Below are 500,000 nucleotides of genomic sequence, written 5' to 3' on the forward strand. Positions count from 1 at the left end.
AGCAAGTTAACCCTTAGTTACCCCTTCAGTGATCAGAAACTTCCTCTATCTTCAAACATTCTTCTATTGTAAAACATTAACTACAATCAGGGGAGGAGGGGGATGCAGCTGCAGTTTCTCAGTGTTTTAGTGAAACGCTATGAGAGGGAGGGGATGCAACAGGGGCAGACATCTGATTGGCTCAAAGCACATCATAGCTCTTATATCATGCCAGGAAGATCTTCCCACATGTCAATCATTGTGCACAGTTTTTAGAGGACCTATTAAAGAACTTTTTCTGCATCGTCCACAATGTCAGTTTAGTGATTTTAAATCAAGTTTTTATGTAAGACATATTTTTAAAGAATTTTTGATGATGTTATATTTAAATTTCCTTGCCACTAAATGTACAATATATAGAATTTTTTAAAACCCTAAATCCTGCAATTTTCACTCCGACCGCTAAACCTAATAATAAACTGCCACTTGCCAATTCTGTACAATTTCTCTTTTTCAGCAGTTGCATCCTTTACATTACAGATAGTATTACAATAGAAGATAACACCTGTTTAGATAACACAACTGACCCATTACTGCATTTACTACTGATGATAGATGATATCACAGCTCATCTACTCCTTCTTTCTGCACAGTCCATGTCTCCCGTACACCTCTGGAGTCAACTCCAGACTATTGCTGCCTATGGCCACGCCACTGCTGTAAAGCAGATCACTAAATGCTGTTAAAAGAGGGTCCTGAGGGTCAGGTCTATGACACAGGGATTCAAAGAACACCCCCCTCACACCCTGCACTAGGTATATGAAGTTTTTTTAGACTGTCCCTTTAAATACAGAGCAGGAACAATGTGAATATTTATTATAGCGGATTAATCTGCCATACGGAAGAGATCTCTACGTCTAATGCGTTTTTTTTTAGTCATTTTGTTAATATATTTGACAAGGCTAAAGCTCCTTGCGTATTATTTGCTGACAGTAAGTATATAGAACGCTCATCTTTATCATCGCCCAGTCGATTCCAAGGGCAAAACTTGTTTTAAAAAAGTCATTTAATAAAGTCAGATGAAAGTACAACGCGTCGGTCTCTCTCCCGAGCCCTGTTGTCAATGCATGTAATTACATTTATGAGATCTTCCGAGGTGCGCGCCGTACTTACGGCCGAAAGACAGAGATGGGATAATAAAATAGGCGTCTGGTCTAGTGTGAAATAAAGGTAATAATTGGAGGAGACGGGACATTCTTTTTGTGAAATGATTTAGAAAAAAAATTGGAAATAGTCATGAAGAAGTAATATAGGAGCAAAAATGCAGAAATTATTATCGTTGGAGCATCACGCCGGTATGACAGAGCTGGATTGGTGGCGATGAACTTATAGCCCCGGCTCCAACTCTACAATCTATGAAGGTTGAGTCATGTAGGTGACCCCCCATCCATACACCCAATTAGGGCAAATGGATGTCATAGACCAAACCCAACTCATAAAGGGGCACCCTCAGAGCCAAAATGAAGAAGTACTCTACAAACTACATTCTTCTACGCACCTCAAGTCTTTGCACTGGAATGTATCCTTCACCGATCCTAGGTTTGGCCGTGTCTTCCCTGTACCCTGCTGAGGCTCTCCATTTGTCCTCTACCGATGACACCAGGGCTGTTAAATTGGCATTTAGTCTCCAATACTGTCGTGGCCGATTCTGACTCATGTTTGACCCTGACCCTTCATGACCTGGACCTTTTTTTGGATTTGTCTCCTGCCTTACCCTTTAGTTTGTTCACTTGGTGGTACTTGTTGTTCCGCTACCTGATCTGGTTCATGGACTTGAACAGTGACGTAACTAAAGTCTTAGGTGATTCCTCAGGCAAGCCCGACAGGAGTGGAGGGGTAGGGAGTAGGCGCGCACACCAAAGTATGATCTTGAACAGTTTATTAAACACGACGCGTTTCGGGCACCTGCCCTTTCTCAAGTGTGATACAAACTGTGTAGTAGTTAATATCAGTATGCTGCTTCGCTTCTGCGTAACTAAAGTCTTGAGAGCCCCACTGATTTTTTTGTCCGGTGCCCCCTACCTCATCCCTGTAGCGAAATCTTGATAGTGATGTTTATAGGTGCTAAGGAGTTTAACCAATCCTAATGTAATCTGTGGGTCTTGGCTTATGGGCCAGATGGAAGCTGCAATCTCAATACCAGTGCTTATGGGCCCCCTAAAGCTCCTGGGCCCAGTGTGACTGCACCCTCTGCACCCCCTCAAGTTACGCCCCTGGTCCTGATCTCTATTACTATATGCTACTGTTTTGTCCTTTACCCAGTCACCTCCTGACCTTTCTCCAGGAGAGGTCCCTTGGCTCTGTTCCTGAATGCCATGTATGTCTTGTCCTCTAGCCTGTCACATCTTGACCTCTCTCTTGGAGATGACCCTTGGCTCTGTTCCTGACTGTCACATCCTGACCTTTCTCCCGGAGAGGTTTCTTGGCTCTGTTCCTGACTGCCATGTCTGTCTTGTCCTGTAGCCTGTCCCATCCTTGGCTCTGTTCCTGACTGCCATGTCTGTCTTGTCCTGTAGCCTGTCCCATCCTTGGCTCTGTTCCTGACTGCCATGTCTGTCTTGTCCTCTAGCCTGTCACATCCTTGACTCTGTTCCCGACCACTCCACCACTGCTCCAGTGCTGTTACCACCAACCCGTGACTATTCTGAGGACTAAAACCTCGGGATCCCTGTTCAGCAAAGTCCATACCTTTAAGTAGGTGTTAAGGGTGAAGACCATCCCTTTAATCCACACACCAGTCTAATTTCCATCAAGTAGATTACAGTTTAGTAAATGCACATTTCCATTACCGGGCCATAACACAGACTTATTCCTGCCTGACCCTGATCCTGACCTGGGCCTTGTCCTTCAGATTATCCATCTTGTTCATAGTTATTGTTCCACTCCCCGCTCTGAGCTATGGGCTCTGATCCTGACCACTTATAGATGTCTTGTCCTAGCTTTCAGGACCCCCGGATACCACGTAACTTCTTACAGGTTAGAGGAGCCTTTGGGTCTTGTGAGTGCCCCGTATAGCGTAACGCTTGCTTGAGAGACATAACATATATAGGGAATCCGATAACACAAACATAGGATCAGACTGCACAGGGTTGGCTCATTGTAACCACATAGGTTTTCATTGGAGCTGTGTACATAAAACGTAGAATGTCTCTTGTTTAACCAAGACTGTTTGCAGAGTTACTTTGTTACTTTATGTAGTTGGAATGGAAGGAAGTCACAAGCTGGTTGTAATATATGTGCAAAGACTTGATACAGTTTCTAGACTACTATGGTGGACGCGTTCCCAGACTGTGACTTGCTGTAACTGACATGCATGTGATATATAGAGAGATATTCTCGTTGGTTGGCATCGCCTCTTTCTGCTCTCTCTATAAATGTAGATTCCTGTAAGTCGTACAGTCTCGCATCGTGATTGATGAATTCCTTCTGTTTAGGGTAAAAAGTGAACGCAACAGGAATTTAGCGTGAAGCGATGGGATGTAATTTCACATCATCGTATGTAAGAGATCCCATAAATTTAGTATGGCAAGCTACAGCTCTGGAAGCATTCTTATTGTGCATTCGTTTTTTTTCCCATTCCTGCCTAAAACTTTTGCACATTATATATTAAACTTTCTCCTCGAAGGAAAATCTTTCTTTCCTGAATTCTGAAGGATCAGCATAGGAGGACACGAGTAGTGACACTATGAGATAACCTTAGGCTGTAACGCACCTATCTGACTCCTCACTATGGGATTTCTCTACAGTCCCCATTATAAAGCTTGACCTCCATTGTTTCCAGCCTTATTGAGGTGAGAAGCCTGAGATTAGGAGCCATTGATGGTATACAATAGTAGCATGTACAGTATAGGCTATAGAGATAAGAGGTGGCGGTATTATCTGGTACTACTGGCTTACAATGCTCACCTTGAGGATTAGATGAAGATTGTGACTGGGTTCCTCTAATCCATAAAATCTGAATATTATTTAGAAAAAGTAATAGAAAGAACCACTTAATACATTGAGTAACATATAGGATCCACATATTTGCCATTGCCCCAGACATGGAGCCATAAATGGCATTGTTGGATTAGCCCACCATCGTAGCAGAAGATCCTCCAGAGGGTCCTGGTCCTAACACAATAATGGTCCAGGAGAAGACAACTGAAGGTGAAGGGGACTATGGTCTATGTCTTAGGGGTTCTTGGAATGTGGAATCAGGGTCACATCGAAACAAAGTATCAACATATTAATAGAGATACGTGGACCAGTTTGGATTGAACCAGATTTTACCAAAAGTTTCCAAAAGTCTTGGCTTCTACCCAAACCTGAAACATTGGGGTCTGTCACCTGTGAACTGGATGTGACATTATTATACCCCGGTGTCTCTTCAGTCCCCAGAGTATAATAGGTGGAGGCCCAAGGGTGGCATCTCCCACATCTTCTGGGCCTTCTCACGGCATCCGGTGCTTTCTCCGGGTCCTTTTCTGGCCTCTTCCGGCCTCCGGGTGACGTCATGTGCTCCAAAACTAAAAAAAATCTTCTGGTTCCATCTCTACGTACTAGTCTACATATTAATGGCCATTCTGAAGTGTTGCTTATATAACACTTCCCTCGTTGATACCGATATGGGGAATGTTGGATGTTTTGACCACTTTTTGTTCCAATTTTTTGGGAGGTGAAACAGCAAATTAGATTGTTTTTCGGCTACAGCACTCACCCTAAGGGATAGATATTTTTTATAGTGTAGGAATGTCTGATGTGTTTATGCTTATGTATATGTACTCTAGGGAAAGGAGGTAATTTGAGTATTTTAAGATTTTTCTTAATTTTTTTTTAAATTTATTCGGACCTCTAGGGGGCTCCGAACCCCACTTATACCATAGACGGCAACACTGATGTATTTGAGTCTATAATAAGAATACTACATTACTATTGAGCCTTGTAATAGGTAGGTCTCAATAGTGATATTACAATGGTAGTCTCTAGATGGCTACCGGATGCCGTGGTAATTAAATGGCACCCATCAGCTCATTGGGTGGGAGCCATAGTCACATAGTGTCATAGTCACATAGCTGTGAGGAAGCTGTTTCAATGGCTTCTATATCATACCCTTGTACAACCCTCCAGTATGTCCCCTGTTCATGTTCCCCGATCATCTGAGAAAACAAAAAAAAAACCCTAAAATTTTGCAGACAATTAACCAAATATCTCCTGCTCAGTACCACACTAGAGGGGACACATGAAGCAGAATCCACATAGTCCTACTGACTGATGGACCAGACAGCTCTAACTGGAACGGCGCGGTGATAAGATACGAGAGCCATTATCTGGCCTACCAGTAGCAAGAACAGGCGGTCGGGTGTAAAGTAGGGGGCGGCACATCACAGGTAAAAAACTTTGGAACTTGAGATAAGCCAAGAATGGTCTTTAATGACAGAAAATAGTTAATCCATGATGGATTGGGTCCTGGGAGCTGCAATTACAAAGGAACTTTAGATAATTATCTGAATTCCAGAGATTTTTAGAAGAAGGAAGCGTCCCCTGTATATGTCACTGTCTGTATGTGTATGGACAGGGAATTAGACAGCTCGACGCAACGTTAATAGGCGACTGTCACCAATGTCCATCTTGTTTAACCTATTAAACCCAGATCAGATCTTACCAGTGATAACACTTGGGAAAGGTTCTTTTCTAAATGTGAAATGTTGCAAGACAAACTCCATGGAGAAACAGAATACAGAGGTAATGGCTATGGGGTAAAGGGCTTGTGACAAAAATGACAACCCAACAACTCTGGTGGTAACTATTTCCACCTGTCATACAGGAGATCAGGGTCCAATTTTGAAAGGGAGGTGTTCAGCTGTAGGAATACTTGCCAACGTTTGGTAAGAGGGATCAGGATAGATGAAATGCCTAGAGAGGCGGTGAGATCTTTGGCCAAACCCCAAACCCCTATAGCTGTCGCCATCCTGCTCTTATGCTTGTTTGTTGCTGATATGGGCACAAAATATGTCACCCCTGCCCGCTTATGGATGGGACCAGCAAATAAAGTGTCCAAGTCATATATGAAGAGCCCAGCAGCACTGACGGCTCTTCCGAGAGTTTAGAAGGACATCACATTGTTCAGGAGCGTCTCAGAAAGCTCAGGAGAGTTGGAAAGTATGGCACAACCAACCATGCCAAGGGCCCATTGCTTAATATCTAATTCTTCCTCTGTCTCATCTTATGCTAATCTCACCCCCTTGTGGAGAGGGGACATTTAGAGGGCAGTATTAAAGGGGTTGTTTGCTTTGAGCAATTCCTGTTAACTCCCAACAATAAGCCGACCGCAATGATTTCCACTATTGTGATCTCGGGGTTCCTTAGAATGATACATGCACTGAGACATTATCCCTGTACTGTGACATCACTGTGTGTATTATCCTGTACTGTGACATCACTGTGTGTATTATCCTGTACTGTGACATCACTGTGTGTATTAGCTCTGTACTGTGACATCACTGTGTGTATTATCTCTGTACTGTGACATCACTGTGTGTATTATCCTGTACTGTGACATCACTGTGTGTATTAGCTCTGTACTGTGACATCACTGTGTGTATTATCTCTGTACTGTGACATCACTGTGTGTATTATCCTGTACTGTGACATCACTGTGTGTATTATCTCTGTACTGTGACATCACTGTGTGTATTATCCTGTACTGTGACATCACTGTGTGTATTATCCTGTACTGTGACATCACTGTGTGTATTATCCTGTACTGTGACATCACTGTGTGTATTATCTCTGTACTGTGACATCACTGTGTGTATTATCCTGTACTGTGACATCACTGTGTGTATTAGCTCTGTACTGTGACATCACTGTGTGTATTAGCTCTGTACTGTGACATCACTGTGTGTATTATCCTGTACTGTGACATCACTGTGTGTATTATCTCTGTACTGTGACATCACTGTGTGTATTATCCTGTACTGTGACATCACTGTGTGTATTATCCTGTACTGTGACATCACTGTGTGTATTATCCTGTACTGTGACATCACTGTGTGTATTATCTCTGTACTGTGACATCACTGTGTGTATTATCCTGTACTGTGACATCACTGTGTGTATTAGCTCTGTACTGTGACATCACTGTGTGTATTAGCTCTGTACTGTGACATCACTGTGTGTATTATCCTGTACTGTGACATCACTGTGTGTATTATCTCTGTACTGTGACATCACTGTGTGTATTATCCTGTACTGTGACATCACTGTGTGTATTATCCTGTACTGTGACATCACTGTGTGTATTAGCTCTGTACTGTGACATCACTGTGTGTATTATCCTGTACTGTGACATCACTGTGTGTATTATCTCTGTACTGTGACATCACTGTGTGTATTATCTCTGTACTGTGACATCACTGTGTGTATTATCCCTGTACTGTGACATCACTGTGTGTATTATCCCTGTACTGTGACATCACTGTGTGTATTATCTCTGTACTGTGACATCACTGTGTGTATAATCCCTGTACTGTGACATCACTGTGTGTATTATCTCTGTACAGTGACATCACTGTGTGTATTATCCTTTACTGTGACATCACTGTGTGTATAATCCCTGTACTGTGACATCACTGTGTGTATTATCCCTGTACTGTGACATCACTGTTTGTATTATCCTGTACTGTGACATCGCTGTGTGTATTATCCTGTACTGTGACATCACTGTGTGTATTATCTCTGTACTGTGACATCACTGTGTGTATTATCCTGTACTGTGACATCACTGTGTGTATTATCCCTGTACTGTGACATCACTGTGTGTATTATCCTGTACTGTGACATCACTGTGTGTATTATCTCTGTACTGTGACATCACTGTGTGTATTATCCTGTACTGTGACATCACTGTGTGTATTATCCTGTACTGTGACATCACTGTGTGTATTAGCTCTGTACTGTGACATCACTGTGTGTATTATCCTGTACTGTGACATCACTGTGTGTATTATCTTTGTACTGTGACATCACTGTGTGTATTATCCCTGTACTGTGACATCACTGTGTGTATTATCTCTGTACTGTGACATCACTGTGTGTATTATCTCTGTACTGTGACATCACTGTGTGTATTATCCCTGTACTGTGACATCACTGTGTGTATTATCCTGTACTGTGACATCACTGTGTGTATTATCCCTGTACTGTGACATCACTGTGTGTATTATCCTGTACTGTGACATCGCTGTGTGTATTATCCTGTACTGTGACATCACTGTGTGTATTATCTCTGTACTGTGACATCACTGTGTGTATTATCCTGTACTGTGACATCACTGTGTGTATTATCCTGTACTGTGACATCACTGTGTGTATTAGCTCTGTACTGTGACATCACTGTGTGTATTATCCTGTACTGTGACATCACTGTGTGTATTATCTCTGTACTGTGACATCACTGTGTGTATTATCTCTGTACTGTGACATCACTGTGTGTATTAGCTCTGTACTGTGACATCACTGTGTGTATTATCCTGTACTGTGACATCACTGTGTGTATTATCTCTGTACTGTGACATCACTGTGTGTATTAGCTCTGTACTGTGACATCACTGTGTGTATTATCCTGTACTGTGACATCACTGTGTGTATTACCTCTGTACTGTGACATCACTGTGTGTATTATCCCTGTACTGTGACATCACTGTGTGTATTATCTCTGTACTGTGACATCACTGTGTGTATTATCTCTGTACTGTGACATCACTGTGTGTATTATCCCTGTACTGTGACATCACTGTGTGTATTATCTCTGTACTGTGACATCACTGTGTGTATTATCTCTGTACTGTGACATCACTGTGTGTATTATCCTGTACTGTGACATCACTGTGTGTATTATCTCTGTACTGTGACATCACTGTGTGTATTAGCTCTGTACTGTGACATCACTGTGTGTATTATCCTGTACTGTGACATCACTGTGTGTATTACCTCTGTACTGTGACATCACTGTGTGTATTATCCCTGTACTGTGACATCACTGTGTGTATTATCTCTGTACTGTGACATCACTGTGTGTATTATCTCTGTACTGTGACATCACTGTGTGTATTATCCCTGTACTGTGACATCACTGTGTGTATTATCTCTGTACTGTGACATCACTGTGTGTATTATCTCTGTACTGTGACATCACTGTGTGTATTATCCTGTACTGTGGCATCACTGTGTGTATTATCCCTGTACTGTGACATCACTGTGTGTATTATCCTGTACTGTGACATCACTGTGTGTATTATCCTGTACTGTGACATCACTGTGTGTATTATCTGTACTGTGACATCACTGTGTGTATTATCTCTGTACTGTGACATCACTGTGTGTATTATCTCTGTACTGTGACATCACTGTGTGTATTATCCTTTACTGTGACATCACTGTGTGTATAATCCCTGTACTGTGACATCACTGTGTGTATTATCTCTGTACTGTGACATCACTGTGTGTATTATCTCTGTACTGTGACATCACTGTGTGTATTATCCTTTACTGTGACATCACTGTGTGTATAATCCCTGTACTGTGACATCACTGTGTGTATTATCTCTGTACTGTGACATCACTGTGTGTATTATCCTGTACTGTGATATCACTGTGTGTATTATCCCTGTACTGTGACATCACTGTGTGTATTGTCCCTGTACTGTGACATCACTGTGTGTATTATCCTGTACTGTGACATCACTGTGTGTATTATCCCTGTACTGTATCATCACTGAGTGTATTATCTCTGTACTGTGACATCACTGTGTGTATTATCCCTGTACTGTGACATCACTGTGTGTATTATCCTGTACTGTGACATCACTGTGTGTATTATCCCTGTACTGTGACATCACTGTGTGTATTATCTCTGTACTGTGACATCACTGTGTGTATTATCTCTGTACTGTGACATCACTGTGTATTATCTCTGTACTGTGACATCACTGTGTGTATTATCCTGTACTGTGACATCACTGTGTGTATTATCCTGTGCTGTGACATCACTGTGTGTATTATCCCTGTACTGTGACATCACTGTGTGTATTATCCTGTACTGTGACATCACAGTGTGTATTATCTCTGTACTGTGACATCACTGTGTGTATTATCTCTGTACTGTGACATCACTGTGTGTATTATCCCTGTACTGTGACATCACTGTGTGTATTATCCCTGTACTGTGACATCACTGTGTGTATTATCCTGTACTGTGACATCACTGTGTGTATTATCCTGTACTGTGACATCACTGTGTGTATTATCCCTGTACTGTGACATCACTGTGTGTATTATCCCTGTACTGTGACATCACTGTGTGTATTATCCTTGTACTGTGACATCACTGTGTGTATTATCCTGTACTGTGACATCACTGTGTGTATTATCCCTGTACTGTGACATCACTGTGTGTATTATCCTTGTACTGTGACATCACTGTGTGTATTATCTCTGTACTGTGACATCACTGTGTGTATAATCCCTGTACTGTGACATCACTGTGTGTATTATCTCTGTACTGTGACATCACTGTGTGTATTATCTCTGTACTGTGACATCACTGTGTGTATTATCTCTGTACTGTGACATCACTGTGTGTATTATCTCTGTACTGTGACATCACTGCCTGTATTATCTCTGTACTGTGACATCACTGTGTGTATTATCTCTGTACTGTGACATCACTGCGTGTATTATCTCTGTACTGTGACATCACTGTGTGTATTATCCCTGTACTGTGACATCACTGTGTGTATTATCCCTGTACTGTGACATCACTGTGTGTATTATCCTGTACTGTGACATCACTGTGTGTATTATCCCTGTACTGTGACATCACTGTGTGTATTATCTCTGTACTGTGACATCACTGTGTGTATTAACTCTGTACTGTGACATCACTGTGTGTATTATCTCTGTACTGTGACATCACTGTGTGTATTATCTCTGTACTGTGACATCACTGCGTGTATTATCTCTGTACTGTGACATCACTGTGTGTATTATCTCTGTACTGTGACATCACTGCGTGTATTATCTCTGTACTGTGACATCACTGTGTGTATTATCCCTGTACTGTGACATCACTGTGTGTATTATCCCTGTACTGTGACATCACTGTGTGTATTATCTCTGCACTGTGACATCACTGTGTGTATTATCCTGTACTGTGACATCACTGTGTGTATTATCCCTGTACTGTGACATCACTGTGTGTATTATCCCTGTACTGTGACATCACTGTGTGTATTATCCCTGTACTGTGACATCACTGTGTGTATTATCCCTGTACTGTGACATCACTGTGTGTATTATCCTTGTACTGTGACATCACTGTGTGTATTATCCTGTACTGTGACATCACTGTGTGTATTATCCCTGTACTGTGACATCACTGTGTGTATTATCCTTGTACTGTGACATCACTGTGTGTATTATCCTGTACTGTGACATCACTGTGTGTATTATCTCTGTACTGTGACATCACTGTGTGTATTATCTCTGTACTGTGACATCACTGTGTGTATTATCTCTGTACTGTGACATCACTGTGTGTATTATCTCTGTACTGTGACATCACTGCGTGTATTATCTCTGTACTGTGACATCACTGTGTGTATTATCTCTGTACTGTGACATCACTGCGTGTATTATCTCTGTACTGTGACATCACTGTGTGTATTATCCCTGTACTGTGACATCACTGTGTGTATTATCCCTGTACTGTGACATCACTGTGTGTATTATCCTGTACTGTGACATCACTGTGTGTATTATCCCTGTACTGTGACATCACTGTGTGTATTATCTCTGTACTGTGACATCACTGTGTGTATTAACTCTGTACTGTGACATCACTGTGTGTATTATCTCTGTACTGTGACATCACTGTGTGTATTATCTCTGTACTGTGACATCACTGCGTGTATTATCTCTGTACTGTGACATCACTGTGTGTATTATCTCTGTACTGTGACATCACTGCGTGTATTATCTCTGTACTGTGACATCACTGTGTGTATTATCCCTGTACTGTGACATCACTGTGTGTATTATCCCTGTACTGTGACATCACTGTGTGTATTATCCTGTACTGTGACATCACTGTGTGTATTATCCCTGTACTGTGACATCACTGTGTGTATTATCTCTGTACTGTGACATCACTGTGTGTATTATCTCTGTACTGTGACATCACTGCGTGTATTATCTCTGTACTGTGACATCACTGCGTGTATTATCTCTGTACTGTGACATCACTGTGTGTATTATCCCTGTACTGTGACATCACTGTGTGTATTATCCCTGTACTGTGACATCACTGTGTGTATTATCCTGTACTGTGACATCACTGTGTGTATTATCCCTGTACTGTGACATCACTGTGTGTATTATCCTGTACTGTGACATCACTGTGTGTATTATCCCTGTACTGTGACATCACTGTGTGTATTATCCTTGTACTGTGACATCACTGTGTGTATTATCCTGTACTGTGACATCACTGTGTGTATTATCCCTGTACTGTGACATCACTGTGTGTATTATCCTTGTACTGTGACATCACTGTGTGTATTATCCTGTACTGTGACATCACTGTGTGTATTATCCCTGTACTGTGACATCACTGTGTGTATTATCCTTGTACTGTGACATCACTGTGTGTATTATCCTGTACTGTGACATCACTGTGTGTATTATCCTGTACTGTGACATCACTGTGTGTATTATCTCTGTACTGTGACATCACTGTGTGTATTATCTCTGTACTGTGACATCACTGTGTGTATTATCCTGTACTGTGACATCACTGTGTGTATTATCCTGTACTGTGACATCACTGTGTGTATTATCTCTGTACTGTGACATCACTGTGTGTATTATCTCTGTACTGTGACATCACTGTGTGTATTATCTCTGTACTGTGACATCACTGCGTGTATTATCTCTGTACTGTGACATCACTGTGTGTATTATCCTGTACTGTGACATCACTGTGTGTATTATCCTGTACTGTGACATCACTGTGTGTATTATCCCTGTACTGTGACATCACTGTGTGTATTATCCTGTACTGTGACATCACTGTGTGTATTATCTCTGTACTGTGACATCACTGTGTGTATTATCTCTGTACTGTGACATCACTGCGTGTATTATCTCTGTACTGTGACATCACTGTGTGTATTATCTCTGTACTGTGACATCACTGCGTGTATTATCTCTGTACTGTGACATCACTGTGTGTATTATCCCTGTACTGTGACATCACTGTGTGTATTATCCCTGTACTGTGACATCACTGTGTGTATTATCCTGTACTGTGACATCACTGTGTGTATTATCCCTGTACTGTGACATCACTGTGTGTATTATCTCTGTACTGTGACATCACTGTGTGTATTAACTCTGTACTGTGACATCACTGTGTGTATTATCTCTGTACTGTGACATCACTGTGTGTATTATCTCTGTACTGTGACATCACTGCGTGTATTATCTCTGTACTGTGACATCACTGTGTGTATTATCTCTGTACTGTGACATCACTGCGTGTATTATCTCTGTACTGTGACATCACTGTGTGTATTATCCCTGTACTGTGACATCACTGTGTGTATTATCCCTGTACTGTGACATCACTGTGTGTATTATCCTGTACTGTGACATCACTGTGTGTATTATCCCTGTACTGTGACATCACTGTGTGTATTATCTCTGTACTGTGACATCACTGTGTGTATTATCTCTGTACTGTGACATCACTGCGTGTATTATCTCTGTACTGTGACATCACTGCGTGTATTATCTCTGTACTGTGACATCACTGTGTGTATTATCCCTGTACTGTGACATCACTGTGTGTATTATCCCTGTACTGTGACATCACTGTGTGTATTATCCTGTACTGTGACATCACTGTGTGTATTATCCCTGTACTGTGACATCACTGTGTGTATTATCCTGTACTGTGACATCACTGTGTGTATTATCCCTGTACTGTGACATCACTGTGTGTATTATCCTTGTACTGTGACATCACTGTGTGTATTATCCTGTACTGTGACATCACTGTGTGTATTATCCTGTACTGTGACATCACTGTGTGTATTATCTCTGTACTGTGACATCACTGTGTGTATTATCTCTGTACTGTGACATCACTGTGTGTATTATCCTGTACTGTGACATCACTGTGTGTATTATCCTGTACTGTGACATCACTGTGTGTATTATCTCTGTACTGTGACATCACTGTGTGTATTATCTCTGTACTGTGACATCACTGTGTGTATTATCTCTGTACTGTGACATCACTGCGTGTATTATCTCTGTACTGTGACATCACTGTGTGTATTATCTCTGTACTGTGACATCACTGCGTGTATTATCTCTGTACTGTGACATCACTGTTTGTATTATCTCTGTACTGTGACATCACTGCGTGTATTATCTCTGTACTGTGACATCACTGTGTGTATTATCCATGTACTGTGACATCACTGTGTGTATTATCCCTGTACTGTGACATCACTGTGTGTATTATCCTGTACTGTGACATCACTGTGTGTATTATCCTGTACTGTGACATCACTGTGTGTATAATCCTGTACTGTGACATCACTGTGTGTATTATCCCTGTACTGTGACATCACTGTGTGTATTATCTCTGTACTGTGACATCACTGTGTGTATTATCTCTGTACTGTGACATCACTGTGTGTATTATCTCTGTACTGTGACATCACTGCGTGTATTATCTCTGTACTGTGACATCACTGTGTGTATTATCCCTGTACTGTGACATCACTGTGTGTATTATCCCTGTACTGTGACATCACTGTGTGTATTATCCTGTACTGTGACATCACTGTGTGTATTATCCCTGTACTGTGACATCACTGTGTGTATTATCCTGTACTGTGACATCACTGTGTGTATTATCTCTGTACTGTGACATCACTGTGTGTATAATCTCTGTACTGTGACATCACTGCGTGTATTATCTCTGTACTGTGACATCACTGTGTGTATTATCCTGTACTGTGACATCACTGTGTGTATAATCTCTGTACTGTGACATCACTGCGTGTATTATCTCTGTACTGTGACATCACTGTGTGTATTATCCTGTACTGTGACATCACTGTGTGTATAATCTCTGTACTGTGACATCACTGCGTGTATTATCTCTGTACTGTGACATCACTGCATGTATTATCTCTGTACTGTGACATCACTGTGTGTATTATCTCTGTACTGTGACATCACTGCGTGTATTATCTCTGTACTGTGACATCACTGTGTGTATGTAGATGATCAGGGTTACTTGTAATGTCCTTCATCTTCTCTCTGCCCTTCTTACTATCCTGGAAGTTTAATCAAATAACCTTGATCCTTTTCCCGGAGTGCCCCCTTAATAAATTCCTTATCTTAAGCCCATGACCAAACTTGTTCCCCTCTAAGAACCTTGTTTTTGTACATTTTTCTGTGATTTTCACATTTTTCTATGGGAGCGCAGCGATAAGCCTGCTGATTTTATTGCCCTCCGGGGCGCAGACTGACAGCAGAGTAGCGCGCATGGCATTAACCCTCTCTCGCCCGCACGCACTGAATCTTCCGATGTAGTAACGCTGTCAGGCGATGTTTGTTCCTGACACATTCATGAATACTTAGATCATCAAGGGAAAGGAAGAATTCACAATTATAATTTTGATGTTTCCTAAAAGTGTGTGTGAAGGGTTGAGCGACTGTCAGATCCTTCGCCGCATCTCCAGGGCGGATTTACAAGCCAGTAGTAAAATCCAGGCACTCTTTAAGGAGAACTCTATTTAAGGCTTCACTAACTTTTATGGATATGTAAAAATTTCACGTTTCAGTCATTGCCGGTGAATGCCAAGCTGTTCCTTACCCTACATTAGACTAATGAGAAGGAAGATTATGGATTGTACAAACGAGGGTTTTACCGGGTTCATTTAAGGATGGAAAGAAAAATTTGCAAGAATTTCTGATCAGGAATAGATGAGAGGGGATGTTCACCAGCAGAGGACTCTCGTGACGGACCTGTTACAAGACACAATGTTGTCCATATCACAGTATTTGGGGTTACGAATCTAATACAAATGTCACAAATGTCCTCTTTACAGGACTATAATTCTCCTAACCCATAGTCATTGACTTTACCTGAACTGAATTTCTTCACTCCCTATAATCTCTAAATCTGACTGATGGGAAAGCAGGATGGACAAGGGGTCATAGCTTAGCGAAAAATGCAGAATAAAGGAACATTCGTATTAATATTAAACACTGTGTAAATACGGCCCCTGATAGGGGATCTGTGTAATGAGTCTAAGGTACCATTATCGACCCCAAAAGGCAATTTAAAAATCAATATTTTTGTGAAGTGTCTGATAACGCCGGACAGCGGTAAAAATAAACTTTACCAACAGATAGAGTAGGAGGGTGAACCTGAAAAGGTATGTCATAGACTAAATGGCTTCATTCCACTTGTTCGAAGATCCCTTGATCTGAAAATATTACAATTTTTCCCTGCGTTAGTGTCTAATTTCCAAAAATCTGTAATTGTTTGTAGCATTGCACTTGTACAATGTATCAACCATCACAGTTTCCTCTGGCAATGAGTTCCATAGTCTCACAGCTCTTACCCTGTCTATGGTGATGGTGGACCTGTCTTTCCTCTAGAGAATGGATGCCCACTTTGACATGGTTACATAGCTATGTTAGGTTTGGAAGAAGGTTGATTTTTCAGATGTAGCCCTTGACCTGGTTATGGTAAGTCACTCGGAGATGGAGGCTAACGCAGCTCACTTCAATGACCTCCAGTAAGAACACAAGCATAATGGTTACAAATAGTGACCCTAAGCTTGATGGTTACCTTCACAACTGGGCTCACAACTGAGCCAGAGGAAGACTTGGTGGTTGTAAACATTAGATGGGCGCAAAGCTTACAAGTCCTTAACATGCTCAGATCAAAACAAGCAGAAGATATATACATCACTTGTGGGATACAAAGGACCTCTCCTATACACAGAGTACTCTCTCTAGAAGACCCAAGCAAGATGGCACTGTAGTTCAAGATTAAGGCACCTTAGATGTTCCACCACCCCTCAGCAGATTCTTAGGTAAGGCACCTTAGATGTTCCACCACCCCTCAGCAGATTCTTAGGTCGCTAAGAGCAATGAATGCCAACAAAGTCCAGTTCCCCTCCACAGACTTCCTCTCTGTCATGATGAGGCGCACCTCAGGTCTGTCTCAAATCATAACCACGTGTGGACACTGATACGGTTGACACCCATGGTAGTGCAGGCTTCCATAGGACATGCCCCGGTACATTCTTTTTATTTTGCGATTTTCTTTACATTACTTAATTTCATCCTAAGAATGATCAGGTGCAGGAACCCTTTAGAGAGAGGCCAGGAGGTCGGAAGTGTCCAAAGTTGTGGTCATGGTGGTGGTAACCTCTACCAGAGCCTTCAGAACTCCTCAAGGGCTGGTGCACAGAATAATCCCATCACCTCTCCTTCACAAGAGTGCCCTAATTCAAGGGTTGTACCATCTCATCGGCTCAACCAATGGGCATAAAACAGTCCCCATGTGTAAATGTGTATGTATCAGTATTTCACAGTGTCAATTCCATCGAACTAGTCATTTAGTAGTCCACCCTAGTCCATAGTAGTCCGTAACAGTCCACCCTAAACCTTTCAGAAATGTTCTGAGATACCAACAGAGCCCTCGCCTACCATATACTATTAATACCAATTGTGTCTTATGTGGTATTTTAGCCCCTCAAGCACCAAGTTCTAATATCTCCATTCTCTAGCAACATCCACATATTGAAAAATTGACATGTTCTCTTAGTTTTTGTCATCCTTCTGGAAGACGTGGGAATACCTGGCACGTGTCCAATGCCTCCTTAATGCTTCCAAGCAGTCAAGACCCGGTAACAAACTCACTTGAGTTTTCAATTAATGTCTCGGAGTAACTTTGATTGTGATCCAGTAATATTTCGACCTGGTTTTTAGATTCTCTTGGTCCTTTGCCAAGAGAAATAACATACACATCATTCTTCGATGGAGACAAATGAGTCTCTTGCCTCCTCGGTGCTGTTTCTTATTTATTTTTTAATGGTCTTCCCTTGTCTAATTCATCAGGTTAAATACACGGCTCCGTAGTCTGGATATCATCTCGTGGCGAAGGCCCACAAAGTCGACTTTATGATGAATTCCTATAAAACATGTCCATGTCTTGGTGTGTGTTCCCGTCACAATTTGGCCAGTGATGGGGACCTTCTTGATGCCGCCGTGAGATGATCAATCTTTCATATTCCTATTGGGGGGGGGGGGAGGGGATCAGTCATGTGTAACCTTTCAACTTTCCTGTATATTACATAGCAACGCCGCCTTATACCTTAGTGGACTCGTACCCCCGTATACATATGGTTTACATTTTCCATTAGAAATGAAGCAGGCAGAATCAACATCTTGGTTCTCCTTTGAACAATGGTGACGGGAAATACGGGGCCCCGGGCAGGTCAATCCGTCCCTCTGTGTCAAATAATTTACGTAACAGTTACGGTTCTCCTTTACATGTTGAAAGATAATAAATGTAATAAGGAGATTTTTATAATTGGGTAAACCTTGGGGGACTTCCCATGTAGTAGTCAATAGCACCACAGGGGACTTGTTAGGTATGGGTCTGAAATTTTTACGTAAATACGTTCTTCACGGTTCTTTTGGTTGTAAAAATACTGAAAGCTCATGAAAGTCATAATAAGATTTGTATCTGATTTGAATGCTATGGACATTCTCAAAAAATTGAATTCATAGTTAAAAATGTACAAAAAAAAAGGGTATTTAGATGGACTGGACTCGAAACCTAAGAATCCATTGACCAGTCAGCTCCATTGTATGAACGTGTAAGCTTCTAATGTGCAATGTTGGTACTCCGGTTGCCATAAGCGATCTATTGGGGGTGCCATTGAGCTTGAAGAGGAAGTATTCTCCTTTGTAAACCCCTTAGATGCTGCTGTCGCCATTGATGGTGGCATCTAAGGGCTTCAGCTGTGTATTATAGGTTCTGTAGCAGATAAGTTGTGTATTCTACATTTTGCAGTAACTGAGGTATAGATTATGGTGTCGAACAGCAGCCAAGGAGTGTACTATGAGGTTCCAAAAACTTCAAGTTTGGGCAAACCTGACATTTTTGGAGTTTTCTACCCAGGAATGATTGATAGATTCTGCAATCTCTTCAGGTCTCAAAGTATAATAGTTGGAAGGGAAAGGAGGGTATGTAACAATAAAAGATGCTAACCTTTCCTGAGTGTCTCTGTGGCACCCTTTGGCGTTTCCGTCTCCTCTTATGCCCCCCCAGGTCACTGCTGAGGCCTGTATACATATGCTATATAGTCAAATATGTGAGGACATTGATGCCCCCTAGTGTTAATGCCTCAGCAAAGACTCAAGAGAAGTCCGGAGTGCTGGAGGATAGCCCAAAAAAGGCTAAGTTCACATGACGTTATTACAGTCTGTTAGTCTCAACCGCCAGAGGATGAGAGCAATGGACTGAATGATATGTAGATTGAGCTCCCTCTATCGCCACTCACTCTAATGAATTAAACATGATGCAAGCTTTCTTCCACCATATTTGGTTGCTTTTCTATTGGTACACATGACATCATAAAAGAGGTAGGAAAAAGTAGAAGGAGACCCAAAGAGGACCAGAGACACCGAGAGCACCAGATTCCTTGAGAGCGCCCAGTTTACCGCACTACCTTGTGGCTTCCACTTATATTCTATGTTCTGAAGAGACATTACAGTATAATAGTGATTTGCCAAACCCAAAAATTTTGCAAAATTTGTGACGGACCCTAGCTTGTTATGGATCAATTCGCTCATCTCTAGTGGCTAACAATCCTCTAGGGCTAGTAGAGTAAACACTATGATGAGTCTGGTCATGTCGCCATCCATGGACAGAAGGTTCCACAACGTTTCAGCAATTATAATACAGGAATTCTAAATAATTCTGATATTTCAAGATTTCTTGTCGAACTTTCCAGTAGTCCGGCACTTGAAGATATCATGAGATCTGAGAGAAGGTAGACGATGTCACTCTGTAAGATGTTGGTGACCTCTTCTATGAAGGGATGACTCTCTCCATTCGGTGACGCCATTTCTTTAGATTGCGTTGATGGATGAAGCGATACTGTTACTGTAACTACTTCACAGGAGAAAAGAAAGGGTTGTAGGATCTTCTTAAGTCGCTTGAGCAGTGTGTAGAGACGTGACTTTTAACCATCATGGCTGACGATATGAGTGAAAGCTCTTTACAGATCTGAAGCTATCATCTAGCATTGAAGTCAGTTTTCATCCTTATCTTCCAGTTTCCAGTATCTATGTCTCATATCCCCTCTGTATATGGATCCTCTTTATTATTCGTGAGCATGTCCCTCGCACCACGTCACCCAATGTCTCTAGAAGGTTGGTAGCTTTGGTGGTAAATGTTAATGTGGTTTTCTGAGCCAAACATAGCAGTGGATACAAAGGAGAAGAATCAGGTTTTTCCTTTGTACATCATATTTAGGAAATTGATGGTAAGTTGAATGGTAACAACCAATGCCAGGCAGCTGCCGACAAGGCAAGATCATGGGGTGCCTCAAATACTGCACAGACACAAGTTATGGGGAATTCACTAGAAGAGTTCTAGAAGGGCCAGGATCTCTTTCTGAAGTGTAACATTATTACGTGTTATAGTTTCTAGATTTCCAGGGATTTATTCCAAGTACCAGATTTGAAGTTGAGAAGACTTTTGGGAGGTTGCCACCTCTGGGACCCACTTATCCCAAGAATGAGGTCCGCTCCCTTAGTATAGATTGGGGCAGCTCTCTGACCTCTACGAGAGTTAGTAGCAGGACTGTGGAGTCGGAATCAATTTTAGTTGGAGTCTGAGTTGGAAAAAAGTTTGAGTAACGTCAAAATAAAATTCTTTTTTAAAATTATATAAATTATATTTTTCTAAATTATTTTTTGTTACATTATATACTTGTTCATATTGTATAATGAATTACATATATAGTTTGCTACATACAAGAAGAGAATCTTTACTGCTCTTGTCTGCCATTTAGTTAGAGCAGAAGTCATAGTTGTAGTTGTAGTCGGACTGTGGGAAAATAGAGAAGTCAGAGTCGGTGGTGTGGTCTACTGACTCCACAGTCCTGGATAGCATGGCCAGACATAGACACCCACATCTCTTTTTAATTCTCCACTTTAAATGTAGAGACTGCCAGGGGGTAAGGGAGATCGGAGGATCAGGAGGTCTGGGGATCGGAGGATCAGGAGGTCTGTGGATTGGGGGAACAGGAGGTCTGTGGATTGGGGGATTGGAGGATCAGGAGGTCTGTGGATTGGGGGATCGGAGGACCAGGAGGTCTGTGGATTGGGGGATTGGAGGACCAGGAGGTCTGTGGATTGGGGGATTGGAGGACCAGGAGGTCTTTGGATTGGGGGATTGGAGGACCAGGAGGTCTGTGGATTGGGGAATTGGAGGACCAGGAGGTCTGTGGATTGGGAGATTGGAGGACTAGGAGGTCTGTGGATTGGGGGATTGGAGGACTAGGAGGTCTGAGGATTGGAGGACTAGGAGGTCTGTGGATTGGAGGACTAGGAGGTCTGTGGATTGGGGGATTAGAGGATCAGGAGGTCTGTGCATTGGGGGATTGGAGGACTAGGAGATCTGTGGATTGGGAGATTGGAAGATCAGGAGGTCTGTGCATTGGGGGATTGGAGGACCCTGACGACTGTGGATTGGGAGACCTTTGTTCTGAAGAGTTCTGAATGGACGCCCATGCACATCCAGCACTCTGTTCATTTTCTACCTAGGCGTAGGTGAATTTGGTGGGAATGGGGGTCCTGTCTGGAAAAGTCAATACTATTACAATATCCATCTTAGCCTATATTATACAAGTAAACAAATATCACATTGACAATCAATATGGCCGCGTAGACCCTCTGACATGTAGACACATCAGAATTTCGCTCCTATCTCGTAATGATTTTTCAGTTCAGGAATTATCTGACTTTGCAGGATCCTGAAGCCAAAAACGATTTCCAATTCTTGGCCTTCTTTTATGATTTCCTTCCTTGTCTTAGCTCTTAACTTTCTTCATTTTGCATTTGCACTTTTTTTTTTTGTATCTCTGTAAAAGTAAAAAGTCTCATTAAAGCTCTCCCCACGTTCACTATTCTTTGATCCCACTAGCACAACGCTGCCTTTGCCAAGGGTAACCATTCCCATCTGGCCGCTGTCTCTCAGAATTAACTGGATGTGCCGTCAAGAGAAGCTGAAGGGACGACAGCCCGCGCTTATGGGCCAAGGGCTCGCAGCCACACAGGGGGAGAAACACGTCGTCCTGCCAAAGCTCTTGGCCAGCTCAGCCCTTCCACACCCGTCTCAATCAGACGCCCCTGGGTTGTGTTCCTGAACCTTATTGATTGCTTCTTTGCATTAAACTAATGGAAATGTAAACTTTTAGATATGTGGTGACAGGACAAATATGTAGACAGTGATAACAATATAAAATAATGCTGCAAAAACTAATCCCAGCTGGACTTTGGAATGCTCCTCCTGATTCATCATCATCCGGCATGTGATGTCTGAGCGCTAAATCCAATATGGGAAATGTATGATCCGGCTTCAATCCCAACGTCCATTAATCACAGACTAAACAAAAGAAGGTTAGTGAATGTATAGACACAGTATGGATGGTGAAACCTCTCCAGAAGGCCACCTCTTTGAGAAGACTACCTCTGATCCAAACCAGATTTGCAATTCCTTTATCTGATACGTATATTGGTCTCTTCTTCTTCAAGAGCACCACCCTTTAAGAAGACTGTGTTTTTAATAAATTTCAGATGTTCACCTCAAGGAGTCCTTTCTTACCTTCTTTCTTTGGCTGGACATATTCAGATACGCAAGTCACCAGATGACCAGATTTCCAAAACAACATGATTTTGCAGTATTGTGTCACGGGATGTGAAAGGCAACCAGTCAAGAGCTTGCTAGCGCTTGTGATGTTGTATTGAATTAGTTTCATGGGAACCTTTAACCAAACATTGAAAGAATTAAGCATTTACAAGGCCAATTTTTGAACCAATTCTCCTGAAGACCACTTCTTTGAGAAGGCTACCCATGTCTAGACCAGATTTTACTGAGATGAATTTTCAGTTCCCTCCTATTCTATTAGTCTCTTCTTTAAGAAAGCCACCCCTTTAGAAACCCCCATTGTTTGTGTGGTCATGCCATGGGGATTCTCCTGAAGACCACTTCTTTGAGAAGACTACCCATGTCCATGTCTTAGTCTCTTCTTTAAGAAAACCACCCCTTTAGAAACCCCCTTTGTTCGTGTGGTCATTCCATGGGGATTCTCCTGAAGAGCACTTCTTTGAGAAGACTACCCATGTCTTAGTCTCTTCTTTAAGTAAACCACCCCTTTAGAAGCCCCCTTTGTTTGTGTGGTCTCCTGAAGAGAACTTCTTTGAGAAGATCATCCATCAGTTACGCTTAGACCAGATTTTTCTGAGATGGATCTTCAGTTTCCTCCTACTCTATTAGTTTCTTCTTTCAGAAGACCACCCCTTTGTTACACAATTTGTGTAGTTATTCCAAGGAGGCAGTATATACAATGTCGTGAAGACCACTTCTACGAGACCATCCGTAGACTGGATCCTTGGCCAGATTTTTTTGTGATGCATTTTCAATTTTTGGGGGTCTCTTCATTATTTCCTGGACCCCCTGTAGAAACCTTTGCCATGTCTTCCAGCCCCCAGGTCTTCACTGAATCCCCATCATTGACCTGGGCTAGATAGGGAATGGCCCAGGAATAAGACCAGAATGCCGGGGCAGGCCAAGACGAATTTCGGCAAAGAACTTCCACGACCTTTGATTATTGTACTCTAGAGCCTCATGGGACCCTACAGTATAATCAACTTTGGTGGATTTGTGTACGGTGAACCCCAACATTTCTCAACCAGAAAATTCATAATGAACCCAGATGGTTACGAGCCACTTCGTCCATTCCTAATAAGAGTAGAGTTAGCCAAATCCACCGATTTTGGCAGGACTAGCCCTCTAATTTGAATGGGAAGGTATTGACTTTTCCACATTGCAGATCCTTTGCTGTCACTGGAAAGAACACGTGCACACTCGGACGCACTGAGTGCACATGTGAAAGGGGTTGTCTATAGGACGAGTCAGCTGAATGAGGGCATATCCCCTTTCCTCTTATTAGATGGATGTGACCTTACATGATCTGGCACAGGCAGTATCAGAGTATATTGAAACGCCCCCTACTGCTAACAATCAGCAATGAATTTATTCCTACATTTCCAGGAGGAATACCAGAGGAACAGTACAACATAGAGTTCTAAGAAAACCTCCAGGCACGACGGGGCAAATGTTGGGTCCCCTTTAAATTTCCCTTATTTGCTTATTTTTTCCAAAATAAATGTAATAAATGGTATTTTCGTGTCTGCGTAACGGTAAAATCTGCAGAATCTGGCTGAGAGCGTCCAGTCACATGTAATTAGCCGGAGCAGCGCTCTATTAATATGTCTATTTCACGGCTTAGTAAATTGATTGTCAGATAAATAACACATAATTAGCGCATTATGGCGGGTTTACGGCCATTCGCTCTGGTCTTATCATCAGAAGCCTGCGAGTGATTCATCATGGACGGGAGCCACATTAGCTCATAGCACAAGCCGAGGGAGATTTGGTAGCACCTGCCTAATGCAATATGGCTTAGTGCTCCGTGTTCCCCGCGTCTGCAGTCACCGCCATCTGTTCACACCTGCCCAGGAGCTTCCCCTTATTATCCTCCTGTACTGTCAGATATAAGCTCCTATAGGTGGGGGAATAGATCCGGATACATGACACCGCTGCATGCAATAATAGAATGTCATATCCCATATTGGACAATCCCTGGAAATTGCAGTATCCGCACCTAAAATCTGAATATTATATAGAAAACTCCTGTCCATAAGCCTTGATGGGTATGTAATAGGGCAATCCTTTGCTTAGGTCATCCCTCTATTAATCAAGAATGCAAAGCGAACCCCTGGACCGACTTCTATGTAATTGTGTAATACTTCATTTCCCCTCTGGGGGCACTGCAGGGAATATCTACACTTCTTGGAATATTCTGCAACAGATGGTAACTAAAAGGGATTGTCCAAAGCAGGTGCCTTCTGGTGACGTACAGGGGATAATCTAGTTTTGTTAATAGGAGGACCCGAGGGATGAGGCCATGTTGTGATTTATAGAGATGCCGGTAATGTGACATGTATAATAATATATCACACTACAAGTAAAGCCCCAGAGAGCCGGTATGGCGGCAATGAGATGTATACTGGAGATTCACAGCAGTCTGTAGCATATGGTATATTGTAATGGAGAGCGCCGCTCCTAACTCTGACGACACTGCGCTGCTCAGATCTACACAATGACTATGTACATAGGTTATATGAGAGGATATCTGGGGTTCCCGTTACCAAAAATACACAAGTACTATCTACATAGAGAGGGAACCTGTAGCAAATAAGGGTTTTCTTTACATTAACTGCAGAAATTAACCCCATACATTACAGCAATGTGGAGAATAGTCAGGCTCAGCTGGCCGGACAATATCTATATCTGCAATACATTATATAGTGGGTTGGATTTATAATCTGGAATTTGCTTCCTAGACTTTGGGCTTCAAGAATTTTTTCTTATGCATAATAAGCTATAACGATATTGTACTAATAATACACTGATCCAGATGGTTATATCTCTCAGGAGTATATGTATAAATGACATCAGGAGACTGTGTGTGTGTGGGGGGGTCTGCATATACATAGAGTAGGAATGTATATATAAAGGCAAGGACAGTTCTGTCTCTGTGTTGACCATGTTTAATTTAACGTTAAATATACTTTGTAGTACACAATACAGAGATAATACACACAGTGATGTCACAGTACAGGATAATACACACAGTGATGTCACAGTACAGAGATAATACACACAGTGATGTCACAGTACAGGGATAATACACACAGTGATGTCACAGTACAGAGACAATACACACAGTGATGTCAGTACAGGATAATACACACAGTGATGTCACAGTACAGGGATAATACACACAGTGATGTCACAGTACAGAGATAATACACACAGTGATGTCACAGTACAGGATAATACACACAGTGATGTCACAGTACAGGGATAATACACACAGTGATGTCACAGTACAGGAATAATACACACAGTGATGTCACAGTACAGAGATAATACACACAGTGATGTCACAGTACAGGATAATACACACAGTGATGTCACAGTACAGGGATAATACACACAGTGATGTCACAATACAGGGATAATACACACAGCGATGTCACAGTACAGAGATAATACACACAGTGATGTCACAGTACAGGGATAATACACACAGTGATGTCACAGTACAGGATAATACACACAGTGATGTCACAGTACAGGGATAATACACACAGCGATGTCACAGTACAGAGATAATACACACAGTGATGTCACAGTACAGGGATTATACACACAGTGATGTCACAGTAAAGGATAATACACACAGTGATGTCACAGTACAGAGATAATACACACAGTGATGTCACAGTACAGGGATTATACACACAGTGATGTCACAGTAGAGGATAATACACACAGTGATGTCACAGTACAGAGATAATACACACAGTGATGTCACAGTACAGGATAATACACACAGTGATGTCATAGTACAGGATAATACACACAGTGATGTCACAGTACAGGATAATACACACAGTGATGTCACAGTACAGGATAATACATACAGTGATGTCACAGTACAGGATAATACACACAGTGATGTCATAGTACAGGATAATACACACAGTGATGTCACAGTACAGGGATAATACACACAGTGATGTCACAGTACAGAGATAATACACACAGTGATGTCACAGTACAGGGATAATACACACAGTGATGTCACAGTACAGGATAATACACACAGTGATGTCACAGTACAGAGATAATACACACAGTGATGTCACAGTACAGGATAATACACACAGTGATGTCACAGTACAGAGATAATACACACAGTGATGTCACAGTACAGGGATTATACACACAGTGATGTCACAGTAAAGGATAATACACACAGTGATGTCACAGTACAGAGATAATACACACAGTGATGTCACAGTACAGGGATTATACACACAGTGATGTCACAGTAGAGGATAATACACACAGTGATGTCACAGTACAGAGATAATACACACAGTGATGTCACAGTACAGGATAATACACACAGTGATGCCATAGTACAGGATAATACACACAGTGATGTCACAGTAAAGGATAATACACACAGTGATGTCACAGTACAGGATAATACACACAGTGATGTCACAGTACAGGGATAATGTACACAGTGATGTCACAGTACAGGATAATACACACAGTGATGTCACAGTACAGAGATAATACACACAGTGATGTCACAGTACAGAGATAATACACACAGTGATGTCACAGTACAGGATAATACACACAGTGATGTCATAGTACAGGATAATACACACAGTGATGTCACAGTACAGAGATAATACACACAGTGATGTCACAGTACAGGGATAATACACACAGTGATGTCACAGTACAGGGATAATACACACAGTGATGTCACAGTACAGGGATAATACACAGAGTGATGTCACAGTACAGAGATAATACACACAGTGATGTCACAGTACAGGATAATACACACAGTGATGTCACAGTACAGAGATAATACACACAGTGATGTCACAGTACAGAGATAATACACACAGTGATGTCACAGTACAGAGATAATACACAGTGATGTCACAGTACAGAGATAATACACACAGTGATGTCACAGTACAGGATAATACACACAGTGATGTCACAGTACAGGGATAATACACAGTGATGTCACAGTACAGGGATAATACACACAGTGATGTCACAGTACAGGGATAATACACAGAGTGATGTCACAGTACAGGGATAATACACACAGTGATGTCACAGTACAGGATAATACACACAGTGATGTCACAGTACAGGGATAATACACACAGTGATGTCACAGTACAGGGATAATACACAGAGTGATGTCACAGTACAGAGATAATACACACAGTGATGTCACAGTACAGGATAATACACACAGTGATGTCACAGTACAGAGATAATACACACAGTGATGTCACAGTACAGAGATAATACACACAGTGATGTCACAGTACAGGATAATACACACAGTGATGTCACAGTACAGGGATAATACACACGGTGATGTCACAGTACAGGGTTAATACACACAGTGATGTCACAGTACAGGATAATACACACAGCGATGTCACAGTACAGAGATAATACACACAGTGATGTCACAGTACAGGATAATACACACAGTGATGTCACAGTACAGGGATAATACACAGAGTGATGTCACAGTACAGAGATAATACACACAGTGATGTCACAGTACAGGGATAATACACACAGTGATGTCACAGTACAGAGATAATACACACAGCGATGTCACAGTACAGGGATAATACACACAGTGATGTCACAGTACAGGGATAATACACACAGTGATGTCACAGTACAGGGATAATACACACAGTGATGTCACAGTACAGGATAATACACACAGTGATGTCACAGTACAGGGATAATACACACAGTGATGTCACAGTACAGGGATAATACACACAGTGATGTCACAGTACAGAGATAATACACACAGTGATGTCACAGTACAGGGATAATACACACAGTGATGTCACAGTACAGAGATAATACACACAGTGATGTCACAGTACAGAGATAATACACACAGTGATGTCACAGTACAGGGATAATACACACAGTGATGTCACAGTACAGGGATAATACACACAGTGATGTCACAGTACAGGGATAATACACACAGTGATGTCACAGTACAGAGATAATACACACAGCGATGTCACAGTACAGGGATAATACACACAGTGATGTCACAGTACAGAGATAATACACACAGTGATGTCACAGTACAGGGATAATACACACAGTGATGTCACAGTACAGGGATAATACACACAGCGATGTCACAGTACAGGGATAATACAGCCTATGATACCATAGCACTGGAGAACGCCCCTTATAATGTCCATGTACTCTGTTACATCTGAATATAATGATGTCATAACCCATGAATAATGAGATAGGTAATGATGCGGTGATGTAATATTACACAGCAGTGACTATCGGGCTGTATGCTGCACTGTACTGGGTCACATCTCTTCTATCTCTTACTCACTGTATTTGGGACATATAGATAATAATCCATAACCCTTCTTTAGGACACGTTCAGTGACATACACTTTACACACGATCTTCTTACGTAATTTGTTTTAAGGGCAATTTATGTAATTACATTTGACATTTTGCATCTTGGAGAGTCTCCACGCCTCGCGTTGTTCTAATAAGGTCCCCGTGTGCAAATAGTGTAGATTTTTGACATTTTATTCACATTTTGTTGGTAATTAGCTTGCTAGGATGAATCCGGCTCTGTCACCATAGTAACTCCTAATACGGGACCGGCGCCTGTGGAGTGCCTGTCATATAGCGGCATCTTCTTCATCTTCTGCCACTACTTTAGTTGTGAGTGCGCGCGGCGTCACCTCTACTCTTATGACCCATGTTCCATCTGTAAGATATCACAGCTCGGAGATAAGCATACAAGATTGGAGACAATTTTAGACTATTACTTTCCTATCCAATTTCCAAGGACTAGAAGTTTCTTGGCGCCGCTGTCCGGAGCTGCGGTAATTGCTGTACTCGCTGCCTTGTTCTTCTGAACATCATTAGAAGTGGTGTAAGAATCCTACTGGTAGTTGGCGCTAAATGGTTAATTATACGCACCTCATCCATCCTCCATGTCTCTTAGGATTTTACTTTACCGACCTTTTGATGTAGCAGAGCTGTAGGGTTGGGCAAACCATATGTGCAACTAGGGTTGAACGATCGGGTTCGGAAAAGATCGGAACCCGATCGACGATCGAGCAAATTTCACGATCGGGATCGGCTGGAAAATGATTGGACATCGGATTTTGAAATTGCAAGATCAACTGGTTGGGCAAATCATATGTGCAACTAGGGTTGAACGATCGAGATCGGGAAAGATCTGATCCCGATTTGCGATCGAGCAAATTTCACGATTGGGATCAGCTGGAAAATGATCGGAAATCTGATTTTTAAATCGATCCTGAAATCTCAAGATCAGCTCAAGCCTACCCATCAGAGTAGCAGAAAATCCTCCAGAGGGCTCGGGTCCTAACACAATAATTGTCCAGGAGAAGACAACTGAAGGTGAAGGGTTGTTGGAAGGTGGAATCAGGGTCACATCGAAACAAAGTATCCGCATATTAATAGAGATAAGCTGACCAGTTTGGGTTGAAACAGATTTTACCAAAAGTTTTGGCTTTTACCCAAACTGGCTGGATCACAATCGGGATCGGCTGGAAAATGATCGGAAATCGGATTTTAAAATCAATCCTGAAATCTCAAGATCGGCTCAACCCTATGTGCAACCTGTATAGTGAACAGGGACTTAGGAGGTGGTGTGTGTGTGGGGGGACTACTATCGTAAAAATGGCTTACTGCTTTATATTGGGTTACTTGTAGAGGATTTTAATGAGCCAAGTCCAAAAAATTTCTGGTTTGGCTTAACCTGAATTTTTTAGAGTTCACTGTCCATAAATCATTATTATACTCTTGAAAGTCTTCAGATCCCATTGGAGGCCCAGAAAAATAGTCACTATCCATTCATCACCTCTCCCGGACTCCCTTGAGGAGTCCAGCATTGTTTCCAAGGTGTCTTCCGGCCTCTTCTGGTCTCCTGGGTGACGTCATTGGATCTGGATCACCCCTGAGGCCTATTATTGGGTGTCAGTACTCCCGTGGGGTGCATCAATGTTCTGGGGCTTTGACTCAAGTATTGTGACATTGACATGACCCCTGTAGACTATGGGACTTTCTGCCACATGATATTGCGATGGCTGATATTTTGATCAAGCAATGGCTTCCTCATACCCAATATTAGTCTTAGATTCTATGGGCCCACCAGATAAATGATTCTGTGAGCCCAGAGTCCCTTGGGAATAGACCATAGAGCCCAAACTTGGGTGTCTACTGTTGAACTGTTTATTGTGTCAGAGCCTGGGTCCATCGGAGGATCATCTTGTGGGCCAGTCATACACTAGTGCCATTCACAGCCAAATTCCTCTTCCTGGATTCTTCTCAGGCCGTAATAGTACAAAGTAGTACTCATGAAGGGGTTAAGGAGTGGATGAGCCCATTTTTCATAGCCATCAGGCTTGCTGTGGTAGGCTGCATTCGGGGAAGACCAGTACAAGTTGAGTAATATCATCTATATACATCCATTCTACATACAGTGCGTAAGAAATATGAAGATCCTTTAAGAAACTTGATATATTCTAAAGAAATGTTACCGTCAAGAATGAGGTCGGGGCGACTGTGACAGCAAAGTTACTATTAATCCTAATAATGTAGCAGATATATATTTTTTATCTGATTTTATTATGTGTTTCCAACTGTGTATAATATATTGCCGTATAAACTGAAGCATGTAGTTCTGCGTACAGCACAAAACAGTGCAACATTGTGTTCAGTCCGGCGTGGAAGCAATAAGACACACAATTACTACACAATGAATAACTGCACAAAAGAGTCTGCACAAAAGGAAATTCTCTGGGTATAATGGCGCCTCGGACCTCCAAGAGGATACAAGAATAGCTGGAAATTGGCAAAGCAAATCACAAGGTCAAGTTGTAGAGTAGACGCAGAGGGAATAATGAAGAACTGCGCGTTACATTGTCACATGCCGGCAAAAACACCTTGGCAAGTCGCTAAAGTCGAAGTGAACTAGTTACATAAGAAAACATATAAATTGTACAAAGCAAAGGCAGTTATTAAGTATCAATGTAGCACTGGAAGGAAGTCTAAAGAATCTTTCCGTATCCTGGTATCTGGAAGGAGGGTTGGTTGGACGTGAGGCTCAATCAGTAAATCTAAAAACTTTGGATAAGCTATAGAGATGGCAAAAATGTCAAATTAGGAAGCAAAATATGGAAGAGTTAACAGGGTGTTTTAGAAAGTCCCAAGTGACCTGCGATCCATTGGATGGGTAGGGGGCAACTTGTTGGGCCACTGGTGCCCTTGCTGATCACAGGATCTAGGGCTCCACAGTCTGAAAGGAGCGACAAGGTAGGCAGTGCCCACCACTCTACCCATTTAAAGGGAGTCACTGGAGATAGCTGAAACATGGCCATCAGCACTTCCTATTGAAAGACATGGCACGGCTTGGCAGAGATAGCTATAACACCTTCAGCGTCCCCCATTGGGATGTAAGTAGTGGTATGTACTGCTCATCCTGCCATGTGATACAAAGTAGGTTACAGAACACCCCAATTCTCATGTTGGACACTCACTAATCAGCAGGTATAGCAAAGGAATATTGGCCACTGGGATCCAACCGATTGCAATAACTGGGATATTTTGCACCCAAGTTGTAATGGAATGGCAGCTCTTGTTTCTCTGTTCATTATAATGGGATCATTGGAGCTAGCTGAAACTCGGCCATCTCTGGTGGCTTCTAAAACAATGCAGCAGTGCGTGATGGTTGACCTGTTACTCCATTGTCATTAGTGGGGGTCCCAGCATTTGGGCTGAGCTGCCATATCAATCACAGCCACTACACATTGTATAGCAACATGTTTGGTAATCATTTAAGAGGCCATAATGCTGTCTCATCAAACAACTGATCTGTTCGGGTACTGAGTGTCGGACCCCAATCGATCTGATATTGAAAACCTATCTTACAAATAGTCATCAAAAAGCCTATTAAACTCCAAATTTCGGAAATTTTAAAGACCATTCCCTAAAATTTGTCTTTGCTGTGAAATAAGATTCCACCAAGTTTTCCCACTGAGCCAAGTCATTATTACACTCCTAGTCAAAAATGGTGGCATAGTCATGGAGTCGTGCCATATGTCGGAAATAGGACAACCTAGTAAGGAGAATGGGGACATCATGACAGTAGTGGAGACCACATAAATGGAGCTCATGTCACCATCTTAGCGGGGCACATCTTGGCTAGATGGGGTGGAGATCTATGGTGGTGACCAAGGACCATACCAAAAGTGACCAAACAAGTGACGTCTTTGGTCTTTACAGTCCATGCTCTTAAGAGATCAACGTAGCTAGAAGGTTCAGATGTAGAAGACCTCCATGGAAGAACTTGTCTGGATCTCAGCCACACCCTCGTACATTTAGTTATAAAAGATTTACAGGAATTTGTTCCAGGAATATTTTTTTTTTCCATCCTTGACCTTTAAGTGTCTGCATGTCTGAAATGTGAGCTTTATATCATCACATCTTTCCTTCTTCACCTTATTGTAGCGAAAGAATTTAACCAGCCGTCCCCGGTATGTTAGCACCAGTAATAAAAAGAAGAAACCCTGAGCGTGATAAGTGAGTGATATGTCTCAAGATTTATACAAAGGTTAGACTTTATTAAAGAATCTTTTTTTTGTAAATGTCACTTCTACACCTGGTCTGAACGAAGCCTCTGTGCCCGGAGCCATGGAGCTATTAATACGCCTTTCATGAGGCCGACTCATCAGGATTTCTATCGCCGAGAGCTGGAAACATTAGGGAAATGTAAAGTTACATTAGTACCAAAGACATGTAATAGCTGGAATGGCCGGATCTTCACTATAGGACTGACTTGACTTTATTTTAGAGACTACTGACCAAAAATGTTTAAAGGGATCCTCCAGTTTTCTTATTTCCTGATAACATGACATTTTGGGGGGTCATTGGAACAGACACCCCACCATGAACGAAAAGGGAGGTTAATCTTCTTCAATTCTGATTGTTCTCTTGGATGGGGTCACTTTTTTAAAAATAATCCCTAAAACATTACCTAGGAGAACATCAGACACTATAATTGGGGTAAGGGACAAATTTTTGTTCCAACTTACCCCAATCCGGCTAATGGGCTTATAGTAGTTTTTGGACCACATACCCTGATGTATTAGTGTGACAAATGCATCCAAAAAGTAGGCAGCGCAAATTATTTTGGGTATGACCATATCTAAATGTTTTTTGGTCTCTTAAGATTCTTCCACATAGGAATTTATGAAAGGTCAGCACTATACGATTTGTAAGGTAAAAGTGAAAAAGTAAAATAGAAAATGTAGTTTTGGCTTATTTGACACTGTTTCTAGTAATGGTTGTGCTGAGACCTCCATTAACCTTCATCCTGCTTTGTTTGGGTTCAGTGAGGGCCTAAACTTCTGGATCTCCATAGATCAGTATTGTAACACCCATCTCAATGTGACATCCGATTACATTCCAGTACTCAAAATACAAGACAAATACAAGAATTACAGTAAGGAAAAACGGATTCTCTTCCTTCCTTTCAAATGGGATGCCCTCTGTTTTCTCATGATGCAAACTATTCATTCATCATATCACCCTTCTCTTGTGATGTCCATCCTACATGAGACCCACTGATTTCTTCTGTAGACCACTTGGGTGATACCAACTCTGCATTCATGACGCCCCTTGTTCCTGAATATGGCCACTCTTCTCTCATGATGCCAGCCTTCTCTTTTGATGCCATCTCTGCTCCCATGATGGACACTCTTCCTTCATCATATCCATTCTACCCTTATGACGCTCACTCCACTTTCATGATACCCATTTATCCCTCCTGATGCATGCTCTTCCCTTGCAATAGTCACTCTTCTCTCATGATTCTCATTTTTCTTTCATAGCTCCCACTCTTATCTTCTGATGTTCGCTCTTCTGTCATGATGCCACTTGTCTCTTGTGATGCTTTCAGTTTGCTTTCATAATGCCCACTCTTCTCTCATGATGCTAACCTTCTTTTGTGATGTCCATTCCTCTCTCATGATATTCACTTTTCTTTTGTAATTTCCACTCTGCTTTTGTGATACTCTCATCTTCTAATGACGCCCACTCTGTTTGCTGTCACGAAGCCCACTCATTCTGCATGAGGCCCACTCTCTTGAGACCCACTCTTCCTTCATGATGCCCACTCTTCTCTCAAGAAGCCCACTCTGCCCTCATAATCCCTACTCTTCCTTCAAGATGCCCTCTATTCTCTTGCAAAACCCACTTTTCCCTTGTGATTCCTACTGTTCCTTCAACTTGTCCACTCTTCTCTCACGAAGCCCACTCTTTCCTCATGATTCCTACTTTTTCTTCATGATGCCCATCCTTCCTTCATGATGTCCATCCTTCCTTCATGATGTCCACTCTTCTCTCATGAAGCCCACTCTTCACTCATGATTCCTACTTTTCCTTCATGATGCCCACTTTTCCTTCATGATGCCCATCCTTCCTTCATGATGCCCACTCTTCTTTCATGATGCCCACTCTTCTCTCATGAAGCCCACTCTACTCTCATGATTCCTATTCTTCTTTCATGATGCCAGCCCTTCCTTCATGATGTCCACTCTTCTCTCACAAAACCCACTCTACTCTCTTGATTCCTACTCTTCCTTCATGATGCTGTCTCTTCTCTCACAAAGCCCGCTTATGCCCTCATGACAACTATTCTCCTTTCATGATGCCCACCCTTCCTTTATGATGTCCACTCTTCTCTCACAAAGCCCACTCTACTGTCTTGATTCTTTCTCTTCCTTCATGATGCCCACTCTTCTCTCATAAAGCCCACTCTACTCTCTTGATTCCTACTCTTCCTTTATGATGCTGTCTCTTCTCTCACAAAGCCCACTCTACTCTCTTGATTCCTACTCTTCCTTCATGATACCCACTCTTCTTTTGCAAAGCCCATTTTTCCCTCATGATTCCCACTGTTCCTTCATGATGTCTACTCTTCTACCATGAAGCGCACTCTACCCTCATGATAACTATTATTCTTTCATTATGCCAGCCCTTCCTTCATGATGCCCACTCTTCAATCACAAAGCCCACTCTACTCTCATGATTCCTACTCTTCCTTCATGATGTCTTCTCTTCTCCCATGAAGCCCACTCTACCCTTATGATTCCTATTGTTCTTTCATTATGCCAGCCCTTCCTTCACGATGCCCACTCTTCTCTCACAAAGCCCACTCTACTCTCTTGATTCCTACTCTTCCTTCATGATGCCCACTCTTCTCTCACAAAGCCCACTCTTCCCTCGTGATTCCTACTCTTCTCCCACGAAGCCCACTCTTCCCTCGTGATTCCTCCTCTTCTCTCACAAAGCCCACTCTTCCCTCGTGATTGCTACTCTTCTCCCACAAAGCCCACTCTTCCCTCGTGATTCCTACTCTTCTCCCACGAAGCCCACTCTTCCCTCGTGATTCCTCCTCTTCTCCCACGAAGCCCACTCTTCCCTCGTGATTCCTACTCTTCTCCCACGAAGCCCACTCTTCCCTCATGATTCCTCCTCTTCTCCCACAAAGCCCACTCTTTCCTCGTGATTCCTACTCTTCTCCCACGAAGCCCACTCTTCCCTCGTGATTCCTACTCTTCTCCCACGAAGCCCACTCTTCCCTCGTGATTCCTCCTCTTCTCCCACAAAGCCCACTCTTCCCCCGTGATTCCTCCTCTTCTCCCACGAAGCCCACTCTACCCTCGTGATTCCTACTCTTCTCCCAGGAAGCCCACTCTTCCCTCATGATTCCTCCTCTTCTCCCACGAAGCCCACTCTTCTACCATGAAGCCCACTCTTCCCTCGTGATTCCTACTCTTCCTTCATGATGCCCACTCTTCTCTCACAAAGCCCTCTCTACTCTCTTGATTCCTACTCTTCCTTCATGATGCACACTCTTCTTTTGCAAAGCCCATTTTTCCCTCGTGTTTGCTACTGTTCCTTCATGATGCCCACTCTTGTCCCACGAAGCCCACTCTTCTTCCACGAAGCCCACTCTTCCCTCGTGATTCCTCCTCTTCTCCCACGAAGCCCACTCTTCCCTCGTGATTCCTCCTCTTCTCCCACGAAGCCCACTCTTCCCTCGTGATTCCTACTCTTCTCCCACGAAGCCCACTCTTCCCTCGTGATTCCTACTCTTCTCCCACGAAGCCCACTCTTCCCTCATGATTCCTCCTCTTCTCCCACGAAGCCCACTCTTCCCTCATGATTGCTACTCTTCTCCCACAAAGCCCACTCTTCCCTCATGATTCCTACTCTTCTCCCACGAAGCCCACTCTTCCCTCGTGATTCCTCCTCTTCTCCCACGAAGCCCACTCTTCCCTCGTGATTCCTCCTCTTCTCCCACAAAGCCCACTCTTCCCTCATGATTCCTCCTCTTCTCCCACGAAGCCCACTCTTCTCCCATGAAGCCCACTCTTCCCTCGTGATTCCTACTCTTCCTTCATGATGCCCACTCTTCTCTCACAAAGCCCTCTCTACTCTCTTGATTCCTACTCTTCCTTCATGATGCACACTCTTCTTTTGCAAAGCCCATTTTTCCCTCGTGTTTGCTACTGTTCCTTCATGAAGCCCACTCTTCTCCCACGAAGCCCACTCTTCCCTCGTGATTCCTCTTCTCCCACGAAGCCCACTCTTCCCTCGTGATTGCTACTCTTCTCCCACAAAGCCCACTCTTCCCTCATGATTCCTACTCTTCTCCCACGAAGCCCACTCTTCCCTCGTGATTCCTCCTCTTCTCCCACGAAGCCCACTCTTCCCTCGTGATTCCTCCTCTTCTCCCACAAAGCCCACTCTTCCCTCATGATTCCTCCTCTTCTCCCACGAAGCCCACTCTTCTACCATGAAGCCCACTCTTCTCCCATGAAGCCCACTCTTCCCTCGTGATTCCTACTCTTTCTTCATGATGCCCACTCTTCTCTCACAAAGCCCTCTCTACTCTCTTGATTCCTACTCTTCCTTCATGATGCCCACTCTTCTCCCATGAAGCCCACTCTCTTCCCACGAAGCCCACTCTTCCCTCGTGATTGCTACTCTCCATTCACTATGCCCGCACTTCTTGTCTTTCTGTTCTACATTTAATGAATTGAGTTGGGTACCGACTTCCTCTTGACTATGAATTAAGCTTTTCATTAATGATGTAATTTCTTTTTTGGTGCAAAAAAGAGTCCGATGAGAGGCAGGTGACTGCGACGGTGTCAATGAGTCAGAGATAATGTGGGAACCCATATACAGTAGGAGTGTGCGAGAATCTCTATGACAACCTGCTATGAATAGTCGGCTAAATCCCACTGCTTATTACTGAATATAGTCTCCAGTGACAACATCTCATTACTGTGTGTTACCAACATATTGACAAATATCTAACACATGCTAAATTCTCATGTTTTATGTTTATTTTTAGCAAATTGATATTTTATTAGCATTTGTGACTACGAACATGGCAGCGAGCACTTGCCTGGGCTTTACCCCCTACTGATACCGTTTACCACGGATTGTTAAAGTAGGTCACTTGTCATCATGTTCTGAAATCAGTTTTGAGTGACAAGTGCAAATTTTCGCATGTTCTCACGGTCTGATGCACTTTAATGCTATAATACTAGTATATTTAGTAGTGGTCTCTTGGATACAATCCGTATGCGTGCGCTATATTAGGGGAAGGGGATGAGAAAAACCGCTAAGGATGAAAAACTCAAACTCTTGAGATTTGGTTTAAAATGTCATTACATGTTATATTCTAATTTTATTGGGCACCATGTAATACAGGATAATATATTTACACAGTGGGGGACATTGTAAGGGAAATATGTAGCCAAAGAAAATTTCCCCCAGAAATACCAACCATTTCCATACAAAAATCTGCAATATCTCAGGAACGATCCACAATAGGAAAACACTGTTTGAATCAGACAACCTTAACCTATCTATCTGCAGGGCTGGGGTGATATGCTGGTTCTGGTGACAGTAACCTATCTATCTGTAGGCATGGGGTAATATACTGGTTCTAGTGACAGTAACCTATCTATCTGCAGGGATGGGGTAATATACTGGTTCTAGTGACAGTAGCCTATCTATCTGCAGGGCTGGGGTGATATGCTGGTTCTGGTGACACTAACCTATCTATCTGCAGGGCTGGGGTGATATGCTGGTTCTAGTGACACTAACCTATCTATCTGCAGGGCTGGGGTGATATGCTGGGTCCGGTGACAGTAACCTATCTATCTGCAGGGCTGGGGTGATATGCTGGTTCCGGTGACAGTAACCTATCTATCTGTAGGCATGGGGTAATATACTGGTTCTAGTGACAGTAACCTATCTATCTGCAGGGATGGGGTAATATACTGGTTCTAGTGATAGTAACCTATCTATCTGCAGGGCTGGTGTGATATGCTGGTTCTAGTGACACTAACCTATCTATCTGCAGGGCTGGGGTGATATGCTGGGTCCGGTGACAGTAACCTATCTATCTGCAGGGCTGGGGTGATATGCTGGTTCTGGTGACACTAACCTATCTATCTGCAGGGCTGGGGTGATATGCTGGTCCTGGTGACAGTAACCTATCTATCTGCAGGACTGGGGTGATATGCTGGTTTCTGGTGACAGTAACCTATCTATCTGCAGGACTGGGGTAATATGCTGGGTTCTGGTGACAGTAACCTATCTATCTGCAGGGCTGGGGTGATATGCTGGGGTCTGGTGACACTAACCTATCTATCTGCAGGGTTGGGGTGATATGCTGGTTCTGGTGATAGTAACCTATCTATCTGCAGGACTGGAGTGCTATGCTGGTACTGGTGACAGTAACCTATCTATCTGCAGGGCTGGGGTGATATGCTGGGGTCTGGTGACACTAACCTATCTATCTGCAGGGTTGGGGTGATATGCTGGTTCTGGTGATAGTAACCTATCTATCTGCAGGACTGGAGTGCTATGCTGGTACTGGTGACAGTAACCTATCTATCTGCAGGGCTGGGGTGATATGCTGGTTCTGGTGACAGTAACCTATCTATCTGCAGGGCTGGGGTGATATTCTGGGTACTCATGACACACTCCCTTTAAGTGGACCCATTATAAAGAGACCAATATGACTAATGGCACATGTCAGTGAGGGCTCCTCTTACAGATTTTGCAGTGAGGCCCAGGGGCTTCAAGTCTGTAATGGGAATGATTCAAGTAATAAATATATTAGAAGGAACTTTCTCTCTGGAATATGAATTCCTTCGTTTCTGGGGCATGCTCGTTATGTTTCTGCTCTTTTTATAGCTCCTTTTGATGAGACGTAATATCCCTCTGAGCTTAATGAAATTTATAAACCACTTAAAAGCCGTCTGAGGACGCGTTCTTAGGAAAACGTAGCATTTCCTCTGCCATTTTGGGCAGGATTAGGATTTTGTTGGCAGAATGTCTTCATGTTCTGCGACGCTTAGATAAAGACGGTGCAAGAAGCTCTTAATAAAAGGGGACTCAGGTGAGAAATATGGACCTAATATCTAACATGGCGCACGTAAAATACTGTCAGGCATCGTATAAGAATTGAGTTAGTCCGGATTAGATGATTCTTGTTAGTCCCATATCTTAGAGGTGGGTCCTCATCTATCAGACATTTATGGTAGATCATGGAAGTGGAAATCCCACTAAAACCATTGGCCCATCCACAAGATATATGCTAAAAGTATGATCAAGTCCAACCACTAGGACCCTCACCAATGATGAGAACTGGGATCCAAACTCACCAATGACCTCCGATTATTATACTCTCCAATCCCCAGGGCATAATAGTGATTTGTGGGTGGCGAACCCCAATAATCTTTTGTAACTTTTGGAAAATCAGTAAGGAACCCCGCTCATTGCAACCCATTTTGCTCATCTCTGAATCATGCACTGCTGCATTTGCAGGGTGTGCACTAGGCTGTAGATGCTGTTGACCTTCACCATGGTCCATGCCTGTAGCTGTCCACAATCAGAGCAGTCCTTGGTGCTTTGCATTGAGAACAATGGCTGTAAGTAAGAGGCTGCTGACGTCTTGTATAGGTGTCAGGATGGAGTCCTCATCTGCCATGCTCCTCCCATACATCTCCAAGCTCAGCACAAGACGGTGCGGATGTTCTTGGCTGTGACTGCTGGAGCCTCCAGACCTTCAGCACCAGGGACAGCGCTGGAGGAGCCCGGGCACTGCAGCACCAGAGACAGCGGCAGATCAGGGCAGGGACAGCCGCAGATCAGGGCAGGGACAGTGCAACTCCAGGCTGACAGATCCCTGGGCTAATCCCCAGCACAAAGCCGGCCAAATCCCTGGCGAGGTGTGAGCAATCCAGACCCTGGGATACAGCCTGGACCATCGGGGACACAGCAGCTGCACAGCCACTGACACAAAGTAACAGAAAGGAGGAAGCTGCACATCACCCGAATCCTGTGCTGGGACCTGGAGCCTCCCCTGTCTGTGGATCAGCCCTGCACCAAACATGGCCGAGGTACAGTAAGTCCCCTGCCCTGCTCTGTGCAGCAGGATCTGCATGTAATACTGCTAATGGACAGAGCCCTGGATTTATAGGCTGGGCTGGAAGTTGTAACTACTGATCTGCAATGATACATTAAGTGGGGGGATTACATGGGCTGGTGGGATACGGGCAGCTGTAGCATTCACTAACCTAATGTATACAAGTGTAGTAAAGCATGGACACCTATAGCATGGTAACTATACCTAGGTCCTGGTATCGCCTTATTATATATAATAGCTGCAGTATAGCAAAGCATTAGTGTATACTATACAGGTTATGTGTGTATCATTAATATCTACAGTATAGCATGGTATATCACTATAGGACAGTATACTATTATATACTAACACATAGGCATTATTTTATAGGAATATTTACTAATGTAAAGCAAACAAATGGCTATAACATAGCAAAGCAATAGTACATATGACATGCAAACCGTTGCAGTATCACATGCCATTATACACCAACACCTAGGTCAGGGGTCAGCACTACATCTGCTCTGAAACTGCAACTCCCAGCGTGATCTATGAGAACAGTAGAGCAAGCGTGCCTGCTGGGAGTTGTAGTTTCCCAACAGCTGGAGTGCCAAAGGTTGCCAAGCCCCTACCCCTGACCTAGGATGTAACAGTGCCTTGTAAAATATAATAACTAACTCCTTGTGTATGTCTAATGTTACATTGATATCATAAATAAGAAGCTTTCACTGTGGTCACAGCTGGAATTGTCACCTATAGGTACAGTATAGCAGTACATGTCTACACTCTGCATGAATGGATATACTGCATGTGCACAAATTTAGGTATGAATGATATTGTATATACGGTGCAGTAGTAGCTATGCATGAATGGGAACAGACAGTAGTAAACCTGCAAGGATCATCAAGGTAGAAGAAGCAAAAGATCTACTAGATCAATGTTGTCATGTTCATATATAGAATGAGGTATAAGGTAACTGATGGTAATGTTGTTCTTGAGTGTGTATCCTAATATGTCCATCAGATGTGTTACTGTATAATAATATGATCTGCAGAATCGGCACCTGTGAGCCCTACCAGTCCAGTGCTGGTCATACATGGAGTTGTACATTCTATATCCTATATGTGCAGTCATTTCACCATGGATAGTGGCTAAGAGGTCCTGCCTGTTGCTTAGGCTGGTGGGGGTCTCAGACGTCTATGATAGGTTGGATATAATTAATCTCTTCTGAGTAATATTATTCTATTATTCATGTGATATAACATGCAGATAACTGATGGGGATGAGTTACCCGTTCTCCTATTACAGCACAATAAAAATACTTGACTTTTAGACTGATAAAGTGATAAATCAGTGAGTTAGAGAGTGAGAACAGAACTGCAGGGATACCTGTATACTCTAGAATTGTATTCAGCATTTTGAAATGAAAATATGTCCTATATCCTCATCTCTCTCATAAACAAAGCCTGTGAGTCCTGCTCCCCCCACCACTCATAGAGAAAGCCTGTGAGTCCTACTTCCCCCACTCATAGAGAAAGCCTGTGAGTCCTGCTTCCTCCATCACTCTTATAGAAAGCCTGTGAGTCCTGCTTCCCCCACCACTCATATAGAAAGCCTGTGAGTCCTGCTTCCCCCACCACTCATATAGAAAGCCTGTGAGTCCTGTGTCCTCCACCACTCATATAGAAAGCCTGTGAGTCCTGCTCCCCCCACCACTCATATAGAAAGCCTGTGAGTCCTGCTTCCCCCGCCACTCATATAGAAAGCCTGTGAGTCCTGCTCCCCCCACCACTCATATAGAAAGCCTGTGAGTCCTGCTTCCCCCGCCACTCATATAGAAAGCCTGTGAGTCCTGCTTCCCCCACCACTCATAGAGAAAGCCTGTGAGTCCTGCTTCCCCCGCCACTCATATAGAAAGCCTGTGAGTCCTGCTTCCCCCACCACTCATATATAAAGCCTGTGAGTCCTGCTTCCCCACCACTCATAGAGAAAGCCTGTGAGTCCTGCTTCCACCACCACTCATATAGAAAGCCTGTGAGTCCTGCTTCCACCACCACTCATATAGAAAGCCTGTGAGTCCTGTGTCCTCCACCACTCATATAGAAAGCCTGTGAGTCCTGCTTCCCCCACCACTCATATATAAAGCCTGTGAGTCCTGCTCCCCCCACCGCTCATATAGAAAGCCTGTGAGTCCTGCTTCCCCCACCACTCATAAAGAAAGCCTGTGAGTCCTGCTTCCCCCACCACTCATATAGAAAGCCTGTGAGTCCTGCTTCCCCCGCCACTCATATAGAAAGCCTGTGAGTCCTGCTTCCTCCACCACTCATAGAGAAAGCCTGTGGGTCCTGACTCCTCCACCACTCATATATAAAGCCTGTGAGTCCTGCTTCCCCACCACTCATAGAGAAAGCCTGTGAGTCCTGCTTCCACCACCACTCATACAGAAAGCCTGTGAGTCCTGCTTCCACCACCACTCATATAGAAAGCCTGTGAGTCCTGTGTCCTCCACCACTCATTTAGAAAGCCTGTGAGTCCTGCTTCCCCCACCACTCATAAAGAAAGCCTGTGAGTCCTGCTTCCCCCACCACTCATATAGAAAGCCTGTGAGTCCTGCTTCCCCCACCACTCATAAAGAAAGCCTGTGAGTCCTGCTTCCCCCACCACTCATAGAGAAAGCCTGTGAGTCCTGCTTCTCCCACCACTCATATATAAAGCCTGTGAGTCCTGCTTCCCCCACCACTCATAAAGAAAGCCTGTGAGTCCTGCTTCCCCCACCACTCATAGAGAAAGCCTGTGAGTCCTGCTTCCCCCGCCACTCATATAGAAAGCCTGTGAGTCCTGCTTCCTCCACCACTCATATATAAAGCCTGTGAGTCCTGCTTCCCCCACCACTCATATATAAAGCCTGTGAGTCCTGCTTCTCCCACCACTCATATATAAAGCCTGTGAGTCCTGCTTCCCCCACCACTCATATATAAAGCCTGTGAGTCCTGCTTCCCCCACCACTCATATATAAAGCCTGTGAGTCCTGCTTCTCCCACCACTCATAGAGAAAGCCTGTGAGTCCTGCTTCCCCACCACTCATAGAGAAAGCCTGTGAGTCCTGCTTCCACCACCACTCATAGAGAAAGCCTGTGAGTCCTGCTTCCCCACCACTCATATATAAAGCCTGTGAGTCCTGCTTCCCCACCACTCATATATAAAGCCTGTGAGTCCTGCTTCCCCCACCACTCATAGAGAAAGCCTGTGAGTCCTGCTTCCCCCACCACTCATATATAAAGCCTGTGAGTCCTGCTCCCCCCACCACTCATATAGAAAGCCTGTGAGTCCTGCTTCCCCCACCACTCATAGAGAAAGCCTGTGAGTCCTGCTTCCCCACCACTCATATATAAAGCCTGTGAGTCCTGCTTCCCCACCACTCATATATAAAGCCTGTGAGTCCTGCTTCTCCCACCACTCATAGAGAAAGCCTGTGAGTCCTGCTCCCCCACCACTCATAGAGAAAGCCTGTGAGTCCTGCTTCCACCACCACTCATAGAGAAAGCCTGTGAGTCCTGCTTCCTTGTCCACACAGTAATTCCTAGTTTGTTCTGTATATACAGTTATATGGGAAATGATGTCAGTAATAAGTATGGTGGATGTAAAACTCAGCCTGTTGTTTATCAATAAAGCGATGAATCAGGGATAGTTGTTCATTCAATTGCACAGGAAGATGTTTGGAGCACAGATGGAGCACAAGCTGGTTATTTACATAAATGCATCTGTATATGCAGGTTTTGGGATGAGTATACAATGGTCTGTATGTGCTGCTCACCCAGAGCCCTGTACACGTGGTCTCATCTCTGTAATCAGTGCCTATAGTTACTAGTAGACCATGTAAATTTAGACTGATACTACACCAGATTTATCACAGTGACTTTCTACTCTAAGTTTATTCCATCTTGATACATTTTAGCCACGTTCACTTTTCTGAGAATCTCCACCCACATGTCTAACTAGTCATAAAATTTTAGCCCAGACTAGATGCGCCATATTTACACCAATGTGTAAGTGTATAACCATGGCAGTAAATCTGGGCAAATGTTCTCACCTGTGGTCCCGACACCTTCCGGTTTGTACAAGATATACTATATAGATAGATATAGATAGATAGATAGATAGATAGATAGATAGATAGATAGATAGGAGATAGATAGATAGATAGATAGATAGATAGATAGGAGATAGATAGATAGATAGATAGATAGATAGATAGGAGATAGATAGATAGATAGATAGATAGATAGATAGATAGATAGATAGATAGGAGATAGATAGGAGATAGATAGATAGATAGGAGATAGATAGATAGATAGATAGATAGATAGATAGATAGATAGATAGATAGGAGATAGATAGATAGGAGATAGATAGATAGGAGATAGATAGATAGATAGGAGATAGATAGATAGATAGATAGATAGATAGATAGATAGATAGATAGATAGGAGATAGATAGATAGATAGATAGATAGATAGATAGATAGATAGATATGGGATAGATAGATAGATAGATAGATAGATAGATAGGAGATAGATAGGAGATAGATAGATAGATAGATAGATAGATAGATAGATAGATAGGAGATAGATAGATAGATAGATAGATAGATAGATAGATAGATAGATAGATAGATAATGAGATAGATAGGAGATAGATAGATAGATAGGAGATAGATAGATAGATAGATAGATAGATAGATAGATAGGAGATAGATAGATAGATAGATAGATAGATAGATAGATAGGAGATAGATAGATAGATAGATAGATAGATAGATAGGAGATAGATAGATAGGAGATAGATAGATAGATAGATAGATAGATAGATAGATAGATAGATAGGAGATAGATAGATAGATAGATAGATAGATAGGAGATAGATAGATAGATAGATAGATAGATAGATAGATAGATAGATATGAGAATATATTAGGTTTTCCTGCAGGTTTCTTCCGTCTACTTCTCTGGGCCATTATTACTTTTGGCAGGGCCATCTAATGCTGACTAATTCAATATATTCTGGCAAATGTGCAGGAACCGTTTCTTACATCTTACTAAGTCTTACATTATATTATGTTCCCCTGCCCACTCTTTGGCTTCACATCAGGTTCTTATACCGTCCTTGTTATTTGCCTTGTATTTTTGCAGTCATTGATTTATTTGCAATTATTTCTTGGTTTATTCTGCAGTCATATACTGCAATACGTCACCTCTGAGCTTTCCACTACTATAGGTGATGGTCTACCACTAGGATACACAGGGTGGTCCATGTGGCATGTGGCTAGGGTCATGATATGCCAACCCTTTCATTATGATGGGCACTCCTAGAGCTTGTCAGTCATGTTACAAGTAACGAATCGCCTGTGCCTGTAGCTGTGGTTTGCTGCTCACTATCTGCTCCTTTTATATAACCGGAGACCCTATGTGGAGGAATTTGCATTTTCGGGGTGACATAGTGAAAAAAGACAAATCTCCAACAAGTTCAAACCGGGGATGGAAAAGGGGCGTGGCTGAAGGAAATAAGTATTCTATACATTTCCATAAACATCAATTTTATTTTGCTGTATGAAGGCATTGAAGTTATTTTTGAAGCTGTCTGTTTCTGCTGTGACAAGTTCCTGGGTAGGCTATTTCACATGTACATAGTCCGTACAGTATAAAACTAGCTCCTGGGTTTAGGCTTTTCTACAGATTCACAGTCCTTACAATATAGAACTAATTCCTGGGTAGGCTATTTCACATATTCACAGTCCTTACAGTATAAAACCAGCTCATGGGGTAGGCTTTTCTACAGATTCACAATTCTTTCGGTATAAAACCAGCTCTTGGGGTAGGCTTTTCTACAGATTCACAGTCCTTGCAATATAGAACTAATTCCTGGGTAGGCTATTTCACATTTTCACAGTCCTTATAGTATAGAACCATCTCCTGAGTAAGCTATTGCACTGATTCACAGTCCTTACAGTATATATCCAGCTCCTGGGTAGGCTATTCCACATATTCACAGTCCTTACAACATAGGATTAGCTCTTGGCTAGGCTATTCCATAGATTCACGGTCCTTATAGTATAGAACCAGCTCCTGGGTAGGCTGTTCCACAAGATCACAGTCCTTGCAGCATAGAACCATCACCTGAGTAGGCTATTCCACAAGATCACAGTCCTTACAATATATATCCAGCTCCTGGGTAGGCTATTCCACAGATTCACAGTCCTTACAATACAGAACCAGCTCCTGGATAGGCTATTCCATAGAATCACAATGAAGAAGCTTTGACGGCTCTTGGAATTAGACACCTCTTCTTCACACTACACAAATTAAACTCCTTTACTCTTTCCTCGTAACTGAGGTCACATGTCACGTGGCTTCTGGTGAGGGCATGAAATGGGAAAGTAAATTACAAACAGGCTATTTGGGTGACAAATAATAATGAGATTCTGGACTAGGCCTTTAATATCGAGCAGCAGAGATGTGTAATACATAAGCTTTATATTTGCAAAAAGTGGAAAATCCCTTTGAGCTTCTGCAATTAGAATAAATTGGACTGTAATGTCAGAGGTGGATGACACATGGATCTTGTCCCTCGTAGTGAACATCGGACAGTCGCCTGCGTCCCCCGCGGCGCACGTTGTCCCTCGTCCCCCATGTCTCTGGTAAGACCTGCACAATTGGAATATGAAGTAATATTTCCATACATCTCATGATGATGAATCCTTACGTCATGGCCCGGGGCAGCGCGGCAGTAATATCTCTCGCTGTCAGATGTTGTTTATCTACAGGAATCACATTGCATCTATCTCATTTGTCTTCAGTAGCCTCCAGGAGGAATCAGCCAGACAGCATGTGTGAGGAAGAGATTACACAAATCTCATGTTTAGGGGCATTGCGAGTACAACACGAATACAACTTGCTCATATGAAGCCGAAAACAAACCTTTTTTGTTAGAAACTGATCACAGGATATTTTCTTTAGCTCTACAATGATCTATGTCATAAACAGCAAGTGATTCAATTACCTACAGCACCCCCACAGGGAGAATGAAGTATTACATGGTGTCCATGTCAATCCCCACGCTGGGTCCTCCAGAGAATGATTCCCTTTTTGTAAGCCCCAGCCATTTATATGCCAAATTATAGAAACTTTCTATTAACCCTTTAATGACCTGGCCTATGAATTCCAAAAGCCAGAACTTTTTTTTTTTATCAGGGCTTATTTTTTGTGGGATGAGTTGTATTTTTCAATGGCACAGCAAATGATGTGAGAATGGAATAGTACTGATGTTTGCAGACATGGTGATGCCACATACTGTATCCTGCAATTTTATTTTATTTTTTTGTATTTTTTTTTATTTTTTAGTCCCACCAGGATACTGGATCTACCAAACTTTTCTATAACATCTCTAATTTAGTAATATATAGCGTAAGACTGATAGGATTAGGGATCCTATGAGATGTGTCCACAGACAGGGCCTAATAGGTGTAGTGAGTAGGCAGACATCCCTTCCAGGACTCCTCCTCCAAAGGGCAAATATTGATGGAATTCACTTGATTGACTCCAACTATTAACCCTTCTAGTTCTGGATACAGTCAAATACAGCAACATTTGCACAGTGCTATATGTGTATATTATTCTGCGCTAACTCACCCCAGCGCCTGATGTACGACTACCTGCATTAAGGGTTGGTACACAATTCCCTAATATTGTATTGAAGATTTTTCTCGATAATGCACGCATACAAGGAGAATATATTTCGGCGGTGTACCCGGACTGTCGTGTATTATTAGCATTTATGAGTCATTCTCGCAGTACACAGTAATGTCAGCAAATAAAATAATGTGGGTGATAAGGACTAAAGGGAGACGCGAGCTATATCTGGTGCTGTGAGTGGGAGGACGTGTATTCAGTGCATCGCACAATTATATCCTGGAGGTGGAGAGGCCTTCGCTTCATTCCCGTGACTCATTCTGCTGGTAGCAAAGGCTGAAATGTTAAGAGGGAATTATTACAATTATTATTAGCACTCGTTGTACTCATTCAGTAGTTACACCAAATATTGCAGGCGCCGGGGCTCGCTGGGTACACCGCTGCCATATGGCAGGGGTGTCCTGAGCTCACATCTACACTGTGCACCCTGCTACCTCCCATACTGAGAAAGCTGATGAGGAATAATCCAAGGACTGACACTGTTGCAAAGGGGCCCGCTAGGTGGAGGGGCCCACTGCCAGTAGTGAATTATAACATGGCATGTTTGTGTTGCCACTTATGGGCCTGAGGCTCCTGGAAAGCTGGTGTAGATGAATCCCGGGACTGACACATTTGCAATTGTAAAGGGCCCCAGTGGGTAAGGGGGGCCTACTGCCAGTAATGAATTCTAATATGGCTTTTTCAGTGACTGTCTGGGGCCCAAGGCTCCTGGAAAGCTGATATAGATTAATCCAGGGGCTAAAACATTGTATATGCAAACTGTTTGGTTACTAGGGGCCCACTAGATGTAGGGGCCCGCTGCCAGTAGTGAATTATAACATGACATTATTATGTGGCCACCTGCAGCCCGAGGCTCCTGGAAAGCTGATGTAGATTAATCCAGGGGTTCACACATCATATGTGCACCCTATGCAATTACAAAGGTCCTAGTAGGTAAAGGGGCCTACTGCCAGTAGCGATTATAGATTAATCCGGGGGCTGACACATTGTATGTGCAACCTGTGTGGTTACTAGGGGCCCACTAGATGTAGGTGGCCACTGCTGGTACCGAATTATAACATGGCTTTTTATGTGGCCACCTGCAGCCCGAGGCTCCTGGAGAGTTGATGTAGGTGAATCCAGTGGCTCACACATCATATGTGCACCCTATGCAATTGCAAAGGGAAGACCCTGGTGGGTGTGTCTCATTTGCTCGATGAGAGAGTCCCCGCCCCCGAGCAGCTGATTTTTTTTATTTTTTTTTAAACTTATAAAGAGTAGATATCATTGGACACTACATGGCGGGAGAAAAATTTGATTGATTTGTGTTCCCAGAATGAATAGACAATGTCTGGGTTTCTTCTCTAGTGGAGCATTGTCTTTATGATCCATCTATATACCATGGTGGAGGGTGAGGCTCCAGTATATGAACAGTCTACATGACCTTAGTAACCCCAGTGCTGGCAGAGCCTTGTTTATTGGCTACGAGTCCAATATGCGGTATATCACGCTGTTGTCGGATTACTAATTGTTCACTTCGTACTCACCAGTCCTCCAGGAAGCCGTCCAGGTTTTACATGTGCTCACTTTGTCAGATCTGGCACTGGCAGGACGAGAGATGCGCAACACAAGTTACTAATTATCAGCTCAGTCTGACGAGTCCTGGCGAAAACACACGGAACGGAGGAGATTATCACATGTAGTATCCAGAGGATGCCAGACATGGGAAGGGACATACAGGGGTCTTTCCTAAATGATATAAGGTTTGCTGTGTGCAATGAAAGTTAATTCTGGAACATAGACAGCTGCAATACCACATAAAGACCATCATCAAAGGTGGCGCTGTTCTAGAAATATAGCAGACCATTCAAGATCACATGACATATTAGTAAATATTCCCCATTGAACAAAAATTCTGTAAAACCTTTCCTTAGAAATCTGTATTGTGCTGTTCCTCTGTTATTCCTCCTGGAAATGTATGGATAAATTGAAAACTGGGTATTACCCTTACCCATGTCAGAAGGGTCTGTCCTCATAAAGTGTATGAACTTTGGATATTATCAAATTGTATCGATGATTGTGTTCATAAATTTGTAGGAGGAATTGCAGAGGAACTTTACAACACAAAAGTCTGAAAAATAACGGGGAAACATTATTGACAAAAACAGACGACTGATAACTGGGATCTGCAAGCTCTCCTGAGATGTCTGCTTTAGTAGATACCTGTAATCTCATTACATAACAATTGTGGCATATGTTATAACTCTACATTGTGGTGTTCCTCTGTTATTCCCCCTGGAAATGTTTGGATACATTGATAGCTAGGTATTACCAGGTGGGGGTGAATCCCTATACAGTCTGCCAATGTCCATTGTTCAGGCTACGTGAGGACATTCCCCTGTTAGAGGGCTTATGCTAACACCTAGTTGTTTATTCTTGCAGTTCCAGGAGGAATAACAGAGGGACACCAAAGTGCAGTGTTGTAAGAAAAATGTTATTTAAAGCAGACCCCAGACCTCCCTATGGAAATATAGATCTCAGACCAGACTCCCTGTTCCAATATAGACCCCAGACCAGACCTCCTATAAAAATAGACACCCCGGATCAGACCCTAAATACAAATACAGACCCCAGAACAGACCTCCAATGGAAATATAGATCTCAGACCAACCTGCTAAATATACACCCCAGACCAGATCCATTATAGAAATATAGACCTCGCACCAGACCTGCTAAGTACAGATCCCAGTCCAGATCCCCTCTAGATCTATAGATCTCAGACCAGACTCCCTGCACAAATATGGACCCCCAGTAAATCTCTGGCCACGCCCACTAAACTGACCCCCGGACTAAAGCGGTAACCTATATTCTGCAGATATCCCCGGGCTTTTTCTGCAGCGTTGCCCTGGAGTCCCCAGTATGTCAGGAATGTAGTCAGGGCTCGGGACACCTTGGACAGCTCTTGTGAGAGCCCAGGAGGTCTCCTTTGTTTGTGGTAGGCTCCCGGACTCCGTGGGATGGTTGCATAGTACATGTAAACATGTCATGTGGAGGATTGTATTACCTGCTAGGGGAGGCTTAGGCCTGATCCCTAATATACCAGTATGCAGATCTAATCCTGTATATTATGTACATAATCACTGGGAAATGTCTAACATAATGTCTGCTATGGCGGGGGATAAGCAGATCTGCTAATAGTCAGCGGCGGTCCTCGGGCAGCACCGGCGTAATCTCCTTTATTCATCTAGAGAGAATAAACCTGTAATTGATAGTGGTTTTCTTGTTTCCATTTCCTACATAAAGCCATTAGTAAATGTGGAGACGGAGGGCTATTAGCCGGGCTTCATAGAGCTCAGCGAGCCGGCCACAACACTAATAGCCTGCGTGTCATTAACATGGGATCGATGGCAGAGCGATCTGCTGGTGACTCTGAATACACGCACACATCGAGATATGGAAAAATGAGAGGCCTGAAGCTCCTGTGCTGCATGTGGAATATCAACCCCTACCCATAATGCTGAACATTGACTGTATTATAGGTTGGTAGACTCTCACTTATTCAATTAAAGGGAGTCTGTCACCAGAGCCAAGCATATCACCCAGCCCTGCAGATAGATAGGTTACTGTCACCAGACCCAGCATATCACCCCAGCCCTGCAGATAGATAGGTTACTGTCACCAGAACCAGCATATTACCCCAGCCCTGCAGATAGATAGGTTACTGTCACCAGAACCAGCATATCACCCAGCCCTGCAGATAGATAGGTTACTGTCACCAGACCCAGCATATCACCCCAGCCCTGCAGATAGATAGGTTACTGTCACCAGAACCAGCATATCACCCCAGCCCTGCAGATAGATAGGTTACTGTCACCAGAACCAGGATATCACCCCAGTCCTGCAGATAGATAGGTTACTGTCACCAGAACCAGCATATCACCCCAGTCCTGCAGATAGGTTACTGTCACCAGAACCAGCATATCACCCCAGCCCTGCAGATAGGTTACTGTCACCAGAACCAGCATATCACCCCAGTCCTGCAGATAGATAGGTTAGTGTCACCAGAACCAGCATATCACTCCAGCCCTGCAGATAGATAGGTTAGTGTCACCAGGACCAGCATATCACCCCAGCCCTGCATATAGATAGGTTACTGTCACCAGAGCCAGCATATCACCCCAGCCCTGCAGATAGATAGGTTAGTGTCACCAGGACCAGCATATCACCCCAGCCCTGCAGATAGATAGGTTAGTGTCACCAGAACCAGCATATCACTCCAGCCCTGCAGATAGATAGGTTACTGTCACCAGGACCAGCATATCACCCCAGCCCTGCAGATAGATAGGTTACTGTCACCAGGACCAGTATATCACCCCAGCCCTGCAGATAGATAGGTTAGTATCACCAGAACCAGCATATCACCCCAGCAAGGCAGATAGATAGGTTACTGTCACCAGAACCAGTATATCACCCCAGCCCTGCAGATAGATAGGTTAGTGTCACCAGACTCCAGCATATCACCCCAGCCCTGCAGATAGATAGGTTACAGTCACCAGAACCAGCATATCACCCCAGCCCTGCAGATAGATAGGGTACTGTCACCAGAACCATCATATCACCCCAGCCCTGCAGATAGATAGGGTACTGTCACCAGAACCAGCATATCACCCCAGTCCTGCAGATAGATAGGTTACTGTCACCAGAACCAGCATATCACCCCAGCCCTGCAGATAGATAGGTTAGTTTCACCAGAACCAGCATATCACCCCAGCCCTGCAGATAGATAGGGTACTGTCACCAGAACCAGCATATCACCCCAGTCCTGCAGATAGATAGGTTACTGTCACCAGAACCAGCATATCACCCCAGCCCTGCAGATAGATAGGTTAGTGTCACCAGAACCAGTATATCACCCCAGTCCTGCAGATAGATAGGTTACTGTCACCAGAACCAGCATATCACCCCAGCCCTGCAGATAGATAGGTTAGTTTCACCAGAACCAGCATATCACCCCAGCCCTGCAGATAGATAGGTTAGTGTCACCAGAACCAGCATATCCCCCCAGCCCTGCAGATAGATAGGTTAGTATCACCAGACCCAGCATATCACCCCAGCCTTGCAGATAGATAGGTTAGTGTCACCAGAACCAGCATATCACCCCAGCCCTGCAGATAGATAGGTTAGTTTCACCAGAACCAGCATATCCCCCCAGCCCTGCAGATAGATAGGTTAGTTTCACCAGAACCAGCATATCACCCCAGCCCTGCAGATAGATAGGTTAGTTTCACCAGAACCAGCATATCACCCCAGCCCTGCAGATAGATGGGTTAGGGTCACCAGACCCAGCATATCACCCCAGCCCTGCAGATAGATAGGTTACTGTCACCATAATCAGCATATTACCCCAGCCCTGCAGATAGATAGGTTAGTGTCACCAGAACCAGCATATCACCCCAGCCCTGCAGATAGATAGGTTAGTGTCACCAGAACCAGCATATCACCCCAGCCCTGCAGATAGATGGGTTAGGGTCAATGGGTAATGTTTCTAGTACTGTATTTGGGGATCCTCCAGTTGCAGTTATTATGTGGGATCTATGGCTAGCATTGTTAATGGAGTATTATAGTCACAGAACTCTGAGTGGCAGACATTTTTTTAACTTGGCTACTTTAAAGGAATTGTCCAGAACTTGAAAACATGGCTGCTTACTTCTTCTCAGGAAGTGATCTCACATCTATTGGTCACATCTCCGCCCCATTAAAATAACGACTGAGCTGCAGCAAGGCCATGTGACCATCCTACATGATGTCACTTCCTGCACAATCCCTTTAAATTCACTGTATGTGATTGGGGACTGGCCATTTTGGCTTAGAGTTTATGCTGGCAGGATCCTGTTGACTACATGAGGCGATTATTCGGAGGTTGAATATCAAATTCACCATTATCTATCAGCGGATACCACGGGGTATTTGCAATTCTTCCCTGGCGGCGGGCGTCCAGTTGTCACCAGGAGGCATTTTAATTGGTTGTTCCTCCATTATATTGTATAGATAAGTATTGCGCTCATTGCTGGCCGCGCTTCCTGTTTGTTTATTATGTCCGCTCCTCCAGACGTCTCAGTATATTAAGACGACATTCAGGATCCCACTGAGACATTCACGCTCGTCTACACTGGACCCTTTATATGATGTTTCCTAAGGATATATGATGCTGAGGTTTTATTAGTTTTTTCTCTCCATTTTTTCCCTTCCAGATGCATAACCTTCAGGAGCTGAGGAGAAGCGCCTCGCTGGCCACCAAAGTCTTCATACAAAGGGATTACAGCGAAGGAACCATGTGCCAATTCCAAACCAAGTTCCCACCGGAGCTGGACAGCCGGGTATTACCACGTTGTGATATTATATCGTAGATTATAGTCAGATCATTACCCGAAAAATGGCCGCCATTATCAAAGATTTCTGATCAGTCTGTCTGCTGCCCATAGCAACCAATCACAACGCAGCTTTCATTTATTTCACTGCTGTGGCAAAATGAAAGCTGCTCTGTGATTGGTTACTATGGGCATCAAAGGCAGTACAGGTAGTCCTCGACTTACGACGTTGATCCGTTCTTATGCGGCGGCGTAAACCGAATTTCGACGTAATTCGGAAACATACCATACGACACCGCGTAGGAACGGATCAACGTGATTTAGTGTGCAGCGGCTCGGAACAGCCATATACAGAACAGTACAGTACAGACTTCCTCGATTCCGAGCCGCTGCACACTAAATCACGTACTGTACAGGGAGAGCTGGCAGCTTGCGTTTATGCGGGAGCTTACTTTTTCTCATAGGAATGCATTGGCCAGGGTTGATTGGCCAGTGTACAGCATTCAGCCAATCAACGCTGGCCAGGAGGCGGAGTCTAATATTGGACCACAATGGAGACTGCTGTGGTCCGATCTTAGACTCCGCCTCCTCACAGACGAGCCTCTGTCAGAACCAGCGTTGATTGGCCGAATGCTGTACACTGTCCAATCAACGCTGGTCAATTCATTTCTATGAGAAAAAGTAAGCTACCTCGTAACAGCAAGCTGCCAGCTCTCCTAACTAACAAGGACGAGCCTGCTGCAGAACCAGCGCTGATTTGCCGCAGGCTCGTCCTTGCTAGTCGGGAGTGCTGGCAGCTTTCTGTTACGAGGGAGCTTTACTTTTTAGCTCATCTCTAGTCGTAACCACGAAACGTTGTAACCCAAGGACTACCTGTATACTATAGGGCTACATACAAATGACTGAGTGTACTGTCCAAATAGGCGTCCGATGTTCCTTTCTGTCCCAATGATTATAAAGCAGGTCCTTTCTTGTATTATGACACAGGAACGAAACTCATGGTGGATGTAAGACCCTCAGATGTCACCCCAATGTCATATGAGTGCTATAAAATGGGTTCCCCTGTTCAGCCTGCACACTGATCCTTTTAGGCCCCATGCCCGCGACTGTAATATTTGCCATTCATTTCTACAGCCCCATGTACACAACCATGTCTGTGTGGGGGCCGCAAAACTCTGAGCATATCATGACTGTTTTATGGCCTGGGCTCATTCGTTGAAGTTTATTGGTCTGTGGGTTACATGGATGAGACACTGATGCCATACGTGTGCTGCCTGTTCCGTGTTTCACTGGCCGTCGTGTGCATGTAGCCTTAGGCCTATGCACGTGACCAAGTATACAGTCTGACGCTAGGTTCACACTAGTCTTCGCGTTTCCACTATACAGGTCCACTTGGGAACCTAAAAAGTGGTTTCCTGTGAAAACCCGCAGACCCCATAGAATATAATGGGTTCCCATGCTTGGAAGACTTTTCTCTCTGTATTTTTGAAGCAGAATGGGGGATGGAATCCCCAAACAGAAACTGATCGCTAGTGTGAATCCAGCCTGAGTTTTTCCCTATAGGGGGTCTGAAGGAAGATCCATTCCCGTCTGAGGATTATAGAGCAGGTCCTGTCCTGTATGGGATCAGAGGAGAGCGGAACCCCCTATTCAATTCAATGGGGGACATATGACACTCGCACGTGCTATGAAATAGGCCCCTTCTCTGTGTGCACACTTGGCCCTGAGCATATAACCTAGGACTCCTTTTACATGACTGAGTTCTGGCAGTGAAACTGGGCTCACATGTTTCGGATTTACCGACCTGAACAATATGGATGGAGCCGGACTTCTAGCATTATACTTATCTATGATGTTTGGAGTCCCCGACCATCAAATACAAAAAAATATATAATACGAAAGAGACATTAGATTAAAAAACCAGACTTTATAAACTGACCCAAGGACTTGTATTGGTGGAAAAACTGTCACAAATAAAACATGACTTCCTATTTACCTAATGGACGTTACCAAAAACTGACCTATGTATGGACCCATTGACTTCTATTGTTAAAATGGAAGCAGGTATGTATCCATTGACTTCTATTGTTCTTGAGATGGATGTGTGATGGACAGGCGCAGGAGGCCTAACGGTACACAATATTAGGAAGGTGGTTTTAAAGTTATGGCTGCGCTAGTGATTCGGGATGAGCAAAACTAGGAAACGGATGATCATTGAAATGGAGGGATTTATCTCTATTTTCATATCTCGCCCTCCATTGTCTTGTCCCTTATTGGAGAATTCCCTTTCATCAGAATGCAGGTGCAGCAGAATTTCCGCCTCGCTCGGATCTTTTGGTGATGTTACGTTCCTGGCAGTGGCCCAGATACAGCGATCAGTGTGAATATGTCATGAGATGTCTTTCCTCTCCTCATACTGTACTATTTTAAGAGTCTTCTCAGAGGTTTCCGCTCCTCCCGTTCACGCTCAGAAGTGTCTCGGGTGCTTTCGCTGCTGTCAGGAAGGAGATTAGTCATTAATCAATAGAGCAGAAGATTCTTAGGGGACTCTTTCTTGGATGCGGAGAATAGCCATGGGGGGCCCGGCGAGAGACTGCTAGTTATGTCATCGTAGCTGTAATTACTGGAATGAAGCTAGACGTCCAGGGGGCCGCCATCGCTCCGGAGAAGGGCTCCGTGATCACATTAACCAACTCTTCAATTTAATTGTCCTATTATTTTTGGCAGAGCAAAGAAACGAAAATGTGAACAGGGTAAAAACACTTGATATCGAAAAAGACGGGACGTCGTGATAAATTACGGATATGTTACGTTGTGGCATGAAGACATTACACATGCACTGCGGATTCTCGGATGTTTGATTTTGGGATATTTTGTGGATGTTTAGTTGTGGATATATGGTTCACCTTCCCATAGGGGGTCTCATATTGACTATCTATGCTTAGGATAACTCATCAATATCTACTCGGTGGGCGACCATTGGGTGAGCACCACTTGGTCTTTGAAGCCAGTGATGTCATCTTAATTTGTCACATGACTCGAGTCAATGGGATAAAGCTGCAGTACCAAGCACATCCACAGAACAAAGGTTGGAGCTGTGTTTAGTATGCAGTGAAGGAGATACAATGCTTATCTGACCATCGATGCCGCTAAACGGCTGATCTGTGATTGCTGGGTGTTGGACCCCCACTGGTCTGATATTGATGATCTATCCTAAGGATGGTTCATGAATATTAAAAGGGTTTTCTGGACTCTGGGTGTTTTTTTATTTTTTGAATACTGATGACCAATCCACTAGTAACTCCTGTTCAGTTAACACAAAGTTACAGCCCCATCCATTTTATAGTCATGGAGTCGGGTTAGCAATGCAGCTCCTATCAAGGTACTGGGCAGTAGCTTCCGGCATCAGGCTGTGGTCAGATCAGGCGATCGATGCTGAGTTTTGGGTCAGACCCCCACTGATTGGTCAGTGATGACTAGGGTTGAACGATCGGGATCGGAAAAGATCGGATCCTGATCGGTGATAGAGCAAATTTCACGATTGGCTGGAAAATGATCGGAAAACGGATTTTGAAATCGATCCTGAAATCTCAAGATTGGCTCAACCATAGTAATGACCTATCCTGTGAATAGATTATTGGTGTAAAAAAAAACAAAACCTGGGGCTGGAAAACCCCTCGAACTCCTTGAAAAAACTCTCTTCAGCCATGAATGTATCAGTAGTGGTGATGCCACACTCGGGGTAATTGACTGATGGTCTTCTGATGTCTCCTGTAGATTGAGAAGCAATTCTTTGAAGAGACAGTGAAGACTCTCAACATGTACTACATGGAAGCCGAGAAGATCGGGGGCAGCTCCTACCTGGAGGGGTGCTTGGCCTGTGCCACTGCCTATTTCATCTTCCTCTGCATGGAGACACACTATGAGAAGGTTTGTTATTCCACTGCTTTTGTTCTGCCCCATATTATAAGTATTAGCCACCATATACCTCTGAACAGATATACATCCAGGTCCTATGTAGTTACTGAACATGGAGAAATACCTGGGAAACAAGAGACAGGTATTGGGGTCAACTTATTGACCCTAATAATCAGATGTATGGCATGCAGACATACGCCTCTTAGTAATTTTGGCACATCTTGGGTGGTCATGAGCCAGAAACTGAAATCTACACCAGTCACAATTTGGCAAATATTTCAAGCATTATTTAGAATTTCAGACAATCCCCCCCCATTGTCTTGTCAGTGAATATTTGCAATAGGTAATTGTTTCTTGCAGCTTTGTATGTAACTTTCCTTTCAATGTAAGTTCCCTTGGCATTGCTCTTGCAAACACTGTATATGGTGGCTCACAGAGAGCCTAATGGTCTGTATGGACCTAAAGGGACTTCCTATGCCACCCTATGGTGCCAGGGCTATAGGATTGACTTTAGCTATATTATGTGAGGGCACGGAGATCCTGTGAAAGTTTGTGAGTTTGGATGTTTGTTACTCAATCACACCCGAATGGCTGAACGGATTTCTTACAAATTTCACACACACCTACATATTGGTCAGGAAGGGGTAATAGGCTACCCTATTAGGTAGGGGGCCTAGGGGGTTAGGGAGGGGGCCTGGTGGAGGGGAAAATGGGACCACAGGGCCGAAGGTGAGTAGAGGGGGGGCCCGGATTGCACATGTGGAAGGGAGGGGGGTTAGGGTCACCGGGGTCATGGGTGGCTGGTACTGGGGGGAAGGGGGAGATGTAGGAGGTCACTGTAATCTCTAAATGGGGGCAGGGGGCCGGGGGAGTGGGTGGTGGGTAAGGCCGGGGCCGTGGGTAGCGGGAAAGGGGGGGGGGGGGGCGAGGCACAGCAGCGAGGCCGTGGCCTCCCGACCCATCCTGTAGGAGGGGCCCAGCCCGCGCTGCAGGTGGTTCACGCCAGGGTCAGGGGGGCTGCAGACGAAGTTGTGGGTACAGCTAGTATAACTATATGTGTTATAAAAATAATTCCTTCCCTCCTTTTGAGAATGAGCTAGTGTGTAGTGTAATGTTACTGAATAACTTATTAGCAGCTTTAATTAGAAGTTATGTGCTCTTCTCCGGAGCACTCTGCTCCTCTGATGTATAATTTTTCCTGAATATTATAAGTGGAGGAACGGGAGGTGTGGAAAAACAATAAACACTGATATTCTTCCATCTTTCAGCCTCTTGGATGACATCACAGGCCCTTGGGAACCATTAAGGCCTCATTGGTCACATGGTCATGCCAACATAATGGCTCTTGTGTCTATATGTCATGACATCGACGTGCCCCACTTAATGGTTGAGGCTCAATCAGTAGACCCCTGGGACCTGTGATGTCACACTTGAAGCCAAAAGAAACTGGAAGAAGACCGCGAGGGGCTACCAGATGCTGTGAGGGAACCCAGGAGAGGTGGGGGAAGGTGAGTATAAGTGTTTATTATCTTATCACACCCCCTTGGGCTTCAGCTTATTATACTCTGGGGTATGAAGAGACCCCAGAATACAATAGTGGTTCATGGGTGGCTGGCGATCCCCCAAAAATCTCAAGTTCCACCAAACCTGAGAATTTTTTGGAAAATTCTTATTGAACCTGGGCCATTATGAAGCAGTTTACTCGTCTCTGGTGGTCTTTATATAGAGGTAGAGATGGCTGAAGCTGCATATAGAGGTTCCTGGTGTCTCTCTGAATGGCAGCGGGTCCAACCTAATACAAACTTACATCTGTCAGCGCGCCCTGCTATTTGTGGATGAAACTAATTTTATGGGAATTTGCGCATTCCCTTTCCGGGTCACCTTACTGTCGAATTAGAATATTCCAGCTCAATACGTCCCACAGACTTTTACATTAAGATTTCAAGCGGCCTGGATCTCGGTGACTGCAGATAAAGAGGATTAGCATGTTCTCATGTTCTATCCATATCAATATCCATACCCGCTGCCAAGTTTTCCGTCTCTTACGTTCCATTTTGTTTCGCCGTATCCTCTAAGCCGCCCCGAATTACACGAGAGGAAGTTGTTGGTGGGAAATTGGGTTATATTTTGACTCTTTCTTGAAGGACACTTGGCTTGTATAAAATAGGATTTGTATTTGCAAAGAGTCACCAAGTCTCCGCGCAACATTACAGCTTTGAACTGCGGCCAAGATCGACACAACTAAACTTTTGAGAGCAGGATGGAGTCACACGTCAGACTTGGTATTTCGCATTATTATCTGTCTATTTCTTGGTGAGCAGATTTAATCCTTCCTTCAGATGCTTGGGAAAGGTTGTTTCAACATGCAGCCACTCAGCGGGCTAAGCTTTGGGGGGGATAATTGCCCAATCTCTTTCTATCGCACTGTCGATCTGGGCAATTCTCCAAAGCAAACTCAACCTTTGTACATTGGAAATTAATTTCCCAGCAGATTCTGTTCCCACTTCGACCCTGGTTGATACTGAGAAAAGTTACTATTTGTGACACGGGGGCTCGATGTCCCTTTCTACAGCCCCCTCACGCAACAGGAGATCAGTTCTGGGACTACTGTGAATGGTTCTAATAGGGAAGTAGATGGACGTAATTTAACTAAATCCATTTGGTTCGTAGATATTATTTAGATTTTTTTTCTAAATTTGTCAAATTAAATTTTACAAAATTAGCACAAACATTGAATGGAACCGTGTAATACTTAGTGTATTGTACGTTATACATGTAGGTCCACATCAATGGTGACTCTATGACCGTGAAATTTGTAGTACCATTGGGTTCTCTTCCCGGTTTCTGGTGATGTCATGCATTCGGGGCTGAGGCTTGGGGTGAACCCAAAACTTTTGGAATGTTCAGATCGAATCTGGTTCACTACGAGATGATCTCTGATATAATTTGCAAATATTATGTGTTTTATAAGAGACACCTGCATTATCATGTTTGGTGCCCCCTTGTATGGACATAAGACACATGACCCCAAAACGTAGCATAAAATCCAGTGGAGTCTTTTCCATGTCCACATTAGATGGGAAAATCAAGAAATCTGAGCGAATTGGAATGAGGTCTGGTCATCTATGGTGGACTTGCCAGGGCCAGGATTTCATACACTGCCATCTTGTTGGATTATCTCATGTAGCAATGTGGAGAATATACCAAAAATGGTCTGAACGAGGAAAAACATCAGCAAAAGGGGATCTTTTGGATGAAAACTACTTATCTATGACAGGTGTCAGATAGAAGCAACTTGATTCAAGATGAATCAAATCCATTAAGGGTTTCCCAAAGGATTCAGCTGTAATGAGATTAGAATAAGACATAGAAGAACGCTCTCATGACCTAGGTGGGGACATGGTGGGCTTCCCCATAATGCCTTGCATTGACTCCTTCCTCTAGCACAGCCAATCATGAGGCCACTATGGGACATAATACTGTGTGCAGGAGCCACTATGGGACATAATACTGTGTGCAGGGGCCACTATGGGGTATAATACTGTGTGCAGGAGCCACTATGGGGTATAATACTGTGTGCAGGAGCCACTATGGGGTATAATACTGTGTGCAGGGGCCACTATGGGACATAATACTGTGTGCAGGGGCCACTATGGGGTATAATACTGTGTGCAGGAGCCACTATGGGGTATAATACTGTGTGCAGGAGCCACTATGGGGTATATAATACTGTGTGCAGGGGCCACTATGGGACATAATACTGTGTGCAGGAGCCACTATGGGGTATAATACTGTGTGCAGGGGCCACTATGGGGGATAATACTGTGTGCAGGAGCCACTATGGGACATAATACTGTGTGCAGGGGCCACTATGGGGTATAATACTGTGTGCAGGAGCCACTATGGGGTATAATACTGTGTGCAGGGGCCACTATGGGACATAATACTGTGTGCAGGGGCCACTATGAGGTATAATACTGTGTGCAGGAGCCACTATGAGGTATAATACTGTGTGCAGGGGCCACTATGGGGCATAATACTGTGTGCAGGAGCCACTATGGGACATAATACTGTGTGCAGGGGTCGCTATGGGACATAATACTGTGTGTAGGAGCCACTATGGGGATAATACTGTGTGCAGGGGCCACTGTGGGGATAATACTGTGTGCAGGGGTCGCTATGGGACATAATACTGTGTGCAGGAGCCACTATGGGGATAATACTGTGTGCAGGGGTCACTATGGGACATAATACTGTGTGCAGGGGCCACTATGGGGCATAATACTGTGTGCAGAGGCCACTATGGGGCATAATACTGTGTGCAGGGGCCACTATGGGGCATAATACTGTGTGCAGGGGCCACTATGGGGGATAATACTGTGTGCAGGGGCCACTATGGGACATAATACTGTGTGCAGGGGTCGCTATGGGGCATAATACTGTGTGCAGGGGTCGCTATGGGACATAATACTGTGTGCAGGGGTCGCTATGGGACATAATACTGTGTGCAGGGGCCGCTATGGGGCATAATACTGTGTGCAGGGGCCACTATGGGGCATAATACTGTGTGCAGGGGCCACTATGGGGCATAATACTGTGTGCAGGAGCCACTACGGGGTATAATACTGTGTGCAGGAGCCACTATGGGGTATAATACTGTGTGCAGGGGCCACTATGGGACATAATACTGTGTGCAGGAGCCACTATGGGGTATAATACTGTGTGCAGGGACCACTATGGGACATAATACTGTGTGCAGGGGCCACTATGGGGTATAATACTGTGTCAGGAGCCACTATGGGATATAATACTGTGTGCAGGGGCCACTATGGGTGATAATACTGTGTGCAGGAGCCACTATGGGGTATAATACTGTGTGCAGGAGCCACTATGGGGTATAATACTGTGTGCAGGGGCCACTATGGGACATAATACTGTGTGCAGGGGCCACTATGGGGCATAATACTGTGTCAGGAGCCACTATGGGATATAATACTGTGTGCAGGGGTCGCTATGGGACATAATACTGTGTGTAGGAGCCACTATGGGGATAATACTGTGTGCAGGGGCCACTGTGGGGATAATACTGTGTGCAGGGGTCGCTATGGGACATAATACTGTGTGCAGGAGCCACTATGGGGATAATACTGTGTGCAGGGACCACTATGGGACATAATACTGTGTGCAGGGGTCACTATGGGACATAATACTGTGTGCAGGGGCCACTATGGGGCATAATACTGTGTGCAGAGGCCACTATGGGGCATAATACTGTGTGCAGGGGCCACTATGGGGCATAATACTGTGTGCAGGGGCCACTATGGGGGATAATACTGTGTGCAGGGGCCACTATGGGGGATAATACTGTGTGCAGGGGCCACTATGGGGCATAATACTGTGTGCAGGAGCCACTACGGGGTATAATACTGTGTGCAGGAGCCACTATGGGGTATAATACTGTGTGCAGGGGCCACTATGGGACATAATACTGTGTGCAGGAGCCACTACGGGGTATAATACTGTGTGCAGGAGCCACTATGGGGTATAATACTGTGTGCAGGGGCCACTATGGGACATAATACTGTGTGCAGGAGCCACTATGGGGTATAATACTGTGTGCAGGGACCACTATGGGACATAATACTGTGTGCAGGGGCCACTATGGGGTATAATACTGTGTGCAGGGACCACTATGGGACATAATACTGTGTGCAGGGACCACTATGGGGCATAATACTGTGTGCAGGGGCCACTATGGGGCATAATACTGTGTGCAGGAGCCACTATGGGGTATAATACTGTGTGCAGGAGCCACTATGGGGTATAATACTGTGTGCAGGGGCCACTATGGGACATAATACTGTGTGCAGGGGCCACTATGGGGCATAATACTGTGTCAGGAGCCACTATGGGATATAATACTGTGTGCAGGGGTCGCTATGGGACATAATACTGTGTGTAGGAGCCACTATGGGGATAATACTGTGTGCAGGGGCCACTGTGGGGATAATACTGTGTGCAGGGGTCGCTATGGGACATAATACTGTGTGCAGGAGCCACTATGGGGATAATACTGTGTGCAGGGGTCACTATGGGACATAATACTGTGTGCAGGGGCCACTATGGGGCATAATACTGTGTGCAGAGGCCACTATGGGGCATAATACTGTGTGCAGGGGCCACTATGGGGCATAATACTGTGTGCAGGGGCCACTATGGGGCATAATACTGTGTGCAGGGGCCACTATGGGGCATAATACTGTGTGCAGGGGCCACTATGGGGCATAATACTGTGTGCAGGGGCCACTATGGGACATAATACTGTGTGCAGGGGCCACTATGGGGCATAATACTGTGTGCAGGGGCCACTATGGGACATAATACTGTGTGCAGGGGCCACTATGGGGCATAATACTGTGTGCAGGGGCCACTATGGGACATAATACTGTGTGCAGGGGCCACTATGGGACATAATACTGTGTGCAGGGGCCACTATGGGGCATAATACTGTGTGCAGGGGCCACTATGGGGCATAATACTGTGTGCAGGGGCCACTATGGGGCATAATACTGTGTGCAGGGGCCACTATGGGACATAATACTGTGTGCAGGGGCCACTATGGGGCATAATACTGTGTGCAGGGGCCACTATGGGGACATAATACTGTGTGCAGGGGCCACTATGGGGGGATAATACTGTGTGCAGGGGCCACTATGGGACATAATACTGTGTGCAGGGGTCGCTATGGGACATAATACTGTGTGCAGGGGCCACTATGGGGGGATAATACTGTGTGCAGGAGCCACTATGGGGGATAATACTGTGTGCAGAGGTCGCTATGGGACATAATACTGTGTGTAGGGGGCACTATGGGGCATAATACTGTGTGCAGGGGCCACTATGGGGGATAATACTGTGTGCAGAGGTCACTATGGGACATAATACTGTGTGCAGGGGCCACTATGGGACATAATACTGTGTGCAGGGGTCGCTATGGGACATAATACTGTGTGCAGGGGTCGCTATGGGACATAATACTGTGTGCAGGAGCCACTATGGGGGATAATACTGTGTGCAGAGGTCACTATGGGACATAATACTGTGTGCAGGGGTCACTATGGGTGATAATACTGTGTGCAGGGGCCACTATGGGGCATAATACTGTGTGCAGGGGCCACTATGAGGCATAATACTGTGTCCAGGGGCCACTATGGGGCATAATACTGTGTGCAGGGGCCACTATGGGGCATAATACTGTGTACTGGGGCCACTATGGGACATAATACTGTGTGCAGGGGCCACTATGGGGCATAATACTGTATGCAGGGGCCACTATGGGGCATAATACTGCCATTCCTAGTTACGCCACTGACTGTTACTTATACAGTACATATTTTATACTGTGTTGGCCCATTTGAAACCAGTAGGATAAAAGAACCTATTTAACTTCCATTATCACCTACATTTTTTAAACTACTTTTTCAGCTTTCAGCTTAGATATTTTCCAGTTTTGGGCTTTGTATTAAATTAATTTGCCAATATCTGTTAAGAATTTCTTGATTTTAGAAGCCATACAACTAGAGGTATCACCTGGAGAGATTTAGAATGTGATGCAAAATCCTATCGTCTTCCCGATCTTTCAAACTTTATGTACTTTAAAAAAAATTTATTATCTTTTTTTAATTGGCACAGTGAACGTCTTCATCCATCTTAAGACTTTCCAGAGAGCTCCAAGAAGCCCCATTGATAGAACATCCATAGTGGCCCTTTTTTTTAAAAAAAAAAAATAATAATTTTAATTTAACCAATTTTTACCTCTTTGACCATTTACTTAGAATTTTCCTGTTTTGGATCTATATTACATTAATTTACCAAGATCTATTAAGATTTTTATTTCTTCTTGTAAATAAGGTTTTACTGAATTTTTATAATGAGATGAATGAACTTATATATCGTTGATCTATTAAGATTTAATTGATTTTACAAGCAATTTCTTACAACTTAACACCAAGTAACGCTATCCTCTTGAGAAATCTTGAATTCGATACCAAATTCTATCCATTCCTGCGCCTTGAAACTTTTTGTACTTTTTGTATTATTATATTCCTTAATTGGCCCCGTGCGCGTCTCCTGTCTTCATCTCTCCAGAGTGTTCCCAGACGCCCCATTGGTAAAGCACCCAGAAAGGATTTTTTTTTTTGTTTTTTTCACCTCTTTTGGAACATTTACTTGGTATTTCCTCATTTTGAGAATATATTAAATTAATTTACCAAGATCTATTAAGAATGAATTGATTTTACAAGAGATTGTATACACTCACACTAGGATCCGGAGAGATCTAGAGTTTGATACTAAATCCTTTCAACTTCCTGGTCTTAGAAACTTTTTGTACTTTTTTGTATAATTATTATATTTCCTAATTGGCCCAGTGTGTGTCCCCTGTATCCAGCTCCAAGAAGCCCCATTGATAAAGCGTCCGGAAAGGCTCTTTACAGTGAAGTGCACTGGTAACCTCTGAATCTGGACAGGTTCCCAGATCTGGTAGACAAAAGAAAGACGTTGATGATGGTTGGCTAAATAGGTAGAATTGCAGCGAGAGGGGTGGGAGTCCGGACCTTCCCAATGTCTTAAGTCTCCATTGCTGCTAAACTGTTTACAATGTAAGAACAATACATGACTTGACTGGAAATGTTTGGCCTGTAAATATGCTCTGTGGGTGGCTATTGTCCGGTGAGATAGTGTCACATCCCCCAGGTAACCCACAAATCCACCATTCAGGGACTCATTGTGATGCTTCTCCCATGCTTTGTCTTAAGGACTGAACCTTGTATACTGCTTACTAATCTTCGCTTTAACATTGAAGGTGTTGAAGAAAATCTCCAAATACATCCAAGAGCAGAATGAGAAGATATATGCACCCAGGGGCCTCTTAATCACTGACCCGGTGGAGCGGGGAATGCGGGTTGTATCCTTTGCACAGTAAAAAGTCTTTGATACTCTTTGTTAGGTAAGTCTTTTGTTTGTAATCACTTCATTACTAATACCCCTATAATACAATAGATACAACGTAATTGGGACTTCAAAAATCCAAAAATTTTAAAAAGTTTTCCTCTTATACGAGGTCAAATTCAGCACACATGTCCCAATATCACAGCTGAAGACACACAAGAATACAAAGTAAGGCCAGGGTCACAGAGCAAACAGGGAAATTCAGCACTGTGTTCTCCTGAAAGCCGTGGGGACAAAAAAAACACCCCAAATCAGTATACAATGGGTGTAATTTAGAGATAACAATGTCAAATTTTCCCAAAAATTTTGGGGTTCACCACCCACGAATCACTGTTACACTCTTGGATCCATTCATAACCCTAATCAGAGGCCAGGGGTGGTGTGAAAAAATAATAGTCATACTCACCCTCCCCTCACCTTTCCTGTACTCATATGGTATATGTAACTTCTGGCCTCTTCATCTTCCTGTGTGACATGACTGGGGTACTGCTGAGGTCTATAATTGGGTGATCGTCAGGGGTTCTCTCGGGCCGCTGACATCATTCAGGAGGACAGAAAAGGCTAGAAGTCCCCTGGAAGCCAACACTGGATGCCACATATCTTGGTGTACAAAAAAATAGACACTTGATGAAAACCTAGTGTCCATTGCAGTGGTCCTCCATAGTGTGCACAAAAAAACCAAAAACTTGAGCACAACATCACTATGCAAGCATCATGATGACATTGCTCTCCAAATGACTGCCGAGGCCCAGTCATAGGCCTTACCTGTCTCGACTAGAGATGAGCGAACACTAAAGTGTCCAAGGTTCGAAATCCTATTCGAACAGCCGCTCACTGTTCGGCTGTTCGAACGGTTTTCGAACCCCATTATAGTCTATGGGGGAAAATGCTCGTTTCAGGGGTAGGCAACATTGGATAAAATCATACTTACCAAGTCCACGAGTGACGATCGGGCTGCATTCCCCTTGAAGTCTTCTCCCGGCGCAGGGTCCCCGCGTCCTCTTCCGGGTGGAATTCACTCTGCCTAGGCATCCGGCCTAGGCAGAGCCGACTGAGCATGTGCGTGCGGCTCTGCCAGGCCCGACGCCTGAGCAGAGTCGACTGCGCATGCGTGTGTATGCGCGTGCATGCCTGCGCATGCGCAGTCGGCTCTGCCTAGGCCGGATGCCTAGGCAGAGTGAATTCCACCCGGAAGAGGACGCGGGGACCCTGCGCCGGGAGAAGAGTTCGGAAAGGTAAGAGAAGAATCAGTGTTGATCGGCAGAATGTATAGCATTCTGCCAATCAACGCTGGTTCTGCATCGAACCTTAAACATCGAACAGCTAGTAGTGTTCGATAGAGTACGAGTATTTCGAATACCGTAGTATTCAATCGAACACTACTCGCTCATCTCTCGTCTCGACCCATGATGTTCTGCAGGAGGCCAGAAGATGCCAGAAGACTACTGGAGGAACCTGAGAGAGCCCAGGAAAGATGATGAAAGGTGAGTCCAATGTGTTTGTGCACCTCACCTGGGCCTCCCAATATTATGCTCTGAAGTTTGAAGAGACCCCAAAACCCAAAAAGTTTTAGTTTCAGGTCGAACCCAAAACTTTTGGAAAATTTACGTTGAAGCTGGCTCAGTCCTAACTGGTTCCCTCATCTCTAGTGGTCACCACCCAGATATGTAGATGTCCAAGGGTCAAATAGAATATCAAAGGACTCCGAGGGATATATTTAGGTAATTTCTCCCGGAAATGCTCCTTAAGAACATGATCTCTCCTTAAAGCTGTTTACTCCGATGCATTAATGCCTAATAATACTGAGATAAGAAGGCCTGATAAGCAGGCGCTGGGCTTAGCCCTCAATCGCTCCTAGGTCCTCTCCTAATTTATGCATGAACTTCCAGTGAACCTTTATTGCTTTTGGTTGCTGTTTGTCGTACCGTTTCCTTCTCGTACTTGGAAGCGTATGTGAAAATTCAATATCTTTCTATTGTTTCAATTATGCAGAAGTCTAGCGGATGAATGTGTAATCTCAGTCCATGTTTATCAGCTCTCCGAGCTCTCCATATAAAGCAGGGCTTCCAAAGTAATCACTGTATACATAGTTCCTCCAATCTCTTTAATAGGATGCATGTTATTTTGTACTTTGAACAGTGGAAATTGTTGAGCGGTTTCCTTCCAAATGCTAATAACGGTATTAATAAGGTTACCGCCAGATACGTCTACAGAAAGGACGAGGATTTGACTTTTGCAAGGTCGTGGTTCTAAAGCTGGCCATAGACATTATATGAATGCTGGTCAATCCTGATGACTTAGGTGGGACTGGGGGTCTCTTGACTCTCCCCCAACTCTCAAGAGCCTTCAAAACAGTATCAGTTCTTCTCAGTACTTGCAGACAGTTTTTGGCATGGAGGTTGTTTCCGCCATCTTGGAGAACTAAGCACAGATCTTCTGTGGACGTTGGCTTGCTCCAATCCATCTGTCTCTTCAGGCCACCCTAGACAGACTGGATCATGTTGAGATCTGTTGATCATGTTGATATCATCACTTCCAGGACTCCGACTCCAAAGGGCAAAGGTCCCACCAAATCTAGATGGGATTTACATCTCTTTTTTCCTTATTCCTGTGTTCATTGACAAAAGAACCATTAATTTTTCTATTTTTGAAAGAATTCCTGCACAATTCCTGTACAGAAAGTCGAAACATGACTACAGAAGACATATCAGCCAAATGAGAAATACAGGGTAGTTACCTATAGGTGGCGCCAGAGTGACAGTTTTCTTTTTTTCTAGGAAGAAGGTCTAATTTGCATATTTTTCCCAAGACTCCTAAACACCAACTGGATCTCCTTAAGGAGATCTAAAAGTTCATGGTCCAAAGGGAAACTGCTGAGACCTGCAAAATGTTCTCAAGATAAGAAAGACTTGGTGGAAGGGGCTTAATCCATCACCAAATGACATTAAAAACTAGAGCAGACATTGAGGACCGCTATAGAGATGGCCCAGATCTGAGCTAAGCCATATATCACTGCGTTGTCTGGGGTTTCTATATACACTTGACCACCTCCATGTTTATGTATGTGACCTACATAGAGATGGAGCAGGGCTAAATGTATTATTCATCTGTTTTATTCTGGGCACTATAACACGGACATGTCAATAGTGTTACCTGTCTTGTAGAAGACTACAGACAACATACCCGGATATCAGGGAATATATAAGGTTGTGATGAATGACAAACCTAATAGTGTGGCCGGGATTACCTTGGCTCTGATAGACTCGGGTGGGCCATTCAATGGGCTGAGTTTCTTAGTAGAATATAATAATTAGAGCACTGTTCCTTCTAGAAGGCTCCATGACAATACCATAACCAGGCTGATGGGTTCTTGTAAAAATCTAAATTCTTATACCAAGTGGAGTAGATACAATTTTGGATCAGGGATGTCCCCGTACATACAGGTAGTTGCCCTGCTCTATAAGAAACTTCTACTTAAAGGGTTAGCCCAGGAAGAGACACGTAGACATTATAGATGAGCCAGTAGGTATTCGATGGAATACTATGGTATTGAAATACTCGTACTCGATCGAGTACCGCTCGCTATTCGAATGGAAAAATTCGATGCAGAACTAGTGTTGATTGGTCGAATGCTATACAGTCGGCCAATCAACGCTAGTTCTTCTCCTACCTTTAGAAGTCTTCTCCGCGCAGCGTCCCCGCGGCATCTTCCGGCTCTGAATTCACTCTGCTAGGCATTGGACCTGGGCAGAGCCAACTGCGCATGCCCGCGCTACAACAAAATGGCCGCTTTGACTGTAAGCAGCCATTTTCTTGTAGTGCGGGCATGCACAGTCGTCTCTGCCCAGGCCCGATGCCTAGCAGAGTGAATTAATTGCCGGATGATGACGCAGGGACGCTGCGTGGAGAAGACTTCTCGGAGAATCCAGCCTGACCATCACTCGTGGACTTGGTAAGTTCAGTTTGATCGAACGTTGCCTACCCCTGAAACGAGCATTTTTCCCCCATAGAGTATAATAGGGTTCGATATTCGATTCGAGTAGTCAAATATTGAGGGGCTACTCGAAACGAATATCGAATATCGAGTATTTAACTACTCGCTCATCTCTAGTAGACTTGTATCCCCTATTCCTTATTGTTTGATCAGTAAGGGTCCAACCATGGGACCTTCACAATCTCAGCACAGAGATCCTGTTGCTCTAGAGATGAATGGAGTGTTGGTCGCTCATGTCCATTGCGTACCATTCATTTCTATGGGACTGTCGGAGGTAACCATGACATACATCATCTGATCGGCAATGTCACCCTGAGCACTTTGGTCTTTTGTCTATCCAAATCCGTTCAGCCGTTCCACAGATATAAGCTCTGAACGGTACGAGGTAAGTGGAGAAATCTTTATATGTTCATGGAAATCTTTCATGTTTCCCTTGACCTCGACAACAAAGATTGAAATTTCCATCTATGAAGACAGATGCAGCAGCGGCAGCAGCAGCAGCGGCAGCAGCAGCAGCACTGCCAGCAGTACTGGAGGTGGAGGGGTAGCCGGTCGTGCCCGATGACTGGCAGAGAGTCCCTGCGGGGACCTCTACTGCCGGGACGATGGCCTTTCTGAGATAAGAAGACTGAGATATCAGAGCACAAGGTTCTAGGCTCTTACGATGGCAGGACTAGGAAGGAAGTATTAACCCTTAGCATTTTTTACCATTGACTAATCTGAGCCATGAACAGCGTCCATCTTATATGTTTACATCCTGCCTGGTAACAACCTTTACCCGAATTTTCAAAAACATTATTCAAAATGGCTTCCATGAGGATTTCCCTCCACAACTGGATCATGCAGTGACACAATGTGACGTTTGCTTCATGACGATGGTGATGATGTTGATCATGGTGATGAGGATGAGTAAATTGATTCACCAACTAGACTTTTACATCCATTAGAAGGGTCCAAAAAGTCACATTAATGGTTATTCTTACCAATATCAAGGAAGAAGAACCTCATTCCCCATAAGAGGACAGACGCCATGTAAGATGACCATGTCTACGACGGCTCTCATAGGCTTCAGTAACTGCCATTAATATTAATGAACATACTAAAGGGGTTGTATTTTTGAATCCAAAAACAGCATTGCCTTAAAGAGTTTTATAAGATTACAAAGAAGTCCCTCTCTTGTCTATAGGTTGTCACTTGTGCTATTGTAAAACATGGGATGTATAGAACGGAGTCAGGGGCTCAATGAGAAATCATAAACTTCTAGATGTCCCGTAACCTTCACAGTATTTACCACAACACCCCCCTCACTAAACTCAGACCCTTCCCCTTAATCAGCCCTCTTTGGCTCCAGGGAGGTTAGTACCTTCTTCACTCTGCCGTTTCTGGTCAGAAGGATGTGGGAGGTTCTTGATCACTTGGCGTGGGGTCTGGACTTCCTGCCTACTGATCAGGTATCACTCACTGTGGGGTTTGCATGTGGTCCCAGACTCTTCCTGCTATACCCCTGACATTGCACATGTAGGGTTCCACCCACCAGGGTCTACACTGGGTAGCAACTACCAAAAATGGATGGATGATCTAAAACTGTGTTTGCACAGGGCGATCAGGTGGTGGGATCCAGTCTACTAGAATGGAGGCATCATGTTGCCACCAGGTGTGTGAAGTCAGAATTGGAGTTGGGACCCTTTCTGATTTTGGCTGAATTGGAGGAGCTTCAGTGCTTCTGAATGACCATGGTCAACCATTTATTAAGTTGTCCGAGTCGGAATCGGGCTATGGCAAAATAGAGAAATTGGAGTTGGTGGTTTGGCCTACCATTTCCACATCGCTGGTTGCAACTCACTAGGGAGAATACTTATTCCATAACTGAAGACCCCTTGGACTATGGGACATGAACAATTGTAACCAACGCAACCCCTCCAAATACCAAACACAACCCATAGACAATAGTAGCCGAGTTTCAATTTTATAATTTATATAACCCCCTTAAAGGTGCTGTTTAGTAAAAGTCTTCAATCGGGACACAATTGTTTGCTGGATTTCACTTTTAATGTCAAGTTTATAAGAAATCAGCCATCGTGGCCCCTTTCCAAGTTTTTCAGACGAGGTAGTCTCGAGATCAGCTCCATGGTATTAGAGTTAGTTTGGCTTCCTGTAACATGACATTGAACCTCATCACATGGTTTTGCCTTAAGTTATCACTGTATAAATCTGACTTGTATATATGATATTTCAGACTGATATTTGTAGATAAGGGTTTAATTTTGTATGAGATGTTCTATATAATAGAGACTGGTTCTAAGCTTGGATGAAGTGTTCAGCTATAGAGAGTATAATGGAGGCTGTGTCGTGGGTAACGCTCAACTTCATGAAAATCAGTGAATAAATGAAGAAAGTTGTAACATAGTAACTTAGAACGAACCAGCCAAACCCATTTGCATTGACACCCCACTTAAAGGTCATGTCCACCTTGAGTGTGGCCATCATGTTTTATGCCTAGTACCTACTGTAGGTTGCCGATGTATTGGCTGTAATCTTTGCCGGGACATTTTAACCATTCTTCTCTAGCTTCGCCCATTATCTCAGTCACCTGTTCTCCTAGCTTGTGTTCACTTATCAATTGCTGCAATCTAAAAAGAAAGAGGAAGTATGTTTTTCGAAAGTGTTGCTTAAAAATCTACCACCGTTTTGTGTATACAGCTTCGATGCAGGCTTACATATGGAGTCACCACGGTTTCAGACTACGACTACAAATAAATACTGTCTTATTTGGAGCTATCTCTTCCAAACCCCCCACGTACCCCCATGGTGAGCATGTGTTCTCCTATACAGAGGAGCTGTATACACAAAATGGTAACAGATTTTCACTTACAATATTTGCAAAGCTTCTTAAGGTCCAAGTGGTTCCAAAGATTGAAATACCCATTGAGCTCTCGGTTGCCTACATATATGCAGCCATGTTGCAGGTAATACAGTAGGTCTATCCTAATAGGAGGGTGCACTATCAAACCATATTGGGTAATGTGAAGGTATTTACGGGAGGCCATTTTGCTTCATTATATATCTTGTGCTTCCATATTGCTATTATCAGTTTCCTTATAACATGATTTCTTTCAATCTAATTCTGTATTATTCCACTACTCCATGTAAGAAATGTGAGTGGCGTCAGCTATTATCAATCTCTATTGGCTTTGATCTTGAAGAACCCATTCGGTCAATGCTGTTTGATAAATGATGTCCTTAAATAGTCCTTAAGCCTAGGTGTGAGCCCTGAGGAACTATCAAATCATGATGACCAGCATACTAACATCCAATGTCAACCCTGTATGAGACTGTGCACCACCTGCGCTTCAATGTAGAACTTCAATGTAGAGCGCCAATGGGTTGAGTTTTACCACCACAATGACCTGTTGTTCACTTTCCCCTCCCAAAAAGAGAAAGCTCCCCATCATCATCCCTGCATGATCACTGGGTGCCAAAGAGTTGCGATGGTTCCTGGGGCCTGCCAACTCTAACAGATATCATACATTGCAATGCAGAAATATTGCAATGTACTGTACAGTCTTATAGAAGGGATTAACTAAACATATCTTCTATCTTTGAATCCAAAACCCAGATGATCAAATAAAACCCATTAGCCACGATCATAAAAATATTTGGTAACTTGTTTTTATTGTGCAAAAACTGCATCTCCAAAAAATTATAAAAATTATGCAATACATTATCTATACCCCAAAATAGTTCACTTACAAACACTATCTTTATAAGGTTAAGCTCCAAGGCTTAGTACCATAGAGTCGGTTCGAAGGTGATGGAAGACTTGGTTGTCCACCACCTGTTCCTGATCCTCTTACTCCTCCCAACCAAGGCAATATGATGGGGACAAGCATCTTAGCTATAGACCACCTGCTATAACCACCCCTGCCATACTCCCACCCATCACAGAGGGGCACACGAGACGTTTGTCCCACAAGTAATGCACTACTGTATACGTGACTTTATACGTACGTGACTTGATATGTTCTGTTTATACCTATAAACCTGTGTCTTTCCCAATGACTTCCCACACTATAGCTTTGCATGTATTTTTTTCGAGAAAGCAAATTTAGAAAAAAAAAATTATAAAATAAAAAAAATTTAAAAATTATATATTTGCATACAAAATATTTAGAGATCCCAGATATATTGCCCTTTCTCCTGATACCTGAATTGTGTTGTATAATGTGAATGTTACATGTTGCACTAACTGTACAGATTACCTCACTTAATAATCGAGATGTAGAACGTTCTTCGCTTGATGTAGACCACGGTTGAATTATTCAGACCTTGAACAGATGGCAGAGGAACTTCCAAATGAACTTGAAACCACACAAAACACAACCCATCTACTGCCGTATCCCAAAGGATTCCAGATCTTCCAAGTCCCTGCTCGTCAGACGTAAAATGTTCTTCAAGTTTCATTGGTGAATGGATGGAACGCAACGAAGAAACCAATTTTTTGATGGGTTGTTTTGCATGTTTGGTCAGGAATTGTGGAGCATGTGATACAATGATATACTATAATAGGATAAAGACGCTGTACATAAACACCACCATGTCCTCTATGGAAACATGTACTTTTTGATGTACAGTCTATGCTGTAAATCTTTGTTTCATAAACCAATATATACTTTTTCCAATGTGTATTTTATTTTTTTTGCCTACCCAGTTGGTCGGGTGTTGGATTGTGTTATATATGGGATCCATTCTGCTGCGTTTCCGAGAATGTGTTATTTAAGAATCCATTGGACAGAGTTATGGGTCATATATGATTATGAAGATGTATAGTTCGGACACTACAAGAGAAGGAAGGGTAATTCCTAATTGCACATTATGATGGCTTGTGGATGACAATTCCCATGACCCCTTGCTTCCCCTTCCACACTGTTGAGGTCATCTTCCCCGATCCTCTGCTCTTGTTTTCTGTACCCATTGGGTGTACACACCCTTGTTCTCTCTTTAAAGGTCAACGTGAACACCAGCATTACTATTCCCTAACCAACCCTATCTATACAAAATGTCCTTTCCATGCAAGAAGATACCTGAATACTATAGATTTCTTGCATGTAGTTCTTGTTTGGGTGCAATGTTTGAGTTCTTTTGACAACATCTGATTTGACCTCGGTTTGCTATTTGACTTCATTTCTACCACCTAGTCTTTGCTCTACTGATCTCCTGTGTTTGACCCTAGCTTGTTCCTGACCTTCAAACCTGTGCTCCCCACCCTGACTTGCTTCCAGCCCTGATCTTGGCCTGTACCTGAACACTCCCTTGGCTAACCCTTCAATGCTTTACATTAGTGTCTCTTGACTAATTCGGGTCATTCATCCCATGCACTTGACTAGTCCAAGAGGTAATGACCTGGTGGCCCAAATCCAGATGCTGGTATAGGGGTAAAGGGTGAAAACTAGGAACCACTTAAACAATGCCCTCAGGGGTAGTCCAAAGCCAATCCAGTTCGGTGACATAGTGGGTCCAAATCCATTTAGTATCACAATGTTGTTTCCAATCATGGTGGAATGGGCTTATTTCACCTCCCAGGGTTTTTCTTTACTGTTTACCTTCTAACCTCCATTCTAAATATGGAAAATTACCAAAATTCTGAAAAAGTTTCTTCTTAACCTGCAAGTTGACAATTATTTTTTAAATCAGTTGTTTATTGTTAGAAATTACAGATATCTTGTCTTTGGGAATCACAGAGTGTTCAATTGTCTCTGGAGCTTCCGTAGAAATGAATAGAGATGGCAACAAAATCCTTACTTCATTTATTCCCAATGTAGCATCATCATCACTGAGGGTCCGAGGCCCATCCAACAGGATATACTATAAATGTCTAAATATTTTTCAACCATAGAGGGTGGTCGAAGTAGGAAACTTCAAAAAATTGAGGTATTTCCAATGGTAAAACACAACGTGTTTCGGGATAAGTATTCTCTTTTTCAAGTGTAAACAAATAATTCAGGGTCAGGAATGTTCAACTTCATGCAAGGAGCTATGACTGAATTGTAATGGAGGCCTCTGTACAACTTGGACCCCAATCTTTTTTTAAAGTGAAACCCCTTCTCCTGTCTCCGCTCCTCTCTATTTCCAGGTCCCTTTTCAACACACAGTAAAGGCCCATTCAGCCAATCAATGGGCGAGGTGGGTTACCAATGAGTGGGCCATTTCCTATGTTTTGAGATGGGACCAGAAGATAGAGAGCAGAGGTTTCTTGGATGAGTTTTGCCCCCCCCCCTTTTTTTATTTTAGTACAATCCTAGTACAACCCTGCTTGCCTTCTGTATAAAATGGCAAGGTCAAAAAGGTATACCATGTTTCCCTAAATTATTGTGATCTCCATCTTTAATGGACACAATTGATGGCTAGATATGAGCAAAGTGGTTTGTAATTTTTGGGTTTGGCCAAACAAATGAATCCACCAAAGTTATACTCTGGGGACACTTCAGACCCCATAAAATAATTTTAAAAACCCACTTATACTCACCTTTCTTGGGTTTCTGTTTGGCATCTGATCTTCTTTTTCATCCTCCTTGGGCATCCTCATTGTCTTCCTGATCGCCACTGGCTGGGTCTCGGCATGATGCGTCAATGATACAGTGTTAAGGCAACACCATCAACGTCAATGTCGCCCAAGCCACAGCTGAGACTCTACACAGTCCTCCATAGTGACCAGGGGCCTCTGCAGTAATATCAGTTCATTACATCAGGGAAACAGAAGGGAAGAAGACTGGATGCCATGTAGAGACCAAGAAACGTGAGAACGTTTTCTTTATTTTTAGGTCCCCTGACCTCTGAGGATTATACTCTGGGGCCTGAAGTATAATAATCCCTAGAAGAGCCTACAGTATAATAATTGCACTTTTAGTTCAAGTTTTGGTCTGAAACTTATCTTCCTCGTGAACCTTGTGAAATTAATCTTGCTGGGTTATCCCATCACTTGACCATTGGATGCAACCAATATTCTGTCTATGTAACGAAGACAAACGGTTAACGTCTTTGTATCAACGTGTCACCTATAAAAGCGCTAAGCCGCACAAAGTTGGTTAACGATAAGAAAGGTTAATGGCGGAATTACACTGTTATTATAAAATATGGTTTTACTTAAATTGCTTTCTGCTAAGCAGCGCGCCGACTCTTCCACAGGAATGACCTGGCAATTAGTCAGGATGTTATTAGGACTCCGCAGATGCATTAAATATGCATTGACACTTAATAGGCCTCTTAAATTAAATACAAGATGAATTCACTTACAATGTTGCAGGATTTTTTATTTTTTTTTCACCCACAAGGGCAAGTTAAAGTCAAAATGAAATGAATGGCCGGGCTTCAGTATGCAGCGCCGCGCAGCCGCTAATACAATATTTAACAATTAAGGGTTTCGACTTAATTAGTATTTCCACTGATTCTGTAAAAAAATACGGCCTCTCGTAGATTAGGATAATGTACTGACATATTCTGAAACTGAAAATACAAGGGCTTTATTTTAATAAGAGGTCATAAAAAGCAAATTAACTCTGATTTATTAGGTGATTTGATGCGGAATCCTCCTAAATTGGCTGTATGGTAGTTGTACGACCCTATAAAAGTTTTTAGGTCTCTAAAAGTGCAGTGTATTAGGGAGGATGGACTACTACAGATTAAAAAAATATCACCCCGGAGAGTCCATTACTCATATTGTAATTACAGCTATCCTGAAGGTAACTATCACATTGTGTTATTGCCGAACACCAGTACCAGTAGGCTGCCATAAAGGGAAAAACCTGGGTCGTGCCAGCTAAAGTCTATAAATGCAATGTACTGTGTGGATTTACTACACGTTGCAGACTGTGAGGCAGGTGTGAAGGTTCTATATGGACTGCAACTGCAGCCGAGGACTACTAAGGTACTAATGTATCACAAAAACACAGCGAAAGATGTGTCCACCTTTACCTTAGCTCGAAAAATGGTTATGGACATGCTACCATAACCCTTGAGAAGGCTGTAATTCACAACCACGGTGACCAGTCATAGATATATAGAATACAATATGATGAAAAAATATTGTCTTGAAAAGCTGATCATCTCATGACACACACATACCCAACCAAGAGGGAAAGTACACATCTCAAAGTAAAAAAAATATATAATCAAGCCCCATTCAACAATACTCCCAAATCCAACAGTGGGAAAACCTTGTCAAAGAGTCAAAAGCATCATCTTGCCCAAGAAAATCCTTCCTTAGGGCGGGTTCACACCTGCGCCTCCGCTTTAGCCATTCTGCCAGGTTTCTGTCTTCTGCCCCGAGAAACTGGACAGGGGACGGAAACCCAGCGCTCAGTTTTCAGACCTATTCACTTAAATGGGTTTGCAAAGTGACCATGAGCGTCTTCTAACTCTCCGCAGCACAACCATTTTTTTTTTAACCGGACAAGTTGGACATGCAGGACTTTGTGTCCGGTTAAAAAAAAAAAAAAAAAAAAACATTCTCGCCGTGGGGAGGCAGAAGATGCACAAGAGCGGTCATCTTGCAAACCCATTCAAGTGAATAGGTCTTAAAACTGACCACCGGGTTTCCATCCCCTGTCCAGTTTCTTGGGGGAGAAGATGGAAACCTGCCCTTACCCTCTTTATGGAGCAGAATAGAAAAAGACAAGGTGTTAGGATTGGGTCCCGCAGGCTTCCCGTCCAGCGAATAGCGCCACCTGCGGGCCAATCCAAACCTCGCCCTCGGCGTTGTGCAGTGAGATGTCTGGAGTGTAAGTCCAGCTTTCGGCCCACTGAGCATGCTCAGACATTTTGGAGCCGCTCAGAGACTGTGTCATTCTTTCCCTACTGAGCATGCTCAGACATTTTGGGGCAGTTCAGAGGCTAAGTCCCATTTTTGCTATACCGAGCATGATCGGTGATGTCATGCCACCGCCCCTGTTGGGCGGGGACTAGCCTTTATATAGTGTGAGCCGATGCCCGCCCGGTTCTCACACTTTGACTGGAAATACCTTGAGACAGGAGGTTAGGGCCAGGTTCCTGTGAATGGTAGGAGCTGTCTAGGGACTAAGTTAGAATTCCTTGGCTCTGCCAGTGAGAATCTGTAAAGCCTATTCCTTGTCTAATTGCTTTGCAGCTCCTAGCGGGTTAAGGAGTTCTTTGTGTGACTGACCAGGAGTGGAGTTAACCCCTGGCAGTCTTGATTGGGTAGCAGAGTGAAGCATATGCTAGGGCCTGGTTCCCCTGCTGTAATGAGCAGGTGCTTCTTACAAGGCTTCATTTGGCTTCACTTAAAACTGCTATACACAGGCACGCTTAAGTTAACTGGAGAAAGTCTGTTGCAGCCTGTTCACATTGGTGCTGCACAACATCACTGCCAGTGCAGTTTAACTAGTGGTTCATATTCAGACATACGGCTGCCCATCTGGGCTTGTGGACCTCGCTGCAGTGCTCTGCAGTTTAGTGGTTCTGTTTGTGTTAATTATTATTTTTATATATATACACACAGACCCGTAACACAAGGTCAGACTAGTTACCTGAACAAATGACCACCATGAGTAACTCAACACATTGACTCAAGGCCACCTGATTCACCAAAAGCAACTCATGACCTCACCACCATAACAATGAACGAGAAACTTTGTGACGTTACTGCTTCACTTGACCACCCGAAATTGCAATGGTTGGTCCTCTCAAAGCAGAATCCAAGTACATGAAGGATATACAGAAAGAGAACTAAAAACCAGATCTACTTTAGACTGATGATGGTCTTCTGAAGAGGTTTCACCATTGTCAGATTCCTTTCTTCTGGACCTCAAATTTTCTCAGGTTTTCTAGGACATTTTTTAGATCTGACCCTCATGGAGCAGCGTTACTGCCTGCACAGGATTAATATTACATATAGCTACGTAGTTGAGCCTAGGATAGATGTTTTACGGCTTTGATATTTTTGAAAAAGTCTACAGAGTCATCACCTATATTCACAAATCTGCGCTCAACTCAAGACGGCGACCTTTAGAATATTATTGTTTCCTCTTCATAGGGTTCTGGGTGGCTCTCCACCCCTGGAAGAAAAGTCACTAATAACATCGGCGTCTGGGTCATTGACATAGTCCGCGCCGTAAAACAGTCTCCCCTTTATGCGGCATCTGATAAACCTCAAAGAGCGCACAGTCCCTTTATTAAATGCTGCAGAAGTAACACAGCTAAAGGTTACTGGTCTGAAAGGTAACGACTCCCGACAGATCCTGCGAGCACCTGATGTAACAGCTGCACTACAACGTCGCACGCTCGGCAGAGACTCCTGACCCATCTCCAGGCCCGAGATGGAAACAATAAACACATTCTGTTCTGTGATTTCTATCTGCAGCGAGTAATGAAACCACATAAAAGTGCTCCAACCTGTCAAGGCCCCGAAGAGGCGCTCGGGAAAGTCAATATTTGACTTCATCAGTCGTCAAGGAGCATCCTATATTTTTTAGCCAGAGAAATTTTTGTTCTCCTTCACCGGCATGAAAGCTAATAAATCAACGTAAAAGGCGATAAACACGGAATTTGTAATTTCACAGAATTGAAGTTTTCATCCTAAATGATAAACTTCAGAATTTATGTCAATTGAATTTTTAAAATCGGACGTGAATTAACTTTTTGGTCTTTTTTGGGGAGCCATGTTCACAGTTCGTGTAACCACCAGCCAGTCTCAGTAGTTACATGTGCATGACCTGCACTTGACTGATGATTAGTAGGGTTGAGCCGATCTTGAGATTTCAAGATCGATTTTAAAATCCGATTTCCGATCATTTTCTCGATCCTGATCGCAATCGTGAAATTTGCTCGATCGCCGATCGGAATCCGATCCTTTCCGAACCCAATCCTCAACCCTAGTCAATGCTTCTCTATGGGAAAAGTCACTTTTAGGGTTGAGCCGATCTTGAGATAACCTCTGATCTCGATCCCGCTGGAAAAGATCGGGTCGGAATTCCGATCGCAATCGTGAAATTTACTCGATCGCCGATCGAAATCCGATCTTTTCCGATCCCGATCGCTCAACCCTACTGATTAGGGTTCAGCGATCAGGATCGGATCCTGATCGGCAATTGAGCATATTTCACGATCGGGATCGGCTGGAAAATGATCAGAAATCGGATTTTGAAATCTCAAGATTGGCTCAACCCTAAAATTTACTTTTACCATAGAGAACCATTGACTAGGGTTGAGAGATCGGGAATAATCGGATCCCGATCGGCGATCGAGCAAATTTCGTGATTGGGATCGGCTGGATTTTAAAATCGATCCTGAAATCTCAAGATTGGCTCAACCCTACTGCTGATATCAGTGACTGGTAGAGTGGTTACGTGTACTGTGACTGTCATGTGATCATTTCTGCTTTGAAGAGTACCGAAGCCCTATTTTATATCTCATCCATTGGTCACATGGCCATGCTATGGCTCGTGGCAGGGTCTGGGTGTTGGACTCCAACCAATTGGATGACCTATACAGTGGAGAAACAACTGGTGGCCAGAAAACCCCTTTAAACCTTGCCATGTCTGTACCTCCCTCAAGCCTCAATGCAAGATATGTAACAGATCTTGACCTACCACTTTCCATTTATGTCTTCTTATGTGGCCAAGATTCATTTGAGCCCCTTATTTACCAGGGCCCTGGGTGCACCTTTAGAGCTACTCCCTTGTAGTATTATACTGGAAACATGGAATCCCATCAAATAATTGTCATTGATGGTGCTCAATTGTGAGCAGAGCATAAATGATTCAATGGAAGAGAACGAGACGAGTTACGAGACTTTAGACCCAACACAACCAGTAGCTTCAATAGATGCATGAGAAGACCAGTCCCTGTACACACAGCAGCCATTCTTCACTTGAATCAGGACAAGGTATTCATCATTACACTTTCTTGTAATAGAGATTAGATTGATGAAGACCAAAGAGAATCTGTCTCGGTCTCATGGGATCCTAAGCTGACAAGAAACCCAATGTCCAGTTGTCAGACTCGATTCATCTTACTGCTAAATGCTGGGCTAAATATAGGAGCTGAGCTGAATCTTATATCGTGTTCAACCTCTGGACAGACTACTATAAGATGTAAAAGCTTCTTATAAGCCCTTTATATTTGTGCCAGAACCGTGAGCCTAAAGGGATATACCCTGCAGGTCTCTCTAGTTCGGAGATGTCTCTATGCTGGTGGATGGAGACCAGATGCCATGATGTCTCCTATAGACTGCACACAGGACGTAGAGGAGAAGAATTGGGTAAAATCCAGATACAGAATTTTATTATATATATCTCTATATAAAATATTTAGCATTTTGGTGCAGGTCCAGGTCATGCCTTTATGTGAGGACCTACAGAATGGTGGCAGTTGAAGCTCGTGGGCCCCAGTTCAGAATCAGTAATGGGGCCCCTTTAGGTAGATAGATAGATAGATAGATAGATAGATAGATAGATGCAATAATCCAGTGTGGATATGATGCAAATTGTGGAGATTTTCTCATGAGCGAATACATGCAATAACGAAAATCCAACAGATTAGGTTTGCTGGAGACATCTTCTGCCATCCCTCGCAAGGTAGAAGCCGCTATGACAATGGCAGTGGTAGGATCCAATATCATTGTGGCAGATGTGCTCACAGGGAGGACGAGCTTCAGCACATTCATTTATATCTACAAAGACACCGAATACAGAAGTGAATAAATTATCATATAATACAACGTACAGCTATACTACTACTACAATAATATTAATAAGCACTTCTATAGGAATGGTCTTCCCTTGTTCCTGCTGCCTACATTCTACTTTCCTCTGCCAGACTTAAAGGGGCCATCCAGGATTGCTGTGACCTCTTTACTACTTACTAAACAAAGCGCCGTCCATTGTGTAGTGGTTGTGCTTGGAATTGTCCTTGGCACTGACCTTCAGTTCTAGGTCTCCTTTGGCCTGAATCACTCTTTGGTAGTCGGGGACATCATCGTTGCAAGAGAATCACGTTCCTGCAGCAATGATGTGCCCACATACTGCACATGTCCAAAGCCAATGTCTAGCTGCAGTGGTCACGTGGGGGCAAGTGCTGGAGCACCAAAACCAAATACCAGAGGCAAGAAGAAGGGGAGGAGTGGTTGGCATGGTGGGGTGAAGAACACTTTTTGAAGGCTACTGTTATCTTAACCATTTCCCTGCTCTCCACTAATTTTGGCTTATGGGCAGAACAATCACTTTAGGCTGGGGACCCAAGCCTACGCTGTAGACTTCACCCCAAAAAATTGTGGAATTTTACAGTCAGAGCAAAGTGGATGGGGTTCTAGTAAATCCCATGCCCACTTTGCTTTAAAAACTGCGGCGACAACACATCGCGGTTCTTCCCGTACTCCGCCTAAGACTCTTCGCTCTTACTCTTCTCTCAACATTGGTTTAGTTCTACTCCATGTCTCCAGTTGACCGCTGTGACATGAAAAGGGGCAGCGGCCTTCACCACTGGTCCGCCATGTTACATACCGCTTATATTGGCAGTGAGCAAAAATTCTAAAAAATAATGAAAAATTGAAACACAAAATAAATCAAAAAGTTTAACATTGGATTAAACCGCATAAAAAGTCTCTTCCCGGGTAACTGTGACATTACTACTCATTGTCATGCAGAAGACACGTCCTACAAGACCATATACGAGCATCACAAAGGATTAGGCGATTTATGGCCGACACTTAACGATGACACAGTCGAACCCATAAAAAGACAGAACTCACTTCATTGGAACCAGCGCGGAAAATTCCGGCAATCAACATGATAAAAATATATATTTAGAGATCTATTAATCTTTATCATTCCCCGAACGTCCCTTAAATTACTTATTCGACGCGCACGCCGCTGTGATGAGAGCGCAAATGTATTCACATTTACTGCAACTGATGAGAATTCTGACACTGGAAGGTTGGAAATGAAGCTTTAGATTAATATATTATCTGACCCACTGACTCCGGACTAATTGCACCTTCTGATTCATTGCTTAAGGCATTACCTTCAGAATGGCTCTGCTTATTTTACATATCACTGATACAGGATGGAATTTTAAGATTTTCTTTAAAGAGGACCCGTCACTAGTTCTGAAAAGCCCAATGACGTGTCTCATCCGATCTGAGCGGTGTTTATCCAAATCTGTTCAGCTATTCCACAGATATAAGCCCTTTTGTTGTTAATAAAAATTAGGGTCTACTAGCTAAGTGGGCAATAACGCTTTAGTTATTGTATACTGTAGTATATAGTAGAACCTAATTTGTATCAACGCTTAAAGAGCTTATATCTTTGGAATAGCCGAATGGATTTGGATAAACAAAACACCAAAGTGCCCAGGGTGACAGCGTCTATCTCCAGCACTCCTATTGAAACCAAAGGATGGGTGTGCGTGCTGCCAGACCACCGCTCCATTCAAGGTCCCCCACTGATCTGCAATTTATAGGGAATAACTTGCGTTTATGGGGAAAACGCCTTTAAGGCGGGGGCTCAATGTTGCGAAAACACTGTATTTTACAGTACCTATAAAGTGGATGAGATTCTGGCTAATCCCATCCACACATTGCAAAAAATTCACTAGTGGAAAAGGTCCACTGTCTGTATAGGTATAATAGGGGCAGAACATCTGCACTGGAAAAATCTCGGAACTTTTTTGCTGCACTTTTTTCCGCAGAGTTTTTTTTTGCTGTGTTTCGCTCCGAGGAGCCTTAGCCTAACGTTATTGGCTCAACTTAACAACCTCTTACCCTATAGTATGTTCTTGTAGTCAAAGTTGTATTTTTATCAATAGCCAACCCCCCCAATCCAGAGGTATAAATGGTACTCACCAACCATTACTCACCAATACATTCAACCTCTGAACCCGACTTCAGTCGAAAGCCCGGGTGACAGCCGCAGGAATGGGACCCCTTCTGGTTGATGCACAGTTGCCGACATTCGTGAGTACCCAGAGCACATTCGTCTATATCTGAGTGGTATAAAATAGTCAGTATTGGTAAGAACATACAGTCCTATGAAAAAGTTTGGGCACCCCTATTAATCTTAATCATTTTTTGTTCTAAATATTTTGGTGTTTGCAACAGCCATTTCAGTTTGATATATCTAATAACTGATGGACACAGTAATATTTCAGGATTGAAATGAGGTTTATTGTACTAACAGAAAATGTGCAATATGCATTAAACCAAAATTTGACCGGTGCAAAAGTATGGGCACCCTTATCATTTTATTGATTTGAATTCCCCTAACTACTTTTTACTGACTTACTGAAGCACAAAATTGGTTTTGTAACCTCAGTGAGCTTTGAACTTCATAGCCAGGTGTATCCAATCATAAGAAAAGGTATTTAAGGTGGCCAATTGCAAGTTGATCTCCTATTTGAATCTCCTCTGAAGAGTGGCATCATGGGCTACTCAAAACAACTCTCAAATGATCTGAAAACAAAGATTGTTCAACATAGTTGTTCAGGGGAAGGATACAAAAAGTTGTCTCAGAGATTTAACCTGTCAGTTTCCACTGTGAGGAACATAGTAAGGAAATGGAAGACCACAGGGACAGTTCTTGTTAAGCCCAGAAGTGGCAGGCCAAGAAAAATATCAGAAAGGCAGAGAAGAAGAATGGTGAGAACAGTCAAGGACAATCCACAGACCACCTCCAAAGAGCTGCAGCATCATCTTGCTGCAGATGGTGTCACTGTGCATCGGTAACTATACAGCGCACTTTGCACAAATAGAAGCTGTATGGGAGAGTGATGAGAAAGAAGCCGTTTCTGCACGTACGCCACAAATAGAGTTGCCTGAGGTATGAAAAAGCACATTTGGACAAGGCAGCTTCATTTTGGAAACAAAAATTGAGTTGTTTGGTTATAAAAAAAAGGCGTTATGCATGGCGTCCAAAAAGAAACAGCATTCCAAGAAAAACACATGCTACCCACTGTAAAATTTGGTGGAGGTTCCATCATGCTTTGGGGCTGTGTGGCCAATGCCGGCATCGGGAATCTTGTTAAAGTTGAGGGTCGCATGGATTCCACTCAGTATCAGCAGATTCTTGAGAATAATGTTCAAGAATCAGTGACGAAGTTGAAGTTACACCGGGGATGGATATTTCAGCAAGACAATGATCCAAAACACCGCTCCAAATCCTCAGGCATTCATGCAGAGGAACAATTACAATGTTCTGGAATGGCCATCCCAGTCCCCAGACCTGAATATCATTGAACATCTGTGGGATGATTTGAAGCGGGCTGTCCATGCTCGGCCACCATCTAACTTAACTGAACTTGGATTGTTTGTCCAAAATACCTTTATCCAGGATCCAGGAACTGATTAAAAGCTACAGGAAGCGACTAGAGGCTGTTATCTTTGCAAAAGGAGGATCTACTAAATATTAATGTCACTTTTCTGTTGAGGTGCCCATACTTTAGCACCGGTCAAATTTTGGTTTAATGCATATTGCACATTTTCTGTTAGTACAATAAACCTCATTTCAATCCTGAAATATTACTGTGTCCATCAGTTATTAGATAGATCAAACTGAAATGGCTGTTATAAACACCAAAATATTTAGAACTAAAAATGATTAAGATTAATAGGGGTGCCCAAACTTTTTCATAGGACTGTATCTACAAATATACAAATGTATCGGACTCCAATATAACATGTAACACAAAGGTGACAATGGCATTTCTGCCCTGTATACAAAAAAATTTGGGTAAAATTTTATTGAACTGTTTTTGTGTCTGAGTGTTAGGATGGGGTCCCGCAGGCTTCCTGTCCAGCGCCTAGCGCCACCTGTGGGCCAATCCAAACCTCGCCCTCGGCGTTGTTCAGTGAGGTGTCTGGAGTGTAAGTCCAGCTTTCGGCCCACTGAGCATGCTCAGACATTTTGGAGCCACTCAGAGGCTAAGTGCCATCCTTTCCCTACTGAGCATGCTCAGACATTTTGGGGCCGCTCAGAGGATAAGTCCCATTTTTGCCATACTGAGCATGATCGGTGACGTCATGCCACTGCCCCTGTTGGGCGGGGACTACCCTTTATATAGTGTGAGCCGACGCCCGCCCGCTGCTCACACTTTGACTGGAAATACCTTGAGACAGGAGGTTAGGGCCAGGTTCCTGTGAATGGTAGGAGCTGTCTAGGGACCAAGTTAGGATTCCTTGGCTCTGCCAGTGAGAATCAGTAAAGCCTATTCCTTGTCTAATTGCATTACAGCTCCTAGCGGGTTGAGGAGTTTTTTGTGTGACTGACCAGGAGTGAGGTTAACCCCTGGCAGTCTTGTTTGTGTAGCAGAGTGAAGCATATACTAGGGCCTGGTTCCCCTGCTGTAATTAGCAGGTGCTTCTTGCAAGGCTTCATTTGGCTTCACTCAAAAGTGCTATACACAGGCACGCTTTCCAGTGAAGTTAACTGGAGAGAGTCTCTTGCAGTCTGTTCACATTGGTGCCGCACAACATCACTGCCAGTGCAGTTTAACTGGTGGATCATATTCAGGCATGCGGCTGGCCATCTGGGCTTGTGGACCTCGCTGCAATGCTCTGCAGTTTAGCGGTTCAGGTTGTGTTAATTATTATTTTATATATACACACAGAACCGTAACACTGAGAATCTTTACACTGTTACCCAGGCTTTAAGAGGTAGTGGTTGTACAATTTGAGGGTCCTTTGGGTACACCACTCCAAGCCAAAATAAAGGAGCTCAGAGCTTCTACCCCCTCATTTCAGTGATCGGGGGAACGTTAACTCCATCCAAAAATATAACATAACAGGATTGATTGGGTATTAAGTGATTGACTCCAAATCTAGCTCCAATTACGATTGTGTTTTGATTGCTTCTCCCCTATCATCGTCCCCAGGGCGCTAGTGAGTAACTGGCCCTTGTCCATTATATAGGGGGGCTTGATATCATGACGCTTTGACACTGCATCATTTGGGGCCAATGGTGACCGGCAGAGAGGCAGAACTCAACATGCCTAGGGAAGTAGACCAAATGTTGCTTCGGAGTCCTGGGAATTTTTTCAATTTTTATGCTACCCCCCAGCTCTTAAAGAGACCCCAGAGTATAATAATGATTCATATGCAAAATTTTCGGATTCATCAATGTATAGTATCAGCCCCGTTCATCTTCCATGTACAATAAATCTGAAAATCCTTCTTGTGCACAAATTATTTTCTCTACTGGATGGTAAGAGTAAGTGATAAACCAGCAGGGGGCGCACCTCGTAATTAAAAGCCAAGCCACCATTTATTATTCAGCTGGCTAAATCATCCTCATTATTGAATGTAAATAAGATTTTTTTGCAGCCCGTGGGCAAAACATCGAGCGACATCTGCAAATTTTTCTTAGTATTTCATCAAAATGCAATTAAAAATCTGAATTTCACATTTATTAAAGTGAAATGAAACACTAATTATTTGCGGGAGGGGGGTCTCGCGTTCCTTTTTGTGTCCCACGTAATTGCTTGTATCTCTATTAGTCACTGATTTGCTCCAGATTTAAGGCTTCATGCACACAAGTATATAAGGGCTCAGTGGTATGGAAGCTTAATAGAGCAGCTCTAGATGTTTGTGTGACTTACTGCGCCCCCTATAGGCTTCATCGGTCACATGGGGGCCGAATATACTTATGTTCATTTCATAGAGTCATAAAATGTGGCATCAATGTCATCAGGCTTCGATGATTTTTTGACAATGACACCCCATACCTATGGCTGATGATGTTCAAGGCACCCAAGAACACTAAGAGCCAAAGGACGTTAGGGAAGAAGAGGACGTCATGGTGGAGGTCAGGAAAGGTCACTGTTTTTTTTTCATTTTTACACCTCCTCCGTGGCCCCCTATAGTAATAGGCTTGAGGAGACCCCAAAGAATAACATTCAAATTTTCCCATCATAAATCACGACCTGCCAACAACACCCCTGACAGGCTACAACGCTCGACTCTAGGATTACTTTGTGATACAATGTTACAAAACAACATTGTCTTGAAAAGCTTATCATCTTGTAGCACACGTATCTGAATATATCCTGCCAAGAGAAAAGGTAAGGAAAGGCAAAGCTTAGGGGAAACCATGGGAATTGGTATGCCAATCCAATATGGATGTTCTAACATCCACAATCACTCCCAAAAAAAAGGACACCTCCATAGACTTTATTAATCCAAATAGATGTCACCAATTGGCGTCCCCCACTTTGACCCAGACCAACCATGTATAACAGGGTTGACCATTCGATAACAGGCTGGTTCCATTTATAAAATAAGACTCCAGCAGAAGGAAGAAAACTCTCTCTCTACTGCCACCTATAGGTGGCTCCTCAAACAATTAGGTTTGTCCATTTTATCCTATGCCCAGAACCTTGAATGTCCTTCTGAATGGAGTGGATGTTGTACAGGCGTGGAGCCACTCCATTTCTATGGGATTGTCAGACAGTCACAGAAGGGCACTTAGCAGTCTCAAGCAGTCTGATAAAAAGGAAAGGTAGCATGCCTGAGTGACCGCTGATTCATCCAGACAGGGGTGCAGGGCGCCCACATTCTTGTCATCAATGGGGTTCCCATTAGTCAGTTCCCCACCAATCTGCAACTTGGATAGGGATAAGGTGGATAGGGATAAGTTGTACTCATGGGCAAGCCCCTTCGATTCTCACCAAAGCTTGAATTCTTTGTTCCTTTATCGTGTCTATGAATTGGGTAAAGTGTGCAGAGACCATTCCAAGTACAAATCCCCATAAACGGATCATTTAAAAACATTCTGTTTTGCTAACATAAGTGTGCAATTGATTTAGTTAAAGTGATGTATCTGGCGAGCGTCCAGGACACGGCGCTGATAGCAGATAACAAATGCTTTTAGAGAGATTAATAGCACAATTTGTTTAGCGAGCGGTGAGATAAAAATATGCGCCGTTAATTTCGTCTGTATGTAGAATAAGCTCCAACTGGCTCAAACAATGTGGCCTAATCTAAAAGATACTTTAACAAAACAGCGCTGGCTATCTACATGTATAAAATATGAATATGAGTGCAATAAAACAGACAAGAGTAATATTTACATCCGTCACCTCTGGCAATGACCTTCATTTGACATTGGACACTGCTCGCCTATAGATGGCAGTAGACAAAGTGCAGGTCTGTAGGGTGTGATGTAATATAATGAGTGTTCTGGACAGGCAGATATCATCATTATACATCACTACCCCTAATATCACCCACCCAAAAATATCAGTCTCCTCCTATGTGGACCACAGGTGTAAGGAATGGGGGTGTATGTAGCAGATTGTAAGGCCTGTTGTCCCCATCCACTCATAAATGCTATGAGTACTGCCTATAGGAGGGAGGACGAAGCAGGACTCACAGGCTTTCTCTATGAGTGGTGGGGAAGCAGGACTCACAGGCTTTCTATATGAGTGGTGGGAGAAGCAGGACTCACAGGCTTTCTCTATGTGTGGTGGAGGAAGCAGGACTCACAGGCTTTCTATATGAGTGGTGGGAGAAGCAGGACTCACAGGCTTTCTATATGAGTGGTGGGAGAAGCAGGACTCACAGGCTTTCTATATGAGTGGTGGGGGAAGCAGGACTCACAGGCTTTCTCTATGAGTGGTGGGAGAAGCAGGACTCACAGGCTTTCTATATGAGTGGTGGAGGAAACAGGACTCACAGGCTTTCTCTATGAGTGGTGGAGGAAGCAGGACTCACAGGCTTTCTCTATGAGTGGTGGGGGAAGCAGGACTCACAGGCTTTCTCTATGAGTGGTGGAGGAAGCAGGACTCACAGGCTTTATATATGAGTGGTGGGGGAGCAGGACTCACAGGCTTTCTATATGAGTGGTGGTGGAAGCAGGACTCATAGGCTTTCTCTATGACTGGTGGTGGAAGCAGGACTCACAGGCTTTCTCTATGAGTGGTGGGGGAAGCAGGACTCACAGGCTTTATATATGAGTGGTGGGGGAGCAGGACTCACAGGCTTTATATATGAGTGGTGGGGGGAGCAGGACTCACAGGCTTTCTATATGACTGGTGGTGGAAGCAGGACTCACAGGCTTTTTCTATGACTGGTGGTGGAAGCAGGACTCACAGGCTTTCTATATGAGTGGTGGGAGAAGCAGGACTCACAGGCTTTCTCTATGAGTGGTGGAGGAAGCAGGACTCACAGGCTTTATATATGAGTGGTGGGGGGAGCAGGACTCACAGGCTTTCTATATGAGTGGTGGTGGAAGCAGGACTCACAGGCTTTATATATGAGTGGTGGGGGGAGCAGGACTCACAGGCTTTCTATATAAGTGGTGGTGGAAGCAGGACTCACAGGCTTTCTCTATGACTGGTGGTGGAAGCAGGACTCACAGGCTTTCTCTATGAGTGGTGGGGGAAGCAGGACTCACAGGCTTTCTCTATGAGTGGTGGGAGAAGCAGGACTCACAGGCTTTCTCTATGAGTGGTGGGAGAAGCAGGACTCACAGGCTTTCTCTATGACTGGTGGTGGAAGCAGGACTCACAGGCTTTCTCTATGAGTGGTGGGAGAAGCAGGACTCACAGGCTTTCTCTATGAGTGGTGGAGGAAGCAGGACTCACAGGCTTTATATATGAGTGGTGGGGGGAGCAGGACTCACAGGCTTTCTATATGAGTGGTGGTGGAAGCAGGACTCACAGGCTTTCTCTATGAGTGGTGGTGGAAGCAGGACTCACAGGCTTTCTCTATGAGTGGTGGGAGAAACAGGACTCACAGGCTTTCTCTATGAGTGGTGGTGGAAGCAGGACTCACAGGCTTGATATATGAGTGGTGGGGGAAGCAGGACTCACAGACTTTCTCTATGAGTGGTGGGAGAAGCAGGACTCACAAGCTTTCTCTATGACTGGTGGTGGAAGCAGGACTCACAGGCTTTCTCTATGAGTGGTGGTGGAAGCAGGACTCACAGGCTTTCTCTATGAGTGGTGGGAGAAGCAGGACTCACAGGCTTTCTCTATGAGTGGTGGGAGAAGCAGGACTCACAGGCTTTCTATATGAGTGGGGGGCGGAGCAGGACTCACAGGCCTTCTATATGAGTGGGGGGGGGAGCAGGACTCACAGGCTTTCTATATGAGTGGTGGGAGAAGCAGGACTCACAGGCTTTCTATATGAGTGGGGGGGGGGAGCAGGACTCACAGGCTTTCTATATGAGTGGGGGGGAGCAGGACTCACAGGCTTTCTATATGAGTGGGGGGGAGCAGGACTCACAGGCTTTCTATATGAGTAAGCAGGAACAATAAAACTCACAAACTTTCTCCATTTCATTTTTACATGAAAATATGAACTCATATCCTCGAGAACTCCATATTCCTTTGCTCAGCATCTCTCCCTCTGTCCTGACAATCCTTAGGTAGGAAACCTAACAGCATCCTTTAAGAGGTAAATAATGGTTAATACATTTTCCTCACGTCTTCCAATCTTAAGAAATAGCTCAGGATGTCAAAAGCTAAGTGTAAAAAACGTAAGCGGATATTTCATGCATATGCATCAGCTAAGACGGTAATTAGGAGCAACGCTGATAAGAAAGAGCAATTGATTAAGGAAGTTCGTCAAGACACTGTGTAACTTCTTCAGAAGCTTAGTTAGTCTTGCAACTTATATTAACAAGAAGCAACGACGCATCTCACAGTAATATAGAAACATAGGAAGGCTCAAATGCAACCTAAGTCCAGTAGTTCAGCATATGGTCCGACAATACGGTATGTATCCAGATGAGAAATAACAGACATTGAACACCATAGACGACGTTTTTTGAAAAAAAAAAAAAAATTTTTGTTTAGCAATTTTATATTGTATTTCCATGTAAAAATGACCATATAGGGGTAAATAGAACCAATAGAATTTTTAATGTTACATGCAATTCATATGGAGTCGAAGGCTCGTAGACATACAGTAGAAAGCCCATGGCCTATTATGTTCAGTAAAATGGCGGATACCATGAGAGTACTCTACGTTATAGTCAATGGGATCTGTCATGGGCGGTTGGGGTCAACCATTGTAAAGGATCTGGAATTCCCATCAATTTTAATATTTTGCTCCCATGACAGAGCTGAGCAAAAGAAATTCTTGCAGAGTAACCATTACATACTGAAAAGTATGGACAACCAACATGGCTGTGCTTCCTGTTTGTGTTATAACATCAGAATGTAGCGGCTACAACAATATCCTGAAACCTTGGGACAAAAAAGTGAAAGTTTTTGAATTATTGTGCCTATAAGAAAGTGAAAAACCAAGCAGAAAGCAATGTCATTGTCATTGATTTTTGGCTGAATTGTCCTCATAATCATTTGGAGGACATGCACAACATCACTCACGTATACGCCATGTTTTTGTCTTATTTGCATGGTTTATCACGACTAGGGTTGAGCGATCGTGTTCGGAAATGATCGGATTCCAATCGACGATCGAGAAAATTTCACGATCGTGATCGGAATTCCGAACACGATCTTTTTAGGTGGGATCGAGATCATTACTATTTCCCACAATGCTTTGCTTAGCCTTCACACTGAGTATACGCTCCACTCATTCTGCGGTTCCATAGGAAGGAATGGAAGCAGCCGGTACACAGCCTTAACCCCCTGCGCGCCGGCTGCCTGCATTCATTCTAATGGGAGACTAAACTAATATCTCTAGTAGCTACTTACCTCCAGAGATGGCTGCTCCGGTGCCCGGTGTTCTCCTTCTTCTTCGCCTCGCTGCTGCTCCACGCTGCTCTTCCCGCCTCGCTGCCGCCGCCTCCCAGGTTAGTGTTTAAAGAGCTAGGAAGGCGGGGCTTGTGGCCTAGGAGAGTGTGGGCGAGTATAGGGTGGGGAGATGTGACGTCCCCCCTCCCAGTACCCGCCCACACTCTCCTAACCCGCCCGCACTCTCCTAACCTGGGAGGTAGGGGGCAGCGAGGCGAGAAGAGTAGTGTGGAGCGGCAGCAAGGTGAAGAAGAACAACACCGGGCACCGGAGCAGCCATCTCTGCAGGTAAGTGGACACCAGGGGGGACTAAGTAGCCAGAGGTTTAAAAAAAAAATCCTCTGGCTACTTAGTGATTCATTACACAGCGTGGATTCTAACAACTAAAGCGTTCAATTGTTAGATTCCATGCTGTATAGTGAATAGGATTGCTTTTAAAATCCGATCTCCGATTAATAAAAAAAATTCCATTGACTTGCATTGGGATTGGAATTGGGATCGAGATCGGGTTCGAATGAAAAATGATCGGAAACTCGGATTTTAAAATCGAAAAGTCAAGATCGGCTCAACCCTAATCACGACCAACAATTTACCAACAAAAACCAAAATCTAAAAATTAAAAGTATGACCGTCCACTGTCCATTGTCTAAAGCCTGAGCCCTTTCACACCATATCCTAGGCTCTATTCACATCTGTGTTACCGGCTCCATTAGGACACTTACTCAGTAATTGGAGAAACCCTATTACAGTCCTATGGGTCCTATGGGTGCCATTGATGTCCATCCTACAACAGATCCAGCACTTCCATCATTGTTCTGCTGTTACGAGGGCACGGAACAATGGAAATTACTAGCCGTGACGGAAATAGAGCGGTCTACCTTTGTACCCACCTACAAATAACAAATGTCAAAAACAACCAATCCATAATAACTTAAATTGCACAGGAGGGAACTAGTATGCTGAGGACGTGGATTTTCTGAAAAAAATATGGAGACCCAATTCTCAGATTTTTTTTTTATTATCAAAAATGAAGGCCAATTTAAGACATGGTTCTCAGCCTAGCTATAGGGGGGTAGCCACAATGGAGGGGCATACAGTCAATGGGATTCTTGTCGAGACTTTTTCAAGAGTATAGAACCCTTTTAATAATACATTATTATATAATAAAATAACATTGAGGGTATACTTACAATTTTTTATGTATCAAGTGAAGCTGCACAGTCGTGTGGTTACAATGTATCTCTTAGAAAGATACAGCATAACCCGATTCGCTCTGCTATTGGGTGGCAAGAACCTGTGCAGGACTCCCTCCCCCAAGGAGCGGAACTTGTTAGCAAATAGGAGATCGGAGAAATGGCCCAAGGGTTATGGCCCAACATTCATGAGTGGCAAGAAAGGGCAACATAATGGGTGTTGGGGCACTTTGGTCTTCATTACGCCACCGCCTCTCTTTGACATACCACTGGAGGCAATCTATGCTGAATATACTAAGACATGGGAAGGGAGATTAGTATAACCCATAATTCCTGCTTCCATTTGCCTAACAAGCTGCAGATTTAGGCTTCTGCAAATCGGTGGAAGAGTTCATAAAGAAACCCTGCTAAAAAAAAGCCAAGACCCCATTCAAGTTATATCAGAAAGTTTACATCATGGCCCCACAATTAGTAGTTAGAGGGTCCAGTTACTGCATACTATTATAGCAATGAGGGTTAGCTAGTGAAAGCTACAGCAGTCCTCGCTAATGTTATTAAAGTGGACCTCCAGTTATACAAAAAGTATAAGAAACATTGTAATATATCTTATTAAAGAAATCTGTCTCCTTCTCCACTTATTAGGCTTATCTTCACTAATCTATCTCTATGCTCAGCCTCACATACAGAAGTCTATGGAGAGGGGAAGGGGAGGAGGGTCTGTTCATTGATTTATTGCCTCATCTTGTGCAGTCTTAGAGTCTTATATTGAAGCTACAGCAATTTCAGAAGAGTTCCCTCATTCACAGTGTACAATAGTTTGGCAGCAGCAGTTCTTTCAGAATCCATAGACTTCTATGTAAAAAGAAACTGATAACTGGAGAAGGAAACAGATTTCTTTAATAAGATATATTACAAAATTTCTTATATTCACCTGTACTGTCCGTTTATGAAAAGTTGTTATATAATTGAAGGTCCACTTTAAAGGTATAGCTACCTGCGATAGGACTAATCCCTTTAAAGAGAATTCTAAGACGCGTTGCTGTATGTTTACTGTACATTTTATTTCTAATATATTTTTCAGACCGATGACTGGAAGACTGCAAAAAACTCGTAACATTTCTTCTCATTACAAATTAAAAATAAGGAAATAATTACAGAGATGAGATAAGGCTTCTTCCTTGACAAGGACTGGGAGCAGGCAAAGCACAGGCCAGGCAGGCCGACCCTGCAAAAATGGTGTTAGAACAGTTTACGAGGAGCAACTGGGACCAACCATTTCTGGGCCAGGAGGGCCCGCCATGCGCCGCTCTGTTGGCTTCTCTTGCAGCAAAAGAGTTAACCGAAGAATTTTTTTGGGCAACATATAAAAAATCAGAAGTCAAATATAAAACATGAATTTACAGGGGATACTTGAGAGTGTCTTTAGCAAGGGCTCGAATGGGGTTTCTCTTCAGTTTTCTCAGAAAACATGCATGACATATTAACAAACAACTCGATTTTACGAAAATATCACTATTCACTCTAAGCTTCAGACAGAGTCCTTTCCGGCATGTTTGTAGCAGGGTCGTCTGGTTCCCAGACCCAGAGCAGAGCAGCTTGGCTGACAGTCCTCTCGAATACTGTATAAGTTGCAAGAACCAAGCACAGAAAGCCTTTATGTGGCTGAACAATTTAGAGAGAGTATATGTGCAAATATAATCCAAGACCTAGCAGCGTCGCTGAAGAAGAGTGCAAGAAGTGTGGTTGAAACCTGGAGGCTGAAGAAGGGTAAGATCCAAAGTAAGCCACCTGAGCTGCTCGTATGGCAGAGACATCCCAAAGATAGCATGGAGGAGGAGGTTGGGTTGTAGGAAATGTGGGGAGGGGTGTTAGGGGCATAAGAAGGGGTGGGAAAGAGAAAAAAAACAAAAATTGTTAGTAAGAGATTGCAGCATCCCATGACCACACCACCCAATAGAATCGGTACGGCCAGGTCTATTAGCTACAATGTTGATGTGATGACATCACAAGACCGATGCATGGACTACTCTCTATGGAGAATTCCAAAAAATATATACTGTTCCAAAAATATACTTAATCCCTGGCAACCTCTTGAAAGACTATCCTGAAGTACTCATGTTCATGGTCTACTAAGAGGAGAATCAAAGGCTTACTAGGAAGTCATTCACTAAACCAGCGGTGAAAACAACATGTATATGGTTTACCGAGGCAAATAATCCTTAGTAAGGGGTGTTGGAGGATCACTAAGTGCCTACTGTATGATAACCAGGAGTCAGTCTATGCCGATGATTTCCAGCCTTATCAGGTTCTCCTCCCAAGGAACTTCTTTCCTATGTCTACCTTAGCTTCAGATTTTATACTTCTACTATGTATACAGGGTGACATTTGTTGCTGACCATCCCCTCTAGAGCTGACATAATACTGCCATCCATAGTGTCAATGTTACAGCCCTTCTGTTTCTGAAGTCTTCTCGGCAACTTCTTGGTTCCAAAGAGCCTTGGAGGAGAAACACTGATCTAGACAGTAACAGTTTTTAAAAACTATATCCATCTACAAATAATACGCGACAGAAATACTGTAATAATAGAGTCCTATCATTTACCTCCCCTTGTATAGACCCCTGATATAAATAATGCGTATTGTCTATTACTTTTCAGATAGAGACACACGTACCAACACAAGCTGTGCCATCTTCATTTGGCTCGAAGCCACGGTTGCATCTTCTATTGGGACGACATTTGTAGCCTCCATATGTGTTGATACAAGTGGGCTTTTCCCTCGGACAAACAAATGGGAACTGTATACACTCATCAGTATCTAGGAATAGGTAAGAATATAGATCGTTACCATCATGTCAGAGCATTTTACCAATGTACGGTATGTAGTGACAGATCCCTCAGCAGATGAGACCCACCATGACTTTACCCTCTAATATAGGCATGCCTCCACAAAGCCTATTACCTTGTACCTAATCTCTGTCCAGCCAGCTAGCAATTCTTCTCACTGGAAGGATTTAAGTCCTGGTGACCTTGTGGGAAAGTCCTGTCTCTGATAGATGTGTGACCCCTTATCCTTATGACCTAATTTTACAATGTCCTTTGTTCATAGATGTTTGAGACGTTGTGGTCCATGTTTGGTATTTAAGTGGCAAAACGTTTTGAATCTGATCTTAAACTTTTGGTGTCCCACCATTCATGATCTAGTGTTTTGAACTACGAAGAACCCAGTAAGTTATGAGGAAGCTCATGATATTTACACATAGAAGGGCATCCCAATAAGCCCATTTAGGATAGTGGGTGCCAAACACAGTGGCTCTATGGGACATAAGTGTATTAACCAATCTTCAGGGACTGTCCATCTCAAATGTAGTAAGCTGGCTTGGTACCCTCCAGTTTTTGATGAGATCACAGTGACTGTGCTAGGACATAACCCTTGAAGACGTTCTCCTATAAGGATTCGTAGAAGGGCAGGAAGTCACCCTACAAGTCACCTCCATTATTGGAGCAGAAGTAGTAGGATTGGGTTCGCAGTGGTGGCATGGCACCTAAACACGCAGTGTCTGTGACCGAGCTGTAGCTTGGAACATATATACCCTCTTGACTGGCACTCGGGGTACTCTATATACCCCCCTGTTTTCATGCATTTTGACCATTTGGATTCATCTTGCCTTAACCGGTGAGGCCATAAACGTAGAAGTTTGAGAAGCCTTTCATTAGACAATTGTGAGTTGTTCCGCTACATCGTGACTCTACGTTCTCCAAGGACTCTAAAATATGTACTAAAAATGTCTAAAATGATGTATTTAAAACAAAAAAAATCGCCCCGGAGCTTGGCGACCTGGAATGCACCGAACTGATCATTTTATGCAGATTTCTCAGTTGTCTCAAAAGAGCAATTCAGTAAAACAGATGGATTATTATTCTGCTTTTTTATCCCAAGCGCTTGCTTACTGGGCATCCAGGCAGGAAATGTTTGTCTATAATGACATTTCCTCTTACAATCCAGGTGTGTTATATTCAGGCGCATTAAAGCCTCATTTACCTCCGCAATGTCCATTTTCGTTCAGCGAGAAGCCCTGGCCGCACTGTGCAAGGAGAGATAAATGAGGGAAAAGCAAATTAGAATCATTTTTGTCATATTGAAAAAGATCAAAAGGCAATTTCCTTTCCGGATTTATTTAGTCAAGTGATTAGCTGTACGGAAAAAGTCATTCGCTTGACCTCTATAGAAATCCCAAAGACTGCGACGTCTCCATTCATCCACATATCTCGCCATTTAATAAAGAACTCGTTTTTTTTTTTACCATTTTTGGATGGGGCTTCAAAAATTTTTAGAGAAAATGCTGCAATAACGATGACTTCAGAAATAGAAGGGTTAATACATTATTTCTATAAATGAAGGGGTGGAGCTAAACATAAATTGAGTTCCTCAGTTTTCCAGACAGAGACTTGTGTGGAGAAAGAAGGGTGAAATGTCTGATCTCCTAGAACACATGACAATGATTTCTTTACATATTTTCCAGTTTTATTTCAATATGAAACAAAATAGGAGCACGGGGAGATAAAAATAATTTAAAAATTTTTTAGTATTCCTTTAAAACTACTGTATCAAGGAGAGAGGTGAGATGATATTAGAGATTATGGGGTCACGTATTGAATACAACAAGTCCAAGTTTACATGGAAACCTCTGAAATCACCATAAGTAGAGATGAGCGAATAATGTCCGAGGTTCGATATTCGTTTTGAGTAGCCCTTCAATATTCGACTACTTGATCGAATATCGAACCCTATTATAGTCTAGGGGGGAAAATTCTCGTTTCAGGGGTAGGCAACATTCTATGAAATTATACTTACCAAGTCCACGAGTGAGGGTCGGGCTGGATCCTCCGAGAAGTCTTCTCCTTGCAGCGTCCCCGCGGCATCTTCCGGCTCTTCATTCACTCTGCCAGGCATCGGGCCTGGGCAGAGCCGACTGCGCATGCCTGCACTACAAGCCCGGTGCCTGGCAGAGTGAATGAAGAGCCGGAAGACGCCGCAGGGAAGCTGTACGGAGAAGACTTCTAAAGGTAGGAGAAGAACCAGCGTTGATTGGCCGACTGTATAGCATTCAGCCAATCAATGCTGGTTCTGCATTGAACTTTTCCATTCGAATAGTGAGTGGTACTCGATCGAGTACGAGTATTTCGAATACCGTAGTATTCGATCGAATACCTACTCGATCGAATACTACTTCGCTCATCTCGAATCATAATTAATTTTAATAGTCCTGTGGTCAGATACTCCCCTGAACCAGGGGTAGAGCAAGTCGAGAGGGTTACAAGGCTCTATAATTTAGGGTTGAGCATGTGCCCGGAATGTTCTTGATGAATATCCTTGTCCTATAAAGGGATAAGAAATGCGGGAGGAAGGAATGAACTGGGCAACTGAGGCGTGAACTGGGCAACAAAGGGAGCGTTCGGGACTGTTAAGGCATGAGTCATTATTGGGGTGATAGGGATTATCAAAGGGCAAGCCCTTCCCCACCAAGACGCATGTTGCAATGGGTTCTGGTCCCATTTCTCACCTAGCCTGGTATGGCGGTATTTTTTTCTATAAGCTACGTTGGGGTCTTCTCAAGGTTTACCAGCGACACAGCTTGTTTGCTCATAAATCCCTCACCTCTATAGCCGTGGGCTTGGTGACACTGTCTTCATCCAGAGGATATGTAATTTCCAATACAGAGTTGATTTCCCCTTCAGCGATGCCTCGAGTGAAAATCCTACCATCCGGCCAAGTCACCTCCAAGCTGCTCGCCTCATCCTTGCCTGGAGGAGAAAAGCAAATAAAATCAAGATGTTTCTGGATGTGAGGGCCGAGCGGATTATCGACGGACAAAAATCTCACTATGAAAGCCTCATAGTTACTGCCTGAAACATTACTGACGTTGTAAAAAGCCGGCCGTTCCCGCTTTACGACTTATTAAAAACAGTCATCGTACGGGGCTTTTATTTCGGCGGTGAATAGGAGAACCTGCGCACAATTATTTTCCAATACATTACAATATTGTGTTATTCTTTGAGTTTTTATGGATTTGCAATGGGAACATAAATTGAGTTCCTCAGTTTTCCTACAGTTTTATCGCCCTCTTAGTCCCAGTTCCAAGCCAATAAGCAGAAATCGGAGAACTTCACATAATTACAATAGAATATTCCGCCATACTGGGAAGTCGAGGCGTACTTCGCTGTTCTCTTTATCTTCAGGACATAATAATAATCATAATGCAAATAAAAATAACTACGGGGATTTGATGCAGAGAATGCGGATTCATTCCTGGTCGGGGACGTCAGTAACAATCATCTCCTATAAATATCAGTCTAAACCCTGGGATTTATAGGAGACCTCATTGGCTTTCAGTACAAAGCAGCTCGGTTTTTTCTTACAGGGCTCAGGTTCATGTTTTCGTGAATTAAAGTTTGTATGAATTTGGGAAGTTGACGTATGATGTATACAATGGGGTGAGCCGACCAGATCTTACTAGATCTATTATTCTTCTGGCATAGATGGGTGTACATGTGCCCTATAATGCACCACATTATTCCCATTCACCACTCAAGCTGGAGACGGGCGGAGACCAAAGTGGGCCACGGTAAGGGCAACTCAGGTCAGAACGCTTACATGGTGACATGGTAGGTAAGGTTGGATAAAGACAACCTATAAACCCACCAAGTTTACCCAGAGGAAGGCAAAAAAAAACAACAGAGGCTGATGCTAATTTGGTTTTATCTGTGACCACCTGGACTTATTATTATTTATTTATATAGCACCATTAATTCCATGGTGGGTTACATACAATACACAGAATATACAGGCAGATATAATACTAACAATGACCGACTGGCACAGTGGGGTAGAGGGCCCTGCCCGCGAGGGTTTACAATCTATGGGGGAAGGGGGTAGAGACAGAAGGAGAGGGGGAGACTGTACAGATGGGGGTGCGGTGATAGTGTTATTGGAGGTTGTAGGCCTTCCTGAATAGATGAGTCTTCAGCACCTGAAGACTCACGGCCTGAACTTTTGATGTTCCTTTTCTTTCATTTTGATTATTCCCATACTCTCCTAGTTTTAGATCCTCACTTGTATATTGGCTGCAACAGGGGTTCCGATCTGGTCCTTCTCCTTTTTGGCACCTTGTTCGGTGGTTGCAATTTGGGTTCTGTGTAGCGAAGTCCATCCTACTCTGGTGTGGGCTCTGATGAATATCTCAGGGTAGCCTTAGGCCTGGTTCACATCTGTGTTCCACTTGGGGACCCCCCAAATGGAATACTGAATGCATTGACAAGTGGTGAGCTTATGAAAGCAATGGGACTATAATGGGATCTGTGTGTTTCCCGCACAGTATCATGTGGACAGGAAAGTAGTTCATGAAGTACTTTTCTCTCCGCATGTTCTGTGCAGACACCACGTGGAAAACACATGGACCCCATTATAGTCTATGGGGTCTGTGTGCTTTCATAAGCTTACCGCTTGTCAATGCATTCTGTATTCGGACCCTCCAAACGGAATATCGAACGCAGATGTGAACCAGAGCAGTGTAGGATTATAGATAATGTATGTACTTCCTATCCGCTGACTTCTTCAGTTACCTGCTGCATATTAGGAACTTGCTTACTTAGCAATTCCATTACCTTTGGGGGAATTGCTTAAGCACCAGTTCTATAACACGTCCCCTGAGGAGTTCCATTGCTAGTAAGCGTCATTTCTAATGGAGACCCCAGTTTTCTATAGGGCCCATATGTCACTGATCATTATCCAGGCGCCTTTAGCAGGGGATGCACCATATTCCTTGCCGCAGTCCAGAGTATTTCCTGCAGAATAATGATATAAAACAGATCTGTCTAGAACACGATTTATTGCTCGGCCGGATTGATTAGAAATGCTATAGTCCCACACAGCCCACGATCCAACTCTTCTCCATTAATAGAAGGCCCTGGCAAAATATTAAATGACTTCATTCACAAAGGCTGTCTCTTAAAACTAAGCCTGATAGATTTCCCTCCAGTTTCAGGGCTGATTACCGTGAATTATTACCGCGGAAAGGGCACTTACCCGACAAAATAAAGAGATTTCTTCCCAGAAAGAACCGTAAAACTGAATTCGACTTAATTAAGATGGGGGCCATTAATTTTTCTCATTGGGATCAAGTTCTCTGGTTAAGATCCTATTTCCTGCCATGAGGTCGGGTGGACTAGATGAGCTCTAAGGTCTTGATATGCGGTATTTTATGAGGTCATTATTACATTGTTACCTAAGTGTAAAACAAATGGGAATATTTTCCAAAAGAAAATAGTCTCCGGGTATCAAGACGGCAAAACGTTCCATTTTGTTCTATAGGAATTCAGCAAACGTCAGCAAATTACATCATACGAAGAATTCAGAGTGGGGCTGGTATATGCAATAGTGCAGATGTAGCAGAGCTAGGAGTGTCATTTGGCACTGTGCTATCAATTATACCGTAGTTTGTGGACTATAAGACGCACCTAGGTTTTAGTGGAGGAAAAAATATTTATGAAAAAAATTCAATAACATAACATATAGGTGACCCTGCCGCTGTACGGGGATGCATAGGGCATCTTCTTTTTTGCAGGGCCAGGTGTATTTTGTAGTTATACCATTTTGGGGAATGTCTATTCTTTTGATCACTAGCTAAGGGTATGTTCACACGACGGAATTTGTACTCTGCGTGTGAATATTACGTGTGGCTAGCCGTTGCGGCATTATGTTCCGGATTAAGCACAAATGAATGGACCTAATCGAGAGGGATCCTCGTGCAGCAGAATCTGTGGCAAGAAGGCTCATCTCACTTCTTTTTTCCACTACTAGCGAGTGGCTCCCACTGAAGTCAATGGGAGCCGGTTTTGGCAGCAGATCTTGAGGCGGATTTCGCGTCAAAAGCTGCCGCCAAAAAACTCTGAACTGACCCTTGAGGAGCAAATATATAGTATATGGTAAAGTTGTGGACGGGTGTATATCTAGTTTCCTCAGCCAGGCAGGGTAGTGGAAATCCAGAAGGACATGTGTTACTTTAGCAGCAGAACAGTCTGTTTGGGTTTTTTATTGAAGTGACAGGGGCTGGATTTCCTGGACTGGGGACAGGTTGGTGCTTGGAGTCTTCCAGTCCACACCATTGCTCCACTACAGGTTTTCCCGGGTGTTCTCAGGTGAGACTTCCTGATAGTCATTACTGGGGAAGGAAGTCTGGAAGAAGGGTTGACAGGTTTGCAGTCTGAGAGAGAGGGAGGGAGTAGTACTTGGGGTGGTTTGGGACATTTTGCTCCTGAGTTTGGTGCTGGGTATTCGGCCTGCTCTGGGATAGTGAGATATCCTGTTATATAGTCAGAGCCGGACAGGCTTAGGTTGATTTTGTTTGCACGGTGTTTGGTGCTGACGCCTTGAAGCATTGAAATAAAAGCATCCTTGGTGTTTGAAACCCACTGCCCATGTGAACTCTGTCATTGCCGACCCCACCGTGTGAGCTGCTCCCTACGATATCTCTCTCTCTCTCTCTCTCTCTCTCTCTATATATATATATCTATATATATGAACATGCTGAAATTTGCAGGAATCTGCCATTTCTATCTAGGTGTGTTGTTTTGTCCATATGTGTATTAACCCTTAGTTGTGAATCCTGCAGCCAAAACTTAACCATTTTGGATCACGTTTGCCAGAATAACTTGCAGGAAAACCTACTGAACCGCTACAATTCTGGAAATTCATCAACGTGTTCATACAGTGTGGTAAGAGCCTAAGGTATAGGGCCACAGATACTGACTTTGTTAGGAACATATAGAAACACCATGTGACGTTGTTTGCTAGAGTTCCCCTTTAAGGGTGCATATCCTTGAACCAGTTATAGCCATTAGTTCCCATCAGACGACACATAATGTAGCCCTGTATCCTGCGTCAGCCTATATCCAGCCCTATTGTGTCTTCTCTTAAATGAGATTTTCCACCGTCCAGAGAAGTTATTAATCTATGCATTAAATCTAAGCGGGTGATTCTTCTGTGCGCCCGGCATTATAAGTCATTAAAGGGATTAAATGCTGGTTCAGCTGCCGGTGACGGAAGATGAAAAATGTCGCCATCATAATAATGCCAATGGAGCGCCAGGTCTCCTAATGATTGAGAGGCCCCTTTATTTCTACAGCACGGCCTTAGTACGGTATAGACTTCTGCTGATCGGCCATGATGGATGAGACCTGATCGATTTATACATTTAGCAAACTTGACAAACAATGTAACAAACACGAACCCGAGACTCGTAACAAACATGGACATCAATACGCCGAGCACTGCCCCTAAGACTAGATTCCCCAGTATATCACAGGCATGAGTTATTTTATTCCATCAATCTGTACTTCTATATATATCTCTTCCTGGGAAAGCTGGGTGACGTTATCACGGTATCCTGGCTCTTAAAGGTGCAGTCTACAGTAAAGGATCTCCATCTCTCCACCATATGCTGGTGTGCACAGGCCAAGTGTTGTGCAGATCTGCAAATTTTTCTGCAAGGCCCGAAAGGTTCCCAAAAAAGGGAAAAGCCTACAGGACTCCCATTTTCTGCCCTACTTTCTGCTTCACTCTGACAAATGTCCTGACAGTGACCGACATGAGGAAATCTAGTCCAGCTATATGGCGTAGCGTAGACTTCAGATATGATGAAGCACGTGCCGTCACATAAATCTACGCCAATGCAGGGGATACGAAGACTGGCATTGAATATGGCAGTCTTCATACATCTCCCCCTATGTCTCCAGTTGTGCCATTAGAATATGAGGGGCTGCAGGGATACACAAACCTTACGTGTCTTCTTGTCTAGCCTGAAGTCTGTTTAAATGGCCGGTCTGGGGTCTGTATACAGGAAAGGGGGCGAGTTTGCGAACCGTATGTATGAGAGTATGTGTTAGAATCTGTATATGGGTGGTCGGTCTAGGAGGTCGTAAACAGGGGCGTAACTTTGGGGGGTACTGAGGGTGTCCAGGAGTCTTAGGGGGATCCATAACGTGAGACCAGTACTATATATAGCTGGGGGGGAACATAGAGAAAATTTTCCATTTGGGCCCATAACCTTTATGTTCTGGGTCTGTACGCCGGGAGGATCTGCTAAGGGCTCTGTATAAAGGTTTGTTTTCGGTTCTGTATATAGGTGAGGGGTCTGATCTGGGTCTATATCCTTATATAACGTCTGGCATGTCGTGTTTACTCCATGATGGTAGTCCTATATACTATTGTTGAATCAACATCTCCCAATACGTCACATGGTCAAGGTTGGACATTTGAGGACGGTGGTGGGATAGACCTTTTTTGTATACATGTATATTATCTTTACCAGAAATATCATCTGGAATACGGAACCGTACCAACAGCGAATAATCCTGATGTAATGTACAAAGCACGTGCGACCGTGAAAAGAGGAAGAAGATTTAGTAAGAGAAAGTAAAAATGAACCAATCACAGCGCAGCTTTCATTTTTCAAGAGCAGAATATGAACTGTAAGCTGCACGGTGATTGGTTGCTTTGGACAACCTAGACTGCTTTGCCTTTAGACAGTTTCATTATTGGGCCTCATTTATAACTGGCCTTGTTGCCCAACAAAGACAGATTCAATACGTTTTGATAAATGAGGCCTAGTATGTTCCGCCCATCACAAGGCCTGAGAGGGGGCAGCACATGACACATGGATTCCCTCAGATGTTCATAGATTCTAAAACTGGTCTGTCCTAGAGAAACCTGGCGTACAAGGCCCGGCAAATCTACGCCATCGTCAGTGGTGTTGCTAGCATTGGGTACTGTTGATGCCCACCATCTCCTGGCACCACCAAATTTAGTCAAATCCATACCTGCCAACATTTTGAAAGGGTTTTCAAGGACAACAGCAAATTTTTTAGGGTGACTGTGTCCCCTTCAGCAGAAACCAGACCCTGCCCCTTTATGTGCCTTGCCTGCCACATAACGTACCCCTGTCATGTATAGACAGGCAGAGGAGGAGGATTTTGGGAGATTTGCCGGCTCTTCCGCCGTCACCTTTTATTTCGGAGGTCTCTTGGGCACTCCGGGAGAGTTGACATTTCTCTCCCATCTCCAAGGTAATTCGTACATTTCCTATGTGAAATTTCCTGTACGTGATATTAATAACTCACCAAGGTCTTATTATAGATACCCCATACTAGGGAGACGTCAGTCTTCAGAAACTCCGGAACACCATTAGAATAAGTTACTGTGCGCTCATTAATGTACATATAAATAGGTCACAGTGCACACAGTACAGCAAATATATCAGTAATTGGGGCCAAACCCCTTCCTCCATAGAACTACAACACCCAGACAGATGCTCGGCCCCAAGTTTCTATAATATCAGTGGTCAGTTTTTGAACTGACCACTGGAGCAAACACAACCGGCTAACATTTCCTGCTTTCAGCAACTCACTTCTCAGCTTTGCTGTGTAGACTGGAGCGGAGTCATGTCATAGCTTTTATAGCTTTACGGGAATGGCTATTACTCCTCCTGGGGCTATCGTATATTAAACGTAAAAAGCAAAAAGAGAAGGTTTAAAACATAGGCTCACCTAAAAACAATCTTCAGGGTGCACGGCTGAATGATCCCGGACTCCAGGGAAAGACGAAAGGTCAAGTAGTAGAAAAAGTATTCCAGTCCGCACTCCTGGGATTTGCTTTAAAAATTAACCTTTAATTATCCATATAAAAATGGGTAAATCCAATATAAAAGATTGAATGTGACAGTGATAAACACAAAAAGTGCATTTAAAAACCCATGAACCGGCTGACGCGTTTCTGGGTATGCTTTACCCCTTAGTCATAGCCTGGCTATGACTAAGGGGTAAAGCATACCCAGAAACACGTCAGCCGGTTCATGGGTTTTTAAATGCACTTTTTGTGTTTATCACTGTCACATTCAATCTTTTATATTGGATTTACCCATTTTTATATGGATAATTAAAGGTTAATTTTTAAAGCAAATCCCAGGAGTGCGGACTGGAATACTTTTTCTACTACTTGACCTATCGTATATTAACCTACGGACACATTTCTGTATGTCAGCTTAAGGACACTTATCCCATATCCACAGGACAGGATGTGTCCGATTGCTGGGGGCCCAACTACTAGGCCCCCCCAGTGATGAGGAGAACGGGGTACTGTAATTAGCCCTAACGCAGCGCCGCACCTCCCATGAGGCGACCTGAAGCAACCGCTTCAGGCGGCGCTATGCCAGGGCCCCGGAGAGGGCGGCATTTTTCCTCCTAAGACAGTCCAGGACAAGCTGTCCTGGACTGGCTTAGCGTCACCAAGCGGTAGATTGGGGAGGCCGCCGGAGCAGTGGGGCCTCTTGGGGCCTGCTCTCTGCCTGCTAGCACCACTCCCCGCCCCCTTCACTCTGCCCCACCCCCTTCACTCTGCCCCACCCCCTTCACTCCGCCCCTTTGCACCGCCCCCTCCTCCGGAGGGGGGGGGGGTGTGGCGGCTTTCTTTAGTCCGCCTCGGGCGGTGAAACATGCAGGTTCACCCCTGAGCGCCAGGGCGCTTTCGTGACAGGTGTACCATTCACTGCTATATAGGGCACTCCTGTAGAGTTTAGTCACGGTAGCCCAATAGCGGAGAGTGTAGTATCGGTCACTCCTGCTCCACAAGGAGGTGTTAGGGGTCTTTCTGATTATTGGGGGACCTTGTGGTCTCCAGTGATAAGACACAACCACTTAATAATTCAGGTGCTCTCCTATGTACCAGACTTGAAACCTAGCACCCAGGCATGAGTTAGGCCAACACCCCTTCCCGGCCTGCCTTGCTCTCGACCCTGACTAAATGCAGTATGAGCAATGTAGCGCACCCCTAGCACATGAAAGATAAGACCGCCTTGGCTGCCCCACAATTACACCCATCTACAACAGTTTTTTTATGCACGAGATTGCCCCTTTAAGTAAATAAGAATAATAGAAATAAAAAAGGGAATTTACCAAAAATCCAAAGTAATATTTTGCCGCTGCAATCTTCTAGCCCTAATCAGTTTTTCCTCCCGTTAAATCAATGGTAACTGATTAAAATCACTTGTCTCATTCATCATCCATTGACATTAATGAGGAAATAAATGGGTCATGACAGATCGGTGGGTGTTTTTTTTTTTTAGAATTTTTTATTTTTAATTCTTGAAAACGGATATTTTGATGTCATTTATGATGACAAGGCTGAGTGAAAAAAAAAAAAAGATACTCGATGCAAAGTTATGAAAACGAGAGCCAAAATTCCCAAATGGTTAGTGTTCCCCGATGCAAAATCCGATGTTGAAAGAGAAAATACAAAAAAATTACAAAAATTCAGGTGTTAAGCAAATTCTCTAGAGATGGAGTACTGTAACTTCTACAGGCCTCATGATCTCATTCATGGTCTGCGTTCCAGTTCGATCCCATCTGCTCACCCGCTAGGTAATACAAGACACAAAGTGGGAGGTGAGGAGTGAGTGGGCCGCTCCAAAAACAAAGCCAAGGGCCGAGACAAAGGGGAAGCCTCGTAGGAGGAAGCGAGCTGAGCGCAGATGGATGACAGGTTATAGTTCAATGCATTGAGGTAGAGGGTGAAGCTTATTCAGTCCCATATATCATAGCAGAGCAGATATAAAAATATGGACCGAGACCAAGGGATATCAAAATTTAGGCCAAATTATAGTGAGAAATACAGCTAAATGTCCTGTTTATGTATTACAGCACACATGCCATATCGGCATCGCATTCATGGGCCCGGGACTCTTTGTAAGATTAACATGGGGTATTGTTTGCGGTCATATGGGAATTTGGAAATTTTCGTAAAAAGTTGTCCAGTCCTCCAAAAACAGCACCGCTTATGTCTGGCATAGCAGTTCAGCTTCACCGAAGAGAACAAAGTTGAGCTGCAATACCACTAGTAACCTGCGGACAGGTGTGGCGCTGTTTTTGCAGGAAAGCAGCCATGTTTTTCTAATCCTATAAAACCATTTCAAAGGACTCCAGGATTAGAGAAAAGGTCAGTTTTTGTCCACCATGCTGGGGCAATTTTATTAACTTGAGTGGGGATTGGTTATTTTTGCTAATGTTGTACAATCCCTTGAAGATAAATCACAAATATAAAATTTCAAAAATTTCAAAAAATAGATAAACGAATAAAAAGGAATTCTGAAGAACCAAATTAATTCAGGGGTGTCGCTGTAGAGGGTACAGAGGTAGCATTTGGTACAGCCACTGAATCACTGAACTGGCTCTTAAATGGATTCTACATGATATGGATGCTTTATTCCAAAAACAGTGCCACCCCTGTCCACAGGTTGTGTGTGGTATTGCAACACGGCCACATTTATTTCAATCGGGCGGAGCTGCATTACAATACACATGCCATGTTTTTGTAACCCTGAACCCTTTACCACAGCCCTCCCCGAATGCCCCGACACCCCTAATACTGACATTGAAGTGCGGCCTGTGAAATCTGCGGCCTCTCTGGTTCCCAATTACCGAGAATTCATCTCCGCTAATGAAACAAACAGAAAGAAATGAGATGAAAGACGGGCAGCGGCGCGGCCGGAGCGTTTGTCAGGGACGCCAAGGACTGGTTTTTGTTTTCATTCCTAAAATAACCTTTTTGCTTAGCGGGACTTATTAACTCCTTGGTGACACCGGTAAATGACCGTGCAGCAGATCTCATCATCATCTCCTTGTGTGCGGATACGATATTAAAACTCGTCTATTAACTCCTTCCTGGCTGTTACTCGGACATGAATCCGACACATAGAAAAAAATCTGCTGTGGGATCCCGAGCAATGAAATGGGCCTGAAATAGGATGTAGCAGAGCTGATTATCAACCCGCCACCAAGTTTGAAAAGCCCAATGACATATCATGGGATCGGCGCTGTCACCCTGAGCACTTTGGTGTTTTGATTATTGAAATCCGTTCAGCCATTCTAAAGATATAAACCTTTTAGCCAATAACGTCTACTAGTCAAGTGGGTGGTCCTGGTTTATATGGGGGTGGAATGTCATGCAGTGTTACCGCCCACTTGGCTATTAGAACCTAATTAGTAAGAAATCAGCTCAACCCACAGTCAGGGCCAGCTGAAAATCTGACTATCTGACAGCAGCATTTTCATCTTTCACCATTGAAAAGCACATGCATGCTTGGCTGAGTTAAGCATGCATGTGTATGATGGAACTGGGATGAATAGCTATCAACTGCTGATTTGCTTGGACGGCAGCTATGAACATCCATCTTTAATGTACTCAGGGGTGTAATATGCAACTCTTGAGTTATATTTTGACTTCTGGTTCTATCAAAACTAGTTCGACCCAAAATAAATCAAGATCCTGATCCAACCAAACCCAAAATGAAATGAATCTTAGGAGATTCGACCATCTCTAGTCCCAGAATTACAACTATCATCTGGAGAGGAATGCTTGAAGCCCCTGGACATTATAGGCCTCAGAATTTATGCCCCATCTTACGATAAAATTTGGCCCTACCCACCATGATGGACCTTCCTAAATTACTATAGTGAAAACTTTCCAAAAAATCTTCACTTAGAGAAGACGACCTCCATGGTCAGTACCATACTAACCATATTCTTTGAGAAGACCACCTCGCTAGAAGATCACTTCTTTGAGAAGACCACCTCTCTAGGAGATCACTTCTTTGAGAAGACCACCTCTCTAGGAGACCACTTCTTTGAGAAGACCACCTCTCTAAGAGACCACTTCTTTGAGAAGATCACATCTCTAGGAGTCCACTTCTTTGACAAGACCACCTCTCTAGGAGATCACTTCTTTGAGAAGACCACCTCTCTAGGAGATCACTTCTTTGAGAAGACCACCTCTCTAGGAGATCACTTCTTTGAGAAGACCACCTCTCTAGGAGACCACTTCTTTGAGAAGACCACCTCTCTAGGAGTCCACTTCTTTGACAAGACCACCTCTCTAGGAGATCACTTCTTTGAGAAGACCACCTCTCTAGGAGACCACTTCTTTGAGAAGACCACCTCTCTAAGAGACCACTTCTTTGAGAAGATCACATCTCTAGGAGTCCACTTCTTTGAGGCGGCCACCTTTTTAGGAGACCACTTCTTTGAGAAGACCACCTCTCTAGGAGACCACTTCTTTAAGAACACCACCTCTCGGAGACCACTTCTTTGAGAAGACCACCTCTCTAGCAGACCACTTCTTCAAGCAATTTCAGGTGTCGTATCAAAGAACTTTCACTATATTTTGGTCCTCAAAAATATGATGCAACAAAAAAAAATGAGAAAAGTATCTTTCCAATACTTACCGAGACCAAAGTGGGCAACTGGTTCCATCTCGCAAAGATATCCAGACCCACCATCGATAATCCTTAGATGTGCCCCACTTTTCTTGGTATATAGTACCACTTTAGCGCCTCTTGCGAATGCACCATACTTGGTACGTGGTATGACTCGGAGCCAATTGTTTTTCAAGCCCTGGAAGACACAATGAGCCCACTTATTCCTGGTGCACATGGGCTAAGAAACAGCCACCTAGATGCAACTATAATTTGTTAAATCATCTGAGAACTTGGTGTGTTATTTTCTATTTTACAACTTTTTTTTCAGTTTCTTAAATATTCACATACAGTTATATTTAGCACTAGCTGGTACCTGCGACTTCGTCTGCGGTGATTGTAGCAGTGGGTATATACAGGCGCGGGTAAGGTTTTCGTACTGTGTATAAGGTCTGGGATATGAAATGTAACTTTGTATCTTGTTGTTTCTGTAATTCAGAGAATACGTGAGACTTTTGTGTTGCAGTTACTTTGTATTTGAGCTGCTATATATACGGTGTTGTGAGAAACTTTACATAGTGACTTTGGGACAGAGGTATTTGAAGTTAACCCCTTCCCGTTGATGGCATTTTTTGATTTTGGTTTTTCATTTTTGACTCCCCTCCTTCTAAACCCCATAACTTTTTTATGTCTCCGCTCCCAGAGCCATATGAGGTCTTAATTTTTCTTGGGACAAATTTTTCTTCCTGATGCCACCATTATTTATTCTATATAATGTACTGGGAAGCAGGGAAAAAATTCTGAATGGGGTGGATTTGAAGAAAACATGCATTTCTGCGACTTTCTTACGGGCTTTGGTTTTACGGCGTTCACTGTGCAACCAAAATGACATGTCCCCTGTATTCTGTGTTTCGTTACGATTCCGGGGATACCAAATGTGTATGGTTTTATTTACATTTTGACCCCTTAAAAAAATCCAAAACTGTGTTAAAACATTTTTTTTTGAAAAGTCGTCATATTCCGACAGCCGTAACTTTTTTATACGTGCGTGTACGGGGATGTATAGGGCATCTTTTTTTGCGGGGTCGGGTGTACTTTTTATTTCTACCATTTTCGGGCAATGTTATTGCTTTGATCACTTTTTATTCAAATTTTTATCAGAATCAAAAGAGTGAAAAAACAGCGGTTTGGCACTTTTGACCATTTTTCCCGCTACGGCGTTTACCGAACAGGAAAAATATTTGTATAGCTTTGTAGAGCGGGCGATTTCGGACACAGGGATACCTAACATGTATGTGTTTCACAGTTTTTAACTATTTTTATATGTGTTCTAGGGAAAGGGGGGTGATTTGAATTTTTAATCCTTTTTATTTGTTTTTATATTTTTTTTTACTTTTTTTAAACTTTTTTTTTTGCATTTATTAGACTTCCTAGGGGTATTGACATAGGTGGGCGGTGTCACGGATTGTCAGAGCGGTGGGGGTCGGCAAACATGGCTGCTCCAGAGCGTTAAAGAGAGCCTCCTGGAGTATCGTTAAGGGGAGGGGCAAAGTGGTAAAGTATATGTATATGAGATTGTGTGTGGTTAGGGGCGAGGCTGTAGGGGGCAATATGAATTTTGTGCCTTGCTATGGTCCAAAGTGTGTGAGATTGCAGAGATGGTGGTGTGAGTTTGGGTTTTGTGGGGGTCCTGGCACAAACGTATGTGCGCTATTGTGATGAAAAGTAGCCTATTGCGCAATCGAGTGTAGGGACTATGTTTGTGGAAAATTTCAGCCAAATCGGTCGAGCGGGTTTTGCGTGATTGAGGAACAAACATCCAAACATCCAAACACACAAACCCACAAACATCCAAACTCACAAACTTTCACATTTATAATATTAATAGGATTAGAAAATATTGACTTGGACGTTGTCCTTTACGGGTGAACACCTTCTCGGCACACTATGGGAGGCTAACCTACCTGGATAGATATAGTGCACCAGTCTATGGGTCAGGAATAATGACATTGATGGGATGACATATACCCCCCACCATTTACATAACCGGCCTCCCATCTGGTCCTTCCTTGGGACCATGGAGCAGTTCAGAATAACAGTACTGTATGGTATGGCCCAGCTTGTCCCACTACGACTTCTTTAGTCTTGGTAGAAGGCATAGTACAGCTTCTATGCGCCCTGCAAAAAGTTGCCCAATGACTGACAGTTTTTGCCCTCCCGGGTACTGCTAGTAACTCTAATGCCGGCCTCATGTGTCTCTTGCGGAGCAGCGCGGAGTCTCTTGGTGACATTTCTTACTGCAGTCATTGCATTAGACTGTCTAGACAAGAAACAACAGTCTGCAAAAGTAATTTCTTGTAACTCAGTTACCGATCCAGTCCTGAAAAAGTGAAGAAATCATTGAAGCTGATGATATTTCTCCGCAGATACATAACAATCTGAACTGTGCCGTGATTTGGATTTTCAGTGTTAATGAAACCTTCTCCAGGGTTAAACTTGGCAAATGTTCAGCCCTTGCAAAGACTATATGATGCATCACCCTGCAAGCCTATCCCCTATGCACCTGCTTGCTTCGTCTACTTCAAGCTCAATGAAAAGGGGGCTGAAGATCAAACTGGTTCCATCATCGTCTTCTTGGAATTTTAGGCTTTCCTTAGACTTCAATGGAGATATGGTCCAACGCTCTAGTGTGTGGCAGGATGTGATATCATTTACAGAAGGGGACAACACCTAAGAAAATGGAGGCCCTTGTGAAATGGAAAAATATATCTTCTGCATAAATCACAAACTTAGATGTCACCAGGCCAAAGACTGCAGGGAGTAGAGATCTGCAAACCAGTTCGTAACAAGCTGAGTTCATGTCAAATCTTCCAAAAATCTCCAGTTTGGCCAATTCCAAGACCTTTGGGGTTTGCACAGCCAGGAATCTTTATTATACCTCACCCTCATGGTGTCTGGTGTCCTCTCCTGGACATCTTCTGCCTTCTTCTGACCTCTTGGATGATGTCAGTGATAGCCGGGGACCAATAAGTCCTGTAACTTTAGCCTCAAGGGGTCACGTGGGGTGTGTCGACATCATGACGTATGAAGCAAGTTCCATGATGTCACTTGCACCCCTGGAGCTGCTGACATCACCCTGGAGTCCTGAAGACACCAGGAGAAGGACACTGGTTATGTATTCTTCCCCCTCGGGGCCCAGGGTATAGTAAGAGCAGTTCCAGTCAAAACTGAACAAGTTGAGTCCAAAATCAAACTGGTGGGAATATTTCTAAAATTATTGTTGTGATTTTCGACCAACATTAATGCAGACCTACCTGCTTCCCCTTGAACACAGATAAGGGCTGTGCCATGGACTCTCCATGGGATAAGATTAGATCCAGCATGCCGTCTCCATCGAAATCGGTCACAGCACCACCTACGGATGCAAGGACAACAGAAATGTACTGAGGCACCCCCATAAATTTTGCAACAATCATAAGAGCAGGAGGCAACTATAAGCTCAGGGACACTGGAAACGCGCCGGGCAATGTCACAATATGGGTCGTACTATCGTGATTATCCTAAAACCAAAAGGGGTCACTTTAATATCCTGCAGATAAGAACTGTCACCCGATGCGAGTCCCATGAAGATCTAATATTACAATGTCACCGAAAAGTCGTCTCCTATATTTCAGTCCCTTATCAATAGGAACAGACCATTATCTGCTCTGGGGAGGATAATTAACATTCCTCCGATGCCTGCGCCGAGCCCTGACTATATCACTAACCGTTCAGTACGTTCCGTCGTCTCTACGAGAACTTGAGCCCCTCATTGCAATTCTCTGCATAAATCAGGATTAGGAACAACATTTTTGTACAAGATATCGCCCAAAATGTTACATCTGAAAGCAAAGCCGCAGTGATGGGGCATTACAGGCAGCGAAATTCAGCACACTCCGGGGATTAGCGCTTGACAGGAGGATTGCAGAGGAATGACATTTGCAGACTAGACCGCCGCGGCACTGCACTGGTTAATAGCGAGGACTTGTAATGAGAGCGCCAATTATTTGTTTATTTTTCTGAATAAACGGGAAGCGAATGTACAATTCTCTACTGCCACCCACTGGTGGAAGGGTGACATTACACCTAGCACAAGAGGACAAGGTGAACAAGCCATAGGATTCTCCAAATCATTTTAACCCTTGTTACAGAAATTAGAAAATATTTCTTAATTTATGAATAATTTCTGCAAAATACATGCTTGAATCTATCTGTTTTATGTCAAACGTTGCGACAAAGCCTAGTTTTTTGCTGCACTTTTTTGCGCCAAAGCCAGAAGGAGTAGGACATATATTTAGTAGAGCTGAGCTGCAATACCAGACACAACCTTGGGACAGATGTGGCGCTGTTTCTGGAAGAAAGCAGCCCTGTTTGGTGCAATTGCCACCTGTATACTCCTTATAGCTACTCCTTGTAGGGGCGTTACCCATCTTAGGAGGTCCTAATAAAAAATGGAGTGGTTTATAATATACCTGAATTTAAAAAAAAGTCTCTATTCACCTCCATGACCATCACCAGCGAACATTTTATGCACATTGTCCATGGTGTTGTCATGTGATATTGCAGACCTCCATCAAGGAGGTCTTTCTGTCTGGAGGACCCTTGGAGGCCCAGAGCTATAGATTTTGATCAGCAGCATGTAATTCCTTAATTCTCCTGTAGGGGCACTGCAGCAAAAATCACTTGCTGAAAGATTACGGCTGATCGCTGCGATTCCCTACAATCTGTTTCTTTCTGGGAAATACTTCTAGTTCCCCAAAATGGAAAACTTCTTTAACAGCAAGTGTGTCACAAAAATGTATGTTCTTGTTGTTGTCCCTGAGAAGGAGTTTCCAAAATTCACCCGAGTATTTTAAGTAAGTGTTTACCGCTACCCTGTAGGTTATTATTAAATATGGCTGCCTTGAGATTGCAGGGAATGGTATACAGTCTATTCAGAAACGCGTCGCCTCTTAATGGGACACAAGCTATAGACTTTTCTATGAATTTCTATATTTCAGGGCAACCATGTGGAAAATTCAATTTCTTCCAGCAAAAAAAAAATCATGTACAATACAATGGCCTAACACACTGAGAAATACCCCTCAAAATCAGAGGGAGTCCGAGATGAGACTACAGTAGTCAGAGCAGAGAGGTAGAAGTTATCAATTATAATGTACGGAGGAGTCAGTGACCGCAAGAACTAACAGAGGACACTGACTGGATTATATCATTCTTGTACTGTGTAACATGCCACTGACCACCAGGGACGGAGACACTCAATGTACCACTGACCACCAAGAGCAGAGATGGTAAAAGTACCACTGAACAACAGGGACATAGATGGTAAAAGTACCACCAGCCATAGACATGGTCAATGTATCAATAAAAAACAGGGACAGAGATGGTTAATGTATTAATGACCACCAGGGACAGAAATACTAAATATACCACTGACCACCAGGAGCAGAGATGGTAAAAGTACCACTGACCACCAGGGACAGAGATGGTAAATGTATCAATAACCACCAGGGACAGAGATATTCAATGTAATACTGTCCACCAAGAACAGAGATGATAAAAGTACCACTGACCACCAGGAATAGACATGGTCAATGTATCAATAAAATACAGGGACAGAAATGGTTAATGTATCAATAACAATCAGGGACCGAGATGGTTAATATTTTAATGACCAGCAGAGACAGAGATGGTAAATACATCCTTGACCATCAGGGACGGAAATACTAAATATACCACTGACCACCAGGGACAGAGATGGTTAATGTATCAATAATCACCAGGGACAGAGATGATAAAAGTACCACTGACCACCAGGGATAGGCATGGTCAATGTATCAATAAAAAACAGGGACAGAGATGGTTAATGTACCACTGGCCACCAATGACTGAGATGGTTAATGTATCAATGACCACCAGGGACAGAAATACTAAATATACCACTGACCACCATGGACAGAAGTACTAAATATACCACTGACCACTAGGGACAATAGTACTAAATATACCACTGACCACCAGGGACAGAAGTACTAAATATACCACTGACCACCAGGGACAATAGTACTAAATATACCACTGACCACCAGGGATAGAAATGCTAAATATACCACTGACCACCAGGGACAGAAATACTAAATATACCACTGACTACCAGGGACAGAAGTACTAAATATACCGCTGACCACCAGGGACAGAAGTACTAAATATACCGCTGACCACCAGGGACAGAAGTATTAAATATACCACTGACCACCAGGGACAGAAATACTAAATATACTACTGACCACCAGGGACAATAGTACTAAATATACCACTGATCACCAAGGACAATAGTACTAAATATACCACTGACCACCAGGGACAGAAATACTAAATATACCACTGACCACCAGGGACAGAAATACTAAATATACCACTGACCACCAGGGACAATAGTACTAAATATACTACTGACCACCAGGGACAGAAATACTAAATATACCACTGACCACCAAGGACAATAGTACTAAATATACCACTGACCACCAGGGACAGAAATGCTAAATATACCACTGACCACCAAGGACAATAGTACTAAATATACCACTGACCACCAGGGACAGAAATGCTAAATATACCACTGACCACCAAGGACAGAAATACTAAATACACCACTGACCACCAGGGACAATAGTACTAAATATACTACTGACCACCAGGGACAGAAATACTAAATATACCACTGACCACCAGGGACAGAAGTACTAAATATACCACTGACCACCAGGGACAGAGATGCTAAATATGCCACTGACCACCAGGGACAGAAATACTAAATATACCACTGACCACCAGGGACAATAGTACTAAATATACCACTGACCACCAGGGACAGAAATACTAAATATACCGCTGACCATCAGGGACAGAAGTACTAAATATACCACTGACCACCAGGGACAGAGATGCTAAATATGCCAGTAATAATAAGAGAACATCTTTTCTATGAGATCACACTAGACTCCTAGTTATGGTTAAATTCTCTATATAATTCTGATTCTTTGCTGCTGTTTCTTCCTGTTACCTATCTATGAGCATCGCGGAGTCATTTCAAGGATTTGCCGGGGGAACTGATTTCTAATTATGCCGTAGTCTGTAGGGAAATATCATATTAAGTTCTGGTCTCTCACTAGGATCTGCCACCTCCGTCTTATGTGCAGAGAATGGGACTTATGAGACCCTGACTGATCCCTAGAATGAGGGCCACAGTACTAGGTAAAGAGTTAAAGCACATTGGCCCTTTAGCCCCATGAATCACAAGGCGTCCTATCAGTGGCCTCCCACCAGTCAGAAGTCTTATATTGTAGCAATACACCAGTATTCAGAATGGTGGGAAATCTCTGCCAACTAAAGATAGGACTTCACTTTGGATTTTAATAAATGTGGGCTCGTAAGGGGTGGACAGGGCGGGAAGTACTTATTCACGAAAGCAGACACTTATTTCCTAATCCTTGACATTCCTATCAAAGAACAAGAATCCTTTAAGGGATAAAATATTGTACCGGTCAACATCAAGTCATCCCAGAACTAATACTTCATTTTATACCAAGATGGCTCCCATGAGCAGACACACACGTCTATCAGTCTCTGACCTTGGCACCTACGACCTTGGTGTGATGTGAGTTTTTTATTTCCTAGTTAACCATCCCTATATATCTTCTAATATCTATCTATCTATCTATCTATCTATCTATCTATCTATCTATCTATCTATCTATCTATCTCCTATCTATCTATCTATCTATCTCCTATCTATCTATCTATCTATCTCCTATCTATCTATCTATCTATCTATCTATCTATCTATCTATCTCCTATCTATCTATCTATCTATCTATCTATCTATCTATCTATCTATCTATCTATCTTCTATCTCTACACAGAAATGATTTGGAAAAGTTCCACAATTATTTTCTCCACTGACCTGTCCCCCTTCCTTCTGGCTCTGAAGCATCTCCTGGATTAAGTTCCTCCATAAATGGATCTGCATGTTCTCTGCGTCCGACTCTGCGAGAGATAGATATGGAGAAACTCATTATTGGTGACATTACCATCAGCATATAATAATTATTTCTCGCAGTATTAATATATAATATTAATACATATTGTATTGTCATGTATTGTAAGGGCACCCCACGACCCCCACAATCTCACATACACCTTAACCAGTAGAAGCTCATTTTACAATTCCGTATGAAGAATGCCAATGGTTAAGAGTAGATTGCAGAGACTACCTCTAGGGGGCAGTTTCCTCCCCTGAGGTGATCAAGAGAACACATACAGATTGGCTTGCAAAAACTTGAGAGAAGTGACGTGAGATGACCAGCTTTGAAAAAAATCATGATTTTGCAATACATATACTGTACATATAGGATATTTGTGGCCACCCTGTGGTTGTGATGTTCTTTGTGTAATGATAATGAATTTATATTTATATTTGTGAATTGGAATCATTAACTTACAGGCCTGAAGAATACATTTCCAGGCAAATGGTCAATACCAGGAGATGTCGCCTGAGGCAGAAGCAGGAGATAATATGGATATCTAATACAAAGCCAAGGTGCAATCCTGGGAGGTAACATCAAAGGCAAAATCAGTAAATGAATATCTGGAAACAAGCCAAGGATCGTAACAGCAATCCAATACACACGATCCGGGTCCAGAGCCAAACTAGAGTAACTAAATTAGCAGGCACCTGGATCAGGAGGGAGGGGGTTCTTGTATAGCTCCTCAGCTGGGAACTTAGGAAACTACAGAAACTTCTCAGGCTGACAAGGGAACATTAAAGGGATAGCAGCCAAGTAGAGAATTCTGACATTCCCTTTAAACACTTGCTCCTACAGAATCCCAACACTGAGAGACTCAATGATCATTATCATCGGGGGAGCCGTATGTCCAAGACAGAATCCTGCAATCCCACAGTTTACGCTGTGAGTCTACACACCCAGTGACCTATAAGTTGCGCGTTTCTGATGAGACCCCATAAAGGATCCCTGGACTTTTTGTATCTGTAGGTGATTCATGGAACGCCCTGTAAGATTAGGTCCAGATTTTAATTGTATGGCTTTGCTGCTGGGCTCGGGAATCCAGAGCGTCGGCATTAAAGTCATTAAAAAATGTTAATTTGTGTGTATTTTATGTCATTATTTGACAGTTTTATGATCAGCTGCATTTCTGGAAAGATGATAGAACGTAGGGCTGCAGCGCCGTGATTGAAAACAGGCAATTACAGGCGCCATTATGTGCCGAGCATTACTATCTTACGAGCTGCATTACATCCTTTAATGTGCCAGTGGAAAATGAAGATAGGGCAGGCCATTATTCTTTGTTACAATGAAACTCTGGATCAAACAGCTGACAATTACAGATCACAACAACGCGCCAGCCATGTTTTTTTTAGCCCAGTCCGTCCAATTTAAAAAACAGCCCTTTATAGATGGCTCCAGAAACGCGTTGTGTCATTTAGCAAGTAAATATACTTTATAAGTTGTTTCCAACTCATTAAAATGATATTTCTTAGTAAAAGAGTGAAGGGACTGCGCAGCCGCACTATAATCGGCATTATTATAGGGGGATGGGAGTATATAGATGTATAGGAATGTAATGAACGCCCCGGCTGTGACTGGGACCAAAGTCGTCCCCCTGCCCATTGATCTGCCACAAGACATTTGTACTTTGCTTGGAGCACGTTGCGTATGATTCAGGACGTTGCAGCATAGACTACACAGCCATAGTCTAATACACCTGCACAGCTAGGAGATCGAACACAAGTATCTGCAGGTTAGAGACATTGCAGTGGACTGTGGACCCCCTGCCATACCAAAACGGGTTGACTTTGGGACACCTCTAAGGGCAGGGGCGAACCTAGGGCTTGTGCCGCCTGAGGCGGACGTCAGAAAGCGCCCCCCTCCCCCCTGAGGAGGGGGCGGGGACGAGCGGAGGGGGCGGAGCGAGCGAGTGTCATTAGCAGGCAGAGAGAGGACCTGCTCTCTGCTAAGCGTGAGGGGCGAACGCTGGATCAGCGCTGCATCCACAGGGCCGCCCCAATCCACCGCTCGCTTTCCGTGCCGGGCTGCCGAGACGGTGACGCTAAGCCAGTCCAGGACAGCTTGTCCTGGAATGGCTTAGGTCAGCAAAAATGCCGCCCTCCCCCAGGGCCCCGGCATAGCGCCGGCTGAAGCGGTCGCTTCAGGTTGCCTCATGGGAGGTGCGGCACTGGAACCAGGATATCCCTTTAAATAGAGCTCAAGTTGCAACCTTCTCCCCTGACCTGTGGCCAAGCTGAGTGTGCATCTGTTTAAGGGAGCTGGGGAAATCATGTAGTGTATTATTGAAATATAGTGTAGTCCTACTATTCCATTACAATATGGCGGTATTTTCCTGTTAAAGTATGTTGGTAATGCCCCAATAAAGTAAATTCTTGTGGGATTTATCCATTACAGTATGGCGGTAATAATCCATTACAGCATAATAATATTATCCCACTGAAATATGATGGTAAAATCCTATTACAGTATGGTGGTGATATTTCATTACAGTATGACGGTAATATATCATTACAGTATGGATGTGATTACACCATGGTGGTGTATATTCCATTACAGTATGATGGTAATAACCCATTACAGTATGCTGATATTTCCTTACAGAATGGTGATATTTAATTACCGTACAGTAGTATTAATCTTTCATAGTATAGTTGTAATGCACCAATAAAGTACATTATGATGGTATTAATCCATTACAGTATGGCAGTAATAGCCCATCCCAGTATGATATTATCCCATTGATGTTTGATGGCAGTATGGCGGTAATATTTATGGTATGATGAGAATTCTTTACAGTACAGTGGTAATATCCCTTTACATTATGGTGGTAATATTTAATGACAGTATGGCAGTAATACTTCATTACAGTACGATATTATCCCACTGATGTTTGGTAAAATCCCATTACAGTATGGTGGTGATATTTAATGACAGTGTGGCAGTAATATTTCATTACAGTACGTTGGTAACAAACCATTTCAGTATGATATTATCCCCACTGATGTTTGATGCTAAAATCCCATTGCAATATGGCGGTGATGCTTAATGACAGTATGGCGGTAATATTTATGGTATGATAATCCTTTACAATATTTCATTACATTATGGTGGTATTTAATGACAGTATGGCAGTAATACTTCGTTACAGTAGGGTGGTAATATGATATTCCATTATGGTGGTAATATTTAATGACAGTATGGCAGTAATACTTCATTACAATATGATGGTAATATTTAAAGTATGGTTAGAATCCTTTACAGTAGAATGGTTATATCCCATTACATTATGGTGGTAATATTTAATGACAGTATAGCAGTAATACGTCATTACAGTATGGCGGTAATATTTAATGACAGTATAGCAGTAATACATCATTACAGTATAGCGGTAATATTTAATTACAATATGGCAGTAATATTTCATTACAGTAATCAATGATAATGTTTCGCTACAGTATGGTGGTAATATTCCACCTTGATTTTATCCCTTAACACTAATATATGAGGGTCCGATTTCAAGGCCCCATCCCCCCATTATCTTAGAAATCTCTAATCAGGTATATGAAATAGGTTTTCTAATAGACTTCCCTTTTAATGCGCCGCTAATAGAAGAAGCGTCAGTAAATGAAGGCAGGCACAAGATATGACAAGTAATTAAACAAGATGCCGCAACATAATCGGACATATGATGGATGACAAAAACGCAGGGAAATAATTGAGAATCTGACTACACAGTCATGTTGAGGAAAGGTGAAGTGATGCAGACATTAACTTCCAGCAGCAGTTCAATTAGCACTTGTGGCTGGTCGGTGGCGGTGTAACCTTTACTAAACCTTCCGAGCTGTGATATCTGACTAGTGACTAAATGATACACATTAAGTATACACAATGATGATACACCCTCGCTGCCATCTTCACTGGGCTAGATTATTAGGAAGGGACCGTGCATACAGGATCATCATTATAACAAGGCACCGTACGCTGAATATTAATACCGCATTATCATGGAGAATTATTAACGGAGAACTTAGGCAGAGAAGATCCATCTATTTGTCTATCTACCGGCAGAGTTCGGGATTTAACTCCTTCTCGCTATTTTAGCCACAACTTTGTGGTATTATTTATTATTTCTGTATGGGGGTTATTTTTTGTAGGACAAATTGTACTTCATAATGGCGCCATTTAATATTCTATACAGAATATTGGGAAGCTGAAAATAAATTCAGAATGGAGTGGAATTAGAAAGAAACTGCAATTTATTCAAAGGTCTGTTCTGGGGTGCGAATTACTTTAGGGGGTCTGGTCGGAGGTCAGAATTTATTCAAAGGTTCTGGGGGGTCTGAGGTTATTGAGGGGTCTGTATTTATTCACAGGATTTGGTTTGCAGTCTGAATTTATTCAGGGGTCTAGTCTGGAGTCTGATTTTGTTCAGGAGTCTGTTTTGGGGTCTGCATTTATTCCAGGGTCTTTTCTGGGTCTGAATTTATTCAGGGGGTCTGGTTTTGGGTCTGAATTTATTTATGGACTGGTTCTGGGGTCTAAATTTATTCAGGGGTCTTCCCTGGGGTCTGAATTTATCGAGGCGTCTGTCTTCGGGGTCTGCATTTATTCACAGGGTCTGGTTTTGGGTCTGAATTTATTCACGGGTCTAGTCTAGGGTCTGAATTTGTTCAGGAGTCTGTTCTGGGATCTGCATTCATTCAGGGGTCTTCTCTGGGTCTAAGTTTATTAAGTGGTCTTGTCTGGGGTCTGAATTTATTCAGGGGTTCTAATCTGGAGTCTGAATTTATTCAGGGGTTCTGGTCTGGGGTCTGAATTTATTCAGGGGTTCTGGTCTGGGGTCTGAATTTATTCACGGGTTCTGGTCTGGGGTCTGAATTTATTCAGTGGTTCTGATCTGGGGTCTGAATTTATTCAATGGTTCTGATCTGGGGTCTGAATTTATTCAATGGTTCTGATCTGGGGTCTGAATTTATTCAGGGGTTCTGGTCTGGGGTCTGAATTTATTCAATGGTTCTGATCTGGGGTCTGAATTTATTCAGGGGTTCTGGTCTGGGGTCTGAATTTATTCAGTGGTTCTAATCTGGGGTCTGAATTTATTCACGGGTTCTGATCTGGGGTCTGAATTTATTCACGGGTTCTGATCTGGGGTCTGAATTTATTCAGGGGTTCTGGTCTGGGGTCTGAATTTATTCAGTGGTTCTAATCTGGGGTCTGAATTTATTCACGGGTTCTGATCGGGGGTCTGAATTTATTCACGGGTTCTGATCTGGGGTCTGAATTTATTCAGGGGTTCTGGTCTGGGGTCTGAATTTATTCAGTGGTTCTAATCTGGGGTCTGAATTTATTCACGGGTTCTGATCTGGGGTCTGAATTTATTCAGGGGTTCTGGTCTGGGGTCTGAATTTATTCAGTGGTTCTAATCTGGGGTCTGAATTTATTCACGGGTTCTGATCTGGGGTCTGAATTTATTCAGGGGTTCTGATCTGGGGTCTGAATTTATTCAATGGTTCTGATCTGGGGTCTGAATTTATTCAGGGGTTCTGGTCTGGGGTCTGAATTTATTCAATGGCTCTGATCTGGGGTCTGGGTTTATTCAATGGTTCTGATCTGAGGTCTGGGTTTATTGAAAGGGTCTGCTCGGGGCAAACGTAATTCATAGGTTTGTTATGAATTCTGAATGTATTCAGGGGGTCTGGCTTGGGGTTTGAATTTATTTGCATCACTTTTATGACTGGGTATGGATTGTAGGAACAAAAAAGTGTGTTTTATTACATATGCCAATGACCTGTCCCGGGGACCAGAAGTATGTCCGCACCTACCAGAGCCCCCATTGTTCTATGTATTTTGCCCTCTCAGGTTCTCTGCACACAATATGGATAATTCCCTGACTAGCTGACTTATGCATTTACATATAAACCCCTTTACATCCATATACAGGTCTATATACCACATATACCATTTTACATAAGGTTAGAGCTCCTCCCCTCCCCCACCGAAGGTCTGTAATACATTTTGCATTCTGAATATTTTCCATTATATTGACTAATTCCATAATCATGAATTGCAACATTTGCTGAAAAACCAGAAGGATTACGGTTAATGCTATTTTCTGCACGCCAATCAAACACAATCGAACGTGTCTCTGGGTCCGTCAGGGTAAATTCAAGTCAGAGACATCAGAATTCGCTTGGCACTGCAGACTGCTGGCACCCCATTCACAAAAAGAAAATGAGAATTTGCTTCTACAATAATGCAAATGGACTATTCTGTATTCCGCGCTCGCCAAGCTGTGCTATTAACAGAAAGTGCCAATTTGTGCTGTATGCTTCTCACAGATGCGAGCAGGCGGGCACGACTCTGTGCATTGGTACATTTAAAGACCATTGCCGTACAACAAAGGAAAGAGCCTTCAGGTTACAGAAACTTTCCTTGAGTGGAACAGGAAAACACGATTAAGCATTGAATCCTTCATGCAACCTCTGGGACTGAGCAGAAAAGTGTACACAGCCAGCTTCATGGGCGCACAACCCTAAACAGAGCTCATAGACTGTAATAGGCTCTGCAAATGCATTCCCAAATGTCGACCGTGGCGACCAATATTACTCCGAAATACCTTAAAGCTACGGCTCAAACAGGAGCGATAGGAAATATTCTACTTATCGAGTATGCAGTTGTGTCTGCATGGTAACAGACTACAAACTAAATCTATGTAGTCTCATCTGCAGCCGCCTCTCCATTGACAGCGGCCGTGACAACAGGCAGGACAAATGGTTGGGGTACCCTAATTTTATAGATAGGTGCAGCACCAAAGGTAGGACCCTCATTTCTCAGATAGACGTATGACGTATCCCTAGTTCCACCAATAGGAGTTGGACACAGAAATTTGACCTCCACCAATCACACTATTTTGGGCAGGGTCCTTGTTTCTGTGTAGTGAAAGCTGTTCTGTAAAGTGTAAGCTTTTATGAGCAGGATCCTCTTTCTTGTAGGGTGTAACCTCTTATAGTTTGGTTCCTCTCTCCTGTACAGTGTAAGTTCTTATGGGCAGGGTCCTCTCTCCAGTAGAGTATAAGCTCTTATAGTTTGGTTCCTCTCTCCTATACAGTGTACGCTCTTATGGGCAGAGTCCTCTCTCCTATACAGTGTAAGCTCTTATGGGCAGGGTCCTCTCTCTCCTGTACAGTGTTAGCTCTTATGGGCAGGGTCCTCTCGCCTGTACAGTGTTAGCTCTTATGGGCAGGGTCCTCTCTCCTATACAGTGTAAGCTCTTATGGACAGGGTCCTCTCTCCTATACAGTGTAAGCTCTTATGGGCAGGGTCCTCTCTCCTGTACAGTGTAAGCTCTTATGGGCAGAGTCCTCTCTCCTATACAGTGTAAGCTCTTATGGGCAGGGTCCTCTCTCCTGTACAGTGTTAGCTCTTATGGGCAGGGTCCTCTCTCCTATACAGTGTAAGCTCCTATGGGCAGGGTCCTCTCTCCAGTAGAGTATAAGCTCTTATAGTTTGGTTCCTCTCTCCTATACAGTGTAAGCTCTTATGGACAGGGTCCTCTCTCCTATACAGTGTAAGCTCCTATGGGCAGGGTCCTCTCTCCTGTACAGTGTTAGCTCTTATGGGCAGGGTCCTCTCTCCTATACAGTGTAAGCTCTTATGGGCAGGGTCCTCTCTCCTATACAGTGTAAGCTCCTATGGGCAGGGTTCTCTCTCCTGTACAGTGTTAGCTCTTATGGGCAGGGTCCTCTCTCCTATACAGTGTAAGCTCCTATGGGCAGGGTCCTCTCTCCTGTACAGTGTTAGCTCTTATGAGCAGGGTCCTCTCTCCTATACAGTGTAAGCTCTTATGGGCAGGGTCCTCTCTCCTATACATTGTAAGCTCTTATGGGCAGGGTTCTCTCTCCTGTACAGTGTAAGCTCTTATGGGCAGGGTTCTCTCTCCTGTACAGTGTAAGCTCTTATGGGCAGGGTTCTCTCTCCTATACAGTCTAAGCTCTTATGGGCAGGGTCCTCTCTCCTGTACAGTATGAGCTCTTATGGGCAGGGTCCTCTCTCCTATACAGTCTAAGCTCTTATGGGCAGGGTCCTCTCTCCTGTAGAGTGTAAGCTCTTATGGGCAGGGTCCTCTCTCCTATACATTGTAAGCTCTCATGGGCAGGGTCCTCTCTCCTGTACAGTGTAAGCTCTTATGGGCAGGGTTCTCTCTCCTGTACAGTGTAAGTTCTTATGGGCAGGGTTCTCTCTCCTGTACAGTGTAAGCTCTTATGGGCAGGGTTCTCTCTCCTGTACAGTGTAAGCTCTTATGGACAGGGTCCTCTCTCCTATACAGTGTAAGCTCTTATGGGCAGGGTCCTCTCTCCTATACAGTGTAAGCTCTTATGGGCAGGGTCCTCTCTCCTGTAGAGTGTAAGCTCTTATGGGCAGGGTCCTCTCTCCTATACAGTGTAAGCTCTCATGGGCAGGGTCCTCTCTCCTGTACAGTGTAAGCTCTTATGGGCAGGGTCCTCTCTCTCCTGTACAGTGTAAGCTCTTATGGGCAGGGTCCTCTCTCTCCTGTACAGTGTAAGCTCTTATGGGCAGGGTCCTCTCTCCTATACAGTGTAAGCTCTTATGGGCAGGGTCCTCTCTCCTATACAGTGTAAGCTCTTATGGGCAGGGTCCTCTCTCCTGTAGAGTGTAAGCTCTTATGGGCAGGGTCCTCTCTCCTATACAGTGTAAGCTCTCATGGGCAGGGTCCTCTCTCCTGTACAGTGTAAGCTCTTATGGGCAGGGTCCTCTCTCTCCTGTACAGTGTAAGCTCTTATGGGCAGGGTCCTCTCTCCTGTACAGTGTAAGCTCTCATGGGCAGGGTCCTCTCTCCTATACAGTGTAAGCTCTCATGGGCAGGGTCCTCTCTCCTGTACAGTGTAAGCTCTTATGGGCAGGGTTCTCTCTCCTATACAGTCTAAGCTCTTATGGGCAGGGTCCTCTCTCCTGTACAGTGTAAGCTCTCATGGGCAGGGTCCTCTCTCCTATACAGTGTAAGCTCTCATGGGCAGGGTCCTCTCTCCTGTACAGTGTAAGCTCTTATGGGCAGGGTTCTCTCTCCTGTACAGTGTAAGCTCTTATGGGCAGGGTCCTCTCTCCTGTACAGTGTAAGCTCTTATGGGCAGGATGCTCTCTCTAGTAGAGTGTAAACTCTTATGGGCAGGGTCCTCTCTCCTGTACAGTGTAAGTTCTTATGGGCAGGGTCCTCTCTCTCCTGTACAGTGTAAGCTCTTATGGGCAGGGTTCTCTCTCCTGTACAGTGTAAGTTCTTATGGGCAGGGTCCTCTCTCTCCTGTACAGTGTAAGCTCTTATGGGCAGGGTTCTCTCTCCTGTACAGTGTAAGCTCTTATGGGCAGGGTCCTCTCTCCTGTACAGTGTAAGCTCTTATGGGCAGGATGCTCTCTCTAGTAGAGTGTAAACTCTTATGGGCAAGGTACGTTCTGCACAATGAACGTTTGAAAATGTCTAGTTGTACAGATTGTAGCATATTGGAATATTCTAGATAAAAGCAATACTATATAGAATAGGAGAGAAATGGAGATTGAGTAAAAGCTTCACATCTGAGCAGAGACTAAGTGTCATTTTCCTCCCAGTTATTCTTTTTCATCTAGGACATGACTTGACAATTCATATAGCAGACACACAAGGACACTGGATGGAAATCTACTGGCTTACATTGAGAAAAATGGGTTTGCATTTGCCTTTATTACACTAAAATGACTTCTTATATTTAATTTCAGGATGAAGCCGACTATTTGTATCAATCTCAAGGCAATTATAGGAATTCTGGAATTTAGAGCAAAATCATCATTTCTGATCTTTTGAATATAGCAACCTTTAAAAGTAAGGACATGCACATCATACAGGCAGACTATGGCCATAGATGTGATAAGGGGCTTGGAGAGAGGGGTCCCAGCCTTGCTTGGTATCATCCTATTGGTTAATGGGTGGTGAGAACCTGTACGGACTCCTGAAAAACTGGTTTAATAGTAACATTGAGAGTGGGGATTGGCCCGAGGGTCATGGAGTGATCTTGAGAAAGGAAACAAAAACAGTCCTCTCTGTCCTGGGTGGTAATACTTGGGATCATAATGGTGTGAAATTAGAAATATCCCACTTATCGGAGTATGAAGCTCCTATGCAGAGTTGTGTCTCCATGACACAAAAACACAGATCCTGACCAATTCCACCTGTGGAGGCTCTTTTGGTCTCTGCCAAGTGAATAGGGGCCTATAGATTTGCCACAAGCTTTCCTATGTAAATGTAATGCTAATTCTGAAACTAGTTTCCACACTAACCATTCAGCCTTATAATAAGCTATCACCTCCTGTTCTGTAGAGATCACTTCTTCATAGTCATCTCATCACCCCAGGCAATATTGCAAATTGATAAATATCATCCATATGTTAGGATTGGGTCCTGCAGGTTGCTCTCCCGGCGCACAGCGCCACCTGCAAGTCCAGCTTTCACCCTACTGAGCATGCTCAGACTTTTGGAGCCGCTCACAAGCTAAGTGTCATTTCTCCCCTACTGAGCATGAGCGGTGAGGTCATGACCACCGCCCCTATTGGGCGGGGTCTTCTCTTTAAATAGTGTGAGCCGACGCCTGACGAGTGCTCACACTTTGACTAATGTTTGACAAAAAGTTTGTTTATGACAGTAGTGCAGGGACAGGCTCCAGCATTGCAGGCAGGTTGTCAGACTAGGCCTCTGTGTGGGGTTACCTCTGCTTCTATCTGGGTGCTGTTAGTTAGGACCTGTAAGCCCTGAACTGTCAGCTGTACACCAGGGCTAGGAGCAGTAGACACTGTTCCAGCCTGTGGAGCTGCAGCAGGTTTGGTCTCTGAGATAGCCTGTTTAGACTGTCAAACTTACTTTGTAACTCCTAGCTGTTGCAGGAGCATGTGTGTTTGCTGACCTGGGGTGAGTTAACCCTTGGCAGCCTTGTTGTTTAAGCAGTACTGGTGCACCTGGCCAGTGAGCTTAACTAGCAGGGTTTAGATGCACCCTGTTCACATTAAGTACCGCACCGCACCCCTGCCCGTATTTGTCGCACTCTGTTCACAGTGAGTACCGCGCCGCACCTCAGCCAGTGTTTGTTGCACCCTGTGCACATTAAGTTCAGACATACAGGCGCCCACTGGGCCTGTGGACCTCGCTGCAGTGTTCTGAAGACTAGAGGTTCTGTCATTTAAAAAATATTATATAACACTGTAACACTATAACACAGGATCTACCACTCACAATAGGTATTGGTTATAGCCTACCTCCTCCCCCTTTGCTCGGGTCAGAGAGCATGCCCACAGCACTCTCCCATAGAGGTCAACAGTTTTCTCATTCTCTCAATTGTTGTTCTCAGCTAGGGCAAGATGACTGCCCCAATAATCATGGGCATAAACTAGAATGTATACAAGCATAAAATTATGTAATAGGATATTAAAAAACACATCAATACCTTCCTTTTAAGTTTACAAAGTCACCCGGCCAAAATAATAACCTGTAATCCTTCTACGAGTGTATCCCACGTCCGTATCCGACGGGGGGTCTTCAATTAATCTAAACTTTATACTTTAACAAGGGCTTCAAAAGACACCGACCCACCGGCAAGCGGTGATAAATAGTCCGAGTCTGGCGACATCACTCACCTCTCCGTCTGTTCCCAGATACCGCTGCTAAAATTTTTGTAGTTTAATGAAAGAGTACAAAGGAAGGAACCTATCGGGCACGTTTTGCTTCCCTCTGACCACATTTGAGTATTTCTGTACAAATTAGTGCCGTCATCCTCCCAGAAACCTTTTTACGAAAGCTATGAATTTTATTTCAACTTATTTTCTTTTCATCTCTGCCACAGGTTTCCCATCGAAGCTGCCATGGAAATCAAGCATTAGTTCCTCCTCATTTCACACAAATGAACAGCCTGAAGGGGACTTAATCTTAACTCTACTAAACGCTCCAAGGTTGGAAGTTGCAAGAGACCTCAATTTTTAATTGTTTGGCAGGATTAGACTCCATCTCAGGGTTTTTTTTAATGCGATTTTCACAAATTCAAAAAATTTCAAAAAGTTCTTGTCCTATTTGCCGTAGGATATTTTTGATTTTCGTTATGGTGGTGGACCCAATGGGTCACCAGACTGGTTTGACTTTGGGCCATTGTCTAGCTGGTCTCTTTGGACTTCACACTTGAACTCTTATACAGGGATCCGGACTTCACTGCCACACTTGGAGTGATCCTAATATAGGTGATGGTTGGTCTAGGGCAATGTGATACCAGGGCAAAGCATCAGAGGTTAGAGAAAATGGAGTAGTCGGGTTCAGTACAAGTTTTGTACAAATTTTGGATTTGGCTGACGAAAAATCTTTGGGGTTTGTGTCTCCTGGGTTCACTTGTGGTCGTATCTTCCATCCTGCTGGGTGACATCATGGACCTTGGGAGACTGCTGAGACATGAGACATGACTTCAGCAGTCATGTAGGACACACAACATCATGACACTTGCATCAGTGTGTCAAGACATTGGTGCTCCCTGAGGGGCTACTCAGGCCCAATCACAGACCTTTGTGGCCTGCTGGGGTCTGTTCGCCCAATTCTACTAAATCCCAGTATACTTTTATCACCCATCAGATTGCCTTGACTGAAGACACTATGGGATATGGTGGTGATATAGAATTATACCAGAGTGGCTAATAGAACACTATAGTGCAAAAAAATGCCAAATTACCATCCCCCTGTAAGGAGTAGGGCCGGAGCCTCTGCAATGCTGTGTGGACGTTGCTGACCCTCTCCTCTCTGAACTTCTGGTCCTCACTTCCGGGTTTCGGGAGGCAGACCGGAACCTCCATGGTGGTATGTAGGGGTTCCTGATGGTAAGCGTTTTCTCCTGTTGTCTGATTGCCTCGTTTTCTGACCCCTGGCTTTGACCTCTGACTCTGCCTCTTGCCTCCTGATTCTGTACTGTATCTGATCCTGTTGAAAACCCCCGGCTTGCCTTTAGATCTCTTCTTCCTGAACCTGATTTTGTCCTGCTCTGCTCTCCTGTTACCTACTCAATCTCTTTGACCTTCCCCCAGGATTACCCCCTGTATTGCACTGCCCTCACGTTGACGATCCGGATTGGATGACTACGCTTTGGTCCTCTGCAGCTACCAATTGACAACTGCCCACCATTGCCTTCTGATTCCTTGGACCTTCACTGCTACTCTGAGGATCTGCTCTTAAGAGTTCCCAGTTTCTGGTTGTGCTGTGATTTGTGGTCCTCTATGTGTCCAGCGTTCCCTGACCTGTACCACTCTGCCTGGCATTGACACAAAGTCCATCCCCACCATCTGGAGCTCTGGTGAACACCACTGTGGGATTGGAGTTGGTGCGACTGGACGCTCGGCGCCATGGTTTCCATATTGATCAGTGTGTCTAGCTCTGGTTCTCTCCATTGGCTCAGAACCGCATCTGCTATCCTTACACCCCCGTTCTGATTCTCTAAAGTTAATTTCGGAAACCTATTTTGTAATTCGAGGAAGTATTCCCATATATTCCACTACAGAATCTGTTAGCGATGATTAGTGCAGCCTTTTTGTTATTACTGAAAACCTCTCGAGAAACTCAATTTATTTCCTCTAGTGACAATCGGGAGGTAATGGTAACCAAACCTAAATTTTTTTTTGTGATTGTTTTCAGGAGCAAAGCAATTTAAGAATGATGATGACCAATTTTGTAGCCGAGTAAAATACAATAGTCTGAAGAATATTCCTGCATGTGGTTATTCCAGAACGTTCTTGTTTCTTCTTTAATCTCTTTATACACAATCATAAGAAACGCAAAAAGTTTCACTCAAGAAAGAAAACTCGCCGGGTTATGTCTGGCATGAAAAAGTCAATTTTGCTCCCTACCTTATTCTCACTTGGGGTGAGATAGGAAACTTACTACAAGTGCAGCAGCGTGTCTATGTCTGTCTTTCTGCATCTCTTTCATTCAGTTTATCTTACTACCTCCTCCATAGGCTTTTATGTGCAGTTGCAATCTGATACCTTTATTAGCTAAGAGACCAAGGCAGATTCAGCAGAGAATTCAGAGTGAGCAATTTAGGAGGTAGGGAGAGGAGGAAATGTGGCTGGCATGTGAAGGAAGTATTTTTCTTTAATGAGATATGTTCTTATATTCACTTGTAGCATTGTTAGTTGGTAGATTATTGACCATTTAAAGGAGGTCTTCCAACTCCTCCAAGCATATTTGACTCCATAGAACACTGTTCTTGTTACTTAGACCCTTACAATCTTCTTCCTGTGTCAGCCCATTAGTGAGGGTTGATCCATACAGGACATACATACAGGATGAACATCTTTGTACAGAGTATTGCAAAATCATGTTAATTTGAAAAGCTGTTCATCTTTCGATACCTTTAAGTAGGCTTGTCCATTCAAGAGGAAAGGTAAAAAACAAAACATCCCTTATACAATAGGTGGAACATTTGGTAACTTTTGGTTTAGAAAACCCACAAATAACTCACACATTAAAACCTACATATTAAATTGGTTGAACATTTACTTATAGAGTTATAGTCACGGGTGAGTATAACGTTTCGGATCGAACCAAATTCAGCTCAACTTTTCCAAAAGTTTTGGGCTTCACTCAAAACCCAAAACTCTTGGGGTTACATAGTTACATAGTAGGTGAGGTTGGATGAAGACATCAATCCACCAAGTCCAACCTATAACCCTACAATCCCCTACAGTGTTGCTCTAGGGGAAGGCAAAAAAAAAAAACCCATGAGGCTCATGCCAATTGTCCCATTTCAGGGGGTTCAACACCCACAAAACATTATGTTCAGAACCCAGAGTGTAACAGTGGAGGCCCAGGGGAGGTGAGTGAACATAACAAAGAGGTATTTTCGCCTTGCCTCTTCTCTCTTTGGTGCTCTGCAGTTTCCCTGGCATCCTTTTCCAGTCTCTGGCTGACATTTTGCACACCAGGGTCAACAATGAGACCAGTTAATGGGCCTCAGCTGTCACTTGGGGTGCACCAACTTCATGATACTTTGACCTAGCGTCTGTCTAAGGCTGGAAGAGGATGCCAAGATGATGCTTTGACCTAGTGTCAGTCTGAGGCTCGAAGAGGTCACCAAGAGATTTCGGGATGCTGCTGGGTGCCCCAAGGTTTCCTAGGAGAGGTGAGGCAAGGTGAGAATAAGTGTTCTGTAGAGACCCCCCAGAGTATAATAATGGGACTTCCAAACAAACATCACCAATATACATTGTAACAAATCACCCATATCTAGTTATAGTAAATAAATGGATCCAGTCCTTACATGGACCGTCTAGAAGTCAGATTTGCAAAAGAAGTCATTGGGATACTGGAGTAAGGTGTTGACGTCCTTTCAGATTTTAGCACAGTCCGTGACTTTACCTGAACATACGATTTGCTGAAGAGCCCCTGTAGGCAATATTATTAAAAAAGACTTCCAGCTCCTGATCATTATCGAAGTCGGCAGCTATCACAGTGCGGATTGGAGAAGGCATGGAGAACTTCTGAGTGGCAATATCCTGTTTGAAGATAGAAGAAGAGATATAAGGGCTCACAATTATCTCTTATTAAAAGGACCTTCCTTAGATGTTACTGCGGGAGACCTCAAGGTAATCGAGAGGATCTCTAAATTAAAATTAGAAACAAAAGACGATGTGTACAGAGACGTAACAGCTGTGAACATCTTATCAGCGCTGTACACAACAGGTCAGTGCGTCTTCAGTCATCTCTAATCCCTTCTGGGAAGAATTGATTGACTTTTTTTTTCTCACCTAATTAAATTACAATTTTTTTTTTTATAAAAATATATTTTTGGAATTTTTGACCAATTACTTTGCCTCAGACTTGATGATTTTACCATCCATCACAATAACCGCACATACAAAATAGAACAAGACCTCATGACCTCAGACTGTAACTTTGTAGCTAGAGTTAAAAAACCAAAAAAACACATTTCCTTGAAAATAAGGCAAATTACAGAAACCGGTGGGTGCACCTGACCAGAATTCGGTAAAAGGAGCCGAGGACGGAACATCAAATACAGTATTAGGTTTGGTTTACAACAAAAAAATACCCAAAAGTAAAAGATTTCGGAGTGATTGATGCAGAGTGACACCCCGTTTGCGGAGCGCGGCTGTACTTTCTGTGCCGTGGTAAATAGTATTTTTGATGTAACAATCTTTTAAGATGTAAGCATACAGATCTTAAAGGGGTGCTCTACTTTTTTTAGATGGTGGATGCCATGACTGTAAGAAGATCAGCAAAGGACATACAAGGGTAAAGGGGTTGTCCAGGGAGTATTACTTTACTTACATGGTCCCGGGGATGCAGATGATGGACTATACTTACCTTACTTGGTTCTGGTGACAACATGACCCCCAGGTCATGTGATCTGAGGCAGCGTTTGGACCCCTGGGTCGCTCGATCTGACATGGAGTTAATTACCTGTGCTATGGGGAATGGCTTTACTATAATCAGGCAGCTCCTCATCATTAGTATCACCAAGACCAGGTATTAATACCCAGACCTCCCCTTTAATAATAATACATTTTATTTATATAGCACCAACATATTCCGCAGCGCTGTACAATTTGTAGGGTTCAAATACAAACAGAAAGATACGTAACAAAGAAAGTCACTTCACACACTGGGACTGAGGGCCCTGCTCGCAAGAGCTTACAATCTATGAGGTAGAGGGGGGTGACACAAGAGGTAGCAGGGGCGGCATTGCTTATACAGAGGTCAGACACTTTTGTAATAGAGGTGACTGTCATTACACAAACTTAAAACTTTATCAGCCATCACTAGTTGTGTCCTGTAACATGTGGATGGAGCTTGGACATAAAAAGTTAGCTTGAGATGACATCATAACATGTAGGGTAATGTGGGAGCGGGGACAGAGGAGGGTTAGGTTTTGGGGATTCTAATGACGGTACGGAAGGGTTTACGTTAGACATTGTGATAGTCCTGTCTGAAAAGATGTGCCTTTAGTTTGCGCTTGAAACTGTAGAATTGGAAGTTAATCTGATTGTCCGGGGTAGAGCATTCCAGAGAAGTGGTGCAGCTCGGGAGAAGTCTTGTATACGAGCGTGGGAGGTTCTGATAATAGAGGATGTAAGTGTTAGGTCATTGAGTGAGCGAAGAACACGGGTTGGGCGGTAGACAGAGTTGAGGGAGGAAATGTAGGGAGGTGCGGCATTATGGAGAGCCTTGTGGAGGAGGGGATAACTTTATATTTTATTCTATAATGAATAGGGTACCCCACAACTATTTTATTTCCCCCATTAGTGTCCATCTCATTCTCAGTATAGAGGACCTATCAGGCCTCCACTAATCAAACTGCGAGGCTAGGTTCACATGGTGGAAAATGAAGAGAAATTCTTCTTCATTTTCCGCCTCGAATTCGGCATTCTATGGGGCATCAACCTTAATCAGTTTAACCGACCAATGGCAGCTGGTAAAATCTTTGATAGTTTTATAAAAGGTCTAATTTTTTGAGAGATCTTTCTTTCATCTTTCCATGCAAGTTTGTTCTTAGGACATTCTGCTCCTAAATAATTATGGCTAATCTGACTGCGATGGTCAATATGGACAAAATGTGTATGGCTTCACCAGCAGATGATCGCTCCTCCAACCAGTGTTCAACCATCAACCTACTTGTATCTAGTATATTTGCCCACTTGACAAATGAGTGGGCGTCCATTGCTTTGAGAGTCCACCAGGGCCACAGATGACATTGCTGGTGACATCTGTTTACTTCCCTTTAATCAACAAAATCCCACAAAGCGAGAATTCCCGGCTTGACCTTTGGATGGAGATGTGGTCCAGTCTTGTCTCAACTCTAAGGTGGCTTTCTCTAAAAGGGATTGTCTGGGATAAATGCAAGTCACGAGAGGACTGGAAGTGGTGTAATATAGAAAAATAAAGAAAACTCACCTACCCCTCGTCCTTGGTTTGGGTGGTGGATCTCTTATTCCCTCTGTAGCATGGATTGTTGGGGCATGAAGTGCGGAAGCTCTGGTGACCACTGCCGCCTATCACTCAGTGGTCAGGACTGGGGCAGCCAAATCAAGAACTGGGGGTAGAAGAATGTCCCTTTTTTTTGTTTTTACCCAACCAACAGCCCTCACTGACTTTTGCAGTTATCCTGGACACCCCCATTAAAGCTATCCCTGACATCAGTCCTGGTACTACTGGATTGAGCCCCACCAAGCACAAGACACTAGTTTGGTGGTCAGGCTGTCTTATAGTGACACAGTAGGACAATGTGGCTGACCAGAGACCTGACCACGACCATAGGCTTCCATGGCAGCTTGTATATAGACACAGCTTACGTTTTTTAGAACCTCACACCCCTGTGTAAAAGAAAAGCCATGGCCATATTAATATAAATAATGGCAGCACATTGCCTTGTCACCATCCTCTTGAGGAAGATAGATTTCACACCTGTGTACTGTACATCTCCAGAAATAATGGTATGATTTGCAATGTAATATGAAAGGTGCAGATTCATATCAATGAAAAGGAGATTTTTTTGCATTTTGTTTGCCGTAGGATGATTACATTCTCGGAGAAGTCATCCTAGATGCTGCTCCCCCCTTCACCTAAAGGGCTGCGGCTCCGGCGGGACAACATTGTACATTCTGATGACATTCGGCTGACTGAAGATTGCACAGACCCGACAGGGCTTGTATTATACTTGTATTATGATTTCAATTATTTTTCGGAGTTCTCGTCGTAAGGAGTTCAGAATGTGACAACACATGCTCGGCGAGAAAACTCCATAAGTAATGTGCAATGGATTATTTGCTTCGAGCAACAGTCAAGTGGCTTCTTATACTATTGTTGGGTGGACACAAGTTTCAATACCAGCCAAGAGAATTTTTGGCGAGATACCCCACCTGATGGTCAACAATTTCTATTCTGGCTGGATTATGGCACATGCATGCGACTATGTTACACAATGGGGGATACTGGTGGGAAATGGTCCCCGTGTAAGGGTTTTTTGTTTAAGACGCTTCCCTTCAATGGCAAATAAGTAAACAAAAATGGAATTGACACCCAATATATATCATGGTGTTCACTACAAATACTACTCGCATATCACTCATCACACCAACTCCCTGACTCAGGGGCTGCTTTGGGATCCATAATATAAAATATTGCTAAGGGCACAGACTCTACCTTCCATATTATGGCATGTTCCATCATATCCTTTATTATAGAGGGTTGGGTACATCCCATATATATATATATATATATATATATATATATATATATATATATATACACACATATAGGCAACATATGACTACACCTGATGTGTCTATAGGTCCAAGGTACCGTATTCTATCTGCTCACTATATAAATCTAGGTGACCTTTGGGTCCACCATGCACCCTCTACTAAATATCTATGGCTCTACCTACTCACAACATTCCCTAGGGATGCAACTACAGAGGTTGCAGCGGTAGCCACTGCCACAGGGCCCGGGACATTAGAGGGCCCGGCAGGTCCCTGATTTGTTTTTTTCTTAATAGGCTGTTACCTGCTGGAGTAACCCCATCATGTAACGGGCCCTATTTACTTAGCGATCCCCGCTCCTGCTCGCAGCCGCCTGCACTTTCCCTTCTGTGGATGCGGCTATGAGTAGGAGCAGGGAGGGCCAGCGAACCCCAACAAACACTATCGGTATATTCAGGCGTCTTTTATGGGGGTAGGTGGGTGTCATGGGGCTGTGGGGGTTCAGGGGGCTGGGGGGGTAGGTGAGGGGTTCAGGGGACTGGGACGGCTCCATGTCAAATGTTCGCCTTGGTGCCCCGCCATTCTTAGTTACGCCACTGCCCTATCTGTGACGCTCTCACACAAGATCCTACATAATATTAAGTCAAACAACTTATCCCTGTTTTTGGAACATAAGAGAACCCATAAAAAAAAAAAGAAATTCTGCAAAAACATGTTGCCCTTGTTCATTTTCCGACTGAAGACCCTAACCACTGATGTAGCCACACTATCATTATTGTAACAGCTCCGGACCCATAGTCCATACTTTTGCGCCTTCTCTCTCCATAGAACATGAATGTATCGAGCATAAAAACCAGCGATTTGTCTGAAAACTTCGAGATAAAGTCCCACACAAAAGCTCTGTGTCTGAGCTTGACCCCCTGCACCTTCGATGGATTTCATCCTTAGTTAACTTTTGAAAGGAACAAATAGCCACGATGTTGTACAAGGAAAGCGTCAAGTGGGCCTTTATCAGAGCAAATCTCTCTCGGAGGAAGATTATAAGACATTACAGGAGGAAAAAGTCTGTAGAAAATGTCTTTCTGAGATGGAGCTATTCACCGGCTTGACAATTATCAGGCAGTCGAACAAAGACCATTAGGCCCGTAACAAGTTGCGACTTCCCCCTCGCCGGCGCGGTGTTTGGCTTCCTACTTACGGATTGCTTTTACAAAGCGTATTTAATTAAGTGTTGTAGATCTACTTTGTAATTACCTTTTCCCAGGGTGGTTAACAACCCATGTGAAGGTTAAACACAAAGTGGGGCGATCTGCTGGGGAAGGGCCATTACTTCACATCTCATCAGCTTTTCAATGTCTTTGATTTAAAGGATTTTGCTCGGCTTCAGCCCTAAAAAGTCTGTGGCGGCTTCAAAAACAAAGTATCAGAGGCAGCGGCAGCGTTTGTGATCAGGATGGCCGGTCTGCTCGGGGAACGTCTGAACTTTGGAGTCTGAATATGACAACTAAATCAAGGAAAAATGGAGACAACCACTTGGGCATAAACGACTGAGATGATATATGGACAGATTGTGAAGGGGGTACAGAGTACCGAAGTATATCCGTGGAATGAATAGGCTCCCAACATAAACAGGAACATTCTGGATAGTGGGGCAATGGATGTCGATACCAGAGTCACAGCTATGAAAGGGTCTCACAATTGGAAATTAGAATATTGGAAAGAATGAATGTTTCTTTCTATGACTGATGCAGGCACAGATAGTACTGTCTTCCTATTACTTCCTATGACTGATGCAGGCACAGATAGTACTGTCTTCCTATTACTTCCTATGACTGATGCAGGCACAGATAGTACTGTCTTCCTATTACTTCCTATGACTGATGCAGGCACAGATAGTACTGTCTTCCTATTACTTCCTATGACTGATGCAGGCACAGATAGTACTGTCTTCCTATTACTTCCTATGACTGATGCAGGCACAGATAGTACTGTCTTCCTATTTCTTCCTATAACTGATGCAGGCACAGATAGTACTGTCTTCCTATTTCTTCCTATAACTGATGTAGGCACAGGTAGTACTGTCTTCCTATTGCTTCCTATGACTGATGCAGGCACAGATAGTACTGTCTTCCTATTGCTTCCTATGACTGATGCAGGCACAGATAGTACTGTCTTCCTATTTCTTCCTATAACTGATACAGGCACAGAGTACCATCTTCCTATTTCTTCCTATAACTGATACAGGCACAGATAGTACTGTCTTCCTATTTCTTCCTATAACTGATGTAGGCACAGGTAGTACTGTCTTCCTATTACTTCCTATGACTGATGCAGGCACAGATAGTACTGTCTTCCTATTACTTCCTATGACTGATGCAGGCACAGATAGTACTGTCTTCCTATTGCTTCCTATGACTGATGCAGGCACAGATAGTACTGTCTTCCTATTTCTTCCTATAACTGATACAGGCACAGAGTACCGTCTTCCTATTTCTTCCTATAACTGATACAGGCACAGATAGTACTGTCTTACTAATTCTTCCTATAACTGATGCAGGCACAGATAGTACTGTCTTCCTATTTCTTCCTATAACTGATACAGGCACAGAGTACCGTCTTCCTATTTCTTCCTATAACTGATACAGGCACAGATAGTACTGTCTTACTAATTCTTCCTATAACTGATGCAGGCACAGATAGTACTGTCTTCCTATTTCTTCCTATAACTGATACAGGCACAGATAGTACTGTCTCTCCCATTCTATTTCTAACTATGTAGGTACAGAGTTAATAAATACTTATGGCTAATACTCCGGTGAGGTTGATTCACTAGTGGTAAAAGGTGACTCCTACAAATAGGTAATGTATGCACAGTTAGTACTGCTTTTCTTCCTCTCTATACAGTAACTGACATAGGGAACTCCTGACTTGCCATGTATTTTATATGTTGTAGGAACTGATAGTAATGCTTCCTTGTATTTTACTGTATAAGAAGTAGGCACAGATAGTGCCTTCCTTTCTAACTTCCTTTCTAATTCTACACTATGTAGGTATAAATAGCATTGTTTCTCTGAAATTAATGTAAGCACAGATAGTACTGCTTTCCTTCCTCTCCCTATACAGTAACTGATATAGGAACTCCTGGCTCTCTATGTACTATGTGTTGTAGAAACTGCTAGTACTGCTACTCTATCTCTCCCTGTAAATGATGGAGGCACAGATAGTACTGCTTTTCTCCCTCTCCCTATACAGTAACTGACATAGGAACTCCTGGCTGTCTATGTACTATGTGTTGTAGGAACTGGTAGTACTGCCACTCTCTCTTCCTGTAAATGTTGGAGGCACAGATAGTACTGCTTTCCTCCCTCTCCCTGTAAAGTTACTGACATAGGAACTCCTGGCTCTCTATGTACTATGTGTTGTAGGTACTGGTAGTACCGCTACTCTCTCTTCCTGTAAATGATGGAGGCACAGATAGTACTGCTTCACTTTCTTCTGCCAAAGAGGACCTTTCATGTCCTCATTAATGTTATTTTTATTTATACCGCTAGACAGCCGACTAAATTCCTGCTATATACCCTGGTGCTGGAGATATTGGTGTGGTCAATAAAAGCACATAATATCTCGTAACTGTCAGAAGAGCGAGTATCAAAGCCAGCATCATTACTGGGCTATGAGGAACGACACCCCGACTGTCCCTAACATAGCCTTTTAGCATCAGAGGGGGCTCGCTGAGTGGGAGGAAAACTCTGTGGACCTTCTATGACAGTACTGTGGGAAAAAAATGGGATGCATTGCCTGTTTTTTTCCCTTCAGTCCTTTTTTGCTGCGGCCCACTACGTGAGGCTTTAGCCTTAAGGATATTGTGTTGGTACCTTATTTAGGGTGGTCATAGTGGATAAGCAGAAAAGTGATGCGCTTCGGTACAGTCAAAGGTTCTGGGCCTCAAATGCAAAAACTTGGCAGATGACTCCCATCCATCAGGTGCCATTTAGAGTATTAGCACTGAATATGGCGAAGGGGCTTCTGAGCCCACCAAGCACCAAGGCATGGTGACAACTGCTACCTCTGCACCCCTATAGCCATATCCTTGGGTCAAACCATTGGTACTCTGAAAGAATGGCAGGGCAGAGAGTAACCTTCCCCCGTCAGTCAACTGATACATATGAATCCTGGTTATTCCTATCCAATGGCTGTGGACGCTTACAATGTTTTATGCATTTATTCTATATTTTATGTTTATGGCCAAAAGTAATGTAATGTATTTAAGAAGTTATAGAACTCGGTGGGGTATAGTACTGTATGGGTAAACTATAATGTGGTATATACAGATTGCCATGCGTGCTCAATTACAGATACTATCACTATTCTTACCAGCGGGTAAAAGGTGAATATATATATGTCTTATGGAAGTGCTGTAACCATAGCTACCTGGAATTTACTGCATTAGTCTACAGATACGGCAACACAACAGGCTTCCATAGATCGGAGCAGAAGGGGGTGACTGGCCGACATGATATCCATTTCTATCATCTTATCATTCTCTTTGTTCTGCCGCTATCACTTATTACATATTGACCTTGTAGCAATCCTTTTATTATAGTTTTTATGTTATTTGTGTCTTAGGATAGATGAACGATAAAAGAAAAAAATTGCAAAATGACATGGTGGAAATGTAACGCATCAAAAAACATCAAAAAGCAAAGATTTGTAAAAAAAAGATAATGGATGAAGGTAAAAGGACACATGGGGGACCAACGCAACTTATACCCATGCTTGGACCATCGGAACACAAACTATCTCACTGGAGAACCCAATGTAGCAATATCAGGGCTGAGATTCCGTTCGTATAACCAGAAGGGAAGGGGGGTGTAAGTATCATCGACACAGAATGCAGTAGGGGTGTGGGCTGGATTGTCCAGGGGAGATGGATTTTGGTCATCTCCAATTTTGGAAGTGTGGCTTATCACTAGTAATGGGGATCCCCTGGTTCATCAAAAAAATCTACATACAGATGTGTCCTAATCTGCTCCACACTAGATTGATCTACATTGAGGGATAAACCATCTACCTAACTCTGGCCACATTGGTATAGTCCAGACTCAATTCACATAAGACAGAAACAAGAAGGTCCAGATAGGTAGTCGGTATAAGTAGTCGGTAGGTTTTCTCTGGGACACTACTTGTGCTATTTGCAAGCTGCCTAAAGTGGTGCATGGTAGTGATGCGTGTGCTGCAAGGATATACTGGCGCCCTGACCAAATTGATACCCTATGATAAGGTTTGAGATTTTAGGATCGATTTCCTTTCATTTTCCAGCCAATCCCGATCGTGAAATTCGATCTTTTCCGATCCCGATCACTCAACCCTAGTCAATGCTCCTCTATTGGAAAAATCACTTTTAGGGTTGAGCCTATCTTGAGATAACCTCCGACCTCGAAAAGATCGAGTTTGGAATTCCGACCGCGATGGTGAAATTTACTCAATCGCCGATCGGAATCCAATCTTTTCCGATCCCGATCGCTCCTATCTCTCCTGGGGGAATTATTGGGGGTCCCAATGGTGCAATACTATGGAATCCACTTACTTTTGGAGAAACCTTTTAATTAAAAAATGAGATCATTCGGGGACAAGTTTCTTAACCTTTTTCTCTAAGTACTTTATAATTTCTTCTTTTTCCTTCTTACCATTCTATATTTAACCCAACTTAATAAAACGTAACAGCAGAACGAGCCGGCGCCATCATTACCTTGATGCTAACACATTTTCCATAATGTCTCACAGCTCAGCTGAGAATCATCATTTGCTTAAAATAAAATAAAATTAATATGAAAGGCTCCGATCTCTAAAAGTTTCTCCAAAGTGGGGTTTTATTTTACATTTTTAATAGAATATTTGATTGATTTATGAATCAGATGTTACAGAGGTGCCGACCATAAGGCCAGTATGGTATAGTATATGGAACCTCCCAAAATTTACATCAAACATACAAACAAAAGATATATTAGACATCTCCATTATACTCCAAAAATAATAATAATGTTCGGGTTGTGCGATACATTATATGGAAAATTAAATGGTGCCCTTAGAAAATATAACTTGTTCCAAAAAAAAAAAAAAAAAAAGAAGACCTTTATATGGCTTTTATGGAAAAAAATATAAAATCACACACAATGAGTGGAAACTTCTGGTTTACTGCTACTCGTTTTTCAGCTTTGCTGTTAGACTGGGTCAGAAGAGTCATTTCATTATCATTAGAGGGACGTGGATAATAATAATACAATATTATATGCTCCTCAGTACGCCTCAACCCCCCCCTCACAGTATCATATGCTCCTCAGTACACTCCCACACTGTATTATCTGGTCCTCAGTATGCCCCCTTCTCCTCACATAGTAATATATGCTCCTCAGTACAACACACACTCTCTATTATACTTGCCACACCTCCTCCTCCTTCTTCAGACTTACATCATCGCGGTTGCGTTGGGGAAGAGGTCACACTCTGCAGTCAGTGTAGGCCATGGTTGCGCGTACCGGATTCCCTGTTGATGAGCGATCTGGGTGACGTCGCGCGAGACACATGCAGAAGGCTGGAAAAATGTCCTCGCCGGCTGCATGTGGCCCCATTATGCCCCATAGTGGCCCCTGCATGAAATATTATGTGCCATAGTGGCCCCTGCACACAGTATTATGCCACATAGTGGCCCCTGTATGAAATATCCCCCATAGTGGCCCCTGCACTCACTATTATGCCCCATAGTGGCCCCTGCACACAGTATTATCCCCCATAGTGGCCCCTGCACACATTATTATCCCCCATAGTGGCCCCTGTATGAAATATTATCCACCATAGTGGCCCCTGCACACAGTATTATCCCCCATAGTGGCCCCTGCACACAGTATTATCCCCCATAGTGGCCCCTGCACACAGTATTATGCCCCATAGTGCCCCCTACACACAGTATTATGTCCCATAGTGGCCCCTGCACACAGTATTATCCCCCATAGTGCCCCCTGCACACAGTATTATGCCCCATAGTGGCCCCTGCACACACTATTATGCCCCATAGTGCCCCCTGCACACAGTATTATCCCCCATAATGGCCCCTGCACACAGTATTATCCCCCATAGTGGCCCCTGCACACAGTATTATGCCCCATAGTGGTCCCTGCACACAGTATTATGCCCCATAGTGCCCCCTACACACAGTATTATGTCCCATAGTGGCCCCTGCACACAGTATTATCCCCCATAGTGCCCCCTGCACACAGTATTATGCCCCATAGTGGCCCCTGCACACACTATTATGCCCCATAGTGGCCCCTGCACACACTATTATCCCCCATAGTGGCCCCTGCACACACTATTATGCCCCATAGTGGCCCCTGCACACACTATTATCCCCCATAGTGGCTCCTGCACACAGTATTATCCCCCATAGTGGCCCCTGTACACAGTATTATGCCCCATAATGGCCCCTGCACACAGTATTATGCCCCATAGTGGCCCATGCACACAGTATTATCCCCCATAGTGGCCCCTGCACACAGTATTATCCCCCATAGTGGCCCCTGCACACTCTATTATGCCCCATAGTGGCCCCTGCACACAGTATTATCCCCCATAGTGGCCCCTGCACACAGTATTATCCCCCATAGTGGCCCCTGCACACAGTATTATCCCCCATAGTGGCCCCTGCACACAGTATTATCCCCCATAGTGGCCCCTGCACACAGTATTATGCCCCATAATGGCCCCTTCACACAGTATTATGTCCCATAGTGCCCCCTGCACACAGTATTATGCCCCATAGTGACCCCTGCACACAGTATTATGCCCCATAATGGCCCCTGCACACAGTATTATACCCCATAGTGGCCCCTGCACACAGTATTATGCCCCATAATGGCCCCTGCACACAGTATTATACGCCATAGTGGCCCCTGCACACAGTATTATGCCCCATAGTGGCCCCTGCACACAGTATTATACCCCATAGTGGCCCCTGCACACAGTAATATGTCCCTCAGTGGCCCTTGAAAATTGTCCTCGCCGGCTGCATGTGGCGTGCGGGCCGTAGTTTGAGGACCCCTGGTCTATACAGACAATACAGAGACAGTACAGACAATACAGCGAGAATACGGACAATAAGAGATTTTTTTTCTGAAAAAATTAAGAGCTACTGCATCTAAAATAATTAAAATCACATGATTAATAGTCTACAAGCTTACATCTAATACATCAAACTAATATGAAATACACAAGATGTTTCCACTTTTACAATTTAGAAAGAATTTTTGTCTTTGTTTAGTAGATAAAAAAATAAAAAACAAAATAATAATGAAGGAATCATTTCATATTTCAGTTTGGTTTGTAAAGTTCTTGGCTTACAGTCTATAATTAGAGATCCGATACTGTCCAAGTCACCGCTTGTGAATAGTCCCTATAAATAGTCATTCCGCCCCACCACGCGCTCCTACCGCCGCGGCGCTTTATCTATTAAACACTTCTCAAAAATTTTGAATCAGAAAATAAAAATTAAAAAAATTTAAATGAACAGAAAACAAATCTCTAAATGTGACCAATACAATAGTCTAGTAATTCAGGTGCACTTATAGTCTGGTGGAGGATGAGCTGGTATGTAGTATGGGCCAATCATTACAAGTACTATAATAATAGGTTTACATCAGCCCAATCACTCTATGTGCAAACAATGTAAATAAGGTAGGGCGGAGAAAATACACTCCCAACGATTTATAGTATGTTCACTTATATCAAGTATTCAAGACGAGAGATGAGCGAACACTATTCCAAACAGCCGTTTTGAATAGCACGCTCCCGTAGAAATGAATGGACATAGCCGGCACGCGGGGGTTAAGCGGCCGGCCGCCGGCAAAGTCTGCGTTCCAGCCGCTGTTTCGGCTGGCACGTAGACTGTTTCGAATAGTGTTCGCTCATCTCTATTCAAGACCAAACATAATCTCAAAAACAAAAAGAAGATGCCGAGCGGCCCAAGCGAGTGTGGCACTGTTGTATGACAGGTGTTGTAGGACAGGTGGATATAGCAGAAATAAGGCTCACCTTATGGAGTTGTGATTACACAACTTTGCAATGGCAGTAACAACGTTTGACAAGGGTTCCCTTTAAATTGGGTGTAGCTGCAGGGATCCTGACACCTCATGGGCGTGTACAGAATGCGTCAGAAGTACCAACAACACAGATTAGTGGCGCAACCTCTGGTTGGAAAGGAACCGCGCTCACCATATGAGTAGGAATAAACAATTTTTATTCAATAAATTCAATCACAACACGTTTCCGGCGTACATCTCGTCCTTCCTCAGGTGCAACAATTCTTAACAGTCGGTGAAGAATTGTTGCACTTGAGGAAGGGTGAGGTATACGCTCGAAACGCGTTGTGATTGATGTTATTGAATAAAAATAATTTATTCCTACTCATATGGTGAGCGGGGTTCCTTTCCAACCCGATGTTGCACCACTAATCTGTGTTGTTGGTCCTTCTGAGGCATCAAGACCAAGCATGGCACCAGGTGCTATCCTGCCAACTAGAGGTCAAAATACAGAATTATTACATATGTAATATGTAGGTAGGTAGAGATGAGCAAATTTTTCAAAAATTCGGTTCGGCAGCTTTACCAAATTCTCCGATCTGATCCGAATTAATCCAAGTCGCATTAAAAAACAGCTATTTCCTGGCTGCACTGTGCCGCCTTGCAGTGGTTTTTAGTGATGCCCCATTAAAGGACCTGAAGCAGCGATGCACTGATCACTGGTTCAGCACTATAGACTGCAATACACAAGTAGAGGAAGTCAGTCTATGCAGACACATAAGCTGATGTCCTTACTTCTGGACAGGATCAACCAGGTACTGAGGCTACTAGCAGCCCCGGGTCACTGGCCAGAGATAAGTAGGTGCTGAGGGGGACATGTAGCATGGTTGAACCCCTTGGACGCTTGTGCTCCGATCGCTCCTTATGAAGCAGGGTGTTAGATGTCAGTGAATGGTCAGCTGCCAAGGGGTTAAGCACACTTAGCTTTATATAAATCCTGGAAAACCTTCATAGAAAAATATTAGAAATGAACCTAAAATGTCAACAGGAAAATTAAACTTACCCCCCCCCCCCCCGACCGTTTACTCTTTCTTTATCTTTTATTTTTACTATTTTTGTGAATTTTTCTTTTGCCATTCATCAATGTTAGAAGGAGAAATAACACGTCAAGAAGACAATTTATTTAGTGTACATAAACTCACAACACGGGCAATGTCTTTCCTATCTTCAAATATGGCCTGGAAGGTCTCAGCCTGGCCTCCAGCTCTTCACTATCTCTAAAATCTCAGGAACTGAGATTTGCTGTGGCCAAAAAGGTCAATGTAATAATTACACCTTGTGCAATCTGACAGAGTCCTGCAGTAAATTCTAGTTACAATACGTGCCTCTCCTGCAGATTGTTAGCCCGGATCTCATCAGTGCTGGAAATGAAGCGAAGGTTGGGTTTACGCACTCAGGAGGAATACAATAGCTCCAATCCGTCTCTCGTCATGTCCTCCCAGATGGACTGGATGATGATGAGATCAGGGCTATATTGGTGTGGCCCATGTCATCACTTCCAGGACTCCTCCTCTAAAGGGCAAAAGTTGCACCAAATATTGATGGGGTTCAGTGGCGTAACTAGGAATGGCGGGGCCCCGTGGCGAAGTTTTGACATGCCCCCCCCCCCCCGACCAACACCGACGCCGAAGACCTCAACCGACCCCCTCCTACGCATTCCTGCACGCTCTATTATGCCCCATAGTGGGCCCCTGCACACAGTATTATCCCCCATAGTGGCCCCTGCACACAGTATTATCCCCCATAGTGGCCCCTGCACACAGTATTATGTCCCATAGTGGCCCCTGCACACAGTATTATCCCCCATAGTGGCCCCTGCACAGAGTATTATCCCCCATAGTGGCCCCTGCACACAGTATTATCCCCCATAGTGGCCCCTGCACACAGTATTATCCCCCATAGTGGGCCCTGCACACAGTATTATCCCCCATAGTGGCCCCTGCACACAGTATTATGCCCCATAGTGGCCCCTGCACACAGTATTATCCCCCATAGTGGCCCCTGCACACAGTATTATCCCCCATAGTGGCCCCTGCACACAGTATTATGCCCCATAGTGGCCCCTACACACAGTATTATGTCCCATAGTGGCCCCTGCACACAGTATTATCCCCCATAGTGGCCCCTGCACACAGTATTATCCCCCATAGTGGCCCCTGCACACAGTATTATGTTCCATAGTGGCCCCTACACACAGTATTATGTCCCATAGTGGCCCCTACACACAGTATTATACCCCATAGTGGCACCTGCACACAGTATTATGTCCCATAGTGGCCTCTGCACACAGTATTATCCCCCATAGTGGCTCCTGCACACAGTATTATGTCCCATAGTGGCCCCTACACACAGTATTATGCCCCATAGTGGCCCCTGCACACAGTATTATCCCCCATAGTGGCACCTGCACACAGTATTATCCCCCATAGTGGCCCCTTCACACAGTATTATGTCCCATAGTGGCCCCTGCACACAGTATTATACCCCATAGTGGCCCCTGCACACAGTATTATCCCCCATAGTGGCACCTGCACACAGTATTATCCCCCATAGTGGCCCCTTCACACAGTATTATGTCCCATAGTGGCCCCTGCACACAGTATTATACCCCATAGTGGCCCCTTCACACAGTATTATCCCCCATAGTGGCCCCTGCACACAGTATTATGTCCCATAGTGGCCTCTGCACACAGTATTATCCCCCATAGCGGCCCCTGCACACAGTATTATGCCCCATAGTGGCCCCTGCACACAGTATTATGCCCCATAGTGGCCCCTGCACACAGTATTATGCCCCATAGCGGCCCCTGCACACAGTATTATGCCCCATAGTGGCCCCTGCACACAGTATTATGCCCCATAGTGGCCCCTGCACACAGTATTATCCCCCATAGTGACCCCTGCACACAGTATTATCCCCCATAGTGGCCCCTGCACACAGTATTATAGCCCATAGTGGACACCCATAAACAATTATTATACTCAGGGGTTTTTTCAGACCCCAGAGTATAATAATCGGAGACCCGGGGGAATAAAAACATAAAAAATGACTGTTTCTTACCTATCCCCGGCTCCTACGCTGTCTTCTCTGCTGCCGTCCTTGTTCAATGATGCCGGACATCACATGACCCGGACTGTCACCGGGCCCCGTGGCAGCTGCCTCTGCTGCTATGGCGGTAGTTACGCCACTGATGGGGTTTACATTTCATTAATCGCCAAAAATTAACTATTCTAGATCTGAGCGCATTCTGACTTTGCAGCATTTTTTAACACTGACCTAAAACTTTTGCACAGTACTATAGATGGGTATAGGATTGTGCTATGAATACACCTGGAACTGGAACATACAAGAGGTAATGAGTCTATGAAATAACAAAATCTACTGCTCCAAACAATTGTGTTTCAAGATTATGGGAAAATAGCATTCGGAGATTGGAAGCAAGGAAATTTCCATTTCCATCTAACGGCCGCCGGTCTTCCACGACGACAACCCTGCAATTTTTATATCATCTTATGAATATTACTGAACCAGTTTGTCTTTGGAATTGGAAAAAAAAATTACAATTAGAAAAAATTTGAATTTCCGCATGTTGAAAATTTCCTGCAATCTCCAGGCAGCATGTTATAGCGCAGATTGATCTATAGCAGGGGTGCCCAATACGTCAATCGCGATCTACCGGTCGATCGCAAAGGACATATGGGTTGATCGCGGGATGCAGCCAGGGATCCCCGGTGTCTGCTTGTTCACAGTGCAGGCTGAGAGTCGACTCTCAGCCTGCGCTGTGAACAAGCACTCCGGACACTTGCAGGCCAGGCAGCAGCAGCTCCGGGGGATGACGCACTTCCCGCTCTTAGGGATGGAGGGAGCCGGGGTGCTGCTTGTTCACAGCGCAGGCTGAGAGTCATCTTCGGTCACTGGCAGGCGGGGCTGCTGCAGCCCCAGCCTGCCAGTGTCCAGAGATAACTCTCAGCCTGCGCTGTGAACAAGCAGACAATGGGGATCCCTGGGCGGCCACAGAACACCGCTGTCTCCTGTTCTCACGCTCCGCCCGACCAATCCCACATGCCCGGCCCTGCTCACAGACATGCCCTGCCCTGGCCCCACCCACTGGCCCATCCCCGGCCACAGCCCCAGCCCTGCCCACAAGAAGTGGGTAGTAGATCTTTTGCCTTGGTCAGTTTATAAAGTAGCTCACATGCTGAAAAAGTGCGAGCACCCCTGATCTATAGCCTCCTGCTCTGTGCCCTACTGTATACCTGAACATTAGGGCACACATTTCTCTGATCCAAATACCCCCCGACATATTTTTGGGGGTGCAAATGAAAAAATCAATCCTCTTAAAACACGATGTGAGAAAATTAAAATTGGTCTCATTTGCAGGTTTACAGATGCAAAATAAATGATGCCTAGCGAGATCCTGAGCGAGTGTGTAAATATGGAGTGAAATGTGTTTCTTACCTCTGGTTTTACAGCTCGTGCATATGGTGAAATCCACAAAAGACTGTCATTTGCAAGAATCGGTAATCGCTCGCAATTCTTCAAGTGTTTCTCTGGAGTATAGTAGTTTATATTCCTGCTCAGAGATGTGTTAAAACATGTTCACAGATCATTTCATAAAAGCTCTACTCCGTGTTGGCGGTGAACGCGTTCTGTAATTCGGGGAGGTTTAGGAGCTCGAAAACCGGGAATTAACTTATAATGGCCCCTTTATTTCTAAAGGGAATGTGAGCTCAGAAAACATAATGGTTCTATGATATTGTAAGAGGGCACGTTTCTGTGGGTAAGGGTGTTTTTCAGTTTTATTTATTTTTTATTCTTTTTCTTCTGTGTTGATATTTTGTTGCGAGTCGATGATCACGTGATCACCAAGAGGGATGGTGGCTTTGCAACTTCCAGTTAGAAACCGCTTATATCCCAACCCATCCTACTAAAAGGAGCTTTTTCGCGCTCCACATTCAACCTGACCATAGCCAGGCTAGATTTAGGTGGGACTGGTGGCGACAGCACTCCCATTCAATTCAATTGCTATACTTTTGCTAACTCCAGCACTCCCATTGAAATTACATAGTAGATGAGGTTGGATGAAGACATCAGACCAGCAAGTCCAACCTATAACCCTACAGTCCCCTACAAAGTGAATCAGAGTGCTGAATGTCACCAGTCCCATCCAGTCCCTTCCAGTCCTGCCCATATTCAGGGACTTTCCCAATCTTATCTGCCTAACGGCTTACTTAAAATGGCGGACAGCCTCTTCGCAGAGGTCCTTGGTCTAGAACGTACTGCTAAAGTCATTGTGGAAAGCATAAAACTATACAAGGGGATCCACCTTGGGATATTGTCTGTGGGCCACTCTCCTATGTGGACACTTTGGCTATTTGCTCTGCTGCAAGAAGTAGGTAGCAGATCCTATGGGATGCAATTGAGATATCGCTTTATCAGGATGAGCGCCCTCCATCTTAGCCAAGCGGAGAATGTTGAAACCTCTGCTAGAAGAGCTGTGGGCGCGTAATATATAGTATGCCTGGCTGTATCCACTCGGCCTTGCTATGCTGTACGGTGGAAAGACCATTGGAGTACAGACACCAAAGGACTTGCAAGCCATATGGCCCCTCCTAGACATGAAGTCTCTGGACATACCATCTTGGATACCTTCTCAGACCCATTACCAGAACTCCCTTCGCTGACATCCTGGTCTAGCTCTACAAAGTCCAGATCGCCAAAGGCAAAGAAATCCTCCTTCAAGATGAAACAGTCTACACAGCAATAGAGACTGGGGACCATCTTAATTTTCTCCAGTATTAGATCATGAGTGTGTCTCATCACAGTTTATTTGCTGATCCTTAGCTTAATCTCTAGGGACCGTAATATCCCATAGTAAGGGTTGGTTCACACTAATGGAGACCCCCCCTTCCCCCCGGACGGAATACCAACGCTAATGCAAGCGCTGTGTAGTTAAGCACACAGAGCCCATAGACTATCATGGGCTCCGTGTGCATGCCGCGCACTGCCTGCACCATTTATTTGTGCGGGCAGTGCGTGGCAAGCACACGGAGCCCATTATAGTCTATGGGCTCCATGTGCTTTGCAAGCACATTGCTTGCAATTGTGATTGCATTCCGTCCAGGGGGGGTGTCCATGCGGACTCCTTGCGGACGGAATACAAGTGCTAGTGTGAACCAACCCTAAGTCGCTTATGTTCTCTGCCAGATTTTTACAACCCATCAGGAACATGCAGACCATTCTGAACCCTTGCCAAGTTTTATCACTTGTTTTTCGGTTTCCTTTCCCTCTTTTCCATGCATCTGATAAGCTGTTGTATAAGGAATAGTAAACTTTGTAAATGTATCGTCGCTTTCATATGAAAATGATCCCATTTCCTATGCAAACAGCTCAGGAGTTGCTGAATACATGGCGGAGAAGTTTGCTTTACAAAGCTGCATTATAAATCAGAAGGGAAAGGGAGGGGTGACCAGCGGCCATAAATCTTGTAATATATCTCGGAGCATTAAATCCTCGGTGATCTCTGTTTACTAAAATATGCTGATAACTATAATTGGAATGTTTCAGTCCCGAATAGAAGGCTTTTTATTTCCAAGTGAATTTCAGAGCTGTGCAATAGGGCGAAGTTAACTGGAACAAAGCAACTGATCAGTCAAACACTTATAAATTATTATTATTTCCACTGGCTGTGAAGCGGCTTCCTGACAGCCCATTGTGATAACTGGAACATAATTATTTCTGGTTTTATACCCCACACACATTCCATCGCTGCAGAGCATTAAATCACAAACATGGACACTTTAGCAGTAGATGAAAAACACAGAGCTGACATAGTCATCCACAAGCCAAAACTCGTAGCTACGAGACCAAGGAGAAGAAGGGTTCCAGCTCCCGTTGACCCCACACCACCCCTCTATTGGAGATTGAAAGCTCCTCCGGACTAAAATGTTGACAAATATGAGAGGAAGATCCAGATCTAGAGTTATAGGAATAAAGCTCTGGGTCATGGGTCAGAAGTGTTGCCCAAATTAATTTTTTACGACGAGACCCCAAGCTTAGGTTGACGCCATCCCACCTCTCTACTGAAGATTGGAAATAAAGTTGACAAACATGAGATGAAGAAATAGACCTAAGGTCAGACCAAGAAATCAAGTTATATGACAAAATCTTTGCGTCTTGGAAAGTGCCCCAAAATTAATTTTCAATGATATGCCTTTGTTCAAGGCTGAATGTCTAAAAGAGTGGTCTGCCATATGTAGTTGTCCATCTTACTGTGAAACTAAAACTAAAAGTATTTGGTGGTTTCACAAAAACTGGAGAATTCCAGGTTGAAGATCATCTCCAATCCAGAGCATCATCAATATAGTTGTCGTTGGAAATCACAACTTAAAGACCACTAATCTAGAACATTATCAATGTGTACATAATGGAGTTGTATAGTCATAAAAACTAGAGAAGCACAGAATGGAGACCAATAATCTAGAACATCACTGATTTGCGATAGTAGACATATGTCAAGTTCAACCAAAGACAAGACTGAAAGGACAAGTGGGAGCTATAGTCTCACAGGAGCTGGAATCATACAGTTTGGAGACAACTAAGCTAAAACATCATCAACATTTCAATGTGGAAGTTGACATTTCACAACAGCTAAAGAATCACAGGCGAGGAACCACTAATACAGAACATCATGGAGAACCACCTGCTAGAAATCACTCATCTAGAACATCATGGAGAACCACAGGCTAGAAACCACTAATCTAGAACAACAAGGAGAACCACAGGCTAGGAATCACTCATCTAGAACATCATGGGGAACCACATGCTAGAAACCACTAATCTAGAACATCATGGAGAACCACAGGCTAGTCATCACTCATCTAGAACATCATGGAGAACCACAGGCTAGAAATCACTCATCTAGAACATCATGGGGAACCACATGCTAGAAATCACTAATCTAGAACATCATGGAGAACCGCAGGCGAGAAACCACTAATCTAGAACAACAAGGAGAACCACAGGCTGGAAATCACTCATCTATAACATCATGGAGAACCGCAGGCTAGAAACCACTAATCTAGAACATCAATGAGAGTGTTACACTTTTACAACATTGCAGAATCAAATGTTGTAGATCAGCAATCTAGAACATTGTCAATGTGTAAATTGTAGTTTCATAGGAACTGGAAACTGACAGGCTACAAGCCACTAATCTAGAACATCATGTTGGACCTCACTAATCACAATGTTATGGCATTTTGCTCGGATATAAATACAACTTTGGGTGTTAGTAAAAACAAAAGAAACAGTAGGACCAATAAAGTTACTATAAGACAAGATATTACAAAGATATCTACAATTTCAAAATATTCTTACCCTGAATCGAACTTTTCCATTTGTGCTCATCTGTAGAAAAAGGCGATGAGGACCATTCCAGTTCCCATACACAATGTCGACTTTTCCATCTCTATTGAAGTCAGCTAGAGCTACACCACGACCATGCTGGTAGCCATCATCAACGCCTGTAAAAAAGGACAACGTTAAATAGAACCAAATAAAGTTGTGAGTAATAACCTACAAACTCAAAAAAAACCCGATGAGATAAGAAAAAAAAATGGGAAAATGGTAGCGCGCTGCTGGAAAATAATGGCAGATTGCCAGAGGAAACTGACATATAAATCGTAACTTTATTGGTTCCAAAGACAGTGATAGGCTACAAGTTTCAACATCGATCAGGTATCTTCATCAGGCCAATAATAACAGGACTGTCAGAGCATGGGAACCGTTTTTTCCGGTGGTTCTTATGACTTTCAAGATGATGACATCTACATGGCTATGGTTCTCAACAACAATGCTGGTTAATTTGCTAAAGGGCTGTTCCAACCCTAAGACATTCTTTAGTATAGCAATCTCCTGCTGCTCCTGTTCCAACCCTTCCCTAGTGTCTTGATGTTCTTCGGTCAGTGGAACCCATGAAATGTGCTGGGTCAACATCTGACTGCTCCAACCAAACACTAGATGTAGCAGGAATGTGTCAACTGAGTGCAAAAGATATTACCCCTTTGTTATTTTATACCATTTTGAGATGTTTACATAAAAATTTTATGGAAAAACCCTTTAAGAAAATCACAAGCCTCTATAGATCATGCATGAGATCATCAGAGAGGACTTGCAGTGAATCTTGGACTATCGCTCACTAGATGAATTGAAATGGAGACCAGGTCAAGGAACCAACGATACATTAGGGAAAGGAATGTTATTTGTTTGTCCTAAAGTCCAATTTCGTAAAGGTTGTTTTGGATTACAAAAACATGACTACTTTCCTCTAAAAACATCACCTAGTCCCTACTGATGTGGAGATCCATGGGAGTCATCTTGCGGCATCTACATCAGCGAGACATCTTGTGCAGTTCTTCAGCAGTAATTTTCATGAGCTGCCTATGAACCCATCCTGGAGGTAACGCTCTGCACATGTTTGGCCACAACTTCATCGTATGTTTTCTATTCGGGGCTCCGTCTCCTTGATGAATTTGCCATATTAAAATTTCGAAAAACGAAGAACTGCTAAATGCTCCAATCTGGAAAAGTCTGAAAAGGTCATTCTAATCAAGACTCCGGATCCAAGGGCGCTGTACTTTTCTGGTTCTATTTTTAATAGAGATGAGAGGAACATGGAAAATTTACTGGTTCATTGAATTTTCTATTTCAGAACCATATTATTCCCAATTAAAACTGGCAAATTTAATAATCTCTCTTTTTAACAGAATATAGAGTGTACGGGATATATATACGATAATAGGAGCTTTAGACACAGGCTGAATTATTAAGACGGACATACAGTGCGTCAGATATTGGAACATGAGAATGAGATGTCTCCAAATGCCTCTTAATATTTTTGGTACATCTTAAGAAGAAATCCAGGGGCAGGAATAGAATTCAGACAATATTTGCTCCAGTTTTCTTGCACACAAATTGTTACATTTGTTGGGGCACACAGTCTCATTTTTTCTCGATTCCCTGCCCGCTCTTAAGAAAAGTGTTGAGCACAGTGCAAACAGGAAAAAGTCACAATTTTGGGGACAAATATGCTACAGTTACCCCATGATTTGTGGGTACCAAAACTCAAAAATCTTGAATTTGGTTGAATATGAAATGTTTGGAAAACTTGTAGCAAATTTGGTTTGTTTCAGGCCGGTTCACTCATCCATAATGCAACCCACTTGATCTCTTTGTTCCATGGTTAACTTTACATAGTGGCAACATGGTGACTCAGTGGTTAGCACTGCACCCTGGCAGCGCTGGAGTCCTGGGTTCGAATCCTGCCAAGGACAACATCCACAAGGAGTTTGTATGTTCTCCCCGTGTTTGCATGGATTTCCTCCCATACTCCAAAGACATACTGATAGGAAAAATGTAGATTGTGAGCTCTATATGGGGCTCACAACTTAAAATACATACAAGCTGAAAAATGCCATAGTTAAAATACGCTCCCATTACGCTAAGGCCTCACATTCTGGAAACGCATCTTATTCTGTTGCGTTTTTTGAGCCAAAGCCAAGAACGGCTACAAGAGGAATGGGACATATATATAAAATACTTATACTTGTGCCTTATGCTCCTGGTTTTGTCTCAAAAATCGCAACAAAAGAAGCTGCGCTTTCACAACATGGGGCTTCAGCCTTAAAAGAGCTTTCCACCAAGGACCTAGAGTTTGGTTGCCACTCCATAATATTATTAGAAATCCATAACGATTCATGGCTGGTAAACACCAAAAAGTTTTGGAAAAAATTGTAACAAACCGGCTCATTCCAAACCATCTCTAGCGACAATTTGTAAGACCTGGAAAATCCCTTTAAATGTATCCTAAAACAATCACTAAACGTGGAGAAAAAGATGATCCAGTTGGTTCCAGTTACTTCTTCCGTAAAAACTTGATCAAAAGACTGAACATTCTATTTGAGTAATAAAAGTATAAAACGGATATATAATTACAAACATTGGCATGCGAGTACGACAGCGCGAAGCAAAATATTCCACCCACGACGATCGGAACTGACTTAGATACCGTGGCAGTCGAAATGTGTGAGACGTTAGAACATGATACGTTTCCTGCAATTTCACTTTTTTTTTCTTGAGCAAAAGCGAGAGACAATGTATCTAAAAGCGAAGAACGAGGTGGAATCCGGCAGTAGCGGGACCCCATGGAAAATGGAAAGAAAAATGGATATTACCCACTTCCATTATGACAAGCTTTCTCTCACCTTGAAGAGAAGTCACCTCCCGTTATCCAGAATAATGGGGGCGCCAGTTTTCCCGCATCTGTTTGTTTGATAAATGCCCCTATGACAAGTCTTGTTAAACCCTTGCCATCATTCTGACTTTCAATTATGCGGACAGTGCATCTACCTCACTCTCTTACCCATACATTCTCCGCTCACATATATCTTCCTTTCCTCCATCCTTGCCTCACTTGGATTATTACCTTATCAAAATCACTGTTTTCCCTCTGCTTTACGACAAAAGAAAATATTGTGCCGCCAAATAATACATTTTTCTTAAAAAAAGAAGAAGAAGAAAGAACGTATTACTGCGGGAAATGGGATTTTAATAAAAAGGCGAATTCCATTTTCTGAAAAATGACCCATATCATCTTAATCAGTCACTCGCCACATCCCCCCCCCCCCCATGGCCTCGCCGGTTTACGGATCCGGACGGCCTTGAGTCGAGGGCGCTTTATTTCTTTAGTTTTCAATCGAAGCTTAAATAAAAATTAATACAAGTGGCTTCTATGAATATCATTTCATACGTGGCCTTTGGAGGCATCGGCTGTTGAAAGGTCCGAAAAAAATTGGGCGTTTGGTTGGCGTTACTGTATTCCAAGGCCGGTGTCAAGCTGATTCATGAGGGTGGTGGAGATGAGAAGGAGGGGAGTAAGTTGGGGATGTAATTGACTGGGAATCAACATTCTGGATGGAAGGAGAAAAAAAAACGGAATTAACTTCACGTCATTTCTTATTTTTTATGGCCGCCTATAATTTCAGGGCTTGACCACTTATCTACTGGGGTCAGACGAATGATTAAAGTCGGAAGATGCACGTCTAGACGAAAACGGAAAGGGAACTACAGGGAGGAAAGGAAAGTTTAACGTAATTTTATTCAAAAATTATAAAATTGGTGTTAATGGAGCAAAAACAAAAAGATTCCTTGGGCAAATAAAAAAAAAAATTCTTATTTATTCTCAGTAGGTGTAACGTCTCTGCCTGCTCTGGTCACTGTGCCACCCTCTGCTTGCATCCTGCAGTTTTGTTCCTTGCTTACAGTTTTTGGTTGCACTGGGTGAACACGGCTCTAGTTCTGTAATTGAATTTCCCCCACACCCGTCTTCTGCCCTTGTTTGCCTCTGTTCATTAAGTGGTTAATTTTAGCCTTGTCCTGTGATTGACAGCCGGTCCACCTATCAACTCCAGGGTGGGTTCTTCCTCCCTATTTATTGGTGCTTGCTATTGCCTTGTGCGTGCTGGCTTTTCTCTTGCTGTTTATTCTTGTATTCTGATTCTTGACCTCTGGCTTTCCCTATTGACTACTCTTTTGGATATCGATTTTGACACTGCATTGCTCCACTTTTACTGACCCCTGGCTAGCTGACCTCCCTTGTTTTATGTCTTGTCCGTATTCTGTATATAGGAAGGGCCGCCTATTACCTAGGATAGGACTGGGAAGCAGGGAAGGGACAGTGGGGGGTTTCAGACCAGGGCTAACTGTCTCTTGTGCCCCTTTCCCAGGGTTTCCTGCAGCTACTGGGGAATTGCTGTCCTAGCAATTCCCTAACAGTAGGTTGGTGCTTAAAGGTCATTTCCAGCTTTCATCCATTGCTCTGCGATGCAATAATGACTATGAATGGGATGATGCAAATTTTGTATACAGTTATTTTGGGAAAAGTGTCATCTCGAGGATCTGTGGGGAGATCCAATTGAAGTTGGAAAACCACTGGCATTTCTGTAAGGATAATTGACATGCCGAGACTCCCCAAATCTGTGGCGATTGGATACCCTAGAATCCCATTCACTACTCAGTGATTGTAACGTGACGCCTTAGCTTTAAAGAGCCTTCAAGCGTGACACGGGATATCCGCCAAACCAGATGTTTTTTGGTTACTGTCCAGCATTAGTGTAGCGCTGGCTATGGGTTTGCTAGCTGTGATGCAATAACTACAGTCTATGGGGTATCCCCTGTCATTTTTTAACCAAGCTTACAATAAGCATCCTAATAACCATGTTGACATGTCCTGAAGGCGTCTTACAATTAATGAAGTCTACATGCGGCTCTTCATAATGAGAAGAAAATAAAAGTGATGAATGGAAGATAAGAGAGTCGGCAGGAAAGAAGAAGCAGTAATTAGCGGTTATGGAGGCGGTGGCGCGCGGCGTACACTCACAGGACACGCGTCTGAGCCGTGTCATTAAGAGTTTGCACCTCATCACTTCCATTCTGTTACAAGACGATTAAAAATCAACTCAATATACATGGTAAATACTCAAAGTCGTCCAGCAATAGAAGCAACTAGTCCTAGTTACCATGGATAGACCCCAAACCATAGAATCGGGCATTATCAGGATCACCCTTGGTCCCATATGGGCAAATAGGACCCTGAGTTCTATATTTTGTCCACCTATGGGATACAATTATACCTGTCCTCCAGCCCAGAGACCTACTGGTTTGGGGAAAAAAAATGAGTCTTTTGATCCCAAACTAAACCCATTTTCATTCGCAGAGGGTTGTCTAGTCTAGTTCTCAGTCTTTGTACGTACGATACATTAGTAAGTCGTTGCTCCTTGGCAGAAGACCGGGATCTTGAAAATAATGAGAAGATGGAACACAAAGGATATTAGAATCTGCTAAACTGAATTTGTGGCTGGGGAAGATTCCTTGTCCATTCAAGAATATTTAAAGGGACTATTCAGTCCAGAACAATGATATGTAAGTCACTACTAGAGATGAGAGGACAGAATTTTCCAAATTTCTGGGTTTGACCCAATCCTGAAACTTTAGGAGTTCATCAACTGTGAATCAAAAGTGAAATTACTGTACTCCAATGCTTATACAGGCCAATTTCTGGGTGGCTCCCAAAAAGAGAGGTGACCTCCTGAATTTCCAAAAAAGACGGTAAGCGTCCCAGGGCTAGTGGAATGTTCCAGTATCTGTTGGTCTTTATATCATCTGGGGCACTTTATATGCCAATCACATCGTTAAAAAAGGGGTTTGGACAACACATGGCACAAAAATGGACAAAAAGTATGTTATGTTCAAAGGGACGTGGCCATGCCAATGAGGCTCTTGGATAGGAGAACTCAAATGTTGACGCAGACTATTTACTTCCGCAACATCTGCTGTCAAGAGAAGTCTCTATACATGTGAAATTGTTGGCTGGTCAAGCCAATAACAGACAGTTTGGTCAACAATTATGTAATACTAGCTTTTACCCACGACTTCGTCTGCGGTGAGTTGAGTATTGGGCGGACACAGACGTGTGAAACTGTAAAAGTGCTTTAAAAAGTTTGGTGGGCTAGCAAATGTGATTTGATGTGTTATATTGTGTATGTTGTGATACAGACAATGTGATGTGTTATACAGCCTGTGTACAGGAGTATATATGTATCAGGCACTGTATATAGCAGTGATAGGAGATACATGTAATTATATAATATATACAGCCTGTGTACAGGAGTATATATGTATCAGGTACTGTATATAGCAGTGATAGGAGATACATGTAATTATATAGTATATACAGCCTGTGTACAGGAGTATATATGTATCAGGTACTGTATATAGCAGTGATAGGTAATACATGTAATTATATAGTATATACAGCCTGTGTACAGGAGTATATATGTATCAGGTACTGTATATAGCAGTGATAGGAGATACATGTAATTATATAGTATATACAGCCTGTGTACAGGAGTATATATGTATCAGGTACTATATATAGCAGTGATAGGAGATACATGTAATTATATAGTATATACAGCCTGTGTACAGGAGTATATATGTATCAGGCACTGTATATAGCAGTGATAGGAGATACATGTAATATATAGTATATACAGCCTGTGTACAGGAGTATATATGTATCAGGCACTGTATATAGCAGTGATAGGAGATACATGTAATGATATAGTATATACAGCCTGTGTACAAGAGTATATATGTATCAGGTACTATATATAGCAGTGATAGGAGATACATGTAATATATAGTATATACAGCCTGTGTACAGGAGTATATATGTATCAGGTACTGTATATAGCAGTGATAGGAGATACATGTAATGATATAGTATATACAGCCTGTGTACAGGAGTATATATGTATCAGGTACTGTATATAGCAGTGATAGGAGATACATGTAATTATATAGTATATACAGCCTGTGTACAGGAGTATATATGTATCAGGCACTGTATATAGCAGTGATAGGAGATACATGTAATTATATAGTGTATACAGTCTGTGTACAGGGGTATATATGTATCAGGTACTGTATATAGCAGTGATAGGAGATACATGTAATTATATAGTATATACAGCCTGTGTACAGGGGTATATATGTATCAGGTACTGTATACAGCAGTGATAGGAGATACATGTAATTATATAGTATATACAGCCTGTGTACAGGAGTATATATGTATCAGGTACTGTATATAGCAGTGATAGGAGATACATGTAATTATATAGTATATACAGCCTGTGTACAGGAGTATATATGTATCAGGCACTGTATATAGCAGTGATAGGTAATACATGTAATTATATAGTATATACAGCCTGTGTACAGGAGTATATATGTATCAGGTACTGTATATAGCAGTGATAGGAGATACATGTAATTACAATGTGATGTGTTGTATTGTGTATGTAGTGATACAGACAATGTGATGTGTTGTATTGTGTATGTAGTGATACAGACAATGTGATGTGTTATATATGTAAATGTGAGTGAGTAGAGTGAGGGCGACTCCTGAGGTGACAGTAAGGAGTGTGCAGGCAGGTTGTGGCAGGAAATGCCAGGCAGTGTGTGTGAGTCTATAGCTGGGGCTAGGAGTCCTGCTTTTGTGAGTCTCCTGCTAGGAAGCCATGTTGTTTAGTGGCACCAAAAGTAGCCTGTGACTCAATCCTAAGGGAAAACTATGTTTGTGGAAAATTGCACGCAAATCCGTCCAGGCGTTTTAGCGTGATTGAGGAACAAACATCCAAACTCACAAACATCCAAACACACAAACTTTCACATTTATAATATTAGTAGGATGTATGGTCATCTTTTGTATGGGGGTAGCTAGAGGGTCATTTTAGGTGTTTGGGGTCCTTCAGCTACATCCATGAGTGAGCTTTGTAACATTGTGCAGGTTTACAATTGCCAAACACTAAAGCGAGCTTGAATTCCACCTCTCCATTGGCCCCTAAACAATTTTTTATAGTGCTAGTCTTACGTGACACAAAGGGGTTTCTAAGGAGACTCCAACTCTTACACCCCCTATAGGTACACCCTCTTCTATGGCTGTTCATATAGCGACACCCTCTTCCGTGGCTGCTCCTATAGGGACACCCTCTTCCGTGCCTGCTCCTATAGGGACACCCTCTTCCATTTCTGCTCCTATAAGAACACCCTCTTCCATGGCTGCTCCTATAGGGACACCCTCTTCTATGGCTGCTGCTATAGGGACACCCTCTTCCATGTCTGCTCCTATAAGAACACCCTCTTCCATGGCTGCTCCTATAGGGACACCCTCTTCCATGTCTGCTCCTATAAGAACACCCTCTTCCATGTCTGCTCCTATAAGAACACCCTCTTCCATGGCTGCTCCTATAGGGACACCCTCTTCCATGTCTGCTCCTATAAGAACACCCTCTTCTATGGCTGCTCCTATAGAGACACCCTCTTCCATGGCTGCTCCTATGGGGATACCCTCTTCCATGGCTGCTCCTATAGGGACACCCTCTTCCATGGCTGCTCCTATAGGGACACCCTCTTCTATGGCTGCTCCTATAGGGACACCCTCTTCCATGGCTGCTCCTATAGGGACACCCTCTTCCATGGCTGCTCCTATAGTGACACCCTCTTCTATGGCTGCTCTTGTCCAAGCATGGCCAAACATCCACCATGGATCTACTAAATTTTCCTGCCCATCGATCTTGAAATCTCTATATACCATCCTAGCGATCGACTAAGACTAAGAAGAGAGAACACATCTCCTCCATTACCTCGCACACATTTTTATTAATGAATCCATATTTACGACCTCATTTGTGTTTATTCGCTGTATGATGGGAAGAGCGGCAATCCCCTGACTTAGCAAATATCCGAGTAATGAATATTCCCTGACCTTGGTAATTATGATCAATCATCTCCTAATATCCTAAAATCGTCCATATATATCAGTCTCCTATTATGGCCGTATCTTCGTTCGCTCACACTTGCCTTCTCTTTGACATATCGCTTCGCCTAATGTGCCTGAATTATTAACTATCAAGTCGCATGCTGCCGCCACCGCCGTCTTCTCCACCCTCCTCCCATCTTTACATCCATTTGCAAAAATGTGAGAAGTCCCCTCTTCAAGGACTATTTTTAGATTTTTTTTCCTCCCGCGTAATAAATATATTTCAAAGGCAATGATCTCGCTCCCGTCCCGCGCTCCGGCATGGAAATCACAATTAATTGAGTTTCTTTATATTCGGCTTGATGGCGCTGTTTGTGCCATAAAAGATGATTAGTCATTTTACATTCCATATTGCTATTGTAATTTGCTTTTATAGCCAGCCGGCTCTGAACTCTCCACCTTCCTTAATAGCTTCGAGAACCATTGGCTTCTTCTCCCGCAGATTTACAGGTGCTGAAAAAATCCGCCAGGAAGAGCAACCTCAGCCGCCGTCCTCTCTAATAGATTTGTTTCAGAAATAACAGTTTGTTTAATTGGAGCGTACATTTGCTTAATTGTATCCAGCACAACGTATAACGAAACATGACATTTACACCGGTTTATCACTCACACTCATTTGTTGCGTAGTGTGGCTTCAAATGGAAAATTTGACACAAATTGCATCTTTATCAAGATTGAGATAAGCGTGCAATGCAAATAAAAGTGCGGCGAACCCAATTTCTAATACCTTGTTACGGCTTTCCGAGATAAAGGAGTTGTCTCGTGAACCCGTTTCTTTCCATACACCATATTCAGGCACATGGACATGGTAGAAGGGGTTCTCGCATAGTTTGGTCCCCCCTCTATCAAACCTGGCTTGCCCATATACAGTATTAAATGACCACTGGTGCCATGTAGGCTTCTTGACTGTTTCCATACCTCCCATAGAAGTGAATATACAGAGGCATCCCCATTATTGACACCTCTCCATAGTCCTGGATGTAGGAGTGACAGGCGCCTCACCAGACGGGTCTCGGGACCCCTATTCTCCACATACTGTAGGTGCAAATTGCAGAGGGGATATTATGTGCATGTGCCATCAAGTTGCAAAATGGTAATATATCTTTGAATATATTCAATGGCAACCAAAATTTTCCATGGCCAGTTGGGTCCCTTTAAAATAGCCACCATGGAAATACCAATCATTTTCCAGCTGATCCCGATCGCGATCATGAAATTTGCTCGATCGCCGATCGGAATCCGATCTTTTCTGATCCCGATCTTCAACCCTAGTCAATGCTTCTCTATGGGAAAAGTCACTTTTAGGGTTGAGCAGATCTTGAGATAACCTCCGACCTCGATCCTAGTGGAAAAGATCGGGATTGGAATTCCGATCGCGATCGTGAAATTTACTCTATTGCCAATCGGAATCCAATCTTTTCCGATCCTGATCGCTCAATCCTACTCCAGACTCCTACCCTTTGCAGGTCAGTTATAGTCAGGTCAGGTCAGTACATTTGTATTCCAGATTACATATCCATGACTTTAGATTGGTGACCTATTCTTTAGATAGTATTTTAATTTAAGCCCGTCAATCCAGATTTTTGCCAGAGCCACAATATACCAGAACTAGCTCTGTACACTGTATAGTGCTGGAAAAACTCTCATTAACTTGATAGGGATTTTGCTTGCATTACCTTTCAATTCGCTACTTGGGCGGGACTCCCTGTGACCAGCGTATAATCAGGGGTAATAACATGATCCATTACAATAATAAGTAATCAGCTCAATAAGGACAAACACTTATTAATGATGCCTACAGGTTACCGTATCACTAGGTCTTACAATTCATGGTAAAACGAACACAAAGACGGCGGTCTAGTAACAGACCCATTTAGTAATTATGGGCTTGATGCGCGATGTCTGTAATTTATGAAAAGTCAAATAAAGACCATTTATAACATAACCCGAAAATTACATAAAAAACAAATATAACAATAAGAAATCACAACATCATTTGACACTATTGTGCCGCCACAGCCAGCAATCAGCTTTCCGGTAATGGTCTAGGAGTTTCCTAAAGAACAAAAATTGCAGCTGAAACATTTCAAAGGAAAATGCAAAAAAATACCCATTTTGCATAAATTTTACAAAGTTGTTAAGTTACAGAAAATCTATCATAAGCGGACAAGAGTATGGTAAACAGATGTGACCCAGGTCGCGTCCGGGAGGGTCAACGGTAACGTGTTTAACCATTGGATATTACGTAACTTTCTAATATACACTGGAGAAAATTTATCAAGACTGGCGTTCTCTATTCCAGTCTTGTGTCGCCTGATCATAAATTATCACCATCTACAGCAGTCCATGCACTGAGAAAAAGATCTATGCCATTTCATGTCTGGCATATAGTTTTAGATAACACGCCAAAATACTTGCCTAAATCTGTTGGGGTCAATGACCCTGCCTATACCACGCCACCCTCTCTTTTTTTGGGAAAGTAGGAATGGTGGCATAAAAATGCAATTTGCACAAATATTTTTGAGTAAATTAAAAATTCTTCCAACAGTTTTCTGGACTAAGGGGTTGTTAAGTCTCCAGTATATACAAAAATGTGTCCAGCAATCCAATTTTCCAATTGTCAGTCCCACTGAGTCTTGGACTTGGTCCGTGCCACCAGAGCAATTCCAGAGAAGAGTTAGATGTAGCGGTGTTTGTTTTTGGAACTAATTGGTTGTTAAATATTCCAATTTCCATTTAAAGTTCTGACAATTTGAAAGAAATTTCATTACTCCCACCAACTCCAACTCATTGCCACCTGTAATAGGCCCCGCTCCACTGAATATGGCGCAGTTGGAATTTTTTCTGTAGCCCCTACCCACCCAACGTGTTAGGCCGAGGCCCAAAATTGCCGAAACGCAGCAAGGCAGATTTTGTTACGGTTTTTTGAGCCAAAGCCAGGAATGGATAGAACATAAGGCAGAAGTATAAGAGCCTCCTATATATTTCCCAATCCTTTTGTAGCCATTCTTGGCTTTGGCTCAAAAAAAGCAACAAAATTTGCAACAAAAAAAGTTTCATTTTTGCAACGTGGGGCTTAGACTTACTCAGATTAATTAGAATATTGGGGGCTGAAACTATCTGCCCTAATAGCTCGGGAATGGTAGGGGCTAGAGGGAAAATTCCAACTGCGCCGGAATCAGTGAAGCGGCAGCTATTAAATGGTATAAAGAGCTGGAAAGGGTTGAGGTGGTGAAAGGTCCACTTTAAGATCCTGCTGAGATAGGTATGGTCTCTAAGATGTGTAGCTGTCTCACATGCCTTAGACGATGACCCATTATTGCATGCTGAGCCTACCCCAGATCCATAGGACCCATACATCCTGCTAATATAGATTCCTTATTCTCACTGTATTCCTACGCAGTTACTAGGAGGAAGATTTCCTTTTTGGTCACAAAGCCAAATCAAACAGAAAGTACTTAGTGGCTCATAAATGTAAAATAAACATTATATAACAACGAGAGAAAGAAGTGGTGGCGAGACAGAACGCTGAGTCGGCAGAACAGCGAGGACGGTAGTAATATTCACAGTGTAGAAGGGATATTAAATCTCATAGCCATAGATACAATTCCTACAATGTGCTATTATATTGGAGTCTATACTGGAATTATCACTAATATACGGTTTATGAGCTATGGCTGGTACTCTGTATATACACGTTAATAGGCGGTATAATAAATGGCCGGCTACTTTACAGTACGTAACAATGTATCAAAATCCCCATGGTTTCTATAGTACATAGGACAATATATAATAGCAGATCCTCACCCGCACTCGCCGCCATGTCCACAAACGTCCCATCGCCTTTATTTTGAAAGAGAAAGTTTGGTCCATTCTCATTGTCGCAAAAAATATCGGAAGCGGCAGAGCTCAGGATCGGTCCAACCGTGACCCCGCGTCCACCTATAAAATAGAAGAAGAGAGGAATATTCTATATGACTAGGGATCCGATATTATTATGGCGATTGTGAAGATTTAGTTCTGTTTGTCTCCGACTAGGAGGGAAGGAAAACACAATAAAATAATATAATAAAAACCTGTGATATAAAACAAATGTGCAGAAATAATGATCCACAAATCCCGAATATAATGCTTAAATAACGTTACAATAAAATATACAAATAATATTCCAAATGCCTGAATCTGTTCAATAAGCAATGGGAAGCGGAGAACAGTAAATGAAGAACACAAATAATAAGGAGAAATGGATGATACAAGGTCTAGAAACACAGAAGACATCCAGGATATTATGGATTATACTATTAGGTTCTCTTGGATAAAAGATTAAGAATTATTCCGTCACTTCACAATGCAGGGAATATTCTAGAGACTGTTTACGATCTGCGCAACCGGGGTCCCATGTGGCCCTCCTTTGTGGGTACAGTGTATCCGTCAGATCCTCGGTGGAGGTATGGACAGACGTAACCGGACTTGGTGCTAGGATTACACCTGTGTTTGGGTTTCCATTCTTCAGATCCAAAAAATGGAAACCCAATCCACGTAAAAAGTGGTCACCAAGGACCCTATAGACTATAATAGGGAATGGGGTACACTGGGTTTACGCCCATAAAGTGGAGAGATAAAAGTCCTGGATTCGGGGATGGAATCTCCAAATGGAATGCATAGAATAGAATAGATACATTTCTTATTAAACCAAAGCAATATAATATCATGGTTAGAGTCCGGGCCCCAGTGACCGCATGACATCATAGAAGACCGACAGACACCACGCACAGGGCACCAGGAGGAGGCTCAAAATGGGAAATGGAAGGGAAGTATAAATGGGTTTCATTTTTTCCCCCTCCACTGATCCTCCACCTATTATACTCTACTGTAGGGTCTGACTATTGTAGGTGGAGGACGAGGCTGCCTTTAATCATTCATTGTATATCTCAATGCTTTAGTTAGCCACATTGACCACCATGGTCATACTTGGTCAAAGCCAAGCCAATCATCTTGTACAGTGGACATCCATGTATCAGTTGTATTGACCACAATGATCGTATCCCATTAAAGCCAAGGTGCCCCTACCAATCATCTATGTATCAGTTGTATTGATCCCCCCAACCACCCAATTTGTTTACCATTGCTGTAAGTTATTTTGTATCTCCAAGCCATATAGTGCACTATAACAACCTATGTCGGACTGAGGACTTGGAATTCCTTCATCATTGATTCTTAAGTTGTGGACAACCTTTGTCTTTATGATTTCTCAGTTCTTATTTTTTTTATAAAAAGTTTGTTGTGGTGTTTTTATCTCTTGTACCGCTCTGTTCTGTAAGGCGTCCTTTACCCGAAGACAAGCACAACGGAGGGAATTCTATTTATTCTCTTTTATTTTTATGGCTTGCCTATGAGCGCTGATGTTTAAGCATCCTTGGTGTCAGAATTTGTCATCATAGCAGAACATATTGTGGAGAATAGTTGAAGGCACACCTTTGCTAAAACGCGACTTGTTTTCTTCAGTGAAGAGATCCAGAAATTCTCTTGTTTTGGGAAATAAAATTGGCCGGGTTCTTTTACTATACGTTCAAAGGGGATTCTCCTAGAAGCATGTATGGTATATCCACTGGATTCAACACCAATACATGAAAAGAATTCATTTTATCCTCAGAAAGGGGGTCTATAGACCCCCACTCACTGATTCATGGCAGCGATGGTATCCTGAGTGGAAACACTTAAAGGGATTCTATCATTAGAATCCAGTTTTTAACTAAGCCTTAAGGCTATTCTTCCCCTACCTTTAGAATTCTTCACCATGCTGCCATTCGGTAGATGTCCCGCCAATTCTCGTTGAGTCTCCAGACAGCACAGAGGGCGTCCAGCGCCACCTCCATCATCTTCTCTGCCTCCACCTCTTCTCTTGCGTCACCGTCACGCCTTCATCCAAAAGCGCCAACTGCGCATGTCTGTCGGCCATTTTCCTGTTGCCGAATGGGAGAGGCCACAAGAAAATGACCAACGGACATGCACAGTCGGCGCGGTGACATTGGAGAAGATGGAGACGGTGCCGTAGAGTTTTCAAGCAGCACAGGGGACCCCCCCTGTGCTGTCTGGAGACTCATTAGCATAACGACGAAAACCAAGATATCTTGGAGAAAAATTCTAAAGATGGGGAAGAATAGCTTTTCTTAAGGCTATTCCAACGTGGGCTTAGTTAAAAACAGGATTCCGATGATAGAATCCCTTTAATGGAGAGAATGTGAGGTCGGAAGACTCCAATTATCCTGATGCAATTTGTGAACGTTTGGTGAGTCCATCCCCCATTCGGCATGAAAAATGCAGAGACAAAAGTCCTGTTTGGGATCCCCATGGGTAACCTCTTTATAAGCAGATTAGGTTTCCGTTTTCCAGGTCCGTGAACGGTAACCTGAACGCTAATGTGAACCTAGTGTCTGTTGACTTCTCGTACCAGACCCCAACCCACCATTCCCTTCACATCACTCTATTTAGCGGTCCATTGGAGCCAAGAACTAGTGGCCACTTTTTGCCCCTTTAAACTTACATCAAAGCATCTAAGACTTGACGGCACATTAATAAACTTGAAACACCATAAACCCCAAAGTAAGAAAATGATTCATTAATACAATTCATTTTTTTTTTTTCCTTGGCGATCCGGTGATACGAAGTGTCAGGCGATATTGATATAGCCCATCATAAAGCGTAAGTTATAGCGGCCATATTTGATTACTGAAACATCAATAACCCCGGCGAAACAACATAAGTATGCAGGCACACAAAGCCGAGACATCGATCTTCTGACTTTGACAAGTTTCCCATTCTGGGAGAATTTCTAAATCTAATTTGCTGATTGCAATTGGTTAACGTCTCAAGCTGTTCATAACACGCAATTAACTGTAACCATGGCAACGTTGTTTCTAATTAATGACAGTGGATAAATCAGCAGACAATGGAACCATAACAGAGAAATTACTTAAAATCTATTAGGCTGATCACTGGTGCCAAATTGTTGAGGGATGGATTTGCCTTCTATTACCTCGCCGAGTCGCTATCAATCCCGGGCTGATATTGCGCTAGTCATTCGACGACGGAATATTACTTTTTTGGCCAATTCGTGAATAATTAGGATTTCTTGAGATTATCAAGCGCTCGCGATGAGCGATTGGGGAAGGGGTATTGGCGATTGGAGGAACGCGGCTGCCTCATCCAAGAATACATTGTAAACTAATCACATAAACGGCGGAAAAACTGGAATTAATATCGGACGCTTGGCAAGAAAGTAGAAATGAGCCGAATGTTTCTCTAATGTCGCGTTAAAATAAAATATTGGGTTCCAGGAGTCGTAAATTCACACACACAGTCTGTCTGGAATCCGAAACTGAAGGAAGAGGCATCATGTGCACCGAGGCACGGAAAACAAAAAAAGGGCAAAAATCCTATTTTATGATGAAGTTTGTCCTGGAGATCTGTCCGCCTTGGGCTTTACTATCGTAACATCTGAATACAATTATAGAGTGTTAGGCAAAACTTTGTGGTTACTTTTATTAATTAGAGGTTATGACGAGGAAGATAGCGAAGAAATAAAGGGGTTGTACAAATCGGGGCGCCCATTTCTGCCGATACTATCTATCATTATCTAAAGACAACAACCTGAGAATTTCATACTGGAACAGTCCACAACTTCTTAAGAGGTCTAATGATGAACAACAGACAATGCCATATAAAGAGGCTGCATCATAGAGGTCCCTCGCTACCTGTCGGACCCAGAGGACCAGATGTCACCTCCATGCTGTGCATTAAAGGGATTTTCTCATGAACATAAATCATAGATTTATAAACAATTAAGTTAAACATTTTTGCAAATATAAGTAATTTAAAATTTTTGCAGATATTTACAAATTTCTTCTAACCACCCTAGGCTAGGTGCACACTAGCGTTCGGGTTTTTGTTCTTCGGGTCCACGCGAGGAACCAAAAAACTGAAACATAATCTACTTAAAATGGTAAGGTTATCTTCTCATACATGTAGTGTCCTCCTGATAACCAGCCATGATGTCCTTATTGTGGTCAGGTTATCTTCTCATACATGTAGTGTCCTCCTGATAACCAGCCATGATGTCCTTATTGTGGTCGGGGTATCTTCTCATACATGTAGTGTCCTCCTGATAACCAGCCTTGATGTCCTTATTGTGGACAGGTTATCTTCTCATACAGGTAATGTCCTCCTGATAACCAGCCATGATGTCCTTATTGTGGTCGGGTTATCTTCTCATACATGTAGTGTCCCTTCCTGATAACCAGCCATGATGTCCTTATTGTGGTCGGGGTATCTTCTCATACATGTAGTGTCCTCCTGATAACCAGCCATGATGTCCTTATTGTGGTTGGGTTATCTTGTCATACATGTAGTGTCTTCCTGATAACCAGCCATGATGTCCTTATTGTGGTCAGGTTATCTTCTCATACATGTAGTGTCCTCCTGATAACCAGCCATGATGTCCTTCTTGTGGTCAGGGTATCTTCTCATACATGTAATGTCCCTATCTGTCCACAATAAACACATCATGGCTAGGTTTCTGACAAGACCCCGACCATAGAAAGATATATTGATAGCTTTCTCCTGCAGCAAAAGTGTATGACTCTTTAGGTCTTCTCCATTTGAACACCATGGGGTAGACCTGCTGGACCCACAACAATCCTTCCGTGTTCTCGAGACAGCTCCTTTAAATTCTCCTCTGTAGTCCTAAATTATCACGAAGAATAAGAATAAGAATATTTTATCACTGTTGTATATTTTCAGTCCACTGGATATCTTACAATAGTGGAATTTTTCCCACCGAGTTGCCAAGTTTAGCATCTTGTGTGCCTCTGATAATGACTACGGCCACTTCTGCCAGAAGTTTAAGATTTACAGAGATCTAGCCGAGATAGCCGAGCAGAGTCAGCTGCGTGATCCGGTAAGCCGCTGCTACAATAGTTGATCAGTCATTTACAGAAATGCTTCATCTCAGGTTTCCCTTAAAGCAATTGATTGATGTCATACAGGGTTAAACCCAGAGACCTACATGGCCAAATTGCTACAAGTCAATATCTGGTAATCCAAGCACTTTTGTGCAGATAAAGTCCCGATAAATTTAATGGAAGTGACATGTTTATGTGGATTTAGTATATTAACATACCAAGTACCATTAATGGGAATCATCACTCATCACCTAATTGGAACAGATTGACTGATAACCAGAATATACAATATATCCATAACACATTAATGCGTTACATTATAAGCAATTTACAGGGGATGGAAATAATTAGGAAAAATTACATAATCACCAGAAATCTCACGGGAAATGTTCTGCATAAGGACGCCATTAAAATATAAAGAACATGGAATCAAGACCTAAGAGGAGGGGTAAGGAATAGAGATGAGCGAACAGTGTTCTATCGAACTCATGTTCGATCGGATATTAGGCTGTTCGGCATGTTCGAATCGAATCGAACACCGCGTGGTAAAGTGCGCCATTACTCGATTCCCCTCCCACCTTCCCTGGCGCCTTTTTTGCTCCAATAACAGCGCTGGGTAGGTGGGACAGGAACTACGACACCGGTGACGTTGAAAAAAGTAGGCAAAACCCATTGGCTGCCGAAAACATGTGACCTCTAATTTAAAAGAACAGCGACGCCCAGCTTCGCGTCATTCTGAGCTTGCAATTCACCGAGGACGGAGGTTTCCGTCCAGCTAGCTAGGGCTTAGATTCTGGGTAGGCAGGGACAGGCTAGGATAGGAAGGAGAAGACAACCAACAGCTCTTGTAAGAGCTAAATTCCAGGGAGAAGCTTGTCAGTGTAACGTGGCACTGACGGGCTCAATCGCCGCAACCCAGCTTTCCCAGGATCCTGAATGGAATACACTGTCAGTGTATTCCCGTATACCCGATATATACCCCGATACCCGTTCCAACGGTGTGCCCCCCCACCTTCACCCCAGAAATACCCTGCAAGTCCCCTAGCAATAGAATTGGGGCTATATACACCCACAATTTTTACTACTGGTATACAGTGCCATTGTCTGACTGGGAATTCAAAGAATATATTGGGAATACAAATACCCTCATTTCTTGCTACTGCCATATAGTGCCAGTTTCTGACTGGTAATTCAAAGAATATATTGGGGTTACGTGCACCCACAATTTTTACTACTGGTATACAGTGCCATTGTCTGACTGGGAATTCAAAGAATATATTGGGAATACAAATACCCTCATTTCTTGCTACTGCCATATAGTGCCAGTGTCTGACTGGGAATTCAAAGAATATATTGGGGTTACGTGCACCCACAATTTTTACTACTGGTATACAGTGCCATTGTCTGACTGGGAATTCAAAGAGTATATTGGGAATACAAATACCCTCATTTCTTGCTACTGCCATATAGTGCCAGTTTCTGACTGGGAATTCAAAGAATATATTGGGGTTACGTGCACCCACAATTTTTACTACTGGTATACAGTGCCATTGTCTGACTGGGAATTCAAAGAATATATTGGGGTTATAAATACCCTCATTTCTTGCTACTGCCATATAGTGCCAGTTTCTGACTGGTAATTCAAAGAATATATTGGGGTTACGTGCACCCACAATTTTTACTACTGGTATACAGTGCCATTGTCTGACTGGGAATTCAAAGAGTATATTGGGAATACAAATACCCTCATTTCTTGCTACTGCCATATAGTGCCAGTGTCTGACTGGGAATTCAAAGAATATATTGGGGTTACGTGCACCCACAATTTTTACTACTGGTATACAGTGCCATTGTCTGACTGGGAATTCAAAGAGTATATTGGGAATACAAATACCCTCATTTCTTGCTACTGCCATATAGTGCCAGTTTCTGACTGGGAATTCAAAGAATATATTGGGGTTACGTGCACCCACAATTTTTACTACTGGTATACAGTGCCATTGTCTGACTGGGAATTCAAAGAGTATATTGGGAATACAAATACCCTCATTTCTTGCTACTGCCATATAGTGCCAGTTTCTGACTGGTAATTCAAAGAATATATTGGGGTTACGTGCACCCACAATTTTTACTACTGGTATACAGTGCCATTGTCTGACTGGGAATTCAAAGAGTATATTGGGAATACAAATACCCTCATTTCTTGCTACTGCCATATAGTGCCAGTTTCTGACTGGGAATTCAAAGAATATATTGGGGTTACGTGCACCCACAATTTTTACTACTGGTATACAGTGCCATTGTCTGACTGGGAATTCAAAGAATATATTGGGGTTATAAATACCCTCATTTCTTGCTACTGCCATATAGTGCCAGTTTCTGACTGGTAATTCAAAGAATATATTGGGGTTACGTGCACCCACAATTTTTACTACTGGTATACAGTGCCATTGTCTGACTGGGAATTCAAAGAGTATATTGGGAATACAAATACCCTCATTTCTTGCTACTGCCATATAGTGCCAGTGTCTGACTGGGAATTCAAAGAATATATTGGGGTTACGTGCACCCACAATTTTTACTACTGGTATACAGTGCCATTGTCTGACTGGGAATTCAAAGAGTATATTGGGAATACAAATACCCTCATTTCTTGCTACTGCCATATAGTGCCAGTTTCTGACTGGGAATTCAAAGAATATATTGGGGTTACGTGCACCCACAATTTTTACTACTGGTATACAGTGCCATTGTCTGACTGGGAATTCAAAGAGTATATTGGGAATACAAATACCCTCATTTCTTGCTACTGCCATATAGTGCCAGTTTCTGACTGGGAATTCAAAGAATATATTGGGGTTACGTGCACCCACAATTTTTACTACTGGTATACAGTGCCATTGTCTGACTGGGAATTCAAAGAATATATTGGGGTTATAAATACCCTCATTTCTTGCTACTGCCATATAGTGCCAGTTTCTGACTGGTAATTCAAAGAATATATTGGGGTTACGTGCACCCACAATTTTTACTACTGGTATACAGTGCCATTGTCTGACTGGGAATTCAAAGAATATATTGGGAATACAAATACCCTCATTTCTTGCTACTGCCATATAGTGCCAGTGTCTGACTGGGAATTCAAAGAATATATTGGGGTTACGTGCACCCACAATTTTTACTACTGGTATACAGTGCCATTGTCTGACTGGGAATTCAAAGAGTATATTGGGAATACAAATACCCTCATTTCTTGCTACTGCCATATAGTGCCAGTTTCTGACTGGGAATTCAAAGAATATATTGGGGTTACGTGCACCCACAATTTTTACTACTGGTATACAGTGCCATTGTCTGACTGGGAATTCAAAGAATATATTGGGGTTATAAATACCCTCATTTCTTGCTACTGCCATATAGTGCCAGTTTCTGACTGGTAATTCAAAGAATATATTGGGGTTACGTGCACCCACAATTTTTACTACTGGTATACAGTGCCATTGTCTGACTGGGAATTCAAAGAGTATATTGGGAATACAAATACCCTCATTTCTTGCTACTGCCATATAGTGCCAGTTTCTGACTGGGAATTCAAAGAATATATTGGGGTTACGTGCACCCACAATTTTTACTACTGGTATACAGTGCCAATTTCTAACTAGGAATTCAAAATGCGCAAGGCTCCCGGAAAGGGACGTGGACGAGGCCGTGGGCGAGGTCGGGGGAATGGTTCTGGGGAGCAAGGTAGCAGTGAAGCCACAGGGCGTCCCGTGCCTACTCCTGTGGGGCAGCAAGCATTGCGCCACTCCACAGTGCCAGGGTTGCTTGCCACATTAACTAAACTGCAGGGTACAAACCTTAGTAGGCCCGAGAACCAGGAACAGGTCTTGCAATGGCTGTCAGAGAACGCTTACAGCACATTGTCCAGCAGCCAGTCAGACTCTGCCTCCTCTCCTCCTATTACCCAACAGTCTTGTCTTCCTTCCTCCCAAAATTCCGAAGCTTTACAGAACAATAACCCAAACTGTCCCTGCTCCCCAGAGCTGTTCTCCGCTCCTTTCATTGTCCCTCAACCTGCCTCTCCACGTCACGATTCCACGAACCTAACAGAGGAGCATCTGTATCCAGATGCTCAAACACTAGAGTCTCCTCCATCTCCGTTCGATTTGGTGGTGGATGACCAGCAACCCACCCTCATCGACGATGATGTGACGCAGTTGCCGTCAGGGCATCCAGTTGACCGGCGCATTGTGCGGGAGGAGGAGATGAGACAGGAGTTGGAAGAGGAAGTGGTGGATGATGAGGACACTGACCCGACCTGGACAGGGGGGATGTCAAGCGGGGAAAGTAGTGTGGATGTTGAGGCAGGTGCAGCACCAAAAAGGGTAGCTAGAGGCAGAGGCAGAGGTCAGCAGCTTAGGCGAAGCCAGGCCACACCCGGAATCTCCCAAGATGTTCCAGTTCGTACCCAGCCCCGAAAAACTCCCACCTCGAGGGCACGTTTCTCGAAGGTGTGGAGTTTTTTCAAGGAATGCGCCGAGGACAGATATAGTGTTGTCTGCACAATTTGCCTCTCGAAATTGATTAGGGGCTCTGAGAAGAGCAACCTGTCCACCACTTCAATGCGCCGTCATTTGGAATCCAAGCACTGGAATCAGTGGCAGGCAGCAACGGCAGGACAAAGGCCGACTGCCGTTCACGCCACTGCCACTGCCTCTGCCTCTGCCTCTGCCACTGCCACTGCTGACTGTGCTGGCGATGCACTCCAGAGGACGAGCCAGGACACCACTTCATCTGCCTCCGCCACTTTGTTGACTTCTACCTCATCCTCCCCTGGTCCTGTCTTATCTCCTTCTCCTGCACCATCAAAGGCACCATCAGGCGTTTCTTTACAACAACCCACCATCTCTCAGACATTGGAGCGGCGGCAGAAATACACTGCTAACCACCCACACGCGCAAGCCTTGAACGCCAACATCGCTAAACTGCTGGCCCAGGAGATGTTGGCGTTCCGGCTTGTTGAAACTCCCGCCTTCCTGGACCTGATGGCAACTGCGGCACCTCGCTATGCCGTCCCTAGCCGTCACTACTTCTCCCGGTGTGCCGTCCCCGCCTTGCACCAGCACGTGTCACTCAACATCAGGCGGGCCCTTAGTTCCGCGCTTTGCACAAAGGTCCACTTGACCACCGACGCGTGGACAAGTGCATGCGGACAGGGACGCTACATTTCACTGACGGCACACTGGGTGAATGTAGTTGAGGCTGGGACTGCTTCCCAAACTAGCCCGGTGTACCTCGTCTCCCCGCCTAACATTCCTGGCAGGGACACGAGAAGAACACCCCCCTCCTCCTCCTCTTCTACCGCCTCCTCCTCCGCCACCGCCTCCTCCTCCGCCACCGCCTCCTCCTCCGCTGTTAGATTGACCCCAGCTACGAGTTGGAAACGTTGCAGCACTGGCGTTGGTAGACGTCAGCAGGCTGTGCTGAAGCTGATCAGCTTGGGGGACAGACAGCACACTGCCTCCGAGGTGAGGGATGCCCTCCTCGATGAGACGGCAATATGGTTTGAGCCGCTGCACCTGGGCCCAGGCATGGTCGTTTGTGATAACGGCCGGAACCTGGTAGCAGCTCTGGAGCTTGCCGGACTCCAACATGTTCCATGCCTGGCCCACGTCTTCAACCTAGTGGTGCAACGTTTCCTAAAGAGCTACCCCAATGTTCCAGAGCTACTGGTGAAAGTGCGGCGCATGTGCGCCCACTTTCGCAAGTCGACAGTAGCCGCTGCTAGCTTAAAATCTCTCCAGCAACGCCTGCATGTGCCACAACACCGGCTTTTGTGCGACGTCCCCACACGCTGGAACTCAACGTTTCAGATGTTGAATAGAGTGGTTGAGCAGCAGAGACCTTTGATGGAATACCAGCTACAAAACCCTAGGGTGCCACAAAGTCAGCTGCCTCAGTTTCACATCCATGAGTGGCCATGGATGAGAGACCTTTGTGACATCCTACGGGTCTTTGAGGAGTCCACAAGGAGGGTGAGCTCTGAGGATGCGATGGTGAGCCTTACAATCCCGCTCTTGTGTGTTCTGAGAGAATCCCTGATTGACATCAGGGATAACTCAGATCACACAGAGGAGTTAGGGATAGCATCCGATCCGTCACAGCTGGAGAGTAGGTCCACACATCTGTCCGCTTCACTGCGTTTAATGGAGGAGGAGGAGGAGGAGGAGGAGGAAGAAGAGTTGTCCGATGATGTGATGGTGATACAGGAGGCTTCCGGGCAACTTCGAATCGTCCCATTGTTGCAGCGCGGATGGGTAGACATGGAGGATGAGGAGGAAATGGAGATTGAACTTTCCGGTGGGGCCAGAGGAGTCATGCCAACTAACACTGTGGCAGACATGGCTGAGTTCATGTTGGGGTGCTTTACAACCGACAAGCGTATTGTCAAAATCATGGAGGACAACCAGTACTGGATCTTTGCTATCCTTGACCCCCGGTATAAAAACAACATCTCGTCTTTTATTCCGGTAGAGGGGAGGGCCAATCGCATCAATGCTTGCCACAGGCAATTGGTGCAGAATATGATGGAGATGTTTCCAGCATGTGACGTTGGCGGCAGGGAGGGCAGTTCCTCCAGTAGGCAACCAAGTTCTCACCGGTCCACACAAACGAGGGGCACACTGTCTAAGGTCTGGGACACCTTGATGGCACCCCCTCGCCAAAGTGCCGCCACGGAGGGTCCTAGTGTCACCAGGCGTGAGAAGTATAGGCGCATGTTGCGGGAATACCTTTCCGACCACAGCCCTGTCCTCTCCGACCCCTCTGCGCCCTACACGTATTGGGTGTCGAAGTTGGACCTGTGGCTTGAACTTGCCCTATATGCCTTGGAGGTGCTGTCCTGTCCTGCCGCCAGCGTCCTATCTGAGAGGGTGTTCAGTGCAGCCGGTGGCATCATCACTGACAAGCGCACCCGTCTGTCAGCTGAGAGTGCCGACCGGCTCACTTTGATAAAAATGAACCACCACTGGGTAGAGCCGTCATTTTTGTGCCCACCTGTGTAAAGCACCCCAACATGAAACTCCATGTCTGTACTCAACCTCTCCAATTCCTCCGCATCCTCATACTCATCCACCATAAGCGTTGCACAATTCTGCTAATACTAGGCTCCCTCCACCCTGATTTCCCCCAACTCTGCTGGTTAGAGGCTCCCTCCACCATGAATTTGCCCAAACTGGGCTGTTTAGAGGCTCCCTCCACCATGAATTGGTCCAAACTGGGGTGGTTAGAGGCTCCCTCCACCATGAATTGGTCCAAACTGGGGTGGTTAGAGGCTCCCTCCACCATTAATTGGTCCAAACTGGGCTGGTTAGAGGCTCCCTCCACAATTAATTGGTCCAAACTGGGCTAATTAGAGGCTCCCTCCACCATGAATTGGTCCAAACTGGGTTTTTTAGAGGCTCCCTCCACCATTAATTGGTCCAAACTTGGCTGTTTAGAGGCTCCCTCCACAATTAATTGGTCCAAACTGGGCTAATTAGAGGCTCCCTCCACCATGAATTGGTCCAAACTGGGTTTTTTAGAGGCTCCCTCCACCATGAATTTGCCCAAACTGGGCTGTTTAGAGGCTCCCTCCACCATGAATTGGTCCAAACTGGGCTGGTTAGAGGCTCCCTCCACCATGAATTTCCCAAAACTTGGCTGTTTAGAGGCTCCCTCCACCATTAATTGGTCCAAACTGGGCTGGTTAGAGGCTCCCTCCACCATTAATTGGTCCAAACTGGGCTGGTTAGAGGCTCCCTCCACCATTAATTGGTCCAAACTGGGCTGGTTAGAGGCTCCCTCCACCATGAATTTCCCAAAACTTGGCTGTTTAGAGGCTCCCTCCACCATTAATTGGTCCAAACTGGGCTGGTTAGAGGCTCCCTCCACCATGAATTTGCCCAAACTGGGCTGTTTAGAGGCTCCCTCCACCATGAATTGGTCCAAACTGGGCTGGTTAGAGGCTCCCTCCACCATGAATTTCCCAAAACTTGGCTGTTTAGAGGCTCCCTCCACCATTAATTGGTCCAAACTGGGCTGGTTAGAGGCTCCCTCCACCATGAATTTGCCCAAACTGGGCTGTTTAGAGGCTCCCTCCACCATGAATTGGTCCAAACTGGGCTGGTTAGAGGCTCCCTCCACCATGAATTTCCCAAAACTTGGCTGTTTAGAGGCTCCCTCCACCATGAATTGGTCCAAACTGGGCTGGTTAGAGGCTCCCTCCACCATGAATTGGTCCAAACTGGGGTGGTTAGAGGCTCCCTCCACCATTAATTGGTCCAAACTGGGCTGGTTAGAGGCTCCCTCCACCATTAATTGGTCCAAACTGGGCTGGTTAGAGGCTCCCTCCACAATTAATTGGTCCAAACTGGGCTAATTAGAGGCTCCCTCCACCATGAATTGGTCCAAACTGGGTTTTTTAGAGGCTCCCTCCACCATTAATTGGTCCAAACTGGGCTGGTTAGAGGCTCCCTCCACAATTAATTGGTCCAAACTGGGCTAATTAGAGGCTCCCTCCACCATGAATTGGTCCAAACTGGGTTTTTTAGAGGCTCCCTCCACCATGAATTTGCCCAAACTGGGCTGTTTAGAGGCTCCCTCCACCATGAATTGGTCCAAACTGGGCTGGTTAGAGGCTCCCTCCACCATGAATTTCCCAAAACTTGGCTGTTTAGAGGCTCCCTCCACCATGAATTTGCCCAAACTGGGCTGTTTAGAGGCTCCCTCCACCATTAATTGGTCCAAACTGGGCTGGTTAGAGGCTCCCTCCACCATGAATTTGCCCAAACTGGGGTGGTTAGAGGCTCCCTCCACCATTAATTGGTCCAAACTGGGCTGGTTAGAGGCTCCCTCCACCATGAATTTCCCAAAACTTGGCTGTTTAGAGGCTCCCTCCACCATTAATTGGTCCAAACTGGGCTGGTTAGAGGCTCCCTCCACCATGAATTTGCCCAAACTGGGCTGTTTAGAGGCTCCCTCCACCATTAATTGGTCCAAACTGGGCTGGTTAGAGGCTCCCTCCACCATGAATTTGCCCAAACTGGGCTGTTTAGAGGCTCCCTCCACCATGAATTGGTCCAAACTGGGGTGGTTAGAGGCTCCCTCCACCATGAATTGGTCCAAACTGGGGTGGTTAGAGGCTCCCTCCACCATTAATTGGTCCAAACTGGGCTGGTTAGAGGCTCCCTCCACAATTAATTGGTCCAAACTGGGCTAATTAGAGGCTCCCTCCACCATGAATTGGTCCAAACTGGGTTTTTTAGAGGCTCCCTCCACCATTAATTGGTCCAAACTGGGCTGGTTAGAGGCTCCCTCCACAATTAATTGGTCCAAACTGGGCTAATTAGAGGCTCCCTCCACCATGAATTGGTCCAAACTGGGTTTTTTAGAGGCTCCCTCCACCATGAATTTGCCCAAACTGGGCTGTTTAGAGGCTCCCTCCACCATGAATTGGTCCAAACTGGGCTGGTTAGAGGCTCCCTCCACCATGAATTTCCCAAAACTTGGCTGTTTAGAGGCTCCCTCCACCATTAATTGGTCCAAACTGGGCTGGTTAGAGGCTCCCTCCACCATTAATTGGTCCAAACTGGGCTGGTTAGAGGCTCCCTCCACCATTAATTGGTCCAAACTGGGCTGGTTAGAGGCTCCCTCCACCATGAATTTCCCAAAACTTGGCTGTTTAGAGGCTCCCTCCACCATTAATTGGTCCAAACTGGGCTGGTTAGAGGCTCCCTCCACCATGAATTTGCCCAAACTGGGCTGTTTAGAGGCTCCCTCCACCATGAATTGGTCCAAACTGGGCTGGTTAGAGGCTCCCTCCACCATGAATTTCCCAAAACTTGGCTGTTTAGAGGCTCCCTCCACCATTAATTGGTCCAAACTGGGCTGGTTAGAGGCTCCCTCCACCATGAATTTGCCCAAACTGGGCTGTTTAGAGGCTCCCTCCACCATGAATTGGTCCAAACTGGGCTGGTTAGAGGCTCCCTCCACCATGAATTTCCCAAAACTTGGCTGTTTAGAGGCTCCCTCCACCATGAATTGGTCCAAACTGGGCTGGTTAGAGGCTCCCTCCACCATGAATTGGTCCAAACTGGGTTTTTTAGAGGCTCCCTCCACCATGAATTTCCCAAAACTTGGCTGTTTAGAGGCTCCCTCCACCATGAATTGGTCCAAACTGGGCTGGTTAGAGGCTCCCTCCACCATGAATTTCCCAAAACTTGGCTGTTTAGAGGCTCCCTCCACCATTAATTGGTCCAAACTGGGCTGGTTAGAGGCTCCCTCCACCATGAATTTGCCCAAACTGGGCTGTTTAGAGGCTCCCTCCACCATGAATTGGTCCAAACTGGGCTGGTTAGAGGCTCCCTCCACCATGAATTTCCCAAAACTTGGCTGTTTAGAGGCTCCCTCCACCATTAATTGGTCCAAACTGGGCTGGTTAGAGGCTCCCTCCACCATGAATTGGTCCAAACTGGGGTGGTTAGAGGCTCCCTCCACCATTAATTGGTCCAAACTGGGCTGGTTAGAGGCTCCCTCCACCATTAATTGGTCCAAACTGGGCTGGTTAGAGGCTCCCTCCACCATTAATTGGTCCAAACTGGGCTGGTTAGAGGCTCCCTCCACCATGAATTTCCCAAAACTTGGCTGTTTAGAGGCTCCCTCCACCATTAATTGGTCCAAACTGGGCTGGTTAGAGGCTCCCTCCACCATGAATTTGCCCAAACTGGGCTGTTTAGAGGCTCCCTCCACCATGAATTTGCCCAAACTGGGCTGTTTAGAGGCTCCCTCCACCATGAATTGGTCCAAACTGGGCTGGTTAGAGGCTCCCTCCACCATGAATTTCCCAAAACTTGGCTGTTTAGAGGCTCCCTCCACCATTAATTGGTCCAAACTGGGCTGGTTAGAGGCTCCCTCCACCATGAATTTGCCCAAACTGGGGTGGTTAGAGGCTCCCTCCACCATTAATTGGTCCAAACTGGGCTGGTTAGAGGCTCCCTCCACAATTAATTGGTCCAAACTGGGCTAATTAGAGGCTCCCTCCACCATGAATTGGTCCAAACTGGGTTTTTTAGAGGCTCCCTCCACCATGAATTTCCCAAAACTTGGCTGTTTAGAGGCTCCCTCCACCATGAATTGGTCCAAACTGGGCTGGTTAGAGGCTCCCTCCACCATGAATTTCCCAAAACTTGGCTGTTTAGAGGCTCCCTCCACCATTAATTGGTCCAAACTGGGCTGGTTAGAGGCTCCCTCCACCATGAATTTGCCCAAACTGGGCTGTTTAGAGGCTCCCTCCACCATGAATTGGTCCAAACTGGGCTGGTTAGAGGCTCCCTCCACCATGAATTTCCCAAAACTTGGCTGTTTAGAGGCTCCCTCCACCATGAATTGGTCCAAACTGGGCTGGTTAGAGGCTCCCTCCACCATGAATTGGTCCAAACTGGGGTGGTTAGAGGCTCCCTCCACCATTAATTGGTCCAAACTGGGCTGGTTAGAGGCTCCCTCCACCATTAATTGGTCCAAACTGGGCTGGTTAGAGGCTCCCTCCACCATGAATTTGCCCAAACTGGGGTGGTTAGAGGCTCCCTCCACCATTAATTGGTCCAAACTGGGCTGGTTAGAGGCTCCCTCCACAATTAATTGGTCCAAACTGGGCTAATTAGAGGCTCCCTCCACCATGAATTGGTCCAAACTGGGTTTTTTAGAGGCTCCCTCCACCATGAATTTGCCCAAACTGGGCTGTTTAGAGGCTCCCTCCACCATGAATTGGTCCAAACTGGGCTGGTTAGAGGCTCCCTCCACCATGAATTTCCCAAAACTTGGCTGTTTAGAGGCTCCCTCCACCATTAATTGGTCCAAACTGGGCTGGTTAGAGGCTCCCTCCACCATTAATTGGTCCAAACTGGGCTGGTTAGAGGCTCCCTCCACCATTAATTGGTCCAAACTGGGCTGGTTAGAGGCTCCCTCCACCATTAATTGGTCCAAACTGGGCTGTTTAGAGGCTCCCTCCACCATTAATTGGTCCAAACTGGGCTGGTTAGAGGCTCCCTCCACCATGAATTTGCCCAAACTGGGCTGTTTAGAGGCTCCCTCCACCATGAATTGGTCCAAACTGGGCTGGTTAGAGGCTCCCTCCACCATGAATTTCCCAAAACTTGGCTGTTTAGAGGCTCCCTCCACCATTAATTGGTCCAAACTGGGCTGGTTAGAGGCTCCCTCCACCATGAATTGGTCCAAACTGGGGTTTTTAGAGGCTCCCTCCACCATGAATTGGTCCAAACTGGGGTTTTTAGAGTCTCCCTCCACCATGAATTGGTCCAAACTGGGGTTTTTAGAGTCTCCCTCCACCATGAATTGGTCCAAACTGGGGTTTTTAGAGGCTCCCTCCACCATGAATTTGCCCAAACTCTGCTGGTTAGAGGCTCAATCCACCCTGATTTTCAAAACAAATGTTGGTGCCAACCTCAACTTACTACAAGGGCCAAATTCACTGCTGGTGACAAGCTCTCCTCACTGCAAGTGCCAAATACACATGTTTCAAGGTGTTTTCCTACTGTCAGAGAGGTGGTATTGAGTGTGTAAAGTGTGTAGTTGTTAGGCTGTGATGTTGGGGTAATAGAGGGTCTTTGGTGTGTTAGATGCCCCCAGACATGCTTCCCCTGCTGTCCCAGTGTCATTCCAGAGGTGTTGGCATCATTTCCTGGGGTGTCATAGTGGACTTGGTGACCCTCCAGACACGGATTTGGGTTTCCCCCTTAACGAGTATCTGTTCCCCATAGACTATAATGGGGTTCGAAACCCGTTCGAACACACGAACATTGAGCGGCTGTTCGAATCGAATTTCGAACCTCGAACATTTTAGTGTTCGCTCATCTCTAGTAAGGAAGAGATGTACAAGGCTATCTTATGGAGGATGTGAAGATTACTGTAGGTCCTATCAAGTATGAGCCTATAGTATCCAACTAAGACTATGGAAGACCAACAACACCTCAAGTGTGACCCTACTGGTCTTAAAGGGGTTCTTTGGTTTGGGTAATTGTTAGAAGGATCCCTTCACGGCTGTGGGGAAACTCATAGGAAAGTGTTCAAGTTCCTTATAAGGTAAGGCGGCCGTCACGGTTCTAGACACCCGGCCCTGCACATAGTTTGGAGTAATATTGAAAGCCTGATTTTTTTTTGCACTCACTTAGTACTAAATCTAATCCGCAGTCTCATACATTTCTCTGACATTTCCACAAAGTTCTGTTCTGTGGCAATCGTTCATTTTTGTTTCAAAATATCCATTTCCATACTTTGAAAAATCAAAGCTCGCCGCAGAATGCCATTCATCACATGGCTGCACATTGTTGGCAGAGGACGGCGGCAAAGCTCAAAAACTGTAAAATCAAATGCTAAATACAATATGATGAAGTCACGGCTGCCATGATTTACTGTCAGTCTCTGTCCACACTGCTGCAGTCGTGACGTTCTGTCGCGTGACCACATCAGTCTATATGTGGTTATATCGAGGATCAGTGACATCACTGCTGTTATGCATTTTTCTCATTTTAATACGTATGCATTTTACTTTAATTATATTGACAACTCTATGAAAGTCACTTTCTCATGAAGACAAATAGACTATAGATACTGTATGATAAGACAGAACGCCTCCAAATGCACACAGAAATTTATATATGGCATTGGTTAGGTGTTATAGGCACCAGCTAAGTGATAAAGGAACCGGTTAAGTGATAAATGGATTGGTTAAGTGATAAAGGAACCGGTTAAGTGATAAAGGCATCGGTTAAGTGATAAAGGAACTGGTTAAATGATAAATGCACCGGTTAAGTGATAAAAGAACCGGTTAAGTGATAAAGGAACCGGTTAAGTGATAAAGGAACCGGTTAAGTGATAAAGGAACTGGTTAAATGATAAAGGCACCGGTTAAGTGATAAAAGAACCGGTTAAGTGATAAAGGAACCGGTTAAGTGATAAAGGAACCGGTTAAGTGATAAAGGAACCAGTTAAATGATAAAGGAACCGGTTAAGTGACAAAGGAACCTGTTAAGTGATAAAGGCATCGGTTAAGTGATAAAGGAACCGGTTAAGTGATAAAGGAACTGCTTAAGTGATAAAGGAACCGGTTAAGTGATAAAGGAAACGGTTAAGTGATAAAAGGATCGGTTAAGTGATAAAGGAACCGGTTAAGTGCCAAAATACGTAACCTACATTACCAACAAACAATTCTTCACTGTACTTTTGACATTCTCTGAACCATCAATGTCCAAAGCCCTTACATTTCTTCATATTCTATGTCTGATCCCACTTGTTAATACAGTACAAGCATTTCAAATTTGTGCAGAGGCTGCTGTAATCACAAAACATAATCAACTAGAAGGATCTATTAATACTCTATAGGCTAGATATAAGCAAGTAATATAAGTACACAAACATCTTCTTATTTCCTGGCTGGTAAAGATATTCATACTTTTGACTATCTATCTATCTATCTATCTATCTATCTATCTATCTATCTATCTCCTATCTATCTATCTATCTATCTATCTATCTATCTATCTATATATCTCCTATCTATCTATCTATCTATCTATCTATCTATCTCCTATCTATCTATCTATCTATCTATCTATCTATCTATCTCCTATCTATCTATCTATCTATCTATCTATCTATCTATCTATCTATCTCCTATCTATCTGTCTATCTATCTATCTATCTATCTATCTCCTATCTATCTCCTATCTATCTATCTATCTATCTATCTATCTATCTATCTATCTATCTCCTATCTATCATCTATCTATCTATCTATCTATCTATCTATCTATCTATCTCCTATCTATCTATCTATCTATCTATCTACCTATCTATCTTTCTACAGTAAATAATTTTGTGTATGTGTTACTGCAGTTGACAGCAGGGAGTAAGTAAAGTTCTGCAATAATTCAAGTCTGCCATTTTGACATAAGCCAATAAACAACATATAACACTAAATTTTCCATTCTAAATTAGAATCTTGACCTTACACTCTGAGATTGTGATCTTAAGACATCTTACATGGATCATTGCAGATATCTTAATCTAATAGGTTCTGAAAACCAATTCATTCCGTCTTACGAGCTGACCTGGTGCAGAGTCTGCCGTGATCACAAAACACAATTATTAACTGGCAAGTTCTTAATATAAATCCACAAACTTCATGTAATTTCCTGTTGGGTTAATCTATTCATAGCTATAGATCTCTATATCAACCACAGTATCTTATTTTGTGTTTCAGCTGACAGCAGGGAGGAAGTAAAGGTCTCCAGTAATTCAAGTGTGTCATGCTGAAATAAATGGAGTGCAAATGAATGACACCAACAAACACCACAGAACACAAAATGTTCAATTGTAAATTAGAGGCTTGAATTTATACATCGAGATTGTAATCCTGGGACATCCTCCATGGATCACTGCACATACCTTAATCTAGATTTTCTAGTTCTGAAAACCAATTACCAAAATAATCGCCTACATCCACTCACCGCGCCACCTCCTCGCTGGCATTGGATGAATCGATACAATTTTATTTTCCTAACCATTAAGCAGTGTCCCTGCCTCCTGTCAACTCCACCAGCGAACATGTATTTTAAGTAACAACGTCATGACAGGCGGCTGAAATAACACAGTGATGAGATGTTAAATACAGGATCTTACTCCGATCCGCGCTCGCTGCCGAGCCAACTGATTAGGTTTATGTAAGGACGTATTGAAGAAAAATTCTCCCATCTCTGTAATTATGTAAAATAATCAGTAGGTGTTTTCAATTTGTCCAAACTCTGGCATCGTGGCTGGCGACATCCCAGACAAACATTTTTTATTCATTTACAAAAGGCTTGGATGGAGACCAAAATGGCATTCACAGAGCCTGGGGAAGAGGTGGCTGGTGCCGGCGGAGGATTAATAGAGCATTCGGCTCGTGTGGAATTATGACTCTGCGTCCCCGTGTACTGACACATCTTTACAAAGTGACATTGAAGAGTCTTCTTTTTGGACTTTTTGGACTTTTTTTTTTTGTGTTAAATTGGCAGAGCATTGCATTGATATGGAAAAATATGTAATTATGTTTATGGCGCCCGTTATGAGCACTGAAACGTCAATTAGCACATCTGTCCTCGCAACACCCGACAATGAATCACTTCTCATTCAGTGACAGATTCTGATCCCCGCCGCTGAGCTCCCATTAAAAAGTCTAAACTCCAAATCTCTTTTACGTCAAGGCCTTCGCCTTTTTCGATTTGTTTTCTAAAAGTCAAATTCAGTAACAGCATATAAATAACTGAACACTGTATCGGGCTGAGGTGTGTTGGGTGCTCTAAAGGAAATGATGATGCCCCGCTTAGGGTTGAGCCAATCTTGAGATTTCAGGATCCATTTTAAAATCCGATAATTTTCCAGCTGATCATGAAATTTGCTCGATCGCAGATCGGGATCCGATCTTTCCCGATCCCAATCGCTCAACCCTATTAATGATATATACATGAATGTGGTTGAGTCGATCTTGAGATAACCTCTGACTTTGATCCCGCCAGAAAAGATCAGGAGGAATTCCGATTGCAATTGTGAAATTTACTCGATCACTAATCGGAATCCGATCTTTTCCGATCCCGATCGCTCAACCCTAGCACCGCTCTATTCGTATAGACCCTATATAGGTCCTCTTTTAAAGAAAACATTTTTGAATAGGAGTTGATCCATTGATTCTGGCACATGTGGATTTATTTCTCTAATTCCCACCATTCCCGAGCAAGCAGTGCAGTTAGTTTTGGTGCCCAATGCTAGAATTAGACTCTCTGCCATCTAACTCCGGTGGGAAAATAGCTGCATGTCTTCAATCAACTCTTTCATTATCCTTAGAGCATTATATTATGTGGGGGCCAATGGGGGAGCATTACACTATGTGTGGGAGAGCATAGTAATGGTGAATTTACTGTGGATGGTGGGTCATGGTAAAAGATTTGGATATCGGTTGGGTATGGGTGGTTCATTGGGAAGTATAGAATGGAGCAGCTTTGAGAATGCTTAAAAACTGCATCAAAACTGCATGAGAAACAAAACTTTTTTTGTTGCTAATTTTGCTGCAGTTTTTTGAGCCAAAGCCAAATATAAAAGAAGCTTCTTATACTTTCCCTTCTGCTCAATGTATTCTGGCTTTGGCTCAAAAAAACCACAGCAAAATCTGCACCAAATAAGGTTAAGGACTAGAGATGAGCGAACACTAAAATGTTCGAGGTTCGAAATTCGATTCGAACAGCCGCTCACTGTTCGAGTGTTCGAATGGGTTTCGAACCCCATTATAGTCTATGGGGAACATAAACTCGTTAAGGGGGAAACCCAAATTCGTGTCTGGAGGGTCACCAAGTCCACTATGACACCCCAGGAAATGATACCAACACCCTGGAATGACACTGGGACAGCAGGGGAAGCATGTCTGGGGGCATAAAAGTCACTTTATTTCATGGAAATCCCTGTCAGTTTGCGATTTTCGCAAGCTAACTTTTCCCCATAGAAATGCATTGGCCAGTGCTGATTGGCCAGAGTACGGAACTCGACCAATCAGCGCTGGCTCTGCTGGAGGAGGCGGAGTCTAAGATCGCTCCACACCAGTCTCCATTCAGGTCCGACCTTAGACTCCGCCTCCTCCGGCAGAGCCAGCGCTGATTGGCCGAAGGCTGGCCAATGCATTCCTATGCGAATGCAGACTTAGCAGTGCTGAGTCAGTTTTGCTCAACTACACATCTGATGCACACTCGGCACTGCTACATCAGATGTAGCAATCTGATGTAGCAGAGCCGAGGGTGCACTAGAACCCCTGTGCAAACTCAGTTCACGCTAATAGAATGCATTGGCCAGCGCTGATTGGCCAATGCATTCTATTAGCCCGATGAAGTAGAGCTGAATGTGTGTGCTAAGCACACACATTCAGCACTGCTTCATCACGCCAATACAATGCATTAGCCAGTGCTGATTGGCCAGAGTACGGAATTCGGCCAATCAGCGCTGGCTCTGCTGGAGGAGGCGGAGTCTAAGGTCGGACCTGAATGGAGACTGGTGTGGAGCGATCTTAGACTCCGCCTCCTCCAGCAGAGCCAGCGCTGATTGGCCGAATTCCGTACTCTGGCCAATCAGCGCTTGCCAATGCATTCTATTAGCCCGATGAAGTAGAGCTGAATGTGTGTGCTTAGCACACACATTCAGCTCTACTTCATCAGGCTAATAGAATACATTGGCCAATCAGCGCTGGCCAATGCATTCTATTAGCTTGATGAAGCAGAGTGTGCACAAGGGTTCAAGCGCACCCTCGGCTCTGATGTAGCAGAGCCGAGGCTGCACAAGGGTTCAAGCGCACCCTCGGCTCTGATGTAGGAGAGCCGAGGGTGCACTTGAACCCTTGTGCACCCTCGGCTCTGCTACATCAGAGCCGAGGGTGCGCTTGAACCCTTGTGCACACTCTGCTTCATCAAGCTAATAGAATGCATTGGCCAGCACTGATTGGCCAGAGTACGGAATTCGGCCAATCAGCGCTGACCAATGCATCCCTATGGGAAAAAGTTTATCTCACAAAAATCACAATTACACACCCGATAGAGCCCCAAAAAGTTATTTTTAATAACATTCCCCCCTAAATAAAGGTTATCCCTAGCTATCCCTGCCTGTACAGCTATCCCTGTCTCATAGTCACAAAGTTCACATTCTCATATGACCCGGATTTGAAATCCACTATTCGTCTAAAATGGAGGTCACCTGATTTCGGCAGCCAATGACTTTTTCCAATTTTTTTCAATGCCCCCGGTGTCGTAGTTCCTGTCCCACCTCCCCTGCGCTGTTATTGGTGCAAAAAAGGCGCCAGGGAAGGTGGGAGGGGAATCGAATTTTGGCGCACTTTACCACGTGGTGTTCGATTCGATTCGAACATGGCGAACACCCTGATATCCGATCGAACATGTGTTCGATAGAACACTGTTCGCTCATCTCTATTAAGGACCCATGGGACGTCCCACAGAAAAAGCGCTGCGGGAAAAAATGTGGTGGCAACATATCGTGGTTCTTCCCGCAATGCTTTAAACAGTAAGTTCATGGAGTTTTCCTCCCTGGACCTTCTGTTACAATTATTCCTATGGGGAAACCGCCGGCATTTCCATAGGTATAATTGACATTGCACCAGGATATTCTTCCCATAATCCCCCACAGTGGAGCAAAAATGGCTTAATAAGACTCCACCAACATGGTGGTCTCTCCCTAAGGAGTGACAATATCCCCATAATCCGTTCCACCCCAGTCTACGATATACAGAGACGTTGATAGAGAACACGTAATATCAGATTATTTTGATCGCTGAATAAGTTTTTTCAATTTTAAATTAAAAACAACAACAATATAAGACATTAGTTTTGAATCAATATATTGTTTCTAAAGATAAATGACATTGAAATACTTGTTGCATCCTGTTCTGAGAACGTACAAGGTAAAAATGTGAGAACAGACGCGAGGGAAGCGAAAATAAGCATCTGGATGTGTTATCTGCAGAATCATTCCCTTCAAATATTTTCACCGACAGGTAAAAGTAGAATCTGGTAAACAAGTATCAAAATATCACTTCACGTCACACCCCAAAATGGATACTCACAATTCTGATTCTTTTGTTTACTTACCCATGAGCGGACTTATTATTATATATCAAAAATTCTGCCCCTGCCTGCCCACATGGACAGATCGCGTGTCGTTTTGTACCATTCGTTTCGGCTTGAGATGACCAGTTTTGGAAATAGTTACATTTGCATTGCCCACAATTCCCAACAGAGTCATCTCATGCCACTTATGTTGAGATATCTCAAGCCAAGAGGAAACATAAGGATGGAAATACCTAGAGTCATGGCAGCCACTCCCTGTGCATGATGTGGTCGCTACTAGTAATAGGTCCGGTACAATGAATTTGATACAATGAATGTCTATCTGGATCCTGAGCCTGAGCGAAGGTGGCTCCAGATGCCCTCACCCTTTGGGTAGCCATGCCATGGCAGAGATGGCCAGAAAGTTTGTAAGTCTTGAGTGGAAGATCATTCAGATAGGTGAGAAGAAAGGACAGGGTGAAGGGTATGGTAAAAACTGTGAAGGAAGAGTTAATTCTAAATGCTAAAGAATGGGGAAATTCCGAAAGATAAGGAGGAAATCACCCACCACATCTTGGCAACACCAAAATCGTGAAGGCATCAAGGCATGCAATCTGGTAGGTACCATCATCAAAGGACCATATGGAACAGTTAGTCAGTTGCGATTGAGAGAATGAGACCCCTACGCTATCTTTCCCAGTTCCCGGGGATGGAATGGAGACGAAAGTCCAGCAGAGATGTCAATATGGCATACACAAGGGAAAATTAATCTCTAAGAGGATCCATTTGAGTACTGAGTGCTTCAAACTCAATCCTGGTCTGGATAAATTTAGAGGGGGAAAGCAGGAAAGCCAAAAAAATTAGAGAGATGGTTAGTCTTCAAGAAACCTAAAGGAGAGTCTCAGAGGCGTAATCAAAGCTCACAAAATAAATCAGGTGCCCGAAACACCGGCATAAAACCATTGTTCCATTGTCTTCTGACCCTGGTGAGAAGGTTGGATTCCTGAGAGAGGATGAAGGACGAGCTGAGACGATGACAATATATATGCTATCTTAAGAGTAGATACAAAGGAGGCCATATTGTCCTAGGGTGGTGACAATTCCCACTATGGGGCCATGGTGAAAGGGATACGATGGGAGAATTCCATTGGATATTGTATTATATTTTTATTCACATTTGTATATTTTTTCTTTACTTTTTATGTTCATGTTGGTCCTGGAAAACCAACAACGAGTGTACCCAAAAACTGGACAGATTTTATAGTGGAAAGATATAAGATTTTACATTTGGCAGATTCGGTTTTTGTTAAGGTTCAATCCAGTACACATACAAAATCTAGAAATTGTTGTGTGTCACCATTTGGCAGATTTTATTTAGAAATTTCCACCATCTGAGGAATAAATTAGATGAGAGATAAAGGAGACATATTGGAGAAGCAGATGAAGAGGCTCATTTATATGGCACCCCCAAATGTGTACAAGGGACAACAAAAGGTGTGAATGGGATAGAAAGTTGCTAAATTCCTTGCAAAATACTGTATGCAAATAGCAGAGTGTGAACTACTGTCTCATTAGAGGTTGTTAGTTTGGTTAATTATTCAATCTGCGTCGGAGAATCCCAGCTGTCATTATGGGATCTCGTGGCGAGAAGGACTATAAACATTAGACCGCCATGCTTGAAAACAATCAATATACTATAGTAACAGGCTACGGCAAAAAAGACGTCTATCAAATCCAACCTATAATCCTAAAAAAATTCTTCTCAAAATGAAATGTAACCCCTAGATCAACCTCTCCTCTTAAGGTAACTAATATCCAAAAACTGATGCTATTTATTCTTTCCCACCCCTCCTGAACACGTATGAATCAGCCATCGCAACGTCCTATGGCTCCTCCGATAAAGAATCCTGTCCTAGACTAAAATTCTCCCCATTATACAAACGTTCATTGTGTAATGCTTCTATTTTCCTGTGGGGGCACTGCAGGAAAATTAAACACAGGGTGCAAATGTTACATAGTTACATAGTAGATGAGGTTGGATAAAGACATCAGTCCATCAAGTCCAACCTATAACCCTACAATCCCTACAGTGTTGATCCAGGGGAAGGCAAAAAACCCCACGAGGCTCATGCCAATTGCCTTATTTCAGGGGACAAGTGAATAGAGCCTAAAATCTGATGGAACACTATTATAACATTGTAATACATAGATAGAATTTTGGAGGATTTGCTGTAACCTATAGATCCATACTGTACTACCACTGAATGCAAAATCTAACAGGGACCCCACTAACCAGGTGTCATTTACAATACTGGTGCCTTTTTTTTGGAGCCGACGAGCTATTGAGCCCCCTAAGAAATTACAATCTGGGTGCAAGTCTTGTTTCTGAACCCCCTCTGTTTATGATTCAATTGACTCCATCATAGACCAAATTCTCGGAGACACCATACAGTAATGCACAGAGTATCTATAGGATCATAATACAGGGTGCATGGTAAGTGTCATGTACCTGGACCCTGAATGAAATGTTCTCCGTTCTGTCCCAGTCTCTCTCTGTCTTCTCCACAACTATAGGACTCAGAATCTTTTCCTTTGCCCATGTTTATTTTCTCCACTTTTATAACAGGCAGATAACATTTTCTGCTCCTTCCCCTCGTCTAGCCTAAAGGGAAAAGTGTGAGTAACAAGCTGGCGGTGCGAGACTCACTGACCGCCTGGCACATCCCCAATACTCACATCTAAGATAAAACTAGAACAGTCTCTGGGCTATGAAACCACGGGACAGCGAAACCCAAGCAAACCACACAAAATAAAATGAATCTATCTATTTAGTATCTACAATATCTGTTATCTAGTATGTATCTACCTATCTAGAATCTGTCTCTTCAGATACGTACAGTATCTATCTATCTAGTATGGCGGCAATCGCTGGAGGATGTTATTGTGAGGGGGCCGCATGATCAATACCAACTGTAAAGATGGTTAAAACCGTAACAAGAGTTCATGTTGGAATATAAGACATGGGAATACCAAACATTGTTAGATCCTTCAGGTGAGGAACACAAGTCTATAATACTTAGGACCTACGAAATGAGCATGATCCATATTTGTATCTTATCACCTATTAAATGGAGTAATGTCATTTAGTACAAGGCAAGAGGACAGGTGGCAGATCTGTGCGGGCCCTCCATTGACTACATCACCATTGTACTACTGATGTGTCCTTCGTTACCTCTAACTCTTGGCTGGACAAAGTAACGTGAATCATGAGATGAGATAAGCAGCTTTTTTAAACAACCTGATTTTATGATACTCTGTCACGAGTTGTCTTCTCTGTGTCTCAGTGTGGCCACCTAGTGGTTGTTGTTTTGTTAGCATTTGTTAGCATTTGGTAATAATGAATTGAAGTGTTTCGTAACAAATTGTAGTCTGTAACCAAATTCAAGCAAAGCTAAAGGTGGCCACATCTGTAGCTCAACAGGCTGAAGATAAAGGGTTGTCTAGAGCAAATCTCATCAGGAATGTGGAGGTTATAGGATCCATATCTCATACATCACAGATATAACAATATGTAGCAAAATGCAGAAACAAAAAAAATATACTATAAAAAACCCTAAATTCCCAAAGTGCTGGTGTAGAATTGTAGAGATCAATGAAATACTAAAAATAACTAATGGAAAATAAGTGATTTTACAGTTCTCGCGCCTGCAGGACACTAAGGAGTTAAATATATACCGCAGAACTGTAATTCTCTAGGACATGAAGTTCTGAACATAAAGTACTGCAACCCCTGAAGCTGCAAAGCCCTTCTAGTCCAGATCAATCATGGCAGGAGTGAGGAGATTTAAATGCATCATTTATACCCGGCTCAACTTTTAGAATACCTTGTAGAATCTATTAGATGTCAGCTGTGTAAGCCATTTGTATTTCTGTCACTGTCAGGCTCAGACGCCGGAGCCACAGTAACTACATGAAGAAATACAGTCTGCACCAAAGACAACTATAGGAGGGGACACATGATGGCGGCTCCCAGACCAGCAGACGTATGCAGAGGAATAGTAGTCACCCCCATACCCTGGGGTATCAGAGTCCCAATGGCCCTTCGACCACATTAGAGGATAGCAGTATGATAAATGGCTCATAGAGGGAAACTTGTGTGTCCTGCTGAATATGGCCATACAGAAGAACTGACAGGGCTCACTGAGGAAAAGATGTCAATCATTGTGAACGAAGAGAGGAGGTAGGACTCACAGGCTTTCTCTATGAGTGGTGGGAGAAGCAGGACTCACAGGCTTTCTCTATGAGTGGTGGAGGAAGCAGGACTCACAGGCTTTCTATATGAGTGGTGGGAGAAGCAGGACTCACAGGCTTTCTCTATGAGTGGTGGAGGAAGCAGGACCCACGGGCTTTATATATGAGTGGTGGGGGGAAGCAGGACTCACAGGCTCTCTATATGAGTGGGTGGGAGAAGCAGAACTCACAGGCTCTCTCTATGAGTGGGTGGGAGAAGCAGGACTCACAGGCTCTCTATATGAGTGGTGGGAGAAGCAGGACTCACAGGCTTTCTATATGAGTGGTGGGAGAAGGACTCACAGGCTTTCTATATGAGTGGTGGGAGAAGCAGGACTCACAGGCTTTCTATATGAGTGGTGGGAGAAGGACTCACAGGCTTTCTATATGAGTGGTGGGGGAAGCAGGACTCACAGGCTTTCTCTATAAGTGGTGGAGGAAGCAGGACTCACAGGCTTTATATATGAGTGGTGGGGGAAGCAGGACTCACAGGCTTTCTCTATGAGTGGTGGGAGAAGCAGGACTCACAGGCTTTCTCTATGAGTGGTGGGGGAAGCAGGACTCACAGGCTTTCTATATGAGTGGTGGGGGGAGCAGGACTCACAGGCTTTCTCTATGAGTGGTGGGAGAAGCAGGACTCACAGGCTTTCTCTATGAGTAGTGGAGGAAGCAGGACTCACAGGCTTTCTATATGAGTGGTGGGAGAAGCAGGACTCACAGGCTTTCTCTATGAGTGGTGGAGGAAGCAGGACCCACGGGCCTTATATATGAGTGGTGGGGGGAAGCAGGACTCACAGGCTCTCTATATGAGTGGGTGGGAGAAGCAGAACTCACAGGCTCTCTCTATGAGTGGGTGGGAGAAGCAGGACTCACAGGCTCTCTCTATGAGTGGTGGGGGAAGCAGGACTCACAGGCTCTCTATATGAGTGGGTGGGAGAAGCAGAACTCACAGGCTCTCTCTATGAGTGGTGGGGGAAGCAGGACTCACAGGCTTTCTATATGAGTGGTGGGAGAAGGACTCACAGGCTTTCTATATGAGTGGTGGGGGAAGCAGGACTCACAGGCTTTCTCTATAAGTGGTGGAGGAAGCAGGACTCGCAGGCTTTCTATATGAGTGGTGGGAGAAGGACTCACAGGCTTTCTATATGAGTGGGTGGGAGAAGCAGAACTCACAGGCTTTCTCTATGAGTGGTGGGAGAAGCAGAACTCACAGGCTTTCTATATGAGTGGTGGGGGAAGCAGGACTCACAGGCTTTCTATATGAGTGGTGGAGGAAGCAGGACTCACAGGCTTTCTATATGAGTGGTGGGGGAAGCAGGACTCACAGGCTTTCTCTATGAGTGGTGGGAGAAGCAGGACTCACAGGCTTTCTATATGAGTGGTGGAGGAAGCAGGACTCACAGGCTTTCTATATGAGTGGTGGGGGAAGCAGGACTCACAGGCTTTCTCTATGAGTGGTGGGAGAAGCAGGACTCACAGGCTTTCTCTATGAGTGGTGGGGGAAGCAGGACTCACAGGCTTTATATATGAGTGGTGGGGGAAGCAGGACTAACAGGCTTTCTCTATGAGTGGTGGAGGAAGCAGGACTCACAGGCTTTCTATATGAGTGGTGGGAGAAGCAGGACTCACAGGCTTTCTCTATGAGTGGTGGGGGAGCAGGACTCAGAGGTTTTCTATGAGACCCTATGTGGTCATATAACCAGTGGACATGATAGAAAGCAGCCATATTTTCCAGTCTAGGTAACCACTGTAACTGTTAAGGGTAACCAAACTGTAGGATTGTATTACTTGTATTCTTGTGTTACTATTTACTGTAGAAGAGAGATAAATGTCATTCTGTAAGTCACCCTTACCTGTATATTTATTAACACCAGCTTCGGCTGCCACATTTGACAGCACAATGATTCCTCTAGATAGGTCGCTGGCTGCTTCATCGAGCTCTATTAAGGCGTGCGGGCCAACTTTGCGGTCTGCATAGTTTGCAATATAGATGGAGTATCTTCCGGTGCCCTGGAAGAAAAATCAGAAAAAGAGTCGAAAGTCATTGAAAGTTCAACTGTCTGATTGAAGCATACACAATATAATGTATTTATATCAAGTCAAACATCATAATACGCTGAAAAAGGCCCCAAAATAAATATCTAATGAAAGTTGAAAGGAATAATGATATGCAAGGTGTACCATTGCTGGCGCCAATTTGATTTGACCTAGTGGATAAGGATAGGGGTGATAGTAGTAGTAGTCGGTCTTGGTTAGGCTCACAGTGGTCATAGTTGGCTCCACCAAATCTCTGATACTCCTTGGTGGTCGATGCAATGGTGGATGGGCCTTCTTGAAGCTCATAGGTCTTAGTCGTAGCTGTAAGGACGGTTCAAAAAGTCTCCTCAGACTACTAACCCTGACTTGTAACTGGCAGGCTTAGAGCTGCTGAACCCACACAATCCAGCTAAGCTCTCTATACTGTCTCTTCCTCCTCACCAAAGTGATCTAAAGTGATGTCCTATCTAACGTTCTCCAGCCTCATTGGTATAGTCCACTTAAAGTTACATAATATAATAATATTAAGGGCCAATAATTATAAGGGGTCATTAGGAGAACCATTGACTTAAACGGTCATACAGGAGTATTATTTAGGGGGGACACAGGGGGCATTATTGATTTAAGGGGGCATACAGTATTACTAATTAGGGGGGCACAGGGATTATTAATGGAAGGCCACTATTAATTTAAAGGGTTGTACTATCCGTATAGTGCAGTGAAGGTGATGGCTGGCCCAGTGCAGGATCAGAGGGGGGAATAGTAAGTGTCAGGGCATTTTTATGCATAACCCTGGCCTGCTGCCTGCTCTATATTTCTGATCCCGAACAATCCCTTTTAACTAATGCCACACAGGAGGCATTAGTTAAGAAGGATGGGGTCTTTGTATAGGCGAGGAAAATGTTGGTCAGATGTCAGGAAAAGTGACAAGCCAAAGATGTCTGTGCTGCAAACTTTACAGAGACAATTTGTGACTGGAAGAAGTGATCATGGCGGTCCAGATGGAGGAGATGAGAAATGTGAAAGGTGGTAGTCGGAGACGTGTCCTGTAAGTCACAACACTTTACTGTATTTACTTAAACTACAAGAGGAGTCCTGTGTAGAGCCAGGGATAATACTACGCAAAAGACTTGTATTTTTACATGAGATGTATCACAATATAGCAGCCATGTATGTCAAAATGTTTGCTATTTTACGCTACCCCATAATATCTAAAGAGGCGTTGAGCTTGTGGAAATACATTGTTCTATAATCGTATGCAGAAATGTTATCTAAAAAGCAATATCAGTGCTGCTAGAACTTTACAGGGAAACCCACCCATAGATACTTCCTATGAGTCCTGCTTCTCCCACCACTCATATATAAAGCCTGTGAGTCCTGCTTCTCCCACCACTCATATATAAAGCCTGTGAGTCCTGCTTCTCCCACCACTCATAGAGAAAGCCTGTGAGTCCTGCTTCCCCCACCACTCATAGAGAAAGCCTGTGAGTCCTGCTTCCCCCACCACTCATAGAGAAAGCCTGTGAGTCCTGCTTCTCCCACCACTCATATATAAAGCCTGTGAGTCCTGCTTCTCCCACCACTCATAGAGAAAGCCTGTGAGTCCTGCTTCCCCCACCACTCATAGAGAAAGCCTGTGAGTCCTGCTTCCCCCACCACTCATATAGAAAGCCTGTGAGTCCTGCTCCCCCCCTCTCATATAGAAAGCCTGTGAGTCCTGCTTCCCCCACCACTCATATATAAAGCCTGTGAGTCCTGCTCCCCCCACCACTCATATAGAAAGCCTGTGAGTCCTGCTCCCCCCACCACTCATATAGAAAGCCTGTGAGTCCTGCTTCCTCCACCACTCATATAGAAAGCCTGTGAGTCCTGCTTCCCCCACCACTCATATATAAAGCCTGTGAGTCCTGTTTCCCCCACCACTCATATATAAAGCCTGTGAGTCCTGCTTCCCCCACCACTCATATAGAGAGCCTGTGAGTCCTGCTTCCCCCACCACTCATATAGAAAGCCTGTGAGTCCTGCTTCCCCACCACTCATAGAGAAAGCCTGTGAGTCCTGCTTCCCCCACCACTCATATATAAAGCCTGTGAGTCCTGCTTCCCCCACCACTCATATATAAAGCCTGTGAGTCCTGCTTCCCCCACCACTCATATATAAAGCCTGTGAGTCCTGCTTCCCCCACCACTCATATAGAAAGCCTGTGAGTCCTGCTTCTCCCACCACTCATATAGAAAGCCTGTGAGTCCTGCTTCTCCCACCACTCATATAGAAAGCCTGTGAGTCCTGCTTCCTCGATTTGACTGCAGAGATTTTCAATGTATTCTCTAAGAAGAAATCAATGTGACTTTTCTGCCTGATCTAGGTGTAATCCTCAATAGTGAACACAACTAATGGCCTCTACGTGCTGCGCCCTCTGGTTTGGGTGTTCACAAAGTACAAGTGTCATTCAGCTATCCCACAATAGATGGTACAATGCTGGCTGGGATAAAGGATGTTGCTGGAGAGTAGAGACATAACATTGTTATTATTACGGTTTTCTAGGATTTCTTTTTTCTACATGACAACTTCAATGGGAAAACAAGTCTTGTGTATTCATTGTAGTCAATGATTTTATCAAGAGGTAAGACAAGTGTCTATACATTGCTTTTTACATGTGGATAAAATAACACATGGAAGGAAACAATTTCCCTTGAGCGCACACTTATCTTGTAGCAGTTACCATGTCATTTAAGGAAAGTGCCTGGTGTACTGTATATACTGTAGAATATGCTGTAAAGCGTATCTGTCTTTTCAGGTGATTTCTCAGAGTAAGATAATGTGTGTGCATGAGGGGCAGCACTATCTCTGACCATCACATGATTACTTTCTGCATTATTTAGCGATGTACAGGCTCTATCTGTAGTTTTAAGTTCTCTGTGAGCTGGTGGGTGGAGACTAGCTGCCATATACTACACACAGTAAGTAGAAGAGAATCTGCTCTATAACTATTTCTCAGAAACAGAGAGAGGACCATGTAGTACTTGGCTGTAGTACTCCTACTTCCGCCACCAGAGAGAGAGAGCCTGTGAGTCCTGCTTCCTCCACCACTCATATAGAAAGCCTGTGAGTTCTGCTTCCGCCACCACTCATATATAAAGCCTGTGAGTCCTGCTTCCTCCACCACTCATATAGAAAGCCTTTGAGTCCTGCTTCCCCCACAACTCATAGAGAAAGCCTGTGAGTCCTGCTTCTCCCACCCACTCATAGAGAAAGCCTGCGAGTCCTGCTTCCCCCTCACTTATAAAAAAGCCTGTGAGTCCTGTTCCCCCCCCCCACACACACACACACACATAGAGAGAGCCTGTGAGTTCTGCTTCTCTGACCCACTGTTAAGTTAAGCTCTTGCCCTCGGCGTCGGACGGTGAGGTTTGTGGAGTCTAACTCCAGCTCAGACTTTTTGGAGATGCTCTGAGGCTAAGTCCCATTCTCTTGCTACTTAGCATGCTCAGACATTTTGGAGGCGCTCAGAGGCTAAGTCCCATTCGGCCCATACTGGGCATGCCCGGTGAGGTTATGGCCACTGCCACTGTGGGTGGGGACTTGCCTTTATATGGTGTGAGCCGACGCCCGCCGAGTGCTCACACTTTGACTATTACTTTGAGACAGGAGGTCAGGGCTAGGTTCCTGTGAAAGGCAGGTTGTCAGTTCAGGGATTCTAGGTAGGATTCCTGGGTACTGCTGGTAGGGAACTAATTAGCCTGATTGAACTGTCCTGTAGTATTGTACCTCCAAAGCTGTGTGTGGAGCCCTTTGTGTTGCTGACCAGGGGTGTCATTTAACCCTTGGCAGCCTTTGTTGCCATCTATACTCGGGTGCAGTTCCCTAGTAACTTACTGGTGAACCATTGTTGCCACCTGTACACATTAAAGCTATACATATACCTTTGCCCAGTGAAGCCAACTGGTGTAAGCCTCATTGCAGCCAGATCACATTAAAGCTGCACAAATACACTTGCACAGTGAAGTCAAGTGGTGTAAGCCTCCTTGCAGTCTGTTCACATTGGGAGCTGCGCAGATACATTCACCCAGTGAAGTCAACTGGTGAACGTGTTTTGCTCCCTGTTCACACTAGCGCCGCACAGACATACTGCTGCTCTGCTTAGGCAGACGGCCACCCTCCTAGGGCTTGTGGACCTCGACTGCAGCCACTACCACAGTCAAGAGGGTCTGTCAAGTTATAATTTATATATATAGAGAGAACCATAACACCCACTCATAGAGAGAGCCTGTGAGTCCTGCTTCCCCCAACTACTCATAGGCAAAGCTTGTGGGTCCCACTTCCACCATGTCTGGAGTGGTGACAGTTCCTATTTAAGGCTTAAGAAGGGACAAAGGAATTTGGGTCAAAAAGAGGAATAGCCCCTTCACAACATATTGGGAATTATAATACTAGAAGGAGGTGCTGGGAAGGATTTCACACGTTTGTTGGATTTTCCTTTAAAGCAGTAGGTGCCACTTACACGTTGTCTTTGGAGATCTGCACCACAACAAGAGAGTTGTGCTCATTTCATTTACTGCCCCATCAGCTCGCTATGTAAGGCTGTAAAACGAAATTGAAATGCTCCAGACCTAACTTGCTAAAATGCCTCTCTATTGTTTACGCTCCGACTTTCCCTTCCGCGGCCCAGATGAAAAGCACGGCAATAAGAAAGCCTTCCAACCATAGGCAAAGCTATATATATGCAGCGCTTGTAATTCCGAATAAATGAGAGCCTTATCTAAAGCGTAATGAACATGTTACGGCGTAATGTACTAAGACTCTGATGTACGCTTTTATGGTGGCTGAATAATTCCCGCTAATCTGTTTATTGTCTTATTGTTTTAATGCCCATGTTCATTTTCTACATTGTTTAGCTATGGTGAGCGTTTTTTGTTTTTTTTTCAGACAACCGTCTATGGCCAGATATTGTATGTTCAATGCAGCGAATTGTAATTCATGGCAGTCATGATGGTACCTTGTAAAAAGGGCTATTACAAAGGATTTTGGAGGGTTCAGTGCCAGAGAAGCCTTTGCACGTAAAAGACATACATCCACTTATGTTGATATATTGGAGCTTCAATGCAGTAAAGAGCGCTCAGCCATATAATCCCCTCTTAGCCATTTTAAGCATTTATCTCATAGCCATGCTGTATTGAATAACACTTGAAAATGTAAGCTGGAAAGCAAATGACAAAAGATATCTCATATTAATTCAGAAAGTGTATAAGGAACTTCTTCATAGAAGCTGAAAGGGCCGTCACTTAAAGGGCTTAGGAGGCCGGAGGAAGATTTATGGAACAAATGGAACATAAACACACACAATGTAGTGTTTTGCATTTTTGTAATACTAACCCTTGGAGAGCAATGTTGTAGCGCAGGACTATGTTAGGATAAAGTCCATATAAGATGAACAATATGCAGCTAAAAGAAAAACGCTGTGGAGAAAAACTGCATCAATTCTTGCATTTTTAACCACTATGTTTTAATTCCTTATCAGTTTTATTCAGATTTATTTTAATTATTCATATAAATGTGAATACATAAATAGGTATAATTTTTCAGGTGGGAGATTAATTATTTTTAATTCTAATGGTCAGTCAATAATAGGTTGAGGTGCAGTGGCGTAACTAAAAATGACGAACTTTTGACATGGGGCCCCCGCCACCCGACCGACACCGACGCCAAAGACCTCGACCGACCCCCTCCTACACATTCCTGTGCGCTCTATTATGCCCCATAATGGCCCCTTCACACAGTATTATCCCCCATAGTGGCCCCTGCACACAGTATTATCACCCATAGTGGCCCCTGCACACAGTGTTATGTCCCTTAGTGGCCCCTGTACACAGTATTATCCCCCATAGTGGCCCCTGCACACAGTATTATCACCCATAGTGGCCCCTGCACGCAGTGTTATGTCCCTTAGTGGTCCCTGCACACAGTATTATCCCCCATAGTGGCCTCTGCACACTATTATCCCCAATAGTGGCCCCTGCACACAGTATTATCCCCATAGTGGCCCCTGCACACAGTATTATGTCCCCCATAGTGGCTCCTGCACACAGTATTATGCCCCATAGTGGCTCATGCACACAGTATTATCCCCCATAGTGGCTCCTGCACACAGTATTATCCCCCATAGTGGTCTGGTCAATGGTTACTAAATGTGCATGTATCCATATAGTAAGGTTGACCATATACACAAGGCCTCTCACAAGGTTCTCTTTCCTGATGATCCTGATACATGTGCACATAAAACAAAAAAAATCAAACACTTAAAATCCAACTACCCCATCTTTATCTCCTCCAACATCTGTCACCAGTGAAGTGTTGCAAGGCCCCCGTACACATCAGATGAAAAAGAAATGTTAAAAATATTCTCTTCACCGTGGCAGATGTTATTCCTGCTGTCTTTAGTCTTGGGTGTGAAAGCACTTTATATACTGTAAGAGGAGGGGGAGCTATGTGACAAGTGGCTCGGAAAAGTGATTGTGACTTCTCAAGCCCATGTAGGAGAACCAAATTTACGGTTCCCAATTTTCTATTTATAAAACGACCTATAAAGTATTCCCATCCTTGTAGACACCAAGAAAATCACCGATCGTGAGATCAAATATCAGATTCTCTTCTTAAATAAATCATTAGATTTGGCATTTTAGTCATCAGCAACTGTAATATGTAGCTGGACCAAGGATATGGCTTCTTAAAGATCAAAATGATCAAAAATAGGACTGTCCATGTGTAGACACCAAAAATATCAGCAATGGTGAGATCAAGTATTTGTTTTCTTCTGTAAATAACACATTAGATTTGGTATTCATGATTCCTCAAGGTGTTGTCTTCGATTTGGAGCAACCTTTGGGGTGGCCAGGGTGTAAGAGAAAGAAAAAAGGCACTCAGTTGCCCCCTGTCTATCACATAGTCGGGCTCACTGCTCCAAAAGCCATGAGGCTCGTATGACCACCAGGATCAATCTGTGGCCTCTGAGGTCACTGGAAAGGAACCGATGACATCAGCCAAATATGTCACCAGTTCCTTGTCAGCTATCTCAAAAGGAAATGGAAAGGGGACCAGAAAAGGACAAGAGTGCCAGAAACAGGGGCCTTTGTTTTCTTTTATACTGCCCTTGGCCACCCCACAGGTTGCTCCAAGTCCTGGACCACCCCTTTAAGTAAGGACCACTTACTTAAAGCTATTTTGCTTGCCTGTAATAGTGTTGTCACACTATGTGGACCTAGCCGTTCTGCCGGTGTTCTCAAGTACGTGTACTAATTCTTGATTCTCTTGTTGCCGGCAGCAAAAATTTCTTGGAAACAATGCCATCATGACCCGGAGTGCTGCAGTACTACATCATGTTGTAGCTGGCCAAGACAGACTTGTGAAAGGAAGACCATGAGGTGTTACTGAACTTATTTGAAACAGTTATTTGTATTGTGAAAGTTGTATTTATTGTAACAATGTAGTTTGTTGAGGGCTTGTTTTTGTGGGACGAGCTGTACTTTTCAATGGCGCGTGATAGATCTATATTTTTAATCACTTTTTATCCTATTTGGAGTTGAGGTGGCTGAAACAGCTTTTTGGCATAGTTGTTGATGGTGTTGGCTGAACAGTGCCATCATTGGTATGGCACAGATTGTTGAAGATCTTGTATGGTTCAGGGTGGGAAGATGGGGTATGTAATGGGGTATACCTAGACTTATGTGGCCTATCCACAGGAGATACATGTCTTATAGGTAAAAGTTCTAGAGATGGAACCCACCTTTACCTCCAGAACAAGATTTCTTGCCTATTCTAATCTGATGCTGGTTTTATCTCGAGCAGGTTGTACCTTATACAGGATCTATGAGCCCTTTAAACACCTTGGTCCCCCGATTATGTATTTGTAGGATTTACTTTACATGCAATTTGCTTTCTGCAGTGATAGAGGATGTCACCCCTATGTTTGATCCTGCCTGTCATGTCATTACGAGAACATGGTACATTGTCAGATAAGAGCGACGTGCCTTGTGGAGGAGGCAGCCAGCAGACAGCACCTGTGCCTCCTCTAGTCTGACTATTGTTCTAGTGCAGCAGATGTGAATCTGATTTACTGATAATCGTTACATAACAAACTGTATGAGAAGAGTGAAGGGAGGAGGTGACAGACTGTAGGAATAACATGGGCGAGCAGAACCATTTGTCACGCCAAGTCCCCGAAATATCTACTTATTAAACTCGCTGCTTTCGCTAAAAGTTTCCTAGTTCAACCTGTAGGCAAACTAATGAGCGTCTCTGCTGGGAAAGGATTGGAAGCCTTAATACAACCAGCATGGGGAGACGTGACGGTGTGACCGCGGCTTAGGCATGTTCCTAATTGCACATGAGCAAGCCTGACTTATTCATTGACATACAGAACATGAAAGATCTTCGCGGAGTCCTGGTCGGGAGCCCATTATTATATTAGGAGATGTCACAATGAGCAGATCCCTTAACAATGCTGGCATGTTAGGTAATGGGATATTCAAGACGGAAACATTTTATCATCTATCTATGGGTGCATTCTTATGGTGCAACAGCCAAACGGAGCCGGAACCTCATCCACACTATAATGGTGTGAACATTGGCCTCTACGTGAGGTTGGGTTTTCCACCATACACTGGTGCTGTATTGTAAGATTGAGCCCTACAGAATCACTTAGCACAATGCTAGATTGCTAGGACACCTGTAAATTTCTAGAATGGAAAACCTTAATCCTTTGTTAGAACGGAAATGACCTCTGGCGCCCCAAGAAGAAAGTGGGATCCCAAATACTTGTTCCGTTAGGTAAGCATTCAACTGGTTCTTTTAATGTCATAGACTATGAATGGCTAGCTGGGACCATCTAGAAATGCCCAAAAGGGGCACCCCTGTCTGCATATTCAACCCTATGGCACAACATAGCTCTGTTTATTACCATAGACTTTGAATGGAGTGGAAAGACAAATACTTGATAGCTGGGACCACCAACACTTGCCAGGAACAGGGACCACAGTCTCAATATTCAACTCCGTGACACAAGACAGTTCTGCCAGTGCCATAGGCTTTGACTTTCATTGCAAGGAGCATGCTCGACTGACATCCAAATGTCACCTAGCCATGGTTGTGCAGTTTTTGCTGAAAACTCTTCACCATATTCCATTACAAAGTTTGAACTTCCTTAAAATACCATTTCTTCCCCAGACTGCTTCCTCAGACAATCCCCTCATGGTTTTAGTACAGATGTATCCTTCTTTACTCTGTCTCTTAGCTCCCCATCTTCTTCTTCTTCTGAGATATCTTTTTTTATTGAGGATTTATTCCTTGGATACTTAGAACAAACGTCTCGGCGGGTTATCACACGGTGAGATTGTTCAGTATGAAATCAATTAAGGTATTAACAAACATAACTTTGAAATATGAAGGAAAATGTCTAGAAATCCAAGTAGCGGGTTACTTAAAATAATAAAACATCTACTAATGTCTAACATGTTATGTCTTCAGGGTCTCGTACGGTTATACAGAGAGGTGTATGAGAGATGTATTTGAGGGGTGGGGGATCTGTAGGAATGTCGTTCAGAGGGGACTTTGACCACCGATGCTTCAAGGAAGCCTTTCCAGTGAAGGTATACCATGTTACCCAGATGGATTTATACTGACGGTAAGAGCATAGCTCAAGTGTGGAATTGGAGGCAAGGTCACCATAGGAGATGAGTTTTGGTTTTGCAATACTTGGTCATAAGATGTCTACTTTGTATTTACCGTGTGTCAATATATTGTCTATTGCTTATGCTTGGAAGATGCCTTCAGTCGGCTGAATGGAACTTCCTGTGTACATGTGGCTTTGTTATAGCCTTGTTACCATCCCCCCACAAGCTAAGGGAGTGTGGACAATGAGAGGCAGACAAAGTATGGAGGAGAAACTTCCATGCAAAATTGCAGACTCCTTCTTTCAAGGAAATCTTATGGCATCTATTGTTTATGCTTGAAAGATGCCTGCGGCCAGCTGACTGGAATTTCAGTGGAGACTTTGTTGCAGCCTTTGTTACTATCCCCCCCCCCCCACACACACACACACAAGTTAGGGAAGCATGGCAAAACAGTAGACAGTATGGAGGAACAATCAGCACCCTGTCTCCCCGGATGACTTAAGACTTCTTCAAGGAATTCAAGGAACAAACCCACCATTGAGGGAGTTAATGAATGATAACTTAATGGGCAGATCAGGCTCCTCTTTGTTACTAGCCAGGGTGCATGGATGCTGCAAAGACCATCTCTTATGCTGAAGGAATCAGCATGATCATATAAGTCATGGGAAGATTTCATAACTTATGTCTTCAAAGGAAGGCCATGATGTATGCCACTGTATAGTTGTATAAGGCCATATGTTGTTTACTGACATTTTCCATATGGTATACAGACTTCTTTTCATAGATTTAATTTCTCCAGAAGCCTGATGGTGGTTGGAGTGCCCTTGATGGAGTCCGCAGTATAGAAGACGTAGCAGACAATGTTGAGTGATATAACAATTCAAAGCAAGGCAACAGACAGCAATCTTCCACACAATGGAGACACAGTTCTTCGGGATCACAAGGCTGACTTAAGATATATGCACAATGGCACGTTTTTTCAGAAATTTCCGCAACTGAAAATCCACCGTACACACTGCATGTGACTGGGGTTGTTTCTGCTGCATGGATTTCTTCGAGCCCTATTGTATTATTGTAGCATTGTATTCCTTCAAAGATTTTTCAAGGATTAGAAGAACATCTTCCAAAAATACAGCCATGCCTGGCCACTGACTGCTAATAGCAATGCATGTCAACCCCATTCACATCAATGGAGGAAAACTGCAATACCAGAGTCAACCCTTGGAAAGGTTTGGCGCTGTGTGTGTTCGTCTTCATCACCAATCTTGATACATTCTTACAGTCTTACACATATCTTTCTTAGGACTATCACGCATCCTCCGATGTAATGTGTCCAGAGTCCCAATGGTCTAATTTTCCAAATATCAATAGACCAAAAGACTTGTCGGTAAATGAAACGGGCCGCGACAGAGAAGGATAAGTCCCAGACAATGAAATCTAAGCGGCACATGGAGAGGGACCCGAGACAGATGGATCTTGTTGTTTAATCTGGGAGATTGTAATTTTAGAGCACATTAAGGGTGTAATTTATCGACACATCCGGCACAAATTGAGTCACTTTATTATTTCGGGATGGCGTTGGACAGTGCTAAGAGCCCCCTGAAGAATGTTTTTTAAATGCTGTGTAAATTGGATGTTTTATAGAACAATGTATTTTGTGAAACCCCTGAAGAACTGTAAGTGTCCTCTAATTATTTCTGGATGCTTTGCAGATATTTTACTGAAGAGGTTCATTCTGGGAAATCGTTGTTTCCAGCACAGAACACGACGCAGTCATTCTGCACCGGCGTCTTCAGATTGGGTTCATTGCGGCGTGATAAACCGCGGTGATAAAATGGACAACAACATCTGTATCCACATTTAAAGGGAAGTGAAGGAATGGAAGTAGATGGTGGAGGGTTGATAAAAAAGTTTATGGAGAGATGGAAGGAAATCGAGTAATCCGAAACCCAAGGAAAGAGCGCTTGTTATAGGATTATGGGCAAATAAAATGTTTAGATTGTGATCTACACCTGTGCTCTTCATAGCTATACAAAGGTAGCAATTGTTACCAGGCCCCAGAGTGTCAGGGGGGCCCATAGACCTCTCTACAACATAAGAAGATACCAATATTATATATAGTACATGGGAACAATATGCAAATCTGACTTCCATGATGTAATTAGGATGTCAGTGCCTCAAGTGTGCACACCAATAGAGGGCGCTGACTGAGAATGTGCAAGTCTAACTTCCATGATGTAATTAGGAAGACAGAGTCTCAGTCATGCAAACCATTAGAAGGCGCTCCCTTTAACATCATGCCGACCTTCTCAGAGGCCTTTGTTTGCAATGATGTTCGGATTATACCAAATACAGTCTTCTCAGCCAAGGACAGCTGTTTCGATGTATTTACATCTCATCAGCTTGGCGCACAGAGGTGAGAGGCTTAGACAAGGCTTAATGAGACTCCACACACCTACAGTTAGGGCCAGAAATATTTGGACAGTGACACAATTTTCGCGAGTTGGGCTCTGCATGCCACCACATTGGTTTTGAAATGAAACCTCTACAACAGGATTTAAGGGAGGATTGTAACGTTTAATTTGAAGGGTTGAACAAAAATATCTGATAGAAAATGTAGGAATTGTACACATTTCTTTACAAACACTCCACATTTTAGGAGCTCAAAAGTAATTGGACAAATAAACATAACCCAAACAAAATATTTTTATTTTCAATATTTTGTTGCGAATCCTTTGGAGGCAATCACTGACTTAAGTCTGGAACCCATGGACATCACCAAACGCTGGGTTTCCTCCTTCTTAATGCTTTGCCAGCCTTTACAGCCGCAGCCTTCAGGTCTTGCTTGTTTGTGGGTCTTTCCGCCTTAAGTCTGGATTTGAGCAAGTGAAATGCATGCTCAATTGGGTTAAGATCTGGTGATTGACTTGGCCATTGCAGAATGTTCCACTTTTTTGCACTCATGAACTCCTGGGTAGCTTTGGCTGTATGCTTGGGGTCATTGTCCATCTGTACTATGAAGCGCCGTCCGATCAACTTGGCAGCATTTGGCTGAATCTGGGCTGAAAGTATATCCCGGTACACTTCAGAATTCATCCGGCTACTCTTGTCTGCTGTTATGTCATCAATAAACACAAGTGACCCAGTGCCATTGAAAGCCATGCATGCCCATGCCATCACGTTGCCTCCACCATGTTTTACAGAGGATGTGGTGTGCCTTGGATCATGTGCCATTCCCTTTCTTCTCCAAACTTTTTTCTTCCCATCATTCTGGTACAGGTTGATCTTTGTCTCATCTGTCCATAGAATACTTTTCCAGAACTGAGCTGGCTTCTTGAGGTGTTTTTCAGCAAATTTAACTCTGGCCTGTCTATTTTTGGAATTGATGAATGGTTTGCATCTAGATGTGAACCCTTTGTATTTACTTTCATGGAGTCTTCTCTTTACTGTTGACTTAGAGACAGATACACCTACTTCACTGAGAGTGTTCTGGACTTCAGTTGATGTTGTGAACGGGTTCTTCTTGACCAAAGAAAGTATGCGGCGATCATCCACCACTGTTGTCATCCGTGGACGCCCAAGCCTTTTTGAGTTCCCAAGCTCACCAGTCAATTCCTTTTTTCTTAGAATGTACCCGACTGTTGATTTTGCTACTCTAAGCATGTCTGCTATCTCTCTGATGGATTTTTTCTTTTTTTTTCAGTCTCAGGATGTTCTGCTTCACCTCAATTGAGAGTTCCTTTGACCGCATGTTGTCTGGTCACAGCAACAGCTTCCAAATGCAAAACCACACACCTGGAATCAACCCCAGACCTTTTAACTACTTCATTGATTACAGGTTTACGAGAGAGACGCCTTCAGAGTTAATTGCAGCCCTTAGAGTCCATTGTCCAATTACTTTTGGTCCCTTGAAAAAGAGGAGGCTATGCATTACAGAGCTATGATTCCTAAACCCTTTCTCCGATTTGGATGTGGAAACTCTCATATTGCAGCTGGGAGTGTGCACTTTCAGCCCATATTATATATATAATTGTATTTCTGAACATGTTTTAGTAAACAGCTAAAATAACAAAACTTGTGTCACTGTCCAAATATTTCTGGCCCTAACTGTATATGGTGGTCTCTCCCTATGGAGTGATGATATCCCCTTAAGATAGTACATGGTAAGTGGTGGCTCCATTACATATTATGCATCGGGGTCCGGGAACTTCAAGTGCCTCTTGCTCCATATCAACAACTATGCCCTAGGGCTTGGAACCACAATAGATGTAAAACTTTGAGCACAGCCCATTATAGACACGATCCGCATACACACATATAGTACACACCTTACACACATATACATCTGCGTCACACCCCTACAATACACACATGATATATACGGAACACAAAAGATCAATATGGGACCCAACAGAAAAATCTCAAATGGCAGGACGACAATTCACTGACCCCACATATAATAATTGTCATATCGGGGAAGGAAGATAAATCCTATCGGTTTAGTATTGTATTGGCTGTGGCCATCTGTCCTTGTAGTTACATATAGAATGCAGACAGTACATACATATACACATTACATATATACATGAGATGCACATATACACACTGTATACATATGCATCAGATATACAAAAATATATGCGGAACTAGAATGAATAATTAATATTTGGAAGATCTCCAAATTTTCTCAAGAATTGGAGATGCTCAACATCCTCTATCGGAGGTAGAAGGTGTAAGTCCAAGGAACCAGACAGAGGGTCCGGCTAACGGGAAGAACCCAAGCTGGATACAGTAAGATATGTGGACAGAACCAGAATGAGCTCCAAGGAAACCCCAGGACGCGCTCCTCGAATAACAAGGTCTAAATTCACCAAAGGATAGAAATACGTTGGAAATCATTAGGTAGAGAGAACGCGTTTTGGGGTCTTAGGCGCTATAACAAATGCCCCCCTTCATCAGATCTGTGCACCATTATACACTTTGGGAAAGTTTCATCATATCTTGCACTTTTCTGATGCCGGAAATTCGGGTTAACTCGAAAAGTAGAAAAGTACGATTTGAGACAGCGGTAAGAGCTTAGATGTGTCGGAAAACCTGAACAATCTCCCTGATAACGTAGATAATATAATAGGTGAAGATGGAGCTGTTAGAGTAAACATGGCCTCCGGTACAGGCGCAGGCAGTCAGGTGTCTCCGCGAGGTCCCATTACACTATAAAGAGTCATTTCCATCACCAGTTTCTTTGCAATTCACAATGACTACACCTAACACAACAAATCCCGGGGAGTTCTAACTCCTGCTTTTAAGTTCTCCTTAGAGACGCACCGACATTGTTTCAGGGATATGTAGAATCACAAAAGAGCTGGAAACAATGAGACTGTGACCGCAAACCCTGAGTAGAACTTGTGCTGTCGCTACATACATGACTAAACAATGGCGCCGTCTCCATCGGCTCCTGCCTGCCGTACAATCTGAGCGGATCGGGTCATATACGGTGTTACGCCGCGCGCTTGTTCTGATTTATTGCTGGAGATTGGAATCTGGTTGGGGGGATTTAATGAAGCAGAAATCTTCGTTTTCTTAAAGGTTCCCTCGGTGGCGTTCCTACCTGCTAAATAGTGGGATTATCCGACTTGTCAAGGTTAAGCAGGAACATCTTAGATATTGTGTAACTCCCGAGGTATAGATCAAGGCTCGGCTTTGTTAGAAGGTTCTCGCATCCCCTCCCCGATGGCCTATTGTTCGCCGTGCGAAGAAACAATATGCAGAGGTGTTAAATTGGAAGGAAAATTTTTTTTTTTTTTTTTGTGCGGGTGATATTATTGTGGTAATTTATTGCATTTCTGGGACAAGGCAAATCCCGAGCATATGAAGCTATTAAATTCCTCCCTGACGCCAGCGAAAGGCATTTACATATTCATGGATGGTCCAATGAATCACGTCTGTTATATCGCAATGTCGTGTTGTGATGGTGGTGTCATATCATCAGGGGGTTCACCCACACGGAATAATGCAGATATAGGCGAGGGACACATGGTAGACCGGCTCATAAAGTCACATTGTTGAGCGTAGTCACTACTGAATGTTTTATAGGAAGTCGTTAATTGTCTGCAAAATCCAATGGAAAGCTCTGGGGCCAATGAGCTGGAGAGTCGTCAGCAGGGGGCGCCATATTTAATAAGACAACGCCATCTGCTGGCCTGCAGAGCGTTTTGTCAATCGCCATCTATTCCGAAATCTCAATGTGACTCTAATTACATTCTAGAAGTCCCCAGCCGGCATCTTGGCACCTGCTACGTCAGGCTCCAGACATAGATGATTGTTTTTTGGTATCAGTCTGAACTAATATAGATGCTGCCAAGCGGAAAATTGGCAATTTTTATGATTATGATGTTCAACTCTCTTTTTCAGACGCATATACAGCGATAAATCAGTAAAAAGTGATATATTACCTTCCTGCTCTGTAATAGAGAAGACATAACTTATAATGAAGTGCAAATCAACAATCCAGGGATGTAGTCGTGTGGTCTACTGTGATGGCTGGCGTCACCTATAGCAATATCTCCCATATATCCCTGTACTGTGACATCACTGTGTGTATTATCTGTATGGGTTCTGGCTGTCAGACTCACACAGATCAGATATTTAACCTATAGCTAGGTCATCAGTATGGAACATGCATATAGGCCCAGGAAAACCCCTTTAAAAAAAATCCCACATAAATCACTCCAGTGTAAGGTATACAGATGTAGCTGATCTGAACTTATTAAATGCAGTAAAGCCAGTCCCAAGCTAAACTCTCTGACTCATGGATCCTCAACAAATTTGGCGCCTTCCTTTCATCCCATGGCACCAATTTTCCTCCATACTGTTCCCCCAATGGAATGCAGTGGGGTGGGAGGAAAGAAGTCTTAGAGTTCTTACAAACAAACCCTGTATACATTGCGGTCTGATCCTATAGTCGTCATCGTTCCTTCTAACTATCCCGGCCTTATGCAAACATACACTCAGGGGGCTGGAAGAGAGTCTGATTACTAGAGATGAACGAACAGTAAAATATTCGATATTCGTTTTGAATAGCCGCTCAATATTTGATCAAATATGGAACCCCATTATAGTCTATGGGGAAAAATGCTTCGTTTCAGGGGATCCCACCATTCGACTCAGGAGAGTCACCAAGTCCACTATGACACCTCAGCAAATGATGCCAACACCCTGGAATACAACTGGGACAGCAGGGGGCGCATGTCTGGGGGCATCTAACACACCAAAGACCCTCTATTACCCCAACATCACAGCCTAACAACTACACACTTTCCACACTCAAAAAAGCCTCTATCAAAGTGAGAAATACCTGGAAACCCAAATTTAAGCTAAAGAAACATTAACAAGCCCCCCTTTAAATCAAGTTGCCCATGACAACCACAGAATAGGCAATGGGAAATCCAACAGTCCCCACCCTGAACTGTCATTGTGTGTGTGTGTGTATGTGTGTGTGTGTGTGTGTGTGTGTGTGATGTGGTAAGACCTTCCAAAATTCACTTTCATGGCCCTTAACGTGAGCCCTTCCAAATTAAGTTACAGGCCCTTAAGCTGAACTACCAGCAGAGATTGAGGCCCTTCAGGTGACTTCAGCCTTTTACCAGCAGTGTTTTTGGCCCTTGGAGTGAGGTGAGCCTTGCACCAGCGGAGTGTTAGCCCCTTTAAAATTCTTTGCCCCTAAAACAGTGGTTCCAGAACCATCACTCTCATTGTATTGGATTGATGCAGTGGATGGGACTGAGGACCCAGACATTGACCTTGATTATGATTGTGAAATTGATAACATTTTGGCATCAAGTCCTGGGGGTAACATTTATTTAGAGGGCTGCAAAGGTGGAGAATTGGCTGAAACTACTACTAGCGGTAATGGTCCTCTAATATGGAACTCTACATTACCTATACAGGGTTCTGATCAGGTGTTAATAGTCCAAACAACATGCTCCAGTATTTTAGCTGTAGATCAGAAACCACTTTCCCTTCCGACACCAATTATAACCTATCATCATCCTGCTGAGATGGAGCCACTAAAGGAAACCTTGCCTTCAAAGGCCTGTCCTGGAGCTGCGACTGAGCCAAATCTAAACACAGAGTCCTTTGGAATGGAACAAAATTCACCAGCAGTGTTTTTGGCCCTTTGGGTGAGTTGAGCCTTGCACCAACGTGTGTCCCGTAACATCAGGCGGGCCCTAAGTTCTGCGCTAAGTTGCACAAAGTTCCACTTGACCACCAACTCATGGACAAGTGCATGCGGCCAGGGACGCTGCATCTCAATCGCGGCACACTGGCTGAATGTAGTTGAGGCTGGGACCGGGTCACAAACTATGGAGGCCTGCCTTGTCTCCCCACCCAATATTCCTGGCAGGAGTGCTGAAACCCTACCCTCCTCCTCCTCCTCCACCATTAAATCGATGGAAGAGTTGCAACACTGGCGTGGGGAGAGGTCAGCAGGCCATGCTGAAGCTCATCAGCTTGAGGGACAGACAGCACACTGCCTCCGAGGTCAGGGATGCCATCCTGGATGAGATGGCAATGTTTGTTGCCCCGCTGCACTTGGGCCCAGGTGCAGGTTGGCGTATGTGATAATGGCCGGATCCTGGTAGCAAATCTGGAGCTCGCCAGACTCAAACACGGTCCTCACATGGCCTACGTTTTCAAATTATTGGTGCAACGGTTTCTAACACCTTACCCCAATTTACACAAGCTACTGGTTAAAGTGCGGCACTTGTGCTCCCACTTTGGCAAGTCTACAGTACCTGGTGGTAGCCTCAATACACTCCAGCAACACCTACATCTGCCTGAAGCACCGGCTGTTGTGCGAGGTCACCACACGCTGAAACCCTAGATACCATATGTTGAGCAGGGTGTGTAAGCAGCAGAGACCTTTGATGGAGTTCCATCTACAAAACCCAAGGGTTCATCAAAGTCAGCGCCCTCAGTTTCTGCACCATGAGTTTCCATGGGTGGCAGACTTATGTGAAATCCTATCCCATCCTTTGCACTGGACAAGAAACATGCATGCGCTCATCACAATTGCTGATATGACAGCTGCATTAAGCAGGGTGCAGGGTACAACGCAGACCAGGCCCGAGCAGCAGGAACAGGTGTTACAATGGCTAGCGGATAATGCTTCCAGCTGCTTTTCCAGCAGCCGGTCAGCCACTACCTGCAGTCGTGTTCATACTCAAGAGTCTGCCCCTCCTTCCTCCCAACATGCCCAATCTTCCCAACAGAGTCATCCCACCCTTGCCCCCTCCCAGGATCTCTTTTCGGGTCCTTTTACTGTCTCTCCCTCTATTGAACCACTTCCCGAATCCCAGGAGCCACCAGATGACTTTGTGTGTACTGATTCCCAAACACTGGAGCATCCACCATCACATGGCAATTTTGTGGTCCAGCAACCAGCATTTTCCATCCTCAGTGATGATGATGAGACAGAATTGCCATCAGGGCATGCTGTTGTCATGTGCGGTTTGCAGTAAGAGGAGAGTGAGCAATTGGAAGAGGAGTTGGTGGACGACGAGGCCACCGACCCTAAATGGACAGGGGTGATGTATAGCGGGGGAAGCAGTGTAGATGTGGAGGCAAGCTAAGAAGGAAAAATGGTGGCTACAGGCAGAGGCATGTCCAGAGGCAGCAAGGCCAAAGATTTTCCGTATACTAGCCACTCATGCAAAACTCGCCCATGTTGCCAGACTAATTCCTCCAACAGGATAACAACTGTCATCCGGGCCACACCCAGCAGGGGCACACTCTCCAAGGTCTGTGACACGTTAATGGCACCCCCTGGCCAAACTACCGCCACTGAGGGGCCTAGTGTCACCAGGAGGGACAAGTATAGGCGCATGTTGCGGGAGTACCTGGCTGACCTCAGCCCTGTCCTCTCCAATCCCTTTGCGCCCTACATTTAGTGGGTCTCCAAGTTGGATTTGTGGCTGGAACTTGCGCTCTACACATTGGAGGTCCTTTCCTGCCTTGACATCAGCGTGCTATCGGAAAATGTCTTCAACGCATCTGGTGGCATCATCACAGATAAGTACAGTCAGCTGTCAGTGCTGACCGGCTGACGCTGAGCAAAATGAGCAGCTACTGGATAGACCCATCATTTTCATTTCCAGCAGTGTCAAGCACCCTGACATGAACTTTGATGTGTGTGCTCGCCCTCTGCAATTCTTCCTCCTCCTCATACTCCTCCACCATCAGCGTTGCACAATTCTGCTCCTACTAGGTTCAATTCACACTAATGCCCCCAAACTCTTCTGGTTAGAGGCTCAATCCACCCTGATTCCCCCAACTGTGCTGGTTAGAAGCTCATTATAAGTCATGCCAAGTAACACACTGACACACATGGCTGACTTCGTTAGGTTGCTTTTCAAGAGACAAAGGCATAGTTCACATCATGGAGAGCAAACAATAATGGATTTTTGCAATCCTCGACCCCCGGTATAAGTTAAAAATCACATCCTTTGTTCTGGTACAGGAGAGCAAAAAAATCTCACAAATGATATGTAAATATGGAGGCAGGCTAAGCAGCAAAAAAGGTGGCTAGAGGCAGAGGCATGGACAGGGGTGATGTATAGCGGGGAAAGCAGTGTAGATGTGGAGGCGAGCTAAGCAGGAGAAAAGGTGTCGGCAGAGGCATGTCCAGAGGCAGCAAGGTCAAAGATTTTCCATGTACTAGCCACTCATACAAAACTCGCCCATGTTGCCAGACTTATGCGAGATCTCTTGAGATGTCTTTGAGGAGTCCACCAAGAGGGTCAGCTTTGACGACGCATTACTGATTTTAACAATGCCGCTCCTGTGTGTAATGCAAGAATCCCTCATCACCATCAGGGATAACGCATTGTACGCTGAGGAGTCGGGCATAGGAGCAGAACCATTCCAGCAGGATAGTCAGTGCACACTCCTGTCCGCTTCCCAGCGTATATTGATGGAGGAAGAGGAGAATGACGAAGTGGCAGATGATTTCATTGTCACACAGGAGGCTAGCGGCACCCCCTGGCCAAACTACCGCCACTGAAGTGCCTAGAGTCATCAGTTACATGACAAATTTAGTGTGGTTTGCACACTTTGCAAGTCTAAACTGAGTAGGGGCTGTGAAAAGAGCAACCTTACCACCTTTTGCGTGCGCTGTCATTTGGAAGGCAAGCCCTGGGTTCAGTGGGAGAGAGCAAATGCAGGACATTTGTCGCCCGGAGTTGCCGACACTGCCTCTTCCACTGTTTACACCAGCCTGGACACCTACACATCTGTCTGACACATTGGGGAGTTCACCCTCATCCGCCCTTTTGGCCTGCACCATCATGTGCCTCTTCCCAGCCACTCCCCATCTCCCAGGCATTTCATTGCAGGCAGAAGTACAGTGCTAGCCATCCACATGCCCAAGCCTCTAACGGCCTCATCGGAAAAACTGCTGGTCCTGGAGATGTTGGCGTTTATGCTTCTGGATAACCAGGACTTCCATCACCAGATGGCGGCTGAGGCACCTCCCTATGCTGGGCCTAGCCGTTACTACTTCTCTTGGTGTGCTGTTCCCGCCTTGCGCCTGCACGTGTCCCATAACATCAGTCGGGCCCAGAGTTCCGCGCTTTGCTGCAAGGTCCACTTGACCACCAACACATCGACAAGCGCCTGCGGTCAGGGATGCTGCTTATCTTTAATGACAAGCCGGGTGAATGTAGTGGAGTCTGGGCCCGGGGTGCAAACTGGGGTGGCCTATTTCCTCTCCCAGCCCAAAATTCATGGCAGGGTTACTCTGAAAGCCTACTTCTGCACTGCAACCTCCACCCCAACTACGAGCTGGAAACGCTGTACCACTGGCGTGGGGAGATGTCAGCAGGCCGTGCTGAAGCTCATCAGCTTGGGGGACAGACAGCACAGTGCCTCCGAGATGAGGGATGCCATCCAGGATGATATGGCAATATGGTTTTCCCCACTGCACCTGGGCCCAGACATGTTTGCTAATATGATAATGGCCGGAACCTGATAGAAGATCTGGAGCTTGCCAGACTCAGACACGGTCCACACATGGCCTATGTTTTCAACTTGTTGGTGCAAAGGTTCTTTGAAACCTACACCATTGTGCCTGATATACTGGTCAAAGTGTGGCCATATTCTTAATTGAGAAGTAGCCTCTGCTAGGCTGAAAACATTCAGAGCACACTCCTCTCATCTTTGCATCGTTGGCTGGCGGAGGAAGACGAGGGGGATGAAGTGGCATTTCATGTCACTGTGCCACACGAGGCTTGAGGGTGCACTTCAGTGCATCCCATTGCTTCACCACAGATGGTGTGAAGGGGAGTGGAGGATAGGAAATGGAGGAAATGGAGAGTGACCCTTACAGTTGGGGGCAGCGAAGTCATGTCAAGTAACACACTGGCACACATGGCTGACTTCATGTTGGGTTGCTTTTCAAGAGACAAAGGCATAGTTCACATCATGGAGAGCAAACAATAACGGATTGAACATAAAATTGGATTGAGCTGATATAGCGTGACTGAATTGCTGTGTATCACACTTAGCTTTAGGGGGAGACTCTTAAAAATTGGATTCAGCGTACATAGCCTAACATAATTTCGGTGTCTCCCACCTAGATTTTGGGGTTACACACCATGAAAAACTGGATTGAGCATACATAGCCTGACTGAATTTTGATGTCTCCCACCTAGGTTTTGGGGGTACACACCTTGGATATCTGGATTGAGCATACATAGCCAGACCTAATTGCTCTGTATCGCTGTTTTGGGGTTACACACTGCCTGAAAAGCTGTTTGTGACGTATATAGCAAGAATTAACTGCTGTGGATTCCTGCTATGTTTTTTGGGAGGACCCCAGAGAAAAGCTGTTTGTCACGTATATGGCAACAAGTAACTGTTCTGTATCCCTGTTTTCCACCATCCGTGGAAAGCTGGACCCCTGTCCCTGCAGTGTATAGCTCTGAGAAGAGCTGTTGTTGTTCTTCGGTTTTTCCCTGCCTATCTGAAGCTAATCGCTATCTAGCCCTCAGCAGATATGTTTCTTTACCTATCTCTCACCGCAAAAATGCTGAATATGGCGACGGCCGTTCTTATAAACGGGAGGTCACATGTTTTCGGCAGCCAATGGGTTTTTTCAATTTTTTTCACCGCCTCCATTGTTGTAGTTCCTGTCCCACCTCCCCTGCACAGTTATTGGTGCAAAAAATGCGCCAGGGAAGGTGGGAGGGGATACAAATTTTTACTGCATATGCCGCGTGGTATTTGATTGGGAACAAATACCACGAACGGCCTGATATTCGATCGAACGGCGTTCGCTCATCTCTAGTGACTACAGATCAGATTAAACAGGATTTGTAGTCTATTACCATGGAGACACATGGGTCTGCCTATGACGGGTGGAAACACAACTACAGGAGATATTTCATTGCGGCCTATTAGGTTTCTGTTATGTATAACAGGAGATGCATTAGGGACATACATAGTGTTCTGGAGATGGATACATGTATATAGCCTTCAGATTCGGCCCCGGCTGGTGGCGGCTTCGTCTTTGGTTACTAAGCAGCAGCTTGAACTTATTTTGAGCTTCTGCAAACAGGATTGTAAAAAAATACTCATCAGAGAGTCGGAGAGATTCCCCGCTGGATATCAGCTCGGGAACATTCAGGGTTCTGTTTTTTTCTTAAAGAGATACCAAGACCGGATACGATGGGGAAGAAGAGGATGAGAGACGATGTCATGGAGATGTAGATGAGGTATACGCCATATCTGTAATGAGGTATACGCCATATCTGTAATGATGTATACGCCATATCTGTAATGAGGTATACGCCATATCTGTAATGAGGTATACGCCATATCTGTAATGAGGTATACGCCATATCTGTAATGATGTATACGCCATATCTGTAATGATGTATACGCCATATCTGTAATGAGGTATACGCCATATCTGTAATGAGGTATACGCCATATCTGTAATGATGTATACGCCATATCTGTAATGAGGTATACGCCATATCTGTAATGAGGTATACGCCATATCTGTAATGAGGTATACGCCATATCTGTAATGAGGTATACGCCATATCTGTAATGATGTATACGCCATATCTGTAATGATGTATACGCCATATCTGTAATGAGGTATACGCCATATCTGTAATGAGGTATACGCCATATCTGTAATGAGGTATACGCCATATCTGTAATGAGGTATACGCCATATCTGTAATGAGGTATACGCCATATCTGTAATGATGTATACGCCATATCTGTAATGAGGTATACGCCATATCTGTAATGAGGTATACGCCATATCTGTAATGAGGTATACGCCATATCTGTAATGAGGTATACGCCATATCTGTAATGATGTATGCGCCATATCTGTAATGAGGTATACGCCATATCTGTAATGATGTATACGCCATATCTGTAATGAGGTATACGCCATATCTGTAAGGGAATCCTAAGAGGAGGGATGTTAAACTTCAGGACATAGAGCGGTAAAACTTACAAACACTATTGGTAATGCAAATGCAGATTTTTATTCTAAAAGATTTTGACAAATCGTGGCCGTGAGAAGAATAGCTGCGAGCAAGTCGCGGTCACCACAAGAGGGATTATGGAAATAGATGAGCAATGTCGCTGTGTCTGTAGGAGGTTTCTGTTGTTCTCATTCAAATCTATTGGAATTGCAGAAACAGCAGAGATTGGTGCAGCCGAGGTGCTGGGGTGCCGGGGCGGTGGTCGGGACTGGTCAGGAGCAGCCCTGGTATAATGTGGTGAAGTGAGTGTAACACAATAAGATGGCACTAAAGTCTCATGAGTCAGTCAGTGAATATGCAACAACACAAACCTCAGGAACAGCGAGTCTTCAATGGTTGGCCCTTTAAAATTTAGTGCAAAAACACTGCGATCCCATACTGAACTCATATGACCCAATAGATAAATCATAAAGCAGTCACCGACATTAGTAATGGAAGAATCACTATAATTTATTGTTATATTCTCCCTACAATGTGCAACTAATGTGTTATACTGTATACTGTGACATCACTGTGTGTATTATCTCTGTACTGTGATATCACTGTGTGTATTATCCTGTACTGTGACATCACTGTGTGTATTATCTCTGTACTGTGACATCACTGTGTGTATTATCTCTGTACTGTGACATCACTGTGTGTATTATCCCTGTACTGTGACATCACTGTGTGTATTATCTCTGTACTGTGACATCACTGTGTGTATTATCCCTGTACTGTGACATTACTGTGTGTATTATCTCTGTACTGTGACATCACCGTGTGTATTATCCTGTACTGTGACATCACTGTGTGTATTATCTCTGTACTGTGACATCACTGTGTGTATTATCCTGTACTGTGACATCACTGTGTGTATTATCCTGTACTGTGACATCACTGTGTGTATTATCCCTGTACTGTGACATCACTGTGTGTATTATCCTGTACTGTGACATCACTGTGTGTATTATCCCTGTACTGTGACATCACTGTGTGTATTATCCTGTACTGTGACATCACTGTGTGTATTATCCTGTACTGTGACATCACTGTGTGTATTATCTCTGTACTGTGACCTCACTGTGTGTATTATCCCTGTACTGTGACATCACTGTGTGTATTATCTCTGTACTGTGACATCACTGTGTGTATTATCCCTGTACTGTGACATCACTGTGTGTATTATCTCTGTACTGTGACATCACTGTGTGTATTATCCTGTACTGTGACATCACTGTGTGTATTATCCTGTACTGTGACATCACTGTGTGTATTATCCCTGTACTGTGACATCACTGTGTGTATTATCTCTGTACTGTGACATCACTGTGTGTATTATCCCTGTACTGTGACATCACTGTGTATTATCTCTGTACTGTGACATCACTGTGTGTATTGTCCCTGTACTGTGACATCACTGTGTGTATTATCTCTGTACTGTGACATCACTGTGTGTATTATCCCTGTACTGTGACATCACTGTGTGTATTATCCCTGTACTGTGACATCACTGTGTATTATCTCTGTACTGTGACATCACTGTGTGTATTATCCTGTACTGTGACATCACTGTGTGTATTATCTCTGTACTGTGACATCACTGTGTGTATTATCCTGTACTGTGACATCACTGTGTGTATTATCTCTGTACTGTGACATCACTGTGTGTATTATCCTGTACTGTGACATCTCTGTGTGTATTATCCTGTACTGTGACATCACTGTGTGTATTATCTCTGTACTGTGACATCACTGTGTGTATTATCCCTGTACTGTGACATCACTGTGTGTATTATCCTGTACTGTGACATCACTGTGTGTATTATCCCTGTACTGTGACATCACTGTGTGTATTATCCCTGTACTGTGACATCACTGTGTGTATTATCCCTATACTGTGACATCACTGTGTGTATTATCCTGTACTGTGACATCACTGTGTATTATCCTGTACTGTGACATCACTGTGTGTATTATCCCTATACTGTGACATCACTGTGTGTATTATCCTGTACTGTGACATCACTGTGTATTATCCTGTACTGTGACATCACTGTGTGTATTATCCCTGTACTGTGACATCACTGGGCTCCAAGCAGTGTGCAGAGCGTGGGTGTGTGATGTCTCCAAGCTGTGTGCTGGAAAATGTTTTAAAACTTCCGTGGTGGCTCCTAGCTGTCGCAGGGGTAAGTGTGTGTGTTTTCTAGCCTGGGGTGAGTGTTAGCCCTTGGCAGCTGTTTGTGTTTCACTTGTACTGGTGCAGCTGGCCAGTGAGCTAAACTGGCAGGGTTTTAGTTGCACCTATGTTCACATGGATTGTTGCACAGTACACACTGTTCACATTGAGTTGCAGTGTCTTACAGTAGTTCACACTGAGTTCAGACATACAGCCGCCCACCATTGGGCCTGTGGACCTCGCTGTAGTGTTCTACAGCTAAGAGGTTCTGTTGTTTCAAAAAAATATTTATATATACACAGAACCGTAACACTGATTCCTACTTCTTCTGTGTGTCCATCTAAGCAGACATAGATACATTACACATTTTTTAACTGACTGTTTTTTTTCTGCCCTTCCAATAAATGGATGTGTCACAAGTCATGTGAATAAGGCCGTAATTGGCAGAAAAAAACAACTAACATTAGTTATGAGCAAACCCGAACTGCACAGCACTGAAGTTCGGGCTTAGCTGGTTGGTTGACTACTGAGCACACTGTGTAGACTGTGTATATAGATATATACTGCTGAACAGCCAATCAACAAGCTCTAAGCCCACAGACATCACAGACATGCCCAGTAGGACCATGGCTGTGATTGGCCAGGCAGGTCATGTGACCACTCTGTATAAGAGGCGGAGTCACAGGTCCTGTTGCCATTTTGGTTAGTTAGGCTGGGTAGGGAGAGGGAGAGGCTGCAGCTGGAGATGGAGATGGAGATGGGACAGTCAGGGCCTGAGCTAAATGTAATGTCTTTATGGCGGCGGGGCCTCTTATCTGCATCTTTAATTCAATGTCCACTGCTCTAATCCAGTCATGGATCAGAGCAACAGATATTACATAACTGTAATGTGAACCTACTCATCTGCCTAAAACTTGTGCACAATGCTATATATATATATATATATATATATATATATATATATATATATATATATATATATATATATATATTCGCCCCTGCACATAACATTTTCATGTCTCTTTGCACTTTTGGTCCAGAGCGTATATCATCTGCAACACACCGGCAGAATGTATAAAGTTCCAGCAGAGCAACATATCCAAGGGCACAAGTACTTAAAGCGTCATCCATCCTCGTAGCGCAAGGTAGCGGCGGAGTCTCAGAGACGGCGATGTAATAAAAGGTCACACTGGAACACAGTTCAAGGCAATAAGGTTATAAATGATCCAAACAATTACCGACACCCAAAACAAAGTGAGAAGAGATGATTCTGCCGAAGGATTTCATCCTGCTACATATCAAACTCCTATTCACAACAACGGAAAAAAAATGGCGAGATGCGAAATTGTTTCCTTTTAAATTCAATTGCTCATTTGTGACAAGAATATCCGAAGCTTCAGACCTCAGCCGCACGCGAGTATTGTGTCAGACTATAGGTATATAGGGACAGAGCAAGAGATCTCTGCAGTGCCGTGTTCTTAAAGGACCCAAATTCTGACCATAAGATACTACACAGTGATGTCACAGTACAGGGATAATACACACAGTGATGTCACAGTACAGGGATAATACACACAGTGATGTCACAGTACAGGGATAATACACACAGTGATGTCACAGTACAGGATAATACACACAGTGATGTCACAGTACAGGGATAATACACACAGTGATGTCACAGTACAGGGATAATACACACAGTAATGTCACAGTACAGGGATAATACACACAGTGATGTCACAGTACAGAGATAATACACACAGTGATGTCACAGTACAGGGATAATACACACAGTGATGTCACAGTACAGGGATAATACACACAGTGATGTCACAGTACAGGATAATACACACAGTGATGTCACAGTACAGGGATAATACACACAGTGATGTCACAGTACAGGGATAATACACACAGTGATGTCACAGTACAGGATAATACACACAGTGATGTCACAGTACAGGGATAATACACACAGTGATGTCACAGTACAGGGATAATACACACAGTGATGTCACAGTACAGAGATAATACACACAGTGATGTCACAGTACAGGGATAATACACACTGTGATGTCACAGTACAGGGATTATACACACAGTGATGTCACAGTACAGGGATAATACACACAGTGATGTCACAGTACAGGGATAATACACACAGTGATGTCACAGTACAGGGATAATACACACAGTGATGTCACAGTACAGGATAATTCACACAGTGATGTCACAATACAGGGATAATACACACAGTGATGTCACAATACAGGGATAATACACACAGTGATGTCACAGTACAGGGATAATACACACAGTGATGTCACAGTACAGGGATAATACACACAGTGATGTCACAGTACAAGATAATACACACAGTGATGTCACAGTACAGGATAATACACACAGTGATGTCACAGTACAGGGATAATACACACAGTGATGTCACAGTACAGGGATAATACACACAGTGATGTCACAGTACAGGGATAATACACACAGTGATGTCACAGTACAGGATAATACACACAGTGATGTCACAGTACAGAGATAATACACACAGTGATGTCACAGTACAGGATAATACACACAGTGCTGTGACAGTACAGGATAATACACACAGTGATGTCACAGTACAGGATAATACACACAGTGATGTCACAGTACAGAGATAATACAGTGATGTCACAGTACAGGATAATACACACAGTGATGTCACAGTACAGAGATAATACAGTGATGTCACAGTACAGGATAATACACACAGTGATGTCACAGTACAGAGATAATACAGTGATGTCACAGTACAGGATAATACGCACAGTGATGTCACAGTACAGGATAATACACACAGTGATGTCACAGTACAGGGATAATACACACAGTGATGTCACAGTACAGAGATAATACACACAGTGATGTCACAGTACAGGATAATACACACAGTGATGTCACAGTACAGAGATAATACACACAGTGATGTCACAGTACAGGATAATACACACAGTGATGTCACAGTACAGGATAATACACACAGTGATGTCACAGTACAGAGATAATACACACAGTGATGTCACAGTACAGGATAATACACACAGTGATGTCACAGTACAGAGATAATACACACAGTGATGTCACAGTACAGGGATAATACACACAGTGATGTCACAGTACAGAGATAATACACACAGTGATGTCACAGTACAGAGATAATACACACAGTGATGTCACAGTACAGGGATAATACACACAGTGATGTCACAGTACAGAGATAATACACACAGTGATGTCACAGTACAGAGATAATACACACAGTGATGTCACAGTACAGAGATAATACACACAGTGATGTCACAGTACAGGATAATACACACAGTGATGTCACAGTACAGAGATAATACACACAGTGATGTCACAGTACAGAGATAATACACACAGTGAAGAGAAGGCCCTAGACACTTGGGGATAGGGACGCCATGACAGGGGGGAGGATTAGGGAACGGAGGGGGTTAACATTGAAGAGTGAGAGCGGGAAAAATGGGGGTGGAGTCAGAGGTTATTTAGGTTAGTGGGGGGGTTAGGCTGAGGTCAGTCTAGAGGTAACGGCGACAGAGAGTGGCCCGCCCGCCCTCCCCTTTTTTGCTGGAGGGTTGTGGTTTGTTAGGGCCGGGGGTTGTTGGGGGTTAGATGCCTATTGGCCAGTTGATAGGACCTCATTGTTGGTATGGGTTCCTTAGTGGGGGTTGTTTGATGACCGGTACGTCCTCTAATTGGGCTTGGGTCCCTTTAGGGGTCTGACTGGTGTTTAATCTAATGGTTGTTGACTCTGCCCGAGGTAGGAGTTATCGCGCCTGGGCAGATTGGGGGTGTGGCTTATTCCCAAGGTGGAATATGCCAGCATGTTCAGCTCTTATAAGGGGTTAACGTTACATCTGGTTATCTTATTGATTTTAAGGGGGGTTGTACTTTGTAGGCACCGCCTCACCCTTTACACCCCTTTGGGGCGGTGCTAGTATTTGCCGTTTGTATTTAAGGTTGTTAATAAAATCGGCCTTTAATTAGGCCATTTAAATCCAACAGGTGGTCAGTGTCTTATTGTTAAGGTATAAGGTTTAGCTTGACTTATACATGTGATTATTCGGAGAGGAACTTATTCCTCCTCCCCAGGTCATGTCACAGTACAGGGATAATACACACAGTGATGTCACAGTACAGGGATAATACACACAGTGATGTCACAGTACAGGGATAATACACACAGTGATGTCACAGTACAGGGATAATACACACAGTGATGTCACAGTACAGGGATAATACACACAGTGATGTCACAGTACAGGGATAATACACACAGTGATGTCACAGTACAGGGATAATACACAGTGATGTCACAGTACAGGGATAATACACACAGTGATGTCACAGTACAGGGATAATACACACAGTGATGTCACAGTACAGAGATAATACACACAGTGATGTCACAGTACAGGGATAATACACACAGTGATGTCACAGTACAGGGATAATACACACAGTGATGTCACAGTACAGGGATAATACACACAGTGATGTCACAGTACAGGGATAATACACACAGTGATGTCACAGTACAGAGATAATACACACAGTGATGTCACAGTACAGGGATAATACACACAGTGATGTCACAGTACAGGGATAATACACACAGTGATGTCACAGTACAGGGATAATACACACAGTGATGTCACAGTACAGAGATAATACACACAGTGATGTCACAGTACAGGGATAATACACACAGTGATGTCACAGTACAGGGATAATACACACAGTGATGTCACAGTACAGGGATAATACACACAGTGATGTCACAGTACAGAGATAATACACACAGTGATGTCACAGTACAGAGATAATACACACAGTGATGTCACAGTACAGGGATAATACACACAGTGATGTCACAGTACAGAGATAATACACACAGTGATGTCACAGTACAGGGATAATACACACAGTGATGTCACAGTACAGAGATAATACACACAGTGATGTCACAGTACAGAGATAATACACACAGCGATGTCACAGTACAGGGTAATACACACAGCGATGTCACAGTACAGGATAATACACACAGCGATGTCACAGTACAGGGATAATACACACAGTGATGTCACAGTACAGGGATAATACACACAGTGATGTCACAGTACAGGATAATACACACAGTGATGTCACAGTACAGAGATAATACACACAGTGATATCACAGTACAGGATAATACACACAGTGATGTCACAGTATAGGGATAATACACACAGTGATGTCACAGTACAGGATAATACACACAGTGATGTCACAGTACAGAGATAATACACACAGTGATGTCACAGTACAGAGATAATACACACAGTGATATCACAGTACAGGATAATACACACAGTGATGTCACAGTACAGGATAATACACACAGTGATGTCACAGTATAGGGATAATACACACAGTGATGTCACAGTACAGGGATAATACACAGTGATGTCACAGTACAGGATAATACACACAGTGATGTCACAGTACAGAGATAATACACACAGTGATATCACAGTACAGGATAATACACACAGTGATGTCACAGTATAGGGATAATACACACAGTGATGTCACAGTACAGGATAATACACACAGTGATGTCACAGTACAGAGATAATACACACAGTGATGTCACAGTACAGAGATAATACACACAGTGATGTCACAGTACAGGATAATACACACAGTGATATCACAGTACAGGATAATACACACAGTGATGTCACAGTACAGGATAATACACACAGTGATGTCACAGTACAGGGATAATACACACAGTGATGTCACAGTACAGGATAATACACACAGTGATGTCACAGTATAGGGATAATACACACAGTGATGTCACAGTACAGGGATAATACACACAGTGATGTCACAGTACAGGGATATATAGATATAAGTGCTTCTATTCTCTGTAAACCTGAAGCCGTTCTCCCTGTGCTCGGTTATACTTTATTCCTCCATTTTTAGCAATAAATTTCCGTTTTAGGAAGGAGACAAGGTAATATACGGTCACAGAGTAATCTTGATAACAAGTAACCCCTGAGGAAACCACATAAAACATTCTGCAACTCCTGGCAGACGGGAAATGCGATGGGAGAGGTGTTGGGATTTTTTATTTATTTATTTTGCATTGATTTCCTAAAACATTTTACGTACCGGAGGACAAACATCTCCAGAATCACGAGACCCCGCCTTACCTTTCTATCAATGCAAGCCACCGAGCGTCCAGCAAACCGATTGACAACGCCCCTACGGATATTGATGTCGTCGCTCAGTATATCCTCCCAGCGCCCATTCCGAAACTTAAACAGCTTGTCTGAGTAGGTGGCCATACCTGCAAAAAAAAAAAAAAAAATGGAGATGAAGAAGTAGAAAGGTGAAGGTTCTTCAGGATATTTGAGATGTTTTTGTTTTTGCTTTGTCGTGTTTCTGGATTTGGATCTATCGCAGGGACTCGGCCACCCCGGATCTAGGACTCCTCATCCGATCAGTAAATTCATGTAGTTGTATTGATCAGTAGGAATAACCGTTTTGGCCGGCACGCTCTAAAGCACCGGCCTGTCATTGTCCCCTCTGAGCTTACAAGTTGGACAATACAACTTCTATGGAACTTATAATTGCAACATCTTCTTCCTCGATTTGCAACGTGTTATCTATCAGTCTGTGGATATATTGGAGCCGTTACTTACCTGCAAGGTACAAATCTAATCAAACTCATGGGTCGGACCTTGCCCGTTGAGTATAACTCTGCTATATAATGCAAACCCACTGACCATCACATCTCTATATTACACCCTGCAACTGGTTTATTAACTCTTTCTTGCAATACTGAATATACACTTGATAAAAAATAAAATAAAAATAACGCACCCAGATTTTTGCTAAATTTGGCATGCAGGTATGTCAATCATTAGACACTTGGTTTTGCAACAAATGGGTGTAGAAAGAGTTTACACTGCTAATCCATAAAGGCTACTTTTGGGTAGTGTACCTCTTGACGAGAGATCATTGACAGACAGTCATGTCACTATGACACACTCAGACGTGTTGTCCAGTTGACAGACTTTGGACTGAGAGAAGCAGGATGGTTCCTTCACGAATTCCCCACCAGGAATAAGGAGTAGAGGTCACACATGGCAAGCAGGCTCCAAACAGCCCAGATAGACCACTACTAAAGGGGATCATCCACCAGCAACCATGAGAAGCCTTCAAAGTTTCATTCCCACCATCAGGACACAGGTGGCACCTTCAGAGTGCCCAAAAATCTTATACAAAAATTTCCCAACGTTATATCAAGAGCAACTCTCCATAGTCCTCTAAAAACTTAGCTGGACATTTTGCAGGGTCACTCATGTAATGGATAGCAAATATGAGAAGCGACTGGTCCTACCCTCTAATAATCCTGTAAGATACAGCATTTACAGATATGACTTTTCACTGAATTAGAAGTGAGATTCTGTAAATAGGGGGCGCTGTTGAATTGTGCTGTATGAACAATTGGACTGCAGATAGATAGATAGATAGATAGATAGATAGATAGATAGATAGGAGATAGATAGATAGATAGATAGATAGATAGGAGATAGATAGATAGATAGATAGATAGATAGATAGATAGATAGATAGATAGGAGATAGATAGATAGGAGATAGATAGATAGATAGATAGATAGATAGATAGATAGATAGATAGATAGATAGGAGATAGATAGATAGGAGATAGATAGATGGATAGATAGGAGATAGATAGATAGATAGATAGATAGGAGATAGATAGATAGATAGATAGATAGGAGATAGATAGATAGATAGATAGATAGATAGATAGGAGATAGATAGATAATAGATAGATAGATAGATAGATAGATAGATAGATAGATAGATAGGAGATAGATAGATAGATAGATAGATAGATAGATAGATAGATAGATAGATAGTAGATAGATAGGAGATAGATAGATAATAGATAGATAGATAGATAGATAGATAGATAGATAGGAGATAGATAGATAGATAGATAGATAGATAGATAGATAGATAGATAGATAGATAGGAGATAGATAGATAGATAGATAGATAGATAGATAGGAGATAGATAGATAGATAGGAGATAGATAGATAGATAGATAGATAGATAGATAGGAGATAGATAGATAGATAGATAGATAGATAGATAGATAGATAGACAGGAGATAGATAGATAGGAGATAGATAGATAGATAGATAGATAGATAGGAGATAGATAGATAGATAGATAGATAGATAGATAGATAGATAGGAGATAGATAGATAGATAGATAGATAGATAGGAGATAGATAGATAGATAGATAGATAGATAGGAGATAGATAGATAGATAGATAGATAGATAGGAGATAGATAGATAGATAGATAGATAGATAGATAGATAGGAGATAGATAGATAGATAGATAGATAGATAGATAGGGGATAGATAGATAGATAGATAGATAGGAGATAGATAGATAGATAGATAGATAGATAGATAGATAGATAGATAGGAGATAGATAGATAGATAGATAGGAGATAGATAGATAGATAGATAGATAGATAGATAGATAGATAGATAGATAGATTATATAAGAGCTGTATAGTATATAAGAGATAGATATGAGAGAGATAATCACATATGGCAGATTACTGGCACAATAACTGGTCTCGGCTACTTGTTTGCTCAGGTCTGACGCCGCCCGGCTGATGTGAAGAATAAATATTCATACCCTTGTCCTATAGGTTCTGCAGATTCCTCCCCACTGATAACTTCATCTGTCTTCTCAGGTGTAAACATCAGGAACATAACAGAAATAGAAATTCCCGCATAAATAGAATTATCTCCAGATTTCTCTGTTTCAGGCCGCAACAATGTATTCCTGGTCCTCGGTGTAATAGGAAAGGTGGAGAGGAGGAGAGAAGATAAAGCACAGAGATGAGAGAAGATGAAGGAGGGAGGAAGAAGGTAACGAAGAGATCCAGAAAGAAATCCTGAGCCGTAGGAAGAGAGAGACAGGTCAAGGATCAGGAGAGGAGAAGAACTAGGGAGGAGAGAGGGATGAGATGGAAAAGAGAAGGAAAAAGAAACCTAAGCTACAATGTATGGATGGGGTCATGTTCCTGATGGATGTGTAAAGGGGGCCCCAAACTCAGCACTAGGGCCCAAGAGCCTTTATGTATTCCCTGACTCCTCTACCCAGTAACATGTATAAGACTGGTCAGGGGCCCTACTTTGCTTTATCGTCAGGGCCCCCAGTGAATCACTGTATGACTCCATAACATGGACACCGACTGTCCACAATCCCTTTAAGTCTTAACAATAGCTCTTCACACACTACAGAACTGTATAAAACCGTCCGACGCCATGTAATTACCATCTCGCCATCGTTACGCCATATAATTAACAGTAAAACGGCGGCAGTCACAGCACAAAGCGCCCGGCTAATGGATCCATATCACTAAGCGCTCTCTAGTCTGACTTGCCAGTCACTTTTGCAGCTTGATCAGCCAAAGAGTAACAAAAAAACCTCAACATTTCATTGCTGTGAAATGCAAATCTATAGATCTGAATAAAACATGTCGATTGTAATTGGCGAGGTGACAACATTGTCTGCACGAGGAAGGTCAGAGCCCTGCTAAACCATTGTTTCCATCACATCACTTGTTAGTCACAGGGCCAGCGCCCTCCGCAGGCATATTAGCAGATGGTCAGATTGACATCATGTATCCACAAATATCCACAGATATCACTCATGTTTAGTGCTCAGTACACTGCCAGCCATATTCCAGACAGGGAGAAGGCACCTGACACCGATCGCTGCCAGACATATCATGTCACCTGGTCACCCCGTTATCATGGGCAGCCATTCACAATAAGCAGGGGTGGAACTAAAGGTTCGGGGCCCCATGCTCAACCTCTTCTTACAACCCCCAGCCACTTCCCATCATCACGTTTTAGCAACATTTACACTTCTTCTCTTTTCTTCTCTATCTGACCCAGACCGCCATGAAGACTTCTCCCCAACATGTCTGTGCACGCAAGCTTTCCTTCATTCCCATCCCCTCCCGCTCTCTTGTGCCATAGGCTCCCCCACAAATTCCCTCCTTAAAGCCCCATGCACAGACACCCCTTTGACTAGCAGACTCAGACGTGTGCATGGAGCCTTACTATATGCTGCTATTTTTCCCATTAAATAGATTCACTTTCTCCTTTCTGACAGCGGAAGGCTGTGCATCATAAATCTTATCACTCTTGCACACCAGCAGACAGGGGAAATAAATTTAAGATTCAGATATCACAGGGAATCAGAAAGAAGAAGAAGTTTACTAAGTTCTGGCATGTTGAGGGTGACCTGTGAGTCCCTTTGGCTTCTGGGCCCTGTTATGCCAGTGAGAAGGAGAAAACTCTTGTAGCTTGCAAGATGGAACAAGTCTGTGCACGACTACCTCCATATCTCTTGTGTATTGTCCCATCAGACACAGGGGTGTGATCATGCATGTCACGTCATTGACAGATAAGGCGGTGGGGTGGGGTGGGCTGTGCATGTTGGGTGACCCATTCCTAAGATTTTCTACTCTCTTGCCCAAAGCATAGTCATTGATAGTCGCCAACAGCCCTGAATTTATCAGGATTGTCTTGACATTTTAGTAACAATCCTTCTTAATTGTCCTTTACCTACCTGAGAAGGAGCGTTCCTAGCCAAGATGGGGAGGAAGGTTGCCTTGTGTTCCTACCTGGATCCCTCACTGGTCTCCCCTTTCTTATTGACTGAGACGGGTCGTTGTTTTGGCCCCTGCCTGGCTGAGTAGACATCTCCAAGCATTTGCCGTATGTTGGGATCAGTGGTGGAATCGGGACTGGATCGGGACTTGCGACTAATATTTCTTTTGTTACACCCGGTATATTTTTTATCCCCATAGAAAACCCCCTTTAATGAATTTATTTTTTGTAACGTATTTTTCTTCCAGATCGGCAGATTTCTAGAATCCCTTCTAAGACTGTTGCACATCATTGATATCACTTTTGCCTGCGATGCAAACCACGGAGCGTCCACTTACTAAGAAAGAAAATTGTCATTCCCAACGTAATGAAAGCGAGCAGGAAAGCAAATATACCATATGTAATTCATTAATTCCTCTAATAACTTCATTAACGTAGAGCTCGGCGCCAGATGTGAGCGTGATTGGCGCACCACGAGATCGGCTCCAGGAATTTACTACCCAGACACTTACACAATATAAAACGGGCTGTAGTCTTATTGGGCCCAAACACTCATCTCATTGTGGATTTTTTTTTTATCATTTTGACTTTGAAGTAGAGACCATTGCGCCATTTTTCACCATTACTCGAGTGTGTCCTCTTTTATGCTATATAACTGGTATGGAGAAATCGGTATACAGGGCAGAATCAATACTTAGATCAATGGCCCCTCCAGGCCAGGGGGCCTTCAGAGATCTTCAAGAGAATTTCCAGCCCTATACATCTTAGGGGTAAGATCGTGGTGACTTAATATGCAGGATCTTGTATCGGCCACTCCACCATCCTGCATGATCACAGTAAGCTATATATCGAAAGTGATCCATCTTTTACAGACCCTACTACATTGTCTTGCAAAAGTATTCATACTCGAACAATGAGCGAATGAGCGAACAAAGAAATATTCCAGATTCGATATTGGTTTCGAGTAGAGCCTCAATATACGACTACTCGGTCGAATATCGAATCCCATTATAGTCTATGGGAAAAAATGCTCGTTTCAGCATCATGAAGACCAAGGAACTCACCAGACAGCTCAGATATAAAGTTGTGGAGAAGTTTATAGCAGGGTTAGGTTATAAAAACATATCCCAATATTTGAGCATCTGTTCGATCCATCATTCAAGAATGGAAAGAGTATTCTACAACTGGAAACCTACCAAGACATGACTGTCCACCTAAACTGACAGATCACTGAGCAAGGAGAGCACTGGTCAGGAGAACAGGAAATCCCCTTTAATTCTCTACGCAAACTTAAAGGTAATGTCTTGCTTCAATTTCAGTCTGGAAAACAGAAGTAATAAGTTTGCTCTTTAATAAAAAAAATTACACCCTTTAATAGTCACCGCTCCACTCACCGCTCCACTGATTCCAGTTTTTTTTTTTTTTGTTTTTTTTTGGGGGGGGGCGCACTAGAGAAAAAATTCCAACTGTGCCAGAATCAGTGGAGTGGTGCCTATTAACAGATTCAAAGAACTGGCGTTGGTGGAAGTGGAGAAAGGTCATCTTTATAATTCACCGATTGCGAACAAAACATCACAAAAAAGGTCACGTCTCCATGGAATGGTCCCGATCACCTGACGTCATGACTTTTTAAAATTCACGGCTCAAAACTTCCATCTCATTGAAAATTCTTGAGATGATATATGATGGTATGACTGTTCCACCCTCTAATTTTGGTGATATCATCAAGTACGTAATAGCTCTTAGAGATCTTGTAGGATCCATGTTATGTAGAGATGGGAGAACCTCCCAAGATTTGTTCATTTTCGGGTGGTTTGGGTCCCTGATTCACTTCGTCGCATAAGTTCAGTATGGGCCAGAAGTGAAATTATTATACTCCAGGAAAGGGAGATATAAAAAAATAAAAATTAAATTAAATTCACCTTTCCTCAACTCTTATGTTCCACTAGATGCTGCTTAGGCCTGCGATTGGTCCTCAGTGGTGAACTTGGGGGCATAACATCACCAAGAGAGTGTCGGACTCAGCAAGGAGGCCCAAAAGAGATGAGGGAAGGTGAGTATAATTTTTACTTACCTCCCCTGGGCCTCCACCTATTAAGACATCCCAGAGTATAATAACTTCACTTCCAGTTCTATTCCAAATTGTTCAACCTGGACACACCACATCATTTTCTGGACATTGCACATGGCTTCCACTCCGTTCCTTTTTACCTCCCTACATCTGATGTACTGATGAAGGTCCATGGGATCGAAACGTTTTTTGGTGGATGCTTATGATTGTGGATGTAATAAATTCATCACATTTTGGAAGTCTATATTGAATGCTGGAAATCTCTTATTTTAATTAGGGACCCAAGCCACCCAAACCTGAAACCAACCAAATTTTTAGCCATGCCCTAGTCACCATTGAGGAAAGTCATTGGCTGTAGCCAGTGGCGTAACTAGAAATGGCGAGGCCCCGTGGAGAACTTTTGAAATGGGGCACCCCTTCCTGACCGACACCGAAGACCTTGGCCCCATAGTGGCCCCAGTACACAGACCCCAGAGTATAATAATCGGAGACCCAGGGGAGATACAGGCATAAAAAAAAGTTACTTACCTGTCTCCGGCTTCGCTGCAGTCTTTGCTGGTGTTGGCCATCTTTAATAACGCACGGCTGTCACATGAAATTTCATGCCCTCCCTCCATCTGGCCCCAGTTTCATGTCCTCCCTCCATCTGCCCCCAGTTTCATGTCTTCCCTCCATCTGCCCCCAGTTTCATGCACCCCCTCATCTCTACCCCCATTTTCATGTCCTCCCCTCCATCTCTGCCCCCAGTATCATGTTCCCCCTCCATCTCTGCCTCTAGGTTAGTGTTGCTCCGCAATTGCTCCACACCACACATACATACACACACACTCACACACAGACACACACTCTCCATCCTGTATCTCACACCCCCCCTCCCGTGCAGTACCTAGCACCACATTTCTCCTCTTCATCTCTTCCAGGACTGCACGGGCTATAAAGACAAGCCCACCTAGTCATGTGACGGCTGACATCACACACAGGTCCTTCAGCACAAGCTTTCCCCCGCTCTTATCGCAGTTACAACATTTTGTCTGTTATAAGAGCGGGGGAAAGTTTTTAATAAGTAAAACACTACAAGGAGCTGCGCGGGACAGCAGTATAAATGCGGGACATGCAGGGAGCTATGCCGTTACCGGCTGGAGTAACTCTAGCCAATAACAGCCTGTTAAGAAAAAAACACCCCGCAGGGGTAGCGGCTGTCGCTGGGCCCCCTAATGTCCCGGGCCTTGTGGCAGCCGCTACCACTGCTACCATGGTAGTTACGCCCCTGGCTGTAGCTGTCACATGACCTTGAATGGGACACCCCAGAGTATAATAATTTACCAAAATGCCGTGGCCGCTTTAGTGCATCTGGACTCAATCGATCAAAAATAATTTGGTAAATTCGGGTCAAACCCAGATGGTGTCAAAGAAGTTTGCCCCTCTCTATTCTTCTGCAGCTAGCATGAGGCCCTAAAGGCGACTTCTATCTTCTAGCTAGGTTCTAGAGTCCTATCACATATTCTATTACAAGGCAACAAAACTAGATCAGGTCTACAAATCCCCCACCCTACTCAATCTTACAGTACGTCGAGAGCGGTGGGAGATGTAGAAATCCCTTTATAGACCTGAACCCTTCGCTCCGTCTAATGCTCCCGTTACAATCCATCAATACGGATCAATTAGTCATGCCTGTCCTATAAAAGCCTACAGCGTATACATTAATATTAGAGATGAGCGAACACTAAAATGTTCGAGGTTCGAAATTCGATTCGAACAGCCGCTCAATGTTCGTGTGTTCGAACGGGTTTCGAACCCCATTGTAGTCTATGGGGAACAGATACTCGTTAAGGGGGAAACCCAAATCCGTGTCTGGAGGGTCACCAAGTCCACTATGACACCCCAGGAAATGATGCCAACACCTCTGGAATGACACTGGGACAGCAGGGGAAGCATGTCTGGGGGCATCTAACACACCAAAGACCCTCTATTACCCCAACATCACAGCCTAACAACTACACACTTTACACACTCAATACCACCTCTCTGACAGTAGGAAAACACCTTGAAACATGTGTATTTGGCACTTGCAGTGAGGAGAGCTTGTCACCAGCAGTGAATTTGGCCCTTGTAGTAAGTTGAGGTTGGCACCAACATTTGTTTTGAAAATCAGGGTGGATTGAGCCTCTAACCAGCAGAGTTTGGGCAAATTCATGGTGGAGGGAGCCTCTAAAAACCCCAGTTTGGACCAATTCATGGTGGAGGGAGCCTCTAACCAGCCCAGTTTGGGCAAATTCATGGTGGAGGGAGACTCTAAAAACCCCAGTTTGGACCAATTCATGGTGGAGGGAGCCTCTAACCAGCAGAGTTTGGGCAAATTCATGGTGGAGGGAGACTCTAAAAACCCCAGTTTGGACCAATTCATGGTGGAGGGAGACTCTAAAAACCCCAGTTTGGACCAATTCATGGTGGAGGGAGCCTCTAAAAACCCCAGTTTGGACCAATTCATGGTGGAGGGAGCCTCTAACCAGCCCAGTTTGGACCAATTAATGGTGGAGGGAGCCTCTAAACAGCCAAGTTTTGGGAAATTCATGGTGGAGGGAGCCTCTAACCAGCCCAGTTTGGACCAATTCATGGTGGAGGGAGCCTCTAAACAGCCCAGTTTGGGCAAATTCATGGTGGAGGGAGCCTCTAACCAGCCCAGTTTGGACCAATTAATGGTGGAGGGAGCCTCTAACCAGCCCAGTTTGGACCAATTAATGGTGGAGGGAGCCTCTAACCAGCCCAGTTTGGACCAATTAATGGTGGAGGGAGCCTCTAACCAGCCCAGTTTGGACCAATTAATGGTGGAGGGAGCCTCTAACCAGCCCAGTTTGGACCAATTAATGGTGGAGGGAGCCTCTAAACAGCCAAGTTTTGGGAAATTCATGGTGGAGGGAGCCTCTAACCAGCCCAGTTTGGACCAATTCATGGTGGAGGGAGCCTCTAAACAGCCCAGTTTGGGCAAATTCATGGTGGAGGGAGCCTCTAAAAAACCCAGTTTGGACCAATTCATGGTGGAGGGAGCCTCTAATTAGCCCAGTTTGGACCAATTAATTGTGGAGGGAGCCTCTAACCAGCCCAGTTTGGACCAATTAATGGTGGAGGGAGCCTCTAACCACCCCAGTTTGGACCAATTCATGGTGGAGGGAGCCTCTAACCAGCCCAGTTTGGACCAATTCATGGTGGAGGGAGCCTCTAAACAGCCAAGTTTTGGGAAATTCATGGTGGAGGGAGCCTCTAACCAGCCCAGTTTGGGCAAATTCATGGTGGAGGGAGCCTCTAACCAGCCCAGTTTGGACCAATTAATGGTGGAGGGAGCCTCTAAACAGCCAAGTTTTGGGAAATTCATGGTGGAGGGAGCCTCTAACCAGCCCAGTTTGGACCAATTAATGGTGGAGGGAGCCTCTAACCAGCCCAGTTTGGACCAATTAATGGTGGAGGGAGCCTCTAACCAGCCCAGTTTGGACCAATTAATGGTGGAGGGAGCCTCTAAACAGCCAAGTTTTGGGAAATTCATGGTGGAGGGAGCCTCTAACCAGCCCAGTTTGGACCAATTCATGGTGGAGGGAGCCTCTAAACAGCCCAGTTTGGGCAAATTCATGGTGGAGGGAGCCTCTAACCAGCCCAGTTTGGACCAATTAATGGTGGAGGGAGCCTCTAAACAGCCCAGTTTGGGCAAATTCATGGTGGAGGGAGCCTCTAACCAGCCCAGTTTGGACCAATTAATGGTGGAGGGAGCCTCTAAAAAACCCAGTTTGGACCAATTCATGGTGGAGGGAGCCTCTAATTAGCCCAGTTTGGACCAATTAATTGTGGAGGGAGCCTCTAACCAGCCCAGTTTGGACCAATTAATGGTGGAGGGAGCCTCTAACCACCCCAGTTTGGACCAATTCATGGTGGAGGGAGCCTCTAACCACCCCAGTTTGGACCAATTCATGGTGGAGGGAGCCTCTAAACAGCCCAGTTTGGGCAAATTCATGGTGGAGGGAGCCTCTAACCAGCCCAGTTTGGACCAATTAATGGTGGAGGGAGCCTCTAAACAGCCAAGTTTTGGGAAATTCATGGTGGAGGGAGCCTCTAACCAGCCCAGTTTGGACCAATTCATGGTGGAGGGAGCCTCTAAACAGCCCAGTTTGGGCAAATTCATGGTGGAGGGAGCCTCTAAAAAACCCAGTTTGGACCAATTCATGGTGGAGGGAGCCTCTAATTAGCCCAGTTTGGACCAATTAATTGTGGAGGGAGCCTCTAACCAGCCCAGTTTGGACCAATTAATGGTGGAGGGAGCCTCTAAAAAACCCAGTTTGGACCAATTCATGGTGGAGGGAGCCTCTAATTAGCCCAGTTTGGACCAATTAATTGTGGAGGGAGCCTCTAACCAGCCCAGTTTGGACCAATTAATGGTGGAGGGAGCCTCTAACCACCCCAGTTTGGACCAATTCATGGTGGAGGGAGCCTCTAACCACCCCAGTTTGGACCAATTCATGGTGGAGGGAGCCTCTAAACAGCCCAGTTTGGGCAAATTCATGGTGGAGGGAGCCTCTAACCAGCCCAGTTTGGACCAATTAATGGTGGAGGGAGCCTCTAAACAGCCCAGTTTGGGCAAATTCATGGTGGAGGGAGCCTCTAACCAGCCCAGTTTGGACCAATTAATGGTGGAGGGAGCCTCTAAACAGCCAAGTTTTGGGAAATTCATGGTGGAGGGAGCCTCTAACCAGCCCAGTTTGGACCAATTAATGGTGGAGGGAGCCTCTAACCACCCCAGTTTGGGCAAATTCATGGTGGAGGGAGCCTCTAACCAGCCCAGTTTGGACCAATTAATGGTGGAGGGAGCCTCTAAACAGCCCAGTTTGGGCAAATTCATGGTGGAGGGAGCCTCTAAACAGCCAAGTTTTGGGAAATTCATGGTGGAGGGAGCCTCTAACCAGCCCAGTTTGGACCAATTCATGGTGGAGGGAGCCTCTAAACAGCCCAGTTTGGGCAAATTCATGGTGGAGGGAGCCTCTAAAAAACCCAGTTTGGACCAATTCATGGTGGAGGGAGCCTCTAATTAGCCCAGTTTGGACCAATTAATTGTGGAGGGAGCCTCTAACCAGCCCAGTTTGGACCAATTAATGGTGGAGGGAGCCTCTAACCACCCCAGTTTGGGCAAATTCATGGTGGAGGGAGCCTCTAACCAGCCCAGTTTGGACCAATTAATGGTGGAGGGAGCCTCTAACCAGCCCAGTTTGGACCAATTAATGGTGGAGGGAGCCTCTAACCACCCCAGTTTGGACCAATTCATGGTGGAGGGAGCCTCTAAACAGCCCAGTTTGGGCAAATTCATGGTGGAGGGAGCCTCTAAAAAACCCAGTTTGGACCAATTCATGGTGGAGGGAGCCTCTAATTAGCCCAGTTTGGACCAATTAATTGTGGAGGGAGCCTCTAACCAGCCCAGTTTGGACCAATTAATGGTGGAGGGAGCCTCTAAAAAACCCAGTTTGGACCAATTCATGGTGGAGGGAGCCTCTAATTAGCCCAGTTTGGACCAATTAATTGTGGAGGGAGCCTCTAACCAGCCCAGTTTGGACCAATTAATGGTGGAGGGAGCCTCTAACCACCCCAGTTTGGACCAATTCATGGTGGAGGGAGCCTCTAACCACCCCAGTTTGGACCAATTCATGGTGGAGGGAGCCTCTAAACAGCCCAGTTTGGGCAAATTCATGGTGGAGGGAGCCTCTAACCAGCCCAGTTTGGACCAATTAATGGTGGAGGGAGCCTCTAAACAGCCCAGTTTGGGCAAATTCATGGTGGAGGGAGCCTCTAACCAGCCCAGTTTGGACCAATTAATGGTGGAGGGAGCCTCTAAACAGCCAAGTTTTGGGAAATTCATGGTGGAGGGAGCCTCTAACCAGCCCAGTTTGGACCAATTAATGGTGGAGGGAGCCTCTAACCACCCCAGTTTGGGCAAATTCATGGTGGAGGGAGCCTCTAACCAGCCCAGTTTGGACCAATTAATGGTGGAGGGAGCCTCTAAACAGCCCAGTTTGGGCAAATTCATGGTGGAGGGAGCCTCTAAACAGCCAAGTTTTGGGAAATTCATGGTGGAGGGAGCCTCTAACCACCCCAGTTTGGACCAATTCATGGTGGAGGGAGCCTCTAAACAGCCCAGTTTGGGCAAATTCATGGTGGAGGGAGCCTCTAAAAAACCCAGTTTGGACCAATTCATGGTGGAGGGAGCCTCTAAACAGCCCAGTTTGGGCAAATTCATGGTGGAGGGAGCCTCTAACCAGCAGAGTTGGGGGAAATCAGGGTGGAGGGAGCCTAGTATTAGCAGAATTGTGCAACGCTTATGGTGGATGAGTATGAGGATGCGGAGGAATTGGAGAGGTTGAGTACAGACATGGAGTTTCATGTTGGGGTGCTTTACACAGGTGGGCACAAAAATGACGGCTCTACCCAGTGGTGGTTCATTTTTATCAAAGTGAGCCGGTCGGCACTCTCAGCTGACAGACGGGTGCGCTTGTCAGTGATGATGCCACCGGCTGCACTGAACACCCTCTCAGATAGGACGCTGGCGGCAGGACAGGACAGCACCTCCAAGGCATATAGGGCAAGTTCAAGCCACAGGTCCAACTTCGACACCCAATACGTGTAGGGCGCAGAGGGGTCGGAGAGGACAGGGCTGTGGTCGGAAAGGTATTCCCGCAACATGCGCCTATACTTCTCACGCCTGGTGACACTAGGACCCTCCGTGGCGGCACTTTGGCGAGGGGGTGCCATCAAGGTGTCCCAGACCTTAGACAGTGTGCCCCTCGTTTGTGTGGACCGGTGAGAACTTGGTTGCCTACTGGAGGAACTGCCCTCCCTGCCGCCAACGTCACATGCTGGAAACATCTCCATCATATTCTGCACCAATTGCCTGTGGCAAGCATTGATGCGATTGGCCCTCCCCTCTACCGGAATAAAAGACGAGATGTTGTTTTTATACCGGGGGTCAAGGATAGCAAAGATCCAGTACTGGTTGTCCTCCATGATTTTGACAATACGCTTGTCGGTTGTAAAGCACCCCAACATGAACTCAGCCATGTCTGCCACAGTGTTAGTTGGCATGACTCCTCTGGCCCCACCGGAAAGTTCAATCTCCATTTCCTCCTCATCCTCCATGTCTACCCATCCGCGCTGCAACAATGGGACGATTCGAAGTTGCCCGGAAGCCTCCTGTATCACCATCACATCATCGGACAACTCTTCTTCCTCCTCCTCCTCCTCCTCCTCCTCCATTAAACGCAGTGAAGCGGACAGATGTGTGGACCTACTCTCCAGCTGTGACGGATCGGATGCTATCCCTAACTCCTCTGTGTGATCTGAGTTATCCCTGATGTCAATCAGGGATTCTCTCAGAACACACAAGAGCGGGATTGTAAGGCTCACCATCGCATCCTCAGAGCTCACCCTCCTTGTGGACTCCTCAAAGACCCGTAGGATGTCACAAAGGTCTCTCATCCATGGCCACTCATGGATGTGAAACTGAGGCAGCTGACTTTGTGGCACCCTAGGGTTTTGTAGCTGGTATTCCATCAAAGGTCTCTGCTGCTCAACCACTCTATTCAACATCTGAAACGTTGAGTTCCAGCGTGTGGGGACGTCGCACAAAAGCCGGTGTTGTGGCACATGCAGGCGTTGCTGGAGAGATTTTAAGCTAGCAGCGGCTACTGTCGACTTGCGAAAGTGGGCGCACATGCGCCGCACTTTCACCAGTAGCTCTGGAACATTGGGGTAGCTCTTTAGGAAACGTTGCACCACTAGGTTGAAGACGTGGGCCAGGCATGGAACATGTTGGAGTCCGGCAAGCTCCAGAGCTGCTACCAGGTTCCGGCCGTTATCACAAACGACCATGCCTGGGCCCAGGTGCAGCGGCTCAAACCATATTGCCGTCTCATCGAGGAGGGCATCCCTCACCTCGGAGGCAGTGTGCTGTCTGTCCCCCAAGCTGATCAGCTTCAGCACAGCCTGCTGACGTCTACCAACGCCAGTGCTGCAACGTTTCCAACTCGTAGCTGGGGTCAATCTAACAGCGGAGGAGGAGGCGGTGGCGGAGGAGGAGGCGGTGGCGGAGGAGGAGGCGGTAGAGGAGGAGGAGGAGGAGGGGGGTGTTCTTCTCGTGTCCCTGCCAGGAATGTTAGGCGGGGAGACGAGGTACACCGGGCCAGTTTGGGAAGCAGTCCCAGCCTCAACTACATTCACCCAGTGTGCCGTCAGTGAAATGTAGCGTCCCTGTCCGCATGCACTTGTCCACGCGTCGGTGGTCAAGTGGACCTTTGTGCAAAGCGCGGAACTAAGGGCCCGCCTGATGTTGAGTGACACGTGCTGGTGCAAGGCGGGGACGGCACACCGGGAGAAGTAGTGACGGCTAGGGACGGCATAGCGAGGTGCCGCAGTTGCCATCAGGTCCAGGAAGGCGGGAGTTTCAACAAGCCGGAACGCCAACATCTCCTGGGCCAGCAGTTTAGCGATGTTGGCGTTCAAGGCTTGCGCGTGTGGGTGGTTAGCAGTGTATTTCTGCCGCCGCTCCAATGTCTGAGAGATGGTGGGTTGTTGTAAAGAAACGCCTGATGGTGCCTTTGATGGTGCAGGAGAAGGAGATAAGACAGGACCAGGGGAGGATGAGGTAGAAGTCAACAAAGTGGCGGAGGCAGATGAAGTGGTGTCCTGGCTCGTCCTCTGGAGTGCATCGCCAGCACAGTCAGCAGTGGCAGTGGCAGAGGCAGAGGCAGAGGCAGTGGCAGTGGCGTGAACGGCAGTCGGCCTTTGTCCTGCCGTTGCTGCCTGCCACTGATTCCAGTGCTTGGATTCCAAATGACGGCGCATTGAAGTGGTGGACAGGTTGCTCTTCTCAGAGCCCCTAATCAATTTCGAGAGGCAAATTGTGCAGACAACACTATATCTGTCCTCGGCGCATTCCTTGAAAAAACTCCACACCTTCGAGAAACGTGCCCTCGAGGTGGGAGTTTTTCGGGGCTGGGTACGAACTGGAACATCTTGGGAGATTCCGGGTGTGGCCTGGCTTCGCCTAAGCTGCTGACCTCTGCCTCTGCCTCTAGCTACCCTTTTTGGTGCTGCACCTGCCTCAACATCCACACTACTTTCCCCGCTTGACATCCCCCCTGTCCAGGTCGGGTCAGTGTCCTCATCATCCACCACTTCCTCTTCCAACTCCTGTCTCATCTCCTCCTCCCGCACAATGCGCCGGTCAACTGGATGCCCTGACGGCAACTGCGTCACATCATCGTCGATGAGGGTGGGTTGCTGGTCATCCACCACCAAATCGAACGGAGATGGAGGAGACTCTAGTGTTTGAGCATCTGGATACAGATGCTCCTCTGTTAGGTTCGTGGAATCGTGACGTGGAGAGGCAGGTTGAGGGACAATGAAAGGAGCGGAGAACAGCTCTGGGGAGCAGGGACAGTTTGGGTTATTGTTCTGTAAAGCTTCGGAATTTTGGGAGGAAGGAAGACAAGACTGTTGGGTAATAGGAGGAGAGGAGGCAGAGTCTGACTGGCTGCTGGACAATGTGCTGTAAGCGTTCTCTGACAGCCATTGCAAGACCTGTTCCTGGTTCTCGGGCCTACTAAGGTTTGTACCCTGCAGTTTAGTTAATGTGGCAAGCAACCCTGGCACTGTGGAGTGGCGCAATGCTTGCTGCCCCACAGGAGTAGGCACGGGACGCCCTGTGGCTTCACTGCTACCTTGCTCCCCAGAACCATTCCCCGACCTCGCCCACGGCCTCGTCCACGTCCCTTTCCGGGAGCCTTGCGCATTTTGAATTCCTAGTTAGAAATTGGCACTGTATACCAGTAGTAAAAATTGTGGGTGCACGTAACCCCAATATATTCTTTGAATTCCCAGTCAGACACTGGCACTATATGGCAGTAGCAAGAAATGAGGGTATTTGTATTCCCAATATACTCTTTGAATTCCCAGTCAGACAATGGCACTGTATACCAGTAGTAAAAATTGTGGGTGCACGTAACCCCAATATATTCTTTGAATTACCAGTCAGAAACTGGCACTATATGGCAGTAGCAAGAAATGAGGGTATTTATAACCCCAATATATTCTTTGAATTCCCAGTCAGACAATGGCACTGTATACCAGTAGTAAAAATTGTGGGTGCACGTAACCCCAATATATTCTTTGAATTCCCAGTCAGAAACTGGCACTATATGGCAGTAGCAAGAAATGAGGGTATTTATAACCCCAATATATTCTTTGAATTCCCAGTCAGACAATGGCACTGTATACCAGTAGTAAAAATTGTGGGTGCACGTAACCCCAATATATTCTTTGAATTCCCAGTCAGAAACTGGCACTATATGGCAGTAGCAAGAAATGAGGGTATTTGTATTCCCAATATACTCTTTGAATTCCCAGTCAGACAATGGCACTGTATACCAGTAGTAAAAATTGTGGGTGCACGTAACCCCAATATATTCTTTGAATTACCAGTCAGAAACTGGCACTATATGGCAGTAGCAAGAAATGAGGGTATTTATAACCCCAATATATTCTTTGAATTCCCAGTCAGACAATGGCACTGTATACCAGTAGTAAAAATTGTGGGTGCACGTAACCCCAATATATTCTTTGAATTCCCAGTCAGAAACTGGCACTATATGGCAGTAGCAAGAAATGAGGGTATTTGTATTCCCAATATACTCTTTGAATTCCCAGTCAGACAATGGCACTGTATACCAGTAGTAAAAATTGTGGGTGCACGTAACCCCAATATATTCTTTGAATTCCCAGTCAGAAACTGGCACTATATGGCAGTAGCAAGAAATGAGGGTATTTGTATTCCCAATATACTCTTTGAATTCCCAGTCAGACAATGGCACTGTATACCAGTAGTAAAAATTGTGGGTGCACGTAACCCCAATATATTCTTTGAATTCCCAGTCAGAAACTGGCACTATATGGCAGTAGCAAGAAATGAGGGTATTTGTATTCCCAATATACTCTTTGAATTCCCAGTCAGACAATGGCACTGTATACCAGTAGTAAAAATTGTGGGTGCACGTAACCCCAATATATTCTTTGAATTCCCAGTCAGAAACTGGCACTATATGGCAGTAGCAAGAAATGAGGGTATTTGTATTCCCAATATACTCTTTGAATTCCCAGTCAGACAATGGCACTGTATACCAGTAGTAAAAATTGTGGGTGCACGTAACCCCAATATATTCTTTGAATTCCCAGTCAGAAACTGGCACTATATGGCAGTAGCAAGAAATGAGGGTATTTGTATTCCCAATATACTCTTTGAATTCCCAGTCAGACAATGGCACTGTATACCAGTAGTAAAAATTGTGGGTGCACGTAACCCCAATATATTCTTTGAATTCCCAGTCAGACACTGGCACTATATGGCAGTAGCAAGAAATGAGGGTATTTGTATTCCCAATATATTCTTTGAATTCCCAGTCAGACAATGGCACTGTATACCAGTAGTAAAAATTGTGGGTGCACGTAACCCCAATATATTCTTTGAATTACCAGTCAGAAACTGGCACTATATGGCAGTAGCAAGAAATGAGGGTATTTGTATTCCCAATATATTCTTTGAATTCCCAGTCAGACAATGGCACTGTATACCAGTAGTAAAAATTGTGGGTGTATATAGCCCCAATTCTATTGCTAGGGGACTTGCAGGGTATTTCTGGGGTGAAGGTGGGGGGGCACACCGTTGGAACGGGTATCGGGGTATATATCGGGTATACGGGAATACACTGACAGTGTATTCCATTCAGGATCCTGGGAAAGCTGGGTTGCGGCGATTGAGCCCGTCAGTGCCACGTTACACTGACAAGCTTCTCCCTGGAATTTAGCTCTTACAAGAGCTGTTGGTTGTCTTCTCCTTCCTATCCTAGCCTGTCCCTGCCTACCCAGAATCTAAGCCCTAGCTAGCTGGACGGAAACCTCCGTCCTCGGTGAATTGCAAGCTCAGAATGACGCGAAGCTGGGCGTCGCTGTTCTTTTAAATTAGAGGTCACATGTTTTCGGCAGCCAATGGGTTTTGCCTACTTTTTTCAACGTCACCGGTGTCGTAGTTCCTGTCCCACCTACCCTGTGCTGTTATTGGAGCAAAAAAGGCGCCAGGGAAGGTGGGAGGGGAATCGAGTAATGGCGCACTTTACCACGCGGTGTTCGATTCGATTCGAACATGCCGAACAGCCTAATATCCGATCGAACATGAGTTCGATAGAACACTGTTCGCTCATCTCTAATTAATATGTATATACATTTATGTATCATCTAATAAAGTATTCAACCCCTTGGACGGTTCTTATTAGTCTATCATAAAATCGATAAGTCATTTGATTTTTGCATACCCAGAAATCCAAAAACTTACAAAAACTAGCACTTTAACCCCCTACAAGGAATTTTCTTCGGCTTCCATAGTCCTGGCAGCCGAGATAAATTGCTAAACTCCTGCTCACCGAACATCTATATCGTCCTCTTAATCTCTGCACTGCAGTATTTCTAATAAATCCAATGTACGGCTTCACTGAAACTCTTTATCTCCACCCGGTGTGACCCGCTCCAGCATTCACAGACCTTGGCAATGGATTGGCTCTTTACGGCGGTTCAAAGGGGTAATTATAGTATTTAGCACTTTACACAACGTTATAATAAGTGGCGGCTTTATTCCACACGCTCTACGCGTTTCTGAAGTTATTTTCTCTTCGCTGTTTTTTTTTTTTTGTGAACTTTTTTTTTTGTGCTTTTTTTACGTCTATGGGAATCGTGAAATAACCTGTATTCACTCGGTGGGGAAGAATCGGTCTACCCTGCCATAATGAAATCTTCTCTATTCATTGTCACATAAACTGACCAAGATCAATGCAAGCTATCAACTATCTCCAGCCGCATAAGGGTTTGGACAAAACTTTTTTTTCCTTTTTTCTCCCCCTGCTATAATAGACTATTTGCTATTACTCTGTGAAATGTAAGACCTTGTTATTAGATTTTTTTTTCTTTTCGCTACTAGAGAACATTCATTTTTGTTCTTTCTTTCACATTTCTAAAGCTTTTTTTTTTTTTTTTTAAGTCTCCGTGTTTAGTCTAAAAAAAAAAGCTAAATTTTTGTATTTTTTATTTTAGAATTTTTGAATAAATAATGTTACAAATAAAAGGTAGCAAATCAAATCAAATAGGCTTTATTGGCACGTCCGAATGGATATTTGGCATTGCCATAGCTAGTAAAGTGTGGGGGGGGAGTTGGAGTCGAGGGGGAGAGTATGGGGTAAGGGGGTGGAGGTGGCTGATTTGGGATATAACAGTCCATGGAGTCTCAACTTCCTCTTAGTTGGTGATCTCTATATGGGGAGGTGGGGTGGGGGTGGGGCAGGTGGTTTGCGGTATAACAGTCCGTAGAGTCTCATCTTCCTCTTAGTTGGTGACCGCTATATGGTGAGGTGGGGTGAGGTGGGGTTGGTGGTTTGGGGTATAACAGTCCGTAGAGTCTCATCTTCCTCTTAGTTGGTGACCGCTATATGGGGAGGTGGGGTGAGGTGGGGTTGGTGGTTTGGGGTATAACAGTCCATGGAGTCTCATCTTCCTCTTGTTTGGTGACAGCTGGACACGTATTGGGCAGCGATCTCCACAGTGGCCTCTTCTTCTCTCAGTAACAATAAATCAATTACTTTTTTGAATTTTTTATTTTATTATTTTTGAATAAATAATTTTACAAATAAAAGGTAACAATAAATCAATTGTTACTTTTTAGAATTTTTTATTTTATAATTTTTGAATAAATAATTTTACAAATAAAAGGTAACAATAAATCGTTACTTTTTTGAATTTTTTATTTTATAATTTTTGAAAAATTAATGTTACAAAAAAGGTAACAATAAATCAATTGTTACTTTTTTGAATTTTTTTATTTTATAATTTTTGAATAAATAATTGTACAAATTAAGGTAACAATAAATCGGTACTTTTTTGAATTTTTTATTTTATAATTTTTGAATAAATAATTTTACAAATAAAATAGCAATAAATCAATTGTTACTTTTTTGAATTTTTTTATTTTATAATTTTTGAAAAAATAATTTTTCAAAATAAGGTAACAATAAATCGTTACTTTTTTGAATTTTTTATTTGATAATTTTTTAATAATCTTACAAAAAAAAGTAACAATAAATCATTTATTAAAAAATTATCAAATAAAAAATACAAAAAAAAAATTTTTTTTTTTTTTTTTGTAAAGTATTTACAATAGGACATTTTTCTCTAGAGGGAAACCAGATACCGCCAGACAAAAACTCTGCAAAGATCTGAGGGCCTTAGCGGGATCAATCCTTTTCAATGCTTTTGTGTCGAGAAAGAAATAGAATAAGGGAGAGAAGGATAACATGTTTCCTGCGTGAGGACTTCAATCAATCTTGATGCTAAGAATATCCGAGGAAGAAAATAAAAAAAATAGCCTATATAAAAAAAAAGCAAAATTTTTTTAAAAAAATGGAACTGCAATACCCCCGCTATGTGTCGTACTGGGATATGGCCCATGAGGTCATTACTGTACATCACCATAATACTGTACGTGCAGGCGACTATGATTAAAGATGCTGCCCGACCCTGAAAGCATTATCCCATGGCCATAATTCACGGCCGTAAAGCCATATTTACCATGTAGCGGGAGGCCATAGCAGTCAAGGTTGCTGCAGTGCTGAACTGACTGAGCTGTTTAATCATGGAAGCAAAGAAGGAGGGGGCAAGGGTCAAATGATTTAATAACTCCGCCGAAAGGACTAATCTACTAAATGCAGAGAAACTCCGCTATCTCATAAGGCCATTGATCAATTTTGCTGATCCCATGATATAAAAAAATAACGCATTGGAAGTTGAGATTTAAGGACAAATTCTAAGCAATTTTTTTTCTTATATTCATAGGCGTAAATACGAATCGGAACCTTCTACTTTCCTAGATTTGACTAGGAAATGTCCCGTACTGGTTGGCCCTCTATTGTCCTTATCCTCCAAATCGGGCCATACACATTCATTTAAGTTCACCCTTTGTTCTTTGGGACCACTTGAGGACCCGAAATATGGAAACCCAATCTGCTTTCAAAGCAGTTACCCGTGGACCTCATAGACTAAAATTGGGTCCAATGGGTTTCCACCCGAAGCATGCAGAGAGGAAGCACTTGCAGGACTTTTCTTTTTTGGGAACGGAATCCCCAAACGTAAGGCGACTGCTAGTGTGTGTGCTTCGGTAATCTGTCCCCAAATCCACTTAAAAAATGAGGAGAGAATAGTCCTGCTTATTAAGGGGATTGGGTTTCCATTTTTTGGGACCTGAGGAACTGAAACCCGAATGCAGGTGTGAATCCATATGACTCGTTCACTTTAGCAGGACCGTCTAGTATGGGGGCTTCCAAACTACCCCAAAAACAGAAGACAGGGAGAGAAGGATCACGTTTTTGGATTTCAATGTGCACCACCATTTTGTTTTTAGGGGAGATGAGAAAACCACCAGAGGGGTATGGGGGAGACTTTCTCCCTTCTCCCCATTTGGAACATGTTCATTCAATTTTGTCTGTTGATATGTAGAGGTGGTCACTAGTTTTTTTGGTTACCACTGAATGTCCCCCTCTTATTAGTGTTGATGGTGTAAAGGATCCCGCCATTAAATGGGATGACTGTCAGAAGTCTTGAAAGATAAGGGCCAGCCTTGGGATTGGCAACCCTTGGTGGTTTTATCCTCTAACCCTCTGACATCATTGCACTTGGACATAGGTATTAGAAATGAGCGAATAGTATTCAAAACTCTAGATTTGAATACCTTGCTCCCATAGGAATGAACGGAAGCGGCCAAACACCAAGGGGTTAAGCGCCGGCTGCCAGCGCCAGCCGCTTCCACTCATTCTTATGGAGCAAGGTATTCGAAACTAGAGTCTCGAATACTATTCGCTCATCTCTAATAGGTATGTAGTGCCCTACATTTTGGAAAGCAGATGTGATACACCTAATTTGGGGTTCCTTCTCAACAGGACCAATTTCAAAAAGGGTCACTTCATAGGGCCCCCATCTACTTTCCATAATAGAGAGCTACTACAACAAGCATCTCTTGCTCTCGAGGCTTTGCTATTTCTGCATTACATGGACAACCCATTGCCATCAATGAGAACTGTGCAGTTCTCCATGTTACCTGGGGTGGCGCTGCAGGGAATTTTAACACCAGGTTATTGAATAGAAAACCAGCGACCCTAGGAGCCAAAATAATCTCGTGATCAGGCAACAATAAGGGAATGTCCAAGGTGGGAAATGTTTTTCTACGTCCTTGTAAATCCAGCGGCATCCCATCACCTAAAGGTTTTTCATCCATCTCGGCAGAGAGATACAAATATCAGCCTATAAAACGAAGCCACAAACAAGGAGATGCTGTATATAGCCAGCAGATGGCAGGGATGATGTTTTTTTTAGCAGATTGTGTTTTTGTACACCTGCCAATGATGAATGTAAACCATAAATTTAACATACGCTTTTTGCAGCACATTTTCCCTTAGAGGGCGGTTGTTATTTTGTATTTTTCCATCATGTTTTTATTTTTGTCGAATTTTTGCATTTTCTTGACCAAAGCAGGCACATGGGGAAAGCTTTATTACAATCAATGAAAAAAATTAAAGGGGTCGTCCAATTCTGAAACGTAAAGGACGGTGACACAAGGTACGTTACAAAGGCGGTGCCAGTCCTTGTACGACCGGAAATGGTAGCGCCCCGTTCGAGGTCATGTGACCTAGAGCCAATCACTGGCCTCAGTGGTGACTAGAGATGGGCGACCCTCTTCAGATGTGTTGTGTTTCGGGTTTGGGTGGCTCGGGTCTGAATATATATATATAGAAAGCAGTAATGTAAAGATAAAAGCTAATCCTTAAATCTTCCGGTTGATCCGCGCCATTGATCCGCCCCATCCTCTAAGTGCAGGATAATTTGGAGCATTTTCTTCTGACTACAGCTTCTCCAATATTTATCATGCGACAACTATGCGCATCGGACACACAACTACTTTATGGCACTTACTGATAGAGGATAATTAGAAAATGTTTCTCCAGAAGTGCAGGCCCGCGCCAATGTGTGATGTACTTTCAATGCAATCTGTATCAGGAGTGTAAATAATTCACAAGCGTTACCGGCTACCGATCCGCAATAGGGTTGGTTAATGTTTAATTTCTTAAAGAAGAACAAAAACAGAATCCTGCAGAATACAGGGACGGTATTCACATTAGGAGGAAGGAAAAACACAGCCTGCAGAGAAACTAAAGGGATGGCAGAGATGACCCCTAGAACGGTAACACCCACAAGGGCACCAATACCGTGACAGCTACATGGCCCTTGTTACAATGACCTCCCTAAGACCCCTGTAATAGTACACAGACAGAAGGTAGAGCTATCATACATAGAGGGCCCTGATAACCTCTATAACAGGGACACCCATAGGACCCCTAAAAGAGTAACACCTTTAGGGCCTCTAGAATAGCGATACCCATAGGAACCCTATAAGGCCCTGTTCACATGGGGCAAGAGGGGGCGGATTATGGTGCTGAATCCACGTCATAATTCACCCCCTCACAATGGAGGTCTATGTAGATCACCAGCTTACTTTTTTTCCGCTCACAGAAAAAAGAAACGAGCTGCCCTTTCTTCATGCAGACTCTGCGGCTGATTCAGCTCCAGCGTCCACTTCGTGGCAGCACCCTCCAGACTAGGCCCATTCATTTGAGCCTACTCCGGAGAGGGAAGCACATTTTGGCCCTATTGTGACACGGCTTACTGCGTCACTCTGAGCACCAAAATCCGCCAATTCGGTTGTTAGGACTGTGCAACAGGTGCGGCCATGGTATTAGGGTTGCAGCCTGTTCCACTGGTTCTGTTCAGTCCAGCATGCATGGGGTTAATCCCCTTGCAGCCGATATGCGTGGTCGGTCTGCTGACTGACACTGGTATCAGCCTATCGGCATCTGGCTTGAGCACCTGGGCGGGCTGATCGGTCCCGCCTTCCCTTCATTTAAAGAGGTTGTCCCATAACAAGGATCCTATCTATACTGCTAGTTTATGTGGATATAAGACTTTTCCTAAATACCTAGCTTTATCCAAACAGGTTTTTTTGGCCGCTATCTTAATTTATTCACTTCATTGTTGACACTGGCCCCTGGGATTATCTGCTTATTTGTCAAGTGACATAGCTGCCTGCTCTCAGGGGGGGACGGAGGGGCTGACAAGCAACGGAGCTCCTCATATAGGGGAGGGGGAGGCGAGAGCTCCGGGATTACTGTGCTGTCTATCTTCAGCTTTTCCACTTATCAGCCGGTTTAATTGAATTTGGCTGATAAGGGCTGAGATAAGGAGTCCGTTAACTCTGTATGTAATGCAAGCTGACTCAAATCCAGCTCTGCTACATCAGCTTCCACATCAGTGTCATACTGTGGATCATAGCAGATAGCAGAGCAAGTGAAACCCCGCCCACCAATGTGCGAGAAATCCAGAAAGTGAAGAGCGTACAGAGCCTTTAGGCTGCAGAACAAGAGTTATGGGAATACCCCTTTAAGGAGGCAGATTTGGGCCTTTGGGTCCTCTAGCCTCTAATTCCTCTTGGTGCATTTTGTTAGGATTGGGTCCCGCAGGGTTCCCGTCTAGCGCATAGCGCTACCTGCGGGCCAATCCAAACCTTGCCCTCGGCATCGTGCAGTGAAGTGTCTGGAGTCTAAGTCCAGCTTTCAGCCCACTGAGCATGCTCAGACATTTTGGAGCCGCTCAGAGGCTGCCATTCTTTCCCTACTGAGCATGCTCAGACATTTTGGAGCCACTCAGAGGCTAAGTCCCATTTTGCCCATACTGAGCATGATCGATGAAATCATGGCCACCGCCCTGTTGGGCGGGTACTAGCCTTTATATGGTGTGAGCCGACGCCCACCTGGTGCTCACACTTTGACTAAGTACCTTAAGACAGGAGGTTAGGGGCCAGGTTCCAGTTAATGGTAGGAGCAGTCTCTAGGGATCTAGATACGATTCCTTGGCCCTGCCAGTGGGAATCAGTAGCCCATTTAACTGTCTACTTACTTAGTAGCTCCTAGCTGTTGCAGGAGCATGTTTTGTTGCTGACCTGGGGTGAAGGTTAACTCTTGGCAGCCTTGCTGTTTCAGCTGTACTGTGCACCTGTCCAGTGAGGTTAACTGGCAGGGTGTTGTTGCAGCTTGTTCATATTGTGTACTGCGCCACATGACTGTCAGTACAGTTTAACTGGTAGCACACTGTTCAGACCTTACAGCCGCCCATCTGGGCCTGTGGAACTCGCTGCAGTGGCTTGCAGATTAGCGGGTCTGTTGTTTAAAAATATTATATATATATATATATATATATATATATATATATATACACAGACAGAACCGTAACACATGTCAGTGCAAGACATTAGTTTGGCAGCAAGCTGCCCAGTTAGGAAGGTAGTGAGAATCTCTGCTCCTATGGGTTACAATTGTGGGAAACCCTTCCCTTGGTTAGAGTGTGGGAATGTCTCCTTTGTTAGTATTGTGAGTCTCCTACCTTGGGCAGGCTGCTACCTGTGGTGCTCCACAGCAGGTGACTGGGGCAAATCTCAGAGGTCATATGTGCTGCGGCTCTGTGTGTGGCCCAGCACTGTTATACGTTTTGGTTAGGACCTACTTCATACTGTCAGCTTTATGGTGGTGGCTGAAGGGAGTGTGGCCCAGTAAAACACTGGGAGCACATGGTTAAGTTGTGTTACTCTTGCAGTGCAGAAACTGCAAGACTTTATTATACATTTTAGCGGCTGCTTTGTACTGCAGTGGCAGCTTTTATGAGAAATGATCAGAGAAGCACCCAGGTAATGGTGTAGCCCGGCAGTGAAGTTAACTGTCGGGCCTTGTTCACACCAAGGTGCACTGCGGTTCGCAGCCCAGTGGGCTCCGCAGGATATTTATTAGTTTTTTTTAACCCTGCTGTTCTGTTCGGGTCAATATGACCCGAAATGATTTTTGAGACCCTGCAGATTTTTTTTAATGAGGATTTGAAACTAGTGGTTCCTTGACTTCTCCTCATTTGTGGAGCTCTACATTTTTTTGTTTTTTTTGTTTGTTTTTTTTGTTTACTGTTTGCTACACGCTGATTGTTACACTTGTACTGTTCGGGTCAATATGACCCGATAGCATTTTATACTGTTCTACAGGTCTCTGATTATTTCTGACTGCAAAAGTTATGTTTTTTTATGTGTACTTCATCTCCAAACTGGTGGCATTCCGAGGTAGGTGCCCATTCAGACAATATATACCAAGTAAGTCAGCAAAATATGGCATCAAGATCTGGACACTTTGCGACAGCAAAAGTTCATATGCTCTAAATGTTCAAGTGTATACAGGAAAAGCCTCTGATGAAAGACCTGAAAAAAATCTGGGTATGTGTGTTGTGCTAGATTTGACTCATGGACTAAAAGGACAAAATGTCATATGTGACAACTTTTTTACATCCTATCAACTAGGCCAGATGTTGAAGAAAAAACAACTTACCATGCTGGGTACTATGAGAAAAAACAAACCTGAACTACCGCAAGGTATCCTTAGCAAGAGAGAGGTCTACAGTTCAACGTTTTATTTTTCTGGAAATACAACTGTTGTTTCTTATGTTCCAAAAAAACCAAACAGGTAATTCTCATGAGCACAATGCACCATGACAATGCCGTAAGTGATAGAGAAGACAGAAAGCCTGACATTATTTTGGATTATAATGCCACAAAGGGAGCAGTTGATACTTTAGACCAAGTAATATCAACATATACATGCAAACGCAAAACCAATCGGTGGCCAATGATTTTATTTTATAACATACTGGACGTTTCTGCATACAATGCATTTGTCTTATGGAGAGAAATCGACCCCGATTGGAACCGAAATAAGCTGCATAAAAGAATTGGAGGAATTGGGAAAATCCCTGGTGAGGCCATATATTGAGAGCCGAAAAGTGACCCCCAGAAGTGATGGAGCAGCAGCCATTGTAAAAAGTGTCCAGCATGCTGAAGAAAGAGACTCCACATCTACGGCCTCCACCAGCACAGCTACCAGCAGAAAAAAGGAAGAGATGTGGCTTCTGTCCATCTTCTTGTGACAATAAGGGCTAGTTCACACGTGAACTGCCCGCGCGGGTTTTGACACCGAGAGAGACGCGGCGAGCCGCGTCTCTCTCTGGTCAAAACCCGCCTGCCGCGACCATCGCGGTCGCGGCTTTCCCCTCCGCTGTCGGCTCAAATGAATGAGCCGACATAGGAGGGTGCTGCCGAGAGCGGAAGCCGCACAGCTGAGCCCGCGCAGCTTCCGCCTGAAGATAGGGCAGGTCGCTTCTTTTCTCCGCTAGCAGCAGCCCGCCGCAAGCGGAAAAAAGAAGCCTGGCGGTCTGCATAGACCACCATTGTAAGGGGAGGTTTTTGATGCGAAATCCGCTGTCAAAAACCTCCCCTGGGCTCACGTGTGAACTAATCTGACATGTGCTGGATGTTCAAAATATCTGTGTAAAGGACACGTGTCTTATTATTGTGCTCAATGTAAAAACGCATGAACATGTTCAGTGTTTTCTTTTTTCTTTCTTAAATGGTTGAAGTTTTTATGATTTTTCATTTGTTGATTTATAAAATTTGTTTTCAAAAAGATAAATTTCATGTTTTAGTAATAGTAATGTAAAGTTTCTTTATTATTTGTGTGCAGAATGTCAACAATCGAAGATAATTGCAAAAAGCCTGTGTAACCTTTTTATGAAAAAAAATTAAAAAATTAAGTTTGAATTTAAATTGTTTATGATCAAACATGTTCACATACAGTATTTCAATGAAAAAAGTATTCAAATAAAACAGAGTAGCTAAAAATCAATAATTAATAGTTCGGGTCATATTGACCCGGGAACAGTACAAGTGTATAGCAAATGCGAACAGAACAGCAGGGTTAAATCTATCCTGCTAGTCATAACAGCGCTCCCTGTGTGAACGGGGCCTTACAGTTGTGAGAAAGTGAAGGGTGTGGTCTGGGAGGACAGGTATATGTTCCAGCCAGGCAACTAAAGGGTGTATGGTAAGACCCACACCAGGGAGGTCAGCTGACTAACCAAGGCCTGATATTAGGTTGTGTGTGTAAGTGCTAGGAGCTGGAAGCACCACTCTGACAAAGCTGAGAGTCCCTGTGCGAACTGAACCTACAAACCGGGTACTGAGCCACCGTTTGATGTATCCAGAGCGAGAGTCTGGTAGCTTGGCTCCTGTATAGTCAGGGAACAGTTTCTTATGTTATAGTTAGTTCTTAGATGAGAAGGCTTTAGTTTTTTTGTTTGCTTGTACCTTTGCAAAGACACTTTATGCACTGCAAGTGAAATAAACACTGAACCTGTGTGCAGTCTCTGTGTCCCTGTTTCCTGCACTGCTACCAAACATCTACCTGAGCGGTTCCCCACATAGTGTTTAAGAGTGTCACTTAAATCGGACATACATATTCCTGGAAGATTTTTTTTTAAAATTTTTTTATGAATGGCATTACTAATGTCCGCAGATTGTGTTGTATTAGAGCTCATTTACATCAATGTCAGCTACAGAATCCCAATAGCAGTGACATCACAGAATCCTCATAATAGTGACATCACAGATTCCTGATAGCAGTGGCATCACAGATTCCCTATAATAGTGACATCATAGCTTCCCTTTAGCAGTGGCATCACAGATTCCCGATAGCAGTGACATCATAGCTTCCCTTTAGCAGTGACATCACAGATTCCCGATAGCAGTGACATCATAGCTTCCCTTTAGCAGTGACATCACAGATTCCCGATAGCAGTGACATCACAGATTCCTGATAGCAGTGGCATCACAGATTCCCTATAATAGTGACATCATAGCTTCCCTTTAGCAGTGGCATCACAGATTCCCGATAGCAGTGACATCATAGCTTCCCTTTAGCAGTGACATCACAGATTCCCGATAGCAGTGACATCATAGCTTCCCTTTAGCAGTGGCATCACAGATTCCCGATAGCAGTGACATCATAGCTTCCCTTTAGCAGTGACATCACAGATTCCCTATAGCTCTGACATTGCAGAGTCCCCATAAATACATTGTTATCCACAGGATTCTATAGAAGGGGAGTGAAGAATACCTTGAGGCCGCTACATATAGAACTATGTCCATAAATGTAACTCCTTGTGTTACCAAGATGCCATTGGACTTCCTTTGACGCCGCGATCTATTGATGACACACTGATACATTCATCTACAACCTGTGACTCTTCCATGGTTGCGAATACTCTCCAGTCCTGACGGCCGTGCTGGGAGAGAGCCAGAGGCAGGATTTGTAGAGAGAGCGTCTCATATGTTATGGGGGCACCATAGTGTTTCTTCTCACACTTTCTCTATGTAATTGTGTATGAGCTGAGAATTATTAGCATATTGTATTAACCTAAGAATCTGCAATGACTTCACCATCTGTTCCTTATTAGTCACGACACCCGGCCGATCTGACAGCTACATCATGGGGTCTGACACTTAACCATGGTGAATAACATATTATTTATGGGTATTTAGAGCAAAGTATGATAATTAGCTCCGGGATTAAGGGGAGTCTCTCAAACCAATAATAGGGAACTTTAATGTATACCTTTATGGTCACACACCAATGAAGCAATGAAGGGATAATCATATTTTTAGGACTATACAATCAGCCTACAAGTGCAATGGGGGAGGGGCCTGATTTGTAAAATTTACCAATAGACAGCCGCAGATACTCTGAATCACTTCGGGAATCTCAGCCCAAAGACGTCAGACTTGTCTGCTTCTATTGAAGACCCATATACGGCACTATTATAGGCTAGGTGGTATTTTAGATCTGACTTGCTTTAAAGAGGACCTTTCACCACCTCCTCCAACTCTTTGCATCCTTTAGTAGGGGTAGTTCTGCTGTCTCTAGCACAGTTGGAATTTTTTCTCTAGCCCCCACCATTCCTGAGTAATCATTGCTGTTATATTCAGCACCCAATATACTAATTTGGCTCTTGTGGGCGGTCCAGGGATGTAGTAGTCTGGCCCCTCCCACCTGATAGCACTGAAACAAATTAGTATATTGGGTGCTGTAACTGTAAGAAATGATTGCTCAGGAACAGTTTGGGCTAGAGAAAAAATTCCAACTGTACCAGAAAGCATGGAGAGGAGCCTATTAAAGGATGAAGTTTTGGTGGAGGTGGCGAAACATCTCCTTTAAGGGGAACTGATACCTGATAGATTAGACTGGTCAAATGATGTAAGAGCTTAAAGCTTGATATTGATACAATGTTTCAATTTCTTAATAAGCTGAAGTGAATAATATGCAAACCTACCAATACAGTAAAAAAGGTTTCCTTCCTCTTTGTATATTGTAAAAATTCTCAGATGTAAAAAGCACTTATTACTATTTTTACTTCAGATACAACCAACATTGCTTTTTACTGCAGTGAAGCAAACAACTGATTTTATCTCAGTCATATTCATACAGCAAGGGAAAAATCTGGAGGTCTGCAGTAGCTCTCTGAACACTGGCCTTTGGCTCTAATGCTCCGGCTCCCGCTGTGAATACAGAGGAGAACGGCTATAAATGTAGTGCCATGTGTTTTCACAGACATTAATTCAGATCAGAACTATGTAATGCTTCGCTTCCCCTGCGGAGGCGCTGCAGGGAATTGGAAAATAGTTGCTCAGTCTCCTAACAGAGTAGCATTATAGATAGGAAATATGGGACATCGTTGTTATGACAGAGGGGAACTGCACCAGCTACCGAGTCACCTTGATAATATCCAAATAAAAAGGACAGTATTATAGCAAGGGGACATTGCATGCCAGGTTTGGGACATGGACAACCATAAGAGATGGAGAGGTGGCCATGTATGTGTGTGGTTCTCTGTTGAAGTTAACTATTTCCCTTTCCCAGGGTTGAATGGTGCCCCAAAAGACCCCATTCACATGGCCAAGTGGGCATCTGATGTGGGACCGATTCACATGGCCAAGGGTGCATCCAATGTGGGAACAATTCACATGGCCGAGTGGGCATCCAATGTGGAGCCAATTCACATTCACATGGCTGAGTGGGCATCCAATGTGGAGCCAATTCATATGGCCAAGGGTGCATCCAATGTGGAGCCAATTCACATTCACATGGCCAAATGTGCATCCAATGTGGAGCCGATTCACATGGCCAAAGGTGCATCCAGTGTGGGAACAATTCACATGGCCAAGGGTGCATCCAATGTGGGACCGATTCACATGGTCAAAGGTGCATCCAGTGTGGGAACAATTCACATGGCCAAGGGTGCATCCAATGTGGGACCGATTCACATGGTCAAAGGTGCATCCAGTGTGGGAACAATTCACATGGCCAAGGGTGCATCCAATGTGGGGCCGAGTTTGCAGCAGAATGTACTCGGATGGCATCCAAGTGTTAGCCAAGTGCATTCCATGATGCATTTACCTGTATGGGGGATTCTCTTGTTCTGCAGAAATAGGACCACAACGGCCCATCGGGCGCCCCCTTGAATGGCATACTTGGACATGTGCTTGGAGCCTTAATCCAGCATACTCCCACATAGTACATTTAGTCATTGGTAGTCCCAGTTACGGGAAATCCTATGATCAGGATACAGCAGCTGATCCTCCGAGCCATCATTTTCCTAAACTCTCCCAATAAAATACATCCCCTTTAGCATTTTACATCTACACCCTTCAAATCGTTTATCTTATTATTGGCTTTATAAAAAAAAATACCACTACATCATCCAACAGAGTAAAAAAATTTACAGCAATAATTAATATTAAAAAAAAAAAAACCGAATTCTAAAGACAACCACAATAAATTCTAGATCGGTGTACACTCATAAATACGGAGCCATGAAAACCACTGTAAATCTAAAAAATTACCTGGCTCAAAAATAGCAAATTGTTTTCCATAAAGTTTGGAAGCTAAGCAAATATAATGCACTTAGGGGACCATTACTCTGAAGACGGCGGCGGACTCTCGCACTCCTCATTTATATGCACTGAGATATCGACTTTTCACTGAACTGAAAATTGGAAAAAAAAAAAAAGTATTGGCAGGAAAAAAATATTTAAAAAGACTGAAAAAAACCTCTTTTAGATTGACAGTTTTACAAGTGCTGGTTGGGTAGTTGGGCTCCGTGGGAGAACATCATCCTGTTACCAGTGTATTACAAATGATGGCTACCGCTCTATACTACTGACTATAGGATCTTCTATCTCGGAAATCTAATTAGGAAAGCAAAAATAAGCCATTGCCTATTGATCCTGGGAAAACTTCTTCTATATTTTCTTCTTGATGATTCTTCTAATAGGAATCTAATGAGTTGACCTTTGGAAAGCCCCTTTGTCCTGATAACATGTAGATTAGTCCAGTAATAACCTAGCTATTGACTGGTATAACATTGCTACCCATCTACCAAGTCAAAAAATACACAAATCCTCCTTCAGACTCAAATTTTGGTGCTCTGCTTACCCCCTACTATGGCTTACTGGAGTGCCCACTGATGACAGCGCTACCATGATTCATGATTCACCACATCTAGTTGGAGATCCATGTCTGTAACAGGGTATGAGAAACCTACTTGACACCATCTTGGCCCACATGGGCGTGCACAAATTTAGCTCAGTCCTACAACAGTCTACTACTGCCCTGGCCCCTGGCCACATGGTCCCGCAGAGTCTCAAAGTTACCTGTGCCGAAGGAACTATTATTCCTCTTCGCCCCTGCAGCTGCTCCGACTCCCCGTGAGCTCCTTTACTTCCTAGATAACCCCTTTAACCTCAGTTGTTTGAATACACCCAACATTTAGAAGTCTCTCACGGTCTAGTAATACACTAAGCAACCTTCTAACAGGTAGGAGAAGAAGCCCCTTAGAGTTGGACTGGCCCAGAGGATTCCTCGGTTGAGGTTCAATCTGTAATAAAGTAAAGGTTCATCGGAAGACACCAGATCTGATGGGTCTATTTCATAGTTGTTCTAGAAGGTTGGGTTCTCAGAATCATTTTATCTGGTGGGCTGAAGAACCTCACACAGGTTCCACTTTTTGATCTACATGCCAAGATTGGCGACACTAGCTCCAGAATGGACACGAATACTCTACGCTGATGAGTGGCTGCAATGGTTGGGAACACAACTCTGGACAGAAGACCTGAAAGACATGGGAACAAAAAAAACTCTCTTATAGAAGACTTTCCCACCAGCCTTGACTTATAAGGTGTCCAAGCAAAGCATGCAGAGGCTGTATGTCGTAAAGGACACTGCCTACCAAAGAGAGACTAGGTGCAATTGGGTTCTATCCATTTGGAAAAGATCACACATTGCTCTTTCCAGAACCTGCTAGAGTAATGAAGACATGATGACTTAACAACAGAACACTCAGTGACATCGGCACAAACTATTGTCTAACGGTTGCAATTGTGTTAAAAGGGTTTCTGGACCTTGGGCAATTTTGATATTGAGGACCTATCTTCAGGTCTAATGAATAGGAGCAGAGTTGAAGTATTTGGCAGTGGTTGGAGCCTTCTGTTTAGGTTCCGGAACCGGAGGTTTCCCAAATCAGCTGATTGGTGCAGATATCCCAGCCAAACTAATACTGTCCACCTATCCCGAGAATGGTCTTCAGTATCAAATTGGTTTGCAGACCAGAAAATCCCATTAAGGCCATACTTTGCTTACTGCCCAGTGCATATCTGGGGCTAGCCGGCAGGACATATGCCGGATAATAGGGGGGCTCTGTCGACCACTGCCTTGGTAATTACTAGATACAGGGCTCGGGCAGTCAACTGAAAAGCCCAGCTATGGCTCTGCGTGCATTGCGAAAATTAGGTCACCTACAGTTCAGCCACAAAAATAGAGAATGGGTCCTTCCCTACGAAGTGATTTGAAGGAGATGCTACTCCATCCATAACATTAACACTTGCAGGGCATACTTCACTCCATAAAAACAAGGCAATAAAAATCCTGGCGTAAGATTGATCCGCTAATAAATATTTTACTTGCTGGCGTCCAGTATAATAGCCATTACTGTCAGATGCAACTAAGCAGTTTTATGTGAAGGGCAGGAATGTTCCAGGGTAGAAGAAGTCATATAATAAGAGATCTATTTGTATGACATCCATTAATTGTGGAATTTGTGGGTTTATCATTATTAATAAGGAGGAATGAGATCATTGCTTTACATCTTATAGAGTTTACTATTCTACGCTTATATACTAAGATCACCCACGATTTATGACATTGATCTACACTTCATGGTACTGGCCAAAGAGACGGTGAAAATACTGATGTTATCTCAGGAAAGCCTGTCCATATACCCTCTACTAGGGTATATGGACATCATAGATGATGCAACGTTCTACCACTAGCAGGGTGGAGATGACCAATAGGGTGGAGGCTTTGACCATGGGGTAGCAAAGTGTTGAGGAGGTCACAGTTAGGTGATGGTGAAGGATTCCCCCATAGCACTCCCTGCTGTGGGTCTCTTGGCTGGCCATGGTTTACTGTGCCTGTGGTGTTGGGTAGGAATAAGGAGAAACAGTGGCGACACAATTAACTTAATCAGATCTTCAAGTAACAAGGGGGCAGAGTTTTCTTTAAGCAACACTTTGGACGCGCCACAAACATGGATAGAAGTGGAGTCGGCTCTTCACTTCCTCCTCCAGTCCTCTGTCCCTTTCCACCATGGTCAACCCAAAGACTTGGTCCTCCATTTCAGCCACTATTAGAAATGGAGGCCATGTTTGGGTCATGGATACCAGGTTTCCTCCTTGTTCAGAGCGTAGAAATGTATTCTCAGCAAATAAGTATCTTTTCTGTGACTTGTGGGGCCCGATGGCCTGTCTTGCCCAAACTACCACTAACTAGAGAGCTGAAGGTGCTCAAACACATCTCACCTACATCGCAGATAACAAATGACCTCTGGTAACAAGTCCAAACTGGCTACAAGGGATTGGTTGAAGGCTACGGCTGGTATAAAGCATGCAACAAATTATTACCGAATAAAACATTTCACCCTCAGTAAAGTCCTTGTATGACATTACCTCCATCATTTATAACAATTGTATCACAGAGCAGTAGGTGTTGTAATGGATCATCTATGGGTAAGGCATAGAGCATAATCTGATCTCACATCCCATCCACATCCCTCAGCTACAGTAAAATAAATGGTGCCGTCTGCCCGAGGGTTGTCTCCTATTAGTTCTCCATTACAAGGTGCTACTTTGTATTTCACCCTCTCAGATTCGTGTTCCATTTGCGGGTTAATCACATCATGTTCGTCTGTAGGCAAAGTGCCAGTGGAAAGCATTTTTCAGGAACCAATATTGAACCACCCGGACAGGATTTAGAAATCTCTGTAATCACCAAGGACACGAGCAGAGAACCAATACAAGTGAAAAATACTAAAACATCTGCCAACGTCTCACACACACCAGTGAATACAAATGTGTGAGAAGATACATGCATCGGGGTGGTAATACAAACCAAGCCGCATAGTTTATCAGCAGTTTTCACAAGCCTGATGAAAGAAAAACCGTGGACTTTGGAAAGAGGGTCAATAGTCCTATAAAGTAGACGCACTTATCACAGATGTTATTTCTTTCATTAGAAATGACTCCAGCACTACCAATACGTCTACAGTATTGAGGCGGGTGCCAAACGGGGACATTGGATTAGAAAGGAACAGCCAAATAATAAAATATCAGAAGGTAAATGCCAACATGTGGGGTCAAACTTCAGAACAATACGGCTTATAGAGTGATCCCATAGCAGATATTATGGTCTCGGACCAGAATGTGGGATCTCTAAGTCACAATCCATTTGATACAAAGTAAGTATGACCTTCACAGGATATTTACCAGGTCATGATCCCAAGAATGCTCATGGACCTATCATATGGGTGGTCAGGAACAAAGTGGAGAGTTGTCACCAAGTGATCAGTCAGTATGTGATAAGACACCAGGGATGTATTGACTAAGTCAAAAGCAGAAGCAGAGCAATAGATTCCAGGCAAACAGAAGCGTGGTCAGGAACAAGTCCAAGGTCAGGAACAAGTCCAAGGTCAGGAACAAGCCCAAGGTCAGGAACAAGCCCAAGGTCAGGAACAAGCCCAAGGTCAGGAACAAGCCTAGGGTCAGGAACAAGCCTAAGGTCAGGATCTTGATTTCTAATAACACATTGCCTCTGTAGATAGAAATCCATAAAGAGACTGATTTCCTATGAGAGCCATGATTTAATTCTAAGACCTGTGATCTGGATATTTGGGAGTGGAACGCTCATGTGATATGATGGTGGATAATTACGAAATAAAAACTGGTAAAAGCATTGCCTGGGAATAGACCAAATTTTATCAATTTGTCTTGAGAAGATCTCATGGGTTAAAACGATGGTAACTCACTAAGACTTGTATAAGCAAGGGCCAAGGACAACGAAGTGGCGTGCATTGACCTTGGTTCACAATGCGCATGCGCTGGATTCCCTCCTCCTCATCGGACATAGGCTACTGGCGCGAGCAGCCGTAGGGTACAGTTTGGGATGCTTCACCCCAGCTGTTTAGTGGCACGGTAGCAGTTTTGTGGTCTCGGGCAGTCTGAAATGGTCTCCTTTAAGGTGTTCAATGATCAGTATATTGTAACCAATTTATTCCAATATATCAAAAATATTCATAACAATTCTCACTCTTATATAACAACTTAACACGTAAGGAAGATCTGGTGCAATAATGTCTTTATGATTAGGCTCTCGCCAGCGCGGTGATGCGTTATAGCGGCTATGTTTTCCATGCCCCTCCCATCCTGTAGAGGACTAATGAAGTATTTCAGAGGGAATAAATTATCTGATCAGCGCAGATAACGGTAATTGTAATTTGTATGAAAAAACACTGAAGTATACATATTTATTAGGCGAAGTTAGTGTGAGTCAGACTTTCAAAGAGTGTTGGCAAAACTCATTAACTCCCGTGAAAGGCGGCATTGCGGAGAAACGCAAGAGACGAGGCCGGCCAGCAAAAGCAAGAAAGAATAAAGTCATTAAGGTAAAACTGTGCAACAGTCAAGCTCTGCCTTGTAGATCATAAAAGAAAAAAAGAAAATCAATGCAAAGTCCATTGCAGGGGTAATGTGATAGGGTGATTTAGTATCCACCGGATCCCGGCCTATAACACTCGGGATAATTAGATGCATCATCGGGACAGCCAGATAGGAAACTTATGATCTCCTTGGTCCGGGGACATTCTTAACGTGCCACTTTGAAGGAGCGCAATGTTTTCTGGTGTCATTACCAACAAGAATGTCGGTAAAATCGTTTGGATGGGGGGTTATTATCGGACATACTAATTCTAGTAGGTAAAAATAATAACATGGTATAAAATTACAAAAAATTGCAACACTAAAAACTTCTAAATGGGGTGAGGTCATTTGCAAAGCCTTCTCTGAACCTTAGCCCCGACCTGTACAGAGTACCACCACTGAAAGGGGTTGTCCAGGAATTGGATTTTATGGTCCCTGTGTAGAGACCGGTGCCATCATTGTATTCAACTGAATGTTAGGATGTGGTCCCGCAGGTTCTCCGTCCGGTGCACAGCGCCACCTGCGGGCCAATCCAGCCCTCGTCCTCCGCATCGTGCTGTGGGGTCTGTGGAGGGTAAGTCCCACTTTCCACCTGTCGAGCATGCTCAGTGAGATTGAGGCCACTGCCCTGCGGGGACTGGCCTTTATATACTCTGAGTTGCCGCCACCTGGCGCTCACACTTTGACTAAGTACCTTAAGACGGGAGGTTAGGGGCAGGTTCCAGTATAGGCAGGAGCAGTCTTTAGGGATCTAGGTAGGATTCCTTGGCTCTGCCAGTGGGAAGCAGTAGCCCATTTAACTGTCTACTTTCATAATAGCACCTAGCTGTTTAAAGGAGCCCTTTTGTTACTGACCAGGAGTGGAGTTAACCCCTGGCAGTCTTTATTGTATAGCAAAGTGAAGCAAATGCTAGGCCCTGTTCCCCCTGCTGTAATTAGCAGGTGTTTCTTTCAAGGCTTCATTTGGTTCCTCTCAACTTCTATACACAGCCACGCTGTCCCAGTGAAGCTAACTGGCGAGAGTCTGTTGCAGCCTGTTCACATTGGTGCCGCACAACATCACTGCCAGTGCAGTTTAACTGGTAGTTCACATTCAGGCACACGGCTGCCCTCAGGGGCTATACGACCCCCCAATGATCAGATAATTACGGTCTATCTTAAGGATAGCCCATACAATTCTTTATCCTGGACAACCCCTTTAAGGGTTACTCGACGCTTACTTCATAGTTTTTTTTTTACTTTTCTAACATTTTGTTAGGATTACTGTAAATTTGGTGTTATGGAACTCTAAATTCTAGAACTAAACCAACTAGCCGAGTGGGAAGGAGGAGAATTTCGCCTCATAACTTGGTAAGTCTAGATAGCTTTCCTCATCTCCTACTCTGTATCAGTTGGAAGTTCATGGTTAACTTATGATGTGCTTTGCCACCAGTGTACTAGAAGACACCTAAATTTGTAGGGTACCAAGGTCTTAACTTGAAGTTGTTGGAGGGTTGACCCCAACACCATTTTATCCAGTTGGCTCAAGGAACCTCCGTTCAATACTGAGCTCACATTTTTGTGTACACGAGAATTTTTCTAAGGGCAATTTTTGATAGGCCACGATGAGATCTAGGAGCTTTTGGAAAGATCTAGCATCCGTTCAACTTAGATCCAACAACTTGGGAATTGTAGGCAGAAGACATTGTCAGAAGGCGTGCACTGGAAAAAAAAACCACTACGAATATCCACAATGTAAGCCCCCTCTTCACTGCGCCAGCCCAGAGGAGTGCAAGATGTTGGAGATCCACGATAGACTACCAGTACTCCTCTCCTCTTCACACTCCTCTACTAGGTTGCTGCACCATTCCCTAACTCCCCGATTCAGAAGTTGTGTCAAGGGCAAGTGGCCAACTCCTTGCCAAAATACATAGAGTATATGCCACATGGGCACAATGGATAATGGTGTTAAAAAAAAATTACAAAAACACCGTAGCTGCCGGTCCCGTGGATCATATTATCAGGTAGCGTGTTGTCAAACAGTAATTTCTCTTCACATTAATTAACACAATCTATTTAATAGCTTGATTGGTATTTGAGATGGTAGAGCAATTAATTCAATGACCCTTGCAAATGCAAATGAGGTCGCCATCACATGGAACCATCCATCTGACATGAGACAGGTCTGAAAGCTTTCTTGCATCCAGGGTATTGATGTATAACTATAGAGGGGCAGAGAGTATAAATCCCTCTTTAAGATGAGTCGTGGTGAACTTTTCTTTACCAAATATTCTCTTTTATATCTATATATCCTGCCTAAGTCTAGTTTCACACTACAGAGTTTCAGACATGTTGCGTCCAATTTGCCGGTCTGTACGCTGTTTCGGCTGGTAACGTCCGAAGCTTAATAGTGTGAATCCAGCCTCAGCCAGAATTTAATGGCACCCCTTCTGTTATCTGGGGTACATTCTTCACCAACCTTGCCCCAAGCTACACCCCTGTTTAAGTCGAGGTCCAAAAATTGTCCAACCACATACCAAAATTCTATACTGAAGTGCATGGAGGCTGCCTTCACATCTGCAATGGTGACTGTATTCGGAGCCTCTGTCACAGATTTTGTCTTAAAAATACATGATCTATGGAGCTACCTCTCTGGCTTGACAATTGGGTGCTGGACATTATTATATTAATTCCATGGTGCTATACATTATGTTAATTCCATGATGTTGTGCATTATTATATTAATCCCATGGTGCTGTACATTATATTAATCCCATTGTGCTGTACATTTATATTAATCCCATGGGTGCTGTACATTATTAAATTAATTCCATGGTGCTGTACATTATTAAATTAATTCCATGGTGTTTTACATTATATAAATCCCATTGTGCTGTACATTATTATATTAATCCCATGGTGCTGTACATTATTATATTAATTCCATGGTGCTGAACATTATTATATTAATCCCATGGTGCTGTACATTATTATATTAATTCCATGATGTTGTGCATTATTATATTAATCCCATGGTGCTGTATATTATTATTAATCCCATGGTGCTGTACATTATATTAATCCCATGATGTTGTGCATTATTATATTAATCCCATGGTGCTGTATATTATTATTAATCCCATGGTGCTGTACATTATATTAATCCCATGGTGCTGTACATTATTAAATTAATTCCATGGTGTTTTACATTATATTAATCCCATGGTGCTGTACATTATTAAATTAATTCCATGGTGTTTTACATTATATTAATCCCATGGTGCTGTACATTATTATATTAATTCCATGATGTTGTACATTATTATATTCCAAGGTGCTGTACATTATATTAATCCCAGTGTGCTGTACATTATTATATTAACTCCATGATGTTGTACATTATTATATTAATTCCATGATGTTGTACATTATTATATTCCAAGGTGCTGTACATTATATTAATCCCATTGTGCTGTACATTATTATATTAATCCCATGGTGCTGTATATTGTTATATTTATTCTATGGTGCTGTACATTATTATATTATTTCCGCTATAAAGAGTTGGATCCTGCAGGATTTTATAAAATGCAGGCTGTAGGGGACCTAAATTAATGATAAAGCAGATAATCTGACAGTAACGGTCACTATTTGGCCAGCAGAGACCCAGTTTAATAAATACTAACACGTCAGAAAGCGAATCAAAAGCAATCAAAACAGGAAATCTTCATAATGCCGGCATTTTCTTCTCGGTTTTCTCCGGCAGAGTTGACCTGATCCTTCCTGCCAATCATATGTATGTAAATAAAGGATTATGAGGTAATCCCTACCAGAGCAGACGCCTGAATACAAGACATATTGCTGCACTTTAATTACGGCGGTGTACATGCAGGAGGGCTATACGGTGAGTGCTGTATGCGGTGAGTTCTGGTGTTTATCTTAGGAGTAATATACACATATGGTATTACAGGACGAGATGTAAATTCTTCCTGACAAGCTTCTGATTCGGTTGTTTGAAGACTAATTGGGTGATAATATCTGTAATTAGAAAATGCTATAAGATGGAAGGATATTAGAAAGTGAGAAAAGGACATGAGAATCGGCCGTTCTCTGCAAGGTCTCATTATTGTGCTCGTACGTAATGAGATGACTATAAATGACCTAAGGATCTGTCTGCTCTCCCGACATGTCTTTGTTTCCATGAATTTCTATTCCTCATGAAGTAATAACAGTTTTTTTTTTTTACCTTTCCTCTGTTATTACCCTTGGAAATGTATGATCAAATAAATGCTATACAACCCCTGCCGAAGAAATCTTGCGCATGCGCTGTTGTTGTTCATCACTCTGTTACCCCTCTCTTCTCCACTGTCCCTGCCATGAAATCACAGGTAATCGCTCCCACATCCGAGGTCACATACTGCTGTGATGTGATGTTTGCTGGTTGAACTGCTAACAGGGAGGGATAGTGAGTTTGCAAAAATAATGTCAAAGCTGAGATCAATGACCTAAAATAAATCAGATAAATGCTGCTGAATGTAAACAGGATCTATATTAGGATGTGTTTTGTATTGATGCATCCTGCAATTTGGCCTATATTTTTAAAGGGGAGGGACTTTGTAGCAAGGGCTCTGTAGACCAAATAAAATCGATGACTTACCTTGTAAAGGTTTCAGACGCATGAGTCTGACCCAGGGGTGAACCTGCCCCTTTCGCCGCCCGAGGCGAATGACAGAAAGCTGCCCTCCCCCCCCTGGGAGGAGGGGGCGGGGCACAGCGAAAGGGGCAGGGCACAGCGAATGGGGGTGGGGCACAGCGACGTTCGCAGGTAGAGAGCAGGCACGGAGAGGACCTGCTCTCTGACTGAGCGTGAGGGGAGGCCGCTGGAGCAGCGTTGCTCCAGTGGCCTCCCCAATCCACCACTCGGTGCTAAGCCAGTCCAGGACAGCTTGTCCTGGACTGGCTTAGGTAAGCAAAAATGCCGCCCTCCCTGGGGCCCTGGCATAGCACCGCCTGAAGCGGTCACTTCAGGTCGCCTCATGGGAGATGCGGCACTGGTCTGACCCCTGTGACTCTTGGTCTCCATTGGACTGGAAGTGATGATGTCACCATTGCCATGGCAGCTCAACTGTTTGCTGACCTCAGTGGTTACATTTGTATGAACGTCACATGATTAAGGTTGAGTCAATCTTGAGATTTCAGGATTGATTTTAAAATTTGATTTCCGATCATTTCCCAGCCGATCGTGAAATTTGCTTGATCGCCGATCGGAATCTGATCTTTTCTGATCCTGATCGCTCAACCCTAGTCAATGCTTCTCTATGGGAAAAGTCACTTGTGGGGTTGAGCCAATCTTGAGAGAACCTCCGACCTCGATCCTACTGGAAAAGATTGAGATTAGGATTCAGATCGCGATCGTGAAATTTGCTTGATCTTTTCCGATCCCGATCGCTCAATCCTACACACGACCATTGAGGCCACTGATTGGCTGAGCAATCAAGTGAATTGTGAAGTCATCACTTCTAGTCCAACCTGGACCAGAAGCCCTGAAGACCAGACTTTCCCCACAAATTCATCATTTTGTATTTATTCTATGAGGTTCCCCACTGTCTGGAAACCATTATGAAAATTTGGACAACCCCTTTAAGAAATAGATCAGCACAGAATATCGGACCCATAAACCACCCGGTGTTAAAAGGTGAAGATTCACTTGTACGTCTGGTTTTTAATCTCTTTAATGATCCCTTTGTGTATTTAAAGCTTTCGCTTTACAGCCCGCCACCGTTTTAGCACAACTTGGGGAAACTCGCAGGATTGGAGCGCGGCATACGTTTTAGTGGTTGTTTAACTCCGTATAACATTTGTGTAAAAATCAATACGATACTTAAGAGAGTCACTAGAACTTCCATTTACGGGTAATATATCAAAGAAGAGCAGAAAAAGAGCCAAAAACAACAAATCCATGACTCAAACAAGATTTTGTTGCAAATAGTAGAAGCAAAAATAAGGATTCGAGCAAGTTCTGACATTCGGTCTCAGACTTGGCCAGCCGAGAGCATTCATCTCCTCCGCAGTCGCGTCCAAAAAGCACCCAGAGGACAAACCTCGAAGCAAGGAATGTGGATATTTACTTGGGGCGGTGAAATGGGGCTTTGCCAAATAGAAATTCATCCTCCGGGGGACAATTAGATGGAACGTTCACGCATGGATGATAAATTAGACTTATCCTCTATTATCACCATGTCCTGTGGCTTGGAGGGATGGTAATAGGTAAGGATAGAAGAAAGCGTAACTCTGGTAGGTATTACTTCCCAAACATGTTCTCAAGATCGAGTGCACGCTGCGTATATATCAGACAGCCGAAACGCACGGAGCTCCCCATGGACCCAAGAAGGTCTCGTTCAGTGACAATGTACAAGCGCTGTCCTCTATGAGCCCGATCCCCGGTGTCCTTTAGTTCAGGCATTGTGCAAACAAATCCTCTATGATAGTTGTAATGGCCATTCATCCCATTTAAAGGGATATATTACACCTGCCATAGCTTTAATAAAGAAACCCATGATGCAGAAGGTATGGAACATATTGGGTTGGGGGATACATGGCCATTATATTCATTTCATAATTGTTGGTCTATCCCATAACTGATCCCATCATCTATTACCAATGGTGGATCCTGTGTTATCTGCCGCCAGCTTTATTATAGATGCGTTAGCTTTAATTGTATCCCGTCCCCACAAGTAGAGAAGTTATTTTTACAGAAAAGGTGTCAGTCTATTATGAGGACTCTGCCAGTGAGCAAAATGCTAAATTTTAGGTTATGAAATATAAAAGCAAAGCAAAAATATTGAAGTCATCCATAGTGGTCCATACGGGGAAGAGTGGTGGGTCAATAGCACTGATATCTATATACGTGTTTTACCAATAGGGGGTTCCATATGTTGGACATACTTGATTTAACTTGACCCAATGGAAATCCACACAAGGGATTATCCTACAATATACAGTTACCTATCCAGAGGTCCACCTATGACCACCTATATGAGTTGGTTAGGGTTCGGTTGGTTGAACTACTCAAACAAACTATACTGTAAGAACAAGCCACCTATGTTTCCTAGTCCAAGCCAAAATCTATAACATTTACAGTATCTACCAGTCCATCAGGAGGGTCTTTATTGACCTGCTTCTCCACTAACACACATGAGGCCCCACCAACTACAAGGAGGAGTGTCCTGTGCCCCAAGGATCTTGTGTATTACTGCTCTACGAAGTCTATGGGACTGATGGAAATAGCCAAGTACAGCACTTAAATGGTGGATACAAGACCCCCCTTCTAATGATGGTAGGGGTGAAGTGGTGGACCCATTGTGATCAGAACCTAAAGAGTAAGTACTCTTAAAGTGGTTTTCCAAGACTGATATATTCATGATCTATCCCTAGTATAGGTAATACATATTTCATCAATGAAGGTCGATACCCTCTCTACTGGTTGAAGAGATCACGTCGTTCTGGTGAGTGATGTGGACTATTCATTGAAAACCAGGCTACTTGAACGGGACTGAGTAGCTGCTGTCCCATGTGATTGACTTCCATGACTTAAGTGGCAAAGGGAAGAGACCACAGTGATCATGAGTGCAAATAGCTAACTGGTGGCGATCCCAGGTATTGGACTGCCACAATCTCGTATAGATCATAAGGAAGGGTCTTCAACATATAATTGGTGGAGGTCCCAGAAAACCCTTCATATTTCCATTTCTTTGAAGTCCAAGGGCCTTTGCTTGCGCCCTTTTTTCAGGTGCTGGAGGTTATGGGGGCTGAGGGTCTGAAAAAAGGTAAAGAGGTTTTTGTAGCTGAAACATTGATGGTCTATTCTCATGGTTGATGGGTCCCCCAGGACCTTGACCAATGATAACAGTGAAGGGCGCCATATACATGTAGCACCCACCACAGGCAACTAAACCATGGTATAAAGCCACCCCAGTCCTTCATTGTAGTGATCTATATCAGTCTTGGGGATTGAACACGTGATCGAATCCTTCAATGCTTGATAACCATAAAAAACTTAATTTTGCCAAAATGATGAGTCTTCTGTCTCCGTTCCCCCAGACTAAACAAGAATTATGGGAGCCAATCTTCCGCAAGAAGGACTCGGAGCTTTACTATTTCCTAAATAATCCAGATGAATATAATCTCTGAAGAATATACGAGTTTAATTTAAAGTAAAGTGGATAGATTCATACTCGGAGATTCTTCTCCTCGCGTAAATGATGTTACTTGGCCGGATTAGACGTTATATAAATATAATGCGGCCGATGATGGCATTTTTATTAGATCTTAATTAATACCGCTGATTCATTGTATTGTCATCAGCCTAATAATAATGCACTTGATACAGTGCTCGCCTGCCACAAGACACAGGACACATTAAATCCTGCAAGTTCGGTCTTGGCAGAGTTTTTATGAAAGTCCATTGAAGAAAAGAAAACTTATCGACGTTCGGGGTCGATTATAAGACGGTCCTACGAAGTGAGTAAAAACTATAATGTAAGGGACTGACAAACCCACTGAGACCAGTGTTGGACTCTGGCCTATGAAATAAAGTAATTGAGGGTCCGCCTTTCGGGGATCTTAGTATCAAATTTGTAAGTCTTCTGCTTGACCATTATTTTATGAGAGTCTGTGTCCACCGAAGGATCTTCTGTATTCTACTGGGTCAGTCCAACACTGGTTGAGACCCGTAGCAAAAACCCAACATGTCTCCAACAGCAGCCACTAGACAGGACATGTAGTATTACATGGTGGCCACTCCAATGATTGACCATGTAATTCTTGAGTGGTCAAAGTTGACCAAACCAATAGAACCTATTTATTAGAAGACCCTTCTACTCTTCTGAGTGGGGTATTCATATGCCCAAATAGATGTCATTGTTAGACCCTGGTCTCCAATACCAAAGGCATCAACACATTGATAAAGGGTATTGAGTCTACTGGCCATCTATTAGGTGCCAGGGCCCATGTATGACTCCATCCTCTGTGCTCCCTGAGGCTCCAACTAGAGATAGATGAACCAGTTTATAACAAGCCAGGTTCTTTATGAATTTTCCTGAAATTTGGGTACCATAAATCTTCAGGCTCAAGAGTATAATGATCAGAGGACAGCAAAGGCGTGTAATAATAAAAGAAAATTTATTGACCTGTACTGGGATCTGCTGCGTCATCTTCTGGCATTCTAGTTTTCCTCCTGGGCCATCCACCATGTCTTCCATCCTCACACTCACTGCTGATGCCCAATTACTTTGGAGAGTATTGACACTCAGCCCCAGGCTATGTCATCATGCTTTAATGCATGAAAGCGTGATGACCTCAATGTGCCCATTTAACCAATCAGGCCACCTCACAGGCTTCAGTGGTGACCTGGGGTCCAGAAGACATGGTGAACAGCTTGGGAAGAAGACCAAAACATTGGGGGATTCCACAGGAAAAGTGAACATGGGAAGAATATGCAAATCTGTCTCCCAAGATGTAAATAGGGAGACAGTGCCTCTGTTATGCTGCCCTCTATAGCAAGCACCCTGAACATCATGCCCGACTTCCCAGAAGCCTAACTATGGCTGTATAAGTCTCAACACACCTGAGAAGGTGGTCTCTCCCTAAGGATAGACGTTATCCCCATAACAGGAAAAGTGAGCATTTTTTCTATATTGGACACCTCCACTGACCTCCAGTTATTATATTCTGTAGCCTGAAGTGAACCAGAGAAGAACAATCAACTCTGCAGTTCCGGTTCAACAGATTTTCCTAGCAAACCTTGAGACTATTCGTGCAATGAATCTCGCAAGGTTTGCCCATGACTAGTTACAACTTTGCTGTTTCTCTCTCTTAATCCTCTGAAAAGCAATCCCCGATGCTACCATCCGAAACAGAAAATCCCCCATAAGATCACTGCGTACAGGCCGCCTTCACCCGATACCTGACCTCTGCTTTATGGAGAGTAATGCCAGCACCATCTTTAATACTCCTCGTTCCCTGTTAAATACAACATCTCATTGGTAGACAGCAGTTTAGAAGTTTCATTATTTATGACGTTACATGGACCCAGAGGCCATTCATCAAGTTCTACCCTTTCTTCCAGCCACACGGTGGATATAAATTTAAGAAAGGGCATGAGGACATTCAGCATTTCGGTCTACCTCCTTAAGATGTCCTTTCTTTTCAGATCAGGTTTTAGATAATTATATATGGCAGCGTTATACGTAGATGTAGCTGAGCTAGGTCTGCACGTTCCATTAGAGTTATTATTGCTATTATTACCTGCTATAAGTGCCTTCAAGTGACTTTGACTCCTGACCTTCATCTGGATCATATGCAAATACCTGGACCAAGACTTTCATAACAAAGGCTTCTACGGGGATCTTGAGCACTCAAGATTTCCTGTGCTTTCCTTGATTTGCTCTAAGAAGAGATGATAGATTTTTTCACCGAAGTCTTTTGGCAATGGTTTTGGAGCCAACATCTATTGTCTGTTCTGCTTAGGCCTACAAGATAGCACTAATGTATGGAGCTAGACCAGTCATTCCAACTAGGCTTCCTTAGAACTTTGTCCTATTTGGCATTGTACTTCATAGGCACCATAGCTGATGCCATCCACTGGTTGACCAACCATGATGGCGGTGGACTGACGTTGATATGTTCCATCTACTAAATTCTCTATATATCACTTACCAAAACAATAATTGTCCTGTTTGGTTTCTTTCATCGGCCTAGCTAGACATTGATGGTTATACAAGAGGTCATCCACAGATTATCTCCTATGGATAGGTCATTATTTTTTTAGTCTTGGGTAACCCCTTTAACTTCAGTATTTGATTTGCTGTCGACAAATTGAAGATGAATGAATGTTTATTGGGAAAAAGGTAACAAAAATGATAACTTAAGCCAATTGATGGAGCACCGTCACCATCTGGAAAGACTTCGGCCATTAGCAGCCATTTCTTAAGAGAATGTTCCATGTCCGATTTTTAGTCCTTAGCTTCATGTCCTTCAACTTCTCTGGCCAATTTGAACATCACGTATGGTCAATATGGCCTGCACCTAAAAAAACGTTGATCACTGGTTGTTCACCCCTTCATCCTACTTCTATCCAATGTATATAGCTGCCTTTATTAAATCTACCTTCCTATAACTGATCCACTTAAAGGTTCATCTACCTCATCCAGTAGTTTACACAATTTTCTAAAAAATAGTATCAACAAGGTCTACAATGGAAAAGGATTTTGGTGGGCTCAGGTATAGCACTCAATGCCAGTCTGCTGCTTGGAAAGTTAACAATATATTGTGTTGATTTTGACCTTCTACTTCCATTTTTTGGCATCGAGGAATGATATTGTGGTGTACATTTGGCAAACGTGCGCCACAAATGTAAGTAGAGCGAGGCGTGGATAGGGGGTGTTGGGGAGGTACACCTCAATCCAACAGATTCCCTATCACTTACCCCAAGCATGAGTTGTAATAGAAATATAAGCCAGGTCTTAGGCCACAACCTTTATTAAGACTGACGTATGATACTCCAATCTTCATAAATCTGCCCCAATGTTTTTAAAAATGAAATTATTTAACCCTATTTAAAACAAAACTATGGCCAAATCCTATAGGGCTCAGTTATAACTGGAAATGTGAAAAAATTTAAAAGGATTGTCCAGGATAAAACAAGCTTTCTACATTAAGCTAAATACCCTCCCCCGCCTAAATTTTAACTTATTTTACCGAAAAAATATATTTACCCAGATCGCTGGGGCAGTCAGGTGACCTCTCCAGGCACATTTTCAAATTTTTCGGTGACAATCCATTTCTCTGTTTCTGGAAATGGAACTTCACCAATATCAACTTGTGAACACACCATACTAACCTGTTGTTAGGATTGGGTCTCGCAGGTTTCCATCCCAGCGTACAGCGCCACCTGCGGGTCAGTCCGACTCTCGCCCTCGACCTCATGCAGTGAGGCGACTGGAGTATAAGTCCAGTTTTCTCCCTACTGAGCATGCTCAGAGGTTAAGTCCCATTTTGGCCGTACTGAGCATAACCGGCAGAACCGTAACACCTGTCTACTGTCTGGATCTTCTATGCACGAAACATCACTTCCTTCAGGGGCTGGTCCTCCTCTCCTCTTACATCTGCCAGCTTCCCATGGCAGAAGTCAAGAGAAGGAGCCAGCAGCACAGAAGAAAGTGATCTTCAGGACAGGAAAACAGGTAAGTATGATGGAACAGGGATGGGTTAGTTAGGAAGGGCTAGTAGTGGACGGATTAGCTGTGGGCGGGCTAGTCAGGGAAACAGGGAGGGGGTGTCAGAGAGTGAAAGAGGGAGGGGGTGTGAGAGGAGAATCTGAGTGAAGAACAATGCATCATGGTAGTTATAGGATATAAGAACAGGAAGCTACCCATGTAAACCAATGCAGAGGATGCCAGGAGCTCCCAGAGAACCCAGAAAAATTCAAAAAATTCAAATAGCACTATTCAAAATTAATAGCACTATCAAACCATATATATATATATATATATATATATATATATATATATATATATATATATAAAATATTTTTTTTTTGCCTGGAATACCCCTTTAAGAAAGGGTTCCGTATCCTCTTCTAGGAACACAATATACAAAGTTACTGGTATTTCTATGAAGGTCGATCTGAGACCTGCTCCATGACCAGAGGAGATCTGAAATTTTACACCAGTCAACTTCAAAGTTGAATTTTCCATTGTGGATCAGCCGGGGTTTATACTGTAAGACTTGATGGAGATTTGATTTTCCCCGATCTGTGTCACTATATCATAATGTATATTTTTTATAAAATAATTTTTTTGGCGTTATTAGCGGTACAGATGGTTCCTTCATCCCTCCTGGTGCAATTGTTAATAATACATGTGCTTTACCTTTATGGGGGTATTCATTGCTTGGAGGTTGCCGTCTATATGTGACGAGCGAATATAATAGTGACGCTGGGAGTTCACGGGAGTTCAGGAAACATCAGTAAAAGTCGGCAATTCAAAGAACAGCACGATCCACACTTACTCTAGAAAATCAAAGATTTCTGAAGTGAGATCTGGCAGGTAGTCGTATGTTAATTTGTTAGTTGATACAGTAAGCGCTCTCTCTAGAACATAATGAATTGCCTTCCTATTTTTCGCAACCCTATGCTATTTTAAATAATTGGGTATGAAGCGACGTTTGTAAAAGCTAAATCAATATAACAAGCGTCCCTCTATTTTAATAGCTTCTTATCAAGATGTTTTATGGATCTTAACAAAGGTTTATTTCTATCATTAAGATTGTTATTCCTTCTTCTTCTCCGTTGACCATTAATATGAGAAAACATCAAAAACCATAGCAACTACTATAGAGAGAGGCAGGAATCTTATAAACTGGGATGTACAAAGGAAAACCTAGTGCACGGAACGTATTATGGATCTGTGGGGGCTCAAAGGAATACTGAGCCATAGATTGGACCCCAAGCCACGTCCATATGTCCGACTATATTCAAAAATATAGAAAACAATTATGCCATGTGATATCGGACACCATATGGTACTTTACCCTAGGAGAATGGCTTCTAATATGGCACCATATGGCAGCACCTGCTATGCCAATGGACTGTCTTCCATGTACGCGGGTCTGTAACATTCTTTTAGCCATTACTTCCAAAAGAATATGATGAAAATTGGTCAGTTATGATCCAATAGCACAGAGGATTAGGATCTCTTGACATCTACGTCATTCCCTTTAGATAGTCGTCATCCATTGGGCTTTCTTTTCCCACAGTGATTCCTGACTCTTACATATTGAATGGGACGAGGGGAGTAGCCTGCCAGTAGACCTCTCTGGTGGTGGCTTATCTTCAGGATCAAGCCTATTAAAAACCAAATCCAAATCCTTCTTCTCCCAACAACAACCATCGATGAAAAGTCGGGCCACCACCGTATACATAAATGGTTGAGTAGTCCCAATGAAATCAGTAGATTTGGAAAACATGTAATCTAATGTGTTAAAAGGGTTTCCTATTTTCACAAGTTATTCTCTAACTTGAACATTGGTGGAGGTCCGAAGTCCCAAATCTCCCCCAAACATGATCTGTGGTTGGGCCAATGTATGTACCACTGTTAGGATGGGGTCCCGCAGGTTTGGTCCAGCCCTCGCCCTCATCATCAGACAGTGAGACGACTGGAGGATATGTCCAGTTTCCTTCCTACTGAGCATGCTCAGACTTTGTGGAGCTGCTCAGAAGCTAAGTCCTGTTTTGACCACACGGAGCATGCCTGGGGAGGTCATGGGCACCACCCTGCTGGGCGGGGACTTCCCTTTAAATAGTTTGAGTTTCCGCCGCCCGGCGCTCACACTTAAACTCAAACTGGGGAATGACACTGCAGGGACAGGTTCCAGCCAATGTTAAGTGACAGGTTAGGCCTCTGTGTGGGGATACCTTGGTCTCTAACTCTGGGAACATTTAGGTAGAACCTGTAAAACCTGAACTGCCAGCTCCACACTAGGGCTTGGGTGCAGCAGACGCTGTCCCAGCCCGTGGCACTGCAGCAGGTGTGGTTTCACTAGTTAGACTACTGCTTGTCTTCCGCCACTGCCACTCCTAGTGTTTGAGGAGTTCTGTTTGGTTTTCTGACCAGGGGTGACATTAGCCCCTGGCAGCCCGGGCTGCAGCCTAAGCTCAGGTGCAGTCCCCCAGTAAAGGTTACTGGTGCGCGGCTATTGCAGCTAATCCACATTAAGAGCTGTACGCACACCACTCACCCAGTGAGGTTAACTGGGGTGAGTCCTGCTTGGCAGCTAGTGTACATTAAAGCCACACCCACATCATTCACCCAGTGAGGTTAACTGGTGTGAATTCCCTTTGCAGCCCTGTTCACATTAGGAGCTGCACTGTCTCCTTACTCCAGTGAAATAAACTGGTGTATGTGTGTTACCCTTGTACACACTAACGCAGTACTGCAGCTTGTCCAGACACACGGCCGCCCCAGAGGCTTGTGGACCTCACTGCAGTGACCTGCAGTCTAGCGGTTCCGTGGTTAAAAATACTATTTTTTATATATGCACACAGAACCATAACAACCACTCTTTTCATTTCTATTGGAGATACCCAAAGTAGTGTTTGACAAGCTCTAGTACCCCAAACAATATGCATGTAGGTTGTGTGCGTGCCAACCCACCCACCACTCCATTCAGAATGGTGGATTAAACTCCCTTTTCGAACAATGGTGGAGGTCCAATCTCCCCCAAACATGAGCAGTGGTTGGGCCAATGCATGCACCACTCCATTCATTTCAACTAGAGATACCCAAAGTAGTGTTTGATTAGCTCTGGTACCCCAACCGAAATGTATGTAGTAGCGCTTGCGCCAACCTGCCCACCACTCCATTCAAAATGTCCACTGTTTGCATGACTGGTTGAGATTTAAGTGGTTGGTCCCCCCATCCTATGGATCAGGGATAATTTGTTAACATGGGAATAACTCTTCAATGTGTATGGCCATCCTAAGATGGTCCAAGTTTTTTCCACCACATTCAGCCTGGCTACATCTCGACACGTAATCCCTTTCCTCCAACCGGTTCCCATTATCTACCACATCAGAAGTCATCCCTCAAACCTAATCTAAACGCCTTTCAAAGGACAACACTTAAAGCAAACATAATACTTTGTTTCATCCTCAAGTTTCTATAAACCACTGGCACCGTCTGGATCACCGCGAGAACAGGCAAAAATATTAACACTCTTATCTTCTTCTATTGACTTTAATAAAAACAACAGATTAAATTGGAGAAGAGATAAGCATGGGAAATGAGATCCTCTCCTGGAAACAAAAGGAAAAGCCGAAGTACAAAGGGAAATAAAAATAAATACAAAACAAAAGGCCTCGCGCTCTTCTCTCTCTGGACGCGGGAAGCTCTGCAGCTGGGGGAAAAACACAAAAGGATGGGAAAAAAAGGCCGCCATTCTCAAATAAGTGTATAAAACTCATTAGCTTTTGTTCGGAGCGGCTCCACCGGCTTTGTCTACCCTTCTACAGGATGTTTCAAAGCTGCTTGCCTCGCCTCCCTGTTTGTGGGACTGTCCCCGCTTGCTCTTTTCGAGTTCTTTGTCCTGTCACCCCTTGTCCTTATTCTTCTCACTTGGTCTGTGATATATCAGCGTTTTGCAGCGCCGGGTGGCTTTTGGACTGCTTATACTTCTATAATTATATCCATAAAGGTCTGTATGGCAAGGAGGCAGCAAATGGTGATTGAGATACCCGGGGACAAAGGACAGGATTAATATTCATAGAGAAGCTCGGGGATAATACAGCCAGGAAATTAAATGTTTGCCACCGTACAACACCAAGCAAAGGAAAACAATGAATAGGAGGAATCAGAAGGGACGAGCTTGTGGAGGCGACGCAGGGTAGACGACACAATAAATACACAAGTCGAAGAATGGAGACATAGCTACAATGAGAGGTCCGGGTCTACCTGCCAAATGGAGAACATTTACTATTACTATGTAGCATTTGCCCAGTACAGGGTTCATCATTATTTTTTTTCTCTCTCTGGAATAGGTTGACACTCAAAGAATCTGGAAGCAACAAGGCTACGGTGTATTAGCGGCCGATGAAGGCTTTCACATTGGCGTGCATTGTCATCCATAAAGCAGCGGTTTTGGACCAGCTCTCGTGTATTACCTTGACTGGAGCATAATGCATTCGCATCATTCATGAGTGGGGTTCGTGATCGGGAAAAAGAATTAAATTTACAGACAATAGGAAGAATATCTGAGGATTGGAGTTCTTGACAATGTACAATATTTTTATAGAGTTGAACAATTCCAAGAATAGTCAAGATAATTACTTCTCAAGATGACTAATTGTTGGAGAAGAAAGACGGGAGTGTCTTAAATGTACACTCTGAGACACTTAAAGAGGTCCTCTATGGAAATAAGAATTCTAGGTTCTTTGTTAGGTTTCTCTATAATTTCTATAATGTGCAAATAATTTGACAAGTGGTGATACCAAGGTCTACCTAAGTGAACCTACGGGGCTGCTACAGATTCAGCTACACCCATAGACTTCCAGGCATGCACCCTTTAACTCCAGGGATAGGAACAAGGGCACAGCTATAGGGGTTGCATAGTAGAAGTGACTTACAGGCCTTGGACCCTAAGGGGGCCTCAAAGTTCCCTCTGCCAAATGAAATAGACCAATATTCTAATAGAACAAGGTAGGGGCCTTGAGACCCATAAACTTCAATTTACACCATTGAAGGGCACCTCCAGGTCACTTTAGCCCCACATTGGCAACATTCAACAAGGAAAATCAGGAAACTTGTACCAAGTCATGGTCACTTGAGGATCGGTCAAGGCTGGTGGAGTACCTTCTCAATAATAAACAGGTTGGAATTCAGTTTGAGGAGCATGGTGGGTGAGGAATTGTTCTAAGAGGGTTGGTGGGACATGGAGGAATGGTTACAGAATTTCAGAGGGTCAGGAAGTACTCTTTAAACCAGGTAATATTGATAAACCTAAACCTACAACAATATTATTCATAGAACCAAAAGTATTTAGTTAAAGTGGGGTTGTACGAGATTATCTGAAGATTTTTGATACTGATGACCTATCCATATCCGATCAGTCGAGGTCCAACACCCAAATCACAAACCGATCAGCTGATGTGGCTGTCGGACGTCATCTACTAAATAGACAACCAGAAGCAGCCTTGTTCCTACTCAAGTGAATGGGAGGCGAACTCTTACCAGTAGCCTCTCGGTTCCCAACCGGTTTGCTACTGATGACCTCTTGACTCTTGGACGAGGTCTAGGGCATCTACAAGACAAAGACTGGACACACATAGCACATATAAGGGTAAAGGAATCCAGCAAGGTTTGTCTCGAATATTTTTTGTTCCAAAAACTGATTTACTGTCACCAAGTAGCGCAGATCATTGCTAGCAGCCCCCAGTGTTTACACTGATATACGGTAAGTGCCTGTTCTCCTTTATGTGATTTATAGATAACTAATGCCGGTTTGTCTTAAGCAGCGACGAGTTATAAAATCCTTAGGAGAGAGGCGAGATATGATATAACATTATCAGGTGACGGGTAAGAAAAATGAGCGAAGAAGGAGGAAAGAACAGTAACTCTGCTGGGTGAGATTTATGATGGAAGACATTGACTTCCTCTGGATCAACACTGTAGGGATTGTAGGGTTATAGGTTGGACTTGATGGACTGATGTTGGATGAAGACCTCAGCTACTGTGTAACTATGTATGTAAATACCAAATTGTTCAACAATTTCGGAAATTTGACGGAGCCTTTAGAAAAAAAATGGCACTTTTCTGACTGTAAACTCTCCATAATGTATAAAGAATGTTCCGAGCAGAAGATTTCCCTTCCGTGCCCTACAAATCCCTGCCAAGTGTGGGCGGTGTGCGGACTGTCGTTCCTCCTACAGTCTTAGCGATACTGGATCCATTTGCCCAGATGCTTCCAATTGTCTATTACGCAATCTAATATGTAAATTTCTCCTACATTCCGGCTCTATTTATACCCTGTACTGACAACCAAAGCTACGAAATAGCAACTGTGTGCACGAGTCCTATCCAAACCTCCCACTTGTGAGGCTCGGACTGAATCTCCTACTATAAGGCCAACAATTCAAGGAAAGGAAGTAAGACATTCAGTAAAAGTTCTGGATAAACCTGTATAACCCATTCTCTGGAAGGATTCTATAATGTATTACAACCCTGCTTTGTTTCAGTACACACCCCATATATATCACCAAAAAGAGATCATTTGGTTTAGGACTCTGCATGATAGGATTCCTCTGAACATGTCTGTACATAGTGAGAGAGATGGGAAGAGTAAAAACCAGGGTAGATGTCATCATATACAAAAAAGCAAAAGAATGTTATGTGACTCACCATACGATACAAGGTGCACGACCTAGTTCTTCCGGACTTTCAGAAGAAAAACACTTGCAAAGATGAAGGAGGTAAAGTCCGCAACTCTTGTTCGTAAAAAATATCAACTTTTATTCCATCATTTAAAAAGTTTGACAAAAGATGTCATACAAAAGAAGTGAAAAAAGAAAAAGAAAAAACGTGAAATAAAACACATCAAGAGATCATATCTCTGGCTTGGCTGACGCGTTTCGAAACCGCAAAGGTTTCTTAATCATAGCCTGGTATATGCCTTACATGAGGCATATACCAGGCTATGATTAAGAAACCTTTGCGGTTTCGAAATGGTTTTGAAACGCGTCAGCCAAGCCAGAGATATGATCTCTTGATGTGTTTTATTTCACGTTTTTTCTTTTTCTTTTTTCACTTCTTTTGTATGACATCTTTTGTCAAACTTTTTAAATGATGGAATAAAAGTTGATATTTTTTACGAACAAGAGTTGCGGACTTTACCTCCTTCATCTTTGTAGATGTCATCATGGCTGCTATGGAGTCCAACAACTGCTATGTTAGCTCAGATAGAGGTGAACTATGGAAGAGGTGTAAAACATTACTGTACTGTGACATCACTGTCTGTATTATCCTGTACCATACCTCCCAACCATCCCGATTTCCGCGGGACATTCACGATCCAGGTGACATGTTCCGCGGTCCCGGTTGGAGGGAGGTATGTCCCGATTTCAACTCAGATCTGCGTCCAGAGGACGCAGATCTGAGTTGAACACATAAGCGGCTGAAGCAAGGAGCTGACACAGGTCAGCTCCTTGCTTCGCAGCTGCCGCCGGCTACTGGCTTGTAGACATGATGTGATGACGTCACATCGCGTCTACAACTGTGCGCCAGTGAGAGAGAGAGGCGCGGAGAGTGCAGCGGGGGAATGAGGAGAAGGTAAGTGTAATGTGGAGGTGGAACGTGAAACTGGGGGCAGATGAAGGAGAGGATGGAATGACACTGGGGGCAGAGATGTGGGGACATGAATCTGAGGGCAGAGATGTGGGGACATGAATCTAGGGGAAGGGATGGAGGGGACATGAATCTGGGGCAGAGATGTGGGGACATGAATCTGGGGCCAGAGATGGAGGGGACATGAATCTGGGGCCAGAGATGGAGGGGACATGAATCTGGGGCAGAGATGTGGGGACATGAATCTAGGGGCAGGGATGGAGGGGACATGAATCTGGGGGCAGAGATGTGGGGACATGAATCTGGGGCCAGAGATGGAGGGGACATGAATCTGGGGGCAGAGATGTGGGGACATGAATCTGGGGGCAGAGATGGAAGAGGGACATGAAACTGGGGTAGAGATAGAGGGGGGATATATAATTTACTGGTGACTGAAGGAGGATTATACTGTGTGCGGGCACATGAAAAATTAATGAGAATGGGCGGAGTCAACACAAAAATGGGCGGGGCTATATTTGCTGCGGCACGTGTATTATCTCTGTACTGTGACATCACTGTGTGTATTATCCCTGTACTGTGACATCACTGTGTGTATTATCTCTGTACTGTGACATCACTGTGTGTATTATCTCTGTACTGTGACATCTCTGTGTGTATTATCTCTGTACTGTGACATCACTGTGTGTATTATCTCTGTACTGTGACATCACTGTGTATATTATCCTACTGTGACATCACTGTGTGTATTATCCCTGTACTGTGACATCACTGTGTGTATTATCTCTGTACTGTGACATCACTGTGTGTATTATCCCTGTACTGTGACATCACTGTGTATATTATCCTACTGTGACATCACTGTGTGTATTATCCCTGTACTGTGACATCACTGTGTGTATTATCTCTGTACTGTGACATCATGCTTTGCGTTATCCCTGTGCAGTTGGAACACCACAATAATCTTAGACTTTTCATACACTGAACTTTACCTCATATACATTACAAGCTTTTTTCGTTCTTTTACAATGACTGCCTTGAGGATGTGAGAGAAGTAAGGAGGATCCTCTGGGTGACAGAGAAGTAAACACAGTGAGAATTAATATGGCCGGCTACAGTAGTTATCAGACAGCGATTTCTTGAACTAGCCGCACAGGTCGGAGAAGTCTAGAAGATAAACATTTGAGCTTGGAAGAAAAACTGTACCTGCGAATTCTGGAGAGAAATCAGCGATTCATTCTGATCCTGCAGACATGTACTAACATCTGTCCTTCTCAAAACCTAAAGGCAATGGGACAAGGGGAGGCGAGTAACACTCAGACTGCGCAGCGGGTGGGGGGTTGTATTTTGCCGTTATGGTGACACACAGGTTGGAGCTGTATACATAAAACGGTAGGAAATTTTTAATTAGGACATTTTGTGAAATTCCTACCAAATTGCTATAAAAATGTTGAATTGAATAACTGTAGAGCGGTATGGCTCCGGCAAATGTCTGGCATCATAGAGGAAAGGGAACATTAACTGGTTAATTAAATGGGGACTCTATAAATCCCCGCGTTGTAGCCTGTCGGCAGACCGAGGGTCGGAGCGAGACGTTCTGTGAAACAACACAATGAGACTTATATAAATTCTAAAACGAAATCTACGAGACTGTACAGATCTGAGAGACATCAGAAAGCAGACAACCTGTGGTAATTGTCTATCGGAGCACATCCCAGACATCTGCTTTATTCAGGTAATTAGGGATAATTCTTCCATTAGATTGTAAATCAGCTCTCAAATGAGATTTGTTATAGACAAATTAAGGGAAGCGATTTAATTAAGAATTTAGTGAATTAAAAATACACAAAACAACATCATACAAAGCGAGACTGTGCCAGAAATACCTACAGTCTGTCTAAAACGGGACACGCACCACCCAGGTTCTTCTTCCGTCTACGCATCCTAAGATATAGGGGTATTCCCATCTCGGAATGTTATGGAATGTCACCAATGGAATTGGATACATCATGGAAGTCAGATTTGCATATTCTTCCCATCTTCCTTTGCAGTGGAGCGCTCATGGCTTAATAAGACTCCACACAACTATATGGTGGTCTCTCCCTATGGAGTGACGATATCCCCTTAACAATGGAATTGGTTGGAGTCTAACGTTCACCAAACCCTAGAATGGAGTGACCACCTTCATTCACCTTATTGAAGATGTTCACCTGGACAGTGGGTAGCCGCACAAGGAAACATGGTAACATAATAGATGAGATTGGATGAAGACACAGGTCCATCACGTCCAAAAAATAACCCTAGAGTGTTGATCCAGAGAAAGGCAAAACACTCCATGCCAATCGTTCCATGAAAGACTGTGATGTGGTCTCTTTGTGGAATCATGCAAATACAAAAAGTAGACAGCGCCGTGCTGTATAGGGTGTAGTATATTAGTACAGTGAGGGACAATCTCAATGTGTTGATTGCTCTCACCTGGTCAGGTTGTGGGGGATCACAACTGACGTTAAAATTTTGGAACCGTTTGCTCCGTTGTTGCCGGATAGCCTCATACCCGCCTCATTACAGTGCGAAGAGACACCCTATGAAGAGCTCTGGTTGAAATTGTGCACCACGCCTCTTAGAGACATCTCAGTAGGCTCATCCTTTCTACTCATTGCAGAGATCGTTGCTTCCCTCTCGACTCGAGGTGTGTCTTTTCTACATGAGCACCATCTACGCTACTTTCTCAACAAATTTGCCTCCAACACTCTGAGAACGGACTTGTCGCAGTTTGAGAAAACGCTATTGTTTGAAACGAAGCTACTACGTAAGACCTCGATCTTGCTGAGGAGGTTTATAGCACCGCTAACGGCATACAAACCGGCTTTCTTGCATAGTTGGGAGAAAGAACTGAACCTCACACTGTCGGACGATGATGCCTCTACGATTTTGAAATCTTCCCAAGGATTCTCACGATGCGTAAGAATGAGAGAGTGCCATTACAAACTCCTGTCTAGATGGTACAGGACCCCAGACTGGCTTCACCACAGGGGTCTCTCAAGTGATAACACCTGTTGGCGATGTTTCACACAAGTAGGGACTTATCTCCACATATGGTGGACTTGCCCTCTTATCGTCCCCTTCTGGAAGAGCGTCAAAGAACGCACCCAGAGGATTACATCAAAACCTCTAGATCTCACTCCTGAAGTCTTATTTTTAGCCTTGCCAAATGAGACCTACTCTCCACGCAAAGATGAGTTAACCACTCAATTACTAGCGGCGGACAAATTACTCATCCCTCACTTCTGGCGTCAGCAGACTGCCCCACCAATCTCACTATGGGAATCGAAAGTTCAAGAGCTTGCGCGCTTCAAAGAGCTAGTCGCCTGGTCTGAGATATGAATCGAAAAGTTCCGCACAACCTGGGCCCCATGGCTGAAATCTTGATTACTCTTCCTCAGAGGCTGCGCTACCTCGTATAGTGGAACCTTCCAAAGCAATAACAAATGGCTATATTGCGGAGGACTCAATGACTGGTTGGATACTGGCTGTACCCTCTGTTACACCTGATCCCCCTCCTCCCCACCCCCCTTCTTACGTTCCTCACCTATCCTTATCACCCCTCTTACCACCTACCTAGCGCACACCTTGATATTACGGCAGTTGCAGAATTAGATTTACACATGTTATGCTTTAACCCGTCTGGTCAGGCTGCTATTATGCTGATGTCTGCTTCTAGATTACAGTTGTTTGAATTTCCTGTACCCCTACTCTTTTCTTGTTTCTGTAAATCAATAAAACTTGTTGAATTTAAAAAAAAAAAAAAATTGGTTCCTCCCTGGATGAGTTTCAAGCCACAGAGCCCTAGGACCACGCTTCACCCGTTGGAGTTAGAATAACTTCATACAATGTTATTAAGGTTCACACGACCCTTTCTCAAGTGTACAAGAACTCCTTCTGCTGGCTGGATGCGTCATCACGGATCTGGCCTTTCTTCTGGCCGCCTGGTAGACGTCATGGGCTCTGGGGAACCAATATGGCCTGTGATGGGTCCAGCAGTCTCGTGGGACAACATTATGATGATTTGACACATGCGTTTAACGGTTTGACCTGACACTTTTCTTGCTCAGGTGCCTGTGACTACATCTGCATCTGGACACTGACTATTCTTTGTACTTACTCCCTGTTTTTGTCAGATTTTCTGGTTTCCATATTTCTTACTCCTTTATCTATGTGGCTTGGACTTCAATATTCTGCTGGTTTATGTCCCCACTTGTGTATTCCTTTCTCTCTCTATGCCATAGGGTTTCTGTTTGGTCCTTGCCCTGTTCTAGGGTTGTAACCTCAGTCTTGAGTCCACCTAACCCCGCGACAGGCTCTGGTGACCCTAAACTCTACGAACCAGAGCGGAGTTTATTTACTTGCTTTCTTCTGGTCCTGACAGTTACCTGCAACTTATTAAGGATTGGATTCAATAACAATTCCATATCATTAGTATTCTCTTCTGGGATATTTGATCATGTAGATTCCAAGATGGAGGATCCTTTGAGAAGAACAACAGTAAGGCAAGAATTTTACCCAACTGTATTCCATAAACAGTGAAAATAATAATATATAAAGCACTGGCCATCTCTAGTACTGAGAAATGGCGCCCCCTTGCTGTTCTCCCTTTAGCATCCTGAACTGATATATTGGACTGAACTCAAAGCTAGGACTAAACTCAAAGCTAGGACTTATAATCCTGTATCTGAACAATAATCTCTCTCCTGCCTCTATAGTTATTGTAACAGATTTTTTACGCAGATTCTTGCAAAATATTAAGTAAATTCTTGTATGTGAAACACAATGCTGTGTGCCCCGATTTCCCACCTCATTAACTAAAGCGACTGTGTGGGCTGTAGTCATTAATGTGAAATAAACACCATTTACAGCAATGAATTCATTCAGCCCAGGTAAGTGGGAAGTCTAAGCGCTCGGAGTATTGTACTCAAGTGAATGAGTCACACTGGATGGTCTAATTGAAAAGAAATGCTACAATAATAAGAATATTACTTTTATGTATCAACCAGAAACACAAAGCCTATGACATGGAGAGCACAATGACAATTAACCACTTCATGACCGCCCATTTTCTACTTCTGCCGGAGGAATGACTCCTCTAGGACCCAGAAGCTCCTGAAGTTCCCGATATCTGGAAGATCACATGAACGCCAGGCATGGTGGCTTCCATAGCTGTATACATAATGCTCATTGAGCACTGTGTATATAGTGATCAGAAAGGAAAGGGCAATAATAAACCATCCCTGCCATGTATAGGTACGCCCTTGCAGAGATATACAGCCAATGCCCAGATGTATACAATGAACAGTGGATGGCAATTTGGGAACGGGACAGTAAAGTCGAGCTTCCTTGGCTGTTATCATCCATTGGTGATAGTCTCAATGGAACGATATAAGTCCAGTGCCCAATAATATTGCTCAGAGAAAGATTATGTAGATGACTTTTCTAATTCCACAAATACTCAAGCTTTAAATGAAGAAGACTGGCATTGAGTACAGAGTTGCAGTCTTTAACTTGACGGGCAGGAAGGGGGGTTTATCGTTGTCAGTCTCCCCATAGAAGAACGCTACAATAAGGTTTGATGGACATTACCTAGTTGACATCAATGTGAGCTGAGCCCCCAGTCACTATATAGGGTACCGAACCAACTGCTTCCAGTTCCATACTGTGTATAGTACGCGTTTCAGAGGCAGCCCCATACAGATGATATATGAGGCCCCCCAATCAGATATTTATAGCTAGGGTTGAGCCAATCTTGAAATTTCAGGATCCATTTTAAAATCTGATTTCTGATCATTTTCCAGCTGATCCCAATCGTGAAATTTGCTCGTTCGGTATCCAATCTTTCCCGATCGCTCAACCCTAGTCAATGCTTCTCTATGGAAAAAGTCACTTTTAGGGTTGAGTCGATCTTGAGATTTCAAAATCCGATTTCCGATCATTTTCCAGCCGATCCCAATCGTGAAATTTGCTCAATCGCTGATCGGGATCCGATCTTTTCCGATCCCGATCACGCAACCCTATTTATAGCCTACCCTAAGGATAGGCAATAAAATAATCCTGGTGGTGAAGCCCTTTAGGATACCTGGTTGTACCCAATTCAGACCTGCCGCCATCTTCTTTGTATCCCTATGTGACTCTAACCACCAAAGTAAGTGTCTTGCATTGTAACCACCAAGCATTATTCTCCCTGTTTGAGTAGAACTGCAACATTTCATCAACTCGGCATCCTCGAATAGGATCCAATGTTGGGATCAAGGGTCAGATCCAAAACTGACTCTCTTAGATGCTCATGGAATCCCCATTAATGTGAGTCAATAACTAAACCTGCACTTTCCCTTTAAATGAGTTGCCTATTACCAGGTACTGCTGGAGAGTTCCCTTAGCAAGGTCATATTAAATTTTATGGTCCATATTTACAAGGACTGACGTAGTTGACGTGATTTGCATCAATTTTTTAAAAAAAATTGATTCGGTGCATTTTAACACTTTGATACTTTTCTTATCAATTTTGAAATGTGTCAAGTACGGTTGGAAATTCTACCACAAGTTTGCAAACATTTTGACGCGGTCTACTCCAAAAATTCCGTAAACAGGTTATGAATTGTAAGTCTACGATATATTTTTGATGCGATAGTTGGCGTGCGGGGGCCGGACATTTGCAAAGACAATTCCAAATAATTGGGTTTCTCTTAGTACGAACACACACAATGCTGGCGAAAAATCTGAAGAATCGGTGAAACTGCAGTTCCCAATTCCGGAAGCAGAATGGCTACTGCTCCCAATTTAGAAACACATTAAAATGATCACAGACACATTCACAACGTCTGAACATTGGCTGAGCAGCAACAAATGTTTATGAAGAAATCAAGCAGAAAAACGTTAACTAAAAATATACACATGTCAAAATATCGCTCCTCGCAGCTGCTGACAAACCCGTCAAATTATCACACATTACAGCAAAGAGCAAATATTTAATGATATTCTATTTAGAAAGGAAAACTTTACATGAAGTTGTTTTCATCCACATCTGAAAATAAAGTTTTGATCTTAGATATTGGAGGCAAAACAACGGGTTTAGTTCAATTTCTTTAAGAGCGTGTTGCTAGTGGGCTGGATACTGTTAAGCAGGGGCGTGGCCTATAGGAATAGAGCTCCAGGGTTAGAAAATGTCACCTCCCACTCTAGGTGAGTGTCCTTATTAGCACTTTACTAACACGTTCCAACAAACCATAGTGTTCCATCAATGGGATTCTTGGGCTATCAGAAGAACTCGCCGTCTACTCGCATTAGAACATGTGCAATACTGATAGGTGAGAAGTCTTGGCCATTTACCATTTAACTGGAAATTACAAATATTTCACAATTCACCAGACAATAGCATGGACTAATTTAAAGGGAACCTGTTAAGCAGCTGGGGATTAGGATCTCAAAAGGCTGTATCCTTAGTCAAAGGTTGAATACCCCTAGCATGAATCCACTCAGGACCCATGAGACACCATGAATCTTCATCCTTTGACTATTAAGGATACCGGTGGGCTACAGAGGTCGGACCCTAAACTCCAGCTGTTTAATGGCATGGTGGCAGTTTAAGACCCCAAACAGACCAATAGGTTCCCATTATGATATACATTGACAAATTTAAGAGACTATTAGGCAAAATTTATATTACAAGGTAAACTGGACCTGGAGAGGCAAATCTGATGACCCATACTTAATCCTCATGCAGCCAATAATAGAGAAAGAACATAGACCAGATCTTTACTCATCTTTTGGCCCCATTCGATAATTACTGTTCCCACTCCAAGGAGTGTCCAAGTGTTGACCATCATCACTGAATTGTTGGGAATGGCTGACCATCTACCGTTTATGGGGGTGTCCTGACGTTCTTCCAACAGAAACACTGGGTGGAGGAAGATCAGGGTGATCAAGCCAAAGATCCTTGGGTGGGAAGAGATTGGAAGGAATAGTCGGCTGAACGAAGTTTCAGTTTGGCCAGACTATGTCTTTAGCCAGTGCCACGAATCCCAATCTTGACAATTTTATGTGAGAGTCTTGATGGATCTTCCATCTATATCATACCGATGCCACTAACTTTGTTGATCAGCAGTGCCACCGTAGCTAAGGGACCATGTTGGGTTGGGATGGCGGCAGAGATAACTATCACAACCTGGCTGAAGAGGCCAAGTATTATAAAAGCCATATTCTAAGGGCTGAATGTATGCCAAAATTTGCATTGAGGCCTCTGTTCAGTCCCCACAGTATATCCTGGTGGTAATCCGATCACTGGAACAAGAAGGACCACCCATGCATCCAATCTGTCAATGTCATGCACTTTGCTGGATTTGACGTCTTGTCACTCGAAGGAATGTAAAGGTATTAGACCCGGTAATATATTCAGATTTTATCTCTTTTACCAAGGTGTTCCCTGTTCCAGAACTTATTTGTTCACAAAAAAATGGAAGTGAATCCACTGGCATACTTAAAAGCTCTGCTTCATAGCCCCCTCCATCCCTTAGGCACAAGCTTATTCTGTCTTATCTAATACCAAGCTCAGCACAGGGCGCAAGATGCGGTATAAAGCATCTCCATGTCAGGTGCACGCTTCTGTAGAATTCTCCTTACCTGAGAAGGCATTGTTCGTGTTCAGGAAATAAATCTCTTCTCGCCCGTCGCCATCTATATCGCAGGCAGTGACCCCAATGGCATTGCCCTGGCGATCCCGGAGGGGATAATAGGGAGAGCTCCGTTCATCCACCGCTATATTCACAAGGCGACCTTTCTCTTTGATGTATTTCAACACAAGATTGGGTCCATTATATCTACAAAAAAGAGGCAAAAGGAGGCAATGAATAAAAGAGACAAGACAAAGATAAGGGAGGGTTTGCTACCAAGTCAAAATAGGAGAAGCTTTCATATCTGTTAAATGGGGAAGAACATAATACGTTACACATGGCGCGCAATTTTTATTTTGGGAATTAGGTCATTCATACAAAATTGTCTGTCGAGCCTTGTAATGTTATGTAATAGACCGAGTATTCAGGAGGCAAAATAAGATTTCTACAATCCAATCTCAAGGTCCATTCACATGAACATATTATGTGTTATGGATTCTTGCAGTGCGCCTCTATAATATGTTACCCATAGTCTAATTTGAGTCTACTAGATCGTACAGGACCAAACCTATAGTAAAGAGGACCATACATCAATATCTGCCAGACCTGACAATTTTGGAGGAACTGGGTGATTATCTAATACAAATGGTGGTGAGCCAACAAACTTCCGAGAGGTAGATGAGAGAAAGAAGGTTTGGCCATGATGGTCTCTCTACTGAAGTCCATGGGAGTGACTCAAGAACTAAGCTACTCTTGGCCCTTTCCATAGCCATCCACAAATCTAATCTTAGTTCTTGATGGCAACACCACCTTAATCAGATAGAACTTGATATAAGGCACCAGAATTCATGAAGACCATAGACGTCATTGGAGAGAGATACTTGATAGCCTGACCCTCTCTCTATTGAAGTGGAGGCAACAAGAGTCCACTTGGTGGTGATTCCAGAGATGAACCATAAGTGGACCTTCAACAACAAAATAAGGGTATGTTGGTCTATGATCTGACAGGACAGGGTCTTCGTTGGACATAGAAAAAACGGATCAAGACTGATATTTTATATGGCAATCTTGATAATCCCTTCCATAGTTGAAGATTCACCAGATATAAGATGAGGCGCAACCTTCTTCATAAATCGGTCACATCCTCTGAGGGAAATATACACCTACACTGAAAACTATAATAATTGGCGTGGATTTCATGAATAATTTACACCATAAAACTGCAAATGATGATAAATCCGGTGGGACCGATGGCCCCTTCTGCAGCGTTCCCCTTTTGGGAAAGGAACAACAGAGTCATCAACATTTGCAACTTTTTATGCCACTTTTCCTGAAAGGGACTTGATAAATGTGCCCTCGAGAGTAGACTCTAGGGTTACATGAGGAATATAGAATACCGCTAACCTCATTAACACCTACACCGAGATGCAAACGTGAATGTGTTTGTGTGTTTTACTTTATTTTCAGCAAAACCACTTAACAGAAGAAGATGTGTGACTAACATAGTACACACGTAACCAGCCACCACATACACCACCACTCAGGGTGCCTTCACACTGTCGAAAGTCTCTGATGGATGCCACCATTGCCCATAGGCTTCCATTTTGGATACTGTAAATGCAGTATAAATTTGGCCTCAAAAATAAAACCCAAATCTAAAAAAAAAATACATTTGCCCCCTTCCTAATGCCCCTTATATAAGTTATATAGATAGCAGATATCATATATCCAGTTGGGCCAAGTCAAGTTAAAGAGGACCTTCTTATGTCATCTAAGACAGGCTGTTAATTTCAGTGCAATTTTTCAGGTATTTGCCAGAAATATTGGTGCCAGCAAGATGGGTTACTCATATTACTAGTCAGAGGGTTAGCCCTACAGCTCAGCGTCCTCAGTGGGTGGAGGGGCATGCCCCCACAGTACAAGATAATGGAAGTATACCATCAGGGGAGGGCATCCCTCACCATCCAGTAATAATGTTGAGCTGTGGGGCTGGCCCTCCTGACATCAGAGAAAAATGCCCCTTTCCTCATTTATTGGGGTCCTTTTCTCTCCCCCCCCCCCTTTCCTAAACTGAAATTTATGCTGAAATCTCTTCTCAACTGTCATGGACTCCCAAGATGGATTTCAGCTCACTGAGGTATCGAATTACAACTCTCAGTAGAACTCTATGAAAAAGGGAGGAGGGAGAGAAACTCCAGCACAGACAGAGCTAGAGAGGATTCTGCAGCTTTTTTATTTATGAGTATTGGATACTTTTGTTCCATAAAGGGATTGTTATAGGATATTGTTTATACTATTATAACTTGTCTAGCAGAGGTTACGTAAGTACAGGAAGATAGATGGGAATCCAGACTCTTGGATCTCCACTCTTGCTCAGAACAAGGGCCCTTATTTATGCAGTTTTATTTCCCACCCTATTGTTAGGATTGGGTCCCGCAGGCTTCCCGTCCAGCGCATTGCGCCACCTGTGGGCCAATCCAAACCTCGCCCTCGACGTTGTGCAGTGAGGTGTCTGAAGTCTAAGTCCAGCCCACTGAGCATGCTCAGACATTTTGGGTCCGCTCAGAGGCTAAGTCCCATTTTGGCCATACTGAGCATGATCGGTGATGTCATGCCACCGCCCCTGTTGGGTGGGGACTAGCCTTTATATAGTGTGAGCCTATGCCCACCCGCCTGGTGCTCACACTTTAACTAAAATTGAGACAGGAGGTCAGGGCTAGGTTCCTGTGAATGGCAGGTTGTCAGGTCAGGGATCTAAGTTAGGATTCCTTGGCTCTGCCAGAGGGAATCAGATAGCCTATTGGAACTGTCCATTCATATTGTTGCTCCCTAGCTGTTTGGAGCCCTTTGTGTTACTGACCAGGGGTGACGTTTAACCCCTGGAAGCCTTTCCTGTGTAGCAGGCTGAAGCTTGTACTAGTGCCTATCCCTCTGCTGTGATTTAGCAGAGGTCTTGTGCAAGGCTTCATTCAGCTTCACCCAGTGGCTTTGCACAGGTGCACTCTCCCAGTGAGGTTAACTGGTGAGAGTGTGTTTGCAGTTAGTTCACACCAGAACCGCACACACACCACTGCCATTGCAGTTAACTGGTGGCTAGCTTTTCAGGAACACGGCCACCCCTCCCCCTGGGGCTTGTGGACCTCACTGCAGTGTCTGCAGTCTAGCGGTTCTGTCGTTGTTAAAATATTATTTTCATATATATAGACAGAACCGTAACACCTATTCACATCAGTACTGGTTAGTCAATTCCTATAGTTAATACTGGTTAATACATTTTTCTCCATGCTACTACTTCTGTGAGCGTGTTAGGGAGAAGAATCTCCTATTTTGTAAATGTGCAGTGTATGGAAGATATAACAACAGCTAGTCCACCAGCTCAGGAACCACCGAAAATGAGAGATACAGGGGAAACCTGCTAAAATGTGGAAGCCAAGTCTTACAATGGCCAGAAAAGCTGTTATTCATTGTCTACACACAAAACAAGTGAAAAGATATCTGGAAAATTAGGGAAGTCAAAATTACCTTAATCGATCAATCAGTTTAATCTGGATCGGAACCAGCCCCAAGACCGCTAGGTAACTCCAGCCCCTCTCATCTTCCCTGATCACCCAGGGGGGTAGTTGGTTGCAGTCAGTTGACCCAGGAGTTGAAACAAGGCTGAAACCCCAAGGACCATCCTCAAGAATCCAACAGATCATTGAAGGGCACTTTAAGGGTCCTTGTTCTGAGCAAGAGTGGAGATCCAAGAGTCTGGACTCCCATCTATCTTCCTGTACTTACGTAACCTCTGCTAGACAAGTTATAATAGTATAAACAATATCCTATAACAATCCCTTTATGGAACAAAAGTATCCAATACTCATATTATCTGGGTCCAATATAACCAACCCCAGAAACTCAGTAACTGGTTGTAGAACCTTTGGCATCAATAACATCACTTGTATCATTTGAGATCAGCGCCTAGAGCCTTAGAAAGATCAACTTTTTCAGACATCTTTCATCAAAATTTTTTTTTTTTTCATTTCAAGTTTATTAGATCACATCTTAAAGTTTTTAGAGACATCAAGTGCAAACTTTTAGTTTCATTACAAACTTTAGTGTCTAAAGTAGTTTTTGAATTTCTTAGCTTCTATAACTTGAAGTGTAGAATGAAAGCCATCCCATATACGTGTCATTATTGCATGCCAATGAACATGGTTCTGATACCTGTTGTCTCAAGATATTATGAGATGAGTGCCTAGAAAATTCCCAAAAGGTAATGGAATTGCCATTTAAGCAATCGCCTAATACGCAGCAGGTAACTGATCAACAGTCTGCAAGCCAAATAGGCACCATAATCCATCACTAGAGTCTGCCATGAGGAACGATGGACTCGGCTGCTTGGGACCAAGGTTTCAGCCAAAGAACAGTTTTGCAGATAACAGGTGTACTTGAAGACTAAGGACACAACAGTAAACCTATGCCAGACAATATTTTAGGTCCAGTGTTTGGCCAAAATTATACCAAAAGTCCAGGCAAGGTCAAGTCTGGGGAGACATAGATAAAACCAAATCAGCTAGAGAGCTGATATTCAAGAGAGCAAGCCAAAATCAGTAAACCAAGACATCAACAGCAAATCAGGAAAGGTACCTAGGAAATGAATGCAATCACAGGCACCTGAACAAGGAAAGTGTCAGGTTATAACACCCCGCCTCAGCCCTGGATTAGATGCTAAAATACAGCCCTGATTGTCTCTACATCTCAAACCACTAAGTGGCTGGAGACCCAGCCAAAGTTTGACAGGTAGGCATAGCCATCTTCCCCAGCAGTGCTACATACAAAAGAATGATGACTGTTGGACAAAGAAGTAGATGCCTGGATATTTAGATTCAAGACAGCAACATGAGTTTGTGATAAGTTAACACAAAGGGATATGTTTACTCTTCTTGAGTCTATGTGTGGCCACCCTCTGGGGTGCATGGTGTATTTCAGACTTCCAAGACTTTGTTAGCATGTTGTAATATTGTGTTGACTTGGTTTCATGCTAAATTGCATTCTCTAATCAAACTGGAGATCAGTTAAGTAAAGAGACATCTGTGTTCGGTGTGGAGACATCTGCAAGTCTAACATTGGCTTTCTTGAGACATGTGTTTTTGTCCTTTGGGTTCCTTTACTTAGTGCTGAGTAATAAACACAGTTTCCCAGCTTTTGCGGTCTTGGAGATACTTTCTCTACGTGCAAGCCATGTAAAGGCTTCAAGACTGCAGCACACGATCTACAAAAACTTTAAAAAAACTCTCATAATTTGTGTTTTGTAAAAGGCAGTCTGTCCCTTTAGATAGGTAGGTTATTGTCACCTGAATCAGGGTGTTTTCCTCTTGGGAATCGCTGCCTCCGTTGCTGAGATCACCATTTTTGTCAGTATGCAAATGAGCTCTTTGGAGAAAGGAGGGCTTTGCCATTACTCCAAATAGGTAAGAGGCAGCACCCTTATTTCTCCAAAGTGCTCATTTGTATATTATGTTTAATAAGGAGTTAAGTTTGTGAAAGGTCCTCCCATGAATAGGGTATAGAGTAACCTGCAGATTGGTGGCTTTCCAACCTCTAAGCAACAATCAGGGGGATAAGAGAGCTTTAGCTACAGCTCTGAATAGAGTGGTGGGTGGACCGGGGAGACCTGTATCTACTGCTCTGAATGGAGTGGTGGTCAGACCGGGGAGACCTGTATCTACTGCTCTGAATGGAGTGGTGGTCAGACCGGGGAGACCTGTATCTACTGCTCTGAATGGAGTGGTGGTCGGACCGGGGAGACCTGTACCTACTGCTCTGAATGGAGTGGTGGTCGGACCGAGGAGACCTTTATCTACAGCTATGAATAGAGTGGTGGTCGGACTGGGGAGACCTGTACCTACTGCTCTGAATGGAGTGGTGGTTGGACCAGAGAGACCTTTATCTACAGCTATGAATAGAGAGGTGGTCGAACCAGGGATAGCTTCATCTACTGCTCTGAATGGAATTGTGGCCGGGCCGGCATGTGCATTATTCCATTAATTTCCACTATCTCCAGCACTCCTTTTGACATGAATGGAGAAATTCACGCACCAGAATTTTGACTAAACTCCCTTGTTCTCCATATGGATGGGGGTCAAAGCAGTCCAACCCTCACCAATTTCCACGTTATCCCCAATACTACGGTTAGAAGATGACATCTTCAGATCTTTTAACAAAGTTATAGCTACAGGATACTTGTAGTGGCTAACCTAAGCTACACTACTTATCTATCCCATCGCTTCCTGTTACAAGTGTAACTTCCTGTTCCCGGTTGTGCCGATGGTGATGAAGTGACCTGGGATGGATACAAAGAAATGTCATACCTTGGGTTAATGAGATGATGAGATGGAACTAGAGGAGCCTCAACAATAAAGTCCATCTCAAAGTTCTCAACACCTTATTATTAAGCTTAGCTCTACACCCAGTGTGGGAGACAGGTGAAGACTTAACAAATAGTTATATATTACAGAGGATTTATTAGACATTACTGACCTGACAGAAACAAATGTTTAGTTAGAAAATACTGAAGAGAGGAAACAATGGTAATGCTTTCCCAATACGCTGCCCGTAGGGTGACATTGTAAATGGAAGTGCTTTCTGGAGATACGTGAATAATGTATTCATCAACAGCAGTCAATACTGACTCAGAAGTAGCAACTAAATAACAGCAAGAAGAAAAGGCTTTTATCTATGCAATCTGGTTGTGTCATCGCTCGTCCATTGTTACACAACTGACACAGTGTGAAAACGCAACATCTAGAAAGCCTGTAGTGAATACCTGGTGCCAAAAGGTCCAGAAACTGTGCAATTGAAGAATACACTTTAGTGTATCAGTCCTGTAAATTGCCGTTCTTAATGTACATGGTATGGGGATCTACTATTCATCCTCTTACAAAAGGCACCATCTTATAGCGCCGACATAAGGGTCAAACTGCTGTACAACTAGCGCCAGGCAGCGGCTTTACAGCATTTCCAATTACATTAGGGTTTACTAATATGTCGCATTGCCTTCCGAATTACCTACTGGCATGGATCTGGGCCAGAGATGGGAACTGGGTTCATCACAAATTTTTGAAAAATTCCGAGTTTGGCTGAACTTGAAATTTTTGGGGGGATTTGGATTGATTACAATACTCTGAGTATAACGATAGAAATTCTGATTTATGTCGTGAGAACCTCATTTTCTCATGAGGTTCACCCAACACTACTATCTAGATGACAATGGAGAGATTCATCCTTCTGGTTAGTTTGTATACTTCTTCCCAGGGTGCATGTCTTCAAGAATCTCTACACCAGCTACATCTCATTCCAAGAATATTTGGCCTCAGAACTTTGCTACTGTAACTTTGTAGCAGAGGTAGTGAAGAGAGGACCTCCACTCAATTTGCCCCATCTTCCTCCCTTAGACAGTAGGACCCTTGTTAAGGCTCCATCCATAACCAAATGACTAGGGATAGAGTCGGAGACTGGAGGCGGATGGTGTAGAAAGACTGATAACCAGGTTTCCCGTCTACAATAAGAGAAGAATTTCCTAGCAGCTCTTTTTGTGATTCTTGACACAGCCTCATAGATGGTAAAGCATACTTATCATAATTTCCATTGGCAAACGTAAAAGAAAGAAGCCGTGAGGTTAACGCGAAAAGGGTCTAAAGATTAAGTAGATACCAAGACCCTGCCAGCATTGCTGAGGATGCCTCCTGATGGACGTTACCTTTGATGTATTGTGAAGGCCACCGCTGCTCAGCGCCTGTAATTGTGTAACTGCTGTGTAGATCGATTAGTGATTTTTGTCTGCTCGCTGGTAATTAAAATGATGGTGCGCACCTCTGTTACCCCTGCGAATATCCACTGCCAAACACTCTGCTGGAAAGTGTACTGCTGGAACGCCAGCTGGCATTAACTACTGACATATGATCTCCATTTACCTCGTTGTGGAATTATTTTACTGTATTCTGAGATACCTGTAACCAAAAGAGATGCCAACAGTGGCCGCTGTTATGGGGAGATCCATTATCACACTGTGCAAGGTATGTAGACATGGTGGTCATTGACTATATGAGTGTCCCTGTTAGTGTGCAGCCCCCCCTAAGGAGGATCCTAGTCAATGCATGGAAGAGGGTCAAGTCTGACCACCACTCCATTCAGAATGGGCTACAAAATTGCCATCCTCCTGATTGAGGAAAGAAAGGATATAACTTATTAAAGGTGCAGGTATAGGGGGTGCAAAAACAGCCCTGCTGTCTGAGGACCTGATGATAATATTAGGGGGTCCTGTTACCCATTTTCCATTGGGATATGGCATCTCATAGGGTAATAACCATCAGGGTCAGATGCAAAAATTTGACTGTTATCATGGGCACAACATTGGGAAGAGCATGAGGTGTCGTTGAGTGCTGCTTGACTTTTGTACGAGTTCCGAGTAGATCCTTCTACTGAATGTACATATAGAATAATGGAGAAGTCGAGGTTGTTTCAGCAAAGAAACTCTAAGAATTCTAGACTTTCTCAATGCATTTCAGTACTAGTCCAGCACTGTCAACCGGCATGAAATCTAACTAAGGCTCCAATATGGCGTCATCTTCTAAAATGTAGATAATGGAAGGAAAGAGTGGAAGACTGAATGAACATCGCTGAGAAGTATATGGACCAGAGGAGGTCTCCTGCTACCTATATGGATGTCTTTCTTTCAGATCAACTCACCTGCCTGTAGGAACCTGTAATATTAACAAAACAACTACAATGCCAAACTTAGTCTGTGGATAAGAGGGGCACTGTTTCAGAGAATGTTGACTGAACCACATACTGTATGTCGAAGGAGGTTACAATTATTGCATATCTCTAGCTACTTCCTATGGGACCCAGTGTTGGACTGGCCCACCAGAGTAACAAAGGATCCTCTGGTAGTCCCAAACTCTAACACAATAATGGTCCAGCAGAAGACACTACTGATGGGACCCTCACCTATGCATGAAATGAATGGGCCACAGCACTGTGATAAACCCCCAGAGTCAACACCTAGATAGGGATAACTTGAAGGAGCCATGATCTAATACTAAAGAGATTACCTTGGCATAGATAATGGGGGCATATCAGTAGGACATTTGACTGATATCTATGTGACTGGAGTAACTAGTAGTCAATAATTGGGGGAAAAACGTAACTTCTATGCTGGGTGGAAATTATTAGGACTGGCGTTGGGTATACCAGTCTTAAAGAAGTCCCCAAATGGCACAGAAGCATCTAAAAACTTTACGTGTACTCTACATTAGTAGATATAGAAAATTTGGCAGTGCGACCAAGATGTGCCACATTTGCACCCATCGATGCCAGAAAATGGACATAGATGGGCTAGTAAATTCCTCCTATTGTGTCCGAACCCTCCCCGTTGGACATTGGTGGTGTATCCGAGCGCCGCGCCACCAGTGTTTATGCTGAGATGTCTCCTTTAACTATGACTGAAGTTGATGTCACATTTTATTATTACTCTACGGGTTTGTCAGCCAGCCAAGCGCTTTGCAAACCCCTGAAGCCTTATGTACAACTTGGTCGTACATGGCCCTTAAATATAACAGCACAGTCATAAATTAATCATCCAGAACCTGTTTGATGAAGACATAATATAACCGAATGCTCAGATCTGCTGCTCGGCACAAGCTTTTGTTTTATTCTGTCCTAGGATGAACCGGACTGCAGACTAAGCATTTTAGCTGGAGGACTATACATCTGCATATCCCAAGCCCACAGGGACAGGCATTTATCCGACCATCTCCAGCTTTCACCAGTCTTGTATTAAACAAGCCGGAAAGAAACTGCAGAATATGCTCCATTGCCGGCTCAGATCGCACCGTCCACTTCACTTAGGCTGAGGCCTCGTAAACTGGACGCCATTTCCATAGGAAGTTCAGAATGTCAAGGCATCTGCACCATGGCTGTGGTTAGAGAGGCTTTCTATATGAGTGGTGGGGGAAGCAGGACTCACAGGCTTTCTCTATGAGTGGTGGGGGAAGCAGGACTCACAGGCTTTATATATGAGTGGTGGGGGAAGCAGGACTCACAGGCTTTCTCTATGAGTGGTGGGAGAAGCAGGACTCACAGGCTTTATATATGAGTGGTGGGGGAAGCAGGACTCACAGGCTTTCTCTATGAGTGGTGGGGGAAGCAGGACTCACAGGCTTTATATATGAGTGGTGGGGGAAGCAAGACTCACAGGCTTTATATATGAGTGGTGGAGGAAGCAGGACTCACAGGCTTTCTCTATGAGTGGTGGGGGAAGCAGGACTCACAGGCTTTCTATATGAGTGGTGGGGGAAGCAGGACTCACAGGCTTTCTCTATGAGTGGTGGGGGAAGCAGGACTCACAGGCTTTATATATGAGTGGTGGGGGAAGCAGGACTCACAGGCTTTATATATGAGTGGTGGTGGAAGCAGGACTCACAGGCTTTATATATGAGTGGTGGGGGAAGCAAGACTCACAGGCTTTCTATATGAGTGGTGGGGGAAGCAGGACTCACAGGCTTTATATATGAGTGGTGGAGGAAGCAGGACTCACAGGCTTTCTCTATGAGTGGTGGGGGAAGCAGGACTCACAGGCTTTCTCTATGAGTGGTGGGGGAAGCAGGACTCACAGGCTTTCTATATGAGTGGTGGGGGAAGCAGGACTCACAGGCTTTCTCTATGAGTGGTGGGGGAAGCAGGACTCACAGGCTTTATATATGAGTGGTGGGGGAAGCAGGACTCACAGGCTTTCTCTATGAGTGGTGGGGGAAGCAGGACTCACAGGCTTTCTATATGAGTGGTGGGGGAAGCAGGACTCACAGGCTTTCTATATGAATAAGCATGACCCCAGAGTATAATAATAGCACGTGAATCTAATCTGGTGAGGTTCTCCATCTCTAATCAGATGCAAAGATTGCTGAGATGTTTCAGAACTGGAAATGTGATCAGGTTTCTCGTGTGCCCTGAGCTATATTAATGGACTGAGTATAATAATAATCCTCCGTTCTATTGCATCGGTATTTCTCCAGTGAAGCTTCCTTTACATCCATGAACAGAAGGTCTGCTGTAAGATTTCCCAGATTTTAAGTCCTTTTGTAACGGCCCAGCATTTCATATCCGCTATCAAACTTTATCTTCTTTTAGAATGGCAAGAAAAAAAGTGAGTGCTTTAGGCTGAATGTGCAGATGGCGTCTCCGCATTCAAGCATCTAATTACAAAGCGAGATGATATTTACTTATCATGTTAATTATTGTACTCAATAATGAGATATCTGAAGACGGACCATGGTGGAGAGCCCAACATATTCACCAACGGGAAGACAAACTATGGGGGTCACCTTATGTTAACATCGTCTGGAGTGATTCTGATGTATGTAAATGTTATCCAATGTAATTATGCAAAAAAACAAACTTGAATTAATCTTAATATTTACTGATTCGGCCTTTATAATGAGGGGCGCCGCGAGAAATGGGAAGTAAATGGGTAAATATTTAGGTTAGGGCGACACCGAGACATGAAGATTGTGCGATATTGGGTTGGGCGGTAACCTGGAACTTTACACGACCACGTCCGTGGCCAATACTCAACATTGTAACTAGAGATGAGCAAGTAGTGAAATATTCGAGATTCGTTTCGAGTAGCCCCTCAATATTCGACTACTCGATCGAACACTACTTGCTCATCTCTAATTGTAACCATCTGACTTGCAATCTGAATTCCGTATTTCAAAAAATGTAACTTTTTTTCGGGCCAAAATTGCAACTCTAAAAAAATTGCATGACACGTCGAAGACAAATTTCACAAATGGTTTTGGTCATGTGACATACCCTGAGTCTGCTATATCAGGGCGCTGTATTACTATGGTGCTGAGCTGTCCAATCGCAACACATGCTTTCTCAACTAAGCCAAGTGTGCATGTGTTTTGGGGGTGCAGCTGTTGGCCTAGACAAGCATTTGGCTGCCAGCTATAGAAGGTACATGACCACTTTAAGGTGGATTGCCTCAGACATTGACTTGCATTCAGCCAGCACACATCTATATGGTGTATTTTGACTTATTTTTAAGGTTTTGCTGCCATTTAAAAGAATGGAATTCAATAAAAGCTCCCAAATGAAAGTGCATTTTGTGAGCATCAAGTTGCTGCAAGACACAGCAGGATGTAAAGTGCAGGGAAAATTGCTTTGCAGCCCTCTAGTAGAATAGTATAATCAATTTCAATGACTCCTGTGTTCTGGATTCATAGAATTACTTGTATGATTCTTTGTGCTACCAATAAACTGCTCTTACACAAAGAAACAAGCAGCTGTATCTTTCTTTGTTCTTGTTTTCCCAGAGATAATGTAGATTCTGTTTGAGCTCTGGTTGGGACATAGAACTCCCTAGTAAGTGTTTATCATAATTTACAACATCAATAGTAAAAAACACAAACATCTTCCATCGAAGACAACAAAAATGTCATGTCAAATATTGTCAAACATATAACTATTATAATACTTCCACCTGTGGAGAAAAATATAACTACTATAATACTGCTCCTATGTTCAAGAATAAAACCTTTTATAATACTGCCCCCATTTACAAGAATATAACCACTATAATACTGCTGCTATGTACTATAACTACTATAATACTACTCCTATATACAAGAATATAACTACTATAATACTACTCCTATGTACAAGAATATAACTACTATAATACTACTCCTATGTACAAGAATATAACTACTATAATACTACCTCCTATGTACAAAAATAAAACTACTATAATACTGCACCTATGTACAAGTATATAACTACTATAATACTGCTCCTATGTACAAGAATATAACTACTATAATACTGCTCATATGTACAAGAATATAACTACTATAATACTGCTCCTATGTACAAGAGTATAACTACTATAATACTACTCCTATGTACAAGAGTATAACTACTATAATACTACTCCTATGTACAAGAGTATAACTACTATAATACTGCTCCTATGTATGAGAATATAACTACTATAATACTACTGTTATGTACAAAAATATAACTGCTATAATACTACTCCTATGTACAAGAGTATAACTACTATAATACTGCTCCTGTGTACAAGAATATAACTACTATAATACTGCTCCTATGTACAAGAATATAACTACTATAATACTACCTCCTATGTACAAGAATATAACTACTATAATACTGTCCCTATGTACAAGAATATAACTACTATAATACTACTCCTATGTACAAGAATATAACTACTATAATACTACCTCCTATGTACAAGAATATAACTACTATAATACTGTCCCTATGTACAAGAATATAACTACTATAATACTACTCCTATGTACAAGAATATAACTACTATAATACTACCTCCTATGTACAAGAATATAACTACTATAATACTACCTCCTATGTACAAGAATATAACTACTATAATACTACCTCCTATGTACAAGAATATAACTACTATAATACTGCTCCTATGTACAAGAATATAACTACTATAATACTACTCCTATGTACAAGAATATATCTACTATAATACTACTCCTATGTACAAGAATATAACTACTATAATACTGCTCCTATGTACAAGAATATAACTACTATAATACTACTCCTATGTACAAGAATATAACTACTATAATACTACCTCCTATGTACAAGAATATAACTACTATAATACTACCTCCTATGTACAAGAATATAACTACTATAATACTGCTCCTATGTACAAGAATATAACTACTATAATACTACCTCCTATGTACAAGAATATAACTACTATAATACTACCTCCTATGTACAAGAATATAACTACTATAATACTACTCCTATGTACAAGAATATAACTACTATAATACTACCTCCTATGTACAAGAATATAACTACTATAATACTACCTCCTATGTACAAGAATATAACTACTATAATACTGCTCCTATGTACAAGAATATAACTACTATAATACTACTCCTATGTACAAGAGTATAACTACTATAATACTGCTACTATGTATGAGAATATAACTACTATAATACTACTGTTATGTACAAAAATATAACTGCTATAATACTACTCCTATGTACGAGAATATAACTACTATATTACTACTCCTATGTACAAGAATATAACTACTATAATACTACTCCTATGTACAAGAATATAACTAATATAATACTGCTCCTATGTACGAGAATATAACTACTATAATACTACCTCCTATGTACAAGAATATAACTACTATAATACTACCCCTTATGTATAAGAATATAACTACTATAATACTGCCTCCTATGTACAAGAATATAACTACTATAATACTACCTCCTATGTACAAGAATATAACTACTATAATACTACCTCCTATGTACAAGAATATAACTACTATAATACTGCTCCTATGTACAAGAATATAACTACTATAATACTGCTCCTATGTACAAGAATATAACTACTATAATACTACCTCCTATGTACAAGAATATAACTACTATAATACTACTCCTATGTACAAGAATATAACTACTATAATACTGCTCCTATGTACAAGAATATAACTACTATAATACTACCTCCTATGTACAAGAATATAACTACTATAATACTACTCCTATGTACAAGAATATAACTACTATAATACTACTCCTATGTACAAGAATATAACTACTATAATACTACTCCTATGTACAAGAATATAACTACTATAATACTACTCCTATGTACAAGAATATAACTACTATAATACTACTCCTATGTACAAGAATATAACTACTATAATACTACCTCCTATGTACAAGAATATAACTACTATAATACTACTCCTATGTACAAGAATATAACTACTATAATACTGCTCCTATGTACAAGAATATAACTACTATAATACTACTCCTATGTACAAGAATATAACTACTATAATACTGCTCCTATGTACAAGAATATAACTACTATAATACTACCTCCTATGTACAAGAATATAACTACTATAATACTACTCCTATGTACAAGAATATAACTACTATAATACTACTCCTATGTACAAGAATTTAACTACTATAATACTACTCCTATGTACAAGAGTATAACTACTATAATACTGCTCCTATGTATGAGAATATAACTACTATAATACTACTGTTATGTACAAAAATATAACTGCTATAATACTACTCCTATGTACAAGAGTATAACTACTATAATACTGCTCCTATGTACAAGAATATAACTACTATAATACTGCTCCTATGTACAAGAATATAACTACTATAATACTACTCCTATGTACAAGAATATAACTAATATAATACTGCTCCTATGTACGAGAATATAACTACTATAATACTACCTCCTATGTACAAGAATATAACTACTATAATACTACTCCTATGTACAAGAGTATAACTACTATAATACTACCTCCTATGTACAAGAATATAACTACTATAATACTGCTCCTATGTACAAGAATATCACTACTATAATACTACCTCCTATGTACAAGAATATAACTACTATAATACTACTCCTATGTACAAGAATATAACTACTATAATACTGCTCCTATGTACAAGAATATAACTACTATAATACTACCTCCTATGTACAAGAATATAACTACTATAATACTACTCCTATGTACAAGAATATAACTACTATAATACTACTCCTATGTACAAGAATATAACTACTATAATACTACTCCTATGTACAAGAATATAACTACTATAATACTACTCCTATGTACAAGAATATAACTACTATAATACTACCTCCTATGTACAAGAATATAACTACTATAATACTACTCCTATATACAAGAATATAACTACTATAATACTGCTCCTATGTACAAGAATATAACTACTATAATACTACCTCCTATGTACAAGAATATAACTACTATACTACTCCTATGTACAAGAATATAACTACTATAATACTACTCCTATGTACAAGAATTTAACTACTATAATACTACTCCTATGTACAAGAGTATAACTACTATAATACTGCTCCTATGTACAAGAGTATAACTACTATAATACTGCTCCTATGTACAAGAGTATAACTACTATAATACTGCTCCTATGTACAAGAATATAACTACTATAATGCTGCTCCTATGTACAAGAATATAACTACTATAATACTACTCCTATGTACAAGAATATAACTATTATAATACTACTCCTATGTACAAGAATATAACTACTATAATACTGCTCCTATGTACAAGAATATAACTACTATAATACTCCTATGTACAAGAATATAACTACTATAATACTACTTCTTATATACAAGAATATAACTACTATAGTACTACTCCTATGTATAAGAATATAACTAATATAATACTGCCCCTGTGTCCTTACTGTATTGTCCATGTGTCAGTGTATACTGTTTTTCACTGAAATTCTTTTCTTGAACTAAGAATCTCAGGATAGTAGATGCTGTAGGTTACTCACTAGTCGGGAGTATTCTGCACTGTTAGGGAAAGTGAATGTACAGAATTTATAAAATATCTTTATTTTTATTGAGAAATCCATAGCTGTAAGATTTGGTGGCTGTTAGTAAAAATGAACAGTAATAGGAATTATTGCTGAAAGGGTTAACGTGCAAGTAGCAAAATAAATGAAGGGCGCAAGCAAGGTGCCTACAATCTAGTCACGGATAATGATGGTGGCGATCCATTACATTTTTTGCTTATTCCATAATTTTCAGAATATTCAGATAACTCAAAGGACACGTCCGATGTTACAGGCGCAGGCACAATGTGAGATGGAATCTTGCCCAGGAAATAATTTAATGCATATATTGAGCTACGCAGGAGCACGGATTCTAAAAATGCTCACCACGCGCCCACAAAAAAATAACAAAAATGCAGAAAGCTGTAGATAGAACCGCTGCTGGATATCTGAATGACGATAACACCACATCAACTGGGCAGATAAGCACGCAACGGGAACATATACAATGAAGATTAAAATTGAAAACATAATATGATAAAATTCTATTAAAACAGTTTACTGGTGGTTCACAAGCTGTAAGAATTCTCCCTAATGGACTGGCTTTAGCTGAGATGGCTCTGTCAGTCAGGCTCAGGTGACGTCACATGACCATAGCCCTGGTGTCACATGTGTGTCTACATCACCCTCCATCTATTCATTGTATGGTAAGGTATACGTTGTATCTTAACTTTCTTATTGGCATTCCCCAGTCCCTTTCTTTTATGTCTCTGAACAGATCATGTTTCTCATGCTGGGCAGCAGCTTAGTTTCTCAGTAACAGAATAGCATTGTGTATAGAGACAGCAATTCCAGAACTACCTTATACCCTGCAACAGAGAGGCTTGCAGGCAGCAGTATATATAGACAATGTCTATAAGAGGGCAGAGGAATGACATGAACTTGAATTCTGTATATAGTAATCTCACCTGCTGCAAGCTCTAGTGGCATAAAAACAATGGTGCGGCACAAACCTGGTCAATATAATGTAAACTTCTAATCTACGTTGGCATCACTTGGTGAGCATTCGTCACAGAAATACAGATGTAAGAAAAATAAGTGAACCCTATGGAGTTGGAAGGATTCTACTGTCATTGTTAAAGAAAAAATGATGCCTGGTTGTTGTCTATGTCACAATGATAGAACAGCGCAATCTAATGAATGGCTCACAAACAGTTGTACTATGCATTAAGCACACCGAGTAAGCAGGTCAGATTATCATATGCAGAATTCAAGTTCATGTAATTCCTCTGCCCTCTTATAGACATTGCCTATATATACTGCTGCCTGCAAGCCTCTCTAATACAGGGTATAAGGCAGTTCTGTAATTGCTGTCTTTATACACAATGCTATTCTGTTACTGAAAAACAAAGCTGCTGCCCAGCATGAGAAACATGATCTGTTCAGAGACAAAAAAGAAAGGCACTGGGGAATGCCAATAAGAAAGTTAAGTAAATGAACCCTTGAAGGAAGAGGAGGAATTTTGGACCATTTCTGCATGTGTAGTTCATCGATACTTCTGGGATACCTTGTGTGCACAGCCAGTAGAGCAACAGCAACTCAATCGGGCGAAGACTCACCCATTCCAAACACTATCGCTATTCTTTTTCAACCATTCTTTAGTAAATTTCCTTGTATTCTTTGGGTCGTTGTCTTGACACTTAACCCACACATGTCTTGACACGCCTGTGAGTTCCTTATTTCCTCAATGATTGCAGGATATTGGCCCTGGGGAGCAAAACATCCCCAAACCATGATGCCGCCTCCACCATGTTTCTCATCTGGAATGAGTGTTTTTGGTGTTCGCGTTGTGTGTACTTTTTTCCTCCAGACATGACATTGTGCATTTGTTCTAAAAAAGTTCTACTTTTGTCTCATCTGTCCATAAAACACTTTCCCAGAAGGATTGTAGAACATACAGGAGGCCTCGGGCAAACTTGACATGAGTCACAAAGTGCTTTGTTTTTTGGACAGCAGCAGCTTATTTCATGCAAAACACTACGTTTGGAGGAAAAACAGCACTTTACACCAACACCAAAACCTCACTGTTGTCGCCCCAGGGCCTGAACACTTTGCGATCAATGAACAATGAAGGTGTGTCAAAATATTTTACAAGAGAATACAATGGCAGCAGTCCATGACCTCAAACCAAAGAGACGAATGAGGCAACAAGACAATGACTCAACACAACACACGTAAATTAGCTAAAGAATGGTTAAAAAGTAGGAGATTCCAGTTTGGGAACAGAGTCCGGACCTTAAAGGGGTGTTCCATTCTTGGCAGCTAGGACAACATCCATAGTATATGGAGAGACATCCTACTAATATTATAAATGTGAAAGTTTGTATCTTTATATGTTTGTTCCTCAATCACAGGCAAATGGATGAACGGATTGGCTTCAGATTTCACACATACCTTCAAATTCACCAGGAAAGAAACATAGGCTACTTCTCAGCTCCCACACTCCCCCCAAATCACGGCTGCACCCCTCAAACTTCACTCCTGCTCCGCTGAAGGACCTGAGATGACGTCATCGGAGGTCTTTTTCATTGGGCCTCCGATTTGCTGCCGGTCGTCTCAGGCCGGGCGGCAGGGGAAGCTGGGCAGCCGGATAGGTTTGTGGCATTACGTGGACGGCACCAGTCGGCGAGTCCATGCTGGGGAACAGGCTGGCTGCTCGCGCCTCCGTCGCGACTGTGCCATGCCGGCCGGCAGTTTCACGCCTGAACCCAGCTTAGTTTGCGGACACGCACCCAACCATTCTGATGAAGCCTGCACCTGCCCAGAGAGTTCCTGTCTGCACGACCCCAGCATGGGGAGAGGATCGCGCATGCCGGTAGGTGTTGCGGCCGTGCGCTGCCTACCTCTCCTCCACCTCTTCACTGACTCCAGGGGGCTGGGTGCTGTTCACTGGATGCCTGGCCTTCAACTGCGGTGCGGGCTAGCCAGCCAGGTAGCATGGCTGGCTGCAGGGGGAAGGGCATTCAGGGTGCGTGGGGGCTGGAGGTTGGGGGGGAGAGGGTATAGGCATTCAAAGGAAGGAAATCTGGGGGTTGGGGCTTAACGAGTGGGCCCAAGGGCGACACTGGAAAAAGGGGAGCCCCCTTTGGGTTTCTGCCTCATCAACCGGTGGGGGCCATTCTCCACAGCCACCGAGGCAACCCACTGGTGCGTGTGGGCATGAGTCACGGCGCCACCACGGAGGAAGGGCATGGGCGTGGGGGTGCCTGCGGGAAAAAGTGGCCAGATGCGTTGCAGAGGGTGCGCCCAGGGCAGCGCTGGAGGGCCGTCGCACAGGGCGTCAGGGGGCCGCGGACGAAGTCACGGGTACAACTAGTAACTAATAATATAGATTCAAGTCCCACATCTTTCTCGGGAATTGGGCCCCATTTGTGGCCTCAAGTGGATGAGAGAGGGTTGTGTATGAACAAGTCTCTATAACCTTCTCTGCCAAAGCTGCCAAAAGTCCTGTACACATGAATGGAAAAACTGACGCATGTACGGTCTTCTCTCATTCACGTGTGGCCACAAACATGGCCCCATTCTTGAGAACGATGTAGGTCCCAAAGACCTGTGTCTACAGTTTCTGGAATTTATAGCATATCTAATAGATATTCCCATAGATGCCAAAAAAACCCCGACCCTTCAGCCCTATTGCAAGGCTCTGGCAAGATCTGAAGAGGGTTGTGCACACAAGGCATCCGAGAAATAGCTACAGGACACACTGGGTGGAGATTATTGTTGCTACATGTTATTATATTCAAGGGTTCACTTACTTTTTCTCCTTGCACTATGTTTATTTTCTCAATGTCCCTATTAAGAACACATGAACGGTCTGGGTGTTATTATCTTAGATGGTATCGGTCTAGAATTCTGACATAACAATCCATCCAGATTTTTCTAATTGATACGGAAATCGAGGTGACTCCACTTACTTATTCTTGCGGCTCTATGTAAATTTGCTGTCATCTTAAGTTTCCAAGTAGGAATCCCTATAGACATCTCATCTAAAAGTAGAAGGCTGTCTCCAGCTCGTGGCCTCTTGGGGCTCAGACATCAGTTTCTTGCTGTGATGCCATGTCAACAACAAAATGGTGGGAACTCATTCGCCCACCCACTCACCCGCAGGAATTGAGCACAACAAACTCCCCCTAACACTGATATTTGGTTATTTCCTTCCTATATCTCATGAAGATTCTTGTTGACATAGTTAGAAAGTATCTCCGATCCCCATTCTATATCATTCACGAGAGGCAGAAGAAGATTTGTAGAAAAGTAGGACGTAACAGATGCACGGCAGTCACAACAGGTTAATATACCATAATGTTGTACTTGTAATGATAATCATTATTCAGATTTGCATAGCAACAATCCAGAGAAGCAAATCCACTTAACCTTGTCTATTCTGCTGGCGTTGCTAATCCCGGCCAAACACATTTGATTGAGTCTCGACTGAACCTACCAATATTGGTGGGCTTGACCGAATGTTGACCTGGAGTTCCTTGGACCTGCCAGGTCAACATAATTCTTGGGGTAAAGACAAAATGGCCTGGTCATGAAGTGGTTAATGCTATTGATATGCATCATCCATATAATATTATGGGACTAGTTAAACAGAAAAACAGAAGTACCATCATGGGGATACGAGAGCCTCAGGATCGTGCTGAGAACTTTAAACACACATAAGTAGTTCGCTACTGAAATACTTCTCCTTTACGTTAGATTCCTTCCTTCAAGAGAGGAGAGAAGAGACAATTCCTAATTCTAATCACGAAAATCAGTTAATGGGTGCAGGTAAGGACATGACCCCACCTGCAGACACTTATCCATATTCAATTGACACTGTTGCGCTTCCATTGCCTTCATCCAACTCTGTTATAATCTGCCCGTCTCCTGAATCTAATTGGCCAATGATCAGAACCTACAGCCAGCTGGAAGGAATGAACGACGCCGAGAGGAACGCAGAGTCATCATATTCTTCATATCCATTCTTAAACCTTTCCTCGATACACAATGGAACCCCCTCCCTCCTCCTTCTTAGTATACAGATATCATGTACAAGCCTTCCCTTCATCTTGCACACTTCCTCTTCTTCTTCGATAACATGCCGTTGGGTAATATCTTGGACAATCTTTTGGTTTATACCCTTTTTCCAATTGAAAACACATGCATGCTCAGCTGAGTCAAGCTTGTATGTGTAAAGGGAGTTTGTCGGCATCTTCATCCAGCCAGCTTTAATATATAGATCATTCTAAAAAAAACACCCCTTGTATACAATAAGCAGGAGGCTACCCCTCCTCATCCATGGCTGATAATGTTCTACCATTCTGCCAGGAGTAACTGTACAATTGCAAAGAAATAGCTGAGTAAACTGCAAATACGAGGCAAATACATGCAACCAAGCAGATAAAACACAATAAAAGAACAATCTATGAGCAAAGTCAATAAATCTGTAGTCGCACAAACAGCCAGAAGTAGATGCAAGCACATAGAAGGCGCTTCTTTCATTGTAATATGTGAGGTTTGGAGAATCCTCAGTCTTTTGCACACAGCAACAGTTTGCAGACTGTGAGGAGACTCAACCTCTCCATTCACTGTGTGAAGAGAGTAAAGGACCACCCCATACACTCATTGGGATAAGCAAGATGGAACTACAGTCCTATGAAAAAGTTTGGGCACCCCTATTAATCTTAATCATTTTTAGTTCTAAATATTTTGGTGTTTGCAACAGCCATTTCAGTTTGATATATTTAATAACTGATGGACACAGTAATATTTCAGGATTGAAATGAGGTTTATTGTACTAACAGAAAATGTGCAATATGCATTAAACCAAAATTTGACCGGTGCAAAAGTATGGGCACCCTTATCATTTTATTGATTTGAATTCCCCTAACTACTTTTTACTGACTTACTGAAGCACAAAATTGGTTTTGTAACCTCAGTGAGCTTTGAACTTCATAGCCAGGTGTATCCAATCATAAGAAAAGGTATTTAAGGTGGCCAATTGCAAGTTGATCTCCTATTTGAATCTCCTCTGAAGAGTGGCATCATGGGCTACTCAAAACAACTCTCAAATGATCTGAAAACAAAGATTGTTCAACATAGTTGTTCAGGGGAAGGATACAAAAAGTTGTCTCAGAGATTTAACCTGTCAGTTTCCACTGTGAGGAACATAGTAAGGAAATGGAAGACCACAGGGACAGTTCTTGTTAAGCCCAGAAGTGGCAGGCCAAGAAAAATATCAGAAAGGCAGAGAAGAAGAATGGTGAGAACAGTCAAGGACAATCCACAGACCACCTCCAAAGAGCTGCAGCATCATCTTGCTGCAGATGGTGTCACTGTGCATCGGTAACAATACAGCGCACTTTGCACAAATAGAAGCTGTATGGGAGAGTGATGAGAAAGAAGCCGTTTCTGCACGTACGCCACAAATAGAGTTGCCTGAGGTATGAAAAAGCACATTTGGACAAGGCAGCTTCATTTTGGAAACAAAAATTGAGTTGTTTGGTTATAAAAAAAAAAGGCGTTATGCATGGCGTCCAAAAAGAAACAGCATTCCAAGAAAAACACATGCTACCCACTGTAAAATTTGGTGGAGGTTCCATCATGCTTTGGGGCTGTGTGGCCAATGCCGGCATCGGGAATCTTGTTAAAGTTGAGGGTCGCATGGATTCCACTCAGTATCAGCAGATTCTTGAGAATAATGTTCAAGAATCAGTGACGAAGTTGAAGTTACGCCGGGGATGGATATTTCAGCAAGACAATGATCCAAAACACCGCTCCAAATCCTCAGGCATTCATGCAGAGGAACAATTACAATGTTCTGGAATGGCCATCCCAGTCCCCAGACCTGAATATCATTGAACATCTGTGGGATGATTTGAAGCGGGCTGTCCATGCTCGGCGACCATCTAACTTAACTGAACTTGAATTGTTTGTCCAAAATACCTTTATCCAGGATCCAGGAACTGATTAAAAGCTACAGGAAGCGACTAGAGGCTGTTATCTTTGCAAAAGGAGGATCTACTAAATATTAATGTCACTTTTCTGTTGAGGTGCCCATACTTTTGCACCGGTCAAATTTTGGTTTAATGCATATTGCACATTTTCTGTTAGTACAATAAACCTCATTTCAATCCTGAAATATTACTGTGTCCATCAGTTATTAGATATATCAAACTGAAATGGCTGTTGCAAACACCAAAATATTTAGAACTAAAAATGATTAAGATTAATAGGGGTGCCCAAACTTTTTCATAGGACTGTATATGTATCTAGGGACGGATTTCATTAGTAACAACAGAGTGAACAGTAATTTAGCTTGAAGGGAGCTAATAGGAGAGAGAGTAAATTACTATTCACTCTTTTATCACTAATTGAATCTGGACCGTTTCTTATATCCAGTGGAAGCAATTGCAAAGGACTCTGTGACATAAGAAGACACCAGGCACTTAGTAAGCATTGCATTGGAACCCAAATTCCGCCTCTGCTTCGATCTGTATCCTTGGCTTTGGGGCAGACCACTTGTTGTCTCCTCCTCATCTGGCAGTGCTCATAATGTCAATGTTCTCTATAGCTGTAGGACAGGCTCTCAGGATCATCTCCGAGTGCTCACGTTTTATACTTCCCATCAAAACCTCTGCCTTATCTCCCGTCTTATCGTATAAGTGCAGCATCAATGTGGTCCTTGTAAAGCATCGGTAATTATGACAAGACTAAATTGTGATCTTCAGTACCCATCTGCATATTGAGAGCAACACATTTAGACAATTTAAAAACAATAAGGATGCAAATTGTTTTGTTACGAGCCGTTCAAGTCTTTCGTACGGTAAGGAAAGAAAAAAAATAAGAAAACGCATTTTTGTCTATAGGAAACACTAAAGTTTACTTAGCTAATTTGGAAATCAAATCCAACCTGTCAACACCCCGGTCGCCAAAAAACAAGACGACCGTAAATCAAAGTGATATAATGAAGACGTAACGTATATGAGGGAATGCGGCGCAATTAAAGGAATCAAATCAAGAGTCTTCCGGGTAGCTTTTAACTCATTATGGAAGCTAAGACGAAGAACAAAGCACACCAGGGAAGCCGATCTACAGCTGAGGACAAAGATCCACGAAGTTCCATTCCTAATCTGTTTGTTTATATATAGAATCTTTGTTGCTTTCGTTCTAGAATGAAACAAGACTTGTAGGGTTTTTAAGAGCATTTATAAAAAAAAAAAATCCCTTAAAGGGGATGTGGGTACCATCCGGGCAACTCTTTCTCTACACAAGGAGCCTGACGCTAGGTTTACACTAGCATTTAGGTTTCCTTTGTTCGGGTTCACTTTGGGACCCGAAAAATGGAAACTTAATCCACTTAAAAATCTTCTACCTGTGGAAACCCACAGACCCCATATAATGTGGTCCGCCTGAAAACTTGTACGTAGGGTTGAGTGATCGGGATCGGAAAAGATCGGGATTAAAATTTAACAATCGGGATTCGGCTGGAAAATGATCAGAAATCGGATTTTAAAATCTCAAGATCGGCTCAACCCTAAAAGTAACTTTTCTCATAGAGAAGCATTAACTAGGGTTGAGCGATCCAAATTGGAAAAGATCGGATTCCAATCGGTGATCGAGCAAATTTCACGATCTGGATCGGCTGGAAACAACTGGAAATCGAATTTTAAAATCGATCCTGAAATCTCAAGATCGTCTCAACCCTACTTGCAAGACTTGCAGGACACTTCTCTCCATGTGGAATGGGAAATGGATTCTCTAAACAGAGACCTAGTACAGGTGTGAACCTAGCCAAAGGAGGCAGAAGATATCTGGTATTAGACAATGTCCAATTAATAGTTCCCATAAAACATGGTCATGCCCAGTCATCCCGCACATTCACTATGGTTTCCATGATAGGATCCAGGGCAATCAAAGACAGAAGACGTCTGATATTACATAGGACATTCTGGCTCATACAGGGTAGTTGACGACATGTCCTTCTCTGTGTTGTCCATAAATACTAACTAGATACATACACAAAGGATGACCTTGGCGGATGGGTATGACGACCCCAACCCTTCCCATCAGTTCCTCTCCGATCAGTGACCCCCAACTCCATATGATTTTTTTCTTGTTTTCATACTTGCAAAGATTTATTATCAGAATATCTCATATCTGCCAACAAAAATGACCAAGAAACGCCCCAAAACCAACATATTCACCGATGTTCTGTAACATCTTGTGCAAAAGGAACTTCAGTAACTGTAGGACAAGAGGCGGCAAGCCAACGAGTACGGAGGCAAGCCAACAAGGCGGCAAGCCAATGAGACCCCCGAGGAATCCAACCAAATAATTAGAGAACCGAACTCTCCATTATATGGTACAGCTAAGACATGTTTTATTCACTCCTGTGACATCATTACTGTTCCATATCGGAGGGCGGACTACCTTTAGTGTTTTTGTAGTAAGAGATGTGAAGGTGCTGGTGGGTGGATAGATGGAAACTACGTGTAGGAGTGTATTAGTCTTGAGTGGACTATTATAGCTGTAATTTACTCTGTAAGGCTCTTGGTAAATTCTATAGACTCAATCAGGCAGATACATATAATGGCTACATTACAGTTTCACAATGGACAAATTGATAAAAATAGGAAAATCGAGAGAGCAATGGCCGCAGCACACTCTACTGAAGAAAACCCTCGAGAGGAAAAAATAGCATACAGTGACATGGTGTCCCCGAATCCTCCAGGACGACACATCATACACAAGGCAGAAGTGACGGCATCCAACCGGGTGCAGAGTAATCCCAAGACTTTATTCCTCCAGCATCAAACATGGAAAGCTTCAAAGGATTAAACAAGATCCTCGTGTGGGTCACAACATTGCATGGCTTTGATATTGGAGACATAAAGGCTTTGGATTACTCTGTACCCAGTTGGGTGCTGTCACTTCTGCCTCTTACGTCAGTTGAAAAATATAGGAAAAAATAACCCGTTACGTCAAAATTGTCAGAACTTGTTTATTTCTGAGGGATGATGTGTAGGAGGCCAACTTGAGAGTTCTTTGGAAGAACTGATGGACATCTTGGAATTCTTCATGTCCCATTCGTGTTCACCTGGGAGACTATTGCTGTCAGAGGTGCGTAGGCATGCGTGTTTGTTCTACGAGGTTATCTTTCCTCAAGTATCATGTGTATGGACAATCCATGCACTAGGTAGCTTAAGTTCTTCTGCTTTGGGGGTCTTCCGTTGACCAGAAGAATAAGAAGCATGCAAAAGATTTTAGTTGAGATTTATGGGAATAATATGCAAATCTGTCTTCCATGATGTAATTAGGAAGTCAGCTGCTGCCTCAGTGTTGCAAACCAATAGAAGGCGCTCACTGGAATGTGCAAGCCTGTCTTCCCTGATGTAATTAGGAAGCCAGGATTTCAGTGATATAGCCCAATAAAGGTTTGCTCCTTTTCGCATCATGCTCGACCTTCCAAGAGGCCTTTGTTTTGCAATGATGCTGGGATTATTACCAGGTATAGTCTCTCAACCGAGGACGGCCATTTCAATATACTTGCATCTCGTCAGCCCAATGTAGCACATTCCAGTGAGCGCCCTCTATTGGTTTGCAACACTGAGGCAGCAGCTGACTTCCTAATTACATCATGGAAGACAGATTTGCATATTCTTCCCATGGTCCCTTGCGAAGTGGAGTGCTAAAGGCTTAATAAGTCACCACACACCTAAATGGTGGTCTCTCCCCAAGGAGTGACAATATCCCCTTAGTTGAGATTTAGTGACGGTAGACAACCTTTAATTGTCCCCCTGCTCCAGTCCCTATTATATCACATGACTGATTCGCCCAATCACTGGCCCCATAGGTCCTATACCATACATGCCAGCATTACACCGAAGACCATGACTGGCTGTAGTGGTCACATAAATGACATCAGTCCTGTGGGCTGGTGGGCACCGGAGCACCAAGGTTGGCATCATGTTCTTTTTTCTTTGCCGTTTTTTGTGGGGTTTTTTGCTGCACCTAATCTGTCTCATGTGGACATACCCGAAAAGTTCTAGAAAGAGCAAACAATATTACTATTAATTTCAATATACAGATAGTGCAACTCCTTGTGTGTCTTGGTTGGGCATGAATGGTGGCTCTGTGGTTGGTTAGTAGCATTGGATTCTGGAATTTGTATGTTCTCCCATGGTTTACATGCATTCCAAAAACATCCTGACCCCTGTGGGTGTTGGGGATGAGCCCCTGGTCTGGAGCTTCTACTCCACCATTCCCTTGTTTGAGAACAGTGCATTACAAATGTTTGTCATGGGTTTATTTTCTTACACCTACGCGGTCAAGACCCAACCAAGGTTGACGAAAAATAAAATGCAAAATCAAGAACACATTTGTTTCCGATCGTCTCCGGTTCCTTGGAGAACGCTCCTTCTTACATGCTTAGGTGATAAGATGCTATGAAAGCTTCTCTCTCCCTCTGAATTCTTATTTTTTCCTATTCAGCTTTACTTTGGAGAATCTTCCCGGCATTTCGGATTCCAGCTATGTTAATTCCAAATGTTAAGCGTATGCAACAGCGTGACTGTTCATAGAGATAGCGGAGTGATCTGCATTAGCAGCTACTTAGTAGGCAGAAATGCAGCCTGTCAAATAAAAGTCTGTCCTCGTAGACGTTTGAGCTGTTTAACTCGCCTGGCAATGCTTCAACAAGCTTTGCTTACAAGTACGGGCTGAAGGACTTTCAATCTGCCCCTCAACCAGTCTTTTAAAGGGATGCTCACGACACTATATAATGTATGCTCTGAAGGGAGACGGGAGCTAGATTATGACTAAGATCTGGATTTTACATACAAATCCTGCCGTAAATCTTGCTAGTTTTTATTCCAGGCACAAATCTTCATGTGTCGGGGTTGCAGAATTACTCAGAATAAATCAGAGAACTTCCTGCTGGGAGGAAAAGTCTGGAGCAAACCAAAGGAAGTAAACTTTAGGGGGGGATTACCCTGATCAGAGGTGCCCCTAGCCCTGGAAGAAAGTCATTGTATGAGGTTCCCATCTTGGATATTTATTGGCATATCCACAAGGGATCAATGGATGCGAGTATCATCTCCAGGACCTGCAACTATGGCAAGGACAGAGGTCCATCTACAACCATCTCGCAGCCTCGGTGACTAGACAGGTGGATGTGCAGGCTTGGCTCATGCCCATGTACTATCATGGAGGTTCAGGAAATAACTGAGCACAATTGTTTATGGTATGGATCGGGCAGATTAGAATTCAACATGCCCGATCCATTGCTCTCATAGGAGATAAGCTGTTATTAGAGGTAGGAAAAAAGATGGAGGGATAGATAGATAGATAGATAGATAGATAGATAGATAGATAGATAGGGAGATAGGGAGATAGATAGATAGATAGGGAGATAGATAGATAGGGAGATAGATAGATAGATAGATAGATAGATAGATAGATAGATAGATAGATAGATAGATAGGAGAGAGATAGGAGATAGATAGATAGATAGATAGATAGATAGATAGATAGATAGGAGATAGATAGATAACAGATAGATAGATAGATAGATAGGAGATAGATAGATAGATAGATAGATAGATAGATAGATAGATAGATAGATAGATAGATAGATAGATAGGAGATAGATAGATGATAGATAGATGATAGATAGATAGATAGATAGAAGATAGATAGATAGATAGATAGATAGATAGATAGATAGATAGATAGATAGATAGATAGGAGATAGATAGATAGATAGATAGATAGATAGGAGATAGATAGATAGATAGATAGATAGATAGATAGATAGATAGATAGGAGATAGATAGATAACAGATAGATAGATAGATAGATAGATAGATAGATAGGAGATAGATAGATAGATAGATAGATAGGAGATAGATAGATGATAGATAGATGATAGATAGATAGATAGATAGATAGATAGATAGATAGATAGAAGATAGATAGATAGATAGATAGATAGGAGATAGATAGATAGATAGATAGATAGATAGATAGATAGATAGATAGATAGATAGATAGGAGATAGATAGGTCAGTCCAAGCAGTGTATGCCAGCCCTGGAACAGGTAATAGTCCCAATAGCTATACAATGTAAAAATCAGACAGCGCTCCGTTGATACAGTAAAAAAAGGATACTTTGTTGACCAATACCTGAAACGTTTCAGCTCATGTGCATGTATCAATGGGTTGCTAGATAGATTTTAAAAATGCAAAAAATAGATGGATGGATAGATAGATAGATAGATAGATAGATAGATAGATAGATAGATAGGAGATGGATAGATAGGAAGATAGATAGATAGATAGATAGATAGATAGATAGATAGATAGGAGATAGATAGATAGATGATAGATAGATAGATAGATAGATAGATAGATAGCGAGATAGATAGCGAGATAGATAGGAGATAGATAGATAGATAGGAGATAGATAGATAGATAGATAGATAGATAGATAGCGAGATAGATAGGAGATAGATAGATAGATAGATAGATAGATAGGAGATAGATAGATAGATAGATAGATAGATAGATAGAAGTAAATAGAGACAGAAATAACATTGACTTATATTGGAGAAACACTTGTAACATCTCTGTAATGTTCTGGATCTATTGTGTGAAGAAAATGTGAGAAATGTCAGAGTTAGTTCCATCAGCTGGAGGATGACATGAAGTGTAACGCTGTGGGGTGTTACTGGCCAGTCTTCCAGGTCACTAGCGACCACACACTTCTTATATAATCCTTCACACCTCTGAACTGCTACACGACCTCCGCTCAACTTTACCTAATGAAGACATGTCTTGGGAAAACTTTCCGACTTCTACTTTCTTGGAAACTACAGGATTCATCCTTTCTTCTGCAGGCTCTTTATAGTTCTAGAGGTTTTACATCTAATCTGTGCAAATCATAACCCGAGACGGGAAAGTGGATTCAGGTTGTCGATTTAGATGGTCGACATTGAAGGAGTTTTGCAACATTTACTATCTATCTATCTATCTATCTATCTATCTATCTATCTATCTCCTATCTATCTCCTATCCTATCTATCTATCTCCTATCTATCTATCTATCTATCTATCTATCTATCTCCTATCTATCTATCTCCTATCTATCTATCTATCTATCTATCTATCTATCTATCTATCTATCTCCTATCTATCTATCTATCTATCTATCTATCTATCTATCTATCTCCTATCTATCTATCTATCTCCTATCTATCTATCTATCTATCTATCTATCTATCTATCTATCTATCTATCTATCTATCTCCTATCCTATCTATCTATCTATCTATCTATCTCCTATCTATCTATCTATCTATCTATCTATCTATCTCCTATCTATCTATCTATCTATCTATCTATCTATCTATCTATCTCCTATCTATCTATCATCTATCTATCTATCTATCTATCTATCTATCTATCTATCTCCTATCTATCTATCTATCTATCTATCTCCTATCTATCTATCTATCTATCTATCTATCTATCTATCTCCTATCTATCTATCTCCTATCTATCTATCTATCTATCTATCTATCTATCTCCTATCTATCTATCTATCTATCTCCTATCTATCTATCTATCTATCTATCTATCTATCTATCTATCTCCTATCCTATCTATCTATCTATCTATCTATCTATCTCCTATCTATCTATCTATCTATCTATCTATCTATCTCCTATCTATCTATCTATCTATCTATCTATCTATCTATCTATCTCCTATCTATCTATCATCTATCTATCTATCTATCTATCTATCTATCTATCTATCTATCTATCTATCTCTCTCCTATCTATCTCCTATCTATCTATCATCTATCTATCTATCTATCTATCTCCTATCTATCTATCTATCTATCTATCTATCTATCTATCTCCTATCTATCTATCTCCTATCTATCTATCTATCTATCTATCTATCTCCTATCTATCTATAGGATAAGTGATAAGTGTCGCATTGCTGGGACCCCCAAAAGAACCAACTGTGTCTGTCAGACTATGATTGGAGTGGCCGCACACATTCTCAACCACCACGTCATCATATAGTGACCATGCCACACCAACGGGGAGATGAAACCCTTGTTCTCATGATCATTGAGCGTCCCTATAACTATGGTTATGGTCATGAATGGAAATTCTAGAAAGAGGACTTGCTTTCTGTCTGTCATGTGGGTATCCTGCTCTCGAAATGCCCAGGATGCTGCCACATTAAGGGGTGACCTCCCAGGGTCGTGGATGAGTTGTCTAATCTCCGGTTCCTGGCAGAATGCTCCTGGATCCACCAAGCTCTCAAACATGTCATTCTAGTATGCACTTTATATGGTGGTCACATAAAAAATGGGGATCAACCAGAATATCTTGTCTTTGGGGTATCAGTCTTTGTCTACATAGGATATTTATGAAGAGTCTTCAGAATCTCAGTGGAAGAGATTGCTATAGACAATCAAGACAGAGTCATAAATTGTATTTGTAAACCACAAATTCCGATTTAAAAAGTGATGAGTTCAGGACGTTTCCAGATGCAGAACCTAAATGTGCCCATTTTGGCCAATGAAACGTTGGCTATTATGCATCTAGGGTCTCCTACTAGGACAGAAGAACATCTTGGCCACTTCAAGTTCTGGACTGGATAAGACCACAACCCTTGTACTTCATATAGTTATCACCCCTTCCATGAAGGAAGCTTCTTACATTCCTATAACTTACATTAGATCATGCTTGTCATCTTTCCCGAAATGTCCAGAAGGTTCCTTCAAAAAGAGGTGACTTCCCAGTGTCACAGAAGAATGGTCAAGTCTACAATACCCAATAGAACGTTCCCTCATCTGACGGAATAATTATATGTAACATGGACACTACAAAGGGGCCCAAAAAGGGGGAGACGTTGGGTAAATTGAAATTCATCTATTAGGACCTGTCTCAAAATCGGCTCCAAATTCCTCCTCGAGATGAAACCACCAACAAAGAGTGCCATGAATTTTTCATAGGCGATCCATCGCCAGAGTCACCACACCACAAGTGACTCTCTCGATTGCTTCCTCCCCGTATTATCCATCACATATTCCCTACATAGAACCTTCCAGATCATTCCATTCCGTTGCATTTTTTTCTTCTTGTCTTTGACAGACGTGAAGACTTCTCCACCCTTGCCCGTCCCTCCTTACTCACGGCGGAGCAATAGAGACATCTATCAGACATTATCAGCCCAGGGCACGGCGCTGCATTGCTAATCAGAAGGTAATCACAGATTTCTTGCTCGCGTCCTCTCCGAGGTAAGAAATCTTTATTTCCTTATCTCGCCGGTGCATTATTTATCTTGCAAATCCCTTGAGACGAAATCTGGAGTTTCTTAAGAAATCCTGTACATGGGCCTCCAGTATGGATTATTATTACATGAGTGGGTAGCTGATTACTTGGATGGTTTAAGGAGCGGCGTTGCTCCTCGAGACTCTCCACATCAGTGAGCTTGAAGGAGAACGCGGGACGTAAAGTCCAGTGACTTTACACTTTCTATTCCCTCGTCTCCCGTCTCTTTCTGTGTCAGTGACTCAATAAGGGTCCATGGATGAACCACCAGCCAATTAAGGAGATTTCTGTGAAGGCATTGATCCCTGTCAGCTGTGCGCTGCTTGCCTTTATGTGGCAAATGATTTGGAAATGCCATTTCGAGATGACAGACCACTCATTTTAAAGGCCCTATCTATTATAGACGCTACCTTTCTCTCGGAGCGTAATAGTCTGCAGACAGACCACGTGACCGTACGCGACCTCTGGAGGAATCCGCCTCACGGCTCATTGGCTTCCATGGAGAACGTCTCTACTTATTAAGGCTTTTCGAGCACTAAATATAGACTCTTTTTCTCTAAAAACTGAAGCGGTGTGATGGGAATAGGGTTATAAATGGAGGCTCGCTGTATAATATTTATACGTATCGATCTTATACGGATTGTGGAAAAATTCTGCTCCTTAAACAAGGACAGGGAGCTTTTTTCCATTCATGGCATTGATGAAGTGTTTTGTAGGGTATTGATTGATTCGGTAGAAGTTCCTCTTGGGGCCCCTCAAGCTCTAAACCACAACCACTCCACCCCTTAGACCTATTCCCTTGGCTTAGCAGATATCTAACACATTATTGAAGAGATCTGTCAACTCTCCTGACATGTCTATATTTGCAAATCATTTTATACTTCACGATATCACAATTGTCTACCATCTACGGTCTGGGGTCTGGGCTATGACTTGGGAGCCAGAAGACATGGTGGACGGCCAAAGAGGAAGGCCTTGGGTTATCAAAGAAGTATAAAAAAATTTGGACAATTCTTGGGTGGTGAACCTCAAAAGTTTTGTTTATGGACAAACTGCAAATTTTGGTAAAATTTGCAACAATCTCATCATGTTACAAACCGACTTTCCACCAAGACCAACATCTATTTCCATTCTCCACCAGGTTGGACACGAAGTTTGAGCAAAGTTGATGCAGATATGTTGGAAATAATTACCCCGTCCCCCTCGATAATGATGGCAGGCATGCTTTTTTGGAGACCCGTCAGCCTCGCTATATATAAGGGAAGGTAAAGCACAACCTGTCTAAAAACATAAGACAATGAGCGCAACCAATAAAATACTCATTGAATTAATGTCTGTAAGGGAATTCTAAATCTTCATGAAAAACCGTTTCCTACGAGGCACTCCGGGTGATTTCTGACTTGCACGTATTTTTATATTCCTTGTGCCAGATGCTTCCTCTTGCAGGAATGACAATGAAACTTGAGTTATCTCCACCTTTACATCCGCTTCCAGCGTTTTATGTTTATGTAAATATCATACTCGTAAACTTCTACCGCTCTTTAGAGAAGGAATTCATATAAGACCTGTAAATGAGTCCCACTAACCCCATAAAGGTCATGGTGTGACGCTGTGAGGAGCCTAGTTCTGTAATATATTCTATAGTATAAGTGATCATACCCCCATTACCTTCTCTAGTGGAGCCCAGACCACCATCATGACACAAGTTTCCATCATTGTCATTGCCCCCACAGTCATCATTTCTCCTTTTGGGCAACATCCTCTGGACACACTTGCCTGATTCACCATTCAGTCCCTGCCTTGACAGTTTGGAGGCAGCTAGGGTTGAGGCAGTGATGTTCCAACATGGCTCCTACTAGTCCTAGTTATGGCACATTAAGGGAGCATTATACTGTGGGGCCAACATCGAGGGGTGTATTATACTGTAGGAGCCACATAAAGGGGAACATTATACTGAGGACGTCACAGATAAGAGGAACATTATACTGTAGGTGGCACATTAAGGGAGGTATTATATTGTGGGATGCACTATTATACTGGAGGAGCCACATAAAGGGGAACATTATACGGAGGAGGTCACAGTAAGAGGGACATTATACTGGGATATTATACTGTAGGTGGCACATTAAGGGGGCATTATACTGTGGGGCCAACATCGAGGGGTGTATTATACTGTAGGAGCCACATAAAGGGGAACATTATACTGAGGAGGCCACAGTAAGAGGGACATTATACTGTAGGTGGCACATTAAGGGGGGCATTATACTGTGGGATGCACTATTATACTGAAGGAGCCACATAAAGGGGAACACTATATGGAGGAGGTCACAGTAAGAGGGACATTATACTGTAGGTGGCACATTAAGGGGGCATTATACTGTGGGGCCAACATTGAGGGGTATATTATACTGTAGGAGCCACATAAAGGGGAACATTATACTGAGGAGGTCACAGTAAGAGGCACATTAAGGGGGGCATTATACTGTGGCATGCACTATTATACTGCTGGAGCCACATAAAGGGGAACATTATACTGAGGACGTCACAGATAAGAGCGACATTATACTGTAGATGGCACATTAAGGGGGGCGTTATACTGTGGCATTCACTATTATACTGCCGGAGCCATATTAAGGGGAACATTATACTGAGAACGTCACAATAAAAGTGACATTATATAGTTGGAATCACAATGAGCCAGGTCTTATAATGTGGCTACAATGAGGGGGGCATTATACTTTAGGGGCTACATTATACTGTTTTGGGTCCACAAGGAGCATGATACTACGTTGGGGCCACTAAAGAGATATTGTTCTGTGTGAAGACAACACAAAGCATGGTATCATGTTAGGTCCACTACAGCGGCATTGTACAGTGTTGGGGCACAAAGGGACATGTTTTGGAACGGATGGAGTCAAAGTGGCAGAGGGGTGGCTTATGATGCCTAAATTTGCTATGGCGTGCTAAGCAGATTTTGTCCCTCTATCAGTCCTTAAGGAGGTATGCTAGTCCTTGTTATTTTATGGGCATACAATCATGGACTGCAACCATCATGGCTGACCACGAAGGTGACCCCAGTATGAAGAGACAGCGTTATGTACAAAAGTCATGGAACTAAGGATCTGTTCACACCTCAATCTGAGTCTTTGTAGGAGGTTTTGTTCCATTTCACAGGTCTGATAACTCTCCATGCCCCTCTGATCGCAGCACATGGCGCACATCTTGGCAGGACGTAGTAGAGTCTATATGGGGCTTCTGCGGTATTCATCACCTGTAATGACTTAGACAACCGTCTTCCTGCCGTCATATATTTCCCTCATTTCTACGCACAATTTCTAATAGGATTGAAGCCCCTCCAAAGCCAATTTTACAGACAGATATAGCACATCCAATTGCATGTCTTCTGGGTATCGAAATCCCATTTGGAATTTGCACACAATTGCTTGAGTTACAGATCCGTAGTCTTAAGTATTTCTCCTCCAAGGCTTTTATTAAATACCAGAACGTTCTACCTACGAAACCGTACACAACTCGCCGCGAATCCTACGACTCGGCATCAGACTACACTGCACAACATCCCTCGGTAATGAGAAGAGTCTGTGTAATAGCTTTTGCTTTTTTTAAGACGCCCTTTTCACCTCGCACAGGAACTGCGCACGTTTTCCTGTAGACAGCTTGGAATATAACGTATAAAATGATTTCCTGCTTGATGAGATGACTTGTTACCGTGTTACTGACATCTCTTGTCTATTGTAATTAAAGGGATACCAACTAAAGGCAAACTGGTTGGTAACAATCCAAGTCTGTTACCATTTTTCCAAAAATTTGGGATTCGGTCAAACCTGAAATTTTTGGGGTTCGTCAACCACAACTCTCCAGGGCGTCCATTCTTCTTTCCCAACATCCACTCTTCACCCAAAGGTTCTGTTCTGATGTCTCACGTTACATTGGAGAAGTTGTGGTGGAGCCCAGGATATAGGAGTAAGGTTATGGCCCCGCGTAGCAAGTCGTAGTCAAAACGCAACACTTTTTTCCGGCAGAGTTTTCCTCTACGGACTTTCTGCTTCTATGGTCCCTATACGGAAACGCCAGCCTTTCTGTAGGTATAATGGACATGCTGCGATTTGCAAAAACTTGAGTGTTTTTGTATTTGCAACGTTTCCGTTGCAGATTTTTCTTTTGCAATGTGTGGGTGGGATTAGCCAGAAGACCACCCACTTTGCTGGTCCTGTAAAAAGTATCATTTTCAGAATGTGGGGCCCCCGGGCCTTTCTTTCCTTCTAACATATCTTAGGCTCGGTCTCTCCATCGTTCCGATCTGTTGACCAAAACGACGGAGCGCTGGACCACCATTTAAGCGGTTGCACATGAACACCAGCAGATCCCACTGACTATAATGGGGTCCACTGGGTTTCGGTTGGGTGGACTTTTCTCTTCGACAATTTTTGGTGGCGCAGATATGAACTCAGTTCAATCCAAAAAATTCCAAATATTTCCCAAAGACCTTGCATATTTCCAAAATCATCTTGTACAGTTCACCCATCACCCATCCCTTCAGTAAAGCGGAAGGGCGATGAAGGAAGTGACTGAGCGTGTGCGTCCACCAGCGCTCAGCTCATTAGCGGGACTTGGATTTTCCTATGGACTTTGAACACCAGGTGGCGCCATACTAGGTATGTAAATGCATGTACTGTGTAGGACACGCACTGTTCATTTTACAAGATCCTTACCATTGAATCTTGAGACTACAACTGCAGTCAAATCCCACAAAACCGCAGTTCATCTAAATTAGGTATAAACCTACAGAAAATGTTTAAAATAGGATTCTGGCTGAGAACTATTTAATAGTGGCGGAGCGAACCCCTACCCCTTGGGAATGAGGGAATGTCGTTTGATTGTAGAGTATTAGATAGCGAGTGAGACGGTTCCTCGGCAGCCTCGTGCTCCAGCTGTCGGCAGGCAAGAACATTGGGTAATTAGCATCGCAGATATAATTTAATATAGAAGCCGGCACATATGTCCTGAGTCTTTACAAAGCTGCCCAAAACTGGCACATACAGGTTACAAGGATTCTGTGCAGCCCGCATAGTCATTTATCTTGTGTATCATACGTACGTTAGTATAATCGAAGCAAAACATACAGACGGCAGGGATTAAAACTTGGCACGCACGTCTGTCGCATAGTGCTTTCCTCTCCATTCACTGCCAAAGCTGCATTTAAAAATCCAAAAGTTATCAGTGCATTATCGTATTGATCGAATCTGGTCACATGCCTGGGGAAAACAGGGTGCAATAATAGCAACCCCCCATCTTAGAGGCCCATGCCATTTTGCTTCTTCAATTCACTGAGAATTTCATCTTCAGCTACATAAAAGTCTATGGAGAGGGGAGGCAGAAGGGATAGTGGAAGAGTCCAGTTAGGTTTACGTCTTTGCACGGGTCTCCGCTGGTAGAGTCGGTCGGCTAAAGCAGCAGATACCCGCAGACCCCATAGACAATAATGGGGTGTCCGCCATTTTTATATTGAAATTCCGTGCAGGACTTTTCGGTGGTCTCTACCGCAGTCTCCAGTTTTTTGTGTTTTTTTTATATTAGATTGTGAGCCCCACATAGAGCTCACAATGTACATTTTCCCCTATCAGTATGTCTTTGGAATATGGGATGGAAACCCATGCAAACATGGGGAGAACGTACAAACTCCTTGCAGATGGTTTTTTGCCCTTGGCGGGATTTGAACACCAGGACCCAGCGCTGCAAGGCTGCAGTGCTAACCAGAGCCACCGTGTGGCCCCCAAGTCTCCAGTTTTTCAGCAGATGTGACATAACATATAAGTCTCTCCCCTCTTCTTCTTCCACTCTCCATAGACTTCTAGAGCATATATAACTAGCAGTAATCTGAATGTGAATGGAGATGAATTCTTCCTAATATTAGATTTTTACATCCTATGGATTGAAATTGAGAAACTTCCTGTTGTTTGATGTTCATGGCAGGTTCTTTGAGATTTAGTGCGGAGAATATACTGTATACACTGAGCGAAATCCAATATTTCCCATTTCTATGTGCTCGGTGAACCCTATAAGCGCATTGTATTATAAATGTAATATATACACAAGATGCAGTGGGTGAGATTATCTCCCGGCGATAGGGAAGGCACCCAGGTTCTGCCGGATTGTGATATGTTTGGTGTTGAAAGAAATAATCTTCAATCATTCAAGTGAACCTGCAGGCGGCGAGGCCCGGGAGCTGAACCAGCCATCCCCAAAAGCGATAATAAGTATCTCAAGCCATGGATTTCCTGCAATGGACAGGATGGTAGCGGCTGTGTCGCTGGGCTCCTGGCATTGGGGTGACAGGCAGAAGAGCTCGGGTGATTGATTCAGTCTGTCAGGGAGCAGCCGCTTTTGTACGAGCCCAGCCTGCATGCAAGCCACCGGAATTATTGGCTGCCACGCGTCACTTTTCCTATTCAGTCTTTGCTTGTCCTGGAAACAGCTTGAATTTGATACTGGATGCATTTACTGTCAACGTTTTCTACAATAACTTCGCAAAATCTGGATCTGATGAATCCTACATATTGCATGCATAAGCATCTTGAAAGCTGAGATCCGGGGAGCTGTTTGATGAGGTGCATTATTTACTGTGGTAATACTCAGGGACAGATGAAGGGAACCATGGGCTCAGGAAGAGGGCCCCGCTATTCATGCTAAAGATCCCTATGAAAGAATAATAGTCCAACCCTACATGCAATATAATGTCCTATAATATCCCTATGCACAGTATAGTGTCCCTTAGCAGCCCCCCATGCAGCATAACGTCCCATAGTGGCCCCTTCACACAGTATAAAGTCCCATATCAGACCCACACACTGTATTATGCCCCATAGTGGCCCCTGCATACACTATAATGTCCCATAGTGGCCCGTCCACACAGTATAATGTCCCATAGTGGCCTCCACACAGTATAATGTCCCTAAGTGGCCCCTGCACACAGTATAATGTCCCATATCAGACCCACACACTGTATTATCCCCCATAGTGGCCCCTGCACACAGTATTATCCCCCATAGTGACCCCTGCACACAGTATTATGTCCATTAGTGGCCCCTGCACACACTATTATGTCCCATAGTGGCCCCTGCACACAGTATTATCCCCCATAGTGATCCCTGCACACAGTATTATGTCCATTAGTGGCCCCTGCACACAGTATTATGCCCCATAGTGGCCCCTGCACACAGTATTATCCCCCATAGTGACCCCTGCACACAGTATTATGTCCATTAGTGGCCCCTGCACACAGTATTATGCCCCATAGTGACCCCTGCACACAGTATTATGTCCATTAGTGGCCCCTGCACACAGTATTATGCCCCATAGTGGCCCCTGCACACAGTATTATGCCCCATAGTGGCCCCTGCACACAGTATTATGCCCATAGTGGCCCCTGCACACAGTATTATGCACCATAGTGGCCCCTCTATACAGAATAATGTCTCATAGTGGCCTCTCCACACAGTATTATGTCCCACAGTGGCCCCCACACAGTATAATGTCCCTTACCAGACCTCCATACAGTATAATGTCTCATAGTGGCCCTTCTATACAGTATAATGTCCCATAGTGGCCCCTGCACACAGTATAATGTCCCATAGTGGCCCCCACACATTGTCTCATTGTGGCCCCTCGATATAGTATAATATCCGACTTATTTTCTAGCCCCAGCAGAGTCAATGATATTTGATTTGCAGAAAATCCGGTGCGGAAAATGTAACGTTTTCAAAAAAGTTTATTTTAAAAAAATTAAAGGACTGATCTAGGACTCCACCGAGACTTATATGGCAGCCCCATGCAGTGCTAATCACCGGGGGTCACCTCTACTGCTCCATCTCTTCCGGGGCTTTCTGCAGAGTATTTTTGCTTTATTTTGCACCTACAATGATCTTCTGGTGCTTCATAATTCTTGGCTTAAATATTTCCAATAAACCTTCTAGATCAAGGACCATGAAATTGGCCAGTTTGGCCCTGACATGAAAGCCTCCCCGATCCTGTGTACTACTTCAGTTTACATGTATCCGTATGTAAATGATGGAAATGTTTTGCTCCCGATCTGGGTAATTGGTGTCTTACGTTACACGCACTTCATGTTTTCTGACTTTCCTGCTGTTGCTACTGCATCATACATGACATTCTGCTTTCATGTTGTGTCCTTCATCCATCGCCCTCAGTGATAGCTGTCACCCGTACAAGCCGATCTTACACGATATAATTAATAACCGGCGCTCAATGAATATATTGCGGCAAAGTTAATTATGGCTGCAAGGTGGGGGGGGGGTGCAATACATGATGAGAAATATGTATAAGGACTCCGCCAGATAAGAAGAGGCACAAAAAATACCCCGGACGTGTCCTAATATCGGGGTTTATGCATCCCACAAGACCATAAGATACAAGGAACACAGAACAAAATGTAACAAGTCTAAAGTTCTCAGACGACCATGGAAACAAGTGAGACGATACAAAATAAGAGGTTAGCACTCTCGTAGAAGAGTCAAGATCAAGCATGCCACCACCACTCCATCCACACAGGGTGCTCAGGGGCCATTACTGACCCTTGTTCTTGTGACTCCTATGTGGCCCAGCGTTCAGGGCTTCTTCGATTAGTCCAAGGTTTCCCAACCTTTTTCGTCGAAAACAATTTGGAGAACCCCAACCAAGTAATTTTTAGCAAGTCAAAAAGTGATAAGGTCACAGATAACGTTGCATGTTTCCAAGACGCTCCTGATTTAACCCCTATCCTAAATGCCTTCAGTGTATGACAAAGATTGGTTCATCTGGGCAACCCTTGTTCCTATGCCATAGTGGGACGTTAAATTGGTGCAGGCTCAGACCATCTATCTATTACATGGACAACCTTCCATCTAATGCATCTAACGTCTGACTGGTCCCGGCTTCATCCACCAAAATCAACTACTTGTTAAGGGTCTCCAGCATCTACCGAAGGGGGTCGAAGCCCAATATTTCGTTACACAGTATATTTAGCAGTGCAGTGTTAGGAGTCAGACTTACCCAGCAACTACGATTTCAAAGTCCCCGTCATTGTCCACATCAGTGATGGCCACCCCGTAGTTGAGTTGTGTTGGGTTACTTTCATAGTCCGGTGGTAGGACGGTGTTGGTGACAGCTGTGAACATTGGCTCTGAGCGTTGTGCTGCTCCACAGCAGAGGACAATGGAGAGAAGCAAGACAAGGACCATCATGTTTGACACCTTGAAAAGAAATCATATGTTGCATTTAAACCGAGTATCCACATTAAAAAAATTTTTTCAAGAATTTCATAAACAACACCCAACATGCATAGAAAAAAACAGTAGAATCCAATCTCTATAGCTGCAGCCAAACAAAGAATTCTATAGAACAAGATGATACAAGTCATACAATTGTCCCTCTCAGGATAACTTCTTGATGTTTTTGAAATTTTTTGAAGATCTTGAAATTTACATTTTGAGATGTAACAGTGCTAGTGGGAACATAACTAAAATTTCAAAGCCCATGATGGATCCCCACCGACCTAGTTTACCATAATACCAAGCACACAACGGGAGATAGAGGTCACTATTATGACCCCCAGGAACATTAGCTTACTCTTCCCTCCACTGAAGACACGCAAACTTGGCCGAGTCATGTGTATAGGGGAAGTCAAGAGAAATCGATTTTAGTCTTTGGCCAATTACTGACAACATATGGGCACCTTTAGAATGCACTGTAAGTCATCTTGCAAATTTTATCCCAAAATTTTCCAAATTTGCGATCTAGATGAGACCTAGACATTAACTTTCTGATACACCCGGGCTCCGGGCACTTGGGCTTCAAAAGCTCCAAAATAAGAGAAAGTATCCACCATCAGATTCCTGTTAGGTAAAGAACAATGTGTGTGTCGTAGCCGAAGCTATCTATAGAAGTGCGGATAAAGAAAACTGCCCTGCACGATCCTCAAAAGAGTGAACAATTCCAGCCGAACAAAACATCTTGAGGATCATATAACAAACCCTTTCTATGCCAGGGAGATGAAGCTGCTAAGGTTCAGTTGTGGAAGATTAAATGTACAGATTCTACTTTGACTTACTTGGATATATTTGGCAATTTTACAGAATACATTGTATTTATCTCAAAAATGGGGACCTTCTGGGCCAGGTCTACCAAATCCAAATCCAAGCTAGCCTGCCCCATGGAAGCACTTTGGTCGGTTTCCACACTATTGTACACCAATTCGTATATGTGTTAGCTGCCATGTTTGGTATCCCGTTGGTTGACTCCACTTCTACCGACTTCACTCGGACATGGACGGCATCTTCTAGCAAGCTCCCTGTTTATAGTTCTGCCAAATGTGGAGAAGTTTACTATGAGGTCTAAGTTCCCAACGGGAGATTTCCTCTAGCCTACCTATATGACTGACCTCATTAAAGGGAAATTTTCATCACCTCCCCTAGCTCCGGCACTTAACAGATTTCGAGGCAGTTTAAGTTTTTTTCCTCTAGCCCTCACCATCCCTGAGCATCAATGCAGTTAATTTCAGAACCCAATAAAACTCTCTACCGTTAGGTGGGAAATCCTTGGCTGGAGTTGACAACCCGGCCCCACCCACTTGACAGTAGAGACCTTAATTAACATATCGGGTGCTGATAATAACTGCCCCAGGAACACTGAGGGCTAGAGAAAAAATTCTAACTGCGCCGGAATCAGCAAAGCGCCAGCTACTAAAGAATGCAAAGCATTGTAGCTCACGGTACGGTGAACGTTCCCTTTTAAGACGGCAGTGAATAGAAGGAACATTGGTAGATTTCCAGTATAATGGGATCAGTAAAAGGAAAGAGATCTACAGAACAGAAATTGTCAGATTATATTAGACCTAGTGGTCAGAGTGAGAACTGCAAGATTTTTTGTAAAATATGGATACTTAAAAAGAAACTGTGTAACATAAAACGTGATTTATACAATACATCATTGTCTGAGGACACATTCCCTTTAAGGGGTTATAAGGACGCCTTCCATAGACCACCGCTGATTTTCTTTGTTGGAGCTCAGGTCTCGTGTGTACCCGTATACAGTAACTTCCTAATTTCTGGAGAAGAAGTAACTAGTATATGGCGGCAGTCGGAAAGCAAGCAGAGCGAGCGAGCAGAGTGTTCTTCTCGAGTGGGTCATGCGCATTCACAAACCACCACAAACTTCAAAGGCAGAAGTATGGAGCACAAATGGACGTAATGATGGCTCCCTGACCTCAAGTGTTTCTCCTTTTATGCAATGTTTTGTTCTCCGCCTGAGACATTCCCATTACTGTTACCATGGCCTCTTCCATTGTCCAAAGCTCTCACAAGATACGTTGCAGCATCCTGACCTTCCGGACTTCTAATGTCATTGATTTCGTAAAGTGGGTCTATAGTTGTGTCTTTTATTGTCCGCACTATCACTCTAACTAAGGCTATAGTCATGGAAAGAGGAGATAAAAGAGATGCGAGGACACTGGATGGCCCATGATGCCGCCACACTTTACTCTATGGTTTGGTAACTCGCTATACTGCATTCATGATTTAACAATCCCATAGCTGTGTATTACGGATACACAGAGCCGGCCTTAGGAGTGTGTAATGTAGTTACATGGGAGGAATCAGCTGCACCTGCTGAATAGGGCGTCTCATGTGTCCACCAGGAGTCATGATATTAAATCTATAGCACCGTGACCAGATTTTTTTGTTGCGGTATGTTGCCATTGTTTGAGCACCGTGTGATGTCATTTAGAAATTGTACAATGTATTATTTTTGGGGTGTATACAGTAGAATAGTTGTTTAGAGGGCCATATAGTGGTATTGTTTGTCCAGTTTATGGCCAGGTTATTTGGCGATGATACTGTATTGGGCAATGTAAAGTAATATCTGGGGGATGGGAGTGCCAGTAGAAGGTCAGACACGTTTGGCCGTGGCCAAGTTCAGAATCTGTATACGCTTATTTCCAGGGCTGAAATGTTTGGGGTTCATTCACCCATACTTATACCCCATATACTGTGGGGTTTTCTATGGGGATACTGAAGTTATGTGCGGACAGAATAAAAAGGACCTCCTTGTCTTCTGCTGCCTGGTCTTCTTTCCCAGCATATAGATTTTCATGGCATCTTACTCTAGATTCACACATGCGCTTGGGTTTCCATCCTTTTGGACCACTTGGGGACCCGAGAAGAATAAACCCAATCCGCTTAAAAAACAGTTACCCTTGGACTATAATGGAGTCTGCCAGGTTTCCACCCAAAAAATTGGCTGCATTTTTCAATCGGAATGGGGGAGCGGAATCCTCGAATGGAGCCCGGCACAGGTATGAATCTGGCATCTTCTTAGACGTCACATACCCTAGGGTCCCCCAGAGGCTTGTGAATGGGTTCCAGTGGCCATGTGGGATGTGCCAACTTCCTGATGCAGAGAACAGTCAATCATGGGATGCTGAATGTTGGACCACCAATCTATCCTATGGGTAGGTCATCCATATTCAGTCTTGGACAAGAGCCCTCTCCCCTATGGCGGCCACATGGTCTGCTTTTATGGAAAGTACTCCACGGATATTATTGATAGGCAAGCGCACATACCGGACAATAGTAAATGCAGATTGTGCATACATCCTAGAATGGTTCAGCAATTTCCACTCAATACCGTATTCTGTATCCTTCACCGCTTTTAGCATTTTGCTGTAAATTTTCTGAAATTCTTGTATATCTTTCCTGACAGATGGAGCAATGGTGCCTATATCAATAGGCAGATGACTGCAATCCATTACCATTACAAGTGCATTGTATGCAGAATCCGGTAAATGCAGAGAGCGTGCAGATGAAAGCGATAGAAAACTGAGTTATTACCTAAAAATAAAGTGCACATCTCAGATTCGGCTCCGTAAAGCTCCGAGGAGCCGACGTACAAATACTCTTTCTGTATTATCTTTTCTAACAGGATATGAAGAATGCACAAAGGGAGACAGTTCGCTGCGGGTGTCTCCTATCAGTAAGCCGTCTGCCGTAACTGTTTCCAGTTTATGATATAGTAGGACAAGACGGGTAACATAAGGAAGCGTTAATGGAGCAGGATAGACACAAGATGTGCAGTACAAAAGGAAGAAGACGACTCGCGGAGAGATGGAAAGATGATGAGATGCCGAAAGCGCAGCAAAATAATAAGAGATGCAAGAAGAGACGCTGAAACAAAAGAAGATCTATGAGAATGAAGATTAGATGTCAAGGTAATGCTCGGTAACACAAATACAAAGAGATTTCTAGAAAGAACTGACGGAATGAAAGAAGGTGAAGCAAAAGAATTGTGACGGGCCGTAAGGGAAGAGATCAAAGCAATGTTTTTGGATCTTTACGTATAGGTATTGGCTATAGGAATGTGGACGAGTACAATAAGAAGAAAACATATAAAGCTCCTAATCAAAAATGTCATAAAATCAAAGACTGAGCTCAAAAATTCAACTCAAATATCTCACTCGAAACCTAAAAACTGGGCTCAAAAATTCAACTTGAACTTCTAACTCGAAACCTAAAGACTGGGCTCAAAAATTCAACTCGAACTTCTAACTCGAAACCTAAAGACTGGGCTCAAAAATTCAACTCAAACTTCTAACTTGAAACCTAAAGACTGGGCTCAAAAATTCAACTGGAACATCCAACTCGAAACCTAAAGACTGGGCTCAAAAATTCAACTGGAACATCCAACTCGAAACCTAAAGACTGGTCTCAAAAATTCAACTGGAACATCCAACTCGAAACCTAAAGACTGGGCTCAAAAATTCAACTGGAACATCCAACTCGAAACCTAAAGACTGGTCTCAAAAATTCAACTGGAACATCCAACTCGAAACCTAAAGACTGGTCTCAAAAATTCAACTGGAACATCCAACTCGAAACCTAAAGACTGGGCTCAAAAATTCAAATCAAACATCCCACTCAAAAACTAAAGACTAAGCTCAAAGATTCAACTGGAACATTCCACTCGAAACCTAAAGATTAGGCTCAAAAATTAAATTGGAAAATCCCACTCGAAACCTAAAGACTGCGCTCAAAAGTTTGACTTGAACATCCAACTCAAAACTTAAAGACTAGGCTCAAAAATTCAACCTGAACATCCCATTCGAAATCTAAAGCCTAGGCTCAAAAATTTTACTTCAAGATCCCACTTTAAATCTAAAGACTTGACTCAACAATTTTACTTGACTATCCAACTCTAACATCCAAATTGAATATCCCGCCCGACAAAAACGAAAGCCTACACTCAAAAATTCATCTCAATATTCCACCTAAAACCTAAAGACTGGAGTCACAAATTTAGCTTGAATATCCAGCACGGGGCTATAAAATTCAACTTGAACATCCAACCCAAAGACTCCATCCCAAAATTCAAGCATAACATCAGGTAAAAGCTATCAATTTAATACTGAGTTAACTTTTTTTTTGTTCCTTTGCATTCTCAGGCAAAATTAACTTTTCTAAATGGTCTTGGTTCTAATTTGGCTAAAAATGTACAGTCTGTGCACCCATGTCCATAGCTGGCTGTCCTGCTGCTTCTGTCCTAGCTCTGACAGCACACTGGTCCTACCTTCTCTCAGTGTAGATATCGGGAAGAGATAGGATGTTGTGCACAGCAGAACACGCTCTTAACGAGGAAGAAGAGGACGCCATGTCTGGAGGGTGACAGGTAACACAGACTGTGTAGAGAGAAAGCCGATAGAGCGTACAGCAGAGTCTGGCGATGGGGGATGGCTCAAACATGTACATAGTATCAAATAGAAGAAGAACATCACAGACAGAATGAGGGACATCAAGTCTAAGCGTGTCCTCATTGTCTGTGTACGCCGAGTAGACAGGAGATTATACGGCGGCTGTATTAGTCTAGGAATACAGCTGCGCTAATACATGAAAGCTAGCGATGGCGGCAGAATCCTGGACACCCACTCCAAAGATCCAACATGTAATACTTCACACTCATGGGAGAAAAATCAGAAGCTAGGAGCGGGGCCCCTTTAAGGAAGCTGAAATTTGGGATGCTGGTTTCATGCCACAGCACTTAACCCTTTCCCGACATCCGCCGTACTAGTACGGCGCACGTTGGGTGTTTAACTATGGCGGCCGCTCGGGAGTGGGGTGGCCGCCATAGTTGCCGGGTGTCTACTGTGTTGCACAGTAGACAGCCAGTGGGTAATGCCTCCGATCCGTTAGGGGACCGATCGGAGACATTAACCCCTCTGGTGCCATGGTCATTTTGCTGGTGATCGCCGACGCCTGAAGCATGCTCCAGGGCCAATGTCACATTTCCATGACAGCCGGGAGCCTTGCAAAGGCTCCCCGACTTGTCTGCAGTGATTTCCTTTTGCATGGTGCTCTATGCAGCCTGCAAAAGAAATGATGATTTTTGGCAACGCATTAGCATTGTAATACATTGCACTAGTGATCAGACCCCCTGGGGTTCAAGACCCCGAAGGCGTCTAATAAATGCAAAAAAATAAATAAAAAAAAGTAAAAAAAAATATATAATTTTTTTTTAAATGTATTAAAAATTCAAATCACCCCCCTTTCCCTAGAACACAATATAAAAGTAGTTAAATACTGTGAAACACATACATGTTAGGTATCCCCGTGTCCGATATTGCCCGCTCTACAAATCTATAAAAATATTTTTCCTGTTCGGTAAACGCCGTAGCGGGAAAAATAGTCAAAAGTGCCAAACCGACGTTTTTTCACTGTTTTAATTCTGATGAAAATTTGAATAAAAAGTGATCAAAGCAATAGCGTTTCCTGAAAATGGGAGAACTAAAAAGTACACCCGGCCCCGCAAAAAAAGACGCCCTATGCATCCCCGTACACGGACGTATAAAAAAGATACAGCTGTCAGAATATGGCGACTTTTAGAAAAAAAAAAAAATTTTAACACAGTTTTGGATTTCTTTTAAGGGGTTAAAATGTAAATAAAACCATATAAATTTGGTATCCTCGGAATCGTACCGAATCACAGAATACAGGGGACAGGTCATTTTGGCTGCACAGTGAACGCCGTAAAACCGAAGCCCGTAAGAAAGTCGCAGAAATGCATTTTTTCTTCAAATCCACCCCATTCTGAATTTTTTCCAGCTTCCCAGTACATTCTACAGAATAATTCATGGCGGCATCATGAAGAAAAATTTGTCTCGCAAACATTAAGACCTTCTATGGCTCTGGGAGCGGAGAAATAAAAAAGTTATGGGGTTTAGAAGGAGGGGAGTCAAAAAGTGAAAATCAAAAAATGCCATCGGTGGGAAGGGGTTAATGTAGAGAATATAATGAGGTTACCAGTGGCTCGCGCCTATGACTTGACCTGATCCGACTGTAGAAACGTCCAGCTATTATCTAGATGCTGTAATAAATAATAGCACATGATCTCTATCAGCCATTATAACCAGAAGAATAAATGGAAGATACTGAGACGCGTGAGTATTTTTTGCTCCCTTCCCTCTCGCGCAGTATTACAGGTCTGATTGTACCGGCTGTAATTCTGCAGTCAGACATCTGATCATTTATAACATCACTCTGCATAGTCTCAGGTCAATAAATAAAAGAGATTAACTTGCCATCCGCGACAACAAGGTGTTAGCAAAAAGCAAGGCTCCTAGGTAAATACTGCGTCCCCCCAGAAATAAGACGATGTCTGACGGAAGGAGCCGAGGCAAGTAATTATCCTGCAACCTGTTATCCAGCGTCTGTCACCATCATGGAGAGATTGTATAATTCAGAGATAACCTGAGCACTCCGTCATCATAGAGATCTACAATTATACAGCACCCCAATGCAACCCCCGTACCAGCGCCCACACCTGTTATTGGCTATCTGTAGTGCTGCTTTAGGGGCCTCGCTCACCAAGGCTTAGGTGTCATGTCTACCAACGTGCCCCCTTATAGTGATAGGACTGATATCGTAGAATATTATAAACTATATACTCAGCTATTCAACCACTAGAAATGGGCGAACCAACTCATAAAGAGCCAGGTTGGACCCAATTTTTTTTGGTTTTTTTAAGAACCCAAACTCATGGCTGAGGTTAAATGGCCACCACATTATACTGCTGGGGCTCTTCATATCCCAAAATATAATGGATGGAGATCCAAGAGAGGTAAAAAAAATTCATACTCACCTTCCTCATCTCTTTTGGGCCTCCATGTAGCATCAAGTCAGCACCGCACCTCCCATGAGGCGACCTGAAGCGACCGCTTCAGGCGGCGCTATGCCAGGGCCTCGGGAGGGCGGCATTTTTGCTGACCTAAGCCAGTCCAGGACAAGCAGTCCTGGACCAGCTTAGCGTCACCGTGTCTGCAGCCTGACACGGAAAGCGAGCGGTGTATTGGGGTGGCCCTGCTGGACGCAGCACTGCTCCAGCGGCCGCCCCTCACACTCAGGCAGAGAGCAGGTCCTCTCCCTGCCTGCTCTCTGCCTGTGAACGCCGCTCGCTCCGCTCGGCCCCGCCCCCTTTCCGCTCGACTCCGCCCCCTTCCACTCACCCCACCCCCTTCCGCTCACCCCACCCCTTTCTTGCAACCCCGCCCCCCTCAGCTCTGCCCCTCCTCGGGGGGGCGGCTGTCTGACGCCGCTTCAGGCGGCAGAAAGCCCAAGTTCACCCCTGCGTCAAGTGGTCTCATGCTCTCAAGGTCACCCCTAAGACCTGTGATTGGGCCACTAGTGGTCACATAGGCACGTTGAACGTTATGATGCCATAATGCTCTGCGTGCCTATGTCCTGTGATTGGACCTCAGAGGTGACCCCGGGTGCATAACATCAGAGAAGAGCGTCAGATACTGTGAGGAAGAAGATACAGAGCACCAGACACTGTGAGGAGCCAAGAAGAGGTGGACAAAAGGAATCTTTAGGGTTCGCCCATCTTTAGTTTCTCGTCGCCTAAGAATGTTCTACACTAAGCCAATTAAAGGTTTGGTTTGTCCCAAACTTGTTCGACCCAAGACCGAATCTTGACTTGAGCCACCGAACCCCAAACTAAACCAACCCTGAGCGGTCCGCCCATCTCTAATAAAGACCATGTCACTCGTGGCCATTTTTCTCCAAGATCCCCACTCAACAAGTAACTCCTTGGCAAGGGTGAGTACACAATGTTCCAAACTCCTTGGCATTATGGCGCCCAGAAATTCTTGATGGTGCCCATGAATCTCCGAATGTGATCATTTTAATCAAAGTATCAACCATTAGAAATGCAGGACCATAATGGTTGGAAGAACCTAATAGACACACCAAGGCATGGAACAGATTAGATCATATATCCTACAGTACGCGCCTCCTTCCAATTACACCGCCCGAGTATAAATGAGCTACAAGAGGACAGAGAAATACCAACTAAATTAACACAGTAATTAACCTCCATGCAATTAATAAAACAGCCGCCCCCTAATGTCAGGGATGACAAAGACAGAACCTTCCATTACAATAACCAGCAAAGGCGTTAATCTCCGAGTATCCACAATTAAGGATCGATATGTGTTTGCAGGTTTGGCGGACAGTACGGGAAAAGTGAGGGAAAATGATGGATTTCAGGTGCTAATGCATTTCAATGGATGCCCAAAGGGACGGCCATTTTTTTCCTCCGTAGGAAGATGGAGTAAGTAGGAAGTTTTACCTTCGGGGGGAGGGGGGGATGGAGATGCAACCAAGATACATGACTAGCATGGAGTTTTCTATAGGGATGAACATAAAGACTACATATTAGTCAAGACCCCAAAGAATTGACTCATATATAAGACAATTTTGAAAAAAATCTAAAAAAAAATTTTTTTAAATGAATAAAATATGAAAAAAAAATTGGATTCTTGTTGCTCGTTATCAGTTGACATCACGCATTCAGCAGCAATTAAGTCATCTATGAGAAGTCCTGATGGGGTCATTACGTGGAGTTTTTCTGTCTCGTGAAGCTGAATATCCAATTAAATGGTTAGACAGGTTATCGAAAAGACGTGGAGCCATTTGTAAGTGGCAATGACCCGGCGACCTTCAGCTGCTCGTTCCTGGAGGGATTATTAATAGCACCAGAGGTAAATTTTCCAGCAGTGTAAATCCATATTTTATGGTGTAGTTCTATACAAGTCATACGTGTGAGTTATGTGTATGGCGGGTCCCTTAATCCCGTAGCCTGTGGTCTGACAGGGGAGACATCAAGCGAGACCTCTGTAGATTGATCCACAGTTTTTGTTACGGAATCTGAAATTTACGTTACCGGTCATTTGGGGCTTGACACTTTTCCTGGCCAGTGGTCCATGGGAAGTGCTGGCCAACTGCTATTTATTTAAAGCCCCCCAAAAATATGGGGTAATTGGCCCTTAGATTACACCTTCTTAGGCTTAAAGGGGTTGTCCAGGCCGGAGGAGGTAAAAGTAAAAAAAAATTATACTGACTTTTGCCATGATGCTCCCATGCCTCCCAGTGCGTTTTGGTCCTGTTGGCCTGGTGTCTTGCGGATATCCTCACCACTACCTGTGACATCTCAGGGTCTCTTCCTGATTCTCCTGAGGCCACCAATTAGCCTCAGTGGTCGCGTTAGGCCAATCAGTGGCTACAGCGGAAGGGATCCGGGACGTCACAGCCAGCAAGGAGTTGAAGGACTGGACCGTGCTTGGAAGACACTGGAGCACCGGGACAGGTGAGTATGATATTTTGGACAACCTCTTTAAGGAAAGAACGAAGATATGGATGGTCTCCAAGCTTCTCAATCTGCCAAGGTTGGCACAACACTATACTGCATGGACCATACATGGTACACTCACAAAGGGAAACACAATGGGGAAAATTCATTAAGGCTGGCGTATCGTACACCAGTCTGGGCCCTATTACACCTTGCACATTGGGGCCCAGAGCTTCAAGTGACCTCTTTGTATAGCTTGATCTACATCCAATTATGAAGTGATGCCGAACCAGCAGGAGATGCCCGGAGTCGTGAGCTTAGAATGGTGAATGTAACTTTGTATAAAACACGCGATAGCTCGGAATTTAGACCGAAAAATCTAGCAGTCGACCGCAAAAATAAAACCGTAAACTGGCGCCCTGATTACGACACCACACTTTAATTAAGACCTGTCATATAAAACAACAGACATAATATCACGCGGCTTGTCTTTCATATTCCTAAAGCTATTAATGTCCAACTGTGAATGTAACTTATTTAATAACGCCGACGACTCCCTCCGTCTAATAGAATTTTATGTTCTATGTATTAATAATAGACTCATTTAGCACAACCTACGGTTGATTTCATATGCAAATACCGGCGCATAAAACACGGGCAAAAAAAAGCCGAAAAAGGGAAATATTATAGAACTGATCTAATGTCATTACAAAAGCGGCCTCATTAGACATGGTGGGGCTATCGGCCCTCCTCGCACACACTCTGTATATGTTAATTCTATTTGCTCCCTCCCGTCGTGTTACTTTTAAGGATCCGAGGAGACGAGTGTCGCTTCCCGTTCTCTCTCGTACCACAGCTTGCCGTGTACGGATTTTCTAACAATGCGTTTAGTGTCAGTCTATGGGTGGTGGGATTTCTATTCAGTCGCGTTAAAACAGGGACAGCCAGCTTCGGGTATCAAGCTGTGGCCGAACTTCGTCTCCCACTATTCCGTGCCAGAAAGTGGCATTCAGCTGAAGGATGAATAGGATAGAGAAGGAGCGAAGTCGGGGCTGGAAGTTGCTTAGGTTTTGCTTTTCATCTCTTTAATTAAGTCAAGTTTTTTTTGGAAAAATTCTAAAAATGTTAACTTTTGTTTCATATTCAAACTACATTTTTTTGTTGGGGGCGCATATTTTTTTTCTAGGTTCAAAATAGGAAAAAACACACCAGTCGTACTGTAGGTCCCATATGGACTAGCTATGGGTGGGGTAAAGTAACGTCTTGCTCTACGATACATGACCACGTGAATATTCGTAAGGTTTACCCACAATTTTTATGTTTGTCTCTTCAAATCTGACCATATAATAGTCGGAAGTAGAGATGAGCGAACACTAAAATGTCCGAGGTTCGAAATCCGATTCAAACAGCCGCTCACTGTTCGACTGTTCGAACGGATTTCGAACCCCATTATAGTCTATTGGGGGAAATGCTCGTTTCAGGGGTACGCAACATTCGATAAAATCATACTTACCAAGTCCACGAGTGACGGTCGGGCTGGATTGTCCTTGAAGTCTTCTCCCGGCGCAGCGTCCCCCCGGCATCTTCCAGCTGGAATTCACTCTGCCTAGGCATCGGGGCCTAGGCAGAGCCGACTGCGCATACGCGGTCGGCTCTGCCTGGCCCGACGCCTGAGCAGAGCCGACTGCGCATGCGAGGGCATGCCCGCGCATGCACAGTCGGCTCTGCCTAGGCCGGATGCCTAGGCAGAGTGGATTCCAGCCGGAAGACGCCATGGGGACGCTGCACGGAGAAGACTTCTAAAGGTAAGAGAAGAACCAGCGTTGATTGGCAGAATGTATAGCATTCTGCCAATCAACGCTGGTTCTGCATCGAACCTTAAACTTCGAACAGCTAGTAGTGTTCATTCAAGTACGAGTATTTCGAATACCGTAGTATTCGATCAAACACCTACTCGATTGAACACTACTCGCTCATCCCTAGTCGGAAGCCCAGGGAGGATACAAAAATCATTCACCTTTCCTGGGCTATGTAGTCATCGTTCCCGAACGCCCCTAGGTTCTTTGGCTCTCCCCATACCTTCCCCATGCCCCTGATTATTATACGTTCAGGTCTAAAGTGACCCCAGAGTATGATAATGGTTTATGGGTAACTCACCACCAAAATATCTGGCTCAACTGAATCGAAAATTTTTCTAAGATTCATAACAAACCTGGTTCATATATTTCTATGGTTGACCAAAGGTCAAAATACCTATAGTCAAGGTTACAACTACAACTGGACAACTACAGATGTGTCCCCTTTTTTATTTTTTTTACTTTTTATCAGTATGTGTTCAGATAGGCGTGTCACAAGATAACCAGTCTTTCAAAACAATGTGATTTTGTGATACTCTGTCACAGTGTCTATTTGTGGCCACCCACTGGTTGGGTTGTGAATTGCAGCTTGTCGAAGGTTTTTCTAGCATTTTAAGGTGTTGTATTGAAATGAAATTGAAATTTTTATCCCTTAGGGCTAGTTCACACATAGTTATTTGGTCCGGATTTTGACGCCCGGACCAAAATGTGCCTGCCACAGTTAGCCGCTACCGTCACGGCTTTTGACCGTCGTGGGTTTCCGCTCCGGACTATCTCCAAATGAATGGGCCTGAATGGGAGGGATTGACTCAATGTGGACGCCGTGTCAAGATAGGGCAGGTTGCTTCTTCATTTCCACGGAAAAAGGAAATTACCAAATTTCATTGAATTCAATGGGAGGTGGTTTTTTGACCCGGATTTAGACGCAGACGTGTGAACTAGCTCTTAGGTTTCTGACCAGCACTGACCAATGGCTCGATAAAAATATCATCAGCTTTGCTTATCCCAATAATCTCCCAACGTCGCCATTTGATGCACATTGGTCCTTGAGGACACACAGGAAATGACCATTCGGCCAATCACTGCTCACATAAGTGACACCTCAGCCAGTGATTGGCTGAGCAAGATTTCCAAGAACCAGGAAGAGGAAACCACCAGAGGATCCAAGAAGTGTAAAAAAATGCATTGGCCAGGCCAGCGAGCCGAATGTGTATTCTATTATTTGTACCCATTTCACCCCTTCTTTAAAAAACTTGTCTCACACCAGACACCCCCTTTAACTCTATAGAGATACAACACAAGATAGGTTTATCATTTGTTCCTGTCCATGGTTACTTTTATGTTTCTAGGTTGGATTCTATTCATTCGTTGAATTCCATCACCCATACCTTGGATCACGTTGATTCATTCGGCTCCCGCTGCCTCTGTATATTTTCGTGTTATGAAATGATTACACGTTAGATCCAGAGAACACATTTTTGCTATTTTTGGCAGTAGACTCCACAAAATGGCAAGTGATCAGATCTATCATCCTCCTAATAGAACCTCAGTGTCAGGGACGAAGAAAATTAATTTCCCATGACAATTAGCAGATTAATCTTGCAACATGTATAATTAAAAAGAGCCAACATTTTATGGTATCCACCGTCTGAGACTCGCCCATGCCAACAAAAAAGGTCAGCAGAACCTCTAAAGACTGGAGACAACTTCATGATCAGATGCATGACATAGGGTTGAGCCGATCCTGACTTTTCAGGATCGATTTTAAAATCCGATTTTCGATCATTTTTCATTCGAACCCGATCACGATCCCAATTTTTAATCCTCTGGCTACTTAGTTCCCCCTGGTGTCCACTTACCTCCAGAGATGGCTGCTCCGCTGCTGTTTGCCTCGCTGCCGCACCAGCTGCAGTCTTCTTCTCCTTTTGCTGCCCCCTCCCTGCCAGGTTAGGAGAGTGTGGGCGGGTTAGGAGAGTGTGGGCGGGTACTGGGAGGGGAGACGTAACGTCTCCCTGCCCTGTACCCACCCACACTCTCCTAACCCGCCCACACTCTCCTAACCTGGCAAGGAGGGGGCTACGAGGCGAAGAAAACTGCAGCTGGAGCGGCAGCGAGGCGAACAGCAGCGGAGCAGCCATCTCTGGAGGTAAGTAGCTACGAGACATGTTAGTTTAGTCTCCCATTAGAATGAATGGAGGCAGCCGGCGCGCAGGGGGCTGTGTGCCGGCTGCTTCCATTCATTCCTATGGAACCGCAGCGGAGCCTTCACACTGAGTATACACTATATACTCAGTGTGAAGGCATTGTGGGAAATACTACCGATCCCGATCTCACCTAAAAAGATCGTGTTCGGAATTCCGATCGCAATCGTGAAATTTTCTCGATCACTGATCGGAATCTGATTTTTTCCGAACACGATCGCTCAACCCTAATGACATGTCCATTATTGTAATATTCAGAAATGGGCTTTATCGAGGACTGAAGGTCAAGAGAATAGTAATATATGGTATCTCTTAACTAACCCATTTTGGGTGGGGCTCATGTAAATATTCGAGAAACTGGGCATTCCCATGAGGTTTTGTGCACTCTCTTTGGAGGGTTGGGGAGAGACTTGAAGGCTCCTCAATGAAGTGGAAGAAATCTAATCATAATGAGATGGTATATATCTGGATACAAGCTCAGATTTTAAGAAGACCACTTTGATGGCGCCACCAACCATCCATCCTAATGGCTGATTTGGTTACCCAAGCCAGTTAAGAATAAGTGGAAAGTTATTTACAAGACTAAGAATGTTGCTGTGTCGGTTGCCCATATAATTCCCATAGACGTAGACTTCAGAGGAGATGACCACCAACATCCATGGCCATCTGTCCTAAGTGTTCCTGCCATAGGGGGTCTCTAGATAGATTGAGGGTCCCCACCAGAAATATTCTCCTCCCTTTTAGTTGATTTTGCTTTGATGTAGACATTCAATAATAAATATTCTATGAAAGCTGTGAAAAGTACAGAGATACATCTGGAACTGGGAACTAGAAATGCGCAAATCTAAAAAAAAGCTATACCCAGTTTTTTAATAAGGTCCATCCTGATCTGGTAAAGGGCACCAATTTTTCATGGAACCATCTGAATACAATATGGATCCATCTATGAAATGCTAAACCATTGAGTGGCCTCTCATAGACACAAGATATCCGTTTGTGACAGAACCATATTGTCTTGAAGAGCTGCTCATCTGGTGACAAATATCTGGACATGCCAAGAGTAAAGCACCCATCTGCGTAGTCATAGGTTGTTCCTTACGTCATGTTATATACATACATACACACGTTATCACGACACGTTCCATTCCTTCAGCCTAAAATTAAGCAATCCATTTCTGGTTGTAGGGCATGCCCTTGTAGTCCCGAACAAGCCAGCGAGTGAAAAGTGCTCTTTGCAAATGAATTAAAATGCAATCCGCAATATTTAAAGTGCTGTTTCTTGCATAAGAAAGCATAATGGTTTATTACACATTCTAATTCCCTAAGCCCGAAGCATTCAGCAATGTGAGCGCTAAAGCCGGCTCTGACACAATGCGCTTCATGTATTATTAATACCAGCGTACAATTGCTATGCAATGTGATCTAAACGGTTAGCAGGTAGTAATATTCAGCTGCAAACACAGGATCTAGCAACCGCTCTAAATAATTCACAAGTTTACGCCATTGTAAATTGCATTAAAGTGCAATGATCTGATAGGGGAGGATGACAAGGAGCAATGTCCGGTGCAAACTAGTGATCGCCACGCTGGGTGCAAAAATACTGTGTGCAAAACATGCATGCTGGGTCACGTGGGGATAGGGGCGAATTTTAACAATTTGTTCCTTCTATTCTGTTCTTTGTCATGAGACAGCAGGATCCGAGATAGCACATCAAATATGGCTTAAAGGGGATGTCCACCTTTTGATATCTAATTTTCAGTTCATCGTTCTGGGTGGATTCGTTGTGTAATAAGACTTTGCAGGGATTTTATTTCTATATAGTCATAGTTAAAGGGGTTTTCTAGGACTTTTCAATGTAAGATCCATGGGGGTCCAACACTTCATCCACAGGTCATGTGGCGTCACTGTCAGAATCCTGATGTATTTTTCTACTCTACCACCAGTGGCCGCTGTTTCACTCACTTTGTACTTCCACTCCTCATCACTGGAGGCTGCTGTGTTTGTCTTAGGTTCTGCCCTTAACATTGATGATGTGACGCCATCTTGTCTCCTGTTTGGGCTTACTTATACCCATGAGGCAATTCAATCATTGCTCGAATATTGACTCGTTCCAGTCTCTTTCCCAGACTATTTCTACTCTTCGCTGAATTATCCTTGCAAGCTACACTTTAAGCGGCCCCCCGGACTACAGCTCTACAATACCCAACTGCGCCTTGCTTTTTTCCATCTGGCTAGTGGATTCCAGTACTGTAACAGTCACATTCATCGGTCACATTCAAGTGAATGGGATAAGCTGCAATACCAAGCATGGCCACTATGCATATACGGCACTGTGCTTGGTCAGTACTGAAAAGGTTGAAGGGCTCACACAAGCAATAGAGTTGCTTCAAACAGCTGATCCGTAAGGGGCCTGGGTGCTAAGGATAGGTTATCAATTAATAATGCCTGGAAAAACCACAGCTCAGGTTCGAGCCCCAATTCCTATCGAGCCCCTAAAATGTAAAACATCATTTTTGTTGCCTTAGTAAAAAAATTGGACCGAAATAAAAACCAGACACGTTTCATCTCAGTAACACTACGCAGTAAACTAATAAACTCCCAAACTTCCATTATTGGTAAGGGCAAGGAGCCAGAATTTTATCGTTTAACTCAATCTATGCAGGGAATTTGAGGAACAGAGCTCCGACTCTTATGAAGATGTATTAAGATATTGCTATGTGCAGAAGGTTTGACGAGGCGCCGTACTGCCAATAAACCACGTATCAATCAATACGACGAGTAAATGTACAGAGAGAGAGTTTGAAATCTATCTTACAGGAAAAATAACTTTTTTGTATTATCTGGCTCTTTTTCTCCCGTCCTCTACTTCTTATACTCCTCACTTATTCTAAATTTAATGCAGTGCTAAGTCTGTCTTGAAGGACAAGGCAGACTTTCAGCTTGGTAAGGTATTAAGTTACATACCACTTATTCAAATCTATGAGGAAGGTGGAAGAGAGTTGTTATGGGAGGTAAATAGAGACAAAGACAGCGCTGCAGCTTCTAGTGAGTATTGTATTTCACCGCAGTGCTGGGATCACAACCGTAGAAATATCAGATTGGTGGGGTTCCAACTCATGACACCCTTACCGATCACAGTTTGGAAAAAGACAATATTCCCAAAAGCATTATAGAAGAAACAAAGACACATAGAGATGCACAGAGAAAGTGGTAGCGCAGCAGCTTCTAGTGAGTATTGTATCTCACCGCAGTGCTGGGATCACAACCGTAGAAATATCAGATTGGTGGGGTTCCAACTCATGACACCCTTACTGATCACCGTTTGGAAGAAGACAATGTTCCCAAAAGCATTATAGAAGAAATAAAGACACATAGAGATGCACAGAGAAAGTGGTAGCGCAGCAACTTCTAGTGAGTATTGTATCTCACTGCAGTGCTGGGATCACAACTATAGAAATATCAGATTGGTGGGGTTCCAACTCATGACACCCTTACCAATCACCGTTTGGAAGAAGACAATATTCCAAAAAGCATTATAGAAGAAACAAAGACACATAGAGACGCACAGATAAAGTGGTAGCGCAGCAGCTTCTAGTGAGTTTTGTATCTTACCGCAGCTAAATCTTCCTAACAATCCACACAACGCTTGTTCATGTGATCCCCCAGATGCTAGAATTTCAAAAGTTTCAAGTTTGCCCGCGCATGAAACATTTAGGGTTCATCACCTCACCTGGCCTCAACTCTCTTGGGAGTCTGGTGGTCCCATGGCGCCCTCTTCTGCCTCTGACTAATCTCTCACCTTAATGAGGCTCCAGAGTAATAGCACTTCTCTCTGAACAGGTTTGACTTGAAATAAACTGGAGGCCAAAACTCATCGAAACGAATGCCACGAGGTTGGCCCATTTGGATGTGATTGGAGAAGAACATAATATAACTTTCCTCTAAGATCTACTGACTTCATACTCACGATGCTTCCATAGCAAACACAAGAAACCGCAGAATCACTTGACAAGATGGTAACATCCTAACTATGCGTTTACACGTTGTCTCTGGAATCCTCTGTCACCGGTATCACCTCTGTCCGAAACGTACAATGCGCCAAAGTTAATGAAAAATCACACTATGGATGAGCATGAAATAGCGAGCGGCGAGACAATGACGGCACAGTCCTCCTCGGAGGGTGATGAAACATGGAGGAAAAAACACCTTCATTTCTAACCCCAAGTCATGTCAGCCATAGCCAAGGTGATGCAAGAGAATCATACAGAAGAGGCACAAGACGTCTCCACATCCATTCCTCTCCGATACTCCGGTGGCTCATTAAGCAGAACATGTTTATGTTGTGCTTTCGCTGGTACAAGGTTCTCACACGCAGGTTCCGATTCAGATTACAGTCACGACTTGTAGAACGTGAAGAATTATAATGTAGTTTGGGTGGTAATTCGAAAAAAATAAGATTTAAATAAAAAAAAAATTTAAAGGAAAAAAAAATAAAATGTACAGAATATTAAAATGTATTTTTAAATAAATATATTTTAAAAACATAAAATGTAAAAACCTAATGTATTTTATGCAAAACATACATTTTTTTTTAAAATTTATTCTGAAATAAATATAGATTTCAAAATACATTTAAATATAAAATTCATTTAAAATAAGATTTGGCCGACTGTGGTCGATGATATCACAAACCATATCAATGATACTACAAAGGGATTCGCTGTCCAGTCACCATAACTTAACGTAAATATGTAATGTAAACCATCTCCATGATACAACGAAGAGCCGACTGTCCAGCCAGCAGCACCATAACAGGTCTGGGATAAGTACCGCTAAGACTATATGCCTCATTGTAGTAACCTCCAAGAGACTGTGCCTCGTTGTAGTAACCTCCAAGAGACTGTGCCTTATTGTAATAACCTCCAAGAGACCGTGCCTTGTTGTAGTAACCTCCAAGAGAATGTGCCTCATTGTAGTAACCTCCAAGAGACTGTGCCTTGTTGTAGTAACCTCTAAGAGAATGTGCCTCATTGTAGTAACCTCCAAGAGACTGTGCCTTGTTGTAGTAACCTCTAAGAGAATGTGCCTCATTGTAGTAACCTCCAAGAGACTGTGCCTTGTTGTAGTAACCTCTAAGAGACTGTGTAGTAACCTCCAAGAGACAGATCCTAATTGTAGTAACCTTCAAGAGACTGTGCCTCTTTGTAGTAACATCCAAGAGAATGTGCTTCATTGTAGTAACATTCAAGAGACTGTTCCTCATTGTAGTAACCTTCAAGAGACTGTGCCTCATTGTAGTAACCTTCAAGAGACTGTGTCTGTTTGAAGTAACATCCTGTGCTTCATTGTAGTAACATTCAAGAGACTGTGCCCCATTGTAGTAACCCCCAAGAGACTGTGCCCCATTGTAGTGTCTTACAAGAGATGTTACCTCCTTAAGGGAATGGCCAAGTCACCATGCCTCATTGTAGTAACCTCCAAAAAATTGTGCTTCATTATAGCATCCTACAAGTGATTTTACCTCCTTATTGAAACGACCAAGTCACTGTGCCTCATTGTAGTAACCTCCAAGACTCTGTGTGTCATGTAGTAACCACTAAGCACTGCGCCTTACCAACTGTAACCACAAAGCTGGGACATCGACATTTGAGTAACGTTCTTGTTTTGCCCAATCCTTTGTATAAGGATAAGCTGGGGAAAACAAACTCTACCCATTGCCTTAGGTCTTGTTCACATCTACATCGTTTTGCCTATTCTTTTGGTCTGTCGTAGGACCAGAAGAATGGAAAAACTGTCCGTCCATTAATGGACCACAACAGATCCCGAGGGACCCCATTGGCCGCCATATGGTTCCTCTTTACTTGCCGAAGTAACAATATATGGCATCTCATGGGGCATGGCACTATTCTTTCTATACACTTCAGTAGGACATATGGACAAGTATTCGGGCTCCGGTGGGCATTATAGGACCGATCCCTACAAGTCGGAGGTTCTCTGAAGCCATCAGACATTAGTATGCAGGAGACCTTAAAGCTTGTTCTCCACATCCCAAACTTCATAGCTCTATGGTAATGATGTCTATATGGAGAATAAACAGTTACCGTAGCTTCAGGAGGGGGGAAAAAAAAGTCACACATCTTTGATTTACTTGAAATACTGAATTAATTTTGTAGGTGTCCCGTATATTTTACTGCTGTAATTGCTATATAATGAACAGAGTGCCAATGAATTTGGCAAAGTCATTGCGCTGAGCCTTAAAACACTCTGTAAATTGTACAGGAGGTGAACGCCGTTAAAATATTCCGCTAGCGAGAAACATCCAAGACATTTGGCCAAGATCCTCGAGTTTAAAGGGAAGGGACATTTTGACAAATATTGGACACTACACTACTGAGACATACAGAGGTGACCACCCTAAACCTAACCTCTCTCTGTAGACCCCAGAGTATAATAAAAGCAATTTACTTTGGTCTGTGAATATTTGTAAAGTTATGGATGTACAAGATGCTAGCAAAACCCGGGACAAATTGCAGTCCACCCCATGGCCACTAGGGGGCCACACATAGATAAATATAAGGTAGATAGCAAATCACTATCAAAAAATAGCTCATCTTGTGACATACATATCTGGATATGGCTTAGAAAGGACCCCTGCGCGAATGTGTCGGATAGAGATGAGCGAACACTAAAGTGTCCGAGGTTCGAAATCTGATTCGAACAGCCGCACACTGTGACAGTCGGGCTGGATTCTGCTTGAAGTCTTCTCCCGGCGCAGGGTCCCCGCGTCCTCTTCCGGGTGGAATTCACTCTGCCTAGGCATCCGGCCTAGGCAGAGCCGACTGCGCATGCGCGTGCGGCTCTGCCCAGGCCCGACGCCTGAGCAGAGCCGATTGCGCATGCGCGTGTATGCGTGTGCATGCCCGCGCATGCGCAGTCGGCTCTGCCTAGGCCGGATGCCTAGGCAGAGTGAATTCCACCCGGAAGAAGACGCGGGGACGCAGCATGGAGAAGACTTCGGAAAGGTAAGAGAAGAACCAGCATTGATTGGCAGAATGTATAGCATTCTGCCCATCAACGCTGGTTCTGCATCGAACATTAAACTTCGAACAGCTAGTAGTGTTCGATCAAGTACGAGTATCTCGAATACCGTAGTATTCAATTGAACAATACTCGCTCATCTCTAGTGTCGGAGTCTTCCTTCAACAATCACATGCCATTTATAATACTAGTGTATCTTCACATGCCAAAGGGCATGGGGATCAATGACGTCCAAAAATCGTTCAACAAACTAGAAGTCATCATTCGGACAAGGAGGAAAGATGGTTGTATTATGTCTATAGGAAAGGGTTCTTAAGAGTAGTTGAGTATTAGGATACTCTGTCACGTGATAGCGACACACATACGATATCAATATCATATCAAGTACAATTCATGGGATTTGTTCTACATGTGTTTAGGTGTATAGGAAAGACTTCTTTATGGTAAAAGTCATTGGAACAATGGAACAATGTAACCTGTAACGATTCCGTTCACATTTTGTTTCCATTGTCAATTCTCACGTTGAGACAAAGTTGCATGGCGGCGCCCAGATTGTATCTCCCTGCTGATGTCTAGCGCTAGTCCATAGCACTGGAAACAAGATCAGAAATCTACATTTACCTGATGAGATCCAGTTTTGGCCATTTAATATACAACTCTTATGCATATCATCTGCCGTTTGATGGAAGTTTTAATCTGGCCCTAGACGCCTGTCAGCCTGACACCCCAATAAACACGCGTGCTGGGCTCGCTATCTGGATTATTGAATGATGACAAGTTAGATACGTCCATAGAGCGGCGGAGGTAACGTGTTATCAGCACTTAGTATCTAATCACGACTAGCTGTGAAATAACACATTTTCCGCTATCGAGTCGCAAATCTTCTTACCTTGTCGTCTTCTCTCGGCGGACCTGACCTCCCCATATTACTATGCTCGGCAAGTGCTGCTTTTACATTAGTGATTGCGCAGGCAGTGGTTCTGTCCCAGCAATATTTAATGGAAGCATAAAATGGAAGATTGCTTTTTGTTTGAGGAATTTCCTTAAATATTCTTTTTAGATTACATTATAAATGCTGAAGAATCTGTAGGAGGTTCTCGTACATGCCTAATGCCCCATGTTCTGCATCTGCTTACTCTGAGTGCTTGGCTGTCGCACAGTCCTTGATGATAACTTAATATTTGCTTGTTGAGGATTCGCTTGTATAACCAATAATCTTGTGTTAACCCCTGGTGTAACTGGACCCCGATGTGACATTTCTAATAGGGTTCCTGAGCTACCTGGGGCAACTTTTAATACTCTCAGTTGAGGTGTTTTTGGGCACTTGTGTCTGGGCGTGACTGCTACTGTAATCCAGAGATGCCAACGTAGAGTCACTGGTCCCCAGGAGGGAGTAGCATAGATGCCACTGCTCTTCTAGCCCTCAACCCCATGATGGTCACCTGGCACTCCATCAATGATGAAGGACTCATACCGAACACTTGGGTACATACAGCAGAATCCTCTACTATACACTCACCGGCCACTTTATTAGGTACACCATGCTAGTAACGGGTTGGACCCCCTTTTGCCTTCAGAACTGCCTCAATTCTTCGTGGCATAGATACAACAAGGTGCTGGAAGCATTCCTCAGAGATTTTGGTCCATATTGACATGATGGCATCACACAGTTGCAGTCGCAGATTTGTCGGCTGCACATCCATGATGCGAATCTCCCGTTCCACCACATCCCAAAGATGCTCTATTGGATTGAGATCTGGTGACTGTGGAGGCCATTGGAGTACAGTGAACTCATTGTCATGTTCAAGAAACCAGTCTGAGATGATTCCAGCTTTATGACATGGCATTGCATTATCCTGCTGAAAGTAGCCATCAGATGTTGGGTACATTGTGGTCATAAAGGGTTGGACATGGTCAGCAACAATACTCAGACTTTGGCATTGCAACGATGCTCAATTGGTACCAAGGGGCCCAAAGAGTGCCAAGAAAATATTCCCCACACCATGACACCACCACCACCAGCCTGAACCGTTGATACAAGGCAGGATGGATCCATGCTTTCATGTTGTTGATGCCAAATTCTGACCCTACCATCCGAATGTCGCAGCAGAAATCGAGACTCATCAGACCAGGCAACGTTTTTCCAATCTTCAATTGTCCAATTTCGATGAGCTTGTGCAAATTGTAGCCTCAGTTTCCTGTTCTTAGCTGAAAGGAGTGGCACCCGGTTTGGTCTTCTGCTGCTGTAGCCCATCTGCCTCAAAGTTGGACGTACTGTGCGGCGTTCAGAGATGCTCTTCTGGCTACCTTGGTTGTAACGGGTGGCTATTTGAGTCACTGTTGCCTTTCTATCAGCTCGAACCAGTCTGGCCATTCTCCTCTGACCTTTGGCATCAACAACGCATTTCCGCCCACAGAACTGCCGCTCACTGGATGTTTTTTCTTTTTCGGACCATTCTCTGTAAACCCTAGAGATGGTTGTGCGTGAAAATCCCAGTAGATCAGCAGTTTCTGAAATACTCAGACCAGCCCTTCTGGCACCAACAACCATGCCACGTTCAAAGGCACTCAAATCACCTTTCTTCCCCATACTGATGCTCGGTTTGAACTGCAGGAGATTGTCTTGACCATGTCTACATGCCGAAATGCACTGAGTTGCCGCCATGTGATTGGCTGATTAGAAATTAAGTGTTAACGAGCAGTTGGACAGGTGTACCTAATAAAGTGGCCGGTGAGTGTAGATGGTAGAGTAAAGCAAGTCAATGTTCACAGTTATGTAGAAGAGTAATGTGTATCAGCTTTTGGGCTGTATCAACAAACAATGCAACACCAAAGGCACCATCTGCTGCATCTGCCACCGCAGGTTCCAGCTACACTCTCCAGGTGCTCCTGAACCAACTGATGTCCTAGCCGCAAGCTGATCTTGCCTGACCTTGCTAGTTGTGGCCAAGCCACAATCTGACCTCTTGATGCAACAAATTGTCTCCATCCATGGACTTGACCCTTAAAGAGGGAGCCATCTCCCACCCTGGGTACCAGGGGTAACTCCTGACATCAAGCAGGCAAAGAACAACACAAAACTTCTCCAAATCATGGCCACAAGTAGGGTTGAGCGATTGGGAAAGAACAGATCCCGATAGGCGATCGAGCAAATTTCACGATTGCGATCGGGATCGGCTGGAAAATGATTGAAAATCAGATTTTAAAAACGATCCTGAAATCTCAAGATCGGCTCAACCCTACGCCATAAACATAAAGTAACTAGGGTTGAGCGATTGGGACCAGGAAAGATCGGATCCCATTCGGCAATTGAGCAAATTTCACGATCAGGATCAGCTGGAAAATGATCGAAAATCGGATTTTAAAAACGATGCTGAAATCTCAAGATCAGCTCAAGGCTAGGCACAAGTCAATTCCACCTATAAGGAGTCATTGCTTGATCCAGTTCCCCAAAGTGCCAGAACCTCGACCATGCAATAACCTGCACCAATTTCATTGACATGCATGAATACATTACATCATCCAACATGAGGCAAGTGCATCGGAGTAGCATAGTAGATGAGGTTGGATGAAGACACTGGTCCATCAAGTCCAACCTTTACACAGGTCCATCAAGTCCAACTCTACAGTGATGACACATGGGGGTTTTTGCCTTCCCCTGGATCAACACTGTAGGGGACTGTAGGGTTATAGGTTGGACTTGATGGACTAATGTCTTTATCCAACCTCATCAACTATGTAACTATGTAACACATGATATGACTTCACCAGTAAACTCCAAGTAGACGGAACAGAGGCTTAATCCTTCCCTGCACAACACCCCAACCATTCCAGTTGTACGTTCTCATAACCTTACACTACCTCTTCACTCTCTACATAGCCACAAGCCTCAGCAACATGACACACACGAGCCAAGATACTATCTACCTCTCCGCAAAATTGACAGGTTATTCGATCCACTTTCTCCAGCCGTAGAGTGTCCGCACATAACATGAATGTACATTATGGCCGGATACATGATGCACACCGCCTAGAAATAGATGCACTTTGTATGATTATGTAATCACCATGAAATACGTCCACCGCACCGGATCTCTGGGGAAACACAGACAATACTCCATACTTTCCAGGCTTTCTGAGATCTCTCCGGTAAGGCTCGCTGCAATTTTGAAAATTGGTGTAAAGTAAATTTGATTTGCAGGCTCTAAGAGCTCATCGATGTTCTGTCTCTCCATTTGGGTATTTCTGTTGTTTTATGTGACATTAAAGGTTAATTCTACCCCCAAAATGGAAGACATTGCTATACTGTACTTGCTGCCATAAATTCTCATGCATAGTCATTTCTGTCATCCATTAGACAGACCAGTCCTGTTATATTCCGGGGCTCTACAGTATAATAGGACTTCTGTTTCTGGACCTTACACGTTTGGTTCGACGTTAATCGGCCATGCCGACTTTGTGCATATTTACAGAATGAATTCTCCATCTTTATGCATTAGTATTGTAACAATATATCCCGCCCGGGCTCTTCTCATCGCTCCTCGTGTACAGTCGTCGGCTGTCATTTACTCCCCCGACTTGATTAACTTGCAGCAAACCCGGCAGAAAATAACAATTGCTCTGCAAAATGATTAAAAGTCTCCTCATAGGAAGAAAACTGATGTTTTATGATTAAATCCTGGAATTCACTTGCATACATTTATATCCCTTAGAATTAGAAAATGGATATTCTGCAGAAGTTGGGAATAAGATCAAAAATCTAATTCAACTTCTGACTGGTGAGACCATTATCATTATGTATTATCTTAGAACCAACAAAACTATGGGTAAATATGGATATCAGTGTATAGACCGTCAGGAGATCAGTGTATAGACCGTCAGGAGATCAGTGTATAGATCAGCAAGGGATCAGTGTATAGACCGGCAGGGGATCAGTGTATAGACCGTCAGGAGATCAGTGTATAGATCAGCAAGGGATCAGTGTATAGACCGGCAGGGGATCAGTATATAGACCGGCAGGAGATCAGTGCACAACGCGGCAGGGGATCAGTGTATAGATCAGCAAGGGATCAGTGTATAGACCGGCAGGGGATCAGTGTATAGACCGTCAGGAGATCAGTGTATAGATCAGCAAGGGATCAGTGTATAGACCGGCAGGGGATCAGTGTATAGACCGGCAGGAGATCAGTGTATAGACCGGCAGGGGATCAGTGTATAGACCGGCAGGGCTCAGTGTATAGACCGGCAGGAGATCAGTGTATAGACCGGCAGGGGATCGGTGTATAGACCGGCAGGGGATCGGTGTATAGACCGGCGGGGGATCAGTGTACAGACCGGCAGGGGATCGGTGTATAGACCGGCAGGGGATCGGTGTACAGACTGGTAGGAGATCGGTGTACAGACCGGCAGGGGATCGGTGTATAGACCGGCAGGGGATCAGTGTACAGACTGGTAGGAGATCAGTGTATAGACCGGCAGGAGACCGGTGTATAGACCAGCAGGGGATCAGTGTACAGACTGGTAGGAGATGACGGTATTGCACAGCTGGAAATTTCTGCGTAATATGTTGATTTATTTTACAAATAGAGCAACTAAAGTACAAAGAAGTAAATCCTCCTCATACAAGAAAGCCTGCGATACCCGCCATGTATATGGTAATAGTCAGTGTAGCCTCAGCGAGAGGCGGGGGTCTCCCGGGGGGTGTCTCTTTAAGTTACATGTGTTTGGGTCTGGTTATCTCTTTTTTCTCGCCTCATTAATAATCCAGCTTTCAGTATAAAAGTCGGGATTGTAAACAGCATTAAATAATCATTAAACACACAGAAGAGTTGTCAGTGCCCGCATCACTCACCTGCTCCACCAAAGACATCGCCTTACAGACATGATCATTGGAGTTGGCTTCGCGGTACATAATCCTGTTTGTTAAATTATATATTATTGGTAAATAACATCTTTCATGTGCTTGTATATATCATGGTCTGCTCGCCTGGTCAAATGTGAACAATCTCCTACAATGGTATATTAGAAGAACAAATGGATTGGCTTAAAGGGGTTTTCTGAGCAATTAATGACCTGTGACAACTGGGACTGCCACTGATCAGCTACATGAAAACCAGAGCCATGAGTAGATAGTTTTGATCTATGTGTATGGGGTCTACAGCTTAGCACCATTCACTTGTATAGGAGCTGATCGTAAGGATAAAGGTTGTGCAAAACAAATTGTAACAAGCTGGGTTTGTTACAGATTTTCCGGAGTGTTTCATTCAAGCCTCATGATGTCATCGCACCCCATGTGCCCAATCACAGACATCCGGGTCAGAGATATCACAAGGAGGACGATAGAAGACCAAGACACCATGGAACATTCACCAGATGCCACAAGGGACCTTCACCGGACGCCAATTTCGGTTCACACCAAGTAAGTTCAGTCCAACGCTACCCGGCAAGTCAACCAGAGGAATATGATCTGACAAGCTTTTCCTATGTCTACTAAGGATAAGTCATCAATATCATTTACCTAGAAGACCCCTTTAAGTACAACCAGTCCAGAGTATATGAGCTTGGCGATGAGATGGCTCTGCCGACTACACCTCAGTCTGTACTGTAAAGCTGCCTATTGCAAGCACTTCATTGGACAGTTTGTAAATTTTGATATTTCTCAATTTTTTTCATATACTAAGAATCACCTAAAAAATTAAAATGCAATCAAAATATTTAAAAAAATGAAGTTGACATCATTTGAGTCAATTATTTGTCATTTTCTAATTATGAATTCCCTTAAGAGGGTAACAACCAATTTTCCGAACTAGAAACACGTTGACAGTAGTTGTCAGTTTCCTTCCCCCATTCCATTTGGCATTTATACTGTTTACTCAGCGGGGGAGAAGAGAAGGAGCACATGAAACATTTCCTCAAACTGGTGCAAAAAAATTGACAATTGCTGTGGTAGTAGTGACGCGCTCTCTAGTCGGTGCTGCCTATCAGACCATGAAAGACTATTTTAGTGTAAGGTCTTAGGCAGGACTTAGTCAGTCTGTAATATGTTGTATTGAGTTGGAGCACAGATCCATAAGCTGAGCAGAGCTCAACATGGGCTTTACATGTAGAGGGAGTCTTCACTTGCACATGGTCAGGTGGCCGGAGGTCATTCGTGGGGGCACTTGATATCGTAAATCAAAAATATAGTACCTTGACCCCCCAAAAAAAACAAAATGGGAGATTTATCAGCACTGTAGAATGCAAAATTTTATGCAATGGTGAAAAAATACAGATTCCACTAAATTTTTAAACATGGTGCACATGGAATGGCAAATTTAGCAGAACCCATTAGACATGATAAACCGTTTTCCCATGTACTGGGAATGCTTCTACTCACCACTGTCGGCACATGTGACTTAGTCAATCTCCCAAATTACGTGCAGAGAATTTCATACTCCAGTTATGACTGCCGCTATATTTTTGCCCATATGGGACTGGCCCACCAAGGAATCCTCTAGTGGACCATCAGAAGACCACATGTGTAAGGTACTATGGTCGATTTACTAGAACTTACTTAAGGGTGAGAATCATTTTATCTGAAGGACTCAAGGAACCTTAGCCTGACACTGATGTGCCAAAATATATAAAAATGAATTCACTTGAAACCCCATGTAAATCTGGTCAGTAAGCTTTGTATGAATCCAGACCATAAGTGATATGGGAAGAGTCCATATGACATGCGGTGTGTATATGCAGAATACACGTGATATGGGAAGAGTCCATATGACATGCGGTGTGTATATGCAGAATACACGTGATTTGGGAAGAGTCCATATGACATGCGGTGTGTATATGCAGAATACACGTGATTTGGGAAGAGTCCATATGACATGCAGTGTATATATGCAGAATACAGGTGATTTGGGAAGAGTCCATATGACATGCAGTGTATATATGCAGAATACAGGTGATTTGGGAACAGTCCATATGACATGCGGTGTATATATGCAGGATACCAGTGATTTGGGAAGAGTCCATATGACATGCGGTGTGTATATGCAGAATACCAGTGATTTGGGAAGAGTCCATAAGACATGCGGTGTGTGTATATGCAGAATACAGGTGATTTGGGACAGTCCATATGACATGCAGTGTGTATATGCAGAATACAGGTGATTTGGGAAGAGTCCATATGACATGCGGTGTGTATATGCAGAATACAGGTGATATGGGAAGAGTCCATATGACATGCGGTGTGTATATGCAGAATACAGGTGATTTGGGACAGTCCATATGACATGCGGTGTGTATATGCAGAATACCAGTGATTTGGGAACAGTCCATATGACATGCGGTGTGTATATGCAGAATACAGGTGATTTGGGACAGTCCATATGACATGCGGTGTGTATATGCAGAATACCAGTGATTTGGGAACAGTCCATATAACATGCGGTGTGTATATGCAGAATACCAGTGATTTGGGACAGTCCATATGACATGCAGTGTGTATATGCAGAATACAGGTGATTTGGGACAGTCCATATGACATGCGGTATGTATATGCAGAATACAGGTGATTTGGGAAGAGTCCATATGACATGCGGTGTGTATATGCAGAATACAGGTGATTTGGGACAGTCCATATGACATGCAGTGTGTATATGCAGAATACAGGTGATTTGGGAAGAGTCCATATGACATGCGGTGTATATATGCAGAATACAGGTGATTTGGGAACAGTCCATATGACATGCGGTGTGTATATGCAGAATACCGGTGATTTGGGAAGAGTCCATATGACATGCGGTGTGTATATGCAGAATACCAGTGATTTGGGAAGAGTCCATATGACATGCGGTGTGTATATGCAGAATACCGGTGATTTGGGAAGAGTCCATATGACATGCGGTGTATATATGCAGAATACAGGTGATTTGGGACAGTCCATATGACATGCGGTGTATATATGCAGAATACAGGTGATTTGGGAACAGTCCATATGACATGCGGTGTGTATATGCAGAATACCGGTGATTTGGGAAGAGTCCATATGACATGCGGTGTGTATATGCAGAATACAGGTGATTTGGGAAGAGTCCATATGACATGCGGTGTGTATATGCAGAATACAGGTGATTTGGGACAGTCCATATGACATGCGGTGTGTATATGCAGAATACCAGTGATTTGGGAACAGTCCATATGACATGCGGTGTGTATATGCAGAATACAGGTGATTTGGGACAGTCCATATGACATGCGGTGTGTATATGCAGAATACCAGTGATTTGGGAAGAGTCCATATGACATGCGGTGTGTATATGCAGAATACAGGTGATTTGGGAAGAGTCCATATGACATGCGGTGTGTATATGCAGAATACAGGTGATTTGGGAAGAGTCCATATGACATGCGGTGTGTGAATACAGGCTATACATGATTTGGGAAGAGTGAACATGACACGCGGTGTGTTCCTTTGCTTGACTTGATGTTCTGATGATGGTGTATCAAAGGAGAGACCGGCGGTTTCTGCCGATCAGGTCCACAAGAACCATATTCATTTTGTATGTATTTATGCTCCTTCTCTTTGCAAATTGGATTCTGCGGAAGACAATCGTGCTTGTAGAATTTAATTATTGAGCGCGCGTTATCTTGTCCTTACCGTATCCTTATTAAACATATGTACAGAACGTATAGATGAACTACTGAGCCGTCTCGGGTTCAGAAGGTTTTAGCATAATCATAGACTGTAATATGTTTAATCTAAAAAATACTCATCATTTCCAAAGCACCAATTACATTTAATGATATTGAAAAATATTCCTTCTTTAAAGCGCGCTATAATGAGGAATCCGCATCTTCCATTGCCGAGTAATTAACATTGTTTATTTCCCGGGACTGGAATACAGCTGAGGTTCTGGTTGATGGACTGTGAAAGAAGCGAGGAATAACTAAGAAGCATCCCATCACACTAGTCATTTCTCGCTGGCATTTTTTGATTGATAACTTCTACGCAGGGAGAAAAAAAAATACAATGCACCCAACCAAGTTAAAATTAGATATTGCGAGGAGAGAGGGCTAGACGTAAACCGTTATTATACTTGAGGCGATGGAGTGTGGGAAGCGAGACCAAAAATCATATTGTTAAAATAAAAGGGATAGAGGTATATGGGGGACAGAAAAACAAGAAAAAATATCTGCAGCTGTCCTGTGATAACTTCTGTGCCCAGAGTTGGAATGAAGCAGCTCCCTCTCCCCTCTCGCAGCAGGAAGTGTCAGCCACCAAATGAGAGCAAGTTTAGGATGTTGGATGAGTTTCCATTGGTATTTCCAAAATATACTTTGATGGAAGTTTATCAGTGGCTTATAAAAGTTACTGTAGAGGGAGGATATAGGAAGATGAGTATTATTCGCCAGGAAGGGGATGATCACAAGGAGCCATTTGGCATAGATTTTAAGGCACTGCGAAAGTGAAGAGGAGTTTGAAGTCTTCCTCTCCACTCTCTGTTCCTGTGCTTCCTGTGGTGGCAAATCAAAGCAGAATTACCACTTTCTGCACTGACTTCACTGGCTTATTAGTCTGAGATGAGTGGGGGCTAGGATTGAGCCGATCTTGACTTTTCAGGATAGATTTTAAAATCCAATTTCCGATCATTTTTCATTCAAACCCGATCTCGATCCCAATTCTGATCCCAATGCAAGTCAATGGGATTTTTTTTACTAATCGGAGATCGGATTTTAAAAACAATCCTATTCACTATACAGCATGGAATCTAACAATTGAACGCTTTAATTGTTAGAATCCACGCTGTGTAGTGATTTTTTTTAATCACTAAGTAGCCAGAGTTTTTTTTTTAATCCTCTGGCTACTTAGTCCTCCCTGGTGTCCACTTACCTGCAGAGATGGCTGGTCTGGTGCCCGGTGTTCTCGTTCTTCTTCGCCTCGCTGCCCCCGCCTCCCAGGTTAGGAGAGTATGGGCGGGTACTGGGAGGGGGGACGTCACGTCTCCCCACCCTGTACCCGCCCACACTCTCCTACGCCACAAGCCCCGCCTTCTTCCTAGCTCTTTAACACTAACCTGGGAGGCGAGGGCAGCGAGAAGAAGAAGAACGAGAAGACCGGGCACCAGACCAGCCATTTCTTCAGGTAATTAGCTACTAGAGATGTTAGCTAGCCTCCCATTAGAATGAATGGACGCAGCCGGCACGCAGGGGGTTAAGGCTGTGTGCCGGCTGCTTCCATTCATTCCTATGGAACCGCAGCGGAGCCTTCACACTGAGTATACACTCAGCGTATACTCAGTGTGAAGGCTAACATTGTTAGCTTTTCCCACAATGCTTGGCCAGTAGCAAAGCATTGTGGGAAATAATCACCGATCTCGATTCCACTTAAAAGGATCGTGTTCGGAATTCCAATCGCGATCGTGAAATTTTCTCGATCGCCGATCGGAATCCGATCTTTTCTGAACACGATCGCTCAACCCTAGTGGGGGCGCTATTTGGTGAAGTAACCCGCACCATACATTCTCCAACAGCCATGGGAACCACAGTAAGATCTAATAAGGCGCTTATTTTGTCAGTGGTCTGTTTTGTTCTCTGCCTTCTGTTGAAAACAATAGACGCCATAGTCACAATCGACCATGGCATTTCAGAGGTTAAACATCCATGATCTAAGATACTTCTCTGTTCACAGGTGCGTTGCCATGTATAACAGTCTAAAAATGTTTAATGTTAAATTTTCAAAAAATTTTGTTATCCATTTCATAGGAAACCAATTTACCTATCTCTATGTTTTTGGAATGTGGGAAGAACCAGGGATGGAAGGAAAGCACTGCTAACTACAAGGAGAACAGGCTAACTTCATGTAGATATTGCCCCGAATTAGATTTGAACCCAGGACCCTAAAGTTGCAACACGGAGCCTACACTGAAAATTAAAAATTTGCCCCACAACCCCCCCCCCTCCCAGGACAGGATCAGACGTGACTAAAGAGCCTGGACACGGGGCAGTAAACCATGGCAGTAGTTGGTTATACTAAGGATCCGGAGCAATGATCAGCCGCAGCGGTTACACGAGCAGTTTGCTTTTTTAGCAGCTCAGCTATTTTTAGGGAGGTTTCAGTCGTAATAGTCCTAAATTAAAGTGGAAAAAAAATCTGTTGTCAGTAGAGGAATTGAAATCCCCGAGCTGGGAGTCTACAGCTGTCACAAAAAAGTCCAACGAAACCGTTCAGAGAACTGGAAGCCACAGTACGATGCCTGCCCAGTGCTAGCGTGTGGCCCAAAGGACCCGGCTAGAAGCTTGACTGCGCTTGCAAAGAGACGCACTCGCGCATTGGTAACGTCGGTTCCATATAATAACTATTTCTAGTGAATATATTTCTGACATCTGCGAGAGAGGACAACACAGCAGTGCCATGGCAAATTACTTCTACCTTATACGTAGACTGGATCTATCAATACAAAAGTAACACAGGCACGGAAACCTAATGTGCCCCTATAGGGAAAACATCGCCCCTTACTGGTACTAAGACTGAATATGGTTTGGGTCCTCAGTCATAGAAATGGCCGGTCCTTTACCAACTGTTAGAACTGTTACAATATTAGAATCTTCCATTTGATACTGATACCTGCCGTGTAGCGATTCTCATTACCAAATGGATACATTGTTACGGAGCAGCCCTTTAAGACATAAAGTAATTGCCCCCCTTATATAGTGATCAATATCAATACTATGTCCACTGCCTTGTATGGGCCATACCCAATAGGTCTATGGCATGTCAATATGATTTCCAATGTTAATAAAGTTTAAATTACTTTACAATGTTAAAGCTTTAGTCAGTTCTAATTAACAGAATATATATTAATCAATTTCTAATTAACAGAATTTATTAAAAATGACTAACACATTAACATTGTTGCATAGATTATAATAAATCCATTTTAGTAATACATGTTATATATTACTACAGCAAATCTATATCTATCTATCTATATACACATCATACAGATATATATATATATATATATATATATATATATATATATATATATATATATATATATACGCACTCTTCTCATTTAATAACTTATATATCTATACAGGTCAGTCTTCTCTACACCGGGCTGATGAGATGCAATAACATCGAAACGGCCGTCCTCAGTTGAGAGACTATACCTGGTAATAATCCCAGCATCATTGCAAAACAAAGGCCTCTTGGAAGGTTGACCATGATATTAAAGGGAGCAGCCTTTATTGGGCTATATCACTGAGATTCTGTCTTCCTAATTACATCAGGGAAGACAGACTTGCACATTCCAGTGAGCGCCCTCTATTGGTTTGCAACACTGAGGCACCTGACTTCCTAATTACATCATGGAAGACAGATTTGCATATTCTTCCCATGGTCCTTTGCAAAGTGGAGTGCTAAAGGCTTAATAAGTCTCCACACACCTATATGGTGGTCTCTCCCCAAGGAGTGACGATATCCCCCTATATACCAGTATGTTACACAAAATCCCTTTAGCTCTGATGTTTTGAGACCTGGGACAGAAGTAATGCAAAAATATAAAGAATAAAAGTTAAGTTGATGGGGACTGAGATCTCTGCTGTGTAGGAAACTGAGGGGCGAGACTTGTTTTTTTTATCACTAGGAGTCTCTGCAATGTTGTAAAGAGTCCCTGCACCTGGATGAGGTTTGCAATATAGAATCTTAGTAAAACATGGTATTGACTATTTGCAACTAAAACTGTGTTGCACTTGGGTTGACTAATTGCATCAAATTGCATTGCGTTTTTTGGATGACCTGTACTCAGATTTAGAGTTGTACGCTTAGGGTCTGTTCTCCCGGGAATCTCCATCAGGCTAAGGTTATTTCTTCTGACCTCCTATGCATGAATGGGCAGCGGAGACTACTGCTAGACAGCTCTGGTGGAGGGGGCTTATCTCTGCAGAGGACAGGGGGACAGGGTATATTGATATCCCACAGCAGGTATTGTGGCAATGCCAAACACGACATCAAATGGTTGGTCCTACAAAAAAAACAGGTGGAATGACATTCATCTAATATTTAATAATATTTAAGGGTCATCTATGGCCTTTGGGTTCTGCGTTAAAAACTAAATCAGTCCCACGATAGTGTATGAGAATGATAAGGATAACGTTATAATCAAACTGCCACTGGTTTGATATCAATAGCCTATCCTGAAGATAACCCTTCGGGATAACCCTTAAAGGGGTTGCATAGAATTTGAAAACCATGGCTGCTTCCTTCCAAAAACAGTGCTGCACCTGTCCTTGAGCTCTGTGTGGTTTCAGTCAGACATTGAGAGAATGGATCAGAGCTGCAATACCACACTCAGCCTGTGGACAAGTGTGGCGCTATTACTGGTAGAAAATCGTTACGTTTTCTGAATCCTTTATTTGAAGGGTAAATACTGTAAACATGAAATATTACAGTATTTACTATATATGTTTTTGAGCTCCTGAGTACTATTACTATAGGGCTGCTGTCACCTACTAATAACATAGCAACGACATAACTTCCATTGAAAACCGTCACATCAAGCCCAGCTCCCCGCACTCTTAGAAAAGAAAGAAGCGAGATGTAAGAAGAAACGTCTTTCCTTACACTCATTACAAACCACTTTAATGCCCCAAAGCCATCACCGTAACTGCGCCAATTACATGCGCCCTCATTGAAGGCAGTAGGGGGCCTCAGCCTAGGACAAGCCGCACAGAAGAAGATTGGGCATGCTCCTTGGATACCAATGTGTCCTTTGTGTTTTCCAGAACAAGGTCTTAAAAAATAGGACAAACTTCAAGAGGCCTCCGTACAGCATCAGAAAGCTAAACTTAGAATTATCATGGCCAAGGTGAACTTGAAGAACAATTAAAACATAAAAAGGACTCTCATTAATTACATCGCCCTCGTGTACTTAACAGGCCTTAAGTATAATACGACATGGGTAACAATGGATATTAAGATAATTATTTTTTTATATTATTATTAATTATTATTATTATTATTATTATTATTATTATTTATATTATTAATTATTATTATTATTATTATTATTATTATTTATATTATTATTATTCTTATTATTTGTATTATTTATATTATTATTTATATTATTATTATTTAATATTATTATTTGTATTATTAACGCAACTTCCAGGCGGCACATAAAACTAGATGTCCGAGTCACAATCTACTCTAATTCTCGTGGCTTAACCCCTCAGATGCTGTGATTAATAGCAATCATGGCGACTGGGTGGTTAGATGACGATATTGTTACGCCCCCTTCAACCCCTCGGATACCCCACAATGACACAACAGGGTCCAAGGAGTTGCCAGGCCAGCCAACAGACCGCCTGCCTTTCCCTATGGCACATAGGGAATTTATGTACCAAGCACTGTAATATAAAAGTACTGCAGTACATTGTTCAAGTGATCAAGTTATCCCATGTTCAAGTCCCCTTGTGAAATAGTAAAAAAGAAAAAAATATTTAAAAACATAAATAAATAATAAGTTTAAGAAACTGTTTAGACTTTAAAACAAATACACAACATGAGCAAATAAAATAAATAAACAAAGTATTGCAGTACATTGTATGGATGATCAAGCAATTGCAGGTTCAAGTGAGATAGTAAAAAAGAAAAAATTAAAAAAATAAATAAAATTTAAGAAAACCTTTACAATTTTAAAAGATAGTGAACAAATCAAATAAACAAACATACTAGGTATCAGTGTGCGTATAAAAAATCCAAAAATAATGTTATTTATTCTATATGGCGAATGCCGTAAAATACTGTATAAAATACCACAATGCCCAAATTATTGTGTTTGCTCCTCTCACCTGCTCCAAAAATAGTAATAAAAATACCAAAAATGGTATTAATAAAAATGACAACTTGTCCCACAAAAACCGAGTCCTCATGGTATATGGTATGGTAGAGGTAATGACTGGCCAGGTCTTATGCCAGTACATACTCTATTCAGCAGAGGATAAGGCGGTCTGTCTCTGCAAACACTGGCAGCCACAAGCGGCAGCAAACTCTGCTTTACTGCACCGCCTGTCCTGGCACTGGTAAACCTGCTGACTACCACTACTGTTAGCAAATGTTCACATGTCAGGCAGGAGAAGCTGAACAGTACGGCATGCTTGGCTAAGCAGAGGATGGGGTTTCCAGCGGTTCCCAGTCTGTACGAGGTACTTAGTAACATGGTGGGGGCAGTTGGGGGGTGCGATAGGCTCTCTAATATTGTTCCCCCTAATGCTTTGTGCTTGCTCATGTCCTAGTGGATGCGCGAGGCTCCTTCCTACCTGCCCTTGCAGAGTTTTTGTTAAGTTTTCAGATCTGACAGAATTCTAAATGTATAACACAAAAATGATCTCGTAAAATTACCATATCCTGCAAAACCGATGGATATAGAGCGACCAAGACCATGAGGTGAAAGGTTCAGGCGGTTGTGAACAATCCAATATATTAAAGTCATCAGAAGGTGGAAGAGGTTACGAAGGTTTAATCTATATGATGTAATGACCGGAGAAAACATCAATAGAAACAGACGGGCACCAAAAATTTGGGAAATAAAGTGAAATGATGGATTATCAATAAAGGTCAACGATACCGGCACATCCAATATTACATGTATAATAATCATACTGGAGAATCTTCTCTTAGAACGTTCCATGGTCAGGTACTGAATGAATAAGAAAGGGGTGTGGCTTCATTGAAGGGGTGTGGTTTCATGGAAATTTGCAATGCTGTAGGGCAAAAATGCAACAAAATCTATCCAAATCTATTTGGAGGTGTGAAATTAGACAAGTTGTAAAAGAGTCTAAAATTGTCTAAAACACTTGATCAAAGTGGCAAGGTACACATTGGTAAATCTCCCCCAATGTGAATAAAGACCAAAATCAGGATAGACAGCAAAGTAAAGACAAAGATATGGAACCAGAAACCAGAACGAGATACAGAATTCAGATTTGGGTGATACAGGTCCAAGGCCAGGACTAAGAGAAACCTCTCGGGTATGTAAGCATTGAGACAGAAGGACATATGTCCAAACACACAGCAGATCGACACATACGTGAACACACTAGTATGTATGCCAGAAGCTCAAAGGTCAATCATATGTAACAGAAGGACAGAAAGCCAGATGTGTCCAAGCACGGCAAGCAAAGACTAGAACATAGGTCATACAGATAACAGCATAGCTTCAGACAGAAGGACATCAGTCCAAACATCATAATATACAAGAATAGAAAGAGAACCACATAGTGGAGACATACAGACAGAAGGACAGCAGCTCATGAATGATACAGAAAGTGAAGCAACCTGAACAGAGATTAGGTCAGTATAGAGACAGCAAGACGTATGTGCATGGGGACTACATAGAAGCGACAGAAGCATTGCTGAACATACAGGCAGAAGGACATGTGTCCAAACAGGAGATCATGACACAGAAATACATAACAGAAACTGAAGTATCGACCAACATACAAAGAGAAGGACATGAGCACAGAGCGGAGACAGAAGCAATGATGAGGCAGGATGTGACAGGAGAAGCAGATTTATATACAAATTGGCAGATAGGGATTGGCAGAAGGAAGGTTGCAGGTGAACACACTAATCCTTATACACATTGGCAGACACAGGGATTGGCAGAAGGAAGCTTGCAGGTGAGCACTCTAATCCTTATACACATAGGCAGACAGGGATTGGCAGAAGGAAGCTTGCAGGTGAACACACTAATCCTTATACACATATGCAGACGAGGATTGGCAGAAGGAAGCTTGCAGGTGAACACACTATTCCTTATACACATAGGCAGACAGGGATTGGCAGAAGGACACTTGCAGGTGAGCACACTAATCCTTATACACATAGGCAGACAGGGATTGGCAGAAGGACACTTGCAGGTGAGCACACTAATCCTTATACACATAGGCAGACCGGGATTGGCAGAAGGAAGCTTGCAGGTGAGCACACTAATCCTTAAAGAAACATTTACAATCAAAGAGGTAACCAGGTGGCTGGGTTTGTTGGGAAAGGTAATATGCCGGCAAGTGCAGAGTGTCGGCATTACAACAATTGTGCCTGTTACACGTGCAATAACAAAGTACAACATAGCAGTGTCCTCTGCGGCAACAGAGCACAAGTGAAAGAATTATCCATATAACTACCAGTCACAACAGTATGCCCTGAAATATGCCATGCACAGTGGCCATAATACAGCTCAGATATTTACTCCTCTACCCCTTTCTACTGGAACTTCCCTACAAGTAGTCAGTCAGAAGCCCCTCACATGCAGCCATCTCCTTGAGTGAGTCTATATAGTCCCAGATGGAAGGTAACAGAAATGAGTTGTACTCCCGAACATATTTGTTATCTAAAGTAGCCATGGGTGTAGCAATGGTGAGGAGGATGGTATTGCACCTGCCCTAGATGCTAGGGGGCGCTAGCAGCGCCGCACCTCCCATGAGGCGACCTGAAGTGATCGCTTCAGGCGGCACTATGCCAGGGCCCCAGGGAGGGCAGCATTTTTGCTTACCTAAGCCAGTCCAGGACAAGCTGTCCTGGACTGGCTTAGCACCGAGCGGTGGTTTGGGGAGGCCACTTTCTGTAGTTCCCAGGGGGGAAGGGGCCGCTTTCTGTAGTTCGCCTCGGGCGGCAAAAGGGGTAGGTTCACCCCTGGGCACTAGCAATCTACTCTGTATTGGTCAGGAAACATGAAGTTCCTGGACCCTAATGCACAATCGGTACCAGGGCTCCACAACTACAATATATTGTAATATACATTGTATATATTGCATATATTGTAATATACATGATATATATTGTACATACTGTAATATACATTGTATATATTGTATATATTGTACACATTGTATATATTGTAATGTATAGTAATGATCCCCTAAGGCTCCTGGACCCCGATGTGACTGCACCCTCTCCTCACCCCATTGTTACACCCTTGCAGAGGACTTAGATACAAGTCTTGGCTTACTGTACGTGTACTGTATGTTCCCTGACCTGCTTTAGGACTGCGCAGACTAAGACAATCCTTGTGCCTCTGCATCAGATGTCTCCCGGGGAATTTATCTCTGATGCTTTACCTGCTACAAAGCCAATGCATTTACTAGTCTGCGGCTATCTATGCGATGTCAAGGCGTTCTGTGCTCACCCTGGTGGACAGATTACACCTGACATCACATTGTCAATGTATACAGTATGCCGGAGCCTGCAGATTTCTGGAACAGGACACAAGGCATTGTAAGGAACTTCTGCTCTGATTTTACACTTTTTAGAGAAATGTAATATTCTGTTCTGTCCGGGTTTCGTCAGGTCACCTGCAGGAACAATACAGTAGGCAGCCCTGTGCTTGCCCTCTATAAGTCAATGGGAGCCCCTGCTGATATTTGGATCTATATGTGACTCTGGAGGGTAAGTAAAGGTCCAGATAAGGCTGATGGTCCATTTTGGTCCCACTGACTTGATGGGATTAGATACGTGTTGTATCCCAGCTATTCCCAAACTGTGAGATGCAACAACAGAATACTGGGAGTTGTAGTTCCTCAATGTTTGGAGAGCCACAATTTGCAGACCACTACTCTAATAACCTTAATCCTATATAGAGTATTGGTCAACTGGAAGATTCCTAATCCTCCAATTAGGGGATGTCCAATTTAGCAAAGTCATTTCCATTCACTTGTTATTGAAGGATTGGGGGGGGGGGGGGGGGGGCCTTCTGTTCAGGATTCAGCGTCTCTTATGCCGGAGGACCTTCCCTGTCCTATTAAACTGAATAGACATTGTGTAATGCTTAATTTCCCCTGTGGAGGCGCTGCAGGGAGACTGAACACTTACTGCCTTCCTCCCCACAGATCACTGTGGATCTCAATGCCAGGACACTTTGCGATCTCCTTATTGTTAATGGATTTTCCTTATCCTAGGGATTATGTGGAGATTCCATATAATGGATTGTATGGGAATCTTGGCCAAAGATGGAATAAAAATGTCACCTCTGTGGACCATAACTGGTTAATGAAATTAGGAGATCCATGGAAAAACAAGTGAAAGTGAGCGGAGCCCCAGAAGCTGCAGATGTCATATCTGGTGCCATCTGGGAGATCGGGAATCTTGAGGACAGAGAACATAGTGGAGTGAACTTTGGGAGGTATCGCAGCGCGCTGGCAATGTGGCAAAGCAGCAACCTCCTGCCTGACAATGAAGCGACTGGAACAAATACGCCGAGTCGTCTTAAAGCAATCTCGGCTGCCAGATGTTTGGGGCTAAGTCCTAATGAAAAGGAGAAAACAAAATCTGCATCTTCCCGTATAGATCAATCGGCATCCTGTGGGTGACTGTAAGGATAATGACGAGAGAAGATGCAAGTCATCTCAAGACGCCATAGCCTGATGTCTTCCACCCTGGGGCTCTTTTACAACTTTTGCCAAGTTCTCGGCTTCCTTCTTTGTTTGCTTGCGGGTTCTACATTCATTAGGATAGGGCATGCTTGTAATTTCCAGGAGACATAATACGGCTCAGCTCTACTTAGTACATTGTAGAGAGCTGAACTTGAAGATATTGGAGAACTTAGGAAGAAGGAGATCTCAAGGCAAAGAGCAAAAATGGGCACCATCTTGAGAGCTGGCATTACCCAAGCCAGAATGACCGGGGTACCATTCCTTTCAAACTATTTTGGGTCCATCCAGCAACCCTTGTTCATACTAGATGTGGTGCAGCCATTGAGACATGGACAAGGAACCCGGAGAGATGCAGAAGAAGGTACCAGAGGACCAGTTGTGGAGCTGCAGAGATGAAGCATAGCCATTGTGACACGGTAGATATGAGCCGGTAGAGTAACAAGGTTTGGCCGGCACAGTCATCGAATTGAGTCTGAGCTGAGCGGGTCCACTGGGACAGCAGATGTGAAGTGTACTGTCATGAAATGATCAGTACAGGGGAATACAAGAATCTTATATCAGTCATATATCTTAAACAAATTTGCTTCCTTCTCCATGTATAGTGTTAAGTTACACAGAAGTCTATAGAGAGGGGAAAGGGGAGGAGGAGAATACTTGAAAAGACACATTCTACTACATTGTGAGTGAGACAGCTCTTCTAGGAGAGACTCTACCTCTAAATAAATCAACACTCCTCTCCATAGACTTCTATGAAACAGAACTCTGATAAGTAAAGAAGGAAACATATTTCTTTAATAAGATATATTACAAAGTTTCTTGGATTCACTTGTACTATTCACTTATGAAGAGTTGTTTTATAACTAGAGGTCCACTTTAAACCACCTGCATAGCAGATTTGGATCAGTGGCATAGCAGAGCTGGATCAGTGGCATAGCAGAGCTGGATCAGTGGCATAGCAGAGCTGGATCAGTGGCATAGCAGAGTTGGATCAGAGATATAGGAGGTCCGGACTTGTGGCAGAGCAGAGTTTACCAGTTGTACAATACTTTTGAATGACAAATATACCAGAGTTGGAGCCTGTGTTGCAGCTGAGCCGATTCAGCAGTGTAGAAGAGTTAGTTGAATTGTGTAGCAGAGTGAGCTATAGGTGACGGTGATGGTAGGACACCGGGCAAACATGGATAACAATCTGTAGAAGCAAGATGGCATTCCCTTGTCTGAACTGGGGAGCAGCCAGGGCTCAGTGAAAGCAGAGGAGCAACTAGAGGAAGAGGATGAAGTAGTGCATTGGATCTGGGGCAGGTAGTGCAGGGACTCTCTCTCTTTGTATTTTCACATATATACCTGCACCAGGCATAACACAGCATATATATGTATAAGCAAGATGGCATTCTGCTGTCTGACCTGGGGAGCAGCCAGGGCTCAGTGAAAGCAGAGGAGCACCTGGAGGAGGAGGGGGTAGTACATTGGTTCTGGGACAGGTAGTGCAGGGACTCTTTTGCTTTTCTCAGATGCCTGTTCCATATCCGTATTCTCTTTTCCTGGACGGTTCCTTTAGCTTTCTACTGTCAGTGCACGGTATAGATCAGACGGCGATCAACCCCAGTATTTATCCTACGTGATGAGCAGTATTTGGACAGGTAAAGGAGAGCAGACGGACGTATTAAAGAACAATGAGCAAACTTGTCCTGCAATTCCAAAAATGTCAGACGGAATCTGAAAAATGGAGAATAAATATTGGTGAAGATTTAGGAATTTACAGCGTAGCTGCCATCATCGGCTGGAGGGCGAGAGAAGGGCCGTAATGGCATGTGTTATATTATAGGAGGACTCAGAGGTGAATATATATATACCCCAGGAGCCGTGTATACAAATACAGTATGTGCTCAGTGCTGGAGTCATAAGGACATAGAGAAGGAACTGATGGTCGTATATTAGATTGTCATGTACCAACGACGAGGTGGCGCTAGAGGTCACTCTACATTGAAAATAATGGAAATGATATTAGGGTACAAAGTGACCGGCGATACAAAGTCTCTGTAAGGTCTTCTAGTCCTAATATATGTGACACAATCCTCTTTAGACCTCATATATATGGCGGCATTACGTGTTATATGGAGCTGTAATAAAGAACCTATGCAGCACAATATGGCGGCACACAAAGTATCTGATGCATGGGTCTATTTTTGTTAAAGGGGATGGGACAAGGGTGGCCACCTGTCCAGTAAGTAACACCCGATATACCTCACATTTACCTTTACATTAACCCTTTCCCCGACCTAGACCCCCAGTGACACTGCACTAAACTGCCCAGCAATGGCGTAACTACTGCAAGTACTACTAAGGACCCACGGTGTCAGGGGGTCCCAGCACACAATGGGGACACCCTCAGCTTCCCTAGACAACTTTACATTTCACCATTAACCCTTTCACTACCCTAGACCACCAGGAATTTTGCAACCCACCTTGTTAATGCGCGAGAACACATCGCACCTTAGCATTGACCCTTTCGTCACCTTGACCATCAAGGATACCCGCAATATTCCCTTAACTATCCCACAGGACTTTCGATGCTGACATTAACCCTTTCACTACCCTAGACCCCCAGGAATTTTACAACCCACCTTGTTAATGCGCGAGAACACATCACACCTTAGCATTGACCCTTTCGTCACCTTGACCACCAGGGACACCGGCAATAATCCCTTGACCATCCTATAGAACTTTCAATGCCGGTATTAACCCTTTCACCACCCTAGACGCCCAGGATATCACATAATAAAGGTCTTCTCCGACACCCTGTTTTTTTAGATACCTTGCAAAGATTATTCTACTCCATGTGCGGCGCTGAGCCCGGGGCTGCGGAGAGATCCTTGATTGCTTAAAATGCAGATTTTGTACTTATTTTAACCAGATATATGCACAATTAGCGGCGCCGAATCCATATTAATCAGGCGGCGTCTACCAGGAAGATCGCGGCTCCGAGATGGAATTTTTTTTTTTTTCTTCTTTTTTTTCGGAATTGTAAATGTAAAAAAAAAAAAGTTTATCAAAAAGAAATGATATTGAAGAGAATCTCATCAGCCGTAAGATCTGGAGGGAAGGGGAGAGGCTTTAGGGACAACAAATTGAAAAGTGAATTGGAAGAGATGGAGAAGGGACGAAGAAGATGAGAGTATATTACAAATAAATCAATTTCTTATTAAGTGCGAGCGAGCAGCATGTGGTAATGTAGAGCGTGGCATGTAGACAATTACGCCAAAAAGCCGCTTCTTCCATCCCCGGCCTCCCCTAGCACAAGGTCATAAAACACGTCCCCCATCTAGCATTGTTATCCCAAATCCCGCATAAGTCAGTTTGATGGAGGACGGCACGTTTTACACTTTAATGAAAATGGATCTCCTACTGGTAAATATCTGACGCCATGTAATGTGGCCGCAACCACGCACCGCCATTAGCTAGTCCATGTAGCAGAGCTGGATTGGTTACGCAACCTGGATCTTGGGGAAAGTTCTCATTTTACTAACCCGACCCTGAAATAGTCATGTTAATGGGGTGCTGGGCTATTTCGAGTTTATGATGTTTGGAAAAGGGGACAAAATTCCCTTGTTCTCCTGCGTTTCGACCCTCATCGATCTGCAAGTGATCACCTAGGGAATATCCCTTTAAGGCTGCAGGATTTCCGGCAGGTGTTAATGCTGCAGCCCCATGTGTTTGCACCATTTGCATTGCAAACCTGCAGCCTTCATAGACATGCTGCGGGCTTAAGAGACCTGGGAGTCCTGGGTTCAAATCTGGAAGGAGTTTGTATGTTCTCCTTCTGTTTGCATCGATTTCCTCGGGGTACGCCGGTTTCCTGCCACAGATTGTGAGCCGTACTGTCTGGGGAATATGTTGGCGCTATACAGGTAAGAGAAATGAATAATGTTGTTATTGTATATCGAAACGGTTTTGCACCTAGGACAAACTCAGCACTGCTACATTAGAGTTGGATACACTTAGATGAAGATGATTTCCCTAAAGCCCTAGAGAATATATAACTCATACAATGGGTTTACCTGCACTTCTATGTCATTAGACTAACACAGCTCTACTGCATCAGACATCATCAGCTCTGCTATACCGGGATTGGACTTTTGGGCTAGGGCTATGCGGCGACTTTGCGTACAACCAAAGATCACAGTAACTGCGACGGCTTCACTAATGGAGTCACTTTGTGACCCTGATGGTGCTGCAAAAAAAAAGAGAAACTTTTACTACTAGAAGTCACAGTCGCAGCACTCTCGGGATCGCAACGTAAATCCATTCACTTACATTAGTGGAGGAGTCAAGGGCGACGCAGCAATCTACTTTCCTACAACAAGAGTCGCCGCCAAAGTCACCGCAGCTCTAGCATTAGATCTACAAGGAGTGACAAACTCAGCTCTGCTTCTCGCATAGCGGTACTGTACAGCTCCTGCTCATATCTCTAGCTCTATGGATCCGTAGTGTGAGCGCATTATGTTTACTCCAGATGGAGAGGATTTATTTGCCTAATACCATGGAGAACACAAGTTGTGCAAAGGACAAACTCAGCTCTGCTGCAACGCTTACATAGTATGTCTGTATTTGTCACTAAGCTGCTTGCATTTTGTGTGTTTTCTGCATTGCCATAGATATTTCTTACGCTGCCTGGAGTTTTATGTAAAAGTAAAAAAAACTAACATCACAAAGTCAGCTCTGCTACATCACCATCTATGTATAGCGCTCTGACTTTATATTCTATATATACATCATGTGAACCTGTCGCTGATACTATAGATTTACCGCACCTGAAACATTGTGATAATATAATCCGTTGTCAATGACAAACTCACGGCCTTCTCGTATGTAGCAGAGCTGAATTTATCATTTAGCTTTTGCATTTGCAGTAAGTAAACCTGCAACACCACAAACCATAATATAACGCCTAGTGACAAAGTATTACACGTGTAGCAGAGCTGAATTTGACAAATGGCTCTGAGGACCAACCCCATTGTGGATTCTTATGGGTCCCGTAGTGTAGTCCCATCTAATGCAAAGTGATACAACACAACAGCCTGTGCTCTGCTACATCCACAACCCATATATCAATGCACATGGCCTTATCCGGCCCTACAGAGGTCTATAGGCCGTCCTGTGCCGCCATATGTCTCTGGTTTACTATGTAGGCCTGCAAATACTCCAGGGCGCCACCAGATGGTATATTATGGCGGTGCTTTTAGAAGACAATAACCTTTTAAGGAACAGAGAAACAAAAAAGGACCACAAAAGCAGTGGCCACGGGGCCATGTACATGAGGCCTAAAGCCGATCCTACACCGTCAGTAGTATTTGGCCAAAGACGATTTCTTCTGCCGCCTCCAATATTTGGTTTGGCCAAGTGTGCATGTGTCCTGTATAGGGAGAGAGATGCAAGTCCCTGGCAGAGAACTCCGTCCCCTCCAGACACCTCTCCTATAAGAATAAAGGATTGGGCATGCTGAAATCCAACATGACTGATCCCGCCGACATCTGTTGTTGACAGGTTGGACAGATCTGGTCACTGGCTCAGAACGTTCCTTGATCTCTCAGAAGGTGAGCGGCACGAGTAAAGGTCCATGAATGTCCGCTCGCCGTCACCTATACATTGCCGTCACCTATACAAGCTCTGCTATTCCTTAGAAGAAGCGGCCGTGACCTTGAAGAGGGGGCAAAATATTACATAGGTGTAAGGTCACCCGAGAACGTTATCTTACAGTAAATAATAGAAGTTCCTATGCAGCGCCAGTCCGGGTATAATATATATATATATATATATATATATATATATATATATATATATATATATATATAAGGATGGATAGATAAACAGATAATATCCTTCTTGTAGCCTTACATAACATTGCTTAGTCATACGCAGTATTTAGAAACTTTGTTACAACAACCAATATGGCGGCCATGACCGCTGTCTCATTGGTCACCAATGTTGTCTTTCTCACTAGCAGTTATGTCCGTGTTCGCAGTGTCACATCCCACGTCATACATGTATCACTCAAGAACAAGGCCTGTTTCCCATTCAGGAGTCCAAGAAAGCTGAGTGACAACTCGGTAAGAGCACTCATTGTGGTCATATTGATTCCCAGCCATAGAGAAGAGCGGGATAGACTTGACAAGCCGAGGTCTGGTGTGGACGGAGTGACACGGCAGATTCACAGCATCGTGTTTTTGTATACTATCCCTCTCTGTGTTCCCTATATTGCTCCGTATACCCCTCCGGCCATTACCTCTGTACATACCATTGCACCCCCACCTTCTCGCCACAGCTTCACTATTGACAAAGCTGAATTTCCAATTAATTACTAAACTGCTTAATGAGTTGCAGCCATTTTAAAAAGTGCTGGAGCGTAAAATACTTCCCCCGCGCCAATAGATCAGGCCCATCGCACCAGCCCAACACTTCCAATATTTACTTTATGGAAAGCCGAAGCATTAAAGCTGAATTCATGTGTATCTGAGCTTGTATCTAAGCCATGTCTGGCCCGGTTCTGGAGGACAGGGTTACTGCTGCAGCATCCGCCTCAATGCCAGGCTGGCTACCTAAAGCCGTCCCAATATGTCGGTGCTGTACACACACCGTTGCCGCCAAGCCCTTCAAACTTTTAATTTCTTATTTTGGCCGCTGCGCACCATGCACCATCCCTGCTGACACTGCAGTATCCCTGACAATATAGAGCCGGGATCATATATTATCAGACCCAAGATTCAACCTTCAGGTCTCCAAATTCTCCTTTGGTCCTAAAGACAATGCAATTTCGTCACCATGGGCACTGAAGTGAGACTAACTAGCTGTGCGGCCGGCCAACTTGTCAGTGTGGCTGCTGGAAGACCAGACAAAATCCCAAAATCCACATTTTTCATTTCACGGATCCAACGCAGGTCTCCAGGTGCGATGAAATCAATTTATTTTTGTTCCGTGTGTAGCACATAAGGGGTTAATAAATCAGTAACCCTTCAAATTCAAATGTAACAACAAAGAAACATAAACATTAAATAGAACATTTGCAACATTGTATCATTGTAAGCCTTGCAGCAGCTGCAGTTACAGGAGGAGCCCAGGAGCTTAAAATGAGGAATTATTAAGGGGGATAAAATCCAAAAACCATCAGGTCCCATTAGAAGTTTTAATAAAGCGAGGTTAACGGCAATGAATCTACCTGTAATGAGCAGAATCCCAGTTCTGCGCTCTCTGTAACAATGCCAGCGCCGGCAATTATGGCACTATTAAATATTAACATTCTGCACAGGAGGGGGGTAATGGGATGACAAATCTGCCCTACAAATATAGTCACAGCCCAGGTTTACCCACTACTATAAACTGCATTAACCCAGGCTGGAGTCTAGACGCCCAGGGAAGCGCACACTTAGTTATCCGTACCAATACCAAGCAGAAAATCAGATTCTACTGGCCGGGGGGGGGGGAGTTGTGGGTAGCCAATAATCATGTGTATCATATATGGCAACATTGTTACTAAGGGTATACATAGCTACAGTGTATCTGTGGTTGCTCATGCATGCAGATAGCAAATCATACAGTCATTACCGTCTTATGTGAGCATCACTTCACCCGTCAGTCATTCCATCAGATGCAGCCGAGTCATTACATACAATATCTATAGGACCTATATGGACACTACATTGCTCCAATACAATACCCCTTACAACTATACGTCTAATGCAGCCTATATGGACACTACATTGTTCCAATACAATACCCATTACAACTATACGTCTAATGCAGCCTATATGGACACTACATTGCTCCAATACAGTACCCCTTACAACTATAGGTCCAGTGCAGCCTATATGGACACTACATTGCTCCAATACAGTACCCCTTACAACTATACGTCTAATGCAGCCTATATGGACACTACATTGCTCCAATACAGTACCCCTTACAACTATACGTCTAATGCAGCCTATATGGACACTACATTGCTCCAATACAATACCCCTTACAACTAAAGGTCTAATGCAGCCTATACGGAAAGTACATAGGAAACCAAACCATTGCAACATTGTTACAAGCATGCATTAACCCCTTACATCCCAGCATGTAATCTATGTACTTACGGTGACGGAGATTTGTGCTTTTACCATCCTCCCTTGTACTTGGATTTTCAGGAGTTGATAAGTTTCCTATGTGCTTTGGCCACCCTTTACCTCTCTTGTGCTTTATACAACTCAAGGAGAGCTGCCAAGCTTATGTAAAGTCTTGTATAACCCTCCGGCCAATCACAGAGGGCTATGCAAATGATAGGAGGCGAGGAGCCAATGGGAAGCGTCTGGGCGTGACCTGTCCCTGTGCTGTGATTTACAACTGGAAATTGCAGTGGATTCTCAGGCAGCAGCAGATCAATGAAAAGCAAAAATATATTGGAGCCTTCTATTCCTTAAATCTTTTATTGCACATCCAGGGATTGCTGTAACCTTCAAGGGGCTCAGGCGACCTCTTACAGTGAAGGATGCATCAGGGATGGAGCCTGCACTTATATTGGGGAGGGGGGTCGGAGCATTGGTAGGAGGGATGGGAGCGGGGAGAGAAGAAGAGGATTTTATGAATGTTTTCTCATCATGGGGAGGCAGTGATGTGTGACTCCCTCCTCGGTGATAAGATCAGCAGCTTACAGGTTGGAAAGTGCAGGAAGGATGTGGCATCTTCTCTTCTTCTGCTGCTTTTCTTAGATCTGGCATTTGAGGGTCTAAATTTGCACCCATCGGTGACCCCCTAACCCAAAAGACCAACAAATCGTCACAGGTATCTACGACCAAAATGCAGAAGGTAAATTGCAGGGCTGTGACCTCCAGCTGAAGACAGTCTATTGTTCCCTTTTACCACTCAATAGGCTTAAAGGGATTCTCCAGGCTGATCTTCTGTCCATAGGATAGGCCATTAATAATCATCAGAGAGATCACGGCCCCGGATGATCAGATGTTTGAGTTGGGTGAGCATTGCAGCCTCTTCTGTACTTAGCCCAGTGTCGGACATTCCTACGTTGGCCATGAATGGGACTGTCACTTGAATGGGACTGAGCTGCAATCAGAGCATGTGACCGATGAATGTAACATCACATGGTCTATGAAGAGGGAATTGCTGCGGACAGCTGATGTGTCAGGGTGCCAAGTATCTTCAATTCATGACCTATTTTAAGGAGAGGATATCAACTTACCCCTGGAAAGCGGAAATCTGGAGGGTGATAAAAGTTACCATTATATACCCTGCACTAGCTATGTGTAATATATACCCCGCTCCCCTATAGCCCCAGTTATTACCTTTGGGGAGGCCAGAGCTCTTGTTCTTCTTTCTCTCTCCCCTGCTGATGGCACCGACACCCCTGTAGTTGGGTCACAGCCATGTTGGGTCTGTTATGTGTCCAAGGGTCTGAGTGTCGGAGGAAGGGACAGAGGAATTAGGGGTAATAAGCGGGGGGCCGGGGTGCATATTCATAATAAGGCTCCCTGGGGTAGGTGGTGGTGTCTCCGCTCCAGGCTCTTGGTCTAATGTGATGGATAAAAGCAGGATCTCCCTGGTCAGACATTTGCCCCGGGCTTGTTACTTGTGTAGTCTTGTAAGAATGAAATGCTTAGAAGTATTTTTTCTTGGTGCGGTGCGGATCCAGATGGTGGGGATGTCTCCGATCGGGGCTTGTTGGTGTGGCTAGATTGGAGGGGTTAAAGGGGTTGCCCCATTATGGACACATCCACAGGACAAGGGTTAAGTGTCCCATGACTGGGGACTTGATCCTCTAGTGAACCAGAGGATGGAGGACTGCAAGTATCCGTATGCACAGAGCCCCAAGGCACATGTGTGTCCAGCTCTCTATTCACTGCCGAGACTGTAACCACCAGCAGGGCCGCAGCCCCATAGAAATGAATGGAGCACCGGTCAGGCGAGTGTATATAGGGGGAGTTTCAGTCCTCTGGATCGCTGGGGGCCGCCAACAATCAGACACTTATCCCCTGCCCTGTGGTTAGGGGATAAGTGTCAATAACAGCACAACCCCATTAAAAGTAGGTTGTCCCTGGTGGGGTGCGTATCCAGTAAGCTAACTCTCTCTCCTAAATGCCCTCCTAACCCACCTGCATGATATTAAGTCACAGGAGGAGCCATGGCCGCCTATGGATCCATTCCGGGCCAGGGGGCACCTACTTGTAACCACTCCATGCTTCCATACTTTGGGTCTGTTCCCATCACACCCGAGTGTTATATTTGCTGTATACACCTTACTCTGGTGCATCCTATTCTCTATAGAGGCTACATAATATATAGGTATATATGGGTGACCTACTCTGCTATAGTCCTATACAGCGGTCAGGAAATCTCCCCGATGTGTCGCTCACCGACCATTCAGCTGATCATGTATAACGCCATACTGCGCCAGGTTCTCTATATCAGTAGCCTAGGTGCACTACATTTACGGCACGGTGCACCACAGCTGTTCTACATCTGTATACCTCTAATGAAAGACTCCAACGTGATGTGAACAGCGCCTTATCTGTACGCTCAGTCTCGGGTGCAGATGTCTACGGCCCCGGCAGATAATACCAAGAGTAATGTGGGAAGACTTTTTTTAATTAAATCCAGACAAAGTACCGTCACTGTGACTGAGCAGCTATTAATGTCTGCGAGATGTGGAAACGTCTTGATGTATGACCATTTCTGCGAAAACTGAAATAAAAAAAAAAATGAAATATTTTATAGATTATATTGAAGCGTAACTAAATTTTATTTGTTTTTCATAAATCCATAGTTCAGGTGAAGGGAACAAACTTTGGAGCAAACTTTATTAAAAGACAAGCCCCTGATTCTTCACGTATTTGCCTCCTTCTGCCATGGGTCATATATGTACAATAGAAGTCTATGGAGAGGCGAGGGGGGGGGGGGAAGGGGAGAGATCCTCAAAACAGAGACAGTTTTCTTTCACAACATAGCTGGGTTATCAGAATAGGTCTAGCCTTCTTCTTTAATTCTTTCTCCTTCTTTTCCCCTCTCCTTAGACTTCATTGTATAATGAGACTGGATCAAAATCACTCAGATAAGAAGTAAAGACAGGAGTAATACTTAGACACAGGCACTATAGATTTAAAGAAATATAATACTGTTCATGGATCCTGATCCAAAAGGGGACATCCTCTGCTATGGCTATCATAGTCGTACGTGGGGCTTCTTTACTGTAAGAGCGGTGAGATTGGATAGAACTGACTTGCAGGGGATTTGGTGTTGTCTGATAACTAGAGATGGGCGAACTGCTCAATCACAAGTCGGGTTTGACCCAACTATCCCAAATTGTTTGGTTCTTTTAATGAAACCAAATAATTGGGGATTCGTCCGGGACAAACTAAAATGGCCACGACATGCATAGAGGCAAAATATTATACTCTGGGATCGCCGCTGAGGCCTGTTATTAGGCAATTGGAGAGCCCTGACACTCCTGTAAAGAAACATTGAAGACTTCCAGCTGTAATATAGAGTACCCAGTGGTAAACTCCCTGCAGCACCCCCCACAGGAGACATGAATTATGACATATCAGGCTATGGGTTATTTGGAGCCGCTCCTGCTGAATTCCCTGATTCTAAATATTTGTATCCTGCCATCCCTCCACTATATAGAATCCTATATAGGTAACATTATGCATTGCATTGGATCCCTGTCATATTTTTGTTTCCTGTGCACCCATAACGTTCCTCCAAACATTATCTCTCTGGTGCCACTGACTGTTTCCTCCACACTGGTTGCTCCTCTGATGTGCCAGTCACTGTGTTTATCGTCCTTGCAAAAACAACCGTGCCCAGTGAACTGGTTTAATATTCCAGAATAACACCATGTGCATTAGAATAAAGTATGCCAAACTTCTCGCAGAAATGTCACAATCTGTGCACAGATACTTGTCCGGGGCACCTGTACGTGGAAGCAAAAGTTAACCCTTTTTCATATACCTGGGGACTATTAAGAGGATAATGTAGAGTCATTGCCAGGCATGGGCCTGCTTTCAGAAATAGAAGGGTTAATTTGTCAATAAATCTCATCAATATTTGGTGTGACCTTTACCCTTTGGAGGAGGAGTCTTGGAAACATACCTCCCAACTTTTGAAGAACCGAAAGAGGGACTAAATGTGCAGTGCGCATAGCGTGCCGCTGCAAATTTAGCCCCGCCCACTTTTGAGTTGACTCTGCCCATTCTCATTAATTTTTCATGTGCCCGCACACAGTATAATCCTCCTACCGTCACCCGTAAATTATGTCCCCCCCTCTCTCTCCCAGAGTTTCATATGCACCCTTCATCTGCCCCCAGTTTCATGTCCCCTCTCCATCTCTGCCCCCAGTTTCATGTCCCCCCTCCATCTCTGCCCCCAGATTCATGTCCCCTCCACCTCTGCCCCCAGATTCATGTCCCCTCCATCTCTGCCCCCAGATTCATGTCCCCTCCATCTCTGCCCCCAGATTCATGTCCCCTCCATCTCTACCCCCAGTGTCATGCCGTCCTCTCCTTCATCTGCCCCCAATTTCACGTTCCATATTACACTTACCTTCTCCATCGCTCCCCCGCCGCTCTCTCCGCGCCTCTCTCTCTCTCTGTTGTGGACGCGATGTGACGTCATCACATCGCGCCGACACAGTCAGTAGCCGGCGTGCAGCGCCGAAGCAAGGAGCTGAGCTGTGACAGCTCCTTGCTTTAGCCGCGCATGTGTTCAACTCAGATCTGCGTCATCTGGACGCAGATCTGAGTTGAAATTGGGACATACCTCCCTCCAACCGGGACCGCGGGATATGTCACCGAAATCGTGAATGTCCCGCGGAAATCGGGACGGTTGGGAGGTATGTGGAAGTGATGATATGGCCCTACAAATATAACCCTGACCTCAGCATCATCCAGTCCGTCTGGGATGGCATGAAAAGACAGACATATTGGACAAGTCTACATCCACAGAAGAGCTGTGCTTAGTTCACCAAGATGGCGGCAGGAACAACCTCCCTGCCCAGTTCTACCAAAAACTGTAAGTACCGAGAAGAACTGATAAAGGTCAAAGGTCACACCAACTATTGATGGGATTTATTGACAAATTAATCCTATTAACCCTTCTATTTCTGTACGGCATCTTCTCCATCCCTCACTAGAACCTTTGCACAGTACTGTATATAAAACACATGATTGTATTGGCATCTTGATCGTTACCATTATACATACAGGACACATCATCAATAAGATCTAATAGGTTATTAGTAAATCATCCCATAAGAAAAGACCTGCGGGACCAGAGCGGGGGTAGGGAAGCTTCGATGGACAACTACTGCCATCGTTCTGGTATTGTCCATGCTGCAGTGTACTTTGGATTACTGTATGACCGGGTGACAGACAGAAGATTCCTATCACATGTAATATGGCTGACAGCTATCCTGTCCTGGAGAAAGGAGAGATCTGGAACACGGAGATTGAAAGGGAAGCTCTTGACTTTTTTTGGTGCTTATCCTAAAATGCAAGGTTCTTGTCTTCCTACCTGAATGTATCTTCCTGTATCCTATAGATCTTCTGCATGATTGTGATGTCGTGTACAATGATCACATAGCCACTCCCTTATAATGGCACTACTGCAATATATGCAACATCATGTGAGGGCATGGCTATGACACTTGTGCCACAGGAGCCCTGAAATATTCCTTGTGGCAACACACTAGAGCCCAGGCAGGGACTTAACCTTAACGCGTCATCAATGAATTGGTGGATTTGGTATAGCCTTATGTTATGTCTCTGTTATCGGGTCATGTATGACACATCAGCAATCCTATGTCATACGTGTACAAGGCGGTGTAGTGGGGGTCTACCTATAGGTTGGTCTTTATTTAAACCAGCAAACAAGGGCACCTGCAGATAAGAGGGAAAGTTACTTGACGTAAGTTCTGAGAACATAGAGCCAAGAAGACTAATGCAATCACAGCAAAGTGTCAGAGGAGCTGCCCGGGACTAGAGCACAGGACCACAACCCTTCACAGCCCCTTTCACTTCACTAAAGCTCAGCTGCAATACCAAACATCACCTGTGCAGAAGTGTGGCGCTATTTCCTACAAAATATTTTTGTAGAACAAAATTTGGAATTGCCAAGTCCTAAAATACCCCTTTGATCCCTATAGATCTACAATGGCACTCTGCTTGGAGAAAGATATAGGAAGAAAGTAACAGAATTTTCAATCGAGCTGCCTAGAAAACGGGAGCAAAATATTGTCCAATGGTGTATCATTACTGCAAAAAAAAATAGGGGAGGAGTTTATCACATCACTCATGGTCGCCCCCTGCAGAGGAGACTATGTAATTCCTAGGAAATTTCTGTGTTCCAACACATAAACAATCTTCCTCGATAGGAAACCGCCATCATTTTGGAAGGATACACGAAAATACAAACTGGTTTGCAGCTCCATAATGGGGGGGTTATATGAAATAGTGCATGTGCCCTCCCTTTGTGATATACTAATGTGTTGCAGATACATTGTATCACCTCATCTCATTATTCTTGTAGGTTCCTTGATATTGATGTCTTAGCAGAATCCTAATAGTGAGAAGACCATAAATAAAACCGTAAGTAGATGTAAATCCGTGTACCGTACTGTACTCCGCTATGATGTGCCATCTGGCGCAGTCCCAGCCTGCAAATATTTATGTAGACATACTTGTATGTTCACAGGTTTCTATATATAACGCATATTATTAGCACATAACTTGTTTAGAAGGTTTCTTATGAGCTGTTATATGTTTATTGCAGCGACGAATTAGTCACAGTCGTCCAAATGAGCAGACACTTCCCTGAGTTACTTTACCTAATGAGGAAGCCATTAAAGTTACCCACTGACAAAACATGGGGGATGGGTGTTTATTGAAATTGGATGTGAAAGACCTTACCATAGACATAGTCAGGGGTGGGGGTGGGGTGGATTATTATAGGGGAAGAAAGTAGAGAGAGGACAAGAAATGGGACCGCTACCCCCTGCCCAGCTGGGCCATCTCAGATGAAGTTTGGGGCTGATTCTTCTAAAATGGGTCAGACCCATTGTTACAAGCAGAGTATACTCTATAACTGCCATGGCCACATTTAGCTATTCGATAAGATAGGCGGACATGAGTTTATAGCTCACATTTTGGGGTATGTACCTTGCCTAGCAGCAAAAATAGTCTATTCTGTGTGTAGCTTTCTATGGTCTTGGAATGTCATGATTTGCGGTTTACTGCCTCCCTAAGATTCAGTGCTTAGTATAAGAGTGCAGAGACTCGATACTACAGTCCTGGTGTGAGTGCAGAGACTCGATACTACAGTCCTGGTGTGAGTGCAGAGACTCGATACTACAGTCCTGGTGTGAGTGCAGAGACTCGATACTACAGTCCTGGTGTGAGTGCAGAGACTCGATACTACAGTCCTGGTGTGAGTGCAGAGACTCGATACTACAGTCCTGGTGTGAGTGCAGAGACTCGATACTACAGTCCTGGTGTGAGTGCAGAGACTCGATACTACAGTCCTGGTGTGAGTGCAGAGACTCGATACTACAGTCCTGGTGTGAGTGCAGAGACTCGATACTACAGTCCTGGTGTGAGTGCAGAGACTCGATACTACAGTCCTGGTGTGAGTGCAGAGACTCGATACTACAGTCCTGGTGTCAGGTGACTTAGGGCCCCAGCAATTGTCTCTACTTATTTCATGCCTCCCTCTTCGGGTTAAGTGTTTACCCCTGGAGGTCGGCGTTAGTGCCCTGAACTTGATGTATGTTGACCTAGTGCCCGAATCATGTTGACTCAAGATTAGAGATGAGCGAACAGTGTTCTATCGAACTCATGTTCGATCGGATATTAGGCTGTTCGGCATGTTCGAATCGAATCGAACACCGCGTGGTAAAGTGCGCCATTACTCGATTCCCCTCCCACCTTCCCTGGCGCCTTTTTTGCTCCAATAACAGCGCAGGGTAGGTGGGACAGGAACTACGACACCGGTGACGTTGAAAAAAGTAGGCAAAACCCATTGGCTGCCGAATACATGTGACCTCTAATTTAAAAGAACAGCGCCGCCCAGGTTCGCGTCATTCTGAGCTTGCAATTCACCGAGGACGGAGGTTTCCGTCCAGCTAGCTAGGGCTTAGATTCTGGGTAGGCAGGGACAGGCTAGGATAGGAAGGAGAAGACAACCAACAGCTCTTGTAAGAGCTAAATTCCAGGGAGAAGCTTGTCAGTGTAACGTGGCACTGACGGGCTCAATCGCCGCAACCCAGCTTTCCCAGGATCCTGAATGGAATACACTGTCAGTGTATTCCCGTATACCCGATATATACCCCGATACCCGTTCCAACGGTGTGCCCCCCCCACCTTCACCCCAGAAATACCCTGCAAGTCCCCTAGCAATAGAATTGGGGCTATATACACCCACAATTTTTACTACTGGTATACAGTGCCATTGTCTGACTGGGAATTCAAAGAATATATTGGGAATACAAATACCCTCATTTCTTGCTACTGCCATATAGTGCCAGTGTCTGACTGGGAATTCAAAGAATATATTGGGGTTACGTGCACCCACAATTTTTACTACTGGTATACAGTGCCATTGTCTGACTGGGAATTCAAAGAATATATTGGGAATACAAATACCCTCATTTCTTGCTACTGCCATATAGTGCCAGTTTCTGACTGGTAATTCAAAGAATATATTGGGGTTACGTGCACCCACAATTTTTACTACTGGTATACAGTGCCATTGTCTGACTGGGAATTCAAAGAATATATTGGGGTTATAAATACCCTCATTTCTTGCTACTGCCATATAGTGCCAGTTTCTGACTGGTAATTCAAAGAATATATTGGGGTTACGTGCACCCACAATTTTTACTACTGGTATACAGTGCCAATTTCTAACTAGGAATTCAAAATGCGCAAGGCTCCCGGAAAGGGACGTGGACGAGGCCGTGGGCGAGGTCGGGGGAATGGTTCTGGGGAGCAAGGTAGCAGTGAAGCCACAGGGCGTCCCGTGCCTACTCCTGTGGGGCAGCAAGCATTGCGCCACTCCACAGTGCCAGGGTTGCTTGCCACATTAACTAAACTGCAGGGTACAAACCTTAGTAGGCCCGAGAACCAGGAACAGGTCTTGCAATGGCTGTCAGAGAACGCTTACAGCACATTGTCCAGCAGCCAGTCAGACTCTGCCTCCTCTCCTCCTATTACCCAACAGTCTTGTCTTCCTTCCTCCCAAAATTCCGAAGCTTTACAGAACAATAACCCAAACTGTCCCTGCTCCCCAGAGCTGTTCTCCGCTCCTTTCATTGTCCCTCAACCTGCCTCTCCACGTCACGATTCCACGAACCTAACAGAGGAGCATCTGTGTCCAGATGCTCAAACACTAGAGTCTCCTCCATCTCCGTTCGATTTGGTGGTGGATGACCAGCAACCCACCCTCATCGACGATGATGTGACGCAGTTGCCGTCAGGGCATCCAGTTGACTGGCGCATTGTGCGGGAGGAGGAGATGAGACAGGAGTTGGAAGAGGAAGTGGTGGATGATGAGGACACTGACCCGACCTGGACAGGGGGGATGTCAAGCGGGGAAAGTAGTGTGGATGTTGAGGCAGGTGCAGCACCAAAAAGGGTAGCTAGAGGCAGAGGCAGAGGTCAGCAGCTTAGGCGAAGCCAGGCCACACCCGGAATCTCCCAAGATGTTCCAGTTCGTACCCAGCCCCGAAAAACTCCCACCTCGAGGGCACGTTTCTCGAAGGTGTGGAGTTTTTTCAAGGAATGCGCCGAGGACAGATATAGTGTTGTCTGCACAATTTGCCTCTCGAAATTGATTAGGGGCTCTGAGAAGAGCAACCTGTCCACCACTTCAATGCGCCGTCATTTGGAATCCAAGCACTGGAATCAGTGGCAGGCAGCAACGGCAGGACAAAGGCCGCCTGCCGTTCACGCCACTGCCACTGCCTCTGCCACTGCCTCTGCCTCTGCCACTGCCACTGCTGACTGTGCTGGCGATGCACTCCAGAGGACGAGCCAGGACACCACTTCATCTGCCTCCGCCACTTTGTTGACTTCTACCTCATCCTCCCCTGGTCCTGTCTTATCTCCTTCTCCTGCACCATCAAAGGCACCATCAGGCGTTTCTTTACAACAACCCACCATCTCTCAGACATTGGAGCGGCGGCAGAAATACACTGCTAACCACCCACACGCGCAAGCCTTGAACGCCAACATCGCTAAACTGCTGGCCCAGGAGATGTTGGCGTTCCGGCTTGTTGAAACTCCCGCCTTCCTGGACCTGATGGCAACTGCGGCACCTCGCTATGCCGTCCCTAGCCGTCACTACTTCTCCCGGTGTGCCGTCCCCGCCTTGCACCAGCACGTGTCACTCAACATCAGGCGGGCCCTTAGTTCCGCGCTTTGCACAAAGGTCCACTTGACCACCGACGCGTGGACAAGTGCATGCGGACAGGGACGCTACATTTCACTGACGGCACACTGGGTGAATGTAGTTGAGGCTGGGACTGCTTCCCAAACTGGCCCGGTGTACCTCGTCTCCCCGCCTAACATTCCTGGCAGGGACACGAGAAGAACACCCCCCTCCTCCTCCTCCTCTACCGCCTCCTCCTCCGCCACCGCCTCCTCCTCCGCCACCGCCTCCTCCTCCGCTGTTAGATTGACCCCAGCTACGAGTTGGAAACGTTGCAGCACTGGCGTTGGTAGACGTCAGCAGGCTGTGCTGAAGCTGATCAGCTTGGGGGACAGACAGCACACTGCCTCCGAGGTGAGGGATGCCCTCCTCGATGAGACGGCAATATGGTTTGAGCCGCTGCACCTGGGCCCAGGCATGGTCGTTTGTGATAACGGCCGGAACCTGGTAGCAGCTCTGGAGCTTGCCGGACTCCAACATGTTCCATGCCTGGCCCACGTCTTCAACCTAGTGGTGCAACGTTTCCTAAAGAGCTACCCCAATGTTCCAGAGCTACTGGTGAAAGTGCGGCGCATGTGCGCCCACTTTCGCAAGTCGACAGTAGCCGCTGCTAGCTTAAAATCTCTCCAGCAACGCCTGCATGTGCCACAACACCGGCTTTTGTGCGACGTCCCCACACGCTGGAACTCAACGTTTCAGATGTTGAATAGAGTGGTTGAGCAGCAGAGACCTTTGATGGAATACCAGCTACAAAACCCTAGGGTGCCACAAAGTCAGCTGCCTCAGTTTCACATCCATGAGTGGCCATGGATGAGAGACCTTTGTGACATCCTACGGGTCTTTGAGGAGTCCACAAGGAGGGTGAGCTCTGAGGATGCGATGGTGAGCCTTACAATCCCGCTCTTGTGTGTTCTGAGAGAATCCCTGATTGACATCAGGGATAACTCAGATCACACAGAGGAGTTAGGGATAGCATCCGATCCGTCACAGCTGGAGAGTAGGTCCACACATCTGTCCGCTTCACTGCGTTTAATGGAGGAGGAGGAGGAGGAGGAAGAAGAGTTGTCCGATGATGTGATGGTGATACAGGAGGCTTCCGGGCAACTTCGAATCGTCCCATTGTTGCAGCGCGGATGGGTAGACATGGAGGATGAGGAGGAAATGGAGATTGAACTTTCCGGTGGGGCCAGAGGAGTCATGCCAACTAACACTGTGGCAGACATGGCTGAGTTCATGTTGGGGTGCTTTACAACCGACAAGCGTATTGTCAAAATCATGGAGGACAACCAGTACTGGATCTTTGCTATCCTTGACCCCCGGTATAAAAACAACATCTCGTCTTTTATTCCGGTAGAGGGGAGGGCCAATCGCATCAATGCTTGCCACAGGCAATTGGTGCAGAATATGATGGAGATGTTTCCAGCATGTGACGTTGGCGGCAGGGAGGGCAGTTCCTCCAGTAGGCAACCAAGTTCTCACCGGTCCACACAAACGAGGGGCACACTGTCTAAGGTCTGGGACACCTTGATGGCACCCCCTCGCCAAAGTGCCGCCACGGAGGGTCCTAGTGTCACCAGGCGTGAGAAGTATAGGCGCATGTTGCGGGAATACCTTTCCGACCACAGCCCTGTCCTCTCCGACCCCTCTGCGCCCTACACGTATTGGGTGTCGAAGTTGGACCTGTGGCTTGAACTTGCCCTATATGCCTTGGAGGTGCTGTCCTGTCCTGCCGCCAGCGTCCTATCTGAGAGGGTGTTCAGTGCAGCCGGTGGCATCATCACTGACAAGCGCACCCGTCTGTCAGCTGAGAGTGCCGACCGGCTCACTTTGATAAAAATGAACCACCACTGGATAGAGCCTTCATTTTTGTGCCCACCTGTGTAAAGCACCCCAACATGAAACTCCATGTCTGTACTCAACCTCTCCAATTCCTCCGCATCCTCATACTCATCCACCATAAGCGTTGCACAATTCTGCTAATACTAGGCTCCCTCCAACATGATTTCCCCCAACTCTGCTGGTTAGAGGCTCCCTCCACCCTGATTTCCACCAACTCTGCTGGTTAGAGGCTCCCTCCACCCTGCTTTCCCACAACTCTGCTGGTTAGAGGCTCCTTCCACCATGAATTTGCCAAAACTGGGCTGTTTAGAGGCTCCCTCCACCATGAATTGGTCCAAACTGGGCTGGTTAGAGGCTCCCTCCACCATTAATTGGTCCAAACTGGGCTGGTTAGAGGCTCCCTCCACCATGAATTTGCCCAAACTGGGCTGTTTAGAGGCTCCCTCCACCATGAATTTGCCCAAACTGGGCTGTTTAGAGGCTCCCTCCACCATGAATTGGTCCAAACTGGGTTTTTTAGAGGCTCCCTCCACCATGAATTGGTCCAAACTGGGCTGGTTAGAGGCTCCCTCCACCATGAATTGATCCAAACTGGGGTGGTTAGAGGCTCCCTCCACCATTAATTGGTCCAAACTGGGCTGGTTAGAGGCTCCCTCCACCATTAATTGGTCCAAACTGGGCTGGTTAGAGGCTCCCTCCACCATTAATTGGTCCAAACTGGGCTGGTTAGAGGCTCCCTCCACCATGAATTTGCCCAAACTGGGCTGTTTAGAGGCTCCCTCCACCATGAATTTGCCCAAACTGGGCTGGTTAGAGGCTCCCTCCACCATGAATTGGTCCAAACTGGGGTTTTTAGAGGCTCCCTCCACCATGAATTGGTCCAAACTTGGCTGTTTAGAGGCTCCCTCCACCATTAATTGGTCCAAACTGGGCTGGTTAGAGGCTCCCTCCACCATGAATTGGTCCAAACTGGGTTTTTTAGAGGCTCCCTCCACCATGAATTTGCCCAAACTGGGCTGTTTAGAGGCTCCCTCCACCATGAATTTGCCCAAACTGGGCTGGTTAGAGGCTCCCTCCACCATGAATTGGTCCAAACTGGGGTTTTTAGAGGCTCCCTCCACCATGAATTGGTCCAAACTTGGCTGTTTAGAGGCTCCCTCCACCATGAATTGGTCCAAACTGGGGTGGTTAGAGGCTCCCTCCACCATTAATTGGTCCAAACTGGGCTGGTTAGAGGCTCCCTCCACCATTAATTGGTCCAAACTGGGCTGGTTAGAGGCTCCCTCCACCATGAATTGGTCCAAACTGGGTTTTTTAGAGGCTCCCTCCACCATGAATTTGCCCAAACTGGGCTGTTTAGAGGCTCCCTCCACCATGAATTGGTCCAAACTGGGCTGGTTAGAGGCTCCCTCCACCATGAATTTCCCAAAACCTGGCTGTTTAGAGGCTCCCTCCACCATTAATTGGTCCAAACTGGGCTGGTTAGAGGCTCCCTCCACCATGAATTGGTCCAAACTGGGGTTTTTAGAGGCTCCCTCCACCATGAATTGGTCCAAACTTGGCTGTTTAGAGGCTCCCTCCACCATGAATTGGTCCAAACTGGGGTGGTTAGAGGCTCCCTCCACCATTAATTGGTCCAAACTGGGCTGGTTAGAGGCTCCCTCCACCATTAATTGGTCCAAACTGGGCTGGTTAGAGGCTCCCTCCACCATGAATTTGCCCAAACTGGGCTGTTTAGAGGCTCCCTCCACCATGAATTTGCCCAAACTGGGCTGGTTAGAGGCTCCCTCCACCATGAATTGGTCCAAACGGGTTTTTAGAGGCTCCCTTCACCATGAATTGGTCCAAACTTGGCTGTTTAGAGGCTCCCTCCACCATGAATTGGTCCAAACTGGGGTGGTTAGAGGCTCCCTCCACCATTAATTGGTCCAAACTGGGATGGTTAGAGGCTCCCTCCACCATTAATTGGTCCAAACTGGGCTGGTTAGAGGCTCCCTCCACCATGAATTGGTCCAAACTGGGGTTTTTAGAGGCTCCCTCCACCATGAATTGGTCCAAACTTGGCTGTTTAGAGGCTCCCTCCACCATTAATTGGTCCAAACTGGGCTGGTTAGAGGCTCCCTCCACCATGAATTGGTCCAAACTGGGTTTTTTAGAGGCTCCCTCCACCATGAATTTGCCCAAACTGGGCTGTTTAGAGGCTCCCTCCACCATGAAATGGTCCAAACTGGGTTTTTTAGAGGCTCCCTCCACCATGAATTGGTCCAAACTGGGGTGGTTAGAGGCTCCCTCCACCATTAATTGGTCCAAACTGGGCTGGTTAGAGGCTCCCTCCACCATGAATTGGTCCAAACTGGGCTGGTTAGAGGCTCCCTCCACCATTAATTGGTCCAAACTGGGCTGGTTAGAGGCTCCCTCCACCATGAATTTGCCCAAACTGGGCTGTTTAGAGGCTCCCTCCACCATGAATTTGCCCAAACTGGGCTGGTTAGAGGCTCCCTCCACCATGAATTGGTCCAAACTGGGGTTTTTAGAGGCTCCCTCCACCATGAATTGGTCCAAACTTGGCTGTTTAGAGGCTCCCTCCACCATGAATTGGTCCAAACTGGGCTGGTTAGAGGCTCCCTCCACCATGAATTGGTCCAAACGGGTTTTTAGAGGCTCCCTTCACCATGAATTGGTCCAAACTTGGCTGTTTAGAGGCTCCCTCCACCATGAATTGGTCCAAACTGGGGTGGTTAGAGGCTCCCTCCACCATTAATTGGTCCAAACTGGGCTGGTTAGAGGCTCCCTCCACCATTAATTGGTCCAAACTGGGCTGGTTAGAGGCTCCCTCCACCATGAATTGGTCCAAACTGGGGTTTTTAGAGGCTCCCTCCACCATGAATTGGTCCAAACTTGGCTGTTTAGAGGCTCCCTCCACCATTAATTGGTCCAAACTGGGCTGGTTAGAGGCTCCCTCCACCATGAATTGGTCCAAACTGGGTTTTTTAGAGGCTCCCTCCACCATGAATTTGCCCAAACTGGGCTGTTTAGAGGCTCCCTCCACCATGAATTGGTCCAAACTGGGCTGGTTAGAGGCTCCCTCCACCATGAATTGGTCCAAACTGGGGTGGTTAGAGGCTCCCTCCACCATTAATTGGTCCAAACTGGGCTGGTTAGAGGCTCCCTCCACCATGAATTGGTCCAAACTGGGCTGGTTAGAGGCTCCCTCCACCATTAATTGGTCCAAACTGGGCTGGTTAGAGGCTCCCTCCACCATGAATTTGCCCAAACTGGGCTGTTTAGAGGCTCCCTCCACCATGAATTTGCCCAAACTGGGCTGGTTAGAGGCTCCCTCCACCATGAATTGGTCCAAACTGGGGTTTTTAGAGGCTCCCTCCACCATGAATTGGTCCAAACTTGGCTGTTTAGAGGCTCCCTCCACCATGAATTGGTCCAAACTGGGCTGGTTAGAGGCTCCCTCCACCATGAATTGGTCCAAACTGGGTTTTTTAGAGGCTCCATCCACCATGAATTTGCCCAAACTGGGCTGTTTAGAGGCTCCCTCCACCATGAATTGGTCCAAACTGGGGTGGTTAGAGGCTCCCTCCACCATTAATTGGTCCAAACTGGGCTGGTTAGAGGCTCCCTCCACCATTAATTGGTCCAAACTGGGCTGGTTAGAGGCTCCCTCCACCATGAATTGGTCCAAACTGGGGTTTTTAGAGGCTCCCTCCACCATGAATTGGTCCAAACTTGGCTGTTTAGAGGCTCCCTCCACCATGAATTTGCCCAAACTGGGCTGTTTAGAGGCTCCCTCCACCATGAATTGGTCCAAACTGGGGTGGTTAGAGGCTCCCTCCACCATTAATTGGTCCAAACTGGGCTGGTTAGAGGCTCCCTCCACCATTAATTGGTCCAAACTGGGCTGGTTAGAGGCTCCCTCCACCATGAATTGGTCCAAACTGGGGTTTTTAGAGGCTCCCTCCACCATGAATTGGTCCAAACTTGGCTGTTTAGAGGCTCCCTCCACCATTAATTGGTCCAAACTGGGCTGGTTAGAGGCTCCCTCCACCATGAATTGGTCCAAACTGGGTTTTTTAGAGGCTCCCTCCACCATGAATTTGCCCAAACTGGGCTGTTTAGAGGCTCCCTCCACCATGAATTGGTCCAAACTGGGTTTTTTAGAGGCTCCCTCCACCATGAATTGGTCCAAACTGGGCTGGTTAGAGGCTCCCTCCACCATGAATTTGCCCAAACTGGGCTGTTTAGAGGCTCCCTCCACCATGAATTTGCCCAAACTGGGCTGGTTAGAGGCTCCCTCCACCATGAATTGGTCCAAACTGGGGTTTTTAGAGGCTCCCTCCACCATGAATTGGTCCAAACTTGGCTGTTTAGAGGCTCCCTCCACCATTAATTGGTCCAAACTGGGCTGGTTAGAGGCTCCCTCCACCATGAATTGGTCCAAACTGGGTTTTTTAGAGGCTCCCTCCACCATGAATTTGCCCAAACTGGGCTGTTTAGAGGCTCCCTCCACCATGAATTGGTCCAAACTGGGGTGGTTAGAGGCTCCCTCCACCATTAATTGGTCCAAACTGGGCTGGTTAGAGGCTCCCTCCACCATTAATTGGTCCAAACTGGGCTGGTTAGAGGCTCCCTCCACCATGAATTTGCCCAAACTGGGCTGGTTAGAGGCTCCCTCCACCATGAATTGGTCCAAACTGGGGTTTTTAGAGGCTCCCTCCACCATGAATTTGCCCAAACTCTGCTGGTTAGAGGCTCAATCCACCCTGATTTTCAAAACAAATGTTGGTGCCAACCTCAACTTACTACAAGGGCCAAATTCACTGCTGGTGACAAGCTCTCCTCACTGCAAGTGCCAAATACACATGTTTCAAGGTGTTTTCCTACTGTCAGAGAGGTGGTATTGAGTGTGTAAAGTGTGTAGTTGTTAGGCTGTGATGTTGGGGTAATAGAGGGTCTTTGGTGTGTTAGATGCCCCCAGACATGCTTCCCCTGCTGTCCCAGTGTCATTCCAGAGGTGTTGGCATCATTTCCTGGGGTGTCATAGTGGACTTGGTGACCCTCCAGACACGGATTTGGGTTTCCCCCTTAACGAGTATCTGTTCCCCATAGACTATAATGGGGTTCGAAACCCGTTCGAACACACGAACATTGAGCGGCTGTTCGAATCGAATTTCGAACCTCGAACATTTTAGTGTTCGCTCATCTCTACTCAAGATAGTTTCAATTCTTAGCCCTTAGGTCTGTTGGCTTCATTCCCTAGTACTAAGAATCTGTGTTTAATGGGTTAGTCTTGGCATCTAACAATTTGGAGCCCCAAGATTGATATCCATTGCCCATCATCAAAAAGTGTCTTTGTCCTGGTGTCTAGTTGTTTACCTAAGTTCTTGTGCCTCAGATCAGATATCCAGTAGTTTACCTCAGGTGTAGTGCCTTAGTCCTGGTGTCCAGTGGTTTACCTCAGGTGTAGTGCCTTAGTCCTGGTGTCCAGTGGTTTACCTCAGGTGTGGTTCCTTAGTCCTGGTGTCCAGTGATTTACCTCAGGTGTGGTGCCTTAGTCCTGGTGTCCAGTGGTTTACCTCAGGTGTGGTGCCTTAGTCCTGGTGTCCAGTGATTTACCTCAGGTGTGGTGCCTTAGTCCTGGTGTCCAGTGGTTTACCTCAGGTGTGGTTCCTTAGTCCTGGTGTCCAGTGATTTACCTCAGGTGTGGTGCCTTAGTCCTGGTGTCCAGTGGTTTACCTCAGGTGTGGTGCCTTAGTCCTGGTGTCCAGTGGCTTACCTCAGGTGTAGTGCCTTAGTTCTGGTGTCCAGTGGTTTACCTCAGGTGTGGTGCCTTAGTCCTGGTGTCCAGTGGTTTACCTCAGGTGTGGTGCCTTAGTCCTGGTGTCCAGTGGTTTACCTCAGGTGTGGTTCCTTAGTCCTGGTGTCCAGTGATTTACCTCAGGTGTGGTGCCTTAGTCCTGGTGTCCAGTGGTTTACCTCAGGTGTGGTGCCTTAGTCCTGGTGTCCAGTGATTTACCTCAGGTGTGGTGCCTTAGTCCTGGTGTCCAGTGGTTTACCTCAGGTGTGGTTCCTTAGTCCTGGTGTCCAGTGATTTACCTCAGGTGTGGTGCCTTAGTCCTGGTGTCCAGTGGTTTACCTCAGGTGTGGTGCCTTAGTCCTGGTGTCCAGTGGCTTACCTCAGGTGTAGTGGCTTAGTCCTGGTGTCCAGTGGTTTACCTCAGGTGTGGTGCCTTAGTCCTGGTGTCCAGTGGTTTACCTCAGGTGTGGTGCCTTAGTCCAGGTGTCCAGTGGTTTACCTCAGGTGTGGTGCCTTAGTCCTGGTGTCCAGTGGTTTACCTCAGGTGTGATGGCTTAGTCCTGGTGTCCAGTGGTTTACCTCAGGTGTGGTGCCTTAGTCCTGGTGTCCAGTGGTTTACCTCAGGTGTGGTGGCTTAGTCCTGGTGTCCAGTGGTTTACCTCAGGTGTGGTGCCTTAGTCCTGGTGTCCAGTGGTTTACCTCAGGTGTGGTGCCTTAGTCCTGGTGTCCAGTGGTTTACCTCAGGTGTGGTGGCTTAGTTCTGGTGTCCAGTGGTTTACCTCAGGTGTGGTGCCTTAGTCCTGGTGTCCAGTGGTTTACCTCAGGTGTGGTGCCTTAGTCCTGGTGTCCAGTGGTTTACCTCAGGTGTGGTGCCTTAGTCCTGGTGTCCAGTGGTTTACCTCAGGTGTGGTGGCTTAGTTCTGGTGTCCAGTGGTTTACCTCAGGTGTGGTGCCTTAGTCCTGGTGTCCAGTGGTTTACCTCAGGTGTGGTGCCTTAGTCCTGGTGTCCAGTGGTTTACCTCAGGTGTGGTGCCTCAGTCCTGGTGTCTAGTGGTTTACCTCAGGTATGGTGCCTTAGTCCTGGTGTCCAGTGGTTTTATTTCAATGGTTGTACCTCAGTCCTGGTGTTTTAGTCCTGGTGTCTAGTGGTTTACCTCAGGTATGGTGCCTTAGTCCTGGTGTCTAGTGGTTTACCTCTTGCGTGGTGCCTTAGTCCTGGTGTCCAGTGGTTTACCTCTTGCGTGGTACCACAGTCCGGCATCTAGTGGTTCATCCCAGAGTGCAACAATGAAATGCTGTAGTGACGATTTCTAATGGTTTTGTGTCCCGACCATAATCTCTATTAATGTCATGTCTCAGTCCCAAGGTCCATCAGTTTAGTGTCTGTTCCTGAAGAGCAGTGGTTTCATGTCTCCATCCTAATGTTTGGTGTCCTAGTCCTGACAACCACTCCTTTCGTGCCTCCCTTAGTCCTGGTGTGTAGGAGTTACTATTGGTTTAGGTCTTCGGTCCTGGTGTCCAGTGGTCTAGGGCTTCTTCTGGTGTACATCGCTTTACTCCTGCTTTCTAGTGGTTTAGGAGTCAAGGTCTCCATTGACTTGGTGCCAAAAACATCCTCTGTAGTCGGCGTCTTCCCTTACAATGTAAATGAACTGTAAAGCCCTAAGAAGTGCGAGTTTATGTAACGGATGTCGTAAACATTCCCGTCTTTTCATCTCAAGAAGTATTTCAGAACGTAGCCAAGTCCAGCACATGCCACCATCCTCCAAACAACCAACGGTACGTTGCGAAGATTAAGCAAGCCTCATCCCGATGTCTGTCATCTCCGCGCTTTTATTCCCCATCTCCGATCTTCCCATATGGACGTGAAATCTTTTGAAGCGGTTTCTTAAATATGTATATCTGCCAGCGTCGCGAGCAAATGTCGCCCAGTCACAAAGCCATATTAATATGTATGCTTGTAATTCGTTGCGTTCCTTGGTAAAGAAGCGGCAAGACGGAGGTTTTGCGTACAATTCATGGGCTCGAAAATGAGAGTTGAAAGGCGAGTTTCAGCCAAAATGACCCTTGGCTATGGAAGCATATGGTCACGTTGCTCTCGGAGTCTCAAGCCAGACCTTGGGGAATTGAGCTAAAATGTTGGCGGTCCGCCAGCGCTAGTCCGAGCGGCATGTATTAGTGCTACTTAATGCCAAGCCTAGCGCGCGGCGTGTCACACAATTACACCGCCACATTGTGCTGAATACCTAAGAAACACTAATGAGCTAAAACCTTCATGTGCATCAAAGACTAACATTTAAATCGCGGTCTTGCGAGGAGCCGCATTGTTATCTGCCGCGCGCCCTGCAATCTCTCACTCGGCGCATTGTAAGACACTGTAACAAATGAGCACGCTGCAGTTTCCTGAGCAGTGAAGTGTCAGTCCCCGCGCTGGAACCTTAGAGATCGCAGGGCAATTTCACATTCAATGCGCTCTATGCTACAATGCCCTTCCTAATGAATCATGCTTTTCGGAGAGCGATGATTGCTCCCCCCCATGAAATGAATGCCCTAGACTCGGAGGGGTGTGAGGTAAGCAGACTCTTCCAGGAACCTGGTTTTATCATTTCACAGCATTAAGACGTCTGAAAAGTTTGCTGAGATGTCGGATCCTGAAGACAGTGGAATCCCTCTGAGGATACAATACATAGCAATCGATAGCGTTATAAAATAAACGCGTGTTTATCACATACTGGGACCAGAGGCCGCCTCGCCAAAATACAAAGTACACTTCACCGCCGGCCGATGGGGGTCATCGCTCAAGCTCCTGAAGGGAATTCGGGCCAATGGAGTCTTCAGATTGATCTGTCACCGTTTTATTGAAGAGTCTTACGTGAGTTCGTACAAGAAACCAAACCAAGATGTACTGAAGACGGGAGAAAAATGGAGGGCAATGATATAAATGAGGCCCTTTCCAGGGACCGCCTGACACCACTAGGCTCCTCCCATCTTTATGACCCGATGATAGATTGTGCAGACCAAACCTCCGACCGGATTCTCACCACCCATTAAATTGGACACCAGACTGGCCCAGACCGGGCCCCTTCTCTCCGAGGGCCCAAGGACATAAGTGCTGGACACAAAAGGAGACAGATTTATCTAACAGCACATGGCATTGGATGAAATGCAGATTATAGTAACAGACACATCTCAATTTCATAAAATGTCCCCCATTATATAACTCCCCCCATTGGGTTTGCAGCACTTATAGGATCACACTCGGCATTGAGCTGTAATACCGGTAATGGAGGAAATGACCCACCTGCCATAGCTATCAATGCAGGAACACAATGGTTATACCCCTATTAGAAAGAGATTACTATATTACAATTCAATAACACTGTGACATCACTGTATATTATCCCTGTACTGTGACATCACTGTATATTATCTCTGTACTGTGACATCACTGTATATTATCTCTGTACTGTGACATCACTGTATATTATCTCTGTACTGTGACATCACTGTGTGTATTATCCCTGTACTGTGACATCACTGTGTGTATTATCCTTTACTGTGACATCACTGTGTGTATTATCTCTGTACTGTGACATCACTGTGTGTATTATCTCTGTACTGTGACATCACTGTGTGTATTATCTCTGTACTGTGACATCACTGTGTGTATTATCCTGTACTGTGACATCACTGTGTGTATTATCCTGTACTGTGACATCACTGTGTGTATTATCCTGTACTGTGACATCACTGTGTGTATTATCCTGTACTGTGACATCACTGTGTGTATTATCTCTGTATTGTGACATCACTGTGTGTATTATCCCTGTACTGTGACATCACTGTGTGTATTATCTCTGTACTGTGACATCACTGTGTGTATTATCTCTATACTGTGACATCACTGTGTGTATTATCCCTGTACTGTGACATCACTGTGTGTATTATCTCTGTACTGTGACATCACTGTGTGTATTATCTCTGTACTGTGACATCACTGTGTGTATTATCTCTGTACTGTGACGTCACTGTGTGTATTATCCTGTACTGTGACATCACTGTGTGTATTATCTCTGTACTGTGACATCACTGTGTGTATTATCTCTGTACTGTGACATCACTGTGTGTATTATCCCTGTACTGTGACATCACTGTGTGTATTATCTCTGTACTGTGACATCACTGTGTGTATTATCTCTGTACTGTGACATCACTGTGTGTATTATCTCTGTACTTTGACGTCACTGTGTGTATTATCCTGTACTGTGACATCACTGTGTGTATTATCCCTGTACTGTGACATCACTGTGTGTATTATACTGTACTGTGACATCACTGTGTGTATTATCTCTGTACTGTGACATCACTGTGTGTATAATCCTGTACTGTGACATCACTGTGTGTATTATCTCTGTACTGTGACATCACTGTGTGTATTATCTCTGTACTGTGACATCACTGTGTGTATTATCTCTGTACTGTGACGTCACTGTGTGTATTATCCTGTACTGTGACATCACTGTGTGTATTATCCCTGTACTGTGACATCACTGTGTGTATTATCTCTGTACTGTGACATCACTGTGTGTATTATCTCTGTACTGTGACGTCACTGTGTGTATTATCCTGTACTGTGACATCCCTTTTCACCTACCATTGCCAATTTAACCCTTGCATGGTGGGAAGAGGAGTGTATTTTTGCTACGTGTAATCCATTTAAAGAATTTTTATTTTTATATGGAAGATATATTGACGATGTCCTTGTTATTTGGAAAGGACCATCTGAGTATATTTCGGAATTTATTTCTTATTTGAATTCCAACATCATCGGATTAAAATTTACCTCATACCATCATGCAAATTGCATTTCATTTTTGGATGTCGAATTAGAAAGTAATACAGAGTTGGGCACTATTCAGACTAAAATATTTAGAAAAAGCACTGCAGGCAATACGGTGTTGATGGCTGATAGCCATCACCCTTCACATACTGTAAGATCTGTTCCTGTAGGAGAGTTAATAAGAACAAAAAGAACGTGTTCTACTAATGAAATATACCAGACTCAAAAAAGAGATACATGTAGTAGATTGAAAAAACGTAAATATCCTAAATGGATGCTAGATAGAGCAGATAAAATTGTGAGTTCTTTGCCACGTGACACTTTATTGAGTAAAAATAATAATAAAAGTAGTAAAGATACTTATAACAAAATAACACTTTCAACGCCATTTAGCAAACAATATAAAAAGATCAAAGAAATTTTCTTACGTAATCTTCCCATTTTAATGCAAGACCCTGTTACCAAGAAAATCTTGGAAAGTGGTGTACAAGTGGTAGCAAAACGGGGTCGATCTATAGGAGATAAATTATCTCATAGTCTGTACGTAAGAAATGAAGAAACTAATAAATCATGGTTGGATGTCAAAGGGTTTTATTGTTGCGGAGCCAAACGCTGTAATATGTGTAAATACGCTAAAAAAAACTAAGTGTTTTACAGATACAACAGCTAAAAAAACTTATTCAATTGATAGATATATGAATTGCAATAGTCACCATATAGTATATATCGGTGAGTGTATAGCTTGCAATTTAAAATACGTAGGGTGTTCTATCAGCAGCGTTAAAGTCCGCATGTCTGAACATGTGTCAGACAGTTCAAAATTTCAAGAAAATATTTCTAATTTATCTCGTCATTTTCAAATTCATCATAAGGGAAGTACTGATTCTTTAATTTTCTATGCGATTGAACAAATACCTAAACCTATACGTGGTGGAGATTGGAGAAAAAAGTTATTAAAGAGAGAAGCGTATTGGATATTACAATTAGATACTAGATCTCCAAGAGGATTAAATGTTCGTTCAGATTTAGCGTACATCTATTAAAATTAGTTTAGCAATAAAATAGCCTAGGGTATATATATATTGAGTTATGGGTATGGTAACGCATATTGGTAGTAATCGGTATTAATATGTCAGCAAGTTAAAATTGATATCAAGTATCATATAGTGCTGATAGTATAGAAAGTATCATATGAAGGGCGCTGTTATTTTGTTGTTTTTTTATAAGCGGTTCGATTTTACTTTATATATAACATATATCATATAGTTAACAGATTTCTTATTCACTTTTTTATAGTGTAGTTTAGAAGCAGGTCATGTTACTTACCATAGTATTTGTATGTGGAAATATGTTCATTGTCAATGGTGTCGGCCGATCATGTGATAGTGGATATGATCACGTGATCGGTACACATGTGATATCCCGGAAGTATCCTTTACTAGTGTTTCGGATTGAAAGTCTACAGAGAATATGGGAGTGTACATGATATATATAAGGTTGGTGGTATGGTTAGAACATCTATTTATAAACAATCATAAGTGTTTCCTGGTTATTGTTGGGAGATGTACGACAGGGAGAATATAATTATAAATGTGTATATAGGAGATACAATTTCCCTATGAATAGAATATCTTTGTCGCTCGTTAATGCTAGTATATATATATTTACAATCTATGTATATATAGCCATGGGTACAGATTTTTGTAATCACAAGTGTAAGTGTATAATGTATTATATGATGTAAATTGTAATGTGTTTTGCATTGGTCTAAAGATCTGCAATAGTATGTTTTGTTTTTATTGTGATGCGTATCACCTGGTTTTATGGGTGGATCGGATAATTAAGGGGGTTTTAAAAGTGATGTGTAAAATGTTAGCAGCATGCCTTGAAGAAGGAGCACGCAATACAGCTCCGAAACGCGTAGCCATGCAATTTGGATCTTGCTAAAAGCACGTTACTATATTTTATGAAGATTTAATAAAAGTTAAATTTTATTCATCTAACCCATCCTTATGCTGGATTCATCTTTTTGCGAAAAATTTGTATTCCTGCTGGTTGAAGTCCACCTGCGTTTCCGTGCATTCGGCTGGATGAGACGGTGAGCTGGAAAAACACATTATCATACAATGGTTATACCCCTATTAGAAAGAGATTACTATATTACAATTCAATAACACTGTGACATCACTGTATATTATCTCTGTACTGTGACATCACTGTATATTATCCCTGTACTGTGACATCACTGTGTGTATTATCCCTGTACTGTGACATCACTGTGTGTATTATCCCTGTACTGTGACATCACTGTGTGTATTATCCCTGTACTGTGACATCACTGTGTATTATCCCTGTACTGTGACATCACTGTGTGTATTATCCTGTACTGTGACATCACTGTGTGTATTATCCCTGTACTGTGACATCACTGTGTATTATCCCTGTACTGTGACATCACTGTGTGTATTATCCTGTACTGTGACATCACTGTGTGTATTATCCTGTACTGTGACATCACTGTGTGTATTATCTCTGTACTGTGACATCACTGTGTGTATTATCTCTGTACTGTGACATCACTGTGTGTATTATCTCTGTACTGTGACATCACTGTGTGTATTATCTCTGTACTGTGATGTCACTGTGTGTATTATCCCTGTACTGTGATGTCACAGTTGTGTATCTTTGTATGGTAGAGTTTTATAGGAAGGTGATGGTGAAGGGGGGGAGGTCACTATTTGAAGACATCTCCTGTATGGTGCGGTAATATTATATGACTGCAGGTTCCTCTCCTGAGCTCTCATGTTTTTTAGGGACTTCTCATCTCTTCTGTAAATTGTCTTCTTCTGAGTATATAATTCTGTACCGCTCCCCTGTCTGATGGAAACAGAAATTCCTGTGTCCTTGAATTTGCATTGTAATTTGCAATCAAATTGATAAGTTGCAGTACCGGTTTTCAGCTCTGGAGGCAGTAACAACACCGCCTGAACCCTAATATGTTCCTATAACTTTATTCTATGGAATGTTCTGATATTCTTTGCCATATGATAAGTGACCTTTGGCCTGGGTGCCCTTGCCACGATATGGGTTGCGGATTAATTGCTTTGGGTGCTGTAAATCCTATATATATATATATATATATATATATATATATATATATTAGTATATACTTGCTATATATATACGGTAGATACTTGTATAGCCATTGAACCCTTTAGTCCTCTCTATCGGGAACCTTTATATATAATACTCCTCCTCCGTCCCTCTAAACCTCTAAGTGGCGCCTGTCGTAGATAATTTCCGCCTTACGCTTTGGCCTAGTCGATGACCTTCCTGAATGTGCCCATCTCTATATAAATAGCGCTTCCGTGTTATTGGTGGAAACATTGCGAGGTGTCAGATCCTGTCACCGCGGCTGTTTGCAGAGATACGGTATATGGTGGTTTCTTAAATGCACATTAATGTCACGCGCTTTGCATTTTACTATGTGCAGTTAGGTTTTTGTGCCAATCCCTTGGCTGTTTGTGTCACCTCCTGCCCTCAGCTCTTTTCCGAATTCTTCCTGTCGCCCGGCATCATTAGATATGTTAATTATTAATTATCACTAAAAGCCGTATTGCTGCATTGCTATTCTTGATCTCTCCCGTTATCTCTTTTTCTCTTTCATTCTGAAACCCGATCTGTTCTGGTCCTGATTTGAGTCCTGTCCCCCTCCCTCCCCCCGCACGCTCCGCGCACCTCTCTACCTGCTGCAGAAATGAAGACACGGGCGCTTAGCGGGACGCACTTCAGACTTAATCTTCCTCGCCTGTTTCTAGGAAGGTTGAAAGCTCGGTCCATGTCGCCTTCTCCGTATCTGTTTAACAGAAAACAAGACAGAAAATTTCTGTGTTGTTCATCTTGAACCGATTCTGAGAGCAAGAAACAGATGTGGAGAATAATACCGGGCCCAGGCTAAACCCAGGGATTATACAGAATTCGAAAAACCTAGCTGCTTTTTTTTCTCAATAACAGCGCCACCCTGGTCTACAGGTTGTTTATGGTACTGCAGTTCAATGTCATTCATTCATGCAATATCAGGCACAACCCATGCACCAGACTAATTTAGGGGGTAACTGCACAACTAGAGCCTTGCCATCTGCACCCGACCTCCAAGTTGTCTATAGTACAGACGTCAGAAGCAACTGTGCGGGCCACACGTCAGCTTCCTAAATTCCTGGACAGCCCCTTTAATTCTAGATTATTATAAGACCCTAAAAGTTGTTTCCCCTCTGCACTTAGTTTTTGCAGCGCTGGAGTCCTGGGTTCGAATCCAGCCAAGGACAACATTTGCAACATTTGTATGTTTTCCCCGTGTTTGTTGGGTTTCCTCCCACACTCCAAAGACATGCTAAGGAATGCAGACTGCGAGGCCTATAAGGGACAGTGTCGACAAGATCTGTAAGATGCTGCGGCACATGGTGGCGAGATATATATATACATATATATATATATATGTGTGTACATATATATGTGTATGTTTCTATTCAAACATCTGCTAAGCAAAGTACATCTGAATAAAACATACAGGTTGAGATACAAAACTTACTATTAGCTCCAGCAGCCGTCTGTTCCCCTTCCTCTATAACTTGGATCCTTCCATTCCACTTAGACTTCTGTTACGAGCTGTATTATGACACTTCAGTGAGACGCAGTCCGTCTTGGGAGTCCAAGATGAAATTTTGCATAGAATGATATGCTGAGACATGACGGAATTGAATCAACATATTTAACAGAGTGGTTTTAGTTGAACTCGGACCCTGATGGTGTCTCGGGGGACACAAGTGAGGGAGAGTAGGTTAGGGATAGATTAGATGACCCATGTTCATGTGTCCTATTAGAGTTACTGTAGAGGGGACAGGTCAGGATCCTTAACTTTTTGCCAGAATGGAGAGCAGTTACAAAGAGTCGCCCTCTTGTCCTGCATTACCCAGTCATATAAATGGACATGATGTAATGCTTAGCTTCCCCTGTGGTGGCGCTGCACTTACAGCCAGGTCTAACCACACATATCAACTGATCCAATGCAACGCCAATATTGTCCAGACACCACCTAATGCAGGATTGACCAAAAGTAGGAAAACACTGCCACACCTGTTCACTGCCACACCTGTTCACAGGTTGTACATGGTATTACACCTCAACCACATTGACTTTATTGGGGTGAACTGTAATACCAGACACAACCACCGGACAGGTGTGGCGCTGTTTTTAGATTTTTCTAATCCTGGACATCCCCTTTAAATGTGACCATTACAGCCTGTAGATACTATACATATTAATCCGTAGCACATAATGGTTGTGATCATTCACCCGTCTCCCCTGATATCTTACAGGAACATGCAACGTTTGCTTTGCTTTATAATAAGTTGCTGGATCTGATGTAGCAGCCGACTTGTCGGGAGAATAGTCACAAAGCGGCCGTTCTAATAAGGAATATTTTTTCGATGATAATTTCCCTTTAAGGTTGCAATGTGTTCCAATTACCTGACCGGCTGCAATGTGAACAGTGTCGTAAAAATCAATAGATTAGTAAATAAATCCCTATAAGACTGCGGCCGGCGCTGACAAAGTACGGCAACATGTGAGGCGCCCTGGAGAGCGTCTTTAATCACCCTCATTGGTTCTGCACCAACACACATCTTCATTCACTTGGTGGTGACACGTCCTACAAAGGTTACACCGACCTGAAGGATTCTGGGAAATTATTAATGGGGCCATTTATGTCCAGATCACCAACTCTCCCCGAGCAGTCTGTGACTGAGATACGTACAGTATATAGCGCGTATACACAAAGCTGCGCACCTACAAAACGTATATACAAGGTCATATGTACATAGGAACACGCACATGTATCTGCACATACATACACACCTATATACATATGCACATAAATAACTATATACAAGTGTGTTATTATAGTGATGAGGCTCTGGGGTCCCCAAAATTTGTAATGGGACCCCAATCTACCTTGTGCTATTGAGAATAGGGGTATATTTTATATGGCAGAGGGACTGGTGGCCATGCTTCCTCTGTACCCATTATATCATATTGCAACGAAACGTTTACACAAGGTTTTCTACAAAAAATTTTGATCTGGTCCGTGGGAGTTTTTGACCAATGTTCGGTCGGACACTGATGGTAGATGAGAAGGTGTAATGACTTGACATCTGACATCCCCACAGAGCTGTAGTCACTCAAACAGTCCCGGGACCACGCAGGACATATACAGAGAAGTACTGATGTGACAAGTGCTTTGATTGTGATAGAAAGCTTCATAAGTAGCTCCAGCATCAGACTAAGCCTGTGTTCCTTGTCTTATCTCCTGCATGTCATGCTCACACCTTACCCTCTCACCTTCACTATAGACCAGGGGTCTCAAACTCACAGCCCTCGGGACAATAGTTTACAGCCCCCGGCGGACATCCCGACATCCGCCGTAATAGTACGGCACATGCCGGGTGTATAACTATGAGCCAGGCGGCTGCCATAGCCACCGGGTGTCTACTGATTTGAGCAGTAGACAACCAGTGCTAATGTCTCCGATCGGTCCCCAGACCGATCGGAGGTATTAACCCCTCCGGCGCCATGGTTAAAGGCGCCGGAGGCACCATTTTGCCGGTGATCGCTGGCGCATTGTAATGCATTGCATTAGTGATCAGACCCCCTGGGGTTCAACACCCCTAGGGGGTCTAATAAATGCAAAAAAAAAATTTAAAAAAAAAAGTAAAAAAATAAAAAAAATATAAAAAGTATTAAAAATTCAAATCACCCCTCTTTCCCTAGAACAAATAAAAAAGTAGTTAAAGAGGACCTTTCATCAGATCGGGCGCAGGCAGTTCTATATACTGCTGGAAAGCTGACGGTGCACTGAATTCAGCGCACTATCGGCTTTCCCAATCTGTGCCCCGGGTAAAGCGCTATCGGTCCCGGTACCGTAGGGCTTTACAGTCAGAAGGGCGTTTCTGACAGTTAGCCAGGGACGCCCTTCTGCCCAGCAGCGCCTATAGCGTTGTACTGAGGAGCAGGGAGGAACGCCCCCTCCCCTCCTGATAATACTCGTCTATGGACGAGCACTGTGAGCAGAGGGAGGGGGCGTTCCTCCCCGCTCACACAGTACAGCGCGATAGGCGCTGCTGGGCAGAAGGGCGTCCCTGGCTAAGTATCAGAAACGCCCTTCTGACACTAAAGCGCTACGGTACCGAGACCGATAGCGCTTTACACCGGGCACAGATCGGGAAAGCCGACAGTGCGCTGAATTCAGCGGTAAACACCGTAGCGGGAAAAATAGTCAAAAGTGCCAAACCGCCGCTTTTTCACTGTTTTGAATCTGATAAAAATTTGAATAAAAAGTGATCAAAGCAATAACATTTCCCGAAAATGGTAGAACAAAAAAGTACACCCGGCCCCGCAAAAAAAAAACACCCTATACATCCCCGTACACGGAAGTATAAAAAAGATACGGCTGTCAGAATATGGCGACTTTTAGAAATAAAAAATATGGGAAAACCTAATGCGGCCCAGACTCTACCTCCAGCGGCCCCCTGGGTAAATTGAGTTTGAGACCCCTGCTTTAGACGGTTATGAATATGAGTCATGCGACCTGAAATCTGATTCAAGGTGGAGAGAGCAGAGATTTTCAGAGTGAAGGTCAGTCTAGCAGGGAAGCAGATAGGAGCCTATATACCTTATCAGGAGAGAGAGAGATTTCTCTCTGATAAGGTATAGAGCAAACTTTGCTGTCTTGCTTTGAGCCAAATCCAAGAAGTAGTATAACCCCCCCCCCCCCCAGGCTGTGCGTATTCATATATACACAATCGCACATATACACGTGTACTGCACATAAGCTATACCACACCTAGACGCAATCCTCCCATGGCTTATCTGTGAGTATTTCAGAGGCTTTTAGTTAATCATGTATTTCTCTGTATTTCTGGCTCCGGTGCAGGTGACAGGTGGATCTGCGCTGAGATTCGGTACCTGGGTCACAATCAGCACAACGAGACGTCATGAAAGTCTAAGCAGCCGCGTCCCATCAGATGTATACCCTGCGGTAATGCGAGCCTCAGTCCCTGCATTGTGTAATAACTCATAGCACCAACGTATACTATAGCGCTCCATTATAAAGAGCGAGGCGGAGGGGGGGGTACGCTATATGGCCATAAGTTTGTGGACCCCTCCCCAGTTATGGGTTGGTGTTCAGCCATACATATTGCAAACCGGCACCAAAAAATTTAAATTTGCCTTTGCAACCCCCTGATAATACTGGTGCTTATGACAAGGGATCCCTTGTGCCCTTCCAGATGGCAGACCAGGGCACAATGGGTACTCCGCACCCCCTATAGCACCGCGACTGCCGGTTACAAGGACAGACTGTGACAACCTGGACAACCTGTCACTTACAATACAAGGAACACTGATAAGATTTCTGCAGAATGCAAAGAAATCCAGAATATCGGAGACCACAGGCGGCCGGAGATCCTGCACGATTGGTATTGACTTCTGCTCCTGGTTCAGTAAATTCTGCAGATCAGACTGTAATTGTCACTTCTAGTCTTCTAATGTGCGACCAAGCAATGCCAAGGTGGATATGGGCCTGGTGAGAGCGGGCCAGCCCCACCCCCACCTGTACATATAGAGAAGGGGGGCGGCAAGGGGCTCCAATGGACATAAACAGGCACTTCTTATATGATGCACAGAATAAGAATCCTAAAAAATTATACACATCTATCACAAAGATGCAAGATTTCTATTCATATTCTAGCAACAACAGCTTGCTGATGGTTTCTACGTCCATTTCTACTAGTAAAACGCTCAAAAGTGTATAAAAAGCCCAGAGATGCAAGAGTTTATATTAAACATCTACAAAGATGAGATCAATTCAAGTTGGAGCATCCCTTAGGCAAGAACAGATTGCTGATGGTTTCCACGCAGCAAAATAACTTTGTCTATTATTAGTTGAATAAAAATGGCTAAAAAGCAATAAATATGTATCACAAAGATACAAGATCTTATATTTTATGTGTACAAATCCAAGTTCATTCATGCAACAGCCTATTACTGATGGTTTCCATATAGCAAAAGCACTTTGTAAAGTGAAAATGAGATTGAAAGTGAAATAAAAAGCCTAAAAAGTACCAAACCCTGTATCACAAAGATGCAAGATGTTTATTTCATATCTTCAAAGTAGTGTTGCTTCAAGCAATTGCAGCTTGCTGATGGTTTCCATGTAGAAAAAAAAAATCACTTTTTGTACAATGAACAAAGCAAACCTGGTGAATTAAATAAATTAGAAATTAATAAAGGTTTTATTCTTTGATGTTTATAAAGAAGAAGTTGATCAAGGAGCAATGTCTCTTTAAGCAACAGCAGCTTGCTGATGGTTTCCATGATGCAAAGAATAGAGATGAGCTCAAAAGTCAACTAAAAATTAACATATGTGTCAGATAGATGCAAGTTGTTACACTTTGTCTACAAAGATGAGATTCATTCAAGATGGAGCATCCCTTTAAGCTAGTGACAATACCTTATCTGCATTGCTATATAGATGGATGGATGGATGGATCGATACAGTGTATATATATGTATATTTTGTATCTATAGAGGGCTCATATATCATATCTATAGTCCTTTTAGGGGCCACATTTCCATATATAATGGCCGGCCGGTGCTCACTGTAACGTCTCTCGTCTTGGGCGTCTTGTGGCTCGGTTACCTGTTACCTTGAGAACTTTCCCCGGCCGGCTCTTCCTCTTAAATATTTTAAAGATTTATTAGCGTTAAGTGGTTGTCGCTGGTTAATCAATGTAAATCACTGTCTATCAAAGTGTTTCAGTTACATCCTAACCAAATGGGTGTCATCCGACACTAAATTACCCCTCGGCCCCAGTCCCATGGAGAGATAAGCAGCATCTTCCTGCTCAGGAATCCCTTACCAAAGCTAAATTTAACCTCTCGCCTCTGTCTCTTTTTACCCGTTTGCTTTGTCCTCTCGGCAGAGCCGCAGCCGCAGCAGACATGAATCTTCCAGAGCTCCGCACCTCAAGATCTCACAGAGGTTTCTCCCATTTGTATTCTGGACTGTAGACTGGATACAGTATGGCGCATTCTGTCCGAGTCTCTCGGGGTCGGGGGCCTTAGCCTGGACATATTCCGAGACGTCTCGACATCTATATTACTTACTATACATTACTCCTCTGGTCCTGGTATAAGCCTCCAAATTTCTCCGTCATATGGTGATCTGTCCCCTATGTTATATACAGTATATCTGCAGGGTGATGGATGTTGCCATTATAATATTGGGGTACAGTCACATCCAGGTCCTGGCCATGAGTAGCCCAAAGTCCCCTTTACCCCCTAAGTCACCAGTTTTATAAATGAAGGCCCTCTTACATATTCTGTATTCGATTTTACCTTTGGGTGTTCCCCTGCACCCATAAGATTGCTGCTCCGAGCGATTGTAATGTAAAGGGTTGTTGTTGATACAACTGCTGGGATTGGAGGAAAATCTGGTGGTTAACCCATTGAGTCCGGGGTAGGGAACGTACAATTCTCCAGCTGTTGCAAAATTACAACTCCCAGCATGCATACTGGCTCTGCTGTTCTTGGAGCTCCCATGGAAGTGAATGGAGCATGCTGGGAGTTGTAGTTTCACAGCAGCTGGAGAGCCGAAGGATCCCTATCCCTGTATTAAGTGCTGGGGACAAGCCCATTGCCTTGTAACTGGACCTGCTATCACCATAGAAACAGCAGGGACCGGTCAGGGTGCAGAAAAGCCAACGGGTCCCACAAAAACTAAGACCTGACAGCTGTTTAGGGATGACGCTAAAGAAAGGTTTTGGAATGTATTTTCTCTGGGTTTTCCTGGTGCATTGGGCTTTTTAAAGGGAGTCTATCCCCAGGTCCAGCGTATCGCCCCATATCTTCAGGACCCAGCAGCTGTAACAGTCTCTGATCCCCGAGGATCACGTGAACGCCGGGTCAGAGGAGAGTTCCCTGTTCGTTAGTCGTAGTAAAATTCAACTTGTTTAAACTGCACCACTGCCTCTGAGTTACTACAGGGCCCTCAGGGTGAGAGAGGACCCCTCTACAACTGGAAGCCCCCCGGGGGAACTACTACCACCACTATCAGGTACCATGCAGCCTCCTTGTCAGTGTCCGGCCTGGGAGTTGGGCACATGGGTGGAGCTGCCTCATGACTAGGGTTGAGCGATCGTGTTTGGAAAAGATCAGATTCCGATCGAGAAAATTTCACGATCGCGATCGGAATTCCAAACACGATCTTTTTAGGTGGGATCGAGATCGGTGCTTATTTCCCACAATGCTTTGCTACTGGCCAAGCATTGTAGGAAAAGCTCACAATGTTAGCCTTCACACTGAGTATACGCTCCACTCATTATGAGCGGAGTGTATACTCAGTGTGAAGGCTCCGCTGCAGTTCCATAGGAATGAATGGAAGCAGCCAGTACACAGCCTTAATCCCCTGCGCGCCGGCTGCATCCATTCATTCTAATGGGAGACTAGCTAACATCTCTAGTAGCTACTTACTTGCAGAGATGGCTGGTCCGGTGCCCGGTGTTCTCGTTCTTCTTCGCCTTGCTGCCCCCCCCCCCCCCCCCGCCTCCCAGGTTAGTGTTAAAGAGCTAGGAAGAGGGCAGGGCTTGTGGCTTAGGAGAGTGTGGGTGGGTACAGGGTGGGGAGACGTGATGTCTCCCCTCCCAGTACCCGCACACACTCTCCTAACCTGGGAGGCGGGGGCAGCGAGGTGAAAAAGAACGAGAACACCGGGCACCGGACCAGCCATCTCTGCAGGTAAGTGGACACCAGGGGGGACTAAGTAGCCAGAGGATTAATAAAAATCACTACACAGCGCGGATTCTAACAATTAAAGCGTTCATTTGTTAGATTCCATGCTGTATAGTGAATAGGATTGTTTTTAAAATCCGATCTCCAATTAGTAAAAAAAAAATCCCATTGACTTGCATTGGGATCGGATTTGGGATCGAGATCGGGTTCGAATGAAAAATGATCGGAAATCGGATTTCAAAATCGATCCTGAAAAGTCAAGATCGGCTCAACCCTAGTCATGATTCCCGTTGGCAACTGGACATCTTCATCGTTTGGGTTCACTGGGGGAACCGAACGACTAAGAACCCATCTGATAAAACAGTGTTTTCCCGCAGACCCACAGACTATAATGGGGACCATTGGGTGTCCGCCATTGTTATACGCAAACCAGCAAAGAGAAAAGTCCTACAAAGACGGACACAGATGTGAACCTAACCTCCGCCATATTGGTTGTTTCCAATATCTCAATCCCATGATATAGTATAGGGGATCTGTACATAGGTTGTAGCTGCAGAGATCACCGTCTATGTTATTTTTCTATATATTATATGATCACCTGCCACTTAGACAGATCTGTACAGCCAGTATGCCCCCCCTCCCCCATCAAATCCTAATGATGTACGGAATAATAATGGCCGACCGCTGACCTTTGTTGCTTTAGTTATTGACCTTGGACCTTAACAATAATCCAACTGTATGAATGACAGCTCTGCAGTACGTACTATGTGATATACATCAATCATAAAGACTCCGTTGGGTAGTTTTTGCTACTTTAGCCCTGTTAATAAGCAATTCCTGTACTATATATAGCGCCTGTCCAGCTGGGCCATTATAACATGGCGAGTCGCGGTTTAGCGGTTGTTTCATAGTCTTGGGCACTGTGACTAAATTGTAATTTGTAACTACTGAAAGTGAAGTTATGCGTGGAAACGTCAACTCGCCCCCTCACTTGGTCGGACTCCATGATATATTTAGGGTCCTACAGACGTGTCCTCCATTACCCTCCTCTTGGCTGGCATTGTCAAGTTACATATAATCAGCTTTTCAAGACAACCCGATTTTGCAACATTGTCCCAAATTGATATGCTGTACGTATCCTTGTGTGGCCACCCGGTGGTTGTGATGTGCATTGCAGGGTTTTGCCAGTAGATCATGATAATGTATGGAATTGGTTTCATTAAAGGGAGTTTATCGCCTACACCAGCCCAAATAAACTACTGTTACAGTAACGTTCCAAGGATACCTCTGATATGTACAGTGTGAGTGTATGAACTACAGGGCCGCGCAAAGTACAGGAGCCTAATGCGCATGCGCGGGATGAAGTCAACACCCCCAGACTCCCTTTAAACCAAATTCGAGTTAAGACGAGGGAGGACACCTCTGACTATCGTGACCCTTTAAGGCTTGATCCTTGTATTCCTCTGACTATAGAACATCCCCGGTGTCCCAGGACCACGCTATCCCGGCACAGATACACCGTGTACTAGACAGGGGGCTAATAATTACATCTGGGGAACATTATTCTAATTTGTTTTTGGTTGTGATAAGTGAACGGAGGAGATTTTGCAGAAAAGCAGCCACAATAAAGTAAGTAAGTAACTGGAGGGAATCAATGGTGAAGGTGCCATTCATTTCTGCTATCGATCCCATATGCAGACAAATTGGGTTCCCTTGTTCCGGGGAGTTACAGATTACCGCTCCCTCGCATGTCATTGGCACAGTGTTATTTTATGGAATAAAGGAGCGCATTTATTCAGCAGAGATGTGAGGATCGCTTAGCTCTGCAATAACCAAGCGTCAGACATCATGCAACCGGAGCCACAGGATAAGATATTGTATCTGGAAGAGATCTGGTGTTCCCGCAATAGCCAGAATTTAATATCTACTTGTGTATTCGGTTTTCTTCAGCTGCGTTCATATAGAAATATAGTTCTCAAGCCAGACCCTATAAAGCTGATAGATATGGGGCTTCTGATTGTGACTTGGCTTTATTTGCTACAGTTGTAATTCTTCGGATTTCCTGCAGGGACACTAGAAAGAAAAGGAAGAAATAGAAGATCAGAGAAATCTAGAGAAATATGGGAACTCCGAGATATCTGATTACTTTCTCTTATTCATTTTACTATCTATCTCCTATCTATCTCCTATCTATCTATATATCTATCTATATATCTATCTATCCATCCATCTATCCATCCAGTATCTATCCATCCATCCAGTATCTCTCTATCTACAGTCCTAAGTTTGGGCACCCCTATTAATCTTAATCATTTTTAGTTCTAAATATTTTGGTGTTTGCAACAGCCATTTCAGTTTGATATATCTAATAACTGATGGACACAGTAATATTTCAGGATTGAAATGAGGTTTATTGTACTAACAGAAAATGCGCAATATGCATTAAACCAAAATTTGACCGGTGCAAAAGTATGGGCACCCTTATCATTTTATTGATTTGAATTCCCCTAACTACTTTTTACTGACTTACTGAAGCACAAAATTGGTTTTGTAACCTCAGTGAGCTTTGAACTTCATAGCCAGATGTATCCAATCATAAGAAAAGGTATTTAAGGTGGCCAATTGCAAGTTGATCTCCTATTTGAATCTCCTCTGAAGAGTGGCATCATGGGCTACTCAAAACAACTCTCAAATGATCTGAAAACAAAGATTGTTCAACATAGTTGTTCAGCGGAAGGATACAAAAAGTTGTCTCAGAGATTGAACCTGTCAGTTTCCACTGTGAGGAACATAGTAAGGAAATGGAAGACCACAGGGACAGTTCTTGTTAAGCCCAGAAGTGGCAGGCCAAGAAAAATATCAGAAAGACAGAGAAGAAGAATGGTGAGAACAGTCAAGGACAATCCACAGACACCTCCAAAGAGCTGCAGCATCATCTTGCTGCAGATGGTGTCACTGTGCATCGGTCAACTATACAGCGCACTTTGCACAAATAGAAGCTGTATGGGAGAGTGATGAGAAAGAAGCCGTTTCTGCACGTACGCCACAAATAGAGTTGCCTGAGGTATGAAAAAGCACATTTGGACAAGGCAGCTTCATTTTGGAAACAAAAATTGAGTTGTTTGGTTATAAAAAAAAAGGCGTTATGCATGGCGTCCAAAAAGAAACAGCATTCCAAGAAAAACACATGCTACCCACTGTAAAATTTGGTGGAGGTTCCATCATGCTTTGGGGCTGTGTGGCCAATGCCGGCATCGGGAATCTTGTTAAAGTTGAGAGTCGCATGGATTCCACTCAGTATCAGCAGATTCTTGAGAATAATGTTCAAGAATCAGTGACGAAGTTGAAGTTACGCCGGGGATGGATATTTCAGCAAGACAATGATCCAAAACACCGCTCCAAATCCTCAGGCATTCATGCAGAGGAACAATTACAATGTTCTGGAATGGCCATCCCAGTCCCCAGACCTGAATATCATTGAACATCTGTGGGATGATTTGAAGCGGGCTGTCCATGCTCGGCAACCATCTAACTTAACTGAACTTGAATTGTTTGTCCAAAATACCTTTATCCAGGATCCAGGAACTGATTAAAAGCTACAGGAAGCGACTAGAGGCTGTTATCTGTGCAAAAGGAGGATCTACTAAATATTAATGTCACTTTTCTGCTGAGGTGCCCATACTTTTGCACTGGTCAAATTTTGGTTTAATGCATATTGCACATTTTCTGTTAGTACAATAAACCTCATTTCAATACTGAAATATTACTGTGTCCATCAGTTATTAGATATATCAAACTGAAATGGCTGTTATAAACACCAAAATATTTAGAACTAAAAATGATTAAGATTAATAGGGGTGCCCAAACTTTTTCATAGGACTGTATCTATCTATCCATCCATCCATCCAGTATCTATATATCCATCCATCTATCTATCTATCTATCTATCCATGCATCCATCCAGTATCTATATATCCATCCATCCATCCATACAGTATCTATCCATCCATCCATCTATCCAGTATCTATCTATCTATCCATCCATCCATCCAGTATCTATCCATCCATCCATCTATCCAGTATCTATCCATCCATCCATCTATCCAGTATCTATCCATCCAGTATCTATCCATCCATCCATCTATCCAGTATCTATCCGTCCATCCATCCAGTATCTCTCCATCCATCCAACCAGTATCCATCCATCCATCCATCCATCCAGTATCTGTCTATCTATCCATCTATCCAGTATCTATCCATCCATGCATCCATCCAGTATCTATATATCCATCCATCCATCCATCCAGTATCTATCCATCCATCCATCTATCCAGTATCTATCCGTCCATCCATCCAGTATCTCTCCATCCATCCAACCAGTATCCATCCATCCATCCATCCAGTATCTGTCTATCTATCCATCTATCCAGTATCTATCCATCCATGCATCCATCCAGTATCTATATATCCATCCATACATACATACAGTATCTATCCATCCATCCATCCATCCATCCAGTATCTATCCATCTATCCAGTATCTATCCATCCATCCATCTATCCAGTATCTATCTATCCAGTATCCATCCATCCATCCATCCATCCATCCAGTATCTATCCATCCATCTATCCAGTATCTATCCGTCCATCCATCCAGTATCTCTCCATCCATCCAGTATCTATCCGTCCATCCATCCATCCAGTATCTATCCATCCTTCCATCTATCCAGTATCTATCTATCTATCCATCCAACCAGTATCCATCCATCCATCCATCCATCCAGTATCTGTCTATCTATCCATCTATCCAGTATCTATCCATCCATCCAGTATCTATCTATCCATCCATCCATCCAGTATCTATCCATCCATCCGTCCATCCATCCAGTATCTATCCATCCATCCGTCCGTCCATCCATCCAGTATCTATCTATCTATCTATCTATCTATCTATCTGTCCATCTCATAACTATCTATGTATCTGTCCATCCCTTTATCTATCTATGACCTTAGGGGGGCCCAATATGTAAAAGAAATTTTAAAAAAACCCTATATAAAACTATGTGTCGCCTACATGAAAATTACCGTAAAACTTACAAATATATTACGAAATAATAAATTTGTATGTAAAACCGAAAAAAAAGAAACACTTGTTATTTGGATAACCCGAACAAAAAAAATTCTAATATCCTACCAAACCGTATGCAACAAAAACAACAAATCTGGCCTGGCCATGACGTGGTTAATCCCCCGGTCTACGGCACAGATAGTACTTGGCTTTCTGGATCTGCTTCTTCTGTACTATCACCTTTAGGTTTTTTTGGCTCAGGTCTATATTACGGATGAATTTTGTCTCCAACTTTTTTTTTTCGCTTGCCAGGATTTTGCTTAAATTAATCTCAGTGAGAACGCGGAGTATGAAGGTCTTCCACAATCTGACTGGTATCCTGAGCGTACGGGTTCGATCACACGGGCCCACGGCCTGCCTGAGCGCTCCTGCCTGCACTATCTCCTCATGTTACTTTGCATCTGCTGCCTCCAGATTAGCTGCATTATTGCTAATTCTGGCACTAAACAATATTGGTCTCTGGTAGACAATGGCGCGCCTGCCATGCTGCGCCCTAGACCGCGCTCTTCGTCTCTGTTTAAAGAGGAAAACCTCCTAAATATAACCTGTCATCAGAAAGATGAGCGAAAATTTGCTTCGCCGGCATTTCTCCTGCAGACAAATCTCCTATTATATTTCATACAATGAGAGCCAATGGAAGAGAAATGCAGCCGTGTGCAGTATGTGGCGTCACCGAAACCTACATGGGATCCCAATGGTTCCAAGAGACGTTTCACTTCAGATCCGAATCTGGTGCTTGTGGTTGCGGTATAGGGCTGTGCAAGGGGCAACGGGCAAGTAGAAAGGACAAAGTACAGGCTAAGTCAGCAGCTTACAGACACGTCCATGTCTACATCCTTTCACACTCAGTGACTTCACCTTGTAGCAGTAATATTTAATGGTTAATGTATATATATTGGAGGAAAGATACAATATGGCGGACTGTTCATGGAGGATTAGCTCTAACAAGACTACCGCGAAGTATGAACGAACCAGTTTGTAGCAATCCAAGTTCCCTACAAATTTTACAAATTTGACCGAACCTGAAATTTTTGGAAATTTCCAGTTTACTCCCCACAAGCCACTATTACAGTCAAGGTTCTCTTCAGACCCTTGTGTATATTAAATGGAGACCCAAGGAGATGTGGACAAAATAAACAATACTGATCCTCACCTGATGCCACTTCTCTTGGGTGCACCCAGTCTTCTTTCCTGGAATCTGGTAACTTCTTACGACCTCTACCACCATCATGACGAGAATCTAAGCGTCAGTACATTGGCATACCCCAAATGATTGCTAAGCCCCAATGATGGGTCTCAATAGCGTAGACTTGGAGTACATGACGTTGCAGAAGACGCAGTGATAAGAGGAGAAGCCACAATGACCTGCGGATCAACACTGGACGCCAGAGAAGAAAACCGGAAACCCAGGAGAGGTGAGAAATGGTGACCTCCACTCCAATGGGCCTCCACTTATTATACTCTAAGGTCAGAAGAACAAGATAAAACTTGCTGGTGAACCTGACAAATATTCTCCTACATGGGTGTAACCTCGTTGCACCTATTGACTTTTTGGGCTAAAGCCTTCTCACACTCTGACCTGGTACTTTCTAGTCACACCAGGTGGGAAGGTCTCATATATTATTTTTTTTTTTTTTCGTGCCTTTTGGGGAGTCTTCCTTTGGAGAGTGAAGTCAAAGGCCCAACTGGGAGACCGTTTTGGTCTGGCCTGGATTTTGGATGCCACAGTTTGTGTGGAGCTATCCTGTGAGGCCGGTATTGGAGCTCCAAATTTTCCCAAAAATGAGTAACTTGGCTTTTGATGTGTATTGCCGCAGGGCTGCTGATGTGGTTACTTGGCGTTCCAAGAACCTTTGCAGAGTCCATCGAGGTTGACTTGTCTCTTCTGGTCTTCAGGGAATGTTACAATGTACAAGTACAAGTAGGGTGTGCCAAAGTCATGATTGCTGAGGCCCAGCCATAGGCCACAATGGTTTTCCGATGGCCTGTGATGTCACCTAGGAGGCTCAAAGGTGACTGTGAACACGAGAGGGGTGACAAAGGGGAGTATGGTTACTTATTGTTCTGCCTCTCCCCTGGCCCTCTGCTTCTTACACACTGGGGTCTGAACTGTATGACTTCTGGTTCAAGATTGGCCCCAAACTAAACTGGTGGGCAAACCTTGTGAATATTCGCAAAACGAATCCCGAGAGCTTCGCCCATGTCTGGACATGGACATGAAATGACTCTGCTCTTCTGTCCCAGTCTACACAGCAAAGCCGACAAATGAAGTAAAGCAAACAAGAAATCTCATCTTATTTTAGCTTAAGAATTTTTTTTATATCAAAAACCACAAAAACATTTTTTTTCAAAAATCTATTTCTCTAATCAAAATCTAATTAGCTCTGCTCCGTTCCTTTCACTGGCAGACACAACCATAAACTATGTAATTTTCTACCTATTTGATGTTGCGTTCACCATAGAGATGATATCCGGGCCCGTGCGCTCGGCCTACGTAGAACACAATCCGCACAAAGACATTATTCTCACTTTTTTTTCAAGCTTTTGATTGGGATGAAAAGAAACCCAAAAGCAAGAGTTTGACAATACACTTGTGATAATTAAGAATTCCCTCATGGCCGTCATTGTTCTAATACGCCGGAAGGGAAAAAATTTGCCTAATGACGTTTTGTATTTGAGATTGAAAAAATAGACGTTGCAGCAACAATTTGGGGTTTTTTTTGTTCTTTTTTGTCACATAATTGGCATCGGGAGGTGGGAGAGAAATGTTCAGATGATTTTTAATAAAAAAAAAGTCCGATTACGGTTGTTCAGATGTATCAGCCAATCGGAGGACGCGCGGATAGCGGTATGGTTTCTAGTTTTAACCCATATGTATGTAGTATGTGTGGAGTAAGAGGCTTCTACTACCCTAAGGTGCTGTTTTTGGGATTGAGACGATCATGGGGTTGTCCAGGCATTATAGCAAACATAGGGGTGGCCATAATACGGAGGTATGTACAGTCATGGTCCCCTTATACCTCACCATTCGAGAAGTTTATAGACTGAAGAGGGACCGGTGACATCACATCACCAGTGACATCATCGCATAATCATCCACCACGGAGGCCACTGATTGGTTGCAACAGTCATACCAAGCCCAGAAAGGAATAGACTAGGACTGGACACCACAACGCCAGGGATAGGTGACGTATTGTGTGACACCCACCCTATCTATGCTAGAATTCATGGACAACCCCTTTAAGAGAAATAAGAAGCCAGACACTGGCTCCATACACAGAGTTTATCTAGTTAAAGGGATCCTATCATTAAAAGTCATTTTTTTCTGGGTACCACGTAGGAATAGCTTTAAGAAAGGCTATTCTTCTCCTACCTTTAGATGTCTTCTCCGCGCCGCTGTTTGGTATATAATCCGTTTTTTGTCAGTATGTAAATGAGTTCTCTCACAGCACTGGGGGCGGGCTCAATGCTGCGAGAGAACTCTCCAGCGCCGCCTCCATCTTCTTCAGGAACAGGTCGTCTTCCGACGGTGGCATTAAACTTCCAGGCCTCGGGGCAGCCGACTGCACATGCCTGACAGCCACTAGAAAATGGCCGCTTACAATACTGTGTATCGCCCATTTTCTGGTGGCCGGCAGGCATGCGCAGTCTGCTTTGCCCTAGGCCCGAGGCCTAGAAGGTTGAAGCTCTGTCGGAAGACAACACAGGGAGAGGCCGTTCCTGAAGAATATGGAGGTGGCGCTGGAGAGTTCTCTCGCAGCATTGGGGACGCCCCCAGTGCTGTTTCAGCGCTAGGACCCGCCCCCAGTGCTGCAAGAGAACTCATTTGCATACCAACGAAAACCGGATTATATACCGAACGGTGGTGTGGAGAAGACCTCTAAAGGCAGGAGACGAATATCCTTTCTCAAGGCTAATCCGACGTGTTAGGGACAAAAAAATGTCTTTTAATGATAGAATCCCTTTAAGCCACCGCGCAACTTATGTGTATGGCAAAAACTTTAACTCCTCTCACAATAAACAGGACATAATGTAACGTTACGGGAAAGTGATGAATTCTAAGAATGTGAATATTCGGAAGCAGAAAGTACTAACCCCCTATAATCTATGGCCCCTCGGCTGTGCAGCGCAGCCCCTCTGGCGCAGCCTTATAGGATTATTAATGATAGCGCCGCTCACATTTACTTTTTTCTTCCCATTTTTTTCCCGTCTTGTAAACCTTGTTTTGTTTTATTGATGAAGTAATCACCAGTCACATTACCTTCGGGATTTGATTGTCAAACAAATTTTGATCAACATTACTTTTCTAAGCTCCCTGAAACGCGCTGAAAAATCAGGTCCAATCCCAGATGACAGGAAAAGCTTCTTCTGTGAAGGAACCCGATTTGCATTTCATTTAAGAGTGATGCGACACAGAAAGCTATTAGCGACTTGTAACGGCGTCTATGTAATCACACCTGGGATGAGGAATCTGATCGCCCCCCGCCCCTCCTGAGCCCAGAGTCTTCCCAGGGACCAGATCGACTGTCGGGGATTGTAGGGATTCTGCACATTTCTATTACATTCATTTCTAGTTCTTGTTTTTACCCCTTGAATTGTTTTATAATTATGAGGTAATATCACCCGAGACGGATTTATACAGGATGGCAGTAAGGCGGACCTGAACGACGGAGAGCCAGGCGCAGACGTGAACTTAGGGGGAGGCCCAGGGAAGGTGAAAATAAATAAAAATGTATTCATACTCGCCTTCCATTGCCTCTTTTGGGTCTCCTTGTGGCCTCCAGAAATGTGAAGTATGTTGTGTATGGCAGTATTATCTTGGCACTATATGGGGGTATTATATGTGTGTGTTGTATATGGCAGTATTATCCTGGCACTATATGGTGATAGTACGTTTGTTGTATATGGCAGTTTTGCCCTGGCACTATATGGAGGTATTATGTGTGTTGTATATGGCAGTATTATCTTGGCACTATATGGTAATAGAACTTTGTTATATATGGCAGTATTATCCTGGCACTATATAATAGTATTATGTGTGTTGTATATGGCAGTATTATCCTGGCACTATATGGTGGTATTGTGTGTGTTGTATATGGCAGTATTATCCTGGCACTATATGGTGATAGTACGTTTGTTGTATATGGCAGTTTTGCCCTGGCACTATATGGAGGTATTATGTGTGTTGTATATGGCAGTATTATCTTGGCACTATATGGTAGTATTATGTGTGTAGTATATGGTAGTATTATCTTGGCACTATATAATGGTATTATGTGTGTTGTATATGGTAGTATTATCCTGGCACTATATGGTGATAGTACGTTTGTTGTATATGGCAGTTTTGCCCTGGCACTATATGGAGGTATTATGTGTGTTGTATATGGCAGTATTATCTTGGCACTATATGGTAGTATTATGTGTGTAGTATATGGTAGTATTATCTTGGCACTATATAATGGTATTATGTGTGTTGTATATGGCAGTATTGCCCTGGCACTATATGGTGGTATTATTTGTGTAGTATATGGCAATTTTATCTTGGCACTATATAATGGTATTATGTGTGTTATATATGGCAGTATTATCCTGGCACTATATGGTGGTATTATGTGTGTAATATATGGCAGTATTATATTGGCACTATATAATGGTATTATGTGTGTTGTATATGGCAGTATTATCCTGGCACTTTATGATATTAATATACAATCTGAATTTACAAACCTGTCTAAAGCAATCAAGCAGTAGGGCCCTTTGTTAGCCGTTGCTTAGGACATGATTTTTAGATAACACGGGGACTATCGCCTGTCCCAGAGCTGAGCACCGCTCTTTACTCCTTCCTTCTTGTTTTATAAGTCACTTTTTCCATTAAGGCCTGTTTTTGGCTTGTTGCTGCATGTCTTAGCATGCTGGGAGACTCAGTAACTCGCAGCTCGCACCGCTCACATGCATGTAATTGATATGTCTTGTAGATTCAGATAAGACGCGATGCCCTGTGTCAGCTCTCCGGAGAAGAAATCCTATTTGCTAATTTTGCATTGTACTATCAAAGGCGCATCAGGTTCAGTTCAGACAAAGAGAAGAGACATCCATGCCTTGCTTATGTTTTATTCACTTTGTAGTATTTGCTTGTGCCTCGGCTCTTCCCCCAATTCCATTGTCGCCCTCTTTTTCATCCCATCAGGAGTCTTTCAGTATTGTCGGCCACCTAGTTCCCTGCACGCTCCCTTTGTCCTGTAGACAGTGAGGAGCAGCTTGTTATTCTGTTCTCCTGGACGAGTCCTTCAACCATCAATAGACTCCGGGCCTTGTGTTCTTCTTCTTGTGCCTAAAAGTCCCCGGCTGCGCTGACCTCCTCTTCTTCTCCTTATTAGATCCAAATTATGGTGACAAATACTTGGAGCTGACAATGGCCAGATTAACACTCCTATCACGTCCTTAACCCATTCATGATCGAGTCATATCCAAGAATCAAATTTCTGGGGGGGTTTTGAATTTTTTTTTCAATTTCGTTTTATAGTAAGATCAATCACAGTGACCCGATATGTCCCTATGTGGCTGGTCAGGAATCCCACATGTTCCATTAGATATAGATTTTTTTGTATTATTATTATTATTATTATTATTATTATTATTATTATTATTATTATTATATTTTTATTATTATTATATTTTTATTATTATTATTATATTTTATTATTATTATTATATATTTTTTATTATTTTTTTTTTTTTTTTTATTAATATAATGGTTTGAGGTCTTATTTTTTGCAGGATGCCTGCAGATTTCTAAGAACCATTTCCAAACCATTTCCAAATTGTAAATCGAATTAAAGTCATAAAAAGCATTTTTAAAAGGAGGATTTTCTGCAATTCTGTAACGGACTAGTCATCATATACGTGTTCTATGCCTATGGGGACACCGAATATATGTATATACTTGCGATGCAAATATACACTGAAATTCATGTGTTTTAGTAACTTTCACAAAAGCCATTCCAACTAACTGCTTTAATTAAAGGGGTTGGCCAGGAATTTGGTAGGGTAGGCCTTAAATATTTAATGGAAGGGGGAACACAATGCACGGCCCCTGAACCAGTCCGCTCTACGAGCTATACGAGGCCACTTCCAATGCCCATGCTTTACAAAGTACAGGGCTGGATACAATTTGTTCCATTCCAAATTTATGTACTAAAACCTGAATATATAACACAATTTAAAGGGGTTGTCCAGGAATTTGGGATTTACGTACCCTTAGGGTAGACCCGGCAGCCGATCGCCTACACTGCGCCGATTCTAATGATTGTACTATCCAATTGGCTCCAGTCCCTGTATACAGCCAACTGCTTCTAGCCCTATATTGTGCATAGTATGATCATTAGAAGCGGCCTCATGCTTCTGATCAGTTCCAAGGGTGCTTGTTGCCCCCCCCTAAAATTATTAATGGACTACCCTAAAGATACATAAATCCTAATTTCCTGGACAACCCCTTTAAGTTGTGTTATCTATTCTGGTCTCCGTCAATAAATTTAGCCATGTATTCAAATAATACAAAGTTGACTGATGGCAGCTGCCACCAGAGGGAGCTCATGAGCGTTCTGCATACAGTCTATACTCTAGTGCTCTCTCTGGTGGTGGCTGTAGACAGTCAGCCATTTTATTTTACCCAACTCTTTTTCTGGAAGTTTGGACCTCTGTATCTTAAAAACCAAACTCCAAAAATGATTAAGATCTATTAAGAACTGAATCCGCTCGGAATGCTGATCCTAGAAACGACTTGTTCAAAAAAAAAAAAGGAGAGTCCCTTTAAATTTAAAGGGGTGGCCTGTAACTGCTTAAAACGGTCCTCATGATGTGAAATCTATAACTAATATCAGACCGTCTAATATCTTCATCCACATAATGCGATATCTCTGATCCCAGGGGAGGGGGTTATGCCTAAATTTGGTTGGTTTAGCCGATGTAGCCAGGGGCGGAACGTGAACAAGGCTCTCGTAGCGCGGGAGACTCCGCTAATAAACCAAAGCACAACCTGGCGGATCGAACTGTAATATAGCATTAAATGAAAAATATAATTTTCGTTGATATGTTTACATCTCTTGGGTATAATTATGGTAAGGCGGCAAAATCATTTTTATTTTCTCCGGATCGGAAAATGAAATAATTTTACTTGGTCGTGGAGTGAATCAAGTTTCGTTATCATTAGCGCCCAAAGTGAGGAATCTAATCGGTCATTTTAGACGTTTTTATTGCTTCGACGTTCGCTTCTTTCTTTCCAGCGTGTTGCACTATTCACAGTACTGGTTGCTGTGGAAACTTTTGTCGTCTGCTTACAAACACTGAGTCATATCGTGCGGGAACAGAGATACTATGTATTACACATAACGAAGCCAGCAGGCTGATTGGCCGGACACCAACAAGCTCATTGGCTGCCATTTATTTTGGTGTATTGGACAGCCTATTAATTATCACTCATTAGCCCAACACATCTCGCCTGTCTCTGAATATTACGCCTGCCGATCCTGGCAAGGGCGGCGCCGGCTGACAATGTTGTTTAACAAATATTACTGCTGGAAGTTTGTAGAAGCGGAGGATTGGTGTCCAAATAGAGGATTAATGAAGGAAATGGCGGTAAATCACAGCATGGCGGGAGCGAGCGGTGCGAGAGCGTAAAGATCTGTGCTGGGGTATCAGGTACAGCCATGATACTAGGGGCCTGTGGCGCAGCGTGCCACCAGGGTGGCAGATATGGCCACGTGTATGGGGCCCAACAGCATAAGGAGCCATTCACATTCATAAATAAGGTGCAGTGAGTGATGTGGCCAAAGAAAACTGAATGTGTATTATCCTGTACTGTGACATCACTGTGTGTATTATCCCTGAACTGTGACATCACTGTGTGTATTATCCTGTACTGTGACATCACTGTGTGTATTATCCTGTACTGTGACATCACTGTGTGTATTATCCCTGAACTGTGACATCACTGTGTGTATTATCTCTGTACTGTGACATCACTGTGTGTATTATCCTGTACTGTGACATCACTGTGTGTATTATCCTGTACTGTGACATCACTGTGTGTATTATCCTGTACTGTGACATCACTGTGTGTATTATCCCTGAACTGTGACATCACTGTGTGTATTAGCTCTGTACTGTGACATCACTGTGTGTATTATCCTGTACTGTGACATCACTGTGTGTATTATCTCTGTACTGTGACATCACTGTGTGTATTATCCTGTACTGTGACATCACTGTGTGTATTATCTCTGTACTGTGACATCACTGTGTGTATTATCTCTGTACTGTGACATCACTGTGTGTATTAGCTCTGTACTGTGACATCACTGTGTGTATTATCCTGTACTGTGACATCACGGTGTGTATTATCCTGTACTGTGACATCACTGTGTGTATTATCCTGTACTGTGACATCACTGTGTGTATTATCTCTGTACTGTGACATCACTGTGTGTATTATCTCTGTACTGTGACATCACTGTGTGTATTATCTCTGTACTGTGACATCACTGTGTGTATTATCTCTGTACTGTGACATCACTGTGTGTATTATATCTGTACTGTGACATCACTGTGTGTATTATCCCTGTACTGTGACATCACTGTGTGTATTATCTCTGTACTGTGACATCACTGTGTGTATTATCCTGTACTGTGACATCACTGTGTTTATTATCTCTGTACTGTGACATCACTGTGTGTATTATCCTGTACTGTGACATCACTGTGTGTATTATCCTGTACTGTGACATCACTGTGTGTATTATCTCTGTACTGTGACATCACTGTGTGTATTATCCTGTACTATGACATCACTGTGTGTATTATCCTGTACTGTGACATCACTGTGTGTATTATCCTGTACTGTGACATCACTGTGTGTATTATCCTGTACTATGACATCACTGTGTGTATTATCCTGTACTGTGACATCACTGTGTGTATTATCTCTGTACTGTGACATCACTGTGTGTATTATCTCTGTACTGTGACATCACTGTGTGTATTATCCTGTACTGTGACATCACTGTGTTTATTATCTCTGTACTGTGACATCACTGTGTGTATTATCCTGTACTATGACATCACTGTGTGTATTATCCTGTACTGTGACATCACTGTGTGTATTATCTCTGTACTGTGACATCACTGTGTGTATTATCTCTGTACTGTGACATCACTGTGTGTATTATCTCTGTACTGTGACATCACTGTGTGTATTATCTCTGTACTGTGACATCACTGTGTGTATTATCTCTGTACTGTGACATCACTGTGTGTATTATCCCTGTACTGACATCACTGTGTGTATTATCTCTGTACTGTGACATCACTGTGTGTATTATCTCTGTACTGTGACATCACTGTGTGTATTATCCTGTACTGTGACATCACTGTGTGTATTATCCCTGTACTGACATCACTGTGTGTATTATCTCTGTACTGTGACATCACTGTGTGTATTATCCCTGTACTGTGACATCACTGTGTGTATTATCCCTGTACTGTGACATCACTGTGTGTATTATCCCTGTACTGTGACATCACTGTGTGTATTATCCTGTACTGTGACATCACTGTGTGTATTATCCCTATACTGTGACATCACTGTGTGTATTATCTCTGTACTGTGACATCACTGTGTGTATTATCCCTGTACTGTGACATCACTGTGTGTATTATCTCTGTACTGTGACATCACTGTGTGTATTATCCTGTACTGTGACATCATTGTGTGTATTATCTCTGTACTGTGACATCACTGTGTGTATTATCTCTGTACTGTGACATCACTGTGTGTATTATCCTGTACTGTGACATCACTGTGTGTATTATCCTGTACTGTGACATCACTGTGTGTATTATCTCTGTACTGTGACATCACTGTGTGTATTATCTCTGTACTGTGACATCACTGTGTGTATTATCCTGTACTGTGACATCACTGTGTGTATTATCCTGTACTGTGACATCACTGTGTGTATTATCTCTGTACTGTGACATCACTGTGTGTATTATCCTGTACTATGACATCACTGTGTGTATTATCTCTGTACTGTGACATCACTGTGTGTATTATCTCTGTACTGTGACATCACTGTGTGTATTATCTCTGTACTGTGACATCACTGTGTGTATTATCTCTGTACTGTGACATCACTGTGTGTATTATCCCTGTACTGTGACATCACTGTGTGTATTATCCCTGTACTGTGACATCACTGTGTGTATTATCCTGTACTGTGACATCACTGTGTGTATTATCCTGTACTGTGACATCACTGTGTGTATTATCTCTGTACTGTGACATCACTGTGTGTATTATCCTGTACTGTGACATCACTGTGTGTATTATCCTGTACTGTGACATCACTGTGTGTATTATCTCTGTACTGTGACATCACTGTGTGTATTATCCCTGTACTGTGACATCACTGTGTGTATTATCCCTGTACTGTGACATCACTGTGTGTATTATCTCTGCACTGTGACATCACTGTGTGTATTATCCCTGTACTGTGACATCACTGTGTGTATTATCCCTGTACTGTGACATCACTGTGTGTATTATCCTGTACTGTGACATCACTGTGTGTATTATCCCTGTACTGTGACATCACTGTGTGTATTATCCTGTACTGTGACATCACTGTGTGTATTATCCTGTACTGTGACATCACTGTGTGTATTATCTCTGTACTGTGACATCACTGTGTGTATTATCCCTGTACTGTGACATCACTGTGTGTATTATCCCTGTACTGTGACATCACTGTGTGTATTATCTCTGTACTGTGACATCACTGTGTGTATTATCCTGTACTGTGACATCACTGTGTGTATTATCCCTGTACTGTGACATCACTGTGTGTATTATCTCTGTACTGTGACATCACTGTGTGTATTATCCTGTACTGTGACATCACTGTGTGTATTATCCCTGTACTGTGAAATCACTGTGTGTATTATCCTGTACTGTGACATCACTGTGTGTATTATCCTGTACTGTGACATCACTGTGTGTATTATCCTGTACTGTGACATCACTGTGTGTATTATCCCTGTACTGTGACATCACTGTGTGTATTATCTCTGTACTGTGACATCACTGTGTGTATTATCCTGTACTGTGACACCACTGTGTGTATTCTCTCTGTACTGTGACATCACTGTGTGTATTATCCTGTACTGTGACATCACTGTGTGTATTATCTCTGTACTGTGAAATCACTGTGTGTATTATCTCTGTACTGTGACATCACTGTGTGTATTATCCTGTACTGTGACATCACTGTGTGTATTATCCTGTACTGTGACATCACTGTGTGTATTATCTCTGTACTGTGACATCACTGTGTGTATTATCTCTGTACTGTGACATCACTGTGTGTATTATCCTGTACTGTGACATCACTGTGTGTATTATCTCTGTACTGTGACATCACTGTGTGTATTATCCTGTACTGTGACATCACTGTGTGTATTATCCTGTACTGTGACATCACTGTGTGTATTACCCTGTACTGTGACATCACTGTGTGTATTATCTCTGTACTGTGAAATCACTGTGTGTATTATCCTGTACTGTGACATCACTGTGTGTATTATCCTGTACTGTGACATCGCTGTGTGTATTATCCCTGTACTGTGACATCACTGTGTGTATTATCCCTGTACTGTGACATCACTGTGTGTATTATCCTGTACTGTGACATCACTGTGTGTATTATCCCTGTACTGTGACATCACTGTGTGTATTATCTCTGTACTGTGACATCACTGTGTGTATTATCTCTGTACTGTGACATCACTGTGTGTATTATCCTGTACTGTGACATCACTGTGTGTATTATCTCTGTACTGTGACATCACTGTGTGTATTATCCTGTACTGTGACACCACTGTGTGTATTCTCTCTGTACTGTGACATCACAGTATTTGTTATGTTTCTCTGAGCCCAATAGCGCGGTGTTGTGATCTCTCCTACGTTGGAGGCTTTGTAGCTACTGTATATTAGTTATAGTTTCCTACAGTAGTATCTTATAAGTGACTCTCCGCCCTCTTCTCTGTATATAACCACACATTACATGGCGCTGTACAGAGATCTCTCCTCCCCTCTTCCAGTCTCTTGGCAGCTTATTACTTGTATTCGCCTCCTCACATGTAGTTAGTTAGTTCCGGTCGGTAGGTAGATGATACCGCTGCTTTCATCCTATTCTTCCTGCACTCGCACAGTGTAGAGGTGACGGTCTATTGCAGTAAATGAATACACTATTTATAATGGTAGGAGAAGGTATTTTAGCACCCAAGGCAAATATGCCAAAGTGCTCTCCAGCCAGCCATCATAGCGCAGCGTGCCGCCATCACTCCGCCATTATTTGTATCTGGACAGCCGGAAATAAATCTGGAAGGTTATAGAAACATTGGAGTTGTCAGAGCTCTACCTGCAATAGGGGGGACGTTAGGATTTATTCCATAGCCTTGTGCTAGTTCAGGGCTCACATTCTCTCCCGCACCAGGTCATTATTAGCTCTTATTTTTTGTACAATGTAGATATGGATGGAGTTGTGATCGGTTACAGGACATCCCTGTATTTCCCATAGGAGACGTTCTCGGCATCTAAATGGTATATTTATGTAGCCCGGCCCCAAAACCACATTTATGGCAATGTAGGTACAATTTTATAGCCTCCGAGATTTCGGGCATTGAGCTATTCCTTGTTGTTGGAACAAACTTTGCAAAAATGATAGTGCCAGGGTTTATAGGAAACCTTTGTGAGATGACCACCCAAAACTGTATGAAAAAGTGGCCCTATAGAGAAGATGGCTAGTATGGACAACTCAGAATGTGGTCTGGGCAAAGGGGTGGTCTTTTGGAGAGGATTCACTTTGTGGGATGTTTTCCTGCCCCCATCAAACTATGTTTCACACTTATATCCATCTGTAAGTCACATGACTCAAATACGCATGTCTATGGAGAGGAGAAATGGAGAAGTGATCAGAAAGTCCAGGAGATACGAGAAGTAAAACAAGCTCAGATGCTGGAGCCAAATAGGAGCTTTTTATCGCAACCAAAGTGCTTTATTCAATCTGTACAGATCAGTACTTCTCCATATATGCCCTGCATTGTCCTGGGTCTGTTTGCAAATGAGTGGATTCTCCTTTACTTACTGTTTCCACTGTATTGAAACCAGATATATCATGCAGAGTGGAAAACTGCGAGTACCAATCATGTAATGGCCAGAAACAGATCCCCGCTACCGACAATAAATGTCAGAGCTTATCTCCTCCCCCTTCCAGTACAGAACAAGTCTAGAAAACACCCCCATAGACCTCAGTAAGTTGAATCCAGTCTATTAGGGCCTATGGCTGTGACTATGCTGTAAAGCAAATCATTAAACTTAGGAAAGATGGCCGCCCCCATGATCATGTATAGAAATCAGAATGAAATAAACCTACAAATAGAAAATAAAAACATATTAGAAGAAAGTCCTTGTTAACATTTTAATAAATTAATTTAAAAACAAATAGTAATCCATTCCCTTTAACACTGGAAAACCATGTAATAGCTGGTCACCCATTCATCTGAATGGACATCACGTAATACCACATGTCTCCTGTAGTGGCCGCCACATTAAGATTATTCGGTTGCCCGCAGCTTCGCACAGCCAATCATTGTTTAGAAAGGGAAAGATAGAAAAATAAATCTAGTCCAAAAAAATAAAAATCAAAACTTGTACCTAAACATTTTCCACTCTGAACCTCGGATTCTACAAAGTGAACGGTGTTACAGTAAATAGGATTATAGCTATTTTGTTAAATTATAGATTTTGCCGAGACCTGGATCCTTCGATGGCTCCTTAGTGGAGAATATTGTAAAATAATAGCTGTGGATTGTGAGATTTATCTATCTAAGACGGCGCTTCTCTGTTCTTTAACTTGTTCTCGTTGCGACTCGCCTGGGGAGCCGGTGAAGTATGTTGTAAGTCATGGCATGCAACTCTGTGGGTTGGAGAATATCATTAAAGCCTTGAGTGAGTCATCACCTGACTCCCATAGGTAAGCATGGCGCTTGCATTTTTCTGTCGTTTCAAGCTCTTCCCGGGATATTTCAGCATCAAGAGTTGAACCCGGCTTAATTTGCTCTACCTATTTAGCAAAACATATTTATTGGATTTGCTGTAAACTGGAGAGCGGTAGCGCGTGAAATGTTGTGATATAACATTTGGAAGGTTATTTTGTTTTCAGCGTTTTGCTTGATAGCTCTTCAAAAGCCACAATAAATTGTGCAAAACGGCAAACGATCCGGCGAGAGGCTCATTATGGAGGAAGCCTTTCGAGGAGGCGGTCTGGCCAGGTTGGACACTCTCTAAACAGATGGTTGGGACACCTCGTGTAGAGTGAATGGTGGGCAGATACAGAAACATATGGTGGTCAATTGGGCAGAGGGTAGGAACTGGTCTGGTTATAATTGTGATTCTGCCCCCTACATAGAGTAGCCTAGTACCTTGTTAAGTTTTCCAATTGGTGTAAAATCACCAGCTTTATATAACAATATGATTTAGCGATACTCTACCATGGGATGTTTATCCTATATGCTGCCAAGTGGATATGTGTTGCAAATTGTCAAAAGTAAGTAAGGCCAGAAAACTGGAGAGTAAGATTTTTGTCTCAGATTCCACGTTCCAACTCAATGTTTTCTTACAGGGCCGGCTTTAGGCTTTGTACCCTGAGCTTGGTGGCTCAATCATCTCCAGAAGATGTGGCAAGATCAGGCAGGACGCTTCCTCAGTCTCTTGTAAAAGATACATTCAGCGTATTCTGGTGAGAATTTGGAACTCCAGATCCAAATTCAGTCGGGTGGACTGTGGTGCACTTCGTGGAATAGGTGCAGTGATGATATTCGAAGGGTTCGTGACTGTCTTTTGGAACCATTTTGAACAGATAAAAACTTGCAAGCCATGATAACTGGGATCTGATGGTTTTTACCCACCTGGCCGAGAATCTCCTAGATGTGGGGCAATACATCTTGGGCTGCTTCTACTACCCAAACCCCACCGATTGCTTGCCGGTTTTTGGTACACCATTCTGCACTCTCATTGTCTGGGACTCCACTCCAGGCTTCGTGTGGCTCCTTAGTCGGGATTCTCAGTTGACTTTTTCACTTGTGTGGGTACTGTCAGTGTTGGTCTTCTACACCCCAATTGTCTTGGACCTGCCAACATCTAGAGTTTGACTCCACCATGGACCATTGGTAAGACCAGCATTCTCTGGCGTTCCATGGGTTCACAGTTTCTAAAAGTTGTCTAGTCCGTTCAGGTCTAGGCCCAGACATCCTGTAGCCCCACCACCTACTTGCTGTACCTTTCCAGTTCTAAGCCTAAGTAGATGTATACTGCATATTTACGATGACTAATTACTTTCCTCCAACAACGAAGCATCCTCGTTGTTTTTCCTCTCCTTGCATTACATATTGATCTTCATCCGCGCTGTCCTATTAATATGAGATGATTTAATGCAGCCATTTTAGATGAATTCTTGTTTTATTCAGTAACAGCTGCCGCTATCGGAGACCAGGCAAATTATTTTACTCAATAATCACAAATCTGACTGTTGTGTGATAGATGAGTCTATACAAACACACCTCTGAAGGCAATATAGTCTGTGAGTGCTAGCCTCCGGAGACGGCCATGAAACTCACATTTTTTGTTTTATTTGTATGATGGGCTATGAGTTATGTTCATCGCACCTCGCTGCATAATTGTATCTGGCTGTTGTCTAGGTGTTTTAAGGGGTTGTCACAAAAATCGTCCGGACACCTTGGACCTCCTTCCAGTTCATGAAGGAACCATCCATCAATGGGAGTCTGTTAGGTTTGGGTCCCGCACCTTTCCAGTGAGGTTAACTGGTTGGGTTTTATTGCAGCCTGTTCACATTAAGCACCGCGCCACATCACTGCCAGTGCAGTTTAACTGGTAGTGCATTGTTTTGACATACAGCCGCCCATCTGGGCCTGTGGACCTCGCTGCAGTGCCTTGCAGACTAGCGGGTCTGTCGTTTTAAAAATATTATTTTTAAATCTATACACAGAACCGTAACAGAGTCACTCTTTACTGAGAAGAAAGGGAGTCATTAAAAATTCAACATTAGGAAATTTTTGGGACAACCCAATCAGGGGTGAACCTGCCTCTTTCGCCGCCCGAGGCGGACGACAGAAAGGCCCCCCCCGGGAGGAGGGGGCGGAGCGAAGGGGCGTGGCGGAGCGGCGTTAGCAGGCAGAGAGCAGGCACGGAGAGGACCTGCTCTCTGCCTGAGTGTGAGGGGAGGCCGCTGGAGCAGCGCTGCGTTCACAGGGCCTCCCCAATCCACCACTCAGTGACGGTGATCCTATGCCAGTCCAGGACAGCTTGTTCTGGACTGGCTTAGGTAAGCAAAAATACCACCCTCCCCGGGGCCCTGGCATAGCGCCGCCTGAAGCGGTCGCTTCAGGTCGCCTCATGGGAGGTGCGGCGCTGAACCCAATTTTGGGGCCATTCTGAGCATAGTAGGCAATTGCATATGACTAGGATATATCGTTCCTTGTTGACCAGTATGACTGGTGGGACTCCAATCTTTTGGACCCCCCAAGATTGACAGGATGGAGGAGACTAAAGCATGGTGGTTCTTTCTGAATTTGATGTAAATTTTTCTAAAATATTCAAATTTTTGGTCTCTTCCAAGGCTCTGGTTGCATTTATGTGGTTGGACCCAGGGGTGAACCTAGGCTTTGTGCCGCCTGAGGCGGATGTCAAAAAGCCGCCCCCTCGGGAGGAGGGGGCAGAGCGGAGGGGGCAGGGCCGAGCGGAGGGGGCGGGGCGGAGCCAGCAGCGTTAGCAGGCAGGGAGAGGACCTGCTCTCTGTTAAGCGTGAGGGGCGGCCGCTGGAGCAGCGCTTCATCCACAGGGCCGCCCCAATCCACCGCTCACTTCCTATGCCAGGCTACCGAGACGGTGACGCTAAGCCAGTCGAGGACAGCTTGTCCTGGACTGGCTTAGGTCAGCAAAAATGCCACACACACCCCTGCCCCGGGGCCCCGGCATAGCGCCGCCTGAAGCGTTTGCTTCAGGTCGCTTCATGAGAGTTGCGGCGCTGGTTGGACCCACACAGATAGCAGGTAACAAGATTTCCTAGAGATAAGGATACCTTATTGTGTTACAAATTGATATAAGTAGTTCCCAAGTTTATCAATAAAAGACAAAAATTTGACTTTTTTAAATTAAAAACCAAGATAACACCATTTAAGATAAAGGAGTCTAAAAGAGTCTCACCTTTAGGCCTGTAATAACCGAAATGGGTACTAAGCAGTTTTAAGAAATAGGAAACACAGCTGTGGACAAAACTCAAAGATTTTCTAGCCATGGACAAAACTCAAAGACTGTCTTCTGATTGTCCTTGGGGAAACCATTTTTTTTTTTTTTAGCCAGACACAAAGTCGGATATGAAGGATATAATATTTTAAAAATCAAAGTTGGGGCCAATTTTACAACGGAATGTAGTTGGATGGTCCAAGCGTATTCCGCTATGGACTTACGTTCATGGGGACTTCAGATCTGTTTGTGTTGATGATACAGAGCAGGATGGAACCTATTCTATTTTCATCGGAACGGACCATCAGACACCCCCTTGTATGGCATGAAGCCTCAAAGTCTAGCAGATTGTTGGGTCCCTTGTACCTGACAACCCCCGTAAAAGATGGCTGTCGTTCGGCAGTGTATCTAGTGACCAGTCTGTCTCGGACATCCAGCTCTCCTCCACGTCATCCGGCTTTATTAATCAGATTTTTCCTTCCAGTTTCCCAATTCTTTCTGTACTCTGACTGTATTTTTGTGTTCGGCTTCTCCGGTGCAGATTATGGCGACCAGCAGCAGCCTATCAATGACATCTTAGCGTTATGTAGAGGATAAATACGCCGACAATAGACTTATTTAGATTTATTACCAAGCCTATTATTTTCTACTTAAACAGAAAGCGCTGACCCAGATCTCGGCGGCTTCTCCTCCAAAAAAAAAAATAAAAAAAAATGTGGCTGACAATTATACAGTTAGATTGCAGCAGATTGGAGACTTGTAAAGTGACAGTCTACCTCATGCATGCATATTAGTTTCATGACATTCAGTTGCTATAGTGACAAGAGACAGAAGACTTTATTAAATACCGAGGTGCAAGTAGCACAAACGTGCGGTAACTTATAGTAACCGGGAGGCATCGCCTTTTACTAGTCCGGTCACGTGTTGGGGGAAGGTTGTGGTCTATGGAATATATAGGATATGACGTGATGGACCACCATAGCAAAAATGGACAACTCATATCTAGTCTGGAATGTGTAGCGGAATGTTGCTAGAAATGGAAATATCGGGATCAAAGATGGTTCTAGATTTCTTGATGCCATAAGTGTCAACCCAAGCCAAACCACCAACTCTGAATCCGATTCCTCTATTGTTCCAGAACTCGACTCCGACAGCCGCTGTGACTCCGACTCATTCATAAATGGCTGACTGTCATAAAAAATCCTTGACTTTATGACTCCACTATTTTTCCAGAGCCCGACTCCGACACCCGCTCTGACTCCGACGACTTCATAAACGGCTCAACCCTATAAGCATCAACCCAGGCCAAAGCACCAACACTGAATCCACCTCCACTATTTTTCCGGAGCTTCACTCCGACACCCACTGTGACTCCAACTACTTCATAAATGGCTTGACCCCATAAGTGTCAACCCAGGACAAACCACCAACACTGAATCCGATTCCTCTATTTTTCAAGAACCCGACTCCGACACCCACTGTGACTCCAACTACTTCATAAATAGCTTAACCCTATAAGCATCAACCCAGGCCAAACCACCAACACTGAATCCGCCTCCACTATTTATCCAGAGCCCGACTCCGACACCCACAGTGACTCCGACTCCTTCATGGCTGACTGTCATGAAAAATCCTTGACTTTATGACTATTTGACTGTATAAATCATTAATCCCCATTAAAGATAGTCTATTGTTATTTGTAAGCTCGTCTCGGAGTCTGTAACTTTTTTCCTCCTCCAATTCCGATTCCACCCAAAATTGATGTCAACACTAATTCCGACTCCACAGCCCTGTGTCAATCAAAGAACTATAAATGCCACCCAAACGGCCAGGACCCCAAGTAATGCCACAGTCTCTATATACTAATACTAATACATCATGGGATATGGGATATACTGCAATGTGGCTGAAAATGGTAAAACGGGAACCACTCAAATTATAAGGAATGTATTACCATTTTTTTTCCACTCATTTATTATAACAGAAATCTCTGTTGTTTGTGATATAAAAGAAGTGACTGCCTCCATGAAAATCCCTGCAGAATTGGGAAGTGCCAGACTATTATTAGGCTTAGTAGCCAGAATGAAAAAAAAAAAAAAAAGTATCGTGATGCAGAAAATTTGTCAAAAAATTCACATAAGACATTGGTTTGAAAAAAAGGTAATTTTTGGTGACTGGTTCCTTTTAAAAGGGATTCCTTACCGGTAATTAATTTACATGTCTGATTCCATAATCCCATTAACGTTAGAACAATAGTTTATATTTAGTTACCAATTAAAACTTAACGAACAATTTAATTTTATAAAAATGTGTAAAACTTTAACAGCTAGTCCGTCATGTTCATGAACCAAGGTGCTCGATGAGTCCCCGACCAGTCCGACCCTGTTTAAAAAATGTAGGGATTACAGATTAGGAATGTAGCTAGAAAATGGGGGTATGGTGCAACATAGAGCCAGAGTGATACAAGAAGAGCATTGCAACACTTCTTCGATTTATGGCCAAAAAAAGCCACTTTTGTCCCTTGAACTGTACTTGAAATATTCAGATTTGCTTAAAACTGAGTTGTATAGGGGCATTTCTCTGTTAAGCGGGGGTGGGGCTTTTGTGGTCGAGTTTTAAGCTGCTGCATAGAGGCGTTTCTCTGTTAAGCAGGGGAGGGGCTTTTGTGCTTGGGTTTTAAGCTGCTATATAGGGGCCTTTCTCTGTTAAGCAGGGGTGGGGCTTTTGTGGTTGGGTTTTAAGCTGCTGTATAGAGGTGTTTCTCTGTTAAGCAGGGGTGGGGATTTTTTGGTAGGGTTTTAAACCGTATAGGGGCCTTTCTCTGTTAAGCAGCGGTTGGGCTTTAAGTACAGTACTGCCCACAGGTTGTATGTAGTATAGCAGCTCAGCCCCACTCATCCTATGCTCCAATGTGAAAAAAGCAGCCATAAAGTTTTTGTGCAACCCCTGAAAGTGGCCCTGGTAAAGGGAGCTGAATTGGGATCTCCACTCCAACCTCTTAGGCCAATGCAATACCATACAGCATGAGTGTGATGGCATATCAGGGTCCCAGGTCTATATCATAGGCACAGGGGGTTCATGTGATACTGGCAAACCAGCAGAATGCAAGATTGGGATATGTAGATAAAATGTATTCATGGCGCAGTGACAAGTTCCGTAAATCTTTAATATGTTTTCGCGCCCAATATCTCTGTTTGCTGTCAGGGAATAGAATCAATCTTATTTACATCTGCTGGCTGAAAACGCGCTGTACCATAAAACAAAAGATCTTATCCCTTAGAAACTAATAGAGCAGGATTCCCAGTAGAGCGTTGGGCTCCATTTGAACAGTAAACACACACCAGCCGGTGACTTTGTGTCCTTAAAAGGCTCCGCATCAATTCATTGGGCTGAAATCACATAATTAAAGATAAAGTAGGCTTGTAAAATGAAGGAATTGGTGCGTGTCTTCTAATCCTTGTGCTGGATTCATTCACAGCTGGAACCAGCCGGGAAACATGTCCTGTGTCACTTTACTCTGAGGTTTCCGATTGAACACATTCCTTTAATTTTCTCTCCCGGAGTCTGATAACAAGGCCGGCACATCCTAGCGCCGCTCTATCATCGCGTACAATGTGATAGGCCGGGGGAGCCAAAAAGGACAGTAACAAAAAATACCAAACGACTAAAGAAATCGCCCCCAAAAAGTTCTGCTCTTAAAGGGACGGGGATCGCTAGACACGGCAAATGTTTAACTTTTCCAACTTAGATTTTTTCTAGGCAGAATGTACGTGATATTTTAAGTGCATCAGATGTCACGGAGAGCAGATTTAGCAGAGCGCACAGTAGGCCTCGGCTTCCAAGGTGAAGAGACAGACTTTTGTCTGCATGGTGCAAATAGCAAGTTTTAATTCCTTTAGAATAAGATCGAGGTGAGACTTGTAAATGAACAAATTTGCCAACTCTGAGAAATTATTTGCAAATCTATAAATGGCAAATACCAATTGGTCCCAACCCATCGTCCCCCCTATCAGTATAATAGAGGGGACATGTGAAACGCGTTGGGTTGCAGTTCTAGGACCATAAGCTCCCATTCTAACTCTGTACCCAGAAAATTGTTCCTATCATTGCCCTAAGGATAACCAAATGGTATAGTGCACTCTAAAAGTTTACAAATTATAATTTCTCATAAAAAGTGCACCCAAAAATTGATGGGTGACATCCTACAGTTGGCCAAATCTTCCATGTAGAAGTTTTACTCGCCTGCCAACAATCGCACAAAACTGTCCCATTGATTTGAACCCCAAGAGTTGGAAAATATTCTTTCTAAAGCCATCCCCTGCTCTTCAGGGGCGGTTCTGCTTTGAGCAGGGGCGGGGCTTTAAGGATTGAATGGTTTGGAAGTCAAATGATGGGAGAAAGAATTGAAGAATTTACTGCACTTTTATAGGGAAACCTTTAACATCTGATGGTGCTGCCCCTCCCAAAAGTAATATACTGCATGGTGCTGAGGTAGAGGTGTCATATTAAGGATCTAATAGTCTTGAGCTTGACCTCCAATTTGTACAGGAAAAACTGTGTGCGTCAGAGAAGCAGAGAGGATGTCAGCGCTCCAGACTGGAGCACATAACTTCATATAACTTATTCAGTAACTGTGCACTACAAAAAGGCTGATTTCTAAATGGAGGGAACCTTATTTCATTGGAGTGCTTCTTTAACTACCTTATATACACTACATATAATAGTTCCATACTTACAGGGCATTGTAATTTTGTATTAGTGCTGTAAAATGTGCATATAATACTGCCATACAATTAATATATTTATATTGCTCTCCAGCCATGACACCCTATTCAGCAGGGGCAGCTGATCGAAGAGGTTGCACAACCTTAAGACTATCCCTAATACAGCTGGAATCCAAACCGGGCCATCACTGATGGAATATCCTTGCACTTCGATGTGCGGAGTATCTCTTTAACATTGCTACATGTGGTTGAACTGTCTGAACTTGTCTCTATTTGTCAACATCAGACTTGGAAAATGGATTTGCTCACTTGTAGTAACAGCCATATAATTATGATGTGGGTGGCGAAACGGCAGTGGAATCGCTCGGCCGCTTATTAGTAGTGATTTCTGTAGTGTCCGTGTATTCTATGGAGTGACATTAAATAGATGGTCAATAAATGCAATTCAAGCCTCTTATTTCTGAATTACTGCACATCACACCTCGGACTCCAGGCACTTAAAGGTCTTACTGAGTGTCTAGCAGAAACGGATGGAAGTTTCTGGAAACCTCTGAGCACATTTATGTTATTGGAGGAGACGAGGATTAGACATGTTGGAGACGGAAGAGGTACCAGAGGACTGGATTGTCCTCCTCTGTGGGGGGGTTGCAGGGTCTGAAAGCCAGACTTGGATATGTCAGGGGAAAGGTCTGTTCTTATGAGACACAGAACAATTTATTAAATCTTTCTCATAGGTTTGTGTGCAAAAAGATGTCAAACATGAGTGAGGGAGGAGAGTGGCATTGAGAAAAAATTGCTGGGATATTTTTTTATTTTTGTGTATTTTTTGCATAGTGTGGGGAATCTCTCAGGTAGATGCTCGATAGCAGTGCAGGAAACAGGGACACAGAGACAGGGATGCACTTACGTTCAGTATTTATTCACTTCTTGTGCATAAACTGACTTTGCAAAGACAAATACAAACAAAACCCTTCTCGGCTGAGAACTAACTAAACATAAGAAAATTGTCCCCTGACTATACAGGAGCCTGGCTACCAGACTCCTGCCTTGGCAACAGCAATGGGTGGCACAGTACCTGCTTTGTAGGTTCGGTCTGGACAGGTCAGCTCTGTCAGTGTGGTGCCACAGCCCCTATATCAGGCCTTAATTACACAGCTGACCTCCCTGGTGTGGGTCTTTACCATACACCCTTTAGCTGCATGGCTGGAACATACCTGTTCTCCCAGACCACACCCTTCACTCTCTCACAATAGTTAAATATGAGAGAGATAAGTTGATAGATAAATAGATAATCGAATGATATTAGATAGATAGATAGATAGATAGATAGATAGATAATTTAATGGTATGAGATAAAGAAAGATATTGTGTTTAGGTGTTTGGCAGCATTCTAGAAATCTAAGCCTCTCTGTTGTGACACAATATATCTATCTATCTCTCCTCCAGATATTGGAAGGCTTCCAAGCTCCTGCCGCCTATTACAGGTAAGTGCCCCCCGCTGCTACACAAGGCCGGGCAGACTTATCAACAACAAGTTTGTGTATTGAATTCTACAAGAGATGACACAGTAGAAATAAAATGTACTTGTTCTCCAGAGATGTGTGAAATGGACATGCAACAAACTATAACCCATCAATTTTCACCGACTTCAATATTTCTTCTCGTAGACTTTACTGACACGGACATAAACACAAACAATATTTAGGCTTCATTAGCCGTAAATCATGTCATTGCTCTTTCTGCTGCGCTGGTATTCGCCAAGTCACTGAACCGGCTCATGGGCTGGAGTGGATGTTGGCCAAGGGTTGATGTGTAAAATGCTTCTATCAGTCTATTCCACAGTATATTCCAAGAGGTCAGCTTCTTTATAGTGCACACATGGCTTTCTGTTACTAGGGTAGGACCTATCTAAGGTGGGACCTCCCAAGGATCTACACAACTGTAGACGACCAATGATCTACCAAGAGTTGTGTTTGGAATCGGAAGTTTCCATGATGATGACAGGTCCACGTAGAGCGGTAGAATGCAAATTCACAATACGTATCTAATGGAAAGGCCATTGACGTAACTTTGAGGATACTGAAAGCTCCAAGCTCAATGTCTAATGGAAGCAGTCCTTGGGAAACGTCATCCTAGTGAACAGTAGATGACCCAGATCACATTTCCTTGAAGGGGGTTCTTCTATTAAACCTGTAGAAAGGGAATAAGTGTCTGATCTCCAAAGGTCTAACCATTATGACCCCCAGCAGTGACAAGATTGGGGATCACTTGGTGATCCATGTCATGGTGTAGATGCAGTTTTTCCATGAAGACCTAGGACCATAGTTCAATCTAGAAATCCAAGTCTGCATAAATTGGTCTCCTGGTACATTATTCTGAGCTATATTACTTTACAGATTGTTCACGATGGAATTGCTCTTTACAACACAACTTCACCTCGGAGCGGCAATTTTCTCTAATTACAAGATTGCTTCTTCACCAATTACCTTACAAGCTTCCAAGAGCTACCGCGTCTTCCACAACTGATCCGCAGCTGGAGGAAATCCGAATTTCTACAAGCGCCAACCAAGGCTTCTGATTATCTCCAAAGTCACAGACAGTCAGTAAACATTCCAGATCTTTGGCTCCAGTCGTGAAAATGGATGCACCCATGCTGGTCGTGCGGGAGCGGGTTATTGTTCAGTAATTGTAATTCCTCAATTAGAAGAGAGCGCTCCACGTTCTATGATTTAGATAAATGATACTTCCACATGAGCAAATATTCTGTGAAAGAGTCTGCACGTCTTACCTGGGGTTTTCTTGGAATTTTCGATTAATATTCAGTGATTTTTTTTTTTAATGGTCTCTCTTTAGGATGGGTAGACCATCACAATTTGATCGATGGGGATCCCAAATCTGGCACCAATCAGCTTGAGGTGGCAGAACTATACAGTGGACAGAGCCTGAAGCAGTATATAGTAGCTGTGCCGGAGTACTCCTGTTTAGCTCCGATCCCCTTGAATGGGTCATGACCGTTATACAGTGGACAGAGTGGTCTTCTTGTGGCTCTGTCCACTGTATAGTACCACATCTCTGAAACAGCTAATCGTTCAGGGTGCCAGATGTCAGCCCACCATTAATCGGATATCGATGGTCTATCCTAGAGATAGACCATCGATATCAGTATGAAATTCTAGGAATCCCCTTTAATGGTAGGGTTTCCATACGTTGATCCAAGGTTCTTATTCCTGACTGCCAGATTGGAGTCGGGAGGGAATTTTTTTTCCCCTGAAATGGGGCAACTGGCATAAACCTCATGGGGTTTCTTGCCTTCCTCTGGGTCAGCACTGTAAGGGACTGTAGGGTTATAGGTTGGACTTGATGGAGTGATGTCTTCATCCAACCTCTACTATGTAATTATAGATTTGTATGGGTGAGCTTGAGATCATTGTAACCTCCACCAAAAAGTCCTCCTTGTCAACATTTTTACCTCTTTTTTATATATTCATGAGTGGTAGTTGAGTGATACTCTTTGTGGATAGTATTCAATGCCTTAGTGGGCCCCTTTAATGTTAGGGTTTCCATACGTTGATCAAGGTTCTTATACTGACTGCCAGATTGAGGTTGAGAAGGATTTTTTTTTCCCCCTGAAATGGGGCAATTGGCATGAGCCTCATGGGGGGGGGGGGTTTGCCATCCTCTGGATCAACACTCTAGGGTTATAGGTTGAACTTGATGGACTGATGTTTTCATCCAACCTCTACTACTAACTATAGATTTGTATGGGTGAGCTTGAGATCATTGCAGCCTCCACCAAAAAGTCCTCCTTGTCAAGATTTTTTCCTCTTTTTTATATATTCATGAGTGGTAGTTGAGTGATACTCTTTGAGGATGGTATTCAATGCCCAACAAAGACCTGAAATACTGGTGGGTCAACTCTATGGTCCAACAAGGAACCTTGGGCATTGTAATTTATTACTGGGACTCCCCACAATGCTGACAAATGGTCATTCCACCGTTTTGGAGCCCTCCATGATAACAACTAGAGATGAGCGAGTAGTACCCGATCGAGTAGGTATTCGATCGAATACTACGGTATTTGAAATACTCGTACTCGATCGAGTACCACTCGCTGTTCGAATGTAAAAGTTCGATGCAGAACCAGCATTGATTGGTCGAATGCTATACAGTCGGCCAATCAACGCTGGTTCTTCTCCTACCTTTAGAAGTCTTCTCCGTGCAGCTTCCCCGCGGCGTCTTCCGGCTCTTCATTCACTCTGCCAGGCATCGGGCCTAGGCAGAGCCGACTGCGCATGTCCGCTTGTAGTGCAGGCATGCGCAGTCGGCTCTTCCCAGGCCTGATGCCTGGCAGAGTGAATTCAGAGCCAGAAGACGCCGCGGGGACGCTGCACGGAAAAGACTTCTCGGAGGATCCAGCCCTTCGTGAACTTGGTAATTATAAGTTGATCGAACGTTGCCTACCTCTGAAACGAGCATTTTCCCCCCATAGACTATAATAGGGTTCGATATTCGATTCGAGTAGTCGAATATTGAGGGTCTACTCGAAACGAATATTTTACTGTTCGCTCATCTCTAATAACAACTCCAATGCACAGAATAGGGTTCCACAGACGGAGATGGAAGGTTTCGAGTGTGAGCATGGCCAAGATTGCCTGTGTGCAGGAACATATTCTCTTACTATTATTTTTGCATTTAGTTGTGAAGTGGATAAATTGTGGTGGGGGGGACGTAGCTTTGGCCTAGACTATGGCCAATGGTGAGGTCTAGATATCACATTCTCGCTAATGATGCCCCGGTAGAACCAGTTCTGGTCTCCACAATGTATCGCTACATTTTCATGTTGTATTGCCGACTTGATCTCGTCTTTCTAGTGCGTGGCAGCTACTTGACATCTTGTAAATAAAGCATTGGCCCGGCGCCGGCAGTAGGTATAGATCTTTATTTACTCTACCCAGATAATTCCATGTGTGAAACCGTAAATGATAAGTATTTCTCCCAATCCCCTAAACTATCGCGCTGAACTTGATAATGATGGCGGTGATGTATGACAAGAATTGTCAAGTAGAAATGTTCTTTTCTGGGCAATTAAAATTTTCCCTGAAGAACTCCCACATCTCACTTATTTTGAGACACAGACAATTGAAAGTGTAGTCTAACAATTCTCAGCTTTGTTACCAATCAGTTTATATATTCTTGTCTGCGCAGAGATTCCCGTTCTGTCTGGGCGCATTAGAAATACAGGGGGGAAGACGGGGAGGAGGAAGAAAAAACAAAAAGAAAAGGAAATTATATCTCAAACGCACATCAAAGACGCCCGGCTGACATCTACAAATAAATATGTAAACATCGCCGCGTTCTGACACATCATTTGCCAGTCTGAAGTCATGGGGATAATATTGATGGTATCAGCAACATATACATATTTATATTTCGCGTTACAAAAGGGAAGGACGTTCTACAAGACAGTGAAAGGACAACGGACCACAACAAAATGACAAAGTCGCGTGAAAGGAAACTCATCAAGTCCAAAGTATCGAAAATTTTGGAAATTTTTTTTCAACGCACATCTAAGGGGCCTCCTCAGTTTAGGGCTTGGGAAATTTTGGAATGTTTCCATTAAGGTGACCATTGAGCTGGGATGAATGGGCATGGTTTTGGAAGATGGGAAGAGGAGTAGCAGTCGGCGTCCATGCTGCCCCTCCATTCGTTTCATATGGGACTGACCAAGATCGCCGCGTGATTCAATCAGCCATCTCCCTCAACCCCATAGTCTTTAATAGGGTTGGAAGGTAGGCGCTCTTGGTCAACTCCATTTATTATGAATGGTGGGTATTGCAGTAGGTGAACTCCCAAACCAAAGCAGTTTTAACCTAGAAGTGTAGTCGGAGATCTTGTAGTCAGATAACTTGTAGTCAGAGATCTTGTAGTTGGAGGTCTTCTAACCCAGGATCTTGTGGTCCGAGACCCTGTTATCGGAGTTCTTGTAGTCAGAAGTAATGAAGTCAGAGACAGTGGCGTATCGATTGTAGTCGCAGGGTGTGTGACCTGGCCCGGAGGGGTACGGGGCCCACGGCCAGCTGGAGATGTAAGCGGTCAGGGAAAGCCTGCTTGCCCGACTGCTATACATATTGTAAATGAAAAGGGACCCTGACATGTTACCAGCCCCTTTTCAAGCAATGCTAACCCAGGGGAGGTGAGTTAAATAATAAATAGTTCTACTCGCCTCTCCTGGGCTCAGCATCCTCTCCGGCACTCTTCCATCATGTGGCTGAGGCCTGTGACCAATCACAGGCCTCAGCAGGAACGTTGGGAAGATGGCCGAACGTGCTGAAGACCGCTGGAGCCAGGATGCCCAGGAAAGGTGAGACAAGGCGAGTATTAGTGATATTTTTATTCACCTTCCCTGGGCCTCCGATTATTATACTGTAGGGAGACCGAAGAGTATAAGGGGAGTCTTCACCCGGGCCTACAAGACTTTTGTTACGCCACTGGTCATAGATCTTGTAGTCAGAGATCATGCACGTTACCATGTATACTATACAGCTAGTATTATAAGCGGTGTATACATCTAGGTAATCAAGAACAATATAAACTGAAGCTCGCCATACAATCCAAGTCCTGGTAGGGTGCACGACCTTAGAACCTCCGGACCCAACGAAGCATGTAGAAGAAGAAAGCCGGTCCACAGTCCCTCCAGGTTCAATAAAATGCAATAAATCTAGCTATTCGAGGTTCTGTCATACATGACTATTGATACGGGACAGACCACCCACCATGACGCCTCTGTGCAGATGTGACTTATGTCCACCCCTGAGGTATAACTGAGACTAGTTGTGATGTCTCTGCACCATGAGTGACCTTACTAAACCACACTTCTGATGTCACCGCAGATCAGCCTGATCCTATATGCACGTATATGTAGTAAATATCTGCTTGTACTATATGTACCGTATATAGCGTGCATATATAAGTAGTAGAGGGTGTGTATATGTGCCTGTACCTAGAGGGTGTGTATACTTATTGCATACCTTCTATTATTTGTCAGCCATTGTTTTTATTCCTGGCCCATCTCCATGGACCCTCTCGGTGACCCCCTCTGCGACCCCTCAGTGACCCCTCAGTGACCCCCTCTGTGACCCCTCAGTGACCCCCTCTGTGACCCCCTCTGTGACCCTCTCAGTGACCTCCACAGTGACCCCCTCAGTGACCTCCACAGTGACCCCCTCAGTGCCCCCCTGTCACCTCCTCAGTGACCCCCCTCTGTGATCCTCTCAGTGACCCCCCTCTGTGACCCCCTCAGTGACCCCCTCTGTGACCCTCTCAGTGACCTCCACAGTGACCCCCTCAGTGACCTCCACAGTGACCCCCTCAGTGCCCCCCTGTGACCTCCTCAGTGACCCCCCTCTGTGATCCTCTCAGTGACCCCCCTCTGTGACCCCCTCAGTGACCCCCTCTGTGACCCCTTCTTATAGCGGCTGCTTACGCCATCACGTCCTCCATTACTTTACAGCTTGTATCAGGGATAAGGAGCGGATTTCATTTACCTTCACTAATTGCTGAATGTAGAAGCAGAAACCTAAGTAGTTGGAGCCTTAAATACCTCGCCGCGCCGTAGCGACTGCATTGCGTCCACTAAATCTAAACATGGTCTCAGGTGTTTTAAAGCAATTTCCCTGAGAAATGCTAAGTGCCGAATCTGAATATAAACCTAAATCATGCGGCCAATCAGCCAGGAAAAGCAATCTCCGGTCACTTTCTGCAAAGCCGCCGCCGCCGAGCGCAATGTTTGTCACTTCTTAATTACATGATATTGAAATGGCGGATTATTTTATTTTTGTGTTTTTGTTGCAGTGATAGAAGCCGTACATTACAGCAATAGCAAGTAAGCGACATAATGTACAAAAGTCTCATCGGGACCCTCAGCCTAATAATGGGGCCCCTGTATTAGCTGGGGCTCCCTTAAAAGGAACATGTGCTATTTTTTAATATTTTTTTTTGTGAAATTTTTCATTTTTCATGTAACTATTTTTTTTTATCTTAATCCAATATCCTGAAATTTTTACTCTGACCACTAAGCCTAATAGGGGTTTTCATTGCAGCAGTCACCTTATTTAGAACACAGACAGGATTACAATAGAAAATAACACCTCTATAGATATCACCCATAGTGACCCATGATTATATCCCATGATTATATTATATCCCTACTGTCACAGCTTATCTACATGTCTAGAAAACTCTCCCATGTACCATAATGCAGGAGTCCTGTAGGCGACTGCAGAGTATGACCTCTGCCCTGACGCAGGCGCGATGATACAAGTTATCATTGCCTGCAGTCTGCAGTAGGAGGAGGACGCGAGTCGGTGTACTGTGGAGCATATAATACTGTGTGTGGGGGCATACTGTAGAGCATATAATACTGTGGGGGCATACTGAGGAGCATATAATACTGTGGGGGCATACTGAGGAGCATATAATACTGTGGGTGGGTGTACTGTGGAGCATATAATACTGTGGGTGGGTGTCCTGTGGAACATATAATACTGTGGGGTGGCATACTGAGGAGCATATAATACTGTGGGGGCATACTGAGGAGCATATAATACTGTGGGTGGGTGTACTGTGGAGCATATAATACTGTGGGTGGGTGTCCTGTGGAACATATAATACTGTGGGGTGGCATACTGAGGAGCATATAATACTGTGGGGGCATACTGAGGAGCATATAATACTGTGGGTGGGTGTACTGTGGAGCATATAATACTGTGGGTGGGTGTCCTGTGGAACATATAATACTGTGGGGGGTGTACTGAGGAGCATATAATACTGTGGGTGGGTGTACTGTGGAGCATATAATACTGTGTGGTGGGGTGTACTGTGGAGCATATAATACGGTGTGGTGGTTGTACTGAGGAGCATATAATACTGTGTGGTGGTTGTGCTGTGGAGCATATAATACTGTGTGGTGGTTGTGCTGTGGAGCATATAATACTGTGTTGTGGTTGTACTGTGGAGCATGTAATACTGTGTGGTTGCTGTACTGTGGAGCATATAATATTGTGTGGAGGGGGTGTACTGTGGAGCATATGATACTGTGGGGGGGGGGTTACTAAGGAGCATATAATACTATGGGTTTGCCTGCTGTGGAGCATACAATACTGTGGGTGGGGGGGTGTACTGTGGAGCATATAATACTGTGTGTTGGTTGTACTGTGGAGCATATAATACTGTGAGGGGAGCTACTGTGGAGTGTATAATCTTTTTTTTTTTTTTTTTTTTTTTTAACTATATTTCGACCATCCAATGGTATGAGGGACAATGGCCCCTTATTAAAAAGTTTGAGGACCCCTGCCATAATGGGATTATTGCTGACTATGCAGTAAAGCAGATCCCTAAATGCTGTTAACAGAGCAGAGGATGGCCACTTCCATAGTCATTAGAGATGAGCGAACACTAAAATGTTCGAGGTTCGAAATTCGATTCGAACAGCCGCTCACTGTTCGAGTGTTCGAATGGGTTTCGAACCCCATTATAGTCTATGGGGAACATAAACTCGTTAAGGGGGAAACCCAAATTCGTGTCTGGAGGGTCACCAAGTCCACTATGACACCCCAGGAAATGATACCAACACCCTGGAATGACACTGGGACAGCAGGGGAAGCATGTCTGGGGGCATAAAAGTCACTTTATTTCATGGAAATCCCTGTCAGTTTGCGATTTTCGCAAGCTAACTTTTCCCCATAGAAATGCATTGGCCAGTGCTGATTGGCCAGAGTACGGAACTCGACCAATCAGCGCTGGCTCTGCTGGAGGAGGCGGAGTCTAAGATAGCTCCACACCAGTCTCCATTCAGGTCCGACCTTAGACTCCGCCTCCTCCGGCAGAGCCAGCGCTGATTGGCCGAAGGCTGGCCAATGCATTCCTATGCGAATGCAGACTTAGCAGTGCTGAGTCAGTTTTGCTCAACTACACATCTGATGCACACTCGGCACTGCTACATCAGATGTAGCAATCTGATGTAGCAGAGCCGAGGGTGCACTAGAACCCCTGTGCAAACTCAGTTCACGCTAATAGAATGCATTGGCCAGCGCTGATTGGCCAATGCATTCTATTAGCCCGATGAAGTAGAGCTGAATGTGTGTGCTAAGCACACTCATTCAGCACTGCTTCATCACGCCAATACAATGCATTAGCCAGTGCTGATTGGCCAGAGTACGGAATTCGGCCAATCAGCGCTGGCTCTGCTGGAGGAGGCGGAGTCTAAGGTCGGACCTGAATGGAGACTGGTGTGGAGCGATCTTAGACTCCGCCTCCTCCAGCAGAGCCAGCGCTGATTGGCCGAATTCCGTACTCTGGCCAATCAGCACTGGCTAATGCATTGTATTGGCGTGATGAAGCAGTGCTGAATGTGTGTGCTTAGCACACACATTCAGCTCTACTTCATCGGGCTAATAGAATGCATTGGCCAGCGCTGATTGGCCGAATTCCGTACTCTGGCCAATCAGTGCTGGCCAATGCATTCTATTAGCTTGATGAAGCAGAGTGTGCACAAGGGTTCAAGCGCACCCTCGGCTCTGATGTAGCAGAGCCGAGGCTGCACAAGGGTTCAAGCGCACCCTCGGCTCTGATGTAGGAGAGCCGAGGGTGCACTTGAACCCTTGTGCAGCCTCGGCTCTGCTACATCAGAGCCGAGGGTGCGCTTGAACCCTTGTGCACACTCTGCTTCATCAAGCTAATAGAATGCATTGGCCAGCGCTGATTGGCCAATGTATTCTATTAGCCTGATGAAGTAGAGCTGAATGTGTGTGCTAAGCACACACATTCAGCTCTACTTCATCGGGCTAATAGAATGCATTGGCCAGCGCTGATTGGCCAGAGTACGGAACTCGACCAATCAGCGCTGGCTCTGCTGGAGGAGGCGGAGTCTAAGATCGCTCCACACCAGTCTCCATTCAGGTCCGACCTTAGACTCCGCCTCCTCCAGCAGAGCCAGCGCTGATTGGCCGAATTCCGTACTCTGGCCAATCAGCACTGGCTAATGCATTGTATTGGCGTGATGAAGCAGTGCTGAATGTGTGTGCTTAGCACACACATTCAGCTCTACTTCATCGGGCTAATAGAATGCATTGGCCAATCAGCGCTGGCCAATGCATTCTATTAGCGTGAACTGAGTTTGCACAGGGGTTCTAGTGCACCCTCGGCTCTGCTACATCAGATTGCTACATCTGATGTAGCAGTGCCGAGTGTGCATCAGATGTGTAGTTGAGCAAAACTGACTCAGCACTGCTAAGTCTCTGCATTCGCATAGGAATGCATTGGCCAGCCTTCGGCCAATCAGCGCTGGCTCTGCCGGAGGAGGCGGAGTCTAAGGTCGGACCTGAATGGAGACTGGTGTGGAGCGATCTTAGACTCCGCCTCCTCCAGCAGAGCCAGCGCTGATTGGTCGAGTTCCGTACTCTGGCCAATCAGCGCTGGCCAATGCATTCTATTAGCCCGATGAAGTAGAGCTGAATGTGTGTGCTTAGCACACACATTCAGCTCTACTTCATCAGGCTAATAGAATACATTGGCCAATCAGCGCTGGCCAATGCATTCTATTAGCTTGATGAAGCAGAGTGTGCACAAGGGTTCAAGCGCACCCTCGGCTCTGATGTAGCAGAGCTGAGGGTGCACAAGGGTTCAAGTGCACCCTCGGCTCTCCTACATCAGAACCGAGGGTGCGCTTGAACCCTTGTGCAGCCTCGGCTCTGCTACATCAGAGCCGAGGGTGCGCTTGAACCCTTGTGCACACTCTGCTTCATCAAGCTAATAGAATGCATTGGCCAGCACTGATTGGCCAGAGTACGGAATTCGGCCAATCAGCGCTGGCCAATGCATCCCTATGGGAAAAAGTTTATCTCACAAAAATCACAATTACACACCCGATAGAGCCCCAAAAAGTTATTTTTAATAACATTCCCCCCTAAATAAAGGTTATCCCTAGCTATCCCTGCCTGTACAGCTATCCCTGTCTCATAGTCACAAAGTTCACATTCTCATATGACCCGGATTTGAAATCCACTATTCGTCTAAAATGGAGGTCACCTGATTTCGGCAGCCAATGACTTTTTCCAATTTTTTTCAATGCCCCCAGTGTCGTAGTTCCTGTCCCACCTCCCCTGCGCTGTTATTGGTGCAAAAAAGGCGCCAGGGAAGGTGGGAGGGGAATCGAATTTTGGCGCACTTTACCACGTGGTGTTCGATTCGATTCGAACATGGCGAACACCCTGATATCCGATCGAACATGTGTTCGATAGAACACTGTTCGCTCATCTCTAATAGTCATGTACAGAAAATACAAATAAAAAAAATAAAATCCAAAATAAAAAATTAATTAAAAAGTGACAGATTATAATAACTAATTGACTAATTGTTGCTACGTTCCTTAGAACACAGGTGGCATTAGGACCCAGGAGCTTCCCGTTACACCTCTGGGGGTCATTGAATCCGAGCTAATCCCGATACTTACATCATGTTATTGTAAAGGGCATTTTATGCTCTTATAACTCTGCAGATTTATTATTTAAAAAAAACCTGCAAAAACAATAGTATCAGCAGAAAATCCCACTGCCGGCTATATTTGTGCATTCTGGAGACATTTGCAGTAATAACAATGAGATGCAGATCCTCCGCCGCCGCCTTTATTACCGGCTCTGCGATCTGGAGGATTTTCTCAATGGTTTTATTTCTAATTACAACAAATACATTTTTGTGGATTTCAGCCCTAATATTGTTTCGTCTTAAAGGGATTGCCTGGGATTAGGAAAAAAAAAAGTGACTGAACTGCAATACCAGGCACAACCTCTGAACAAGGGTGGCGCTGTTTTGGGGACAACATAATAGATAGATAGATAGATAGATAGATAGATAGATAGATAGGAGATAGATAGATAGATAGATAGATAGGAGATAGATAGATAGATAGATAGATAGATAGATAGATAGATAGATAGATAGGAGATAGATAGATAGGAGATAGATAGATAGATAGATAGATAGATAGATAGATAGGAGATAGATAGATAGATAGATAGATAGATAGGAGATAGATAGATAGATAGATAGATAGATAGATAGATAGATAGATAGATAGATAGGAGATATATAGATAGATGCAGGAGATAGATAGATAGATGCAGGAGATAGATAGATAGATAGATAGATAGATAGATAGATAGATAGATAGATAGATAGATAGATAGATAGATAGATAGATAGATAGATAGATGCAGGAGATAGATAGATAGATGCAGGAGATAGATAGATAGATAGATAGATAGATAGATAGATAGATAGATAGATAGATAGATAGATAGATAGGAGATAGATAGATAGATAGATAGATAGATAGATAGATAGATATTCTCCATATAATGTGACTCCTCAGTCTTCTATCACACGGATGGCTGAGTTCAGTCCCGGCAGGACTTCGGAGCAGTTTATACATCGGCACCTCTCGGCTCTGCTACATCATTAATCCGTTCACCTCCCCAGGGCTGATCATTTTTTTTTGCTGTCGTAAATCATTTTCTAATTTATAACATGAATAATTGATCTTTCCTCCATCGCCACAACAATAAATCTCTCTATCACACGAGCATAAAAAAATCATAATAATAAAACAGATCAGGATGTTGAGCCATCGATTAGCTGCGCTGATGTCCAGTTTCCATTTAATTCATGTTTTAACCATTAAGGGAGGAAGAGTTCTGGCGTTTGGCACGCGATGCGCCCGTACCCGCTGCCCGCCGGTGAGAGCGGTGATGGGGCTACAAAGTAACAAAGAAGGAAGTGGATTGTGTTCCTCGGTGCATTAGCGGATGCTCGCAGGAACATGGCGGCTGCTCAGTCTGGCGGCATAAATGTCACCGTTTATGACGGATTATAAATAGGATATGCAGTTGTTTGAAGGCCATAAACTCCTGTTCTCTGGGGGTGCACATTACATTTTGGAAAAGGACAACCTCATGCCAAAGGTAATGTCAGAACATCGTGTATCACATTGTCTGCTTTCTGCCTCCCAAATACTTTCTTGTTAACTGGAATCTTTATATCGTAAATCTCCTTCCGTTATATGACATTTATTAGAAATATTTCTGGGATAGATGATAAATAGAAATGGATGGAGAGAAAGATCAGATAGAGAGATAAATAGAGACTGGATGGATGGATAGATAGATAGATAGATAGATAGATAGATAGATAGATAGATAGATAGATAGATAGATAGATAGATAGATAGGAGATAGATAGATAGATAGATAGGTAGGTAGATAGGAGATAGATAAAAAGATATGAGATGGATGGATGGATGGATGGATGGATGGATGGATGGATGGATGGATGGATGGATGGATAGATAGATAGATAGATAGATAGATATAGGAATGAGATTGATAAATATGAAACATGATAAATAGATATTGCTATAGATAAACTTTAGATAGATGGATAGATAGAATAGTCAGATGTGAAATACAGAGATGAATAACTGTTAGACATGTGTATTCTGCTTCAGTACAAGTCAGATTCAACCTAAATATCCCAATTTGTTCAGTTCAGACCCAAGAGTGTAACAGGTGAAGCCCCATGGAAGGTGAAAAAAAACTAAGAGCATTTCTAGTCCCCTTCTGTCACCACTTTTGGGCCTCCCCCGAGCTCCTCTGCTCTCCTGATGACATCATGTGCCTGGGGTCACTACCGAGGCCTGTGACTGGACCCCAGCTATCACATGGGCATGCTAAGCGTTATGACATCACAATGCTCGGCCTACCAATGTCACCGACGAGGCCTAATCACAGGCTTCAGCAGTGACCCCGGGCACATAATATCCCCGAGGAGCCTGAGAGAGAGGGGCGAGACCCCCAGAGTACACCAATTCTCCATAGACTGCCAGTCTGCATAGTCTCAGGGCTGTATTTTGGGCAGTATTATGTACCAGCTCCCAGTTATGTGCCGTCAGGGGTCTCCTGTGTTACCCCACCACTATATAAGACAGCAGCAGTAATATGGAGATCCAGGCTCATGTCCTGCAGTGTATATAGGGTGGGGGTCCCGGCACACGAGGTGATACCTGAGGACTCAGCAGTTACTGTGTGTTGTGCTCTCGCCAATGGCCAGTCTAGGATGGAGGCGTCTATCGATTATGTGTAATGTAAATGGCAAATTACTGCGTCTGAGGATGAAGGCCTTAACCCCTTCCTGCAATATCATGTACATGTACCTGTGCAAGACTAGAGACGTGTACCGTCAGTGCAGTGATATCAGTACCGAAACTAACACCACCGATATCTCTGCATATCTAACTGTACGAACATACCAAAAAGCGGACTGTGTTCTGACTTCAGTGCTGTGCAGTAGTATATAATACCGCCAACGTCAGAGGACACGAAAGACCCACTTTATATACTGTATTTTTCGGACTATAAGACGCACCTAGGTTTTAGAGGAGGAAAATAGGGAAAAAAAATTTTGAAGCAAAAAATGGTAAAATATATAATATATAGGAGTTGTAGTTTTGCAACAGCTGCAAGGCCACATTGACAGGTGACCCTGCAGCTGTACGGGGACGCATAGAGTGTTTTTTTTTTTGCGGGGCCAGAAGTACTTTTTAGTTATACCATTTTGGGGAATATCTATTGCTTAGATCACCTTGTATTGAAAAAAAACCCGGTGGTTTATGATATATGATTTTCTACTTTTATATATATATTCTAGGGACAGGAGGTGATTTAGAACTTTTATTTATTTCATATTTTTATTATATATTTTTAAAGCTTTTTTTTTTTTTTTTACTATTTTATTCCCCCCCGGGCTTGAACCTGCGGTCACTTGATTGCAAGTCCCATAGACGGCAATACGACTGTATTGCCGTCTATGGGACATTCTGTCTATTAGTATTACGGCTGGTCATAGACCCAGCCGCAATACTAATATAGCAGTGACAGGCCTGGGAGCCTCATTAGGCTCCCGGCTCTCACCCGAACAGGTCGGCTCCTGCGATATCGCCGCGCAGGAGCCGGCCTGCAACTTCACAGATATGGGGCCGGTGGGGACCGGCCCCGGGGGAGAAGGGGCCACCGATACTGACCCGGCATCCGCTGTACTAGAGAGGCGGATGCTGGCGAGGGATAGACGCCGGGGCCTGAGACATCGCTGTGCTCCTCTGCCCTGCATGAAGCCAGCGGCGGGGGGACGGAGGAGCGGAATAGCATCGCCCCTGCCGCTGCTGGCTTCATGCAGGGCAGAGGAGCACAGCGATGTCTCAGGCCCCGGCGTCTATCCCTTGCTGGCATCCGCCTCTCTATTACAGCGGGTGCCAGGTGCCACATTCGGACTATAAGACGCACCCTTCTTTTCCCCCCAAATTTGGGGGGAAAAAAGTGCGTCTTATAGTCAGAAAAATACTAAAAAATACTAAATTGTATAATTCATAGTCATAGTAAGCTGGATATTATCCCCACAGTGGCCACTACAGGAGAAATGTAGTATTACATGATGACCATGGAGATAAATGTCTGTTCATGTCATGTATTTCAGGGGGTCTCCTTACAGAGTGGGTCTCTTTTTTTGTCTTATACACAACGTGGGGCCTCAGCCTAAAGTCTGCTTGGGCTCTTTGTTTAAGTGACATGGGCTGGATTTCCTGGACTGGGGACAGGTTGGTACTTGGAGTCTTCCAGCCCACACTCCTAGTCCACTACTGGGTTTTCCCAGGTCCCAGGTGAGACTTCCTGATGGTCATTACTGGGGAAGGACGTCTGGAAAAAGGTGGGTTGGCAGGTTTGCAGTCTGAGAGAGGGCGGGGGAGGGAGCGCTCCTGGGGTGGTTTTGGACATTTTGCTGCTGAGTTTGGTGCTGGGTATTCGGCCTGCACTGGGATAGTGAGATATTGTGTTATATAGTCAGAGCCGGACAGGTTATGTTCAGTCTGTTTGCACGGTGTTTGGTGCTGAAGCATTGGAATAAAAGCGTCCTTGGCGTTGTGAACCCGCTGCCCATGTGAGCCCTGTCATTGCCGACCCCACCATGTGAGCTGATCCCTACAATATATTATCCCCCAAAGCAGATATTGTTCTCCCTAGAGTGCCTTGTAATCCCCCAATGCTAATACTTACCTGTCCCGGTCCTCTTGCTACTCTCTTCTGTCTCTGCTCCATCTTGGAGTCTTCAGATAGCCTAAGGTTGGGGCCCCACATTGCGGAAACATAGCCTTTTGTGTTGCAGATTTTGTTGCGTATTTTGAGCCAAAGTCAGGAGTGGATTAAGTAGAAGGGAAAAGTGTAAGAACTTTTTTAGAGTATCCATTCCTTTTGTAGCCATTCTTGACTTTGGCTCAAAAATCTGCAACAAAAAAAAAAAAAAGCTGCAATTCTGCAACGTGGTGCCTTAGCCTAAAGGTCTGTTCACATGTGCAATCTGCCTCAAAATCTGCATGAAAAACCACGTCCCATTCATTTCAATTGGAGTCACTGGCTCTAGCGGATTTGGTCTCAGACGGATTCTGCCTGGAAAAACCCATTGAAGTCAATGGGAGGCACAATCTAAATGACCTCCCAAAACCCCAAGAACAGGGACAGGGGCCCAATGGTGCAATGGAGTGGACGGCTCTTGCTACTGGAGATGGGTCCACCCGACAACCCCTCCCCCCGGCCCCAGACAACACTCTGGGACAGCCCTTCATTTAAAGGGGTCCCCGCTACCATAGTGCCCAGTATAAGGGCACCATTGGCCCTATAGTTAAAGCAGCCCTACCTGTGTTCCCAAGACCATCCCTTTAAGGGGTTAAGCCACCAAACTATTACACCAGCGAGTCTCTTAAAGACTAAATTGTAAAAGACATCCAAATTAACTAAGAATTGGGCAGGATGACATTTTCCATAGACAGTGAATCTCTAATTCTCCGGTGTCTGACTTTTTTCATGTCTCACATATCGTCCAATCTAAGGAATTAAGCCGGCGAGCCAAGATGAAAAGCAAAACCTCTATTCTCATTTTTTCGTCTTCAATCAGACAATGAGCGACGGCGGCGCCGACGGATGCCCCTTCCCCTCCCCCCACCCCGGCAAAATAAACCTAATATTAAAAAGCCAGACTGTTGTTCTAATGAGCAAATTAATGCGAGCAGAAAGCGTGATTCACGACCGATAATGGTGATCAAATATTGCGGGAATGAAACGCACCAGATGAGAGGAAGTTGCTATCTCATCTCTTATGACAGCACACATCATTACACCACCAGTTCAAGACAGCAAAATGTCCTGAGCAATGGGGCAACTCGCGCTCCGGCGACAAGGCTGCTTTTAACGCCTTCGGGACGAGAGCCTGTCATGTTAGAAGTAGATTTAGTCCAATGCTAAACCTGCAGCTTGTCCTGTCTCTATGTAGTATGTGCTGAGCTATTGCTCCCTGGTATCAGCCATGTCAGGTGGAGATAGGCTGGTGCGATTCACGAACTATATGGCCAGCCACAGCGGTGCGCGACATTATGCCATAGATACCCCTACTCAGAGGCAGACCGGGCAGTATTACAGGCCTCCTAATCAAAAGTGTTTAAGCCACACCCCCTTCCTGAAGGAACCGCCCACAATTTGAGGTAAAAAAATGTGGATAAAATATTGTAGAACACTGCTCTATATCGACCAGTAAAATGCCAACGCATGATTGCACCCCACAGTATAATGGCCCCTTTACTGAACCCCACACGGTATAATACCCATTGTATTGTCACCCCCCCAAACAATATAACAATTTTTTTTTTACTTTCCACACAGTATAATGCCCCATTACTGGCCCCACACAGTATAATGCCCCCTTTACTGAACCCCACACAGTCTAATGCCCCCATTACTGGCCTCACACAGTATAATGCCCCCATTACTGGCCCCACACAGTATAATGCCCCCTTTACTGAACCCCACACAGTATAATGCCTCCTTTACTGAACCCCACACAGTATAATGCCCCATTACTGGCCCCACACAGTATAATGCCTCCTTTACTGAACCCCACACAGTATAATGCCCCATTACTGGCCCCACACAGTATAATGCCTCCTTTACTGAACCCCACACAGTATAATGCCCCATTACTGGCCCCACACAGTATAATGCCCCCATTACTGAACCCCACACAGTATAATGCCCCATTACTGGCCCCACACAGTATAATGCCTCCTTTACTGAACCCCACACAGTATAATGCCCCATTACTGAACCCCACACAGTATAATGCCCCCATTACTGAACCCCACACAGTATAATGCCCCCATTACTGAACCCCACACAGTATAATGCCCCCATTACTGATCCCCACACAGTATAATGCCCCCATTACTGAACCCCACACAGTATAATGCCCCATTACTGAACCCCACACAGTATAATGCCCCATTACTGGCCCCACACAGTATAATGCCCCATTACTGAACCCCACACAGTATAATGCCCCCATTACTGAACCCCACACAGTATAATGCCCCCATTACTGAACCCCACACAGTATAATGCCCCATTACTGAACCCCACACAGTATAATGCCCCATTACTGAACCCCACACAGTATAATGCCCCATTACTGGCCCCACACAGTATAATGCCCCCTTTACTGGCCCCACACAGTATAATGCCCCATTACTGGCCCCACACAGTATAATGCCCCATTACTGGCCCCACACAGTATAATGCCCCATTACTGGCCTCACACAGTATAATGCCCCCTTTACTGGCCTCACACAGTATAATGCCCCCATTATTGGCCCCCACACAGTATAATGCCCCCATTATTGGCCCCACACAGTATAATGACCTCTTCATTGGCTCCTATACATACTATAACACCCCTTTATTAGCCCACACACACAGTATTTCTATTTTACTGACCCCTATACGATATATCTCCCCTTATTGTCCCATCGCCTGGTCTTGCTCCCTATTGGATTGTTCCAACAGGCCACAGCTGATCTATTACCCCCAGATCCCGGCTCCTGTCCAGGCCTTCACTTTGGCTGCAGAACATTATGACATACTATATCTGGAGCCTGCACAATGTCCGGAGGTGATGCCTGGATGTTGCTCAGCATCAGGGCACTATATGCAGACCTTCTCCTACTTGTACATGTCTAGCACTGGTGTCCTCTTATATGCAGAGGTGACTTTGGTCCCCTATGGTTGCAGATACTGGATACTGCCTGTGCACCCCCTACAGTTACCCCCCTACAATGTCATCATGACCGGGATCAGCAGGTTCTCACATAAGGCAGGAGATCTGCTCTCATGAAGGATATCATGGCAGTACATTTCCTTCTCCACAGTCATTGGGGACATCTGCTTTGCTGCTTCTAATATAAATGGAGCATTCTTAATAAGAGCCGTCATGTTGTATTGACTGGATAAAATGAACACAAGCATAGATGTAGCAGAGTAACTCCGCTTATATTGTATATTGTCTGGTGTCAGAGAGAGTCAGAAGACTTGGCACAAGTTCTGTTGTTATTCCAGTGTTATCTTATAGAAATCCCCTGGTAAACCCAGTGCATTAGCTCAACTAAGAGGAAAGTGAGAATGATGCCTGAAAGTGTTACATTGTATTACATAGCTGATAAACTGGGCTGCATCCTGTATTATACTCCAGAGCTGCGCTCACTATTCTGCTGGTACAGTCACTGTGTACATACATTACATTACTTATCCTGTATTATACTCCAGAGCTGCGCTCACTATTCTGCTGGTACAGTCACTGTGTACATACATTACATTACTTATCCTGTATTATACTCCAGAGCTGCGCTCACTATTCTGCTGGTGCAGTCACTGTGTACATACATTACATTACTTATCCTGTATTATACTCCAGAGCTGCGCTCACTATTCTGCTGGTACAGTCACTGTGTACATACATTACATTACTTATCCTGTATTATACTCCAGAGCTGCGCTCACTATTCTGCTGGTACAGTCACTGTGTACATACATTACATTACTTATCCTGTATTATACTCCAGAGCTGCGCTCACTATTCTGCTGGTGCAGTCACTGTGTACATACATTACATTACTTATCCTGTATTATACTCCAGAGCTGCGCTCACTATTCTGCTGGTACAGTCACTGTGTACATACATTACATTACTTATCCTGTATTATACTCCAGAGCTGCGCTCACTATTCTGCTGGTACAGTCACTGTGTACATACATTACATTACTTATCCTGTATTATACTCCAGAGCTGCGCTCACTATTCTGCTGGTACAGTCACTGTGTACATACATTACATTACTTATCCTGTATTATACCCCAGAGCTGCGCTCACTATTCTGCTGGTGCAGTCACTGTGTACATACATTACATTACTTATCCTGTATTATACTCCAGAGCTGCGCTCACTATTCTGCTGGTACAGTCACTGTGTACATACATTACATTACTTATCCTGTATTATACCCCAGAGCTGCGCTCACTATTCTGCTGGTACAGTCACTGTGTACATACATTACTTACCCTGTATTATACTCCAGAGCTGCGCTCACTATTCTGCTGGTACAGTCACTGTGTACATACATTACATTACTTATCCTATATTATACTCCAGAGCTGCGCTCACTATTCTGCTGGTACAGTCACTGTGTACATACATTACTTTACTTATCCTGTATTATACTCCAGAGCTGCGTTCACTATTCTGCTGGTGCAGTCACTGTGTATATACATTACATTACTTATCCTGTATTATACTCTAGCGCTGCGCTCACTATTCTGCTGGTACAGTCACTGTGTACATATATTACATTACTTATCCTGTATTATACTCCAGAGCTGCGCTCACTATTCTGCTGGTGCAGTCACTGTGTACATACATTACATTACTTATCCTGTATTATACTCCAGAGCTGCGCTCACTATTCTGCTGGTGCAGTCACTGTGTACATACATTACATTACTTATCCTGTATTATACTCCAGAGCTGCGCTCACTATTCTGCTGGTACAGTCACTGTGTACATACATTACATTACTTATCCTGTATTATACTCCAGAGCTGCGCTCACTATTCTGCTGGTACAGTCACTGTGTACATACATTACATTACTTATCCTGTATTATACTCCAGAGCTGCGCTCACTATTCTGCTGGTACAGTCACTGTGTACATACATTACATTACTTATCCTATATTATACTCCAGAGCTGCGCTCACTATTCTGCTGGTACAGTCACTGTGTACATACATTACTTTACTTATCCTGTATTATACTCCAGAGCTGCGTTCACTATTCTGCTGGTGCAGTCACTGTGTATATACATTACATTACTTATCCTGTATTATACTCTAGCGCTGCGCTCACTATTCTGCTGGTACAGTCACTGTGTACATACATTACATTACTTATCCTGTATTATACTCCAGAGCTGCGCTCACTATTCTGCTGGTACAGTCACTGTGTACATACATTACATTACTTATCCTATATTATACTCCAGAGCTGCGCTCACTATTCTGCTGGTACAGTCACTGTGTACATACATTACATTACTTATCCTATATTATACTCCAGAGCTGCGCTCACTATTCTGCTGGTACAGTCACTGTGTACATACATTACTTTACTTATCCTGTATTATACTCCAGAGCTGCGTTCACTATTCTGCTGGTGCAGTCACTGTGTATATACATTACATTACTTATCCTGTATTATACTCTAGCGCTGCGCTCACTATTCTGCTGGTACAGTCACTGTGTACATACATTACATTACTTATCCTGTATTATACTCCAGAGCTGCGCTCACTATTCTGCTGGTACAGTCACTGTGTACATACATTACATTACTTATCCTGTATTATACCCCAGAGCTGCGCTCACTATTCTGCTGGTACAGTCACTGTGTACATACATTACTTTACTTATCCTGTATTATACTCCAGAGCTGCGTTCACTATTCTGCTGGTGCAGTCACTGTGTATATACATTACATTACTTATCCTGTATTATACTCTAGCGCTGCGCTCACTATTCTGCTGGTGCAGTCACTGTGTACATATATTACATTACTTATCCTGTATTATACTCCAGAGCTGCGCTCACTATTCTGCTGGTGCAGTCACTGTGTACATACATTACATTACTTATCCTGTATTATACTCCAGAGCTGCGCTCACTATTCTGCTGGTACAGTCACTGTGTACATACATTACATTACTTATCCTGTATTATACCCCAGAGCTGCGCTCACTATTCTGCTGGTACAGTCACTGTGTACATACATTACATTACTTATCCTGTATTATACTCCAGAGCTGCGCTCACTATTCTGCTGGTACAGTCACTGTGTATATACATTACATTACTTATCCTGTATTATACTCCAGAGCTGCGCTCACTATTCTGCTGGTGCAGTCACTGTGTACATACATTACATTACTTATCCTGTATTATACTCCAGAGCTGTGCTCACTATTCTGCTGGTACAGTCACTGTGTACATACATTACATTACTTATCCTGTATTATACTCCAGAGCTGCGCTCACTATTCTGCTGGTACAGTCACTGTGTACTGGTCCTGAGTCACATGCTGGTTCGGGGGCATGTCCTATGTAAATGAGAGGTCTATCAATCCAAATATTTTGCCATGATTCACTGATTGTTACGGCCCGGAGTGCGTCGAGCTGTAATATTCATGTCTGCTGTCGCATTTTACGCCTCTCCACCAACCTGTACAAGAATACAAGTATCCGCTGCTCCTTTATAATACCGTAAATATTTCATTTCCAAAATAAAAATATTTTATGTAACATGAACTTTATGAATTCGCTTTCGGAAAAGCTAAAAATCAACAAGCTGGTGTCGGCTGTCGGTGTACGGAGCGCTGTCTGTTCTGAGTGATATACGGGGAGCGGTTTATGGTATTTTAGGTTATTACTTTTAGGAAGTTCTGCCGTGTCCTCACTGCCGCTTCCCGTAAAGAGAGGTTTGATGGGGTTCATGAATACTTCAGTATGTAATGCATTCCTCTACACGCTACCGTACATAGATCACATATCAGATTGTAAGAGGAGCCGTTACCATCGCGCTATATGCTAAGTGCTGCTTTATCAACTGGAATATCGCCGCTGTATATTACTGTGTGGAAAGAGTAGAAGAGCTGGTTTATTATATAAATGTATCTATTGAGGAGATATATATATATTGCAGCAATCACATATCTGTGGCTCATGGCTGGTGGAGTCCGATCCCAGATGTTCCGTGTTGTTCAATAGTGACAGCAACATGTTCTGGTTTTCAGAAGAAAGCGAAGCGCCAGGACAGGCAGAAGACGCACATGGGCGGTCACTTTGCAAACCCAATAAGTTTCTCAGGGCAGAAGACGGAAACCCACCAGATTGGCTAAAGCGCAGACCGGACGCTGATGTGACCCCGCCCTTACTGACTACCTTAGTGAATTCTCCCCTCTGTGTCCACTCTTAAGCCGCTCACATGTCGGACACGGAGTTTTATTTAATTACCGTAAAAGACCATGTAGAGAGTCCAGGCCGGGCGCTGATGTCCCCCATTATACAGACAAAAGAGCCTTGTACAAGTTTAAAGTAAGAAGCATGGCCATTGAATATACTGTGTCACAGATACATCCACGTGCTCCAATATCACCTCCTCTCCAGGTCTATGGCGCTGGCACTCCTCACGGCACCGGCAGGATAATACCATTCTTCTTATCCTCAGCCGACATCGCCTGTTAGCCGTGAAGTGCTCTTCACACTGGAACTAATCTGCCATTTATATTTTGCAAAGTGAGACCTGCGCAAGTTCCATGCCGTGAGAATTTCCTACCGAGTCTGCATCTTGCAATTATGTGGCTGCTTGGAAGCGCTGGATTCCACTTCAATGGGTAGACCAGGGGTTAATGTAGCAAATATTCACAACAGTTTACTTATATGCATTCAGTGGGGGGTCCCAGTAGTCAGACCCTCACTCATCTGCAAGTTATCCTGTGGCGTTGGTGGAAAACCCTCTAACTGGTGCATGTAGGTTCATGCAACTTGAACGATTCCAACCATTGGTTATTAAGAAACCCCAGTGGTGACCGGGGCGGGTGCAAAACACACGAAAGTGATATAAACATCTTTGCCGGTGCTCCATTGTCGGGTCCAATCCCCTTACCCTCTTGAGTTGGGTCAAGCCAAGAGGAGGCGGCTGGAAAGGGGCTGATGACATCACTCATGTACATTGTTGGTTCCTTACCAATTGGGAATTGGGACCGGACAATGGAATGGGTTGGGGTTGCTCCAAGGCTTGGACATTCCCATTAGTTTCCATTACTAGCTCCCAGGGTGCATGGGGAGTTATCATGTGGATCCTTGACTAGGATTGAGCCGATCTTGAGATTTCAGGATCGATTTTAAAATCCGATTTCCGGTCATTTTCCAGCTGATCGTGAAATTTGCTCGTTCGCCGATCGGCCGACCTTTACCGATCCCGATCCCTCAACCCTATTCTTAACATTTCAATATAGTACCTGGTAAATATGTAACCGTCTGAAGAGGAGACCAGGGATGTGCTATTTAACATGTCTCCTGTCTCCTAAAGGGTTAAGCTATCCCATTCTGCAGGCTCCGTATCACTCTGTTATTTTGTATGATATCACCAGATAGTCCATTTATTGCCGGGGCCTAATGTAATGTATGAAAAGCTCAGCGCACAATGAAGAGCCGCCAGGGGCAGAATTAACATCCAGAAGTAATGGCGGCTCCCCGCAGCGACATTGTATACACAGCAGTCATAACACGGCAGCATGTGAGCGGCCCAGACATAAACTACTCACTCCTGTCACATCACAAATATTCAACCTCAAAGGAAGAAAATAGCTGGATCTGCTCATTACACCATATTCACACACAGACTATTGTAGCAGTCAGGCAATTTTCATTGACTTTTTTTTGTCAGATGTTACTTTTAAATGGAGTTTGTTATAAGTTATAGGGTCATCAAAACCCATCATATAACCCAGACCGCAGATAGATTATAGTCACCAGTATATCACCCCAGCCCTGCAGATAGATAGGTTACTGTCACCAGAAGCAGCATATCACCCCAGCCCTGCAGATAGATAGGTTACTGTCACCAGGACCAGCATATCACCCCAGCCCTGCAGATAGATAGGTTAGTGTCACCAGACCCAGCATATCACCCCAGCCCTGCAGATAGATAGGTTAGTGTCACCAGAACCAGCATATCACCCCAGTCCTGCAGATAGATAGGTTACTGTCACCAGAACCAGCATATCACCTCAGTCCTGCAGATAGATAGGTTACTGTCACCAGAACCAGCATATCACCCCAGCCCTGCAGATAGATAGGTTACTGTCACCAGAACCAGCATATCACCCCAGTCCTGCAGATAGATAGGTTACTGTCACCAGAACCAGCATATCACCTCAGTCCTGCAGATAGATAGGTTAGTGTCACCAGAACCAGCATATCACCCCAGCCCTGCAGATAGATAGGTTACTGTCACCAGAACCAGCATATCACCCCCGCCCTGCAGATAGATAGGTTACTGTCACCAGAACCAGCATATCACCTCAGTCCTGCAGATAGATAGGTTACTGTCACCTGAACCAGCATATCACCCCAGCCCTGCAGATAGATAGATTACCGTCACCAGAACCAGCATATCACCCCAGCCCTGCAGATAGATAGGTTACCGACACCAGAACCAGCATATCACCCCAGCCCTGCAGATAGATAGGTTACTGACACCAGAACCAGCATATCACCCCAGCCCTGCAGATAGATAGGTTAGTGTCACCAGAACCAGCATATCACCCCAGTCCTGCAGATAGATAGGTTACTGTCACCAGAACCAGCATATCACCTCAGTCCTGCAGATAGATAGGTTACTGTCACCAGAACCAGCATATCACCCCAGCCCTGCAGATAGATAGGTTACTGTCACCAGAACCAGCATATCACCCCAGTCCTGCAGATAGATAGGTTACTGTCACCAGAACCAGCATATCACCTCAGTCCTGCAGATAGATAGGTTACTGTCACCAGAACCAGCATATCACCCCCGCCCTGCAGATAGATAGGTTACTGTCACCAGAACCAGCATATCACCTCAGTCCTGCAGATAGATAGGTTACTGTCACCTGAACCAGCATATCACCCCAGCCCTGCAGATAGATAGATTACCGTCACCAGAACCAGCATATCACCCCAGCCCTGCAGATAGATAGGTTACCGACACCAGAACCAGCATATCACCCCAGCCCTGCAGATAGATAGGTTACTGACACCAGAACCAGCATATCACCCCAGCCCTGCAGATAGATAGGTTAGTGTCACCAGAACCAGCATATCACCCCAGTCCTGCAGATAGATAGGTTACTGTCACCAGAACCAGCATATCACCTCAGTCCTGCAGATAGATAGGTTACTGTCACCAGAACCAGCATATCACCCCAGCCCTGCAGATAGATAGGTTACTGTCACCAGAACCAGCATATCACCCCAGTCCTGCAGATAGATAGGTTACTGTCACCAGAACCAGCATATCACCTCAGTCCTGCAGATAGATAGGTTACTGTCACCAGAACCAGCATATCACCCCCGCCCTGCAGATAGATAGGTTACTGTCACCAGAACCAGCATATCACCTCAGTCCTGCAGATAGATAGGTTACTGTCACCTGAACCAGCATATCACCCCAGCCCTGCAGATAGATAGATTACCGTCACCAGAACCAGCATATCACCCCAGCCCTGCAGATAGATAGGTTACCGACACCAGAACCAGCATATCACCCCAGCCCTGCAGATAGATAGGTTACTGACACCAGAACCAGCATATCACCCCAGCCCTGCAGATAGATAGGTTAGTGTCACCAGAACCAGCATATCACCCCAGCCCTGCAGATAGATAGGTTACTGTCACCAGAACCAGCATATCACCCCCGCCCTGCAGATAGATAGGTTATAGGCACCAGACCCAGTATATCACCCCAGCCCTGCAGATAGATAGGTTACTGTCACCAGAACCAGCATATCACCCCAGCCCTGCAGATAGATAGGTTAGTGTCACCAGAACGAGCATATCACCCCAGCCCTGCAGATAGATAGGTTACTGTCACCAAAACCAGCATATCACCCCAGTTCTGCAGATAGATAGGTTACTGTCACCAGACCCAATATATCACCCCAGTCCTGCAGATAGATAGGTTAGTGTCACCAGAACCAGCATATCACCCCAGCCCTGCAGATAGATAGGTTACTGTCACCAGAACCAGCATATCACCCCAGCCCTGCAGATAGATAGGTTACTGACACCAGAACCAGCATATCACCCCAGCCCTGCAGATAGATAGGTTAGTGTCCCAGTACCCCAGCATATCACCCCAGTCCTGCAGATAGATAGGTTAGTGTCCCCAGACCCCAGCATATCACCCCAGCCCTGCAGATAGATAGGTTACTGTCACCAGAACCAGCATATCACCTCAGTCCTGCAGATAGATAGGTTACTGTCACCAGAACCAGCATATCACCCCCGCCCTGCAGATAGATAGGTTACTGTCACCAGAACCAGCATATCACCTCAGTCCTGCAGAGAGATAGGTTACTGTCACCTGAACCAGCATATCACCCCAGCCCTGCAGATAGATAGATTACCGTCACCAGAACCAGCATATCACCCCAGCCCTGCAGATAGATAGGTTACTGACACCAGAACCAGCATATCACCCCAGCCCTGCAGATAGATAGGTTACTGTCACCAGAACCAGCATATCACCTCAGTCCTGCAGATAGATAGGTTACTGTCACCAGAACCAGCATATCACCCCCGCCCTGCAGATAGATAGGTTACTGTCACCAGAACCAGCATATCACCTCAGTCCTGCAGAGAGATAGGTTACTGTCACCTGAACCAGCATATCACCCCAGCCCTGCAGATAGATAGATTACCGTCACCAGAACCAGCATATCACCCCAGCCCTGCAGATAGATAGGTTACTGACACCAGAACCAGCATATCACCCCAGCCCTGCAGATAGATAGGTTAGTGTCACCAGAACCAGCATATCACCCCAGCCCTGCAGATAGATAGGTTACTGTCACCAGAACCAGCATATTACCCCCGCCCTGCAGATAGATAGGTTATAGGCACCAGACCCAGTATATCACCCCAGCCCTGCAGATAGATAGGTTACTGTCACCAGAACCAGCATATCACCCCAGCCCTGCAGATAGATAGGTTAGTGTCACCAGAACCAGCATATCACCCCAGCCCTGCAGATAGATAGGTTAGTGTCACCAGAACCAGCATATCACCCCAGCCCTGCAGATAGATAGGTTAGTGTCACCAGAACCAGCATATCACCCCAGCCCTGCAGATAGATAGGTTACTGTCACCAGAACCAGCATATCACCCCAGCCCTGCAGATAGATAGGTTAGTGTCACCAGAACCAGCATATCACCCCAGCCCTGCAGATAGATAGGTTACTGTCACCAGAACCAGCATATCACCCCAGCCCTGCAGATAGATAGGTTACTGTCACCAGAACCAGCATATCACCCCAGCCCTGCAGATAGATAGGTTACTGTCACCAGACCCAGCATATCACCCCCGCCCTGCAGATAGATAGGTTACTGTCACCAGAACCAGCATATCACCCCAGCCCTGCAGATAGATAGGTTACTGTCACCAGAACCAGCATATCACCCCAGCCCTGCAGATAGATAGGTTACTGTCACCAGAACCAGCATATCACCCCAGCCCTGCAGATAGATAGGTTAGTGTCACCAGAACCAGCATATCACCCCAGCCCTGCAGATAGATAGGTTAGTGTCACCAGAACCAGCATATCCCCCCAGCCCTGAAGATAGATAGGTTAGTGTCCCCAGACCCCAGCATATAACCCCAGCCCTGCAGATAGATAGGTTACTGTCACCAGAACCAGCATATCACCCCAGCCCTGCAGATAGATAGGTTACTGACACCAGAACCAGCATATCACCCCAGCCCTGCAGATAGATAGGTTAGTGTCACCAGAACCAGCATATCACCCCAGCCCTGCAGATAGATAGGTTACTGTCACCAAAACCAGCATATCACCCCAGTTCTGCAGATAGATAGGTTACTGTCACCAGACCCAATATATCACCCCAGTCCTGCAGATAGATAGGTTACTGTCACCAGACCCAGCATATCACCCCAGCCCTGCAGATAGATAGGTTACTGTCACCAGAACCAGCATATCACCCCAGCCCTGCAGATAGATAGGTTACTGTCACCAGAACCAGCATATCACCCCAGCCCTGCAGATAGATAGGTTAGTGTCACCAAAACCAGCATATCACCCCAGCCCTGCAGATAGATAGGTTACTGTCACCAGAACCATCATATCACCCCAGCCCTGCAGATAGATAGGGTACTGTCACCAGAACCAGCATATCACCCCAGCCCTGCAGATAGATAGGTTACTGGCACCAGAACCAGCATATCACCCCAGCCCTGCAGATAGATAGGTTAGTGTCACCAGAACCAGCATATCACCCCAGCCCTGCAGATAGATAGGTTACTGTCACCAGAACCAGCATATCACCCCAGCCCTGCAGATAGATAGGTTACTGTCACCAGAACCAGCATATCACCCCAGCCCTGCAGATAGATAGGTTAGTGTCCCCAGACCCCAGCATATCACCCCAGCCCTGCAGATAGATAGGTTAGTGTCACCAGAACCAGCATATCACCCCAGTCCTGCAGATAGATAGGTTACTGTCACCAGACCCAGCATATCACCCCAGTCCTGCAGATAGATAGGTTAGTGTCACCAAAACCAGCATATCACCCCAGCCCTGCAGATAGATAGGTTAGTGTCACCAGAACCAGCATATCACCCCAGCCCTGCAAATAGATAGGTTACTGTCACCAGAACCAGCATATCACCCCAGCCCTGCAGATAGATAGGTTACTGTCACCAGACCCAGCATATCACCCCAGTCCTGCAGATAGATAGGTTACTGTCACCAAAACCAGCATATCACCCCAGCCCTGCAGATAGATAGGTTAGTGTCACCAGAACCAGCATATCACCCCAGCCCTGCAGATAGATAGGTTACTGTCACCAGAACCAGCATATCACCCCAGCCCTGCAGATAGATAGGTTACTGACACCAGAACCAGCATATCACCCCAGCCCTGCAGATAGATAGGTTAGTGTCCCCAGACCCCAGCATATCACCCCAGCCCTGCAGATAGATAGGTTACTGTCACCAGAACCAGCATATCACCCCAGTCCTGCAGATAGATAGGTTACTGTCACCAGAACCAGCATATCACCTCAGTCCTGCAGATAGATAGGTTACTGTCACCAGAACCAGCATATCACCCCCGCCCTGCAGATAGATAGGTTACTGTCACCAGAACCAGCATATCACCTCAGTCCTGCAGATAAATAGGTTACTGTCACCTGAACCAGCATATCACCCCAGCCCTGCAGATAGATAGATTACCGTCACCAGAACCAGCATATCACCCCAGCCCTGCAGATAGATAGGTTACCGTCACCAGAACCAGCATATCACCCCAGCCCTGCAGATAGATAGGTTACTGACACCAGAACCAGCATATCACCCCAGCCCTGCAGATAGATAGGTTAGTGTCACCAGAACCAGCATATCACCCCAGCCCTGCAGATAGATAGGTTACTGTCACCAGAACCAGCATATCACCCCCGCCCTGCAGATAGATAGGTTACAGGCACCAGAACCAGCATATCACCCCAGCCCTGCAGATAGATAGGTTAGTGTCACTAGAACCAGCATATCACCCCAGCCCTCCAGTTAGATAGGTTACTGTCACCAGAACCAGCATATCACCCCAGCCCTGCAGATAGATAGGTTACTGTCACCAGAACCAGAATATCACCCCATTAAAGAGTAATATCTTGGCAACAGAGACATGCTAGGTTATAGAGATATTCTCCCTTTCAACCTTCTATAAACCAAGTGAAGAAACTTTGTGCTATGTCTGAGAAAAATGCTTATTTCTCCACTTATTTTCTTACTTTATTATCCCTTCTAAACTGACAGCTACTCTGATATCTCTGCTGAATGTGTCGTGATCTCCTAAGACTGCTTGTCAGTTTTACAGTGGAGCCCCTAAGATTTGTCCATAGAAATCTGTTGAGAGGGAAGATAAGGGAAAGAAGCAAGAAGAAGAATCCCAGATATAATAAGGAGCTAATCGTCATTTTTCTATTTCAACCCAATTGGTTTATGAACACTCCTGAGTAATTCCCTTCAAGGTCCTAAATGGTTCGGAGGCTGAATAGAAAATTAGGGAATAAATCTCCTGTTTTCTCTGTGCTGTTTGTCTCCACGTCCAGCTCAGGGAGACCTGGAAACTAAAGACAGAACCTGCAGAGGAGAAAAACCGCTAAAAATGCAGAATACAAGTCCTATATAATATTATTACTCATGTACTCTGGCTCTGTTCTCTATATAGGAGATTCTGAGTACAGCTGATCAGCGGGGGTCCCTGGGGCCTGATATTCATGATTTATGTTAAGGTGCAGAAATCCTCTATACGGATATAATTTTGCAAAGTTTCAGTTTTAGATGTTAAGGGGTTAAAATGTAAATCAAACCATATCAATTTGGTATCCCCGGAATCGTACCGAAACATAGAATACAGGTGACATGTCATTTTGGCTGCAGAGTGAACGCCATAACAAGAAAGCCCGCAATAAAGTCGCACAAATGCAGTTTTTTTTCCAATTCCACCCCATTCTGATTTGTTTCCAGTCCATTGTATGGAATAATAAATGACACCATTAGGAAGAACAAGTTATCCCACAAATATTCAGCCCTCCTGTGAACGGAAAAATCAAAAAGTTATGGGATTTAAAAAATGTCACCAACGAGAAGGGGTTAAGATGGCTCCTTAAAGTTCCTGACTTTTTACGACTCCGGTTTCGTCGTAATAAGCAATTTTGTGGGATTTTTTTATACAAAGACTATTTTTATTTCTCGTTTCCGAGCCACCATCCCCGCGTATAAAGCGCCGGAGCCGGGTTGATGTGCCCTTTATCAGCGCATCTCTTGATTTGTTTCTCCAGATGTTCTGCATGGTTTCCTCTCGGTGCAGGCGCGCGCGGTCGGTTCATCTCCAAAGCGTAATTAGTCGCTGTGCAAAGGTTTTACATACTCGCAGTCCATTCCCCGGAGCTGCCCTTGTTAAATTTTTACAGTTTAAGCACTGCCGCAGGGATCTAATACCAACAAAGAAATTGCATTCATTAAAAGCTAATGACAAATTATTGATGCAAACATCAAAATCCTTACTTAAACTTCCCAGTAAGTGGCTGTATAATGATCTCCACTGCAGGAGCAGACTGCCTTTAACTTCTCCGCCTCACCTTAAAGGTTAGTGTCACCCCTTGTTTCCACCGACTCTCACAGGCCTCCATTTTGCATTCTTATTGCACGGTGTGTAGGCTTTTGCAACCCAGTTTTTGATCTAAAATAAACAATGAAGCCACTCTATACATGGCTGTGGTTAAAAATCTGCTGTCATTTTAGGTATACAGCTCCCATGCAGGATAGCGATGCACATTTACTATGCTTTTGCAGCATGGTTTGCACCCAAAAATCACCTTTTAGATGCCTTTATTATACAGGTGCACGTTTTCAGGGCAGCCGTGATATTCAGTCTAAAGTTTTTGGCACATGTGGATACGTTATTGGCACAAACAAAGCCAATGGTGGTATATACTATAACCAGGGGTGTAACTACCACGGTAGCGGCTGCTACAGGGCCCGGGACATTAGGGGGCCCAGCGGCAGCCGCTACCTGTGCGAGTTTTTTTTTTTTTTTTTTTTTTTTTTTTAATAGGCCGTTACCTGCTGGGGCCCATGTCAAAAGTTTACCACGGGGCCCCAAGATTCACAGTTATGCCACTGACTATAACCTATTAATGAATTCCACTATCTCCAAAATTTACTCTCTATACCAATGGTCCCCAACCTTTTTTCCACCAGGGACCAGTTTCAGCAAGACAGTGGGGGTGGGAAGGGGTGTGGATGGGGGCGGGGAAGTGGTGAGGTTGGGGGCGGGGTTAAGCATGGGGGTGTAGAAAAGCAACTCCGGTATCGGCATTGCCGACGACTGGAAGTAGCGTATGCGTTCCGCATGGCAGAGAGATGCCTAGAGAACTGCAACGGTGGTATGATTAAGACATCAAAGGAAGTCAAGGGGATAGTATGGAGGCAGGAAGGAAGTGTAAAACAGAAGAAGAAGTTGCCCAAAGTTTGGTAGGCGAGTGTGGGGTGGAGCCAAGACCCGCTGCATGTCCTGCATAGTACTAGAATCCCGGACATACAGCGGGTCCCGGCTTAACCCCGCACTTTGCTCACCTTATCCCGATGTGCAACAACCAAGCTGCTGACTCCTCGCCGCTGGTACGCGGACAGGTGCAACATGCCCCGCGGCCCGGTACTGGTCCACAGACTGGCGGTTGGGGACCCCTGCTCTATACAACTCAAACAGGATTAGTAATTCAGGTCAATGTGTCTCCATGTGTGATCCTACCTCTGCTCTGTACCGTTCTCCGTCTATAGTATCAATGGTCTCTACGTAGCCTATGATTGGACCTCAGTGGTCACATGGGGCGGGTCGATGTCGAAGTTGATACACCGTGCATGACCACTGAGACTCGATCGCAGGTCTTGGTTACCGGGGGGGCCACGGACGCCACTGAGCAGGCCGGAAATTGTAGAAGTCTCCAGGCCAGCCACGGTTCTGGTATGAAGAGGTGAGGAAGGCGAGTATAACATTTTAGATTTTTCCACGCCTCCCCTGAGCCTACAAAATTTAGCAAAGTTCCCTAGGAATAATCCCCGCAGTGTGAGGTTTGGCATCTGCATGTCATTCGGCAGAAAGTGCTGACTTTGCGCGCTGTCCCACGACCGTCACCCGGCGTCTGACCCCTGACCTGCCCATTAATTATTAAAACCACATTACGGAACATGTCATGTCATCTCCTACCACACGCCGGCATCATGACTGTCACTATAAAGCTGTCGCCAGCTCCTCCGCTATAGGAGAGAGTGATGTATGGACCCCGGGATGACATAGCGGAGACTTAATATTTAAATGATGTCTCTTCCCAGAATCCACACAATATATTTCATCGCGGTCAGTGAAGTGATGGCTGCGCCGCCGGGGGAAGGACGCGCTATGGCCTCCCAACAATGTCTACGTGGGATTTATGTCTCGGGTGAGGCGCCCAAGGTCAAGGCCGGTGACCAACCTCATCGCCTGTGCTGTCACCTGTCAGGATTTCGTCGTCTTTCATCCTTTCTTACTTAAATTCACGATCAAACACTTGTCAGATTGTCCAATGCAATTACAGAAAAAGCCGACAGAAGTCCTCGAGACGTCCTCGCCGCTAAAGCATTGGATAAATCCTATAGCTGTACCTGGGAAAGCTGAGTGATAGGCAAGATGGCTGCCATTACTCTTCTCTACCAGCTTTCCTAGACTCCTGAATGGTGACTCTGCCTAATCCTGCAGTGGGATCTATGGAGACTATTACTACTCGTACCGGAGTCATCACCCAGCTTTCTGAGACTCCTGCATGGCAAACCTCTCTAGTCCTGTAGTGGGATATAGATGGTTGTCTAGTCATGCAGTGGTATATCATAAAGGTTACCATTACTACTCTTATAGTATATGCATAATAGCATATCATAGCAATATTACTACATAATGATGCCATTCAGTGTTCATATAATACTGCCATACAGCGCATTCATAGGAGCACCATACAGAGCGCACATAGCACTGCAATTCAATGTATACACAATAGTAATACACAGTTCCCACATACAACTGTCACTTAATAGCCTATATAATAATTACATAACACTGCCATATAGCGCTTACACAACAGTGTTGTACAATGACCACAAAATACATCTGTAGTGTCTAGACAACAGTGCCCAAATGCACCATACAGTGCTCACATAATACTGCCATATATTGCCTAAATAATGTCATACGGTGTCCACACAATACTGTCATACACTGTCTACATAATACTACCATATAGTATCTATGTAGTAATATCTTACAGTGTTCACATAATACTGCCATTCAGTAATTACATAATGTCATACAATCCCCACATAATACTGCCATATAGTATATACTGTATGTACTAATATTTTACAGTACCCACATCATACTGTCGTACAATAATTACATAATGAAGTCATACAGTGCCCACATAATACTGCCATACAGTGATTACATTATGATGTCATACAGTGCCCACATAATACTGCCATACAGTAATTACATAATGATGTCATACAGTGCCCACATAATACTGCCATACAGTAATTACATAATGATGTCATACAGTGCCCACATAATACTGCCATACAGTAATTACATTATGATGTCATACAGTGCCCACATAATACTGCCATACAGTGATTACATTATGATGTCATACAGTGCCCACATAATACTGCCATACAGTGATTACATTATGATGTCATACAGTGCCCACATAATACTGCCATACAGTGATTACATTATGATGTCATACAGTACCCACATAATACTGTCATACAGTAATTACATAATGATGTCTTACAGTGTCTACGTAGTAACATCTGACAGTACCGACATAATACTGCCATACGGTGTCTATGTAATAATATCTTACAGTACCCACATAATACTGCCATATATCATCTACGTGGTATTCTCTTAGTGTCCATATAATACTGCCATACAGTAATTACATTATGTCATACAGTGCCCACATAATACTGCCATACAGTAATTACATAATGATGCCTTATAGTGTCTACGTAGTAACATCTTACAGTATCGACATAATACTGCCATACAGTGCCAACAGAATGATCTAATACAGTTCCCACAGTGTCTACGTAATAATATCTTACAGTACCGACATAGTACTGCCATACAGTTCCTACAGAATGATGTAATACAGTGCTCACATAATATTGCCATACAGTCTTTACATGTCATAAGTGTCCACATCGTACAGCCATACAGTGCCAACACTATAGTGCCTTTCAATGCCTACACAATGATGCCATTGAAGTGCCCACATAATATTACCTTACACAATAGCTCCATTTAGTTCCTACACAGAATCGCCATGCAGTGCCTACACAATAGTGCCATATAATACTGCCTGTTATAATACATATAATAATACACATAATAGTGCCATACTGTGTCCACATAATACTGCCATACAGTTCCACAACAGTAATGTCAGATAGAACTGAGTGCCAGATACTGCATCTGGCTGCCTTGTCTTCTCTAGGATTGTGTTTCCATTCCGGCACTGCGGGTGACCAGGGCTCAGCTATGCAGGGAACATGTGAAGAGAGAAAAAGCTCAGCAAAATGTAAAAAAAAAAGTACATATGTCAGTGCAAAAATAATGATCCTGCAATAGAGGACACGTATGAAGCCGGATTGCATGCATCATAAATCAGCCCTGGGTTAGGACTCGGCTCACTTACATAAATGTGTTAATTTCTCATCGCTCTGTGTATTCAACCAAGCAACAAATTGCGCTTTGCCTAGGGAAACATCAAACTGTGGATCCAGCCTGCACTGAGCTCACATTCAGCAAATCCTGCCTGCCTGTGATGTCAGGGCTCAAAGCCGTGCAATTCCTAAAGGAATTGGTCGAAATGTACAAATAGAAATGGAACTTAGAGATTTTTGGTTTTAATGCAGCCCAGGACCCCCAGTATAAGTGTGATGTTCCCAGGCGCAGCGCCGCTCTAGCTTATGGGCTGTGTCTGGTATTGCAGCTCAGACCAGTTCACTTGAATGGAGTTAAGCTGCAATACCATAAAGAGCCTATGGACATGTGTGGCGCTGTTTCTAGAAGAAAGCGAGAAATCCCAGAGAAGCTTTTATATGCCATTAGTATAACCTTAGTACAGTCAGTGTGACAATGGCAAAAATCAGTAAGGGAAGCGATAGATTATATTACACACATTTTCCATGAAATTCCACCGAGCTGTCTCAGCAAGACGTGCATCAATGTCATAAAAATACTAAAATACTAAACCGCTGGCACCAGATGGCGTGTACCCCCACATATCCAAGGATTCTATAAAGATCGGGTCTAAACCACAAGACTGGAACATAACAAATGTGAGGCCAATATTCAAGGGGTCAAAAAGTGAGGCCGGATACCATAGGGTAAGGTGGGGAGATGCTATCCTGGGGTATATCACTGATCATAAACCGATAACACAATGTCAGCAGGGGATTATGGGGGATCCGTCAGACTATTCAGCTTGTAAGAAATGGCAAATTCCAGACTGGACTTTGCGGAGGTTGTGGGTATTCTGTATCTGGACTTTTTCCAAGGTTTATGATCTTGAGGTAAGCTGAAATAGGGTTTTAGTTACCAGTGAGGTGCCCCACTGGATGGTATTGGAGGGTCACTGTTAACATTAGGGTGCCACAGGAGATATAATTGGAAGGGTCACAAATAATAATGGGCTGCCACAGGAGAGAGTATTTAAAGGGTTCACAGATGCTAGTGGGGGTCACAGGGGATAGTATTAGGAGTGCCACAGTTAACAATGGGGTACCACCGAGGGCACCATTGGAGGGGTGACAGATACCAGTTGGATTCTACAGGGGACGGTATTGGCGGAATCACAATTACCAGTGGTGTGGTAGAGGAGATATAATTGGAGGGGTCATATTTAATTGTGGTATGTCACAGGAGACAGTATTTAAGAGGTCACAGGTACATGTGGGGTGTCACAGTATTAGAGGGGTTACAGTTAACAATGGTATGCCACAGGGGATGTGTTAAAGGGTCACAGTTACCAGTGGGGTGCCACAAGGGATGGTATTGGAGGAGTTACGGTTACCAGTGGGGTGCTGCAGGGGACGGTGTTGGTGGAGTTACAGTTACCAGTAGGGTGCCACAGGGGGCAGTATTGGAGAGGTCACAGTTACAAGTGGGGTGCCACAGGGGGCAGTATTGGAGGGGTCACAATTGACAATGGGATACCACAGGAGATAGTATTGGAGGGGTCACAGTTACCAGTGGGGTGACACAGGGGTTGGTTTTGGAGAGGTCACAGTTACCAGTGGGGTGCCACAGGGGTTGGTATTGGAGAGGTCACAGATACTAGTGGGGTGCCACTGGGGATGGTATTGGAGGGGTCACAGTTACCAGTGGGGTGCCACAGGGGATGGTATTTGAGAGGTCACAGTTACCAGTGGGGTGCCACAGGGCATGGTATTGGAGGGGTCACAGTTACCAGTGGGGTGCCTCAGAAAATGGTATTGGAGAGGTCACAGGTACCAGTGGGTGCCACAGGGGATGGTATTGGAGGGGTCACAGTTACCAGTGGGGTGCCACAGGAGATGGTATTGGAGAGGTCACAGTTACCAGTGGGGTGCCACAGGGGATGGTATTGGAGAGGTCACCGTTACCAGTGGGGTGCCACAGGGGATGGTATTGGAGAGGTCACCGTTACCAGTGGGGTGCCACAGAGGATGTTATTGGAGAGGTCACCGTTACCAGTGGGGTGCCACAGGGGATGGTATTGGAGAGTTCACAGTTACCAGTGGGGTGCCACAGGGGATGGTATTGGAGGGGTCACAGTTACCAGTGGGGTGCCTCAGGAAATGGTATTGGAGAGGTCACAGGTACCAGTGGGTGCCACAGGGGATGGTATTGGAGGGGTCACAGTTACCAGTGGGGTGCCACAGGAGATGGTATTGGAGAGGTCACAGTTACCAGTGGGGTGCCACAGGGGATGGTATTGGAGGGGTCACCGTTACCAGTGGGGTGCCACAGGAGATGGTATTGGAGGGGTCACAGTTACCAGTGGGGTTCCACAGGGGATGGTATTGGAGGGGTCACAGTTACCAGTGGGGTGCCACAGGGGTTGATATTGGAGAGGTCACCGTTACCAGTGGGGTGCCACAGGGGATGGTATTGGAGGGGACACAGTTACCAGTGGGGTGCCACAGGGGATGGTATTGGAGAGGTCACAGTTACCAGTGTGGTGCCACAGGGGATGGTATTGGAGAGGTCACAGTTACCAGTGGGGTGCCACAGAGGATGTTATTGGAGAGGTCACCGTTACCAGTGGGGTGCCACAGGGGATGGTATTGGAGGGGTCACAGTTACCAGTGGGGTGCCACAGGGGATGGTATTGGAGAGGTCACAGTTACCAGTGTGGTGCCACAGGGGATGGTATTGGAGAGGTCACCGTTACCAGTGGGGTGCCACAGAGGATGTTATTGGAGAGGTCACCGTTACCAGTGGGGTGCCACAGAGGATGTTATTGGAGAGGTCACCGTTACCAGTGGGGTGCCACAGGAGATGGTATTGGAGGGGTCACAGTTACCAGTGGGGTTCCACAGGGGATGTATTGGAGGGGTCACAGTTACCAGTGGGGTGCCACAGGGGTTGATATTGGAGAGGTCACAGTTACCAGTGGGGTGCCTCAGGAGATGGTATTGGAGAGGTCACAGGTACCAGTGGGTGCCACAGGGGATGGTGTTGGAGGGGTCACAGTTACCAGTGGGGTGCCACAGGAGATGGTATTGGAGAGGTCACAGTTACCAGTGGGGTGCCACAGGGGATGGTATTGGAGGGGTCACCGTTACCAGTGGGGTGCCACAGGAGATGGTATTGGAGGGGTCACAGTTACCAGTGGGGTTCCACAGGGGATGGTATTGGAGGGGTCACAGTTACCAGTGGGGTGCCACAGGGGATGGTATTGGAGGGGTCACAGTTACCAGTGGGGTGCCACAGGGGTTGATATTGGAGAGGTCACAGTTACCAGTGGGGTGCCACAGGGGATGGTATTGGAGGGGTCACAGTTACCAGTGGGGTGCCACAGGGGATGGTATTGGAGAGGTCACAGTTACCAGTGTGGTACCACAGGGGATGGTATTGGAGAGGTCACCGTTACCAGTGGGGTGCCACAGGGGATGTTATTGGAGAGGTCACCGTTACCAGTGGGGTGCCACAGGGGATGGTATTGGAGAGGTCACAGTTACCAGTGGGGTGCCACAGGGGATGGTATTGGAGTGGTCACAGTTACCAGTGGGGTGCCTCAGGAGATGGTATTGGAGAGGTCACAGATACCAGTGGTTGCCACAGGGGATGGTATTGGAGGGGTCACAGTTACCAGTGGGGTGCCACAGGGGATGGTATTGGAGGGGTCACAGTTACCAGTGTGGTACCACAGGGGATGGTATTGGAGAGGTCACCGTTACCAGTGGGGTGCCACAGGGGATGTTATTGGAGAGGTCACCGTTACCAGTGGGGTGCCACAGGGGATGGTATTGGAGAGGTCACAGTTACCAGTGGGGTGCCACAGGGGATGGTATTGGAGAGGTCACAGATACCAGTGGTTGCCACAGGGGATGGTATTGGAGGGGTCACAGTTACCAGTGGGGTGCCACAGGGGATGGTATTGGAGGGGTCACAGTTACCAGTGGGGTGCCACAGGGGACAGTATTTTCACAATCCTAGCTGCCAATATGGGGCAATTTGCATCCACCTCATTTCTTTTTTTTCCACTGGATCAACATGGGAAGATTATAGGCTAAACTCCTGGAGCTGGGTCTTTATTCAGTCTATTACTACAGTACGAGACTATCCTAATATAGTAGAGACACAAGTCAGAGGAAATATCTGAAGCAAGGAGGAAAATCCAGCAACCGTGATCCGGAGTCCAGTAGCTTAATACTTACCTTTTATTACCAATAAATGGCGTCTACATTAAATATGAGTGCAGCAGTGTGGCCGCTGGTAGAGCAAATATCAAGGGCCCCACTGCAGTTACATATATAGCCACTAGGGTCCATATAATATTATGGGCTACTTATCTCACAGACCTAATACAGTCACATATGGGAGCCATAAGTATATATTTCAATCATCAAATGTTTGGTCCATACAAGAATCTTTCCTCCACATGAAGCTGGCCAAAACCAAAATGCACCAAGTAGTCACGTGACGGATTT

The 500,000-nt window shown here is 43.9% G+C and overlaps 2 protein-coding genes across 5 annotated transcripts in view; one reads left to right on the top strand and one right to left on the bottom strand.

Moving 5' to 3' along the window:
* GOLGA7B (golgin A7 family member B) overlaps positions 1-77,327 on the top strand; it is a 138,642-nt gene extending 61,315 nt beyond the window's left edge. The window contains exons 1-5 of one of the 2 annotated variants that reach the window (XM_075257883.1): positions 41,238-41,634; positions 55,616-55,741; positions 59,510-59,662; positions 68,514-68,615; positions 73,105-77,327. In XM_075257883.1, the coding sequence (XP_075113984.1) occupies positions 41,626-41,634; positions 55,616-55,741; positions 59,510-59,662; positions 68,514-68,615; positions 73,105-73,218 (504 nt within the window). In that variant the 5' untranslated portion in view covers positions 41,238-41,625 and the 3' untranslated portion in view covers positions 73,219-77,327. Of the gene's footprint in view, positions 1-41,237; positions 41,635-55,615; positions 55,742-59,509; positions 59,663-68,513; positions 68,616-73,104 lie in introns of those variants that run through there. The other variant, XM_075257884.1, reaches the window with a different exon arrangement.
* A 7,612-nt stretch (positions 77,328-84,939) lies between these two features.
* CRTAC1 (cartilage acidic protein 1) lies at positions 84,940-395,156 on the bottom strand. 3 transcript variants are annotated; one of them, XM_075257862.1, is made up of 16 exons: positions 395,002-395,156; positions 344,737-344,936; positions 302,783-302,979; positions 236,477-236,613; positions 203,622-203,778; positions 172,638-172,772; positions 159,767-159,912; positions 138,396-138,532; positions 122,851-122,933; positions 118,160-118,260; positions 114,876-115,044; positions 103,205-103,350; positions 101,588-101,630; positions 100,220-100,363; positions 87,519-87,644; positions 84,940-85,335 (listed from the first exon to the last, which is right to left on the bottom strand). In XM_075257862.1, the coding sequence occupies exons 1-16, from the start codon at positions 395,026-395,028 to the stop codon at positions 85,202-85,204; spliced, it is 2,082 nt and encodes a 693-aa protein (XP_075113963.1). In that variant the 5' UTR covers positions 395,029-395,156; the 3' UTR covers positions 84,940-85,201. The 3 variants fall into 3 exon arrangements, with proteins under 3 accessions (XP_075113963.1, XP_075113965.1, XP_075113966.1); XM_075257864.1 differs by having other exon boundaries at positions 85,247-85,335; positions 87,505-87,644; positions 395,002-395,154; XM_075257865.1 differs by lacking the exons at positions 84,940-85,335; positions 87,519-87,644 and adding an exon at positions 98,498-99,339.
* Between the last annotated feature and the right edge of the window lie 104,844 nt (positions 395,157-500,000).

The sequence above is a fragment of the Leptodactylus fuscus genome, chromosome 10 (genome assembly GCF_031893055.1).
Source record: "Leptodactylus fuscus isolate aLepFus1 chromosome 10, aLepFus1.hap2, whole genome shotgun sequence".
NCBI classification, from domain to species: domain Eukaryota; kingdom Metazoa; phylum Chordata; class Amphibia; order Anura; family Leptodactylidae; genus Leptodactylus; species Leptodactylus fuscus.

Coding starts and splice junctions, on each gene's coding strand:
- CRTAC1 (XM_075257862.1), bottom strand. CDS start 395,028: ATGGTAAAAGCACAAATCTCCGTCACC. Junction 159,913..172,637: donor GGACATGGCGGCGAGTGCGG/GTGAGGATCTGC, acceptor CCTTTTTTACAG/GCGTTGATGATGGCTACCAG. Junction 122,934..138,395: donor TCAGCAAATCGTATGTTCAG/GTAAAGTCACGG, acceptor TATCTCTCGCAG/AGTCGGACGCAGAGAACATG.